Source organism: Oncorhynchus masou, chromosome 29 (assembly GCF_036934945.1).
Source record: "Oncorhynchus masou masou isolate Uvic2021 chromosome 29, UVic_Omas_1.1, whole genome shotgun sequence".
NCBI classification, from domain to species: Eukaryota; Metazoa; Chordata; class Actinopteri; order Salmoniformes; family Salmonidae; genus Oncorhynchus; species Oncorhynchus masou.
The window spans coordinates 45,448,667-46,025,382 of NC_088240.1; the positions used below are offsets into that span (position 1 = coordinate 45,448,667).

The 576,716-nt window shown below is 42.5% G+C and overlaps 1 protein-coding gene and 1 pseudogene across 1 annotated transcript; one reads left to right on the forward strand and one right to left on the reverse strand.

Moving 5' to 3' along the window:
- Nucleotides 1-15,537: 15,537 nt before the first annotated feature.
- LOC135519914 (tomoregulin-2-like) lies at nt 15,538-217,814 on the reverse strand. The gene is made up of 10 exons (XM_064945129.1): nt 217,132-217,814; nt 168,780-168,889; nt 136,741-136,870; nt 114,734-114,760; nt 45,973-46,069; nt 28,658-28,806; nt 26,024-26,083; nt 25,525-25,651; nt 18,348-18,506; nt 15,538-15,868 (listed from the first exon to the last, which is right to left on the reverse strand). The coding sequence occupies exons 1-10, from the start codon at nt 217,304-217,306 to the stop codon at nt 15,772-15,774; spliced, it is 1,131 nt and encodes a 376-aa protein (XP_064801201.1). The 5' UTR covers nt 217,307-217,814; the 3' UTR covers nt 15,538-15,771.
- Nucleotides 217,815-235,003: 17,189 nt separating this feature from the next.
- On the forward strand, nt 235,004-257,845 carry LOC135519626 (uncharacterized; annotated as a pseudogene).
- The last annotated feature ends 318,871 nt before the right edge of the window (nt 257,846-576,716 follow it).

Sequence of the window (576,716 nt, forward strand, 5' to 3'; positions counted from 1 at the left end):
ACCCCTATTACTAGCCTGTTCAAAGTCTCCTTCGTGTTGTCTGAGATCCCCAAAGATTGGAAAGCAACTGTGGTCATCCCCCTCTTCAAAGGGGGGGTCATTCTTGACCCAAACTGCTGCAGACCTATATCTATCCTACCATGCCTTTTTAAGGTCTTCGAAAGCCAAGTCAACAAACAGATTACCGACCATTTCGAATCTCACCATACCTTCTCTGCTATGCAATCTGGTTTCAGAGCTGTTCATGGGTGCACCTCAGCCACGCTCAAGGTCCTAAACGATATCTTAACCGCCATTGATAAGAAACATTACTGTGCAGCCGTGTTCATTGATCTGGCCAAGGCTTTCGACTCTGTCAATCACCACATCCTCATCGGCAGACTCGACAGCCTTGGTTTCTCAAATGATTGCCTCGCCTGGTTCACCAACTACTTCTCTGATAGAGTTCAGTGTGTCAAATCGGAGGGTCTGCTGTCCGGACCTCTGGCAGTCTCTATGGGGGTGCCACAGGGTTCAATTCTTGGACCGACTCTCTTCTCTGTATACATCAATGAGGTCGCTCTTGTTGCTGGTGAGTCTCTGATCCACCTCTACGCAGATGACACCATTCTGTATACTTCTGGCCCTTCTTTGGACACTGTGTTAACAACCCTCCAAGCAAGCTTCAATGCCATACAACTCTCCTTCCGTGGCCTCCAATTGCTCTTAAATACAAGTAAAACTAAATGCATGCTCTTCAACCGATCGCTACCCGCACCTGCCCGCCTGTCCAACATCACTACTCTGGACGGCTCTGACTATCTCCAATCCAAAGTTAAATCTAGAATTGGCTTTCTAGAATTGGCTTTCGAAACAAAGCATCCGTCACTCATGCTGCCAAACATACCCTTGTAAAACTGACCATCCTACCAATCCTCGACTTTGGCGATGTCATTTACAAAATAGCCTCCAATACCCTACTCAACAAATTGGATGCAGTCTATCACAATGCAATCCGTTTTGTCACCAAAGCCCCATATACTACCCACCATTGCGACCTGTACGCTCTCGTTGGCTGGCCCTCGCTTCATACTCGTCGCCAAACCCACTAGCTCCATGTCATCTACAAGACCCTGCTAGGTAAAGTCCCCCCTTATCTCAGCTCGCTGGTCACCATAGCATCTCCCACCTGTAGCACACGCTCCAGCAGGTATATCTCTCTAGTCACCCCCAAAACCAATTCTTTCTTTGGCCGCCTCTCCTTCCAGTTCTCTGCTGCCAATGACTGGAACGAACTACATAAAGCACTTAAACTGGAAACACTTATCTCCCTCACTAGCTTTAAGCACCAACTGTCAGAGCAGCTCACAGATTACTGCACCTGTACATAGCCCACCTATATTTTAGCCCAAACAACTACCTCTTTCCCTACTGTATTTAATTAATTTATTTATTTTTCTCCTTTGCACCCCATTATTTTTATTTCTACTTTGCACATTCTTCCATTGCAAATCTACCATTCCAACGTTTTACTTGCTATATTGTATTTACTTTGCCACCATGGCCTTTTTTTTGCCTTTATCTCCCTTATCTCACCTCATTTGCTCACATCGTATATAGACTTGTTTATACTGTATTATTGACTGTATGTTTGTTTTACTCCATGTGTAACTCTGTGTCGCTGTATGTGTCGAACTGCTTTGCTTTATCCTGGCCAGTTCGCAATTGTAAATGAGAACTTGTTCTCAACTTGCCTACCTGGTTAAATAAAGGTGAAATAAATAAATAAAAAATAAAACATTTGGTTCTGTTTCCCCTCTATCGCTTGAACATGCACGACACTTGTGTGCACACGTGAAAGAAAGCACGAACGAACACACACACACACATCCCATCATCTCAAATGTTATATTGTGAATAAAATTAGTTCCAAAGGATGGTGTGTTCCTTACAGATGGGTACATTTGAAAAGAGCCCTCTGCTGGTTAAGCAATATAAAAAACACTCAGCTTTTATCTTCAGATCTCTGTCAGTGTGCTGAATATATACACCATGAAATAAAATAACACTGATTCGAGTGTGAAATCTGCAATATTGACCAGGGCAAAGCACTGGATACTTTTCAGGTTTTATAGAGATCCATTTTTACATCTGAATGACATAAGCATATGCAGTAGTAAAACACGTTACCATGTCATAGGGTTTTTATTGAAAGGACTGAACAAAGATAATGGGGATTATAACATTCTTAGCTACAAAAAGATCCAAGCAAAACATTTTCTGAAAGTCTTGCCTTCTGGAAAAGTGTCAACCATTTATCTTTAACTTGAAAATCTCATACTCTACAACTAGGAGCCAAGTAGCACATTCAACAACAGTGTCTTAACATCTTTAAGATGTAAACAAACATGTTACAACAGGCTGGATGGATTAGGAAAACGTGGTTTTGTCTAACAGTCTTCCTGGGAACTGTAACGGCTGGCTATTGGCCAGCTGCCTTCACCCATGGGCCACTTGGCAAGTTTGGTTGATCAGCAGGTTTTTCATTTTGAATATCATGGAAACCCCGGGCACACCTGTCTTTGTCGAAACTGCAGTAAAAAAAAAAATATATATATACAGGTGTATATATATATATATTCACATGAATTCTAAGAGTGGAGCAAATAAAAAAAATAACTCGGAACAATATGTTGATATAGAAGGAATCAATCTTGACAATAAGTGTCACTGAGAAGGTACAACCTTTGTTGTGGCTTCATCTATTGGCTATTGGAATAACAGAAGACACAGGAGCTTGAGTTGCACTCCCATGTACTGCATCTACTATCCTGCCTTGATGACGAGTCTCGCCCCACCCACCCACAACTATAACTACACTGTAAAAATCAAAAGTCTCAAAACACTCTGAAAAGATCTGGTGTTTCGGAGGGTGTTTGAAAATAAACCCAATGTACTGTAAATGTTGTAATGCACAGAATGTCTTTTTGTGTCTTTAAGCGTGCTGTGAAAACCCTTTTGGAGGGTTTCAGCACATGTATAAGCAGCATCAAAACACCAAAACAATTTCTCACACAATCAATGGTTTAGAAATGCAAATAGAGTATAGCCTAAATATTGAAAATAAGGGGCTATGGAGATTTTTTTTGGGGGGGGTGGAACTCCACCCCAAAAAGTTCAATGCTTTATTTAAGACAGCTGAGAAACAGGAGGAGCAATAAGATGGTACATTTCATTGGAATTTTACACACTCAACCACACTAACTGACTGACTCACATGTGACTGACTGACTCATGTACAAATAATATTGAGTAGTTATTTATGATGCAAGGTCATTTGTAGATCAGCCAGGCTTGACTCACCTTTAACGTCCGATGCAACGTCAAACGCACCCTGTGAGAGGTCAGTCTGACGTCAATCAATCAAATGTATTTATAATGCACCTTTTACACCAGCAGTTGTCACAAAGTGCTTATACAGAAACTCAGCCTAAAACTCCAAAGAGCAAGGAATGCAGATGTTGAAGCACGGTGGCTCGGACAAACTCCCTAAAAAGACAGGAACCTTGGAAGAAACTTAGAGAAGAACCAGGCTCTGAGTGGTGGCCAGTCCTCTTCTGGCTGTTCCAGGTGGAGATTGTAAGAGTACATAGCCATTAAGGCCAGAAGTTCTTCAAGATGTTAAAATGTTCATAGATGACCAGCAGGGTCAAATAATAATCACAGTGCTTAGGTGGTTAGTGCAACAGGTCAGCACCTCAGGCGTAAATGTCAGTTGGCTTTTCATAGCCGAGCATTCCGAGAGAGAGAGAAAGAGGTACAGCAGGTCCAGGACAAAGTAGCATGTCAGGATTCAATAACCAAAGGCAGAACAGCAGAAACGGGATCAGCAGCATGAACAGGTGGACTGAGGCAAATTAATGTTCCTTTCATTTGATGACTGTGCTGCCATCCTGTTAGAAGGTAACAGATTATTTTATTACAATGGTTAAGTAGGATTTTCATGGTGTTCAATGGTGTTATTTGCCCCCTAGTTTTATTTTTTATTTTACCTTTATTTTACTAGGCAAGTCAGTTAAGAACAAATTCTTATTTTCAATGACGGCCTAGGAACAGTGGGTTTACTGCCTGTTCAGGGGCAGAACAACAGATTTTGTACCTTGTCAGCTCAGGGATTTGAACTTGCAACCTTTCGGTTACTAGTCCAATGCTCTAACCACTAGGCTACCTGGCTACCGTGCTTTCTGGTACTTAGAAAGATGATGCAAACAGGAAGTACAGAATTTGTTCTGCACACACAGAAGCAGCTACAAACAACGCTACGGTGCAGGTCTTTCAATGTAGTTATTTCTTGTCACGCTTCAGCCTTGGAAAAATATTTGTTTGTAAATTCGATTCAAGCATTTAGCTAATGATGATAATCTTGTTATTGATAGAGTTGCTTACATATCAATGTTGGTTTCATATACTCACAAATTGCAATGCCTTTAATGTATGTCGTTAGCTGTATTCCTTTGCTCATGCGTCATGCAAACGAATTGTAAAATATACAATACTGTAGTTTTGTTACTGTTTCTAGTGTAATATGCTTTGTTATTCTACATAGATGGTTGTATATTATTAGAGTAATGAAAGGAGCCAATTACCATATGGTTAACTATTAGCTATATGGTTCGGCATCATGCCAGATGCATGGTACCTTAGCGCGTGCTTTGTATTTATGCAACTTCAAATGTTTAATGTACAGCTACAGTATGTCGGTGTGAATTGAATACTAAAGTATATTATTTTCTGTATTTTGCAGTTTCACAACATAAACGTTTTCAATATATTCATTCAAGAAAAGTCACGCCTTGGGAGTTAGTTGTTAGCTATCTGTCTCGTTTTGCATGGGAACGCAACTCAAGGGCAGAATAATGACATTCTGAAAGATGTCTTTAATAATCACATCTTCCAGCACACATGGGATAGAAATTATGGAAATGTAATGTTCAGTCAATTTTAATGGGTAGTGCAAGTCAATAGCAGTCAGTGCCGTTTCAGGACAAGTTTGTTTTTTTCATGAACATGGCCTTTTTTTCTATTACATTTTTCTATTACATTTTTCCCTTCTGTCATTGTGGGAAGTTGTCTTTGTTAGGGCTACTGTAGCCCTTGTAAGCTTCACAGTCGTTTTTGTTATTTCTTGTTTTGTTGGCGACATTTTAACAAATAAAAGAAAATGTACGCTGACCACGCTGCACCTTGGTCTTCCTTGAACGACGGCTGTAACAGGTTGTGAGAAAATGTTGAGGTGCCTTGCACACCCTTGCCTGCATCTAGCTGATATAGGGGGTAATCATTTGTTTCTATTGGACAAATTCAGGTATGTTTATCTTGTTTTATTCCGTTGAAGAAAAGTTTTTCAACAGAATCAGCAGAATAAATACACCCCTGATCACACGTAAACACAGTTCACTTTCATAACAGGCACGTTGTATTCCTTCCACATCTATTTGCTCTCCGCCTCTCACCTTTTCCCTTTGTCGCTTGTGGACATCAATGAACAACACATCAGTTGTGTGACCAGGGGAAAGCCAAGGCTTGTTCCAAGCCAAGCCATATCATAACTGCTACCCACAGCTTACATTGCCGTTACCGTATTAGCTAAAGTAACATCATAGTCAATATAGCTAATAGAACTAACGCATTAGTAAACCTGCTATAATCATGCAGTAACGTTACAGTGTACAGTCAGTAAGCAGTTTACCACTTACAGTGGTGGGCCTCGATGGAAATAAATTAGTAAAACCAAAAGCTTACCTTGACATGGAAGAGTTCCAGTGTTGTGTTGGATAGTCATAGCCAGCCAGCTAACATATCATCCCTCTGTTTGAGCAGGGTGTTTGAGTAGGCTAAACTAGCTAGCTGCATTTGCTAGATAATAATCATGCTGTAAGTAAAAACTGAAAGTGAAAAAAAATGATTACATCTCTCTCTGTATCTCTCTTGCTTCTCCTTCATTTTGGAAGAAATGCATTTATTCAACTATTGTCTTTATCTTTGAGTCAACTATTTACCACATTTTATATACTGCAGTGCTAGCTAGCTGTATCTTTTGCTTTCAGGACTAGATTTATGCTCTGATCCTTTGATTGGGTGGACAAACTGTCAGTTCATGCTTTCAAGGGCTCTGATAGGTTGGAGGACGTCGTTTGTTGTCCTCCAACCTGTCACAATTCCTGGGAAAGTCTATGGAAGGGGTAATTTACAGTACTGTAGGGTACCACATCAAAGGGCAATTTTGAAACAAACATAAAAACTGTACAACACACAGGCAAATACTGACTGGTTTTTCAATGGAATGTATTTCCCATTCAAAGCCATAACCACCATGACTAAATCCCTGTTTGTACCTGATGCTAACATGCGTCCTTTGTCCTGATCTTGTCCACATTCTAATTGTGCCTACATTTTCAGAAATGCATCTACACATGGTCATAAAATGTCTCTTATCTGTCCACTTGGTCCATATTGTGACCTAATTTCTTGATCTCTCCCTTGTATGCAAATTCTTTGAGAGATATTTTTTCAAACTAATATTCATAAATACAGTATTGATGGCCTGAGTCAATGGTGCCATCTGTTAATGATTTTAGAGGGCTGGATAATGATGATTTAAAAGGTTTTGCCGGATACTTCCGGCACCGACAGAGATGGCCGCCTCGCTTCGCGTTCCTAGGAAACTATACAGTTTTTTGTTTTTTTACGTGTTATTTCTTACATTGGTACCCCAGGTCATCTTAGGTTTCATTACATACAGTCGGGAAAAACTGCTGAATATAAGAGCAACGTCAACTCACCATCAGTACGACCAGGAATATGACTTTCCCGAAGCGGATCCTGTGTTCTGCCTTCCACCCAGGTCAACGGAATGGATCCCATTCTGCGACCCAAAACAAAGACCTCGTAAAAGAGGGAAATGTAGCGGCCTTCTGGTCAGGCTCCGGAGACGGGCATATCGTAGCATACTACTCACCAATGTCCAGTCTCTTGACAACAAGGTTGATAAAATCCGAGCAAGGGTAGCATTCCAGAGGGACATCATAAACTGTAACGTTCTTTGCTTCACAGAAACATGGCTCACTCGAGAGACGCTAACGGATCGGTGCCGCCAGCTGGTTTCTTAACGCATCGCGCCGACAGAAACAAACATCTTTCTGGTAAGAAGAGGTGCGGGGGCGTATGCCTTATGATTAACGAGACGTGGTGTGACCACAACAACATACAGGAACTCAAGTCCTTCTGTTCACCTGAATTAGAATTCCTCACAATCAAATGTTTCTGCATTATCTACCAAGGGAATCCTCTTCGATTATAATCACAGCAGTATATATTCCCCCCCCAAGCAGACACATCAATGGTCCTGAACTAACTTTATTTGACTCTTTGCAAACTGGAAACCACATATCCTGAGGTTGCATTCATTGTAGCTGGGGATTTTAACAAGGCTAATCTAAAAATAAGACTCCCTAAATTGTATCAGCATATCGATTGCGCAACCAGGGCTGGTAAAACCTTGGATCATTGCTATTCTACCTTCCGAGACGCATATAAGGCCCTCCCTAAGCCATTCTTTCAGAAAAGCTCACCACGACTCCATTTTGTTGCTTCCTGCCTACAGAGAGAAACTAAAACAAGAAGCTCCCGTGCTCAGATCTGTTCAACGCTGGTCCGACCAATCTGATTCCACGCTTCAAGACTGCTTCATTGACGTGGGTTGGGATATGTTCCGCATTGCGTCCAACAACAACATTGACGAATACACTGTTTTGGTGAGCGAGTTCATTAGAAAGTGCATTGATTATGTTGTTCCCATAGCAACGATTAAAACATTCCCAAACCAGAAACCGTGGATAGATGGCAGCATTTGCGTAAAACTGAAAGCGCGAACCACTGCTTTTAACCAGGGAAAGGTGACTGGAAACATGACCGAATAAAAACAGTGTAGCTATTCCCTCCGCAAGGCAATCTAACAAGCTAAGCGTCAGTATAGAGACAAAGTAGAGTCACAATTCAACGGCTCAGACACAAGAGGTATGTGGCAGAGTCTACAGTCAATCACAGATTACAAAAAGAAAACCAGCCCCGTCACGGACCAGGATGTCTTGCTAACAGGCAGACTAAATAATTTTTTTGCCCGCTTTGAGGACAATACAGTGCCACTGACACGGCCAGCTACCAAAACCTGCGGACTCTCCTTCACTGCAGCCGAGGTGAGGAAAACATTTAAACGTGTTAACCCTCGCAAGGCTGCAAGCCCAGACGGCATCCCCATATGCTTCAAGAGGACCACCATTGTTCCTGTTTCCAAGAAAGCTAAGGTAACTGAGCTAAACGACTACCGCCCCGTAGCACTCACTTCCGTCATCATGAAGTGCTTTGAGAGACTAGTCAAGGACCATATCACCTCCACCCCACCCTAGACCCACTCTAATTTGCTTACCGTCTAAATAGGTCCACAGACGATGCAATCTCAACCACATTGCACACTGCCCTAACCCATCTGGACAAGAGGAATACCTATGTGAGAATGCTGTTGATCGACTACAGCTCAGCATTTAACACCATAGTACCCTCCAAACTCGTCATCAAGTTCGAGACCCTGGGTCTCGACCCCGCCCTGTGCAACTGGGTACTGGCCTTCCTGACGGGCCACCCCCAGGTGGTGAGGGTAGGTAACAACATCTCCACCCCGCTGATCCTCAACACTGGGGCCCCACAAGGGTGCGTTCTGAGCCCTTTCCTGTACTCCCTGTTCACCCATGACTGCATGGCCATGCACGCATCCAACTCAATCATCAAGTTTGTGGACGACACTACAGTGGTAGGCTTGATTACCAACAACGACGAGAAGGCCTACAGGGAGGAGGTGAGGGCCCTCGGAGTGTGGTGTCAGGAAAATAACCTCACACTCAACGTCAACAAAACAAAGGAGATGATTGTGGACTTCAGGAAACAGCAGAGGGAGCACCCCCCTATCCACATCGATGGGACAGTAGTGGAGAGGGTAGTAAGTTTTAAGTTCCCCGGCGTACACATCACGGACAAACTGAAATGGTCCACCCACACAGATAGTGTTGTGAAGAAAGCGCAGCTGCGCCTCTTCAACCTCAGGAGGCTGAAGAAATTTGGCTTGTCACCAAAAGCACTCACAAACTTCTACAGATGCACAATCGAGAGCATCCTGTCGGGCTGTATCACCGCCTGGTACGGCAACTGCTCCGCCCACAACCGTAAGGCTCTCCAGAGGGTAGTGAGGTCTGCACAACGCATCAACGGGGGGAAACTACCTGCCCTCCAGGACACCTACACCACCCGATGTTACAGGAAGGCCATAAAGATCATCAAGGACAACAACCACCCGAGTCACTACCTGTTCACCCCACTATCATCCAGAAGGCGAGGTCAGTACAGGTGCTTCAAAGCAGGGACCGAGAGACTGAAAATCAGCTTCTATCTCAAGGCCATCAGACTGTTAAACAGCCACCACTAACATTGAGTGGCTGCTGCCACCACACTGACTCAACTCCAGCCACTTTAATAATGGGAATGGATGGAAATTGGTAAAATATATCACTAGCCACTTTAAACAATGCTACTTAATATAATGTTTAAATACCCTACATTACTCATCTCATATGTATATGTATATACTGTACCCTATATCATCTACTGCATCTTTATGTAATACATGTATCACTAGCCACTTTAAACTATGCCACTTTGTTTACATACCCTACATTACTCATCTCATATGTATATACTGTACTCAATACCATCTACTGCATCTTGCCTATGCCGTTCTGTACCATTACTCATTCATATATATTTATTCTTTATCCCTTTATACACTTGTGTGTATAAGGTAGTAGTTTTGGAATTGTTAGGTTAGATTACTCGTTGGTTAATACTGCATTGTCGGAACTAGAAGCAAAAGCATTTCGCTACACTCGCATTAACATCTGCTAACCATGTGTATGTGACAAATTAATTTGATTTGATTTGACTGTCAAGATCTGTCTGATCCAGACACAATGCTTGCCTGATTACCTCTGGAGGTGTTCAGAAAGATCAGATCACGATCAGATAAAAATGCATTAATAGTCTACACCTGTCTTAAAATGTGGGCACAATCAGAATGTGGACAATTTCAGGACAAAGGACGCATGTTAGCACCATGTTTTATGCTGCTAAAATGTCGTGCTGCTGCCATGTTGTGTTGCTACCATGCTGTATGTCTTAGGTCTCTCTTTATGTAGTGTTGTGTTGTCTCTCTTGTCGTGATGTGTTAAAAAAAATGTTTTATCCCCAGTCCCCGCAGGAGGCTTTTTGCCTTTTGGTAAAGGCACATACCAATCTAACATTTCTCAGAGACATTATCTCCCTATCCCTAAAATAGAATGTTAGGAACAATCCCATCCTATGTGTAAAATGCTACATTCCACGACAATCATTACAATCAATAATTGATGTAACCTGTGAAGAGGACACACATCTAATTCAACACTGTTGACCTTCCTGAAATGAAAGCTAACAACATAAAGTTGTGGAATCCTGGTCCCGGAATGATAACATTCCCATTGCGCATATTTGGTCGCGCATGCAGACATTCAGAGTTTCCTGCTCCTCCCTTACCCCCCCCATCTGAAAAAATTAGGGGAGAGGACAGGAAGAGAGGACTCCACACGCTCGGCTGTGGGCTGAACTGGGAAGTGCCTCCCCCCCTCACACCTCCTCTCCGTTGTCACAATCTCCGTGGAATTTGTGTGGAATCCTGTAGTCTGGCAGTGTAGCCTTTGGGTGACCCTGACATTGACCACAACTCCTCCTGGTCAGCTCAGTTCAACTGTAAACATAACAGAACCATATTGAAAATGTCTTGTCAGTGGTGTGTACAATTCAAAATTAAAGACTTTTCAACTTACCTGTATGGTATTTTAAATCTGTCAGCTGGACATGTGTATATCATTTTTATTTATTTATTTTATTTCACCTTTATTTAACCAGGTAGGCAAGTTGAGAACAAGTTCTCATTTACAATTGCGACCTGGCCAAGATAAAGCAAAGCAGTTCGACACATACAACGACACAGAGTTACACATGGAGCAAAACAAACATACAGTCAATAATACAGTATAAACAAGTCTATATACGATGTGAACAAATGAGGTGAGATAAGGGAGGTAAAGGCAGAAAAGGCCATGGTGGCAAAGTAAATGCAATATAGCAAGTAAAACACTGGAATGGTAGATTTGCAATGGAAGAATGTGCAAAGTAGAAATAAAAATAATGGGGTGCAAAGGAGCAAAATAAATAAATTAAATACAGTAGGGAAAGAGGTAGTTGTTTGGGCTAAAATATAGGTGGGCTATGTACAGGCGCAGTAATCTGTGAGCTGCTCTGACAGTTGGTGCTTAAAGCTAGTGAGCGAGATAAGTGTTTCCAGTTTCAGCGCTTTTTGTAGTTCGTTCCAGTCATTGGCAGCAGAGAACTGGAAGGAGAGGCGGCCAAAGAAAGAATTGGTTTTGGGGGTGACTAGAGAGATATACCTGCTGGAGCGTGTGCTACAGGTGGGAGATGCTATGGTGACCAGCGAGCTGAGATAAGGGGAGACTTTACCTAGCAGGGTCTTGTAGATGACATGGAGCCAGTGGGTTTGGCGACGAGTATGAAGCGAGTGCCAGCCAACGAGAGCGTACAGGTCGCAATGGTGGGTAGTATATGGGGCTTTGGTGACAAAACGGATTGCACTGTGATAATCTGCATCCAATTTGTTGAGTAGGGTATTGGAGGCTATTTTGTAAATGACATTGCCAAAGTCGAGGATTGGTAGGATGGTCAGTTTTACAAGGGTATGTTTGGCAGCATGAGTGAAAGATGCTTTGTTGCGAAATAGGAAGCCAATTCTAGATTTAACTTTGGATTGGAGATATTTGATATGGGTCTGGAAGGAGAGTTTACAGTCTAACCAGACACCTAAGTATTTGTTGTTGTCCACGTATTCTAAATCAGAGCCGTCCAGAGTAGTGATGTTGGACATGCGGGTAGGAACGGGTAGCGATCGGTTGAAGAGCATGCGGCAGGGTAGCCTAGTGGTTAGAGTGTTGGACTTGTAACCAGAAGGTTGCAAGTTCAAACCCCTGAGCTGACAAGGTACAAATCTGCCGTTCTGCCCCTGAACAGGCAGTTAACCCACTGTTCCTAGGCCCTCATTGAAAATAAGAATTTGTTCTTAACTGACTTGCCTGGTTAAATAAAGGTAAAATAATTTTTTATTTTTATTTTTACTTGTATTTAAAAGCAATTGGAGGCCACGGAAGGAGAGTTGTATGGCATTGAAGCTTGCCTGGAGGGTTGTTAACACAGTGTCCAAAGAAGGGCCAGAATTATACAGAATGGTGTCGTCTGCGTAGAGGTGGATCAGAGACTCACCAGCAGCAAGAGCGACCTCATTGATGTATACAGAGAAGAGAGTCGGTCCAAGAATTGAACCCTGTGGCACCCCCATAGAGACTGCCAGAGGTCCAGACAGCAGACCCTCCGATTTGAAACACTGAACTCTATCAGAGAAGTAGTTGGTGAACCAGGCGAGGCAATAATTTGAGACACAAGGCTGTTGAGTTCAGTAGGACAGAACTCTGCAGGCTATCTTTGCAGTAGATTGCAACACCGTCCCCTTTGGCAGTTCTATCTTGTCTGAAAAGGTTGTAGTTTGGAATTAAAATTTCAGAATTTTTGGTAGTCTTCCTAAGCCAGGATTCAGACACAGCTAGAACATCCGGGTTGGCAGAGTGTGCTAAAGCAGTGAATAGAACAAAATTAGGGAGGAGGCTTCTAATTTTAACATGCATGAAACCAAGGCTATTACGGTTACAGAAGTCGTCAAAAGAGAGCGCCTGGGGAATAGGAGTGGAGCAAGGCACTGTAGGGCCTGGATTCACCTCTACATCACCAGAGGAACAGAGGAGGAGTAGAATAAGGGTGCGGCTGAAAGCAATAAGAATTGGTCGTCTAGAACGTCTGGAACAAAGATTAAAAGAAGGTTTCTGGGGGCTATAAAATAGCATCAAGGTATAATGTACAGACAAAGGTATGGTAGGATGTGAATACAGTGGAGGTAAACCTAGGTATTGAGTGATGAAGAGAGAGATATTGTCTCTAGAAACATCATTGAAACCAGGAGATGTCATTGCATGTGTGGGTGGTGGAACTAATAGGTTGGATAAGGTATTGTGAGCAGGACTAGAGGCTCTACAGTGAAATAAGCCAATAAGCACTAACCAGAACAGCAAGGACAAGGCATATTGACATTAAGGAGAGGCATGCTTAGTCAAGTGATCAAAAGGGTCCAGAGTGGAGAGGTTGGTTGGGGGTCACGGCGATGGATGGACGTCTGTTATTAGCCACCTCTTGCGTTCCGTCAGTAGATTAGTGGGGTTCGGTGTGGTAGAGGGGACCAATCCAAATCACACAACAACAACAAAAATAAAAACAATAGATATAGCTAGAGGCCCAGAAGAAGAAAAAAATAACAATAACAATAAAAATAAATGAAGAAATTGTCCGATTATCTATTCAGATAGCAGCCGATAAGACAGCTAATGGCTAGCAGGCCGCAACGTCGGCAGTTCAGCCGTGAAGGCCCGACAGGGCTCCGCGCAGGCAGCAAAATGGGTCCGTACAGGTGACCGCAGCCCAGGAGCGATTGATGGAAACCCTCAGCTGGCTAGCTCCGGAACAACCGATGCTCGCTCCGGAATCGACGAAAACTCCAACTAGCTTCCGATTAGCTTCTGGATTAGCTTCTGGCTAGCTCCTGGCTAGCTTCTGGCCAGTTTCCGGCCAGCTCCTGACCCAGCTTGTGATTAGCTTCTGGATTAGCTCCTGGCTAGCTTCTGGCAAGCTCCTGGCTAGCTCCTGGCTAGTTTCTTGCTAGCTTCTTGGAGTTTGGAGTTTCTGGCTAGCTTCTTGGATGATTTCAGACTTGAGGTAAATAATACTTTTTTATACTTTTTTATAAATATAAATTGGTGAGGCGGGTTGTAGGAGAGTGTTTTGAGGATGAGTTTATGGAAAATTTAAATTAAAAAATGTATGAAAAAAGTTGTATATATATATATATATATATATATATATATATATATATATATATATATATATATATACGGGACACGACAAGACAAGGACAAATGACGTCTGAACTGCTATGTCATCTTGGAGTATTGGAGTAATTTGTGTGTGTGTGTACCAGTGAAGGCTGCTGAGATGGCTCAAAAAAATGTATGGAATGCCACAAATGGAATGGCATAAACCATGTGTTTTATGTATTTGATACCATTCCACTGATTCCGCTCCAGCCATTACCACGAGCCCGTCCTCCCCAATTTACGTGCCACCAATCTCCTGTGTTGTGGATGTGTTTAACTATACTTGTGGGGAGCCTAAACCGAAAAAAAGGGAGTTTAGGGTTAAGGTTAGAATTAGTGTCAGGGTTAGGGGTTAAAGGTTTCTGTTATAAGTTAGGGTTAAATTAGTTTTTCGGGTTAAGGATAGGTAAGGGTTAGGTTAAGGATATGATTTTATAATAACTTGTGTCCTCCCACAAGGTTAAATAAGTCTGTATGTGTGTGTACGTGTGTGTGTACGCGTGCGCGCGTGTGTGTGTGTGTGTGGAAAAGACATCACCTGCCAATAGCACATAATTGGCAAGGTACTGATACTGTAACTCAGTTACTGTAACTCAGTTTTCTTTTAGTGGGGTAGACATATGGTAAAATAGCACATCCTTGTGTCAAGTCAGCTCCTCACCATCAATTATGGCCTTCAAGGTCCAAAGTTGTGGAAAGTTCCGATAGAAATATCTTATGTAGAACAAACATGCTTCTCTGACATTTAGAATGAAGAGTCATCATGTATCAACTGTAAGACAAATGTCATGACATTTCTATCTTCAATGTTCCACAACGCTGAAGCTCAGATTTTCTTTTTATAGTTAATTGATCAACTAATTTCACTGATTGCTGGGAAGTTCACTCACCTGCGGCCCACTGGGCCCTGAATTGATGATAGATCCAAAAGTAAAGATCTGAAAATACACATTTCATCTCAGACAAATGTACCTGTTGTCTCTTTCCTCTTAAGAATTAATGTTTCATCTTGAGAGTGACGTTATCTTATCCATAAATGTGAGAATCAACACTCGACAGCAATATTGTAGATCGGCCAAGGTCACTTTTCATGATATAAATTATTTATTTACATTACAGAAAAAAGACCCCACCAAGACAATGTAATAACTATTGGAAATAGACCCAGTAATACATAACCAAACAGAGCTAGTACTGTAGTACCATAGATTCCTCTTAGTGACCTATACCACAGGTGCAAGGCATCACGTGTAGACCCCCTCCCGCCCCAACCCCCTATTGATTCTACCCCTAAAAACAACCAACATTCCCCCACGAACATCAGCTAGCCCACATCTATACCCCCCCCCCCCCATTGTTACCCCCCCAATCCCCATTGTTCAATTCCTCATGATCGGGGTCGGCGAGTTGGGGATTGCGCGACCTCCTAGATGCCGATCTAAGGTCAGTTTTGTCCCCCTCCCACCACCCACTCCCTTGTAGTTAATTCAGGTTGGGATTGTAGGAAAGAAGGGTAAAGCTGATCCTAGATCTGTGTCTATGGTGCAATTTGGACCCAGAGCGGAGCGTGTCTTAGGGTTTCCCCCATTGTGGGGAGGCTCAGTCAGATGAGGCGGGTGGAGGCGCGCATGGTGTTCTCTGAGCTGTAGTGGGTGGCGTTCTGCTTCTGCCGATTGACCCTGTTGCTCCGCGGGCACTTCCTGTCCAGACAGGAAGTGGAGTAGAGGACAGGAGAGGAGAGAGATAGATAAAGAGAGAGACAGAGAGACAGAGACAGAATGCTATGTAATTTGCCCTATGTTCAGTATCCAAGGCCTTGATGGTGAAACTCATTGGGTTTTTTTTAATTATAAAGAAATAGTTCTTATTTATTGAACCCCAGTTGGTTTAGTAGCTGGATTCCTCATATACTTGAAGATACACTAATAAGCCAAGAAGGGCATTGGATTGCTTTAGAAATGCTTGTTATAAAAATAAGATAGCCTTCATTGCCACCTCGTGGAGTGGTTAATGACATGCATGTCCATAGAGAGAAGTGAGAAGTCTAAATAAAAGCTGATCTGTCAACAATATATTACTACCAGATAGCACTTGTTCAATCCAAATAAATAAATCAAGTGGAAGAAATTTGCAAAGTTATTGAGTCTGTAAGAATCTAAAGGACAATGTTCCCTTTAACTGTAGTTAAAGGACTTCAATTTTTAACAAAATATGACTTATAATGCATTGTATTTAGGGCTGTAAAACTAATACAAATGTAAAAAAATCCAATGAACTCGCAGGAGTTTGCTTAAATGTTGCTTAAAGTGAGCTGTAATTAAGATGTTTCATACAAGAAAACAGAAATCCTGATGACTTGATTTTGTCTAATGTAATGGTTAACAAAATTGGGTAAATTGAGAAAGAACACTTTATTTAACCTCAATGTCTATCTGTATAGATTATGCATTTTGGATGTTTTTTGTGTTTTTTTCAACGATTTTAGACAATTTGATTAATGGTGGATTTTTATTTCTTCCACTAAAATTACAAAAGATTAACTTGAGTTTAATGATTAACAGCCCTAATTATATTGCAACTCCTGTTGATTTTTCTACTTCTTTGATACATATGAAATGGTTGGAGCTATTATGTACTTATTCAAAATATTCTGTACCACGTTCTATAATCTATAATGCTGTAAAACTAATACCCCTAGGGATTAATGATGCAAACCATTAAAAGCAGAATTCAGCAATTAACAAAAATTTGATTAAGCAGCATGGAATGGAGAACCTAGGGAGGATCCATTCCCATAATGAGGCACAACTTTGTCTATACACTTTGAACAAAAGGCTTTATAAATGAATGGTTATGTTATATATTCTTCCCGAAATACATAGATTGGTCTTCTGCCTATTCTTTTGAAGATGTTTATCAACTGTACACATAGTATTTTCAAAAATAATAAATTCTAATATATTAAATTATATTTCTGCATTTAGAATACGGGAGAATTATGGGGGTGAGGGTGCTAAATAAATCCAAATGTCTTAGAGGTAGAGAGTCGTAAAATGTGTGTGTGTGTCTCATTTGCTATAGAAGCGATGTGAATTTGTTTAAACTGCATTGAATTCAGAGGTTTATAGGGAAATAAATTAATGTAATTGAGCTTCACAGACAGTCCGTATCTTTCTATCACACTTCTCTCTCTCTCTCATTCTCCGACTCTCCCTCTTCCTTTTCCATATCTCAGTCTACTTTTCTCTGTCTCTCTCTTTCGGGCTCCATCTGTCTTACTCCCTCTAATTCTTTCACTCTCTTCTAATGTCTCCCTCATTCATTTTCTGTTTCTCATTGTTCTCTTTATTTATCATTGATCTTTCTCTTTCACTCTCTCCCCCTGTTCTCTCTCTCTTATTTCTACCTCTGTTTCTCCCTCTCTATTTGGAAGAGTTTCATCTTGGTGAAAGCTTTAAAAACTTTATTAAATGTCATGTTTTGCATAGGTCAGCCAGGGGGCGGAAGGCTGCTGACTGAGTGGCTGAGTGGCAGGGTGTGTGTGGATTGCATGTGTGTGTGTGTGTGTGTGTGTGTGTGTGTGTGTGTGTGTGTGTGTGTGTGTGTGTGTGTTTGTGTGAGAGAGAGAGAGATGTGCACAGTGGGAGCAGAGTTCTTCTCCATCCTCCCTGTGGTGCGAGAGGTAAACAAGATGACCTTTCTGCATTCCCTCCACAGCACCTGAACGTAACCCCCTATGATTGCACTCCCTCTCATCATGACATCCCCAATGTGGAAAATTGATCTCTGTTTGTGTATGTACTGTATACAGTCCTCTGTGGGAGTAGGTGGGCATGCATTTGTGTATAATGTAATGAGGTAATGTAATCTGTTTCCTGTCTCATGGATAGCAGTATGAATATTAGGATGCAATTGCTTTGGGCAAGTGTTTGTGTATGTGTGTGTATGCCCAGCATGTGAAAGTATACGCATAATGGTTGTGTAATGTAGTGGTTCTCAAACTCCTTTGGTTACTCAACCCCCAATCACCCCCTGTGGATGGCCAAGGTTCCCTATGCGTGCTCACACAAGTGTGTGTGCGTGTGTTTGCACAATGTGGTTGTGTATGTGTGCACATGCATGTGTATGCGTGTGTATACTGTATGTGTGTGCATGTGTGTGTTTGTGTGTGTGTCCTACCTGGTAATACAGAGTACCACCACACAGATGATGGCCACCTGCAGAGCTCCGATGATGGAGGCGATGAGGACGTAGCGCAGCTTGCCAGAGCCGGGAACCACGTAGAGCACATTGAACTCCTTAGTGTCACAATGGGGCCCGCTGAAGCCTGAGTGACAGCACACACACACACAAACACACACACACAGGTTGATGTTAGTTTGTGTACATGTATGTGTGTGTGTTTTGTGCATGCGTGCGTGTTGTGTGCAAGTTTGAGGTCACCATAGTTTACAGGCTAATGTGTTTCTGAGGTTACAGGTGTGTGTGTGTCTTTAGACTGTATGTGTTTGAAGTAACTGTAAACTCCTGTTTATACCTGCTGCTAACATGCATCCTCTGTCCTGATTGTGTTCACATCCTGATTGTGCCCACATTTTTTAGACAAGTGTAGACGATCAAAAGACACATTGTGATCTGATTGTGATCAGATCTTTCTGACCACCTCCGGAGCTAATCAGGCACACATTATGTACGGATATACAACAAGTGTAGATGGATCTGGACTGTGAAACCATTGAAATCCTAATTATTCCGCCCTCTAAAATCATTGACAGGAGGCACGATTGACTAATTGACAAGAAATAAATATAATTTTTTAAAGAATATCGATCAAATGATTTGCATATAGGGAGGTCCCAGGAAATCTGGTCACAATTTCGAACACAGTGGGCGGATGAGAGACACATTTTAATGCTACCTGTAGACGCATATCTGATCATGTGGGCACAATCAGAATGTAGGCAAGATTAGGACCAAGGATCAAGTTAGTGCCAGGTATTATCAAGGCTGAGTGTGTGTGTGTGTGTGTGTGTGTGTGTGTGTGTGTGTGTGTGTGTGTGTGTGTGTGTGTGTGTGTGTGTGTGTGTGTGTGTGTGTGTGTGTGTGTGTGTGTAGGAGTTATCTGGAGGACCACTGTCTCTGTGGGCCTGATCTAAAAGCGGTACAATTTAAATCAGTCTATCCTTCTCTATCTTTCTCTGGGGAGGTCATTACCTACCAACACCTGCATCACCCTGCTCTGCTCTGCTCTGCACACACACACACACACACACACACACACACACACACACACACACACACACACACACACACACACACACACACACACACACACACACACACACACCTATGTTTGCTATGCCAGAACAAACGAGTCAGTGGGACAGTCAGTCTACTCTTGCATCCCCTCAACCTTCTCTACTTGTCTCTTTCTCCTTCTATATCTCTCTCTCCTTCTATCTCTCTCTCTCTCGATCATTCTATATATTTCTCTCTCTCCTTCTATATATCCCTCTCTCTCCTTCTATCTCTGTCTCTTTAATTTTCTCAAAACCACCCCTCTCTCCTGTCAAATCAAATCAAATCAAATTTTATTTGTCACATACACATGGTTAGCAGATGTTAATGCGAGTGTAGCGAAATGCTTGTGCTTCTAGTTCCGACAATGCAGTAATAACCAACAAGTAATCTAACTAACAATTCCTAATCTACTGTTTTATACACAGTGTAAGGGGAAAGAATATGTACATAAGGATATATGAATGAGTGATGGTACAGAGCAGCATAGGCAAGATACAGTAGATGGTATCGAGTACAGTATGTGAAGTGAGATGAGTATGTAAACAAGGTGGCATAGTTAAAGTGGCTAGTGATACATGTATTACATAAGGATGCAGTCGATGATATAGAGTACAGTATATACGTATGCATATGAGATGAATAATGTAGGGTAAGTAACATTATATAAGGTAGCATTGTTTAAAGTGGCTAGTGATATATTTACAACATTTCCCATCAATTCCCATTATTAAAGTGGCTGGAGTTGAGTCAGTGTCAGTGTGTAGGCAGCAGCCACTCAATGTTAGTGGTGGCTGTTTAACAGTCTGATGGCCTTGAGATAGAAGCTGTTTTTCAGTCTCTCGGTCCCAGCTTTGATGCACCTGTACTGACCTCGCCTTCTGGATGATAGCGGGGTGAACAGGCAGTGGCTCGGGTGGTAGATGTCCTTGATGATCTCTATGGCCTTCCTGTAACATCGGGTGGTGTAGGTGTCCTGGAGGGCAGGTAGTTTGCCCCCGATGATGCATTGTGCAGACCTCACTACCCTCTGGAGAGCCTTACGGTTGAGGGCGGAGCAGTTGCCGTACCAGGCGGTGATACAGCCCGCCAGGATGCTCTCGATTGTGCATCTGTAGAAGTTTGTGAGTGGTGACAAGCCGAATTTCTTCAGCCTCCTGAGGTTGAAGAGGCGCTGCTGCGCCTTCTTCACAATGCTGTCTGTGTGAGTGGACCAATTCAGTTTGTCTGTGATGTGTATGCCGAGGAACTTAAAACTTGCTACTCTCTCCACTACTGTTCCATCGATGTGGATAGGGGGGTGTTCCCTCTGCTGTTTCCTGAAGTCCACAATCATCTCCTTAGTTTTGTTGACGTTGAGTGTGAGGTTATTTTCCTGACACCACACTCCGAGGGCCCTCACCTCCTCCCTGTAGGCCGTCTCGTCGTTGTTGGTAATCAAGCCTACCACTGTTGTGTCGTCCGCAAACTTGATGATTGAGTTGGAGGCGTGCGTGGCCACGCAGTCGTGGGTGAACAGGGAGTACAGGAGAGGGCTCAGAACGCACCCTTGTGGGGCCCCAGTGTTGAGGATCAGCGGGGAGGAGATGTTGTTACCTATCCTCACCACCTGGGGGCGGCCCGTCAGGAAGTCTAGTACCCAGTTGCACAGGGCGGGGTCGAGACCCAGGGTCTCGAGATTGATGACGAGCTTGGAGGGTACTATGGTGTTGAATGCTGAGCTGTAGTCGATGAACAGCATTCTCACATAGGTATTCCTCTTGTCCAGATGGGTTAGGGCAGTGTGCAGTGTGGTTGAGATTGCATCGTCTGTGGACCTATTTGAGCGGTAAGCAAATTGGAGTGGGTCTAGGGAGTCAGGTAGGGTGGAGGTGATATGGTCCTTGACTAGTCTCTCAAAGCACTTCATGATGACGGAAGTGAGTGCTACGGGGCGGTAGTCGTTTAGCTCAGTTACCTTAGCTTTCTTGGGAACAGGAACGATGGTGGCCCTCTTGAAGCATGTGGGAACAGCAGACTGGTATAGGGATTGATTGAATATGTCCGTAAACACACCAGCCAGCTGGTCTGCGCATGCTCTGAGGGCGCGGCTGGCGATGCCGTCTGGGCCTGCAGCCTTGCGAGGGTTAACACGTTTAAATGTTTTACTCACCTCGGCTGCAGTGAAGGAGAGACCGCATTTTTCCGTTGCAGGCAGTGTCAGTGGCACTGTATTGTCCTCAAAGCGGGCAAAAAAGTTATTTAGTCTGCCTGGGAGCAAGACATCCTGGTCTGTGATTGGGCTGGATTTCTTCCTGTAGTCCGTGATTGACTGTAGACCCTGCCACATGCCTCTTGTGTCTGAGCCGTTGAATTGGGATTCTACTTTGTCTCTGTACTGACGCTTAGCTTGTTTGATAGCCTTACGGAGGGAATAGCTGCATTGTTTGTATTCAGTCATGTTACCAGACACCTTGCCCTGATTGAAAGCAGTGGTTCGCGCTTTCAGTTTCACACAAATGCTGCCATCAATCCAAGGTTTCTGGTTAGGGAATGTTTTAATCGTTGCTATGGGAACGACATCTTCAAAGCACATTCTAATGAACTCGCACACCGAATCAGCGTATTCGTCAATGTTGTTATTTGACGCAATACGAAACATGTCCCAGTCCACGTGATGGAAGCAGTCTTGGAGTGTGGAGTCAGCTTGGTCGGACCAGCGTTGGACAGACCTCAGCGTGGGAGCTTATTTTTTAGCTTTTGTCTGTAGGCAGGTATCAGCAAAATGGAGTCGTGGTCAGCTTTTCCGAAAGGGGGGCGGGGCAGGGCCTTATATGCGTCGCGGAAGTTAGAGTAACAGTGATCCAAGGTTTTCCGCCCCTGGTTGCGCAATCGATATGCTGATAAAATTTAGGGAGTCTTGTTTTCAGATTAGCCTTGTTAAAATCCCCAACAACGATGAATGCAGCCTCCGGATAAATGGTTTCCAGTTTGCAAAGAGTTAAATAAAGTTCGTTCAGAGCCATCGATGTGTCTGCTTGGGGGGATATATACGGCTGTGATTATAATCGAAGAGAATTCTCTTGGTAGGTAATGCGGTCTACATTTGATTGTGAGGAATTCTAAATCAGGTGAACAGAAGGATTTGAGTTCCTGTATGTTTCTTTCATCGCACCATGCCTCGTTAGCCATAAGGCATACACCCCACCCCTCTTCTTACCAGAAAGGTGTTTGTTTCTGTCGGCGCGATGCGTGGAGAAACCCGTTGGCTGCACCGCATCGGATAGCGTCTCTCCAGTGAGCCATGTTTCCGTGAAGCACAGAACGTTACAGTCTCTGATGTCCCTCTGGAATGCTACCCTTGCTCGGATTTCATCAACCTTGTTGTCAAGAGACTGGACATTGGCAAGAAAAATGCTAGGAAGTGGGGCACGATGTGCCCGTCTCCGTAGTCTAACCAGAAGACCGCTACGTTTCCCTCTTTTTCGGAGTCGTGTTTTTGGGTCGCTGCATGCGATCCATTCCGTTGTCCTGTTTGTAAGGCAGAACACAGGATCCGCGTCGCGAAAAACATATTCTTGGTCGTACTGATGGTGAGTTGACGCTGATCTTATATACAGTAGTTCTTCTCGGCTGTATGTAATGAAACCTAAGATGACCTGAGGTACTAATGTAAGAAATAACACGTAAAAAAACAAAAAACTGCATAGTTTCCTAGGATGCGAAGCTAGGCGGCCATCTCTGTCAGCGCCGGAAGTCAGTCGATCTCCCCTTTCCTTTCCCTTCCCTTCCTTTTTCCTTTTCTCTTTCCTCACATCTCTTTCACCATAATGCAGTAGACTGATGTACTGAGCCAAATCCCTGTCTTCTCACAGTAATGTCAAAGGAGAGTTACAAGTGGTCCCTAGACACTGATCTAAGATCAGTTTGGCAAATTGCTCCCTAATGGTTAAAATTAGGAATCAGCATTTGGAAACACTGATCCTAGATCAGCGGTTGAAAAGATCAACTTCCACCTCAAACCTTGAAGAGCGGCGTATGTATTTACTTATTATTATTTATTATTTCACCTTTATTTAACCAGGTAGGCCAGTTGAGAGCAAGTTCTCATTTACAACTGCGACCTGGCCAAGATAAAGCAAAGCAGTGTAACACAGAGTTACACATGGGATAAACAAATGTACCGTCAATAACACAATAGAAAAATGTGTATACAGTGTGTGCAAATGAAGTAAGGAGGTAAGGCAATAAATAGGCCAATAGTGGCAAAGTTACAATTTAGCAATTTACACTGGAGTTATATATGTGCAGATGAGGATGTGCAAGTAGAAATACTGGTGTTCAAAAGAGCAGAAAAACTAAAACAAATATAGGGATGAGGTAGGTAGTTGGTTGGATGCGCTATTTACATATGGGGTGTGTACAGCTGCAGCGATCAGTAAGCTGCTCTGACAGCCGATGCTTAAAGTTAGTGAGGGAGATATAAGTCTACAGCTTCAGTGATTTTTGCACTTCGTTCCAGTCATTGGCAGCAGAGAACTGGAAGGAAAGGCAGCCAAAGAGGTGTTGGCTTTGGGGATGACCAGTGAAATATACCTGCTGAAGCGCCTGCTATGGTTGGGTGTTGCTATGGTGACCAGTGAGCTGAGATAAGGCGGAGCTTTAACTAGCAAAGACTTGTAGATGACCTGGAGCCAGTGGGTTTGGCGACGAATATGTAGCGAGGACGAGCCAACGAGAGCATACAGGTTGCAGTGGTGGGTAGTATATGGTGCTTTGGTGACAAAATGGATGGCACTGTGAGTGTTGGAGGCTACTTTGTAAATGACATCGCCGAAGTCAAGGATCAGTAGGATAGTCCGTTTTACGAGGGTATGTTTGGCAGCATAAGTGAAGGAGGCTTTGTTACAAAATAGGAAGCTGATTCTAGATTTAATTTTGGATTGGAGATGCTTAATGTCAGTCTGGAAGGAGAGTTTACAGTCTAGCCAGACACCTAGGTATTTGTAGTTGTCCACATATTCTAAGTCTGAAACATCCAGAGTAGTGATGCTAGTTGGGTGGGCAGGTGCGGGCAGCGATCGGTTGAAGAGCATGTATTTAGTTTTACTTGCATTTAAAAGCAGTTGGAGGCCAAGGAAGCAGTGTTGTATGACGTTGAAGATCATTTGGAGGTTTGTTAATGCAGTGTCCAAAGAAGGGCCAGGTGTATACAGAATGGTGTCGTCTGCGTAGGGGTGATCAAAAAATCACCCGTAGCAAGAGCGAATTCATTGATATATACAGAGAAAATAGTTAGCCCGAGAATTAAACCCTGTGGCAACCCAATAGAGACTGCCAGAGGTCCAGACAAACAGGACCTCTGATTTGACACACTGAACTCTATCTGAGAAGTAGTTAATGAACCAGGCGAGGTAGTCATTAGAGAAACCACGGCTGTTGAGTCTGCTGATAGAATATGGTATTTGACAGAGTCGAAAGCCTTGGCCAAGTCGAGGAAGACGGCTGCACAGTACTGTCTTTTATCGATGGCGGATTATTAAGCGCCTCAGATTAAGAGTGCTGATCTAGGATCAAGTCTCCCTCTGTCCACATAATCCTATTAATTTGGATCTAAAAGGCAAAACTGATCCTAAATCAACATTCCCATTCATCAAAACACTACCGCCTCCATACAACAGAGGGTGCCAGAGACCTTCAACAATTTTCCCCATACAAGTTCACTATGACCACTATTCAGTATTCAGGGCCTGTAGGCTTTAAGAGCTACGGGTTTAGAGCCGTGTTGCTGTGAGCGGAGAGATGAGCAGAGGCTAAAGCGCTGTGACTGTGACCGCAGCACAACCCCACTGACCTCACAGGTTAATGGGCTTGGTCTGTCCACAGGCTTATTACTCAGCCAGAGAGCTCGAAGGGGCACAGGTGATGATGGGTGTGTGTGTGTGTGTGTGTGTGTGTGTGTGTGTGTGTGTGTGTGTGTGTGTGCGGGGGATTGAGGTTGTGTGTGTCAGTATGTGCTGGTATGTGTCCTGTGTGTATGTGTGTGTCAGTATGCCTATTTGTGTGTGTGTGTGTGTACCTGCAGGACGGCACAGACAGTATGTTGGGGTATTCACACTCTCCGTGGACACAGTAGTTCTTGTAGTGCTCGGGACAGGGAATATACAACCCTATGGCCACCTCTCCTCTCTGGTCCGGCTTCTCTTCTACACACACACACACACACACACACACACACACACACACACACACACACACACACACACACACACACACACACACACACACACACACACACACACACACACACACACACACACACACACACACACACATCACACACAAAGTACAGAGCACAGAGGCAGTGAATGCCAGGGATAAAAAATATATAGGACTGAAAGGGTAAAGGTGAGTCTCACTAATTTAGCATAATAGCGTAATTGCTGTAAATGACATTTATGAGCACTTATGCACTGTGTGCATTACGTTTTTCAAAAATGCCATGTGGAATACACCCTAAGATGTCTAGTCCTGTCTGCTATCATTCACAGACCTGATACACACACACGTGCACCTACCTGAGTAGTCTTTCCTGGCATAGTGTCCATCTCCGGCTTTGGTCCCTGTCATGATGTCACCTGAGAAGGTAGTCAGAGTAAGAGTGCTGATTAAGACCACTTGCATACAAGGTCCAACCTTGTACAGTGGGGCAAAAAAGTATTTTGTCAGCCACCAATCGTGCAAGTTCTCCCACTTAAAAAGATGAGAGAGGCCTGTAATTTTCATCATAGGTACACTTCAACTATGACAGACAAAATGAGAGAAAAAAATCCAGAAAATCACATTGTAGGATTTTTAATGAATTTATTTGCAAATTATGGTGGAAAATAAGTATTTGGTCAATAACAAAAATGTATCTCAATAATTTGTTATATACCCTTTGTTGTCAATGACAGAGGTCAAACATTTTCGGTAAGTCTTCACAAGGTTTTCACGCACTGTTGCTGGTATTTTGGCCCATTCCTCCATGCAGATCTCCTCTAGAGCAGTGATATTTTGGGGCTGTTGCTGGGCAACACGAACTTTCAACTTCCTCCAAAGATTTTCTATGAAGTTGAGATCTGGAGACTGGCTAGACCACTCCAGGACCTTGAAATGCTTCTTACGAAGCCACTCGTTGTCCGGGTGGTGTGTTTGGGATCATTGTCATGCTGAAAGACCCAGCCACGATTCATCTTCAATGCCCTTGCTGATGGAAGGAGGTTTTCACTCAAAATCTCCCGATACATGGCCCCATTCATTCTTTCCTTTACACGGATCAGTCGCCCTGGTCCCTTAAAAGAAAAACAGCCCCAAAGCATGATGTTTCCACCCCCATGCTTCACAGTAGGTGTGGTGTTCTTTGGATGCAACTCAGCATTCTTTGTCCTCCAAACACGACGAGTTGAGTTTTTACCAAAGAGTTCTATTTTGGTTTCATCTGACCATATGACATTCTCCCAGTCTTCTTCTGGATCATCCAAATGCTCTCTAGCTAATTTCAGACGGGCTTGGACATGTACTGTCTTAAGCAGGGGGACACGTCTGGCACTCAGGATTTGAGTCCCTGGTGGCGTAGTGTGTTACTGATGGTAGGCTTTGTTACTTGGGGTCCCAGCTCTCTGCACGTCATTCACTAGGTCCCCCCGTGTGGTTCTGGGATTTTTGCTCACCGTTCTTGTGATCATTTTGACCCCACGGGGTGAGATCTTGCGTGGAGCCCCAGATCGAGGGAGATTATCAGTGGTCTTGTATGTCTTCCATTTCCTAATAATTGCTCCCACAGTTGATTTCTTCAAACCAAGCTGCTTACCTATTGCAGATTCAGCATTCCCAGCCTGGTGCAGGTCTACAATTTTGTTTCTGGTGTCCTTTGACAGCTCTTTGGTCTTGGCCATAGTGGAGTTTGGAGTGTGACTGTTTGAGGTTGTGGACAGATGTCTTTTATACTGACAACAAGTTCAAACAGGTGCCATTAATACAGGTAATGAGTGGAGGACAGAGGAGCCTCTTAAAGAAGAAGTTACAGGTCTGTGAGAGCCAGAAATCTTGCTTGTTTGTAGGTGACCAAATACTTATTTTCCACCATAATTTGCAAATAAAATCATAAAAAATTCTACAATGTGATTTTCTGGATTTTTTAAATATTATATCATATTTGAAGTGCACCTATGATGAAAATTACAGGCCTCTCTCATCTTTTTAAGTGGGAGAACTTGCAGAATTGGTGGCTGACTAAATACTTTTTTGCCCCACTGTATGTCTATTCTTGATCTAACAGGGAAAACAGATCCTCGATCAGCACTATGAGTCATGCTCGGGACAAAATGACAGGCTAAAACACAAAAATTACCTTGAACCAGTAGCTAGGTTAGTAAAGTACTTCACTTTGTAGTTTCTTTCTAATTTCTTTCACCAATTCTCTTGTCTATGAGTGTGTCAAGTGTGGTTTACAATATTTAAAAAGAAAATTATTATAATAATAACTTTATAAAACAAAACAAAAAATGACTTAAAATATTCTAATATGTAGAGCATATATTTAGAGTATTGAGTGTTATAGGATCATGATTTATCCTTTTCAAATTATACAAACCAAAGGTTGGAATGCTGGATAACTGTTAGAAAACCTTCCATACAATATAATACTATCTTTATTGATCCATTTGAAAATATTTATTTCTTGCTGTCATGGAATTGCTGTGCTCCATTCAAACAAGAAGAAAAATTGGTGAATGGGTTGCTGTTATAAAAAACATAATGATGGTGTTTTGTTGACGAAGTTATGTTGTATTGCTTTGACCTGGATTGATTGTTGGTCAAGTTAAAATGATAAAGGTCCCAATTCAATTGAGTTGCTGATAAAGTATTCAAGGACAAATATGGCTCCACGTCAAAATTCTGTGAGAGGAGTTGTTGACAGTTGTAAGGAGTTTGAAACTTCCAAAACAGCACAAATATTCAGAATTAACTGGCAGTGCGGGTCTTCCTGTATCTTCAATTGATTGAACTGGGTCCTAAATGACTAAATATGAACATAGAAAGAGGTGAAGGAATAATAATAAGGAGAAAACATTGGATTAACATAGTGCTTTTCAAAAAGACAGCGTGTGTGTGAAGAAGAAGAAGAAAGAGATATAGAAAAAAGTTGTGTATAACAGTATCTATATCACCTTGGCAGTGGCCCAGGTATTTAACCTCGATCCTCTCCTGCTTCTGGCAAGACGCCTCCTTCACCTGGCAGGGGTTGTCATAGGAACGGCCATCTGAGGCACAAACCGGGTTGAAGCTGATGTGGGAGCAGTCAATGTTACACACGCACCTGCCACAAAAAATGATGGGACACATGAAATAAAGAATAGAGTGATGGAGAATTGTAGTTGTAATTATTCAGTGAATCGCTGTTGTTGAGTGTAGTAGTCTATTGTGTTAAAACATTTTTTTACAGTAACTGTCAAGAGTTTGGACACACCTACCCATTCAAGGGTTTTTCTTGATTTGTACTATTTTATACATTGTAGAATAATAGTGAAGACTATTAAATAACACACATGGAATCATGTAGTAAGCAAGAGAGTATTAAACTAATCAAAATATTTTATATTTGTTTATATTTGATACTTTTGATTTGTCAAAGTAGCCACCATTTGCCTTGATGACAGCTTTGCACACTATTGACATTCTGTCAACCAGCGTCATGTGCAATTATTTTCCAACCGTCTTGAAGGAGTTCCCACATATGCTGAGCACTTGTTGGCTGCTTTTCCTTCACTCTACGGTTCAATTCATCCCAAACCATCTCTATTGGGTTGAAGTCGGGTGATTGTGGAGGCCAGGTCATCTGATGCAGCACTAAATCAATATTATTCTTGGTCAAATAGCCCTTACACAGCCTGGAGGTGTGTATTGGGTCATTGTCCTGTTGAAAAAACAAATGATAGTCCCACAAAGTGCAAAACAGGTTGGAGGGCATATCGCTGCACAATGCTGTGGTAGCCATGCTGGGTAAGTGTGCCTTGAATTCTAAATAAATCACAGACAGTGTCAGCAGCAAAGCACCCCCACACCATCACACCTCCTCCTCCATGCTTCACGGTGGGAACCACACATGCAGAGATATCTCACATTTGGACTCATCAGACCAAAGGACAGCTTTACACCAGTCTAATGTCCATTGCTCGTGTTTCTTGGCCCAAGCAAGTCTCTTCTTCTTATTGGTGTCCTAGTAGTGGTTTCTTTGCAGCAATTTCGACCATGAAGGCGTGATTCAAGCATTCTCCTCTGAACAGTTGATGTTGAGATGTGTCTGTTACTGGAACTCTGTGAAGCATTTATTTGGGCTGCAGTTTAAGGTGCAGTTAACTCTAACAAACTTATCCTCTGCAGCAGAGGTAACTCTGGGTCTTCCTTTCTTATGGCTGTCCTGATGAGAGCCAGTTTCATCAAATCAAATCAAAAATAATTGGTCACATACAAGTGTTTAGCAGATGTTATTGCGAGTGTAACGAAATACTTGGGTTTCTAGCTCAAACAGTGCAGTGAAATCTAACATTTTAGAACAATACACACAAATACACATATATTTGAATTTAATAGAATACAGCATATACACTTATCGTTCAAAAATATGTGCTCATCTAGAAATATCCTTGTTTTTGCACATTTTCTGTCCATTAAAATAACATAAATTGATCAGAAATACAGTGTAGACATTGTTAATATTGTAAATATTGTTAATATTGTAAATGACTATTGTAGCTGGAAGCAGCAGATTTTTTATGGAATATCTACAAAGACGTACAGAGGCCCATTATCAGCAACCATCACTCCTGTGTTCCAATGGCACGTTGTGTTAGCTAATCCAAATTTATAATTTTAAAAGGTTAATCGATCATTAGAAAACACTTTTGCAATTATGTTAGCACAGCTGAAAACTGTAGTCCTGATTAAAGGAGCAATAAAACTGGAGCTTCAGCATTTGTGGGTTTGATTACAGGCTCTAAATGGCCAGAAACAATGAACTTTCTTCTGAAACTCATTGGTCTATTCTTGTTCTGAGAAATGAAGGCTATTCCATGCAAGAAATTGTCAAGAAACTCAAGATCTCATACAACGCGGTGTACTACTCTCTTCACAGAATAGCTCAAACTGGCTCTAACCAGAATTGAAAGAGGAGTGGGAGGACCCGGTGCACACCTGAGCAAGAGGACAAGTACATTAGAGTGTCTAGTCTGAGAAACAGATGCAAGTCCTCAACTGACAAGTCCTCAACTAGCAGCTTCATTAAATAGTACCCGCAAAACACCAGTCTCAACGTCAACAGTGAAGAGGTGATTCTGAGATGCTGGCCTTCTAGGCAGAGTTGCAAAGAAAAAGCCATATCTCATACTGGCCAATACAAATAAAAGATTAAGATGGTCAAAAGAACACAGACACTGGACAGAGGAAGATTGGAAAAAAATGTGTTCAGATCACAAAGAAGAACATTTGTGAGACACAGAAACATGAAAAGATGCTGGAGGAGTGCCTGACGCCATCTGTCAAGCATGGTGGAGGCAATGTGATGGTCTAGGGGTGCTTTGGTGATGGTAAAGTGGGACAGGGTAAAAGGGATCTTGGAGAAGGAAGGCCATCACTCCATTTTGAAATGCCATGCCATACCAAATTAAATAAAATACAATTTTATTTGTCACATACACATGGTTATCAGATGTTAATGCGAGTGTAGTGAAATGCTTGAGTTCCTCCCAGCTGTATGTAATAAAACTTGAGATTTCCTGGGGTAACAATGTAAGAAATAATACATAAAAAAATGAAATACTGCATAGTTTCCTAGGAACGTGAAGCGAGGCGGCCATCTCTGTCAGCGCCGGAAGTGCTCCCTGTGAACGGCGCTTAATTGGTGCCAATTTTCTCCCACAACAGGACAATGACCCAAAGCACAGCTCCAAACTATGCAAGAACCATTTAGGGAAGAAGCAGTCAGCTGGTATTCTGTCTACAATGGAGTGGTCAGCACAGTCACCGGATCTCAACCCTATTGAGCTGTTGTGGAAGCGGCTTGATCGTATGGTACGTAGGAAGTGCCCATCAAGCCAATCCAAATTGTGGGAGGTGCTTCAGGAAGCATGGGTTGACATCTCATCAGATTACCTCAACAAATTGACAACTAGAGTGCTAAAGGTCTGCAAGGCTGTAATTGCTGCAAATGGAAGATTCTTTTGACGAAAGCAAAACACAATTATTATTTCAATTAAAAATCATTATTTATAACCTTGTCAATGTTTTGACTATATTTCCTATTCATTTTGAATCTCATTTCATGTATGTTTTCATGGAAAACAAGGACATTTCTATGTGACCCCAAACTTTTGAAAGGTAGTGTACATTTGAGATGAGTAATGCTAATTATGTAAACATTATTAAAGTGATCAGTGTTTCATTATTAAAGTGGCCAGTGATTTCAAGTCTATGCATATAGGGCAACAGCCTCTACGGTGCTAGTGATGGCTATTTAACGGTCTGATGGCCTTGAGATAGAAGCTGTTTGTCAGGTCCCAGCTTTGATGCACCTGCACTGACCTTGCCTTCTGGATGATAGCGGCGATACAGCCGGAATGGATGCTCTCAATTGTGCATCTGTAAAAGCTTGTGAGGGTTTTAGATGCCAAGACAAATTTCTTCAGCCTCCTGAAGTTCTGTGTGGGTGAACCATTTCAGTTTGTCAGTGATGTGTACACTAAGGAACTTGAAGCTTTCCACCTTCTCCTTTGCAGTCCTGTCGATGTGGATGGAGGACGCTCCCTCTGCTGTTTCCTGAAGTCCACGATCAGCTCCCTTGTTTTGTTGATGTTGATAGAGAGGTTATTTTCCTGGCACCACATTGCCAGAGCCCTCACCTCCTTCCTGTAGGCTGTTTCGTAATTTCCGGTAATCATGCCAAACTTGATAATTTATGGTTGAATAGAGAGTATAGGAGGTGAGCACACACTCTTGTGGAGGTGTTTTTTCCTACCTTCACCACCTGGGGGAGGCCCATCAGGGCTTCATGAGCTTAATGATGAGCTTGGAGGAAACTATGGTGTTGAATGCTGAGCTATAGTCAATGAACAGCATTCTTACATAGGTATTACGCTTGTCCAGATGGGATAGGACAGTGTGCTGTGCAATTGCATTGTCTGTGGATCTATTGGGGCGGTAAGCAAATTGAAGTCGATCTAGGGTGTCAGTTAAGGTAGAGGTGATGTGATCCTTGACAAGTCTCTCAAAACACTTATGATGACAGAAGTGAGGGCAACTGGGCAATTGTAATTTAGTTCAGTTACCTTAGCTTTCTTGGGTACAGGAACAATGGTGGCCATCTTGAAGCATGTGGGGACAGCAGACTGGGATATGGAGAGATTGAATAGATCCGTAAACACTCGAGCCAGCCGGTCTGCACATGCTCTGAGGACGCGGGTGGGGATGTCATCTGGGCCGGCAGCCTTGCGAGGGTTAACACATTTAAATGTCTTACTCACACCAGCCACGGAAAGGAGAGCCCAAAGTCCTTGGTAGCGGGCAGCGTCGGAAGCACTGTGTTATCCTCAAAGCGGGCAAAGAAGTTGTTTAGCTTGTCCGAAAGCAAGACATCGGTGTCCGCACGACTTGCCTGGTTTTCCCTTTGTTGTCCGTGATTGTCTGTAGACCCTGCCACATACGTCTCGTGTCTGAGCCGTTGAATTGTGACTCCACTTTGTCTCTATACTGACGTTTTGCTTGTTTGATTGCCTTAAGGAGGGATTAACTACACTGTTTGTATTCAGCCATATTCCCAGTCACCTTGCAATGGTTAATTGTGGTGGTTTGCACTTTCAGTTTTGCGCTAATGCTGCCATCTATCCACTGTTTCTGGATGATAGCGCTTGATGGTGTTTGCAGCTGCACTTGAACAAACTTTCATATTTCTTGAAATGTTCTGGATTGACTAACGTTTATGTCTCAAAGTAATAATGGACTGCCGTTTCTCTTTGCTTATTTGAGCTGTTCTTGCCATAATATGGAAATGGTCTTTAACCAAATAGGGCTATCTTCTGTACACCACCACTACTTTGTCACAACACAACTGATTGCCTCAAACGCATTAAGAATGAGATAAATTCCACAAATTAACTTTTAACAAGGCAAACCTGTTAATTGAAATGAATTCCAGGTGACTACCTCATAAAACTAGTTGAGAGAATGTCAAGAGTGTGCAAAGCTGTCATTATCGCAAAGGGTGGTTACTTTGAAGTTCTGACTTCATATGCATAAAACAATTCAGCTTGTTTATTTGTGGTAGTGTTTACCATTTTGTCCATGACTTTGACTTTATGTCTCAGAATGTCAGAAAGTGTTTGTGTGCATTTGAGCATGTGGAAGAGATTTATGAATGTTCTTCGCCCAGCAGACACCCCTCCAACCATACATGCTTTATCTATTAATTTGCTGGATGCAGAGTAGAGGTCGACCGATTAATCGGAATGGCCGATTAATTAGGGCCGATTTCAAGTTTTCATAACAATCGGAAATCTGTATTTTTGGGTGCCGATCTCCGATTTTTTAATTCTTTATTTTTTTTTATTTTACCTTTATTTAACTAGGCAAGTCAGTTAAAAACACATTCTTATTTTCAATGACGTCCTAGGAACGGTGGGTTAACTGCCTTGTTCAGGGGCAGAACGACAGATTTTCACCTTGTCAGCTCAGGGGATCCAATCTTGCAACCGTACAGGTAACTAGTCCAACGCTCTAACCACTGCACTCCACTAGTATCCTGCCTGTTACGCGAATGCAGTAGAAGCCAAGGTAAATTGCTAGCTAGCATTAAACTTATCTATAAAAAACAATCAATCATAATCACTAGTTATAACTACTAATCCAGTTTAGCAGGTAATATTAACCAGGTGAAATTGTGTCATTTCTCTTGCATTCATTGAACACAGAGTCAGGGTATATGGAACAGTTTTGGCTGCCTGGCTCATTGCGAACTAATTTGCCAGAATTTTACGTAATTATGACATAACATTAAAGGTTGTGCAATGTAACAAGAATATTTAGACTTAGGGATGCCACCCGTTAGATAAAATACCGAACGGTTCTGTATTTCACTGAAATAATAAACGTTTTGTTTTCAAAATGATAGTTTCCGAATTCGACCATATTAATGACCAAAGGCTTGTATTTCTGTGTGCTATTATGTTATAATTAAGTCTGATTTGATAGAGTAGTCTGACTGAGCAGCAGCAGGCCCGTAATCATTCATTCAAACAGCACTTTTGTGCGTTTTGACAACAGCTCTTCGCAAAAACAGCACTGTTTATGACTTCAAGCTTATCAGCCTAATGGCTGGTGTAACCAATGTGAAATGGTTAGCTAGTTAGCAGGGTGTGTGCTAATACCGTTTCAAAAGTCACTCGCTTTTAGATTTTGAGTAGTTTTTCTCCTTGCGCTGCAAGGGCCGCGGCTTTGAGGAGCGATGGGTAACGATGCTTCGAGTGTGGCTGTTGTCGATGTGTTCCTGGTTCGAGCCCAGGTAGGGGTGAGGAGGGGGACGGAAGCTATACTGTTACACTGGCAGTGCCTATAAGAACATCCAATAATCAAAGGTATATGAAATACAAATGGTATAGAGAGAAATAGTCCTATAAATACTATATTAACTACAACCTAAAACCTCTTACCTTAGAATATTGATGTCTCATGTTAAACGTTAGCTTTTTTACATGGCACATATTTTACATGGCACACATTTTTACATGGCACAAATTTTTACATGGCACATATTGCATATTGGCACATATTACTTTCTTCTCCAACACCTTGTTTTTGCATTATTTAAATCAAATTGAACATGTTTCATTATTTATTTGAGGTTAAATTGATTTTATTGATGTATTATATTAAGTTAAAAGAAGTGTTAATTCAGTATTGTTGTAATTGTCATTATTACAAATAAATAAAATTTAAAAAAATCACCCGATTAATCGGTATCAGCTTTGTTGGTCCTCCAATAATCGGTATCGGTATCGGCGTTGAAAAATCATAATCGGTCGACCTCTAATGCAGAGTTCAACAGAGTTCAAGTGAAGGTCAAGCAAATCATAGAGAAAGCAGACTGTATTGAAATCCTCTCTGATGGGTGGGAGAATGTTTGTGGGCAAGGAATAATTAACTACATCGTCTCCACCTCTCAACCAGTATTCTACAAGATCACAGACACATGGGACAACAGACACAATGGTCTCTACATTGCAGATGAGCTGAAGGCAGTCATCAATGACCTTGGACCACGGAAGGTATTTGCACTGGTGACAGACAATGCTTCAAATATGAAGGCTGCTTGGTCTGAAGTGGAGGAGTCCTACCCTCACATCACGCCCATGGGCTGTACTGCTCATGCATTGAATCTGCTCCTCAAGAACATAATGACACTGAAGTCAATTGATATACTTTACAACAGAGTCAAGGAAATGGTTAGATATGTGAAGGGTCATCAAGTTATAGCAGCAATCTACCTCACCAAGCAAAGTGAGAAGAATAAGAACACCACAATGAAGCTGCCTGTTGGGGTAGTGTTGTCGTGATGTTTGACAGTCTCCTGGAGGGAAAGGGGTCTCTCCAAGAAATGGTCATATCACAGCCTGCCGATATGGACAACCCCATAAAGAGGATCCTCCTTGATTATGTATTTTGGAGTGGTAAGGAGTGGTAAGCAGCCTGGAAATCCTGAAACCTATAGCATTATCCATTCATGGATTGAGGGAGATAATTCCATCCTGTCTGATGTTCAGACTCTGCTCGCAGATGTAAGAGAAGAAATCCGTACTGCCCTGCCCACTTCACTGTTGCTCCAAGCAGAGGAAACTGCAGTTCTGAAATACATCAAAAAGCGTGAAGACTTCTACCTGAAGCCTATACATGCCGCAGTGTACAAAGTACACTTCCAAGCAAGGGATTTGAGATGGAGATGCAATATGGCAGCTGTGCCTACATATCTCAGCCACCAGGTGGAAGGGACTTCGTGGATCTGAGGCTCTTTCCCCTGTTGCTTCCATCATCCTCCAAATCCCACCAACATCAGCCGCCCGAGAGCGCAACTGGTCCTTGTTTGGGAACACACACCAAAGCACACCAAAACAGGCTGACAATGACAAGGGTTGAAAAATTGGTGGCTATCAGGGCAAAGTTGAATTTGAGGAGCCTCAACAAGGTTGGAAAATGACAGTGAAGATGAGGCCACATGTCTGATGTTCAAGAGGTGGACATTGAGGAGGTCCAAGGAGAAGAAATGGAAACCTGACAGGAAGACATCCAAAGCTTTAGTTTCTAGACTATCATTTTACAGATGTATGTTGAAAACGTTTTTAACAGATGCGATGAATCAGTGGGGATCATTCAATATTCCCTTTCTTTTGTTGTTCAGTGAAATCATCCAATGTGAAGAGTCAACTCATTTAATTAAAGTTCAATTCGTAAATAAATCGTTTTTTAAATATCTATTGGAAGGATATAATCATTTGCAATTATGTCTACTTATGATAAGATAAAAGGTTTCTCTCTCCATATGATATGGATGTATCCACTGTAAAAAACATCAACATTTAAATAGTGTTAATATTAATTTGCATATATTTCCGTTAATTCCCATATATTCCCGTTAATTCCCACAGAAAGTTTCCCCCTCTGAATATTCCCCAAAATGAGCAACCCTATTAAATATAATAGTGCATTGTTTTTCATTATTTTCTTTTAAGCCTTTCTCAAACCATACCCATCACCTTAACCACTCAGAATGAATACCTAAACGTATCCTTTTGAGTTGTTTCTGCTTTAACCCTGTAACCACTCAGAATTAACCCTGTAATTACTCAGACTTAACCCTGTAACTACACGGAATGAATGGGTAAAAACAAAATGGCATGAATCTATAATAATGTACGTCAAATTTTCAGGGAAACTGTGAGCTCTTTTTGGAAATTACACCAAAATTGCAGTCTCTAGGCAGTTCTTGCTGAGTAGCTCTGAACATTAGACACTGTAATTATAAAACTGTCATTATTCTCTGCTCCTTTTCTATTTTCCCCTGGCCCAGAGCACTGGCCCTGCTTTACACCCTGCTCAATTTAAATAGTGCAAACACACACATAATCACAAAAAGACAAAGACAATCTCATACATAGAAGTATAGATATGCACACTGTGTAATGAAATGCATGACCAAGACGCACACACATATGCACACACTTGCACTCCCAAACAAACACATAACGCATACAGAATACCCCTTCTTTTATTACCGCGCACACACTCACATACACACACACACCCAGAAGTGACAATGCTTTCAGAGGCTTGCCATCCCGAGTGGCCGTCTGTGGCGGTCATCAAGGATAATGTCTGTAGGCCATACATTGTTTATGGAGCCTCTCACTTTCTCCACAATAGGCACTACCACTGCAATACTGCACTGCGTCAACACACACACACACACACACACACACACACACACACACACACACACACACACACACACACACACACACACACACACACACACACACACACACACACACACACACACACACACACAACCACGAACATGCACAGTGCATACACAGATACACCCACCCACAAATAGACACGTAATATGTAAAGGTAATAGGATCTTTGAATGTGTGTCTGTGTTTTTACTTAGCTTTTGTTATTTTTCCAAATGTTTTTACATTTCTTAAAGACTCTTGAAGACGAGTCCTTGGTGGGCTAAAAGAGATCCTAATACAATGAAATAAAATCACACACCTACCAACATATATCGAGAGGGAGGGAGAAGAATCAGAGATGGAGAAAGAGAGAATGTCTGGGTGGGTGTCTACCAGAGTGTATGTTTATTGGTGTGTCTGTGTGTGAAGAGCACTTCTTAGTAGGATGTGTCTTATTGATTTGTACAGTGCCATGTGATTTCCCCTCTATCTAAACTCAATGATTTACTGCAGTATTCCTGTGTCCATGTTCTCTAAAGGCCACTTCCAGTCACGCAAACACACATGCACACAGACACACACACACACACACACAAACGCATGACCGCACACACACACACACACACACACACACACACACACACACACACACACACACACACACACACACAAACACACACACATGAACACACACATATAAACAATTGCACAAGGAGGCATGCATACACACACACACACAATGCACACAGAGGCACACACTCACACAGACGCACTCGCTCATACACACACATTCGGTAGCTAGACCACTCTGCACCCGTCCCCACCCACTTCTACATTGTAAAAAGCCACAGCTATATATGCTATTGCTGTTAAATATAACAATCGTTTTTATAATCCCCAGCCTCATATTTCAGAGTATCCTTCTAAAGGACTAAGAGACACAGACAGAGGAAGGGAGGATTAGAGAGAGAAATAAATTGAAAATTGAGAATAATAGAAAGGGCGAGAGGGAGAAAAAACGGAGGGAACAGAGGCAGTGAAGCTTGTTTGAGGCACTGAAGCGGGACTCCTCTTGCAGGTAAACACACACACACACACTCACAAACAAATAGGGTAGATTGGGGAGGGATGCATGCGTGTGTGTTTGTTGAGGGGATAAGGTGTGGGGGCCATTCAGCCTGATAAAGACATTTTCCAACTTCCCTCTATTGTTATGTGGAATTCAGTCCATTTATCCTTCAACAAATGTTTAATTAAGTATTGGCCTTAGGGCTGTACCTAAATAGAAAAAATCTTGGTCGACCAGAGTCGTCTGTTCTCTCGACCAATCGATTGGTTAACATTTTCAAACGTGTCTTTTTCCATATATAGACACATCCTATGTGTTTAATCAAATCAACTATATGCAGAGAGCTTGTCTGCTGCTTTAAGCGCACTGTTTAATGAAATATTTAAGACACACAAATGACTAAACCGTAATTGATTTGACTGTGTCAGGCGGGGCTCAGACTTGCTGTGGTGTGTTAACAAAAAATGACAGCGACTGACTGTGTGACTAGCACCCATGGTCTCTCTTTCCTCCCTGCTGCAGCGATGCACCATATACAGTGCATTCGGAAAGTATTCAGACCCCTTGACTTTTTCCACATTTTGTTACGTTACAGCCTATGCAAAAAATGGATTCAATTGTTGTTTTTCCTCGTCAATTTACACACAATACCCTATAATAACAAAGAGGTTTTTAGATAATTTTTTTGCAAATGTATAAAAATGTCATTTACATAAGTATTCAGACCCTTTACTCAGTACTTTGTTGAAGCACCTTTAGCAGCAATTACAGCCTCAAGTCTTCTTGGGTATGATGCTACAAGCATAGCACATCTGTATTTGGGGAGTTTCTCCCATTCTTGTCTGCAGCACCTCTCAAGCTCTGTTAGGTTGGATGGGGAGCGGAGCTGCACAGCTATTTTCAGGTCTTTCCAGAGATGTTCGACCAGGTTAAATTCCAGGCTCTCGCTGAGCCACTCAAGGACATTCAGAGACTTGTCCCGAAGGCACTCCTGCGTTGTCTTGGCTGTGTGCTTGGGTCATTGTCCTGTTGAAAGGTGTACCATCGCCCCAGTCGGAGGTTCTGAGGACTCTAGAGCAGGCTTTCATCAAGGATCTCTCTGTTGATTGCTCCGCTCATCTGTCCCTTGATCCTGACTAGTCTTTCAGTCCCATCCACTGAAAAACATCCCCACAGCAAGATGCTGCCATCACCATGCTTCACCATAGATATTGTGCCAGGTTTCCTCCAGATGTGACACTTGGCATTTAGGTCAAATAGTTCAGTCTTGGTTTCATCAGAACAGATAATCTTGTTTATAATGCTCTGAGAGTCCTTTAGGTGCCTTTTGGCAAACTCCAAGTGGGCTGTCATGTGCGTTTACTGAGGAGTGGCCACTCTAACATAAAGCCCTGATTGGTGGAGTGCTGCAGAGATGGTTATCCTTCTGGAAGGCTAATTCCCCAAATCTGTACCTTAATACAATCCTGTCTCGGAGCTCTACGGACAATTTCTTCGACCTAATGGCTTGGTTTTTGCTCTGACATGCAATGTCAACTGTGGGACCTTAAATAGACAGGTGTGTGCCTTTTCAAATCATTCCCAATCAATTGAATTTACAACTCCAATCAAGTTGTAGAAACATCTAAATGATGATCAATGGGAAACAGAATGCACCTGAGCTCAATTTTGAGTCTCATAGCAAAGGATCTGAATACCTATGAAAATAAGGCATATTTTTTTCAATTTTTAATACATTTGCAAATATTTCTAAAAAAACAGTTTTTGCTTTGTCATTATGGGATATTGTGTGGATTGATGGGGGGGGGAAACCATTGCATTAATTTTAGAATAAAGCTGTAACGTAACAAAATGTGGAAAAAGTCAAGGGGTCTGAATACTTTCCGAATACACTGTAACATCAACATTGTTTATCGCGCTGTCCATGTTGCTGAATCTGCAACATAATTACAGCCATTTCAGACTGAAAAGTTCTGTTGCCGAAATCCCTAATCCCTCAACACTTGCTCTCTTTACATGACACGTGTATGCATTGCATGTACCTGACCAATACAGTCTGACCTAAACCATATCATAATCACATCAATATATACGTTTTAACAAACTCTGAATACCGTAACACGTGACAAATTAACTTGAAACTGGGAAATGTTTACTGGTTGTTCAGGAGACAAAGGGGAATTCAGATGTATGGAAAAATTTGACTAGTTCTGGAAAATAATGGAGATCAAGGAAAGAAGGTAAGGCACAAGCGCTGCGTGTGCATATTATGTGTGCCAAACAGGTGCTGTTACAATATAATTTCTCTAACCGTGTAAACAACACTAAATAAAATATAAGCATAACAGAGTCTGTTGTAAAGTTTTTTTGGTTATTTTTGCCTTTATTACAGCAGGGACCAAAACCACTCGAATTCATTCATGAACGTAATATCCAAAATGGAAATGTTTATTTGTTGTTTACGCTAATTATTCAAGGATCACTTTGTTATTTTATTTGAAAACTAAATAGCTAAATTGCATTTCAAATCATGAATGACTCGTATGCTGTATGATGACATTAACTAATTAATGATTGATACAGTACTGTAGCTTATATAGGTTTTGAAATATAGGTCTCAGTAAGTTACAGTATTAAGACTTTAGTGCAAACAACACTAAATAAATTATAAATAATATCAGAGAGGCTGTTCTAACAAAAAAATTGTCAATTCTTTATTACAGCATGGCAAAAATGTAAAACAGACGCATTTGTGAAATGGTTCATCCGAAATGCTATGGTTCGTGCTCATGAAGGTTTGGTGTTCACACAATCAGAAGGCAGGATCGGTCTTATTTCTGTAGATATCAAAAAATCTAATATCAGTCAAACGTTTTAGATCACCTAGTCATTCAAGAGTTTTTCTTTATTTTTACAATTTTCTGCATTGCAGAATAAAAGTGAAGACATCAAAACTAAATGTCTTCACCTATCATGTAGTAACCAATAAAGCGTTAAACAAATAAAAATATATTTAATATTTGAGATTCTTCAAAGTAACCACCCTTTGCTTTATGACAGCTTTTCACACTCTTGGCATACCTTTCAAATAGCTTCATGAGGTAGTCACCTGGAAAGTATTTCAGTTAACAGGTGTGCCTTGTTAAAAGTTAATTTGTGGAATTTATTTCCTTCTTAATGCACTTGAGCCAATCAGTTGTGTTGTGACAATGTAGGGGTGGTATACAGAAGATACCTATTTGGTAAAAGACCAAGTCCATATTATGGCAAGAACAGCTCAAATAAGCAAAGAGAAACGCCAGTCCATCATTAATTTAAAACATGAAGGTCAGTCAATCCGTAAACTTTCAAGAATTTTGAAAGTTTTTTCAAATGATGTCACAAAAACCATCAAGCGCTAAGATGAAACTAGCTCTCATGAGGACCGCCACAGGAAAGGAAGACCCAGAGTTTCCTCTGCTGCAAAGGATACGTTTATTAGAGTTACCAGCCTCAGAAATTGTATCCCAAATAAATGATTCAGAGTTCAAGGAAGAGACACATCTCAACATCAACTGTCCAGGTCTAATTGCTGTGTCTTTGTGAGATGCAGAGTAGGTGAATGAATGATCTCCGCATGTGTGGTTCACACTGTGAAGCATGGAGGAGGAGGTGTGGGGGTGCTTTGCTGGTGACACTGTCTGTGATATATTTAGAATTCAATGAACACTTAACCAGCATGACTACCACAGCATTCTGCAGCGATACGCCATCCCATCTGGTTTGCACTTAGTGGGACTATCATTTGTTTTTCAACAGGACCAAACACACCTCCAGTCTGTGTAAGGGCTATTTGACCAATAAGGAGAGTGATGGAGTGCTACATCAGCTGACCTGGCCTCCACAATCACCCGATCTCCATGCTATTGAGATGGTTTGGGATGAGTTGGACCGCAGAGTAAAGGAAAAGCAGCCAACAAGTGCTCAGCATATGTGGGATCTCCTTCAAGACTGTTGGAAAAGCATTCCAGGTGAAGCTGGTTGAGAGAATGCCAAGAGTGTGGAAAGCTGTCATCAAGTCAAAGGGTGGCTACTTTGAAGAATCTAAAATCGATTCTGATTTGTTTCACACTTTTTGGTTTCTACATGATTCCATACATGCATTTCATAGTTTTGACGTCTTCACTATTATTATTATTATTAACCTCTTGAATCTATAGGGGCGCTATTTCATTATTGGATTAAAAAAACGTGCCCGTTTTAAGCGCAATATTTTGTCACAAAAAGATGCTCGACTTTGCATATAATTGACAGCTTTGGAAAGAAAACACTCTGACGTTTCCAAAACTGCAAAGATATTATCTGTGAGTGCCCCAGAACTGATGCTACAGGCGAAACCAAAATGAAACTTCAAACAGGAAATGAGCAGGATTTTTGAGGCACTGTTTTTCATTGCCTCCTTATATGGCTGTGAATACGCAAGGAATGAGCCTGCCCGATCTATCGTTTCCCCATGGTGTCTGCAGCATTGTGACATATTTGTAGGCATATCATTGGAAGATTGACCATAAGAGACCACATTTACCAGGTGTCCGCCCGGTGTCCTGCGCAGAAATTGGTGCGCAAACCTCAGCTGCAAGTATTTTTCCATGGGATTCAGAGAAGAAAGCAGGCTTCCATGAACGATATATCAATGAAGAGATATGTGAAAAACACCTTGAGGATTGATTCTAAACAGCGTTTGCTGAATCTTTCAGGAAAAACTGAACATTTGCTATGTAACTTGAGAGTCTCCTCATTGAAAACATCCAAAGTTCTTCAAAGGTAAATGATTTTATTTGAATGCTTTTCTGGTTTTTGTGAAAATGTTGCCCGCTAAATGCTACGCTAAATGCTACGCTAGCTATCAATACTCTTACACAAATGCTTGTTTTGCTATGGTTGAAAAGTATATTTTGAAAATCTGAGATGACAGTGTTGTTAAGAAAAGGCTAAGCTTGAGAAATAGCATATTTATTTCATTTCATTTGCGATTTTCATAAATAGTTAACGTTACGTTATGCTAATGAGCTTGAGGCTATAACTGGATACAGGATTTTTTCATAGCCAAACGTGAACAAAACGGAGCGATTTGTCCTACACAAATAATATTTTTTGAAAAACTGAACATTTGCTATCTAACTGAAAGTCTCCTCATTGAAAACATCTGAAGTTCTTCAAAGGTAAATGATTTTATTTGAATGATTTTCTTGTTTTTGTGAAAATGTTGCTGGCTGAATTCTAGGCTTATAGCTATGCTAGCTATCAATATCAATAATATCAATATCGGTGTGTCCAAACTTTTGACTGGTACTGTATATGGATGATTTATAAAGCCAGGCACATTTAACAGTTAGGCTATTGATTATAGACCTAACTACTTTTCTCAGACAATTAAGGCAAAGGCTGTTTTCTCATCTCCTAACTCCGCTGCTGCCTCCACATCATTGTTCTGGTTACTGGTTACCTTTGCAAAGATGCACATAGCAACATGGTCTAGGAAAATGTGCCACTTCAACAGAGCACTGATGTGTTTCAGAACAGTGGACAGCGACCACTCTCCACCATTGGAGAAAGTGCATCTGTTATAAAATAATACATTTTTTATAAGCGTTGCACCATTGTTTTTACATAATGTAACCATATACAATTTCAATAGCCCATCTTAGAGTCATGGACTGTGCCATCCCTATGGCCTCCACAATGAATTACTCCACTCAGACAGGCACAAATCAGACAGGTGTCTTGTACACCATGATTTTATTTCTATTCTTTTGCTACTGCTTGACAAAAGAAATCTTGATCGACCAACAGTTTATTGACCAAACAATCGACCAGTCAGCTAAATGGGAAAAGTCCTAATAGGCATACTGCTCATATATTCTTATTCTGTATACTTATACTAGAATTTTGCAATATGTAACTTTTCGGGCGACCCAACCAAATTCACAAAGAAATGTGTGTTATACATATGTCTTTCTCACTCGGGGCCTCCCGAGTGACACAGCAGTCTAAGGCACTAAAGGCGTTACTACAGACCCAGGTTCATTCCCGGGCTGTGCCACAACCAGCCGTGGCCAGGAGTCCCATAGTATGGCGCACAATTGAGCCAGTGTCTTCGGGGTGAGGGAAGGCTTTAGATGGGGGGCTTTACTTTGCTAATCGCACTCTAGTGACTCCTTGTGGGGTCGGGTGCCTGCAGGCTGACCCCGGGTCGCCAGGTTAATGGTGTTTTCTCTGACACATTGGTGCATCTGGTTTCCAGTTTAAGCTGGCAGGTGTTAAGGAGTGCAGTTATGCGGGTCTTGTTTCGGGGGACACATGATTCAACCCTCGGCTCTCCCGAGCCCGTTGAGGATTTTCAGCAATAAGACAAGGTCGAAATTGGGGAGAAAAAGGGTCTGAGGAAGTCAATGAGGTTGAACTATGGTTAAAATATGTGCAGTGAAAAGTGTTGCCAATAAAAAAGGTGTCCCATTAGAGGAAATGAAGGGTTGCATAAAATGTGACAAGACACAAAAATATATGCATTCATTTGTTTGTTCAACCCCAATCCATCCAATCTATGAGTGCCAAGCAGAGATGCATTGGGTCCCATTTTTTAAGTTGGCCTATTTGTGTAGCGTAGTCAGGTACATGGTTTCTCATGGTCTCATGAGGAGGTAGCCCTGCCTGCGAATTCAAAATGATTTAATGGTAATGACGTTGGTTTCTCCTGTAGGAAAACAGGATTCAGATCCCACCTGTGACAGTTGGTATGACTCTACTGGGGGTTAAACTCCAAACCTTCCTAACTCAGAGTGGACACTCTATCTACAAGACCACTGAGTATGTACTACGGTTACTGTTATGACTCCTAAATGAGTTGGCCAACTGTGCACTAACCCTGATGTTTACTCACCATACGTCCTCTGCGTCCACATCGCACTCCGCCCCAAACTGGCAGATGTCACAGGTAGACGTCTCCTTCTGCCCAGTCTCCGCTGACCCCTCACCCCCTGAGAGAGAAAGAGCAAGAGATGGAAACAGAGACATAAGTCTATTAGGTCTAACAGATCTAATGTCAAACATTATTTATTTGATCAATGTATTGTATTTGATTTATTTTTGCTGTTTTCAAAATAGCTAAGCATGCAGCCAGGCAAACCCCTCTTGCTTAACAAAATGTGTGTTGACTATGTCAGGGATTTTTCTGCCATTGAAATCCTTGGGCGGGCTGCCTAAGTGTTTTTCTTCGGGCCGAACAGTGCAAACAGTGTAAAAAATATATATAATATACAGTGCCAGTCGAAACAATTGGCCATACCAACTCATTCCAGGAATTTCTTTATTTTTACTATTTTATACATGGTAGAATAATAGTGAAGACATCAAAACTATGAAATAACACATATTGAATCATATGGAATCAACCAGCTTCACCTGGATTGCTGGCCACACACACAACACACCTACACACATAACGATATGGTCATTTAACCAACGTATTAGTGGCCGCATGGATTAATCAAACCCACAACTTCACAGGCCCTTATAAGGCCCCTACAGACACCCCTATATATATACACAGTGTTTCAATAAGTTTACTTCCCCCAGAAACACTAAAACCACAAAATCTCACAATTCCTCAATCACAAAATGTTACTGTGACCCCTAGCAACCGAAGTCAGACGTCTCAAGTGCCTCTACAGCCACCCTATCCAACAATCAGCCCGTACGGTCACTTTGATTCCTACTTTCCTTCCTTCCGTCCCTTCTTCTTTCCCTTTCTCCAACCCTCCCTGTCTCTATCTCTGCCGCCTGAAATCCCTGCTGATATTTCTAGAGTCTCTCCTTTATTCCATCATCATTTTTTTTCTTCGGTGTGTTAGGGAGCCACCGGCTGTAGGTGGCAGGACGAGAGTGCTTTCTGGTTGCCTGTGAGCTTATGGAGGTCAAATGCCCCTACTGGTGCATAGCCACAACTCATCAATTGCCAGGCGGGGAAAAAAGCATCCCTCCTCTTGTTTCGCATCCTTCATTTACCCCCTACCTTGAGTTGTTGCCTTGTGGTGTTTAGAAATAATCTTTAGAATGGATAATCCTGGTTTTTAGTCTGGCTTTCATCTAATTTACTGCCTGTTTGACCTGGTTTGTCCTATTTTGAACTGGTAGTCAGTTTTAGTGTTAATTTCATGAAGCTTTGTCCTAGTTTTGGTTCATTCACTATTTGTTTTGCCGACTCTTGTACATGTTTGGTCTGATTAGTGCTTTGGTTTGTCTACACTCGTACATGTTTGGCTTAAAAATCCTTCTTTAACCTGTCCCCTCCCCTTCATCTTCAAGTGACATCAATAAGGGTGCATAGCTTTCAGCTGGATTCACCTGGTCAGCCTATTATTACTGTTGTAATAATAATTCATAATTAACTTGATTTCTATAGAGCTTTTCATAGAATATCAAAGTGCTCCAAGAGCAAAAAACAAACAAGCAATATTTCATGACAGATCAACCAATAGAGGCCAACTCTTTGAAATGTGCTTTCTCTAAAGATGTAGAGGGTCAGTTCTTGGCTTGAGAGGAGAGATCTGATCAGAGGATGGTGGATGACGGTGATGGAGTCTGCTGATGATCTTGTAGTGGGCAAGTCTGGGAACCAACCTGACTCTTTTAGCCACTGAACTTATGTTCCACTCTGTGTAGCACACACTTGGGTGATGCCTCAGCAGCTCAGAAAGCTCACAGCACAAAGTTCAGAATAGTATGTAGCCTGTCGTCCTCACTACGAGCCCTCTGCCTCAGCACTACTGTATTCCTCCATCTCTCATTCCTAACAGGCTTCAGGCAACTCTTCAAATTATGTTCTCAGAAGATCAGCAACTGACAGCCAGGTGAAATCTCACAGTGTCCAAATGCATTTTTCAAACAAAAACATTACCCAGCTAGCTAGCTAGCTAGCCAAGCCACAAACCTGTCAGCTAGCTAGCTAGCCTGCGAGAGCAAAATGGTCAAAGTGAGGTGTTCTCTCATTTTTGTCTGGAAGTAGCTAACAAGCAAGCCAACGTTTGCCAGTTAGCTTGGGTGCTTGACTGCCGTTGTGAGGTCAGAACGCTCGGATTAACCCTACTCCTCGGCCAGATGGTCCAGCGTGCTCTCTGAACACTCCGAGAGCGAAATGCTCTGAATTTACGAACTGAAGATCTGACAACGCTCTGAATTTACGATCGCACTCCAGATTGAATTTATGAAGACACCGTATGTCATGAATGTTTTATACACTTCGAATGATTTGTACACTTAGCGTATATGATAGTAACAACTTTATTGTCTTTCTGATACAATGTAATGGATAGGCAGTTTATTTCAGGCAAAGTGAGGGATGCCCTTGGGGCCATCTACCTTGGGGCCAAAAAGGAGCCGATGAGCAAAGGCGTATCAACCTAATGTGGCAAACGTCATGGGTCCAATGTTTTAACCCGCATTGGGCCCACAACGTGCCAATGTGAACATGTTTGCTGGGTAGTGCTTTGGTTTGTCTACACTCGTGCATATTTGGTCTGGTAAGTACTTTGTTTTATCTTAATTTGATCTCCCTGTTGCAGGAGAACTTTCCTGCAATACAGATTTAAAAAGGCTTCAGAAGTTTGTAATTTCCACTTTGACATTTTAGACTTTGTTTTCCCTTATGAAAAATGTATCAATCCCTACATCATGATCGTACATCCATTCATATTTGTCTGGTTCGTTATTTTTTGTCTACTCTTGTATATACTGTATTCGGTCCGATTGGTGCTTTGGTTTGTGACCCTTTTCTGACTGTTTCCTTGCAGTGACAGTTTGAAAATTCCTCTCCATTCCTCCATTTTTGTTTGAACCTGTGTCTTTGCCCTTAGGTCTTGGCAGAGCACAGACACAAACAAACACACATCCTGAATGCTTAAGACTCTTTCTCTCTGTCCCTGTCTCTGTGAAGATTATAACCCAGTCAGGCAAGAAAAGGTGTCCATTCTGTATTCATGGGACTATTCTATACTTTAGGTCTCTCCAGAAGGTAAGGTGAGCCTCCATTCTCTTAAACAGCAAAAACAGCTTGAATCCCAAAGCAGTACTACATACAGTAACAATATAACAATACCAACTGCAAGTTCCAACCAGAGAAAATATGCAAAATAGTTAACAAAAGGATATATCATACAATTGATTTAGAAAATGTGAGTTGCATTCAAGTGTTCAAATGAGGTTTCATTAGACTTGAAGTTGACAGTTCAATTATTCTGTGAATTTTCTTATCCAGGTTGAATTGACATGATTGACTGCTGATTGCAAAAATACCTAATTTCAGCCTGTCTTACACATTCTCTGTTGTATAAAACATGAATAAATGTCAAACTGAAGCTGTATTTTAAACTGCATCCCTTACCCAAACGCTTCACCTCACCTCACACACACACAACCACCCACACACACACATGCGCACGCACGCACACGCACACTACACATAAATATCCCCAACACCCCCTTTCCCCACCCACCCTACACTCAGTAAAATGACAAAGTGACTTGGGACAACAGGCAGTGCTTTACCCTCTTTCCTCCAAAGTCCCCATATCCCGATTATTTTGGTTGCAACACTACATAACATCTCCCCTGTTCCTGTCTACTCATCCCAGGAATCAGGAGACACAGGAAGGTACTGACTGTAACAAAATGCCCCATTTGTACTATTCACATCACACTGTATTGATCGGAACCAGAAGCTGACCAGTGCCCCATTTGGAAAAGAAACAGAAGAATTCTTATATGTTCTACCTGGAACTTGTCACTAATACATATGGTAGCAAATACACTTTTGCAACACTTACAAGATTCATAGAGGATTCCTGTAATAACTGACTTATATGGGTGGTTAACAATTAGACATTACAGAAATGTATTATAAAAAATATGCAAGTGTGTAAGCTCAGCCTAATAAGGTCTCACATGCATGGGACATACGAAATTTCAATGCACTTGGATCATAGTAATAACAGAAATGTTGCATGTAGTATATAAAAAGTATACAAGAGTGTAAGCTCATGAAATGTGACACTTATTGGAAAAAGAGAAGAGGAGAGAAGAAGGACTGGAGGAGTAAAGGAGGAGGATCAGGATATACTGCCCAGCCTTAACCATGGAAACTCATAACTGAAAATGTATTTACACAAATGTTGTATTTTTATTATAGTAACACACATACAAATACATCAAACGTACAATCAATCTTTTCCAAAGACCCAAATGGGGAGCCAGAGACGGAGAATAAAGATGGAGCGAGAAAGGGGGAGAGAGAGAAATAAAGAGAGAGACGAATAAATGGTACGCAACAGATAAGAGATGTATGGTACAGTTTGATTTTGTTCTCAGTAATAGAGCTCCCCACACTGACCAAGACGCCTCTCTCAACTGAGACAGAGGGAGAAAGAGACAGATCGAGACAGAGAGAGAGAGTGAGAATGAGAGAGAGATGGATATTTAGGGCACTCCAGCAGCACCTATCACAGGGATGATGAATGAAGCCCACACACCTCTAAAAAACATAGTGTTTCAAGAGCGACCTTGGTTACAAACACAGAGAGGGAAATGGCACGTACAAGCATGGAAGCACACACACACACACACACACACACAGTATGAAATACACTCTCTTCTAGATGTTTTGGGTGGTGCCACCTCAAGGCTTACTACAAAAGCATGTGACAGCGTGCCGTATTTGGCAATGGTCTTGGTAAGTGGAGTGCATCCTTCCTTGCTTCCTTGACTAGACTACTGATGTTACATAATATTCCGTTTCATACACATCAATGTGCTTTTATGGAAAAAAAACAGGCTATAAGGATAACACATTTATATTCGTAGCTGCATCCATCATAACAAGAAATAGATGACAATGTTGGTCATGACAACTTGTTGTATTTTTTTCCTAACCATTGATTGGTGGCAAAATCTGCAAAGACAGTTTGCTCATATGGGGCAGATGCATATATTTTCAAACCCTTTATTTACAATATTCATCCCGTGCCCACACATGTCTAACTAAGAAAAGTGAAAGCATACCTTTGAGAGGGGTCGTAGTTGTAGGTTTTTATACAGTACCCAAATCCAATCTGTGAGTTAATTTTACCATTGGAAAAAGAGCTACTGCGTAAATACTGCAATGCGGGTCGAATCTAATTGAGTCACTAATGTTAATTTTCAAGGTGATGATTGTACGTTTTTTACCAACACAATACTACAGTAAATGTGAGTCCACATTTCAAAGATTGTTTTTGCACCCCATGGGGAATTAGTGGCAATAGATGTCAATAACTTGGCACCTTACCACTATGAGCTCACTGACCAGAGCCTTATTTGCTTGAGAGGCACATCATTTTAATATCAGAGACAGCCATTGGACTTCTGGTAAGTCTGCTTTAGTGAGGAAGTTGGGATTAGGTACAACTATGTTTACCCACCACAAAATGTATATACACTGCACAATGTAACTCCAAGTCAATCACACTTCTGTGAAATCAAACTGTCCACTTAGGAAGGAACACTGATTGACAATAAATGTCACATGATGCTGTGCAAATGGAATAGACAACAGGTGGAAATTATAGGCAATTAGCAAGACGCCCCCAATAAAGGAGTGGTTCTGCAGGTGATAACCACAGACCTTCTCAGTTCCTATGCTTCCTGGCTCATGTTTTGGTCACTTTTGAATGCTGGCGGTGCTTTCACTCTAGTGGTAGCATGAGATGGAGTCTACAACCCACACAAGTGGCTCAGATAGTGCAGCTCAGCCAGGATGACACATCAATGCGAGCTATGGCAAGAAGGTTTGCTGTGTCTGTCAGCGTAGTGTCCAGAGTATGGAGGCGCTACCAGGAGACAGGCCAGTACATCAGGAGACATTGAGGAGGCCGTAGCAGGGCAACAACCCAGCAGCAGGAAAGCTACCTCCGCCTTTGTGCAAGGAGGAGCAGGAGGAGCACTGTCAGAGCCCTGCAAAATGACCTCCAGCAGGCCACAAATGTGCATGTCTGCTCAAACAGTCAGAAACAGACTCTATGAGGGTGGTATGAGGGCCCGACATCCACAGGTGGGGGTTGTGCTTACAGCCCAACACCGTGCAGGACGTTTGGCATTTGCCAGAGAACACCAAGATTGGCAAAATTCGCCACTGGCGCCCTGTGCTCTTCACAGATGAAAGCAGGTTCACACTGAGCACATGTGACAGACGTGACAGTCTGGAGACGCCATGGAGAACGTTCTGCTGCCTGCAACATCCTCCAGCATGACCGGTTTGGCGGTGGGTCAGTCATGGTGTAGGGTGGCATTTCTTTGGGGGGCCGCACAGCCCTCCATGTGCTTGCCAGAGGTAGCCTGACTGCCATTAGGTACCGAGATGAGATCCTCAGACCCCTTGTGAGACCATATGCTGGTGCGGTTGGCCCTGGGTTCCTCCTAATGTAAGACAATGCTAGACCTCATGTGGCTGGAGTGTGTCTGCAGTTCCTGCAAGAGTAAGGCATTGATGCTATGGACTGGCCCGTACGTTCCCCAGACCTGAATCCAATTGAGCACATCTGGGACATCATGTCTCACTCCATCCACCAACGCCACGTTGCACCACAGACTGTCCAGGAGTTGGCAGATGCTTTAGTCCAGGTCTGGGAGGAGATCCCTCAGGAGACCATCCGCCACCTCATCAGGAGCATGCCCAGGCATTGTAGGGAGGTCATACAGGCACGTGGAGGCCACACACACTACTGAGCCTCATTTTGACTTGTTTTAAGGACATTACATCAAAGTTGGATCAGCCTGTAGTGTGGTTTCCACTTAAATTTTGAGTGACTCCAAATCCAGACCTCCATGGGTTGATAAATTTGATTTCCATTGATCATTTTTGTGTGATTTTGTTGTCTGCCCATTCAACTATGTAAAGAAAAAAGTATTTAATAAGAATATTCCGTTCATTCAGATCTAGGATGTGTTATTTTAGTGTTCACTTTATTTTTTTGAGCAGTGTATATGAGCAATTCCCCCCAACTTGTCAACTGAATACAGTTTAAGGAGTTGGGCAAAGACTGAAATTGGGTTTGAGGTTACCTTTTTGAGAGTTAACCTCTTTAAATATAAAAGAGACACAAAAAAAAAACTCAAGGTGTCTGCAGCATTGTGACGTATTTGTAGGTCCAGATCATTGGAAGATTGACCTTACGTGCCCTGGGCAAGAAAGTCACCGGTATTTTCCAATGGGGGCGCTATTTCATTTTTGGATGAAAACGTTACCCGTTTTAAATATAAAAGAGACTAAAAAACTCCTTAAATGAAAACACATGCTACAAAAAAAAAGCAAAACCAAGAAGTTGATAATATAACAGCAATAACACCTGACAGTACGTGTTTGCATGTCAATGAAGAGATATGAGTTGATATTTGTTAATCCGGAAAAAGTTTTAATAGACGCAATGTAGAAAACGGAAAATTTCTCCTACACACAGACGCTTTCAGGAAACACTGCGCATTTGGTATGTGACTGAGAGTCTCCTCATTGAAAACATCAGAAGTTCTTCAAAGGTAAATGATTTTATTTATTTGGTTATCTGGTTTTTGTGAAAATGTTGCGTGCTACATGCTACACAAAATGCTATGCTAGCTTTGCATACTCTTACACAAATTAGTCAATTTCTATGGTTCAAAAGCATATTTTGAAAATCTGAGATGACAGTGTTGTTAAGAAAAGGCTAAGCTTGAGAGCATTATTTTAATTTTAGATTTTCAGCATTATTTTATGCTAATTATTTGCGATTCCGGGATGGGGAGTTATTAATGAGCCTGAGGAGTCACATGATCCGGGATGGGGACAAGAAGTTAAATGAAAACAAAAAAAAGGAAGTTGATAATATAACAGCAATAACAGTGTGCTGGGTGAGTTGTTGTTTTCCGTGGCCATGACTTGACCCCCCTACATTCTGAAATTGTATTTTTGCCCCCCCATCCAGTTTTATCAATGTGCTCTGATAAAAAAGAGGCTACGGTGTGCTTTAGGACCATGCGGACGCCTCAGAGCGGTCGGGTAGGCTGTTTGGCAGTTTCAGCCGACTGGATTTAGAACTGAGCAGACACCACAGAGCATGCGTCTGTTGTCTGTGTGTGTTGTGCTTTTTCTCCAAGTTGTAAAAGGACGCAGGGCAGAAACTGGCTACTCTTTATTTGACTGATGTAGCTGGCAAGGCAATAAATGTTTGACTTAACAGAAAAACATATTTATTGTGCTGAGTTAGTAGTGCAACTGACATGTAACGTTAGCTAATGCATTTCATGTTTCATCCTGTCTGGACTGAAGTTCTGTCTGAAGCGAATGAACTAGCTAGCTAGTAGCTACCACAGTCAGTTCAGCTCTAGGTTACTGTATCTGTTAGGTAACCAAGACCCCTTAGTTATTTTCATTTTTACTTTATTTGAACGTTTCTATTATTATTTCCTATGACCGACAAGCACATCTGGTCTGGACATCAAATCAGGGATTACTGACCACAAATTCGACTTTCCAAACCTGGAAGCTTTGTATTGAACAGCCAAAGCAATTCCTTTCATCACAGGAGTCCTCGCGAAAAGACACAGAATAGGTAGTAGAGCTGGCGTTCTAGTCAGACTAAGGAGAAGGGCAAAGCACCCTCCACTTCCTAGTATATTACACGTTTAGAGCATGCATTTCCTACCAGAGAGATAGTTAATCAGTTATACTGAGTTTCGCTAAATGGGAAGGTGCTATTGGTGGCTATACAGCCTGCATGGTTTTCTGTACATTGCATGGACAGGAAAAAATGACTTTACAGGAAAAACAAAGGCGGAGGAGTATATTTTATGATAAACTACTCATGGTGTCATTGTAGGAATGTACAAACCCTTAAGATTTTCCATCGACCTGGAATATCGCATGATCAAATGCCTGATTCGGTCTTATATAGCAACATTTGAAATTGTGCTTTTTACATTGGATGAAAGTAGATACTCAGAGCTAGAAAATGGTATATCATATAGTACAGGAACAATGGGAAAGTAATTCTACTTTAAGAGTTGATAAACTTAAAAAGTTCACTTTTGAGAAAATGGTTTTGATACACCCACTGGAGAGCCCTTTGTCTACACCCATTCTGCATCTTTCACACCCTCTTAAGCTTTAGCCCCACCCATCTCTTTAAGGATTCACATGTGAGGCTATGTAGTAAACAACCAACGATTTCAAGACCAAAGGCTGGTTTATACTACGGGTATGTTCGTAAATTTAATCTGGAATGCCAGAGTGTGCTCTGGGCATTTGTAAACTCAGAGAGTTTTCAGATTGTCCGTTCGCATACTGGACGTTCTGGTCGGGGAGTAGGGTTGATCCGAACGTTCTGACCAAACATCATCAATCACGCGCCCAAGCGAACTGGCTAACATTGGCTAGCTCCCTAGGTACTTCCAGACAGAAATAACAGAACAGCTCACTGACCATTTTACTCAACCTAGCAGACATGGTTAGGCTATTTTTATGTTATCCAGAGCATTGGTGACTGCAACTGTGCTGCTGGCAACAATTTAATTACGCTTTTTTTGTCAAAGTTTACTGACACCGGCCATATTCAATGGGTGTTCAGCATTCATAAATGTGTCAGTTAATCTATACTCTGGCACACTTAGACGACAGTGCTTTGACATCAGAGTTGATAGACATATCAGGTAAATTCACTTTGGCTATCGACAGTTGTCGCAGTGACATCATGAACATTCTATTGAAATAGTTACTTGCATAGTGGAGTCTTTTGTTAAGACATGTAGCTAGCTAGCTAGCTGAACAATGAACCATAATCCCAACTCATAATATTTCTATCCTGCATGAATCTGCAGGTAGCTAACCAACCAGGTTCAATGTTAGCTAGTTTACATTAGGCCATAACTAGAAATGCAAATGGCTCTGAGATACCAATAATATTACTACACAGATCATACATGTAACATTAGCTAGCTAGCCAGCCAGCTAATGTTAGCTAGCTAACAGTACACATGAACTTAAAATGAAAATGACTTTCTGACAAAATTGGAAATGTGAAATATCTGAAAATGTAGCTAGCTAGACTGTTACCCCTGTACATGGATGGACACTTCTCCCTCTCTGTCATGGATGCCATGGTTGCCCTTAGTTTGAAAATGTAATCCGGAGACATGTGCTTTACACAACAGCCTTCTGTGTGTTCTCTTTTCGATATTTGAAATTAAATGGCAGAATTTTCTCCACCTCCTTAGCTATCATACTCTAATTTCACTGATTTCAAAACTCACATAATTTTACAAATGTATTCATATTTTCAGATGGCATACAAGTTTGTTATTAAGGTAAAAAAAACGTTTAAGTTCAAATAGCTCTCTGTGAAGTAGCGACATACGCCTAGTTACCTGAAACGAGTCACATATGCACCTTAGAAATGATTTGCACGGACTATCCACAAGTGGCAGTCAGTGCCATTTAAGATGAGGGAGGATTATAATTGTTTTATGAGCATTGCCTTATTTCTATTACAACATATAGGATGACAGTCATTCATATTCCATTCAACCAGCTCAATGTAACATTGATAGGTTAAGGCTACAACCTAGCCTATGAATGAAAGTTTACAATGTAGGTGCACACATCAAGGGAAATTTGAGTAATCAAAGTGACAGACTGACACATTCAATATCGCCTTGCACACTCTTGCTTGCATTAAACTGATCTAGGGTATAATCATTAGTCCAACAGTTGCTATTGGACAAATTCAGGTATGTTTCTCCCCGTTTCATTCCATTTTCTTCCATTTAAGAAATGTTTTTCAACAGAAATCGGTGGAATGAAAACACCCCAGATCACATGCAAACAGTTCACTTTCATAGCAGCTACATAAAAACAGCATAATCTTTTGCTCGTTGTCTTTATAACTATCTAAGTGCTCTCCTCCTCTCACCTTTTCCCTTTGTGTGTGGACTTCAGTGCACAACACATCAGCTGTCTGTGACCAGGCAAAAAAACCTTTCCAAGCCAAACCTTCTTAACCATGACCGCTAACCACTACACACAGCCTATATTTGTTAGGCGGAGCGACACAGGGGAACCCAAGAGCAGACTCAGACGAGGAAACAGGGATGAATGAACCAAGATATTTATTGTAACACAGGGAGATATGGAGTGTAGATCCGGGGAAGCTCGGATGAGTTGTAGTAAACCAAATGTGGAGACTGAGGTTGGAGTGAGCTGGGTAGAACCGGGTAAACAGGTCTGGAGGGGAATCCAAGGTAGTGGTGGTGAGCTAAATCCAGAACAGGGAAGTAGGGTGGTGAGATGTGGAATGGGAGACAGGAGCCAGAGACAGGGCGGTAAACTGCAATGAGAGGATAAACAGCGTCAGGCAAGGAAACAGGCACAGCAGAGTAACAGGATCTTGAATAATCATAAATAGCTAGAAGCATGAACTGACTGAGCAGTGATTATGATCTGGCAGAGTGGATGTGGACTGAGTATTTGTAGAGGTCTTGATTATGAAACGAGTTGCAGCTGCTAGGGACCTGCTCTGACTCCAGCACACCTGTCTCCAACCACACAGTTACACAGAGAGGGAGAGGGAGAGAGTGTGCTGGGGGAGAAACTGCAGGTCAAGAAGACACAGAATGAACACAAGAGGACGTAGCGGGAGCAGATGTGATGATATTGTTGCCATGTCAAAGTAAATATGCTGTAGTTACTAGAACTAACATGTTAGTGAACCCATACAAAACCAGCTACAATCATGCAGTACAGTGTACAGTCAGAAAGCAGTTTAGCAGTTACATTGGTGGCAATAGAGTAATAAAACCAAAAGCTTACCTTGACTTAGAAGAGTTCCAGTGTTGGATAGCCATAGCCAGCTAGTTAACATGGCATATGTCTCTGTTTGAGCCAGGTGTTTGAGTAGGCTAAACTAGATAGCTGTATTTTCTAGTTAAGTGAAAGTAAAAAAAAGTTTAAAAAAAATAATATATATATATATATATATATATTATTTCTCCTTAATTTTGGAAGATATTAATTTATTCAAAACTATTCAACTATTGTCCCTCTTTTAGTCAACTACTCACCACGTTTTATGCACTGCACTGCTAACTAGCTCTAGCTTATGCTTTCAGTACTAGATTCATTCTCTGATCCTTTAATTGGTTGGACAACATGTCAGTTCATGCTGCAAGAGATCTGATATTTTGGACGACGTCCTCCTGAACTTGTAATAATTACTGTACAAGTCTATGGAAGTGGGTGAGAACCATGAGCCTCGCAGGTTTTGTATTGAAGTCAATGTACCCAGAGGCGGACAAAATTTAGCTGTCCTCCAGCTACACCATTGGGCTATACTACAGAATGCCCACACACACACACAAACACACACACAAACACACACACACACAACAACCACACACTCAAAACTCATACACAGACTGCACACAGTCAACGCTGCTGTTCTAATATACACTATTGATTCCTCTACCCACTATATATTTGTAAATATAGTCCATTATTACTATTACTTGTTATTTTTTACTTGACTCTTTTCATTGTTATTACTGATCATTGATGAATGTACTGCATTGTTGAGGGAGCTAGCACATAAGCATTTTTCTGCACCTTTTATACCTGCTGTACACTGTGTATGTGACAAATACATTTTATTTTGATACAGGAAATCATATAGCAGTTGTCGAGATCATTGATAGTGTCTAGGGACGACATCATCATGGACTATAGGGAATGGAGGACTATTCACTCTCTGAACCATAATCTGCCTGCACTGAGAGACGATCCATTATTAGAAGACTTGCACCGACAATTAAACGATTTAAAAAATCAATCCAAATGACATTATCAACAGCCTGGTGCCCCTAATCATTGAATCTGTGAAAGTCCAGATTCAAATGTTTCATTGATTTTCTTTTTTTTTTTTGTCTATAGCGATTTTTACAAAGTCATTTGTTACCAGCAGCCAAATGGCCTTGCCTGAATTCTCAAAAGCAGGTCAAGGGCGACAGAAGCAATGACAGGGATGAAAAAATGACAAAGAATACGAGACATTGCGGTAATGACTGCAATGTAAATAATGATACTATTCAGGGATTTGATGAGAGGCGAAAGGAAAACACAGAACTTGTAAATATCCCACAGGTAGGGTGAGGAATGTTGAATTTCTATGGAAAAGAACCGTCAACCATCTCTAGCTTCTATTTTCATAAAAGGAGACATGTATACCTATACATTATATATGACAGTGGCATTGGTTTGTATGCTATTGGTACAGTACCTAAAAAGGGCAAGCACAAATGTCACATTTGGTGACACGTTTAAGCTTTTTTGTTGTTTTAATTAATCTGAAACAGAGTGAAAAACGTCATAGAGCAGTAAACCATGTGTGGCACTTCGAGAGTTAACCATTGAATATTATCCAGAGACGGGTGTTGAAAATTTGCTTGAAATACAGGCCTGCCTACACACAATGGATTGGATCTGTCTTTATCCTAAACCCTACAATGACAATTAAATCCATTGAGGGACCCCAAGAGCCTAATGTTGACAGTGTTAGATTATTTAATGGGTTATTCTCATGCCGGAGCACTACCCAATCACGAACTGACAACAATCACTCCCCAACAAGGCGTGCTAAGGAATACTGATAAGATGATTAGAACAAATACTTATTCATCGCTTAACCTTAGTAGACAGTGACACTTTCTTCTACGGCAACATACAAAATGACATTCCACTATATTTACGCAGCAATTTTTTTCAATTTAGGTAATGCAGGGACTGTATCACTTTCCCGGACCCAGACTTTACTGGACTAAAAAGCGCTTTCAATGGAACTTCTCCACAGACCCAAAACAAATCATGACAGATACAAATCTAACATCAAAAATGGTCTGGAATGCATATGTATTCATTTTTGTTATAGAGTACCAATGTGGAACAACATACACTCAGTGACCATCTGCTACCAGGTAGTTTTACAATCCTCAATTGTCCAGTGTTGGTGATCGCATGCCCACTAGAACCTCTTGTTCTTGTTTTTAGCCGACAGGAGTGGAACACAGTGTGGTCTTCTGCTGCAATAGACCATCCGTGAACAGGACCAACAAGTTGTGCATTCCGAGATGCCGTTCTGCACACCACTGTTGGACTGCGCCATTATTTGCCTGTTTGTGGCCCGCCTGTTAGCTTTCACAGTTCTTGCCATTCTCAGTCGACCTCTCACTGACAAACTGTTTTAACCCACAGGCCTGCCACTGATGTCTTTTGTTTGTCGCATCATTCTCGGTAAACCCTACACAGTGTTGTGTGTGAAAAGCCCAGGAAGTCAGCCATTTCTGAGATACTGGACACGGTGTGCCTGGCACCGACGATCATACCACGCTAAAAGTCGTTAAGGTCCCTCGTTTTGCCCATTCAAATGTTCAATCGAACAGTAGCTGAATGATTTGATTTGATTTGAATGACTCGATGCCTGTCTGACTGCTTTAAATAGCAAGCCACGGCCATGTGACTCACTGTCTTTAGGAGCAAAACATTTTTGTGCAGGTGTACCTAATAAACGGTCACTGAGTATATATCAGGAAAAACAACTTTGTTTACTGTAGTTAGAGAATTGGTATTTTGCATATTGCTCCAAAGAGTGAAGGTTTAGGCTAGTTGTGCAATTGCTCACCCAGTGAGGCGTTACATTTTCCAAATAACAGAATGTGAAATCCTCAAAGCAATATGTTTCATCATCTATTTCAGTCTTTAATCTCTCCTTAGTAATTACCCAACATGCATGAGTCATTACCCAACATGCAATATTCTGTCAAATGACATACCGTGTGTAAATACACAGTAATTGGTGCTACTGCTACGAAACCAGACATTTTGCATTTTACATTCTCACAATCCCCTTTCCCCTGTAAAATAACCAAAATGGCCATGAGTCCATGACAGGTATCTAACACCAGTACAGTGGGAACAGGTTTGACAACTGGGTTACCCAGTTTGAATTGGGCTCCATTCAAAAGTAGTGCACTATATCGGGAACAGGGTGCCATTTGGGAGGCATCCCAGATTTGGGAAGGGAGCATGCTGCTCTGTTTATCAATCTGTGCACCACTGCTCCTCACTGCAGAAGAGCATTCTGCTCTCCACTCTCTATGCCAGCAGATGGATAGAGAGCAAAATATGTTGAGCAGAAACACATACTCATACTGTTCTTGTCCAAGTGAATGTATGCACACAGCTAAACATGCTCATCCTGGACATTGACAGAACTACATATCTACACACCCAAATGACCATACACATTCACATTAGATATATGCTTGCATATAAACAAATGCATGTAGTGTATGTAAACACACATACAGTGTATGCACAGGCACACATGACTACACACGCACACACACCCCCACACACAACCACACATACAGACAATCCATGTCGCTACAGTGTCTCTCTGACTCTGGAAACGTAATAAAGGTGGTTGCAGTCTGCCGTGAAGTTTTCATCCATGTATACGGGTAAGAAACTAGCTACAGTTCCAGATATATCTCATTTCTAATTTTGTCAGAAAGCTGTTTTCATTGCAAGTCAAAGCTTGCTGGTAGCTAGCCAGCTGGAGTTCGATAGCTGGCTTGCTAACTAACGTTGAACCTATTTGGTTAACTTTAGCTAGCTATGATAATCAGTTTGTACTGCTAGTAACGTTACACTATGGATTGGGATTTTAGTTCATGTTTTAGCAAGCAAACGTTAACTTCTTTGGGGTAGGGGGCAGTATTGGGTAGCTTGGATGAAAAATGTGCCCAAATTAAGATGCCTGCTATACAGCCGTAAAAGCCAGAATATGCATATAATTAGTACATTTGGATAGAAAACACTCTGAAGTTTCTAGGACTGTTTGAATGATGTCTGTGCGTATAAGAGAACTCATATGTCAGGCAAAAACCTGAGAAAAAAATCCAAATCTGAGGTTTGTAGTTTTTCAACTCAGCCCCCATTAAAGATACAGGGGATATTAGTTATGTTTCACTTCCCAAGGCTTCCACTAGATGTCAACAGTATTTAGAACCTGTTTTGAGGATTCTACTCTAAAGGAGGGGCTCATAAGGGCTCTTTGAGTGAGAGGTCTGGCAGAGTGCCACAGCCTCGGTCTGGCGCGCTCACGTGAAAGGTAGCTATGTTCCGCTTCATTTGTACAGACAAAGGAATTGTCAGGTTGGAACATTAATGAAGTTTTATGGTAAAAGCATCCTAAAGATTGATTCCATACTTAGTTTGGCATGTTTCTACGGGCTGTAACGGAACTTTTAGACATTTTCGTCCAACGTTCAGCGCGACCTGAACGCGCTTTTGGATTTGTTTAACAAACGCCCCAACAAAAGAAGATATTTGGACATAACTGATGGATATTATCGAACAAATCAAACATTTATGGTGGAACTGGGATTCCTGGGAGTGCATTCTGATGAAGATTATCAAAGGTAAGTGAATATTTAAAATGCTATTTCTGAGTAATGTTGACTACCCAATATGGCTGGTATCTTTTTGGCTGCTTTGTTGTCTAAAGGCTGTACTGCTTTCTCCGTAAAGTTTTTTGAAATCTGAAACAGCGTTTGCATTAAGGAGAAGTTTATCTAAAGTTCCATGTATCTTTATCAATGTTTATTATTAGTATTTCTGTAAATTGATGTGGCTCTCTGCAATATCACCACATGTTTTTGAACTACTGAACGTAACGTGCCAATGTAAACTCAGATTTTTTTATATAAATATGAACATTATCAAACAAAATATACATGTATTGTGTAAAATGAAGTCCTATGAGTGTCATCTGCTGAAGATCATCAAAGTTTAGTGATTAATTTTATCTCTATTTCTGCTTTTTGTGACTCCTCTCTTTGGCTGGAAAAAAATGGCTGTGTTTTTCTGTGGCTTGGTGGTGACCTAACATAATCGTTTGTGGTGCTTTCACAGTAAATCCTTTTGAAATCCCCGGCCAAACTGAGCAATCGGGGGAGAAGGGCCTTAGTCAGGTAGGTGACCAAGAACTTGATAGTCACTCTGAGAGAGCTCCAGATTTCCTCTGTGGAGATGGGAGAACCTTCCAAAAGGACAACCATCTCTGCAGCACTCCACCAATTAGACCTTTCTGGTAGAGTCGCCAGACGGAATCCACTCCTCGGTAAAAGGCACATGACAGTCCGCTTGGAGTTTGCCAAAAGGCAGAGGCAGGGACTGGGAGACTAGCCAGGATTGAGGGAAAGATGAATGGAACAACATACAGAGCTATCTTTGATGAAAATCTGCTCCAGAGAACTCAGATCTCAGACTGAGGTCAAGGTTCACCTTCCAACTAGACAACGGACCTAAGCAGACGGACCTAAGCAGTCTAAATGTCCCCCTCTCTCCATGCATTTCACTCTAGAGCTATGAGGAGCGGCTCTATGCCCTAGTCTTTTCACGTGTGAGTTCCAAATAACTCTAACGGTCCCTCCAGCGTGAGCTTATGCGGCTGATGTCAGAATGCACTCACTGTTCCAAAATGTGATTGTTACACAAAGGGACAGTTCCCCCCCCCCGAGTGGTGCAGTGGTCTAAGGCACTGCATCGCAGTCCAGGGTTCGAGTCCAGGCTCTGTCCCTTTCCTGTTGAAGCATAACAATGCCACTGTGCAAAAAGTGAGGTCCATACAGAAATAGTTTGTCGAGATCGATGACTGGCCTTCTCAGATCCCTGACCTCATCCCCATCGAACACCTTTGGGATAAATTGGAACACTGACTGTGAATCGCCAAACATCAGTGCCGGACCTCACTAATGCTCTTGTGGCTGAATGGAAGAAAGTCCCTGCAGCAACATTCCAACATCTAGTGGAAAGCCTTCCCCGAAGAGTGGAGGCTGTTATAGCAGCAAAGGGGAACCAACTCCATATTAACGCCCTTGATTTTGTAAAGAGATGTTTGACAAGCATGTGTCCATCAGCGGCGGTCAGTGCCGTTTATGATAAGGTGACACATGGACAGACAGTGACACATTCAATACCACTGTGCACATTCTTGCCTGCATCTAACTTACAGTGCCTTGCGAAAGTATTCGTCCCCCTTGAACTTTGCGACCTTTTGCCACATTTCAGGCTTCAAACATAAAGATATAAAACTGTATTTTATTGTGAAGAATCAACAACAAGTGGGACACAATCATGAAGTGGAACGACATTTATTGGATATTTCAAACTTTTTTAACAAATCAAAAACTGAACAATTGGGCGTGCAAAATTATTCAGCCCCCTTAAGTTAATACTTTGTAGCGCCACCATTTGCTGCGATTACAGCTGTAAGTCGCTTGGGGTATGTCTCTATCAGTTTTGCACATCGAGAGACTGACATTTTTTCCCATTCCTCCTTGCAAAACAACTCGAGCTCAGTGAGGTTGGATGGAGAGCATTTGTGAACAGCAGTTTTCAGTTCTTTCCACAGATTCTCGATTGGATTCATGTCTGGACTTTGACATGGCCATTCTAACACCTGGATGTGTTTATTTTTTAACCATTCCATTGTAGATTTTGCTTTATGTTTTGGATCATTGTCTTGTTGGAAGACAAATCTCCGTCCCAGTCTCAGGTCTTTTGCAGACTCCATCAGGTTTTCTTCCAGAATGGTCCTGTATTTGGCTCCATCCATCTTCCCATCAATTTTAACCATCTTCCCTGTCCCTTCTGAAGAAAAGCAGGCCCAAACCATGATGCTGCCACCACCATGTTTGACAGTGGGGATGGTGTTTAGGGTGATGAGCTGTGTTGCTTTTATGCCAAACATAACGTTTTGCATTGTTGCCAAAAAGTTCAATTTTGGTTTCATCTGACCAGAGCACCTTCTTCCACATGTTTTGTGTGTCTCCCAGGTGGCTTGTGGCAAACTTTAAACAACAATTTTTATGGATATCTTTAAGAAATGGCTTTCTTCTTGCCACTCTTCCATAAAGGCCAGATATGTGCAATATACGACTGATTGTTGTCCTATGGACAGAGTCTCCCACCTCAGCTGTAGATCTCTGCAGTTCATCCAGAGTGATCATGGGCCTCTTGTCTGCATCTCTGATCAGTCTTCTCCTTGTATGAGCTGAAAGTTTAGAGGGACGGCCAGGTCTTGGTAGATTTGCAGTGGTCTGATACTCCTTCCATTTCAATATTATCGCTTGCACAGTGCTCCTTGGGATGTTTAAAGCTTGGGAAATCTTTTTGTATCCAAATCCGGCTTTAAACTTCTTCACAACAGTATCTCGGACCTGCCTGGTGTGTTCCTTGTTCTTCATGATGCTCTCTGCGCTTTTAACGGACCTCTGAGACTATCACAGTGCAGGTGCATTTATACGGAGACTTGATTACACACAGGTGGATTGTATTTATCATCATTAGTCATTTAGGTCAACATTGGATCATTCAGAGATCCTCACTGAACTTCTGGAGAGAGTTTGCTGCACTGAAAGTAAAGGGGCTGAATAATTTTGCACGCCCAATTTTTCAGTTTTTGATTTGTTAAAAAAGTTTGAAAATATCCAATAAATGTCGTTCCACTTCATGATTGTGTCCCACTTGTTGTTGATTCTTCACAAAAAAATACAGTTTTATATCTTTATGTTTGAAGCCTGAAATGTGGAAAAGGTCGCAAAGTTCAAGGGGGCCGAATACCTTCACAAGGCACTGTATCTAGGGTGTAATCACTAGTCAACAGTTGCTTCCGTTTAAGAAACATTTTTCAACAGAATCGTCAGAAAGAACACACCCCTGATCACGCATAAACACATTTTATGTAGCCACATTGTATTCATCCTAGCCTCTATGTACTCTCCTCCTCTCACCTTTTCCCTTTGTTTGTGGACCTCAATGAACAACATATCAACTGTATGTGACCAGGCAAAAAAAAAACGTTCAAAATCATGTCATAAGCGCTTCACACAGTCTACCTACATCGTTGTTCCCATATTAGCTAAAGTAACGTCCTAGTCAACATAGCTAATATAACTAATGTGTTAGTAAACCCACTACAATCATGCAATAATGTTAGTGTATAGTCAGTAAGCAGTTAGACCGGTGGGCCCCGGTGGCAATAAATTAATAACACAAAAGCTTACCTTGACTTGGAAGAGTTCCAGTGTTATGTTAGCTTGGAGGTTATGACTATCCAGAACATCGCATTCCTCTGTTTGAGCCTGCAGTGCTAGCTAGCTGTAGCTTATGCTTTCAGTACTAGATTCATTCTCTGATCCTTTGATAGGGTGGACAACATGTCAGTTCATGCAGCAAGAGCTCTGATAGTCTATGTAAGGGAATGAGAACCAACAGCCAGCCTTGGTAATTAACTCAATGTACCAAGAGGAGAACGGAAGCTAGCTGTCCTCCGGTTACACCATGATGCTACCCTACAGAGTGCTGTTGAGGCTACTGTAGACCTTCATTGCAAAACAATGTGTTTTAATCAATTGTTTGGTGACGTGAATATATTTAGTATAGTTTAGTATAACTTTTTCAATGTTTTACCATTTTTATTTTTAGGAAATTCACTGAGGAGGATGGTCTTCCCCTTCCTCCTCCGAGGAGCTTCCACTGGTGTCCACATAATTTTGGTCATGTAGTGTAACTAGCTGCATTTTTCTATTAACTCTGTAAAACAATACTAATGGCTTCAGAGAATTATTAGCTTGCATTGTCACTTTGAAAGCTTCCCTGGCCTTATCATGACCATGGTTTGTGTATTAATTTGGCCTGTTTAGCATTGATCTGCCCTAACCATTTGTGGAGCCCTTGTGGAGCCCTTGTGGAGCTCTTCAGTTACTTATATCATTCATAATTGTGATTTTGTAAATTAAAAACGTATACAACTAATTTATAGCAGTGTCATTATGTTGCTTGATTGTAATACTGTTTTATAACTATATCCTGATATTGCATTCTAATTAAGCAATAAGGCACAAGAGGAAGTGCTGTATCATGAATACATCACAGGCAAATGCTGTTTACCTGTGACTGTATTCATGATACAGCACTACCTCGCATGCCTTATTGCATTTATAAAACTGTTACCAACATATAAAAATAAAAATGATTTACATATTTTCTTTAACACTATATTAACACTAGTCAATTCATAAAATTGCATTATTCCATCAGAAGATATAGTCCACTCAAAAATCTAGTTGTTAGTTCATTTTGATACAGACACGACCCAGTCATTAATGAGTTTTGCATAGTTGCTATGCAAAAGGTTGGTCGTTCGTTCTAAAACAAAATAGTTGCTATGCAGGCTGGATAACGTTCTTGTCACTCTTGCCACACGAGAGCCATTTGAACATAATATATATATTTTTTAACAAAATGCGTTTTTTTGGGCGGAAATGTGAACTTTCATGTACCTTAATAACAAACGTGTATGCCATCTGTAAATATGAATACAATTGTTAAATTATAAGCCTAGTTGGTTTAGCCACAGAAAAAGTAAGCAACCTTCCCGCTAGCCATGGTTGGCTGAGATAATGAGTGGACATGACGATAAATGAGTTCGGATTGGTCTGCCATATAGCACGCTTCTGTCTATTTGAGCTGGTTAGTATGTATTTTGAAATCAGTGGAATTAGAATATGATAGCTAAGGAGATGGAGAAAACATCTTCAAACGAAGGGCATCCATGGCATCCCTGACAGGTAGAAGTGTCCAGCATGATGTAAGATAGTCTATCTAGCTACATTTTCAGATATTACACTTTTCTAATTTTGACAAACTCATTTTCATTTAAAGTCAAAGTGTACTGTTAGCTAGCTAGCTAACATTATCTAGCTGGCTTGCTAACTAACGCTATGTTTATGATCGTATTATTCATATCTCAGAGCCATTTGCTTGGATAGTGATAGCCTAATATTAGCTAGCTAACATTGAACCTGGTTGGTTAGCTACCTGAAGATGTATGCAGTGTAGTAACATTATGATTCATTGTTTAGCTAGATAGATAGCTACATGTCTTAACAAAAGACTCCACTATGCAAGTATCCATTTCAACAGAATGTCACTGTGACAACTGTTGATAAACGTAACTTAGCTGGTAAATTCACTCTAGCTATCTACTCTGATTTCAGACCACAGGTAAGATAGTCTAGCTAGCTACATTTTCATATATTATACAATTCTATTTTGACATTGTCTTTTAATTTCAAGTTAAAGTGTACCGCTTGCTAGCGAGCTAATGTTAGCTGGCTGGCTGTCTTTGTTTCTCAGAGCCATTTGCTTGGCCAGTTATAGCCTCATGCTAGCTAGCAAACAGTGAACCTGATTGGTTAGCTACCTACAGCTTCATGCAGAGTAGTCAAGTCATGAGTTGGGATTATGGTTTACTGTTTACCTAGCTATCTATCTACATGTCTTAACAAAAGACTCCACTATGAAAATCACCATTTTGGGTGCATTCGTAAATGTTGTTTGGCCATCTACTCCAATTTCAGAGCACTCTAGTCTGAGTGTGCCAGAGTGTAGAATAACTGATGAATTTACGAACGCTCAACATTTGTTAAATGTGGCTGGTGTCATTAACTTCTTGAAACTCCCCATCCCGGATCCGGGATCGTGACTAAAGCCTCAGGCTCATTAGCATAACGCAACGTTAACGATTTCTGAAAATCGCAAATAAATGAAAATAATGCGCCTACTCTCAAGCTTAGCCTTTTCTTAACAACACTGTAAATAACACACCAAATAAATAAAATCATTTAACTTTGAAGAGCTTCGGATGTTTTCAATGAGGAGACTCTCAGTTACATAGCAAATGTGCAGTTTTTCAAAAAAATATTATTTGTGTAGGACAAATCGCTCCGTTTTGTTCACGTTTGGCTATGAAAAAAACCTGTATACAGTTATAGCCTGAAGCTCATTAGCATAATGTAACGTTAACGATTTCTGAAAATCGCAAATAAAATGAAAATAATGCGCCTACTGTCAAGCTTAGCCTTTTCTTAACAACACTGTCATCTCAGATTTTCAAAATATGCTTTTGAACCATAGAAATTGACTAATTTGTGTAAGAGTATGCAAAGCTAGCAATGCATTTTGAATAACATGTAGCACGCAACATTTTCACAAAAACCAGATAACCAAATAAATAAAATCATTTACCTTTGAAGAGCTTCTGATGTTTTCAATGAGGAGACTCTCAGTTACATACCAAATGCGCAGTGTTTCCTGAAAGCGTCTGTGTGTAGGAGAAATCGTTCCGTTTTCCACATTGCGTCTGGCTACCGAAACGAACCGAAAATTCAGTCACCTACAACGTAAAACTTTTTCCGGATTAACTACATAATATCGACCGAAACATGGCAAACGTTGTTTGGAATCAGTCCTCAAGGTGTTTTTTCACATATCTCTTCATTGACATGCAGTTCGTGGAAGCTTGCTTTACTCTCTGTATCCCTTGGAAAAATAGTGGCAGGTGACTTTTGCGCACCAATTTCGGCGCAGGACACCGGGCGGACACGTGGTAAATGTGGTCTCTTATGGTCAATCTTCCAATGATCTGCCTACAAATACGTCACAATGCTGCAGACACCTTGGGGAAACGACAGAAAGGGCATTCTCATTCCTCTCGCATTCACAGCCATATAAGGAGACAAGGGAAAACAGAGCCTCAAAAATCCTGTTCATTTCCTGGATGCCGTCTCATCTTGGTTTTGCCTGAAGCTCACGTTCTAGGGCACGCATAGAAAATATCTTTGTATTTCTGGACACGTCAGAGTGTTTTCTTTCGAATCGTAGCAATTATATGCATAGTCGAGCATCTTTTTGTGACAAAATATCTTGTTTAAAACGGGAACGTTTTTCATCCAAAAATGAAATTGCGCCCCTAGAGTTTCAACAGGTTAAACATCGACTAAAAAACCTAATTAAATTGTTGCCATCATTACAGTTACAGTCACCAACGCTCTGGATAACATGAAAACAGCCTAACCAGCTCTGCTAGGGCGAGTAAAATGGTCAGATTTGGGTGTTCTCTCATTTGTGTCTGGAAGTAGCTTGCAAGCTAGACAATGTTAGCCAGTTATCTTGGGTGCTTGACTGCCGTTGTGTGGTCAGAACTTTCGGATCAACCCTACTCATCGGCCAGAGCGTCTAGTGTGCACTCTGAACACTCCGAGAGCTAAAAGCTTTGAGTTTACGAATGGATAACCTGACAGCACAGTTGCAGTCACCAACGCTCTGCATAACATAACAGCCTAACCAGCTCTGTTAAGGCGAGCAATGTTCAGTGAGTTGTTCTCTAATTTCTGTCTGGAAATGGTTAGCAAGTTAGCTTGGGTGCTTGACTGCTGTTAGCACAGAATGCTCAACATTTAAAGAGATGGGTGGGGCAAAAGCTTATGAGGTTGTGAACGAAGATAAATGGGTGTAGACAAAGAAGGGTTCTCCAGTAGTAGTACCAAAACATTCAAAGGCCATTTTCTCAATAGTGAGTTTTAAAGTTCTTATAAACTTTCAAAGCAGGATTACTTTCCCATTGTTCCTCAACTGTAGTGTATGATATACCATTTTCTGGCTCCGATTTTCTACTTTTATCCAATGTAAAAAACACTCTTTCAAATGCTTCTACATAAGGCCGATTTCAGCCGGTCGGTCACATATAATGTGTGTAAAATACTTTAAGGTTGTATTGATTATGATGAGCTAACCACACACCACCTTTGCCTTCAACCTCCATACGACAAACATCTGCAAACTACAAACACTCCCTCATCTTGTCGCTTCGTCTTATCTTTGGTTGACACGGAAAAACAAACATGGCGGCATGCACAAACCTTTACGCACCGTCGGATTACTTTCGACTGCTGAGCTCAGCTGTCATGTGATGAATTGTAATTGCTATTAGCTGCAGTTGCTTGCAAAAGTATTCACCCCCTTGGCATTTTTCCTTTTTTGTTGCATTACAACCTGGAATTAATATATATATATTTTTAGGGGTTTGTATCATTTGATTTACACAACATGCCTACCACTTTGAAGATCCAAATATTTTTTATTGTGAAACAAACAGGAAACAACACACAAAACAACTAAGGCGTGCATAACTATTCACCCCCCAAAGTCAATAATTTGTAGAGCCACCTTTTGCAGCAGTTAGAGCTGCAAGTCTCTTGGGGTATGTCTCTATAAGCTTGGCACATCTAGCCACTGGGATTTCTGCCCATTCTTCAAGGCAAAACTGCTCCAGCTGCTTCAAGTTGGATGGGTTCCGCTGGTGTGCAGGAATATTTAAGTCATAACACAGATTCTCAATTGGAATGAGGTCTGGGCTTTGACTAGGCCATTCCAAGACATTTAAATGTTTCCCCTTAAACCACTCGAGTGTTGCTTTAGCAGTATGCTTAGGGTCATTGTCCTGCTGGAAGGTGAATCTCAGGTTTCCCTCAAGAATTTCCTCATATTTAGCACCATCACCTTAAATTCTGACCAGTTTCCTAGTCCCTGCCGATGAAAAAGTATTGTCAAGTTTGTTGTGGTGCCATAGTCTTTCCATTTTTTAATAAGGGATTTAATGGTGCTCTGTGGGATGTTCAAAGTTTCGGATATGTTGTTTATAACCCAACCCTGATCTGTGCTTCTCCACAACTTTGCTTGGTGGTGCCCCTTGCTTAGTGGTGTTGCAGATTCCGGGGCCTTTCAGAACAGGTGTATATATACTGAGATCTTGTGACACTTACATAATGTCCACCTGTGTGCAATCTAACTTTTTTTTTTTTTTACTTTTGAAGGTAATTGGTTGCACCAGATCTTATTTAGCGGCTTCATAGAAAAAGGGGTGAATACATATGCATGCACCACTTTTCCGTTTTTTTTTTTTTTTTTTTTTAAGCAAGTTCTTTTTTTCATTTCACTACACCAATTTGGACTATTTTTTGAAATCCAAATAAAAAATCTAGTTCAATTAAAGGTTGTAATGCAACAAAATAGGAAAAACAGGGGGATGAATACTTTTGCGAGGCACTGTAATGCATGTTATGGTATCTGTCAACCGAAAGTTAGCTAAATCTGACCGCTTGTGTTAGTACAGTTTCCTCATTTGAATGTGAATTGTGTTATGCTGTTGCTACAAGATGGCGTGGTCGGCTGGTTCCTAAGCAACTTCGCAGTATTTTGTTTTGTGTGTGTTATTTCTCTCATTATTAGCTCAGAATGCTTTTTTTTGCATAATTGTATGTATCTAGAAATAAATTTGACCAGAAATACGATTATCCTGATATGGAATCTTTGTTCGTACGCCCCAAGGTGATTCCACTTTTCCCAGTGGCTGCTCCAAGATGCTGGAGAAAATATCCAATCTATTTTATTCAGCTATGTTCTTCATACTATAAAATGAGACTACAGAATTCTACAGAAATATTGTCTGCTAAATGCTAAAGACAACTGAGAGTATAATGTTCTGTTCTTCTGAAATAGACTACATTTCTTCATATCATGTTTCGTTTGACCCGCCTAAAATAAATAGTGGGTTGATTGTGATGATGTAGGCTCTATTAAATGGATGTATTAGACTTTTTAAAATGAAGATGTTCCAAAGGTCTGCATCAGTGGCTTATAGGTTATGCATGGAAGCCGGGAGATGCTGAATGTGTTTATGTTAATTAAAGGTCAATTACGGTGAGACCGGGAGTTATTTTCTTGGCAATCACTGGCTGACAAAATTGAATGACCGCCACAGCCCTAAGCACACCCCCATCCACATGAGAAGGTGAAAAGCTTTAAGTTCCTCAATGTACACATCACTGACAATCTGAAATGGTCCACACAGACAGTGTGGTGAAGAAGGGGCAACAGCGCCTCTTCAACTTTAGGAGGCTGAATAAATTTGTCTCGGCCACTAAGACCCTCACAAACATTTACAGATGCACCATTGAGAGCATCTTGTCGGGGTGTATCACCGCCTGGTACAGCAACTGCACCGCCCATAACCCAAGGGCTCTCCAGAGGGTGGTGTGGTCTGCCCAATGCATCACCATGGGCACACTGCCTTCCCTACAGGACATCTACAGCACCCGGTGTCACAGGAAGGCCCAAAAAATAATCAAGGACCTCAGCCACCAGATCGACAAAATAACATTTTATTTGATTTACTTCTGTGAATGTCTGAACATCTGCATCCAAACACAAACAGCTCACATTAAGGACACAAAGTTGTGGCCAGCTCAAACGTTGACTGTTGTGTCAATCGTAACTAGAATTTATGATTTGTCCATTCGCTAAAGGGAATGTACTCGTCAAAGAGCTAGAATATGTGCAAGTGCTGTGGGGCCTAGAGGGGCTAGGGGGGCATGTTTTTCTGTCTAAGATGTGTGTATGTGTAGAAAGAGAGTGACAGATTGACAAAGAGTCGAAAAAGTAGGACGTTTGAGATGTATGGCAAACATTGGAAAAAGTGATTTTTAGATGAGAGCAATTAGGATGATATTTGATTATGAGGGTAATACGAAAGTGTTGCGTTTAAACAGGTGTAACAAAGCACACAAACAACTGAAATAGGCATATGAGGGTAAGAATGGAAATATATTAAGTCAGATAACACAGCATCAGGGACTATTCCTCTGCCTAAACCTCGGTCCTCCTTGCACCCTTTGTGGTGACACTACAAAATACACTGTCATTTGCCAACATTTAATTCAAACTTACAACTTACAACTTACAGTCAACACACATTACACCTACAGTGGGGAGAACAAGTATTTGACACACTGCCAATTTTGCAGGTTTCCCTACTTACAAGGCATGTAGAGGTCTGTAATTTGTATCATAGGTACACATCAACTGTGAGAGACGGAATCTAAAACAAAAATCCAGAAAATCACATGGTATGATTTTTAAGCAATGAATTTGCATTTTATTGCATGACTAAAGCATTTGATCACCTACCAACTAGTAAGAATTCCGGCTCTCACAGACCTGTTAGTTTTTCTTTATGAAGCCCTCCTGTTCTCCACTCATTACCTGTATTACCTGCACCTGTTTGAACTCGTTACCTGTATAAAAGCAACCTGTCCACACACTTAATCAAACAGACTCCAACCTCTCCACAATGGCCAAGACCAGAGAGCTGTGTAAGGACATTGGGGATAGCATTGTAGACCTGCACATGGCTGGGATGGGCTACAGGACAATAGGCAAGCAGCTTGGTGAGTTGGCAACAACTGTTGGCACAATTATTAGAAAATGGAAGAAGTTCAAGATGACGGTCAATCACCCTCGGTCTGGGGCTCCATGCAAGATCTCACCTCGTGGGGCATCAATGATCATGAGGAAGGTGAGGGATTAGCCCAGAACTACACGACAGGACCTGGTCAACCTCTCCTTTATAGTAGAACCCTCAACCCTTTTTCAAAATACTGATGACATCTAGTGGAAGCCGTAGGAAGTGCAACATGACCAATATCCCACTGTGTATTCGATAGAGGCTGAGTTGAAAACTACAAACCTCAGATGTTTTCTCAGGTTTTTGCCTGCCATATGAGTTATGTTAACCTCACAGACATCATTCAAACAGTTTTAGAAACTTCAGAGTGTTTCCCATCCAAATCTACTATTATACGCATATTCTAGCTTTTATGGCTGAGTAGCAGGCAGCTTAATTTGGGCACACTTTTATCCAAAATTCCCAATACTGCCCCCTACCCCAAAGAAGTTAATAGTCACAGTGGGTATAACATCTCCTATACACTTCCTAATAAACTCACTCACTGAATCAGCATATAAATCAATATTATTCTCTGAGTCTACCAGCAACACATCCCAGTCCACGTGAATCCACGTGTCCACATGAATCTTGAAACATGGATTCCGATTGGCCAGACCAGCGTTGAATAGTACTTAGCATGAGTACTTCCTGTTTGAGTTTCCACCTATAGGAAGGGAGGAGCAAAATGGAGTTGTGGTCAGATTTGACAAAAGGAGGGCAGGGGAGGGCCTTGTATGCATCGCGGAAGTTAGCGCGAGGGCTACAGTCAATATGCTCTCAAATTTGCTTTGTTAAAATCCTCAGCCACAATAAATACAGTCTCAGGATAGATGGTTTCCAGTTTGCATGAGGTCCAGTGAAGTTCCTTAAAACCTGTTAAGGCTAGGGATAATACTGCCCCCTTTGGATGAATTGCGTGCCCATAGTAAACTGCAAAACAATCTGTCCAAATTGCTAATATATGCATATAATAATTATTATTGGATAGAAAACACTCTAAAGCTTCTAAAACCGTTTGAATTATGTCTGTAAGTATAGCAGAACTCACAGGGCAGGCAATCTCCCAAACTAGTTTTGGCATCCAGAAAGTTGGGGCAACTTTGACGTCATCTCCCCCACCCTTCCCAACCAGCTATGGATCTGGGAACACTTTTTATGTCTTCCGCGAGATGTCCTCTATCAGTAGAGCGTAATTGCGCAAATCCCGCGAGCTTTGACCCTTTGGCAGGCAAAATAGTGAGTGTCGCGAGAAAATACATGCGCGTTCGGGCGCGCTTTGGGCACAGAGCTTCTTTTGTTCCAGCTTGCCTGAGAAGAAGTATGATTGTCCGGTTGAATTGAGAATTGTTTTGTATATTAATAACATCCTAAAGCTTGATTCTGCACTTAGTTTGACCAGTTTAGTTGACATATAATATGTAATTTTGAAGTTTTGATGCGCAACTGTTCGGGACCAGAAGTCATTTTGGATGCATTTCAGCTGAAACTTGTAGCATATGCTAATACAAAGACACACGACTTGAAACAAAACGATGTATTGGGTAAGTATGACTCCTTCCACTACATTCTGATCGAAGACCATCAAAGGTAAGGGAATATTTATGTTGTAATTTTGTGTTTCTGTTGACTCCAACATAGCGAAGAAATATTGCTTACGTCTGAGCGCCGCCTCAGATTATTGAATAGTGAACGAATTCTGTAACGTTAAAAATAAATGTGACAAAGCGATTGCATTAAGAAGCAGTGTATCTTTCTAACTATATGTAGAACATGTATATTTAGTCAAAGTTTATGATGTGTATTGCTGTTATCTGGCGTTATCTGGCGTTATCTGGCGGAGCCATCTATAATTTCTCCGGACATTTTTGAGCATTTTCTGAACATGGTGTCAATGTAAACTGAGATTTATGGATATAAATTGCATATTATTGAAAAAAACAGAAATGTACTGTGTAACATGTCCTATTACTGTCATCTGATGAAGATTTTCAAAAGGTTAGTGAATTATTTTTCTTTTAATCCTGCGTTTGTGATTGTATCTTTTGTTCGACAAAATGGCTACATATCGTCTGTGTCTTTGTGGTGGTTTGACATACATATGTGCTATGTTTTTCGCCATAAAACATTTTAGAAATCTGAAACGCTGGGTAGATGAACAAGGTGCTTATCTTTCATTTGAGCTATTGGACTTGTTAATGTGTGGAGGTTAAATAATTATAAGAATATTTTTGCATGCTGTGCGCCACCATTTGAGTTGAGCAGGGGGGGGGTGCCCTTGGGGAACGTGTAGCGTGAACAAGTTTTAAGGGCCATCAAGGTATTGGCTTGATGGGGGATATAGACTGCTGTGACAATAACCAAAGAGAAATCCCTTGGAAGATAATATGGTGAGATGTTTATTCATGTTGGCGCGACGCACAAAGCTTATCCCGAGAGCCATGTTTCCGTGAAACAGAGTATGTTACAAACCCTGATGTCTCTCTGGAAAGCAACCCTTACCCTGATTTTTGTCAACCTTGTTATCTAGAGACTAGACATTAGCAAGTAATATACCTGGAAGCGGTGGATTGTGTGCGCGCCTCCGAAGTTTGACCAGAAGACCGCTCCGTCTTCCTCTTCTCCGGGGGCGTTGTTTTGGGTCAGCCTCTGGAATCAGTTCAAATGCCCTGAGTGGTTCGGACAAAGTATCCGATTCGGGAAAGTTGTATTCCTGGTTGTAGTGCTTGGTAAGTTGACGTAGCTCTGATATCCAATAGTTGTTCCTGGCTGTATGTAATAACACTTAAGATTTTCTGGGCTAACAATGTAAGAAACAATACATTAAAAAAACAAAATACTGCAAAGTCTCCTAAGGACTAGAAGCAAGGCAGCCCTCTCGTTGCGTAATTTTCATCTCAATCGAGAATCCTCACGACCAAGTGAAGAATCTTGTAATGTGTGACACCTCGTCCCGTATGTACCAGATCGTTTAGTGTGTGCACCACTACGTTGGCAATACAAAAAACTACAGGAAAGATGGTAGTTTAATGTGAGAGGCTTAGCGATGTTAGAATTTTGAAAGTGGTGTAGTGTAAACCCCACATTACTAAGTAAATATGCTAACATGTTGTTAGCAAAGCATTAGCATTGCGTAGCATCACTGTCTCACTCACATCTACAGGTAACTGCCAAAATAAAGGAGTACATCACCATAAAGTGTCTTAATAGGGCGTTGGGCAGAGTATGTGTACTGAGCTCAAGTTGGGTAGAGTATGTGAGCTGAGTTGAGCTCCCACTCATCAAAGCGGTCATTGCACACAGCTCCTCTTTTCACACTGCTCCAGTGCTCAACATCCTTTCTCCCTGCTTTGCTAAAAATAGCTCAGTGCTCACAGGAAGAAAAACTGCTGCCCCAAATTCACTCCATTTTTTTGTTTTAAAAATATAACTTAACAACCACCCCATCTACTTTTGTGAATATGTACCATTTGGTTTTGAAGTATGCTGTCCTAAGAACTTTCAACATTTCATATGCCAGGTGTTCCTAAACATCTTCACTCCCCACCTCCAGCATTGGGGAAAATCCCGCGCCACGTATTTTTGTATGGGCACAAGCACTGTTGTTGACACAAACTGTTCACACCCCTCATGTTGGTGGAGAGCATTTTGCAGGTTTAAAGCTTATTTTACTGGAATTCTATACATTCTGTCACGTCTAATGTGTATTCATGTGATATTTCGGTGACATAAAAATATACAAACAACAATATACAGGGGTGGCCCGCAGGATCAGAATTGTACATGAGATATAAGGAAGCAGTGACTCTGGGAATAAGGTAACCCTCATTGATGTAGTCATTAATAACACAAATGCAAATTCATAGCATTAAAGGCAACCCAGTTGAATTCAAGGTAGACACAGGAGCACAAAGCAAATGTCATCACCAAACAGCTTGCAAGGAAAATCTAAAATACATTAATATTTCACATCAAACAAACCAGGAGCTGTTTATCTTCATACAAATGCAATAAGCTTCCAGTCACTGGAAAATGTGTTCTACCATGCACTCACAAAAGGGAATGCACAAGTGTGAATTCTACATTGTTGATGTAGCCTCAGAGCCCATCCTGGGCCTGGAAGACCATGTGTAAACATGGACTTGGTCAGGCTAATCAGGATGTGGGTAAGCAGCCCCCCGAGCCACTGCAGCCCCTCATGATGAGTTCTGCTTTGTTGTGCTCCCCACCCCCATCAAAGTTGCCCATACCTGCTGTAGGCTATTTACATTTACATTTAAGTGATTTGGCAGACGCTCTTATCCAGAGCGACTTACAAATTGGTGAATTCACCTTATGACATCCAGTGGAACAGCCACTTTACAATAGTGCATCTAAATGATTTAAGGGGGGGGGGTGAGAAGGATTACTTTATCCTATCCTATCCTAGGTATTCCTTAAAGAGGTGGGGTTTCAGGTGTCTCCGGAAGGTGGTGATTGACTCCGCTGTCCTGGCGTCGTGAGGGAGTTTGTTCCACCATTGGGGGGCCAGAGCAGCGAACAGTTTTGACTGGGCTGAGCGGGAACTGTACTTCCTCAGTGGTAGGGAGGCGAGCAAGCCAGAGGTGGATGAACGCAGTGCCCTTGTTTGGGTGTAGGGCCTGATCAGAGCCTGGAGGTACTGCGGTGCCGTTCCCCTCACAGCTCCGTAGGCACTCACCATGGTCTTGTAGCGGATGCGAGCTTCAACTGGAAGCCAGTGGAGAGAGCGGAGGAGCGGGGTGACGTGAGAGAACTTGGGAAGGTTGAACACCAGACGGGCTGCGGCGTTCTGGATGAGTTGTAGGGGTTTAATGGCACAGGCAGGGAGCCCAGCCAACAGCGAGTTGCAGTAATCCAGACAGGAGATGACAAGTGCCTGGATTAGGACCTGCGCCGCTTCCTGTGTGAGGCAGGGTCGTACTCTGCGGATGTTGTAGAGCATGAACCTACAGGAACGGGCCACCGCCTTGATGTTAGTTGAGAACGACAGGGTGTTGTCCAGGATCATGCCAAGGTTCTTAGCGCTCTGGGAGGAGGACACAATGGAGTTGTCAACCGTGATGGCGAAATCATGGAACGGGCAGTCCTTCCCCGGGAGGAAGAGCAGCTCCGTCTTGCCGAGCAGCTCCGTCTTGCCGTCTTGCCGTTATTATGCCACTCTTCGTGGAGTGCCTTTGTTACAACTATGAAACAGAAAGCATATGTGTTGGAAAGCCTTAACAGCTTCTTTCTATAACGACAAAATAAAAGTAAAAATACCCCAACCACCATACCCATGGTCAAAAGACTCTCGGTCAAATGATGAAAAGATCATAAGCCTAAACATAATTATAAGCGCCAAGTGGCCTTGATAAATAGTGAAACTCTGCATAAAAGCAATATTGGCATTATAGTTCAAATAAATGTCAATATGACAGAAGTAAAAAATTGCCAGTTATTGTCAGCTTGTGCTTATATTGTGTGCATCGTTACACAATGGCATCAGTTGGATCTAAATTAGCTATTATTCCTTGTCCTAACAGTTTACACAATTTTCGTAACTTTCACTTTGTTTTGTTATAGTGCATAATAGTCTATGGTTTTCCCTTTATTGTGTTCCCCTTGTCTTGTCATTCTTCACCACCATTGTGGAGTACAACAGATGTGCAGGTGCCTTATTTTGCGTAGAGGGAGGGAGCTCTCGTCTCACTTTGTTCATGGTACCGGCCAGACTTTTTTTTCTTTGCTAGCAAATTGTTCACCAATGACAGTGAAGATAAGTAACTTTCCATGGTGACATTTCTCCCCTTGCCAAATGAAGATCTTCGCCACTTCCTCCCCTGCTGCACAATGTGGATATTTAAGACTATATTCCAAGTATGACTGCTTTGATTCAGTGGACTGATATAGGGTACATTCCATTTTGAGATTATAATTTGAATGGATCAATAAAATAGAATGGCCCGCCCTGTTCTTCATTCACAATTTGTGATTCCATCATTATGCATTGTTCGCTTACCGTCACTCATCAACTCACCCATTTTTCCCAGTAGATATTTTATGCAATATCTACATAGCCGTAAAGAGGCCCATTATCAGCAACTATCACTCCGGTGTTCCAATGGTACATTGTGTTAGCTAATCCAAGTTTAGCATTTTAAAAGGCTAATTGATCTTTAGAAAACCCTTTTGCAATTATGTTAGCACAGCTGAAAACTGTTGTCCTGATTAAAGAGGCAATAAATCGGGCCTTCTTTAGACTGGTTGAGTACCTGGAGCATCAGCATTTGTGGGTTCAATTACAGGCTCAAAATGGCTAGAAACAAAGAACTTTGTTCTGAAACTCATCAGTCTATTCACGTTCTGAGAAATGAAGGCTTTTCCATGAGAGAAATTGCCAAGAAACGGAAGATCTCTTGCCACACTGTGTACTACTCCCTTCACAAAACAGTGCACACTGGCCCTAACCAAAATAGAAAGAGGAGTGGGAGGCCCTGGTGCACAACTGAGCAATAGGACAAGTACAGTAGAGTGTCTTGTTTGAGAAACAGACGCCTCACAAGTCCTCAACTGGCAGCTTCATGAAATAGTACCCGCAAAACACCAGTCTCAACGTCAACAATGAAGAGGCGACTCTGGGATGACATCTGTCCTTTGGTCTGATGAGTCCAAATTAGACATTTTTGGTTCCAACCGCAGTGTCTTTGTGAGACGCAGAGTAGGTGAACGGATGATATCTGCATGTGTTGTTCACACCGTACTCAGGTTCAGGCAAATGCGAAATAGGTACACACAGGCTATCCGGCCAAAGGCTTTAAGAATCATCTCTGTGGGTCTAATGCCAAGATTTTCTGAAAAACAGTGAAACACCTGGAGAATAAACCCTCCTCCTCACAGTTGCCCATGTCCCTTAATGTGATGATGTGGTTGTTACTGACAAGGAGCATATGGCTGAGCTCTTTAATTAACACTTCATTAAGTCAGGATTCCTATTTGACTCAGCCACACCTCCTTGCCCGTCCAACACTTGCTCATTTCCCAGCCCTTCTAAATGATATAATATGATATATCCCAGCCCCCCCCCCCCCATGCCACACTACACAGCTTCTTCCTCGAGGCGGTCACTGAGTCTGAGGTACAAAAGGAGCACCTTAAACTTTTTTTTTGCAGGGAGATGTAATGATATGATTATACTGCCACCAGGCAGAACATGAAGTTCAATAAAGATGGCTCAGTAGATGCACACACCTGATTCGGAACGCGATAGCTAGCATAGAATGCATAAAGTGCATTCCTAAAGTATTCAGACCCCTTCCATTTTTCTACTTTTTGCTACAGCCTTACTGTAAAATGTATTACATATTTATTTTCCTCATCAATCTACACAACATACCCTATAAAGACAAAGTGAAAGCAGCTTTTTGGGAAATTTTTGCAAATGTATTCAAAACAAAAACAGAAATACCTAATTTACATAAGTAGTCAGACCCTTTGCTTTGAGACTTGATATTGAGCTCAGGTGCATCTTGTTTCCATTGATCATCCTTGAGATGTTTATACAACTTGATTGGAGTCCACCTGTGGTAAATTAAATTGATTGAACATGATTTCGAAAGGCACACACCTGTCTACCGTGCATTCGGAAAGTATTCAGACCTCTTGACTCTTCCCACATTTTGTTACGTTACAACCTTATTCTAAATGGATTAAATTGTTGTTGTTTTTTCTCATCAATCTAAACACAATACCCCATAATGACAAAGCAAAAACTGTTAAAAAACATTATTTGCAATTTTTTTTACAAATATTATTTTTTAAATATCATGTTTACATAAATATTCAGACTCTTTACTCTGTACTTTGTTGAAGCACCTTTGGCAGTTATTAAAGCTTCAAGTCTTCCTGTGTATGACGCTAAAAGCTTGGCACACCTGTATTTGGAGAGTTTCACCCATTCTTCCCTGCAGATCCTCTCACGCTCTGTCAGGTTGGATGGGGAGCGTCGTTGCACACATATTTTCAGGTCTCTCCAGAGATGTTCGATCTGGTTCAAGTCTGGGCTCTGGCTGGGCCACTCAAGGACATTCAGAGACTGGTCACGAAGCCTCTCCTGGCTTGTCTTGGCTATGTGCTTAGGGTCGTTGTCCAGTTGGAAGGTGAATCTTCGCCCCAGTCTGAGGTCCTGAGTGCTCTGGAGCAGGTTTTCATCAAGGATTTGGGACACTGTAGAGTCCATGGAGAATAAGAGCACCTCCTCCCAGCTGCCCACTGCAACGAGGCTAGGAAACACTGTCATCACCGATAAATCCACGATAATCGAGAATTTCAATAAGCATTTCTCTACGGCTGGCCACGCCAGTACAGCTCTGCAACCCCCGCAGCAACTGGCACAGCCCCCCCTCCGCTTCTCCTTCAACCAAATCCAGACAGCTGAGGTCCTTCCTGAAAGAGCTGCAAAATCTGGATCCCTACAAATCAGATGGGCTAGACAATCTGGACCCTCTCTCTTCCTAAAATGATCTGCCGCCATTGCCGTAACACCTATTACTAGTCTGTTCAACCTGCTTTTCTTTGTCTTGGCCAGGTCACAGTTGTAAATGAGAACTTGTTCTCAACTGGCCTACCTGGTTAAATAAAGGTGAAATAACAGAAATATAAAAAAAGGATATCTCTGTACTTTGCTCCATTAATCTTTTCCTCAATCCTGACATGTCCCCCAGTCTCTGCCATTGAAAAACATCCCCACAGCATGACGCTGCCATTTTAGAATAAGGCTGTAATGTAACAAAATGTGGAGAAAGTCAAGGGGTATGAATACTTTCGGAATGCACTGTAGCTGTCATTACAAAACTATTATACCAAAAGGCTCAAATCTTTTGGTGAGGTTGCTGGGTGTTGTACTAAGGTTGTTTACCCAATTTGGCAGTCGCTCTGGATCAGAGCGTCTGCCAAATGACTTAAATGTAATGTAATGTTTACTATTCTTCAAGGGGTAAAATTTAGCAATAGCTAGCATAGCTGTGATTCAAAAACCATTATAACAAAAGGCTACAATATTTTGGTAAGGTTGTTGGGTGTCTTACTAAGGTTGTTTAGTATTTTTCACGGGGCAAAGTTCACCAATACCCTCAACACCTCAACTGAACCATACATGAACAATTCAATATTCCTCTTTATCCTAAACACCCCTCTACTCGAACCCATACACCAAAGTAGACAACCTTTTTTCACTCCTACTTTAATCCTCACTTTGTAACGCAAATAAGATATTTTCATTGTTGTCAACTTCCTGAGCTTCTGCAAAAACACAATTTCCCCCAAAAAACAACAAAGACCTCTCGAAATCAACAAAAAAATGTCCTTCCCCCTCATCACAAAACAGGCAACTCACAACACGAGCATTCCCTAAGCACCAACTCCCACTCTTCTTACATCCAACCCTTTACAATAACAACACATTGCAGTGTTTACCCTTCCGTAGACTCTCCAGAGATATTGGCTAAACATGTAAATAAACAGCCTTCAGATGTTTACATATGGAACACAGCGACACGTGGCGTCTCCAGGGAGTAGGTCGGTGCTGTGAGCTAAATTACACTACTTACTATTGATAAGAAGATGTTAGTGGGTGAAGATGGGTGTGGAGTGTGATGAGTCACTGGTGTGCGTCTGAATAGAAAGAGAGAGTTTGCTGCCTGTAACAATTGTAACACTCCTGTTGTTTTGCCCTCAAATACTATTGTTCAAAGTGACTTGTGATATCGAACATGTCTTCTGACTGCTGTTAGTACTTGGCCGCACTATATTGCCATGGAGCAGAGTAACTACAGTGAGAGACCTTTCTTTCTTTCTTTCGTGCACTATTTTTGACAAGAGCCCTATATTAGAAAAAGGTGCCATTTCAGACGCAGCCCATGCCTCTAATGAGCTAACCCAGCTCCATGGTGACAGCAGTGGAAGGAAGTGACAGCATGGGAGATCAGAGAGAATTGTTGCTCTTTTATATTATGTGACCAAACACCAACCTGTGGAAAGAAATGTTAGAGGGCACTTTTAGGTACATCAATCGAGAGCAAATACACTGGTTACTTAGGCTATTAGACTGGAACAAACACATAGAAATAAACATAGTTTATTGAGTTTTTTTTGCGATAAAGATATTTCATTAGGCGAGTGGTAAAAAGTGTTTTGTTCGGAATATGGTTTACATTGTGGTATTGCAGCAGATAGATTTGTCATTTTTATTTAGCAGAGAAGTACATACAATTACATGACCTTTAAAGGGTTCAGATTTGTGCTGATTGAGTGACCTCTTTTCGAATCAGATCAATCAGTCTCTGTTTTTTTTATGATGAACCCGAGACCAACCTATCAGAAGGAAAAAGCTAAAGACATATCTTAAGTGGAAACAGGCTACATGAACAGAAATATGATTAAAGAGATACATCAGGACTCCTGGGAAGTAGATAAAGGGCTTCATTGCCAAAATTCAGAATTATTCCTTTCAAACATGTTTTATTAAATAACATTTCATAAGACCGTGAATCATCCCAGCAAGCAATGTTGTAGGGACATTCTAAGAAACAAGTCTCTGAGAAGCAAAAGCAATTAATGGTTGCACCTCCATCACACCAATGTTCTAAAGGCGTCTCGGACAAAGTGACTCCCGAAAGTCGAGTGATGCCCAGTCATTCTTAACGAGGACTGTTTTCTTTAAATTACACATAATTATTAGGAAACAACTTTGTCGTCATCACTCCACCTCTCTATGTCTACACTACACTCTCTATCTTCTTTTGCAGAAACACACACACACACAACCCTGATTTCTCCTACAAAAATAATCTTTGGGGAAAAACTGAACATTTGCTATCTAACTGAGAGTCTCCTCATTGAAAACATCCGAAGTTGTTCAATGGTAAATGATTTTATTTGAATGCTTTTCTTGTTTTTGTGAAAATGTTGCCTGCTGAAAGCTAGGCTTAATTCTATGCTAGCTATCAATACTCTTACACAAATGCTTGTGTAGCTATGTTTGAAAAGCATATTTGAAAATCTGAGATGACAGTGTTGTTAACAAAAGGCTAAGCTTGTGAGCCAATATATTTATTTCATTTCATTTGCGATTTTCATGAATAGTTAACGTTGCGTTATGCTAATGAGCTTGAGCCTATGATTACGCTCCCGGATACGGGATTGCTCAATGCTAGAGGTTAATAATATTTTTCTCTGTCGAATAAAACAACCATTTGATGCAATAAAAGTATTATAATATAATCTTGGAATTTTTCCTCTCACACTCCACACCAGCCCTGAGACTGAACACCTCCCTCTGCAACTGGATCCTTGACTTCCTGAAGGGCTGCCCTCAGGCGGTGAGGGTAGGCAACAACACATCTGCCACGCTGACCATTAACACGGGCGCCCCTCAGGGGTATGTGCTTAGTCCACTCCTGCACTCCCTGTTCACCCACGACTACATGGTCGTGCACAACTACAACACCATCATCAAGTTTGCTGATGACACAATGGTTTGCTGATCACCGATGATGATGAGGCAGCCTATAGGGATGAGGTCAGAGACCAGGCTGTGTGGTGCCAGGACAACAACCTGTCCTTCAATGTTAGCAAGACCAAGGAGCTGCCCGTGGACTACAGGAATAGGAGCTGTACTGGAGCTCCAAGTTCAGTGTCCACATCAAGGAATTAACATATTCCACACACACCCACACAGTTGTGAAGAGGGCACAACAGTGCATCGTCCCCCACAGGAAGGCTGAAAAGATTTGTCATGGGCTCTCAGAAAATCAAAACATTCTACAGCTGCACCATTGAGAGCCCCTTGACTGGCTTCATCTTCGCTTGGTACGTCAACTGCAAGGCACTCGACCACAAGGCACTACAGAGGGTGGTGAGTACGGCCCAGTACATCACTCGGGCCGAGCTCCTTGCCATCCACGACCTCTATACCAGGCGGTCAGAGGAAGGCCCAAAATATTGTCAAAGACTCCAGCCACCCAAGAATGTTCCTTCTACTACCGCACAGCAAGTGGTACCAGTGCACCAAGTCTGGAACCAACAGGGCCCTGAACAGCTTCTACCCCCATGCCATTAGAATGCTAAATAAGACTGTTAAATAGCTAATCAAATGGCTACTGCTGCTACTGTCTATTTTCTATTCTGTCACCTAGTCTTGTTAACATTACAAAACACTACCGTTCAAAAGGTTGGGGTCACTTAAAAATGTCATTTTTTTTCTCAGTTTTTGGCAATTAAAAGAACATCAAATTCATCACAAATACAGTGCAGACATTGTTAATGTTGTAAATGACTATTGTAGCTGTAAACGGTTGATTTTTTTAATGTAATATCTACAAAGGCGTACAGAGGCCCATTATCAGCAACCATCACTCCGGTGTTCCAATGTTGTGTTCGGTAATCCAAGTTTATAATTTTAAAAGGCTAATTGATCATTATTTCTAAGTGACCCAAAACTTTTGAACATTAGTGTATTTACATAGATACGTCAATTACTTTGTACCCTTGCACATTGACTCGTTACTGGTCCTCCCTGTATATAACCATGTTATTTTTACTCGTCATTGTTATTCACTGTGTATTTATTCCTTGTGTCTTTATTACAATGTTTTATTGCATAAAAAAAACTTTTAGCACGGCATTGTTAAAAAAGGACCCATAAGTAAGTATTTAAAAAATGATGATGATAAAAGCCTACGGTGGCCAAGAGGTGACCCCCCTTCTAATACTGCAGACAGCTCACACATATGGATGCCCCCTCTACATACATACACACACACACACACACACACACACACACACACACACACACACACACACACACTGAGTGGAATGGTTTCACACATGGGAGCCATGATACCATTCCATTTAGTCTGTTCCAGCCATTACAATGAGCCTGTCCTCCCCAATTAAGGTGCCACCGGCCACCTGTGTGACACACACACACGCCATAAACTCCCTCCCTCTCTCACACACACACACTATATTTTATCTCCCTCGGTCCCAAACCTATCAGTGCTTGCCAGAGATTTTACATTTCATCAACAAAATCATTCCAGAGCTATTTGATTTGAAGAGCCACCATCCACCATGGGGAGAGAGAGAGAGGGGGGGAGAACATGCAATGGGATCTGAGGACTCTGCTTGTGTCCCTTTGCAGATCCTAACCCTCGCTGCGTAACATGACAGCATCTTATAAATGCACAACTTTTAACAATTTTGAGTGATGGAAAAGTTGTGGGAGATTATGAGGATAGTGATTTCACATGTTGTGGTACTTTATGCAGCCAATTAGCTAGTTTATGGTGAGCAGTCTCGTGCAAAATGGCTGCCATGCATGACCCAGCTGGGTGCTACAAACTGGTATCCAATGGGGTGAGTGAATGTAGAATGCATAGCATGAAGAATACAGAATGTATATCAACGGTGGCCAACCCTACTCCTGGAGAGTTACTAGATGTGCAGTATTTTTCTCCAGCCCTGATCTAACACCTCTGCTTTTAAAAATCAGCTGCTCCTTGGGACCCTGACAAGCTAAATTAGGTGTGTTCAAAACAGGGCTGAAGCGAAAGCCTGCACAACCAGTAAGTCTCCAGGAGGGTTCATCGCAGCTGATAAACACCATACACCTACTAAAAAGTACTATGGAAATAACATGCATAATCCTCAAAACAAGTCTCGTTTCAGCTTTTTGTAATTAACCAAGGATGCCATTTGAACAGACCAAAAAGTGGCAATAAAAACAGATTTTCACTTTTAAGTGCCATCAATGTCGGATCAGTTTCAGAATTGTCATAACTGTCCTGAGAGGCTCCGAATTGGTCAGATCAGACTGGCAGGGGCTGACAGGAACCGGGGGGGGGGGGCTGCTGGATGGTCGACAGTTCACACCCTGTTCACTCCCCTCCAGTATTAACAAAAGGAATTACTTAGTTAACAGGCTCTAACACAAAAGTGAATACAGGAACAATAATTATAACATACAAATGTGGGGAATGGTTAGTGGGGAGCTATATAAAACTAATGTCACATTGGTTTTTATTTTGTGATGTTATAAAAATCTCATGGACGAAATACTGTAACTTGGAAAGTATATCCCCTTTGTCAAGTTTCCATCCATTACATTGTGCATATAATATGACAAATTATGCAAGTATTTTTGTTAAGATATAAATGTGATTTTAGGAGTCAAGAGATAACTTGCATCTATTACCTTTGCACAGTAAGAAGCCACACTCCGAATGAGGTCAGAGAGTGTGTCAGCCTGATGGAACCATCCTTTTCAACCAGAGTGCATAAAATGACTGGTTAAGAATTAACATATGAGACCAGAACATTGCCAGGTTGCAGCTGTGTGTGTAAAGTGGTCTGAATCCTGAACCATGAAGATCAACACGAGGTGAGGGCGAAAATCTAATCTCCCAGACAATCACTGGTACGGCTGATTAGCTGTCCTATGTCAGATATCGAGTAAAGTCAATCTAACTGGGACGATCCTACTACCTTTAAAACCATCCCATCCTACTACGAGTCTCAAATCCTTGTATTCTCCTACCATCATCACCAATGGGAACCGTCGACACAGCTGGCTATCTTCCAGAGTGAACAACAGTACAAGAGATGGTCCGGACCCTTTCAGACAATCAGTGCCTTACAAGTGTGCCGCTGAAAGGCCAACCCAAATCCTTCTTAATCTTTTGCGTGTAGGGGGCAGTATTTTTGTTTTTGGCTAAAAAAACGTACCCATTTGAAACTGCCTATTTCTCAGCCCCAGAAACTAGAATATGCATATAATTGTCATATTATGATAGAAAACACTCTAAAGTTTCCAAAACTGTAAATATATTGTCTGTGACTATAACAGAACAGGCGAAAACCTGAGGAAACTCCAATCAGGAAGTGCCTCTTATTTTGAAACCTCTCTGTTCCTATGCATGCCTATCCTCCATTTAAAGGGATATCAACCAGATTCCTTTTTCTATGGCTTCCCTAAGGTGTCAACAGTCTTTAGACATAGTTTCAGGCTTTTATTTTGAAAAATTAGCGTGAAAGATCACATTGCGTAAGTGGATAGGTGGGGGCTCTCAGAGTGAGTTTTGCGCTAAAGAGTAAAGCGGCCATCATTGCTCCTGGTGTTTTTGAAAAACCTACACACCCGTTTGATATATTATCGAATATATATTTTAAAAACAACCTGAGTATTGATTATAAAAAACGTTTGACATGTTTCTGTGGATATTATTTGGAATATACGTCTGCGTTGTCGTGACCGCTCTTTCCTGTGGATTTCTGAACATAACGCGACAAACAAACGGAGGTATTTTGGGTATAAAAATAATCTTTATGGAACAAAAGGAACGTTTGCTGTGCAACTGGGAGTCTCGTGAGTGAAAACATCCGAAGATCAAAGGTAAACGATTTAATTTGATTGCTTTTCTGATTTTCGTGACCTAGCTACTTAATGCTTAGTGTACATAATGTTATGTTATGCTATTGATAAACTTACACAAATGCTTGGATTGCTTTCGCTGTAAAGCATAATTTCTAAATCTAAGACGACAGGTGGATTAACAAAAGGCTAAGCTGTGTTTTACAATATTACACTTGTGATTTCATGAATAAGAATATTTTCACAATATATTCAATATTTCTTAATCCAAATGTGCGGCGATTCATATGCAAAGTACATGATTAACTTCTTGCGTCGAGCAATCCCAGATCCGGGATTCTATTTTTAGCCTCAAGCTAATTAGCATAACGCAACGTTAACTATTCATGAAAATCGCGAATGAAATGAAATAAATATATTTGCTCTCAAGCTTAGACTTTTGTTAACAACACTGTCATCTCAGATTTACAAAAAATGCTTTTCAACCATAGCTAAACAAGCATTTGTGTAAGAGTGTTGATAGCTAGCATAGCTATAAGCCTAGAATACAGCCAGCAACATTTTCACAAAAACAAGAAAATCATTCAAATAAAATCATTTACCTTTGAAAAACTTCAATGTTTTCAATAAGACTCTGTTAGATAGCAAATGTTCAGTTTTTCAAAAAATATTATTTGTGTAGGACAAATCGCTCCGTTTTGTTCACGTTTGGCTATGAAAAAAACCTGTATCAAGTTATAGCCTCAAGCATAACGTAACATTAACTATTTATGAAAATCGCAAATGAAATGAAATGAATGTGCTAGCCCTCAAGCTTAGCCTTTTCTTAACAACACTGTCATCTAAGATTTTCAAAATATGCTTTTGAACCATAGCAAAACAAGCATTTGTGATAGCTAGCGTAGCATTTAGCGTAGCATTTAGCGTAGCATTTAGCTGGCAACATTTGCACAAAAACCAGAAAAGGATTCAAAAAAATCATTTACCTTTGAAGAACTTCAGATGTTTTCAATGAGGAGACTCTCAGTTACATAGCAAATGTTCAGTCTTTCCTGAAAGATTCTTTGTGTAGCAGAAATCGCTCCGTTTTGTACATCACGTTTGGGTACCAAAAAAAACAGAAAATTCAGTCATCAAAATGGCGAACTGTTTTCCAAATTAACTCCATAATATCGACTGAAACACGGCAAACGCTGTTTAGAATCAATCCTCAATGTGTTTTTCAGATATCTCATAAATTGATATATCGTTCGTGGTAGTCTCCTTTCTCCGGTGAATCGCTTGGAAAAAGAAGTGCAGTTGAAGATGACGCACCAATTTCGACGGAGGACACCGGGCGGACACCTGGCAAATGTAGTCTCTTATGGTCAATCTTCCAATGATATGCCTACAAATACGTCTCAATGCTGCAGACACCTTGGGGAAACGATAGATAGGGCAGGCTCATTCCTGTCGCATTCACAGCCATGTAAGGAGACAATGAAAAACAGAGCCTCAAAAATCCTGCTCATTTCCTGGTTGCAGTTTCATCTTGGTTTTGCCTGTAGCTTCTGTTCTGGGGCACTCACAGACAATATCTTTGCAGTTCTGGAAACGTCATAGTGTTTTCTTTCCAAAGCTATCAATTATATGCATAGTCGAGCATCTTTTTGTGACAAAATATTGCGCTTAGAACGGGCACGTCTTTTTAACCAAAAATGAAATAGCGCCCCCATAGATTTAACAGGTTAATGTGAGAATAGTTCTAAAATGCATTCATGATAAGTGTCCTTTTTCTCTCTCCCCCCTCTCCATCTCTGTTGTAACAAACCATCATATTGTGTCAGTCCGCTAGGGACCTGTTTCCATCATATTACGTTTCTAGTCAATAATCCATACCGTGTGTGTGTGTCTATCCTGTGTAATTATTTAGTTAGCCATGAGTAAGGCTGGGTTTTTGCAGATGCATAAGGTTACGACTATTCAGAATGATATGTGACTCACCACCTGAATTCGGTCTTATGTTGCAAAATGTGAAATGGTGTTTATTATATTGGATAAAAGTAGAGACTCTGAGCTACAAAATGGTATGTCATTCACTGCATTTGAGGAAAAATGGGAAAGTAATATTGCTTTGAAAGTTGATCAACTTGTAAACTCACTTTTGAGAAAACTGCCTTGGAATGTTTTGGTATCTAGTGGAGAGCTCCTCTTTGTCTACACTCATTCAACATCATTCACACCCTCTTAAGCTTTAGCCCCACCCATCTCATTTTGCTCTCAGAGCACACACTTGACGCTCGGGACGATGATTTGTTTACCTCTGGATAACATGAAAACAGCCTAACCAGCTCTGCTAGCAACAATTTCATTACGCTCTTTCTCTGGACCTCAAATCAAATCAAATTGTTTTTGTCACATGCGCCAAATACAACAGGTGTAGGTAGACGTTACTTACAAGCCCTTAACCAACAATGCAGTTTTAAGAAAAATACGTGTTAAAGAATTTACCAAAATAAACTGAAGTATAAAATGAATAAATAAAATTAAAAATTAAAAGAACAAGTATAAAAATTGAAAAAAAAAAAATTAAGGATAAAAAATAAAGGCTATGTACAGGGAGTACCGGTACAGAGCCAATGTGCGGGGGCACAGGTTAGTTGAGGTAACTAAAGTAATATGTACATGTAGGTAGAGGTAAAATGACTATGCATGGATAATAAAAAGAGAGTAGCAGCAGCGTAAAAATGGGTGTGGGGGTGGGGGGACAATGCAAATAGTCCGGGTAGCCATTTGATGAGCTTTTCAGGAGTCTTATGGCTTGGGGGTAGAAACTCCAGCACCATTTTCATCTGGATCCCACTGTACCATCTCCGTAATGCAATCTGGTTTCCGAGCTGGTCATGGGTGCACCTCAGCCAAGCTCAAGGTCCGAAACGATATCATAACCGGCATCGATAAGAGACAGGCTTTCGACTCTGTCAATCACCACATTCTTATCGGCAGACTAATTTAAGACTCGGGACAATACTGCCCCCTAGGGAAGAATTGCGTGCCCATAGTAAACAGAACAAAAATCTGAACAAAATTGCTAATATATGCATATAATAATTATTATTGAATAGAAAACACTCTAAAGCTTCTAAAACCGTTTGAATTATGAGTGTATGTAAAGCGGAACTCACAGGGCAGCCAATCTCCCAAACTATTTCTCTCATCAGGAAAGTTGGGCCAACTTTGACTTCATCGCCCCCACCATTTCCAACCAGCTATGGATCTGGGATCAGTTTCTGTGTCTACCGCGAGATGTCTTCTTCCAATAGAGCTTGTCATTGTGCAATTCCCGCGAGCTTTGACCTTTTGGCAGGCAAAATACTAGGTGTCGCGAGAAAATAGATGCGTGTTCTGGTGCGAATGGTACACAGTCATTCCTTCGTTCCAGATTGTCTGAGAGGAGTTGCTTTTGTCCGGTCGAATCGCCAATTGTTTTGTACGTTAGTAACATCCTAAAGCTTGATTCTGAACTTAGTTTGACCAGTTTAGTCGACATATAATATGTAAGTATGAAGTTTTGATGCGCAACTGTGCGGGACCAGAACTCATTTTGGGTGCATTTCAGCTGAAGCTGTTAGCATATGCTAATACAAAGACACACTACTTGAAACCAAATGATGTATTGGGTAAGTATGACTCCTTCCACTACATTCTGATCGAAGACCATCAAAGGTAAGGGAATATTTATGTTGTAATTTTGTATTTCTGTTGACTCCAACATAGCGGAGAAATATTGCTTACGTCTGAGCGCCGCCTCAGATTATTGCCTAGTGAACGAATTCTGTAACGTTAAAAATAAATGTAACACAGCGATTGCATTAACCTCTTACATCTATGGGGGCGCTATTTCATTTTTGGATGAAAAACGTTCCCGTTTTAAACAAGATATTTTGTCACAAAAAGATGCTCGACTATGCATATAATTGATAGCATTCGAAAGAAAACACTCTGACGTGTCCAGAACGACCAAGATATTCTCTGTGCGTGCCCTAGAACGTGAGCTTCAGGCAAAACCAAGATGAGATGGCATCCAGGAAATGAGCAGGATTTTTGAGGCTCTGTTTTCCATTGTCTCCTTATATGGCTGTGAATGCGAGAGGAATGAGCCTGCCCTTTCTTTCGTTTCCCCAAGGTGTCTGCAGCATTGTGACGTATTTGTAGGCATATCATTGGAAGATTGACCATAAGAGACCACATTTACCAGGTGTCCGCCCGGTGTCCTGCGCCGAAATTGGTGCGCAAAAGTCACCTGCCAGTATTTTCCCATGGGATACAGAGAGGAAAGTAAGCTTCCACGAACTGCATATCAATGAAGAGATATGTGAAAAAACACCTTGAGGATTGATTCCAAACAACGTTTGCCATGTTTCGGTCGATATTATGTAGTTAATCCGGAAAAAGTTTTACGTTGTAGGTGACTGAATTTTCGGTTCGTTTCGGTAGCCAGACGCAATGTAGAAAACGGAACGATTTCTCCTACACACAGACGCTTTCAGGAAAAACTGCGCATTTGGTATGTAACTGAGAGTCTCCTCATTGAAAACATCAGAAGCTCTTCAAAGGTAAATTATTTTATTTATTTGGTTATCTGGTTTTTGTGAAAATGTGGCGTGCTAAATGCTACTCAAAATGCTATGCTAGCTTTGCATACTCTTACACAAATTAGTCCATTTCTATGGTTCAAAAGCATATTTTGAAAATCTGAGATGACAGTGTTGTTAAGAAAAGGCTAAGCTTGAGAGCAGACGCATTATTTTCATTTTATTTGCGATTTTCAGAAATCGTTAACGTTGCGTTATGCTAATGAGCCTGAGGCTTTAGTCACAAACCCGGATCCGGTATGGGGAGTTTCAAGAAGTTAAGAAGCAGTGTATCTTTCTAACTATATGTAGAACATGTATATTTAGTCAAAGTTTATGATGTGTATTGCTGTTATCTGGCGGAGCTATCTATAATTTCTCCGGACATTTTTTTGCATTTTTTTAACATGGCGTCAATGTAAACGGAGATTTATGGATATAAATTGCATATTATTGAAAAAAACATAAATGTACTGTGTAACATGTCCTATTACTGTCATCTGATGAAGATTTTCAAAAGGTTAGTGAATTATTTTTCTTTTAATCCTGCGTTTGTGATTGCATCTTTTCTTCTACAAAATGGCTGCATATCGTCTGTGTCTTCATGGTGGTTTGACATAAATATGTGCTATGTTTTCTGTTGCTTCCGGGATGGAGCGAGCGGTCGCATCTACACTTCGGTCCGCAGGAGATACTGCTAGCTAGCTAGCCAACAGCTAGCCAACGTCTACCGAATAGAACTTCAACAACCCGGTCAACATTCCGCTTCCCTCCACAGGTAGTATCACATTTTCATTTCACTTCATTACAGTACAACGGTTTGATTTGTTTGATCGTAGCTAGCTAGCTACATAGCCGTCTTTGTATCATAGACAATTGTGTAGTCTAGAGCGATTTTCTAGGTTAGCTAGCCAGCTATTGTCGTAGCCACTGCCAGCTAGCCTACAAAGTCAACAACGCAGCCACTGCCAGCTAGCCTACTCCAGCAGTACTGTATCATTTCAATCATTTTAGTCAATAAGATTCTTGCTACGTAAGCTTAACTTTCTGAACATTCGAGACGTGTAGTCCACTTGTCATTCCAATCTCCTTTGCATTAGCGTAGCCTCTTCTGTAGCCTGTCAACTATGTGTTTATCTATCCCTGTTCTCTCCTCTCTGCACAGACCATACAAACGCTCCACACCGCGTGGCCGCGCCACCTAATCTGGTGGTCCCAGCGCGCACGACCCACGTGGAGTTCCAGGTCTCCGGTAGCCTCTGGAACTGCCGATCTGCAGCCAACAAGGCAGAGTTCATCTCAGCCTATGCCTCCCTCCAGTCCCTCGACTTCTTGGCACTGACGGAAACATGGATCACCACAGATAACACTGCTACTCCTACTGCTCTCTCTTCGTCCGCCCACGTGTTCTCGCACAACCCGAGAGCTTCTGGTCAGCGGGGTGGTGGCACCGGGATCCTCATCTCTCCCAAGTGGTCATTCTCTCTTTCTCCCCTTACCCATCTGTCTATCGCCTCCTTTGAATTCCATGCTGTCACAGTTACCAGCCCTTTCAAGCTTAACATCCTTATCATTTATCGCCCTCCAGGTTCCCTCGGAGAGTTCATCAATGAGCTTGATGCCTTGATAAGCTCCTTTCCTGAGGACGGCTCACCTCTCACAGTCCTGGGCGACTTTAACCTCCCCACGTCTACCTTTGACTCATTCCTCTCTGCCTCCTTCTTTCCACTCCTCTCCTCTTTTGACCTCACCCTCTCACCTTCCCCCCCTACTCACAAGGCAGGCAATACGCTCGACCTCATCTTTACTAGATGCTGTTCTTCCACTAACCTCATTGCAACTCCCCTCCAAGTCTCCGACCACTACCTTGTATCCTTTTCCCTCTCGCTCTCATCCAACACTTCCCACACTGCCCCTACTCGGATGGTATCACGCCGTCCCAACCTTCGCTCTCTCTCCTCTTCCATCCTATCATCTCTTCCCTCTGCTCAAACCTTCTCCAACCTATCTCCTGATTCTGCCTCCTCAACCCTCCTCTCTTCCCTTTCTGCATCCTTTGACTCTCTATGTCCCCTATCCTCCAGGCCGGCTCGGTCCTCCCCTCCCGCCCCGTGGCTCGACGACTCATTGCGAGCTCACAGAACAGAGCTCCGGGCAGCCGAGCGGAAATGGAGGAAAACTCGCCTCCCTGCGGACCTGGCATCCTTTCACTCCCTCCTCTCTACATTTTCCTCCTCTGTCTCTGCTGCTAAAGCCACTTTCTACCACTCTAAATTCCAAGCATCTGCCTCTAACCCTAGGAAGCTCTTTGCCACCTTCTCCTCCCTCCTGAATCCTCCTCCCCCCCCCCCCTCCTCCCTCTCTGCAGATGACTTCGTCAACCATTTTGAAAAGAAGGTCGACGACATCCGATCCTCGTTTGCTAAGTCAAACGACACCGCTGGTTCTGCTCACACTGCCCTACCCTGTGCTCTGACCTCTTTCTCCCCTCTCTCTCCAGATGAAATCTCGCTTCTTGTGACGGCCGGCCGCCCAACAACCTGCCCGCTTGACCCTATCCCCTCCTCTCTTCTCCAGACCATTTCCGGAGACCTTCTCCCTTACCTCACCTCGCTCATCAACTCATCCCTGACCGCTGGCTACGTCCCTTCCGTCTTCAAGAGAGCGAGAGTTGCACCCTTCTGAAAAAACCTACACTCGATCCCTCCGATGTCAACAACTACAGACCAGTATCCCTTCTTTCTTTTCTCTCCAAAACTCTTGAACGTGCCGTCCTTGGCCAGCTCTCCCGCTATCTCTCTCAGAATGACCTTCTTGATCCAAATCAGTCAGGTTTCAAGACTAGTCATTCAACTGAGATTGCTCTTCTCTGTATCACGGAGGCGCTCCGCACTGCTAAAGCTAACTCTCTCTCCTCTGCTCTCATCCTTCTAGACCTATCGGCTGCCTTCGATACTGTGAACCATCAGATCCTCCTCTCCACCCTCTCCGAGTTGGGCATCTCCGGCGCGGCCCACGCTTGGATTGCGTCCTACCTGACAGGTCGCTCCTACCAGGTGGCGTGGCGAGAATCTGTCTCCTCACCACGCGCTCTCACCACTGGTGTCCCCCAGGGCTCTGTTCTAGGCCCTCTCCTATTCTCGCTATACACCAAGTCACTTGGCTCTGTCATGACCTCACATGGTCTCTCCTATCATTGCTATGCAGACGACACACAATTAATCTTCTCCTTTCCCCCTTCTGATGACCAGGTGGCGAATCGCATCTCTGCATGTCTGGCAGACATATCAGTGTGGATGACGGATCACCACCTCAAGCTGAACCTCGGCAAGATGGAGCTGCTCTTCCTCCCGGGGAAGGACTGCCCGTTCCATGATGTCGCCATCACGGTTGACAACTCCATTGTGTCCTCCTCCCAGAGCGCTAAGAACCTTGGCGTGATCCTGGACAACACCCTGTCGTTCTCAACTAACATCAAGGCGGTGGCCCGTTCCTGTAGGTTCATGCTCTACAACATCCGCAGAGTACGACCCTGCCTCACACAGGAAGCGGCGCAGGTCCTAATCCAGGCACTTGTCATCTCCCGTCTGGATTACTGCAACTCGCTGTTGGCTGGGCTCCCTGCCTGTGCCATTAAACCCCTACAACTCATCCAGAACGCCGCAGCCCGTCTGGTGTTCAACCTTCCCAAGTTCTCTCACGTCACCCCGCTCCTCCGCTCTCTCCACTGGCTTCCAGTTGAAGCTCGCATCCGCTACAAGACCATGGTGCTTGCCTACGGAGCTGTGAGGGGAACGGCACCGCAGTACCTCCAGGCTCTGATCAGGCCCTACACCCAAACAAGGGCACTGCGTTCATCCACCTCTGGCCTGCTCGCCTCCCTACCACTGAGGAAGTACAGTTCCCGCTCAGCCCAGTCAAAACTGTTCGCTGCTCTGGCCCCCCAATGGTGGAACAAACTCCCTCACGACGCCAGGACAGCGGAGTCAATCACCACCTTCCGGAGACACCTGAAACCCCACCTCTTTAAGGAATACCTAGGATAGGATAAAGTAATCCTTCTCACCCCCCCCTTAAATGATTTAGATGCACTATTGTAAAGTGGCTGTTCCACTGGATGTCATAAGGTGAATTCACCAATTTGTAAGTCGCTCTGGATAAGAGCGTCTGCCAAATGACTTAAATGTAATGTAAATGTAGAAATCTGACTCGCTGGGTAGATGAACAAGGTGTTTGTCTTTCATTTGAGCTATTGGACTTGTTAATGTGTGGAGGTTAAATATTTCTAAGAATATTTTTGCATTCCATGAATGGGGAACAGTGGCGTTCCCAGCCTTGGTTTCTCAAATAACTGCCTCGGCTGGTTCACCAACTACTTCTCTCATAGAATTCACTGTGTCAAATCGGAGTGCCTGTTGTCTCGACCTCTGGCAGTCTCTATGAGGGTGCCAAAGGGTTCAATTCTCAGGCCAACTCTCTTCTCTGTATACATCAATGATGTCGCTCTTGCTGCTGGTGATTCTCTAATCCACCTCTATGCAGACGACACCATTCTGTATAATTCCACCCCTTCTTTGGACACTGTGTTAACTAACAACCAGACGAGCTTCAGTGCCATACATGTCTCCTTCTGTTGCCTCCAACTGCTCTTAAATGCAAGTTAAACTAAATGCATGCTCTTCAACCTGATCGCTGCCCGCACCTGCCCGCCCGTCCAGCATCACTACTCTGGACGGTTCTGACTTAGAGTATGTGGACAACTACAAATACCTAGGTGTCTGTATGGTTAGACTGTAAACTCTCCTTCCAGACTCACATTAAGCATCTCCAATCCAAAATTAAATCTAGAATCGGCTTCCTATTTCGCAACTAAGCATCCTTCACTCATGGTGCCAAACATACCCTCGTAAAACTGACCATCCTACCGATCCTCGACTTTGGCGATGTCATTTACAAAATAGCCTCCAACACTCTACTCAACAAATTGGATGCAGTCTATCACAGTGCCATGAGTTTTGTCACCAAAGCCCCATATACTACCCACCATTGCGACCTGTACGCTCTCGTTGGCTGGCCCTCGCTTCATACTTGTCGACAAACCCACTGGCTCCAGGTAATCTACAAGTCTCTGCTAGATAAAGCCCCGCCTTATCTCAGCTCACTGGTCACCATAGCAGCACCCACCCGTAGCACGTGCTCCAGCAGGTATATCTCACTAGCCCCCCCAAAGCCAATTCCTCCTTTGGCCGCCTTTCCTTCCAGTCTCTGCTGCCAATGACTGGAACGAACTGCAAAAATCACTGAAGCTGGAGACTCATATCTCCCTCACTAGCTATAAGCACCAGCTGTCAGAGCAGCTCACAGATCACTGCACTTGTACATAGCCCATCATTATTATAGCCAATGCAACTACCATCCAACCATCATCCCCATACTGTATTTATTTATTTATTTATTTTGCTCCTTTGCACCCAGTGTCTCTACTTGCACATCTTCTACACATCAATCACTCCAGTTTTTAATTGTTATATTGTAATTATTTCATCACCATGGCCTATGTATTGTCTACCTCCCTTATCTTACCTCATTTGCACACACTGTATATAGACTTTTTTCTACTGTATTATTGACTGTATGTTTGTTTATTCCATGTGTAACTCTGTTGTTTTATGTGTTGAACTGCTTCGCTTTATTCTTGGCCAGGTCACAGTTGTTAAGTGTAACTTGCAGGGAGGGAGTAACAGGCAGGGAGTAACTTGCTAAACTTATTGTGTGTCGCTACAGTATGTATTGACTATGGGAGATCAATCAAAATTGAATTCACAATTGGGCCGTACCGGAATCTCACACTTAATTAAACATAATGAAGTGGAATCAAATCCATATCGCTGTGGTTTCAGAATTATAATTTGATTAATCACCTTCAGTTCAGATATGGTATTTCAATTAACTTAAGTGGAATCTTTAGGCATGGATTAGTCAACTCACACATACACTTTAGACACAAACACACACGCACACGCACACGCACACACACACACACACACAGTATAGACATGCATAGCATAAAGTTTGACCTACTACAGGCCATAAGCCATAAAACAAATTACACAAATTATGTTACACAATCATTTCACTAAGCCACTGACTCTTACAAAGGCTGAAGGAGAAGAAGAATAAGAGAGAGGAGATGAGAGGGAAAGAGAGACATGGAGAATGCTGTCCTTTCAATGCTGATAATTCTGTGCAGTGGTTTAAGGCACTGCATCTCAGTGCTAGAGGTTTCACTACCAACCTTGGTTCGATTCCAGGCTGTTTCACAACCGGCCGTGATTGTGAGTCCCATAGGGAGGTCCACAATTGGCCCAGAGTTGTCCGGGTTAGGGTTTGGCCGTGGTAGGCCGTCATTGCAAATAAGAATTTGTTCTTAATTGACTTTCCTCGTTAAATAAAGGTTAAATAAATGTTAAAAAGAATACAAAAAATATATATTATGTTGCATTGCTCGACATACAGGGGTGCCCACTCTCCATTGGGAGGTTTTGGAAACGCTCCGGGCCAGTCAATCATCCATGTCAGACTTGGCGGTGACATACTGTCCCCATGAGTGACAGAACACTGAGCTAATCACGGCGAAACTGGAGAATATTAGCAACACCTACGCTCTGTATTTTCCACAGAATGCACTCAGCTAGGCTGAAACACCTGCATTTTGGAACTGCCTTACTCAAGAAAGTAACAAATATTGTTTACATTGTTTGCAAACTAATATGTGACAAATGTTAATGGCAAAATATTATGCAAAACAGGTAAGCTACAAGTGTGGGGATCATGCTCCTCCTGCCCTGAATGACAGGTCGCCACTGTGTGTCTGTAAAATGTATATAGGTTCAGAACCTTTGTGAAACAGCACAGATAAAAATATATGGAAAATAGAAATCAAAACTGGATGTTCTTCAGAGATAGATGGGAGGGGTTGAGGAAAGCTGAAGGATGGGATTAAAAACAAACAAAAGAAAACTATTGTAAAAAAAGTGTCCGTAAATTGTATATGGCATATGTATACGCTGGAAGCAGAAGCAGAAGTTACTGTCCATTAGTTTACTCCAATTAGCGGACTAAACTAATGTACTGGGTAACGTCTGCATATCATTGTAAAACAAATAATAGGTCTCAGTCTTGGTTAGGGGAAGATAATAAAGGTATATATATATATATATGTATGTATGTATGTATGTATGTATGTATGTATGTATGTATGTATGTATGTATGTATGTATGTATGTATGTATGTATGTATGTATGTATAAATATATATAAATATATATAAATATATATAAATATATATACTGTATATATATGTATGTATGTATGTATGTATGTATGTATGTATGTATGTATGTATGTATGTATGTATGTATGTATAAATATATATAAATATATATACTGTATATATATGTATGTATGTATGTATGTATGTATGTATGTATGTATGTATGTATGTATGTATGTATGTATGTATATACTGCATATATAAATTTGCCTTGATGACAGCTTTGCACACTCTTGGCATTCAGCCGTTACCTGGATGCATTTCAATAAACAGGTGTGCCTTGTTAAAAGTTAATTTGTGGAATTTCTTTCCTACCTAATGCGTTTGAGCCAATCTGTTGTGTTGTGACAAGGTAGGGGTGATATACAGAAGATAGCCATATTTGGTAAAAGACCAAGTCAATATTATGGCAAGAACAGCTCAAAAAAGCGAAGAGAAATGACAGTCCGTTATTACTTTAAAAGACATGGTCAGTCAATCTGGAAAATGTCAAGAACTTTGATAGTTTCTTCAAGTGCAGTCACCAAAACCGTCAAGCGCTATGATGAAACTGGCTCTGCTGCAGAAGATAAGATCCCTAGAGTTAAGAGCCTCAGAAATTGCAACCCAAATAAATGCTTCACAGAGATCAAGTTTTTTATTTATTTAATTTAAATGTAACCTTTAATTAACTAGGCAAGCCAGTTAAGAACAAATTCTTAATTACAATGACGGCCAACCAGGGAACAGTGGGTTAACTGCCTCGTTCAGGGGCAGAACGACAGATTTTTACCTTGTCAGTTTGGGGATTTGATTCAGCCGCCCTCAAGTAATAGACACAGCTCAACATCAAGTGTTCAGAGGAGACTGCGTGAATCAAGCTTCATGGGGTGGCAGTGTAGCCTAATGGTTAGAGCATTGGACTAGTAACCGGAAGGTTGCAAGTTTAAACCCCCGAGCTGACACGGTACAAAACTGTCGTTCTGCCCCTGAACAGGCAGTTAACCCACTGTTCCTAGGCCATCATTGAAAATAAGAATTTGTTCTTTCCTGACTTGCCTAGTTAAATAAAGGAAAAAAATAATAAATTGTCAAATTCCTGCAAAGAAACCACTACTGAAGGACACCGATAATAAGAAGAGACTTGCTTGGGCCAAGAAACACGAGCAATGGACATTAGACCAGTGGAAATCTGTCCTTTGTTGTGATGAGTCCAAATTTGAGATTTTTGCTTCCAACCACCGTGTCTTTGTGAGACGCAGAGTAGGTGAATGGATGATCTCCGCATGTGTGTTTCCCATCGTGAAGCATGGAGAAGGAGGTGTGATGGTGTGAGGGAGCTATGCTGGTGACATTGCGATTTAGAATTCAAGGGTACACCTTGAATTCTTATCAATCGGGTCGGCATTTGTTTAGCAAACTGCCATCATATACACTGAGTATACCAAACATTAAGAACACCTTCCTAATATTTAGTTGTACCACCCCCTTTTTTGCTCTAAGAACAGCTTCAATACGTTGGGGCATGGACTCCACAAGGTGTCGAAAGCGTATGCTGCCCATGTTGACTCCAATTCTTCCCACAGTTGTGTCAAGTTGGCTTGGTGTCCTTTGGGTGGTGGACCATTCTTGATACACACGGAACACCGTTGAGCATGAAAAACCCAGCAGCGTTGCAGTTCTTGACACAAACCGTTGCACCTGGCACCTAATACCATACCCCTTCAAATGCACTTCAATATTTTGTCTTGCCCATCACCCTCTGAATGGCACACATACACAATCCACATCTCACACACACTTTACCTACCCTCGGGTCCAGAGGACCCCAACACAGCTTATGTAATATAAATGTGTAGGTGGTGCATAGTGTGCACTCAATGAAATTGTGTTATTTACATGCTCTTCACAGAAAATTAGCAAAGGCCAATGACTCTTATGTTGAAGAAATAATTCATTTGATAAGTTATCTTTTAGTAAACATTGAAAATGGGTCCCACAGACCCGAACCCCACACAAGGGCCAAGGAGTCACATGTGAGGCTATGTACTAAACAATCAAAGTCTCCAAGAGTTAAGGCTGGTTTATACTACGAGTGTGTTCAAAAATGTAATCAGGAGTGTCAGAGTGTGCTCTGGGCGTTCGTAATTCAGATTGTCTGTTTGTAAATTCAGAGCGTTTTGGTCCCGAAGCGTTCAGAGCGCACACTGTATGCTCTGGACAAGGAGTAGGGTTGATCCAAATAATTCTGGCCTAACAACAGCCAAGCACCCAAGCCAACTGGTTAACGTTGGCAAGCTTGCTAGCTACTTCCAGACACAAATGAGAGAACAGCTCACTCTGACCATTTTAGTCACTCCAGCAGAGCTGGTTAGGCTGTTTTTATGTTTTCCAGAGCGTTGGTGACTTCAACTTTGCTGCTGGCAACAACTTACTCGCTTTTTTTGCCAACATGGACCATGTTAAAACAGGTTTTAGAGCGTTCGTCAATTCGTCAGTTATTCTGTGCTCTGGTACACTCAGAAGAGAGTGCTCTGAAATCGGAGTAGATTTCGAATTTACCAGCTACGCCTATCAACAATTGTCGCAGTGACATCATAAACATCATAAACATTCTATTGAAATGTTTTTTTTTTTGCATAGTGGAGTCATAATGCTACTACCCTGTATGAATCTGCTGGTAGCTAACCAACCAGGTTCAATGTTAACCAGCTAACATTAGGCAATAATGAGCAATAAAATGGCTCTGAGACACAAATAATATTACTACACAGACCATACACGTAGTGTTAGTTAGTGAGCCAGCCAGCTAACATTAGCTAGATAGATAACAGTATGTGTTAACTTCAAATGAAAACAAGTTTCTAACAAAATTAGAAATGTGTAATATCTGAAAATGTAGCTAGCTAGACTATGTTACCTGTATACATGGATGGACACTTCTCCCTCTGTCACGGGTGCCATGGTTGCCCTTGGTTTGAAGATTTAATCCGGAGACAGGTGTTTTATACAACAGCCTTCTGTGTGTTCTCTTTTTGACTCTGTCTGAATATTGCAATCAAAAGCCAGACATTTCTCCATCTCCCTAGCTATCATACTCTAATTCCACCGATTTCAAAACTCAGTCCTCCAGAAAGTGGAGGGCAACACTTACTCAGTTCTACTATGTGATAGCTTTCAAAAAGCTGTGATAGATAGGATTACCTACACATACTGACAGACTCATGTTATGGACAGAAGTGTGCATGGCACACCAATCCAAACTCATCTTTTGGCATGTCCAGCCCACTCATTATCTCAGCCAATCATGGCTAGCGGGAAGGTTGCTTACTTTTTTCATGGCTAAACCAACTAAGCTCTGAATTTAACAATTATATTCATACTTACAGATGGCACACATGTTTGTTATTAAGGAACATGAAAGTTCACATGTTACAATAGGCATTTCTGCCCCAAAATTCCTAGTTCCCTGAAACAGGTTACATATGATGAAGCTGTAAAGTCTCAAAGTAATATTAGGCTTGTTTGAAATGTATGCTGTTTAAACGCAGTGCCAAACATTGGATATCAAAGCGGCGGTAACTCACTAGCACTACCAGCACTACATCCAGGAATATAACTTTCCCGAATCACATCCATTGTTTGCACCCCCCAGGGCAATTGAACTGATTCCAGAGGCCGACCCAAAACACCACCGGCGGAGGAGAGGTACTCGGAGTGGTCTTCTAGTCCGACTTAGGAGGTGTGCAAACCACCCACTACTATTACTTGCTAATGTTCAGTCTCTGCATAATTACATTTACGAGCTCAGGGCGAGGATTTCTTTCCAGAGAGACATCAGGGATTATAATATACTCTGTTTCACAGAAAAATGGCTCTCTCAGGATATACTGTTTGAGTCTGTCCTGCCAGTTGGGTTCTCAGTTCATCGCGCAGACAGGAATAAATCTCTCTCCGGGAAGAAGAAGGGAGGGGGTGTATGTTTCATGATTAATGACTCAGAGTGTGATAACATACAGGAACTAAAGTCATTTTGTTAATTTCCTAGAATACCTCACGATAAAATGCAGACGTATTATCTCAAAATAGAATTAGCTTCGGTTATAGTAACATCCGTGTATATCCCACCTCAAGCCGATACCACGACGGCCCTCAAAGAACTTCACTGGACTTATGCAAACTGAAAACCACAGTGGAGCAGCAATTCATTGGCTCAGACATGAGACGTATGTGGCAAGGTCAACAGACAAGCATGGACTACAAAATGAAAACCAGGGACGACAAGCTAAACACCTTATTTGCACGCTTTGAGGATAACACAGTGCCAACGATGCGGCCCGCTACCAAGGACTGTGGGCTGTCCTTCTCCGTGGCCAACTCACTTCTGTCATCATGAAATCAAATTTTATTGGTCACATACGTGTTTAGCAGATGTTATTGCGGGTGTAGGATTGCTTATGTTTCTAATTCTGACAGTGCAGTAATATCTAACAATATCACAACATCTAACCAATACACACAAATCTGAGGAATGATGAATATATAAATATATGGACGAGCAATGTCAGAGCGGCATAGACTAAGATAGAATACAGTATATACATATGAGATGTATATGAAGTGCTTTGAGAGACTAGTCAATGATCATATCACCTCTACCTTACCTGCCATCCTAGACCCACTTCAATTTTCTTACCGCCCTGTGCAACTGGGTCCTAGACTTCCTTACTGCAGTAGCTAGAAACAGAAGCATTTCGCTACACACACACACAACAACATCTGCTAAACACGTGTATGTGATCAATAAAATTTGATTTGACATTGGGCTGCTGGCCATGAGCAGGGATAATGAGTGCAATCTAGAAGAGATAGTTGACGTATCAGCAGTGGGCATGTGGAAATAACATGTTTGATTGTTTCAATCGAAGAGGACTTTACTTAATCTATGTGAATGCACGGAGCCTGCTGCCGAAATTAGAGGAATTAAAACTCCTTGCTTCTAACACCCGGGCTGCAGTAGTTTCTGCTACATGGCTCGATGGGTCTATTGAGGACAATGAGGTGGAGCTACCAGGTGATAGCATTCATAGAATTAACTGCAACTGAAACGGTGTGTTTTTACGAGGAATGATGTGCATTTTAACCCTTGTTAGATTCTGAAAATGGATGGACTTGAGGTTGCATGGGGAGATATGCACTGTAGGAAGGAGTATTCGGAAAGTATTCACACCCCTTGAGTTTTTCTTTTATGTTACAACCTTATTTTAAAATGGATCAAATCAATCTACAAACAGTACACCATAACAACAAAGCAAAAACAGGTTGGAGAAATGTTTACAAATGTATTAAAAATTTTAAAAACAGAAATACCTTATTTACATAACTATTCAGACCCTTTGCTATGCTATTGCTCGAAATTGAGCTCAGGTGCATCCTTTTTCCATTGATCATCATTTACATGTTTCTACAACTTGATTGGAGTCCTCCTGTTGTAAATTTAATTGATTTGACATGATTTGGAAAGGCACACACCTGTCTATTTAAGGTCCAACAGTTGACAGTGCATATCATAGCAATGAGGTTAAAGGAGTTACCCGTAGAGCTCAGAGACAGGATTGTGTTGAGGCACAGATCTGGGGAAGGGTACCAAAACAGTTCTGCAGCCCTGAATGTCTCCCAAGAACACAGTGGCCTCCATTCTTACATGGAAGACGTTTGGAACCACCAAGATCCTTCTTAGATATGGCCGCCCCGGCCAAACTGAGCAATTGGGGGAGAAGGGGCTTGGTCAGGGAGGTGACCAAGAACCTGATGGTCAATCTGGAAGAGCTCCAGAGTTCCTATGTGGAGGTGGGAGAACCTTCCAGAAGGACAACCATCTCAGCAGCACTGCACCAATCAGGCTTTGATGGTAGTGTGGCCAGACGGATGCCATTCCTAGGTAAAAAAGCACTTTACAGTCCACGTGGAGTTTGCCAAAAGTTACCTAAAGGACTCTCAGACCAGAAGAAACAAGATTCTATGGTCTGATGAAACCAAGATTGAACTCTTTGGCATGAATGCCAAGCGTCACGTCTGGAGGAAACCTGTCACCATCCCTACGGTGAAGCATGGTGGTGGCATCATCATGCTGTTGGGATGTTTTTCAGCAGCTGGGACTTGGAGACTAGTTAGGAAATATGAACAGAGCAAAGTACAGAGAGAGATCCTTGATGAACCCCTGCCCCAGAGTACTCCGTACTTGCTGATAGGGAATGTATTCTGCTTGGCAATTTTAATACCATTGTGCAGTTACCACCCAAGATGAGTACACTAGTAAATGCCTTGTATAACTTCAATCAGTTATTTGGACTTAGACAACTGATTGTTGAGTATCAGACCAAGAGAAGGTTTCAGTCATGGGTGTTAAATATTGGTTAAAACAAAATCAAAAATTCTACTTGAGCCAGGTAATAAATACATGAAGGTACCGTCTATGAAACAATACTCAAAGGAACGTTTTGTATATGTACATGGAAATTTGGGTTGGTCGTATGTAGTAAACTGATGATGGTGATCAAACTTGGTATCTTTTTAACTCGACTCTTTTTAACTCGACTCTATGGCTCCGATGAAACAAATTCGAAAACAAATTCGAATCATACAGCGGTTAGGGAAATGGTTCACTTCCGAGATCTTAGAACTCAGAAGGAAAAGAGATCGCTACCTGGCCAAATTCAAATGGACAAATCTACAACAAGATTATGATGGTTATATTAACTGTAGAAACCAGGCAAAATACAAAATGGATGAGGTCAAATCCCAACATTACATAGATGCTTTTAATTACAATTTAAGTCAGCCTCAAACTGTGGAAAATATTAAAGGACATTGGCTCAAAAACTCTCCATAAGTTAAAATCATGTAGTATTGGCCTGGATATTGAGGAAGTTTTATGCTATGACCAGGCAAAGGTTACTTTAACACATTTTTACCACTATAGCCTCATCTCTGGTTAAGAAGTTACCGACCTGCTCTGGACACTATGGCCAGTCTTTCATTAACAACTTTTACCATAGCTGTCAAGAAAACAATGGGAGACAGAGAGCTGGTTTCAAGGGCTCGGTGCAGCAGGTGTTTAACTTTAAAGGACCACAGGATGAGGCAGGTAGTTGGGTCCAGGGGCCGGCAGAAGGTCATACACAGGTGCTCCAAAAAGGTAACAGTACTGGCAGGGAAAAGGCTATTGACGTAGTCAGGGAGATCAGGCAAGAGGTTGATGACAGGAAATCTGATAGGCAGCAAAAGTACAGGCAGGGAATAGGGAAAAAGGCATCGTTAAGTGAGGATGGCCAAAAACGACGATACAATGGTGGACTAATACGGGGAGAAAAAGAAGCTCCGAATAGAAATGTGTATCAAAACAAACAATACCTCACAATGATGGGGTGCAAAGAACTGAACTAAATAGAGTGTGTAAATGACATACAGGTTTGTGAACAGAGAATCAGAAATCAGGTGATTGGGATCTGGAGAGTGAGCTGCGTTCAGGGGATCTATGTGTTTGAGCGTGTGAGCTGGAAAGTGAGCTGCGTTCTGGGGATCTATGCGTTTGAAGCAGACGGTACAATACCACAGGTATCACAAACAATTTGTTTGAGCTGTGCATGGGAACAGAGAACAAAGTTTCCAATCTGCTATGCTTAAGAGCACAAACAAAGCAACTGGGTTGGAACCTTCCTGCAAGATTCATAAAGAATAATGATTGCATCACTGCTAAAATGATAATGCATATTGTAAAACTTTCTATTAATAGTGGTAAATTCCCCAATGATCTCAAAACAGCCAGGGTGGTTCTGCTCCACAAGAAGAGCAGTAAAACAAATTTAGGAAACTACTGGCCTGTGTCCAAAGTTGTTGAGAGATTCGTTTTTAATCAAGTTGAGGCATACCTTCTCGAGCACAAACATTTTTTATGAAGTCCAATCTGGCTTTAGAACAGCTCATTCCACTGATACTTGCCTTCGCTACCTTTTTGACCTCATCAAGCAGGAAAGTGAGAAGGGGAACTATACAGGTAGGTTCATGTTAGATTTGGATAAAGCCCTTGACACTGTGGACCATGATATTCCCTGAGGAAACTGAAATGCATGGGTCTAAGTGATGTAGCAGTGAATTGGTTTAGGTCTTATCTGAGCAACAGAACACAAGTATGTGATGTTGGGGATGTTCTGTCAGAGTCCCAAGAAATATCCTGTGTAGTACCGCAGGGATATATTTTAGGGCCTCTCCTATTTCTTATATAGGTCAATGATATGCCAGATAGAGTAAAGTGCAAACTTATGCTATATGCTGATGACTCAGCCTTACTGGTATCAGGGAAGGATACAGCTTACATAGAGGAGACCCTGAGTAAAGAATTGCATTCTGTTAGCAATTGGTTGACTGGGCTGACAAGATAAAGGTAAACTGTGCAGGCATGGAGATTGAATCTAAGACAAGTTTAACTTATCTTGGTGTGTCCCTTTCTGATCAAGCATTTTAGGGAGACCTGATTGACATTTTAGAAAGGATTTTAGCAGCAAACAAATTATAATGAAATAGTTTAATAACATCAAAGTTAAGAAATTGCTTGTCTCAATCTTGATTCAGTGTCATATTGATTATGCCTTAGTATATTGGGCTATCAAAAAATCTGAAAAAGAGAATGGGGTTCATGCTTAATGTTATCAGGTATATGTTTAACGTGCTTCCTAGGACCCACATAGACGTACTAGAGTTCCGGGAGGTGGGATTGTTGCCTTTGGAGTCCAGAGTGGACCAACTTCAACTCCATCATATGTTTGACACCTTAAATGATCGTGCCCCAGATTATATGAAAAACCACATTGATATGGTCTATAACCAGCACAGTTACAATGCCAGAGCTAGTGTTATGTCTTTGAAACAGTACAGCAAGGAGCACATTTTTCAATACAAGCATTTGTCATTGGAATAGCCTTCCCTTGGACATAAAGCAAAGAAAAAGTGGAAATAGATTTAAAAGCAAGCAAGTTTTCTAAGTAAGATAAACCACTCCGCTGCCTCTTGCACCCCCTGCTGTTGGTCAGGTGTATTGATAATTTTTTACGGTTGAAATGTGAAATGAATACGATAGATTTTTTAGGTTAGGGGAAAGTGGATTGAACAGTACCACTTTCTAGGATGTCAATATAAATTCATGTATTTATGGTTGTTTGCAATTTTGACTAGCCTTTTAATCATGATATGTGTTTGTCACACCCTGATCTGTTTCAACTGTCTTTGTGCTTGTCTCCACCCCCCTCCAGGTGTCGCCCATCTTCCCCATTATCCCCAGTGTATTTATACCTGTGTTCTATGGTCGTCTTGTCAGGACTTACCAGCGTGCTTTCCCATCTTCCTTTTGCTCAAGTTTTGTGTCATAGTTTTCCAGGTTCTGACTATTCTGCCTGCCCTGATCCCGAGCCTGTCTGCCAACCTGTACCTGCCTAGTGAAGTGAACTAGTGAACTTTGCTGTTAGCCTTCAAAATAAAAGTGTCATTGACAGTGATGCAAATGAATACAAATAGCAGAATTATGCCATAATTGAATAGCTCATGCTAAACGAGGTTGGAATGTTGTTATATAAAATAAACAAAAGACAATTATTTGTTAATTTGACAAATTGTATTATACTTTAGAATTGCATTTGGGGCATAATTATTTCACTGTACAGCCTTACCTATGGATTGTGGATTAATGACATTGGGTATCAGTCTACTCAGTGACACCTAGAGAACATTAGTGTCGTAGCACTTATTGCAGGATTCTGAAACAACTGTGAAAAAGAGACACGTATTGTCAACGTATGTGTATTGAACACTATTCTTGAGGAAAAACAATACTGCGTGCATGTTTTATTGGGTATTGAGTAGACTGATACCCCCTTTCATTGATCCCCAATCCTTAGGTAAAGCTGTACAGTGCAATGTGAATGTCAATACACACAATAGGCTGACTGGGGAGGTTATTTCACACAGTCACAGTCCCGCGAAAAGAGCAACAATGGTAATATTTCCGTAAACTCTTCACAGTTGTGTTCTGTGGGTGTCACCGAGTAGACTGATACCCCATTTCATTGCTTCACATTCCAACCTGGTTTAACATTATCTAGTCTAAATATGACATTATTCCATAAATTGTAACCTTCTGCATGACTTTCAAAGAGGTACTTTTATTTTGAAGGCAAACCGCAAATTACACTATTGTGCCTAATCCTTATTGTGGCTAGGTTCACCACACATAACCCGGTCCGGTCGAGCGTCACTAGCCAGATGAAGCTCGCTGGCTGCTTATAACGTTAGCTTTGGGCAACAGGGTTAAGGAGCTGGCTCGCTATTTATTTTCATGAACTGTAGTTCAATTTCACTAGGCGAACAATGAGTGGCTATCTAGATAATACTTACTCACAAGGATTCCTAAATCATTGCTAAGAATAATAAAAATGACTGCAGTTTCTACTGGTAATTGTTTTCATGCTGGTTGTATTGGTGTTAGCTAGGTACCAAGATAAAGCTAGCCATCCCAGAAGTTGCGGTCAAACAAATAATGCTTTATTACCAACGCGGTATTGTAAACACATTGTTTGTGACTGGTGCATGCTTGTGCTACTAATAGTAGTGGTGGCACTTGGCTTGCACATGCAAATTCATACCACACAACATTCTATAATAGAACTGTGTTATTTGACGTGTCAAATTAAAAGCGTATTTAGCGCATCAAATCGTGTTATTTGATGTGTATCTTTTTTGACACGCAAAGATCCAAACGACGTTCCACAGTATGTCGTGAAGCTAATAGCAGTGACGTTATTACTGTGTAACTCCGGTAGGGCAACATGTGTTCCAGTGCTCGACCTGTCAGCGAAAGCCAACATCACCCACGACAGAGAATGGTTGATTGTCAAGGGCAATGAATTCCATTATCTTGGCGTTAATGAATTTCACCTTTGAGTTGTCTCGCTGAAGTTGTATTACTCTTTCAAATGACTGCACAACTTGTTGACTGCTCGATCCACACTGTAGACATTGTGGGCTAGGTTAGGAATGCTGTGGTGCACGTGTAGTGTAGAATTTTACATGGCGTCATTACGTCATGTACCTATGTTTTATAGGTATGAAACATCAGCTTTGACATGGGTTTAGTACATCAGTGTTAAAATAGACAACGGGCCGATACCGAAGTTGACATTTTTAGCTAATATTGTCCGATTCCGAAATGTTCACCGATATATCGTGCATCCGTAATTTTTATTGGCTGTTCTTGTGCTAGTGCTAGTGCTTCTGTACTACCCTAACCCCCCTTCTATACTGTAACTCTGTCTTTAACCTTCTCTTTACCCATAAACTGCCATCTTTTCTCCACCTCCTTCTCTTCTTCCTGCTATCTCTCCATCTAGCGCTACCTCCTCCTTATCTTTGTCAATCCTCCCTCCATCTCTATCGCTCTACTTCTGTTATCACTCTCTGCCTTCTGCTTCTCCCTTTATTTCTCTTCCTCATCTCTCTGGTAATTTCTGTACATATATCTCTGGTTAACCTTCCACTCTGTTATTAATGTCTGCTTCTCTCTGTCCATCTCTCATTTGCAGGTTAATGGGAAGATTGTAATATGTTTCTCATATCTGACTCGGGGAAACTGATTATTCCAGCACGAGCATGCATTAATGAACACCCTTGCATGGACAAACACACATACACACAGGACCACACAAATGTGAGCATGAACGAACTAGTGCACTCAAACGCACATACACACACTAACTCACACACAAATAAACAGTACATGAGCTACACAAACACCTCTATACAGAATATACAGCTACAAGAATGAAATCTCTTACATACATGCATGTAAGCACACACCTTTCCTGTCATCTGCTCAAAAGATTCCCACTCCTTTCAAATTTTATCCAGAGATCTGCCACCATACTCCAATCCCCTTTCCAATTGTCTGCACACTCTACACCCCTTCTGACTCCCACCACTCATTGAAAAACAATATTGAACATACTGTACATCTAATACTTCCAGCTTGTGCAAATGAACCCCATTCACATACTAATACCTATTTCAGGCACTATTCACAGTATGTTGCCTGTAAAAAAAATAGTAGGCAATGTTTATGTCCCCCTTTCAAACATTATTTTCAACTTCCTTGCAGGTATACCCCTCTTTTATTGTTTTTGTCTAGATATGAAAGGGGTAATACATACACATACACGCACGCACATCTGGCTACCCCAGGAGAAGAGTAATTTCAGAATTAAGAGGAGGAGTGTGTAGAGGGAAAGAGAGAGAGAGAGCAAGCGACAGAGAAGATACTAATTTCCCTCGTCAGTCTCTGTGACCATCGCTGCATACCAAATGGCACCATATTACTTACATTGTGCATTACTTATGTGCCCTAGTAAAAAGTAGTGCACTATAGTGCACTATATAGAGAATGTCTCTCACTTGTCACAATTAGGGGAAAAGGTGCACAATCGCTCTCAGAAGTGGATGTATGTGCGCATAATTGCTTTGTGAAGGGGGGGTGTATGTTGGAAGAGGTCAGAGAATTGGCAAGACTATGTGTCTGTGTATAATAGCTTGGTACAGGGGTGTGTGTGAAGCACCTGAGAGCATGTCTGCTGTATGCATGCATGAATGTTTAGTTCAAGGGTATGATAACATGGTGTGTGTCAGGATGTGTCTGCTTGTCTGAGAGAATACAAACATGTCTCTGTGTGTGTGTAAGTGTTTGTCAAATATTCCATGCAGTGTGTTCACTGAGGGCATGCATGCATGTTTGTGAAGACGTATTTTTTCCACAATCTGAAAGATGTGTTATTTGAAACCTCAATTCCAAGTAGTGTGTCATGATCAGTCTTGTTTCTAGGGAAGGAGAATGACTATAGAGATAACAGTAAGGGATAATGAAAACAAGTGAAGATGAAATAGTTGAGCAATCTTACCATCATCTCCCGAGCCTGAGCCGACATCTGTGAGAGAGAAAGAAAGAAAGGAGAGAGAGAGAGAACAAACACATTTGTTAATTAAAGACAACTTCTGAGAGGACTTTGCGTCAACAGATAAAGCAGGCCTCCTGCTAAACAACATCTTTATTTTGTGTGTGTCTGTCTGTGCATCTGACTTAGCATGTGTGTGTACAAGTGTCTATGTGTGATTTAATGTGTATGAATATGTGTCTGTGTGTGTGTGTGCACTTTGCATGCGGATACATCTGTGTGAATTGGTCACGTCACGATCCGCACAATCCCGAACTCACATCAGAAATATCTAGGTGATCATGTTTTATATTTCCCATTGCTCAAGATGCTTGTGTGGTACATCTTTCTGTATGCACATTTGAATCCTGCTGAATCCTTCTAAAGCTTCCTCCAAGACATCCAGCATACTTGTTTGTTTAGCGATACGCCTTTGAAAGGGATATTGGCGGACACTTATTTGTGGTTTGTAGTTTTTCAAAGCTTGGCCTACCGAATACACATTGAGATGTGGATGAGGTTGCTCTTCCTAGGGCTTACACTAGATGTCAACCGTCTTTTGAAACTTGAATGAGGATTCTACTATAAAGGAGGGGCTCATGAGACCTCTTTGAGTCAGTGGTCTGACAGAGAGCCTTGGTCTCATGACGCGCGCTCCCGACAGAGTTACCTCGCGTTCCAGTGCTTTTTCTGAAGACAAAGGAATTCTCTGGTTGGAACATTATTGATGTTTTATGTTAAAAACATCCTAACGATTGATTCCATACATCGTTTGACATGTTTCTAAAGGACTGGAATGGAACATTTCGAGTTCTGGATGAAGTGCCTGCGCCTCATGAAGATGGATTACTGCGCTGAACACGTGAACAACAAGTGGCTATTTGGACATAAATAATGGAACTTTATGGAACAAATCAGTCATTAATTGTCGAACTGGGATTCCTGGGAGTTCCTTCTGATGAAGATCATCAAAGGTAAGTGAATATTTATGGTGTTGTTTCTAACTTAGTTGATTCCAAAATGGCTGAATTTCCTCTGGCTGTTTTGGGCCCTGAGCGCCTTTCTCAGATTATGCTTTTTCCGTACATTTAAAAAAAAAATCTGACACAGAGTTTGCATTAAGGAGAAGTCTATCTTTAATTCTGTGAATAACACTTGTATCTTCTATCAATGTTTATAATGAGTATTTCTGCAAAATCACCAGATGTTTTGGAATCAAAACATTACTACACGTAAGGCGCCAATGTAAACTGAGATTTTTGGATATAAATATGCACATTATCGAACAAAACATACATGTATTGTTTAACATGATGTCCTATGAGTGTCATCTCTGCTTTTTGTGACTCTTATCTTTGGCTGGAAAAACAGCTGTGTTCTTTGACTTGGCGGTGATCTAACATAATCATATGTTGTGCTTTAGCTGTAAGGCATTTTTGAAATCGGACACGATGGGTAGATTAACAAGATGTGTATCTTTCATTTGCCATATTGGACTTATTAATATGTGAAAGTTACATATTTCCAAAAAATGTTTTTGAATTTCAGGGGAAAGTTGTCGAAGGGTTCCTCTGCGCTAGAAAGGTTAAGCCTATTCCAAACGTTAAACCGTTACCTTAACCATTCAGAGTTAATGCCTAACCTTAAGCATCTGGCTCTGGTGCAGAAGGTTAAACGTCTGAATCCAGCTTAACTTAACCTTAAACACAAACTTCGGAATTTGACATTTGAAAAACATGAATGAACGTCTAATCCTGATGTGAGACTATGAGAGCTAGTTGAACATGAGATACAGTAGACCACACTGCTAAAAAGCCCAGAGGGGAAAGCAGACATTGAACATTCACACGCACTACGGCCGTGTTTATTATGCACCAAACAGAAGAAAATAAGCTGAAACAGGGAGGCACTACCAGGACTCCAATAAGAAACTTACATTTTAATTTGAATGCTGCAAATTGTTTAAAAAGGTTTTGATACAATATGCCTTAAAGAACACAACCTAGGTTGTCTTTGCAAATCTGATAAGACTGGAAACCAGGACCCCTAGTTAACCATCTTTATTCTTCACTGTAAAACGCATGACATACAGTACCAGTCAAAAGTTTGAACACACCTACTAATTCCCAATTTTTTTAAATATTTTTTTAATAATTTTCTACATTTTAGAATAATAGTGAAGACATCAAAACTATGAAATAATACATGTTGTAAGTGTTAAACCCTCTCAAAATATATTTTATTGTTGAGATTCTTCAAAGTAGCCACCCTTTGCCTTGAGGACAGCTTTGTACACTCTTGGCATTCTCTCAACCAGCTTCAAGAGGTAGTCACCTGGACTGTATTTGAAGTAACAGGTGTGCCTTGTTAAAAGTAAATTTATGGAATGTCTTTCCTTCTTAATGTTTTAGCCAATCAGTTGGTTGGGAAAAGGTAGGTATACAGAAGATAGCCCTATTTAGTAAAAGACCAAGTCCATATCATGGCAAAAACTGCTCAAATAAGCAAAGACAGCAAGCTTTAACTAGCAATACAAACCGATTGTCATAGCTAGCTAAAGTTAACCAAATAGGTTCAATATTATCTAACAAGCCAAACATCTAACATCAGCTGGCAAGGTAACAGCAAGCTTTAACTAGCAATACCAACCGATTGTTAGAGCTAACTAAAGTTAACCAAATAGGTTCAATGTTAGCTAGTTAGCCAGCTAACATTAGGCTATAAATAGACATGCATAATGGAATTTTGAGAAAACATCCCTAACCTTACACACTATATATACATAAAAGTACAATTTTAGCTAGCAAGACTTCCATCTAATCTCTGCTAATGTTAGCTGCAGTGACTTGCGAAAGCATTCACACCCTTGGCATTTTTACTATTTTGTTGCCTTACAACCTGGAATTAAAAGTGGGCGGGGTGCCTACCACTTTGAAGATGCAAAATATATTTTTATTGTCAAACAAACAATAAATAAATAAGACAAAAATAAACAAAAAGTGTCTTGGAACATCTAGCCACTGTGATTTTTGTTCATTCTTCAAGGCAAAACTGCTCCAGCTGCTTCAAGTTGGATGGGTTCCGCTGGTGTACAGCTGTTTTTATTCAACAACTGCATTGGAAAGTAGGAATTCAGGAATTCCCATCCCTTATTGAAGTTTTGGACAGCTGCAATCCTGATATTTTCCCAAACATTTATAATCTACTAAGGGCCATCATCACCCTTCCTATGACTTCATGTACTGTTGAGAGACTCTTCCCCACTACAGGCCGTATCAAAATATCAATCAGATCTTGCATGCTGACTGCACATCTAAACAATCTAGCCCTGTTCTCCTTTCAAAGCGAACTCAGTGACCTTTTGCAATATGATGAAATACTCTCCATCTTTAATAAAAACACTTTCATGGCTTCCTTGCTTCTTTGTGAAATAGCGATAAGCTTTTTGCGCACATTACAATTCAATGCAGAGCTGGTGTTTGGCCAATGTGCTAACCATGGTCCTGAATCCACCTGTTGTGTCTGTACTGTAGATCGCTCCGTTGAGTGGTAATGGCTGTCAGACTGTACACTTGATCCATTATCTGTATTTTGTGACAGCATCATTTTTCACATTTCATCATTGCACTTGTCTGCTGCTGTAGTTTGTTTACTGTCAGTCTCGGACAGTCAGCATGTTATGTCAGCGGTGTTGTTGTAAGTGGTTGTGGAGTTGCGCACATGCGCTGCCTACTTGGCACTAATTTCAGCCTTGTTTGTCACATTTATCCTCTGTTATGTTAAATGAGGCAATGTGATAGCACAAATGTACAGTTAAATATGTCGGGCGCAGGTATATCCACTTTTTTCAGTGGGAATTTCGTATACTCACTTGTTAATCCCCACTTATACTGTATCAAAGCAGTGTAGTGGAGGTATACATGATGTAGTACAATAGAGAAATCATGCACAAAGCAGCCTATACAAACACAAATCACGTGAAACATTTGGCAACATGGGTGTGAAAAGTGTGAGTGTGAAACCATAGCATAGGCCTATATTATTCAGCACCACGGGGAGGTAATGCAGCTTGGCAGGCGCTGGCTGAGCCTGCAAAAGTTGGATCAAATAGTTCAGCACCCAGACAGATCTGCAGTCAGCTCTGTTATCTGACTCCTGACATTCACAATCACAATGAGAGTTGTGCATTTATTCCCATGTCTCATGAGTTCCACAGTTTAGCCTCTTTATTTTACTTCTCGATAGAAGAGCTTTAGCGAGAGGCCATGATATTTACAGTAGGTCAGGGCCCTGACTCGATCTGTTAGCGATCATCATTTCCCCTATAGATAAAATTGCCTCAGCCTACAGAAATCATGTGGCAAAGACCACAGCCTAGAAACGTTATACAAGAATAGTAATATTAGGGTAGAAATATGGAAACCTTGAGATGAATCAGCATACATTTACATTTTATTCATTTAGCAGATGCTCTTATCCAGAACGACTGACAGGAGCGATTAGGGTTAAGTGCCTTGCACAGGAGCACATCGACAGATTTTTCACCTAGTCGGCTTGGGGATTCGAACCAGCAAGCCTTCGGTTACTGTCCCATGGTTGTTAAACTCTAGGCTAACTGCAACTAGCTTCCATGCTTTCAGCAGCGACTAGCATCCAAGTCTTCAGCTGTTGTAAAGTGTAGGAACTCCCGTTCTCATGTGACGCACGATCACAGAGGAAATCTGTTCCTTTTTTTACCTCTGCGCTTATCTGGTCCCTTAGCCTAACATATTAGCCATAAGGGCTAGGCATATTATTCAATTCTGGATATCATGGTGAATGTATTTCACATTACCATGATTTTAGATCATTCAGAGTAGCCTATCTGTTCCACATACAATTGTTCACCTTTCATTTAATTCGCCAGGCAGGCCATTCAAGAGTTATATTGTCAAAATGTTAGTATACCCACTTCTCCATGCACCACGACTACACCACTGATATCTGGGTTATTTTTGCTGGAAAATGTTGGCCCAGTCACTTTTACATAGGCCCAGCCACATGGAAGTTTCTGCCTATGTGCATGACCAACAAGTTGACTCATGTTTGCCAAAAAAGCACCTGGATAATCTTCAAGACTTCTGGAAAAATGTTCTAAGTCAAAAGGATAATTTTTGGGATGACATGGGTCCCGATATGTATTGCGAAAACCAAACACTGCATTCTACAATAAGAACATCAATACCAATGGTGAAGCATGGTGGTGGTAGTAGTGTGATAATTTGGGGATTCTTTGCTGTCTCAGGACCTGGATGACTTGCCATCATTGAAGGAACCATGACTTCTCCTCTGTATCAGAAAATTCTAAAGGAGAATGTCAGGACATCCGTCTGTGACCTAAAGCTGATGCGCAGCTGGGTCATTCAGCAAGACAATGATCCAAAACACACAAGCAAGTCTACATCAGAATGGCTGAAAAACCACAAATGTAAAGTTTCGGAATGGCTTAGTCAAAGTCAGACCTAAACCCCATTGAGATGTTGTGGCAGGACCTGAAATGAGCGGTTCATGCTCAAAACCCCACAAATGTTGATTAGTTAAAGTAGTTCTGCATGGACGAGTGTGACAAAATTCCTCCACAGCAATGTGAGAGACTGATCAACAACTACAGGAAGCATTTGGTTGCAGTCATTGCAGCTAAAGTGGTCACAACCATTTATTGAGTTTAAGGGGCTATTACTTTTTCACAAACTTTGTTTATAAAATAATGGAATTAATTATACAAATGTTGTATTATTTGTTCACTCAGCTATCCCTTTATCTAATATATGTTTTGGTTTATGATCTAATAACATTCAGTGTCAAAAATATGCAAAAATAGAGAAAATCAGAAAAGGGGCAAACGCTTTTTCACAGCACTGTAGCTACAGCTCTGCACATACACACAGGTTTCTTAATCTGTTTATCATTTTAAGATTTTACTCATTTAGCAGACACTTTTATCCAGAGCAAAATACAATTTAATCTTGTGTACAACTTTTAAATGCACACAGGTCAACTACACTGAATGCACAAAACATTAGGAAAACTTTCCTAATATTGAGTTGCACCCGTTTTGCCCTCCGAACAGCCTCAATTCATCGGGGCATGGACTCTACAAGTTGTCGAAAGAATTCCACAGGAATGTAGGCCCATGTTGACTCCAATGTTTCACACAGCTGTGTCAAGTTGGCTGGTAGTGAATCTCTACTTTGAATAGCACGTTCCATCTCATCCCAAAGATACTCAAAAGGATTGGTGATCTGGTGACTGGGCTGGCCATTGCAGTAAGCTATATTCACTGTCAAGTTCATGGACCATTCCTGGACAGTCCTAGCCTTGTGGCATGTGACATTATCCTGCAGAAAAAGTGGTAGATTAATTGGTAGATTGGTAGATGAATAGACTGCCACAATGAAAGGATGCACCTGATAGACAATGATGTTCAGATATCATGTTGCATTCAGACATTGACCAATTTTATCAAGGGGACCAATGTGTGCCTTGACAACACACCTCACACCACCACCTGCAATGTTGACATGTGGCATGATAGATTAACATACACATGTGGTTTTCTCCATACCCTAGTCCTCCCATCAGTGTGAAACAGCAGGAACCGGGATTCACCCTACCAGGCAATTTTTTTCCAATTCTCCAGTGTCCAGCGTTTTTGTTCCTTAGCCCACTGAATCCGCAGTTCCTTGTTTTGTGCTGAAAGAAATAGAACTCTATAAGGTCATCGGCTGCCAGCCCAATCGACCAGTTGATCATTCTTTTATGGGTTTTTGGGCACCAATATTGTACTGGACTGTCAGTTGACTAACTGTAGCCCATCTGTTGCTATGCACAATTCGTGTCAGCCTCCTTTGTCCTCTTTCATCAATGACCCATTTCAACCACTGGTCTGCCGTTGGCTGGATGTCCTTTGGCTGGTGGACCAGTCTTGATACACACGAGAAACTGTTGAGCGTGAAAACCCCAGCAGCGTTGCAGTTCTTGACACACTAAAACCGGAGAGCCTGGCACCATTCACCCTCTGAATGACACAGAGACAATCCGTGTCTCAATGCTAAAAATAATTTTTTAAATCTGTCTCCTCCTCTTTATCTACACTGATGGAAGTGGATTTAACAGGTGACATCAATAAGGGATCATAGCTTTCACCTGCATTCACCTGATCAGTCTTTGTCATGGTCAGTCAACGTTCCTAACGTTTTGTACATTCAGTGTACAGTATATGGTCAAAGATTGGATCTGAATCTCCAGTTTTTCACCAGACAGTTTAGGGCCATACTCAAGAACACTAGAAACAGGTTAAGTTCAAGGTTAAGTTTAAACATCAGCAAATTAAATAATAAGCCCAAATGGGCTTATAAGACACTGTATTTGCTTTATCCAAATAAAATTATCAAACTTATATACAGTACCAGTCAAAAGTTTGGACACACCTACTCATTCAAGGGTTTTTCTTAAGTTTTAATATTTTCTATAAAAATATGAAAGGAAATGAAAGGAATCATGTAGTTAAACAAATTAAAATATTTTTTAGATATTATATTCTTCGAAGTAGCCACCGTTTTCCTTGATGACAGCTTTGCAAACTCTTGGCGTTCTCTCAACCAACTTCACCTGGAATGCTTTTCCAACAGTCTTGAAGGAGTTCCCACATATGTTGAGAACGTATTGGCTGCTTTTCCTTCACTCTGTGGTCCAACTCATCCCAAACCATCTCAATTGGGTTGAGGTCAGGTGATTGTGGAGGCCAGGTCATCTGATGCAGCACTCCATCACTCTTCTTCTTAGTCAAATAGCCCTTATACAGCCTGGTGGTGTGTTTTGGGTCATTGTCCTTTTGAAAAACAAATGATTGTCCCAACTAAGGGCAAACCAGATGCGATGGCATATCGCTGCAGAATGCTGTGGTAGTCATGCTGGTTAAGTGTGCTTTGGATTGTAAATAAATTACAGACAGTGTCACCAGAAAAGCACCTCCACACATCACACCTCCTCCTCCAAGTTTCACCACACATGCGGAGATCATCCGTTCACCTACTCTGCGTCTCACAAAGGCACGGCGATTGGAACCAAAAATGCCAAATTGGGATTCATCAGACCAAAGGACAGATTTACACCTGTCTAAAGTCCTTTGCTCGCAAGTCTGGGTCTTCCTTTCTTGTAGCGATCCTCATGAGAACCAGTTTCATCGTAGCGCTTGATTGTTTTTGCGATTGCACTTGAAGAAACTTTCAAAGTACTTGACATTTTCTGGATTGACTGACCTTTATGTCTTAAAGTAATGATGGACTGTTGTTTCTCTTTCCTTATTTGAGCTGTTCTTGCCATAATATGGACTTGGTATTTTACCAAATAGGGCTATCTTCTGTATACCACCCCTACCTTTTCACAACACAACTGATTGGCTCAAACGCATTAAGAAGGAAAGAAATTCCACACATACATTTTTTATTGTGGACAACAGGAAAGAGGGCACGACATAAGCTATTCCCCCTCAGGAGAAATTGATTTGGCATGGGTCCTCAGATCCTCAAACGGTTTTACAGCTCCACCATCGAGAACATTGCATCACTGCTGAGTATGGCAACTGCTCAGCCTCCGACCGCAAGGCACTACAGAGGGTAGTTGGTATGCCACAGTACACCACCGTGGCCAAGCTTCCTGCCATCCAGGACCTCTATACCAGGCGGTGTCAGAGTATGGCCCTAAAAATTGTCAAATACACCAGCCACCCTAGTCATAGACTGTTCTCTCTGCTACCGCACGGCAAGCGGTACGGGAGCACCAAGCCATAAGACTCCTGAACATCTAATCAAATGGCTACCCAAACTATTTGCATTGCCCCCCACTTCTATGCTGCTGCCACTCTCTTTTATTATCTATGCATAGTCACTTTAATAATTCTACCTACATGTAATATTACCTCAATTACCTCGACACCGGTTCCTCAGCGCATTGACGCTGTACCGGTACCCACTGTGTATAGCCCAACATTTGCTATTTTACTGCCGCTCTTTAATAATTTGATGTTCTTATCACTTACTTTTTTAGGTATTTTCTAAAAAAACTGCATTGTTGGTTAAGGGCTTTTAAGTAAACAATTCACTGTAAGGCCTACTACACCTGTTGTATTCGACGCATGTGACAAAATTTAATTTGATGTTACTGATGATGTTTCACAACATCACACCATCATTAGGCTTGCTAAAGCTAGTTTCAAAGTTAGGCTAAAAAGCTTTGCCGCCAGCTCTTCCTTGGTTGGTTTCTCTATTGGGGTGATGTTGGGAGGTAGGTTTCGTGTCTCAACTTTTAAGTATGGGTCTATATGATCTGTTTATCTTCCCGCCGCTTGACAGCCTGCTGGACCAATCGTGCTCTAAAGTTGAATGTCTTCTGTTCAGAGATTCTTCTCTACCCAGTCGTTGGCCTGTTTGGAATACTCTACACAGCTTCTCGGGTATCCTGAAAGATGTGTAACAGAATGGTGTTGGCTGGTATAAAACAGAGTCAGTCATTACATGTCAATTCAGGGCATGAGCTGATGTTCTAAATGTTTTAATTGACCTCATGTAAAGGCTGGGCAAGTTTGTTGTCATTACAACTCATGCACCAGGTAGGGCCAGAGCTACGTATTTATCTATATGGCTCTGGCTAGGTCTGTGTCCTACTCATGGACCTTCACTAGTGCAATTAATTTTAATCAGTTAAGAGCACTACAGAAAACTGATATCTAGTAGAAAATAATATACTATTTCTTAACAGTAACATAATAATGAGAAAAAGCAAACTACATAAAACAAATTAAGCAAAACAGTCAGTAGGACAGGATAACGTTGTCACGGGATTCTTCTGTTGAAGGAGAGGCGGACCAAAACGCAGCGTGGTTATTTAGTTACATCTTTAATAAAGATGAAAATAGAACAATATACAAAACCAAGAACCTTGAGGAAAAAAAACTAAAACAGCCCTATCTGGTGTAACAAACACAAAGACAGGAACAATCACCCACAAACCCCAAAAACAAACAGGCTACCTAAATATGGTTCCCAATCAGAGACAATGACTAACACCTGCTTCTGATTGAGAACCATATCAGGCCAGAAACAGAAACAGACAATCTAGACACACAACATAGAATGCCCACTCAGATCACACCCATAGAAACATACAAAGCAAACTATGGTCAGGGTGTGACAAATGTTACTGTTACAGTAGTAGCTAAGTAAAAAATACTACAAACTAGTTCAAGGAATATCAAACAAATAACATTAAACTACTTTGTGTTGACTAGCTACAGATGTTAGCAACTTAGCTAGCTAGGATCATACTTTGAATGGTTCGAGTTTTCCCATCCATGGTGGAAAGACGGTGGGAACAGAACCCGGTCCCCATTGTAGTCAGTGGCCACAAAGTGATCACTGGACACGGTAAACCGCAGCTGGTATATGATTTCAGGCATCGTTTCGATACTATCAGCAGGATGTCGGATGGCCTGCAGCCCTGTCTGACACAAAGCTCCATCGCGTTCAGGAAAAGAGTGGAAATGTAGTGTAGTTGTATCTGTGGAACATTATTGCACTTAAATTTGGCCAATATCACTCACCTACTAATGTTATTCACCTATCCTTACTTTACTTCAGAGATTACTACCCTAGCTAGATAACATATATTTGTTTACTTCCTTTCCTTTCATTCTGATGTTCTTTCTTGAAGGCACATAACTCCTTCGTCCCGCCTCCTGTAATTACATATTTTAGAATCACGAAGGAGAGCATCTACTGGATTACAGACTATATGGAAGACGTTTGTACCAACATGAAGTAGGTTTTTGTTTTACACTTTTTACATTAAAAAACACATGTATTTAGAAATTCAATGCAGAGACACCAATTGTTGTTTATGTAACCACAAATACACTGTTTTTAATGCATTTTAGGTCATTTCAGAAATTCAGCAATTTCACATAAAAAGAACGAAATCTAAACACTCTAAAAATGGACCTAAAAACTGTCTGGGGTACTGACAAACACCCAGGCAAGTGTTATAAAGGGCACAGAAATGTTTTTGGGTGAACACCCCATTTAAGATCTTTGATAGGCTAATGAGGAATTTGTTACAGGAAATAATCACTGTCACCTGATGAGATTAGCATAGGGCTAACGTGTGCCAGGTTATCTGATGGGACAAGCCACAATGTAGCGTTCTATAATGTGACACAATATTGACCATTTTAATTGGCTGGTGCTTTAACTTAATGTTGAATTGTTTTGTTCGCAAGTATGGCCCCATATAGACTACAGGCGAGAAGTGACAGTGGCTGAATCATAAATCACCCCATTCCCATTCCCCACACCCCTCCATTTGCACATTACCTCGTGCCTCTGCCATTTTCACAAATGTCCCGAAGCTGAGAGAATTACAATTACCGATGGTGTCGGGGCTAATTCGACCCTCAGATACCCACTTCGACTGAGCCAGCAAGGCTACAGGCTTCAGAGCTGTGCTATCCCGACATACACTGTGATATGTTTGGAGTTTGCGCAATTTCATACAAAAGAATGGCGTGGCGTGCCTATTTATATGTTAAATGCATTTATTTATGTCTGATTTCGAGACTTGAAAACAGATGAAATACACTACATGACCAAAAGATGGTTGAATATCTCATTGCAACATCATGGGCATTAATATGGAGTTGGTCCCCCCTTTGCTTCTTTAACAGCCTCCACTCCTCTGGGAAAGCTTTCCACTAGGTGTTGGGAACATTGCTGTTGGGACTTGCTTCCATTCAGCCACAAAAGCATTAGTGAGGTCGGGCACTGATGTTGGGCGATTAGGCCTGGCTCGTAGTCGTCATTCCAATTCAACCGTTCGATGGGGTTGAGGTCAAAGCTTTGTGCAGGCCAGTCAAGTTCTTCCACACCGATCTCAACAAACCATTTCTGTATGGACCTCACTTTGTGCACAGGGGCATTGTCATGAAAGAGGAAAGGGCCTTCCTCAAATTGGGGAAGCACATAATAGTCTAGAATGTCATTGTATGCTGTAGTGTTAAGATTCCCCTTCACTAGAACTAAGGGGCCCGACTAAGGGGCCATGAATAACAGCCCCAGACCATTATTCCTCCTCCACCAAACTTTACAGTTGCCACAATGAATTGGAGCAGGTAGCGTTCTCCTGGCATCAGCCAACCTCAGATTCGTCTGTCAGACTGCCAGATGGTGAGTCCAATGACGGCGAGCTTTACACCACTTTTCAGGCTTGTGTGCGGCTGCTCAGCCATGGAAACCTATTTCATGAAGCTCCAGATGAACAGTTCTTGTGATGAAATTGCTTCCAGAGGCAGTTTGGAACTCGGTCGTGAGTGTTGCAACCGAGGACAGACTATGTTGACGCACTACGCGCTTCAGCACTCAGCGGTCCCATTCTGTGAGCTTGTGTGGAGTATCACTTTGTGGCTGTTGCTCCTAAACGTTTCCACTTCACAGGGGCAGCTCTAGCAGAGCAGATCTGACTTGTTGGAATGGTGGCATCCTTTGTAAGTCACTGAGATCTTCAGTATGGGCCATTCTACTGTCAATGTTTGTCTATGGGGATTGCATAGCTTTGTGCTCAGTTGTACACTCCTGTCAGCAATGGGTGTGGTTGAAATAGCTGAATCCAACATTTTGAAGGGGTGTCCACATCATTTTGCATATATAGTGTACCTCCCAAATTACATGTTTAGTTAAATAGTCCAGTACTGTAGCCTACTCCTGACCGCCACGTTGTACAGTGCCCATAGGGGGATTGAACCCCAGTCTCCCACTTCCCCACACAAAATGGGGATTCTTTAGCTAAATAGCCGAGAAGCCCTTGACTGCAGTGTGTAGTTCGGGGCTGGGTTCAATGTGGGCGGAGTCAAGCGCGTTTAACCCGAACCCTTCCAGTCTCCTTCAAGGTCACCCAAGTTGAGGTTCACGTCGAAGTTATCAACGTCAAGGAAAGCAAATCTTAATCGAACACGGATAAAAATATAAACCATGGAAGTAAGTGAGTCTGTCATTATAATGTACTTTGTAACATTTTTTTATTTAATTTTACCTTTATTTTACTAGGCAAGTCAGTTAAGAACAAATTCCTATTTTCAATGACGGCCTAGGAACAGTGGGTTAACTGCCTGTTCAGGGGCAGAACGACAGATTTGTACCTTGACATTCATGTTACACCAGTACAAAGGTATATTTTTATATAACTAACTACTGCACTGATTGTTTTATTTAACTAGGCAAGTCAGTAAGAAGAAATTATTATTTACAATGAGAGCCAAGGAACAGTAGCATTGTTCAGGGGCAGAATGGCAGATTTCTTTTTACCTTGTCAGCTTGGCGATTTGATCTAGCAACCTTTTGGTTCCTTGCCCAATGCTCTAACCACTAGGCTACCTGCTGCCCTAGCTACCTGCTAACCAATGTTAGCATAGTGTTAATTAGCCACATTTGCAAGTGAACTAGCTAATTAGCAATATCACCCTTTTGCATTCCAGCTAGCTAATTACTTACAGTGATGGAATCTTATTTGGACAAATTTGCCCTACTTGAGCAGTAAGCCTAGGTTTACATGTACAGTTATGTAATTGATTTGATCGTTGATTTTCTGTGTTTCTTCAATGTATGCCTTGTTGTGTTTGGCTTGCTCTAAATGTGTATCGTTGATGCCGACGGCCAATCCCTAAGTTACACATAGCGAGTCGACACATAGTTTAAACAATAATGAAATTAAATGCCTATTTGCTTATTTATGCATTTCTAATTATCATGCCTTTTATGTCTATGCCTATTTTCTTTGATGTATAGTGTTAGTGTGCTAATGGAAGGCAAGAGTACAAAAATAAAAAAAATGCAGCAACAGTCAACATCATCACTGGCCCTTCTGCACATGTAAGTTGTCGTGTCTTTACTATCATTAAGTTGAAGACAATTTTTATCAAAGATTCTCTGTAATTAATATTACTCGATCAAACTGATTAATCATGTAACTGTAATTAACTAGGAAGTTGGGGCACCAAGGAAAATATTCAGATTACAAAGTTAGCATTTCCTAAAATAACTTTTCAGATATTTTATATCTGATCAAATAGTCTTCTGATTAATCATTTATTTACTTTACCTCATGTTAGTCTCATTCCAAACGTCATAAATTGTTGGTTATCTGCACGAACCCAATCTTCACTATGAGTCATCCCTAAATCATGTATTTACTAACTAAGTAATTAACAGAAATGCATAAACAAACAGTAGATAGTTACAAAGAAAAGATAACGGAGTTTCCCTAGTGGGATAAACCGGTATCGCGGCTTGGTGGACAAAAAGCGAAGTGGGGGTCAACTGAGATGAGACACTACAAAGTTGATAATCATAACAATTGAAATGCTAATCCTTTGCACATGAAAGCTCACTCATTCGGGAGCAATTGCAATCAATATATATATTTACGCTCAGTGTGTCGTCGGGATCTTTGTTGAAAAGTTAGTCTCTCTATCTCGTGGTTAGAGTGGATTGTTCAGAGTGACATTCATTAATTTGTTATAGAATAGATGTTTCGGCGGTTGTCGTTCTTCATGTTCAATGACACCGAATTCCTAGCTGCAGACTAGGATTAAATGTCAGGAATTTTGAAAAACTGAGTTTAAATGTATTTGGCTAAGGTGTATGTAAACTTCCAACTTCAACTGTAGGTGTTCCTTTTGTGCATGTGGGAAAGGGCAGTGTGGAGTGCAATAGAGATTGCATTATTAATGGATCTGTTGGGGAGGTATGCAAATTGGAGTGGCTCTCCCTTTGTAGTCCGTAAAAGTTTGCAAGCCCTGCCACATCCGACGAGCGTCAGAACCCGGTGTAGTATGATTCAATGTTAGTCCTGTGTTGACACTTTGCTTGTTATATAGTTTGTCGGAGGGCATAGTGGGATTTCTTATAAGCTTCCAGGTTTGCTCCTTGAAAGCAGAAGCTCTACCTTTTAGCTCAGTTCGGATGTTGCCTGTAATCCATGGCTTCTCGTTGGGGTATATATGGTCATCAGGGGTTCGAGGTCATCAATGCACTTATTGATAAAGCCAATGTATGGTCATATTTGCCAAATGGAGGGTGAGGGAGAGCTTTGTACGCGTCTCTGTGTGTGGAGTAAAGGTGGTATAGAGTTTTTTTTGCACATGTAACATACTGGAAGAAATTAGGTAAAATGGATTTACATTTCCTGCATTAAAGTCCCCGGCCACTAGGAGCACCGACCTCTGGATGAGCATTTTCTTGTTTGCTTATGGCCTTATACAGCTCGTTGAGTCCATTCTTAGTGCCAGAATCGGTAAGTGGTGGTAAATAGACAGCTAGGTAAAATACAGATAAATACTTTCTTGGTAAGTAGTGTGGTCCACAGTTTATCAAGATATACTCTACCTCAGTTGAGTAAAACCTTGAGACTTCCTTATTTCATGCACCAGCATTATTTACATTATTTACAAATAGACAAAGACCACCACCTTGTCTTACCGGAGGCAGCTGTTCTATGTTGCTGATGGACCAAAAACCCAGCCAGCTATGTCCATGTCGTCATTCAGCTACAACTCAGAAAAACATAGGATATTACAGTTTTTAATGTCCCGTTGGTAGGATAGTCTTGATCGGAGCTCATCCATTTTATTATCCAATGATTGCACATTGGCTAATAGGACTGATGGTAAAGGCGGATTACTCACTCGCTGTTGGATCCTTTTAAGGCACCCCGACCTACGTCCCTGATATCTTCGTCTCTTCTTCATGTGAATGACGGGGATTTGGGCCTTGTTGGGTGTCTTAAATAAATCCTTTGTGACCGACTCGTTAAAGAAAAAGTATTTGTCCAGTACGAGATGAGTAATCGTTGTCATGATATGCAAAACTCTTTTCGGGCATAAGTGACGATGGCAGAAACATTATGTACAAAATAAGTTTCAAATAATGCAAAAAAACACACACAATAGCACAATTGGTTAGGAGCCTGTAAAACGTCAGCCATCTTATCCGGCGCCATCTTGCATCCATAACAATGAACTAATGATGTGAGATTTTACTTGGCATAGAACATGTGCTCTCTCGTCAGGACACTGTTGTTTAGAGGAGCTCGCCAACACAGGTAACACAATAACTTCAAAAGGAAGCTGGAAAAACTGCAAACGAGCTGCATTGCATTTAGTTTTACCTGTTTTCTATTGACATTTCTTTGTACAGTGCATTTGGGAAATAATTCAGACCCCTTGACTTTTTCTACGTTTTGCTACGTTACAGCCTTATTCAAAAATGTATTAAATTGTTTTTTCCATCAATATACACACAATAGCCCAAAATGACAAAGTGAAAACAGGTTTTTAGAAATGTTGGCAAAAATATATATATATATATATGCCATTTACATAAGTATTCAGACCCTTTGCTATAAGAATTGAAATTGAGCTCAGGTGCATCCTGTTTCCATTGATCATCCTTGAGCTGTTTCTACAATTTTATTGGAGACGACCTGTGGTAAATTAAAATGATTGGACATGATTTGGAAAGGCAAAGACCTGTCTATATAAGTATATATATATATATATATATATATAAGCCAAATGGAAGCCACTCTTCAGTTAAAGGCAACTGACAGTCTGCTTGGAGGTTGCCAAAAGGCACCTAAAGGCCTCTCAGACCATGAGAAACAAAGTCTGATGAAACTAAGATTGAACTCTTTAGCTTGAAATCCAAGAGTCACGTCTGGAGGACTGTAATGTAACAAAATGTAATGTAACTGTAATGTAACTTTCCAAATGCACTGTATATATCAATACATTATGCTTATTGATGATTTCGACTGACTGAGAAAAGCTGCCTGCCTGTCTGTCTTGTCCCGACTCCGGACCCCTACACGTTCATTACTATGGGACAGCTGTAGATCGAATTTCAAAATATGCATATTTTTGCCATTATGCCATCCAATTTCTCGTATAAAAGAAATGGGAAATAATGTCTAGATGCTTTTTACAGTAGAGATCCAGTTTATAAATTGTTTGGCTGGGCTGATAAAACAATGGATTGCGCAGTGAGATGGAACAGAGTGAATATTAACTTCAACATCATAGCTTTAGCCGTTGGTAAATTATGGAATAGACACCAATCAGCGTCCAGGATTAGACCCACCTGTTGTATAAATTGCATTTAAGTCACTAGTGTGTCCCAAAGTTGACGGGTTTATTGATCCCTTTGCCTCTCTCTGGAAGTCACCCTCTGAGATTTGTCAGCAACACTCCACATGTTTGCCTTCAATTCCCTTGATATCTGAGATTGTGCATCCCCCCCAGTCAACCAAACATATGGCTCATGTCAGCTGTGACTTGCCTAAGCAGCCCTGAAATCTGACAAGTGGTTCCCCAAACGGTTCACTCTTTCAAGTTGCTAAATTGCTGACTGCACTGTAGCACCACCACTCAATGGGATGGGGAACTGAAGCATCCTGTGCTAATCAGCTATCATTCACTATCTGTTAGCTCACTGCCTAGTGCTAGCTTGGTGAATACCTGCTTATCTGTTGCCCAAATGTAAACAAACTCATCTTTCCCTCAATTCTAAAAGTATAAGTAAACAATAAATTTACTTATGAAAAATATATAATACAACTCGAAGGCAAAATGGCAGATAACTGTTGTGTTGTCAAAAACATTGGAAAACCAGTACTGGAACAGTTAAGCAACCATTTAACATGGTCTTCTTCCTTGCAGAAGCTCTCTACAGAGTCATCCGAATGTGACTCTCTTGTTTAAATAGTACTTTTGTAGTACACAGTGGTACCCAGTAGCATGGTAGCATGACTTGGCAACTCGGCTCTGTGTCCTTCTGTTCCCAGTTCGACAGCTACGGAAAACCCCCGATTCTGGCCTTTTGGCCTTGGCTCCAGTCACACGGCGATTCTGGGAGGACAGAGCCCTGCTGTCACACGGCTGTCGGATATGGTTATTGAGGTAAACAACAACAAGGAGCCTGGCTGTGTTGCCAACATGTAGGCTACAGAACACATTAGCCAGTGTTCTGATGAAGACCAGACTTGTTTACTTGTAAGACAGGGTGACAGGGTAGCCAATCGGAGAACATATAGAGATGCCTGGATACTGGACAGCCATTGGGAATTTAGGTGTGAATAGACAGGGTACGAACCATCAGATCAGAGGATGTTAAGGTATGCCTGGACATAAATATAGTATCACATGTGGAGAGAGTGAGTAGACAGATGTGGGTTTGAGTGACAGCTCTTCTACAAGTATTGAACAGGCAGTTAACCCACTGTTCCTAGGCTGTCATTGAAAATAAGAATTTGTTCTTAACTGACTTGCCTAGTTCTGTTTGTGATCGAGCTACTTTTTTCAACATTCTGTTAAAAATCGCGCAACATTTCCACGTCCTGCTACTCATGCCAGGAATATAGTATATGCATATGATTAGTATGTGTGCATAGAAAACACTCTGAAGTTTCTAGAACTGCTTCAAAGGTGTCTGTGACTATAACAGAACGAGTTCCGTTGTCAAAATCGCAAGAAAACCTGGTCACTAAATCGAAGAAGAAAAAATCAATCCGCCAGTGTTTGTATTGTCTATGGCTTTCCATAAATGATGGAACTGTGTTTGCAATTCCAACAGATTCCACACGATGTCGCCAGTGTTGTGATTTCCAGCCCCATTTATTCTTGGTCAGACCGCTGATTACCACATCCGGTCTTCATGTGTGCATCACAAAAATAGCTCGACTGGAAATTGCACCTCGTTTTCTTTCCTTCTAGTTATTGAATACAGATCGCTCCATGATCAATTTGATCATTTATTAACGTTTACTAATACCTAAACTTGGATTACAGAAGTAGGTTGAAGTGTTTTGTCAAAGTTTATAGGCAACTTTCTGAATTTAAAAAAATTACGTCGCGTTGGGAAAGTGCATTTTTCCATGGATTTCACGGTGTTCATAAATGGACATTTTGGGTATATATGGACCGATTTAATCGAAAAAAAAAAGACCCACTTGTGATGTTTATGGGACATATAGGAGTGCCAACAAAGAATCTCGTCAAAGGTAATGAATGTTTTTATTTCTGCGTTTTTGGTAGCGCCGACTATGCTAATTTGCTTGTTTACGTGCCCTTTCTGTGTGTCAGGGAGCTGCATGCTATCAGATAATAGCTTGTCATGCTTTTGCCGAAAAGCATTTTACAAATCTGACATGTTAGCTATATTCACAACGAATGTGGCTTGATTTGAGTACCCTGTATGTGAATTTTAATGAAAGTTTGAGTTTTAACGAGTACAATTAGTTGGCGCTCTGGAATTTCCGCTCATTTGGTTCCTGTACAGGAACCAACTCCTGAATAAAGGTATAAAACATTATTATTATTTTTTTTAAATCAGTCCTTGAAAAGGTATTGTGTGCAGGTTTTGGTACAAGCCCAGCACTAACACACCTTAACCACGTCATCACATGTTTATGAAAGCCTTTTCTAGCGGGTGTTGGGTGAATTGTTACTTTTTTGGTTTCTTAAAATGCATGACCCATGTTAATCAAGCTAGCAGTGTATGGACACATTCACTGTCCCCTCAATTATTTATCTGATGTGTAGTTTCGCAGAGAAAGGGCAATGAATAGGCAAGATAGAGGTTAATAACTTGTTTTGTGCCCAGGACACTGTTTTACTCCCTTCTTTGTTGATGTTGTTTGTTTGTAAGACTACTTCCAAGAGTAAACATCCAGTACATAAATAGTTTTTAAAATGTAATTTGAACTTATATTCTTTTGAAGTGACAGTGAAGGGGGATGAGGGGGCTGGGCGTTGCGGAGGGAAGTGAGCTGTCAGCCTATTCTCATCACTGTCACGCCCGTTCTGCCAGGGTGCGATGATATTTCTTTTGTTTTCTGAGGCTTGTCTCTCAAAATGAACTCTCATCACATGAAAAAATATATATATTTCACGCTCTCACAGAAAAGACACACAGGCAGATGCACACACACATGCACGCACACATACATACATGCAAACATACACACACACACACACAAGGTAAATGACAAACATTCAAGCAATTTACAGTTAAGAGCTTCCATGTAAGTGAGGCGAAATGAAAGTTAATTTTGTGAAACAAATTGGAAACACACACAACCCTCAACACTCCCCCACCCATTCAAACCCCCCCCCACCCCCACCACCACCCACCCACCCCTCCATCCCACCCACACACGCTCCAATTCCTACTGTGTTCCTTATGAGTGTGGTGGACTGCTGAGCTATATGAGTGTTTTAGGTACCTTGAGTGGAGTTGACCAGGGTGGCAGTGAGGTTAACTGAGCCAGTAACACCCCCAGTGTACAACGCTAGCCCAACAGTGGAGCTTGAGTGGAGCCAACATGTTCCCCTTGAAAACAGATTCACTTTGGTCTTGTTCAGGCAGCAAACAGAAGAAAACTGACTGAAACAGTAAGGTAATACCTGGACATGTCCAGTAAAACACAAATGTCTGTTTGTCACTGCAAAATGTTTCCTGTTGCATGCCCTAATGAACATGACCTATGCTAAGCGCTAGATAAAATCAAATGCATGTAGGTTCTTATCTTGAAAAAAAAGGAATTGTGGGATACTCCTACTTTTCACACTATTGTGCTGACCAAACCATACTGTGCTGACTTGGATATGTTCTTCTCACAGTATTCTTTCCTCACACGGTTCCAGAAAGTGTGGTCAATGCTTAACCAGGCTAGCACAGTACAGTTTGACTCAGCTTGGCTCAGTAGTGAGAAAAGGGTATGACTTTCTTTCTCTAACAAAGCTTGATTCGCATACTACATTAGTAACTCTGATGAACTAAAGTATTGTGGATGAAATCAGTTTAGCTTTATAGTTTGATATTGGACAGAAGGAGAGTGTAGAGCCTTCAAACAATATTCCAACTTTCTAGCTACTTCCTTCTGTAATGAATACGATTGGAGACAGAGAGCTGGTTACAAGCATAGGGCGCATCAGGTGTTTTTTTGTAAAGGACCAGAGGTGGAGGCAGGTAGCTGGGTCCAGGGGCAGACAGAAGGTCATACACAGGGGTCCAAAATGGTAACAGTACAGGCAGGGAGAAGGATAATGACGTAGTCCGGGAGATCAGGCAAGAGGTTGATGACAGGAAATCTGATAGTAGTACAAGCAGGGATTAGGCAAAAAGAGGCAGGTAGCCTAGTGGTTAGAGCATTGGGCCAGTACTCGAAAGGTTGCTAAATCAAATCCCCGAACTGACAAGGTAAGAATCTGTTGTTCTGCCCATGAAACTACTGTTCTTAGGCCGTCATTGTAAATAAGAATTTGTTCTTAATTAACTGACTTGCCTGGTTAAATGAACATTTTAAAAAGGCATCCCCAGTGAGGATGGCCAAAACTACAGTACACAGGAGGACTAATACGGAACAGAGCTCTGTAATAGAAATGTGTATCAAAACAAACAATACCTCACAATGATGGGGTGCAAAGAACTGAACTAAATAGTGTGTGTAAATGACGAAAATTCACCCAACTTATTGTGGGAAGGTTACCCTAAAAATTTGACCCAAGTTAAATAATTTAAAGGCAATGTTACCAAATACTAATTGAGTGTATGTAAACTTCTGACCCACTGGGAATGTGATGAAAGAAATAACAATGAAATAAATCATTCTCTCTATTTTATTATTCTGACATTTCACATTCTTAAAATAAAGTGGTGATCCTAACTGACCTAAGTCAGGGATTTTTACTAGGATTAAATGTCAGGAAATGTGAAAAACTGAGTTTAAATGTATTTGGCTAAGGTGTATGTAAACTTCCGACTTCAACTGTAGGTATGCATCTACAGACCTATGTTTATGTCCATCCTTAAGATGCTACGTAGGCTACGTACCGACAGGACAAGAGCCCTCTGACACCACCAGCACTTCAGACTGCTGCTTGCAGGCATCCCTGCGTAGATAACATTCATTCTGGTAGTTCTCATTGTTGGAGCCGCACACGGGGACGTAGTCATTATTGCACTGCAGAAAGAGAGAGGAGGTAAAGGTTATGGTCAGATCACTACATTATACATCTCTATGTCAGATAAATCCATCTCCCCTCTCCACATAATACAGTATGAATTATTACATCTCTCCTTTCTGAGAGAATATTTTTATTTACATTTTTTAACAGGAAATTGTACAAAAGGCAGCAACATGCTGAATTGTCAGTACGACATACATTTGAATATTAAAATTGATATTACTAACTAAAATACAATAATGTTCATCATCAACTGTTCCGCAGGCAAACCATGGTTGGAAGGATGCTGCCATGGAAATGCACAATCCTGCAGTGGATCAGTTCCAGTTTAGTTGAGGAGTGGGTCTGGTATTGGCTCACAGACGATTGTTGGGATGGGAGCATATGGCGGTAAGGATCGGATTAAAGGATCTTGAAAGACTTTCTCTGCGTGTGTAGTGATGATAGACCAAGATTGGTGCATGCATCTGAGTAGGAGGTGTCGTCTGTGCCAATGATGATACGAACTGCTTTCCTTTGGACAGTCTCGATGGTATCGGATTGTGTCTTGATTAGCCCTGCGTGCCACACTGGGGCAGCATATTTCACCACTGGTTGGATGTAGGTTGGAAATACTCTTACCAGGTCATTCTTATGGATGTGGAAGTACTTCAGGCATTGGAGGAGGAACAGACGTTCTCTACCTGTGTCGACTATTTTAGATGTCCTTTGATCTTGATACCTCAACTTTCTGGACTTATGTGTTGTTAATAGACAGGCGGGGTAGTACGGGTGGAGCACTTTGCACTTTTTAGGGTTCAGAGCATGTGGCTCCCCACTGACCACTTCTCTAGGTCAACCAGGTCTTCTTGGATGGTGGAATGTGATCCACAAGCTTCCATTGTTTGACTGCAGTTAGCCTGGCTACACCGTTGATATGTGTCACCTGTGTGAAATTGCTAGCTAGTTAGCAGTGTGTGCTAGTAGTGTTTCAATTGGTGATGTCACTCGCTCGAAGACCTTGAAGTAGTTGTTTCCCTTACCCTGCAAAAGCAGTGGCTTTTAATGATTCTTCGTGAGAGGCAGTTGTTTGTGTTCAGAGGGTCTCTGTTTCGAGCCCAGGTCGGGGCAAGGAGAGGGACGGTGCCATGACCTGGATGACTCAGTTGTGCTCTGCCCGGTTGCTGCCGAGATTGAGGAGATCAAAGGGGGTGAGAATAACCAGTGTGAAATGGCCAGCTAGATAGAGGTGCATGCTAGTAACATTTCAGTCGTTGACGTCACTCGCTCTGAGACCTTGAAGTAGTTGTTAGGTAATCTTGAAGTAGTTGATAGGTAACAATGCTTTGTGGGAGGCAGTTGTTGATGTGTTCAGAGGATCCCTGGTTGGAGTGAGGAGAGGGACAGAAAAAAACATTGTTACATATACAATAAAAATCAGCAGGCCAAGCAGAGTTCCTTGAGGTAGGCCATAAAATACACTGACACTGTTCGACAGCACACCATGATACCTCACAACCTAGTGTCTGCATTTAGACAGGCAGCCCAATTCGGATATGTTTCCCACTAATTGGTCTTTGACCAATCAGATCACTGAAAAATATCTGATGTGAAAAGATCTGATGTGATTGGTCAAAGGACCAATTAGTGGAAAATATCAGAATTTGCTGCCTGTATAAAGGCAGCCTTAGAGAGGAAGTTGTCTATCCATATGGCAAGGGATGGTCAAAGCTGGAGGTCTAATATCCTGTTGATGGCAAGGTTGTGGCAGACACGTTAGAAGGCTTTGCTGAAGTAGGTGGGCAACCATTCTTATCCTGGGACTTGAAGAGCTTGTTGGTTATATCCACCAGTGTGTGGTTGACCGGCCTTGTAGAGTAGACATCCGTACTGTTGAGTATTAACTTGGGGTAGGATATCGCTAAGAGCTCATTCAGTGATAAAGCTCTTAGCTACTTTGCTCAGGAGAGAGGTTAATGAGATATATTTCACTGATGGAGAGTGGCTTGGTTTATGGTAAAGAGCCCACTATCTTCTTTCCATTCATCAGGAACAATGCCTTGTCGCATCGACAGGCCAAGAATACCAGCCAGTGGACCGCTCAATTCATATGCAGACTCCTTTTTTAGTCTGCCTGGGATTTCATCTGAGCCCTCTGCCTTACAGGTTTTCACCTTCTGCAGCTTTCTGTAGACTTTCCAGGGTTGGACCGTTGGAGCAGGGCATGCTGGTAAAAAGCAGGGCAGCAGTACAAGGTTGATAGATGGTAGGTACTATGTTACTTTTGATAGTGCTTTGTTGATTTCATTTGGAGAGTTTACAGACATAGTCAATCTCTCCCTATCCCAGTCTGCTGTCCCCACTTGCTTCAAGATGTCCACCATTGTTCCTGTATCCAGAGAAAGTAAAAGGTTACTGAACACGGCTGCTAGAATCTTGACTAGAACCCCAAAACTTGAACATATTACTCCAGTGCTCGCCTCTCTACACTTGCTTCCTGTCAAGGCTAGCGCTGATTTCAAGGTTTTTACTGGTAACCTACAAAGCATTATATGGGCTTGCTCCTACTTATCTTTCAGATTTGGTCCTGCCGTACATACCTACACGCACGCTATGGTCACAAGACGCAGGCCTCCTTATTGTCCCTAAAACTTCTAAGTAAAAGGCTGGAGACAAGACTTTCTCCTATAGAATTCCATTTTTATTTAATGGTCTGCCTATCCATGTGCGAGACAGACTCTGTCTCGACCTTTACATCTTTATTGAAGACTCCTATGATTGAGTGTAGTCTGGCCCAGGGGTGTGAAGGTGAATGGAAAGGCACTGGGGAGACTAACCACCCTTGCTGTCTCTGCCTGGCCGGTTCCCCTTTCTCCACTGGGATTCTCTGCCTCTAACCCTATTACGGAGGCTGAGTCACTGGCTTACTGGTGCTCTTCCATGCCGTCCCTAGGAGGGTGCGTCACTTCAGTGGGATGAGTCACTGACGTGATCTTCCTGTCTGGGTTGGCGCCCCTTGGGTTTGTGCAGTGGGTGAGATCTTCGTGGGCTATACTCAGCCTTGTTTCAGGGTAGTAGATTGGTGGTTGAAGATATCCCTATGGTGGTGTGGGGGCTGTGCTTTGGCAAAATGGGTGGGGTTATATCTTGTGTCTCCAGAACCCCTCCTGTCTCAGCCTTCAGTATTTATGCTGTTCTGCCTGTGGCTATGGAACCCTGACCTGTTCACAGGACGTGCTACCTTGTCCTGGACTTGCTGTTATGGACTCTCTCTCTCTCTACCGCACCTGCTGTCTCTAACTCTGAATGATCGGCTATGAAAAGCCAACTGAAATTTACTCTTGAGGTGCTGCCCTGTTGCACCCTCTACAACCCCTGTGACTATTAATATCTGAACCTGCTGGTCATCTATGAACGTTTGAACATCTTGGCCATGTTCGGTTATAATCTCCATGCGGCACAGCCAGAAGGGGACTGGCCACCCTCAGAGCCTGGTTCCTCTCTATGTTTTTTCCTAGGCTCCGGCCTTGCTAGGGAGTTTTTCCTTGCCACCGTGCTTCTACATCTGCATTGCTTGCTGTTTGGGGTTTTAAGATAGGTTTCTGTACAGCACGTTCTGAAATCGGTTGATGTAAAAAAGGGCTTTCTAAATACATTTGATTGAATTAAATGACTATCGCCCCATAGCACTCACTACTGTCATCATGAAGTTCATTGAGAGGCTAGTTAAGGATCAAATCCCCTCCACCTTACCTGACACCCTTGACCCACTTCAATTTGCATACCGCCCCAATATAGCCACATACAACACAATCGCCATCCCACTGCACACTGCCCTATCCATTCTGGACAAGAGGAATACCTACAGTATGTAAGAATGCTGTTCATTGACTACAACTCAGGTATATTTCCAATATGTTTAAAACAGTGATGACCTACAGAAAATGTACATGCTGAAATCAACATGAAAGTGTTGGCATCACCATAGTCTCTAGGCCATGCCGAGTTCAAGGAGATCCTCCACTTGACGGTAGCTCGCTGAGTCTGACCTTAGCTCTCTCAGTCTGACCGCAGCAACCATGCAAATTGCATGGAATGAAGAATGACTTGTAGTGATTTAATGATTTAATGATGCTATGGACATATTGTGGCCTCTCGGTCACACAGACACACCGTATTCGATGGGCTCTTCAGGGGGCAGATTGGGGTGGATAAGCCACAGAGTTATTCTATCTGCGCCAGGTTCATTTAGTGTGACACATCCAAGTTTCTCCCTAACGATAACATGGGTTTACAGGATATGCTCTAACTCTGCTTCTGTGCAGGCCATTTTCAAAATTATTTTTGCCATGTGTTCAAGGTCACCTGTATCTCTACAGATATCAACGTGAAAAGATTGAATGGTCCTCTTCATATCCAAAAGGGGAAGTATGAACTTTACCATCAAATAGGGCTGAAATACAGAAATTTGAAGGCTTAAATCATCACAGAAAGGGGAAACAAATGGAATCTCCATAGTCTCTAGGCCGTGCCGAGTTCAAGGAGATGCCCAACTTGACCTAGCTCGCTAGGTCTGACCGCAGCGGCCGTGCAAAAAAAGTAGGCCCAAAATGAAGCCTGAACTAAATTTGAGGTGCTTTTGGGTGAGAACAGCAGAACCGTTAAGGCTAGAAGCATAATTCAACCACAAGAACGTTCCTAAGGAACACCTAACCTTGACTGTGTGAAAACAGTGTTTTCTTTTAACAGTTTTCATTGACATCTCTCCCCATAGAAATAAATTTCTTGCACCCCTAACTTCAACCTGATGCCTATGTGAGTTACGATTGCCATATCAAACTGTCTTCATTAACAATCCATCAGGCTACTATGTGTATTACCTGTGCTGATTTTAAGCGTAGAGGAGCAACCAGAAGTGGTTAAATTGAACCTAAAAGTGGTTTTGATTTCACAACCTACAGTTACTGAAAAACACTGCATTCAACCCTCAGTAAATCAGTCAGTTCTTAACGTAAAGACTTAACTCGGGATTCTGTAAAAGACTGCTCAAATGAAGATATGTGTTTACCTTCAGCTTCCTGTGACAACAGGAAGTGCTTTCAATTGGGGTCATTGGGGCTGTTTCGAGGGTTAAAAAGGTCACATCTTTCCAAAATGTCATATGTGTGATTAGGCAACACTCATGAACTGTAAATCAGTCAGTTCTCTCATCAGATGTACAAGAAAAAACACACACACAGCCAGGATGGAGTGACACAGTGTGGGGCTTACAGACACACAGAGCCTGCAAAAGATACCTGTGTTCGAACCATCAAAGAACTGTCAGACCGAGAGCTCTGAAACTTTATAAACCTGTTCTAGAGCTTAAGTCAATAGTGCATAGTGAGTTATGTGGCTCTAGACGAGGCCGAGAAACAGCCTTATCCATTTGCAATGTATTCAAATCATTTTTAACATTGCGAAAATGATGACATTTAGAAAAGTCACGGAATCACAAGACTCGGTTCATTGAAACACACTCGGCCCATAGACTGACCCTACATGTTTTACATTTTTATTTCACCTTTATTTAACCAGGTAGGTTAGTTGAGAACAAGTTCTCATTTACAACTGCAACCTGGCCAAGAATAAAGCATAGCAGTTCGACACATACAACAACACAGACTTACACATGGAATAAACAAACGTACAGTCAATAATACAGTAGAAAAAAAGTCTATATACAGTGTGTGCAAATAAGGTAGGATAAGAGCGGTAAAGGCAATAAATAGGCCATGGTGGTGAAGTAATTACAATATACCAATTAAACACTGGAGTGATTGATGTGCAGAAGATGAATGTGCAAGTAGAGATACTGGGATGCAAAGGAGCAAGATAAATAAATTAATACAGTATGGGGATGAGGTAGTTGGATGGGCTATTTACATATGGGCTAATTTGTACATCTTAATTTGTCCAATTGCTAAAGTTAACTGATTTGTGTTTTGTAATTGGGTACTATCTTGGTTATCAAGTATATTAGGGTGCGTTTTGTTTTTGTTTTTTTGGGGGGCGGTGATTTTTGTACAGTGATCTGTGAGCTGCTCTGACAGCTGGTGCTTAAAGCTCGTGAGGGAGATATGTGTCTCCAGCTTCATTGATTTTTGCAGTTCGTTCCAGTCATTGGCAGCAGAGAACTGGAAGGAAAGGTGGCCAAAGCAGGAATTGGCTTTGTGGGTGACTAGTGAGATATTCCTGCTGCAGCGCGTGCTACGGATGGGTGCTGCTATCGTGACCAGTGAGCTGAGATAAGGCGGGGCTTCACCTAGCAGAAACTTGAAGATGACTTGGAGCCAGTGGATTTGGCGATGAGTATGAAGCGAGGGCCAGCCAACGAGAGCGTACAGGTTGCAATGGTGGGTAGTATATGGGGCTTTGGTGACAAAACGGATGGCACTGTGATAGACTGCATCCAATTTGTTGAGTAGAGTGTTGGAGGCTATTTTGTAAATGACATCACCAAAGTCGAGGATCGGTAGGATGGTCAGTTTTACAAGGGTATGTTTGGCAGCTTGAGTGAAGGATGCTTTGTTGTGAAATAGGAAGCCGATTCTCCATTTAATTTTGGATTGGAGATGCTTAACTTTTTATGGCTGCAGGGGCAGTATTGAGTAGCTTGGATGAAAAGGTGCCCATTGTAAACGGCTAGCTCCTCAGTCTCAGTTGCTCATGTATGCATAGTATTATTCGTATTGGATAGAAAACACTCTGAAGTTTCTAAAACTGTTTGAATTATGTCTGTGAGTATAACAGAACTCATATAGCAGGCAAGAACCTGAGAAATTCCACTTTCTGTTTTATTTTCTGGGGGTGGCAGATCTTCAACCAAGCTCTCATTGAAATTACAGCGAGATATGGATGAATTTTCACTTCCTACGCCTTCCACTAGATGTCAACAGTCAATAGAACTGTGTCTGATGACTAATGTGAAGGGGGGTCGAATGACACAGGAAATAGTCACCACTGCCACGAGTTGACCATGCATTCACCAGGCGTGTTCACAGGGGAAGCACCTGCGTTCCACCGCTCATTTGAAGTCATTCTAATTCTCTGGTTGGAACGTTATTCAAGATATATATAAACAACATTCTAAAGATTGATTCAGTACATCGTTTGACATGTTTCTACTGACTGTTACGGAACTTTTGGACATTTCGTCACGTTATAGTGGACGTGCTTTGTGACTTTGGAATTGTTTACCAAACGCGCTAACCAAAGTAGCTAATTGGACATAAATAACGGACATTTTCAAACAAATCAACAATTTATTGTGGACATGGGATTCCTAGGACTGCATTCCGATGAAGTTCATCAAAGGTAAGGAAACATTTATCATGTATTTTCTGGTTTCTGTTGACTCCAACATGGCGGCTAATTTGGCTTCTGTTCTGAGTGCCGTCTTAGATTATTGCATGTGTTGCTTTTTCCGTAAACTTTTTTTGAAATCTGACGCAGCGGTTGTAGAGGTATATATATAATTCCATGTGTGTATCTTGTATTATCATCTACTTTTATGATGAGTATTTCTGTTGAAATGATGTCCATGTCCTTTGTAGTTGTAGTAGGTTGGTCTCGGAGTGTCTGTTAGACGAATCTTCCAGACGCACCAATGTTCGTTCAATAGGGAAATGTTATTTTCTCATATTCGGTCAAGTTTCCTAGACTATTTTACATATACAGCTGCAGACTGTGAATGTGTAGTCTTTATCTTCTTCACTCGTTGAGAGTTCCTGACCATTTGTGATATGTATTCAGCTTGCGCCGCATGTATATTCTGGTCTAATGTAAAGCTAGAACCATTTTACACGCCCGTAGCAAACTGGCAATGTACTGGTCTCCAGAGATTTCAATTCCTACCATTTCAACGTGTATCCACGTTCCACGTTTTTCTGGTCTCGGAGATTCTAAGCATTTAGACAGACACAGTCTGCCAACTTGGTCTGATATGTTAATTCTTCATAAGGGGTTTTATGCACTGGCAAAAGGGGCGTTCTATGATGCCTACATAATGTCAATGCTCACGTTGGTGTGGTCACTGACTGGTTAAGACTTTATATGAAAAACAATTCTCGCATTTAGAAGTCCATGTCACTAGCTGGCTACCACCCGGTTACTCAACCCTGCACCTTAGAGGCTGCTGCCCTGTGTACATCACAAATAGTTAATATTTAAAAATGTAAGTTCCACAACATTTAGATGTGGTACAGTTATTTAGTTATACCGTCCTTCATGATATCACAAAACAACAACTTTTGGATATGGTTATTCTTTAAATACCCACTAACCATTCCCAATGTTTGGACTACAGAAACATTGTTTCATTATCCAGCCTTTTGATGTTGTAGTCATGGCGGGAGGAATCTCCTTGTAACAAAAGGTTTCTACACCCTTAATCCTGCAGATGTCACGTTCTGACCTTAGTTCCTTTGTTTTGTCTTTGTTTTAGTATGGTCAGGGCGTGAGTTGGGGTGGGCAGTCTATGTTCTTTTTTCTATGATTTGGGAATTCTGTGTTTGGCCTGGTAAGGTTCTCAATCAGAGGCAGCTGTCAATCGTTGTCCCTTATTGAGAACCATACTTAGGTAGCCTGTTTTCACCCTTGAGTTGTGGGTGATTATTTTCTGCTCTGTGTTTTGTGTATTCACCGTACAGGACTGTTTCGTTGTCGCTTTATTGTTTTGTTTCAGTGTTCAATTGTTCTATTAAATCAATATGGACACTTAACACGCTGCGCATTGGTCCTCCTCTTCTTTCATCACCAACAACGGCCGTTACAGAATCACCCACCACCAATGGACCAAGCAGCATGGTAAGGTGGACTCCTGGATATGGGAGGAAGTTCTGGACGGCAAGGGAGTCGACACATGGGAGGAGATCCTGGCGGGAAGGGATCACCTTCCATGGGAACAGGTGGAGGCAGCTTGGAGAAAGGAACCAGCGGTATGTGGGAACACGGCTGGCAAGGAAGCCCGAGAGGCAGCCCCAACATTTTTTGGGGAGAGGCACACGGGGAGTGTGGCAGAGTCAGGAAGCAGACCTGAGTCAACTCCCCGTGCTTACCGTGGAGAGCATGGGACTGTGCTGTGGGGTGATGCCCACGGTGTGCTCTGTGGCAGCGTCCCGCATTTTCCGGGTGGAAGCTTGAACGGGTGGGGCCAGCTCTGCGCTCGAGACCACCAGTGTGCCTCCACGGCTCAGTGTATCCGGTGCCTCGGCCAAGGAAGAGGCCTCCCTGATGTCTCCCCAGCCCGGTGAGTCCTGTGCCTGCTCCCAGAGCCAGGTCTCCTGTGTGTCTCCCCAGCCCGGTGAGTCCTGTGCCTGCCTCCTGTCCGGAGCTGCCGGAGTACCCCTCCTGTCCGGAGCTGCCGGAGTCCCCTCCTGTCCAGAGCTGCCGGAGTCCCCCTCCTGTCCGGAGCTGCCGGAGTCCCCCGGTCAGTCAGGAGCTGCAGGAGCCGCCGGTCAGTCAGGAGCTGCCGGAGCCGTCCGTTACTCCGGAGCTGCCGGAATCACCCTTCACTCTGGAGCTGACGGAATTGCCCGTCATTCCGGCGCTGCCGGAATCGCCCTGTCCGGTGCCCGTCCATTCGGGACCCTTTGCTAGGGTCCCCAGTCCGAGGTCGGCGGCGAGGGTCGCCACTCTAAAGAGACCACAGAGGCGGGTTAAGAGGCGGACAAAGACTATGGGTGAGTGGGGTCCACGTCCCGGCGCCAGAGCTGCCACCGCGGACAGACGCCCACCCAGACCCTCCCCTATAGGTTCAGGTTTTGCGGCCGGAGTCCGCACCTTTGGGGGGGGGTACTGTCACGTTCTGACCTTAGTTCCTTTGTTTTGTTTTTGTTTTAGTATAGACAGGGCGTGAGTTGGGGTCGGCAGTCTATGTTCTTTTTTCTATGATTTGGGATTTCTGTGTTTGGCCTGGTATGGTTCTCACTCTGAGGCAGCTGTCAATCATTGTCCCTGATTGAGAACCATACTAAGGTAGCCTGTTTTCACCCTTGAGTTGTGGCTGAATATTTTCTGTTCTGTGTTTTGTGTATTCACCGTACAGGACTGTTTCGTTTCGTTCGTTGTCGCTTTATTGTTTTGTTTCAGTGTTCAATTGTTCTATTACATTAATATGGACACCACCACCAACAATGGCCGTTACAGCAGAGCCCAAAGGCAGAGTTTCTACAAGGTATTTACGACCGTCATAAAGCGGCCAACTTCACCCCTCTCCCCCTCTGCGGGAGAGAGAGATGGTGTTGTAGAGCGTACTCACTGTAACCTGATCCTTCATATCCTCACAGGAGAGTCATAACAATGTGCTGACACCAGGCCGGCACAGTACAGCTTGACTCAGCTTGGCTCAATTGTGAGAAAAGGATATAACTTTCTTCCTATAACAAAGCTTGATTTGCGTAGTACAATAGTAACTTTGATGAACTAAAGTATTGTGGATGAAAGCAGTTGGGCTTTATAGTTTGATAATGGACCTAAGGAGAGTGTAATACCTTCAAACAATATTCCAACTTTCTAGCTACTTCCGTCAGACACTTTTACAGAGAGTGTTTGCTTCAAATCTAACATTTGGCACACTAGTACTCATGTGAGGCACTTAACTTATGTAGCCCTTGTTGGCAGGCATGTGTGACCACAATTTAGAAATGTCCCTTTCACTGAACTCTATTGTGCCTTGAATAATGGCTGAGTGGCTGGCATTGCAGGTGGCAATAATTTTCCCTGGCTTCTGGTGTGTGTGTGTGTGTGTGTGTGTGTGTGTGTGTGTGTGTGTGTGTGTGTGTGTGTGTGTGTGCACAAACAAACATGTGCAGATACAGTGCAGTCGGAAAGTATTCAGACCCCTTGACTTTTTCCACATTTGGTTATGTTACAGCCTCATTCTAAAATGGATTAAAAAAATAAATCCTCATCAATCTAGACACAATACCCCATAATGACAAAGCGAAAACAGGTTTTTAGACATTTTTAGAAATAACCACGACCTCAATGTCAACAATATGAAGGAGCTGATCGTGGACTTCAGGAGATAGCAGAGATAGGACTCCCCTATCCACATCAACGGGACTGCAGAGGAGAAGGTAAAAGCTTTCGAGTTCCTCTGCATATACATCACAATCTGAAATGGTCCACCCACACAGACAATGTGGTGAAGAAGGAGCAACAGCGCCTCTTCAACCTTACAAGGCTGAAGAAATTTGTCTTGACCCTCACAAACCTTTCCAGATGCACCATTGAGAGAATCCTGTCGGGCTGAATCACCGTCTGGTAAAGGCAACTGCAACGCATCACTGGGGGCACACTGCCTGCCCTCCAGGACACCTACAGCACCCGATGTCACAGGAAGGCCAAAAAAATATGAACCACCCGAGCCACGGTCTGTTCACCCCGCTATCATCCAGAATGTGAGGTCGGTACAGGTGCATCAATGCTGGGACAGAGAGACTGAAAAACAGTTTCTATCTCAAGGCCATCAGGCTGTTAAATAGTCATCAATAGCCGGCCTCCACCCAGTACACTGCCCTGAACTTAGTCCCTGTCACCAGCCAGCTACCACTCAGTTATTCAACCCTGCATCTTAGAGGCTGCTGCCCTATGCACATAGACATGGAATCACTAGCAACTTTAATAATGGAACACTGGTAACTTTAATAAAATGTACATACTGTTTTACTAATTTCATGTGTATATACTGTATTCTAGTCAATGCCACTCCGACATTGCACATCCTAACCTTTATATGTTTCTTAATTCCATTATTTACTTTGAGATTTGTGTATATTGTTGTGAATTGTCAGATGCTACTGCACTGGAGCTATGAACACAAGCATTTTGTTACACCCGCAATAATATCTGCTCAATATGCATATGTGACCAATACAATTTGATTTGATTTCCTGTTACTTTCCTGTTTTGCAGTACTATTTAATGAAGCTGCCAGTTAAAGACTTGTGAGGTGTCTGTTTCTAAAACTAGACACTCTAATGCAGTGGTGGGCCATCAGGGCCAGCAAGGCCTTCTCTGCTGACCTAAACATCATCAGAATATAATTTTTTTTTAAATATATTTTCCCACAAATATGTATTAAATTATTCCCCAGAGTAAGAGTTACACTCTTCATTTCATAGCGTTCCTCTTGGTTGCACTGTTGTTACACAGGAGCCAGCTAGCAGGCGTAGTGTTACACAGGAGCCAGCTAGCAGGCGTAGTGCCTGCACATCTTTTGATTGGATTACCAACTAGGAAACTAGGAAACTGAAATTGATCAACGATTGATCAATGAATTAATTTGCGTACTACTAAACTGTTTTTTTTCAACCCACAATGGCGGAAGGAGAAGATATCGATTTGGTCGAGGATATAATTATAACACCATTCTCAAGACAAACTTTTCAAGAAAAGTTAGACATTGTCAGGAGAGGTAGACGCCGACGTTACAAAGCCGACGCTACAAAGACAGGCTCCGAGAAGCACAGCAAACTGTACTGCTGGGAATGCCTATTATTTGCAAGTGATCGATTTTGTGTTTGGAGCCACACTGGCTTTGCAAACCTGAGTTGTCTAACCAAGGCAGCAACGAGACACCAAAGTACGGCTGGGCACTTACAAACAATGGTGCTTTTGAAAACTTTTGGGGACACCCAAGTGGATCTACAGCTCAACGAACAAGCGCACAAGGCAACGAAGCTGCACAATGAAAAGGTATTGTACTCTTCCCCTGCAATTCTCTGAATACAAATGTCAATTTCAAGGTGATGCAACGCCTGGTTATACTGCGTTTCTGTCTAAATGTATAGTGTCTAGAGCCATGGCATCATAATGATGGTAATAAGAGGTGGATTAATTCGGGTGGGACTGTGTAGGACTTCACTGAAGGCCCAGGCCCCAGAACCACGGCACGCTACTGCTCTAATGTACTTGTCCTCTTGCTCAATTGTGCACCAGGCCTCCCACTCCTCTTTCCATTCTGGTTAGAGCCAGTTTGCTCTGTGCTGTGAAGGAAGTAGTACACAGCGTTGTACGAGATCTTCAGTTTCTTAGCAAATTATCACATGGAATAGCCTTCATGTCGCAGTACAAAAATAGACTGACAGGTTTCAGAAGAAAGATCTTTGTTTCTGGCCATTTTGAGCCTATAATCAAACCCACAAATGCTGATGCTCCAGATACTCAACTAGTATGAAGAAGGCCAGTTTTATTGCTGCTTTAATTGCAAAAGGGTTTTCTAATGATTAATTAGCCTTTTAAAATTATAAACTTGGATTAGCTAACACAACGTGCCATTGGAACACAGGAGTGATGGTTGCTGATAATGGGCCTCTGTATGCCTATGTAGATATTCCATGAATAAATCTGCCGTGTTCAGCTACAATAGTCATTTACAACATTAACAACTCTACACTGGATTTCTGATCAATTTGATGTTATTTTAATGGACAAAAAATGTGCTTTTCTTTAAAAACAGACATTTCTAAGTGACCCCCAACTTTGGAATGGTAGTGTATATTGGCATTTTGATTCCACTTTAAACTTTTCTAAAGAACAAGCCACTGCAAATACTGCAAAGACTTGTAGAACAGTAGCACATACGCTAAACATTTCTGAAAAAACAAACCATGAAACAATTTGTCACTGCCACAACTTGGGCCCACAGTGTGGGTCCCACAGGAGATAAACTGGCTACTACAGGCACCTAATAGATTAACTATAATGTGTGCAGGTGTACAGGATGGCAAACTACACAGTAGGCTGCCATTTCATCTGTTCACACTCCGGTAGAACAATGCAAACATACACACACATTAACACATACAAACACGCACGTGCAAACACAAACACACATGCACAAACTCAAATATCTACATCAACAGGACTGCAGTAGAGAGGGTCAGCAGTTTAAGTTCCTCAACATCCACATCACTGGGGACTTCACATGGACGAACAACACCATCACTCTTGTCAGAGGGCGCAACAGAGCATATCATTCCTAAGGCGGCGTAAGAAATTCGGCATGCCACACCGGTTCCTCTCCAAATAATACAGTGAGAGCAGTTGCATCACGGCATGGTACAGGAATTGCTTCATCCATGACCGCAAGGCCCTCTAGTGGGTGGTGAAGACGGCCCAGTACATCAGTGGGACAGTGCTCCCACCCATCCAGGACATCTACTCAAAACGGTGTGTTCAAATGCTCAAATGTGTTCTATTCAGAGGGTGAATGGGCAAGACAAAATATTTAAGTGCCTTTTGAACAAGGTATGGTATTAGGTGCCAGGCGCACCGGTTTGAGTGTGTCAAGAACTGCAGCGCTGCTGGGTTTTTCAGGTTCAACCGTTTCCTGTGTGTATCAAGAATGGTCCACCACCCAAAGGACATCCAGCCAACATGAAACAACTGTGGGAAGCATTGGAGTCAACATGGGCCAGCATCCCTGTGGAATGCTTTCGACACCTTGCAGTGTGCCCCGCCAAACTCAGGCTGTTCTGAATATACTATACGCTAACATGTTTATTCTATTCTTCTATCCTACTGAGCCATTTACTTTATGTTTGTATTATTTCTTATTGTTGTTGCATTGTCGAGAAAGAACCTGCAAGTAAGCATTTTGTTGGACTGTGTATTCCATGTGTATCCTGTACATACGACTAACAAAACTTGAAACATACCCACACACACACACACATACAGTCTGTCGACTGCCAGGAGCAGCACAAAAATACCCATGCCATCGATTCTGGAGCCTGAAAGCGATGCAGGGCTACAGAGCGGCAACATTTTTTAACTGGCTGAGAGAGTAAGGGAGAGTGGCATAATGCAGGGAGGGAGGAAGAGACAGAGGGTTGGCTCCTGATCAAAGAGAGAGAGAGAGAGAGAGAGAGAGAGAGAGAGAGAGATAGATAGATAGGGATGGAGAAAAGAGTGAGTGAGCAAGAGTAGAGGAAAGAAGAGTTGGAGATAGAAATCCAGAAGGAGGTGAAAAAGGAAGATAGAGAGGGAGGGTGAGAAGGGGGTAGAGATAAGGACAGTTCGAGATAGAAAGCAATGGAGAGGGGGAAAAAGATGATAGAGACAGAGGAGGGTGAGGAAAAGTGAAGGAGAGGAGAGGAAAGAAAGAACAGGGTTGGAGAAAGAGGGATACTAGGAAGAAATGGTCGACAGGAACAAGAAAGAAACGGTGAAAAAAGAGAAGGGATGAAAGGACTTGATAGCTCAAGGACTGAGGGAAGAACTCTCCCTCCCCCTTCTCAAAAGAAAGAAAGGAGGGCCAATTCTATAGAGAGGACCTGGGTGGCTTATACTATACGATTTTATCCTCCTCTCCCTCTCTCCATCTGGTTCAGTGTTTTTTAACACCAGGAATGTCTTTTGCCAGACATGATGCAACTGAGGGAAAGATGCCTGGCAGGACCCTGCGGGCATCTTGGAGTGTGCCTGTTTCTCTATAAAGCCTCTCTTAGTATGATCTTCTCCCTGTCTTTTTCTCCCCTAAGGGAAGTGAAAGGGATTTAAACATTCATCTCTTAGGGAGGTGTGAATTCAGCCCCCCCCGTCTCGGAGCACATCTATGTAGGCACAAAGATGCCGTTGAGCCTTGATGTCTCACGGTTCTCAGTTGCCCAGTGTATCTCTCATCCTTTTCGATAATGGAGGATGGTGGAGAGGAGGTGGAGAGGAAGAGAGGAGAGAGAAAGAAGGCATGCAGGGGGATAAACAGGCAATGTGGGTAGGAGGAATCAGAGTGACAGACAGAACCCTGGAGGATGGAGAGGAAAAGACATGAAGGAGGATGTGGCAGAGAAACATAGGCAAACGTACTATGGAGGGATATGGAGAAGTGGGGATTGAGTGCAAATGAGAGAGAGAGAGAGGGGGGGGTGAATGAGTGCAAGAGAGGGGGAGGGGTGAATTGGAAGGAAGGGATGGAGAAAGGGACAGACAGAAGCTGAGAGAATTTGATCCCCCATTTTTCTCTGCAGACAGTGAGCTAAAGTGATGGGCTAAGGCCATATGGCACAGCCTTCTACGCCTGCACTGGGCCTTTCAAAACAGACCACACCTCCGAACGGAGATTCAGCCCTCCTCTGTTACGAAACCTGGTGCACAGGGCAGCATTTCAACTACCTAGGAGATAATGGAGTGTGTTATTGTCCATGTGTGCATGTGTGTATGTATTTACTGTATGTGTCTTTGCCTATCTACATTAACCCATCCCATTGCAAGTACTCCGGGCTGCTGGCTGAGCTGTAGTTCCCAAATCCACCTGCAGGGGCTGCTGTGGCTCTGCCTTGTGAGCCCCCTCTGCAACCCCAACCTAACCTTACCACCTCTATATTTGGGCAGAGAAATAAGGAACGGACATGCAGACCTGTTGTCTACCTGCTTGTGAGACTGGCCTGACACACAAACACAGGGGCGAGGGCACTTTGTACACTATGTAGAAAATGCCTTCATGCAATTGCAGGTGACATCACACAAAGCAGTTGTACATCGCAGTTGTCTGACAAGGTTTAACAAAAAGGGAGAGAGCAAGAGAGAGGGATGGCGAGGAAGAGTGAGGGATGGAGATGAAGAGAGATGAAAAGGAGGAGAGAGAGAGCGAGAGAGCGAGAGCACAATCATCGCTGTCTGCATATGTATGTATAATAAACGGACAAAGCACATTTTAGTGTTTGTAAATTGGAGAGTTAGATGAATCTAACATCTGTACAAACCAAACATGACAGCCCATCAGAATCAATAAATGAATCAGCTAATCATCCATTGAAATTAGCATTTATCTACCTGCCCATCTACCCAAGAATAAAATAAACAATTCGTCAGTCCATTTCAATTTTGTGGAGTGAAGTGAATAGTCAACAGAAGGCTAGTTATTCACAGAAGGCTTTACAGGGCCAGATTACATTCAGACAAGAAGAATCTGACAGTAGAGAGAGATATAAACACAGTGATGAGGGAATGGAACTGAGGCTTGGTAAAAACTGGTTGACTGCGTCCCAAATGGCACCCTATTCCCTTCAATGTGAACTACTTTTGACCAGGGCCCATAGGTCTTGCGCGGCAGGGTAGCCTAGTGGTTAGAGTGTTGGACTAGTAACCAAAAGATTGCAAGGTCATATCCCTGAGCTGACAAGGTACAAATCTGTCGTTCTGCCCCTGAACAGTCAGTAAACCCACTGTTCCTAGGCCATAATTGAAAATAAGAATTTGTTCTTAACTGACTTGCCAAGTAAAATAAAGGTTAAAAAAAAGACATGTAGGGTGCAATTTGGGACGCACAGTTAACTTTGTACTAAAAAACTGTGTGAGCCTGGGATATACTTTAGTCCAGTAGAAAAACATAATGTCATGGAAGCATGATGCAAAATGTAACTTTGTATTTATAACGCAGCTGTGAAAATCAAGAACACACAATTCCACGACAATTTCTTTTCAACATATTTTCATAATAATACTACAGTAATCATAGTGTCATTTTGGACCAAGACCTGATAAACTTGGTTGTTTATTAAACGTGTTCCCACATTGTTGTTACAATTGAGTTAACTTGCTCAGTTCATTAAAACAAATTGAATACTACTAAAGGTGGAAACCTTACTGTCACGCCCTGACCTTAGAGAGCCTTTTTATGTCTCTATTTGGTTTGGTCAGGGTGTGATTTGGCTGGGCATTCTATGTTCTTTATTTCTATTTTTTGTGTTTCTATGTTTTGGCCGGATATGGTTCTCAATCAGGGACAGCTGTCTATCGTTGTCTCTGATTGGGAATCATACTTATGCAGCCTGTTTTGCCACCTTAGGTTGTGGGATGTTGTTTTTTGTTAGCTCTGCGTAGCCTACGGAACGTGACATTCGTTGTTCTTTTGGTTGGTGGTCGGATTTAATAAAGAATCATGAACACGTACCACGCTGAACCTTGCTCCACTTCTTCCGACGAGTGTTACACTTACCCATCAAGGTGCTACACACCAGTGAAATTAAGCATGCTTAACAAATAAATACTATTTCAACCTAGACCGGTTACATACAGTGCATAGAGACTTAACTGGCTTAGCTGAGAATGTCTATACCTGACATTGGAGATGACATCGACCGATTATAATTTTTCAACACCAATACCGATTATTGGAGGTCCAAAAAAGCCGATACCGATTAATCGGCATTTCACGCCCTGGTCGATATATATTGTGTTTGTCTTTATTTATTTGGTCAGGCCAGGGTGTGACATGTGCTTATTGTGGTGTGTTTTGTCTTGGGGTTTTGTTAGGTATTGGGTGTGTGGTTTAGTGGGGGTATCTAGCATAGTCTGAGGGAGTTGCTGTGTTGGTGCTTTTTGCATGGAATTCGCCCGACGGAGCGTGTCGGGGATTTGATTGCACCTGGGTCAGCGCTCCATACTCGTCCTGAGGTGCGTGTTAGTCGGCTGGTGAAGATGGTGCCAGCCTCACGCACCAGGCCTCCTGTGCATCTCCCTCGCCTTGCACGCACTGTGCCAGCACTGCTCTCAAGATCTCCAGTACGCCTTCACGGTCTAGCCCATCCTGTGCCACCTCCACACACCAGCCCTCCGGTGGCAGCTCCCCGCACCAGGCTTCCTGTGCGTGTCCTCAGCCCAGTACCACCAGTGCCAGCACCACGCATCAGGCCTACAGTGCGCTCGCCTCTCCAGCGCTGCCGGAGCCTTCCTCCTCTCCTGCGCTGCCGGAGTCTCCCGCCTGTTCAGCGCTGCCCAAGCCTTCCTCCTCTCCTGCGCTGCCGGAGTGTCCCGCCTGTTTAGCGCTGCCAGAGCCTTCCACCTCTACAGTGTTGCCGGAGTCTCCTGCCTGTTTAGCGCAGCCAGAGCTGCCAGCCTGCATGGAGCGGCCAGAGCTGCCAGTCTGCATGGAGCAGCCAGAGCTGTCAGTCTGCATGGAGCAGCCAGAGCTGGTCTTCAAAACCAGAGGTCAGTCTTGGAAGCAGCCAGAGCTGCCAGTCTGCCGCCACTGAGCTGCCAGTCATGCCTCAGTGCTGAGCCAGTTCCCATAAGTACTGGAGCAGCCAGAGCCGCAGTCAGCATGGAGCAGCCCTCTGCATGGAGCAGCCCCGTCAGCTGCCAGGATCCCCTCAGCCAGTCCCAGAGCCTTAGCCCCTTCCAGATCAGTCCCAGAGCTCCCGAGCTTCCCCTCAGTCCCGAGCTTCCCAGATCTCAGTCCCGAGCTGCCCCTCATTCCGAGCTGCCCCTTCAGTCCCGAGCTGATCCCCTCAGTCCAGTGGGGTTCTGGGTGAGGACTACTTAGGCCATGGTCGGCAGCAGAGGGTGGACTATCCAAGGATGCGAGGAGCAGGGACAAAGACATTGATAGAGTGGGGTCCACCCCTCATTCCGCGCCCCTCAGGAGCCGCCACCATGGACAGACGCCCACCCGGACCCTCCCCTATTGTTTTGATGTGCGTCCGGGAGTCCGCACCTTAGGGTGGGTGTTCTGTCACGCCCTGGTCGATATATATTGTGTTTGTCTTTATTTATTTGGTCAGGCCAGGGTGTGACATGGGTTTATTGTGGTGTGTTTTGTCTTGGGGTTTTGTTAGGTATTGGGTGTGTGGTTTAGTGGGGGTGTCTAGCATAGTCTATGGCTGTCTGGAGTGGTTCTCAATCAGAGGCAGGTGTTTATCATTGTCTCTGATTGGGAACCATATTTAGGCAGCCATATTCTTTGAGTATTTTGTGGGTGATTGTTCCTGTCTCTGTGTTTGTTGTCACCAGATAGGCTGTATAGGTTTTCACGTTCCGTTTGTTGTTTTTGTATTGTTCGTGTTTTTTCATCGTAATTAAACATGTCTCAAAAATACCACGCTGCATTTTGGTCCGCTTCTCCTTCACCAGACGAGAACCGTTACAGGACAATAGTTTTTTTTTTGTCTTAATGATAATTACAACGATACTGAATAAACTTTGATTTCAACTTAATATAATACATCAATAAAATCAATTTAGCCTCAACCAAATAATGGTTTAAATAATGCAAAAACAAAGTGTTGGAGAAGAAAGTAAAAGTGCAATATGTGCTGTGTAAGAAACCTAACGTTTCGGTTCCTTGCTCAGAACATGAGAACATATGAAAGCTGGTGGTTCCTTTTAACATGAGTCTTCAATATTCCCAGGAAGAAGTTTTCGGTTGTATATACAGTGTTATTGGAATTATAGGACTATTTCCCTCTATACCATTTGTTTTTCATTAACCTTTGACTATTGGATGTTCTTATAGGCACTTTAGTATTGCCAGTGTAACAGTATAACTTCCGTCCCTCTCCTCTCTCCTCCCTGGGCTTGAAACAGGAACACAACAACAACAGCCACCCTCGAAGCAGTGTTACCCAGGAGCAAGGGAAAGCCTACTGGAAGGCTCAGAGCGAGTGACGTTTGAAACGCTATTTGCATGTGCAAACTAGCTAGCCATTTCACTTTGGTTACACCAGCCCAAGAGCTGCTAGCAAAATGCACAAAAGTGCTGTTTGAATGAATGTTTATGCGCCTGCTTCTGCCTACCACCACTCAGTCAGATACTTAGATACTTGTATGCTCAGTCACATTGTATGCATCGCAGGACAAGCTAGATAATATCTAGTAATATCATCAACCATGTGTAGTTAACTAGTGATTATCATTGATTGTTTTTCATAAGATAAGTTTAACGCTAGCTAGCAACTTACCTTGGCTTACTGCATTCGCGTAACATGCAGTCTCCTTGTGGAGTGCAATGAGAGAGAGGCAGGTCGTTATTGCGTTGGACTCGTTAACTGTAAGGTTGCAAGACTGGATCCCCCGAGCTGACAAGGTGAAAATCTGTCGTTCTGCCCCTGAACGAGGCAGTTCACCCACCGTTCCTAGGCCGTCATTGACAATAAGAATGTGTTCTTAACTGACTTGCCTAGTTAAATAAAGGTATATATAAAAAAAATATTTTTTTTTTTAATAGGCAAATCGATTAATCGGTCAACCTCTATTGGAGATATTAGGGAGAGAGGTAAAGGAAACATATGTGCACAAACATTTGTAAAATAGGATGCAGTTAGTAAAATATTTAGATGGGATTGGAGATCCTCCACATAAAAGATATTTGTCCTGCAATTAAACAAATCGAGATAATACCAATATGCAAACAGACATTTCAGACATTTGAGGATAACACAAATAGCATAAACCTATGTCATGTCATCAAAATACCATTGACAGACAATAACAATTGCCAGGCCATTACTGTGTTTAGAGAAAGTTATGTGTTATTGTGAGTCACTTTTGTCACATAATGAATTGCCATATTAATATTTTTTCCATTACCATGTGTGAGGGTCTAAAATATAAACCTGTAATATGAAAACCACATCTCTGCATTCAATATCCATGGGCTTCCAAATTGACACCTGCACGAGTGATTTTCCAATGAACCTCACAGATATCCTTTTGTTTCAGAGGTTGTCTACTTGAAGATCTTCTCAGCTTGACCCCATAGAGCACCATGTCAACTTGCACAAGCCACACCATTGGCGATTAACATTGATATTCTAATCAGCTGCTGCCGAACCCATTACAGCTACATTATGGCCAATTACTCAGCATGGTCACAAAAACTCTTTGAAGTCTGGGCCATGGGTTGCCAAGCAGCGGACGGTTGCCCTGTAAAGAATCCATCCGCCCCCTCTGAAAGTTTTTTTCCCTCTTAATTATGTTTCTTTTTTTCATTGCTACCATCACTCTCTGTTTACTGTGTTTACTGTTTAGCTTCCTGTTGTACGACAACGCAACATCACAAACATCTATGCACAAACACACACAAACACACAGAAAATAAAACACAAACACACGGAAACAGACACACACTGACAAACTCAAACTTCACGCATTTCCTGTATCCATTAAAGCAAGCTCTCGAATATGAAATACATCCCAAGGCTATGATTCACTCCAATCAATAATAAACATCTCTACAAATATGTGGCTCACCTCAGAAGATAGCAACCGTGCTGCACGGCACGTTCTGATTCTCATTGAATCACTCCACCATTTGATCTATACAATGTGCCGTATTCACGGTACACGATTTCCACTCAAAAGACCCTGAGGCATAGTATTTTCTTACGTCTGCTCATACAATCAAAGCGACATCTCTTTAAGCCTCTGACTGAGATGACTCACTGGTTCTAGAAGCAGAAGTACCTGTGGCTCATGACAATAGACAGATGTTTTCGTCTGAGATGGCATCTCAGTCTCTGATGCAGAGTTCTCATCTGTCAGTCGACCTTGAAGCATGATGGATGTCTGCTACAGTGTTTCTGACACGGCACAGAGCTTGGGGGACAGAGAGCGTAAAATCAGGGGCTTTTGTCAGATCATTAGCTCCACACCGGGGGTAAGCTCTGACCTTCCATCAGGGAAAAGAATACAACCGAGAAAGGCTTTGGTAAAGACGAACTGTGAAACGGGAGGAGGCAGTGGATAGCAATGGTTGTTTGTCACTGCATTGAGAGACAAACACCCAGAGACAAACACCCACAAGGATACTGTAACATTAGTTGTTCATTCTCTCCTCTTACAAGGGCACCCTCTGTACAGCCTTCAATCCAAAAGTGGGTGTTAAAGTACTTTGTTGCTTCTAGTCCAAAGTTGGGATAATTATAATTATATAATTCCAATACAGAGCCAGAAGCACAGACAACAACTCCCAGTTTCAGTTGATTTGGTTTGGCTCAGCCTGCGCCTCAGCCTTTGCCTCAAAAACACTCCACATTACCCAAGACACATCCGAGGGAGCTTATGTCAGTGGGGGTCAATAACAAAAGGCAATGGACCAACAGCTAATTCCTGAGGAACACCATCCCAGGATAAAATCTGTTCTGTGTCTAAGCTGATGATGTATTCCTTCTATCCCCCAGACAGAAATGTGTTGAGCATTGTCTGAGTGATTGACAAACTCCCATGATGCCTTGCCATGGTTGCAGATGCTAGTCTGCTCTGATGGTTGGGGGGAGAGATAGACTGGGGGCTGCTTGGCTTGTGCTTCTGCTCTTTAACCGGTTGGCAGTCTCCTCTTGATTGGGCCCCAGTGCAGTCACCGGAGATGGGCTCTGCTGTAATAGTGTCTGACAGGCCAGCTAGAGCCGCCAAGGAGCTGACACAGATGCTACCATCCTGAGGAGATAGCCTTGCCCCCCCCCCATCAAGTCCACTGCCTTGACTGAATAAGGGAAAAAGGCAACTTGGAGGCCAGACACTGCATACATTTTCATGGTGTTAATTTGGGTGACTGGTTGGATTGTGAGGCCTTGAGTGATAAATGTAGTACAATATCTTTAGATCTCATCTTCATTTCTAACATGGTCACATGAGCTAGTTGGGCTTATGCATCCACCAATACCTGACTCTCACCAGTGAGTTTACCCTACTAAACATTTTCCTATCTACGGCCCATACACCAAAGGACTGCCCTTCTGGCCTTTTCCATGAACTAAAACAGCATGGACACTACAGGAGTGCCCATCTATCAACATTGCCCTTCAGTCAATCTGAATTAGCTCCCAAAGATACAGCTCTGGGAGATGCCACCAGTGCTGGGCTCTTCACACTGATTTGAATTGACACAATTGTCATGCAAAAGGTGGAAGTCAATTTTGCAGACCACTATGACAACATTTACATTTTAGCAGACACTCTTATACAGAGTGACTTATAGGAGCAATTAGGGTTAAGTGCCTTGCTCAAGTGCATATTAGCAGCTTTTTCACCTAGTAAGTTCTAGGTTTTAACCAGCAACCTTCCAGTTACTAGCCCAATCTCTTAACCACTTGGCTACCTGCTGCCCAATGGAACTCTCAAAGGGCTTACAGGTCCAAAAATGTTTTTTCTAACCAAAAGGGTTCTTCTATTGTCCCCATAGGATAACCCTTTTGGGTTCCATGTAGAACCCTCTGTGGAAAGGCTTCTACCTGGAACCAAACCAGGTTATTCAAAGGGTTTTCCTATGGGGACAGCCAAATAACCTTTTATGTTCTAGATAGCACCTTTTTTTCTAAGAGTGTAGAGAGAGAGGCAGGGGGTAGAGAGTCAGCTGGAGAGTTGAGGAAGGTAGTGGAGGAACAGATAAGAGGGGTTCGATGGAAAGAAGGAAGGGGGAGCAAGATATAACAAAATTAATGGGAGATTAAACATATTCTATCATGTCTTATCCTATCATAGTGGCATGTCACGTCAGTGATGATACAGCACCTGCCTCTGCTAAGAGGGTGCTAGTGTAACAACTCCCAATAAAATACTTATACTTAACCACTTCCTGACACATGCACTTTAGTTTCACTACAAACACTAATGAATATTTGAACAGCCATCATCTTAAACCAGGGTACCTGTTATTCCAGTGTCCCTAGGTGCCCTTTATCCAAGGCTCTGCCTGGGAATTACAGCTCTATGGACTGTACGACTCACAGACGGTTCCCTGATAAAAGGATCATAAATGTATACAAATACATGGAACAAGGTCTCCATCAGGAGCCCTCTTATTATGGCCTCCTGAATGCCACTAGGGACTGCACCGTGGTATAGCTATGGTTCGTCAGTAGTGTGTGTGTGTGTGTGTGTGTGTGTGTGTGTGTGTGTGTGTGTGTGTGTGTGTGTGTGTGTGTGTGTGTGTGTGTGTGTGTGTGTGTGTGAGAGAGAGAGTGCTTTCTGGGGGAAGTGTATGCTCTGAGAGAGCTAGGAAGGACATGTTGTTCTGTTCCACTGTCACATCCACAACACGACTTGCATTAGCACTCGCCATCTTTGAAGTACTATCCCAACCTAACATTAGAAATAAAATGACATAAACATGCTGAATAGCCAGTAGCAACCAGATATTAGAGGAAATAACAGCAACATTGTGGACTGATACACAACATTACATTAAAATGCTGAAAGCCAGTCATGTGCAGTGTCGTGGTAATTTCCTGTATTACTAAACATTGAGAGAGCAAACCACACACAAGTCAGAGTTATATTATGAAGTCCATCTTTAATTATATATGAGCTTCACCATAGCCCTGTGACTCTCAGATCAATTCAGTGTCTATAAATTAATTCTCTGAGAGTGCTTACAAAACAATTCTTAGTATCATTTATAGCCAAGACACACCCATCTCAACTCACATGACGAAACAGAGATCTTAGGAACATTACAATGGAAGACTTTTAATTGAGAGACGAGTATCCCATAGCCAGACAGCATTAGCTATAAATTATTGTTCGGTTTGGTTTCTTTAGACGAGGTTCTAATCTCATTTTTGGTACCACTTAGGACTAAAACATTACCTTATCCAATGGCATATATCAATTGTCAATTCTAGATACTCCCATCTCAAATACCACCCCTCCTGGACAAGATCAGAAAAGACAGTGAGCCTCTTAGGTCATATACTAGGTCAAGATAAGGGTAACCTCAGAGGGGACATACAATATGATATTCTTCATAGCATCACATGGTTTAACAGATACATTGACATATGAAGACAAGCCTGACCTCTCCCCTCTCTGGGCCCCAAGTGACTAAGCCCTGGAGAAGAGAGAGGAAAATGCAACTGCCAACAGTATTATCCAAAAGAAGACATTCTAATGACATATCTCACATAAGCATTATTATGTAAATAAAACATCTTATTTATTAATGTTACCTAACTAATTCTGATTCAGCCATAACAGCAGATAGATATAATGTATTACAGCAGAGAAAATGTCACAACCCAAAATTGGAGTTACAGAACACATTATAGACAGTTTCAAAACTATACCTTGAAGAGCAAGCCAGAGCCGTTGAAACAATAGCCTTATTGAAAAAAGTAATTGAGATGCTAGAAATAGTCATAATCCGACATGAATGGATGATATCATAAAACGATAACAAGATATTTCACAGCAGGTCCAAGGTTCACATGACTGTGAAACTGTAGCACACACACACACAGCTTGTTGTGTGGTAGTGATAGCGAGTCCTGCTAAAGACCTGAGCCTCAGCTCCTCAAAAGAGGCAGTGTGAGATGGACTAGCTATCTAACATGGTTACTGAATGGACATCCCGCCTTTGAATAGCACCCATTGATTCTCGCAGATCAAACCGACTTCCTCCTCACAGCTATACTGCACGTAACCCCTCAGCAGCTTAAAGTGTGTGTGTCGTATGTGTGTGTGTGTGTGTGTGTGTGTGTGTGTGTGTGTGTGTGTGTGTGTGTGTGTGTGTGTGTGTGTGTGTGTGTGTGTGTGTGTGTGTGGAGAAGTACACAACCCCCTCAGACACAGCCTACCCCTATAAGAGAATCATGTTTGCTGAATTACAATGCTTAATGAAATAAAGACATGGCAGCTATTAGGTTTAAGAGCATTGACGTCAGGTCCCGTCCCGTCCATACATACAGAGACACAGGATGCCACGGTAGGCAGTGACCCAAGGCCAAAGCAGTATTAAGTAAGTATGAAAGGAAAGCGGTGTGACCCGCTCCTTGCTATGCTTCACAGAGAGAGCTCTATCCCGAATGACATCCTCTATCAGTACGAGATCTCAGGGATGAGAAATGGAGAGGTAATGTAATTTATCTGTGCGCTTTTACTAATGTCCGCTCCCAGGGATGTACGAAATTGAGATTAAAGCAAGCGACCGATCGAGTGTTGTCTGCCTAGAGCGTCAGCACTGGGTGTGCTGATAAGCTCGCCACATTTGAAGAGAGTTTCGAGCTGAAACGCATAAGGCATATCCTTATGCTTTATCTTGGTATAATCTTTCACATTTGTAATATAGAATATATTCGTTGGCATGAGGTGAGAGTAATACAAAAATCTATCAATGGAAGGCTGGTTTGCTGCCTTTGTTATAGATTGGTAATAAACTGAACCATAGCACAGCATCATTCACTGGATTTATGTTACTAATGAGGGTATTTAAATCTGTTTTTTTGTCAATGGCAATAACATCAATAAAGTGGAATGCATTAAACAGCCACCGTGACTGAGAGTGACATTCAGTTTTATGAGATGTAGTAAATTATGTCTTTACTATACAGTGTAGTCACCTCCCTCTTGATAACTAGTGGGTGTTTTGTTTAACAGCTGAGGAATAGGTCTGGAAAAATGTAACCACTCTCAAATTCATAGACAGAACATCCATGACAACAAAATAATATTGTTTTGAGGCTATACAATGTTTGTTTACAATTACATTGTTTACAAACAAAAAAGTAAAGTAAGCTTAATAAGTATAGTATATATACACAATATATATACAATATATATTATATTTTGGGGGATATGAATTTGAACTAAGCTCATAACATATTCATAATTTATATTCTTCAAGAATCAATGGCTGTATCATGAATTTAAAAGTCCAAAAATAGACATAGCAATCACAGATTGCCCCTTTAAATGGAATGTTTTGTACATTTAAGTCCAATAAACTATAAGAAAATAAAGTTGCACACTCCATATATGAACTCCCAGTAATTTATTGGGTAAAGTTGGGTAATGTTCCGGTTGGAGCGAGCAGCCGCATCTACACTTCGGTCCGCAGGTAGTATAACTTTTTTTATAACTTTTCATTACATTTCGTTATAGTACAACGGTTTGATTTGTCTAATCTTAGCAATCTCTTCTTAGCCAGCTACATAGCCGTCTTTGTATCAACGACAATTGCATAATTATCGTATTTCGTCGTCCTAACGTATCTGCCCAGCAGCTAGCTAAGCAGCTAGCTAAGCAGCTAAGCAGCTAGCTAACATCCACTGTCCACTAGCACTGTAGAAACTATTACACTCAACTGAACGACTCGATTAGCGTAGTGTCAGCTAGCTACATAGTTGTCTTCGTATCCAAGATAATTGTGCAGTTTAGAGTGTGTAGACTTAGAGTGATTATCTTAATTTACCGAGGTTAGCTAGCCAGCTATTTGTCGTCCTTAACGTAGGAAATGCTGCTAGCTAGCTAGCCAACAGCTAGCCAACCTCTACCGAATTGAACTCCAACTACCCGGTCAACATTCCGCGTCGTTCCACAGGTAGTATCACATTTTCATTTCACTTCATTACAGTACAACGGTTTGATTTGTTTGATCGTAGCTAGCCAGCTACATAGCCGTCTTTGTATCTAAGACAATTGTGTAGTCTAGAGCAATTTTCTAGGTTAGCTGGCCAGCTATTGTCGTTCTTCTAACGTAGCTAGCCAGCTAGCCCCCGAATAGCAGCACTGTAGTAACTATTACAGTACAACGGTTTGTTTTGTTTGATCGTAGCTAGCTAGCTACATAGCCGTCTTTGTATCTAAGACAATTGTGTAGCCTAGAGCGATTTTCTAGGTTAGCCAGCCAGCTATTGTCGTTCTTTTGTAACGGAACGCAATCAACCTTGCTAGCTAGCCAGCTAGAGCCCCGAATAGCAGCACTGTAGAAACTATTACACTCGACGGAACGATTTGATTAGTGTAGTGTCAACATCGCAGCCACTACCAGCTAGCCTACTCCAGCAGTACTGTTTCATTTCAATCATTTTAGTCAATAAGATTCTTGCTACGTAAGCTTAACTTTCTGAACATTCGAGACGTGTAGTCCACTTGTCATTCCAATCTCCTTTGCATTAGCGTAGCCTCTTCTGTACCCTGTTAACTATGTGTCTATCTATCCCTGTTCTCTCCTCTCTGCACAGACCATACAAACGCTTCCACACGTGGCCGCGGCCACCCTAATCTGGTGGTCCCAGCGCAAACCCACGTGGAGTTCCTGGTCTCCGGTAGCCTCTGGAACTGCCGATCTGCGGCCAACAAGGCAGAGTTCATCTCAGCCTATGCCTCCCTCCAGTCCCTCGACTTCCTGGCACTGACGGAAACATGGATCACCACAGATAACACTGCTACTCCTACTGCTCTCTCTTCGTCCGCCCACGTGTTCTCGCACACCCGAGAGCTTCTGGTCAGCGGGGTGGTGGCACCGGGATCCTCATCTCTCCCAAGTGGTCATTCTCTCTCTCTCCCCTTACCCATCTATCTATCGCCTCCTTTGAATTCCATGCTGTCACAGTTACCAGCCCTTTCAAGCTTAACATTCTTATCATTTATCGCCCTCCAGGTTCCCTCGGAGAGTTCATCAATGAGCTTGATGCCTTGATAAGCTCCTTTCCTGAGGACGGCTCACCTCTCACAGTCCTGGGCGACTTTAACCTCCCCACGTCTACCTTTGACTCATTCCTCTCTGCCTCCTTCTTTCCACTCCTCTCCTCTTTGACCTCACCCTCTCACCTTCCCCCCTACTCACAAGGCAGGCAATACGCTCGACCTCATCTTTACTAGATGCTGTTCTTCCACTAACCTCACTGCAACTCCCCTCCAAGTCTCCGACCACTACCTTGTATCCTTTTCCCTCTCGCTCTCATCCAACACTTCCCACACTGCCCCTACTCGGATGGTATCGCGCCGTCCCAACCTTCGCTCTCTCTCCCCGCTACTCTTTCCTCTTCCATCCTTTCATCTCTTCCCTCTGCTCATACCTTCTCCAACCTTTCTCCTGACTCTGCCTCCTCAACCCCCTCTCTTCCCTTTCTGCATCCTTTGACTCTCTATGTCCCCTATCCTCCAGGCCGGCTCGGTCCTCCCCTCCCGCTCCGTGGCTCGATGACTCATTGCGAGCTCACAGAACAGAGCTCCGGGCAGCCGAGCGGAAATGGAGGAAAACCCGCCTCCCTGCGGACCTGGCATCCTTTCACTCCTCCTCTCTACATTTTCCTCCTCTGTCTCTGCTGCTAAAGCCACTTTCTACCACTCTAAATTCCAAGCATCTGCCTCTAACCCTAGGAAGCTCTTTGCCACCTTCTCCTCCCTTCTGAATCCTCCTCCCCCTCCCCCCTCCTCCCTCTCTGCAGATGACTTCGTCAACCATCTTGAAAAGAAGGTCGACGACATCCGATCCTCGTTTGCTAAGTCAAACGACACCGCTGGTTCTGCTCACACTGCCCTACCCTGTGCTCTGACCTCTTTCTCCCCTCTCTCTCCAGATGAAATCTCGCTTCTTGTGACGGCCGGCCGCCCAACAACCTGCCCGCTCGACCCTATCCCCTCCTCTCTCCTCCAGACCATTTCCGGGGACCTTCTCCCTTACCTCACCTCGCTCATCAACTCATCCCTGACCGCTGGCTACGTCCCTTCCGTCTTCAAGAGAGCGAGAGTTGCACCCTTCTGAAGAAACCTACACTCGATCCCTCCGATGTCAACAACTACAGACCAGTATCCCTTCTTTCTTTCTCTCCAAAACTCTTGAACGTGCCGTCCTTGGCCAGCTCTCCCTCTATCTCTCTCAGAATGACCTTCTTGATCCAAATCAGTCAGGTTTCAAGACTAGTCATTCAACTGAGACTGCTCTTCTCTGCATCACGGAGGCGCTCCCGCACTGCTAAAGCTAACTCTCTCTCCTCTGCTCTCATCCTTCTAGACCTATCGGCTGCCTTCGATACTGTGAACCATCAGATCCTCCTCTCCACCCTCTCCGAGTTGGGCATCTCCGGCGCGGCCCACGCTTGGATTGCGTCCTACCTGACAGGTCGCTCCTACCAGGTGGCGTGGCGAGAATCTGTCTCCTCGCCACGCGCTCTCACCACTGGTGTCCCCCAGGGCTCTGAGGCCCTCTCCTATTCTCGCTATACACCAAGTCACTTGGCTCTGTCATAACCTCACATGGTCTCTCCTATCATTGCTATGCAGACGACACACAATTAATCTTCTCCTTTCCCCTTCTGATGACCAGGTGGCGAATCGCATCTCTGCATGTCTGGCAGACATATCAGTGTGGATGACGGATCACCACCTCAAGCTGAACCTCGGCAAGACGGAGCTGCTCTTCCTCCCGGGGAAGGACTGCCCGTTCCATGATCTCGCCATCACGGTTGACAACTCCATTGTGTCCTCCTCCCAGAGCGCTAAGAACCTTGGCGTGATCCTGGACAACACCCTGTCGTTCTCAACCAACATCATGGCGGTGGCCCGTTCCTGTAGGTTCATGCTCTACAACATCCGCAGAGTACGACCCTGCCTCACACAGGAAGCGGCGCAGGTCCTAATCCAGGCACTTGTCATCTCCCGTCTGGATTACTGCAACTCGCTGTTGGCTGGGCTCCCTGCCTGTGCCATTAAACCCCTACAACTCATCCAGAACGCCGCAGCCCGTCTGGTGTTCAACCTTCCCAAGTTCTCTCACGTCACCCCGCTCCTCCGCTCTCTCCACTGGCTTCCAGTTGAAGCTCGCATCCGCTACAAGACCATGGTGCTTGCCTACGGAGCTGTGAGGGGAACGGCACCGCAGTACCTCCAGGCTCTGATCAGGCCCTACACCCAAGCAAGGGCACTGCGTTCATCCACCTCTGGCCTGCTCGCCTCCCTACCATTGAGGAAGTACAGTTCCCGCTCAGCCCAGTCAAAACTGTTCGCTGCTCTGGCCCCCAATGGTGGAACAAACTCCCTCACGACGCCAGGACAGCGGAGTCAATCACCACCTTCCGGAGACACCTGAAACCCCACCTCTTCAAGGAATACCTAGGATAGGATAAGTAATCCTTCTCACCCCCCCCCCCCCTTAATGACTTAGATGCACTATTGTAAAGTGGCTGTTCCACTGGATGTCAGAAGGTGAATTCACCAATTTGTAAGTCGCTCTGGATAAGAGCGTCTGCTAAATGACTTAAATGTAAAATGTAAATGTAAAGTCCAACATCTTAATTTGAAAAACAACAAACCGTCAGCCCACCATAAAAATCCAACTCCAAACTAATGAGGTGGCAACAATGATCGCTGTATATGAAAAGAAGAATATGCAATTTTTCCCCAAAACATTTTCTGAGAATAAAACATTGAACAGTGTCTTACCTTGAAGTTACAGATGCACGTCACAGTCTCTCCAATTCTCAAACACTCTCCGTCAAACTTGCAGGTGTTGGTGTCGCACAAGAAGAGATCTGTGTCCCGGTCATCAAAACCTGCCATGTAAAAACACAAATCAAAAAACGTTAGTTGAATGCGTAAACATACTGAAGCAAAAGTGGGAGGTACGCAAAAATATATTGCATTATGCAGATGAGTCCAAGGCCCCTTCCTTAATGGCATCTTATTGCCTACAGTGCACTGCTTTTGAGAAGAGCCCAATAGGCCCTGGTCAAAGTAGTACACTATATAGCGAATATGGTCCAATTTGGTATGCATCCCAAATGTCTTATCAGGGTCATTAGGTTGTGTTAAATGTGTATGTTTAGTGCTTATTGGGATCTTTAGTAGCTCATTATCAGTTTAAAATAAAACAGAACAATGACACAAAATATTTTACATTTATCTATACAGTCCCATTGAGATTAAACGTTATTTTGTGAGAGACACAAGAACCGTCAGGATTTGACACCTATCGAATGGTGCCAAGAACAGCATTATAAGGTCTACATTTTGAGCTGTGTAATAATCTCATTTAACAAATACCATCGAAAAACAATCAAAGTCAATTGGAAAAACTACTGATTGACAAATCTATGTTTTTGCAGTCTTCCATTAGTCATGCTACATTTTGAAGCAAGAGTCTTTCTTCGTCTTTAGGGAAGTAAGTTCTGTCTGGCTTTACATAATATGGTTGGCACTGCATCTACATCCCAAATGGAACCTAAAAGTAGTGCAATGTATAGTGCATAGTGTGACATTTTGGATTTGATCCAATTCAGTCTAAATTAGGTAACTCAAATGACTCAGACAAAGCATTCCAACCCCGAATCATGCAGTCACATGGGCAAGAGGCAAGACAGAAAACTCCGGGCTATTATTCTACCTGAGCACATTGCTTACAAATAGCATGCACATATCAAAGTGTCAATTCGAAACAAAGACGCCTTAGTCTTTTATACAAAACAAAAACACAAAAAGAGTGCAAATATTGCCACAGTTACAAATAAAATCAAATTGTATTTGTCACATACACATGGTTAGCAGATGTTAATGCGAGTGTAGCGAAATGCTTGTGATTCTAGTTCCGACAATGCAGTAATAACCAACAAGTAATCTAACTAACAATTCCTAAACTACTATCTTATACACAGTGTAAGGGGATAAAGAATATGTACATAAGGATATATGAATGAGTGATGGTACAGAGCAGCATAGGCAAGATACAGTAGATGGTATCGAGTACAGTATATACATATGAGATGAGTATGTAAACAAAGTGGCATAGTTAAAGTGGCTAGTGATACATGTATTACATAAGGATGCAGTCGATGATATAGAGTACAGTATATACGTATGCATATGAGATGAATAATGTAGGGTAAGTAACATTGTATAAGGTAGCATTGTTTAAAGTGGCTAGTGATATATTTACATCATTTCCCATCAATTCCCATTATTAAAGTGGCTGGAGTTGAGTCAGTGTCAGTGTGTTGGCAGCAGCCACTCAATGTTAGTGGTGGTTGTTTAACAGTCTGATGGCCTTGAGAAAGAAGCTGTTTTTCAGTCTCCCGGTCCCAGCTTTGATGCACCTGTACTGACCTCGCCTTCTGGATGATAGCGGGGTGAACAGGCAGTGGCTCGGGTGGTTGATGTCCTTGATGATCTTTATGGCCTTCCTGTAACATCGGGTGGTGTAGGTGTCCTGGAGGGCAGGTAGTTTGCCCCGGTGATGCGTTGTGCAGACCTCACTACCCTCTGGAGAGCCTTACGGTTGAGGGCGGAGCAGTTGCCGTACCAGGCGGTGATACAGCCCGCCAGGATGCTCTCGATTGTGAATCTGTAGAAGTTTGTGAGTGCTTTTGGTGACAAGCCGAATTTCTTCAGCCTCCTGAGGTTGAAGAGGCGCTGCTGCGCCTTCTTCACGATGCTGTCTGTGTGAGTGGACCAATTCAGTTTGTCTGTGATGTGTATGCCGAGGAACTTAAAACTTGCTACTCTCTCCACTACTGTTCCATCAATGTGGATAGGGGGTGTTCCCTCTGCTGTTTCCTGAAGTCCACAATCATCTCCTTAGTTTTGTTGACGTTGAGTGTGAGGTTATTTTCCTGACACCACACTCCGAGGGCCCTCACCTCCTCCCTGTAGGCCGTCTCGTCGTTGTTGGTAATCAAGCCTACCACTGTTGTGTCGTCCGCAAACTTGATGATTGAGTTGGAGGCGTGCGTGGCCACGCAGTCGTGGGTGAACAGGGAGTACAGGAGAGGGCTCAGAACGCACCCTTGTGGGGCCCCAGTGTTGAGGATCAGCGGGGAGGAGATGTTGTTACCTACCCTCACCACCTGGGGGCGGACCGTCAGGATGTCCAGTACCCAGTTGCACAGGGCGGGGTCGAGACCCAGGGTCTCGAGCTTGATGACGAGCTTGGAGGGTACTATGGTGTTGAATGCTGAGCTGTAGTCGATGAACAGCATTCTCACATAGGTATTCCTCTTGTCCAGATGGGTTAGGGCAGTGTGCAGTGTGGTTGAGATTGCATCGTCTGTGGACCTATTTGAGCGGTAAGCAAATTGGAGTGGGTCTAGGGTGTCAGGTAGGGTGGAGGTGATATGGTCCTTGACTAGTCTCTCAAAGCACTTCATGATGACGGAAGTGATTGCTACATGGGCGGTAGTCGTTTAGCTCAGTTACCTTAGCTTTCTTGGGAACAGGAACAATGGTGGCCCTCTTGAAGCATGTGGGAACAGCAGACTGGTATAGGGATTGATTGAATATGTCCGTAAACACACCAGCCAGCTGGTCTGCGCATGCTCTGAGGGCGCGGCTGGGGATGCCGTCTGGGCCTGCAGCCTTGCGAGGGTTAACACGTTTAAATGTTTTACTCACCTCGGCTGCAGTGAAGGAGAGATCACATTTTTCCGTTGCAGGCAGTGTCAGTGGCACTGTATTGTCCTCAAAGCGGGCAAAAAAGTTATTTAGTCTGCCTGGGAGCAAGACATCCTGGTCCGTGACTGGGCTGGATTTCTTCCTGTAGTCCGTGATTGACTGTAGACCCTGCCACATGCCTCTTGTGTCTGAGCCGTTGAATTGGGATTCTACTTTGTCTCTGTACTGACGCTTAGCTTGTTTGATAGCCTTACGGAGGGAATAGCTGCATTGTTTGTATTCAGTCATGTTACCAGACACCTTGCCCTGATTGAAAGCAGTGGTTCGCGCTTTCAGTTTCACACGAATGCTGCCATCAATCCAAGGTTTCTGGTTAGGGAATGTTTTAATCGTTGCTATGGGAACGACATCTTCAACGCACGTTCTAATGAACTCGCACACCGAATCAGCGTATTCGTCAATGTTGTTATTTGACGCAATACAAAACATGTCCCAGTCCACGTGATGGAAGCAGTCTTGGAGTGTGGAGTCAGCTTGGTCGGACCAGCGTTGGACAGACCTCAGCATGGGAGCTTTTTTTAGCTTTTGTCTGTAGGCAGGTATCAGCAAAATGGAGTCGTGGTCAGCTTTTCCGAAAGGGGGCGGGGCAGGGCCTTATATGCGTCGCGGAAGTTAGAGTAACAGTGATCCAAGGTTTTTCCGCCCCTGGTTGCGCAATCGATATGCTGATAAAATTTAGGGAGTCTTGTTTTCAGATTAGCCTTGTTAAAATCCCCAACAGCAATGAATGCAGCCTCCGGATAAATGGTTTCCAGTTTGCAAAGAGTTAAATAAAGTTTGTTCAGAGCCATCGATGTGTCTGCTTGGGGGGGGGATATATACGGCTGTGATTATAATCGAAGAGAATTCTCTTGGTAGATAATGCGGTCTACATTTGATTGTGAGGAATTCTAAATCAGGTGAACAGAAGGATTTGAGTTCCTGTATGTTTCTTTCATCGCACCATGCCTCGTTAGCCATAAGGCATACACCCCCACCCCTCTTCTTACCAGAAAGGTGTTTGTTTCTGTCGGCGCGATGCGTGGAGAAACCCGTTGGCTGCACCGCTTCGGATAGCGTCTCTCCAGTGAGCCATGTTTCCGTGAAGCACAGAACGTTACAGTCTCTGATGTCCCTCTGGAATGCTACCCTTGCTCGGATTTCATCAACCTTGTTGTCAAGAGACTGGACATTGGCAAGAAGAATGCTAGGAAGTGGGGCACGATGTGCCAGTCTCCGTAGTCTGACCAGAAGACCGCCACGTTTCCCTCTTTTTCGGAGTCGTTTTTTTTGGGTCGCTGCATGCAATCCATTCCGTTGTCCTGCTTGTAAGGCAGAACACAGGATCCGCGTCGCGAAAGTCATATTCTTGGTCGTACTGATGGTGAGTTGACGCTGCTCTTATATTCAGTAGTTCTTCTCGACTGTATGTAATGAAACCTAAGATGACCTGGGGTACTAATGTAAGAAATAACACGTAAAAAATAAAAAAAATGCATATTTTCCTAGGAACGCGAAGCGAGGCAGCCATCTCTGTCGGCGCCGGAGGTAGTCCTTTCGTAGTTAAATGTACGTCGTCATGGTTTTTAGAATTCATTCCATGATTCTAATGTCGAAACCTGCATGTAAATGCAGGCAGCAACATATCATTACGTGCTCCATACAGGCTCAGGAATGGCATATTTTAACAGAATACTGAATGTATTTACTTTCCATTTTCATCCGATATATGGTGAGACTAGGGCTGTGGCGGTCATGAAATTTTGTCAGCCGGTGATTGTCAAGCAACTAACTGCCGGTTTCACGGTAATAGACTGCTAATTAACATAAACAAATGTAGCATCTCCTGTCTTCCACGCATAGCCTACAAGCAACTGATGCAGACCTTTTGAAAAGTCATATAATAAATCCATGTAGTATAGCCTACACCACCACAATAAATCTATTATTTATTTTAGACAGGTCTAAAGAAACATGATATGAAGAAAATTGTCTATTTCAGGAGAACAGAATAGCATACTCTGAGTTGTCCTTATGAAAAGCCCTGATCTGGCTATGCCATATGACCGTGGGCAAGACTAGTTCATTTGACAGACAAGATTTGCTTAGAATTCCGTGGCATTATTTTATACTATTTTACAATATGAAGAATACAATTGAAAATAGCTGAATAAAATAGAAAGGATATTTTCTCCAAGCGATTTGAGGGAGTGAGCACATGCGGCTATTCTGTGTTGAGCGGTTTACAAAGAAACAGGTAGTCCTATATGCTTGATTTAGAGTTATTTCTGTAACTTTAGTTGTGATACAAATGTTGGGCTTTATGTTTACATTTTTAGTACATTCTAAGGCTGCACGATGTGACGCTAATGATCATTTGAAAAAAGTGAAGCTCTGCTTTGTTTTTTGCGCACTTCATCAGTCTCACATTCACAATTTGACAAGCACTTGATAATTCCTTGAATTTCCCGGCGGCATCCCCTTGTATGGCCGTAATGTCCCCTAAAAAAGCAATGCCAGTGGCTGTTGTACCCTTGGGATTAATATAATAATTGTAATTCCTCTCTCCCGGCTGCGTGCTCCTAAGCGACTATCACTCACATGGCTCTCCGTCATGTGATTGGGTCTTTCTCACAGGCTACAAGTGAAGACAGACACATCGGGGATGCAACTGCGTGCGTCCTTATCCAATTCCAAGGCGCCTATTGAAGATAATGGAAGAACTGTCCACATTTACTTTTTGTCAGCGAACAAGATGAGTAGGCCTAACGAACAGCAAAAGCTATGTCAATCTAATATCCCCCATAGTACAAAAGTTGACCTATTCTATTCTGTGCAAGAAATAAATATTCCAAACATTGTCTGGGACAGTTGTGGGATGCGATAGATCCCACATTAATACAACCACCAGCATAAAAAAATAAGTTTTAAGCAGTGAGGCTAACGCAACAGATCAGAACATTTAGCTTAAAATGTTGATAAACTCTGAGGGTATTTCTTCACATTATAAGCATAGCAATGAGCACGTGGCAATAGGCTTTAAGCATGAATGTTCCATTAGCAGGAAAACCCAATTCTCAAAAGTGACCCAAATGCAAATATGCATGTAATGCTTTTATTATATAAGTACATTTTATGGTGAAAATGATCTTCCCCAAACCTGTTAGGCTCTACACTCACTGTAAAGCTGATTAATGTGCTTAATTTTAAGAAGTTATTTGGCCATTTTAGTTTAACCTTATCAAAACATATAGGCCTATGGGCTAGCCTACATGATGTGTGCAACTATGATTTGTAAAAGTCGCAAAAACAAGGCATGCGCTGTTTCTTTCCTCAAGCTGGGCATCATTCCCAAGTGATAATATATCATTCACAATTCTTAGGCTAATAAAGTCACCCATCAGACTATTCTTGATTTTATCTTGTTTTTACATATACCTACTAACATATGTTTGGATTTAGAATGGACCATTATCATGCACCTGTCTAGAAAAAAATGGGCAGGGGAAAAAATACATGTCATGCACTTAAAATAGCGAATGGAGGAGGCTTTTCCCATGGTTCATTTTCATGCTTGCCAGATAGGCTATACTCCTGTTGTAAAGAGAAGCATTGTGCTTAATATTAGGAAAGTTGAGAAATAAATATAGTAGGCCTAGCATATAGAAAGCTGATGGAACCCTGTTTAATAGAGATGATCACTCTGTTTTCTCACGCAATTGCATAGCCTATAAAAATGGTGTGCATCATGAGCTCATAGTGTTCGTCAAGTGTTTGATTACACTTGCGTTGATGTCAGAGTGATTAGAGGGACAGTAGAGTGCTGAGTACCAGGCACTTAGCTGGTTTGGTAGGCTACTTATGATCATCAGCAGCATCAGAGCATGGAGAAGCCTAATTACCTGACTAAAAAGGAATTTAACTGCCATCGTGACTGCCGGTGTGGCGGTAATATGGTCACCCTAACAGCCCTGGTTGAGACTGAATCACCTAAAATCAAATCAAATCAGTAGTTAACTGTGTGACAAGTAAGGCATTCAGACAACCATGTTTAAGACCAAATAAAGCTAGAAGCACAGTGGTTGAGGAAATCATTTCAGAGCCCTACTACACTCTTAGACAGGTGCTATCTAGAACCTCAAACAGTTCTTCAGCAGTCCTCTGGAGAACCCTTTGAATATTTATTTTTGGTTTCAGGTAGAACCCTTTTGGGTTTCATGTAAAACCCTTTCCTGGAATCAAAATGGGTCAACCTATGGGGACAGCCAAAGAACCCTTTTGGAACCCATTTTTTCTAAGATTGTATCCTAGCAGTATGGCCAGAAGCAGCTTTAACGCTTACATAACAAGTATTATTTTGCCTGCCAAAGAAGGTAAATAGCCCAAACCCATAGAATTCACAAATAATGTCTCTGTCAAAAATGACACCCTATCCTCTTTAGAGTACACTACTTTTGACCAGGGCCTGTAGGAGAATGGTTCTGCTTATTATAATAAATAAAAACGGCATTAATAGGCAACTAGGCATGTCTTTCCTTTGGGTTTGGTACCACATCCAATCGAATGGAAGTACTGTAGTGACAATTTATTTAGTTAAATATGGCTTCAAATGTATAATAATTCTCTGAGCTTATCATCCCATGTATGAATATGTTATTCAATGCATTTAAATTGACTAATTGCAGTAAGGCCAAATTCAATGTTTCATCAAATGTAAAAAATAAAACACCTAATAAATTAAATTGAAAATCAAATAGCTGAATGATCCTCGGTATGACAATCTTAAAACAATTCCATATGTTAAGATTATATGGCTGCTGGACTGAAATATTAATGAGAATAGGGCACTATGAGGTGTCATGGAGAAGTGGCTAGGGGCTGACACATTGGTGACACTCGTATTGGAGAGGAATGGCATGCTACCTGCTAATTCCCTTCTTGGAAAGAAAAAGAGGAAAGATGTTCACATGTTCCCAGCACAATAACATTAGTCTGCTTAGTCACATAAACCAGTTTTATTCACTGACAAGTCACTTCAGCAAAGTATTCTTAAAAAATGTGACTCATTTCAGGAAACTAGGTATATGTTGCGCATCACTACTTCACAGGAGAGAGATTTGAAACTAACCTTTTTTTTAAATCAAAATGTATTTTTTGGCAGAAATGTCTTATGAAACATGTGAACGTTCATGTGCCTCAATAACAAAGGTGTATGCTATCTGTGTAAGGGATTTCTTCCATTGACGGAGAGGCGGACCAAAGCGCAGCGTGGTTCTTTTGATTCATGTTTAATAAATCAATTCACATGAACAAACTAACAAAAACAAGAAACGTGAAAACCCAAAACAGTCCTATCTGGTGCAAACACAGAGACAGGAACAATCACCCACAAACACACAGTGAAACCCAGGCTACATAAGTATGATTCTCAATCAGAGACAACTAATGACACCTGCCTCTGATTGAGAACCATACTAGGCCGAAACATAGAAAAACAAACATCGACTGCCCACCCCAACTCACGCCTTGACCATACTAAATAAAGACAAAACAAAGGAAATAAAGGTCAGAACGTGACAGTACCCCCCCCCAAAGGTGCGCAAAACCTTGACCTATAGGGGAGGGTCTGGGTGGGTGTCTGTCCGCGGTGGCGGCTCTGGTGCGGGATGCGGACCCCACTTCCCCATCGTCTTAGTCCGCCTTATAGTCTGCCTCCGTGGCTTTCTAACCATGGCCACCCTTCTCAATGACCCCACTGGACAGAGGGGCAGCTCGGGACAGAGGGGCAGCTCGGGAAAGAGGGGCAGCTCGGGACAGAGGGGCGGACGCTCTGGCGCCTCTGAATGTGGAGAAAATGTGGATGGAGTCAAAAAGAGAACACACAGAAGGCTGTGTTATAAAACAACTGTCTCCGGATTTGATCTTCAAACTAAGGCAACCAGGGCATCTGTGAAAGAGAGGGAGAAGCGTCCATCCATGTATATGGTCTAGCTCAATACATTTTCAGATATTACACATTTCTAATTTTGTCAGAAAGTAGTTTTCATTTCAGGTTAAAGTGTACTGTTAGCTAGCTAGCTCGCTATGTAATGTATTATGTATGATCTGTGTAGTAATATTATTCGTTCTCAGAGCCATTTGCATTTCTAGTTATAGCCTAATGTAAGCTAACTAACATGGAACCTGGTTGGTTAGCTACCTGCAGATTCATGCAGGGTAGTAACATTATGAGTTGGGATTATGGTTCATTGTTTAGCTAGCTAGACAGCTACATGTCTAAACAAAAGACTTCACTATGCAAGTAACCATATCAATAGAATGTTCATGATGTCACCATGACAACTGTCAATAGACGTAGCTTGTACAACCACTCTGGCTAGCTAATCTGACTTCAGAGCACTCGTCTGAGTATGCCAGAACACAGAATAACTGATGAATTTACGAACGCTCAACACCTAAACTTTGGCAAAAAATAGTAATTAAATTGTTGCAAGCAGCACAGTTGCAGTCACCAACACACTGGATAACATAAAACAGCCTAACCAGCTCTGCTCGGGTGAGTAAAATGGTCAGAGTGAGCTGCCTCATTTGTGTCTGGAAGTAGCTAGCGAGTGCCATGTCTTTGGCATCATTGAAGTGAAGACTTACGTTATTAAATCAGTTCTCTGTAATTGTTATTACATGATTAAACTAAGCATGTAAATGTAATTAACTAGGAAGTAGGGGCATCAGTTTACAAAGTTATATTTTTCCTAATATAACTCTTCAGATATTTTAATATCTGATCAATTAGTCTTCTAAACAATGAATTATTCTTTACCTCACATTAGTCTCATTCCAAACGTCATAAATTGTTGGTTTTCTGCACAAACCCAGCCTTTAATATGAACCACCCATACATCCATTGTCTTAATAATTTATTGACTAACTAACTAAATAATCACAGAAATGCGTAAACAAACCACACAGTAGATATGGTTACAAGGAAATGATAGGGGAGGTTCCCTAGTGGGCTAAACCAATATGACCGCTTGGTGGACAAAGAGAAGTTGGTGTGGACTGAAAAGGCGGGAAAGAACAGAAGGAGTCACTACACAATTGATAATTCTATTATTTGAAATGCTAATCCTTTTCACATGAACACTCACTCATTCGGGAATAAATGCAATCAAAATAAAATGAAAGGGGTGACAGTCCCCCACAAAGCAGAAGGTGCATCATCGGAAGCATAGTATACTCTGTGCATCAATGTTTTTCTTGCTGAGACGGCCGCAGTGCTTGCGGAAGTGTCCGAAGGGCAAGGGAAGTTCATCTCAACTACCGTATTGCAGGACTGCAAGGAGGAGGGAAGTACTCATTCACAGAGACAGCTGGCTCGAAATCATGAAAAGAATGGTCATCAGAGGACAAAAATCAGTTAACCACCTAACTGAGGAACTCAATTTAACCTTGAGCAATACCCTAGATGCAGTTGCACCCCTAAAAACTAAAAACATTTGCCATAAGAAACTAGCTCCCTGGTATACAGAAAATACCCGAGCTCTGAAGCAAGCTTTCAGAAAATTGGAACGGATATGGCTCCACACCAAACTGGAAGTCTTCCGACTACCTTGGAAAGACAGAACCGTGCAGTATCGAAAAGCACTCACTGCTGCTCAATCATCCTATTTTTCAAGTTAATTGAGGAAAATAAGAACAATCCAAAATTAATTTTTGATACTGTTGCAAAGCTAACTAAAAAGCAGCATTCCCCAAGTGAGGATGGCTTTCACTTCAGCAGTAATAAATTCATGAACTTCTTTGAGGAAAAGATCATGAACATTAAAGTAAATTACGGACTCTTCTTTAAATCTGCGTATTCCTTCAAAGCTCAGTTGTCCTGAGTCTGCACAACTCTGCCAGGAACTAGGATCAAGAGAGACACTCAAGTGTTTTAGTACTATATCTCTTGACACAGTGATGAAAATAATTATGGCCTCTAAATCTTCAAGCTGCATACTGGACCCTATTCCAACTAAACTACTGAAAGAGCTGCTTCCTGTTCTTGGCCCTCCTCTGTTGAACATAATAAACAGCTCTCTGTCCACAGGATGTGTACCAAACTCACTAAAAGTGGCAGTAATAAAGCCTCTCATGAAAAAGTCAAACCTTGACCCAGAAAATATAAAAAACTATCGGCATATATCGAATCTTCCATTCCTCTCAAAAAAGCTTGAAAAAGCTTTTGCGCAGCAACTCACTGCCTTCCTGAAGACAAACAATGTATACAAAATGCTTCAGTCTGGTTTTAGACCCCATCATAGCACTGAGACTGCACTTGTGAAGGTGTTAAATTACCTTTTAATGGCATCAGACCGAGGCTCTGCATCTGTCCTCCTGCTCTTAGACCTTAGTGCTGCTTTTGATACCATCAATCACCACATTCTTTTGGAGAGATTGGAAACCCAAATTGGTCTACACGGACAAGTTCTGGCCTGGTTTCGTATCTGTCGGAAAGATATCAGTATGTCTCTTTGAATGGTTTGTCCTCTGACATATCAACTGTAAATTTCGGCGTTCCTCAAGGTTCCGACTTAGGACCACTATTGTTTTCATTATATATTTTACCTCTTGGGGATGACATTCGAAAACATAATGTTAACTTTCACTGCTATGCGGATGACACACAGCTGTACATTTCAATGAAACATGGTGAAGCCCAAAAATTGCCCTCGCTAGAAGCCTGTGTTTCAGACATAAGGAAGTGGATGGCTGCAAACTTTCTACTTTTAAACTCGGACAAAACAGAGAAGCTTGTTCTAGGTCACAAGAAACAAAGAGATCTTCTGTTGAATCTCACAAGAGCGCAGAGCATACAGGTCGCAGTGGTGGGTAGTATATGGGGCTGTGGTGACAAAACGGATGGCACTGTGATAGACTGCATTAAATGTGCTGAGTAGAGTGATGAAGGCTATTTTGTAAATGACATCGCCGAAGTCAAGGATCGGTAGGATAGTCAGTTTTACGAGGGTATGTTTGGCAGCATGAACGAGGCTTTGTAACGAAATAGGAAGCCGATCCTAGATTTAACCAGTACTGTGTGTGTATGCTGAAAGAACAGTGGCAAGAGTCGGTAAAAACATGTGTTTTGACAATGAATCTCATCCGTGGTGTAATGGTGCCTGAAAAAAATGGGTATACGATTATTTTGCCAAAGATTTCCCAAAAGGCCTGCCCAGCGAAGGAAAAGCGCCCTGTGTGAATAATTCTATGACCAACAGTGACATACACTCTGAATAACCTAAAAGGATAAATCCCATATTGGTTTTTCACAATCCAAGAAGTCTATTGAAAAAGACAAATGAGGCTGTCAACTGAGTCAGAAATTCACAGAGTTCAGATTTTCCCAATGTGTTTCAGGTATTCACTCAAAGAAAACCAACAAAATGTGATGTTTTAATTCCACAAAAATGCTTAAACCACATCAGGAGACCACTTTTGACATCTGGGAATAATCTAGAAATATGTTTGAGTGAAGTTACCCTCTGGGTTGGGGAGTAACAGATTACATGTAATCCTTTACATGTAAGGGATTACAAAAATGGTAACTGTAATCCATCACGTTACCAGCAAAAATATTGTAATCAGATTACAGATACTTTTGATAAACTAGATGATTACTTCGAGGATTACTTTTAAATTCAGAAAGGATGTTTGTGAAAAAAATCTTTGACACTTCTGTTTTCTCAATGACATTCAAATCAACATTCAAAAAAGGTTCAAATTGAAGTTTGTTCCACCTGAGCGAGTCTGACCACAAGTCAGAGACCACTATGATGACACACCACATGTGTTTCATGGATCATGGGAAAAGAGCAGGAATAGTATTTTGCAGACTACAGTCCAAGCTATGTCTTCCAATGCTGCGAATGCTGTCGGCATTCAAAGATGATCCAACTTGAATAAACGCTTGGAGGTAAGGACAGCAGTGGTATAGTGTTTGGCGATACGGATATCACTTATTATTGATATCTACATAGCGTATTGATGTGAATCACACTGCTGCTCACTCATTTAGCTATTTGCACCTCACGGATTGTGATTGTTGTGAATGGCTGTTCCCAAATCTAAATTTGATCCCAATAATGGTTGAATTCAAGAAGTTTAAGCTGCCAATTAATTTAAAAAATTGAAACCAGTGGACAGCCAGTGGAAAATGCGCTCTTGCAACAGCTGCATAGTGCATATCCAAGCCTATGGAATAAAAGTGGGGCTTTTATTGCTCAATCTAGTTCATGCAGATGAAAAAAAATAATAATAATATCCATAGTCCTAATGGACACATGCTCAAACTTGCACACTTTTGAAAGACCTGAGGGGGCAATCTGTTGTTGCTACATGAATTTTTGGACAAATAAACAATACATACATCTGAAGTCGGAAGTTTACATACTGTCATGCATAGGTGTAATATGTGGCAGGGAAGTCAGGCGCAGGAGAGTCAAATGGAGTGTAAAATGGAGTCTTTTAATAAAGTCCACGGAGTATGCTCCATAACACTAAAAGTATATAACAAACAAACATGGGTACAAGGACCCGACGCACACCTATACAACAAACACACTACACTGACAAATAAAACAATCTCTGACAAAGACATGAGGGGAAACAGAGGGTTATATACACAACAGGTAATGAATGGGATTGAAAACAGGTGTGTGGGAAGACAAGACAAAACCAATGGAAAATGAAAAAAGGATCAATGATGGCTAGAAGACCGGTGACGTCGAACGCCGAGCACCGCCCGAACAAGGAGAGGCAACGACTTCGGCAGAAGTCGTGAGAACATACACCTTAGCCATACACATTTAAACATTCCTGACATTTAATCCTAGTAAAAATGCCCTGTTTTAGGTCAGTTAGGATCACCACTTTATTTTAAGAATGTGAAATGTCAGAATAATAGCAGAGAGAATAATTTATTTCAGCTTTTATTTCTTTGATCACATTCCCAGTGGGTCAGAAGTTTACATACACTCAACTAGTATTTGGTAGCATTGACTTTAAATTGTTTAACTTGGGTCAAACGTTTCAGGTAGCCTTCCACAAACTTCCCACAATAGGTTGGGTGAATTTTGGCCCATTCCCCCTGACAGAGCTGGTGTAACGGAGTCGTGTTTGTAGGCCTCCTGGCTCGCACACGCATTTTCAGTTCTGCCCACAAATTTACGATAGGACTGAGGGGCCAGGGATTTGTAATGGCCACTCCAATAGCTTGACTTTGTTGTCCATAAGCCATTTTGCCACAACGCTGGAAGTATACTTGGTGTCATTGTCCATTTGGAAGGCCTATCTGCGACTAAGATTTAACTTCCTGACTGATATCTTGAGATGTTGCTTCAATATATCCACATAATTTGCCACCCTCATGATGCCATCTATTTTGTGAAGTGCACCATTCCCTCTTACAGCAATGCACCACTACAACATGATGCTGCCACTCCCATGGTGGTCTTCGGCTTGCAAGCCTCCCCCTTTTTTCTCCAAACATAATGATGATCATTGTGGCCAAACAGTTCTATTTTTGTTTCATCAGACCAGAGGACATTTCTCCAAAATGTACGATCTTTGTCCTCATGTGTCCTCATGTGCAGTTGCAAACTCTAGTACTTTATGGCGGTTTTGTAGCAGTGGCTTCTTCCTTGCTGAGCGGCCTTTCAGGTTATGTCGAAATAGGACTCGTTTTACTGTGGATATAGATGCTTTTGTACCTGTTTCCTCCAGCATCTTCACAAGCTCCTTTGCTGTTATTCTGGGTTTGATTTGCACTTTTTGCACCAAAGTATGTTCATCTCTAGAAGACACAATGCTTCTCCTTCCTGAGCGGTATGACGGCTGCGTGTTCCTATGGTGTTTATACTTGCGTACTATTGTTTGTACTGATGCATGTGGTACCTTCAAGTGTTTGGAAATTGCTCCCAAGAATGAACCAGACTTGTGGAAGTATTCCATTTTTTCTGAGGTGTTGGCTGACTTGTTTTGATTTCCCCATGATGTCAAGCAAATAGGCACTGAGTTTGAAGATAGGCCTTGAAATACATTCACAGGTACACCTCCAATTGACTCAAATTATGTCAATTAGCCCACCAGAAGCTTCTAAAGCCATGACATAATTTTCTGGAATTTTCCAAGATGTTTAAAGGCACAGTCAGCTTGGTGTGTGCAAACTTCTGATCCACTGGGTTTGTGATACAGTGAATCATACGTGAAATTATCTGTATGTAAACAATTTTTAGGAAAAATTAATTGTGTCATGCACAAAGTAGATGTCCTAACCGACTTGCCAAAACTATAGTTTGTTAACAAGAAATTTGTGGAGTGGTTGAAAATAAAGTTTTGATGAATCCAACTCAAGTGTATGTAAACTTCTGACTTCAACTGTATATATACAGTACCAGTCAAAATTGGATAACTCATACTAATGACAAGTTTTTCTTTATTGTTCCAATTTTCTACATTTTCGAATAATAGTGATTTGTCCTTTGGTCTGATGATTCCAAATTTGAGTATTTTGGTTCTAACCGCTGTGTTTTTGTGAGACGCAAAGCAGGTGAACGGATGATCTTTGCATGTGTGATTCCCACCGTGAAGCGTGGAGGAGGTGTGATGGTGTGGGGGTGCTCTTCTGGTGACACTGTCGGTGACTTATTTAGAATTCAAGGCAAATTTAACCAGCATGGATACCACAGCATTCAGCCCATCTGGTTTGTGCTTAGTGGGTCTATCATTTACTTTTCAACAGGACAATGACCCAACACACCTCCAGGATGTTTACGGGCTATTTGATCAAGAAGGTGAGTGATGGAGTGCTTAATCAGATGACCTGGCCTCCACAATCACCCAACCTCAACCCAATTGAGATGGTTTTCGATGAGTTGGACTGCAGAGTGAACGAAAAGCAGCCAACAAGTGCTCAGCATATGTGGGAACTCCTTCAAGACATTTACATTTACATTTAAGTCATTTAGCAGACGCTCTTATCCAGAGTGAAGACTTTTGGAAAAGCAATCCAAGTGAAGCTGGTTAAGAGAATGCCAAGAGTGTGCAAAGCTGTCATCAAGACAAAGGGTGGCTACTTTGAAGAATCTAAAATATCAAATAGATGTTGATTTGTTTAACACTTTATTGGTTGCTACATGATTCCAGATGTGTTATTTCATAGTTTTGATGTCTTCACTATTATTCAACAATGTAGAAAAGAGTAAAAATAAAGAAAAAAACCCTTGAATTAGTTGGTGTGTCTAAACTGTGGACTGGTAGCCACCCATTGATTCTTAAAGAATATAAATTATAAATAAATGCCTCATGAGCTTAGTTCAACTGTCACACTCAATGATAACCCAAAATATAAGCTTGTTTCACTCCAATGTTTGTAAACATTGTAAATGTAAACAAACACTATGTAGCCTCATAACATGTTTAAAAAAATATTTTTCACAGCATGGATTGTCAGTCCTTGCATCCATAGCTCTGTCTATTCATCTGAGTGGTTACATTTCTCCAGGCCCCTCACTCAGTGTTTACCAAAGCAGAGGCAGGGTGTTTTGATATGGTTTCATCTTTGGATTTGCCATTTAAACAGCTGCATATTATAAATATATCAAAGTGTCACCAACAAAAAGGTAAACAATAGGCCTATAGAAAATTCAGCAGGGCTGGCTAATAAGTCCTTAGTTTTGAGGTTATGCTCAGGTAAAACAATTTGGCTCATCTGTACTTCCATGTCCTATTCTTGAAGATCAAGGGGTATAACAATTATTGGAATGACTGGAATTCTGATAGACTTCGGGTTTTATGGTAATACGATCAAATTATATATTTACGTTATGTAGTAGAAAGTGAAGGGTTAGAAGAAGTCTACATAACCAACCCATAAAGTAAAATGTAACATCCATATATGGCCAGCTGTAACGGGTTTCTTCTAACTCCTCCTCTGACGAAGAGGAGGAACAAGGATCGGACCAAAATGCAGCGTGGTTAGTTAGATACATCTTTAATGAAGATGAACCACAAACAATACAAAACAACAAACGTGGAAAACCGAAACAGCCCTATCTGGTGCAACAAACACAGAGACAGGAACAATCACCCACAAACACACAGTGAAACCCAGGCTACCTAAATATGGTTCCCAATCAGAGACAATGACTAACACCTGCCTCTGATTGAGAACTATATCAGGCCAGACATAGAAATAGACAAACAAGACATCCAACATAGAATGCCCACTCAGATCACACCCTGACCAACCAAAACATAGAAACATACAAATAAACTATGGTCAGGGTGTGACACCAGCTATGTAAACTGTAACATTGATTTGTCCTGCAATAGATGTTGTTCAATTGGTATTATACATGTTGGTCTTCTTCTAATGCCTCTAAATGGGAAAGTAATGGAACATAATCAGATTAAGCTCCTGAGATTGGGTAAACCAAAAGTTACATTACTGATTACAATTTTGTACAGGTAACTGTAACGGATTACATTTAGAAAGTAACCTCCCAACCCTGGTTACCCTTTAATTCAACTGGGGCAGGCACCTAGCACTGTTTGGTTAGCACATGAGATGGAGTTTGCAAAACATATGGCCATTGGATTGAAGCAAATAATAATATCATACTGCCAGGTAGGTATGGGTTACGTTTTAGCTACACTGAACAAAAATATAAATGCAACATGCAACAATTTCAAAGATTTTACTGAGTTACAGTTCATATCAGTCAATTGAAATCAATTCATTAGACCCTAATCTATGGATTTCAAATGACTGGGAATAAATATATGCATCTGTTGGTCACAGATACCTTAAAAACAGTCATAATCTGGTGTGACCACCATTTGCCTCATGCAGTGCGACACATCTCCTTCGCATAGAGTTGATCAGGCTGTTGTCTGTAGAATGTTGTCCGTCTCCTCTTCAATGGCTGTGCGAAGTTGCTGGATATTGGCTGGAACTGGAACACGCTGATTTACAAGTCGATCCAGAGAATCCGAAACATGCTCAATGGGTGACATGTCTGGTGAGTTTGCAAGGCATGGAAGAACTGGGACATTTCCAGCAGAACCTTGAGATATGGGGCTGTGTATAATTAAGCTGAAACATTAGGTGATAGCGGCGGATGAATGGCACGACAATGGGCCTCAGGATCTCATCGTGGTATCTCTGCACATTCAAATTGTCATTGATAAAATGCAATTGTGTTTGTTTTCTGTAGCTTATGCCTGCCCGTACCATAACCCCAGCGCCACCATTGACATCAGAAAACCTCTCGCCCACATGATGCCATACAACACTGTCTGCCATCCTGAAACCGGGATTCATCCGTGAAGAGCACACTTCACCAGCATGCCAGTCGCCATCAATGGTGAGCATTTACCCACTGAAGTCGGTTATGCCGCCAAACTGCAGTCAGGCATGTTTACACGTGGTCTGGAGTTGTGAGGCTGGTTGGACTTACTGCCAAATTCTCTAAAATGGCATTTGACATTGGACATTATGGTAGAGAAATTACCATTAAAACCTCTGGTGGACATTCCTGCATGAGACTTCTGTGGCATTGTGTTGTGTGACAAAACTGCACATTTTAGAGTGGCCTTTTGTTGTTCCCAGCACAAGGTTCACCTGTGTAATGATCATGCTGTTTACTCGTATTCTTGATATGTCAGGTGGATGGATTATCTTGGTAAATAATAAATGCTCACTAACAGGGATGTAAACAAGATGTGCCCTAAATAACAATTTTGTCAAATTTCTAGGATCTTTTTTTCAGCTCATGAAACATGGGACCAACACTTTACAAGTTGCATCTATATTTTTGTTTCGTGTAGTTTATGTTTAACTGATATGTTTCCAACTAGGCTAACAGAAGATGGTTAGGCCTATCCTTAACATCGCTATATATTTTCCTGTTCCTTAATTGTTTGAAACCTGGACGTTTTACTTGATATTAAGAGGCATGTATTACCTTGCTTCAAAGTAGCTCATAGCAAAAATCTTATCATAGAAACATGAAGACTTCCTCATATTTACTCTCCTGTTCTATAGGTTTTCAAATCAACTTTCTTTCATTTTCGAATAACAGCCGAAGGCATTATCCTAGTCATATTAACAACCCATGAGACCTGTTGCATCTTTAGATCTTCCCAATTTCTACATTTCTTACAGATATTTCCATCTTTATCCAAGAAACTGTTCCTATGTGCGTGTGCATTTTAGAACTGTGTTTTCCCACAAATTGCAATTTGGAATATTTGTGCATAGGCCTACCACTGTGTGCACATTGCTGTGCTTAAAATGTGAAGAAATAACAGTGTATCAACATTTTATGCTAAACATTCTGATCTGTGTCATCAGTCTTATTAATTAATATGGCATATCCTTCACCACACTAGCCTACTTTGATATGTGGGGATTAAGAGTTGAGTATATGCAATGCCCCCCCAAAAAAGTGTGTAAGCTGTGTATACCCTCCACTACACCACTGAATCTCACAACTCGCTGTGTTTTGATTATCATGCTTAAGAGCTGAAAAATCAGAACTTAACAAGACTGTGTCCTCGGCAAACATTGATGAGTTGGTCCAGCCTGGAATTTCAGATAGCAGTAACAGTTCTCGTTGTTGATCAGCATTTTTGACCCTGTGTTACACTACTGACCTTCAGGAACAGTGTAGGAATCTGTGAGCTGCTAGTAAATAACATTTCCTTACTGCCATAAACACTCCAGAAACAATCTAATTTCAGAAAAAAGATGGTTACCTGTAAAAAATATAAGGCACTGTTTATATGATCCCTTTCAAACAGCCCCTTATTTACCACTTATTTGCAGGTATACCCCTTTTCATACAGTGGGTAACTGACAAATTGGGAGGTGTGTGGTGGGCTGTTTACATTTCAAGGGAGGTGTTAAACAATGGAAGTGTTAATGAATTAATTAAAAAAAAAACAGAACAGGGTTATAGGGTCTGTCAAAATGCAGGAATCATGACTAGGTCTTTATGTTCTTTACCCCCTACCCCTTTCAGACACACACAAAATCTGGCATAACAAAGCTTACAAAGTAAAATAGTGGGATTTTTATCTGTATGAAAGGGATACAATTAGGACTTTGAAATGGCATATCCACAAATGTGTTGGTGTATTGTTGCTGCACAATGTTTCTAGAGCCCATTATTTTACGGATGTCGTTTGGTTTATTTTCTTGACACATAACGATTCTATGGGAAGCTCAGTTTGTGTGTCTTTAAACATATTGGCATTGATTGGAAATGGAGCAATAGTCATTACAGGGATTGGTGAGCAGGTTGGTGGAAGGGGGCAACCCAGAGCATTTCGTATGATTTTGTATGTAAATCAGAGATACTGCATTTAGTATGATATGTTACTGTAACGGCGTTATTCGTTTTTCAAAAGAGAGTCGGACCGAAATGCAGCGTGGTGGTTACTCATGATCTTTAATGAAGGATCGCGATACATAAAATACTGAGACAAATACAAAACAACAAACGGAACGTGAAATCTAATTACAGCCTATCTGGTGAAACTACACAGAGACAGGAACAATCACCCACGAAATACAATGTGAAACCCAGGCTACCTAAATACGGTTCCCAATCAGAGACAACGAGAATCACCTGACTCTGATTGAGAACAGCCTCAGGCAGCCAAACCTATGCAACACCCCTACTCAGCCGCAAATCCCAATACCAACAAAACCCCAATACGAAATACAACATAAAACCATGTCACACCCTGGCCTGACCAACAAATAAACTAAAACACAAAAATACTAAGACCAAGGCGTGACAGAACCCCCTCCCTAAGGTTCGGACTCCCGGACGCACATCAAAACCATAGGGAGGGTCCGGGTGGGCGTCTATCCATGGTGGCGGTTCCGGCTCGGGACGTGGACCCCACTCCATAAATGTCATAGTTCCTCCCCTTCGCGTCCTGGGATGATCCACCCTCGCCGCCGACCATGGCCTAATAGTCCTCACCCAGAACCCCACTGAACTGAGGAGCAGCTCGTGACTGAGGGGCAGCTCGGGACTGAGGCAGCTTGGGACTGAGAGGAAGCTCGGGACTGAGGGGCAGCTCGGGACTGAGGGGCAGCTCGGCACTGAGGGGAAGCTCGGGACTGAAGGGCAGCTCGGGACTGAGGGGCAGCTCGGAACTGAGGGGCAGCCCAGTACTGAGAGAAAGCCCAGCACTGAGAGGAAGCCCAGTACTGAGAGGAAGCCCAGTATTGAGATGAAGCCCAGCCAGGCAGTTGAATCTGACAGATCCTGGCTGACTGGCGGATCTGGAAGAGTCTGGTTGACTAGCGGATCTGGAAGAGTCTGGTTGACTGGCAGATCTGGAAGAGTCTGGTTGACTGGCAGATCTGGAAGAGTCTGGCTGACTGGCAGACCTGGAAGAGTCTGGCTGACTGGCAGATCTGGAAGAGTCTGGCTGACTGGCAGATCTGGAAGAGTCTGGCTGACTGGCAGATCTGGAAGAGTCTGGCTGACTGGCAGATCTGGAAGAGTCTGGCTGACTGGCAGATCTGGAAGAGTCTGCCTGACTGGCAGATCTGGAAGAGTCTGGCTGACTGGCAGATCTGGAAGAGTCTGGCTGACTGGCAGATCTGGAAGAGTCTGGCTGACTGGCAGATCTGGAAGAGTCTGGCTGACTGGCAGATCTGGAAGAGTCCGGCAGACTGGCAGATCTGGAAGAGTCCGGCAGACTGGCAGATCTGGAAGAGTCCGGCTGACTGGCAGATCTGGAAGAGTCCGGCTGACTGGCAGATCTGGAAGAGTCTGGCTGACTGGCAGATCTGGAAGAGTCTGGCTGACTGGCAGATCTGGAAGAGTCTGGCAGATCTGGAAGAGTCTGGCTGACTGGCGGATCTGGAAGAGTCTGGCTGACTGGCGGATCTGGAAGAGTCTGGTTGACTGGCGGATCTGGAAAAGTCTGGCTGACTGGCGGATCCTGGCAGACTGACGGCTCTGGCTGCTTCATGCTGACTGACGGCTCTGGCTGCTCCATGCTGACTGGCGGCTCTGGCTGCTCTATGCAGATTGACAGCTCTGGTGGCTTCTTGCAGACTGACAGCTCTGACAGTTCCATGCAGACTAACAGCTTTGGCAGCTCCTTGCCGACTGGCAGCTCCTTGCAGACTGGCAGCTCCTTGCAGACTGGCAGCTCCTTGCAGACTGGCAGCTCCTTGCAGACTGGCAACTCCATGCAGACTGGCAACTCCATGCAGACTGGCAGCTCCTTGCAGACTGGCAGCTCCTTGCAGACTGGCAGCTCTGGCTGCTCCAAGCAGACTGACAGCTCTGGCTGCTCCATGCAGACTGGCAGCTCTAGCTGCTCCATGCAGACTGGCAGCTCTGGCTGCTCCATGCAGACAGGCAGCTCTAGCTGCTCCATGCAGACTGGCAGCTCTGGCTGCTCCATGCAGACTGGCAGCTCTGGCTGCTCCATGCAGACAGACAGCTCTAGCTGCTCCATGCAGACTGGCAGTTCTGGCTGCTCCATGCAGACAGGCAGCTCTAGCTGCTCCATGCAGACTGGCAGCTCTGGCTGCTTCATGCAGACTGACAGCTCAGGCTGCTCCGAACAGGCAGGGGGCTCCGGCAGCGCTGGAGAGGAGAAAGGCTCTGATAGCGCTGAACAGGCGGGAGACTCCGACAGCGCAGGAGAGGCGAGGCGCACTGTAGGCCTGATGCGTGGTGGTGGCACTGGTGGTATTGGGCCGAAGACGCGCACAGGAAGCCTGGTGCGGAGAGCTGCTACCGGAGGGCTGGGGTGTGGAGGTAGTACTGGATAAACCGGACCGTGCAGGCGCACTGGAGCTCTTGAGCACCGAGCCTGCCCAACCTTACCTGGTTGAATACTCTCGGTGGCCCTGCCAGTGCGACGAGGTGGAATAGCCCGCACTGGGCTATGTAGGCGAACCGGAGACACCGAGCGCAAGGCTGGTGCCATGTAAGCCGGCCCAAGGAGACGCACTGGGGACCAGATGCGTAGAGCCGGCTTCATGGCATTTGGCTCGACGCTCAATCTAGCCCGGCCGATACGCGGATCTGAAATATACCGCACCGGGCTATGCACCCGCACTGGGGACACCGTGCGCACCACTGCATAACACGGTGCCTGCCCGGTCTCTCTAGCCCCCGGTAAGCACAGGGAGTTTGCGCAGGTCTCCTACCTGGCGTAGCCATACTCCCTGAAATCCCCCCCCCCAAGAAATTTTTGGGGCTGATTTTCGGTTTTCCCTCTGCGCCGCCGTGTCTTTCTTTTCGACTCCATTCTCCTATAGCCCTCTTCGCACTGCTCCAGCGAATCCCAGGGGGGCTCCGGCACTCTCTCTGGGTCGGCCGCCCACCTGTCTATTTCTTCCCACGTCGTATACTCCAAGCCTCTGCTGTCCATAACGTCCTCCCTTCGCTGCTCCAGCTGCCTGTTCCCACGCCACTCGGTCCGTGTGTGGTGGGTGATTCTGTAACGGCGTTCTTTGTTTGTCAAAAGAGACTCGGACCGAAATGCAGCGTGGTGGTTACTCATGATCTTTAATGAAGAATCGCGATACATAAAATACTGAGACAAATACAAAACAACAAACGGAACGTGAAATCTAATTACAGCCTATCTGGTGAAACTACACAGAGACAGGAACAATCACCCACGAAATACAAAGTGAAACCCAGGCTACCTAAATACGGTTCCCAATCAGAGACAACGAGAATCACCTGACTCTGATTGAGAACCGCCTCAGGCAGCCAAACCTATGCAACACCCCTACTCAGCCGCAAATCCCAATACCAACAAAACCCCAATACGAAATACAACATAAAACCATGTCACACACTGGCCTGACCAACAAATAAACTAAAACACAAAAATACTAAGACCAAGGCGTGACAGTTACGCTTCGCTTCGTATGTTATGTATTAATTTGGTGATGTCCATCACCCATTTCGTTAATAATTACAATTTGTATTATATATTCAGAATTTGAAAAATGTACAACATATTACAAATTTTCTAAAAGTACAATATGTTGCGAATTTAAAAAAATGTATGATATGTTATGTATTCTAGCTTGGTGGCTAGAGTGACTCTTCCTTTAAAAGTTGTGTCATACTGCAGCACACCTTGCGGGCTGGTGCAGAATTCTATGGCACATTATTTAAGTGTCAGCCATTGTTGCCATGAATGCTAGTTAGTGCTAGTGTGACCACCAGAGGCCCTCTTGAGAAGCATTTGACAGTTGTTAATATTGACTGTACTAGATAATTTAAAACCTTTTTCGTTAGAGCATATGGGATTGATTTGAAGAAATATAGCTAAATTAATTTGATTAATATTATTTTTTTTCTATTCCTAGAAAAAACGGAAAACGAAACCCTCAGGGTTTCCGTCAGGAAAATATGGCACTGTACAATGTGACCAGTTGGGAATAGGCTACTAAGAGCAAAATAATCATAACATTTCCTCACCCTAATTGTAAGCTAACCAATATCCAAATGGAGATTCAGTGAAAATAAAAATCTCATTGATTTATCAAGACTAGTCCCCATGATTGTCTCAGAGCAGTGCGAAACGGTGCCGAAATAGTTGACCACACACGGGTAGGCTATTGCTTCAAATCCTAGGATAACAATTGGATGACTTTGGGTGTTCCAGTAAGCAACAATTTGTTGCCTTCATTAGCATAGTTCATTGTGAAAAATGTAGCCGAAACTCTACCAAGCCTAAAAGCAAGAAACTGATGATACAACAATGCAACAAATGCATTGATCATCTCAGCAAGGTTTTACCCATGGTAGTGGAGCTGAGGGGAAGTGCAACTAAAGAGTAGCTGAGATGTACTGTACAGTAGATGAAATAAACATATGCATTTTGAAAGTATTTTTTGTCGTTATTTTATTAACGAAAGCGGAAAGATGTTGATGAACAGATACTGTGTAAAACTTTAGAGTACTTAAGCATCAAATACATTGCAAGTAGGGGGGATTTTCACACCTACAGTAGCCGGGCTATTAAACTAATCGTTGGAATACAGATCGCCTCTTGGAACTCATTAACACGTGTTACTCTCTCTCTCTCTTACACTCACACACACTTGCTGTCTTGACATTTGAATGCTCAGCTATGAAAGGCCAACTGACATTTACTCCTAAGGTGCTGACCGGTTGCATCCACTATAACCACTGTTAAATCTCATAGCAATTTGTTTTGTTTTGCATTGCAAATGTGGGCATAAACTGGGTCAAGATGCCAGCAGAGTAGGTAGACTATTATGTAGTAAAATCAAGGTAAAAAAACAACCTACAACCCTTTTAACAGCACATTACTCAATTGTAGTGAAACTCATGTCGCCTACAGTATATCTAATAATAATAATAATAATTTAATCTCTACATGTAGGTCTACTGATTTAAACCCAATCTAACTTGTTGCAACTAAAACGTAGTTGAAATAAACATCTGCATGTTTGCCTGGCATCCATCTTATTCCTTGCCCTCTTTAACTCCGCTAATGCCGCCTGACTCTCCGCCAATGACGTGACTCTCTGCCAATAATTACATTTACATTTACATTTACATTTAAGTCATTTAGCAGACGCTCTTATCCAGAGCGACTTACAAATTATTTAGAGGATAGGAGGATTCTAAATTAATATCTAAGGGGCATTTTTTGTCAGGGCAAATCTGGTCTGTGAGAATATCTAAGGGGCTTTTATATAATTATAATGCAGGGTTAATAATAATAATAGTAATAAGAATAACTTTATAACTAATGATGCATTATTAAAGGAAAATAACATGCGCAAGAGACGGTGGTATATATTTTTATTCATCACAATTTTCTTTTACCAATTTAGGTCTTTAATGCAGGGCCTACAGACACATTTGTTACTGAAATTGAAACCAACTTTCTATGGCTTGTTTAAAAAAATAACAATATTTTGGAGATTATTTTCTTTCAAATAACCAAAGGTCAGAAATTGTAATCTGAATAAAGGGGAAAGGCCATTCTTGAACATGGGGTGAGACATTCTTACTGATTTGTAAATAAAAGCAGTTTGTTATTATACTTCTGTTTTTAGAGGGAGATAAACCAAAGCCCCACATGTCAAGTGTAATTCCCACATTGTATTTACCTAAGTTCTCTCTTAACTCCAGGACCACCAACAGTTTTTGTTGTTGTTGCCTGATGCAGGACTCTTGTACCAGAGGAGAGACTCTCAGACTGAAAATGCCTCCATTAATTGCAACAATTTAGACGACCAATAGATCAGCGTTCTAACTCCCCTTTGTGATAGTGTGGTGCAATGTCAGAATGCCACCAACTACCACAAATGGTAGCGGCATAAGCTCGTAACTTCTAAAGGAAGAACCACTGTAGGTGGCTAACGTTAGCTAGACTAGGGTTTAGGGGTTAAAGGTTAGGGTTGTTTAGTACCGTAATTTCCGGACTATAAACCTCTACTTTATTCCCAGGCTTTGAACCTCCCGGTTTTTACAATGACGCGGCTCATTTGTGGGATTTTTCCCGCTTTCAAAAAAACTGAGCACCGTCACATAATGCCGTGTTTCGTTAAAGCCTATTTATTTTTGTTACAAGCCGTGTTTCGTTTAAATGTTGTGTAAAGTTAATTTGTTTCAAGGTACCGGTAGGCACCTGTGGCTTATAGACATGTGCGGCTTATTTATGTACAACATACATATTTTTAAAAATAATTCAGTGGGTGCGGTTTATATTCAGGTGCGCTTAATAGTCCAGAAATACGGTAGTTAGATTAAAGGGTTAAGGTTAGGGGACGGGTTATCAAAAATGGTTAATGTTAGTGTTAGCTAAAAGGGTTAAGGTTAGGGTCACGGTTAGGGGAAGGGTTAGCTAACATGCTACATAGTTGAACATTTGCTAATTAGCTAAAATGCTAAAGTTGTCCGTGATGAGATTCCAACTCACAACCCTTGGGTTAATAGACATTCACGTTATATGCCTACCCATCCACCCCAAATAACCACCCTCCATTCTGATTGCCTTAATCTGTTTTATGTAACCATACTAAACAGAACATATTATACTAAATGGATTATCTCGGATTTACGTACAGAATAATATGAAATTATATGAGATCAGGTTTGAGGATGTGGTAGATCACTTCATGCACAGGGCTTGTAAGACAAGTGGTACCTCCTCATAAGCCTCATTGCTCCAGGCCAAATATGCCCTTAACTGCAAAATATGCCAGAGGCCAAGACTATTTGTACTTCCCATGCCCCACCCACTGTTACAGGAGGATATCACAGTGAATTAATAATTAACCAAAACAAGCTGGCAAACATCAAAAATGCAAAAGGAGGTGATGTTTATATGCCAACGATTAAGATGGCAAGGGAAGCACTTATGCAACCCAAAGTAATTTCTACACAGTCCAATGCATCTGTCAGATTGAGCCAGATCGTTCTATAGCACTTTCCTTGTTTTCAAGCCATGTGTTGGTAAAAATGTAAAAGGACTATAACTATTGCTTGTTAGTGGGAATAAGCATTGCAAAGATCAGGGGATTTATGTGTTCAAGAGCACTCTTTCTAATCTCTTGTGTTAAACAAAAGGGGATATCAGGTCATGGCCAGTAGTTAAATCCATGGTTGGTAATACATCTAAAAAGCCCTGTGTGAAAGGTTGTGGGAGGCAGGCAGTCGGCATAAGGCCTAGCAATGTATTACCCTGTTTCGATTAGATGTTATTGGGGCTGACTCGTCACATACCGTACAGTGCCTTCCCGAAAGAATTCACAGCCCTAAACTTTTTCCACATGTTGGTACATTACAGCTAGAGGTCGTCCGATTATGATTTTTCAACGCCGATACCGATTATTGGAGGACCAAAAAAAGCCGATACCGATCAAATCGGCCGATTTCTATTTTTTGTAATAATGACAATTACAACAATACTGAACGAACACTTTTATTTCAACTTAGTATAATACATCAATAAAATCAATTTAGCCTCAAATAAATATTGAAACAAGTTCAATTTGGTTTAAATGATGCAAAAACTAAATATTGGAGATGAAAGTAAAAGTGCAATATGTGCCATGTAATAAAGCTAACGTTTAAGTTCCTTGCTCAGAACATGAGAACACATTAAAGCTGGTGGTTCCTTTTGACAAGTCTTCAATATTCCCAGGTAAGAAGTTTTAGGTTGTAGTTATTATAGGACTATTTCTCTCTATACCATTTTGTATTTCATATACCATTGACTATTGTATGTTCTTATAGGCACATTAGAATTGCCAGTGTAACAGTATAGCTTCCGTTCCTCTCCTCGCCCCTACCTGGGCTCGAACCAGGAACACATCGACAACAGCCACCCTCGAAGCACCGTTACCCATCGCTCTATATGCAGCCATTGCAGAGCAAGGGGAACAACTAATTCAAGGTCTCAGAGCGAGTGACGTCACCGATTGAAACGCTATCAGCGCGCACCCCGCTAACTAGCTAGCCATTTCACATCGGTTACACCAGCCAAAATCTCGGGAGTTGATAGACTTGAAGGCATAAACAGCTCAATGCTTGAAGCACAGCGAAGAGCTGCTGGCAAACCCACGAAAGTGCTGTTTGAATGAATGCTTACGAGCCTTTTGCTGCCTACCACCGCTCAGTCAGACTGCTCTATCAAATATCGAATCATAGACCTAATTATAACATAGAAATACGAGCCTTATGTCATTAATATGGTAAAATCCAGAAACTATAATTTCGAAAACAAAACATTTATTCTTTCAGTGAAATACTGTTCTGTAATGTATCTAACGGGTGGCATCCATAAATCTAAATATTCCTGTTACATTGCACAACCTTCAATGTTATGTCATAATTACATAACATTTTGGCAAATTAGTTTGCAACGAGCCAGGCTGTTGCATATACCCTGACTCTGCCTGCAATGAAGGCAAGAGAAGTGACACAATTTCCCTAGTTTAATATTGCCTGCTAACCTGGATTTCTTTTAACTAAATATAACGGTTTAAAAAATATATACTTCTGTGTGTTGATTTTAAGAAAGGCATTGATGTTTATGGTTAGGTACATTCATGCAACGATTGTGCTTTTTTCGCAAATGCGCTTTTGATAAGTCATCCCCCGTTTGGCGAAGTTGGTCTTCACACAGTTCGCAACGAGCCAGGTGGCCCAAACTGCTGCATATAGCCTGACTCTGTTGCACAGAATGCAAGAGAAGTGACACAATTTCCGAAGTTAAAAGAAATTCATGTTAGCAGGCAATATTAACTAAATATGCAGGTTTAAAAATATATGTGTATTGATTTTAAGAAAGGCGTTGATGGTTAGGTACATATGGGTGCAACGACAGTGCTTTTTTGCGAATGCACTTGTTAAATAACCATTTGGCAAAGTAGGCTATGATTCAATGACAAATTAACAGGCATCGCATCGATTATATGTAACGCAGGATGAGCTAGATAAACTAGTTCTATCATTAAATATGTGTAGTTAACTAGTTATTATGTTAAGATTGATTGTTTTTTTAAGATACATTAAATGCTAGGTAGCACCTTACCTTGGCTCCTTGTTGCACTCGCATAACAGGTATTCAGCCTGGCACGCAGTCTCCTTGAGGAGTGCAATGTAATCGGCCATAATCAGTGTCCAAAAATACCGTTTACCGATTGTTTTGATAATTTGAAATCGGCCTTAATTAATCGGCCATTCCGATTAATCGGCCAACCTCTAATTACAACCTACATTTAAAATGTATTAAATTGATATGTAACGACGTTCTTCGTTTGTCGAAAGAGAGTCGGACCGAAATGCAGCGTGTTTGTTACTCATGTTTATTAGTGAAAACAAATAACGAAACTATACATGAAATAACGAATAAATACAAAACAACAAAACAGAACGTGAAACCTATTACAGCCTGACTGGTGAAACTAACACAGAGACAGGAACAATCACCCACGAAATACAAAGCGAAACCCAGGCTACCTAAATACGGTTCCCAATCAGAGACAACGAGAATCACCTGACTCTGATTGAGAACCGCCTCAGGCAGCCAAACCCATGAAACACACACCCCTAATCAGCTACAATCCCAATAACTAAAAAACCCCACTAAATACAACAAACAATAAACCCATGTCACACCCTGGCCTGACCAACTAATTAACTAAAACACAAAATACTAAGACCAAGGCGTGACATGATATTTGTGTATCACTGCCCTTGTCACGCCCTGACCTGGGAGAGCCTTTTTATGTCTCTATTTTGGTTTGGTCAGGGTGTGATTTGGGTGGGCATTCTATGTTTTGTTTTCTATGATTCTTTAATTCTATGTGTTGGCCGGGTATGGTTCTGTAACGGCGTTCTTCGTTTGTCGCAAGAAAGTCGGACCGAAATGCAGCATGTTGGTTACTCATGTTTTTTTAATGAAAACAAATGACGATTACAAGAAAATACTGAGACAAATAAAAAACAACAAAACGGAACGTGAAACCTAAATACAGCCTATCTGGTGAAACTACACAGAGACAGGAACAATCACCCACGAAATACAAAGTGAAACCCAGGCTACCTAAATACGGTTCCCAATCAGAGACAACGAGAATCACCTGACTCTGATTGAGAACCGCCTCAGGCAGCCAAACCTATGCAACACCCCTACTCAGCCGCAGTCCCAATAACTAAAAAAACCCACTACGAAATACAACAACAAAAACCCATGTCACACCCTGGCCTGACCAACTAATTAACAAAAACACAAAATACTAAGACCAAGGCGTGACAGGTTCTTAATCAGGGACAGCTGTCTATCGTTGTCTCTGTTGTCTCTGATTGGGAATCATACTTAGGTAGCCCTTTTTCCCTCCTTCAGTGTGGGTACGTGACTTTTGTTAGTGGCACTATAGCCCTGTAAGCTACACAGGCGTTTCTTTGTTTCTTCGTGTCTTGTTTTGTTGGCGACATTTACAATAATAAAGAAAATGTACGTTCACCACGCTGCACCTTGGTCCACTTCTTTCAATGGCCTTGACAGCCCTACACACAATACCACATAATGTCAAAGTAGAAGAGTTTTTTTAATGTTACAAATTAATTAAACAATGACAACAACCCCTTTTGTTATGGCAAGCCTAAATAAGTTAAGAAGTCCAAATCTGCTTAAAAAGTTGCATAATAATTTGCATGGACTCTGGTACACCTGTTCTGAAAGGCCCCAGAGTTTGCAAAACCACTACGCAAGGAGCACCACCAAGCAAGCGGCACCATGAAGACCAATGAGCTCTCCAAACAGGTCAGAGACAGAATTGTGGGGAAGTACAGATCAGGGTTGGGTTATAGAAAAATATCAGCTTTGAACATCGCACGGAGCACCATTAAATCCGTTGTAAAAAATGGAAAAAATATGACACCAAAACAAACCTGCCAAGAGTGGGCCGCCCACCAAAATTCACAGACCAGGCAAGCAGGGCATTGTTCAGAGGCAACCAAAAGACCAAAGATAACCAAAGCTCCACAGCGGAGATTGGAGTATCTGTCCATACATTTACATTTACATTTAAGTCATTTAGCAGACGCTCTTATCCAGGGCGACTTACAAATTAGGACCACTTTAAGCCGTACACTCCACAGAGCTGGGCTTTACGGAAGAGCGGGCAGGAAAAAGGCATTGCTTAAAGAAAATAATAAGTAAACACATTTGGTGTTTGCCAAAAGGCATGTGGGAGACTCCCCAAACATATGGAAGAAGGTACTCTGGTTAGATTAGACTAAAATTGAGCTTTTTGGCCATCAAGGAAAAGGCTATGTCTGGCGCAAACCCAACACCTCGCATCACCAAGAGAACATCATCCCCACAGAGAAGCAGGGTGGTGGCAACATCATGCTGAGGGGATGTTTCACATCGGCAGGGACTGGGAAACTGGTCAGAAGTTAAGGAATGATCAATGGCGCTAAATGCAGGGGATTTATTGAGGGAATCCTGTTTCAGTCTTCCAGAGATTTGAGACTGGAAAGCAGGTTCACCTTCCAGCAGGACAATGACCCTAAGCAGACTCTTAAAGCAACACTGGAGTAGTTTAAGGGGAAACATTTAAATGTCTTGGAATGGCCTAGTCAAAGCCCAGACCTCAATCCAATTGATAATCTGTGGTATGACTTTAATATTGCTGTACACCAGCGGAACCCATCCAACTTGAAGGAACTGGAGCAGTTTTGCCTTGAAGAATGGGCAAAAATCCCAGTGGCTAGATGTGCCAGGCTTATAGAGACATACATAGTTATGCACGCTGAAGTTTTCAGTTTTTTTATGTGTTTCAAAATAGAAAAATATTTTGCATCTTCAAAGTGGTTAGCATGTTGTGTAAATCAAATGATACAAACCCCCCAAAAATCAATTTTACCTCCAGGTTGTAAAGCAAAATAAAATGGAAAAATGCCAACCAAGGGGGGTGAATACTTTCACAAGCCACTGTAAAACATCCTATTCCAAAACATCCTACATCCTGTATGCAAGGCACTAACGTAATATTGTAAAAAAAAATGTGGCAAAGCTTATTGTCCTGAATAAAGTGTTGTTTGGGGCAAACCCAATAACACATTACCGAGTACAACTCTCCATATTTTCAAGCATAGTGGTGGCTGCTCATGTTATGGGTATGCTTGTAATTGTTAATGATGTGGAGTTTTTCAGGACACAATATAAACAGAACAGAGCTATGCACAGGAAAAATTCTAGAGGAAATCCTGGTTCGGTCTGCTTTCCACCAGACACTTAGATTAATTCACCTTTCAGCACGACAATGAGCTAAATTGCAAGGCCACGTCTACACTGGAGTTGCTTACCAAGAAGACAGTGAATGTTCCCGAGTGGCCAAGTTACAGTTTTGACTTAAATCTGCTTGAATATCTATAGCAAGACTTGAAAATAATTGTCTCGCAATGACCAACAACCAATTTGACAGAGCTTGAAGAATTTATAAAATAACAATGGGCAAATATTGCACAATCCAGGTGTGCAAAGCTCTTAGAGATGTACACAGAAAGACAGCTGTTATCGCTGCCAAAGGTGATTCTAACATTTTGATTTAGGTGTGTGAGTACTAATATAAATGACATATTTCTGTATTTCATTTTCAATATGAGAAAAATATATTTTATTAAATTTTTAATTCAGATGGTAACACAACAAAATTGGAACAAGTCAAGGGGTATGAATACTTTCTGAAGTCACTGTAATTCACGTAAATGTAGGCCACTTGTGAGGAGAATGATTTCCACCTCTATCCTCTGAGCTTGTGCAACTGATTCTCACATTCAATTACTTTATCAACAGAGTCTCACCAGCTTGTGTAAATATCTGTAAACTTTACCACTTGTTAAACCAATGACTCCATATTCACAGAGAGTTAGTTTTGTTCCACAGTGTCTTAGGTCTTTAGGGTAACAGTTCAGATGCAATATCATTTGGGATCTAACTATGAACAAAACAAAAGATCTTTAATCTTTCCTTCTCTTCTGCATATCTAAGCAACATGCAGGACTTCCAGATACGACCAGAAATACAACATCAAAATAATACGACGTCATCATCTTTGCCAAATTATTCTCTCTCTCATTCTCTGATCATGTACATTATCCAAGCACAGTCAATGAATTAAATCACACCAGGGACACACAATCCTTTGTTCATTGTAGAAGGCTATAATGAAAAATACAATGCATTTCTAGCTTTGCAATAAAAATATTTTTACTGTAATGCCAATCAGCCACAGACTTGGTGTTGAAAACATGTATTCATTAAATAATCAGTTTAAATAGACCATGACGAGGAAAACATTTTCAATTAAGTCAAGCTACTATTTAGGGGTTCGGTGTTTTGCATCATTGAGGATTACCGTTCATGTTCATAATGTACTTGTCACTTGTTACATTTTCATTTACTAATTGTATGGGTGTGGGAGGGGTAGGGTTGGGAGGGGTGAAAGCTCAGACACAACCCCTAAGAGGATCATGTGGGTTTGAGTGCGGAGACACATAATCTTCATCATCAACAACGCATTCATCTTCACCAACACAATCACTGAATTCGACAATTTGGCTAAGAGAGAGAGACTCCATTGATAAATCACATCACAGTTACAAAGTTTACAGCCTACAAAACAAAACAGTTGAGTACTAGTGAATGTAGTTCTAGGAAGCCATTATTAAGATAGAAATTCAGGATGTAAAAAAGGCAACCCTATCCAGGCTAAAATAAGTCTCAAGTCCATTGCAGAGAACCGAGGGATGGAAACCGGGGTTGATAAACGATAGAGCTTTGACCAAATTACCTACAGCGGCCCAGTAATAGTTTAGAAACCAGGGATGCGTCCCAAATGGCACCCTCTTCCCTATATAGTGTACAAAAGTAGTGCACGACATAGGGAATTGTTTGCCATTTGGGATTCAACCCATCATTCTTCACTGGCTGAGGAAATGGGACATAAAATGCAGGATAGCATCTTTAGTCATATGCTCCCAAGATTTCCATCCCAACCTGTAACTCTGGCAACATTGGCCACATATTGGGTATTGGCTTTAAGCATTCAGATCTCTCAGTTTACAGTTTTCAGTTGATGCTCTGCATGCATTTACACTCACATGTGTAGTTTAGAACATTCTTGCTAAAAGCACAACTCCTGTGCCTATTTGCTTATCCATTAAAATGTGATGTGTGGTAATAGGCAACCTGATGGGTAAAAGGAATGGGGATTTGGAGAGTGTTTATCTCAAGTAGGCCTACATTCATATTACTGCTTATGAAGGAAATTAGTTAAAGGGAATATATGTCCTAGTGTATGGATTAACGAAAATAATTAATTCTCATCACAATCATTTAGCATTTTATATAGGCTACAGGCTAAATAACAGTGATAATTGCACAGTGCAAAATACGTGGATATAGGCTTATGCTTGCACTTACTTATTGCTCTCAAATGTGGCGAAAAGGGTTGAGGCTATTTTAGGTTTCAAACATGGAAATGCGACAGAACAAATCTACGTCGGCACAGTCAGATGATTTACAAAGGCAGGAAGGCACGCAGGCATGCTTTACAGCCTCCCGCCCATGGTTTTATCGGTTTGGCACCGAAAACGGAAAACAAGTTTACTCCGGGCTATAAAAAAGATGTAAGGTTCATATTCTCAAGAACTCTAGGTAATGGAACAGCACGTGGGAGATAAAAAGAAAATGCTATACATACAGTTGAAGTCGGAAGTTTACAAACTCTTTGGTTGGAGTCATTAAAACTAGTTTTTCAACCACTCCACACATTTGTTGTTAACAAACTACAGTTTTGGCAAGTCGGTTAGGACATCATGTGTTCAAGAGCACTCTTTCTAATCTCTAGTGTAAACAAAAGGGGAAATCAGGTCACGGCCAGTAGTTAAATCCATGGTTGGTAATACATCTAAAAAGCCCTGTTTGAAAGGTTGTGGGAGGCAGGCAGTCGGCATAAGGCCTAGCAATGTATTACCCTGTTTCGATTAGATGTTATTGGGGCTGACTCGTCACATACCGTACAGTGCCTTCCCGAAATAATTCAGAGCCCTAGACTTTTTCCACATTTTGGTACGTTACAGCTAGAGGTCGACCAATTATGATTTTTCAATGCCGATACCGATTATTGGAGGACCAAAAAAAGCCGATACCGATCAAATCGGCCGATTTCTATTTTTTGTAATAATGACAATTACAACAATACTGAACGAACACTTTTATTTCAACTTAATATAATACATCAAAATCAATTTAGCCTCAAATAAATAATGAAACATGTTCAATTTGGTTTAAATAATGCAAAAACAAAGTATTGGAGAAGTAAAAGTGCAACATGTGCCATGTAATAAAGCTAATGTTTAAGTTCCTTGCTCAGAACATGAGAACACATGAAAGCTGGTGGTTCCTTTTAACAAGTCTTCAATATTCACAGGTAAGAAGTTTTAGGCTGAAGTTATTATAGGACTATTTCTCTCTATACCATTTTGTATTTCATATACCATTGGCTATTGTATGTTCTTATAGGTACTTTAGTATTACCAGTTTAAATATCAAATCATAGACTTAATTATAACATAGAAATACGAGCCTTATGTCATTAATATGGTAAAATCCGGAAACTATCATTTCAAAAACAAAATGTTTATTCTTTCAGTGAAAGACCGTTCTGTAATATATCTAACGGGTGGCATCCACAAATCTAAATATTCCTGTTACATTGCACAACCTTCAATGTTATGTCATAATTACATAACATTTTGGAAAATTAGTTTGCAATGAGCCAGTATGTTGCATATACCCTGACTCTGCCTGCAATGAAGGCAAGAGAAGTGACACAATTTCCCCAGTTTAATATTGCCTGCTAACCTGGATTTCTTTCAACTAAATATAACGGTTTAAAAAATATATACTTCTGTGTGTTGATTTTAAGAAAGGCATTGATGTGTATGGTTAGGTACATTGTGCTTTTTTCGAAAATGCGCTTTTGATAAGTCATCCCCCGTTTGGTGAAGTTGGTCTTCACACAGTTCGCAACGAGCCAGGCGGCCCAAACTGCTGCATATAGCCTGACTCTGTTGCACAGAATGCAAGAGAAGGGACACAATTTCCCAAGTTAAAAGAAATTCATGTTAGCAGGCAATATTAACTAAATATCCAGGTTTAAAAATATATACATGTGTATTGATTTTAAGAAAGGCGTTGATGATTAAGTACATATGGGTGCAACGACAGTGCTTTTTCGCAAATGCACTTGTTAAATAACCATTTGGCAAAGTAGGCTATGATTCAATGATAAATTAACAGACACCACATCGATCATATGTAACGCAGGACGAGCTTGATAAACTAGTGCTATCATTAACCATGTGAGATTGATTGTTTTTTATAAGATCCGTTAAATTTTACTAGGCAAGTCAGTTAAGAACAAATTCTTATTGTCAATGACAGCCTAGGAACAGTGGGTTAACTGCCTGTTCAGGGGCAGAACTACAGATTTGTACCTTGTCAGCTTGGGGATTTGAACTTGCAATCTTTTGGTTACAAGTCCAACGCTCTAACCACTAGGCTACCCTGCCGCCCCAAATGCTAGGTAGCACCTTACCTTGGCACCTTGCTGCACTCGCATAACAGGTATTCAGCCTGCCACACAGTCTCCTCGTGGAGTGCAATGTAATCGGCCATGATCGGTGTCCAAAAATACCTTTTACCGATTGTTTTAAAAACTTGAAATCGGCCTTAATTAATCGGCCATTCCGATTAATCGGCCAACCTCTAGTTACAACCGACATTTAAAATGTATTAAATTGATATTTGTGTATCACTGCCCTTGTCACGCCCTGACCTGGGAGAGCCTTTTTATGTCTCTATTTTGGTTTGGTCAGGGTGTGATTTGGGTGGGCATTCTATGTTTTGTTTTCTATGATTCTTTAATTCTATGTTTTGGCCAGGTATGGTTCTCAATCAGGGACAGCTGTCTATCGTTGTCTCTGATTGGGAATCATACTTAGGTAGCCATTTTTCCCTCCTTCAGTGTGGGTACGTGACTTTTGTTAGTGGCACTAAAGCCCTCTAAGCTTCACAGGAGTTTGGAAAGAAGAATATGGCACCAAAACACACCTGCCAAGAGTGGGCCGCCCACCAAAATTCCCAGACCAGGCAAGGAGGGCATTGATCAGAGGCAACCGAAAGACCAAAGATAACCAAAGCTCCACAGCGGAGATTGTAGTATCTGTCCATAGGGCCACTTTAAGCCGTACACTCCACAGAGCTGGGCTTTACGGAAGAGTGGGCAGAAAAAAGGCATTGCTTAATGAAAATAATAAGCAAACACATTTGGTGTTTGCCAAAAGGCATGTGGGAGAAGCTACTCTAGTTAGATTAGACTAAAATTGAGCTTTTTGGCCATCAAGGAAAACGCTATGTCTGGCGCAAACCCAACACCTCACATCACCAAGAGAACATCATCACCACAGAGAAGCATGGTGGTGGCAACATCATGCTGTGGGGATGTTTTTCATCGGCAGGGACTGGGAAACTGGTCAGAATTTAAGGAATGATTAATGGCTCTAAATACAGGGAAATTATTGAGGGAATCCTGTTTGTCTTCCAGAGATTTGAGACTGGAAAGCAGGTTCACCTTCCAGCAAGACAATGACCCTAAGCAGACTCTTAAAGCAACCCTCGAGTAGTTTAAGGGGAACATTTAAATGTCTTGGAATGGCCTAGTCAAAGCCCAGACCTCAATCCAATTGATAATCTGTGGTATGACTTCAATATTGCTGTACACCAGCGGAACCCATCCAACTTGCAGGAACTGGAGCAGTTTTGCCTTGAAGAATTGGCAAAAATCCCAGTGGCTAGATATGCCAGGCTTATAGAGACATACCCGAAGAGACTGCCAGCTGTCATTGCTGCAAAAGGTGGCTCTACAGAATATTGACTTTTGGGGGGTGAATAGTTATGCGCGCTGGAGTTTTCAGTTTTTTTATGTGTGTTTCAGAATAGAAAAATATTTTGCATCTTCAAAGTGGTTGGCATGTTGTGTAAATCAAATGATACAAACCCCCAAAAATCTATTTTACTTCCAGGTTGTAAAGCAAAATAAAATGGAAAAATGCCAACCAAAGGGGGTGAATACTTTCACAAGCCACTGTAAAACATCCTAATCCAAAACATCCTACATCCTATATGCAAGGCACTAACGTAATATTGTAAAAAATGTGGCAAAGCTTTTTGTCCTTAATAAAGTGTTGTTTGGCTCAAACCCAATAACACATTACCGAGTACAACTCTCCATATTTTCAAGCATAGTGGTGGCTGCTCATGTTATGGGTATGCTTGTAATTGTTAACCTGTTACATCTATGGGGGCGCTATTTCATTATTGGATAAAAAAACGTGCCCGTTTTAAGAGCAATATTTTGTCACAAAAAGGACTATGCATATATGCATATAATTGACTGCTTTGGAAAGAGAACACTCTGACGTTTCCAAAACTGCAAAGATATTGTCTGTGAGTGCCCCAAAACTGATGCTACAGGCGAAACCAAGATGAAACTTCAAACAGGAAATGAGCAGGATTTTTGAGGCTCTGTTTTTCATTGTCTCCTTATATGGCTGTCAATGCACAAGGAATGAGCTTGCCCGATCTATCGTTTCCCCAGCATTGTGACGTATTTGTAGGCATATCATTGGAAGATTGACCATAAGAGACCACATTTGCCAGGTGTCCGCCCGGTGTCCTCCGTCGAAATTGGGGCGTCATCTTCAACTGCACGTCTTTTTCCAAGCGATTCACAGGATAAAGTAGACATCCACGAATGATATATAAATGAAGAGATATGTGAAAAACACCTTGAGGATTGATTCTAAACAGTGTTTGCCGTGTTTCAGTCGATATTATGGAGTTAATTTGGAAAACAGTTTGCCGTTTTGATGACTGAATTTTCGTTTTTTTTTTGGTACCGAAACGTGATGTACAAAACGGAGCGATTTCTCCTACACAAAGAATCTTTCAGGAAAAACTGAACATTTGCTATGTAATTGAGAGTCTCCTCATTGAAAACATCCGAAGTTCTTCAAAGGTAAATGATTTTATTTGAATACTTTTCTGGTTTTTGTGCAAATGTTGCCCGCTAAATGCTACGCTAAATGCTACACTAGCTATCAATACTCTTACACAAATGCTTGTTTTGCTATGGTTCAAAAGCATATTTTGAAAATCTGAGATGACAGTGTTGTTAAGAAAAGGCTAAGCTTGAGAGCTAGCACATTCATTTCATTTCATTTGCGATTTTCATAAATAGTTAACGTTACGTTATGCTAATAAGCTTCAGGCTATAACTGGATACAGGTTTTTTTCATAGCCAAACGTGAACAAAACGGAGCGATTTGTCCTACACAAATAATATTTTTTTGAAAAACTGAACATTTGCTATCTAACTGAGTCTCCTCATTGAGAACATCTGAAGTTCTTCAAAGGTAAATGATTTTATTTGAATGATTTTCTTGTTTTTGTGAAAATGTTGCTGGCTGAATTCTAGGCTTATAGCTATGCTAGCTATCAATACTCTTACACAAATGCTTGTTTAGCTATGGTTGAAAAGCATATTTTGAAAATCTGAGATGACAGTGTTGTTAACAAAAGTCTAAGCTTGAGAGCAAATATATTTATTTCATTTAATTTGTGATTTTCATGAATAGTTAACATTGCGTTATGCTAATGAGCTTGAGGCTATAAATAGGATCCTGGATTCGGGATTGCTCGACGCAAGAAGTTAAAGATGTGGAGTTTTTCAGGACACAATATAAACAGAACAGAGCTATGCACAGGAAAAATTCTAGAGGGAATCCTGGTTCGGTCTGCTTTCCACCAGACACTTAGAGATTAATTCACCTTTCAGCATGACAATGAGCTAAATTGCAAGGCCAAGTCTACACTGGAGTTGCTTACCAAGAAGACAGTGAATGTTCCCGAGTGGCCAAGTTACAGTTTTGACTTAAATCTGCTTGAATATCTATAGCAAGACTTGAAAATAATTGTCTCGCAATAACCAACAACCAATTTGACAGAGCTTGAAGAATTGATAAAATAACAAATGGGCAAATATTGCACAATCCAGGTGTGCAAAGCTCTTAGAGATTGACACAGAAAGACAGCTGTTATCGCTGCCAAAGGTGATTCTAACGTGTTGATTTAGGTGTGTGAATACTAATATAAATGACATATTTCTGTATTTAATTTTCAATATGTTTTCACTTTGTCATGAAGAGGTATTATGTGTAGATGGGTGAGAAAAATATATTTTATTAGATTTTGAATTCAGGCGGTAACACAACAAAATTGGAACAAGTCAAGGGGTATGAATACTTTCTGAAGTCACTGTAATTCACGTAAATGTAGGCCACTTGTGAGGAGAAAGATTTCCACCTCTATCCTCTGAGCTTGGGCAACTGATTCTCATATTCAATGACTTTATCAACAGAGTCTCACCAGCTTGTGTAAATATCTGTAAACTTTACCACTTGTTAAACCAATGACTCCATATTCACAGAGAGTTAGTTTTGTTTATCACTTTTAATTCCACAGTGTCTTACATCTTTAGGGTAACAGTTCAGATGCAATATAATTTGGGATCTAACTATGAACAAAACAAAATATCTTTAATCTTTCCATCTCTTCTGCCTATCCAAGCACCATGCAGGCCTTCCAGAATATCAAAATAATACGATGTCATCATCTTCGCCAAATTATTTTCTCTCTCATTCTCTGATCATGTACATTTTCCAAGCACAGTCAATTAATTAATCACACCAGGGACGCACAATCCTTTGTTCATTGTAGAAGGCTATAATGAAAAATACAATACATTTCTGGCATTGCAATAAAAATATTTTAATTGTAATGCCAATCAGCCACAGACTTGGTGCTGAAAACATGTATTCATTAAATAATCAGTTTAAATAGACCACGACGAGGAAACCATCGTCCATTAAGTCAAGCTACTATTTAAGGGTACGGTGTTTTGCATCATTGAGGATTACCGTTCATGTTCATAATGTACTTGTCACTTGTTACATTTTCATTTACTAATTGTATGGGTGTGGGAGGGGTAGGGTTGGGAGGGGTGAAAGCTCAGACACAGCCCCCTAAGAGGATCATGTGGGTTTGAGTGTGGAGACACCTAATCTTCATCATCAACAACGCATTCATCTTCACCAACACAATCATTGAATTCGACAATTTGGCTAAGCCGAGAGAGAGACTCCATTGATAAATCACATCACAGTTAAAGTCTACAGCCTACAAAACAAAACAGTTGTAAAAAAGGCAACCCTATCCAGACTAAAATAAGTCTCAAGTCCATTACAGAGAACCGAGGGATGCAAACCTGGGTTGATAAACGACAGAGCGTTGACCAAATTACCTACAGCGGCCCAGTAATAGTTTAGAAACCAGGGATGAGTCCCAAATGGCACCCTCTTCCCTATATAGTGTACAAAAGTAGTGCACTACATAGGGAATTGGATGCCATTTGGGATTCAACCCATTATTCTTCACTGGCTGAGGAAATGTGACATAAAATGCAGGATAGCATCTTTAGTCATATGCTCCCAAGATTTCCATCCCAACCTGTAACTTTGGCAACATTGGCCACATATTGAATGTTGGCTTTAAGCATTCAGATCTCTCAGTTTACAGTTTTCAGTTGATGCTCTGCATGCATTTACACTCACATGTGTAGTTTAGAACATTCTTGCTAAAAACACAACTCCTGTGCCTATTTGGTTATCCATTAAAATTTGATGTCTGGTAATAGGCAACCTGATGGGTAAAAGGAATGGGGATTTGGAGAGTGTTTATCTCAAGTAGGCCTACATTCATATTACTGCTTATGAAGGAAATTAGTTGAAGGGAATATAGGTCCTAGTGTATGGATTAAAGAAAATAATTAATTCTCATCACAATCATTTAGCATTTTATATAGGCTACAGGCTAAATAACAGTGATAATTGCACAGTGCAAAATACATGGATATAGGCTTATGCTTGCACTTACTTATTGCTCTCAAATGTGGCGAAAAGGGTTGAGGCACAGTCAGATGATTTACAAAGGCAGGAAGGCACGCAGGCATGCTTTACAGCCTCCCGCCCATGGTTTTATCGGTTTGGCACCAAAAAGGGAAAACAAGTTTACTCCGGGCTATAAAAAGCGGTAAGGTTCATATTCTCAAGAACTCTAGGTAACGGAATAGCACGTGGGAGATAAAAAGAAAATGCTATACATACAGCTGAAGTCGGAAGTTTACATACTCTTAGGTTGGAGTCATTAAAACTGGTTTTTCAATCACTCCACACATTTCTTGTTAATTAACAAACTATAGTTTTAGCAGGTCGGTTAGGACATCTACTTTGTACATGACACAAGTAATTTTTCCAACAATTGTTTAAAGACAGATTATTTAACTTATAATTCCCTGTATCACAATTCCAGTGGGTCAGAAGTTTATATACACTAAGTTGACTGTGCCTTTAAACAGCTTTGGAAATTCCAGAAAATTATGTCATGGCTTTAGAAGCTTCTGATAGGCTAATTGACATACTTTTATGTGTACCAGTGGATGTATTTCAAGTCCTACCTTCAAACTCTGCATGTCTTTGCTTGACACCATGGGAAAATCAAAAGAAATCAGCCAAGATCTCAGAAAAAAATGTGTAAAATTCCACAAGTCTGGTTCATCCTCGGGAGCAATTTCCAAACGCAGGCAAGTAAGCAAGTATATACACCATGGGACCACGTAGCCGTAACACAGCTCAGGAAGGAGACGCATTCTATCTCCTAGAGATGAACGTACTTTGGTGCGAAAAGTGCAAATCAATCCCAGAACAACAGCAAAGGACCTTGTGAAGATGCTGGAGGAAGCAGGTACAATAGAATCGATATCCACAGTAAAACAAGTCTTATATCGACATAACCTGAAAGGCTGCTCAGCAAGGAAGAAGCCACTGCTCCTAAACTGCCATAAAAAAAGCCAGACGACGATTTGCAACTGCACATGTGGACGAAGATTGATGTTTTTGGAGAAATGTCCTCTGGTCTGATGAAACAAAAATAGAACTGTTTGGCCATAATGACCATGGTTATGTTTGGAGGAAAAAGGGAACAGCATCCCAACAGTGAAGCACTGGGGTGGCAGCATCATGTTGTTGGGGTGCTTTGCTGCAGGAGGGACTGGTGCACTTCACAAAATAAATGGCATCATGAGGTAGGAAACATTATGAGGATATTTTGAAGCAACATCTCAAGACATCAATCAGGAAGTTAAAGCTTGTTTATGTAACGGATGTTAAATGGCTAGCTAGTTAGCGGTGTTCACGCTAAATAGCGTTTCAATCGGTGACGTCACTTGCTCTAAGACCTTGAAGTAGTAGTTCCCCTTGCTCTGCAAGGGCCGTGGCTTTTGTGGAGCAATGGGTAACGATGCTTCGTGGATGACTGTTGTTGATGTGTGCAGACGGTCCCTAGTTCGCGCCCGGGTATGGGCGAGAGGGCGGTCTAAAGTTATACTGTTACATTTACAAATGGGTCTTCCAAATTGACAATTACCCCAAGCATACTTCCAAAGTTGTGGCAAACTGGCGTGTGTGAGCAAGGATGCCTACAAACCTGACTCAGTTACACCAGCTCTGTGAGGAGGAATGGGCCAAAATTCACCCAACTTATTGTGGGAAGCTTGTGGAAGAGTACCCAAAACATTTGACCCAAGTTAAACAATTTAAAGGCAATGCTACCGTATACTAATTCAGTGTTTGATTATTTCTGACCCACTGGGTTTGTGATGAAAGAAATAAAAGATTAAATAAATCATTCTCTCTATTATTTTGACATTTCACATTAAAATAAAGTGGTGATCCTAACTGACCTAAGACAGGGAATTTTTTTGAGGATTAAATGTCAGGAATTGCGAAAAACTGAGATTAAATGTGTTTGGCTAAGGTGTATGTAAACTTGCGATAGATACCTGACATGTCCTCAACTGGCAGCTTCATTAAATACTACCCACAAAACACCCGACTCAATGTCAACAGTGAAGAGGCGACTCCGGGATGCTGGCCTTCTAGGCAGAGTTCCTCTGTCCAGTGTCTGTGTTACTTTGCCCATATTAATATTTTCTTTTTTTGCCAGTCTGAGATATGGCTTTTTCTTTATAACTCTGCCTTGAAGGCCAGCATCCCAGAGTCGCCTCTTCACTGTTGAAGTTTAGACTGGTGTTCTGTGGGTACTATTTAATGAAGCTGCCAGTTGAGGACTTGTGAGGTGTCTGTTTCTCAAACTAGACACTCTAAAGTACTTGTCCTCTTGCTCAGTTGTGCACCGGGGCCTCCCACTCCTCTTTCTATTCTGGTTAGAACTAGTTTGCGATGTTCTGTGAAGGGAGTAGTACACAACGTTGTACGAGATCTTCAGTTTCTTGGCAATTTCTCACAATTTCTCGCATACTGATGCTCCAGATACTCAACTAGTCCAAAGAAGGCCAGTTTTATTGCTTCTTTCATCAGATAAACAGTTTTCAGCTGTGTTAACATAATTGCAAAAGGGTTTTCTAATGATCAATTAGCAATTTAAAATGATCAACTTGGATTAGCTAACACAACATGACATTGGAACATAGGAGTGATGGTTGCTGATAATGGGCATAATCCAGCTACAGTAGTCATTTAAAACATTAACAATGTCTACACTGTATTTCTGATCAAATTAATGTTATTTTAATGGTCAAAAAATGTGCTTTACTTTCATAAACAAGGAAATGTCTAAGTGACCCCAAACTTTTGAACGGTAGTGTCGATACAGAACCAGTCAAGTTTGGACACCTACTTATTCCAAGATTTTTCTTAATTTTTACTATTTTCTACATTGTAGAATAATAGTGAGGACATCAAAACTATTAAATAATACATGGAAACATGTAGAAAACAAAAAAGTGTTCAAGAAATCTAAAACGACAGTCTATCATTTCTTTAAGACATGAAAGTCAGTCAATACGGAACATTTCAAGAACTTTGACAGTTTCTTCAAGTGCAGTCGCAAAATCCATCAAGCGCTATGATGAAACTGGCACTCATAATGACCGCCAAAGGAAAGGAAGACCCAGAGTTACCTCTGCTGCAGAGGATAAGTTAAGTTACCAGCCCAAAGAAATGCTTTATAGAGTTCAAGTAACAGACACATCAATATCAACTGTTCAGAGGAGACTAAGTGAATCAGGCCATTATGGTCAAATTGTTGCAAAGAAACCACTACTAAAGGACACCAATAAGAAGAAGAGACTTGCTTGGGCCAAGAAACTTGAGCAATGGACATTAGACCGGTGGAAATCTGTCCTTTTGCCTGATGAGATCAAATTTGAAATTTTTTGTTCCAGCTGTCAGTGATTTATTTAAAATTCAAGGCATACTTAACCTGCAGGGATACCACAGCATTCTGCAGCGATCCACCAACCCATCTGGTTTGAGCTTAGTGGGACTATCATTTTTGTTTTAACAGGACAATGACCCAACACACCTCCAGGCTGTGTAAGAGCTATTTGACCATGAAGTAGAGCGATGGAGTGCTGCATCAGATGACCTGGCCTCCACAATCACCCGACCTCAACCCAATTGAAATGGCTTTGGATGAGATGGATCGCAGAGTGAAGCAAAAGCAGCCAACAAGTGCTCAACTTGTGTGGGGACTCCTTCAAGACCGTTGGAAAAGCATTCCATTTGACGTTTGAGAGAATGCCAAGAGTGTGCAAAGCTGTCATCAAGGCAAAGGGTGACTACTTTGAAGAATGTCAAATATAAAATATATTTTCACTTGTTTAAACACTTGTTGGTTACTACATGATTCCATATGTGTTATTTTATAGTTGAGGTCTTCACTATTATTCTACTGTGTAGAAAATAGTAAAAAATAAAGAAAAACCCTTTAATGAGTAGGTGTTCTAAAACTTTTGACCGGTACTGTACATATAATACACTGAGTGTACAAACCATGAATAACACCTTCCTAATATTTAGTTTTGCGGATGTCTATTGGGTGGTGGAGCATTCTTGATACACATGGGAAACTGTTGAGCGTGAAAATCTCAGCAGCATTGCAGTTCTTGACACAAACCTGTGCGCCTGGCACCGACTCAGCATCTGACCGTAAGGCGCTACAGAGGGTAGTGAGAACGGCCCAGTACATCACTGGGGCCAAATTCCTGCCATTTATTAGGCAGAGGAAAGCCCATAAAATTGTCAGAGACTTCAGTCACCCAAGTTATAGACTGTTTTCTCTGCTACCACATGGCAAGCGGTACCGGAGGGCCAATCCTAGGACCAAAGGAATCCTCAACAGCTTCTACCCCTACACCCCCTTGTACACTGCTGCTACTCGCTGTTTGTTTGTTACCTTTGCATAGTCACTTCGCCCCCACCTACATATACAGATTACCTCAACTAGCCTGTACCCCTGACTCGGTACCGGTGCCCCCCGTACATAGCCTCATTATTATACTTCTTATTGTGTTACTTTTTATTTTAGCCTACTTGGTAAATATTTTCTTCTTCTTGAATTGCACTGTTGGTTAACTGCTTGTAAGTAAGCATTTCACGGGAAAGTCTCCACTTGTATTCGGCGCATGTGGCAAATAAAGTTTAATTTGACATATATAATATATATATATAATACATGTCTCAATTGTCTCAAGGCTTAAAAATCTTTCTTAAAACTGTCTTCCCCCTCCACCTACACTGATTGAAGTGGATTTAACAAGTGACATCAATAAGGATTCATAGCTTTCACCTGGATTCATCTGGTCAGTCTATGTCATGGAAATAACAGTTTTTCATAATGTTTTATACACTCAGTGTATGTATATACACTGAGAATATCTAACAATAATATATCATATTCTAGTAAAATAGGCAATATAAATGGTTTGTAGCAGCCTATAGCGGAAAAATGCATAGTTGTGTGTGTGTGTGTGATGGGTAAAATAATATCGTTGGTGTCACATTTCCAATTGCTCACAAGATTAATGAGTTATTAGCATAACATGAATCAGTAAAACTTGTAGACATTTATATAAATGTCTAGGAGGATTTCAGACCACTGTAGACTCGGGAGTCTTAAATATCAACTAGAATGTGCCACTTGAATTCCTCAAGTAATGAACCGATGCTGAGAAATAATAAAAATGAAACATTGACAGCGACTAATAATAAGAATAGACCTATAATAATAATAATAACATGTTCATAATAATAGCCAATGTAGGCTAATTAATGAATTAAGCAAAACAACAATGCAAGAAAGGTAAATATTTCATTTCATGTACATTTGCATCATTGTACCATTTTAGAAAATGTTGATTAGCATAATTTGTTGGTAAATGAATGTATGTGTAGGTTTTTGATGAGAAAACCATAGACTATTGTAATATAGGGGGACCTTAGGATAACCTGAAATTCCCGAGATCTCAAGGGCTGATGACCACCTCACTTCTCGGCAATTTGGAAGAATGTTTTCTCTAAAACATAAACGGTGCTATTTGCAGATAGTGTCCTCGATCATTTATTAGCTTTCCAGCCCAAATTCCCATATGCATGCGGACTAGGTTATTACCATTACGACCGTTACAGTCGCGCTGCGCACTATAAGGTGCACACCTGGAACAGACAGAAAATATATAATAATAATGTAGCCCAAATAAATGCCCCCGACTTATCGGTGTTCTCACCAGAGCAGTTCCAGCCGGTAGGCGTCTGACAGTCGCTCAGGGAAGACGGGAAAGCGCAAAGTTGCTCTACAGGTAAAGTGGCGAGAAACGAAACAACGGTGATCCAGACCCAATCTCCCACTGTCCGGCTCCCCTGGTTCGGGCGTCGGGGCTCCGCCGCCACCGACAGACCCATCTCAGTTCAGCGGCGTTCCCCGACTACACAAGCGAGCTGGGCAGAAGTGGTAGACACGCACCAATAACTCCGGTCCAGACGTTGGCTGTTTCAGAGGGGCGCTCAGTGACAAAGAAAGGGACATTTTCCGTGCAAGAAAGCGAGCCCCATGAAGTGATGAATCAACGGGTTCCGCCCGATCCAAGGTGGTGCAGCTACAATATGAAGGGGGTTGGGGGAGTAGGGTGATGGAGGGTGTAGGATAGTGTTGGGGGGGGGGGGAGTTAGCCAGGTAAATCAGCGTAAGAGGACGGGCAGGAAGAGGAACGATGTTCACACATGAGGATAGAAAATAACAAATAAAAAAGGGGTGGGTGGAAGGAAGAAATAGAAACAAAGAATGTTTATATCCCACGGTTTCGAAACGGCGACGTCCTAGTAATATCCATACATGCCACGGGCTTAAATGAGTGGTCGGCTACTTGTGTTCAGACGCTCAGTGAGTCGGTCAGTTGCGCTCGCCTCCTCTCTCTGTATCTGGAATCCGCGTTGCGCGCACCAGCAGCAGGCTCGAAGTCTGGATATGATCACGTGGTGTTACATGCGAAAGAGGGGGAGTGCGTCTCGGTAATTATACAACGCTGATTGGAGGAGAGAGAGAGGGAGATAGAGAGAGCGAGATAGAGATAGAGAAAGGCTTGTGGTTTCTTTCTAACCCACACAACCTACTGGGCAAAAACTGGTTGGATCAACCTTGTTTCACGTCATTTTAACCCCCCAAATATATGTAAAGACGTTGAATCAGTCAGGAAAAATGATTGGAATTGCAGAAACATATAAACGTAAGGACATTTAGTATTTTTTTCAACCAATGTTTTAGCTAAATCCAATGACATGTTGAAATGGTTTCTTGATTTCACGTGAAATTTAGGTTAGTTGACAGCTCAACCAAATGTACATAAAAACTAGACGTTAAACTGACGGGAATGGCCAGTCTCTGTTTAATGCTTGGCCTTGTAATGAGCGGGATTCGGCTTTAGTTACAGCTGAACCGTGCAGGTTTAGAATAGATGCACTTGCAATGTAATTGGTCACTAGCATTTAAAAAAGGCTGGATAAATCGATTCGTCCAGCAGGGGATAATAATATTACTCTGCTTTGAAATAATGTGGACTCCTTCACCGAGTTGCCTGTCCCACATCATGCCAAAATACCTAAATATTATTATCATAGCCCGATACACAGCGTAGACCCAGTAATGTTGGACACAAAGGCACTGTTATTTTTACGGCTTCTTTTTACAACATTGGAGCCCATGCATTGGGAAGCCCCAGCTTGTAGGTCTAGTCTAATGGCACAAACAGGCCACTGTTGTCGTGGCCAAATGTGGTGTCAAAATTCAGTCAAACATCTTTGACCTCGTGATGGTGCTTGTAGTTCCATTTCTCCTTTTTATTTTCTTTAGTATAGGCCAACTATTCATTGCTTGGGTGGGATAACAGATCTTAACTCCAACATACAAATAAAAGGATAACCAAGTAATACAAATAATTGATTTAACCTACAATTGCTTTGAATTTGTTGCAGTTATTTATTGGACTTATAGATAATAAGCATTTGCATTTCCTGTCTTTAAAAGTGATATGACCTTAATAACAAAGCACTCAAACATAGTATATATGAAGCCTTTATAGTTCACTGTACCTATGACATAATAGCCTAAACACCAATTTATCAGTCTCCTCCAATGGTATGCTTGTTTTTTTTCAGTCAGGTATTCACAAACAAATAACACAACACTAAAGAGGTTACAGGCTGCTCGGTGGCAAGTAAAATTACGGATTTCATATTACAGTACACCTACTGTAATAAATACAGTATCAAAGCAAATACTGTGTAATGACCCACAGTAAAAGTGTAAAATATACTGTATAATTATATTGTTTAAAAAAAGAAGAGTAAATGCTACCGTAATCGTGAATGAACGAGTTAATGGATTAGTTAAATACGTTGAAGAGAGTTGTCAGGCGTGTGCGTACTTGAGGTAAAGTCAGGTGCAGGAGAGCAGAGAATTGTGAACAGGCGCACACTTTATTACGACAGGAGAGATATACAAACGGACGCAACTGCGTCAAAAACCTCCTCCAGCCAACAAGGCAAAGTGTATAGCGCTCACAATAGTCACACAACATAAATGTATAACAATACAAATAAGCTTTGTGAAAACACACGGAAAATAACAAACGCTTAGCCTAGTGCGTACAACATGTAACACACAAAGACATGAGGGGGAACCGAGGAATAAATACATGTAGTGTGATTGGGGAATGCATACCAGGTGTGAATGGAACAAGACAAAACAAATGGATAATAGAAAAATGGCGCGGCGATGGCTAGAAAGCCGGTGACGTCGACCGCCGAACGCCGCCCGAACAAGTAGAGGGGCCGACTTCGGCGGAAGTCATGACAAGTGTTTTGTATTTAACTGTATTTTACTGTAATTACATGGGATTGGTGCAAGCAGGTTGCCTGCTAGATAAAGTGTTTACAAACATTACAGCATATTAATTAATATTTGGTGTTTTATATCACTTGAACTTCTAGACACCTTAACAAAAGGCTTCCAAACTGGCAGTGACTACAGGGCAAAACAGACCAAAAGGATATGGTGAAATGCTCAACAGTTTAAGGTTTGAGATTGGCTGCCACTCCAATCTGTCCCCTATGCATTTTACATTGATAGGGCCCTATAACCTCATAGGAGTTAAATTGGTACAGCATTCTCACTCACAGGTGCAAATATATAACCTCTTACAAGGCACACCTCAAAATATGTTAATGAGATAGAAACAACAATACCATGCACCCATTGGTGGTCAAATGTTTTTTGCCGCTCTAAAGATATGGTACAATACTGTTTTCTGCGGGGTTGAATAACAGTGCCATTCGAAATAGTCATTATTTGCCCACAAACAACATTTTGCCACAATGCACCATAATTTACAGTATGATGCTCTAAAACAAGTATTTTACTGTTAATAATACAAAGAAAAATCTTATAATTTACAGTTTCCCATTGCAGTGTAGTGTTCAAACCAAGGACACATTCCCCCACTCATACGAACTTGAATGCTCGTTCATCCATAAATATTATGTTTCTCTCGCAGCAAGGGTGAGGTATTATGAGGACACCATTAGCTACATGTAAACAATAATTTTATGCTAAATAGGTTGTTCTGTAAACAGGCAGTGAGTACATAACCATCTGAGTGCACATGGAAGCATATAAGGGAGTTGGCCTTGTTTGTCTGTGTGTGCATGTGTGTGTGTTCGTGCCTTAAATCCCTCTTAACCCTTGAACAAATGTAGCCTGATGAGTGATGACTCACACTAAATTCTTCCTCTGCTCTGTCATTCACCACATACTTTAGTCTGAGACTGCCATGATTGAAGTCATTTGTGGTGACGAGGGGCATGGGGGGCATTGTACAAAATAAAGTCATCAGTGATTTGATCGTCTCTAACCAATCAAAGCCAATGATGAATTTTCAAACCACCGCTTTACCCAAATGTGTTCTAGCTCTGGCCCAACCCTTTGGTTTCTGGACCAATCATACTTCCACAAATGTGTTCGCATTCGGTGAAGGGTCGGGGAGGTACTCCGATCAAGACTCATTCAGGAGAAGAAACTAACATTTGTGGGCCTGGTGTAACGTTTGGCCGAGTCTGGGTAGCCAGACAAGAACATACAGTGTGTGTGTGTGTGTGCATGTCAGAGAGATAAAGCTTTGTTGGGGTATTTGAGGACAATGTGGTCTGTGAGGATGCCTGTAAATGCTGGTGTGCAGAGTACATGTGGAGAACAAGGAACTTTATAGGTGGTTGTATGCATGCATATTGAGGACAGTCGGGTGTGTGTGTGGCTATGTGTACAGTGGGGCAAAAAGGTATTTAGTCAGCCACCAATTGTGCAAGTTCTCCCACTTAAAAAGATGAGAGAAGCCTGTAATTTTCATCATAGGTACACTTCAACTATGACAGACAAAATGAGAAAAAATATCCAGAAAATCACATTGTAGGATTTTTAATGAATTTATTTGCAAATTATGGTGGAAAATAAGTATTTGGTCAACAACAAAAGTTTTTCTCAATACTTTGTTATATACCCTTTGTTGGCAATGACAGAGGTCAAACGTTTTCTGTAAGTCTTCACAAGGTTTTCACACACTGTTGCTGGTATTTTGGCTCATTCCTCCATGCAGATCTCCTCTAGAGCAGTGATGTTTTGGGGCTGTTGCTGGGCAACACGGACTTTCAACTCCCTCCAAAGATTTTCTATGGGGTTGAGATCTGGAGACTGGCTAGGCCACTCCAGGACCTTGAAATGTTTCTTACGAAGCCACTCCTTCGTTTCCACTGGCGGTGTGTTTGGGATCATTGTCATGCTGAAAGACCCAGCCACGTTTCATCTTCAATGCCCTTGCTGATGGAAGGAGGCTTTCACTCAAAATCTCACGATACATGGCCCCATTCATTCTTTCCTTTACACGGATCAGTCGTTCTGGTCCCTTTGCAGAAAAACGACCCCAAGCATGATGTTTCCACCCCCATGCTTCACAGTAGGTATGGTGTTCTTTGGATGCAACTCAGCATTCTTTGTCCTCCAAGCACGACGAGTTGAGTTTTTACCAAAGAGTTCTATTTTGGTTTCATCTGACCATATGACATTCTCCCAATCTTCTTCTGGATCATCCAAATGCTCTCTAGCAAACTTCAGACGGGCCTGGACATGTCTGGCTTAAGCAGGGGGACACGTCTGGCACTGCAGGATTTGAGTCCCTGGCGGCGTAGTGTGTTACTGATGGTAGGCTTTGTTACTTTGGTCCCAGCTCTCAGCAGGTCATTCACTAGGTCCCCCCGTGTGGTTCTGGGATTTTTGCTCACCGTTCTTGTGATCATTTTGACCCCACCAGGGGGGAGATCTTGCTTGGAGACCCATATCGAGGAAGATTATCAGTGGTCTTGTATGCCTTCCAATTCCTAATAATTGCTCCCACAGTTGATTTCTTCAAACCAAGCTGCTTACCTATTGCAGATTCAGTCTTCCCAGCCTGGTGCAGGTCTACAATTTTGTTTCTGGTGTCCTTTGACATCTCTTTGGTCATGGCCATAGAGGAGTTTGGAGTGTGACTGTTTGAGGTTGTGGACAGGTGTCTTTTATACTGATAACAATTTCAAACAGGTGCCATTAGGACAGAGGATCCTCTTAAAGAAGATGTTACAGGTCTGTGATTGCCAGAAATCTTGCTTGTTTGTAGGTGGCCAAATACTTATTTTCCACCATAATTTGCAAATGAATAAATTAAAAATCCTACAATGTGATTTTCTGGATGATTTTCTTTCTCATTTTGTCTGTCATAGTTGAAGTGTACCTATGATGAAAATTACAGGCCTCTCTCATCTTTTTAAGTGGGAGAACTTGCACAATTGGTGGCTGACTAAATACTTTTTTGCCCCACTGTATGTAAGAAAGAGCAATAGAAAGTGATCATGCAAGTGTCTTGATTGAAGGAAGATAGTTTTTAGAGCACCATTCCCCAAACAGGCCAATTAGCAGAATAGTGGAGAGTGAACCCAAGGCTGCCTTTGTGCCTGCACTAATTTGGATGCCAAAAAAAAGACTATTCTCTTGGCTGACTTTATCCTTGCATTAGTCTAATGCTACACGTTGAGAAGTGAGAAAGCCTAAGCATACTTACTGCATTGTAGACAAACACCATCATACACAGTAATACATGCAACACCTGAAATTAGCACTAGACATTTTGAGTTAATGACTTCCAATGTGAGAAAAGACCAACAGGGTTAATTTATGGGTATGTGAAGAAAGTGGTTGGTGAGTGATAATGCGCACACACACACACACACACACACACACACACACACACACACACACACACACACACACACACACACACACACACACACACACACACACACACACACACACACACACACACACACACAGTGTGTGTTTAAGGAAGGGATTTGTTTTGACATAAATTAGAGGTTGTGCATAAAGCCTGTTTAATGATTGTTTATGAATGTGATGTGTTCCATATTACACTAGATAGATTTTCATCCATATTAGGTACACAGTAATTACCCATGATTGGAATGCTCTGTAAAGTGGGACTTTTTGTCAGCGATACAAATGTGAAAAGTTTCAAAATAATTTTCACTTAGTGAAAAAACACCATTTAGTGTATCTCCTCCCAAGTCCTTTATGAAATATTTCTACTTTTACAAAAAGCGTAATCTATTTCCATCTTTCTGCGTCATTTCAGCCGACCAGACTGGTGTCAATGACGACCATGCAGGTAGTTTTGAGGAGGTTAGCCTAAACACAGCAGGTTCGGGTGCTAAAGGCTAATTACATTCATGACTTGTTGAAAAGCACATCATCTGAGAGAGCATTCAAGAGTGACTCTCGCCCTGGTATCAAATATCTGATGATTGATTTTTACCTCATAATTACTATAATGAATTAATAAATCATCCATTTTGTTGCAAATCTGGAAGCTGGCATTGTCGAGGGACTCATTCGTCAGTGTGTATTACCGACTTCGAGAGTTGAAAGCTAGGAGTGCACATGTGGTGCTGTGTAGATTGTACAGTGCAGTTATCATGTTGCATTAACACAATTGTAGCAAAATCTACAAAACACATTTGTGTGAGGCAGCAAATTGTGTGAAGGGGCTGGTACCCAGCAAACCTAGGACATTCCCAGGACATTAGCTAACATTAGATTAGAATTTTCAACAAACATTCAAAGAACGTCATCATCATCATCAAATCCCCTTCAAAAATCCATACAATAATTGGCAACCTCTGGTCATGCAAAGGTAACATAATTATTCCATAGTCTTAGACCATTCACAAGATAGTCCATGCCTTATGACCAGTAACTATAAAACAACGTTGACACAGCGCCGACATACTAGTTGTCACATCTTTCCCAGACTCCAGTACAAATCCCCCACTGGCATATGAGAAGGAGTTGACATGGCAACTGGAGAAGAGCCCACAGTAGTTGACTCATGTGAGTCTCCCTGGGTGAATAGTGAATGACTGCGTCCCAAATGGCACCCCATTCCCTACATACTTTTGACCAGAGCCCTATGGGTCTTGTTCAAAATACGTACACTATAGGGAATAGGGTGCCATTTGAGACAACAATTGTCTGGTACAGTAATGAGGTAGTGCAGCAGTGTGCCTACATTCTAAAATATGCTGGGTTAAAAACAACCCAATTTGGGGTATTTGATAACCCAGAGCCAGGTAAATATTGGACAGAACACACAATGGGTTATTTTGCGTGAATTACCCAACATTTTGGGTTAATTTAATCATATTTATGCTGAATTGACCCAGCAGCTGGGTCTTTTTTTATGTATTCCATAGGTTATCTCCTTGAGCCGTGGCCTATTAGGGGCGTGGCTTTCAGATAGTTATTGTTAGCCATCCGTGAGAGTAAATGTATTTCCTGTTTATAATGTTAAGTTTGTACACTGCAAATTGTATTTTTCTTTGAATGTTTTTGCATATTACATATAACATTAATAATACACTGCTCAAAAAATAAAGGGAACACTAAAATAACACATCCTAGATCTGAATTAATGAAATATTCTTATTAAATACTTTTTTTCTTTACATAGTTGAATGTGCTGACAACAAAATCACACAAATATTATCAATGGAAATCAAAGTTATCAACCCATGGAGGTCTGGATTTGGAGTCACACTCAAAATTAAAGTTGAAAACCACACTACAGGCTGATCCAACTTTGATGTAATGTCCTTAAAACAAGTCAAAATGAGGCTCAGTAGTGTGTGTGTGGCCTCCACGTGTCTGTATGACCTCCCTACAACGCCAGGGCATGCTCCTGATGAGGCGGCGGATGGTCTCCTGAGGGATCTCCTCCCAGACCTGGACTAAAGCATCCGCCAACTCCTGGACAGTCTGTGGTGCAACGTGGCGTTGGTGGATGGAGAGAGACATAATGTCCCAGATGTGCTGAATTGGATTCAGATCTGGGGAACGGGCGGGCCAGTCCATAGCATCAATGCCTTCCTCTTGCAGGAACTGCTGACACACTCCAGTCACATGAGGTCTAGCATTGTCTTGCATTAGGAGGAACCCAGGGCCAACCGCACCAGCATATGGTCTCACAAGGGGTCTGAAGATCTCATCTTGGTACCTAATGGCAGTCAGGCTACGTCTGGCGAGCACATGGAGGGCTGTGCGGCCCCCCAAAGAAATGCCACCCCACACCATGACTGACCCACTGCCAAACCGGTCATGCTGGAGGATGTTGCAGACAGCAGAATGTTCTCCACGGCGTTTCCAGACTGTCACGTCTGTCACGTGCTCAGTGTGAACCTGCTTTCATCTGTGAAGAGCACAGGGCGTCAGTGGCGAATTTACCAATCTTGGTGTTCTCTGGCAAATGCCAAACGTCCTGCATGGTGTTGGGCTGTAAGCACAACCCCCACCTGTGGACGTCGGGCCCTCATACCACCCTCATGGAGTCTATTTCTGACCGTTTGAGCAGATACATGCACATTTGTGGCCTGCTGGAGGTCATTTTGCATGGCACTGGCAGTGCTCCACCTGCTCCTACTTGCACAAAGGCAGAGGTAGTGGTCCTGCTGCTGGGTTGTTGCCCTGCTACGGCCTCCACCACATCTCCTGATGTACTGGCCTGTCTCCTGGTAGCGCCTCCATGCTCTGGACACTACGCTGACAGACACAGCAAACCTTCTTGCCACAGCACGCATTGATTAGCCATCCTGGATGAGCTGCACTACCTGAGCCACTTGTGTGGGTTGTAGACTCCGTCTCATGCTACCACTAGAGTGAAAGCACCGCCAGCATTCAAAAGTGACCAAAACATCAGCCAGGAAGCATAGGAACTGAGAAGTGGTCTGTGGTTATCACCTGCAGAACCACTCCTTTATTGGGGGTGTCTTGCTAATTGCCTATAATTTCCACCTGTTGTCTATTCCATTTGCACAACAGCATGTGAAATGTATTGTCATTCAGTGTTGCTTCCTAAGTGGACAGTTTGATTTCACAGAAGTGTGATTGACTTGGAGTTACATTGTGTTGTTTAAATGTTCCCTTTATTTTTTTGAGCATATTATAATTTACATATTGTAACAAAGTGGTAACTTTTCCAATATTGGGTTACATATGCATATGCTCGTGAGGAACTCACACAGTAGTCATTCATTTTGGTAGAAGAGATATCGTACTTCATAAATCGGAGCAATTCAAAGCTGACTTCAAAGTGCTCATAGGCAGGCTATAGGAGACAAACAAGTTGATTCTCATTTCCGGGCCTCCACCAACAATAGGTTGCGGGATTGATCACTTTAGTCGTCTCCTCCGTATACACTACTGGCTTAAATCCTACTGTTCCTTGATGGATTTGGAGTTCATTGACAATTTTGACAACTTCTGGGAGAGGCCCCAGTTTTACAAGAGGGATGGCTTGCATTGAAATAGGAATGAGGCAAGAGTTATCTTGGCCTATATCATATAAAATATTGCTCAAGTAATTCTTCCCATTCCCACTATTTCACAGAGTTATCATCGCACTTCTACAGATATCCATATTCCCAGGAGTATTATCAGTAATAATCTTGTGACCATAAAGTTCAATTCAACTGTTAGCTCTGTTACTGTTACGCTGGTTGGGAAGCCCACTGTGGTAAGATCGTCCAGTGCTATTTTTTCAAATGCCACAAATCTGGATAACCCCACTGTTACATACTGTATGTGTAATCAACTTATTTGGCATCATTTTCTCTAAATATCACCATGCCCACAACACTTGAGCTTTTGGTTGTAGATATGTCCATAAACCAAAAAGCACATGTATCTGTTGCAGGGATTATGAATACTTAAAACCATTTCTGTCATCTAAATTAGTTGTCTCATGGAATTTTAACACTGAACAAATATAAATGTAAAAGGTACAGTGTTGGTCCCATGTTTCATGAGCTGAAATAAAAGATCCTAGACATTGTTGGTTAAACATCTCTCCTTTGCCAAGATAATCCATCCACCTAACAGGTGTGACATATCAAGAAGCTGATTTAAACAGCATACCACATGTATGATGTTGTGTAGGCGAGCGGTTTACTGATGTCAACGTCGTGAACAGAGTGCCCCATGGTGGCGGTGGGGTTATGGCACGGGCAGGCATAAGCTACAGACAACAAACATAATTGCTATTTATTGATGGCAATTTGATGGCACAGAAATACCTAGACTGTGAGTCCCATTTTTTGCATATCTGTCTTCCCAGTCATGTGAAATCCATAGATTAGGGCCTAATTCATTTATTTTATTTGACTGATTTCCTTATATGAACTGTAACTCAGTAAAATCTTTGAAATTGTTGCATGTTGGGTTTTATATTTTTGTTCAGTTCTTGGCTTCCCTTGGCCTAAGAATATTTGTCTTGACTTTAACCTGACTTAAATGATTGCAAAAACCACAGATTCATGTAAGAATTCCAGCAAATTCCTAATTGATTCACCTAATTCTGACAAATAGCCACCACAAGTGCTTGTCTTGTGGTGTCTTTGCTAATGATATCAGTTTTCACTGTCCTTTTGCATGCATTAGAGATACCAAACCTATTAACACTGATCCTTGTGTAAATATGAAGAGAAAAAAAGCTTTTCATTTTATTTAAACTTTATTAAACTAGACAAGTCAGTTAAAGAACAAATTCTTATTTACAATGACAGCCTACACCGGCCAATTCATGATGTGTATTACGCTGACTTTTCCGTGATCATCTGAATGCCTGACCCTGAATTAGATCTAGAATTGTTCTCATCTATTTTTGTATTTTGTATCTCTGGCTGTCACGTTCTGACCTTAGATCCTTTTTTATGTCTTTGTGTTAGGTTGGTCAGGGCGTGAGTTGGGGTGGGTAGTCTGTTCTTTTTTCGATGTTATATTTCTATGTGTTTGGCCTAGTATAGTTGTCAATCAGAAGCAGATGTCGTTCGTTGTCTCTGATTGAGAATCATACTTAGGTAGCTTGTTTTCCCCTTTTTGATTGTGGGTGTTTAATTTTCTGTTTAGTGTTTTTCTGCACGTTACAGGACTGTTTCGGTTTTTTCATTTATTCACGTTGTTGTTTTGTATTTCAGTTTTCAGTTAAATAACTCATGAACTGTTTTGGAATGTAAACAATTATTCTACAGGGTTTAGTTTATTAAACGAAAAACACACATCAGCACAGGACAGTGGCCCCCAAGTGGTCAACAATGGAATTACACGATAGCCTTAAGGAACTCAAACCCAAATACAGGGGCCAAAACAGATACTGTGATAAGATACTGAGGCCCATTGTCATATAATTCATCCTCCGCCATCACCTCATGTTTCAGCATGATATTGCACAACCCCATGTTGCATTGATTTGCACACAGTTCCTGGAAGCAGAAAAGGTCCCAGATCTTCCATGGTCTGCATACTCACCAGACATGTCACCCATTGAGCATGTTTGGGATGCTCTGGATCGACGTGCGTTTCAGTTCCTGCCCATATCCAGCAATTTTGCACAGCCATTGAAGAGGAGTGGGACAACAATTCACAGGCCACAATCAACCGCCTGATCAGCTCTATGCGAAGGAGATGTGCCGCACTGCATTATGCCAAATCAAATCCATTTTTTTGTGTCACATACACATGGTTAGCAGATGTTAATGCGAGTGTAGCGAAATGCTTGTGCTTCTAGTTCCGACAATGCAGTAATAACCAACAAGTAATCTAACTAACAATTCCTAAACTACTGTCTTATACACAGTGTAAGGGGATAAAGAATATGTACATAAGGATATATGAATGAGTGATGGTACAGAGCAGCATAGGCAAGATACAGTAGATGGTATCGAGTACAGTATATACATATGAGATGAGTATGTAAACAAAGTGGCATAGTTAAAGTGGCTAGTGATACATGTATTACATAAGGATGCAGTCGATGATATAGAGTACAGTATATACGTATGCATATGAGATGAATAATGTAGGGTAAGTAACACGATATAAGGTAGCATTGTTTAATGTGGCTAGTGATATATTTACATCAATTCCCATTATTAAAGTGGCTGGAGTTGAGTCAGTGTCAGTGTGTTGGCAGCAGCCACTCAATGTTAGTGGTGGCTGTTTAACAGTCTGATGGCCTTGAGATAGAAGCTGTTTTTCAGTCTCTCGGTCCCAGCTTTGATGCACCTGTACTGACCTCGCCTTCTGGATGATAGCGGGGTGAACAGGCAGTGGCTCGGGTGGTAGATGTCCTTGATGATCTTTATGGCCTTCCTGTAACATCGGGTGGTGTAGGTGTCCTGGAGGGCAGGTAGTTTGCCCCCGGTAATGCGTTGTGCAGACCTCACTACCCTCTGGAGAGCCTTACGGTTGAGGGCGGAGCAGTTGCCGTACCAGGCGGTGATACAGCACGCCAGGATGCTCTCGATTGTGCAACTGTAGAAGTTTGTGAGTGCTTTTGATGACAAGCCAAATTTTTTCAGCCTCCTGAGGTTGAAGAGGCGCTGCTGCGCCTTCTTCACGATGCTGTCTGTGTGAGTGGACCAATTCAGTTTGTCTGTGATGTGTATGCCGAGGAACTTAAAACTTGCTACTCTCTCCACTACTGTTCCATCGATGTGGATAGGGGGGAGTTCCCTCTGCTGTTTCCTGAAGTCCACAATCATCTCCTTAGTTTTGTTGACGTTGAGTGTGAGGTTATTTTCCTGACACCACACTCCGAGGGCCCTCACCTCCTCCCTGTAGGCCGTCTCGTCGTTGTTGGTAATCAAGCCTACCACTGTTGTGTCGTCCGCAAACTTGATGATTGAGTTGGAGGCGTGCGTGGCCACGCAGTCATGGGTGAACAGGGAGTACAGGAGAGGGCTCAGAACGCACCCTTGTGGGGCCCCAATGTTGAGGATCAGCGGGGAGGAGATGTTGTTACCTACCCTCACCACCTGGGGGCGGCCCGTCAGGAAGTCCAGTACCCAGTTGCACAGGGCGGGGTCGAGACCCTGGGTCTCGAGCTTGATGACGAGCTTGGAGGGTACTATGGTGTTGAATGCCGAGCTGTAGTCGATGAACAGCATTCTCACATAGGTATTCTTCTTGTCCAGATGGGTTAGGGCAGTGTGCAGTGTGGTTGAGATTGCATCATCTGTGGACCTATTTGAGCGGTAAGCAAATTGGAGTGGGTCTAAGGTGTCAGGTAGGGTGGAGGTGATATGGTCCTTGACTAGTCTCTCAAAGCACTTCATGATGACGGAAGTGAGTGCTACGGGGCGGTAGTCGTTTAGCTCAGTTACCTTAGCTTTCTTGGGAACAGGAACAATGGTGGCCCTCTTGAAGCATGTGGGAACAGCAGACTGGTATAGGGATTGATTGAATATGTCCGTAAACGCACCAGCCAGCTGGTCTGCGCATGCTCTGAGGGCGCGGCTGGGGATGCCGTCTGGGCCTGCAGCCTTGCGAGGGTTAACACGTTTAAATGTTTTACTCACCTCGGCTGCAGTGAAGGAGAGACCGCATTATTCCGTTGCAGGCAGTGTCAGTGGCACTGTATTGTCCTCAAAGCGGGCAAAAAAGTTATTTAGTCTGCCTGGGAGCAAGACATCCTGGTCCGTGACTGGGCTGGATTTCTTCCTGTAGTTCGTGATTGACTGTAGACCCTGCCACATGCCTCTTGTGTCTGAGCCGTTGAATTGGGATTCTACTTTGTCTCTGTACTGACGCTTAGCTTGTTTGATAGCCTTACGGAGGGAATAGCTGCATTGTTTGTATTCAGTCATGTTACCAGACACCTTGCCCTGATTGAAAGCAGTGGTTCGCGCTTTCAGTTTCACGCGAATGCTGCCATCAATCCAAGGTTTCTGGTTAGGGAATGTTTTAATCGTTGCTATGGGAACGACATCTTCAAAGCACGTTCTAATGAACTCGCACACCGAATCAGCGTATTCGTCAATGTTGTTATCTGAAGCAATACGAAACATGTCCCAGTCCACGTGATGGAAGCAGTCCTGGAGTGTGAAGTCAGCTTGGTCGGACCAGCGTTGGACAGACCTCAGCGTGGGAGCTTCTTTTTTAGCTTTTGTCTGTAGGCAGGTATCAGCAAAATGGAGTCGTGGTCAGCTTTTCCGAAAGGGGGGCGGGGCAGGGCCTTATATGCGTCGCGGAAGTTAGAGTAACAGTGATCCAAGGTTTTTCCGCCCCTGGTTGCGCAATCGATATGCTGATAAAATTTAGGGAGTCTTGTTTTCAGATTAGCCTTGTTAAAATACCCAACAACAATGAATGCAGCCTCTGGATAAATGGTTTCCAGTTTGCAAAGAGTTAAATAAAGTTCGTTCAGAGCCATCGATGTGTCTGCTTGTGGTGGTCACGCCAGATACTGTCTGGTTTTCTGAGCCACGCCCTTACCTTGTTTTTAAAGGTATCTGTGTCCAGATGCATATCTGTATTCCCAGTCATGTGAAATTCATAGATTATGACTTTATTTATTTATTTCAATTGACTGATTTCCTTATATGAACTATTTGAAATAGTTGCATGTTGCATTTATATTTTTGTTCAGTGTATAAGAGACATATGTTTCTATGTTTACAACATCTTTTTCAACATGACCTGATCATGACAAATGACCATCCCATGTTGCTCCAAGCAGATAAGCTTCTTCAACTTGCTCAATGGTCACATCCTTTATGTCCTACTCCAGTTGAGGTTAAAGTCTAAGAGAATGCTTTGAACCACATTTTGGTTTTAGATGTAATTAAGACAATTTTATTGTTCATTGCCCATTCTGAAACTGACTAACTCCTTGCTAAGAGTCTCAGTGAGCTCACTGGCTGCAGGTACTGATGTGTAGTGTGTGCAATCATCAGCATACATAGTCATTTTAGCTTCTTTTAAGACAAGTGGCAAGTCATTTGTAAATAGAGAAGAGTAATGGCCCAAGGCAACTGCCCTGAGGGATACCGCACTGTACATATCTGATGTTAGAAAAGCTTCAATTGAAGAATACTCAGAGTTCTATTGGATAAGTAACTATCCAACCACGTGATGGCAAGTTATGTAAAGCCATAAGAAGTTTGTTTTTTCAGTGACAAATTATAATAAATAACAGTATAACTTGAGGCACCACATATGGATTCTGCCGATAACCTTTGGAGTAGACAGAAATGATCCATGATATCAAGAGACACGCATTATGCTTTTGAAATTTTAATAAATAATTATTTTATTTAGTTGGATCTAAAGTAATTATGGACACCTTAATATTTCCACATCCCCCCAGGTATCCCAAATAATAAAATGAACATACAGTAGCAAGAAAAAGTATGTGAATCCTTTGGGATTACCTGGATTTCTGCATAAATTGGTCATAAAATGTTACCTGATCTTCATCTAAGTCACAACAACAGACAAACATAGTGTGCTTAAACTAATAACATACACATTGATTTTTCTTGCCTAAATTGAATACATAATTTAAAATTTCTCAGTGTACGTTGGAAAAAGTATGTGAACCCCTAGGTTAATGACTTCTCTAAAAGCTAATTCTAGTCAGGAGTCAGCTAACCTGGAGTCCAATTACTGAGACAAGATTGAAGATGTTGGTTAGAACTACCCATCCCTATTAAAAAAAACGGAGTTTGTGAATTTGCTATTCAGAAGAAGTCTTGTCTGATGTGAACCATGCCTCGAACAAAAGAGATCTCAGGAGGCCTAAGATTAAGAATTGTTGACTTGCATAAAGCTGGAAAGGGTTACCAAATTATCTCTAAAAGCCTTGATGTTCATCAGTCCACGATAAGACAAATTGCCTATGAATGGGGAAAGTCAAGCACTGTTGCTACTCTTTCTAGGAGTGGCTGTAAGGGAAAGATGACTGCAAGAGTACAGTGCAGAATGCTCAATGAGGTTAACTTCTTCGATATAGGGGGCGCTCTTTTAATTTTTGGATAAAAAAACCTTCCCGTTTTAAACAAGATATTTTGTCACGAAAAGATGCTTGACTATGCATATAACTGATAGCTTTGGAAAGAAAACACTCTGACATTTCCAAAACTGCAAAGATATTGTCTGTGAGTGCCACAGAACTAATGCTACAGGCGAAACCAAGATGAAATTTCATACAGGAAATGCCCCAGATTTTGAATGCACTGTGTTCCAATGTCTCCTTATATGGCTGTGAATGTGCCAGGAATGAGCCTACCCTTTCTGTCGTTTCCCCAAGGTGTCTGCAGCATTGTGACGTATTTGTAGGCATATCATTGGAAGATTGACCATAAGAGACTACATTTACCAGGTGCCCGCTTGGTGTCGTCCGTCGAAATTATCTCCAGCTGCGTGCACTTTTCCATTTGGTTCAGAGGAGAAAGGCAACTGCCACGAATGATTTATCATCGAATAGATATGTGAAAAACACCTTGAGGATTGATTCTAAACCATGAGCACCTTTTGGCTGCCTTTGCTTCACTCTGTGGTCCAACTCTTCCCAAACCACCTCAATTGGGTTGAGGTCGCGTGATTGTGGAGGCTGTGTAAGGGCTATTTTACCATGAAGGGGAGTGATGGAGTGCTGAATCAGATGACCTGGCCTCCACAATCACCCGACCTCAACCCAATTGAGGTGGTTTGGGATGAGTTGGACCACAGAGTGAAGCAAAAGCAGCCAACAAGTGCTCAGCATATGTGGGAACTACTTCAATACTTTTGGAAAATGATTCCTCATGAAGTTTGTTGAGAGAATGCCAAGATTTTGCAAAGCTGTTTTCAAGGCAAAGGGTGGCTACTTTGAAGAATCTAATATATAAAATATTATTTGATTTATTAAACACTTTTTTTGTTTACAACATGATTCCATTTGTGTTATTTAATAGTTTTGATGTCTTCACTATTATTCTACAATGCAGAAAATAGTAAATATAAAGAAAAACCCTTGAATGAAGATGTGGAACCAAACTTTTGACTGGTACTGTATTTTTGGAGAAGGACATCTGGTGATGTGGTGAGGGGCAGTAGGCTAGAGACAATAAGGTGGCAACCCTCATAATTCATCAATGTGCTCCTTTGGGCCAAAGCTGCATTGACTTGGCATTTGTGACTCGTCATATGTCATGTGTCACTACTTCACAGGAGGGCCACTTGAACGTAAACTTTTTTTTTTGGGGGTGGGGGGGTTAGAAAGTCCTCCTGGGACTTGTGAACTTTCATCTGCCTTACTAACAAACTTGTATGCCATCTGTAAATACGAATAAACCTTGGAAATTATGAGCCTAGTTGGTTTAGCAACAGAAAAAGACAGCAACATTCCCGCTATCCATGGTTGGCTAAGATAATGAGTGGGCTGGACATGATGAGGGGGGTGTTCAGATTGGTCTGCAATGTATCACGCTTTTGTCTATTTGAGCTTTTCAGTATGTATAAGTAATCCTTTCTAGCGGCCTTAAAAAATATATATCACATAGAAAAACTGCATCAGTGTTGCTCTCCACTTTCTGGAGGACCGAGATTTGAAACCAGTGGAATTAGATTATGATACCTAAGGAGATGGAGAAAACACCCGTCTCCAGGTTTTCATCTTCAAACTAAGGGCAACCATGGCAGCTGTGACTGAGAGGGATCCATCCATGTATACGGGTAACATAGTCTAGGTAGCTACATTTTCAGATATTACATGTCTCTAATTTTGTCAGAAAGTTGTTTTAATTTCAAGTTAAAGTGTACTGTTAGCTAGCTATCTAACGTTAGCTGGCAGCAATATTATTCGTATCTCAGAGCCATTTACTTTGCTAGGTATAGCCTAATGTTAACCAGCTAAAACTGAACCTGGTTGGTGAGCTACCTGCAGATTCATGCAGGGTAGTAACATCATGAGTTGGGATTATGGTTCATTGTTTTGCTAGCTAGCTACATGTCTTAACAAAAGACTCCACTGTGCAAGTAGCCATTTAAATAGAATGTTCATGATGTCACTGCGACAACTGTTGATAGAGTGAATTTACCAGCTATGTCTATCTACTCCGGTTTCAGACCACTCTTTTCTGAGTGTGCCAGAGCTCTGAATAAATCACGAATTGTTGACACCCTTTGAATATGACCGGTGTCAGTAAAGGTTCGCAAAAATACGTAATTAAATTGCTGCCAGCAGCACAGTTGCAGTCATAAACGCTCTGGATAACATAAAAACAGCCTAACCAGTTCTGCTAGGGCGAGTAAAATGGTCAGTGAGCTGGTCTCTTATTTGTTTCTGGAAGTAGCTAGCAATCTAGCCAACATTAGCCAATTACCTTGAGTGCTTTACTGCTGTTGTTAGGAAAGAACACTTGGGTCAACCCTACTTCTCGGCCAGAGCGGCCAGGGTGCGCTCTGGGCAGGGCTAAAGCTTAAGAGGGTGTGAACGATACTAAATGGGTGTAGACAAAAAACAGCTATCCAGTAGATGTACCAAAATATTCAAAGGCCATTTTCTGAGGTTACAGGTTTCACAACATTCAAAGCAGAATTACTTTCCCATTGTTTCTCAACTGCAGTGTATTATATATCATATTCTATCTCTGAGTCTCTACTTTTATCCAATGTAAAAAAAAAACTTTATAATTTTGCTACATAAGATCGAATCGAGCCGGTCGGTCACATATAGACAGTGGGGAAGACTGTGAAAGTTAGAAGAGCAAAGATTCCCCAACTGAGCCGATTCTGGGATGATGGGGAAAGCAAAATAATAAACATTAGATTTCATAATGGTGGGAGAAAGTTTGTCAGCCAAATATAACCATATTCATGTCAGTATTACTGACCTCAACTTAGACTGATACAGTTGAAAAGGATGCAAGGAATAAAGGAAAAATGTATTGAGATATTTGATTGTCCTATCACTCCCTCTGTTCACATTACCTCTCACTACCTCTTCCTTACCTGGTTTTGAAGTAATGCAGGGTTTGACATTTTCCAAAGCTCCCTGTGAATAAAATTATAATGAACATGAGGCAAACATGGATGATTATGCACATGGTAACTTCATCTAAATAGATCGAGCTTGTTCTTTGGGCCAGCTAAATATAATTAATGCCTGGATCACACCCAATCAAGTAGCTACTATATGTATTTCTTATTTTTATTTCTTGTGTGTTTTTGTTCTACCTTATGTTATTTTTAGTGCTTACATTTATATTGATTACTGCATTGTTGGGTTTGGAGCTTGCAAGAAAATCATTTCACTGTTCTTGTGCATGTGACATTAAATTTCAATTTTTCATTTGATTTTACAACAGGTGAGTTGAGGTTCAATTCCACCTGCAAACAACTGCTTTTGGGTGATGCACAGACAGCTTGTTTCGTTGGACCTGTGTGTGGGACACTGTGGAACAGTATAAAACCTACAGTGCCTACAGAAAGTATATGGGTAAAAAAGTTTGAGCAGGGTGAAGTTATTAATTACACTTTGGATGGTGTGTGAATACACCCAGTCACTACAAAGGTTAAGGTGTCCTTCCTAACTCAGAGAGGAAGGAAACCACTAAGGGATTTTACCATGAAGCCATGCGAGTTTAATGGCTGTGATAGGAGAAAACTGAGCATGGATCAGCAACATTGTAGCTATTACTCCACAATACTTACATATATGACAGATTAAAAAGAAGGAAGCCTTTACAGACTACAAATATTCCTGAACATGCGTCCTGTTTGCAATAATGCATTTAAGTAAAACAATGTGGCAAAGAAATTATATTTATTTCCTGAATACAAAGCGTTATGTTTGGGGCAAATCCAACACAACACATCACTGAGTACTGTGTGTACTGTATGCATGTGTCTCTTCACAGTCCCCGCTGTTCCATAAGGTGTATTTTTATCTGTTCTTGAAATCAAATTTTACTGCTTACATGAGTTACTAGATGTGGAATAGAGTTCCATGTAGTCATTGCTCTATGTAGTATTGTGCGCATCCCATGGTCTGTTTTGGACTTGGGGACATGTTGGCATGTCTTGTGGGGTATGCGTGGGTGTCTGAGTTTAAACAGACAGCTCGGTGCATTCAACATGTCAATAACTCTCACGAATACAAGTAGTGATGAAGTCGATCTTTCCTCTACTTTGAGGTAGGAGAGATTGACATGCAGATTATTAATGTTAGCTTTCGGTGTGTAGATTTAAGGGCCAGCCGTAATGCCCTGTTATGGACCATTTGTAATTTTGATGTCTTCACTATTATTCTACAATGTAGAAAATAGTAAAAATAAAGAAAAAGCCTTGAATTAGTTGGTGTCAACTTTTTGACTGCTACTGTATATGTAAACTCAGCAAAAAAAGAAATGTCCCTTTTTCAGGACCCAGTCCTTCAAAGATAATTCGTAAAAATCCAAATATCTCCACAGTTCTTAATTGTAAAGGGTTTAAACACTGTTTCCCATGGTTGTTCAATGAACAATTAGTGCACATGCACCTGTGGAATGGTGACACTAACAGCTTAGACGGTAGGCAATTAAGGTCACAGTTATGAAAACTTAGGACACTAAAGAGGCCTTTCTACTGACTTTGAAAAACATCAAAGAAAGATGCCCAGGGTCCCTGCTCATCTGCGTGAACGTGCCTTAGGCATGCCTAAGACAGTGCTACAGGGAGACAGGATGGACAGCTGATCGTCCTCACAGTGGCACGTGTAACAATGCCTGCACAGGATTGGTACATCCAAACATCACACCTGCTGGGCAGGTACAGGATGGCAACAACAACTGCCCATGTTACACCAGGAACACACTAGCCCTCCATCAGTGCTCAGACTGTCCGCAATAGGCTGAGAGAGGGTGGACTGAGGGCTTGTAGGCCTGTTGTATGGCAGATCCTCACCAAACATCACCGGCAACAACGTCGCCTATGGGCACAAACCCACCATCTCTGTACCAGACAGGACTGGCAAAAAGTGCTCTTCACTGACGAGTTGCGGTGTTGTCTCACCAGGGATGATGGTCGGGTTCGCGTTTATCGTCGAAGGAATGAGCATTACACCGAAGCCTGTACTCTAGAGTGGGATCGATTTGGAGGTGGAGGGTCCTTCATGGTCTGGGGCGATATGTCACAGCATCATCGGACTGAGCTTGTTGTCATTGCAGGCAATCTCAACGCTGTGTGTTACAGGGAAGACATCCGCCTGCCTCATGTGGTACCCTTCCTGCAGGCTCATCCTGACATGACCCTCCAGCATGACAATGCCACCAGCCATACTGCTCGTTCTGTGAATGATTTCCTGCAAGACAGGCATGTCAGTGTTCTGCCATGGCCAGCAAAGAGCCCGGATCTCAATCCCATTGAGCATGTCTGGGACCTGTTGAATCGGAGGGTGAGGACTTGGGCAATTCCCCCCAGAAATGTTTGGGAACTTGCAGGTGCCTTGGTGGAAGAGTGGGGTAACATCTCACAGCAAGAACTGGCAAATCTGGTGCAGTCCATGAGGATGAGATGCACTGCAGTACTTAATGCAGCTGGTGGCCACGCCAGATCCTGACTTGCTTTTGATCCCCCCTTTGTTCAGGGACACATTATTCAATTTCTGTTAGTCACATGTCTGTGGAACTTGTTCAGTTTATATCTCAGTTGTTGAATCTTGTTTTGTTCATATAAATATTCACACATGTTAAGTTTGATGAAAATAAACGCAGTAGACAGTGAGAGGACTTTTCTTTTTTTCGCTGTGTTTGTATATATACAGCGCTGGAAAAAATTAAGAGACCACTGCAAAATTATCCGTTTCTCTATTTATAGGTACGTGTTTACATTTTTGTTTTACATTGTCAGAGCAGAAGGAAGCTAGGTTTATACCAGCACAACGTGGCTTGATTCATGCATCCTTCACAAAGACATCTGCCCGATTCCAGCCTCGCTGAGGCACCCCCAGATCATCACTGATCTTCCACAAAATTTCACAGTGGGTGCGAGACACTGTGGCTTGTAGGCCTCTCTAGGTCACACACCCACTGTGAAAATTGGTTGGAGGATCGGTGATGATCTGGGGGTGCTTTTTCCCCCTTCCCCTTGTTAAAGGTTCCAATTGATAAAATTGTTTTAATCAATTAGTGTCCACCGCCTCTCCTTGTTCGGGCGGTGCTCGGCGTTCGACGTCACCGGTCTTCTAGCCATCATTGATCCTTTTTTCATTTTCCATTGGTTTTGTCTTGTCTTCCCACACACCTGTTTTCAATCCCATTCATTACCTGTTGTGTATTTAACCCTCTGTTTCCCCTCATGTCTTTGTCAGAGATTGTTCTATTGTCAGTGTAGTTGCTTGTTGCATAGGTGCGAGTCGGGTCCTCGTACCCATGTCTGTTTGTATGTGTACATTTTAGTGTTATGGAGCATACTACGTGGACTTTATTAAAAGACTCCATTTTACACTCCTTTTGACTCTCCTGCGCCTGACTTCCCTGCCACCTATACACCTATGCCTGACAATTAGTATATTTGAGATTAACCACAATATTTGTTGTATTATTTGTTCTGTCCTTTCTGATGGATTAAATTGAAATTGCAAGCAACTTTCCATGGCGTGTTTAAAAAATAACAATATTTTGGAGATGATTTCGTTTTCAAATAACATAAAGTGAGTGAGAAATAGGCCATTCTTGAACATGGGGTGAGACATTGTTACTAATATGTAAATAAAGCCAGTTTGTTATTCAGAATTATTTAAAAAGCCTACTGTTGCCTCATGGGTGTCCTGGTCGCAGCCAGCACAGGTATTGAACCAGCCTCTGTAGCAATGTCGTTTACTGCGATGCAGTGTCTTAGACCGCTGCGCCACTCAGGCACTGTACAACAAAATACTGGTTGGGAGTAGGCTACAGTACTACAGTAAGAGCAAAATAATCCTAACATTTCCACACCCTAATCGTAGTCCATGTTTCTCTTAGAATAAAAACCTTAATGTAACAACAGTTTCAGTAAGTAATACTGACAAGTAGTAACAACAAAAATAAGTCTATTTTTCCGGATGTGCGTGTGCAAGACAGAGGAATAACAATTCTTACACTATTGTTCTAAATTTAATAACCTTCTTCATCCAGTTCATTGAAATACATTTTTTAAAGTTGTGCACAATTATCAGTTTCAATTTGGTTTGTCACCCATTCATTGTCAGTTAAAGACACAGTAGTGCCTTGGGACCCAAAAGCATAGTCAGTGCTCTAACTCCCCCTTGCGCTTGTCTGGAGCAATGAAGTAGTGACGCAGGGTCTGGACAAAACCACAAATTACCTCTAAATCCCGCAGCATAATCGCAAAACTTCTGGTTGAGAAACCACTGTAGGTTGACTGCAAACATTGGTTACAGTTTGAAGCTTTTTACTTGATGAAAGCAAGTCAATATGTAGGTAATCCAGAAAATATACCTCTCTGTTGATATCACATACATTATCAAGCATTTCACACATATTATCCAGATACTCATCTGTTAGAACATGGTGGCCTATAGCAGTTTCCTACAAGAGTGGGCTTTAGCTGAGACAGGTGAACCTGTAGCCTTTGCATTTGTAGCCACAGCATTTGACATGATATCCTCTCTAAGCTTTACAGGAATATGACTCTGAACATATATGGCAACACCTCCACCATTTGGTATTCCTGTGTCTTCTGAAGATGTTGAAACCATGTATTGCTACCACTGTATCATCAAAGGTATTATCTAAGTGAGTTGTGGAGATATAACATTCAAATAATGACTGTTACTAGGAAGTTATCAATTTCATGAACCTTGTTTTTTAGGCTGCATACTATGTTAATGTGGGCAGTTTTTTAGCACTTTTCTGGGATTCTTGATTGTTTTTATTGCTTTACTGGGAGGCTTATCACAGGTAGACATGACAGTGATATTTATGTTTGAGCTGATAGTGCAGGGTGTGCTGCAGACAGTGGACTTCCTACTAGTGCAAACCACCTAAGTTTTAACAGTATAACTCAGGTTCACGGGCACATGATTACTGCATACAATAGCTGTAGGATTGACAGAAGCATTCAGGGGAGTTAGAGGGACATAAATTAGGTTACTTACATAATGACTGCAACGCCCATGGGCCAATGTACATTTGCTGCAACACTACGGTAACTCAGTGACACAATGGTAGGGATTATTTGAGCAGAGCTTGGGTCAATGATAAGTCACTGTCTCAATGCACTTTGAGAGAAAACAACAATAGAGGAAGCATGGATTTAATAGTAACATTTTCAGACACAGCCAACTCCTGCCTATATGGTTGGGGCATGCGATTGATTAGACTGGGAATCTCTTTTCCTCTCTCTCAACCTCTCTCTCTATGACAGGATGTCTTGCTAATGATCATCAAGCTTTGTCATCCACCACCTATGCCAACCCTCTTCCTCGCTGTCTGCAGCTGTGAAGTAATGAACAGCATGTTTGTGGCCCTAAATCCATTCCTCTTACAAATGAATGTGAACCTGTTCTGATGTTTGGCTTTAAATGGCAGAGGTTAGCATCAGGAAGCAAGTGCAATTAGTGAGATTAATGATAAAGACCATTGACGGCTACAAAGCAAGAAAATTGTCTAGAACATGGAAACGTAAACAATATTGCCTGGTTGGTGATAACAACAGAGTGGTAAATAAAGAGGAAGTAATCAGGGGGATGATGAAGTCCAGGTGTGCGTAAAATATAGTAAAATCAAGCACTCTTTTCAGAAAAACATTTGTTCAGGACACATTTGTATTGTGCAACAAGAACAATTGTCTCTCCCCTTTCCCCTCCCTCGCTGTCTCCATATGTCCCTGACCTCTCTCTGACTGAATCACTTTATCGCTCTCTCTCGCTCCCCTCCTCATCAATGTCTCTTTCTCTTTGTCCTCTCCTGTCCCAGTCTGTCTCTCTGTCCTCTCCCGCCTGTCCTCTCCTATCTCTGTGCCTGTCTGTCTCTCTTATTCTGGTTTTGGAATATTTCTTCTAGGAGTAATTATTGTATACAAGTTGGGCTTAAACTATTATTTCACTTCCTCTCAAACCTGATTCTGGGGTCCTTTCTCCCTTGCTGTCACTGTCGTCACTATCAGATGTTATGGTCCTAACTGCTTGATTAGGCTCCTTTCGCCCATAGAATGTCCCTGTGTCCATTGCCTGTGAATGTCAGAGCAGGACAAGCAGTCTGAGTATCTCTTCTCGAGGGGGCCTGTATTTTTTGAAGGATAGCATCATTGTGAGTCTGCCAAGGGCTTAGGTTGTTTTGCGAATATGCACATTTATATACACCAACCAATGTTGGAGAGCAACAATCGGCTGAATAGCAGCCATGCTGTATTATTGTTGTTCCACTGATCTCTGACAATGGCTTGGTGTTCCAGGTGTTTCCAATTTGTACCAGATGCGATTCAGCTTAGGATACAACTAATCTTGACAAAATGTTACATATTTAAAATATCCTATACATTATCCAAATTAAATATTTGTCATCGTATGATAATGCCCATTCACACAAAACACTTATACGTTGTTTAAGAATGCTGTATTGTGATGTTCGGCAGAAAAGAAGCCTAATGATTCAATTTGGTTGCTCTATGAGTTGTCTGGATCACGTGTAGATGTGCAAAGGTTTTTAACAGCCTCGTTACTAACACAGGCTCTAGGAAACGCCTTGGCTACTAAAGTTACAATGTAAAAATGTTCTAACGATGATACGCTACGAAGGCTCTGGGAAACAAGGCCCTGCTCAGTTTGTCCCTCCGGACATCCTGTATTAGCAGGCCTACATGTGTGGTGTCTCAGACCCTGACAGCCTTAATGCTTTGATCAAAGGAACCAAATGCACTTGAGCTCTAATGTTGGCAAGGAATAAAAAACAATGGGAAATGTAACAACTGATTAGTCCCGACCCCAGTAAGCTCCCTCAAGTCAACGCCACTTCTGCCTACAGAGTTCAGGGAACCACCACCTCTCATCCCCTTCAGCCTCTCTCCTCCTAGCATACCTCCTCCACTTACTCAGCCTCTCGTTTGTCTCTAAATGAATCATTACCTTCAAGCCGAAGGGATTGATGTCAGCACTCTACCGTTGGTGTTGAGTTGGTGGGGTAAATGTTCATTTTCAAGACAACAGAGAGGATAAGAATGTTTTTTGTTGAACAAAAAAGAGGAGATTCATGTTTTTACACTTTGAATATGGTAATACTTCAACTTGGTTTAGAGTGTTCTTAAACGGTACATTTAGATACCTTAACATGCGAGATATGGACCCAAAAACTCTATCAGGGAATCGATAAATGTGAAAACAGGTTAATCCTTAAGTCTATTGACACAACCGTGCATCAATCTAAGTAACCTAATAAAATAATCCCATCAAAATCTGTCAGTTTAAGCTAGAGATCTGCCTATGACGGCCTTCGGCATCTGCGGTGGAAGGAGGCCGAGCTACAGCTGTGTTTGACAGACCATGACACGGTGGAAGGTGGCCGAGCTACAACGATGTTTGTCAGACCATGACACATCCCGAAAATATTCTCATAAAAATTTCTGTAGCGTTCGAATGGTTTTGGAAAGGGGTGGAAAAGGGAAGCCTCTCACAAACACGATGTTCTCCGTTTTTCTCTACAACCCCTACAAGTGTCATGGGACTCGTCTGAAGGCAACCTGAGAAAATGTCCACAAAGGCCCAAGTCAGAATTCAATTCTCTCTTTTTTACCCCTTTCTCTCCCTAATATCCAATTGGTACTTAGAGTCTTGTCCCATCGCATCAACTCTGTACGGACTCGGGAGAGGTACAGGTCAAGAGCCTTTGGTCCTCCAGAACACAACCCAGCCAAGCCACACTGCTTCTTAACACAATATGTCAAAGGAAACACTGTGCACCTGGTGTCCGTATGCATTGCGCCTGGCCCACCACAGGAGTTACTAGAGCACAATGGGACAAGAACATCCCTGCCGGCAAATCTCTCTCCCAACTTGGACGACGCTGGGTCAATTGTATGCCGTCCAATCATCTCCCGGTCGCGGCAGAGCCTGGACACGAACCAGGATCTCTAGAGACACAGCTAGCACTGCAATGCAGCGCCTTACACCACTGCACCACTCGGGAGGCCCATAACTTCTCTCTATCTCTCACACACACAAACACCCACCCTTCCCTTGATCCGCTAAATCCAGTGGTGCAACGTATCTCGAATTCACACACCCGCTTGTAATTAAACACCTCAATGAATAGATTACGAGTTTCCCCATTTGGAAATTTCATTACCATTCCCATAATTGGATTCCACATTTAATTAGCTTTCCTGGGATGAACAGCAGGTGATTCCAGAGTGACTGCAGACACTGGCTGAGGTCTTTAAGATTGTGTGATCCCCCCTATTCCTCTGACACCTGGTGACCAGGGATGAACACATTGACCCATATACAGTACTGTACATTCCAAAAAACAACACTGTAGTCTTTAGACTAAGGCCTACACTGGACATGGATAGGCTAAGTTGGTATTGTGTAGCTGCACTGTAGAGCATGGCGCTTGCAACGCCAAGCGTCGTGGGTTCGATTCCCGCTGGGGCCACCCATATGTAAAAAAAACTAGTGGCCCCAGCCGACTTGTAAGTCGCTTTGGACAAAAGCGTCTGCTAAATGGGATATATTATTATATTATTAAATACCTCCCCAAAAGTTTTAAAGTACATGACCTGCAATTCTACACATGTTGCCACGGGGAGGAGAGAACAGTTTAGCAATTTTATAACAAATGTCATGCTATTCTACTAGTTTTGCCATGGGGCAAAGAGAAAACAATTGCAGTTTTACAGCTAATATCCTAAAATTCTACTCATTTTACATTGGGATATATTGTTTTTGTTGCAATTCTATAACAAATGTCATGCTATTCTACTCATTTTACCATGGGGCAAAGATAACAAATGAGCAGTTTGAAAGCTAATTTCCTGAAATTCTACACATTTTGCCATGATATGCCACATTAATATAAATCTAAGTGAGAATGACTAACAAAATCAATGGGGGGTCCACTGGAGGTCAGGGCCCATAGGCATGTGCCCTGAGTGCCCAGTCGATAGTTGGCCATGATTACTACAAGTTTAGATAGCAGGCTAAACTAACTACCAATCTAAAAATTGTCTGCTGACACGACTAATTGACTGACGGTCAGTGACTGACACATCAAGAGAAAAACTGCTGATTCACAACCAAATTTCAAATTTGCACCTTGTGTGTTCAACTATTCTTACACTCAATAGTAAGTTAAGACCCCAATTGAAAGTTGCTTATGTCGGGCCTTCCCTGTGTAAATGAATGAGACATTTGGCACACAATAGAAACAGACTTATATACTGTCTGTGTATTCATGCAAGTAGACATTGTCATGACTGTCCATGAGAAAGTAACTAGGTCAGATCAGGTTTGCAATAAATAATTTCAATCAGAGCCCCTCTCACCCCCAGAGGGGGGAAGGAAAGAACTAGTGGGGATTAACAACTCACGTCCTGTTGTAAATCAAGGGCAGAAGATTCAGGTCTCCCTCTCCAAATCCACCAAAGGAATGTGCTTTGTCTCAACATACATTTTTCCATCTGAAAATTGAACCTGCTCAAAAACAATCACTGGATCAATATTTATAACATAGAATGTGCAGCAGGTGGGATGGAGTCAGGCGCAGGACACAGAGGATGAGTAATAACAGACTTTTACTCAAGACGACAACAAAATAAATTCCATGCAGGGAAAACAATCCAGCGCACAAAATAGTAGCGACTGCTAAACTCAGAACAAACATGCACAAAACCATGTGGGAACCAGAGGGTTAAATAGGGAATAAATAATGATGGAATGGAAACCAGGTGTGTACAATAAAGACAAAACAATTGGACAATGAAACGTAGATCCGTGGCGGCTAGAAAACCAGTGACGTTGACCACCGCACGAACAAGGAGTGGCACCAACTTCGGCGGAAGTCGTGACAACTATCATGTCATTAAAAATGTTATAAAGGAAATTGGAAAGTGTTACCACTGCATAGAAACTATAAGTGATAATTGTTTTACACAACTTTGTACAAGTGACAAGTCATGCCCCCGAGTGAGGTCAGAGAGCGTGTCAGCCTGATGGAGCCGTCCCTTTTGAACAAACTCTATAAATGATAAGTAAAGAACTGAACATACCAGACCAGAAAAGTGTCAAGCAACAAGTTTAAAGTGGTTTGAACTGTGAATCTCAACATGAGGTAGAGACGATAACCTCACTTCCCGAACAATCATTGGTATGGTTGATTAGCTATCCCAAGTAAAGTATTTTGGAGACTAATTTAAGTAGGACCATTATGATACTCTGCTCTCATCAATCCACTAGCAATCTGACATGGCAGGCTAGCCTATCTTCAAAGAATCATCTTTAAGAGTGAATGGATGGAAAGTAAACTCTGCAGTTCTGTTCAGGACTACACGAAAAAAATCACCAGATACCGGACAACTACAGAGAAGAACAAAAGTAGACTTGTTGGAACCTTGTTTGATGATCAGAGCCTTACAAGCATGCTGTGAAAAGGCCCAACTCGGCGAACCAAGGCATTTCACATGAATACAGTTGAAGTCGGAAGTTTACATAAACTTAAATTGGAGTCATTAAAACACATTTTTCAACCACCACACAAATGTATTTTTAACAAACTATAGTTATGGCAAGTCGGTGAGGACATCTACTTTATGCATGACAAGTAATTTTTCCAACAATTGTTTACCGACAGATTATTTCACAATTCCAGTGGGACAGAAGTTTACATACGCTAAGTAGACTGTGCATTTAAACAGCTTGGAAAATTCCAGAAAATTATGTAATGGCTTGAGAAGCTTCAGACATCATTTGAGTCAAATGGAGGTGTACATGTGAGTGTATTTGAAGGCCTACCTTCAAACTCAGTTCTCAGGATAACCTTGTCTTTGTAATTATGTAAGTCTGGGCAGAGAGCTCGTTTGTCATTGATTGGTAGACCAGAAATAGTCAGAAGTTTTTATTTTTTCATTATGCAGACAGTTAAGCACAGTTGACAGTAAGAGATGCTGATTTTACCTTCATTTAACTAGGCAAGTCAGTTAAGAACAAATTCTTAATTTCAATTACAGCCTACGAACAAGTGTGTTAACTGCCTGTTCAGGGGCAGAACGACAGATTTGTACATTGTCAGCTCGGGGATATGAACTTGCAACCTTTCGGTCACTAGTCCAACACTATAACCACTAGGCTACCCTGCCGCCCCTTATTTTCTACACAAGTTGTTTTTATCCAGTTTCGTCTGACGAACAGTTTGTAGTGGTAAAATAAAAAGAGATACATTTTTAATGGAATTCTAAGCATCACTCCAGTCAAAACAGGCTCTGTGAACATTTGATTCCATTAATTTGCTATGGGCTCGCACTAGTGTTCCAGTTTAGCCAATGTTCTTAAGCCATTTTTCAGCCTTGGGTGAATTTTGACTCGTGTATTGAAGTATTCTAAAAATGACATCTGCTGCTTCAGATTGAACGGTCACATCTCAGTTATTGTTTTCCTATCTATAAAAAATAAGCTGTTCTCTTTACTTTCCAAGAGCTAGCTGACCAAGGGGTCGAAATGTAGATCCTGCCAGATGTTCACAGTCTGAGGAACAGGCCGTGGAAGCTTTATTGCTGGCAAAGTGTTCATAACCAGAGGTAATTAAACTGTTCTGTGTTGCTTTTCTCCATCTCTGCCTGTCTTGTTGTACATGGAACCTGTCTCAAATCCATTAATTAAAAAACCCTTAAGATGTCAGGTGCTAATTTTCAGATTTACACCACATAAACACAGCCATTTTCACTGGACGATCTGTTGTTGCCAAGTCCTGATTTCCCTGGTGGTTAGCCTTGCAATAACCAAGTGGTGAGATACATAGCCCTCTCTATTTAAATGTTTCAGGTACACTCCGATAGGTGTCTGAGTCACATACATCTGAGTCACATATCTTCTATTGTTTGTCCTCATGTGTCTGTTTTTCAGCATAAAGTACTCTGTAGCCACTTAGTGTGGACACCAGGTGAGACCACACACACACACAATAACAGTCTCTCTTCTTCACTTCATCTCTCGTCTCCCTAAACACTCTAGGTTATATCAGCTGTTTTGGTGAACCCCTTCCGCATCTGAACTGGCTGACACAGAGGGCACAGCATGATCATAGGTAAAATGTCACTTGGTCGGGTCAACGGGAAGTATTATTAAAGAGAAGCTTTACATTGAAATACAGACAGAGATGTAGTAGTCCCAGAGTTAATGATCCAAGATCAGTTTTGCATTTCACCTCCTGATTTAAGATGACTGACCGTGTTTGAATAGAAAAACAAAGCTTAGTCATGCTCTCTCTCTCTATCCATCTGTCACTCGTCTGTCTACATGTATGTTTTGATGTGAGATAGGAAGCCAGTCCCGTCATCGCCATCTCACCCACTCTTAAGTTAACCTTTGGGCCAAACGGGGGCCCAAAGCTGGTTAGGAGACCACAATTGTTACTGTGATAAACTGAGAGAATATTAGGATAGCACTGTAATTCATGAATCAGATGCTGTTCTAACCTCTCTCCCTTTCTGTCTTCTAAAATCTCTCTCCCCACCTTGCCTCTCTTCCTTGTTTTATAATGCACACCATATGTGAATTGAAATTCAGATTGAACTTGTATTATAATATTACAATTATCATAATTATAAATCATTTTTGTGTTTATAACACCTGGATAATGGATAATGAACTTATTTCAATAATTCTCAAATTCTCCACTGGTTGAAATGAAGTATCTCATTGAAATAATATAATGTGTCCTCAGATTAATGCAGATGAAGGGAGTTAGATTTTTTCTGTATATATGATTGCATAGTTACAATGTGTATCCATTGATGTCCCAGGAGCATTACAGGAGCATTACACAAGTAATTTTTCCAACAATTGTTTACAGACAGATTATTTCACTTATAATTCACTGTATCACAATTCCAGTGGGACAGAAGTTTACATACACTACGTTGACCCTGCTTTAAACAGCTTGGAAAAGTCCAGAAAATTATGTTATGGCTTTAGAAGCTTCTTTAGACTAATTGACGTCAATTGGAGGTGTACCTGTTTAGTCCCTTTCTTCTTTAAGGTTGCTGCCGTTATAATCGCCAAGCCTCTCTCTCCTCTCTGGGGAGGTTCCCATTGATTGGAAGGCAGCCACTGTTCTTCCTTTATTTAAAGGGGGAGATCAAGCTTATCCTAACTCTTATAGGCCTTTTTCTTTTTTTCCCTGTTTATCAAAAGTTTTGGAAAAACTTGTCAATAATCAACTGAATGTCTTTCTTGATGTCTATAGTATTCTCTCTGGTATGCAATCTGGTTTCTGCTCATGTCACTGCAACCTTAAAGGTCCTCAATGATGTCACCATTGCCTTTGATTCTAAGCAATGTTGTGCTGCTATTTTTATTGACTTGGCCAAAGCTTTTGATACGGTAGACCATTCCATTTGTCTGTGCCGGATGAGGAGTATTGGTGTCTGAGGGGTCTTTGGCCTGGTTTGCTAACTACCTCTCTCAAAGAGTGTAGTGTATAAAGTCAGAACATCTGCTGTCTCAGCCACAGCCTGTCACCAAAGGTGTACCCCAAGGCTCCATCATAGGCCCCACGCTCTTCTCAATTTACATCAACAACATAGCTCAGGCAGTAGGAAGCTCTCCCATCCATTTATATGCTGATGATACAGACTTATACTCAGCTGGACCCTCCCTGGATTTTGTGTTAAGTAGGCTAGGCGTCCCGCTAGTGGGACAACCTCCGGTGAAACGGGAGGGCGTGCAATTCAACTAAATAACCATAAAAATGATGGATATTAAACAATTATGTACATACAAGTGTCTTATATCAGTTTAAAGCTTAAATTCCTGTTCATCTAACTGCAATGTCCTATTTACAATAGGCGTTTACAGCGAAAGCATGTCATGCGAATGTTTGAGGATGGCGCCCTATATCAAAATATTTTTCCACCGGCACAGGTTTCATAAATTCACAAATAGCAATTCAATATTCACTTACTTTTTGAAAATCTTCGTCTGATTTGTCATCCAAAGGGTCCCAGCAATAACATGTAGTGTCATTTTGTTAGATAAAATCTGTCTTCATATCCCAAAAAGTATGTTTAGTTGGCACCATCGATTTCAGTTAAGCTGCCGCTTAACTTTGTTAATTAACCTCTTGGTGTTAGGGGGTGCTGTTTTAAACAAGATATTTTGTCACGAAAAGATGCTCGACTATGCATATAATTGACAGCTTTGGATAGAAAACACTCTGACGTGTCCAAAACTGCAAAGATATTGTCTGTGAGTGCAACAGAACTGATGTTACAGGCGAAACCCAGATAAAGATCCAACCAGGAAGTGCCGCCTCATGAAGCATTTTGAAACCGCCTCATGCCAATGACTCCTTATATGGCTATGAATGAGCTATGAATGAGCTTACGTTTTCCACATATTCCCCAAGGTGTCTACAGCATTGTGACGTCTTTTCACACATTTCCGTTGAAGAGTAGCCGTAAGGGACCATATTTAGCAAGTGGTCACATGGTGTCTCCCGCAGAAAATCTTGCGTAAAATACTGAGGTAGCCATTTTTCCAATCGCTTCTTATGAGAAACCAATTGCCTCGACGGATATATTATCGAATATATATGTTAAAAACACCTTGAGGATTGATCCTAGCATTTTCCGGTCGATTTCTCAGCCAAGAATGATGAACAAACGGGAGCTATTTTGCCTACAAAAATAATGGAAAGGAACATTTGCTATCTAACTGGTAGTCACCTGAGTGAAAACACCCGAAGTTCTTCAAAGGTAAATGATTTAATTTGGTTGCTTTTCTTATTTTAGTGAAAATGTTGCCTGCTGCCAGCATAGCCTAGCATAGCATTATGCCATGATAAACTTACACAAATGCTTGTCTAGCGTTGGCTGTAACACATATTTTGAAAATCTGAGATGACAGTGTGATTAACAAAAGGCTAAGCTTGTGTTTGAATATATTTCATTTGCGATTTTCATGAATAGGAAAAGTTTCTAGGGGTATTTATGTCCCCTGTGTTATGCTAATTCGTTTGAGGCTATGATTACGCTCCCGGATCCGGGATTGCTAGTCGCAAGAAGTTAAAGTAAAAATACGTTTCTATTTAATCCTCAGACACTCTAAAATGTAATACGGAATGAAGTATGTTCAATTGGAAAGCGATATTATCAGGTGCGCATCCTCTTCATTACGTGCGCATAGACTGATTTCCAACTCTGAGTCCAAGTACTAAAACTCATAATTCTTCCTCATTTGGGAAGAAACAAGCCTGAAACCTTGGACAAAGACTACTGACGCCCAGTGGAAGCCATAGAAATTGCATACTGGGAGCTCAATTACATTTTTTCACATTTATACCTTCCATTGGAAGAGCATGGGCTCTCAAAATAAAACATTTCAGGTTGGTTTTTATTTGGATTTCTCCAACCATATCTATTGTGTTATTGACATTTGTAAAAACTTCATAGTTTTTCTTGCCAATGATACCAATTATATGAATATCCGGGCTTCAGGGACTGAGCAACAGCGGAAATGGAGAAAAAAGGACCCTAGCCATAACAGGTTAAACGCTCTACAGCAAAGCTTTCTTAGTGTTCATCAAACTTTCTCTGCCCTTAACATTTACATACATTTAAGTCATTTAGCAGATGCTCTTATCCAGAGCGACTTACAAATTGGTGAATTCACCTTCTGACATCCAGTGGAACAGCCACTTTACAATAGTGCATCTAAATCATTAAGGGGGGTGAGAAGGATTACTTATCCTATCCTAGGTATTCCTTGAAGAGGTGGGGTTTCAGGTGTCTCCGGAAGGTGGTGATTGACTCCGCTGTCCTGGCGTCGTGAGGGAGTTTGTTCCACCATTGGGGGCCAGAGCAGCGAACAGTTTTGACTGGGCTGAGCGGGAACTGTACTTCCTCAGTGGTAGGGAGGCGAGCAGGCCAGAGGTGGATGAACGCAGTGCCCTTGCTTGGGTGTAGGGCCTGATCAGAGCCTGGAGGTACTGCGGTGCCGTTCCCCTCACAGCTCCGTAGGCAAGCACCATGGTCTTGTAGCGGATGCGAGCTTCAACTGGAAGCCAGTGGAGAGAGCGGAGGAGCGGGGTGACGTGAGAGAACTTGGGAAGGTTGAACACCAGACGGGCTGCGGCGTTCTGGATGAGTTGTAGGGGTTTAATGGCACAGGCAGGGAGCCCAGCCAACAGCGAGTTGCAGTAATCCAGACGGGAGATGACAAGTGCCTGGATTAGGACCTGCGCCGCTTCCTGTGTGAGGCAGGGTCGTACTCTGCGGATGTTGTAGAGCATGAACCTACAGGAACGGGCCACCGCCATGATGTTGGTTGAGAACGACAGGGTGTTGTCCAGGATCACGCCAAGGTTCTTAGCGCTCTGGGAGGAGGACACAACCTTGTTCTGAATACATCCAAAACAAAGGTCTAAATTGGACTTGAGTGGCGCAGCGGTTTAAATCACTGCATCTCAGTGTTAGAGGCGACACTACCAGACACCCTGTTCAAATCTAGGCTGTATGCACAATTGGTGCACAATTGGCATAGCGTCGTCTGTTTTTGGCCAATGTAAGCTGTCATTGAAAATAAGAATTTGTTCTTAACTGACAAGTCTGGTTAAAATAAAGGAAGTGGTTTGATAAGAAGAATGCCCCTCTCCCCACATGTGTGATTACTACCTCTGAGGGTTTAGAGCTTGAGGTAATCACCTCATACAAGTACTTGGCTAGATGGTACACAGTACTGCTCTCAGCACATATCATATCTGCAGGCTAAAAAATTTATCTAGACTTGGTTTCCTCTATTGTAGTCACTCCTCTTTCACTCCAGCTGCCAAACTAACCATGATTCAGATGACCATCCTACCCATGCTAGATTATGGAGACGATTGTCAGGTAAGGGTTCTTTCGAGCAGCTATATGTCCTTTACCATTCGGCCATCAGCTTTGCCACCAATGCTCCTTATAGGACATATCATAGTTAAATAAAGATAAAGTTGTGGCAACAAAGTTGGAAGCACAGAATCGTCTAGTATGTCATTGTAGAGAAAGGGGGAAACCTAGTCAGTCATCCAACTGAATGTGTTCAACTGAAATGTGTCTTCCACATACCCCAAACCCAGATTCGTCCATCGGACTGCCAGATGGTAAAGCGCGATTCATCACTTCAGAGAACGCGTTTCCACTATTTCAGAGTGCAAATTTCAGCAAGCTTTACACAACTTCAGCCGACGCTTGGCATTGTGCATGGTGATCTTTAGGCTTGTGTGCTGCTGCTCAGCCATGGAAACCCATTTCATGAATCACCCGACGAACAGTTCTTCTTCTGATATTGCTTCCGGGGAAGTTTGGATCTCGGTAGTGATTGTTGCAATCAAAGACAGACAATTTTTACCCGTGACTCGCTTCAGCACTTGCTGGTCCCGTTCTGTGAGCTTGTGTGGCTCACCACTTTGCAGCTCAGCCGTTGTTGCTCCTAGACATTTCCACTACACAATAACAGCAGTTACAGTTAACCGGGGCAGCTCTAGCATGGCAGAAATCAGATGAACTGACGTGTTGGAAAGGTTGCATCCTAGGATGGTGCCATGTTTGAAAGTCATTGAGCTCTTCAGTAAGGCCATTCTACTTCCAATGTTTGTCTATGGAGATTGCATGGCTGTGTGCTCGGTTTTATACACATCAGCAACGGTGTGGTTAAAATAGCCGAATCCACACATTTTTAAGGGGTGCCCACATACTTTTGTACATAGTGTAAATCTATGTATATATATATATATATATATATGTTTATAAACATGTTGGTCCCATTTTTTCATGAGCTGAAATAAAATATCCCAGAAATGTTCCATACTCACAAAAAGCTTATTTATCTCCAATTTTGTGCACAAATTTGATAGTTAGTTAGCATTTTTCCTTTGCCAAGATAATCCATCCACCTGATAGGTGTGGCATGTCAAGAAGCTGATTAAAACCTCTTAGAGATCGGGCTACTTTTTCAACATTCTGTTAAAAATCGCGCAACATTCAACGTCCTGCTACTCATGCCAGGAATATAGTATATGCATATAATTAGTATGTGTGCATAGAAAACACTCTGAAGTTTCTAGAACTGGTTCAATGGTGTCTGTGACTATAACAGAACGAGTTCCGTGGTCAAAATCGCAAGGAAACCTGATCACAAACAAAGAAAAAATCCATCCGCCAGTCTCGGTATTGTCTATGGCTTGCCATAAATGATAGGACTGGGCTTGCAATTCCTACAGCTTCCACACGATGTCGCCAGTGTTGTGATTACCAGGGCCCTTTATCCTTGGTCAGATCACTGAATAGCACATCCTGTCTTCAGGTGTGCACCCGGAAAAAAATGTCTGTGAGAAAATGGACTTCGTTTTGAAAACTTCTATCTATTGAATACAGATCGCTCCGTGATCAATTTGATCGTTTATTAACGTTTAATAATACCTAAAGTTGGATTACAGAAGTAGTTTGAAGTGTTTTTTCAAAGTTTATAGGCAACTTTTTTAATTTAAAAAATAACGTTGCGTTTAAAAAGTGTTTTTCCTGGATCTGACGGTCTTCATAAATGGACATTTTGGGTATACAAGGACCGATTACAAAGACCCAATTGTGATGTTTATGGGACATATAGGAGTGCCAACAAAGAAGCTCGTCAAAGGTAATGAATGTTTTATATTTTATTTCTGCGTTTTGTGTAGTGCCGGCTACGCTAATTCCTTTGTTTACGTCCCCTTCTGTTATTTCGGGGTGTTGCATGCTATCAGATAATAGCTTCTCATGCTTTCGCCGAAAAGCATTTTACAAATCTAACTCATTGGCTAGATTCACAACGAGTGTAGCTTGAATTGAGTACCCTGCATGTGAGTTTTAATGAACGTTTGAGTTTTAACGAGTGCTATTAGCATTTGGCGTAGCGCATTTGCATTTATTGTTGGCAAGGTGGGGCGATTGCGTCTCGGGTGGGCCAGAGAGGTTAAACAGCATGGTCATTACACAAGTGCACCGAGTGCTGGGGACAATAAAAATCCAAAATAAAAAGTTTGGTTTTGTCACACAACACAATGCCACAGATTGGAATTGGCATGCAATTGCAATTGGCATGCTGACTGCCCGAATGTCCACCAGAGCTACGGACAACGAACACAATTGCATTTTATCGATGGCAATTTGAATGCACAAAAATATTGTTTGGAAATCCTGAGTCCCATTGTGAGGAACCATTTTTTAAGGTATCTGTTTTCCCAGTCATGTGAAATCCATAGATTAGGGCCAAATGAATTGATTTCATTTGACTGTTTTCCTCATATGAACTGTAACTCAGTAAAATCAATTAAATTGTTGAATGTTGCCTTTATATTTTTGTTCAGTATAAATAGATTTATTCTCTTGGCTGAAATCACATGACTAAATGCTGCACTGTATATATGCTACACTGAACATAAGAGACATTTTCCAGAAGTAGCTAACTACTCTGGTCATCAAAATGCCTTTCGTCACGGACTGTAGTCCTATCAATATTTATATTCTGACATGTGGAGATAAATGCTTGCATACACAGCAAAGAAAGACACTTACACGTTCAAACCATTGTGCCCCGTAATGGTCCTAATTGAAGTTTGTGACTAATGATTGAGAGAGTGGTGGAGTGTGGCTTGGGGACCATAACCATTATTTTACCTCTTAAAGACAAAGGACGTCGGTGTACAAAGGTGCAGCTCAGGAGAATTGGAGGCGCGGTGCATTAGTGCACATTAGCAGCTATGCTAATCATTGTTTCTGTGAGTCAGGAAACTCAGGCTGGGAGCTGAACTAAAGGGCCAACCCCCCGCTGATGCACACTGGTACCCTGCTAATTGCGGATCATTTGCTGGTGAGGCATAATTGGGTTCCGGCAGCGTTTACACCACGGGAGTATGAACCTCGACTGAGCCGGAGATGGTGGTAAGCCGGAGAGAGAGAAGGGAAAGGAAGGATGAAGGTTTGCCCTCATAGCGATGTGTTTGTGTGTGTGTGTTAGCGTGTGTGTGGAGTTTCATTAAGTGATAGCGGGCCGAAAGCTACGTATTTTAGGAGGGGTTGGCCACAGCGATTTTTATTTGGCCCCCCAAAGTAAAGAAATTGGAATATTTAATTTTTTGGGTAAAAAAAAAGAAAGTTAGAATCACCATTAATTCAGAAGAAAATCTATATACACTACTGTTAAAAAGTTTGGGGTCACTAAGAAATGTCCTTTTTTTGAAAGAAAAACACATTTTTTGTCCATTAAAATAACAATAATTTGATCAGAAATACAGTGGAGACATTGTTAATGCTGTAAATGACTATTGTAGCTGGAAAAGGTGGATTTTCTATTGAATATCTACATAGGCATACAGAGGCCCATTATCAGCAACCATCACTCATGTGTTCCAATGGCACGTTGTGTTAGCTAATTCAAGTTTATCATTTTAAAAAGCTAATTGATCATTAGAAAACCCTTTTGCAATTATGTTAGCACAGCTGAAAACTGTTGTCCAGTTAAAGAAGCAATAAAACTGGCATTTAGACTCGTTGAGTATCTGGAGCATCAGCATTTGTGGGTTCCGATTACAGGCTCAAAATGTCCAGAAACAAAACTTTCTTCTGAAACTCGTCAGTCTATTTTTGTTCTGAGAAATGAAGGCCATTCCTTGCGAGAAATTGGCAAGAAACTGAAGATCTCATACAACGCGGTGTACTACTCTCTTCACAGAACAGAGCAAACTGGCTTTAACCAGAATAAAAAAAGGAGTGGGAGGCCCCGGTGCTAAACTAAGCAAGAGGATAAGTACATTAGTGTCTAGAAACAGACGCCTCACATGTCCTCAACTGGCCGCTTCATTAAATAGTACCCGTAAAACACCAGTCTCAATGTCAATGGTGAAGAGGCGATTCCGGGATGTTTACCTTCTAGGCAGAGTTGCAAAGAAAAAGCCTTATCTCAGACTGGCCAATAAAAAGAAAAGATGGTCCAAAGAACACAGACACTGGACAGAGGAAGATTGGAAAAAATTGTGTTCAGATCACAAAAAGAACATTCGTGAGACGCAGAAATGGAAAAGATGCTGGAGGAGTGCTTGACCCCATCTGTCAAGCATGGTGGAGGCAATGTGATGGTCTGGGGGTGCTTTTGTGGTGGTAAAGTGGGAGATTTGTGCAGGGTAAAAGGGATCTTACAGAAGGAAGGCTATCACTCTCTTTTGCAATGCCATGCCAAACCCCGTGGACGGCCCTTAATTGGAGCCAATTTCCTCCTACAACAGGACAATGACCCAAAGCTCAGCTCCAAACTATGCAATAACTATTTAGTGAAGAAGCAGTCAGCTGGTATTCTGTCTATAATGGAGTGGCCAGCACAGTCACTGGATCTCAACCCTATTGAGCTGTTGTGGGAGCAGATTGACCGTATGGTACGTAAGAAGTGCCCATCAACCCAATCCAGCTTGTGGGATGTGCTTCGGGAAGCATGGGGTGAAATCTCTTCAGATTATCTCAACAAATTGACAACGAGAATGCGAAAGGTCTGCAAGGCTGTAATTGCTGCAAATGGAAGATTCTTTTGACGAAAGCAAAGTTTGAAGGACACAATTATTATTTATAACCTTGTCAACGTCTTGACAGTATGTCCTATTAGTTTTGCAACGCATTTCATGTATGTTTTCATGGAAAACAAGGACATTTCTAGGTGACAGTAGTTTATATTTTATGAAATCTGTTCCCAAGTATTCCCACAAATAAAGAGAAACATATGTGATTGTGTCTCAATGTAAAGAAGGTATGAAACAACTGTTGTTTCTGAATACAATCTCTTTTTGGCATTTTTATGGATAATTTACAGTGTACAATAATTATAATTATCATCCAATCTGCCAAAAATCGTCCCGTGGCTAAATATATATCCCATTTAGCAGACGCTTTTGTCCAAAGCGACTTACAAGTCGGCTGGGGCCACTACTTTTACATATGGGTGGCCCTAGTGGGAAACGAACCCACGACGCTTGGCGTTGCAAGCGCCATGCTCTACCGACTGAGCCACTAAATCTACGGTTCATGTTAGTCTTTAATATATCTGTAGGTTTTTGTGAATTTCTGTGTGGGTGTACACGTACAGTAGTTCCACGACACTGTAACGGTCGTCTTATGAAAAAGGTTTGGACCAAAGCGCTGTGTGCTAAGTGTTCATGTAATTTTTATTTAAACTGAACACAAAACAAAATAACAAAGAAAATGAACGAAACCGCAACAGTTCTGTCTGTTGCAGACACAAAAACAACTTCCCACAAACACCAGGTGGGCACAGGCTACCAAAGCATGGTTCTCAATCAGAGACAACGATTGACAGCTGCCTCTGATTGGTAACCATACCAGGCCAAACACATAGAACTACACACACAGAACCAAAACATAGAATGCCCACCCAAACTCACGCCCTGACCAAATTTAAATAGAGACATAAAAAAGTAACTAAAGTCAGGACGTTACATACACCACCTGGAATGGTGAGAAAAAGGCTTATCCGAGCTGTGTTGGTAGTATGTTGACGTCTGAAGATAAGCAACATGATAAAACATCCACTAAGTCCATGAAAGTCTTGCTGCACTTGCAGCAGAATGAAGTGTGGAGAATTTCCTTGCCATACACATTTTCTATAATACTTACCAACCAACCAACCAAGCTGTCAACCAGGTTCTAGATTAAGTTTGTATTCATCAATTGTATTTATCACTGATATTAACCTTTCTGGTCTGGTTCTTTTCCCAACAGGGTTGCAAATTTATTTCCCATTTATTTCAGAAATCTCGATTGGAATTTCCTGAAATCTGAAAGGAAGAAGCTGGGAATACTCTAACTGGGATTACAGAAAATCTAAGCACTTTGACCAAGTTACCGGAATTTTGCAATTCTATTCCCAAAGCATTTGCTTGTTTACTACCAAGAGATAAGAGATACCCAAGAGCTGCTACAGTTGCAACAGCTACTGTCCCTGTGGTCCACAAAGCATATTCACAGCCCTCACTTCTGTTGGTATTGGTAATATTTGTGGGCTGCACTTCAAATGTGTCACGAATCCTGAGTCTGTGTTTGCCTGTGTTTCTGTCCTGGAGTGTGTTTCCGGTGTCCTGGAACGCACCCTGTCTGGTTGCCGGGCGAATTAGCTTGTTGGGAGATCGATGTACACCAGCACCTGTATCCCATCAGTAATCTGCACACCTGTCCTGATCATCACCTCTCCCCTTCAAAAGCTCTGACCTGACATCCATTCCCTGCCGGATCGTTAGCCATGAACAGTATGTTGTGCCCAGAACGATCCGGCCAGTGATGAACCCAGCGGACCTGGACTCCGTTTGCCATACAATTACCCAGCAGGAGAAGATGTTGGGACAACACAACACAGCGCTACACGAGATAGCGGGTTCAATCCGGAACTTATCGGATAGATTAACGAGTATCCAGGATCAGCTCAGGTTGTCGGTGGATCATCCACCACCTGTTTCACCTATATCACCTGCCGATTCGGGAGCGGGTTCTTTCCGTGAGCCCAAGGTTCCGACACCGGAGAAGTACGAGGGAGATCTGGGAGGATGCCGTTCATTTCTTTTACAGTGTGGGTTAGTTTTTGATCTGCAGCCCTACTCTTACGCCACAGATAAGGCTAGGATAGCTTTTGTTATTGAGCTGCAGCGTGGTAGAGCTCTGGAATGGGCTTCAGCTGTTTGGGAACGACGGGACACATGCATGATGTCATACCAGGGTTTCACGGCAGAGATGAGAAAGCTTTTTGACCATCCAGTCCGAGGTAAGGACGCAGCTAAACATTTGTTCTCTCTTCGCCAAGGAGCTCGCAGTGTGGCAGACTTTGTGATAGAATTCAGGACATTAGCTGTGGAGAGTGGTTGTCGGAGGGGTTGTCGGAGCAACTCAAGGACGAGCTGATCTCCTATCCAGAGCGTAGTGACCGAGATAGTTTGGTCACCTTAGCTATTCGGGTAGATAACAGAGTCCGAGAGAGAAGGAGGGAGAAGCAGTGGGGTCCATCTAATCAATCTGAGACTCGGTTACCATTTGGGTCAGGAAGTGGACCAGAACGGGTTGATCATTTTCCCTCACACGGGATTAGTGGAGGAGTCCTGCCGCCAGATCCTGAACCTATGCAAGTGGGGCGGCACGGGTTAACTAAGGATGAGCGCCAACGTAGACGTGAGACCAACAGCTGCCTCTACTGTGGTAGCTCGGGACATTACATCTCCGTTTGTCCTCAGCGCCCGTTAAGCTGCTCGGCTCGTTAAGTTTGGGAGGTTTGTTAGCGAGCCAGTTTCAACCTCTCGAGCCCTGTCAGACCTCGTTTTCCTGCTACCCTCATAAATAAGAATCAGAGTTTAGCGATTAACGCTTTCATCGATTCAGGTGCCGATGACAGCTTCATTGATGCCGACTTAGTGGAACAGCTGGGGCTTTCCAAGGAGCAATTACCAGAAGCCATTGAAGCAACCACTCTGAACAGCAGTAGTCTGGCACAGATCACTATGAGGACTGAACCGGTTAAGATGTTGTTGTCGGGGAATCATTCAGAGGTTATTTCTTTTTTCATTTTGCCTTCCCCCATGTTCCTCTGGTTCTTGGATACCCCTGGCTAAGAGAACACAATCCTTCGTTCGATTGGGTGACTGGTAAGGTAACTAGTTGGAGCATTGAGAGCCATGCTAACTGCCTCAGGACTGCCTGTTCTCATGCTGTCCCCAGTCGGGTCAGTGAGTCTGCTCCTCCTGATTTGTCCCTGGTTCCTGAAACATATCACAAGTTGGGTGAGGTGTTCAGTAAGCAGAAAGCTCAGTCACTTCCTCCCCACCGACCTTATGATTGTACAATTAAGCTGTTCCCTGGAGCTGCCTTTCCCAAGGGACGGTTATACAGTATTTCTCGACCTGAGCGGGAAGCCCTGGAGACCTACATAAAGGAGTCTCTTGCTGCAGGTCTCATTCGTCCCTCGTTATCACCCCTGGGAGCTGGATTTTTTTGTGAGTAAGAAGGATGGCTCTCTTCGACCGTGTATTGATTATCGGTGGTTGAATGATATTACGGTCAAGAACAAGTACCCCTTGCCCTTGATGAGCTCCGCTTTCGATTCTTTAGAGGGTGCTACTGTGTTCACGAAGCTTGATCTACGCAATGCATATCATCTGGTTCGGATCAAAGAGGGGGACGAGTGGTTGACTGGATTCAATACACCTATGGGACATTTCGAGTACCAGGTGATGCCGTTTGGACTTTCCAACGCTCCAGCAGTGTTCCAAAGTTTGGTGAATGACGTGCTGAGGAATATGATCGGTCTGTTTGTGTTCGTTTACCTGGATGACATCCTGATTTTCTCCAAGGAGCTTTCCAGCCACATCCAGCATGTTAAGCAGGTCCTGCAGTGGTTATTGGAGAACCGTCTGTTTGTGAAGGCAGAGAAGTGTGATTTTCACTCCCACACTACATCCTTCCTCAGGTACATCATCTCCAGGGGTGAGATCAAGATGGACCAAGAGAAGGTTCGGGCGGTTCGGGATTGGGCCCGGCCCGGTACGAGATTGCAGCTCCAGAGATTCCTGGGATTTGCAAACTTCTATCGGAGGTTTATCCGTGATTACAGCCGGGTGGCCACCCCTTTAACTGCTCTGACGTCTTGCACCAGAATTTTCTGTTGGACTCCTGAGGCAGACCGAGCATTTCTGAACTTGAAGAGCCGATTCACCAACGTGCAGATTCTCTCTCAACCTGACACTTCCCATCAGTTTGTTGTTGAGGTGGACGCGTCTGATATGGGGGTGGGCGCCATCCTGTCCCAGCGTAGCTCCACTGACGGTAAACTCCATCCCTGCGCCTTCTACTCTTGTCGTCTTTCACCAGTTGAGAGAAACTACGATGTGGGTAACCGGGAGCTTCTCGCTGTGAAGCTTGCCTTGGAGGAGTGGTGTCACTGGCTGGAGGGAGCGGAGCAACCGTTTGTGGTCTGGACTTACCACAAGAATCTGGCTTACGTGCAATCGGCTAAACGTCTCAACTCCCGTCAGGCCAGGTGGGCTTTGTTTTTTGGACGCTTCAATTTTTCCCTGACGTTCCGACCTGGGTCGAAGAACGGCAAAGCGGACGCCTTGTCCCGGATGTTCTCCAAGACGGATGAGAGTGGGGCCAAGACTGAGACGATTCTTCCCCAGAACATTGTCGTGGGAGCAGTTACATGGAGGATTGAGGAGGAGGTGATGGCGGCCCTTCGTACGCAGCCCGGCCCCGATAACGGTCCACCCGGTCGGTTGTTCATGCCTGAGTCGGTCCGTTCTGCTGTTCTTCAGTGGTCCCACGCCAGCAAGATAGCTTGTCACCCTGGCGTTGCTCGGACTATGGCACTACTGCGCAAACGATTTTGGTGGCCTGCCATGGGAGAAGATACCCGGAGGTTTGTTGCCGCATGTCCTGTTTGTGCTCAGAACAAAAGTACCAATCGGCCCAGCTCTGGGCTTCTTCACCCCCTACCTATTCCTCAGCGACCTTGGTTGCATCTGGCCCTGGATTTTGTCACAGGATTGCCCCCTTCTGTTGGGAACACGGTCATTCTGACCATTGTGGACAGATTCAGCAAGTTTGCTCATTTTGTCCCTCTCTCCAAGCTTCCATCTGCCACGGAGACGTCCGAGATCCTGGTTAGGGAGGTTTTCAGTGTCCACGGATTGCCAAGTGACATTGTTTCTGACCGTGGTCCTCAGTTTACCTCTGCTGTCTGGAGATCCTTATGTTTGGCCATTGGAGCTACAGTCAGTCTCACTTCTGGATTTCACCCACAATCTAATGGTCAGGCGGAGAGAGCCAACCAGAAGATGGAGTCCACGCTGCGTTGTCTTGTCTCCTCTGATCCCACCTCTTGGTCATCTCAATTACCCTGGGTCGAGTATGCCCATAATACCCTTCCTTCATCTGCCACTGGGATGTCCCCCTTCCAATGCCTGTACGGATACCAACCTCCCTTGTTTCCTTCTCAGGAGAGGGATCTTTCGGTTCCTTCTGTCCAGGCCCACATTCGTTGTTGCCACCGGACCTGGCATCGGGCCAGGAAGGTCCTCCTTAGAGTTTCTGACCGGTATCAGATCCAGGCGAATCGTCGCCGTATTCCTGCTCCCGCTTATACCATCGGAGATAAGGTTTGTTTGGCTACACGGGATCTTCCTCTACGGACTGAGTCGAGGAAACTGTCACCAAGGTTCATTGGTCCGTTTGTGGTGGAGAGAATCATTAACCATGTTGTGGTCCGACTCAAATTGCCGGCAACGCTTCGAGTACACCCCACCTTTCATGTCTCCTGCCTCAAGCCGGTTCTCCTCAGTCCTCTTTTGCCCCCCCCCTCCTCGTCCTCCTCAAATGATCGGAGGTGGTCCTGCCTACACAGTGCGCCGCATAATGGATTCCAGACGGCGGGGTCGAGGTTTCCAATATCTCGTGGATTGGGAAGGATATGGTCCAGAGGAGTTGGATTCCTCGGCGTCAGATCCTTGATGACGACCTGCTTCGTGACTTCTACCGCCTCCACCCTGGCGCTCCAGGTAGTCCGCCCGGTGGCGTTCGTCGGAGGGGGGGGTACTGTCACGAATCCCGCTTCCTGAGTCTGTGTTTGCGTGTGTTTCCAGTGTCATGGAATGCACCCTGTCTGTTTGCCGGGTGAATTAGCTTGTTGGAAGATCGATGTTCACCCGCATCTGTATCCCATCAGTAATCTGCACACCTGTCCTGATCATCACCTCTCCCCTTCAAAAGCTCTGACCTGACATCCATTCCCTGCCGGATCGTTAGCCATGAACAGTATGTTGTGCCCACGAACCAGCCTCCAGTTTATAGAGTTTGTTTTGTACGTCTTGCTTGCCTTTAACTTACCGCCGTTTGTTTTGTCTACAGCCATTCACCCGGAACCCATACCCCATCCCTGTCTGCTCGTCGCCAGTGTGTTGTTATCCATTGGATCTGCCTATCCACTCCCAACAACCCACCTCCACTGCCCGCTCCTCCACCCGGAACTATCTACCTCCACGTTCTCATTGATTAATAAATACTCACCATCTTTATACCCACCTTGTCCTGGTCTGCTTCTGGGTCCAATTCTGGTAAACCCTGACAAAAGGCTTTGCAAGCATTCCCCACTAGCCCTGCATGTGCATCTGTCAGTGCGAAAATAAGCGTTAGGCGGACCAAGTAAGATTTTTTTGAATGGGAACAATGAGAGTGTCGACTTTGGTCAAGATAAAAGTGAATTGCTATTTTGAAACATGGGGCATATTTGATCAACATTTACAAACATTGTACTTATTTCCAGTGTACTGATGTAAGTATGATGCACGTGACATGCTGACAACTTTGAGAAAAATGTTTTTATATCGGAGTTCACATGCGAATCTGCACTGTTATTGGGTAAAATGTTCCCACCTGCCTTTCACTTTTGCAGACATATATTTCAATTGTTAGAGCAGTCAGTTGACCATCTTGTCAATATAATAGATAATCTTTGTTAACATTCTTCTCCCTTGCTAGCTAGCCAAAATAACAGCTAACACACAAATAACAGCGTCGAACTCTGCAGATGGAATGACAGCAAACTAGCTGTTTTCTATCATCAAATATTTGGATATATCCATATGTTGATGCATGATTTCGCCTGACTCAAAAGAAAAGTTGCTGTCTCATCAGGACACCTTTCACTCTCTATGGTACAGGGGGGATTACATTTCAAATTGCCAACATTGTGGCCGAGGTCGTAGACAGCAAGGTAACAGCAACGTTTACACAGACCCCTGCTGTTGTAAACTAAATAATAGACAAGAACCAAGGGTAAATAATGTGTTAACCCCAAGACTTTCCCAAGTTCTCACCATCATTCAAAACAACAGTTGACTGTTTGCCAATCCAACAAAAAAATTATCGCAACATGCAACAATTTCAAAGATTTGACTGAGTTGCAGTTCATAAGGAATTTAGTCAAGTGAAATAAATTCATTAGGCCCTAATCTATGGATTTCACATGTATGGAAATACAGATATGCATATGTTGGTCAAAGATACCTTTAAAAAAAGTTGGGGCGTGGATCAGAAAATCAGTCACTATCTAGTGTGACCACCATTTACCTCATGCAGTGCCGACACATCTCCTTCACATAGAGTTGATCAGGCTGTTGATTGTTGCCTGTGGAATGTTGTCCCACTCCTCTTCAATGGCTGTGTGAAATTACTGGATAGTGGCGGGAACTGGAACACGTTGCCGTACACGTCAATCCAGAGCATCACGAACATGCTTGATGGGTGACATGTCTGGTGAGCATGCAGGCCATGGAAGAACTGGGACATTTTCAGCATCCTGGAATTGTGTACAGATCCTTGCCACATAGGGCTGTGCATTATCATGCTGAAACATGAGGTGATGGCGGCGGATGAGTGGCACGATAATGGGCCTTAGAATCTCACTATGGTATCGCTGTACATTCAAATAGCCATTGATAAAATGCAATTGGGTTCATTGCCAGTAGCTTATGCCTGAACATACCATAACCCCACTGCCATCATGGGGCACTCTGTTCCCAAATTTGACATCAGCAAACCACTCGCCCACAATACACCATACACGCTGTCTGCCATCTTCCCGCTAGAGTTGAAACCGGGATTCATCCGTGAAGAGCACACTTCTCCAACGTGCCAGTGGCCATCGAATGTAAGTATTTTCCCGCTGGATTCCCTGATTTTACCCATGCACTGCTACTGGTCATATTGGATGTAAAAATGGCGCTGACAGAGAGGGCTGCCTTCGGAAACTTTGCAGCATTTTATGTATTATTTCTTACATTGCTAGCCCAGAAAATGTTTTGTGTTATTACATACAGACAATCACTGATTACAAAAGGAAAACCAGCAACATCTTGGAGACCAACATCTTCCTTCCGGACAAGCTAAACATATTTATTTACCCCCTTTGAGGATAACACAATGCCACTGACGCAGCCCGCTACCTGTTATGAACTTGAGTGAAGACCCAAAAGCGGTTTTAACAGAAAACAGAGTTCTTTAATGAAAAAACAGGAATGGCATAAATCCTCTTCCAACGTTGTCAGCGGAACAAAAGAACGTTAGTATAGTGCAGGTGGCACCTGCCAGGCAGACTCCGACAGGACAGGACAAGGTGGAAGCAAACGAGACGACAGCCTGCTTCTGGCATCAAAAAACACAAACAAGAATCAGACACTGAAAGTAGCAGGAACAGAGAAAGAAATAGAGACCTAATCAGAGGGGAAGAGAGAACAGGTGTGAAAGAGTGAATGAGCTAGTTAGAGGAGATGTAGAACAGCTGAAGAATGAGAGACAGAGAAGGTAACCTAAAAAGACCAGCAGAGAGAGAGAGTGAAGAGAAAGGACAGGAACAGACATAACAAGACATGACAGTACCCCCCACTCACCGAGCGCCTCCTGGCGCACTCGAGGAGGAAACCTGGCGGCAACGGAGGAAATCATCGATCAGCGAACGGTCCAGCACGTCCCGAGAGGGAACCCAACTCCTCTCCTCAGGACCGTACCCCTCCCAATCCACTAGGTACTGATGACCACGGCCCCGAGGGCGCATGTCCAAAATCTTACGAACCCTGTAGATGGGTGGGCCCTCGACAAGGATGGGGGGGGAGGGACGAGCGGGGGCGCGAAGAACGGGCTTAACACAGGAGACATGGAAGACCGGGTGAACGCGATGAAGATAGCGCGGGAGAAGAAGTTGCACTGCGACAGGATTAATGACCTGGGAAATACGGAACGGACCAATGAACCGCGGGGCCAACTTGCGAGAAGCTGTCTTAAGGGGAAGGTTCTGAGTGGAGAGCCATACTCTCTGACCGCAACAATATCTAGGACTCTTGGTCCTACGCTTATTAGCGGCCCTCACAGTCTGCGCCCTATTACGGCAAAGTGCCGACCTGACCCCCTTCCAGGTGCGCTCGCAACGCTGGACAAAAGCCTGAGCGGAGGGAACGCAGGACTCGGCGAGCTGAGATGAGAACAGCGGAGGCTGGTACCCGAGGCTACACTGAAAAGGGGATAGACCAGTAGCAGACGAGGGAAGCGAGTTGTGGGCGTACTCTGCCCAGGGGAGCTGTTCTGACCAAGACGCAGGGTTACGAAAAGAAAGACTGCGTAAAATGCGACCAACAGTCTGATTGGCCCGTTCGGCTTGACCGTTAGACTGGGGATGAAAGCCGGACGAGAGACTGACGGAAGCCCCAATCAAACGGCAAAACTCCCTCCAAAATTGAGACGTGAACTGCGGGCCTCTGTCGGAAACGACGTCAGACGGAAGGCCATGAATTCGGAAAACATTCTCGATAATGATCTGAGCCGTCTCCTTAGCAGAAGGGAGCTTATCGAGAGGAATGAAATGAGCCGCCTTAGAGAATCTATCGACAACCGTAAGAATAACTGTCTTCCCCGCTGATGAAGGCAGTCCGGTGATAAAATCTAAAGCGATGTGAGACCACGGTCGAGAGGGAATGGGAAGCGGTCTGAGACGGCCGGCAGGAGGAGAGTTCCCAGATTTAGTCTGCGCGCAGACCGAACAAGCGGCGACAAATCGACGCGCGTCACGTTCCCGAGTGGGCCACCAGAAACGCTGGCGAATGGAAGCGAGCGTACCCCGAACGCCGGGGTGGCCGGCTAACTTGGCAGAGTGGGCCCACTGAAGAACGGCCGGACGAGTAGGAACGGGAACGAACAGAAGGTTCTTAGGACAAGCTCGCGGCGACGGAGTGTGAGCGAGTGCTTGCTTTACCTGCCTCTCAATTCCCCAGACAGTCAACCCGACAACACGCCCGTCAGGAGAATCCCCTCAGGGTCGGTGGAGACCTCAGAAGAACTGAAGAGACGAGATAAAGCATCAGGCTTGGTGTTTTTTGAGCCCGGACGATAAGAAATAACAAACTCGAAACGAGCGAAAAACAGAGCCCAACGAGCCTGACGCGCATTAAGTCGTTTGGCTGAACGGATGTACTCAAGGTTCCTATGGTCAGTCCAAACGACAAAAGGAACGGTCGCCCCCTCCAACCACTGTCGCCATTCGCCTAGGGCTAGCGGATGGCGAGCATCTTACCAACATCATAGTTACGTTCTGACGGCGATAAGCGATGAGAGAAAAACGCGCAAGGATGGACCTTGCCGTCAGAGCGCTGAGAAAGAATGGCTCCCACGCCCACCTCTGACGCGTCAACCTCAACAACAAACTGGCTAGAGATGTCAGGTGTAACAAGAATAGGAGCGGATGTAAAACGATTCTTAAGAAGATCAAAAGCTCCCTGGGCGGAAACGGACCACTTAAAGCACGTCTTAACAGAAGTAAGGGCTGTGAGGGGAGCTGCCACCTGACCGAAATTACGGATGAAACGACGATAGAAATTAGCGAAGCCCAGAAAGCGCTGCAGCACGCGTGACTTAGGCGGGCCAATCAATGACAGCCTGAACCTTAGCGGGATCCATCTTAATGCCCTCAGCGGAAATAACGGAACCGAGAAAAGGGACAGAGGCGGCATGAAAAATGCACTTCTCAGCCTTCACATAAAGACAGTTCTCCAAAAGGCGCTGGAGGACGCGTCGCACGTGCACAGAACATGAATCGAGAGAGACGGAGAAAAATCAGGATATCGTCCATGTAAACGAAAACAAAAATGTTCAGCATGTCTCTCAGGACGTCGTTAACTAGTGCCTGAAAGACAGCTGGAGCGTTAACGAGGCCGAAAGGAAGAACCCGGTATTCAAAGTGCCCTAACGGAGTGTTAAACGCCGTCTTCCACTCGTCCCCCTCCCTGATGCGCACGAGATGGTAGGCGTTACGAAGGTCCAATTTGGTGAAAAACCTGGCTCCTGCAGGATCTCGAAGGCTGAAGACATAAGAGGAAGCGGATAACGATTCTTAACTGTTATGTCATTCAGCCCTCGATAATCCACGCATGGGCGCAGGGACCCGTCCTTCTTCTGAACAAAAAAAAACCCCGCTCCGGCGGGAGAGGAGGAGGAGACAATGGTACCGGCGTTGAGCGAAACCGACAAATAATCCTCGAGAGCCTTACGTTCGGGAGCCGACAGAGAGTATAATCTACCCCGGGGGAGTAGTTCCCGGAAGGAGATCAATACTACAGTCATACGACCGGTGTGGAGGGAGAGAAGTGGCCTTGGAACGACTGAACACCGTGCGCAGATCGTGATACTCCTCCGGCACCCCTGTCAAATCGCCAGGCTCCTCCTGTGAAGTAGAGACAGAGGAAACAGGAGGGATAGCAGACATTAAACAGGTTACATGACAAGAAACATTCCAGGATAGGATAGTATTACTAGACCAATTAATAGAAGGGTTATGGCGCACTAGCCAGGGATGACCCAAAACAACAGGTGTAAAAGGTGAACGAAAAATTAAAAAAGAAATGGTTTCGCTATGATTACCAGAGACAGTGAGGGTTAAAGGCAGCGTCTCACGCTGAATCTTGGGGAGAGAACTACCATCTAAAGCGAACAAGGCCGTGGGCTCCCCTAACTGTCTGAGAGGAATGTCATGTTCCCGAGCCCAGGTCTCGTCCATAAAACAGCCCTCCGCCCCAGAGTCTATCAAGGCACTGCAGGAAGCAGATGAACCGGGCCAGCGGAGATGGACCGGAAAAGTAGTGCGTGATCCAGAAGGAGAGGCCTGAGTAGTTGCGCTCACCAGTAGCCCTCCTCTTACTGATGAGCTCTGGCTTTTACTGGACATGAGGTGACAAAATGACCAGCGGAGCCGCAGTAGAGACAGAGGCGATTGGTGATTCTCCGTTCCTTCTCCTTGGCCGAGATGCGGATACCCCCCAGCTGCATAGGCTCAGCATCCGAGCCGGCGGAGGAGGGTGGCAGTGATGCGGCAGGTGGCAGTGATGTAGCTCCTTTCCTCGAGCTCGGCGACGAAGATCAAACCGTCGCTCTATGCGAATAGCGAGAGCTATTAAGGAGTCCAGACTGGAAGGAACCTCCCGGGAGAGGATCTCGTCCTTAACCTCGACGAGGAGACCCTCCAGAAAACAGCAGAGCGAGCAAAGCCGGCTCGTTCCAGTCATTGAGGCAGCAAGTGCGAAACTCAATAGAATAATCCGTTATGGATCGATTCCCCTGACATAGGGAAGACAGGGGCCTGGAAGCCTCCTCCCCAAAAACAGAACGGTCAAAAACCCGTATCATCTCCTCCTTAAAGTCTTGATACTGGTTAATACACTCAGCCCTCGCCTCCCAGACTGCCGTGCCCCACTCACGCGCCCGTCCGGTAAGGAGAGAAATGACGTAGGCGATGCGGGCTGCGCTCCTGGAGTAAGTGTTGGGCTGGAGAGAGAACACCACATCACACTGAGTGAGGAATGAGCGGCACTCAGTGGGCTCCCCAAGTAACACGGCGGGTTGTTGATCCTGGGCTCCGGAGACTCGGAAACCCTGGAAGTGGGCGGTGGATCGAGGTGGAGTTGGTGAACCTGTCTTGTGAGGTCGGAGACTTGGACGGCCAGGGTCTCAACGGCATGTGCAGCAGACAATTCCTCCTCGTGTCTGCCTAGCATCGCTCCCTGGATCTCGACGGCGGAGTGAAAAGGGTCCGGGCCGCTGGGTCCATTCTTGGTCTGATTCTTCTGTTATGAACTTGAGTGAAGACCCAAAAGCGGTTTTAACAGAAAACAGAGTTCTTTAATGAAAAAACAGGAATGGCATAAATCCTCTTCCAACGTTGTCAGCGGAACAAAAGAACGTTAGTATAGTGCAGGTGGCACCTGCCAGGCAGACTCCGACAGGACAGGACAAGGTGGAAGCAAACGAGACGACAGCCTGCTTCTGGCATCAAAAAACACAAACAAGAATCAGACACTGAAAGTAGCAGGAACAGAGAAAGAAATAGAGACCTAATCAGAGGGGGAAGAGAGAACAGGTGTGAAAGAGTGAATGAGCTAGTTAGAGGAGATGTAGAACAGCTGAAGAATGAGAGACAGAGAAGGTAACCTAAAAAGACCAGCAGAGAGAGAGAGTGAAGAGAAAGGACAGGAACAGACATAACAAGACATGACAGCTACCAAGCACTGTGGGCTCTCCTCCTCCGTGGCTGATGTTAGTAAGACATTTAAGCGTGTCTGGCTGGTGTGTTTACAGACATATTCAATCTCTCCCTATCCCAGTCAGAGGTCCCCACATTCTTCAAGATGGCCACCATTGTTCCCAAGAAAGCAAAGGTAATTGAACTAAATGAGTTTTGCCCCGTAGCACATCTGTCATCAGCTATGGGAGTGTGGTGCCAGAAAAATAACCTCTCACTCAATGTCAACAAAACAAAGGAGATGATCATGGACTTCAGGAAACAGCAGAGGGAGCACCCTCATATCTACGCCGACGGGACCACATAGGAAAAGGTGGAACGCTTCAAGTTCCTCGGCATACACATCACTGAAATGGTCCACCCACACAGACAGTGTGGTGAAAAAGACGCAACAGTGCCTCTTCAACCTCAGGAGGCTGAAGAAATGTGGCTTGGAACCAAAAACCCTTGAACTTTTACAGATGCACAATTGAGAGCATCCTGTCGGGCTGTATCACCGTTTGGTACGGCAACTTCACCGCCTGAAACGTCAGAGCTCTCCAGAGGTTGGTGCGGTCTGCCCAACGCATTACCAGGGGCAAGCTACCTGCCCTCCAGGACACATACATCACCTGATGTCACATGAAGGCCAAAAAGATCAAAGACAACAACCACCCAAGCCACCGCCTGTTCACCACGCTATACCCCAGAAGGCAATGTCAGAACAGAAGCATCAAAGCTGGGACCGAGAGACAGAAGCTGTTTTTCAATCTCAAGGCCATCAGACTGTTAAATAGCAATCAATAGCACATAGAGGCTGCTACTTTAATAAATGGAACACTAGTCACACTAGTCACTTGAATAATGTTAAATATGCTCTGACATTTCTCGTCCATATACAGTGGGGCAAAAAAGTATCTAGTCAGCAACCAATTGTGCAAGTTCTCCCACTTAAAACGATGAGAGGCCTGTAATTTTCATCATAGGTACACTTCAAATATGACAGACAAAATGAGAAAAAAAATACAGAAAATCACATTGTAGGATTTTTTATTTAGCTCCAAAAAAATCAGCCCACATCTGAATCTAGTTGCCTACCTCGCATGTGCATTTGCAAACCATAGTCTGGCTTTTTTATGTCGATTTTGGAGCAGTGGCTTCTTCCTTGCTGAGCGGCCTTTCAGGTTATGTCGATATAGGACTCATTTTACTGTGGATATAGATACTTTCGTACCTGTTTTCTCAAGCATCTTGAACGTGGTACCTTCAGGCGTTTGTAAATTGCTCCCAGGGAGGAACCAGAATTTTTTCTGAGGTCTTGGCTGATTTCTTTTGGTTTTCTCATGATGTCCAGCAAAGAGGCACTGAGTTTGAAGGTAGGCCTTAAAATACATGCACAGGTACACCTGCAATTGACTCAAATGATGTGAATTAGCCTTTCAGAAGCTTCTAAAGCCATGACATAATTTTCTGGAATTTTCTAAGCTGTTTAAAGGTACAGTCAACTTAGTGAATGTAAACTTCTGACCCACTGGAATTGTGATATTGGGAATTATAAGTGAAATAATCTGTCTGTAAACAATTGTTGAAAGAATTACTTGTGTCATGCACAAAGTAGATGTCCTAACCGACTTGCCAAAACTATAGTTTGTTAACAAGAAATGTGTGGAGTGGTTGAAATACGTTTTAATGTTTTAATGTCTCCAACCTAAGTGTATGTAAACTTCCGACTTCAACTGCAGTACACTACTTTTGACCAGGTCAAAAGTAATGTACTACATAGGGAATACTTTGTCATTTGGAATGCACCCATGGGTTCACACAGTAACATCAAATACTTTCAGTTTGGTTCCTAATGGTCCAGTAATTTATGTCGAGCTCTATATTATCTCCACGGTGTACTAATATGGATACCATACCAAGGACTGGAATTATAACGTGGCAGGATAAAGTCAATTTCATGACAATGTGTTATGTTGTGGTGCTGTTATAATGCATTATTAGAGTTGTCATAGCCACATATGAACTATAATAAATGGTAAACCCATCAGAACCAAAAATATAAGTTTGTATAGCCTCAAAACATGGTTAAAACGATCATTTTGATATCATTGATAGCTAGTCCTTGCATCCATATTTCTGTCTATACATTTGAGAGGTGTTATATTTCTCCAGCGCAATCCCTCAGCTGTTCACCAAAACTGTGGCGGGGTGTTCGCTTTGATCTTGTTTGAACTGCAGTACGCCCATTCCGTGACACTGTTCCCAACACACAAATACATTCTTCTATATCTCAAATAACCATTTATTCTCTTATACAGCTGTGCTACGCATTACCACTGGATTTATTAAAGGTTCAGTCATTTGAAAACTACAATTTATATAGATTTGTATTCACATTTGAAATAAAGAAGATATAATTAGCATCACCAAAGTGTGAAAAATCTATAGAGACTGCTTTGCCCTATGCACATTGAGTCTTTGAACCCTCGTCACTTAATAATGTTGACATACTGTTTTACCAACTTTATACGTATATAGTGTATTCTAGTCATGGCTCATCCTATATAACTACTACTATACACACCTTTTCTAGTCATATACTGTCCATACACCATTACACTGAGTGTAGAAAACATTAAAAACACCTGCTCTTTCCATGACATAGACTGACCAGGTGATTCCAGGTGAAAGCTAAGTTCCCTTCACTTCAATCAGTTAAAATTAAGTGGAAGTGACAAGTTAAAGAAGGATTTTTAAGCTTTGCAGCAATTCAGACATGGATTGTGTGTGTGTGCCATTCAGAGATTGAATGGGCAAGACAAAATAATTAAGTGCCTTTGAATGGGATGTGGTAGTAGGTGCAAGGCACACAGTGTGTGTCAAGAACTGCAATGCTGCTGGGATTTTCACACTCAACAGTTACCTGTGTGTACCAAGAATGATCCACCACCCAAAGGACATCCGGCCAACTTGACTCAACTATGGGAAGCATTGGAGTCAACATGGTCCAGCATCTCTGTAGAATGCTTGACACCTTGTAGTCCATTCCTCAACAAATTAAGGCTCTTCTGAAGGCAAAATGGTGGGGGCAGGGGGTGCATATCAATATTATGAAGATTTTCCTAATGTTTGGTATATTCAGTTTATACAGTACCAGTCAAAAGTTTGACACCTTCTCATTCCAGGGTTTTAATTTATTTTTACTATTTTTTACATTGTAAAATAGTGAAGACATCAAAACTATGAAATAACACATGGAATCATTTAGTAACCCAAAACAGCATTAATAAACAAACAAAAATGATATTTTATATTTGAGATTCCTCAAAGTAGCCACTCTTGGCATTTGTAAATTTTTCTAAAAACCTGTTTTTGTCTATATGGGGTATTGTGTGTAGATTGATGAGGGGGAAAAACGATTTAATAAATGTTTGAATAAGGCTGTAATGTAACAAAATGTGGAAAAAGTCAAGGGGTTTGAATACTTTCCGAATGCACTGTATTATACAGAGCTAGATAGCAAGCTAAACAAAACATTTTCTGCATATTCCTCACATAGATTATTAGCTACTAGTTAGCTGAATGCTAACATGATCTACTAGCTAAACCATAGTTAGGTAACTTTTACTTTACAATGTTAGCGTATTGAAGTTAACCTAGAACAGATCAGGCTTCATTTGATCAATATCATGAGAATCATTATATGAGATGAAGGCTAATTGATACTGAATAATTTGCTAAATTCGCTGGGGAGTTGAAGCGTTTTGTAATGATCAAAGGAAAGCAATTATTGCCTGTATCAGTGATGGCACTAGCTAGAACGTGGACCAATAATTGTATATAGCTAGCAATTAATACAATAGCCATCTTCTAACAGATTGTTTTGATGAGGTGTTAGAATAAGGCTGTCACATGGTCAAACCATAAACCAAACTTTACACCAAATGCATCGCCTATCAATAAACATCTGACAATGTATATGTATCTACATATCATATAATATGTTCCTTTATTATTTACTTCATATTATCAAACTTGATCCAGATATTATATTGATGATGTGTATGGAGTGCAAAATTACTAGTTAGCTTGTATTCTAACAAATACACCAGTGTTCCTGTAACAGAATGTTGATACTGTAATGTAGGTTATAGCCAAGGGAGGAGGAATTGGTGGTTTGTTAGCGCACAGACATGGTTCTAATGCCAGTGGTGCTCATGAAGACCCTAATAACAATTGAAATGTCAATGTGGCCTAAACATATTGTAACATTGGGAACCCTCAATAGTCAATGTGTGATAGGACTTGAGTGCTGGAGTAGACTCTAATGAACGTGTGGGCTTTCAGTACGTTGTAATCATTAATTTTCCATTCCATTTCTGCTATTTTTTTCCAATTTACATTTTAGTCATTTAGCAGACACTCTTATCCAGAGCGACTTACAGTTAGTGCATTCATCTTAATATAACTCAGGGGTCGAGGTGATTAGGTGGATTATTTAAGACACTGTTTGAAGTTACAGATGTTTTCTGTAGATGGACAGGGACTCTTCAGGGGGAAGCTCGTCCCACCATTGGGGTGCCAGGACAGAGAAGAGCTTGGACTGGGTTGAGCTGGTGCTGCCCTCCCCTGGCATATTGGAATGCTCGGGTTGGGGTGTAGGGTTTGAGCAGCAGATCCTCTTGCTGTTCCATAGGTAAGCACCATGACCTTGTAGTTAATGCAAGCTTCGACAGGAAGCGGAGTGTGAAGAGGAGCAAGGTGACATGAGAGAACTTGGGAAGACTGAAGACCAGGCAGGCTACAGCATTCTGGATAAGTTGCTGGGGTTTGATGTCCCAAGCTGGGAGCCCAGACAACAACGAGTTGCAAGTAGTCCAGACGAAAGAGGACAAGCGCCTGGATTAGGGCCTGCGCCACTTCCCGTGTGACATCATCGTACTCTAAGGATAATGTAGAGCAGGTATTCCCGCGCAATGTCGTTGGGGGTACATTTAAAATAATATAACGGGGCTATACATTTGGGTGAGATTTTTCTCACCTGAGTAGCCTCGTTTCACTTTCAAAAATAAAATAATACCTTCTCGTGTTCAGCGAAATAACAACTCAACGTCAAATACAGGTAGCCTAGTCAAGTGGTTAACATCCAATCACATTAACCATTATTCTCTCGTGGGAATTCCCCTAAATGTCCATTTGTAGCCAAACGTAGCTTCTGCTCATGTTGGTATCTGTACTGATGGCACAAAAGCCATGACATGGAGACATAGTGGAGTGGTAACGCGCTTGAAGGCAGTTGCTCACGACGCCACTTGGGTACACTACAGCATCCACAGAGAGGCTATTGCTGCCAAGGGAATGCCTGAGGTTTTGGACACTACAGTGAAAATGGTTAACTTTTTAAAGCAAGGACCCTGAACTGTCATGTTTTTTCTGCACTATGCAATGATATGGGCAGCGACCATGTAACGCTTTTACAACATACAGAAGTGTGCTGGTTATCAAGGGGCAAAGTATTGACACATTTTAATTTTAATTGAGAGACGAGCTTAAAGTTTTCTTTACTGACAGTAAATTTCACATATTTGACCACTTGCATGATGATGAGTTTCTCACACGACAGGCCTATCTGGGTGATGTTTTCTCTCGCCTGAATAATCTGAATCTAGGATTACAGGGACTACAGGGACTTTCAATGTGCTGGACAAAATTGAAACTATGATTAAGAAGTTAGAGCGCTTCTCTGTCTGCATTAACAAGGACAACACACAGGTCTTTCCATCATTGTAAGACTTTTTTTGTACAAATGAACTCAAGCTTACAGACAATGTCAAATGTGATATAGCGAAGCACCTGAGTGAGATGGAGGCGCAATTATACAGGTCATTTCCTGAAACGGATGGCACAAACAACTCGATTCGTTATCAATTTCATGCCCTGCCTCCAGTCCACTGAGCCTCATTGAAATTGCAACAAGAAGTTTTGTGAAAGTGTAATTTAATCAGAATCCACTTCCAGTTTTCTGGATTGGGCTGTGCTCAGAGTATCCTGCCTTGGCAAATCACGGTTAAGACACTGATGCCCTTTACAACCACGTACCTATGTGAGAGTGGATTCTCAGCCGACACTAGCAGCCGACACTAGCAGCCGACACTAACTAAATACAGGCACAGACTGTGTGTGGAAAATCATTTAAGACTGAGACTCTCCAACACAACCCAACATTGCAGAGTTATGTGCATCCTTTCAAGCACCCCCTTCTCAGTAACCTGTGGTGAGTTATTCACAATTTTTGATTAACAAATAAGGTTTTATATGTAAGCTGGTTAAATAAAGAGCAAAATGTATTATTATTATTATATTACTATTCGTGCCCTGGTCCTATAAGAGCTCTTTGTCACTTCCCACGAGCCGGGTTGTGACAAACCTCACTGATTCTTATGTTTAATAAATGTATTGTATAGTGTGTGGCAGGCTTACAATGATGACTGACCAAAAACAACATTTTAAAGTGCGCTGACCCTGGTGCTAGAGGGGGTACAAAGCTGGAGGATGAATATTTGAAGGGGTACGAGACTATAAAAAGTTATGGAACCACTGTTATAGGGCATGCACCTGGAGGAGCGAGTCACTGCTTTGATGTTTGCAGAAAACGACAGGGCGTTGTCCTAGTTCACACCAATGTTCTTTGCACTCTAGGAGGGCAACACCTGTTGTCAACATGATAGAGAGTTCTTTGAGGGGGCAGGCCTGGCAGGTAGGAGCATTGGGCCAGTAAACAAAAGGTTTCTGGATCTAATCCCCGAGCTGACAAGGTAAAAATATGTCGTTCTGCCCCTGAGCAAGGAAGCTAACCCACTGTTCCCAGGGCGCCGATGATGTGGATGTCAATTAAGGTAGCCTGCGGGAGACACATTTTAGTTGAATGCATTCAGTTGTACAACTGACTATGTATCTCGCTTGTCCTTTCCTGGGAGGAAGACCAATTCCGTCTTGTCAAGGTTGAGCTTGAGGTGGTGGGCCGACATCCAAGTTGAGATATCTGCAGGCACGCAGAGATGCGTGTTGCCACCTGGGTGGGGGTGGAAGGAGAAAGGTACTTGTGTGTCCTCCGCATAGCAATGATAGGAGAGGCCATGCGAGGATATGACAGAGCCGAGTGACTTGGTGTATAGAGAGAAGAGGGGAGGGCCTAGAAACGAGCCCTGGGTGACACTAGTAGTGAGAGTACGTGGTGCAGACACAGATCCTCTCCATGTCACCTGGTAGGAGTGGTCTGCCAGGTAGGATGAAATTCAAGATTCAAGTGTGCAGAGCCGAAGAGAAGAGTGAGTCAGCTTTGGCAATGCGGAGAGCCTCCATGACACAGAGAACACCAGTGTCAATTGAGTGATCCGTCCTGAAGCCTGACGGGTCAGGGTCAAGAAGATCGTTCTGAGAGAGATAAGACATTTGATCAGCGACAGCTTGCTCATTTGATTTGGAAAGAAAATAAAGGGGTACAAGTCTATAGTTTTTGACGTCAGATGAGTCGAGTGTTGGGTTTTTGAGGAGGGGAGCAATTTGGGACATTTTCAAAGGCAGAGGGGATGCAGCCAGTGGTCAGGGATAACATTTTAAGGGAAGTGAGGAATGGGAGAAGGTCTCCAGAGATGGTGAGGGAAGTGAGAAGGCCTACAGTGTTGTTGGATGGCCAGACCTCACTAGTCGCAGGATGTCATCTGGAGAGAGAGGGGAGAGGTCTAGTTCTGTGTGAATGAGACCAGTTGACTCAATAGCTGAATAAGTGAATGAGTAGTGAATGTCAACCTTTTTTTCAAAGTGTTTGACAAAGTCGTCCGCAGAAAAGGAGGAGGGAGGAAGATGGAAATGAGTTTCCTAGGGTAAGGGAAGACCCCAATGAATTTGACAAAAATTAATGGCATCTTATTGACATTGGGTTAACCATATACACATTCGCAAATACCACTCAATTGGGCGGCAGTTCGTCAAAAACATATTGCAAGTGGAACATGTCAAATGCTGAGTGTTATAATCCAAAAATCCAAAAGGTGGCAGGTGCGCTCCACCGTAGGATTTCATATGTGAAATGGCCTGAAAGTAAGGTCTCAAGTGTGAAATCTTCAAAATGTTAAAATCTCGTAAAAAGCATTTTTTTGGTCAATTATACATATGTAGGAACCATATGGACATAGATTTGTCTTTTGCGAGTTTGTCATAAGGCTCATGTTTTGTCCGTTTGCCATATATGCTCAGAGGAAGTCGGGTTCTGAACCCAAAAGTCACAGAACCATGTCCAAATAGCATATATAAGTATTGAAAGAACTAAATCAGGATGTTATGTTCATTTGCCATATATGATCATAGAAGTCGGCTTCCGAACCCAAAAGTCAGGTGAACCATGTGCAAATGGCATATATAATGTTGAGATGGCCTATAAACTGACCAAATTATATATATATATATATATATATATATATATATATATATATATATATATATATATATATCACTATGTTAAGCCCTGAATCAACCTAGAAGGTTTTTTTGTCATGTTTGATCATAGGAAGTCAGAATTTCTCGTTGGTGTTGAATGAGCATGTGCATTTCGTAATTGGACGTCCTTATGGATATACATTGGCAATGGACACTGTCAATTTGCAGAATGTTCACACTGACAATATAGCATATGTGTATTGGACTTCCAATAGCAAAATATTGGCAATGGACACTGTCCAACTGCAGTATAAAATGCTAAGACTGGCAATGTATTATGTGTATTGGACACTGTCCTATGGTTGATTTGTGCTTCTAGCCTCAACGGTTCTGCCGCTGTCCTCCAAGAGCACCTCAAATTTAGGTCAGAATTCATTCTGTTCCTAATTTTTTGCACGCTCATTGCGTTCAGACCAAGCGAGCTACGGTCAAGTTGGGCACCTCGTTGACCTCCTCACAGCCTAGAGACTATGGTGATGCCATTTTCTAACACTTTCAGTGTTGATTTCAGCATGTCCATTTTCTGTTGATTCTTCACTGTTAAAACTTATTGGAAGTGGACAAAAGTCAGCCATCAAGTCAGCCATCCATCAGTCAATAAAATATTTTACTGACACCAAACTCACTTTGTCCAACTCGTTTAGAAGGCAACTATCACATATTTCAGAGCCTGCCCAAAATACACAGCGCCTTCTGTTAAAACCTTTTTCAAAAATTAAACACCTAGTTACTTTCTTGCTGCGTGTCCAGTTCTGACATTATGTGTCGGCCTAGTTGAGGCAACCCTGAATCTCGAGTTTATGCTCGATAGGTCATTCGAAGCCAGAGCAGTGACCTTAACTTTTTATGGCTGCAGGGGCAGTATTGAGTAGCTTGGATGAAAGGTGCCCATATCAAACAGCCTGCTCCACAGGCATAGTAGTTAATATTTGCATATTGTTATTAGTATTGGATAGAAAACACTGACGTTTCTAAAACTGTTTGAATTATGTCTGTGAGTATAACAGAACTCATATAGCAGGCAAAAATCCGAGAAGTTTTATTTTTCTGGAGGTGGCAGATTTTCAACCAAGGTCTCATTGAAATTACAGCGAGATATGGATGAGTTTTCACTTCCTACGCCTTACACTAGATGTCATCGGCCAATAGAACTTTGATTGATGACTAATGTGAAGGGGTTTCGATTGACACAGGAAATGAGTGGACCATGCTTTCACCAGGCGCGTTCACAGGGGAAGGACTTTCGTTCCAATGCTCATCTGAAGTAATTCTAATTCTCCGGTTGGAACATTATTGAAGATATATGTAAACAACATTCTAAAGATTGATTCAGTACATCGTTTGACATGTTTCTACTGACTGTTACTGAACTTTTGAACATTTCATCACATTATAGTGGACGCGCTTTGTGACTTTGGAATAGTTTACCAAACGCGCTAACAAAAGTAGCTAATTGGACATAAATAACGGACATTTTTGAACAAGTCAAGCATTTATTGTGGACCTGGGACTTCTAGGTGTAACGGCGTTCTTCGTTTGTTGAATGAGAGTCGGACCGAAATGCAGCGTGGTGGTTACTCATGTCTTTAATGAAGAAAAACGGAACGATACATGAAATAACTAATAAATACAAAAAAACAACAAAAGGAACGTGAAACCTATTACAGCCTATCTGGTGAACACTACACAGAGACAGGAACAATCACCCACGAAATACACAGTGAAACCCAGGCTACCTAAATACGGTTCCCCATCAGAGACAACAAGAATCACCTGACTCTGATTGAGAACCGCCTCAGGCAGCCAAACCTAAACTAAACACACCCCTAATCAACCACAATCCCAATGCCTACAAAAACCCCAATACGACAACACAATAACATAAACCCATGTCACACCCTGGCCTGACCAACTAATTATCTAAAACACAAAATACAAAGACCAAGGCGTGACAGAACCCCCCCCCCCCTAAGGTGCAGACTCCCGGACGCACCTCAAAACCATAGGGAGTGTCCAGGTGGGTGTCTGTCCATGGTGGCGGTTCCGGCTCGGGACGTGGACCCCACTCCATAAATGTCATAGTTCCTCCCCTTCGCGTCCTGGGATAATCCACCCTCGCCGCCGACCATGCCCTAATAGTCCTCACCCAGAACCCCACTGAACTGAGGAGTAGCTCGTGACTGAGGGCAGCTCGGGACTGAAGCAGCTCGGGACTGAGGGGAAGCTCGGGACTGAGGGGCAGCTCGGGACTGAGGGGCAGCCCAGCACTGAAAGGAAGCCCAGCCAGGCAGTTGAATCCGGCAGATCCTGGCTGGCTGGCAGTTCTGGCAGATCCTGGCTGACTGGCGGATCTGGAAGAGTCTGGCTGACTGGCAGATCTAGAATAGTCTGGCTGACTGGCAGATCTGGAAGAGTCTGGCTGACTGGCAGATCTGGAAGAGTCTGGCTGACTGGCAGATCTGGAAGAGTCTGGCTGACTGGCAGATCTGGAAGAGTCTGGTTGACTGGCAGATCTGGAAGAGTCTGGCTGACTGGCAGATCTGGAAGAGTCTGGCTGACTGGCAGATCTGGAAGAGTCTGGCTGACTGGCGGATCCTGGAAGAGTCTGGCTGACTGGCGGATCCTGGCAGAGTCTGGCTGACTGGCGAATCCTGGCAGACTGACGGCTCTGGCTGCTCCATGCTGACTGGCGGCTCTGGCTGCTCCATGCAGATTAACAGCTCTGGCGGCTTCTTGCAGACTGACAGCTCTGGCTGCTCCATGCAGACTGGCAGCTCCTTGCAGACTGGCAGCTCCTTGCAGACTGGCAGCTCCTTGCAGACTGGCAGCTCCTTGCAGACTGGCAGCTCCATGCAGACTGGCAGCTCCATGCAGACTGGCAGCTCTGGCTGCTCCAAGCAGTCTGACAGCTCCGGCTGCTCCATGCAGACTGGCAGCTCTGGCTGCTCCATGCAGACTGGCAGCTCTGGCTGCTCCATGCAGACTGGCAGCTCTGGCTGCTCCATGTAGACTTGCAGCTCTGGCTGCGCTAAACGGGCAGGAGACTCCGGCAACGCTGTAGAGGCGGAAGGCTCTGGCAGCGCTAAACAGGCGGGAGGCTCCAGCAACACAGGAGAGGAGGAAGGCTCCGGCAGCGCTGAACAGGTGGGAGGCTCCAGCACGCCCAATTTTTCAGTTTTTGATTTGTTAAAAAAGTTTGAAATATCCCCCCAAAAAAATATCTTTATGTTTGAAGCCTGAAATGTGGCAAAAGGTCGCAAAGTTCAAGGGGGCCGAATACTTTAGCAAGGCACTGTACATCATCAGATCAAAAGACAGATACTGCTGGACAAGGAGGCATACAAGCAAAGGGTGGAGAGGACCCTCGCCTCAGGAAACGCAAGGGTGACAAGGGCAAGGGATTAAATCCATGGCTAGTGCCCCCCATATAGGCAGGGGAAAAACCAGTGCTGACCTTGGAGGATATGAGCCAGAACATGGCTAATGAACTGAATGTTTTCTCCTCAAGATTTGAATCAGACATCTTCCTGTCGGAGGTAAAACAAATGGAAGCATGATTACAAATGTTTCAGAGAGTTGTTGTTCAACAGTCTGATGTTCCAAAGTTGTTCAGGGGATGTAACACATACAAAAGCCCAGGCCCATACAAAATATATGGACATGTGTTAAAGCACTGTGCTGAACAATTGGCTGGTGTTTTACAGAGATTTTCCAATCCTCACTCGACCAGTAACACATGCCAGTATTGTGGAAAAACGTAATAATTATACCAATTCCTAAAGCATCTAATCCGACTGTGCTGAATGATTACCGCCCTGTCGCCTTGACATCCTTTGTAATGAAATGCCTTGAGAAAATTGTGAAAAGTCAGATTCTCAGTGTCACCCAGAAGCTCCTCGACCCATTTCAGTTTGCCTTTCAGCCTAGAAGAGGAGATCATGATGCCATTCTTACCGTCCTTAACATGGTCTATAGACATGTTCTATGTCTATGCCAAATCCCATGTCAGGGTTCTGTTTGTTGACTTTTCTTCTGCCTTCAACACAATCCAGCCTTACATTCTGGCACAGAGACTCATTCGGGACTTCTCCTTAGATGGGCGGCAGGTTTTGTGGCTGTTGGACTTCCTGAGCCAACGTTCACAGCGAGTCAAAATGGGTCCCCATGTGTCAGATATACGCAATACCAACACAGGCTCTCCTCGTGGATGTGTTTTGTCCCCACTTCTGTACATCTTGTACACTAATATTTGTACGAGTTCCCATACTGCCAGACACCTTGTTAATTCTGTTGCATGATGATGAGGAACATCATGGCCTGGTCCTAGATGACTTTGTAGAGTGGTGTGAGGAATCACACTTGGTCCTCAATACCAACAAGACCAAAGAGATGTGCATAGACTTCAAGAAGCGTACAACACCTATCTCTGCAACATCTATCAGAGGTCAGAATATAGAAATTGTAGAGGAATATAAATATCTGGGTGTCCTTTTGGACAATAAGCTTCAGTGGAGTAAATGTACAGACCTGAGAGCCAACAGAGACTGTTCTTTCTAAAAAAGTTGGGTTCTTTTAATATAGACTGTACTATACTGACACTGTTTTACAAATTCTTTATTGAGAGTATTTTAACTTTTGTATTGTTTGTTGGTTTGGCAATGCCACTGTCAGACAGAGAAACATGCTGAGAAGGATTATTACCACAGCAAGCAAGGTAATGGAGTCAAACAGACAGGCCTGGATGAGATCTTTAAGGTCAGGGCCTTCCGTTAGGCTCACAAAATCATTTTAGACCCAAGTCACTCCCTGTACCTGGACTTTGAATTACTCCCCTCTGGGCGCAGGTATAGGGCACTCCTCAGCAGGAAAAACAGAACGAGGAAATCATTTGTGCCAGGTGTGATATCCCTCCTAAATAGCTCGGGTGAATGTTCCCATTGACTCCATAAGGCCAGCAGGCTAGTCTTTTCTTCTTTTTTATTTAATATTTATTTCTTATTTCTTACTATTATTATTTTTATTGGTGCATAACTGTTATGAAAGTTGTATTGTCAATTTTGTTTTGTATTTAAACGCCACTTTAAATGTGTACATGACACTGTAACAAAATTTCCCCATTGGGACTATAAAGTCAGTAAGTAAGTAAGAAGAGGTGAATCCGCTCTCCCTCGAATACAGCTACTGATTATCAACACAAATCAAAAATTGCCCTGCCCCTTGATCCTGGTTGATGTGTTAACAACTATTAACAATTTATGAGCAGTCAGCAGTTCACATACCAAGTAGGCCACTGGGAAGACAGGCAGCACTTAGCTGGCCCAAGCTAGGAAAAAGACTGCTATACCATAGAAGATAAAGGCAAGAAAATGATACTTATTACTACTGGAGATATCAGGAGTCCTCTAGCTAGAATGAAGCTCATCTTGTAATTGTAGTTGCTTATGTAATAATTATCAGAACAGGCATTGACTGATAAACAGAAAAAAACCTGGACCCATTCTGTGATTTGTTTTTTTAAATCCAAATCTTCACTTTTCTTCAATATTATAATATTGCTGCTTGGTCAACCTCTGTCATTGGTCTCCATCACACAGCCTGATACTCATCAGGCCTGTAAGACACATGAAAAACATAGGTAGGCTGTTGAATTGACACAACATCTGTCATGAATCCGGTCCATACATTACCATTTTGCTGTTTTTAGTTTAGCCCAGAGAACTGAGAATCTCTCTTTACAGTCAAGACAGTGCTGCTGGGTGCCTACCCTCTGTGTACATCAACATCCGGATCAAGAGCCCCATTATTGTCCAGCGTTGTTGTAGAACTGACTAATGTACTTCACCTAGGTGGTGTAGGGATTTTAGCAGGGTTGGACAATGTTGGACAGTGACCTGATTAGCAGAATCCTCTCTCCGTTTTCTGGGCGTTCTCATGTTATTTACAGTGACATAGGTGTACCTTCAAAGATACTTAAATGGATGAGTACACTGCATTTTTATGGGCAAACTTCAGTGAGGCTGAATTGTTGGTGTCTGCTGACCCCTTGAAACAAAGACACAAAATTGACCTAGTGGCTTGATTCTGTCTTATATAGCAACATTTGACATTGTGTTTTTAACAATGGATAAAAGTATAGAATCAGAGCTAGAAAATGTATATTATACACTACATTTGAGGAACAATGGGAAAGTAATTCTCACTTTTTTGTTTTTGAGAAAATGGCCCTTCAATATCTTGGGTACACCTACTGAAGAGCTCTCCTTTGTCTACACCCATTCATCATCGTTCACACTCACTTAACTTGTATAATCATCTACATTTATGATGAGTATTTCTGTTGAATGATGTGGCTATGCAAAATCACTTGATCTTTTTGGAAGTAGTGAATCTAACGCGCCAATGTAAACTCAGATTTCTTGATATAAATATAAATTTTATCAAACAAAACATGCATGTATTGTGTAACATGAAGTCCTACAAATGTCATCTGATGAAGATAATTCAAGGTTAGTGATTTTCTTTATTTCTGTTTTTTGTGAATGCTATATTTTGCTGGAAAATGGCTGTGCTTATTGTGTTTTGGTGGAGACCTAACATAATCGTTTGTAGTGCTTTAACTGAGAAGCCCACCTGAAATCGGACGATTGGTGGGATTAACAACGAGAATATCTTTAAAATTATATAAAACGCATGTATGTTTTAGGAATTGAAATGATGAGATTTCTGTGGTTTGAATTTGGCGCCCTCTATTTTCACCGGTAGTTGTCATATCGATCCGGGTATCGGGACTGCAGCCATAACAGGTTTTTAACCTGAAGAACCCTTTTTTGGAAGACAAGGGTTCTTTGTAAGGCAAAGGGTTCTACCTAGAACCTTTTTCATCCCAATAAGCATTGTTTTGGAAGAAAGGGTTATTTGATGATTATTTGGAAAGCAGGACGGATTCTTTGGAAGGCAAGAAAGGTTCTACATAAAACATTTTCAGATCTCCATCCCTGACCTAATCCATCAAGTTAGGTCTGACTACTAGATTACCATTCGTTCAACATGTTGTCATTGGTGAACTGACAATTATCATATAATCGGCAGCCTACTGTTGACATACAGCTATATCAAGAGGACAGATCAAGAAAGGATTAACATAGGCCAACTAATATGTAACAGTCTAACATAACTATCTGTGAAGTATTAGCGGAACAGCCCTATCTGCCATGGCTGTTTCTATAAAGGCAGTGACACGCGTTTAACTCCAGCAACATAGAAAGTTTCCTTGCTCGTCAATGCACATGGAACTACAGTTGCGGAGATGAGTGTTTTTCTCTCTTAGTTCACTATGTTTCTAATTTAGTCAAAGTCCTTTTTATTTCAAGTTAAACTTACTGTTAGCTAGCTGGCTGGCTCGCTAGCTAACATTATGTGTATGATCTGTGTGGTAATATTATTCATATCTCAGAGCCATTTGCTTTGCTAGTCATAGACTAATATTAGCTAGCTAACATTGAACCTGATTGGTTAGCTACCTGCAGATTCATGCAGGGTAGTAAAGATATGAGTTGGGATTATGGTTCAATGTTTAGCTAGCTAGCTACATGTCTGAACAAAATAAGACACTATGTAACCATTTCACCACAACTTTTATTGGGGCGGCAGGGTAGCCTAGTGGTTAGATCGTTGGACTAGTAACCGGAAGGTTGCAAGTTCAAATCCCCGAGCTGACAAGGTACAAATCTGTCGTTCTGCCCCTGAACAGGCAGTTAACCCACTGTTGACACACTCCAGCCACAAGGGAGGTCTAGCATTGTCTTGCATTAGGAGGAACCCAGGGCCAACCGCACCAGCCTATGGTCTCAAGGGGTCTGAGGATCTCATCTCGGTACCTAATGGCGAGCACATGGAGGGCTGTGCGGCCCCCCAAAGAAATGCCACCCCACACCATGACTGACCCACCGCCAAACCGGTCATGCTGGAGGATGTTGCAGGCAGCAGAACGTTCTCCACGGCGTCTCCAGACTATGTCACATGCTCAGTGTGAACCTGTGAAGAGCACAGGGCACCAGTGGCGAATTTGCCAATCTTGGTGTTCTCTGGCAAATGCCAAACGTCCTGCACGGTGTTGGGCTATAAGCACAACCCCCACCTGTGGATATCAGGCCCTCATGCAACCCTCATGGAGTCTGTTTCTGACCGTTCACACTGAGCATGTTTCTGTTTCTGACCGTTTGAGCAGACACATGCACATTTGTGGCCTGCTGGAGGTCATTTTGCAGGGCTCTGGCAGTGCTCCTCCTTGCACAAAGGCGGAGGTAGCGGTCCTGCTGCTGGGTTGTTGCCGTCCTATGGCCTCCTCCACATCTCCTGATGTACTGGCCTGTCTACTGGTAGCGCCTCCATGCTCTGGACACTACGCTGACAGACACAGCAAACCTTCTTGCCACAGCTCGCATTGATGTTCAATCCTGGAAGAGCTGCACTACCTGAGCCACTTGTGTGGTTGTAGACTCCGTCTCATGCTACCACTAGAGTGAAAGCACTGCCAGCATTCAAAAGTGACCAAAACATCAGCCAGGAAGCATAGGAACTCAGAAGTGGTCTGTGGTCTCCACCTGCAGAACCACACCTTTATTGGGGTTGTCTTGCTAATTGCCTATCATTTCCACCTGTTGTCTATTCCATTTGCACAACAACATGTGAAATTTATTGTCAATCAGTGTTGCTTCCTAAGTGGACAGTTTGATTTCACAGAAGTGTGATTGACTTGGAGTTACATTGTGTTACATTTACATTTAAGTCATTTAGCAGACGCTCTTATCCAGAGCGACTGTTGTTTAAGTGTTCCCTTTATTTTTTGGAGCAGTGTATTCCCTTACCTTTGATGATCTACATCAGAAACCACTCCAGGAATCCCAGGTCCACAATAAATGTTTGTTTTGTTCGAAAATGTCCGTTATTTATGTCCAAATACCTTCTTATGTTAGCGCGTTTGGTATACATATCCAAACGCTAATTCTGGTCAGCGTTATAGTGGACAAAAACTACAAAAAGTGATATTTATTTTCGAAAAAATATTTCAAACTACGTACAGAATCAATCATTAGGATGTTTTTAACATACAGCTTCAATAAAGTTCCAACCGGAATATTCCTTCTTGTCTTCGTGAGCAATGGAACGCAAGTGACTACCACGAGGAAAAAGCCCAATCACAAAATGGCTGCTCGATGGAGATCTGATATATTCTGCTCTCATTCAATCCCACAACAACATAGAAGCATCATTATAATTTCTATTGATGGTTGACATCTAGTGGAACCCCTAGGCAGTGCAACATCATTCATATCTCAAGGGGATTTCATTGGGGACTCTGGTGAATACATACAAGCTCAGATTTCTGACTTCCTGTTTTGATTTCAACTCAGGATTTTGCCTGCCAATATGAGTTCTGTTATACTCACAGGCATCATTCAAACAGTTTTAGAAACGTTAGAGTGTTTTCTATCCAATACTAATAATAATATGCAAATATGACTGAGGAGCAGGCCGTTTGATATGTGCACCTTTCATCCAAGCTACACAATACTGCCCCGGCAGCCATAAAAAGTTAAACCGGTTCTTGGTAGAAGAACCCTATCCCTTGACAGATAATCCTTCTGGAATCCTTTTTTCTAAGAGTGTATGTTTTGCTGGCAATAACCCAAATATCAGAAGCAGAGTATCTCTTATAGCTCCTGCTGATGTAAGTTGTTCTTCTACATCATAATAATTATATGTTTGCATATTATTTTGTCTTCATTTTGGTATATTTCTAATGATTAACTCATGTTTTCTCCTTTTTTCGTCTTCTCAGTAACTTTCCAGGCAACAGCTCATACTGTTCTGTCCCATAAAGAAGTCAACCAGAATTGGTACCAATATTGATGTTGGCCGTTATTCAAACAAAGAGATGCCTTTGTGGCCACCAGTGCCTTATTTCAAACTACACTCTCGGGGAGAAAGAAAAGAGTTCCAAATTTGGTTCTTTGGCTGGATCCTTTTGGAATCCTTTTTTTCTGATTGTGCATTACCTGATGTGTTTGTATTTGAGTGTGACTGTAACAACAATAACATCTCAAACTTATTCTGGTATTCTTTTGTTCATTATTTAATTTTTGATTATATTATATTCTTAGCTAGCCATAATTCACAAATGGCACCATACAGGGTTCTATATGGAACCATTTTTGGTTAAGTGAAGAAGAACACTTAGGGTTCTACATTTGGTTCCCGTGAAGAAGAACCCTTTGGGTTCTGATTAAAGAACCCTTCTTAATCATTTTTAAGAGTTCCATATATGAAGCAAGCGATTGAACCCTTTTTGTTTCTACATGGAACCTTTATCTAAAAGTGTGGTTCAAAAAATTCTACAAAGTTTATGTGATTAAAACAAGAAGGGGTATGTAACGGGTTTCTTGCGGTGAAGGAGAGGCGGACCAAAATGCAGCGTGGTTTCTATTCATGGTTCTTTAATAAAGAAAACTATACATGAATAGACTAACAAAACAATAAACGTGAGAAAACGTAAACAGCCCTATCTGGTGCAAACACAGAGACAGGAACAATCACCCACAAACACACAGTGAAACCCAGGCTACCTAAGTATGATTCTCAATCAGAGACAACTAATGACACCTGCCTCTGATTGAGAACAATACGAGGCTGAAACATAGAAATACCCAAATCATAGAAAAACAAACATAGACTGCCCACCCCAACACACGCCCTGACCATACTAAATAATGACAAAACAAAGGAAATAAAGGTCAGAACGTGACAGGGTATTAAAATATTACTGTACGAGCTCTGGAGTACTGCTGGTTTTCTGTTCTACCTGATTTCAAGGTTGAAAGCAATATGTAATTATTATCAATGACAAATTACATCCTTTAAACAAAAATACCTTGTTCTTAGGGTAAAACGTTGAGCCAATTATATTTTTAAGTGGTAGCTGGTAGCTCATTTGTACAGTTGCACATAACATAACGGATTAGAGGGGAAGCATTAACACAAGCTGTGTAATGTGCATTGAGGTCCAGATTTGAATTTGAAGGGTGTCATTGTACAATCCAAATTTACAAAAAAAACAATTATCATGTAAAGTGTGTAAAAAAACAGATCTCCGTTTTATGAGAATGACAGATCTATAACTCACATTTCTATGTGAATTAGGTAAGGTCTCTCACAAAACTACATACTGGACCTTTAAGATTTTTACTGTAGGAGCCAATGATGTAAATGAACCCTGTATTCCTGATGCTACGTATTGTCCATTGAGAGGCATCGAAGCCACGGGTCAGGCATATTGGAACTTCCCAGTCGGAGAAGTCTTCCATAGGAATGAATGGAATTGTACATTATTTTAATAAAGTGTTTCAAAATGACAAGTATTTTGGTATTTTTGTTGTAGTGGGGACAGTAACATTAGTCATCTAAAGACTAAATACCTTAATTAAGGAAAATATTTTAATATAATTGGAAGAACATTTTAGCTCACATATCACTTAAAAGTATGCATTAAGGTGTCTGTAATATAATTAATGTGCCATTAATAAATGCATTTCTATAGCTTCAAAAACATGATTTACAGCGTTGTAGGTGTGCCAAGACGGAGATGTGGTGGCTCCAACACAGCAGCCCCTAATAGTCATCTGGTATGCAATATAAATCATTGGTAGGAGCATCAGGCTTGAAGAGACCATTCTGTATGTGGATAAGTGTATTCTGTGTGTATTCTGTATATGGGTATTTTTGCCATAACTCTTGTAATTGTAGAGTCAATGTAAAATGGCTCTAATCTCTGTGTCCTGAGACACAGAGAGTAATCTTCTAATCTTCATGTTGACAAATCTTTCTCTTTCTATAATGACGTGTAATACTCTTCAAACCAGCTGACCACTGACCTCAGAAACCTTGTTAAGAAATCAACTTGGGAGTCTGCAAAGAAACGAGGATCCATAATTTTGTCTTTTAGAATGCTTGTCTAGTGTTGTGGAGGAGGCGACAATCTCTGGAGAGCCATTATCGAATCCCCCACCCCCGAGAAAAAAAGAAAAACTATAATTGCCTGACCTTTATCGAATCCTCTTCAGGAGAAACAGGCGTGTGCCATCCCACATTACATCTGCATAATTAACACCAATCGATTGGGCTCCTATTTTTCTCTGCCTTGATATCGGACAAGTGGACGAACGGATGGCTGTCGTGTGAAGTAACACTAGGTGAATACATTAGCCCGGCGGGTCAATGATGGTGATGAAAACAGAGCAGAGAGATAGAGAGTGGTACATTGTGCTACCAGAGACCAGCTTCAGATATTTGTCAAACTGTATTGACAGACATTATTTGAATATCAATGCATTTGTTCAGTGGATTGACTTTTGGTTTGTGCTCGATCATGAGATGTATCCCTTGACTATCATACATTAAAGAAGACATTACAAGACACTCATTTATGCTTTCATATCACACCCAAGTGATTTTCACAGTATTGTTCCAGCCTGAACTGTAATGTGGGAGCTCAAATGTTTGTCTTTTTACACCACAATCATAGTGTAAAATAAAAGCTGTCTGATCTCATTCTGATCTGTACTCATGAAAAAATGTATCAAAAAACATTGAGAGAATTTGGGTCAGCACAATGCTGTACTAGTTTTAGTCACTTTTCTGTACACTCTTTTCTCAGAAGTACACAATGGGTTGTAAATGTTGATAGTAACCCATGGGGATTTTCAGGAAACCAGGACAGAGAAAACATGCAAGAGGAATTGTCTCACACATTATATACCGAGTACTTCCAGCAATGAGACCTTGCCAGTCATGTGACGATAGACAAAGCATAGTGCATACCCCAAGTTTTATAAATGCTAGTCATGTCTAAGGCAAATCTAATCCTGCATTTTGCCACCTTGGGGAGATAAACATTTTGTTGCCAATGTGGGACTCCACTTCCTTTCTGCTGTTGGTCTTCTGTGATTTGCATAAAGGTCAAGAGGTCACAGACAGAGCTGCATAGCATGGCATTTTAATTCCCCTTACTGAATAAACAGGCTTCTGGCAGACAGTTGTGGCAAATCTTTGGCCAATTTGCTGCTGTTTAGCGACAAACTCATATTTTTCAGCAAAAACTCATTTAAACAACGTGTATTCAATGTCTTAACCTCTTCGATATAGGGGGCGCTATTTTAATTTTTGGATGAAAAACGTTCCCGTTTTAAACAAGATATTTTATCACAAAAATAAAAATAAATCCAATACAATTTGAAATCATCAGCATGCTAATGAAGAAAAGACTACATATCAAATACGTTTTTATTTAAAGGCACAATCAGCAGTTGCTACATAAATGTTTTTGTCAGGCGGTGGGTAACTGGTGCAGTGAATCAGGCGCAGGAGAGCAGAGATGTGTACAAGGTAATTAATTCCACGACAGCACCAGTATACAGACAATACTCAAGTGCAGAGAAACACCGGTCACTCGAAAATAACGGGAGTATATACATAACCCGGCAAACACAACCAGCCGACAAGTACCGACATAAACAATCAATAAACACGCACTCTAACATGTGGGAAACAGAGGGTTAAATAATGAAAATGTAATTCGGGAATTGAAACCAGGTGTGTAGAAAACAAAGACAAAACGAAAAGTGGATCGGAGATGGCTCAAAGACCGGTGACGTCGCCCGCCGAACAAGGAGAGGGACCGACTTCGGCGGAAGTCATGACAGTTTGGACTTATAAATGAATGATATGTACCCATTGATGTGGGTTTGGGGAGTACACATTTTTTTTTTTCTACAGATGATTGCCGCTTTAAAGGTGTAATATGCAGAAGTCGCTCTGCCATTCCCTGGTTGCTAGAATTCTAATAGTTCGCCAAATTTCTGTTTATGTGACAAAACAAGCATTGTGGCCCTCAACCTCAACTCTGGACCTCAAAGCCAGTTCCACTGCTTTTGTTTCACCAGGTGTATGCAATTAATGATCAGGTCTAACAGAAAATCTGTAGGCTCCGGACCTTGTAGGGTAAGAATTGAACCATCTTAACAGCTGTGAACCATCTAATCCGCTGGTGTACTTTTGGTTTTGTACACCGCTGTACCATCTAAACCACGGTGAAATATAGTTTCAATAACCAAAAGTATTTTCAGTTGTTTGAAGCTGGTGAACAAACCCAAAAGTTAAAGAAACTTAAGAACAGGAAAAATAGAAATAGTGCACATAGAAAAGATCTACGGCTTCTTACAATTGCTTTCAATAGGAAAGACAGATCTATATCTCAAATTGTTATGTGAATTTGGACAGTTACATATTGCAGCTTTAATCTTTTTTTGTAGCTACAACATTTACATGAGAGAAATGGAACACTATGAGGATGTTGACCTTAGAATGTCTAAAGTGGCAATAAAACATTTACATTTGAAGTTGGAAGTTTGCATACACTTAGGTTGGAGTCATTAAAACTCATTTTCAACCACTTCACAAATTTCTTTTTAACAAACTATAGTTTTGGCAAGTCGGTTAGGACATATACTTTATGCATGACAAAAGTAATTTTGCCAACAATTGTTTACAGACAATTGTTGGATTTATTTAACTTATAATTAGCTGTATCACAATTCCAGTGGGTCAGAAGTTTACAGCTCGGAAAATTCCAGAAAATTACGTCATGGCTTTAGAAGCTTCTGATAGGCTAATTGACATAAATTTGAGTCAATTGGAGGTGTACCTGTACATGTATTTCAAGGCCTACCTTCAGAATCAGTGCCTCTTTGCTTGACATCATGGGAAACTCAAAGGAAATCAGCCAAAACCTCAGACAAAAAAAGTTGTAACCCTCCACAAGTCTGGTTCATCCTTTGGAGCAATTTCCAAACGCCTGAAGGTACCAAGTTCACCGCTCCACAAGGAAGAAGCCACCGCTCCAAAACCACCATGAATAACCAGAGTACGGTTTGCAACTGCACATGGTGACAAAGATTGTACTTTTTGGAGAAATGTCCTCTGGTCTGATGAATCAAAAATATAACTGTTTGGCCATGATGACCATCTTTATATTGTGAGGTGGGAGGCTTGCAAGCCGAAGAACAACATCCCAACTGTGAAGAACAGGGGTGGCAGCATCATGTTGTGGGGTGCTTTGCTGTAGGAGGGACTGGTGCACTTCACAAAATGGATAGCTTCATGGGGTAGGAATATTATGTGGATATACTGAAGCAACATCTCCAGATGTCAGTCAGGAAGTTAAAGCTTGATTGCAAATGGGTCTTCCAAATGGACAATGACCCCAAGCATATTTCCAAAGTTTTGGCAAAAGGACAACAAAGTCAAGTTATTGGAGTGGCCATCAGAAATCCCTGATCTCAATCCTATAGAAAATTTGTGGGCAGAACTGAAAAAGCATGTGTGAGCAAGGTGGCCTACAAACCTGACTTAGTTACACCTTCTCTGTCAGGGGGGCTGGACCAAACTTCACTCAACATATTGTGGGAAGGCTACCCGAAATGCTTGACCAAGGTTAAACAATTTAAAGGCAATGCTACCAAATATTAATTGAGTGTGTAAACTTCTGACCCACTGGGAATGTGATTAAAGAATTCAAATCTGAAATAAATAATTCTCTCTACTATTATTCTGACATTTTACATTCTTAAACTAAGGTGGTGATCCTATATAACCTAAGACAGGGAATTGTTACTGGGATAACATTTTAGGAATTGTGAAAAACTGAGTTTAAATGTATTTGGTTAAGGTGTATTTAAACTTCAGACGTCAAATGCACATGACTCAAGTGATAACTGAGAAATTAGCTTTCAAACATTGTATATTTAAAGGAGAATGAACAAAATTCAAACAAGAACTAAATCAAACCCAGTTCATAACTATTGCCTTTTGAGTGAATTTAGTCAAAATCTTGTTGAATGTATGCAGTAAAACATTAACTTCTTGCGTCGAGCAATCCCTGATCCGGGATCCTATTTATAGCCTCAAGCTCATTAGCATAACGCAACATTAACTATTCATGAAAATCGCAAATGAAATGAAATAAATATATTTGCTCTCAAGCTTAGACTTTTGTTAACAACACTGTCATCTCAGATTTTCAGCTTTTCAGCTTTCATCTTTCTCAGCTTTTCAACCATAGCTAAACAAGCATTTGTGTAAGAGTATTGATAGCTAGCATAGCTATAAGCCTAGAATTCAGCCAGCAACATTTTCACAAAAACAAGAAAATCATTCAAATAAAATAATTTACCTTTGAAGAACTTCAGATGTTTTCAATGCGGAGACTCTCAGTTAGATAGCAAATGTTCAGTTTTTCAAAAAATATTATTTGTGTAGGACAAATCGCTCCGTTTTGTTCACGTTTGGCTATGAAAAAAACCTGTATCCAGTTATAGCCTCAAGCACATTAGCATAACGTAACGTTAACTATTTATGAAAATCGCAAATGAAATTAAATGAATTTGCTAGCTCTCAAGCTTAGCCTTTTCTTAACAACACTGTCATCTCAGATTTTCTAAATATGCTTTTGAACCATAGCAAAACAAGCATTTGTGTAAGAGTATTGATAGCTAGCGTAGCATTTAGCATAGCATTTAGCGGGCAACATTTGCACAAAAACCAGAAAAGGATTCAAATAAAATCATTTACCTTTGAAGAACTTCGGATGTTTTCAATGAGGAGACTCTCAGTTACATAGCAAATGTTCAGTTTTTCCTGAAAGATTCTTTGTGTAGGAGAAATCGCTCCGTTTTGTACATCACTTTTCGGTACCAAAAAAAAACGAAAATTCAGTCATCAAAACGGCAAACTGTTTTCCAAATTAACTCCATAATATCGACTGAAACATGGCAAACGCTGTTTAGAATCAATCCTCAAGGTGTTTTTCACATATCTCTTCATTGATATATCGTTCGTGGATGTCTACTTTCTCCTGTGAATCGCTTGGAAAAAGACGTGCAGTTGAAGATGACGCACCAATTTCGACGGAGGACACCGGGCGGACACCTGACAAATGTAGTCTCTTATGGTCAATCTTCCAATGATATGCCTACAAATACGTCACAATGCTGCAGACACCTTGGGGAAACAGCCATATAAGGAGACAATGAAAAACAGAGCCTCAAAAATCCTGCTCATTTCCTGTTTGAAGTTTCATCTTGGTTTCGCCTGTAGCATCAGTTCTGGGGCACTCACAGACAATACGTCAGAGTGTTCTCTTTCCAAAGCTGTCAATTATATGCATAGTCTAGCATCTTTTTGTGACAAAATATTGCGCTTAAAATGGGCACGTTTTTATCCAATAATGAAATAGCGCCCCCATAGATGTAACAGGTTAAGAAAACACACAATAAAAACAACATTAGGATACTGGAAACAATTACTGAGAACATTTTCTATTTTGATTTCTTAATTAAAAGGTAGACTCGACTTTTGGAAAAACGGGGTCCTCTGTTCCAAACTTGCCTTGATGTTGCTATGACATGCTATATTTCAAATCAAATCAAATTTTATTCGTCACATGCACCAAATACAACAGGTGTAGTAGACCTTACTATGAAATGCTTACTTACAACCCATTAACCAACAACGCAGTTCAAGAAAGAGTTAATAAAATATTAACAAAATAAACTAAAGTTAAAAAAATACATATCTAACACAAGAACTGTACATAACAATAATGAGGCTATATACAGGGGTACCGGTACCGATTCAATTTGCAGGGGTACAGGTTTAGGTAATTTGCAAAGTGACTATGCATAGATAATAAACAGCGAGTAGCAGCAGTGTAACAAAGAAGTGGGGGATGGGTCAATGTAAGTAGTCCGGGTAGCCATGATTTGTTTAGTTGTTCAGCAGTCTTATGGCTTGGAGGTAGAAGCTGTCCTAGACTTTCCGCATAGACAGTCTATGACTTGGGTGATTGGAGTCTTTGACAATTTTATGACCTTCCTCTGACACAGCCTATTATATAGTTCCTGGACATCAGGAAGCTTGGCCCCTGTGATGTACTGGGCCACCAGTACTACCCTCTGTAGCACCTTATGGTCAGATGTCGAGCAGTTGCCATACCAGGCGGTAATGCAACTGGTCAGGATGCTCTCGATGGTGCAGCTGTCAACTTTTTGAGGATCTGGGGACCCATACCAAATCTTTTCAGTCTCCTGAGGGGTAAAATGTGTTGTCGTTCCCTCTTCACAACTGCCTTGGTGTGTTTGGATGATAGTTTGTTGGTTATGTGGACACAAATGAACTTGAAACTCTCTGCCTACTCCATTTCAGTCCCATCAATGTTAATGGGGACCTGTTCGGCTCTCCTTTTCCTATAGTCCACAATCAGCTCTTTTGTCTTATTGAGAGAGAGGTTGTTGTCCTTACACCACACTGCCAGGTCTCTGACCTCCATGACTGTGTGCTTAGCCACACAGTCTTATGTGAACAGGGAGTACAGGAGGGGACTAAGCAAGCACCTCTGAGGGGCCCCCGTGTTGAGGATCAGCGTGTAAGATATATTGTTGCCTACCATTACCACCTGGGGGAGGCACATCAGGATCCAGTTGCAGAGGGAGGTGTTTAGTCCCCGGGTCCATAGCTTAGTGCTGAGCTTTGTGGGCACTATGGTGTTGAACGCTGAGCTGTAGTCAATGAACAGCATTCTCACGTAGGTGTGGCTTTTGTCCAGGTGGAAAGGACAGTGTGGCCAGGTCTCAGTTGTAAATGAGAACTGGTTCTCAACTGGCCTACCTGGTTAAATAAAGCTGAAATAAATAAAAAATAATTTTAAAAAGTGTGGAGTTCGATTGAGAATGCATTGTCTGTGGATCTGTTGGGGCGGTATGTGAATTGGAGTGGGTCTAGGGCATGACGGTGTTCATTGACTACAGCTCAGCATTCAAGACCATAGTGCCCACAAAGCTCATCACAAAGCTGCCCCAGTTGGTAATGGTAGGCAAGAACAAATCTGCCATGTTGATCCTCAACACTGGTGCCTCTCAGGGGTGCTTTCTTAGTCCCCTCCTGTACTCCCTGTTCACGCACGACTGGATGCCCAATTACTCTGGCATGATGGTGTTAATGTGAGCCATGACCAGCCTTTCAAAGCACTTCATGGCTACTGACGTGAGTGCTACGGGGCAGTAATCAATTAGGCAGGATACCTTCACATTCTTGGGCACAGGGACTATGGTGGTCTGTTTGAAACATGTAGGTATTTCAGACTCGGCAGGGAGAGGTTGAAAATGTCAGTTTAGACACTTGCCAGTTGGTCCGCACATGCTTTGAGGACACGTCCTGGTAATCCGTCTCGCCCCTCGGCTTTGTGAAAGTTGACCTGTTTAAAGATCTTGCTCACATCGGCTACGGAGAGTGCGGTCACAAAGTCGTCTGGAACAGTTGGTGCTCTAATGCATTCTTCAGTGTTGCTTGCCTCAAAGCGAGCAAAAAAGGCATTTAACTTGTCTGGTAGGCTCGCGTCACTGGGCAGCTCGCGGTTTTGTTTCCCTTTGTAGTCTGTAATATTTTTCAAGCCCTGCCACATCCGACAAGCAAGTTGGATTGAATCTTCGTCCTGTATTGACGCTTTGCCCGTTTGATGGGGGCATTGCGTCCGGATTATTGTCCCGCTCCTTGAATGCGGCAGCTCTAGCCTATAGCTTGGTGCGGATGTTCCCTGTAATCCATGGCTTCTGGTTGGGAAATGTACTTACGGTCACTGTGGGGATGACGTTGTTGATGAAGTATTGTACTGGTATTGTATACTCCGCAATGCCATTGGATGAAACCCGGGAAATATTCCAGTCTGTGCCATCAGTCCTGTAGCGTAGCATCTGCGTCATCTGACCACTTCCGTATTGAGCGAGTCACTGGTACTTCCTGCTTTAGTTTTTACTTTTAAGCAGGAATCAGGAGGATGGAATTATTGTCATATTTGCCGAATGGAGGGAGAGAGTCTCTGTGTGTGGATTAACGGTGGTCTCTAGATTATTTTTCCTCTGGTTGCACATGTGACATGCTGGTAGAAATTAGGTAAAACGGATTTAAGTTTGCCTGCGTTAAAGTTCCCAGCCACTAGGAGCACCGCTTCTGGATGAACATTTAATTGTGGCCTTGTACAGCTCGTTAAGTATGGTCTTAGTGCCAGCATCGGTTTGTGGTGGTAAATAGACAGCTACGAATAATATAGATGTAGAAAGTGTGGTCTACATCTTACCATGAGCTATTCTACCACAGGTGAGCAATTCCTCTAAACATTTTTAATATTGGACATCCAGCACCAGCAGTTATTGACAAATAGAAACACACCCCCACTCCTCGTCTTACCAGACATTGCTGCTCTGTCCTGACGAAACACATAGAAGCCAGACAGGTCTATATTATCTGTGTCGTCGTTAAGCTATGTCTCAGTGAAACATAAGATATTACAGTTTTTAATATCCCAATGGTAGGATAGTCTTAATCATAGATCGTACAGTTTGTTTTCCAATGATTGCACGTTGGCCAATAATACAGAGGGTAGTGGTGGTTCTGATGCCCAGAAGCTCTTTTCAGTCATAAGAGAAGGTAGCAGCAGCAATATGTACAAAATTTGTCTCAAAAAGGTGTTTATACTTGTGTACTATTGTTTGTCCAGATGAATGTGGTACCTTCAGGCGTTTGGAAAATGCTCCCTAGGATGAACCAGACTTATGGAGGTCTACAACGTTTTTTCTGAGGTCATGGCTGATTTCTTTTGATTTTCCCATGATGTAAAGCAAAGAGGCACTGAGTTTAAAGGTAGACCTTGAAATACATATACAGGTACACCTCCAATTGACGTCAATTAGTCTATCAGAAGCTTCTAAAGCCATGACATCATTTTCTGGAATTTTCCAAGCTGTTTAAAGGCACAGTCAACTTAGTTTTGTTGTAAACCTTATTTATTTAAGTGAAATTTCATGCACAAAGTATATGTCCTAACCGACTTGCCAAATCTGTAGTTTGTTAACAAGAAATTTGTGGAGTGGTTGAAAAATTTGTTTTAATGAATCCAACCTAAGTGTATGTAAACTTCCGACTTCAACTGTTTACACACATGTTGTAGATATGTGGTAGTGGAATATGGGTCTGAGGGCATATGGGTCTGTTGTGAATTCTGAAATGAATGTATATGTAACGGCTTTCTTCTGTTGAAGGAGGAGCGGACCAAAATGCAGCGTGGTATTTTTGAGACATGTTTAATGAATAATGAAAAACCACGAACTATACAAAAACAGCAAACGGAACGTGAAAACCTAAACAGTCCTATCTGGTGAAGACACAGAGACAGGACCAATCACCCACGAAAACACTCAAAGAATATGGCTACCTAAATATGGTTCCCAATCAGAGACAACGATAATCACCTGACTCTGATTGAGAACCGCCTCAGGCAGCCATAGACTATGCTATACATCCCACACAACCCCAAGACGAAACACACCACAAATAAACCCATGTCACACCCTGGCCTGACCCAATAAATGAAGATAAACATAATAAATATAGACCAGGGCGTGACAGTATAGTAATGTTTTTAAAATAGTTTAATTAACTGCCTTAATTTTGCCAGACCCTGGGAAGAGTAGCTAATGGAGATCCATAATAAATAGAAATACAAGCAGTGACACTAGCATACAGTGCCTTGCGAAAGTATTCGGCCCCCTTGAACTTTGCGACCTTTTGCCACATTTCAGGCTTCAAACATAAAGATATAAAACTGTATTTTTTGTGAAGAATCAACAACAAGTGGGACACAATCATGAAGTGGAACGACATTTATTGGATATTTCAAACTTTTTTTAACAAATCAAAAACTGAAAAATTGGGCGTGCAAAATTATTCAGCTCCTTTACTTTCAGTGCAGCAAACTCTCTCCAGAAGTACAGTGAGGATCTCTGAATGATCCAATGTTGACCTAAATGACTAATGATAATAAATACAATCCACCTGTGTGTAATCAAGTCTCGTATAAATGAACCTGCACTGTGATAGTCTCAGTTTTTGGGAAAATCCAATACAACACCTTACTCATAGTCACGGATAGTGGTGGCTGCATCATGTTACGGGTATGCTTGTAATCGTTAAGGACTGGGGAGTTTTTTAGGATAAAAAATAAATGGAATGGAGATAAGCACAGGCAAAATCCTAGAGGAAAACCTGTATACGTCTGCTTTCCACCACAAATTTGAAAATGAATAATGGGCAAATGTTGCACAATCCAGGTGTGGAAAGCTCTTGGAGACCCAGAAAGACTCAAAGCTGTGATCACTGCCAAAGACGCTTCTACAAAGTATTGACTCAGGAGTGTAAATATTTATGTATTTCAATTTCAATACATTTAATTTCAATACATTTGCTAAAATTTCTAGAAACATGTTTTCACTTTGTCATAATGGACTATAGTGTATAGATGGGTGAGATAAAAACAAAATATTTATTCCATTTTGAATTCAGGCTGTAACACATCAACATTTGGAATTAGTCAAGGGGTATGAATACTTTCTTGACTAAATTGTAAAGATGGGAAATCTGTAAATAAATACAGAAGCCTACATAAAATAGTTGGAATTTGAGATCAATCGGACAAGTCAAACTGCAGCCGGAAAATAAGCTCCATTGTGATGAGGGCTCCAAATTCAAATGAGTCCAAATAAAAAAAACTGAACAAACAGATAGGACTCCAATTATTCTCAATGTTATTACCTAGCCTAAAAAGCCTTATGACATACATGATTAAACTTGAAATAATTGATTTTCAGAGAATCACTTTGCCTACCTTTTTTGGATAACTTTCTTGTTGAATTCAATCAAAAATATTTAATATGGAAAATAACCAAGCTGTCACAGCAGGGGGAAAATGTAATGTCCTTGGGCTCAGTTTAGGAGGTAAAACAAGTTGAATGCATTAGCCTACCTCCAGCAACCAGCAGAGCCCTATTCAAAGCACAGCAGCACACAGTAGTACAGCAGCACTCAAAATCCTGTTTGCCACCCTATAGGATGCCAGTGTGAGAATCAGGCTGCAGCACTTTGTTTGATCTTTATTTATATATTTTCACATAATTAACTGTCTGATGTTTGCCTCTGCATGAAATGTGCCGTGGGCAAGTAATTAGCTGTGTATTGTAAGAGGAGCAACCTTGCATGGGTAAAAACATAAGATAGTTTCTTACAGATGTTTTCCCCGAGACGCTTATTAATTTGATCTGGGATTTTTTTCTACATCCGGGTAATTATTTATTTTGCTATCCAGGATATCTTCCTCTTATTTAGTATACATGACTACTGTGCATTGACTTTGTTTCGCCTGAGTGTGCTTACAGTATATCTCCTATTGTGGCAGCGATATACATTTTGATCCTGACAAACTCCACTGTTCCTGCTGGTGACAAGCATACTCTGCTGCTGCCTCCACCACTTGAAAATACACTCTACTGGATTTGAAACAAAGTAGACCACAACATCAATAAACCCAATGGGGTGGATTTGAAACCAGTTGACCTAACAGCTGTTTTGCACTGTTTCTCTATGGTTTTAGTGATCCATCTAGCAAGAGGGTAATATTTTATTAATGTAGTAGTGTTTCCCACCCAAAAAGCTACTACGACCTTTGGCATTCACCTGGAATTGTTAATTTATGTCTGAGAAACAAAACACTTTTAAACCCATATGATCTACGACACAATAAAAGTATAATAAAACATATATAGTATACGGTATGGGTCTTCTTTTCCTGTGGTGGTCCTCATGAGAGCCTGTTTCATCATAGCGCTTGATGTTTTTTTTGCGACTGCACTTGAAGACACTTTCAAAGTTCTGGATTGACTGACCTTCATGTCTTAAAGTAATGATGGACTGTCGTTTCTCTTTGCTTATTTGAGCTGTTCTTGCCATAATATGGACTTGGTATTTTACCAAAAAGGGCTCTCTTCTGTATACCCCCCTACCTTGTCACAACACAACTGATTGGCTCAAACGTGTTAAGAAGAAAAATAAATTCCACAAATTAAATTTTAAGTAGCCCCACCTGTTAATTGAAATGCATTGCAGGTACCTTGTGAAGCTGGTTGAGAGAATGCCAAGAGTGTGCAAAGCTGTCATCAAGTCAAAGGGTGGCTATTTGAAGAACCTCAAATATAAAATATATTTTACTACATGATTCCCTGTGTTATTTCATAGTTTTGATGTCTTCACTATTATAATACAATGTAGAAAACAGCAAAAATAAAGAAAAAACATTGAATGAGTAGGTTCTCTAAAACTTTTGACCGGTAGTGTATGTTTTTAAAACTTTTCATAGATATATTGCATGAATAGTCCCGTTTACCTCAGTATAATTCCGTGTAATTCAGTTGGAAGAGCATGTCCAGAGTTGTGGGTACGAAAAAAGTATTAAAATGTATGCACTCACTGCTGTAAATCGCTCTGGATAAGAGTGTCTGCTAAATGTGTCACACCCTGACCATAGTTTGCTTTGTATGTTTCTATGTTTTGATTGGTCAGGGTGTGATCTGAGTGGGCATTCTATGTTACATGTCTAGTTTGTCTATTTCTATGTTTGGCCTGAAATGGTTCTCAATCAAAGGCAGGTGTTAGTCATTGTCTCTGATTGAGAACCATATTTAGGTAGCCTGTTTGGTGTTGGGTTTTGTGGGTGATTGTTCCTGTCTCTGTGTTTGCACCAGATAGGGCTGTTTAGGTTTTCACTGTTCTTGTTTTGTTAGTTTGTTCATGTGGAGTTGCTTTATTAAAGAACCATGAATAGAAACCACGCTGCATTTTGGTTAGCCTCTCCTTCACCGCAAAAAAAACGTTACAAAATGACTAAAATGTCAATGTAACTGAACATTTCCTTTTCTTTATACAATACAACCTTTACAATTGTTTATGCACTATTTATCAAAAAAATTTAGCAAACCTTGTTGCTTACCTTTACTACAAGTAATTTGACCTCTATTACCAATCAAATCTACAAATAATATGTATCAAATGTATTACACTAATGTTTTTATAATTTTGGAAACAAAACGCAAAACATATCCGAAACAAATATTTTCAAAAATATTTGTTTGTGGGCAGTCTTATTTTAATATGAATGGCTTGAAATGGAAAAAAATCTCCCCTCTGTGAAAGTCAAATCTGACACTGAGTACAATGTGTAGTTAAAAAATGGTAAGCTGAACAAAACGAATGGACGTACCAACAGCATTGAAGAATTTTAAGGAGCTGGAGTCAGATGGAGGATCAAATATTGAGCCTCAAATCGACGTTGCTGATGACCTCTAGCCTCTGACTCCGATGGCTGAAGGCCATGATACATTGGCAATTTTTGGGGGCAATATTTCTGACAACGGAGAGGGGTTATGAGACACTGGAGCAATGAGTAACGTGGACATGATTAGGATATTTCATATGAAGCATAGATAAACTTAATTTCCCCATTGATTTTCTCATCTCCTATATCTTCATATTACCATTTTTTTTTTTTTTTTTAAAGTTCTTTAACCAGGTAGGCCAGTTGTGAACAAGTTCTCATTTACAACTACGACCTGGCCAAGATCAAGCAAAGCAGTGCGACAGAAAACAACAACACAGAGTTACACGTGGGACAAACAAAAGTACAGTCAATAACACAATAGAAAAGTCTATATATAGTGTGTGCAAAGGGCGTAAGGAGGTAAGGCAATAAATAGGCCATAGTAGCGAAGTAATTATAATTTAGCAAATTAAGACTGGAGTGATAGATGTGCAAATGATGATGTGCAAGTAGAAATACTGGTGTGCAAAAAAAGTAAATAATAACAATATGGGGATTGAGGTAGGAAGTTGAATGGGCCATCTACAGATGGGCTGTGTACAGCTGCAGCGATCGGTAAGCTGGTCAGATAGCTAATGCTTAGAGATCGAGCTACTTTTTTCAACATTCTGTTAAAAATCACGCAACATTTCAACGTCCTGCTACTCATGCCAGGAATATAGTATATGCATATGATTAGTATGTGTGCATAGAAAACACTCTGAAGTTTCTTCAACTGGTTCAATGGTGTCTGTGACTATAACAGAACGAGTTCCGTGGTCAAAATCGCAAGAAAACCTGATCACAAAATCGACAAAGAAAAAATCCATCCGCCAGTCTTTGTATTGTCTATGGCTTGCCATAAATGATGGAACAGTGCTTGCAATTCCTACAGCTTCCACACGATGTCGCCAGTTTTGTGATTACCAGGGCCCTTTATCCTTGGTCAGATTAGTCAATGGCACATCCTGTCTTCAGGTGCGCAACTGAAAAAAATGTCTGTGAGGAAATGGACTTCGTTTTGAAAACATCTAGCTATTGAATACAGATCTCTCCGTGATCAATTTGATCGTTTATTAACGTTTACTAATACCTAAACTTGGATTACAGAAGTAGGTTGAAGTGTTTTGTCAAAGTTTATAGGCAACTTTATGAATTTTATAAAATTACGTCGTGTTCGGAAACGTGACTTTTTCCATGGATTTCTCGGTGTTCATAAATGGACATTTTGGGTATATATGGACTGATTTAATCGGAAAAAAAACCCCAATTGTGATGTTTATGGGACATATAGGACTGCCAACAAAGAAGCTCGTCAAAGGTAATGAATGTTTTATATTTTATTTCTGCGTTTTGGGTAGCGCCGGCTACGCTAATTTCTTTGTTTACGTCCCCTTTGTGTGTTTCTGGGGGCTGCATGCTATCAGATAATAGCTTCTCATGCTTTCACCGAAAAGCATTTTACAAATCTGACATGTTGGCTATATTCACAACGAGTGTGGCTTTAATTGAGTACCTTGCATGTGAGTTTTAATGAAAGTTTGAGTTGTATCGAGTACAGTTAGTTGGCGCTCTGGAATTTCCGCTGATTTGGTTCCTGTACAGGTACATAATCCGTAAGAAGTTTAAAGTTAGTGAGAGACATATAAGTCTCCAACTTCAGTGAATTTTGCAATTTATTCCAGTCATTGGCAGCAGAGAACCGTAAGGAAAGGTGGCCAAATTAGGTGCTGGCTTTGGGGATGACCAGAGACATATACCTGCTGGAGCGCATGCAATGGGTGGGTGTTGTTATGGTGACCAGTGAGCTGAGATAATCGGGGCTTTACCTACCAAAGACTTATTGATGACCTGGAGCCAGTGGGTCTGGCAACAAACATAGCGAGGGCCAGCCGATGAGAGCATAGAGGTATCAGTGGTGGGTGGTATATGGGGCTTTGGTGACAAAATGGATGGCACTGTGATAGACTGCATCCAGTTTGCTGAGTAGAGTGTTGGAGGCTATATTGTAAATGACATCACCGAAGTCGAGGATCGGTAGGAAAGTCAGTTTTATGAGGGTACATTTGGCAGCGCGAGTTAAGGAGTCTTTGTTGCGAAATAGGAAGCCGATTCTAGATTTTATTTTGGATTGGAGATGCTTAACTTCTTGAAACTCCCCATCCCGGATCCGGGTTTGTGACTAAAGCCTCAGGCTCATTAGCATAACGCAACATTAACGATTTCTGAAAATCGCAAATAAAATGACAATAATGCGTCTGCTCTCAAGCTTAGCCTTTTCTTAACAACACTGTCATCTCAGATTTTCAAAATATGCTTTTGAACCATAGAAATTGACTAATTTGTGTAAGAGTATGCAAAGCTAGCGTAGCATTTTGAGTAGCATTTAGCACGCAACATTTTCACAAAAACCAGATAACCAAATAAATAAAATCATTTACCTTTGAAGAGCTTCTGATGTTTTCAATGAGGAGACTCTCAGTTACATACCAAATGCGCAGTTTTTCCTGAAAGCGTCTTTGTGTAGGAGAAATCGTTCCGTTTTCTACATTGCGTCTGGCTACCGAAACGAACCGAAAATTCAGTCACCTACAACGTAAAACTTTTTCCGGATTAACTCCATAATATCGACCGAAACATGGCAAACGTTGTTTGGAATCAATCCTCAAGGTGTTCTTTCACATATCTCTTCATTGATATGCAGTTCGTGGAAGCTTGCTTTCCTCTCTGTATCGCATGGAAAAATACTGGCAGGTGACTTTTGCGCACCAATTTCGGCGCAGGACACCAGGCGGACACCTGGTAAATGTGGTCTCTTATGGTCAATCTTCCAATGATCTGCCCACAAATACGTCACAATGCTGCAGACACCTTGGGGAAACGACAGAAAGGGTTGACTCACTCCTCTCGCATTCACAGCCATATAAAGGAGACAATGGAAAACAGAGCCTCAAAAATCCTTGTCATTTCCTGGATGCCATCTCATCTTGGTTTTGCCTGAAGCTCACATTCTAGGGCACGCACAGAGAATATCTTGGTATTTCTGGACACGTCAGAGTGTTTTCTTTCGAATGGTATCAATTATATGCATAGTCGAGCATCTTTTTGTGACAAAATATCTTGTTTAAAACGGGAACGTTTTTCATCCAAAAATGAAATAGCGCCCCCATAGATGTAAAAGGTTAATATGAGTCTGGAAGGAGGGTTTATATTCTAGCCAGACACCTAGGTATTTGTAGTTGTCCACATATTCTAAGTCAGAACCGTTCAGAGTAGTGATGCTAGTTGAGCAGGTGCAGGCAGCGATCGGTAGAAAAGCATGCATTTAGTTTTACTAGCATTTCAGAGCAATTGGCTGCCACCGAAGGAGTGTTGTATGGCATTGACACTCGTTTGGAGGTTTGTTAACACAGTGTTCAAAGAAGGGACAGATGTATACAGAATGGTATTGTCTGCGTAGAGGTGCATCAGGGAATCACCCGCAGTAAGAGCGACATCGTTGATATATACAGAGAATTTAACCCTGTGGTACCCTCTTAGAGACTGCCAGAGGTCTGGATGACAGACCCTCCGATATGACACACTGAACTCTATCTAAAACGTAGTTGGTGAATCAGGCGACGCAGTCAATTGAGAAACCAGGGCTATTGAGTCTGCAGATAAGAAAGTGGTGATTGACAGAGTCGAAAGCCTTGGCCAGGTCGATGGCGGTAATGATTTTGTTTAGGACCTTGAGCGTGAATGAGGTACACCCGTGACTATCTCGGAAACCAGATTCCACAGCGGAGAAGGTTATGTGGGATTCGAAATGGTCAGTGATCTGTTTATTCACTTGGCTTTCGAAGACTTTAGAGAGGCAGGGCTGGATGGATATAGGTCTATAACAGTTTGGGTCTAGAGTGTCACCCCCTTTGAAGAGAGCTTTCCAATCTTTAGGGATCTCGGACGAAACGAAAGAGAGGTTGAACAGACTGGTAATAGGGGTTGCAACAATGGTGGCAGATCATTTTAGAAAGAGAGGGTCCAGATTGTCTAGCCCAGCTGATTTGTTCGGGTCCAGGTTTTGCAGCTCTTTCAGAACATCTGCTAACTGGTTATGGGTGAAGGAGAAGCTGGGGAGGCTCAGGAAAGTAGCTGGGGGGGGGCAGTTGGCCAGAGTTGGGGTAGCCAGGAGGAAAGAATGGTCAGCCTTAGAGAAATGCTTGAAATTTTCAATTATCGTGGATTTATCGGTGGTGTCAATGTTTCCTAGCCCCAGTGCAGTGGGCAGCTGGGAGGAGGTACTCTTGTTCTCCATGGACTTTACAGTGTCCCAAAACTTTTCGGAGTTAGGGCTACAAAATGTATTTCTGTTTGAAAAAGCTAGCCTTTGCTTTCCTGACTGACTATATGTATTGGTTCCTGTCTTCCCTGAAAAGTTGCAAATCACAGGGACTATTCGATACTACTGCAGTCCGCCACAGGACGTTTTTGTGCTGGTCAAGGGCAGTCAGGTCTGGAGTGAACCAAGGGTTATATCTGTTCTTAGTTCTACATTTTTTGAAAGGGGCATGCTTATTTAAGATGATGAGGAAAATTACTTTAAAGAATAACCAAGCATCCTCTACTGACGGGATGAGGTCAATATCCTTTTAGGATACCCGGGCCAGGTCGATTAGAAAGGCCTGCTCGCTGAAGTGTTTTAGGTGTGGTCTTTTGACCGCAGAACCATAGCGGATGCAGGCTATGAGGCAGTGATCTCTTAGATCCTGGTTGAAAACAGCAGAGGGGTATTTGGAGGGCAAGTTGGTCAGGAAAATATGTGAGGTTGCCCATGTTTACGGATTTAGGGTTGTACCTGGTGGGTTCCTTGATGATTTTTGTGAGATTGAGGGCATCTAGCTTAGATTGTAGGATGGCCGAGGTGTTAAGCATATCCCAGTTTAGGTCACCTAACAGAACAAACTCTTAAAATAGATGGGGAACAATCACTTCACAAATGGTGTCCAGGGCACAACTGGGAGCTGAGGGGGCTCTTTAACAGGCGGCAACAGTGAGAGACTTATTTCTAGAGAGATAATTTTTTTAAATTAGAAGTTTTAACATTTTGTACATAGACCTGGAAAGTATGACAGAACTTTGCAACTCCTTCCCCTTTGGCACTTCTATCTGATGGAAAATGTTGTAGTTGGATGGAAATCTCAACATTTTTGGTGGCCTTCCTAAGCCATGATTCAGACACGGCAAGGACATCAGGGTTGGCGGAGTCTGCTAAAGCATTGAGTAAAACAAACTTAGGGAAGAGGCTTCTGATGTTAATTAACATGCATGAAACCAAGGCTTTTATGGTTACAGAAGTCAACAAATGAGAGCGCCTGGGGACACACTGTGTCCTCCACATCACCCGAGGAACAGAGGAGGAGTAGGATGAGAGTACGGCTAAAGACTATCAAAACTGGTCGTCTAGTGCGTTGGGGACAGAGGATAAAAGGAGCAGATTTCTGGATGTGAAGGTAAACCTAGGCATTGAGTGACGATAAGAGAGGTGGAGGCACTGGTTATGCTAGGTGAGGTCACCGCATGTGTGGGTGGTGGAAAAAAGAGCTATCTGAGGCATGTTGAGTTTGACTAGGGGCTCCGCAGTAAAATAAAACAATGACAACTACTCTAAACAACAGGATACAAGGCATATTGACATTAGAGAGAGACATAAAGCCATCACAGGTGTTGATTGGGAGAGCTAGCTAAGACAACAACAGCTAATCAGCTTAAGACAACTTCTTAAGGCTAGGGGGCAGTATTCAGAAGTTCGGATGACTGACGTGCCCAAAGTAAACTGCCTGTTACTCAGGCCCAGAAATATGGATATGGATATGTATATAATGCATATAATTGATAGCATTGGATAGAAGACACTCTGAAGTTTCTAAAACTGTTAAAATAATTTCTATGAGTATAACAGAACTGATATGGCAGGCAAAACCCAAGGAGAATCCATCCGGAATTTATTTTTTTGAGGTCACCACCCATTGAAATGCATGTCTACGGAAATTCAAAGGAAATTCTTTGGTGCAATCCCAACACCTCTCATCACCCCGAGAACATCATCATCATGAAGCATGGTGGTGGCAGCAGTATGCTGTGGGGAGGTCTTTCATCGGCATGGACTGGGAAACTGGTCAAAATTGAAGGAATGGTGGATAGTGCTAAATACAGCGGAATTGTTATGAGACTGGGACGGAGGTTCACGGAGGTTCACCTTCCACCAGGACAATGACCCTAAGCATACTGCTGGGGAAACATTTAAATGTCTTGGAATGGCCTAGTCAAAGCCCAGATCCCAATCCAATTGAGAATCTGTTGCATGACTTAAAGATTGCTGTACACCAGCGGAACCCATCCAACTTGAAGCAGTTTTGCCTTGAAGAATGGGCAAAAATCTCAGTGGCTAGATGTGCCAAGCGTATAGAGACATACCCCAAGAGACTTACAGCTGTAATTGCTGGAAAAGGTGGCCCTACACAGTATTGACTTGTGGGGTGAATAGTTATACATGATCAAGTTTTCTGGTCTTATTTCTTGTTTGTTTCAGAATAAAAAAATATTTTGCAAATCAAATGACACAAACCCCCCCCGAAAATCTATTTTATTTCCAGGTTGTAAGGCAACAAAATAGGAAAAATGCCAAGGGGGGTGAATACTTTTGCAAGCCACTGTATACCCTCATTCACACAAACAGACTTACTTACACACGCTCGCACACACGCACACCGCACACGCGCACACACACACACACACACACCTCACTAGGACTGGAAAAAGGCCCGGGTGTAGTGGAGGAAGGATTCAGACGCAGGAGACAGAGAGTTCAGAGTAGGCTACTTCTTTATACACCGACTAGGTGAAAACAGACGCCACTCAAAACATATGCCCCAAAACACAGGGGAACTAAACATTCCCAAAAAACAGCTCACGTACACGAACAACCGTGACATACATGCGTGTACAAAGAGTACACATAAAACAATCCCGCACACCCAGCAGGCGGGCCGGCTGGCTAATAAAGCCCAACTAATAAAAAGACAAGGAGAGGGAGGAAAAGATCAGTGGCAGCTGACCGCCACCCGAACGGGTAGGAGTCGTGACAGCCGTCCTGCTGTGCTGGGCTGTCACCCACTAAAGTACACTGCTCAAAAAAATAAAGGGAAGACAAACAACACAATGTAACTCCAAGTCAATCACACTTCTGTGAAATCAAACTGTCCACTTAGGAAGCAACACTGATTGACAATACATTTCACATGCTGTTGTTCAAATGGAATAGACAACAGGTGGAAATTATAGGCAATTAGCAAGACACCCCCAATAAAGGCGTGGCTCTACAGGTGGTGACCACAGACCACTTCTCAGTTCCTATGCTTCCTGGCTGATGTTTTGGTCACTTTTGAATGCTGGCGGTGCTTTCACTCTAGTGGTAGCATGAGACGGAGTCTACTCAGGCAGTGCAGCTCATCCAGGATGGCACATCAATGTGAGCTGTGGCAAGAAGGTTTGCTGTGTCTGTCAGCGTAGTGTCCAGAGCATGGAGGCGCTATCAGGAGACGTGGAGGAGGCCGTAGGAGGGCAACAACCCAGGAGCAGGAACGCTACCTCCGCCTTTGTGCGAGGAGGAGCAGGAGGAGCACTGCCAGAGCCCTGCAAAATGACCTCCAGCAGGCCACAAATGTGCATGTGTCTGCTCAAACAGTCAGAAACAGACTCCATGAGGGTGGTATGAGGGCCCGATGTCCACAGGCGGGGGTTGTGCTTACAGAGAACACCAAGATTGGCAAATTCGCCACTGGTGCCCTGTGCTCTTCACAGATGAAAGCAGGTTCACACTGAGCACATGTGACAGATGTGACTTAGTCTGGAGACGCCGTGGAGAACGTTCTGCTGCCTGCAACATCCTCCAGCATGACCGATTTGGCGGTGGTCAGTCATGGTGTGGGGTGGCATTTCTTTGGGGGCCGCACAGCCCTCCATGTGCTCGCCAGAGGTAGCCTGACTGCCATTAGGTACCGAGATGAGATCCTCAGACCCCTTGTGAGACCATATGCTGGTGCGGTTGGCCCTGGGTTCCTCCAAAATCAAGACAATGCTAGACTTCCCTTGTGGCTGGAGTGTGTCAGCAGTTCTTGCAAGAGGAAGGCATTGATGCTGTGGACTGGCCCGCCCGTTTCACAGACCTGAATCCAATTGAGCACATCTGGGCCATCCACCAACGCCACGTTGCTCCACAGACTGTCCATGAGTTGACGGATGCTTTAGTCCAGGTCTGGGAGGAGATCCCTCAGGAGACCATCCTACACCTCATCAGGAGCATGCCCAGGCATTGTAGGGAGGTCATACAGGCACGTGGAGGCCACACACACTACTAAGCCTCATTTTGACTTGTTTTAAGGACATTACATCAAAGTTGGATCAGCTTGTAGTGTGTGACTCCAAATCCAGACCTCCATGGGTTGATAAATTTGATTTCCATTGATAATTCTTGTGTGATTTTGTTGTCAGCACATTCAACTATGTAAAGGAAAATGTATTAATTAAGAATATTTCATTCATTCAGATCTAGGATGTGTTATTTTAGTGTTCCCTTTTTTTGAGCAGTGTATATTACAGGGATGGTGTAATGTTTTATGGTGAGGAAAATATTACTGTAAAATATATATTACAGCATATCTGCTATAAATCAAAATTACAGTTTTAAACTGACACCTCTGGTGCCAGTATAATGCTGTAAACGTACTGTGAAATTCTCCCTGAAATCGAAATGTAATAAAAACAATACATTTGTACATGAACTAAATGTATTCAAATTGCTAACAAATTAAAAAAATTATTGAGAATAGAAGTAATGACAGTTAACACATATGTAACCAAATACGAGCATAATTTTCTCCTGTGTGTATTTTTAGGTGTATTTGTAACTTTGATAGAATTGAGAAACTCTCCTTACAACGTGGGCAGTGGTGAGACCTCTTAGGTCTGTGCTCTTCCTGCTGTTGCTCTCTGGATGTAGAGAATGTCTCAACATGGTCTTAAAATACTAATTTAAAAATGATGCTGTTTGCAGAGAGAGAGACAAAGGAACAGAGGAAGAGTTAAATTAGGGATTGGGTATAATCCTAGATCTATCATCAGGGGCAACTCTACTCGACATAAGGGGGCTCAAAGGCAGTGACACAACGGGACAGTTTGAACAGGAAAGCATCCAGGAGAGAGAAGTCAGCAGAGCATCGGGTGTTGCTCAAGGGGCTCCTTAACAATCCTCCTCAGTGCTGATTTGTCAGCTCTTCTCAGCCCTAGGACAAGCATAGAAAAATAAAGATTAGAAGGACAAACAGAGAGAACCAGGGCTGTTACTATGTTGGTAAAAAGATAGGTGACAAGGGACATATCAAGCTGTTATTGATGTGTGCATTCAAACTCAGTGAGCTCTTAGGGGTTGAGAACAGCTGACTCCCTCTTGGTTACCTTGTCATGCACTTTGTCCCATCTTCAGGGTTCATTATCTTGGGTTGATTGTAACCAGGAGTCCGTGCAGCCATACAGTGCATTCAGAAAGTATTCAGACCCCTTGATTTTTTCCCACATTTTGTTACGTTACATCCTTATTCTGGTCTGCTATATTAAAATGCAAAAGGTGGAGAATGCCTGGGGCAATTTTAAATCATTGTTTTTACATGCTGTAGATAAGCAGGCTCCAGTAAAAAAGGTTAGAATGATGCAAAGAACTGAACCATGGATAAATGTTAACATTTTAAAGGCAATTAAGCGTAGAAATTAACACTTTCTGGAGTTTAGGAAATCCAGGGCAGATGATATATTTATAGACTATAAGAAATTAGGTCAACAGGATGATACAGAAGGCAAAGAAGAAATATTTTACTGACAATATAGTTGAAAATAGGAACAATCTGAGTAAATTATGGAAGCGTATGAAGCTGTTAGGTTACAGAAACAGATTAAAGACCAAAGCTCTTAATCTTAGTTTGGACATTGGAGGAAAGGTTATATCAGACAAGACCATGGTTGCAGACAGTCTGAATAGCTATTTTACAACTATAGCTAATGCATTAGCTGGCAGGTTGCTATGGGGAGAGTCATGTCCAGCAGTTTTACTCACAGCAGGGGATTCAAGTAGATGATTTTTCATTTGAAAAGGTGTCTGAGTCAACTGTGCTAGAGAGGCTGAAAGAACTTGACCATTCCAAAGCAACGAGCCTTGACAACATTCCTGCCAGATTTCTAAAGGATGCTGCGGTAATTATCCTCCCCTGTGTAACTCACATTGTGAATCTGTCTATTGAATTCTGGTGTTTTCCCAGTCAACTAAAACTTGCAAGGGTCATTCATTTACTGTATATAAAAACAGGAATAAATTAGATCATGGAAACTATCAACCTGTCTCAACCCTGTGTGCTTTATCGAAGGTCATGGAAAAGATTATGTTCCAGCAGATTGACAGTTATATTTCCTTACATAACCTATTCTATGAGCTCCAATCTGGCTTCAGGAAATCCCATTCCACTTCACCTGCCTACTATATCTGACTGAAGAAGTAGACGGAGGGACATTTTGTGGTATGGTTACGCTAGATCTCCAAAAGGCGTTCGATACAGTGGATCATGAGATTCTGTTAATCAAACTAAGAGCCATGGGTTTCATCACCTTAGCAGTAAAACGGGTCAGCTCTTACCTGCAAGGAAGAAAACAGACGGTGGATGTGGACGGGACCCTGTCTAAACCCAAAATCTTGAACTGCAGAGTACCCCAAGGGAGTGTGCTGGATCTACTTTTATTTATATTGAACATAAATGATCTGAAATCTCCCTGTACATGTGACCTTTTCCTATATGGAGATGATTCTTCACTGTTGGTTTCCCACAAAGACAAAAATGTGGTTGAGAAAGCCCTCAGTGCTGAACTTCTGAATGTCAGTAAATGGCTATATGACAATAAGCTGGAACTTGAACTTGGAAAAGCAGACTCCATCTTGTTTGGGTCCAAAGTGAAACTGAGGAAATCCCAATATTTTAAGGTGGTAGTAGGTGACATAGTAGTCACAGAAAAAAACCTTGTTAAATATCTTGGATGTGTGCTGGATAAACAACAACATGAGTATTTACATGGTGAACACTGTGTAGACAAGGTCTTTGTTTTGACAAAGCTGAATGTGAGGGCTACAGCTATATATTGTTGTGTGCTTTGGAAAACCTGCCAACGTGTCAAACCATCTCTGCCTTGGAGTAAGTCAGACCCAGTTTTTGAACAGCATTTTGACTTCAGACATGTTTTTCGAGCTTCATCAAATTGGCTTAGTATGGCAACAAGCAGTTTAATGGTAATGATTGCTTCAAAACAATCCAAATGGGAAGGATGCAGTATAAAAGACATTGAGACTGCCACCCACCCCTTTTTAAACATCTTAGGGCTAGGTGTCCCTCGACAACCTCTGGTGAAATTGGAGCGCGCGCAATTCAAATAAATAATCATAAAAATCATGGATATTAAACATTTAGGTACATACAAGTGTCTTATATCGGTTAAAAGCTTACATTTTTGTTCATCTAACTGCAATGTCCTATTTATATAATAGACTTTATAGCGAAAGCATGCCATGCGATTGTTTGAGGACGACGCCCAAAAAGTCTGTTTAGTTGGTACCATCGATTTGAGTAATCCACTCGTTCAACATGCAGAGAAAGGAATCCAAAAAGCTACCACTAAACGTTGTTAAAATATGTCAAAATACGTTTCTATTCAATCCTCAGGTACCTTAAAATGTAATTAAACTATAATATTTCATATGGAAAGTAGTTCAATAGGAAAACGATATTAGCAGGTGCGTGGCCTCTTCATTGCGCGCGTACAGACTGATTTCCAACTCTGAGTTCCAGTAATAAGACTCAAAATTCTTCCTCGTTTGGGAAGAAGCAAGCCTGAAACCCTGAACAAAGACTGTTGACATCTACTGGAAGCCTTAGGAATTACAATCTGGGAGCTGGATTTGGAAATGTCCCTATACTTTCCATTGTAAGAGCATGGGCTCTCAAAAAAAATCTGTTTTTTTGGGGGGAATTTTCTCCTACCATGTCTATTGTGTTATAGTCTCATACATTATTTTAACATTTCTACTAACTTCTATTCAATGGTACCAATTATATGCATATCCTGGCTTCTGGACCCAGAGTAACAGGCAGTTTACTTTGGACACGTCAGTCAGGTGGAAATTCAGAAAAAAGGCCCTAACAAGTTTTAATTAACAGAGAGTAAAGGAAAGGCAGATGGCATGAGCTGGCATCTTAAATCAAAGTTTATTTGTCACGTGCGCTGAATACAACAGGTGTAGACCTTATAGTGAAATGCTAACATAGTCTCTAACCAATGGTGCGAAAAAAAAGTATATGTGTGTGTGTAGGTAAGTAAAGAAATAAAACAACTTCAAAAATACATTTGAAAAAGAGTAGCAAGGCTACATACAGACACCTGTTAGTCAGGCTTATTGAGGTAGTATGTACATGTAGGTATCGTTAAAGTGACTATGCATATATGACGAACAGAGAGTAGCAGAAGCGTAAAAAGAGGGGTTGGCGGGTGTTGGGACACAATGCGGTTAGCCAATGTGCGGGAGCACTGGTTGGTCGGGCCAATTTAGGTATTATGTACATGTAGGTATCGTTAAAGTGACTATGCATATAAGATAAACAGAGAGTAGCAGCAGCGTAAAAGAGGAATTGGGGGGTTGCACACAATGCAAATAGTCAGGGTAACCATTTGGTTACCTGTTCAGGAGTCTTATGGCTTGGGGGTAAAAAATGTTGAGAAGCCTTTTTGCCCTAGACTTGGCAGTAGTAGAGAGAAGTAGTAGAGTAGAGAGAAGTCTATGACTGTGGTGGCTGGGGTCTGTGACAATTTTTAGGGCCTTCCCCTGACATCACTGGGGCAAAGCTGCCTGCCATCCAGGACCTCTACACCAGGTGATGTACTGGGCCGTACGCACTACCCTCTGAAGTGCCTTGTGGTCGGAGGTCGACCAATTGCCATACCAGGCAGTGATGCAACCGGTCAGGATGCTCTCGCTGTTGCAGCTGTATAATATCCTTTTAAGGATATCAGGACCCGTGCCAAATCTTTTTCGTTTCCTTAGGGGGAAAAGGCTTTGCTGTGCCCTCTTCACGACTGTCTTGGTATGTTTGGACCATTCAAGTTTGTTGTTGATCTGGACACCAAGGAATTTGAAGCTCTCAACCTGCTCCACTACAGCCCCGTCGATGAGAATGGAGACGTGCTCGGTGCTCCTTTTCCTGTCGTCCACAATCATCTCCTTAGTCTTGTTTACGTTGAGTGATAGGTTGTTATTCTGACACCACCCAGCCAGGTCTCTGATCTCCTCCCTATAGGCTGTCTTGTTGTTGTCTGTGATCAGGCCTACCACTGTTGTGTTGTCAGCAAGCTTAATGATGGTGTTGCAGTCGTGGGTGAACAGGGAGTACGAGAGGGGTTTGAGCACGCACCCCTGCGGAGCTCCAGTGTTGAGGATCAGCGTGGCAGATGTGTTGCTACCTACCCTCACTACCTGGGGGCGGCCTGTCAAGAAGTCCAGGATCCAGTTTCAGAGGGAGGTGTATAGTCCCAGGATCCTTAGCTTAGTAATGAGATTTGAGGATACTATGGTGTTGAACGCTGAGCTGTAGTCAATGAGCAGCATTCTCACATAGGTGTTCCTTTTGTCCAGGTGGGAAAGGGCAGTGTGGAGTGTAATAGAGATTGCATCATCTGTTTGGGCAGTATGCAAATTGGAGTGGGTCTAGGGTTTCTGGGATAATGGTGTTGATGTGAGCCATTACCAGCCTTTCAAAGCATTCATGGCTACGGACGTGAGTGCCATTTAGGCAGGTTGCCTTTGTGTTCTTGGGCGCAGGCACTATGGTGGTCTGCTTGAAGTTGGTATTACAGACTCAATCAGCAACATGTTGAAAATGTCAGAGAAGACACCTGCCAGTTGGTCAGCACATGCCCGGAGCAAACATCCTGGTAATCCGTCTGGCCCCGCAGCCAAGTTTATGTTGACCTGTTTAATTAGCCTACCCCCTACTTTTTCGAACATTCTGTTAAAAATCTCGTAACATTTCAGCGTCCTGCTACTCATGCCAGGAATATAGTATATGCATATGATTAGTATGTGTGGATAGAAAACACTGACGTTTCTAAAACTGGTTAAATCACGGCTGTGACTATAACAGAGCCTGTGTTTCATCGAAAAGCGCAAGAAAAACTGATCACTGAAAACTGGAAAAAGTATCAATGCGCCACTTGCATGTTTTGTTTATGGGAAACCAAATTACATGGGGCTGAGATTGCAAGTCCTACAGCTTCCACACGATGACGCCAGTCTTGTCAATTGCCTGGGCTTTGTTTCTTGGTCAAACCAGTAAGAGAGAGCCCATTCCTTTTGTTCTCCGACAGGATGTTTTGGAGGAGAAATTTTCGACCATGAGTTTAAGACGTGGAGCTATTGAATACACATCGCCCCGTGATCAATTTGATAGATTATTAACGTTTACTAATACCTAAAGTTGGATTACAAAAGTATTTCGAAGTGTTTTGTGAAAGTTTATCGTCGACTTTTTTAATAAAAAAAAATGACGTTGCGTTTTAAAACGCTGTTTTTTCCTGGATCACACACTTTTCATAGCTCGATATTTAGGGTATATATGGACCGATTTAATAGAAAAAAAGACCAAATAGTGATGTTTATGGGACATATAGGAGTGCCAACAAAGAATCTCGTCAAAGGTAAGGAATGTTTTATATTTTATTTCTGCGTTTTGTGTAGCGCCGGCTACGCTAATTCCTTTGTTTACGTCCCCTTCTGGTATTTCGGCGTGTTGCCTGCTATCAGATAATAGCTACTCATGCTTTCGCCGAAAAGCATTTTACAAATCTGACTCATTGGCTAGATTCACAACGAGTGTAGCTTGAATTGAGTACCCTGTATGTGAATTTTAATGAACGTTTGAGTTTTAACGAGTGCTATTAGCATTTGGTGTAGCGCATTTGCATTTATTGTTGGCAAGGTGGGATGCAAGCGCGTCGGGTTGCCCAGAGAGGTTAAAGGTCTTACTCACGTCGGCTACGGAGAGCGTGATCACACAGTCTTCTGGAACAGCTGATGCTCTCATGCATGCCTCAATGTTGCTTGCCTCGAAGCGAGCATAGAAGTAATTTAGCTCATATGGTAGGCTCGTGTCACTGGGCAGCTCGCGGCTGTGCTTCCCTTTGTAGTCTGTAATAGTTTGCAGGCCCTGCCACATCCGACGAGCGACGGAAGCTGGTGTAGTATGATTCAATCTTAACCCTGTATTGATGCTTTGCATGTTTGATGGTTCGTCGCAGGCATAGCAGGATTTCTTGTAAGCTTCCGGGTTAGAGCTCCGCACCTTGAAAGCGGCAGCTCTACCCATTAGCTAAGTGCGAATGTTGCCCTTAATCCATGGCTTCTGATTGGGGTATGTATGTTTTATTTTTTTAATTTCATCTTTATTTAACCAGGTAGGCTAGTTGAGAACAAGTTCTCATTTACAACTGTGACCTGGCCAAGATAAAGCATAGCAGTGTGAACAGACAACAACACAGTGTTACACATGGAGTAAACAATAAACAAGTCAATAACATAGTAGGAAAAAAAAGAAAAATATGCCATAGGAGTGAATAATAGAGGGTCCAGATTGTCAAGCCCAGCTGATTTGTATGGGTCCAGGTTTTGCAGCTCTTTCAGATTACAATTACAGATTAACACTGGAGTGATAAATGATCAGATTAACATGTGCAGGTAGAGATACTGGTGTGCAAAAGAGCAGAAAAGTAAATAAATAAAAACAGTATGGGGCTGAGATAGGTAAATTGTAAATTGGGTTGGCTATATAGCAATGGACTATGTACAGCTGCAGCGATCGGTTAGCTGCTCAGATAATAGATGTTTAAAGTTGGTGAGGGAGATAAAGTCTCCAGCTTCAGAGATTTTTGTAATTCGTTCAAGTCGCAGGCAGCAGAGAACTGGAAGGCGGCCAAATGAGGTTTTGGCTTTAGGGGTGATCAGTAAGATACACCTGCTGGAGCGCGTGCTACGGATGGGTGTTGCCATGTGACCAGTGAACTGAGATAAGGCGGAGCTTTACCAAGCATAGTCTTGTAGACGACCTGGAGCCAGTGGGTCTGGCGACGAACATGTAGTGAGGGCCAGCCGACTAGAGCATACAGGTCGCAGTGGTGGGAGGTAAAAGGTGCTTTAGTAACAAACAGATGGCACTGTGATAAACTGCATCCAGTTTGCTGAGTAGAGTATTGGAAGCTATTTTGTAGATGACATCGCCGAAGTCAAGGATCGGTAGGATAGTCAGTTTTACAAAGGTAAGTTTGGCAGCGTGAGTGAAGGAGGCTTTGTTGCGAAATAGAAAGCCGACTCTAGATGTGATTTTGGATTAGAGATGTTTGATATGAGTCTGGAAGGAGAGTTTGCAGTCGAGCCAGACACCTAGGTACTTATAGATGTCCACATATTCTAGGTCGAAACCATCCAGGGTGGTGATGCTAGTCGGGCATGCGGGTGCAGGCAGCGAACGGTTGAAAAGCATGCATTTGGTTTTACTAGCGTTTAAGAGCAGGTGGAGGCCACGGAAGGAGTGTTGTATGGCATTGCAGCTCGTTTGGAGGTTAGATAGCACAGTGTCCAAGGAAGGGCCAGAAGTATACAGAATGGTGTAGTCTGCATAGATTTGGATCAGGGAATCGCACGCAGCAAGAGCAACATCATTGATATATACAGAGAAAAGAGTCGGCCCGAGAATTGAACCCTGTGGTACCCCCATAGAGACTGCCAGAGAACCGGACACCATGCCCTCCGATTTGACACACTGAATTCTGTCTGCAAAGTAGTTGGTGAATCACGCAAGGCAGTCATTAGAAAAATCGAGCCTACTGAGTCTGCCGATAAGAATATGGTGATTGACAGTCGAAAGTCGAAAGCCTTGGCCAGGTCGATGAAGACGGCTGCACAGCACTGTCTTTTATCGATGGTGGTTATGATATCGTTTAGTACCTTGAGAGTGGCTGAGGTGCAACTGTGACCGACCTGGAAACCAGATTGCACAGCGGAGAAGGTACGGTGGGATTCGAGATGGTCAGTGATCTGTTTGTTGACTTGGCTTTCGAAGACCTTAGAAAGGCAGGGCAGGATGGAAATAGGTCTGTAACAGTTTTGGTCGAAGGTGTCTACCCCTTTGAAGAGGGGGATGACCGCGGCAGCTTTCCAATCCTTGGGTATCTCAGATGATACAAAGGAGAGGTTGAACAGGCTGGTAATATGGGTTGCGACAATGGCGGCGGACAGTTTCAGAAATAGAGGGTCCAGATTGTCAAGCCCAGCTGATTTGTATGGGTCCAGGTTTTGCAGCTCTTTCAGAACATCTGCTATCTGGATTTGGGTAAAGGAGAAGCTAGGGAGGCTTGGTCAAGTAGCTGCGGTTCGGGCAGAGCTGTTGGCCGAGGTTGGAGTAGCCAGGAGGAAGACATGGCCAGCCGTTGATAAATGCTTGTTGAAGTTTTCGATTATCACAGATTTATAGGTGGTGACCGTGTTACCTAGCCTCAGTGCAGTGGGCAGCTGGGAGGAGGTGCTCTTGTTCTCCATGGACTTTAGTGTCCCAGAACTTTTTGGAGTTAGAGCTACAGGTTAAATTTCTGCTTGAAAAAGCTGGCCTTTGCTTTCCTGACTGACTGCATGTATTGGTTCCTGACTTCCCTGAACAGTTGCATATCGCGGGGACTATTCGATGCTATTGCAGTCCGCCACAGGATGTTTTTGTGCTGGTCGAGGGCAGTCAGGTCTGGAGTGAACCAAGGGCTATATCTGTTATTACTTCTGCATTTGTCTAACGGAGCATGGTGAGGAAGTTACTTTTAAAGAATGACCAGGCATCCTCAACTGACGGGATGAGGTCAATATCCTTCCAGGATACCCGGGCCAGGTTGATTAGAAGGCTTGCCTGATTGAAGACAGCAGAGGTGTATTTGGAGGGCAAGTGGGTCAGGATAATGTCTATTAGGGTGCCCCTGTTTACGGATTTAGGGTTGTACCTGGCGGGTTCCTTGATGATTTGAGTGAGATTGAGGGCATCTAGCTTAGATTGTAGGACTGCCGTGGTGTTGACCTCTTGAAACTAGGGGGCACTATTTTCATTTTTGGAAAAATAAAGTTCCCAAAGTAAACAGGCTATTTTTCAGGACCGGATAATAGAATATGCATATAATTGACAGCTTAGAATAGAAAACACTCTAAAGTTTCCAAAACTGTAAAAGTATTGTCTGTGTGTATAACAGAACTGATATTGCAGGCGAAAGCCTGAGAAAAATCCAATCTGCAAGTGACCCTTATTTAGAAACCTCTGCGTTGCTATGTGTACCTATTGAGCAGTGAAAGGGATATCAACCAGATTCCTTTTTTCTATGGCTTCCCTAATGTGTCTAGTGTCACAAGACATAGTTTCAGGATTTTATTTTGAAAAATGAGCGTGAGCGACAACAGTGGTCAGCTGGTGGCTCTGAGTGATATGTGCATAATAGACTAATTGTTTCTCTCGCGCCTACTAAGACGCCAACTGACCCGGTTTATATATTATCGAATAGATATTTGAAAAAAACCTTGAGGATTGATTATAAAAAACTTTTGCCATGTTTCTGTCGATATTATGGATCCAATTTGGAATATTTTTTGGCGTTGTCGTTACAGCAGTTTCCGGTGGATTTCTCAACCGAACGTGAAGATCAAACAGAGGTATTTCAGCTATAAAAATAATCTTTATGGAACAAAATGAACATTTGCTGTCTAACTGGGAGTCTCGTCAGTGAAAACATCCGAAGCTCATCAAAGGTAAACCATTTAATTTAATTGCTTTTCTGATTTTCGTGACCAAGCTTCCTGCTGCTAACTGGACAAATTCTATGCTAGGCTATCAATAAACTTACACAAATGCTTGTCTTGCTTTGGCTGTAAAGCATAATTTCAAAATCTGAGATGACAGGGTGATTAACAAAAGGCTACACTGTGTTTCACTATATTTCGCTTGTGATTTCATGAATATGAATATTTTCTGGTAATATTTTTGTCTGTTGCGTTATGTTAATTCGTGTCAGTTGATGACAATTCTCCCGGATCCGGGATGGGTAGTTCCAAGAGGTTTAATTAAGTATATCCCAGTTTAGGTCACCTAACAAAACAAACTCTGAAGCCAGATGGGGGCGATCAATTCACAGATGGTGTCCAGGGCACAGCTGGGAGCTGAGGGGGGGGGTCGGTAGCAGGCGGCAACAGTGAGAGACTTATTTCTGGAGAGATACATTTTTTAAATTAGAAGTTCGAACTGTCAATTTCTCACCCTTTGGCAGTTCTATCTTGACGGAAAGTGTTATATTTGGGTATGGAAATCTCAGAATTTTTGGTGGCCTTCCTAAGCCAGGATTCAGACACGGCAAGGACATCAGGGTTGGTGGAGTATGCTAAAGCATTGAGTAAAACAAACTTAGGGAGGAGGCTTCTTATAACATGTATGAAAACAAGGCTTTTACGGTAACAGAGGTCAACAAATGATAGCACCTGGGTAATAGGAGTGGAACTGAGGGCTACAGGTTCTGGGTTAACCTCTACATCACCAGAGGAACAGAGGAGGAGTAGGATAAGGGTATAAGAACTGGTCGTCTAGTGCGTCGGGGATAGAGAATAAAAGGAGCAGATTTCTGGGTGTGGTAGAATAGATTCAAGGCATCATGTACAGACAAGGATATGGTAGGATGTGATTACAGTGGAGGTGAACCTTGCGTGATGATGAGAGGTTTTGTCTCTGGAGGTACCAGGTGAGGTCTGCACATGTGTGTGTGGGGTGGGACAAAAGAGCTATCTAAGGCATTTTGAGCAGGACTGAGGGCTCTACAGTGAAATAAAACAATAAGATCTAGCCAAGACAGCAGTAGACAAGGTATATTGACATTAGAGAGAGGCATAAAGCAATCACAGTTGATCAGGAGAGCTAAGACAACAACGGGTAAATGGCGATGAATGGGCAGAACAGGTCAGTTAGGTACATGTAGAACCTGAGTTCGAGGCTGGGGCCAACAGGTAAACAAAATTAGGTACAGTGTTATTGAAAGAGTCCAGGGGGCATCAGCTGTGTAGCCGAGTGATCATAGGGTCAAAAGAGCAGCAATAGGTGATTCAGGGTGCCGTTCGGTAGTCACTACTACGCTAGGCAAGCAGGGGACACAGCGTTCAGAAAAGCTAACGGGCCGGGGCTAGTAGACCACATCGGGGAATCACGTCAGCAGTCCAGTCGTGATGGCTCAGAGGGGCTCCGTGTCGACAATAAAGGGCGCAGGCCAATTTGTCAACAAGTCAGTTTGACAAATTCCTGCAATGCTAGAGCTCCCCCCCCGACAACTATTAGTGCTGTTATTGTGAAGAGGAAACCTCTAGGAGCAACAATGGCTCAGCCGCGAAGTGGTAGGCAACACAAGCTCACAGAATGGGACCGCAGAAGATGCAACACTCACTACCGAGTTCCAAAATGCCTTTGGAAGCTACGTCAGCACACAAACTGTTTGTCGGGAGCTTCATGAAAGGGGTTTCCATGGCCGAGCATCCACACGCAAGCCTAAGATCACCATGCGCAATGCCAAGCCGCTATTGGACTCTGGAGCAGTGAAAACGCGTTCTCTGTAGTGATGAATCACGCTTCACCATCTGGCAGTCCGATGAATGGAACCTTGGTTTGGCGGATGCCAGGAGAACGCTACCTGCCCGAATTCATAGTGCCAACTGTAAAGATTGGAATAGGAATAATGGTCTGGGGCTGTTTTCCATGGTTTGGGCTCGGCTTCTTAGTTCCAGTGGAGGGAAATCTTAGCGCTCCAGCATACAATGACATTCTAGAAGATTCTGTGCTTCCAACTTTGTGGCAACAGTTTGGGGAACACCCTTTCCTGTTTCAGCATGACAATGCCCCCATGCACAAAGCGAGATCCATAAAGAAATGGTTTGTCGATCAGTGTGGAAGAACTTGACTGGCCTGCACAGAGCCCTGACCTCAACCCCATTGAACACCATTGGGATGAATTGGAATGCCGACTGCAAACCAGGCCTAATCGCCCAACATCAGTGCCCAACCTCACTAATGCTCTTTTGGCTGAATGGAAGCAAGTCCCAGCAGCAATCTTATAACGTCTAGTGGAAAGACTTCCCAGAAGACTGGAGGCTGGTTTATCAGCAAATGGGGGACCAACCCATTTTAATTAAGCAAACCAGACAGCATTAATTGAAAACGTTTTTTAAATATTTTTTAAATTTTTACGAATAGCCAGGGTCACGCTCCACACTTACACATCATTTAGAAACTAAGCATGTGTTTAGTGATTCTGCCAGATTAGAAGCAGTAGGGATGACCAGGGATGTTCTCTTGATAAGGGTGTGAAATATTCCATTTTCTGTCATGCTAAGCATTCAAAATGCAATGAGTACTTTTGGGTGTCAGGAAAAATAAATGGAGTAAAAAATACACTTTTCTTTAGGAATGTTGTGAAGTAAACATAGTAAAAAATATAAATAGTAAAGTACAGATATCCCAAAAAACTACTTAACTTCTTGAAACTCCCCAACCCGGATCCGGGTTTGTGACTAAAGCCTCAGGCTCATTAGCATAACGCAACGTTAACGATTTCTTAAAATCGCAAATAAAATTAAAATAATGCGTTTGCTCTCAAGCTTAGCCTTTTCTTAACAACACTGTCATCTCAGATTTTCAAAATATGCTTTTGAACCATAGAAATTGACTAATTTGTGTAAGTGTATGCAAAGCTAGCATAGCATTTTGTGTAGCATGTAGCACGCAACATTTTCACAAAAACCAGATAACCAAATAAATAAAATCATTTACCTTTGAAGAGCTTCTGATGTTTTCAATGAGGAGAGTCTCAGTCACATACCAAATGCGCAGTGTTTCCTGAAAGCGTCTGTGTGTAGGAGAAATCGTTCCGTTTTCTACATTGCGTCTGGCTACCGAAACGAACCGAAAATGCAGTCACCTACAACGTGAAACTTTTTCCGGATTAACTACATAATATCGACCGAAACATGGCAAACGTTGTTTGGAATCAATCCTCAAGGTGTTTTTTCACATATCTCTTCATTGACATGCAGTTCGTGGAAGCTTGCTTTCCTCTCTGTGTCCCATGGAAAAATACTGGCAGGTGACTTTTGCGCACCAATTTCGGCGCAGGACACCGGGCGGACACGTGGTAAATGTGGTCTGTTATGGTCAATCTTCCAATGATCTGCCCACAAATACGTCACAATGCTGCAGACACCTTGGGGAAACGACAGAAAGGGCAGGCTCGTTCCTCTTGCGTTCACAGCCATATAAGGAGATCATGAAAAACAGAGCCTCAAAAATCCTTGTCATTTCCTGGATGCCATCTCATCTTGGTTTTGCCTGAATCTCACGTTTTAGGGCACACACAGAGAAGATCTTTGTATTTCTGGACACGTCAGAGTGTTTTCTTTCGAACGGTAGCAATTATATGCATAGTCGAGCATCTTTTTGTGACAAAATATCTTGTTTAAAACGGGAACGTTTTTCATCCAAAAATGAAATTGCGCCCCCAGAGCATCAACAGGTTAAGTGGTACTTTCAAGTATTTTTAATTAAGTACTTTACACCACTGGAAACATTGTAGAGGTAAGATAACTAGCTAGCTTTGAAACATTTCACTATGGATGGCTTTAGCAGCTATTATAGCTAGCTATCTAATGGTCCAACTCACATATATTAGCATTAGCCTAGTTGTATAGCATGCTAATATTAGCAAGCTATCCTTGCAGCTAAGTTAGCTAGTTGGCTACATGGCTAACCACCACCTGATCATGATAGCCATTATGGCTAGTCCGTCTATGTGTGGTGGTGGCTGGCAAGCCATGCAAGTAACCAAGGTTAGCTAACAACATTAGGCTAACTTCAGCAAGTGAGTGAACTAGCTAGCTTACTTGGTTATGACATACAGTATTTAGAGACCTACAATTTTTTGCTATGTACTTTATCTGTGAACTTTGTCAGAGATTCAGTGGCCAGGTCCGAATACCCTGTTTGAGTATACAAAAACAATGGAAAGTTCAATAGAATGGAACATTTAGAAAATGTAGTATACTTTAATTATTGATATAAGCAATTTGAAATGATTTATACTTGTTTTTGTACTTTCGATACTTAAGTATATTTTAGCAATTACATTTATGTTTTATACTTAATTATGTTTAAAAACAAGTACTTTTAGACTTTTACTCAAGTGAATTTTATTCTGAGACTTTCACTTTTACTTGAGTCATTTTCTGTTATGGTATCTAACCTTTGGGTACTGTCACACCCTGACCATAGTTTATTTGTATGTTTCTATGTTTTGGTTGGTCAGGGTGTGATCTGAGTGGGCATTCTATGTTGGATGTCTTGTTTGTCTATTTCTATGTCTGGCCTGATATGGTTCTCAATCAGAGGCAGGTGTAAGTCATTGTCTCTGATTGGGAACCATATTTAGGTAGCCTGAGTTTCACTGTGTTTTTGTGGTTGATTGTTCCTGTCTCTGTATTTGTTTGCACCAGAATAGGCTCGGTCACTTTGGTTTCTCTTTTTTTCCTTGTTTTGGAAGAGAAGAGAACGAGCGCCATTCTCCTTGCAGAGATGGTGCAAAATACATCAACACGGTCGGTCCCTGGGATTGGGCTGGCCAACCCGATTCGGTTTGCTTGGAAGGAAAAGGAGTTGGAGCCTTCAGGACAGGAAACTTTTGGAAGGATAATATTGATGGGGATTCTGAAGCTGACGGTGAAGGACGTGTTTTGTTTCCAAGGCAACTCGTTGGAGGGAGCATATGACGTGGCACTATATACAGAGGAGAAACACAATGATATCCTGAGAAGGGCAAGAGCAGTGGGAGGTGAAGCCGATGAGCCACTATGAAATAACAAGCCTGGCGAAGAACAACTTTAGGGTTGTAACTGTCAACATTTACAACCCATATGTTAAGGACGAAGAGGTGAGGGCCTTTCTGGGGAGATACATGGATAACGTCTCCTCAGCAAGGCACCTCAAAGACTCCCTTGGGTTTTGGAATGGGAGGAGAGGCTTCCAGGCCCTCCTCAGGGAGGACCCAAAGGGACATGGTGGCTACCTCAATCCTCCTGCTATGTTCTCCCTGGGGGCTGACAGGGGGACGTTGTTTTATGCACGTCAGCCCCCATTTTGCAGGCGCTGTATGGCCTACGGCCACATTTTCGCCTCGTGCAGCACGAGAAAATGCAGATTTTGTGGATCTGAGGAACACGAGGCGAGGGATTGTGACAAGCCTAAGGCGTGCCACGGTTGTGGCTCGTCAGCACACCTGTGGCGGGGGTGCCCGGCTCGTCAGAGGTCATATGCGTCTGCGGCTGGGGGGGAGCAGGAGCGGGGGATGGGGGAAGAAGAGGAGGGGAAGGAAGCACGCCTCATGACCAGAGCACAGGTCCAGAGGGGAAGGCCGCAAGGAAGGAGGAGGAGCAAGAAACGGGGGATGGAAGAGAGAAGGAAACGGAAGGCACAGGAGTAGGAGAAACAGGAAAAGTGGAGGAAGAAGGCAACCGAGTGGAGGAGCATGAGAGAGAAGAAAGCGAGGGAGGAGTGTTGGAGAAGGAGACGGTGGAAGAGCAAGTGGACTGGGGGGAAAGTGCCCTGGTGGAAGAGATGAGGGGTTTGGTGGAGGAGCTGGCGGGGGGGTTAGGCTGGTATCTCTCCACTGCCGCCATCACCAAAGAAGAGAATGAAGAGGAGGGTGCGATTGGCCGACAGTGAGAGGGAGGGGATGGCCAAGAGAGTGATGGGGTGGGGGAAACTTCTGGGTTTCTGCTGGTTTCCCCAGGCCCTCAACTTCTGTTGGGTGGGGACACACCTAACAAGACACAGGACTGGGTACAGGAGGAGGTGGGGAGTTTTTTGTTTGGGGACTCAACCTCCCCGATTTTTCTTCCAATCCAGCTGCAGCACTGGGGAGGGGGATGATTGTGGGGGTAGACCCAGGGTGCTGGGCACCCCGGAGCCAAACACTATTCCTGCATCCTGGGTTGGTGAGATGGAGGAAGAGGGGGGGATGTCGGGAGTGCGGATGGTGTTCTCACCGGTAGATATGGAGCAGGGGAGCATCGGGTGAGTCTCCTGTTTTTAATTTTTTCTGTCTAGGTTTAGAATTTGAGTGTATTAGATGTTTTTATTTTATTCTTTCATGGGGTCTAATTTTACTTTTGTTAGTTTAAATGTAAGGGGTTTAAGGGATTTTGTTAAGAGGAGGGCGGTTTTTAGTTATTTGGAGGGTGTGGGGTTTGATTTTTTTTTTACAGGAGGTTCACCTGAGGGATGGAGGGGATGTTAGTAGGTTTAATTCTTGAAACTCCCCATCCCGGATCCGGGATCGTGACTAAAGCCTCAGGCTCATTAGCATAACGCAACGTTAACGATTTCTGAAAATCGCAAATAAAATGAAAATAATGCGCCTACTCTCAAGCTTAGCCTTTTCTTAACAACACTGTCATCTCAGATTTTGAAAATATGCTTTTGAACCATAGCAATTCACTAATTTGTGTAAGAGTATGCTAAGCTAGCTTAGCATTTTGAGTAGCATTTAGCACGCAACATTTTCACAAAAACCAGATAACCAAATAAATAAAATAATTTACCTTTGAAGAGCTTTGGATGTTTTCAATGAGGAGACTCTCAGTTACATACCAAATGCGCAGTTTTTCCTGAAAGCGTCTGTGTGTAGGAGAAATCGCTGCGTTTTGTACATCACATTTGGCTACCGAAACTAACCGAAAATTCAGTCACCTACAACGTCAAACTTTTTCCGGATTAACTCCATAATATCGACCGAAACATGGCAAACGTTGTTTGGAATCAATCCTCAAGGTGTTTTTTCACATATCTCTTCATTGATATATCGTTCGTGGAAGCCTGCATTCTTCTCTGAATTCTGTGGAAAAATACTTGCAGCTGACTTTTGCACACCAATTTCGGCGCAGGACACCGGGCGGACACCTGGTAAATGTGGTCTCTTATGGTCAATCTTCCAATGATATGCCAGAAATACGTCACAATTCTGCAGACACCTTGGGGAAACGACAGAAAGGGCAGACTTACTCCTCTCGCATTCACAGCCATATAAGGAGACAATGGAAAACAGAGCCTCAAAAATCCTGCTCATTTCCTGGATGCTGTCTCATCTTGGTTTTGCCTGAAGCTCACGTTCTAGGGCACGCACAGAAAATATCTTTGCAGTTCTGGAAACGTCAGTGTTTTCTTTCCAAAGCTACCAATTATATGCATAGTCGAGCATCTTTTTGTGACAAAATATTGCGCTTAAAACGGGCACGTCTTTTTATCCAAAAATGATATAGCGCCCCTAGAGTTTCAAGAGGTTAAGAGGGAGTGGGACAAGGGGGAGTCGGTTTGGGGTATTGGGGGGGTGCACTCATCGGGGGTAGGGATTTTGTGTGGGCACAGGGAGGTAAAAGTGGAGGATTCTTTTGTGGTAATGCAGGGGAGGGTTATAGGGGTGGATGTCACGATAAGGAATTGTAAATTTAGATTAGTGGTGGTGTATGGGCCACAGGTGGTGGCAGACAGGAGGGAGATGGTGGACTGTCTGACGCCCCTGTGTGTCACAAATAGGAAATTAGTGATAGGGGGGATTTTAATACAGATTTAGGAATGGGGGGATAGCAGTGCAGGCTCCATTGCCGGGCTAATGGCTTGCCATGGTCTGGTAGATGGTGGACTGCACACTACTCCGAAAATGGCCGGTCCTACATGGCGCAACTCCAGGGGGTTGAGCGGAGGCTCGACTATATTTTTGTACCCAGGTCTTTGGGTAAGTTGTCTGGGCGGCTGTTGCCTGTTTTCTTTTCGGATCACATCGGGGTGCTCCTGCAGGTGGGTTCGCCAGTCTGCCTCTTTGGTAGGGGGTACTGGAAGTTAGATCGGGATGTGCTGGAGGAGCAGGCTTTTGTTGACATGTTTTATGGTTTCTTTTGGAGGCTTGATGGCCTCCGGTCCATGTGCGAGGGGGTGTTAGAGTGGTGGGAATTAGTTAAGGTGAGGATTAGGGATTTTATTATAGGATATTGCAAGAGGAAAAAAAGGGAGGAGAGGAGGGAGGTTAATTGAACTCGAATACGAGGCAGGCAACCTCGGCGGGTCGTTTGACTGGGAGAGATCCGCAACCCTAAAGGCGCAGCTCAGGGAGTTGCAGGAGCGGAAGGCTCGAGCTTTCCTGGAGTGTGCGCATAGTGGCTTTCTACAACATAATGAGACTTGTTCTGCTATGTTCTTTAAGTCGGTTAGTGCCAGACAGAGTAGGAAGGTAATGCATGGCGTTAGGGAAGAAAATGGTAGTATAGTTAGAGAACCAGAGGATATGGTCAGGGTGACAACTGATCATTTCCAAGGTTTATTTAAGGAAAGGGAAATAGATGTAGAGCAGGGAAATGTGTTTTTAGAACACTTGTCCAGGCGGTTGCCGGAGGACATTAGAGAAGTGATGGAGGCTAAGATTTCACTAGAAAAGAGGTTGAGAGGTTGTGTTATACTTGGACCAGTGGTCCTCGAAGTCTTGAAGGCCATCCTTGCGACAGGGGTCCCGGGGGGATCAATGGCTGTTGGTGTGCTGTCACTTTTTATAAGAAGAGGGAAGTAACAGACCCTGGCAACTGGCGGCCGTTGACCATGCTGTGTGTAGATTACAAGCTACTTGCAAAGGTTTTAGCAGACCGGTTGCGCACAGCCCTTCCCTACGTTGTCCATGAGGATCAGACGTGCGGGGTAGAGGGCCGCTCTATTAGATGGAACCTACAGTAAATCAGGGACTCCATCGCTTGGGTTGAAGATAGAGGACTGCCTTTAATGGTAGCAGCGCTAGATCAGGCGAAAGCCTTTGATCACGTGAATAGATCCTTTTTATTCAGAGTGTTAGGTCGATTAGGATTTGGGGAGAAGTTCATAGGATGGATTCGTACATTATATGTCGGAGCGGGGTGCCGAGTTAGTGTAAATAGTCACTTGTCTGGGGTCAGGCAGGGGTGCCCACTCTCGGCTCTCCTCTTCGTTCTGTACAAGGAGCCTCTGGGGGCTGCCATTAGGGCAGACACAGGGGTGGAAGGCTTGTTGATCCCTGGAAGTGGTGGGCTGCGTGTTAAGATGACGCAGTACGCCGACGACACTTTCCTTGCTGCTGTGCAAGGACTCGTGCCTGACAAGGTCCCTTGCCATCTTTGGGGATTTCACCCGAGCATCGGGAGCAGTTCTCAACCATGCAAAGTCTTCCGTCAAGTTTTTCGGAAGATGGCGTGGTAGAATGGATGTGCCTGGGGGGGTTCTCTCTCTGTGAGGGGGCCCTGAGGATTCTCGGGGTCCATTTTGAGACCTCCAGCTCAGCGACGCTAAACTGGAACATGCGCATCGCAGTGGTACAGAGGAAGCTAGCAATGGGGAAGGCTAGGTATTTGTCATTTATGGGCAAAGTCCTGGTCCTAAAGGTGGATGTGTTGCCGTCTCTTTTGTTTTTGGCGTACATCTACCCATTGCCGGCTTGTCTGAGGAGGCCTCTAGTGAGGCTTGTGTTTCAGTTCATGTGGAGTGGCAGGTGCGAGTGGGTCGCCAGGGCACGCATGCTCTGTCCCATCGGGGGAGGGAGGTAGGGGGGTACCACATTTCCCCCTCAAGCTGGATGCAATTTTTGTTTCTTTCTTGTTAACGGAGCTTGCTCATCCAGTGATACACCCTCCGGTTACCTCCTGCGGGTGTTCTTCTCGTATCAGGCGAGAAGAGTAATAGTGTGGTCTAACACGGGTCCTCGGGGGGAACAGCTGCCGTGGCACTTTGGTCATGCGGCCAAGTGGCTGCGTGCGCACCCTGAGGTTGAAGTTGCCCGAGTAGGTTTAGATCACAGGCACCTGTACGAGGAGGTCAGAAAGGCAGGGAGTCCGGCGCCTGTAGTGGGCATCTCGGAAGTGGTCTGGGAGGGGGTGCAGGCGCGGGGTCTGGACAACAGGCACAAGGACCTGAATTGGTTGAGCCTCCATAAGTGCTTGCCGGTACGTTCCATCATGTAGCGGTATAGTTTGGTGCAATCCCCCACCTGTCCAAGATCCTCTTGTGGCAGGGAGGAGACTGTGCGCCATGTCTTTTGGGACTGTGCCTTTGCCGGAGTAGTATGAGCTAGGGCACGGGTGTTGTTAGGTTTGGTAAGGGGGATTTTGTAATGACGTGGGCCAGGTTAGAGAGAGGTGTAGGGAGAGCGAGAGGGAGAGGGACGGATAGTGACAGGTTTCTGCTCTGGCTTCTCATGAGTCTCTTTAAAAGGGGGCTGTGGGAAGCCAGGCAGAACATGGTGAAGACAGGGAGAGATTGGGGGTGGAAGGGATAGTGAGGAGGGTGGAAGGAGATTTGAGGGGGAGGATGAAGAGGGAGGAGAGGAAGTGGGGGCAGCATGCTGCTCGGGAGAGGTGGAAGGGGGGTTTAGGGCTGGGTGTTATTTAGATTTGTATGGGGATAGATTAGGGACGGGGAGATAGGGAAAGGTAGTTTGTAGGGTGACGGGGAGGGAAGATGCTCCTCTGAGGTTTTGTTTGGGGTTGTTGTATAGTTAAATTAAAATACCATTATTGGAGTATGTATGAAAATTATGAGTTGTAAAGAATGAATGGTATTGAAGGTAATAAATTATTTTTTATAAAAAAAAAATAGGGCTGTTTCGGTTTTCCACGTTTGTTGTGTTGTATTGTTCGTGTTTCATCTTCATTAAAGATGTATCTAACTAACCACGCTGCATTTTGGTCCGATCCTTGTTCCACCTCTTTGTCAGAGGAGGAGATAGAAGAAACTCGTTACAGGTACTTTTTACGCCACTGAATGTTTCTGTAGGTTGCCACCTCCAACATCCGGAATAAGCAAAGCTTGCATTACCTTTCCTGTGCTTGAAGGAGAACTGGTCACAGTCTCCTCCGTCACCATTGTTTTCACATGCACCACTTTAGAAAAGTCTTTCCTTTCTTTCACATCTTGAACTAAATTAAGTTATTTTTGAAAATCTTCCGACCATCATCGTTCAGTTTGTATGCACAGCTTGATTTGATTGGCCTGTATTTGTGCGATGTATGTATTTTTGGGGGGTTTGGTCACTGACAAATAGACACGGCAAGGACGTCAGTGTTGGCAGAGTGTGCTAAAGCAGTGAGTAAAACAAACTTAGGGAGTAGGCTTCAGATGTTGGCATGCATTAAACCAAGGCTTTTTTGATCACAGAAGTCAACAAATGCAGGGCCTGGGTTTACCTCAACATCACCCGGGTAATAGAGAAGGAGTAGGATGAGAGTGCGGCTATCAGAACTGGTTGCCTAGAGCGTTGGGGACAAGGAATAAAAGGAGCAGATTTATGGGCGTGGTAGAATATATCCAGGGCATAATGTGCAGACAGGGGTATGGTGGGGTGCGGGTACAGCGGAGGTAAGCTCAGGCACTGGGTGATGAGAAGAGAGGTTGTATCTCTGGACATAGTGGTTATAATGGGTGAGGTCACCGCATGTGTGGGTGGTGGGACAAAGGAGGTATCAGAGTTATGAGGAGTGGAACTAGGGGCCCCATTGTAAACTAAAACAATGATAACTAACCTGAACGGCATATTGATATTTGAGAGAGACATACAGCAAGGCATAAAGTAATCGCAGGTCTTGATTGGGAGAGCTAGCTAAAACAACAGGTGAGACAACAACAGCTAGTCAGCTAACACAACAACAGCAGGGTAAATGGTGATGACTAGGAAGAGAGGGTCAGATTAACTACACACAGAGTCTGAGTTCGCGGCTGGGGCCGACAGATAAAACATAAATAAACAGAATGGAGTACCATGATTAATGGACAGTCCAGCAGGCATCAGCTATGTAGCCAAGTGATCATAGTGGCCAGGGGGCAGCAATAGATGGAACAGGGGAGCCGCCACTACGCTAGCACGCGGGCGACACAGCATTTAAAGTTAGTAGCCCGGGGGTGGTAGGGGGGTCTGCTCAGACGGATGCCGATTGAAGGCACAGCGAATAGAGTATTTGTCGGCAGACCAGACGTGGCGGTGCGGCGGGGTGCCGCGTTGACAGAGAATCCAAGCCAGATGGCGAAAGAGGTATTCTAGAATTTTGTTTGCTAGCCGTGAGATGTGCCTGACTCACGGCTAACTGGTGCTAGCTTTGTGGCAGTGGCGTTAGCCACTATAGCCAATCGGTAGCAGCGGTGATCCAGTGCCAAGGTCCAGAGTTTACAGCAAGGATCCGGTGGAGTATTGGGCTCTAGACGTGTATAAGTGGGGTTCGGGTGAACAGCTGAGTAGCCCGTGGGGTGGGCCTCAGGGATAGCTTCGGTACTGGGTGCCACGGAGGGTGCAAACTAGCTGTGAAGATTAGAAGTAGTGGCCTAGGGATTATGTCAGGAATCCGGCGTTGTTGTGGAGAGACAGTCCGATACTGATAGATTGGAGAGTAATATCCAGGCTAAGAACCGGGCTGGTATCTGTGCAGAAGGTAAAAGCCGCTTGCAGTGGCTAACCATAGCTTGTCGCTGGTTAGCTTCTGGAGGTTCTTGAATGTGTTCTAAAGTTAAAAAATAATAGCGATTCCATATCACATTGGGTGAGGCAGGTTACTGGAAGGTATAATCGAATTAAAAATCAAAAAGAGATTGATTTTTTTTTTTTTAAATACATCCTCAATGTACTTATTGATAAAGCCAGTGACTGATGTGGTGTATTCCTCAATGTCATCGGAAGAATCCCGGAACATGTTCCAGTCTGTGATAGCAAAGCAGTCCTGTAGTTCAGCAACTGCTTCATCTGACAATTTTTTTTATAGACCGAGTCACTGTGGTGCTTCCTTCTTTCATTTTTGCTTGTCAGCAGGAATCAGGAGGATAGAGTTGTGGTCGGATTTAGCAAATGGAGGGTGAGGGAGAGCTTTGTACGTGTCTCTGTGTGTGGAGTACAGGTGACCTAGAATTTTTTTTCCCTCTGGTTAACATGTTGATAGAGATTTAGTAGATCTGATTTAAGTTTCCCTATATTAAAAACTCTGACCACTGGGAGCGCCGCCTCTTGGTGGGTGGTTTCCTGTTAGCTTATTTCCTTATACAGCTGACTGAGTGTGGTCTTAGTCCCAGCATCTGTCTGTGGTGATAAATAAACAGCCAAGAAAAGTATAGCTGAGAACTCTCTAGTCAAGTAGTGTGGCCTGCAGTTTACCACAATAAACTCTACTTCAGGCGAGAAAAATCTAGAGACTTCCTTAGATTTCGTGCACCAGTTGTTGTTAACATATGCACAGACCGCCCCCCTCGTCTTACTGGAGTGTGTTGTTCTATCCTGCCGGTGCAGCTTGTATCCCGCTAGCTGAATATCCATTTCGTTATTCAGCCACGATTCCGAGAAGCATAGAATATTACAGTTTTTGATGTCCCGTTGGTGTGATCTTACCTCATCTAGTTTACTGTCCAATGAGTAATATTGATGGTAACGGCAGCTTTCCTAATTGTCTTCTGTGGGTCCGGACGCGGCATCCGGCTCTTCGTCCTCTGCGTCGCTTCCTTTTGTGAATAATTGTCTGCCCTGTGGGGTGTTTGGAGAATAATGTTTGAGTCCTGCTTGCTGCTGTTGTTGTTGTTGTTGAAAATGTCTTCGTCTAATCTGAGGTGAGTGATCGCTGTCCTGATATCCAGAAGCTCTTTTCTTCCGTAAGATACGGTTGCAAAAACATTATATACAAAATCATTTACAAATATCACAAAAAAAACAGATAATAGCACGATTGGTTAGGAGACCGTAAAACGGCGGACATCTCCTCCGGCGCCATTTTCTATATCCGAACCAGCAACATTCCTTAAAGTTCCTGTATTTGTACTTTGTACATCTTTATTTTACAATAATTCTGAAATGGCAATACATAAACATGATTACACTATGTCAATGATTTGCCTTTTATGTTAACCTTTCTAGGGCAGGCATATTTTTTAGAAGTCCAATACAGCAAATGAAAGATAAACAAGAAGTGTATCTACCCATCGTGTCCAATTTTAAAAAGGCTATACAGTGAAAGCACAAGATATGATTATGTTAGGTCAGAGCCAAGTCAAAAAAACACACAGCCATTTTTCCAGCCAAAGATAGGAGTCACAAAAAAATAAAGGGATCACTAAAATAACACATCCTAGATCTGAATGATTGAAATATTCTTAGTAAATACTTTTTTTCTTTACATAGTTGAATGTGCTGACAACAAAATGACACCAAAATTATCAATGGAAATCAAATTTATCAACCCATGGAGGTCTGGATTTGGAGTCACACTCAAAATTAAAGTGGAAAACCACACTACACGCTGATTCAACTTTGATGTAATGTCCTTAAAACAAGTCAAAAAGAGGCTCAGTAGTGTGTGTGGCCTCCACGTGCCTGTATGACCTCCCTACAACGCCTGGGTATGCTCCTGATGAGGTGGCGGATGGTCTCCTGAGGGATCTCCTCCCAGACGTGGACCAAAGCATCCGCCAACTCCTGAACAGTCTGTGGTGCAACGTGGCATTGGTGGATGGGAGCGAGACATGATGTCCCAGATGTGCTCAATTGGATTCAGATCTGGGGAACGGGTGGGCCAGTCCATAGCATCAATGCCTTCCTCTTGCAGGAACGGCTGACACACTCCAGCCACATGAGGTCTAGCATTGTCTTGCATTAGGAGGAACCCAGGGCGAACCGCACTAGCATATGGTCTCACAAGGGGTCTGAGGATCTCATCTCGGTACCTAATGGCAGTCAGATGGAAAGAAATGCCCAAAGAAATGCCACCCCACACCATGACTGACCCACCGCCAAACCGGTCATGCTGGAGGATGTTGCAGGCAGCAGAACGTTCTCCACGGCATCTCCAGACTCTGTCACGTCTGTCACATGTGCTCAGTGTGAACCTGCTTTCATCTGTGAAGAGCACAGGGCGCCAGTGGCGAATTTGCCAATCTTGGTGTTCTCTGGTGAATGCCAAACGTCCTGCACGGTGTTGGGCTGTCAGCACAACCCCCACCTGTGGACGTCAGGCCCTCATACCACCCTCATGGAGTCTGTTTCTGACCGTTTGAGCAGACATATGCACATTTGTGGCCTGCTCGAGGTCATTTTGCAGGGCTCTGGCAGTGCTCCTCCTGCTCTGCCTTGAAGAAAGGTGGAGGTAGCTGTCCTGCTGCTTGGTTGTTGCCCTCCTACGGGCCCTTCCACGTCTCCTGATGTACTGGCCTGTTTCCTGGTAGCGCCTCCATGCTCTGGACACTACGCTGACAGACACAGCAAACCTTCTTGCCACAGTTCGCATTGATGTGCCATCCTGGATGAGCTGCACTACCTGAGCCACTTGTGTGGGTTGTAGACTCCGTCTCATGCTACCACTAGGGTGAAAGCACCACCAGCATTCAAAAGTGACCAAAACATCAGCCAGGAAGCATAGCGACTGAGAAGTGATCTTTGGTTATCACCTGCAGAACTACTCCTTTATTAGGGGTGTCTTGCTAATTGCCTATAATTTCCACCTGTTGTCTATGAAATTTGCTGTCAATCAGTGTTGGTTCCTAAGTGGACAGTTTGATTTCACAGAAGTGTGATTGACTTGGAGTTACATTGTGTTGTTTAAGTGTTCCCTTTATTTTTTGGAGCAGTGTAGATAAAATCAATCACTAACCTTTGATGATCTTCATCAGATGATGCTCATAGGACGTCATGTTTCACAAGACATGTATGTTTTGGTTGATAATGTGCATATTTATATCCAAAAATCTCAGTTTACATTGGCGCGTTACATGCAGTAATGTTTTGATTCCAAAACATCCGGTGATTTTGCAGAAATACTCATAATAAACATTGATAAAAGATACAAGTGTTATTCTCATAGACTTCTCCTTAATGGAACCGCTGTGTCAGCTTTTTAAAAAACTTTACGGAAAAAGCATAATCTGAGAACGGCGCTCAGAGCCTAATCCAGCCAACTAAATATCTGCCATGTTGGAGTCAACAAAGTTATTTCTAAGAAGTTAGAAATAACACTATAACTATTCACTTACCTTTGATGATCTTCATCAGAAGGCACTCCCAGGAATCCCAGTTCGAAGACAAATGACTGATTTGTTCCATAAAGTCCATAATTTATGTCCAAATAGCCACTTGTTAGCGTGTTCAGCCCAGTAATCCATCTTCATGAGGCGTGAGCACTTCGTCCAGACAAAAACTCTACAAGTTTTGTTACAGTTTGTAGAAACAAGTCAAACGATGTATGGAATCAATCTTAGGATGTTTTTAACGTAAATCGTCAATAAGGTTCCAACCGGAGAATTTCATTGTCTGTAGAAAAGCACTGAAACGAGAGCTAACTCTGTCGGGAGTGCGCGTCAGGAGCCTGAGACACTCTGCCAGATCCATGACTCATTCAGCTCCTATTCCCCCCTCCTTTATAGCAGAAACCTGAAACAAGTTTCTAAAGACGGTTGACATCTAGTGGAAGCCGTAGGAAGTGCCACTTGACTCCATAGACAAGGCCAAGCTTTGAAAAACTACAAACCTCAGATTTCCCACTTCCTGGTTGGATTTTTCTCAGGTTTTCACCTGCCATATGAGTTCTGTTATACTCACAGACATCATTCAAACATTTTTAGAAACTTCAGAGTGTTTTCTATCCAATACTAATAATAACATGCATATTTTAGCATCTGGGACAGAGTAGGAGGCAGTTCACTCTGGGCACGCTTTTCATCCAAAAGTGAAAATGCTGCCCCCTATCCCAAAAAGGTTTTCAAAGGCATTAAAAACAATTTTAAAAATTTGCTCTAGGTAACCCGTTCAAATTACCAGGTGCACGGCTGTCCATTTGCAATGTCTTACAATGGGCATTTACCATCAAGAATTGGACATGCTCTAATATACTGCAGAAATGCCCAATTGACCCGTTGAACTCGATGGCCGGGCAGTGATAGTGGTTCCTCTCCATCGCACGTTGGTGTTGATTTCAGTCTGTCCCTTTGGTGATGCTTCATCATTATTTAAACTAATTGTAAACGGACAAAGTCAGCCATCAAGTCAGTGTCCATCAGTCAATAAGATATCATTCTGACACCAAACCCACTTTGTCCAACTCGTTTAGAAGCCAACTATCACATATTTCAGAGGAGGCCCAAAATTCACAGCGCCTTCTTTTTAACCATAATATAAACTTAAAAGACATTGTTACGTTTTAGCTGCGGGTCCGGTTCTGACATTATGTGTCGACCTATCTGAGGCGACCCCAAATTCAGAGTTTCTGCCTGATAGGTCATTCGGTGCCCAAACAGGACCTTAATTAGTGCTGAAAATTCACTTTTTCCAGGGGTTGCTTCGGGGTCCCTGAATGACCTATTGGACAGAAACTTTTGGGTCCGTCTTTCAATGCACCTCGTCTTGTGATTCTGGAATGTTTCTAAATATCATAATTTTCATGACGTTCCAAATTAATTGAAGTCATTGCAAATGGACGAGGCTGTTTCCCTGCCTCAGTTCTAGGTCTGACTGTTCTTTGATAGTTCGAATGCCGGTATCAATTGCAGGCTCTATGTGTCTTTAAACCACACACTGTGTTACTCCATCCCTTGCTGTGTGTGTGAGTTTTTCTTGGGCATCTGATGGGAGATTAATGATTTACAGTTCATGAGGGTTGCCTAATCACAGAAATGACATTTTGGAAGGATGTGATCTTTTTAACCCTTCAAAACAGCCCCTATGACCCCAATTTAAGGAACTTTCGGTTGTCACAGGAAGATGAAAGTAAAACACATATCCTCATTGGGGTAGGCTTTTACAGAATCTTGAGTTTGAAGTCATTACACTAAGAACTGACTCATTTATAGAGGGTTGAATGCAGTGTTTTTACCTAACTGCAGGTTGTGAAATCAAAACCACTTTTAGGGTGAATTTAACCACTTCCGGTTGCTCCAGGAATCTTAGAATCAACACAGGTTGTCCCCATAGTGGCCTGATGGATTGTCATTGAAGACATAGGCAACACATAGGCTTCAGGTTGAATTTAGGGGAGCAGGCAATGTATTCCTATGGAAAGAGATGTCATTGTAAACTGTTAGATGAAAACACCCCCCCCCCCGTTTTCAATGTTAATTAATGGTTAATTCCCTTCGGTCAAGGTTAGGTTTGCACAGATCGGGAGGACCTTAGAAATGTTTCTAGCCTTAACGGTTCTGCCGCTGTCACCCAAAAGCAACTGAAATTTAGGTCAGGCTTCATTTTGGGCCTACTTATTTGCACGTTACTGCGGTCAGACTGAGCGAGCTTCGGTCAAGTGGAACATCTAGTTGAACTCAGCACGGCCTAGAGACTATGGTGATGCCATTTGTTTCCCTTTCTGTGATGATTTATTCATCCCCATTTTGGGATTTCAGCCCTATTTGATGGTAAAGTTAACATTTCCCCTTTAGGATATGAAGGGGACAATTCAATATCTTCATGTTGATATCTGTAAATGTACAGGTGACCCTGAACACGAGGCAAGAGGAATTTTGAAAATGGCCTGCACAGAAGGAGAGTTAGAGCATAACCTGTAAACTCATTTTATCATTAGGGACAAACTCGGATTTGTCAGACGACATGAACCGATGCATGCAGCCTGAATAACTCTGTGGCTTATCCATCATCCTCCCCCCGATGAGCCCATCGAAAACGTTATGTCTCTGTTTGATCCAGAGGCCGCAATATGTCGAAAGCATGTTGAAATCACTACTAGTCATTCTTCATTCCGGACCTACTTTTTGCACAGTCGAGCGAGCTACTGTCAAGTGGGGCACCTCGTTGACCTCGACACGGCCTAGAGACTACGGTGATGCCATTTGCTAACACTTTCAGTATGTCCATTTTCTGTTGATTCATCACTGTTGAAACTTATTGAAAGTGGAATGTCCAAAGAATCACAATTCGAAGATGGTGTAGCAGTCGATTGTCTGTTTTTGGTTTGTCTTGTCCCGTCCAGTGTATATATTTGTCTTCATATATATTTATAATATTTTTAATCTCAATTTCCATCTACGGACTGAACATACCCAACATACCCTCAGGGATCTGCCATTTTTTTATACTTTTTGAACTTTTTATATATTTTTTTTATTTCAGAAGTTAGCCAGCTAACTAGCTACAAGCTAGTAGTCAGTTAGTCATTGCTAGCGGTCATCACCGTAAACTCGGACATCAGCCAGCCTCATCCCGGAAAACTCTTGCCAGTCTGCATTGCGCGATATCAACCCAGAGCATATCTGACTGCTTTTTCTCTACCACATCTCCAAATTCCTACCGCAAGCTCTAGGCCCATCTCCCGGCTAACCGCAGAGATCCATCAGCCTGGGCTACAATACCTCTTTTGCCTATTGGCCTGGACCCCTTTACTGTCGACACAGAGCCCCGCCGATCCATCGCGACTGGTCTGCCAACGTAACCATCCGAGGGGGTTTCTACAGGCTCTTCCGTTGTGACATCCCCTGCTAGCTGTCTGAATTGCCATGTCTCCAGCTCACCTAGTTACTCACTGAACCCTATGATCACTCGGCGACACATGCCTCTCCCTAATGTCAATATGCCTTGTCTACTGTTGATTGCTTATTGATTATTGTCCTATTTCACTGTAGAGCCTCCAGCCCTGCTCAATAAACCTTAGCTAGCCAGTTTCTTCCACCCCAACACATGCAGTGACCTCACCTGGCTTAAATAGTTCCTCTAGAGACAAAACCTCTCTCATCGTCACTCAATGCCCAGGTTTACCTCCTCTGTACTCACATCCTACCAAACCTTTGTCTGTACATTATGCCTTGAATCTATTCTTCAGCTCCCAGAAATCTGTTCCTTTTACTCTCTGTAGCCTAGCATAGCATTATGTACACTTAGCATCAGGTAGCTTGGTCACGAAAATCAGAAAAGCAATCAAATGAACCGTTTACCTTTGATGATCTTCGGATGTTTTCACTCACGAGACTCCCAGTAACACAACAAAGGTTCCTTTTATTCCATAAAGATTATTTTTATACCCAAAATACCTCCGTCTGTTTGCCGCGTTATGTTCAGAAATCCACAGGAAAGAGTGGTCATAACACAGACGGAAATTCCAAATAGTCTCCATAATGTCCACAGAAACATGTCAAAGTTTTTTTAATAATCATTCCTAAGGTTATTTTAACTTCTTCGATATAGGGGGCGCTCTTTTAATTTTTGGATAAAAAAAACGTTCCCAATTTAAACAAGATATTTTGTCACTAAAAGATGCTCGACTATGCATATACTGGACAGGTTTGGAAAGAAAACACTCTGACGTTTCCAAAACTGCAAAGATATTGTCTGAGTGCCACAGAACTAAATGTTACAGGCGAAACCAAGATGATATTTTGAATGCGCTGTGTTCCAATGTCTCCTTATATGGCTGTGAATGCGCCAGGAATGAGCCTACACTTTCTGTCATTTCCCCAAGGTGTCTGCAGCATTGTGACGTATTTGTAGGCATATCATTGGAAGATTGACCATAAGAGACAACATTTACCAGGTGTCCGCTTGGTGTCCTCCGTCAAAATTATTGCGCAATCTCCAGCTGCGTGCACTTTTCCATTTGGTTCAGAGGAGAAAGGCAACTGCCACGAATGATTTATCATCAAATAAATATGTGAAAAACACCTTGAGGATTGATTCTAAACAACGTTTGCCATGTTTCTGTCGATATTATGGAGTTAATTTGGAAAAAAGTTTGGCGTTGTAATGACTGAATTTTCGGGGTTGTGATAGCCAAACGTGATGAACAAAATGGAGCGATTTCTCCTACACAAACAATCTTTTTGGAAAAACTGAACATTTGCTATCTAACTGAGAGTCTCCTCATTGAAAACATACGAAGTTCTTCAAAGGTAAATGATTTTATTTGAATGCTTTTCTTGTTTTTGTGAAAATGTTGCCTGCTGAATGCTAGGCTTAATGCTATGCTAGCTATCAATACTCTTACACAAATGCTTGTGTAGCTATGGTTGAAAAGCATATTTTGAAAATCTGAGATGATATATATTTATTTCATTTCATTTGCGATTTTCATGAATAGTTAACGTTGCTTGAGGCTATGATTACGCTCCCGGATACGGGATTGCTCGACGCTAAAGGTTAATGCAACCGCTGAGTCAGATTTCAAAAATGCTTTTTGATTAATTTAGGTAAGTGCCAAGTCACAGAAAAACAATCAGCCATTTTCCAAACAAGAATAGGTGTCACAAAAGTCAGAAATAGCATTAAAATGAATCACTTACCTTTGATGACCTTCATCAGAATGCACTCCCAGGTCTCCATGTTAGACAATAATTGTTAGTTTTGTTCGATAACCTCTTGATACTCCCCATCCCGGATCGGGAATCGTGAATAAAGCCTCAGGCTCATTAGCATAACGCAACGTTAACGATTTCTGAAAATCGCAAATAAAATGAAAATAATGCGCCTGCTCTCAAGCATAGCCTTTTCTTAACAACACTGTCATCTCAGATTTTCAAAATATGCTTTTGAACCATAGCAAATCAATCATTTGTGTAATATTATTGCAAGCTAGCTTAGCATTTTGCGTAGCATTTAGCAAGCAACTTTTTCACAAAAACCAGATAACCAAATAAATAAAATCATTTACCTTTGAAGAGCTTCGGATGTTTTCAATGAGGAGACTCAGTTACATAGCAAATGTTCAGTTTTTCCTGAAAGAATCTTTGTGTAGGAGAAATCGCTCCATTTTGTACATCACATTTGGCTACCGAAACGAACCGAAAATTCAGTCACCAAAACGTCAAACCTTTTCCGAATTAACTCCATAATATCGACCGAAACATGGCAAACGTTGTTTAGAATCAATCCTCAAGGTGTTTTTTCACATATCTCTTCATCGATATGCAGTTCGTGGAAGCCTGCATTCCCCTCAGAATCGCATGGAAAAATACCAGCAGCTGAAAAAGACGCACCAATTTCGACGGAGGACACCGGGCGGACACCTGGAAAATGTAATCTCTTATGGTCAATCTTCCAATGATGTGCCTACAAATACGTCACAATGCTGCAGACACCTTGGGAAACGATAGATAGGGCAGGCTCATTCCTCTCGCATTCACAGCCATGTAAGGAGACAATGGAAAACAGAGCCTCAAAAATCCTGCTCATTTCCTGGTTGCCGTTTCATCTTGGTTTTGCCTGTAGCTCCCATTCTAGGGCACCCACAGACAATATCTTTGCAGTTCTGGAAAATGGAAAATTCAGAGTGTTTTCTTTCCAAAGCTATCAATTATATGCATAGTCGAGCATCTTTTTGTGACCAAATATCTTGTTTAAAACGGGAACGTTTTTCATCCAAAAATGAAATTGCGCCCCCAGAGTTTCAAGTGGATAATGTCCTCTTTATGAGCAAAAACCTAATTTTTGTTCACGCATTTTGTCCAGTAATCCGAATGCAGAAGGCACTAATTCCAGGACAAAAGGACGAGAAGTCAAAAAAAGTACAATAAAAGTTAGTAGAAATCTACCGGTTGTTTTTGTCATAAATAATCAATAATATTTCAACTGGACAAAAGCTTCGTCAATAGGAAAGGAGAAACCAGAAAGGCGCGTTCACGATCAGGGCACATGGTTGATGTCTGGAAAATTCCACTGGCCACTGATTGAAAAATGAGGGAAATACAGCACTTTCAGGGTAAAAGCCTGAAACAATACTTAAAGATTGGTCACATGTAGAGGAAGGACAGAGCTCGTGAACTGGGTTTTAAGTCTTTGTATGGTTAGTCAAAATAATAGTTCTTCCTGGTTGGATTTTCCTCGGGTTTTCGCCTGCCATATCAGTTCTGTTATACTCAGACATTATTTGAACAGTTTTGGAAACTTTAGAGTTTTCTATCCAATACTAATAATAATATGCATATATTAGCATCTGCTATATCCTATTTTCCGGGACTGAATAGCAGGAATTTGGGAACGCTTTTCATCCAAAATTCCGAATGCTGCCCCCTACCCCCAGTAAAGTTAACAAACAGATCACCGACCATTTCGAATTCCACCGTACCATATCTGCTAAGCAATCTGGTTTCAGAGCTGGTCATTGGTGCACCTCAGCTACGCTCAAGGTCCTAAACGATTTCATAACCTCCATCGATAAAAGACAGTGCTGTGCAGCAGTCTTCTTCAATCTGGCCAAGGCCTTGTCAGTCACCGCATTCTCATCGACAGAATCAAGAGCCTTGGCTTCTCAAATGACTGCCTCGCCTGGTTTACCAAACACTTCTCAAATAGAGTTCAGTGTGTAAAATTGGAGGGCCTGTTGTCCGGACCTCTGGCTGTCTCTATGGGGGTGCCACAGGGTTCAATTCTCGGGCAGACTCTTTTCCCTGTATATGTCAATGATGTCGCTCTTGCTGATGGTGATTCTCTGAACCACCTCTACGCAGACGAAACCATTCTTTAGACACTGTGCTAACAAACCTCCAACCGAGATTCTATGCCATACAACACTCCTTCCGTGGCCTCAAACTGCTTTTAAATGCTAGTAAAACTAAATGCATGCTCTTCAACCGACTGCTGCCAGCACATGCCCACCCGACGAGCATCACTACACTGGACGGTTCTGACGTAGAATATGTGGACAACTACAAATACCTAGGTGTCTGGTTAGACTGTAAAATCTCCTTCCAGACTCACGTTAAGCATCTCCAATCCAAAATTACATCTAGAAATGTCTTCCTATTTCTTAACAAAGCATCCTTCACTCATGCTGCCAAACATACCCTCGTAAAACTGACTATACTACCGTACCTTGACTTTGGTGATGTCATTTATAGATGTGATAGGTCAAGACCTTTAGAGTTTAATTCAGGAGTTGGTAAATCTTCAAAGAACCGCTCTCGTGGTGCCCCAAATCCTAATGAGTTAATTGTTAAATTATTAATTTAATCGGGTAACAATTAAACATAGTTAGTTGATCAGATTAATTAAAGTAAAGTCATGACACCCCTTTAAAATGATATTGAATTATATTACATGGGATGGGGGGGACAGGCACTCCTACTCTGAGATGCTTACTGAATACAGGCCCTGGTCCCCCCTTATTCACTTCCACGCAACTTCAGTGAGAACACAATTCATATTTGGCTCACACGTCAACACATCCTCACTTGATATCCATATCATTTAAGGTGTTTCTGTCACGATCATCGTAAGAACATTCGAACCAAAGCACAGGGTGATATGGTTTGCACATATTTATTGAAGTGAACCGCACAAAACAATAAAGAACATTCGAAATGTGATGTCAATGAAGTGCTCACAGGCAACTACACAAAAAATAGATCCCACAAAACAGTGGGGAAATGGATGCCTAAAAATGATCCCCAATCAGAGACAACGATAAACAGCTGCCTCTGATTGGCAACCATACCAGGCCAACATATAAACAACCTAGATTATCCAGCCGAGTCACACCAGACCTAACCAAAATAGAGAATAAAAAAGTGTCTCTATGGTCAGGGTGTGACAGTTTCAGTTGATTTGAATTTTGGAAATTGTCCCTAACTTGACATTTTGGACAATATGGATTGACGTGTTTGATGGGTCAGACAGATCAGTTCCACACGAGACAAACAAACTTGACTGATTTTAAATGCCATAAAAAACAATCACCTGTACCAATACTCTTTCCCCTGAGAGGTGTTATTCAGCTCCATGAATCCTTTGGTTTTAAAGAAAGACAAAGTCATTACCCTCGCTGCTCCCAGAATCATTATAGTAAGCAAGTCTAGGGGAATGTTACCTCCTGCTCCACTCGCTGCCTGTTCGGTGGGAGAGACAAAGATGGTTACAGAAAAGTAAAGTATTTTGTGGTCATTTTAATTGGCTGCAAAGAAAATTCACCTGGTGTCCCCAGGATGGCTTTTGTCATTTAAATTATTCCAAGGGTCACCCGGGTCAGGACATGTCCTGTCTGTCTTTAGGAGGATGTGTTATGGTAATAGATCCAGGCAGAATGAGAAATGGCACCAAAGGGTGGGGACAAGGAGGGTCAAAAAAATTGTTTAAATGAGGGATGGATGGCTCGCTAAAGCTTGGGCTTCAGTGGAATTTTGTAAAGATATTTTACTGTACAAAACAGATACATGATGCTATTTACAAGTGCATAGAGGATGATGTTAACAGCTATAGGTCGATACATTGTTAGCCTTATGACACACACTTAATGCTTTAATTGAAGGTGCGTTCATAGTCTAAGCATTCTGACACTGAAGATATTATGAACAACCACACTGCTTTTGAGATAGACAGTGCATCTTGAAAGTATTCAGACCCTTTGACTTTTCCACATTTTGTTACGTTACAGCCTTACTCTGAAATGTATGGAGAAAAGAAGGCACACAACTGTCTATATAACGTCCCACAATTGACAGAGCAAAAATGAAGCCTAGAGGCAGAAGGAATTGTCCATAGAGCTCAGAGACAGAATTGTGTCGAGACACAGATCTGGGGAAGGGAACCAAAACATTTCTGCAGTATTGAAGGTCCTCAAGAAGAAGTTGGCCTCCATCATACTTAAATGGAAGAAGTTTGAACCACCAAGCTGGCTGCCTGGCCATGCTGAGTAATCGGAGGAGAAGGGTCTACGTCAGGGAGGTGATCAAGAACGCGATGGGCACTCTGACAGAGCACCAGTGTTCCTCTGTGGAGATGGGAGAACTTTCCAGGAGGACAACCATATCTGCAGCACTCCATCAATCAGGCCTTTATGGTAGAGTGGCCAGACAGAAGTCACTCCTCAGTGAAAGGCACATGACAGCCCACTTGGAGTTTGCAAAAAGGCACCTAAAGACTCTTAGACCATGAGAAACAAGATTCTGTGGTCTGATGAAGCCAAGATTGAACTCTTTGGCCTGAATGCCAAGCGTCATGTCTGGAGGAAACTTGGCACCATCCCTACAGCAAAGCATAGTGGTGGCAGCATCCTGCTGTGGGGATGATTTTTAGTGGCATGAACTGGGAGACTAGTTAGGATTGAGGAAAAGATACTTGATAAAAACCTGATCCAGAGCGGTCCGAACCTCAGACTGGGGACAAGGTTCACCTTCCAACAGGACAAAAACCCTAAGCACACAGCCAAGACAATGCAGGGGTGGCTCCTGGATTAGTTTCTGAATGTCCATGAGTGGCCCAGCCAGAGCCCGGACTTGAACCCAATTGAACATCTCTGGAGAGACCTGAAAATAGCTGTGCGGCGATGCTCACCATCCAACCTAACAGTGTTTGAGAGGATCTGCAGAGAAGAATGGGAGAAACTCCCCAAATACGTAGCGTCATACCCAAGAAGACTTGAGGCTGTTTTCGCTGTCAAAGGTGCTTCAACAAACTACTGAGTAAAGGGTCTGAAAACATATAAATTTGATATTTCAGTTTTTTATTTTAAATTAATTAGCAAAATCTTCTAAAAACATGTTTTTGCTATGGAATATTGTGTGTAGATTGACGAGTGTACATTTTTTAAATCCATTTTAGATTAAGATAAGGCTCGGGACAATACTGCCCCCTTTGGATGAATTGCGTGCCCATAGTAAACTGAAAAGAAATCTGTCCAAAATTGCTAATATATGCATATAATAATAATTATTGAATAGAAAACACTCTAAAGCTTCTAAAACCGTTTGAATTATATCTGTAAGTATAGCAGAACTCACAGGGCAGCCAATCTCCCAAACTAGTTTTGGCATCCAGAAAGTTGGGGCAACTTTGACGTCATCGCCCCCACCCTTCACAACCAGCTATGGATCTGGGAACAGTTTGTATGTCTTCCGCGAGATGTCCTCTATCAGTAGAGCGTTTAATTGTGCAAATCCCACGAGCTTTGACCCTGTGGCAGGCAAAATAGTGAGTGTCGCAAGAAAATACATGCACGTTCGGGCGCGCGTTGGGCACAGAGCTCCCTTTGTTCCAGCTTGCATCAGTCAGATTGTCCGGTTGAATTGAGAATTGTTTTGTACGTTAAAAACATCCTAAAGCTTGATTCTGAACTTAGTTTGACCAGTTTAGTCGACATATAATATGTAATTTTGAAGTTTTGATGCGCAACTGTTCAGGACCAGAAGTCATTTTGGATGCATTTCAGCTGACACGGGTAGCCTATGCTACTATAACTACACACAAACTGAAACAAAACAATGTATTGGGGAGTATGACTCCTTCCACTACATTCTGATCGAAGACCATCAAAGGTAAGGGAATATTTATGTTGTAATTTTGTGTTTCTGTTGACTCCAACATAGCGGAGAAATATTGCTTATGTCTGAGCGCCGTCTCAGATTATTGAATAGTGAATGATTTCTGTAACGTTAAAAAGAAATGTGACAAAGCGATTGCATTAAGAAGCAGTGTATCTTTCTAACTATATGTAGAACATGTATATTTAGTCAAAGTTTATGATGTGTATTGCTGTTATCTGGCGGAGCTATCTATAATTTCTCCGGACATTTTTGAGCATTTTCTGAACATGGCGTCAATGTAAACGGAGATTTATGGATATAAATTGCAATATTATTGAAAAAAACAAATGTACTGTGTAACGTGTCCTATAACTGTTGTTACGGATACAGTTATCCTGTCAGTGTGTGTATCCTGTGTGTGTGTTTCTTTTCTCTCCTTCTCCCCTGTCAGGTGAAAATCATTACTCCCCAATCAATCATCAATCAGAAGACACACCTCCTCCTATTTCCTAACCTATCACAGTTCCTTCCCCATGGTTTAAAAACCCCATCATTTGTTTGTTCTAGAGCTCAATCTCTCTGTAAATGTCATGTCTGTAGGTCTCTGTGTTTCACTCTCGCTTTGTGTCTTAACCTCTCTTTTGTTTAAGCACCTCATAGCACTTTGTCATCACCTGTGAGTATTGTTTTTGGTTATGGTGTTTGTGTTTGATTGCTGGTGGGAAAAGGGGGAAACCAAGACAAGTCGCCCATGGGCATACACTACCCATAGGTGAACTTTGTTAAATACACTAGTTAGAACTGGGCGGACCACCCTCTGTATTTTTGGTTAGTTAGTTAGCTGTTGTTAAAGTAGGCTAGTCTAGCTTAGGGGTGTTTTTGAATACTTATTGTTTCTTTCCTTGGGTCCAGCTCAGCCCCTTTTCCTGCTCCCCCCATTACCGTGTGTTTATAAATAAACCTAGAGTTTGACAGTAGATTTCTGTTGTCGTGTTTATTTCGTTCACACTTTTCCTTTGTCACAATAATAATTTGCATGAGTTATGTTACGGGTCTCATTACCATCCCCCCCCCTAGACTGTCGGGCCAAAAGGGATTCGTAACACTGTCATCTGATGGAGATTTTCAAAGGGTCAGTGAATTATTTTTCTTTTAATCCTGTGTTTGTGATTGCATCTTTTGTTCGACAAAATGGCTACATATCGTCTGTGTTTTTGTGGTGGTTTGACATACATATGTGCTATGTTTTCGCCGTAAAACATTTTAGAAATCTGACTCGCTGGGTAGATGAACAAGGTGTTTATCTTTCATTTGAGTTATTGGACTTGTTAATGTGTGGAGGTTAAATATTTCTAAGAATATTTTTGCATTCTGTGCGGCACTTTTTGAGTTGAGCGGGGGGGGGCCTTGGGGAACGTGTAGCGAACACGTCAAAGCTGTTACGTAACAAAATGTGGAAAAAGTCAAGGGGTCTGGAATACTTTCCAAATTCAATGTATAATGGATATCTTAAGGACAAAGCAACTCGGTTCTCATCTCATAAAAACCCCCACCTCACCCACCATTGAATTAATTTGCCAGTATCTTGAGCCTGAAAGAACAATTAGGAAATCCTCTTTTGATTCTTAGTACCTCCTTATTGCATTGGCCCTTTTCAATTAATCATTTGCATAATGCACAATTGCATTTAACAATCCAATGAATTGATATGGAGTCCCTGGATTGGAAATAACTCTGTTAATGGATATAATATGGAGATATACCACTCCGGGATGAATTCATTTTTTCACTTAGTGTTCCTTAGGGCGACGGTGAAGCTGATCTGGGTGCTATTTGACACAACAGCCATTACTATTATTTCCTTACGTCACTTGACAGTGTTTCTAAAACGTGTGTAACAGGGTGGAACTGTTGCTGTTTTGAACGCAGCCTCTTTCTCATGTCAGGTGTAGGTCATTGTAATTAAGGGCGTAACCTTCTGTATATAACCTGGCTGTTTCTGTCATTTAGGAGATTTCTCATTGTTGCACGGAGTTTGGCATGTGCAGGGATGACAGGAGCAGTGGTCATGGTCACCTAGTCCATCTTGGGAGAAGTGGCATTTTGATTGTGTGTATGTTGTTGGTACCAGTGTGCCATTGACCCGCTCTCCTTCCCCCTGGGCACACCCTCCTGCTTTGAGGGTTGCGCAATACTTTTCATCTGAGTTACCTTTTATTGATGTGATTGATTTCTTTATCGACATGGAAACTGCTTCTAAAGTTTGAATCTGCCCTGTGATAGGGATGATGTACTAGACCTACTTGGAAACTAAGTACCTGGAGCTGAAGACAAACATTGTTGTACATTGTAACTCGGTAGGAAAATATATCAGTGTTGATTGCTACACTTCTTTGCCTTTCATTCCCATGCTCCACCCCTGAGCCTTTGAGTTAGCTTAGGTCCTGAGGACCTTACCTCGTGTAAAAGAAAAGGTGACATCGAACAGCTACACGTGGGGTTTGATGCCAGACATGTGATTAAATTATTTGATTCGATTTCAAACGACTCACAATTATATGCATGCATAGCATGAGGGGGCAGGTAGCCTGATGGTGGGAGCATTGGGTAAGTAACCGAAAGCTTGCTGGATCGAATCCCTGAGCTGACAAGGTTAAACGAGGTCATTCTGCCCGAGCAAGGCAGTTAACCCAATGTTCCCCGGGCACTGAAGACATGGATGTCAATTAAAGAGCAACAGAAAAACATTGAATCTGAGTTCAGTCGCTCTTTAAAGGTCTTGCTCTGTGGGCAACGGAAGCTAATTGCTCATGCCAAGTGCTTTGCAAACAACACTTGTACAATGTGCCCCATTTGTTGGCTGTGACTGTTCACTGTCATAATTTTACTTAGTAATGTGTGAAATTTGCCACCAACCTCCACAAACCTTCTCCCACTTGAGCCTGAGAATAAATCACTGATTAGGCCACACTTCATCCGCTTGACTGATATTTCAGTGAAATGAGAAAAGCAGAGTTGAGATATCAAGACAACTACAACCAACACCAAGTTATGTGTTCCCCTCAGACAAGAAAAACACCCAAGAGTTCTGCTAGACTGCCAATAACATCGTCAGATCTAATAATTTACATATTTTACAGATCCCCTTGGCAGATGGTTGACAATACGGGCTGAAATGTAGGTACAGTACATGTGTGTATGCAACTCCTGGGGAGTTGAAAAATGAAAAAACGTGTTATTTAATCAATTCATTGTATTGTATTGTAAGTGCTTCCTTTACACATGCTAATAAACACATTTGAATACCATTTCATATGGGAGGATGTTTGTGAGCTTCACATAGAATTCCTGGTGACGAGCAAGGGTGGTGGTACACCACAAGTTGGTATAGCACGGGAGGTCTCCCAAACCTTAGCAAGACAAGGTATTTGAGCGAGGTGTGTATTGGACATTCAGATTTTCCCAGTTATATCCGGAATGAGAAGAGGCAATCATAGACCTTTACCCCTCTGGTGAGAGACTACTTGGTTGAATTAGGCCTCGGCTACCCTCAACGGGGATAAATTACATTACATAAATGATGTTCTTAGCCGATGCCCTTCTCCAAGGTGACTTCTCATTTTACACATCACCCATTTGAAAGCAGACTGCGGTTTACAATGGTAGAGTCAAGGTTAGACCACCCAGATTTGAATCAGTCATCCATCCCAGGACTTGAACCAGCAATACCAACCACAAATCTTTATCACTTGTATCAAACAAATGCCCTTTTAAAATTGTTAAATTCTCAACAATTACTGTGTGACAGTGGTGACACGGACGGATCATTTAAAAAAATGGTTTAGTCAACCGAGATGATTGGCTCAGAATCAAGCTAATATTTTTTTAGGTGTCCCTACAAATTGTCTGTAGTAAAAGGTATAGCTAGGAACAAAAGTAATGTCTTGCCTAGCCTGCTCACAACTAATTACCTTGTTAACGGGTCGCCGTCTTATTCAATGCAACTATCATGCTCTTTAAATGATCTTCACTTCTTGTCGGTCTTTTGTAATTATTTCTCTGACGCCCTTTTTTTTCTCTAACCCATTCCTCCAAGCTGCCCTCAAACCTCCTGACTGAATGCAAAAGTAAAAAACTCCAAACACTGGTTTGGAACAGTAAACCTGACAGTTCATTTTGACTCCCAAAATTGAGTTAAATTCTGTGTGATCTATCCATCTATTCCGTGCCTATGCCTCCCGACTGTCATCTCTCCTTTCATTAGCCAGAACAATAGCTAATGCCTTGGAGTTCATTACAGACAATCAAATCCAGGCTCCTCCTGGCCTATTTAATACGCTTCCATTATTAACACGTTTCAGCTTAGCAAATGGCCCATTTGAAGGTGTGCCTCTGAACAATATTCAATTGTTAATCTGGTCATTTTGCAAGTACTATTTCGTCACTTATGTAGGTGGATGTTGGGGTAGTAGTAGCTTCTTGACTTTTTTGCAGTGATGCTAGATATTGGACTCAGGAAGTAAGTCCTAGACATTGAAGTACATGTAAAAGATAATGAAGTTGGACACGATCCTCACAATTGCTGAATTATTGGTCCGGACTTGAGTAAATGCCTTATGTACATGGCAAATGAACTACACTAAACAGTACATGACAACGACACAGTACAATTATAAATCGGTTTGCAATTACATTTAGGACTCGTAATGCTTTCTTAGTCACAGAAACGCTCACTCACACACACACACACGGCTGCCACGTCCAGCATGCTGCCCTGTTATCACGATCATCCAGTCATGTGGACATGCACAGTCATATTCCATGTCATGAATCAGCCTATAAACAAGTGACTCATCCTGTATCAGGGCAGACGGATGGATAAAGAAAGCTAAATGGACAGGTCATTAAAGCGATAGATGGATGGATGGGAGATTGGATGGAAAGACAGTGAGTTCACAGCTTTGGAGATAGACCCATTTTTACATAGGAGGTAATGTTGCAGTCAGGTCAGTTTTGCATTACTGCTGTCTCCGGCAACAAAAAATATATATATTGCTCAATACAGTGCACTGATAATTTTTTATAACTCCTTAACTCCTGTAGCAGGCCTAAAAAACTGCCCGTTATGGTTGACCAGTCTTTGAACCTGGGTTGGAGCTACAGCAGTGGTGCATGTATTTCTGTACTAAGTCCCTGAAATCTGAAAAATCTTGGCCATGCTCAACTTTCATTTTTTTGTCAACCATTTTCCATTCAGTTTGAAAACTATTGCCTTCGGGGCTTTAGTGTGTTGTGTGTTTCTCACCCACTCTTCATATCCTGTTAGCAAGGGCACTAACTGTATTGAGTTGATTTAATTAGACTTTTCCCAGACAGTACTCTCAATTATCTAAATCAAGGCACTTTGGCCCTGCAGAGTAACGAATCCCACTTTGGGCTGTTGCAGTGACCGTATTACCACCACACTGGAAGTCATGAGTCATTACCTCAGTAAAATTCAACGGTCACTGTAATCTCCTCTTATGCACTCTGGACATGTGTTAGCGACCTGATGATAATTAACGAGTTGGGTACTACTAATGGCCTGGTACAAAGGACTCTATTGTCCCTCTCACCACTCTGTCATCAATACAAATGCAATCGAAAACCACAAACACTTATTATCAAACAAGTATGTTATTTTTTTCCACCTCACTGTGATTGAATGAATTTGGAGAAAGTTCAACAACAGGATGAAACTGAGTGGAAAACATGGTTGTTGTGGATGTTGTTTCAAAGCATAACACAACGAAATGGACAGTGCTTTCATAGGTGATGATTATTTAAAATGATCCATATTCATATTGTGCTGTTAAACAATATATAGCCTACTGCATATTACACATGGCAATATATATATATACGTACACATACTGCTCAAAAAATAAAGGGAGCACTAAAATAACATCCTAGATCTGAATGAATGAAATATTCTTATTAAATACTTTTTTTCTTTACATACTTGAATGTGCTGACAACAAAATCACACAAAAATTATCAAATGGAAGTCAAATTGATCAACCCATGGAAGTCTGGATTTGGAGTCAAAATTAAAGTGGAAAACCACACTACAAGCTGATCCAACTTTGATGTAATGTCCTCAAAACAAGTCAAAATGAGGCTCAGTAGTGTGTGTGGCCTCCACGTGCCTGTATGACCTCCCTACAATGCCTGGGCATGCTCCTGATGAGGTGGTGGATGGTCTCCTGGGGGATCTCCTCCCAGACCTGGACTAAAGCATCCGCCAACTCCTGGCCAGTCTGTGGTGCAACGTGGCGTTGGTGGATGGAGCGAGTCATGATGTCCCAGATGTGCTCAATTGGATTCAGGTCTGGGGAACGGGCGGGCCAGTCCATAGCATCAATGCCTTCCTCTTGCAGGAACTGCTGACACACTCCAGCCACATGAGGTATAGCATTCTCTTCCATTAGGAGGAACCCAGGGCCAACAGCACCAGCATATGGTCTCACAAGGGGTCTGAGGATCTCATCTCGGTATCTAATGGCAGTCAGGCTACCTCTGGCGAGCACATGGAGGGCTGTGCGGCCCCCCAAAGAAATGCCACCCAACACCATGACTGACCCACCGCCAAACCGGTCATGCTGGAGGATGTTTCAGGCAGCAGAACGTTCTCCACGGCATCTAAAGACTCTGTCACGTCTGTCACATGTGCTCAGTGTGAATCTGCTTTCATCTGTGAAGAGCACAGGGCGCCAGTGGCGAATTTGCCAATCTTGATGTTCTCTGGCAAATGCCAAACATACTGCACGGTGTTGGGCTGTAAGCACAACCCCCACCTGTGGACGTCGGGCCCTCATACCACCCTCATGGAGTCTGTTTTTGACCGTTTGAGCAGACACATGCACATTTGTGACCTCCTGGAGGTCATTTTGCAGGGCTCTGGTAGTGCTTCTCCTGATCCTCCTTGCACAAAGGTGGAGGTAGCGGTCCTGCTTCTGGGTTGTTGCCCTCCTACGGCCTCCTCCACGTCTCCTGATGTACTGGCCTGTCTCCTGGTAGCGCCTCCATGCTCTGGACACTACGCTGACAGACACAGCAAACCTTCTTGCCACAGCTCGCATTGATGTGCCATCCTGGATGAGCTGCACTACCTGAGCCACTTGTGTGGGTTGTAGACTCCGTCTCATGCTACCACTAGAGTGAAAGCACCGCCAGCATTCAAAGGTGACCAAAACATCAGCCAGGAAGCATAGGAACTGAGAAGTGGTCTGTGGTCACCACCTGCAGAACCACTACTTTATTGGGGGTGTCTTGCTAATTGCCTATAATTTCCACCTGCTGTCTATTCCATTTGCAAAACAGCATGTGAAATTTGTCAATCAGTGTTGCTTCCTAAGTGGACAGTTTCGTTTTACAGAAGTGTGATTGACTTGGAGTTACATTGTGTTGTTTAAGTATTCCCTTTATTTTTTGAGCAGTATATATATATGCTACTAATTTAAGATGTCTTTGGTTCATAATTGGTCTAGCCTAAAAAAATAATAATATTTGAGTTTGATTATCCTTGTCATGTAATTCTTTTACATTTTCATAACTAATAGGCTGATACATTATCATTAGCTGCTTAATTAAGCTTTGGAGAGCTGTATGGCATACAGAGTTTGGCCCAAATATCACCTTGTCAATCAGTAAAATAACCGTAGTAGCCCACCAAACATGAGTGAAACAAACCAGCAGGAAAGTGGCCTTGATTTGCTATTTGAGTGCTTACTGGGCCGTTTTAAGGTTGCCCTCCACAGCTATCTGATTCAGAGGGGTTGGGTTAAATGCAGAAGACCCATTTCAGTTGAATGAATGTTGTACAACTGACTACAGTGCCTTGCGAAAGTATTCGGCCCCCTTGAACTTTGCGACCTTTTGCCACATTTCAGGCTTCAAACTTAAAGATATAAAACTGTATTTTTTGTGAAGAATCAACAACAAGTGGGACACAATCATGAAGTGGAACGACATTTATTGGATATTTCAAACTTTTTAACAAATCAAAAACTGAAAAATTGGGCTTGCAAAATTATTCAGCCCCTTTACTTTCAGTGCAGCAAACTCTCTCCAGAGGTTCAGTGAGCATCTCTGAATTATCCAATGTTGACCTAAATGACTAATGATGATAAATACAATCCACCTGTGTGTAATCAAGTCTCCGTATAAATGCACCTGCACTGTGATAGTCTCAGAGGTCCGTTAAAAGCGCAGAGAGCATCATGAAGAAAAAGGAACACACCAGGCAGGTCCGAGATACCGTTGTGAAGAAGTTTAAAGCCGGATTTGGATACAAAAAGATTTCCCAAGCTTTAAACATCCCAAGGAGCACTGTGCAAGCGATAATATTGAAATGGAAGGAGTATCAGACCACTGCAAATCTACCAAGACCTGGCCGTCCCTCTAAACTTTCAGCTCATACAAGGAGAAGACTGATCAGAGATGCAGCCAAGAGGCCCATGATCACTCTGGATGAACTGCAGAAATCTACAGCTGAGGTGGGAGACTCTGTCCATAGCACAACAATCAGTCGTATATTGCACAAATCTGGCCTTTATGAAAGAGTGGCAAGAAGAAAGCCATTTCTTAAAGATATCCATAAAAAGTGTCATTTAAAGTTTGCCACAAGCCACCTGGGAGACACACCAAACATGTGGAAGAAGGTGCTCTGGTCAGATGAAACCAAAATTGAACTTTTTGGCAACAATGCAAAACGTTATGCTTGGCCCCTGAGCAGGCAGTTAACCCACTGTTCCTAGGCCATCATTGAAAATAAGAATTTGTTTTTAACTGACTTGCCTAGTAAAATAAAAGGTAAAAAAAAAGAAATCCAATCAAGAATCTGTGGAAACTGCTGTTCAAATGCTCTCCATCCAACCTCACTGAGCTCAAGCTATTTTGCAAGGGGGAATGGGAAAAAATGTCAGTCTCTCGATGTGCAAAACTGATAGAGACATACCCCAAGCGACTTACAGCTGTAATCGCAGCAAAAGGTGGCGCTACAAAGTATTAACTTAAGGGGGCTGAATAATTTTGCACGCCCAATTTCAGTTTTTGATTTGTTAAAAAAGTTTGAAATATCCAATAAATGTCGTTCCACTTCATGATTGTGTCCCACTTGTTGTTGATTCTTCACAAAAAAATACAGTTTTATATCTTTATGTTTGAAGCCTGAAATGTGGCAAAAGGTCGCAAAGTTCAAGGGGGCCGAATACTTTCGCAAGGCACTGTAGGTATCCCCTTTTCCTTTCATGGTTAGCAGTGGTCCCTCAGATTTTTGTTAACCTTGTTGTTCTTATGGAGCACTAGACTGTTTGTTATTCTTGTCACAGCTTTCGTTGTGTGTAGTTGTGATTCATTTTATTAAATAAGGAAACTATACACGATGAAACTAAGAAAATAACAAACGTACGAAAACCGAAAACAGCCCTATCTGGTGCAAAACAAAGAGACAGGAACAATCACCCACAAACACACAGTGAAACCCAGGCTACCTAAATAGGGTTCCCAATCAGAGACAATGACTAACACCTGCCTCTGATTGAGAACCATATCAGGCCAGACATAGAAATAGACAAACAAGACATCCAACATAGAATGCCCACTCAGATCACACCCTGACCAACCAAAACATAGAAACATACAAATAAACTATGTGACAATTCTAAGTAGTGTTGAAAAATGTAGTGCTTTTCGAGGTCTGTTTGGTTTTTGTTCGATTATTTTTTTAAATCACAGTATTCGGTTAAATTATGTGTTTTTGATTGAATGCTGTCACACAGACAAACCATTTGTTCACATGACTTTAAAATATTTAAGTTGTCTAATATTGTTTTTTTATTTGATGACTTTCTTTAATTTGTAATCTCTATAGAGCTGCTGCCTATGCTGTCTGACAATCACTATTTTAGTAGTTCTTCAAAGTAAATGGGGCCTATATTTATGACTGCTGAATACCGACTATCAATCATTTAGATAATGTATTTTCAAGTAGCGATACCTCGCTAAGGGAGCTGCTCTCCACCCCCCTCGATTGCGCAATCTTCTCTTTTTTACGTAACAGGCATAAAAGAAACAGACAAACAAGTATGCCCTCAATTGATTATGGCCACTGTAGTTAATTACCACGTTTATTGCGCTATACTATGTTGATTATTGGCATGTTGGAAATTACAACTCCCTAATACATCGCACAGTTTTGGCTTGATCTGATTTATCTCTAGAGATACCGTGCAATGTGCGCACTGAGCTCACAGAAAAAGCATTGGTCAATTTGTTGTTTAACAAACATAAAATAAATTAAGGTTAATCGCTCAGCTCTACTTCTAGGCCAACATGAGTAAAATTGTGTAACAATCACAACAATTTTTTGTTTAATGTTGAGAGGGAGTTCAGTGTTACACTACAGTAGTCATGACGTGTATAGTCTTAGGTTTGACATCTCAATGACATGTGACTGACCTCATGCAAAAACCAAGCTTTGAGATCCAAGGAATTGTCTTGTCTGATAAAACCAAGATTGAACTCTTTGGCCTGAATGCCAAGCATCAGGTCTGGAGGAAACCTGGCACCATTAAGCATGATGGTGGCAGCATCATGGTGTGGGGATGTTTTTCAGTGTGAGACTAATTAGGATCGAGGGAAAGATTTACGAAGAAAGGTACAGAATGATCCTTGATGAAAATCTGCTCCAGAGCACTCAGGACCTCAGACTGGGGCAAAGGTTCACCTTCCAACAGGATAACGACCCTAAGCACACAGCCACAACAACGTAGGCGTGGCTTTGGGACAAGTCTCAATGTCCTTGAGTAGCCCAGCCAGAGACTTAAACCCGGTCTAACATCTCTGGAGAGACATTTCTTACACGCACGCACACAGACGCACGCACACACAGTACCTCTGAAGGGGACCAGTTGCTCGTCCACCGTGACGTCAGGCCCCGGGTTGTAGAGGGCCGGCGGCCGCGCCTCCCACAGGTCCCAGACCTCTCGTATGGCTGCGGGTTTGTCCGTGGCGAGTCTGGCGGGTCTCGACTGGCGGTCGTCGATCGCAGCAGCCTCGAGTACCTGTGAAAGACCTTGAGCGGCATGGTGGCTTGGAACACGGTCCTGCGGCTCTCGGTGTGACAAACAGGTGGAAGTATCGGGCCTGTGTTGCGACATAGGCCGTGGGGCCCGGAGTTTCGTCCGGCCCGGCGTGGCAGATCGCGAGGGCCCCGCGGTGGTGGCCGCGGTAATAAGCCACGGGGAACCACTCGATTTTGCATTTTTTCGACAGCAACGGCGTCTCCCTTTGGTCCGGGGCTGAGGAGATCTCGTCCTCGTGCTCGTCCTCGGGTGCTTCCACGGGCTCTTCCTCAGAAGAGGGAGAAGAAGCATCGTTGACCACGCGGCACTCGGGGTTGTATTTCTCCCCGTCTTCATCTCCTGAAACCTCTTCCTCCTCCTCCTGGGAATCTGAGTAGTCTTCCTGGTCCACGCTGGACAAGATCTGTTCTAGAACCTGCGCAGCCGTAAAACGCACGGCCATGGCCGCTCGGCTCCACTGATGGGGTCCACTGACCGGCGGGGAAGAGTGCACGTGGCACGGGTGGGGCGCCGGTCACTTTGTGTGGGTGGTGTGTATGCCGCTGGCAATATTAGTATCCTCTCTAGGTACGGCCGGCTTACGCGGGTGACCGAGACCTGAAGATGAACGAGGCTCGCTTGCACGCTTGTGTATAGCCGTGTGCAGTTGACCCACCCCACCTGAGCAACAGTAACACTTGGCTGCTCTCTAGCACACAGCGGAGCACGTATGGACCTGTGCAGAGGCTGGCTGGGTCGCTCTGACCCACCGAGCATAGAAGACAGAGCGGGACCCCTGGAGACACAGGGCCTGGGTCACTCTGACCCACGAGCACAGAGCAAAGAGCGCAGAGCGGGGAGCCACGCACAACCTCGCCACACTCAACGGCATACGCCTAGCCAGTGGCTGGCACCGTCGCTCTGACCCACGAGCGCAGAGCGGGAGTCCTGGAAACACAGGGCCCGGGTCGCTCTGACCCACGAGCACAGAGCGGAGAGCCAGGCACAACCTCGCCACACTCGCTGACTCTCTACTACACAACGGCATATGCCTCGCCAGTGGCTGGCAGTGGTCGCTCTGACCCGTGAGCGCGGAGCACAACAATAACACTTGGCTGCTCTCTAGCACACAGCCGGGCATGTCTGGTCCTGTGTAGTGGCTGGCTGGGTCGCTCTGACCCACGAGCGCAGAGCGGAGAGCCAGGCACAACCTCGCCACACTCGCTGACTCTCTACTACACAACGGCATATGCCTCGCCAGTGGCTGGCAGTGGTCGCTCTGACCCGTGAGCGCGGAGAATGTCTAGCACACAGCGGGGCATGTCTGACCCCAGGACCACGGGAGGGTTAAATGCATATTAACTGGTAATTCGCCCAAAATTAACTGCCTAACTAGAGTTAATGAGCAAAAGAAGGACTGCTAAAGATTATTTAAGAAGAATTTTGGTTTGAAACTTACTAATAGTCAATTGACTATTGAGTCATTGTGCAAGTGTCAGCCACAAATAAAAAATTAATCTATCATTTGAAGTCGGAAGTTTACATACACCTTAGCCAAATACATTTTAACATTTTTCACAATTCCTGATATTTAATCCTAGTAATAATTCCCTGTCTTAGGTCAGGTAGGATCAGCAGTTTATTTTAGGATGTAAAATGTCCGAATAATAGTAGAGTGATTTATTTCATTTCATTTTTATTACTTTCACCACAGAAGTTTACATACACTCAATTAGTATTTGGTAGCATTGCCTTTAAATTGTTTAACTTGGGTCAGACGTTTCAGGTAGTCTTCAACAAGCTTCCCACAATACATTGGGTGAATTGTATCCCATTACTCCTGAAAGACCTGTTGGCCTCCTTGCTCGCACACACTTTTTCAGTTCTTCCTACAAATTGTCTATAAGATTGAGGTCAGGGCTGTGTGATGTCAACTCCAATACCCTGACTATGTTATCCTTAAAAGCCATTTTGCCACAACTTTGGAAGTATGCTTTTTTGCGACCAAGCTTTGACTTCCTCACTGATGTCTAGAGATCTTACTTCAATATATCCACGTAATTGTCACCGTCATGATGACATCTATATTGTGAAGTGCATCAGTCCCTCCTGCAGCAAAGCACCCCCGAAACATGATGCTGTCACCCCCTTGCTTCACGATTGGGATGGTGTTCTTCGGCTTGCAAGCCTCTCTTTTTCCTCCAAACAGTTCTATTTTTGTTTCATCAGACCAGAGGACATTTCTCCAAAAAGTACATTCTTTGTCGCCATGTGCAGTTGCAAACCGTAGTCTGGGTTTTTTATGGCGGCTTTGGAGCAGTGTCTTCTTCCTTGCTCAGTGGCCTTTCAGGTTCTGTCGATATAGGACTCGTTTTACTGTGAATATAGATACTTTTGTACCCGTTTCCTCCAGCAACTTCACAAGGTCCTTTGCTATTGTTCTGGGATTGTTTGCACTTTTCGGACAAAAGTACGTTCATCTCTAGGAGACAGAATGCGTCTCGTTCCTGAGCGGTATGACAGTTGGTCGTCCCATGGTGTTTATACTTGCATACTATTGTTTGTACAGATGAACGTGGTATTTTCAGGCCTTTAGAAATTGCTCCCAAGGATGAACCAGACTTGTGTAGGTCTGCAATTTGTTTTTTGAGGTCTTGGCTGATTTTGTTTGATTTTCCCATCATGTCAAGCACAAAGGCACTGAGTTTGAAGGTAGGCCTTGAAATACATCCACAGGTACACCTCCAATTGACTCAAATGATGTCAATTAGCCTATCAGATGCTTATAAAGCCATGTAATTTTCTGGAATTTTCCAAGCTGTTTAAAGGCACAGTCAACTAAGTGCATGTAAACTTCTGACCCACTAGAATTGTGAAAGAGTCAATTATAAGTGAAAGTCTGTTTTCAGGTCTCTCCAGAGATGTTAGATCGGGTTCTAGTTCAGGCTCTGGTTGGGCCACTCAAGGATATTCAGAGACTTGTCCTGCGTTGTCTTGGCTGTGTGCTTAGGGTCGTTGCCCTGTTGAAAGGTGAACCTTCGCCCCAGTCTAAGGTCCTGAGCGCTCTGGAGCAGGTTTTCATCAAGGATCTCTCTGTACTTTGCTCAGGTAATCTTTGCCTCGATCCTGACTTGTCTCCCAGGCCCTGTTGCTGAAAAACATCCCAACAGCATGATGCTGCCACCACCATGCCTAACCGTTGGAATGGTGCCAGGTTTCTTCCAGACATGACGCTTAGCATTCATGCCAAAGAGTTCAATCTTGGTTTCACCAGACCAGAGAATGTTGTTTGTCATGGTCAGAGACTTTAGGTGCCTGTTGGCAAATTCCAAGCGGGCTGTCATATGCCGTTTAATGAGGAGTAGCTTGCGTCTGGACACTCTTCCATAAATGCCTGTGTGGTGGAGTGCTGCAGAGATGGTTGTCCTTCTCAACGGTTCTCCCATCTCCACAGAGGAACTCTAGAGCTCTGTCAGAGTGACCATCGGGTTCTTGGTCACCTCCGTGACCAAGGCCCTTCTCCCCCGATTGCTCAGCTTGGCCAGGCAGCCAGCTTAGGAAGAGTCTTCGTGGTTCCAAAATTCATCCATTTAGGAATGATGGACCCCACTTTGTTCTTGTGGACTTTCAATGGTGCAGAATGTTTTTGGTGCACTTCGCCAAATCTGTTTCCTGGTTACAATGCTGTCTTGGAGCTCTAAGTACAATTCCTTCTACCTCATGGCTTGGCTTTTACTCTGACATGCACTTCCAATTGTGGGACCTTATATAGATGGGTGTGTGCATTTCCAAATCATATCCAATCAATTGAATTTACGACAGATGGACTCCATCAAGTTGTAGAATCATTTCAAGGATGATCGATGGAAACAAGATGCACCTGAGCTCAATTTTGAGTTTCATAGCAAAGGGTCTGAATACTTTTAAAAACAAGGTATCTGTTTTTATTTTTAATGCATTTCAAAAACATTCTAAAAGCCTGAACATTAATGTGCATTGTGTGTAGATTGCTGAGAAATTAATACTTCATCAATTTTTGAATAAGGCTGTGTCGTGACGTTGCAATCATTAATATGATAACATGCTATTTATCGAATAATTAACTGTTTGATCATTACGTGATAAAATTAACTTCTTGCGTCGAGCAATCCCGGATCCGGGATTCTATTTATAGCCTCAAGCTCATTAGCATAACGCAACGTTAACTATTCATGAAAATCGCAAATGAAATAAATATATTTGCTCTCAAGCTTAGACTTTTGTTAACAACACTCATCTCAGATTTTCAAAATATGCTTTTCAACCATAGCTAAACAAGCATTTGTGTAAGAGTGTTGATAGCTAGCATAGCTATAAGCCTATTATTTGTGTAGGACAAATCGCTCCGTTTTGTTCACGTTTGGCTATGAAAAAAACCTGTATCCAGTTATAGCCTCAAGCTCATTAGCATAACGTAACGTTAACTATTTATGAAAATCGCAAATGAAATTAAATGAATTTGCTAGCTCTCAAGCTTAGCCTTTTCTTAACAACACTGTCATCTCAGATTTTCAAAATATGCTTTTGAACCATAGCAAAACAAGCATTTGTGATAGCTAGCGTAGCATTTAGCGTAGCATTTACCGGGCAACATTTGCACAAAAACCAGAAAAGGATTCAAATAAAATCATTTACCTTTGAAGAACTTCGGATGTTTTCAATGAGGAGACTCTCAGTTACATAGCAAATGTTCAGTTTTTCCTGAAAGATTCTTTGTGTAGGAGAAATCGCTCCGTTTTGTACATCACGTTTCGGTACCAAAAAAAAACAACGAAAATTCAGTCATCAAAACGGCAAACTGTTTTCCAAATTAACTCCATAATATCGACTGAAACACGGCAAATGCTGTTTAGGATCAATCCTCAATGTGTTTTCACATATCTCTTCATTGATATATCGTTCGTGGTAGTCTCCTTTCTCCGGTGAATGGCTTGGAAAAAGAAGTGCAGTTGAAGATGACGCACCAATTTCGACGGAGGACACCAGGCGGACACCTGGCAAATGTAGTCTCTTATGGTCAATCTTCCAATGATATGCCTACAAATACATCACAATGCTGCAGACACCTTGGGGAAACGATAGATCGGGCAGGCTCATTCCTTGCACATTCACAGCCATATAAGGAGACAATGAAAAACAGAGGCTCAAAAATCCTACTCATTTCCGGGTTGAAGTTTCATCTTGGTTTTGCCCGTAGCATCTGTTCTGGGGCACTCACAGACAATATCTTTGCAGTTCTGGAAACGTCAGTGTTTTCTTTCCAAAGCTATCAATTATATGCATAGTCAAGCATCCTTTTGTGACAAAATATTGCACTTAAAACGGGCACGTCTTTTTATCCAAAAATGAAATAGCGCCCCCATAGATGTAACAGGTTAATAATATAACAATCAACTCATTAGTAACCTGGGGCACCACAAGAAAAGTGTTATGCGGAGTGGAGCAGGTGAACCCAAGTGCAGACTCAGATGAGTTGACAGGGATAAGGTAGCCAAGGTATTCATTGAAAGCGGGGAAGATGGGGTGCAGGCCAGGGGGAGCTTGGGCCGGTAGCAGGGAACCAGGAACTGAGGCTGCGGCAAGGGGAGTAGGGGCAGGGTAAGCAGGTCCGAAGCAGAATACAAGGAAGCAGTAGAGCGGGGGTCCAGGGCAGGGAAGCAGGATTGACGAGATGAGGGACTGGCGACAGGGACCAGAGTCAGAGCGGACGGAAATTTAGCGGCGAGAAAAGCAGCGTCAGCCTAGGGAAAACTGGCACCACAGGATAACAAGATCTATGCAGGAACAAATGGCTTGAATTGCAGACTGACTGATCACAGGCTACGATCTGGCAGCGTGGAATTGACAGGGCTGAGTATTTGTAGAGGTCTTGATTATGGAACAGGTTGCAGCTGGTGGGGATTTGCTCTGACTCCAGCACACCTGTCTCCACTCACATAATCAGATACACCCACACACAGAGAGGGAGAGAGCACTGGGGGAGTGGCAGCAGGTTAGGGAGACAAGATGAGAAGTAGAGGGTGTGGCAGGGGCAGAACATGCTGGTCATTTATGAACATTTGAACACCTTGGCCATGTTCTGTTATGATCTCCACCTGGCACAGCCAGAAGAGGACTGGCCACCCCACATATGCTCTCTCTAATTCTCTCTTTCTTTCTCTCTTTCGTAGGACATGAGCCCTAGGACCATGCCCCAGGACTACCTGACATGATGACTCCTTGCTGTCCCCAGTCCACCTGACCGTGCTGCTGCTCCAGTTTCAACTGTTCTGCCTTATTAATATTCGACCATGCTGGTCATTTATGAACACTTGAACATCTTGGCCATTTTCTGTTATAATCTCCACCCGGCACAGGCAGAAGAGGACTGGCCACCCCAGATAGCCTGGTTCCTCTCTAGGTTTCTTCCTAGGTTTTGTCCTTTCTCGGGAGTTTTTCCTAGCCACCGTGCTTCTACACCTGCATTGCTTGCTGTTTGGGGTTTTAGGCTGGGTTTCTGTACAGTACTTTGAGATATCAGCTGATGTACGAAGGGCTATATAAATAAATTTGATTTGATTTGAACGTTGCATAGTCCTTTAAATCTACACAAACCACAATCTCACTAATCATTCCGTACCACAAAAATTTAGATGATTTATTTATTTATGAACAAGCTCACTGATAAATAAGACACACACGCACAGTCTCGGTTATTGATTAGAAGGCAATATGACACGTGTTACACAAGATGGAGATTTATAGCGAGAGACAGAGCAAGCAACACTTGGATACATTTGTAAACTATGCTAAGTTTAGCACTAACACCTTGCCCCAAACTGCTGCTCTTGTGGTCCTCTCGTCTAATATGTTAATATTCAACTTACATGTTTTATAATTGTTGCAACCCCTATTACTAGCCTTTTCAACCTCTTTCGTATTGTCTGAGATTCCCAAAGATTGGAAAGCTGCCGCGGTCATCCCCCTCTTCAAAGGAGGGGACACTCTAGACCCAAACTGCTACAGACCTATATCTATTCTACACTGTCTTTCTAAGGTCTTCGAATGACAAGTTAACAAACAGATTATCGACCATTTCGAATCCCACAGTACCTTCTCCGCTATGCTATCTGGTTTCAGAGCTGGTTGTGGGTGCACCTCAGCCACGCTCAAGGTCCTAAACGACATCATAACCACCATCGATAAGAGAGAGTAATGTTTAGCCGTATTTATCGACCTGGCCAAGGCTTTCAACTCTGTCAATCACCTCATTCTTATTGGCAGACTCGACAGCCTTGGTTTCTCAAATGATTGCCTCGCCTGGTTCCCCACCACTCTGATAGAGTTCAGTCTATCAAATCGGAGGGCCTGTTGTCCGGACCTCTGTCAGTCCATTGGGGTGCCACAGGGTTCAATTCTCGGGCCGACTCTCTTCTCTGTATACATCAATGATGTCGCTCTTGCTGCTGGTGATTCTCTGATCCACCTCCAGGCAGACGACACCATTCTGTATACCTCTGGCCCCTCTTTGGACAGTAACCTCCAGACGAGCTTAAATGCATACAACTATCCTGACGTGGCCTCCAACTGCTCTTAAATGCAAGTAAAACTAAATGCATGCTATTCAATCGATCACTGCCCGCACCTGCTCACCCGTCCAGCATCACTACTCTGTACGGCTCTGACTTAGAATATGTAGACAACTACAAATACCTAGGTGTCTGGTTAATTAAACTGTAAGCTCTCCTTCCAGACTCACATTAAGTATCTCCAATCCAAAATTACATCTAGAATTGGCTTCCTATTTCACAACAAAGCAGCCTTCACACATGCTGCCAAACATACCCTTGTAAAACTGACCATCCTACAGATCCTCGACTTCGGCGATGTCATTTATAAAATAGCCTCCAACTTTCTATTCAACAAAATGGATACAGTCTATCACAGTGCCATCCGTTTTGTCACCAAAGCCAGAAGGTATATCTCACTGGTCAACCCAAAGCCAATTCCTCCTTTGGTCGCCTTTCCATCCAGTTCTCTGCTGTCAATGACTGGAACAATCTGCAAGAAACACTGAGGCTGGAGACACATAACTCCCTCATTAGCTTTAAGCACCAGCTGTCAAAGCAGCTCACAGATCACTGCACCTGTACATAGCCCATCTGTAAGCAGCGCATCCAACTACCTCATTCCATTACTGTATTTATGTATTTGTCTTGCTTTGCACCCCAGTATCTCTACTTGCACATTCATCTTCTGCACATCTACCATTCTAGTGTTTAATTGGTATATTGTAATTACTTCGCCACCATAGCCTATTTATTGTTTTAACTCCCTTATCTTACCTCATTTGCACTCACTGTATATAGACTTTTTGTTTTCTCTTTTCTACTGTATTATTGACTGTATGTTTTGTTTATTCCATGTAAGTCTGTGTTGTTGTATCTTGGCCAGGTCGCAGTTGCAAATGAGAACTTGTTCTCAACTAGCCTACCTGGTTAAATAAAGGTGAAATATATATATATATATATATTTAGTCGAGCCTCATTTTGCTAAAATAACAGCCCCTAGATGCTTCCCATAGCCTCTAATAAGTCTCTGGATGAAGGTATTTTGGACCATTCCTCCTTACAAAACATCTCCAGTTCAGTTAAGTTTGATGGTGGCCGAGCATGGACAGCCCGCTTCAAATCATCCCACAGATTCTCAATGATATTCCGGTCTGGGGACTGGGATGACCATTCCAGAACATTGACTTGTTCCTCTGCATAAATGCTCGGGTAGATTTTGAGCAGTCTTTTGGGTCATTGTCTTGTTGAAATATCCAGCCCCGGCGTAACTTCAACTTTGTGACTGATTCTTAAACATTATTTCCAAGAATCTGCTGATATTGAGTGGAATCCATGTGACCCTCAACTTTAACAAGATTCCCAGTACCAGCACTGGCCACACAGCCCCACAGCGTGATGGAACCCCCACCAAATTTTACTGTGGGTAGCAAGTGTTTGTCTTGGAACGCTGTGTTCTTTTGCCACCATGCGTAACGTTCCTTGTTATGACCAAATAACTCAATCTGTGTTTCATCAGTCCACAGCAGCATATTCCAAAATGAAGCTGGCTTGTCCAAATGTGCGTTTGCATACCTCAAGCAACTCCGTTTGTGGCGTGTGTGCAGAAAAGGCTTCTTCCGCATCACTCTCCCAAACAGTTTCACCTTGTGCAAAGGGCGCTGAATTGTTGAACGATGCACAGTGACACCATCTACAGCAAGATCTTGTAGGTCTTTGGAGGTGGTCTGTGGGCTGTTTTTGACCGTTCTCACCATCCTTCGCCTTTGCCTCTCCGATATTTTACTTGGCCTGCCACTTCTGGCCTTAACAAGAACTGTGCCTGTGGTCTTCCATTTCCTCACTATGTTCCTCACAGTGGACACTGACAGCTTAAATCTCTGCGAAAGCTTTTTGTAGCCTTTGTAGCCTTCCTCTACATCATAATGTTGAAAATCATTGCTCTCATTTGAGAGTTGTTTTGAGGCCCCCATGTTGCCACTCTTCAGAGGAGAGTCGAAGAGAACAACAACTTGCAATTGGCCACCTTAAATACCTTTTCTCATGATTGGATGCACTTGTCTATGAAGTTCAAGGCTTAATGAGCTCACCAAACCAATTGTGTGTTCCAATTAATCAGTGCTAAGTAGTTACAGGTATTCAAATCAACAGAATGACAAGGGTGCCCACATTTTTGCATAGCCTATTTTTCACATCTGATTTATTTTCATACAACCTAATATTGCTACACTAAAAATATTTGACTGGACAATACCCCAGTACTCAGATTTTATTAGAAAATGCATGCCACTGTGATCATTTTCTGTGACGACAGAGTAAATTATTATGCAGCCTCAGAGGGGTGTTCAAACTTGTTCATACAACTGTAAAATAGACATTGATTTTCATATTCTATCCATTATTCCCACCCATTTGGCTGATCAAATATATTGTCCCAAAGTCCATTTATTTTATGTTTTAGTTTGGGACTGTAAACTCTTTAGGCACACAGCCATTCCGATCTCTCACATTAGAGACCAGAAAGGAGTTGGTCTGCTGCCTTACGATTTACAATGGCAGGTTAGCCTAGTGGTTAGTAGTTGGACTAGTAACCGGAAGGTTGCAAGTTCAAATCCCCGAGCTGACAAGGTACAAATCTGTCATTCTGCCCTGAATGATCCAATGTTGACCTAAATGACTAATGATGATAAATACAATCCACCTGTGTGTAATAAAGTCTCCGTATAAATGCACCTGCACTGTGATAGTCTCAGAGGTCCGTTAAAAGCGCAGAGAGCATCATGAAGAAAAAGGAACACACCAGGCAGGTCCGAGATACTGTTGTGAAGAAGTTTAAAGCCGGATTTGGATACAAAAAGATTTCCCAAGCTTTAAACATCCCAAGGAGCACTGTGCAAGCGATAATATTGAAATGGAAGGAGTATCAGACCACTGCAAATCTACCAAGACCTGGCCGTCCCTCTAAACTTTCAGCTCATACAAGGAGAAGACCGATCAGAGATTCAGCCAAGAGGCCCATGATCACTCTGGATGAACTGCAGAGATCTACAGCTGAGGTGGGAGACTCTGTCCATAGGACAACAATCAGTCGTATATTGCACAAATCTGGCCTTTATGGAAGAGTGGCAAGAAGAAAGCCATTTCTTAAAGATATCCATAAAAAGTGTTGTTTAAAGTTTGCCACAAGCCACCTGGGAGACACACCAAACATGTGGAAGAAGGTGCTCTGGTCAGATGAAACCAAAATTGAACTTTTTGGCAACAATGCAAAATGTTATGTTTGGCGTAAAAGCAACACAGCTCATCACCCTGAACACTCCATCCCCACTGTCAAACATGGTGGTGGCAGCATCATGGTTTGGCCCTGCTTTTCTTCAGCAGCGACAGGGAAGATGGTTAAAATTGATGGGAAGATGGATGGAGCCAAATACAGGACCATTCTGGAAGAAAACCTGATGGAGTCTGCAAAAGACCTGAGACTGGGACGGAGATTTGTCTTCCAACAAGACAATGATCCAAAACATGAAGCAAAATCTACAATGGAATGGTTCAAAAATAAACATATCCAGGTGTTAGAATGGCCAAGTCAAAGTCCAGACCTGAATTGGGGCGCAGGGTAGCCTAGTGGTTAGAGCATTGGACTAGTAACCGAAAGGTTGCAAGTTCAAATCCCCGAGCTGACAAGGTACAAATCTGTCATTCTGCCCCTGAACAGGCAGTTAACCCACTGTTCCTAGGCCATCATTGAAAATAAGAATTTGTTCTTAACTGACTTGCCTAGTAAAATAAAGGTAAAAAAAATAAATTAAAATAAATCCAATCAAGAATCTGTGGAAAGAACTGAAAACTGCTGTTCACAAATGCTCTCCATCCAACCTCACTGAGCTCAAGCTATTTTGCAAGGGGGAATGGGAAAAAATGTCAGTCTCTCGATGTGCAAAACTGATAGAGACATACCCCAAGCGACTTACAGCTGTAATCACAGCAAAAGGTGGCGCTACAAAGTATTAACTTAAGGGGGCTGAATAGTTTTGCACGCCCAATTTTTCAGTTTTTGATTTGTTAACTTCTTGAAACTCCCCATCCCGGATCCGGGATCGTGACTAAAGCCTCAGGCTCATTAGCATAACGCAACGTTAACGATTTCTGAAAATCGCAAATAAAATTAAAATAATGCATTTGCTCTCAAGCTTAGCCTTTTCTTAACAACACTGTCATCTCAGATTTTCAAAATATGCTTTTGAACCATAGAAATTTACTAATTTGTGTAAGAGTATGCAAAGCTAGCATAGCATTTTGTGTAGCATGTAGCACGCAACATTTTCACAAAAACCAGATAACCAAATAAATAAAATCATTTACCTTTGAAGAGCTTCTGATGTTTTCGATGAGGAGACTCTCAGTCACATACCAAATGCGCAGTGTTTCCTGAAAGCGTCTGTGTGTAGGAGAAATCGTTCCGTTTTCTACATTGCGTCTGGCTACCAAAACGAACCGAAAATGCAGTCACCTACAACGTCAAACTTTTTCCGGATTAACTACATAATATCGACCGAAACATGGCAAACGTTGTTTGGAATCAGTCCTCAAGGTGTTTTTTCACATATCTCTTCATTGACATGCAGTTCGTGGAAGCTTGCTTTACTCTCTGTATCGTATGGAAAATACTGGCAGGTGACTTTTGCGCACCAATTTCGGCGCAGGACACCGGGCGGACACGTGGTAAATGTGGTCTCTTATGGTCAATCTTCCAATGATCTGCCTACAAATACGTCACAATGCTGCAGACACCTTGGGGAAATGACAGAAAGGGCAGACTTACTCCTCTCGCGTTCACAGCCATATAAGGAGATCATGGAAAACAGAGCCTCAAAAATCCTTGTCATTTCCTGGATGCCATCTCATCTTGGTTTTGCCTGAAGCTCACGTTATAGGGCACGCACAGAGAAGATCTTTGTATTTCTGGACACGTCAGAGTGTTTTCTTTCGAACGGTAGCAATTATATGCATAGTCAAGCATCTTTTTGTGACAAAATATCTTGTTTAAAACGGGAACGTTTTTCATCCAAAAATGAAATAGCGCCCCCATAGATGTAAGAGGTTAAAAAAGTTTGAAATATCCAATAAATGTCGTTCCACTTCATGATTGTGTCCCACTTGTTGTTGATTCTTTACAAAAAAATACAGTGTTATATCTTTATGTTTGAAGCCTGAAATGTGGCAAAAGGTTGCAAAGTTCAAGGGGGCCGAATACTTTCGCAAGGCACTGTACATTAATTTGGGGACAGGTCGAAAAGCATTCAACATATATGGCACTTTAGCTAGCTAACTTGCACTTGCTAACTAATTTGTCCTGGGATATAAACATTGAGTTGTTATTTTACCTGAAATTCACAAGGTCCTCTACTCCGACAACTAATCCACACATAAAACGGTCAACTGAATATTTTCTATTCATCTCTCCTCCTTCTCGGTTTTTTCTTCACTTGACATAAATTAGGTGCATTACCAACACTGACCTCGTTCGTCTTTCAGTCACCCACGTGGGTATAACCAATGAGGAGATGGCACGTGGGTACCTGCTTCTATAGACCAATGAGGAGATGGGAGAGGCAGGACTTGCAGCGCGATCTGCGTCACAAATAGAACTGCCTTTTATTTTAGCAGTGTGGGTGCAATGATATAAAATATAGATTTCAAAATGTATTTTGCAACGCTCGCGCATGCGACGCGTGCGGTGTAGTCAGCCTGTTAGGCCTTTAATGCCCTAACTGACACGAGGCATCCATCATTAATGTAATGGTGGCTTACATTTAGGAGGTGCACATTGTGTGTTTTTGGATATACCTTGCTGTCACTGTGTGGAACAGTCAGTTGTTAATGGTTTTCCCAGCTGTGTGAATGTGTCTGTATTTCAGTAGAGAACCTATGCTGTGCTCTTCCATGACTGAGATTCGGCTCTCTCTGACTCCGTAATTACCACAACCCTTACATTATGCATTTCTCAAACACATACTTTACCCCCCCAATGCCCCTGTCCCACAAACTCCAGTAGCTCTTTAAATTTGCTGCTACACACATGCACACACCAACTCCCCAGGCCCCCTGTGCCTAATGTTCCCGCCAATGCCTTCACTTTTCAAGATACACGGCCTGAGGCCTGTCTATGTGCATTTTAGAAATAAAAGAAAAACTCAAGAGGAGATGCCATTAAGTGGAAGCGGCGTGCTGCGCTGTCACGCTCTCCCGGAGGAGGCGGCTGGCGACGTGCAGAGTAGGGTGGAACAATGACTTAATGCGAGCATTGCTCTCTCGCCTGCCTGGTTTTTGGACAGGCATTCCCACGGGTTACTGCCATCTCAGTGACGACTGTGTTGGCCTAGTTTCATCTTGCAGTAGAGCTTGCCCTTAGGCCTGTATTGTTTCCACTTTAACCCTTGCAAATAGCACCTGCAAAGCGCTGGAGAAATGTTAGCCGTATCCTTTACTGAGGCATGTTGATACCCCCTAACTGCTAGATAGAAGGTGGGTGACAGCGTTTATGTGTTGGTGACAAGTTAATGCGTCAGAACAAGTCTGATTGCAGAAGCATCTTTAAATGGCATCAGGCCGATCGTTATATGCTGGGAGTCCTGCATGGAGACAAGCAGATCAGAAAAGTTCATTTTCTGTTATGGCATTTGCAAATCAAAAGTGATCTCGTGACATGAACACAAGACATATTTGCTTTCATAAAAAAATGGTTTAACATTTTTATTACAAGTGGTTTTCTTCCTAGAAATAATCAGTCACTTTCACTGATTGAGGTTGCATTGTTACACTGTGTTCCTATCACATTAGAACAGATCCAACAGCACCGATAAGTGTGAATCACATGTTTGGCATCGCAATGATTTCGAAGACTAAAGGGTCGAGTTTTATGTTAGAATTTCATCCAAATATCCTGTGTCTCCCGGATTCCTTGAATGAATAAACATAGGCACTTTCACCCCCCTTCTATGCAAAGTGGCAAAAGCCTACTGACATTTCTGTTGCTGTGGAGAGAGCTATTCTTGGATCAGATTGAATCAATACCACAGTATGACTCTTAGCCTGTTCCACAGTGACAAAGGTATGTACAGATCAGGGAAATCAACAGTGCTGCAGCACAGCTGTCCTCTTGACCACAGGAGAGAAACTCACTTTGCTCTAGAGCATTGGCTCCCAAACTTTTTATAGTCCCGTACCCCTTCAAACATTTAACCTCCTGCTGTGTACCCGCTCTAGCACCAGGGTCAGTGTACTCCCAAATGTTTTTTTGCCATCATTGTAAGCTTGCACACACACACACTATACGATACATTTATTAAACATAAGAATGAGTGCGAGTTTGTGTCACAACCTTGCTCGTGGGAAGTGACAAAGAGCTCTTATAGGACCAGGGCACAAATAATAATATCATAATCAATAATGTTGCTTTTTATTTAACCATCTTACATATAAATATTATTTGTTCATCAAAAATGTGAATAACATGTTAATGAGAAGGGTGTGCTTGAAAGGATGCACATAACTCCGCAATGTTGGGTTGTATTACAGAGAGTCTGTCTTAAATCATTTTCCACACAGTCTGACTGTATTTAGTTTTCATGCTAATGAGGACCGAGAATCCACTCACATAGGTACGTGGTTGCAAAGAGCATCAGTCTTAACAGCGCGATTTGCCAAGGCAAGAAAATCTGATCGCAGCCCTATCTAGAAATCTGGCAGTGGCTTCTGATTACATTCAATTTTCACAGAACCGGTTGTTGCAATTTTGATGAGGCTCTCTGCAGATATCGGTAAGTGGACTGGAAGCATGGCATGAACGGGATAACGAATTCAGTTGTTTGTGTCGTCCGTTTCGGGAAAGTACCTGCGTAATTGTGTACTCAGCTCACTCAGGTGCTTCTCTATATTACAATTGACATTGTCCTTAACAAAAGGCTAAGCTTGTGTTTGAATATATATATTTCATTTCATTTGCGATTTTCATGAATAGGAAAAGTTTAAGGGCATTCATGTCCATTGCGTTATGCTAATGCATTTGAGGCTATGATTACGCTCCCGGATACGGTTTTGCTCGTCGCAACGGGTTAACCTCTTTTAAATCTCCTGGAAAATCTATGGCAAGACCCGGAAATGGTTGTCTAGCAATGATCAACAACCAATTCACCGAGCTTGACATTTTTTATAGAATTAAAATGGGCAAATGTTTCACAATCCAGGTGTGGAAAGCTCTTAGAGACTTACCCAGAAAGACTCAGAAAGACAGCTGTAATTTGGCACGACCACGGACAGCTCAGGGGAAAACTTCTAGACTGCAGCAGAACAGCCACACCTGTCTCCAGTTGTAATCAGAGCCAAACTGCAGCCAGGTGAAACCAATCAGTGCTTCTACTTAACCACATCCTGGGTTTTCTTTCTTTGGCTTGTCTTTGACCCCGGCAGGTGAAGGGGTATTGGAGAGACAGAGCATACAGTGGAGAAGGAGGTTTTCAGAAGAAAGAACATTTTGATTTCAACAAGGATTGGAGGACATTCCACTGGTGACGAAGTGTTTACTCTGTTTGTTTTGAGTTTTGTATATCAGGAATGTTGCCGACGCATAATAGTAATAAACCAGTTTAACCCTTCACTTGGACTGGTGGTGTGTATTTGCATGTGTAAGCCCTGCCTTACGAAGATCTTGGTGCCGAAACCACCACAATATTTAAAAGATCTTAAAACATATTTGTAGCTTTGCTTTTTCTTAGGGTGCTTTTTAGTCTTTCAGTTATTGTTATTTGTTTCTTATCCTCTTATGTTTGAATATTTTTTTATTTATTTTAAGCACATTTTGTTGCAGTCCAAGTCTGAAATGTGCTGTATAAATAAAGCTTGATTTGATAGTAGATGAAAGAGTTAAAGCAAGACCACTATTCAATACTTGTTTAGACTATTTACAAAATGTTTGAACACTGCACATTGAGTTTCAAATAAAGCAACATACACGCATTTCAGAGTTGGAAAGAAATCTAGACTAAACAGGTTGCCAAGAAAAGGCCTTTAGTGCTAAATATTTGATTTGAACTTTAAATACTTGCATTATCGTAACATTTCCTGGTGATTCTTTTGTTGGCCGACGTCCCAGAGAGGGTCCTGACAGATTTCCATGCGGTGATTAGAACATAGCTTAAGAAAAATGGTTTTGCGAGAAAGTCATGTCACTTATTGAAAATTACTGTGGTAGGCTAAAGCCGCCCACTCCAAAATAAATCTGAGGATGAGTCTGATTGCATAGGCTATAAGCAGAGGTGCATATGACCTCTTGAGTTCAAAATAAATTTAGAATTGTTATGAGATGAAACCACTCTCAGACAATGTTGGCTATTTTTTTTGTCATAACAGAATTGCAATCGAAGGAATGCACTTGCACAGAACATTTTGCCAACAACTATTAACTACTCTGCATCCATTGTACATTGAATACTGTTGATAGATTATTATAATTTTTTTGCTTTGACACATGTATGTTCTCAAATTCAATCAATTATAGCACATTGTGGCCGCTACTAAACTTTCCATCAGTGTCGTAAAAAACACATCTATCCAAAAATATGCAAATAATCACCTTGAAACCAGTACCTCTCCAAACCTGCAGGTATTCCCAAACTCTTTTTAAATCACATTTTCAAACAGTACATTTGTTCTCCAACGGAGCTATATATTTGGGTGAGTAGCCTCGTTTCACTGTCAAAAATACAATTTAACCATCTCGTGTTCAGTGAAAAAACACAATGTCAAATAATGAACATCCAATCACATTAACTGTTACGCAGACAATAATCCACGGGAGTTTGAGTGTGAATAAAGATTACTTTCGAGGAGTAAGACATGTGTAAAAGCAACAGATACATTAAGAAGTGGCTAGAAGTGTCTCATGGTGAGCTACCGAGTGGCTCGGACAGGCAAGCCCCATACTATTGTGGAAGACTTCATTCTTCCTGCTGCCACGGATATAGCTGGGACAATGTTGGGGGAAAAGGCCAAAAATAACTGCACAGACAATGACTTCATCAAACACTTTCACAATGCATCAGTGGCATGGCAGGAGTTTTGTTTTGAAACAATAATTGCTTTGCATACAAGCCAGTGAATTGTGTTACAGCTGGATGAGTCAACAGACGTGGTGGGCCTGGCTCAGCTCCTGGTACATGTCCGTTACATTTATGGCGGGTCAATTAAATTCTCTAGGGTAGGGGGCAGCATTTGGAATTTTGGATGAAAAGCATGCCCAAATTAAACTGCCGGCTACTCAGGCTCAGAAGATAGGATATGCATATTATTAGTAGATTGGGATAGAAAACACTCTAAAGCTTCAAAAACTGTTAAAATAATGTCTGTGAGTAAAACAGAACTGATTTGGCAGGTAAAAACCTGAGAAAAATCCATTCAGGAAGTAGGACTTTTTTGTTTGTAGTTTTCTATTCAATGCCATTACAGGATCAATTGACTTAGGACTAAAATTGCAGTTCCTATGCCTTCCACTATATGTCAACAGTCTTTCGAATTTGTTTCAGGCATGTTTTCTGAAAAAGTAGGGAGTAAGAGCAGTCTGAATGAGTGGACCCTGCCGTGTCACAGAGCTTTTTCATGTTTGCGACTTTCTTGTTTACCCTTTATATTGACCACGTTATTGTCCGGTTGAAATATTATCGATTATTTATGCGAAAAACAACCTGAGGATTGAATTTAAATATTGTTTGACATGTTTCTATGAACTTAACGGATACAATTTTGATTTTTTTTGTCTGCCAGTTGTGACTGCGTTTGAGCCTGGGATTACTGAAGAAACGCGCATACAAAACTGAGGTTTTCTGATATAGAGACTTTATCGAACAAAGGGAACATTTATTGAATAAACAAATGTCTTCTGAGTGCAAACATATGAAGATCATCAAAGATAAGTGATTCATTTTATCTCTATTTCTGACTTGTGTAACTATTCTACTTGGCTGCTTACTGTTTGTAATAATTTGTCTGCTGGGCTATGTTCTCAAATAATTGTAAGGTATGCTTTCACCGTAAAGCATTTTTGAAATCTGACACCGTGGTTGGATTCACAAGAGGTTAATCTTTAAACAAATATAAAATAGTATATTTTCTGATTTTTTTCTAATGAGTATTTCTGCATTTGATTTTGGCACTCTGCAATCTCACTGGATGGTGGCCAGGTGGGACGCTAGCATCCCACATACCCTAGTAGGGTTGAGGAAAACATCCTCTTCTGCAAACCGCTGGAAACCAGGACAACGAGAGGATATTTTTTATGTACCGGACAGCTTTGTGACATCAAATGGACTTTGGCTGTCAAGATGTGTTCTTATCTATACTGGTGGCCCAAAAGCCATGACAGGGAGACATAGTAGAGCAGTTGCTCCCGACGCCATTTGGGCACTCTGCAGCATCCACCAAGAGGCTCTTGCTGCCAAGGGAATGCCTGACAGCTTGAAAGACGTTTTGGGACACTACAGTGAAAATTGTTAACTTTGTTTAACCTCTTAGGGATATTGAGACGCTAGCGTCTCATGTGGCCAATAGCCTCGGGAAATGCATAGCGCCAAATTCAAATAATATGCGATAAAAACTCAAACTTTCATTAAATCACACATGCAGGGTACTCAATGAACCTCTTGAACCTCTGGGGGCAGTGTTTCAATTTTGGATGAAAAACTTTCCCGTTTTAAACAAGATATTTTGTCACTAAAAGACGCACGACTATGCATATAATTGACAGCTTTGGAAAGAAAACACTCTGATGTTTCCAAAACTGCAAAGATATTGTCTGTGAGTGCCCCAGACCTAATGCTACAGGAGAAGCCAGATTTTGGAGGCGCTGTGTTCCAATGTCTCCTTATATGGCTGTGAATGCGCAAGAATGAGCCTACACTTTCTGTCGTTTCCCCAAGGTGTTTGCAGCATTGTGACGTATTTGTAGGCATATCATTGGAAGATTGACCATAAGAGACTACATTTACCAGGTGTCCGCTCGGTGTCCTCCGTTGAAACTATTGCGTAATCTCCAGGTGCATGCACGTTTCCATTTGGTTCAGAAGAGAAGGTCAACTGCCCCGAATGATTTATCATCGAAAGATATGTGAAAAACACCTTGAGGATTGATTCTAAACAACGTTTGCCATGTTTCTGTCGATATTATGGAGTTAATTTGGAAAAAAGTTTGCGTTGTAATGACTGAATTTTCTGCGTTTTTTCTTAGCCAAATGTGATGAACAAAACGGAGCGATTTGTCCTACACAAATAATCTTTTTGGAAAAACGGAACATTTGCTATCTAACTGAGAGTCTCCTCATTGAAAACATCTGAAGTTGTTCAAAGGTAAATGATTTTATTTTAATGCTTTTCTTGTTTTTGTGAAAATTTTGCCTGCTGAATGCTAGGCTTAATGCTATGCTAGCTATCAATACTCTTACACAAATGCTTGTGTAGCTATGGTTGAAAAGCATTTTTTGAAAATCTGAGATGACAGTGTTGTTAACAAAAGGCTAAGCTTGTGAGCCAATATATTTATTTCATTTAATTTGCGATTTCATGAATTGTTAACGTTGCGTTATGGTAATGAGCTTGAGGCTATAATTACGCTCCCGGATACGTGATTGCTCGTCGCAACAGGTTAAAGCTACACTCGTTGTGAATCCAGCCAACATGTCAGATTTTTAAAATGCTTTTCGGCGAAAGCATGAGAAGATATTATCTGATAGCATGCACCCCCCTGAACCAGCTGAAATAAAATATAAAACATGCATTACCTTTGACGAGCTTCTTTGTTGGCACTCCAATATGTCCCATAAACCTCACAATTGGTCCTTTTTTTGATTAATTCCGTCCATGTATACCCAAAATGTCCATTTATAAAGCAGGTTTGATCTGGAAAAAAACTGCTTTCCAAAACACAACATCACTACAAAACATTTCAAAAGTTGCCTATAAACTTTGCCAAAATATTTCAAACTACTTTTGTAATACAACTTTAGGTATTTTTAAACGTTAATAATAGATCAAATTGTAGACGGGGCAAACTGTATTCGATAGAGAAAGTAAACAAAACATGCTTTTTTTACCTCTTGCGCACCTATCAACAGTGTAACGTTGGTCCAGGAAGTGCCTCTTCTTCGTTTCACCAATGATTAACTTCAACCCAATTCCAAAGACTGGTGACATCCTGTGGAAGTCGTAGGAACTGTAAAATGGGCGCTATCTAATTTCCCTTGCAAAGACAATTGAGAGAACTGTCAGAGGGAAAAACATTTTTTTATTCTGAACAGTTTTTCCTTGGGGTTTTGCCTGCTACATATGTTCTGTTATAGTCACAGACATGATTGAACCAGTTTTAGAAACGTCAATGTGTTTTCTATCCACACCTACTAATCATATGCAATAATATATTCCTGGCATGAGTAGCAGGAAGTTGAAATTGTGCACGCTATTTATCAAAAAGTAGAAATGCTGCCCCCTATCTCTAAGAAGTTTTAAAGCAAGGGCCCCTGTACTCTTGTATATTTTCTGCATTATTCAATGATATGGGCAGTGACCATGTAACACTTTTACAACATACAGAAGTGTGCTGGATATCAAGGGACAAAGTATTTACACATTATTTTGAATTGAGAGGCGAACTTAAAACCTTTCTGGTGCATACACCAGAAAAAAGCTTAACTTCTTGTTAGCCCAGCCGCTGTGTCAGATTTCAAAAATGCTCTACAGCAAAAGCACACCATGCGATTATCTGAGGACAGCGCCCCGCATACAAAAGCATTGAAGTAATTTTTGACCCAGAAAGGTGCGCCACAAAAGTCAGAAATAGCGATAAAATAAATGCCTTAACTTTGAAGATCTTCTTCTGTTGGCACTCCAAAAGGTCCCAGCTACATCACAAATGGTCCTTTTGTTCGATAAAGTCCTTTATATCCCCAAAACCACAGTTTCGCTTGCACACTTCATTCAATAATCCACCGGTTTCCCTCCTTCAAAATGCATACACAATGACTCCCAAACGTTACCAATAAACTTCTCCAAACAAGTCAAACAACGTTCATAATCAAACCTCTGGTACCCTTATACGTAAATAAACGATACGGAAAATTGTTATTGTCTTTACCGGAGATAAACAACAAAGAACGTGCTCTCATCCACACGCATGAAAACACTACAGCCAAAATGGGAGCCACTTCGGAGAACTACAAATTCTAAGTAATTTTTCCAAAAACAAGCCTGACATCTAGTGGAAGCCCTAGAAACTTCTATCTGGGAGGTTTTCACCTCATATTAAACATGACAGCCAGTGGAAACAGTTCTAGGCTGAACATTTTAATTTTATGGAGGGTTTGTCCTCAGGTTTTTGCCTGCCATATCAGTTCTGTTATACTCACAGACATTATTTTAACCTCTTGAGTGTAGTATTTTGATGTTTGGATGAAAAACGTACCCAAATGAAACTGCCTATTTCTCAAGCCCAGAATCTAGAATATGCATATAATTGTCAGATTAGGATAGAAAGCACTCTAAAGTTTCCAAAACTGTCAAAATAATTGTCTGTGAGTATAGCAGAACTGATATTGCAGGCGAAAACCTGAGGAAAATCCAACCAGGAACTGCTGTTTTTCCTGAAAGCTCTCTGTTCCATTGCGTGCCTTCCCTACATTTAAAGGGATATTAACCAGATTCCCTTTCCTCAGGCTTTGACATAGTTTCAGGCTTTTATTCTGTAAAATAAGCGTGAAAGATCACATTGCGTCATTGGATGGCTGGGTGCCAGCATGCGTGAGCAGCTTGGAGCAGACATTTTCTCACTCCTATTGAAAAAGCTACGGTCCGGTTGAAATATTATCAATAATTTATTGTAAAAACAACCTGAGGATTGATTATAAAAAACGTTTGACATGTTTCTACGAACTTTACGGATACTATTTGTAATTTTCATCTGCCCCGTCTTGACCGCTCGAGCCTGTGGATATCTGAACCTAACCCGCCAACCAAATGGAGGTTTTTGGATTTAAAAAGATTCTTTATGGAACAAAAGGAACATTTATTGTGTAACTGGGAGTCTCGCGAGTGCAAACATCTGAAGATCATCAAATGTAAGCGATTAATTTTATTGCTTTCGTGACCAATCTACTTTGCTGCTAGCTGTTTGTAATGTTTTGTCTGCTGAGTGAGATGTCCTAACATAAACACTTGGATAGCATATGCCTAAAAGCTTTTTTGAAATCTGAAATCTGTTTTGCTATATTGCACTTGTGATTTTATGAAAATTAGGCGCTCTGCAATTCAGCGAACGTTGATGAAAATGATCCCGCTAACGGGATGCGTGCGCCAAGAAGTTAACAGTGTTAGAAATGTTAGTGTTTTCTTTCCAAATCTACCAATTATATGCATATCCTAGATTCTGGGCCTGAGTAACAGACAGTTTACTTTGGGCACGCTTTTCATCCAGACGTCAAAATAGTTCCCTCTAGCTGAAAGATGATAGTTTTCTTTACTGATAATAATTTTCACTTGTCTGATCGCTTGCATGATGACGAGTTTCTCACATGCCTGGCCTATCTGCATGATGTTTTTTATTGCCTGAATGATGTGAATCTAGGATTACAAGGACTCTGCGCAACTATATTCAATATGCAGGACAAAATTGAGGCTATGATTAAGACGTTGGCGCTATTTTCTGTCTAAATTAACAAGGACAACACAGGTCTTTCCGTCATTGTATGATTTTTGGTGTGAAAATGAACTCAAGGTTAACAACACTGTCATCTCAGATTTTCAAAATATGTGTTACAGCCAACGCTAGACAAGCATTCGTGTAAGTTTATCATGGCATAATGCTATGCTAGGCTCTGCTGGCAGCAGGCAACATTTTAACGAAAATAAGAAAAGCAACCAAATTAAATCATTTACCTTTTGAAGAACTTTGGATGCTTTCACTCAGGAGACTCCCAGTTAGATAGCAAATGTTCCTTTTTTCCAAAAATATTATTTTTTGTAGGTGAAAAGCTCCCTTTTCTTCACCATGCTTGGCTGAGAAATCGACCAAAAAATGCTACAACTATAACGCCAAACTTTTTTCAAAATTAGCTACGTAATATCGACAGAAACACGGCAGACGTTGTTTAGGATCCATCCTCAAGGTGTTTTTAACAAATATATTCGGTAATATATCCATCGAGGCAGTTGGTTTCTCATAAGAAGCGATTGGAAAATTTTTATTTTATGCAAGGTTTTCTGCGGGAGACACCATGTGACCACATGCCATATACAGTCCCTTACAGCCATTCTTCAAGGGAAATGCCTAAAAAGACGTCACAATGCTGTAGACACCTTGGGGAAAACGTGGAAAACGCAAGCTCATTCGTAGCTCATTCACAGCCATATAAGGAGTCATTGGCATGAGGCAGTTTCAAAAAATGCGGCACTTCCTGGTTGGATTTTTATCTGGGTTTCGCCTGTAACATCAGTTCTGTGGCACTCACAGACAATATCTTTGCGGTTTTGGAAACGTCAGAGTGTCTTCGTTACAAAGCTGTTAATTATATGCAGCATCTTTTCGTGACAAAATATCTTGTTTAAAACGGGAATGTTTTTCATCCAAAAATTTAAATAGCGCCCCCTAAATCCAACTGGTTAAAATGGTAACTTGGCCACTCAGGAACATTCACTGTCTTCTTGGTAAACAACACCAGTGTAGATTTGCCATTGTGTTTTAGGTTATTGTCCTGCTGAAAGGTGAATTAATCTCTCAGTGTCTGTTGGAAAGCAAACTGAACCAGGATTTCCTGTAGGATTTTGTCTGTGCTACCCAGGCCTTAACAATTACAAGCATACCCATAACATAATGCAGCCACCACTATGCTTGAAAATATGGAGAGTGGTGCTCAGTAATGTGTTGTATTGTATTTGACCCAAACATAACACTTTGTATTCAGGACAAAAGTTAATTCCTGTGCCACATTTTTTTCCACATTACTTTACTGCAAAAAAAACCCAGCAAGCATGTTTTGAAGTATTTTTATTCTGTATAGGCTTCCTTCTTTTTGCTCTGTCAATTAGGTTAGTATTGTGGAGTAACTACAGTGTTGTTGATCCATCCTCAGTTTTCTGCCATCACAGCCAATAAACTCTAACTGTTTTAAAGTCACAATTGGGCTCATGGTTAAATCTCTGAGCGGTTTCCTTCCTCTCCAGCAATTGCATTAGGAAGGACGCCTGTATCTTTGTAGTGACTGAATATATTTTTATTACTCCTTTTTCGTGGTATCCAATTGGTAGTTATAGTTTTCTTGAATTATACTACACCGGCTCGTGGCAGGGCTTGCAAACTATTACAGACTACAAAGGGAAGCACAGCCGCGAGCTGCCCAGTGACACGAGCCTACCAGACGAACTAAATCACTTCTATGCTCGCTTCGAGGCAAGCAACACTGGGGCATGCATGAGAGAATCAGCTGTTCCGGACGACTGTGTGATCACGCTCTCCGTAGCCACGTGAGTAAGACCTTTAAACAGGTCAACATACACAAGGCTGCGGGTCCAGACGGATTACCAGGACGTGTGCTCCAGGCATGTGCTGACCAACTGGCAGGTGTCTTCACTGACATTTTCAACATGTCCCTGATTGAGTCTGTAATACCAACATGTTTCAAGCAGACCAAAAATAGTCCCTGTGCCCAAGAACACAAAGGCAACCCGCCTAAATGACTACAGACCTATAGCACTCCCATACATAGCCATGAAGTGCTTTGAAAAGCTGGTAATGGCTCACATCAACACCATTATCCCAGGAACCCTAGACCCACTCCAAATTGCATACCTCCCCAACAGAGTCACAGATGATGCAATCACACTCCACACTGCCTTTTCTTACCTGGAGAAATGGAACACCTACATGAGAATGCTGTTCATTGACTACAGCTCAGCGTTTAACATCATGGTGCCCACAAAGCTCATCACTAAGCTAAGGACTCTGGGACTAAACACCTCCCTCTGCAACTGGATCCTGGACTTCCTGATGGGCCACCCCCAGGTGGTAAGAGTAGGCAACATAATGTCTGCCACGCTGATCCTTAACACTGTGGCCCCTCAGTGGTGTGTACTTAGTCCCCTCCTGCATTCCCTGTTCACCTACAACTGCGTGTCCAAACACGACTCCAACGCCATCATTAAGTTTGCTGAAGACAAAACAGTGGTAGGCCTGATCACCTAAAACAATGAGACGGCCTATAAGGAGGAGGTCAGAGAACTAGCAGTGTGGTTCCAGGACAACAACCTCTCCCTCAATGTGCGCAAGACTAAGGAGCTGATCGTGGACTACAGGAAACGGTGGGCTGGACAGGCCCCCATTAACCTTTTATAACTTTTAATTTTTGGATGAAAAACGTTCCGTTTTTAAATGGGATATTTTGACATGACAAGATGCTCGACTATGCATATAATGACAGCTTTGGATAGAAACCACTCTGACGTTTCCAAAACTGCAAAGATATTGTCTGAGTGCAACAGACCTGATGTTACAGGCGAAACCGAGATAAAAATCTAACCAGGAAGTGGCTGTGAATGCTCTATGTTTGAGCTTACACTTTCTACCTTTTCCCCAAGGTGTCTACAGCATTGTGACGTCTTTTTACGCATTTATGTTGAAGAATAGCCGTAAGGGACCACATTGAGCAAGTGGTCACATGATGGCTCCCGCAGAAAATCTTGTGTAATGTACACAAGTAGCCATTTTTCCAATCGCTTCTTATGAGAAACCAATTGTCCTGGTGGATATTTTATCGAATAGATATGTGAAAACCACCTTGAGGATTGATTCTTGCAACGTTTCTGTCGATATTATGGAGCTAATTTGGAAAAAAGTTTGGCGTTGTAGTGACTGCATTTTCTGGTCGATTTCTCAGCCAAAAGTGAAGAACAAACGGAGCTATTTCACCTACAAAAAATAATATTTTTGGAAAAAAGGAACATTTGCTATCTAACTGGGAGTCTCCTGAGTGAAAGCATCCAAAGTTCTTCAAAATGTAAATGATTTTATTTGATTGCTTTTCTTATTTTAGTGAAAATTTTGCCTGCTGGTAGCAGAGCCTAGCATAGCATTAAGCCATGATAAACTTACACAAATGCTTGTCTAGCGTTGGCTGTAAAGCATATTTTGAAAATCTGAGATGACAGTGTGATTAACAAAAGGCTAAGCTGTGTCTCAATATATTTCATTTGTGATTTTCATGAATAGGACAATTTTCTAGGAAGATTTATATCCGCTGCGTTATGCTAATTAGTTTGAGGCTATGATTACGCTCCCGTATGCGGGATGGGTAGTATCAAGAAGTTTTAACATTGATATGGCTGTAGTGGAGAGGGTCAAGAGTTTCAAGTTCCTTGGTGTCCACATCACCAATGAACTATCATGGTCCAAACATACCAAGACAGTCGTGAAGAGGGTACTACACAACCTTTTCCCCCTCAGGAGACTTAAAAGACTTGGCATGGGTCCCCAGATCCACAAAAGTTTCTAAAGCTGCACCATCGAGAGAATCCAAACCATTTGCATCACCGCCTGGTATGGCAACTGCTCGGCATCTGACCGTAAGGCGCTACAGATGGTAGTGTGAATTTCCCAGTACATCACTGGGGCCAAGCTTCCTGCCATCCTGGACCTATGTAATAGGCAGTGTCAGAGGAAAGCACATAAAAATGCCAGAGACTCCAATCACCCAAGTTATAGACGGTTTTCTATGCCACCGCACAGCAATCGATACCGGAGAGCCAAGTCTAGGACCAAGAGACTCCTCAACATCTACTACTTCCAAGCCATAAGACTGCTGAACAATTAATAAAATCGCCACCAGACAATTTACATTGACCAATTACCTCAACTAACCTGTATCCCAGCATACTTAGTCGGTACCGGTGCCCCCTGTATATAACCTCATTATTGTTGTTCTTATTGTGTTACTTTTTATTTTAGTCTACTTGGTAAATATTTTCTTAACTCTTCTTATACTGCACTGTTGGTTAAGGGCTTGTAAGTAAGCATTTCACGGTAAAGTCTATTTCTTGTATTCGGCGCATGTGACACAAAGTTTGATTTGGTTAAGTGAAAGGTAGGCCTAATGCATGGTTTAAGCAGTGTGATTTAATCCTGTGGGCTCAATGATGTAACCCAGCAGCCCAATGACAGATAAGAAAACATCAATCTAGAAACTGCAGCCAAATAGGACATACATGGCACACCTCTGTTGTGAACGAGCCAAGAACAGCAGTTAGTAATGCGCCCAACTCTAACTGGAGAATTGTCTGGTGGCTTTGCTCTTTAGCAGATTGAACTATTGCCCGTCGCTGCCTGTAGTTCTGAAGCTAACAGAAGCCAACAGCAGGGCTGGGAAACTGGGACGTTGCCTGGATCTGAACTCTCTAACACTGGCAGCACCTAGTGCTGTACCGTCGAGTCTACCTGCAATTATTAACATCCAGCTGTTTCCTACAGCAGTAATAGGTCTTATAGCATCACCGGGAACGGGGACAGAGGCAAACGTTGTCCTCTTTCACTCACATACACACACCCTCAAGCCCTCTACCTATATTAGCTAGCACTACTACACTTTCACCAAAGTTGGTTTCGATTATAGTCGATACCTGTCAGTTGACTACACTCAATTTAAAACACTCTCTGATAGTCCAATTCAGAGCCACAAACGTATATCAAAATGGCTGAATAAAAGGAATTGCTAACAGCATGCTACTTTAGGGGAACTCAAGACTGAGGCAACATCTTCAAAATCTAACTAAACACAATTTATGAGTGTTTTGAGAATTCAACATGTCACAATCAGCAGAAACCAATGTTCTATTTATTTTCCTTTTCTAATTCATTTAAAATTGAGCAGAAACAACTTTGGTGTCGTAGGGCAATCCCTTCATCCAATTCTCTCAGAAAACACACCCAACTATAATGATCATCCCAATGATGATTGAAGGGGTTTCAAATGATTTTCTCTCTCAGCACTACAAGCTACACTGGGCAATCCCACTAAGAATGCCTCCAGGGCTTCAACGCGGACAGCCATAGCTGAAAAGAACAGAGCCTGTCTGAAAGAAGCCTGTCTGAAATCAAATCACCAGAGAGAATCATTCTCTTTATTCTCTATTTTCTCACTGAGCTCGATTTTTCTTTCATTTCACCTCAACAAAGATCAATAAATACTATAACTATCTGCCGAGATACAATGACAAATGACTCGTGACTAATTTATGACACAGCATGAGGATAAATGGCCAATTTGTCCCTCATCTGTGTCGTCTGTGCTCCGTTTGGGGGAAAATGAATCAGTCTACGTGCTGCCTAGGAGACGTTTGATTGACAGCTGTCGCTTCAGGGACAATTTTGAGGGCTGTGTCTTTCGTGTTTGTCGGTCTGTTTTCTCTCTTGGTGTTTATGTAGAGCAAAGAGAGAAATAAATACAAATAATGATGAGAAGGAGAGAAGTGTAAGCAACAAGCAGCAAGTTTAAATCCCAGTTCGTACTCACTCACTGCCCAGTTTGTACACAACATTCTGTTCTAAGTGCAGCTCTGCCTTGAGGGCAGAAATAAATGTGATTGGTTGAGGAAAGAAATTCGATTTTTAGGATTAGGAGCTAGGGTGGGATTTGAACCATCCTTGTGTTTGTAAACCTGCGTGTGGCAATATAGTCTCAACATTAATGTGATGAGGTTATGGTATTAAGCTGAGACACAGGAAAAATATGTCCATAACAGGGAGTCAAAACACATACAAACAAGTCAACTCCATCAAGTACCATGGGGATTGTACTGAATTCCTACATGCAATACCTACACCAGTTCAGTCACCTGAGAACTTCATCCTGGGCTTGGCTTTCTCAAGGGGCAAGAGATTGATAAATATGTACCAAATGTGGTCTACTGTGCAACAAGACAGTACGTCTCCCAACTTACCACAGCGTAGTTTTCACGCCTCCTTTGGAGGTCTGGAAAATTGTGTAGTAGCTGAAACCGATAGAATGGAGCGCTGGATTCCAGTGGCTACATTTTGATTGGATATTACATTTCAAGATCCCTCCCCCATGCCGTAGAATACTGTTGTGTGTTTGTTATGATTGTCACAGTTTTGCGACCAGGTAGGACCATTTTTACATAGTTCTTGAATATACTAGTTTGCAACATTGCAGAACATTTTAGAAAACCTGGAATAAAAATGTTATTCTGTTTTGACAGTGTGCTCTATACACAAAATCAAGTCCATGAAGGCATTACAACTTTTGTTTTAAGAGTTAGGAGTTGGGATTTCAACCAGCATCCTTGTGTATGGCAACCTGCGTGTGGTAATAAGTCACAACATTAATGTGATGAGGTTATGCTATTTGGCCACCCACAAAAGCTGTGACACACAGGAAAAAGATAGCAATAAAATACTAAATATGTCAGCAGGTCTCACTACTGGGCAATCACTGGGGGAACATTTGAAAATGGATGTTCAATGCAGTCACGAAAAGATCAGAAGCCATGTGACGTAAGTCAACAAGGTGCAATGAGTGATTGTGATTACTGAAATACATTGGAATGGAGTGGTGCCAACACAGAACAATTTAATATAGGTGATGTTGCTATAAGATAAAAGGATATTGCATCTCAAGAGATTTAACCCTCTTAATTTCAAATAAATAAATTATTGATTTTATAACACTTTTGTTAGACACCTGCATTTCACAAACCTCATCAAACCAATCTAGACTTTTAATTTCTAGAGCAATCAGGAAGTTGCCCACTGTTCTGTCTTTCCAATGTCAAGTAGAGGCACCGCTGTATCTAGCGGTGCAGAGATAGAATAGACAGCATCTTTCTATTCTCCTGCCTCCATGCTCCATCAGTGGCTCTGGTCTTTTGGCTCCCTCCGGCGCACAATGGCAGTCCTCAGAGAGCTCGCTTCCATCATCCCTTCTCTTCTATTTTGACCGCGATCATTCATCGTCCTCAATGGTTCCTTTGCTTTAGTCAGTTACACCCCATGGGAGACTCCACTTCCTCTCTCCTACTCTGCTTCTGTTGCTATCTCCGCTCTGTCTCTTTTTTGTGCCAATCTTTGTTCTTCCCTACCTCTTTATCTACCCTTTTCTATTTGCATGTGTCAAATTTCCTCGTTTTACATCTGTCCAATGTTCTTGTTTTTGCATCTGTCCAAATGCTCACTGTCTCTTCTTCACCTTTCAGATGTCTGTTATTTCCTTCTCTTTAACCTTCCTCTCAATCTCCCTTTTCCATTGTTCCCCTTCGTTTATCCCCCTTTCCTGCCTGCTTGGGGTGATGGAGATGGATCTGGCCTGCTGCCTGGTGGTGCTGCTCTGTGTATGGATGCATCCATCTTTGCCTTCGGTGGCGGTCAAATGGAGAGACCCCCGACATGTGCAGAGTCATCCTCAGAGACATATCTGAGAGAATTTGACAGCAGCAAAAACAGAACGGAAAAACTGCTGGTAATGACTAAGCAACTCTGATCCAATATGCGACACGCTTAAGTAAACTAGGCGTATGTCGCGGGTCACTACTTCAAGAGAGTGGCTTGAACGTAACTTTTTTTTTAAACAAAATTCATTTTTTGGCAGAAATGACTTCTCGAACATGTACCATCTGTAAATAAGAGTAAAACATTTAAATTATGAGCCTAATTGGTTTAGCCACAGAGCAAGTCAGCAACCTTTCCACTAGCCATGATTGGCTGAGATAATGAGTGGAATGGAAATGCAGCGAAAGTGGTTTGGATTGGTCTGCCATATAACACACTTATGTCTATTTGAGCTGGTCAGTATGTCTAGGTAATCCTGTCTAACACACTCTCCTCAAACAATAGCATGGAATTCTTTCACTATGTTATACATTATCCAGCCACAAAAGTTGGACAGCAGGATCACTACTTCAATCGTAGATGGTATGAGGATTACACATGTCTGGAAAATTATTTTTCAAAGTACTGTGCTTTCTACTTTGCATGCTGCCACTTTCAACGTCCAGGAAACCACGATGGCTACCAGAACTGGAAGAAGGCGACAAGTTCGTTCAAGACACACAATGCTAGTGTGTAGCATAAAAATGCATTGGCAGCGTGGAATGAGTGGACTATTCAGAAAGATTATCCCAACAATATGAGAATAGATCAGAGAATGGATCATTTTTGAGAGCAGTTGTGGAGTCATTGCATTACACTGCATACCTGGGACTTTCACAGAGAAGAGACATAGAAAACTATATGGCTTTCAAACCAGGGAAACTTCCTTGAGCTTTTACAGGTCATAAGCAAATTCGGCAAAACAGTTGCACAGACAATCTCAGAAATGCTAAGTACACGCATTATGATATACAGAATGAAATACTAGACATTATGGCATATGATTAGGGATCAGATAAGTGGTGAAGTACAAGATTCTGCACTATATGCATTGATGGTAGAGGAAAGTTAGGATCTCAGGAAAATGGAACAAGTGTGTGTGGTGGTGCGCTATGTAAAAAATGATGAAGTTGTGGAGGAATTTCTACATTTCACTGCCGCCGACGGATTAGATGCCGAATCCCTTTTTGCTACGATCAAAGAGATTCTTAGTAAATGCAACATTGATCACACTGCCTGTATTGTTCAGTGTTATGACGGCACAGCCATCATGTCCAGTGTTCACAATGGGGTCCAGGAGAAATTCAGTGAAGATGTCCCTCAGGCAATCTACATTCATTGCCACGCACACCGTCTCAATCTTGTTTTGGTTGACTGTGTCAGAAATGTGAAGCCATCGGGATTTTTTTGTTATTGTGCAAGACATGTATACATTTTTCTAAGGCTCATTTGTCCATTTCATTAAAACATATTAACTGACTTGCCTAGTTGAAAAAAGGTAAAATAATACATTTGTAACTAGAATAAGTAGTTTCAAAAATGCATCAAGTGCGGCGTCTGGTTGCGCCTCATTACCACAGACCAATAAATGTTCTTTACATCATCAACCTATGTGTAACGATTGTCGTCGGGAGAAGAAGAGGACCAAAGTGCAGCGTGGTACGTATTCATCATAATTTTAATAAAGAAGAATACTGAACAAAAACGACAAACCGAGAAACGAACAGTTCTGTAAGGTGCAACAAAAACACTAAACAGAAAATAACTACCCACAACCCATAGTGGGAAAACAAGCTGCCTAAGTATGGTTCTCAACCATAGACAACGATTGCCAGCTGCCTCTGATTGGGAACCAATTGCCTCGGACTGGGGACCCTTGCAGCGGGCCCCGAATAGACGGGCGACTCCTGCAGCTCCTGACTGACGGGCGGCTCCGGCAGCTCCTGACTGACGGGCGGCTCCGGCAGCTCTGGACAGGAGGGAGACTCTGGAAGCGCCGGACAGGCGGGAGAACCTGGAGGGAGGAGACAGAGAGACAGCCTGGTCCTCTGAGGAGGCACAGGATAGACCGGGCCGTGGAGGCGCATTAGAGGTCTCGAACTAAGGGCCTGCACAACCTGTCCTGGCTGGATGGTGATTTTACCTCGGCACGTGCGGGGCACTGGCACAGGACGCACTGGACTGTGCAGACACACGGGAGACACAGTGCGCAGAGCCGACGCAGGATATCTTGGCCCGAGGAGACTCACTGGCTGTCTGACCAGTGGCTGGCTGGCACCATCCGCCCTGGCTGGATCCTCACCCTAGCCCGGTAGATGCTGGGATGTAGCGCACCGGGCTAAGAACGCATACTGGGGACACCGTGCGCTCCACAGCATAACACGGTGCCTGACCAGTACGACGCCCACCACGGTAAGCACGGGGAGTTGGCTCAGGTCTCCAACCTGACTCTGCCACACTCACCTGACTCTGCCACACTCCCCGTGTGCCCCCACTAAAATACATTTTTGGGGTTGCCTCTCGGGCTTCCTTGCCAGCCGTGCCAACTCCTCGTAGTGTTTCCGCTCAGCCTTAGCTGCCTTCAGTTCCTCCTGTGGACGGCGATACTCCCCAGCCTGTGCCCAGGGTACCTTGCCTTCCAGTATCTCCTCCCATGTCCATTTCTCCAGATAGCGCTGCTCACCTGTCCAGGAGTCCTTCCACGCTGCTTGGTCCTTTTGTGGCGGGTAGTTATGTAACGATTGTCGTTGGGATAAGGAGAAGAGGACCAAAGTGCAGTGTGGTACGTATTCATCATAATTTTGGTGCAACAACAACACTAAACAGAAAATAACTACCCACAACCTATAGTGGGAAAACAGGCTGCCGAAGTATGGTTCTCAATCAGAGACAACGATTGACAGCTACCTCTGATTGAGAACCATACCAGGCCAAACACAGAAATGCAAAACATAGAATGCCCAGCCAAACTCACACCCTGACCAAACTAAAACAGAGACATAAAAAAGGAACTAAGGTCAGGACGTGACACTACGAATCACTACAAAACTTATTGTATGACCTCTTATACGCTGTATTAGGCACAGCCTTTGGATCTTTGGTTTTCCTAGATATGGCTATTTTATTGTGATCACTACATCCTATGGATTTGGATACATGTTGATTATTTAATTCCTGTGCTGTTTGTAACTACCCTGGTAGGTTGACTGACAACCTGACCCAGGTTTTTTCCTGAGTGGGCAGCTTGACGATAGCTAGTCAATATGTAAATCACCCAGAAAATATACTTCCATTATCTAATGATTTCACATACATTATCATGCATTTCACACATCCTATCCAGATAATGACTGTTAGCACTTGGTGGTCTATAGCAGCTTCGCACAAGAATGGGCTTTTGGTGAGGCAGATTAACCTGTAGTTATATTATTTAAAAAGAATTTAACATTAGATCATCTCTGAACTTTACAGGAATGTGGTGCTGAATATAAACTGCAACACCGCCTCCGTTGGCATTTCTGTCTTTTCGGGTAGATTTTATAACCATGTATTGCTATCACTGTGTCATCAAAGGTATTATCTAAGTGAGTTTCAGAGATATGAATGTCATCTGTTGCAAGCAAGTTATTGGCTTCATGGACATTGTTTCTTAGGATGTTAATTAATGGGCTATTTGTAGCACTTTTCTGGGTGGCTTGATTGATTTTAATGTTTTACTTGGGAGCTTATCAGAGGTACACTTACTCATGTTATTTACATTGAAACTGATAGTGCAGGGTGAGCTGCATAAAGTGGCCTTCCTACTATTTCAAACCGCCTCAGTGCTAACAGTGTAACTCTGGTTTATAGGCTCATGATTACTGCTTACAATAGTTGTAGGATAAACAGATGTATTCAGTGCAATTAGGGGTACATAAATTAAATTACTTACATTGTGTTTGCCGGTCTGGAGAGGCTGGGAGCTCCGAGGATCTGAACCTGGAGGTAGAAGCCACCGGAGAGGGAGACAGAACTGAGGACGAAGACTCAAGTACCTCCTGATCCGATCTTGATTGAGAAGCCACCAAGGACGAAGGCTCCGGAACCTCGGGTTCCAGGGCGGCAAAGCTGTTTCTGATCTGTGTCAGTTCCGGGCTCAACATCTCCATTGAGACCCCTGTTGTCAGACGAAGCCTTCTTCGACTTCCATGGCAAGTGACTTACCTCCATGGCTGGTTGGTTGGGTTAAGAACAGCTCCGTTCTCCAGGAAGGGGAGAAACCCCTTCGGGGATGGAACCCTGCCGAGCACCCGCCAGTCAGCTGTGGAGAGCCAAAATGGCGGCAAAACGTCAACCAGACCAGAGCGGCGTCCGGCTACTCGGGTGGAAGAAAAATTAGGTGGTTGTGGGCTCCTCTGTAGTTTATATAGGTTTGCTACTTGCTTGCTTAGAGTAGCTACTTCGCTCCTGTAGTTCTCCGCAAGCAAGCAGTTGCTACATTGAGTGCTAGCACGGTCCACATTGTCTTGGAACCAAGCAAACACAGTTCCTGCAATGCTGGAAACGTTCAATAGCGGCCTCCATCTGAGAACGCAGAGCTAGCTGGGCTTTTCTGGGCTTTTCTCTTCCCCTATACGGAATCTGGCAGGATCCCGGGACCGATGGCAGTGCTCACAACAATTTAGCCTAACAGAGCCGCAGGATTCAAAATAAAATAAAAGTACAGTATATAAAAACGCTGTCAGCTTTTAAACCGAGGTCTTTAGTTCAGGTTTCATCTTATGATATAGGGAACAGTAATATATGAAACTGCCTGTACCGGGCAGATTGTGCTAGTTGTCTGTAACTAATGCCTGGACATACTATAACCCCGCCACCACCCTGGGGCATCTTGTTCACAACAATGACATGAACAAACCACTCGCCCATACAATGTCATACATGCCATCTGCCCAATACAGTTGAAACCAGGATTCATCCGTGAAGAGTACACTTCTCCAGTGTGCCAGTGGTCATCGTATGTGAGCATTTTCCCACTGAAGTCGGCTACGATGCCAAACTGCATTCAGGTCAAGACCCTGGGGAGGACGACAAGCACACATATGAGCTTCCCTGAGATGGTTTTTGACAGATAATTATTTGGTTGTGCAAACCCACAGTTTCATCAGCTGTCCGAGTGGCTGGTCTCAGACAATCCCGCATGTGAAGAAGCTGGATGTGAGTTCCTGGGCTGGTGTGGTTACAAGTGGTCTGCGTTTGTTGGGCCGGTAATACATATTATAAAATTCTCTAAAACGACATTGGAGGTGGCTTATGGTAGAGAAATTAGAATTGAAATCTGGCAACAGCTCTGGTGGACATTCCTGCAGTCTGAATGGCATTTTTCCGCTCCCTCAAAACTTGAGACATATGTGACATGTGACAAGAGATGTGTCACAAGTTTGATGCTTTGGTCAATACATTCCAGTCAATGGGAAAAGATAAGGGTCGATGCATTTCATTCAATGGGAAATTATGAGTGTCACAGGGTTGATGATAATGTCAATGCATTGCACTCAATGGGAAAAGATGTGTCAACAAATTGATGCTTGTGTCAATGTGTTGCATCAAATAGGAAAAGATGATTGTCATAACGTTGACACTTATGTCAATACAATTCCAGTCAATGTGGAAAATATGAGTGTCAACCAATTCATGCTTATGGGAAGATGACAAACAGAGACATGTCCCTCTCTTCTTTATTCCCCTCCCTCCCTCTCCCTTCATTCTCTTTGCCTCCCTCAATCTTTTTCTGTACTTTCTCTTTATACCCCTCTTCTCTCTCCTTCCCCTTCTTTCACCGCCTCCACCTCTCTCTCTCTCGCTCTCCTTCCCTCCCTCCCCTGTCTCTCCCTCACCCTCCCCTCTTTCTCTCCTCTGTCTGTTGACTCTTTCCCCTCCCTCCTTCACTTTCTCTCTCCCCTCTCACCCTCCCCCTTCCCCCACCATTTCTCACCCTCTTCTCTCTCCTACCCCATCATTCACCCCCTCCACCTCATTCTCTCTCATCTCTTTCTCGCACAACCTCCCTCCCTCCCTCCTGAGGAAGGGAAGCTCCAAAACACTCTTCGGATGGTTAACACACAGTGCTTATAGAGTACTTGTGCGGGCAGCGACTGCCAAACATTCCCTCGTAAAATTGACCATCCTATCGATCCTCAACTTCGGAGATGTCATTTACAAAATAGCCTCCAACACTCTACTCAACAAATTGGATGCAGTCTATCAAAGTGCCATCCATTTTGTCTCCAAAGCGCCATATACTACCCACCATTGCGACCTGTATGCCCTCGCATCATACTCGTTGCTAAACACACTTGCTCTAGGTCATTTACAAGTCTCTGCTAGGTAAAGCCCGTCTTATCTCAGCTCACTGGTCACCATAGCAGCAACCACTCGTAGTATGTGCTCCAGCAGGTATATCTCACTAGTAACCCCCAAAGCCAATTCTTCCTTTGGCTGCCTTTCCTTCCAGTTCTCTGCTGCCAATGACTGGAACAAACTGCAAAAATCACTGAAGCTGGAGACTAATTTCTCCCTCACTAGCTTTAAGCACCAGCTGTCAGAGCAGTTCACAGATCACTGCACCTGTACATAGCCCATCTGTAATATAGCCCATCCAACGACCTCATCCCCATACTGTATTTATTTATCTTGCTCCTTTGCACCCCAGTATCTCTATACGCATATTCATCTTCTGCACATCAATCACTCCACTGTTTAATTGGTATATTGTAATTACTTCGCCACCATGGCCTATTTATTGCTTTACCTCCCTTATCTTACCTCATTTGCACACACTGTATATTGACTTTTTCTACTGTATTATTGACTGTAAGTTTGTTTATTCCATGTAACTCTATGTTGTTGTATGTGTCGAACTGCTTTGCTTTATCTTGGCCAGGTTGCAGTTGTAAATGAGAACTTGTTCTCAACTAGCCTACCTGGTTAAATAAAGGTGAAATAAAAAGTTGTTGTGGTAACATATCAGAATAATGCAGTGTGTCACTTTGGCATGCCCGATATTGAGGGAGATGCAAGGATAACCTACCTTAGGGGAGGCTATATTGTGTCGACACAGTCAGGGAAATTGTGCAGTCTGCTTTGGGAGGTGGGGAAAAGAGGTCATATCCATGTTAACACATTCGTTTAAAATCAAACTTAAGTCTGTGCTGGAGAACATTAAATCCTGTGTTGCATGGAGTTAAAAGGGGCTCACTCTAAACTGTAACATGGCCAAGCGCAAGCCTTGGCTTATGCAGCTCTTAGGAGCAGGAGCCAAGTCCTGTTTCTGTGGCGTGAGACAGCTGGATGTACAATTACACCCCCTGGACAGGACACTAGTTGATCACAGGGCCTTTCCCTCAATCTATCTCTATAATTGTGCCAAGCAGAGGTGCACTGGGATCCATTTTTACTGTCTTTGATAGGGATGGAACTCCCAACCTTTTAATATCAGAGCCGACACTCAAAACACAATATATGGTTGACAAGTGTGTGTGTGTGTGTGGCTTGGGTTATGTTCCCATCCATTATGGGCTCTCAGCTTGTAGAGCCATCAAACGTTGGACACTGTCAACATAGTTTGTTAAAAACATCCACACACTGGATTATTTAAGATTTGGCTGCACACGTGTGGCTCTGGGATGCAAACCTGGCTTCAAATACTACTGAAACCAATTCAAATACTGTACCGGTGCTTGATTGAGCTTGTCTGGCTTAATGTAAACAATATAATTGTACCAAAACGAGGAACCTCGCCTATCTGGCACTCCAGCCAGGCTAAAACAGTTGCTCAAGTATTAACATTCTGAATAGTATTTGAAATGAGGTCTGATGGGATGAAAGTGAAGAGACAGCTGGGGGTTGGAACAGCTGTGTGCAGCTCGTCAGTCTCATCCTCATTGATGTTTTATGCTTGGTTTCTAAAGACTGGTGAAATCCAGTGGAAGCAGTAGCAACTGCAAGAAGGTCACTTAGAAATCTGGATTCCCAATGAAAAATCATTGAAAAGAGTGACCTCCCCAAAAAAATCTGAATGGTTTGTCCTCGGACTTTCGCCTGCTAAATAAGTTCTGTTATACTCACATACATGATTCAAACAGTTTTAGAAACTTCAGAGTGTTTTATCCAAATCTACTAATAATTTGCATATCTTATCTTCTGGGGATGAGTAGCAGGCAGTTGAATTTGGGCATGCATTTAATCCGGAAGTGAAAATACTGCCCCCTGTCACCAAGAAGTTAAGAGCATGTTGCCTCATCCTCTTCCTTTGGAGGACATTTTCCTATACACCATATCTGTTAAATCAGAGACTCCGAACATTGTTTGTGTTCGTTTTATATGGTTTGCCAACTGCGATGCAATTTCAATGAGTCCAGAATGGAGAGAAATGCATGAGAGCTTCAATAAGACTGTAACCCTGAGGTCTTTACCTGACTGTATGTCTATGTGACCATATGTCACGACAAGCTGTTGAGTGAAGGAATTGGGGTGTGGATACAGATAAGTGATGAAAAGCATATTCAATGGAGAATAGTAGCATACATGGCATGGAGCAGACTCCAACGCCACACTGAAATGGGATACGATCCAGCCTGTTCAACTAATTAACATGAACAACTAAACTGCAGTACTCTGCTTTAACCCAACTGGCTGGCAGCAATTGGTACGGTGTTTAATAGACCCTGAGGGTGTTAAAATAAGATTAATCATGGCCGGTCAGGGAAACTTGTCATATCACATAAAAAAGAACAACATGGCATAAATGAGATAGCGGACAGAGTGTGCCAGGATTGGGGGCTGGGTGATGGATTGATACAGAGGTGTTCAAATAAAATCTTATTAGTAACATGCGCCGGATATAAAAGTGAAAAGCTTACTTCGAGCCCCTAACCAACAGTGCAGTTTTAAAAAATACGGATAAGAGATAAAAGTAACAAGTAATTAAAGAGCAGCAGTAAAAAATAACAATATATACAGGGGGGTGCCGGTACAGAGTCAATATGCGGTGGCACCGGTTAGTTGAGTTAGTATGAACACGTAGGTAGTGTTAATTAAAGTGACTATGCATTGATGACAACAGAGAGTGGCAGTGGTGTGGAGAGGGGGGTGGCATTGCAAATACTGTGTAGCTATTTGACTAGATGTCCAGGAGTCTTATGGCTTGGGGGTAGAAGCTATTTAGAAGCCTCTTTGACCTAGACTGGCGCTCCGGTACCGCTTGCCGTGTGGTAGCAGAGAGAACAGTCTATGACTAGGGTGGCTGGAGTTTAACAATTTTTAGGGCCTTCCTCTGATACCGCCTGGTATAGACGTCCTGGATGGCAGGAAGCTTGGCCCCAGTGATGTACTGGGCCATTCACACTACACACTGTAGTGCCTTGCGGTCGGAGGCCGAGCAGTTGCCATACCAGGCAGTAATGCAACCAGTCAGAATGCAATCGATGGTGCAGCTGTATAACTTTTTGAGGATCTGAGGACCCATGCCAAATCTTTTCAGTCTCCTCAGAGGGAATAGGTTTGTCGTGCCTGCTTCATGACTGTCATGGTGTGCTTGGACCATGTTAGTTTGATGTGTACACCAAGGAAGTTGAAGCTCTCAACCTGCTCCACTGCAGCCCCATCGATGAGAATGGGGGCGTGTTTGGTCCTCTTTTTCCTGTAGTCCACAATCATCTCCTTTGTCTTGATCACGTTGAGAGGTTGTTGTCCTTGCACCACACGGCCAGGTCTCTGACCTCCTCCCTAATAGGCTGTCTCGTTGTTGTCGGTGATCAGGCCGACCACTGTGTCATCGGAAAATTTACACATGGTGTTGGAGTTGTGCCTGGCTGTGCAGCCATGAGTGAACAGGTAGTACAGGAGGGGGCTGAGCACGCACCCATGAGGGGCCCCCGTGTTGAGGATCCGCCGGGTGGTGGATGTGCTGTTACCTACCCTTACCACCTGGAGGAGGCCCATCCAGTTGCAGAGGAAGGTGTTTAGTCCCAGGGTCCTTAGATTTTTGATGAGCTTTGTGGGCACTATGGTATTGAACACTGAGCTATAGTAAATTAATATAATTCTCAGAAGTGTTCCTTTTGTTCAGGTGGAAAAGGGCAATGTGGAGTGAAATAGAGAATGGATCTGTTGGGGCGGTATGCAAATTGGAGTGGGTCTAGAGTTTCTGGGATGATGTTGATGTGAGCCATGACCAGCCTTTTAAATTTTTAATTTTTTTATTTCACCTTTATTTAACCAGGGAGGCTAGTTGAGATTGTCATTTGCAACTGCGACCTGGCCAAGATAAAGCATAGCAGTGTGAACAGACAACACAGAGTTACACATGGAGTAAACAATTAACAAGTCAATAACACAGTAGAAAAAAGAGTCTATATACATTGTGTGCAAAAGGCATGAGGAGTTAGGCGAATAATTAAAATAAAATAAAATAAATATAAACAGTATGGGGATGAGGTAGGTCAAATTGGGTGGGCTATTTACCGATAAGACTATGTACAGCTGCAGCGATCGGTTAGCTGCTCAGATAGCAGGTGTTTGAAGTTGGTGAGGGAGATAAAAGTCTCCAACTTCAGCGATTTTTGCAATTCGTTCCAGTCACAGGCAGCAGAGAACTGGAACGAAAGGCGGCCAAATGAGGTGTTGGCTTTAGGGATGATCAGTGAGATACACCCGCAGGAGCGCGTGCTACAGGTGGGTGTTGCCATCGTGACCATTGAGCTGAGATAAGGTGAGCAAAGACTTATAGATGACCTGGAGCCAGTGGGTCTGGCGACGAATATGTAACGAGGGTCAGCCGACTACAGCATACAGGTCACAGTGGTGGGTGGTATATGGTGCTTTAGTAACAAAACGGATGGCACTGTGATAAACTGCATCCAGTTTGCTGAGTAGGGCATTGGAAGCTATTTTGTAGATGACATCGCCGAAGTCGAGGATCGGTAGGATAGTCAGTTTTACTAAGGTAAGTTTGGTGGCGTGAGTTGCGGAATAGAAAGCCGATTCTAGATTTGATTTTGGATTGGTAAACCTGACATGATGACTCCTTGCTGTCCCCAGTCCACCTGGCCGTGCTGCTGCTCCAGTTTCAACTGTTATTCAACCTTATTATTATTCGACCATGCTGGTCATTTATGAACATTTGAACATCTTGGCCATGTTCTGTTATAATCTCCACCTGGCACAGCCAGAAGAGGACTGGCCACCCCACATAGTCTGGTTCCTCTCTAGGTTTCTTCCTAGGTTTTGGCCTTTCTAGGGAGTTTTTCCTAGCCACCGTGCTTCTACACCTGCATTGCTTGCTGTTTGGGGTTTTAGGCTGGGTTTCTGTACAGCACTTTGAGATATCAGCTGATGTACGAAGGGCTATATAAATACATTTGATTTGATTTTGATTGGAGATGTTTGATATGAGTCTGGAAGGAGAGTTGACAGTCTCGTCAGACACCTAGGTACTTATAGATGTCCACATATTCTAGGTCGGAACCATCCAGGGTGGTGATGCTAGTCGGGCGTGCGGGTGCAGGCAGCGAACAGTTGAAAAGCATGCATTTGGTTTTACTAGTGTTTAAGAGCACTTGGAGGCCACGGAAGGAGTGTTGTATGGCATTGAAGCTCATTTGGAGGTTAGATAGCACAGTGTCCAAGGAAGGGCCGGAAGTATACAGAATGGTGTCGTCTGCATAGAGGTGGATCAGGGAATCGCACGCAGCAAGAGCAACATCATTGATATATACAGAGAAAAGATTCGGCCCGAGAATTTAACCCTGTGGCACCCCATAGAGACTGCCAGAGGACCGGACAGCATGCCCTCCGATTTGACACACTGAACTCTGTCTGCAAAGTACTTGGTGAACCAGGCAAGGCAGTCACCAGAAAAACCGAGGCTACTGAGTCTGCCGATAAGAATTTGGTGATTGACAGAGTCAAAAGCCTTGGCAAGGTCGATGAAGACGGCTGCACAGTACTGTCTTTTATCGATGGCGGTTATGATATTGTTTAGTACCTTGAGCGTGGCTGAGGTGCCCCGTGCCCACTTCGGAAACCAGATAGAACAGCGGAGAAGGTACGGTGGGATTCGAGATGGTCAGTGACCTGTTTGTTGACTTGGCTTTCGAAGACCTTAGATAGGCAGGGCAGGATGGATATAGGTCTGTAACAGTTTGGGTCCAGGGTGTCTCCCCCTTTGAAGAGGGGGATGACTGCGGCAGCTCTCAGATGATATGAAAGAGAGGTTGAACAGGCTGGAAATAGGGGTTGCGACAATGGCGGCGGATAGTTTCAGAAATAGAGGGTCCAGATTGTCAAGCCCAGCTGATTTGTACGGATCCAGGTTTTGCAGCTCTTTCAGAACATCTGCTATCTGGATTTGGGTAAAGGAGAACCTGGAGAGGCTTGGGCGAGTAGCTGCGGCGGGGGTGTGGAGCTGTTGGCCGAGGTTGGAGTTGCCAGGAGGAAGGCATGGCCAGCCGTTGAGAAATGCTTGTTGAAGTTTTCAATAATCATGGATTTATCAGTTGTGACCGTGTTACCGAGCCTCAGTGCAGTGGGCAGCTGGGAGCAGGTGCTCTTGTTCTCCATGGACTTCAGTGTCCCAGAACTTTTTGGAGTTAGAGATACAGGATGCAAATTTCTGCCTGAAGAAGCTGGCCTTCGCTTTCCTGACTGACTGCGTGTATTGGTTCCTGACTTCCCTGAACAGTTGCATATCGCGGGGACTATTCGATGCTATTGCAGTCTGCCACAGGATGTTTTTGTGCTGGTCGTTGGCAGTCAGGTCTGGAGTGAATCAAGGGCTATATCTGTTCTTAGTTCTGCATTTTTTGAACTGAGCATGCTTATCTAAGATGGTGAGGAAGTTACTTTTAAAGAATGACCAGGCATCCTCAACTGACGGGATGAGGTCAATATCCTTCCTGGATACCCAGCCAGGTCGATTAGAAAGGCCTGCTCACAGAAGTGTTTAAGGGAGCGTTTGACAGTGATGAGGGGTGGTCGTTTGACTGCGGATCCGTAGCGGATACAGGCAATGAGGTAGTGATCGCTACGATCCTGGTTGAAGACAGCAGAGGTGTATTTGGAGTGCCAGTTGGTCAGGATGACGACTATGAGGGTGCCCTTGTTTACAGATTTAGGGTTGTTCCTGGTGGGTTCCTTGATGATTTGTGTGAGATTGAGGGCATCTAGCTTTCAAAGCAATGCATGGTTACAGACGTGAGTGCTACGGGTTGGTAGTCTTAAAACGTGGAAAATGTCAGTTAAGACACTTGTAAGTTGGTCAGCACTTGCTCACAGTACAAATCCTGGTACTCTGTCTGGCGCTGCGGCCTTGTGAATGTTGACCTGTCTAAAGATCTTAACCTGTTGAAACTCTGGGGGCGCAATTTCATTTTTGGATGAAAAACGTTCCCGTTTTAAACAAGATATTTTGTCACAAAAAGATGCTCGACTATGCATATAATTGATAGCTTTGGAAAGAAAACACTCTGACGTGTCCAGAACTGCAAAGATATTTTCTGTGCGTGCCCTAGAACGTGAGCTTCAGGCAAAACCAAGATGAGACGGCATCCAGGAAATGAGCAGGATTTTTGAGGCTCTGTTTTCCATTGTCTCCTTATATGGCTGTGAATGCGAGAGGAGTAAGTCTGCCCTTTCTGTCGTTTCCCCAAGGTGTCTGCAGCATTGTGACGTATTTGTAGGCATATCATTGGAAGATTGACCATAAGAGACCACATTTACCAGGTGTCCGCCCGGTGTCCTGCGCGCGAAATTGGTGCAAAAGTCAGCTGCAAGTGCGAATTCAGAGATGAAAAAGTCATATCAATGAAGAGATATGTGAAAAAATTTTTCCACAGAATTCAGAGATGAATGCAGGTTTGACGTTGTAGGATATATCAATGAAGAGATATGTGTAAAAAACATACCTTCAAAGGTAAATTATTTTATTTATTGATTCCAAACAACGTTTGCCATGTTTGAAAATCTCGATATTATGGAGTTAATTCGGAAAAAGTTTGACGTTGTAGACTGAATTGGTGACTGAATTGAGCCTGAGGCCGGTTGTTTGGTAGCCAAATGTGATGTCACAAACTTGGCCCTTTTTGGTTTATAGATCATGGCGATTTCACTCTCTACCACCAAGGTTCCATGTCATAAACACAGGCTTTCAGGAAAAACTGCGCATTTGCTATGTAACTGAGAGTCTCCTCATTGAAAACATCCAAAGCTCTTCAAAGGTAAAGATGAAACTGTGAAATTTTATTTATTTGGTTATCTGGTTTTTTCCCTGCCAATGGAAAAAAATGTTCACAACATGATGTGCCACCAAATGCTACTCAAAATGCTCCTTTAGCTTAGCATACTCTTACACAAATTAGTCAATTGCTATGGTTCAAAAGCATATTTTGTCTTTAAAATCTGAGATGACATTTGTTGTTACATTCAAATAATAACAAAAAAGGCTGAAAGCTTGAGAGCAGGCAAAGCATTATTTTCATTTTTTGATTTTCAGAAATCATTATGAACACCTAGCATCAAAGTAGCTTGGTCACGAAAATCAGAAAAGCAATCAAATTATGTTTACCTTTAATGATGCCTGAGACTCCCAGCTTTTGTCACGATCCAAAATACCCGGGATGGGGAGTTTCAAATAGTTAATCACATCCGCTGAGGAGAAAAGCGTGATCAGTCTTCCCTTACAGCTGGTGCTCTCATGCATGTTTGAGTACAACGGATAATTGTGCAGTTATGTCATGACTTGGCCCTTTTTGGTTTATAGATCATGGCTTCCCACTCTCTACCACCAAGGTTCTGTTCTCATGTCATAAATTCCTGTCAGAGATTCTCTCCCCTTGGCCATGAAGAAATAGAGACACAGAGAGAACAAAGGATTTCACATAGCATAATGAGAATACGAAACAAAATGTCCACTTGTGAGAAGGTGTTAATGGTCCGTGGCGGGACGGGTATGACAACTGTGTTTCATTTGGTGACCTCTGAGAGGACAGGAAGCACAACTATATCTCTGAATGTGTACATTTCTCAATTATGGTTGCATCTAATTGTTGTATAAAATGAATGAGTAAAGATGAAACTGTGAAATTTTGTAATGTGATGTTAACTTGTTGAATCGAGTTTCCCTCAAGAATTTCCCTGCATGTAGCGCCATCCATCATTCCTTCAATTCTGACCAGTTTCTCAGTCCCTGCCAATGGAAAAACATCCTCACAACATGATGCTGCCACCACCTGTGGGGATGAGGTTCTAGGGGTGATGATCTCTTCCCTCTGCTCATACCTTCTCCAACCTTTCTCCTGATTCTGAGGTGTTGTGTTTGTGCCAGACGTAGCATTTTCCTTAATGGCCAAACAGCTCAATTTTAATCTCATCTGAGCAGAGTGCCTTCTTCCATATGTTTGGGGAGTCTCCCACATGCCTTGTGCCGGCCGAACACCACATCTGTTTGCTTATTTTTGTCTTTAACTTCTTATGGCTGCAATCCCGATGTCAACAACAGGTTCATTTTCATCAAAACAACTGCTGATTTGCAGAATGACCTTCTTGATCCAAATCAGTCATTCAAATAGTCATTACAAAAAATGTTTATACATGAAATCACAAGTGCAATATAGCAAAACAAAGCTTAGCCTTTTGTTAATCCACCTGTCATGTCAGATTTTGAAAATATGCTTTACAGCGAAAACAATCCAAGCGTTTGTAAGTTTATCGATCACTCGACAAAACATTATGAACACCTAGCATCAAAGTAGCTTGGTCACAAAAATCAGAAAAGCAATCAAATTAATCATTTACTTGATGATCAGTTCGGATCTCTGCATGTCTGGCAGACATATCAGTGTGGATTTCACTCAGCTGCTCTTCCTCCCGAGGAAGACTCCCATCTCGTTCCCAGAGCGCTAAGAACCTTGGCGTGATCCTGGACAACACCCTGTCGTTCTCAACCAACATCATGGCGGTGGCCCGTTCCTGTAGGTTCATGCTCTACAACATCCGCAGATGACCCTGCCTCACACAAATCTGTTGTTGGCCTTTTGTTCCATAAAGACTTTTTATATCCAAAATACCTCCTCCGTTGGCTTTTGCACGTTATGTTCAGGTTCCACAGGAAAGAGCAGTACCTCCAAGACAGTGCAAGATAAATTCCAAATAGTATCCAGTAATGTCCAAAGAAACATGTCACAAACGTTTTTTATAATCAATCCTCAGGTTGTTTTTAAAATATATAATCAAGGAAAAGGCAATGGCTGCCCAAACACTGTTGCACATACAAAACGCTGCTGACACCCAGCCATACAAAGACACGATGTTATCTTTCTCTCTCATTTTTCAAAATAAAAGCCTGAAACTATGTCTAAAGACTTGACACATTGAGGAAGTGATAGGAAAAGGAATCTGATTTATATCCCTTTAAATGGAGCAAAGGCAGGCTATGGAACACGGAGTTTTCGAAATAGAACCCACTTCCAGGTTTGATTTTCCTCAGGGTTTCGCCTGCAATATCAGTTCTGTTGGACTCACAGACAATATTTTGACAGTTTTGGAAACTTTAGAGTTTTCTATCCAATACTACTAATAATATGCATAAATTAGCAACTTAGATTGAGGAGCAGGCCATTTTACTTTGGGCAACGTATTCATCCAAGCTACTCAATACTGCCCCCCAGCCATAAGAAGTTAAGCAATGGCCTTTTTTCTGGCCACACTTCCGTAAAGCCCAGCTCTGTAGAGTGTACGGAGTATTGTGGTCCTATGGACAGATACTCCAATCTCTACCTTGGAGCTTGGCAGCTCCTTCAGGGTTCTTTGGTCTCTATGTTTTTTCTCTGATTAATGCCCTCTTTGCCTGGTCCGTGAGTTTTGCTGAGCGGCCCTCTCTTGGCAGGTTTGTTGTCGTGCCATATTTATTCCATTTGTTAATAACGGATTTAATGGTGATCCGTGGGAGGTTCAAAGTTTCAGATATTTTTTATAACCCAACCCTGATCTGTACTTCTCCACAACTAGTCCCTGACCTGTTTGGAGAGCTCCTTGGTCTTCATGGTGCACCTTGCTTGGTGGTGCCCCTTGCTTAGTGGTGTTGCAGACTCTGGGGCCTTTCAGCACAAGTGTATATATACTGAGATCATGTGACACTAAGATTGAACACAGGTGAACCTTATTTAACTAATTATGTGACTTCTGAAGGTAATTGGTTGCACCTGATCTTTTTTAGGGGCTTCATAGCGAAGGGAGTGAATACATATGCACGCACCATATTTCCGTTTTACATTTCTATTTTTTTTCAAACAAGTTATTTTTTTCACCAATTTGGACATGAATTTCCATTACATGAAATCCAAATAAAAATCCATTTAAATTACAGGCTATAATGCAACAAAATAGTTAAAACACCAAAATGATAAATTCTTTTGGAAGGCACTGTATAGGGCAGTGACACACACACACAGTAGCCTCAGTGACTGAGAAACACAATAATAATTTTTTTCACACAGCATTTTTAATACAGGTGTCGTGATTTTGGCATCATTAAACTGAAGACTGTTAGTTTATCAAGTCAATTATCTAATTATTATTGCATGATTAATTAATCAGGTAAATGTAATTAACTTGGAAGTCGGGGCACCAAAGAAAATTTTCCGAATACAAAGTTATAATTTTCCTTATACAACATTTCAGATATTTTAATATCTGATCAATTAGTCTTGTTAATTAATTATTCTTCACCTCACGTTAGTCTCATTCCAAACGTCATAAATTGTTGGTTATCTGCACAAACCATCCATACATCAATTGTCTCAATAATTTATTTATTTATTTACTTAATAAATAATCACAGAAATTCACAAGCAAACAAAGTAGATATGGTTACAAGGAAATAATAGGGGATGTGCCCTAGTGGGCTAAACTGGCATGGTGGCTTGGTGGACAAAGGGACTGAGAAGGGCGTGAAAGATTAGACACTACACAGTTTATCATTCTAACAATTGAAATGCTAATCATTTGCACATGAACGCTCACTCATTCGGGAATAATTGCAATCAATCAATATATTTATGCTCAGTGTGGTGTCGTGATCTCTGTTGGGATCATTCGTCTTTCTGTTGGAGAGTTTGTCCCCACTTTCTCTCTCTCTTCCGTGGTTAGAAAGACTCCCATTCAGAAAGTTATTATAGAATGGCTGTTTCGGTGGTTGTCGGCCTTCATATTCAATGGTATAGAATTCCTAGCTGCAGACTAGTAATTAGTATCAAAGATTTGCTCTTATTCTGTCGGATCGATAGTCTCAGAGCATAAATTCTTGATGCTACCCATCCCGTTAGCGGGATCATTTTCGTCAGCAACCGCTGAATAGCATAGCGCCACAGTCAAATAATATTACTAAAAAATATTCATATTCATGAAATCATAAGTGCAATACTGCAAAACACAGCCTTTTGTTATTAATCCACCTGTCGTCTCAGATTTTGATATTATGCTTTACAGTGAAAGCAATCCAAGCATTTGTGTAAGTTTATCGATAGCACAACATAACATTATGTACAATAAGCATTAAAAAGCTAGGTTCACGAAAATCAGAAAATCAATCAAATTAATTGTTTACCTTTGAACTTTGGATGTTTTCACTCATGAGACTCCCAGTTCCACAACAAATGTTCCTTCTGTTCCATAAGGATTATCTTTATACCCAAAATACCTCAGTTTGTTTGTCGCGTTATGTTCAGAAATCCACAGGAAAGAGCGGTCACGACAACACAGACGTATATTCCAAATAATATCCATAATGTCCACAGAAACATGTCAAACATTTTTTTTATAATCAATCCTCTGGTTGTTTTCAAAATATATATTCGATAATATATCATCCGGATGTGTAGGTTTTTCAATAACACCGGGAGAAACAATGGTCGCTTTACTCTGTAGCGCAAAACTATCCACCTATCGTACCTATCCACTAACGCAATGTCATCTTTCACGCTCATTTTTCAAAATAAAAGCCCGAAACTATGTCTAAAGACTATTGACACCTGAGGGAAGCCATAGAAAAAGGAATATGGTTGATATCCCTTTAAATGGAGGATAGGCATGCATAGGAACAGAGAGGCAAATAAGAGGCACTTCCTGATTTTCCTCAGGTTTTCGCCTGCAATATCAGTTCTATTATACTCACAGACAATATTTTTACAGTTTTGGAAACTTTAGAGTGCTTTCTATCCTAATCTGACAATTATATGCATATTCTAGTTTCTGGGGCTGAGAAATAGGCACTTTCAAATGGGTATGTTTTTTAGCCAAAAACTAAAATACTGCCCCCTACACGCAAAAGGTTAACCATGTAGTATGGTTAAAAGATTCAGCTATCTACTCAAGCCCTCTCATGGTAATTGAGGTAAGCTGTTCTGTTTTCAAACCTTAGCCCTCTCATGGTAATCGAGGTAAGCTGATCTGAAGGGAATTCCTCCAGGTGGGGGTTATATTCATAACAGTAGAAAGGGGCTGTCCCATGATGCCAGATCAATGTCTGTGCTCATGGGGCGGTCAAATGATTTAGTTAACTACAAAGGGAATTGGAGTTTCCTTCAACAAACAGTTTAAAATTACATTACATAATTTCACAGAGAGTTTTATCTTTACTCATTCATTTTACAACAATTAGATCCAAGCCTCACAACTGAGACTATTGTATAAACAGAGTTATGGTAATGTGGCTGTATTGTTTCTCATGGGTTTCACTAACATTTAAACGAAATGGACCGGTCGTATCTGGATTCTTCCCTGACCATGTACACATTCTTCAGTTTTCAAGTTCTGTGATGTGGAAGCGGTTCCTTTGTTCTCCTGTGAACCTCACTCCCTCTCTACTCTGGCCATGAGGAGAGAACTCATCTAGGTATTTATGACCTGCCTAACAGAGCCTGGATGTATGGGGAAGAGAGAGAGGTGGATAGTGCTCGCTGTACCCAAAGAGGGCCTCGTCATGACACGGATGGTAAAAGTAACACATTATAATAAGAATGTATTTAATTTGTAAAGCGCATTTCTCGTACCCAAGACACTATGAATAATAAAAGTCATTTCCCAGAGTTTCCTTATTTCTACAAAATATAACCCATTATTACTTTAACTTATTACTATTTATAAAAAAAAATAATAATAACTATCGTGTCATTGTGAAAGTGTGCAGGTGTCAGCCACAAATCATCATTTAATTTATCATCTCTCTGTTGGCAGGTAGAGCAGCGATCATCAACTACACTGCTCAAAAAGATAAAGGGAACACTAAAATAACACATCCTAGATCTGAATGAATGAAATATTATTATAAAAAAAATATTTACATAGTTGAATATGCTGACAACAAAATCACACAAATTATCAATGGAAATCAAATGTATCAACCCATGGAGGTCTGGATATGGAGTCACACTCGAAATTAAAGTGGAAAACCACACTACACGCTGATCCAACTTTGATGCAATGTCCTAAAAACAAGTCAAAATGAGGCTCAGTAGTGTGTGTGGCCTCCATGTGCCTGTATGACCTCCCTACAACGCCTGAGAATGCTCCTGGTGAGATGGCGGATGGTCTCCAGAGGGATCTCCTCCCAGACCTGGACTAAAGCATCCAGATGTGCTCAATTGGATTCAGGTCTGGGAACGGGCTGGCCACCACAAAGACACAGACGATATGTAGCCATTTTGTCGAAAAAAAGATGCAATCACAAACGCAGGATTAAAAGAAAAATAATTCACTAACCTTTTGAAAATCTTCATCAGATGACAGTAATAGGACATGTTACACAGTACATTTATGTTTTTTTCAATAATATGCAATTCATATCCATAAATCTCCGTTTACATTGCCGCGATGTTCAGAAAATCCTCAAAACTGTCCGTCACAAAAATGTGACTGTGTACAATTCGCGCTCTAACGCGCATGTATTTTCTCGCGACACCCACTCTTTTGCCTGCCAAAGGGTCAAAGCTCGCGGGATTTGCACAATTAAATGCTCTACTGAATGAGGACATCTAGTGGAAGACATAGAAAGTGTTTCCAGATCCATAGCTGGTTGGGAAGGGTGGGAGCGATGACGTCAAAGTTCCTCCAACTTTCTGGATGCCAAAACTAGTTTGGGAGATTGCCTGCCCTGTGAGTTCTGCTACACTTACAGACATAATTCAAACGGTTTTAGAAGCTTTAGAGTGTTTTCTATCCAACAATAATTATTATATGCATATATTAGCAATTTTGGACAGATTTATTTTCAGTTTACTATGGGCACACAATTCATCCAAAGGGGGCAGTATTGTCCCGAGCCTTAACAGGTTTTAACTACAGCATTGCCAAATAGGCTAGGCAGGGCAGGAACTAAATTTGTCATTTGGAACACGAACAGTTTGAACCACCCAGTCAAATGTAGTAAGGTATTTTCCGATTTACAGGAATTAAAGGTGGTATATCGTTATAATGAATGTCGGACCAAGGCGCAGCATATGTGGAGTTCCACATGTTTAATAGAAATGAAACCCGCAAAAACGTGACGTCATGGAGTGCAAACAAGATCCTACAAAACACAGTGGGGAAATGGCTGCCTAAATATGATCCCCAATCAGAGACAATGATAAACAGCTGCCTCTGATTGGGAACCATACCACCCTGACCTAACCAACATAGAGAAGGATAAACATATATCTCTCCAGGAAACACATTTATGCATGACGGATCATTCTCAACTAAAACAGGGAGGATTCTCCCAGATATTCCATTCCAAGTTTCATGATAAATGCTGTGGCTCTGCTAATTTGATTCAGAGATATTCCGTTCGTAGAGCCAAAGGTGATATCGACACAAAAATGGCAGTTTTTTATTGTGCAGGGCAAACTATTCCAGTGGTATTAGGGCATGCCAGTGGTATTAGGGCGTATTTATGCCCCTAATTGGGACAGTGACCAGTTTCTCAGAGTTTTTCTCACTCCTCCCAGATCTGAACACTCACCAACTAGCGAGGTATTTTAACTGTGTCCTTCACCCCACATTAGACCATTCTAAAGTGGTATTAGGTTCCCTTTCTAAATCAGCATGTGTTATTAATTATTTTAACCAGGCATATGGTGTAACAGACCTATGGCGATTTTAAAAACCATCCATTTAAACAATATTCTTTCTTATCCCCAGTCTGTCAGACATATTCCAAAATCGATCTTTTTCTACTAGACAACAAGTTGCTCCCGATACTAAAGTCCACTGATTATTAGTGTATTGTCATCTCATACCACAGCCCAGTGGTGATGGTACTTACTGTGTTTTCCTGATAATGTTCTCCCACAACGCACTTGGCGACTGAATTCATGTCTCTTCTCAGATGAAGAATTTAACACATACAGTGGGGCAAAAAAAGTATTTTTCATTATAAAAAATTACAGACCTCTACATGCTTTGTAAGTAGGAAAACCTGCAAAATTGGCAGTGTATCAAATACTTGTTCTCCCCATTGTATATACCTGTTCTGAAAGGCCCCAGTGTCTGCAACACCACTAAGCAAGGGGCAGCACCAAGCAAGCTGCACCATGAAGACCAAGGCACTCTCCAAACAGGTCAGAGACAAAGTTGTGGAGAAGAACAGATCAGGGTTGGGTCAAAAAAACATATCTGAAACTTTTACCATCCCACAGAGCACCATTAAATCTGTTATTAACAAATGGAATAAATATGGCACCACAACAAACCTGCCAAGAGAGGGCCGCCCACCAGAACTCACGGAGCAGGCAAAGAGAGCATTAATTAGAGAGACATCAAAGAGACAAAGATAACCCTGGATGCGCTGCAATTCTTCACAGCAGAGATTTGAGTGTCTGTACACTCTACAGAGCTGGGCTTTAGGGAAGAGTGGCCAGAAAAAAGACATTGCTTAATTAAATAAAAAAATCAGCAAACACATTTGATGTTCACCAAAAGGCATGTGGGAGACTCCCAAACATATTATCCCCATAGTGAAGCATGGAGGTACCAGCATCATGAAGGAGGGAGGTTTTTCATCAGCAGGGACTGGGAAACTGGTCAGACTTGAAGGAATGATAAATACAGGGAAATTGTCGAGGGAAACCTGTTTCAGTCTTCCAGAGATTTGAGACAATGACGGAGGTTCACCTTCCACCAGGACAATGACCCTAAGCATACGGCTAAAGCAACACTCGTGGTTTAGTTAAGACGAAAAGTCATATTACAGTTCGTAGAAACATGTCAAACGAAGTATAGAATCAATCTTTAGGATGTTTTTAACATAAAATCTTCGATAATGTTCCAACCAGAGAATTCCTTTGTCTTCAGAAATGCAATGGAACGCAAGCTACCTCTCATCTGAATGCGCGTGACCAGCTTGTGGCACTCTGCCAGACCTCTGACTCATTCCCCTCTCATTCCCCCCCTCCTTTTATAGTAGAAGCATCAAACAAGGTTCGAAAGACTTGACATCAAGTGGAAGCCTTAGGAAGTGCAAAATAACCCCATAGACACTGTGTATTCGGATAATATATTCCAGACTTCTTCAGGTACCTGCAGATTCGTAACTTTACAAGAAAGAGTTTCCCCTCATTCCTATTACTCCCACCCATCAGCTGGCTTGATGAATTTCTGAACCTGGATCCCTTTGTAAAGGGACACATTTCTAAGCTATATGACATTATTAAGAATATTGCATGCCCCACTCTTGACCATGTAAAGCATTCATGGGAGGGAGAGTTTGGAAGCAAGATTTCCGATATCACCTGGAATTCTGCAATTGACAGGATACACTCATCCTCTAACTACATTTGACATGGGTTACTACAGTTTAAAGTATTTAATCGCCTGCACTTTTGCAGGAGTAAACTTGCCAAATTGTATCCAGAAATAGACTCAACCAACTCTAGATGCCATCCGATCTATATCACACATGCTGGTCATGCCCGACACTGGTCCTCTATTTTTGAGACTTTCTCATATACAGTGGGGCAAAACAGTATTTAGTGAGCCACCAATTGTGCAAGTTCTACCAATTAAAAAGATGAGAGAGGCCTGTAATTTTTATCATAGGTACACGTCAACTATGACAGACAAAATGAGAAAAAAATCCAGAAAATCACATTGTAGGATTTCTAATGAATTTATTTGTAAATTATGGTGGAAAATAAACTTTTGTTATTGACCAAATACTTATCTCAATACTTTGTTATATACCCTCTGTTGGCAATGACAAAGGTCAAACGTTTTCTGTAAGTCTTCACAAGGTTTTCACACACTGTTGCTGGTATTTTGGCCCATTCCTCCATGCAGATCTCCTCTAGAGCAGTGATGTTTTGGGGCTGTTGCTGGGCAACACGGACTTTCAACTCCCTCCAAAGATTTTCTATGGGGTTGAGATCTGGAGACTGGCTAGGCCACTCCAGGACCTTGAAATGCTTCTTACGAAGCCACTCCTTCATTGCCCGGGCGGTGTGTTTGGGATCATTGTCCTGCTGAAAGACCCAGCCACGTTTCATCTTCAATGCCCTTGCTGATGGAAGGAGGTTTTCACTCAACATCTCACGATACACGGCCCCATTCATTCTTTCCTTTACACGGATCAGTCGTCCTGGTCCCTTTGCAGAGAAACAGCCCCAAAACATGATGTTTCCACCCCCATGCTTCACAGTAGGTATGGTGTTCTTCGGATGCAACTCAGCATTCTTTGTCCTCCAAACACGACGAGTTGAGTTTTTACCAAAAAGTCATATTTTGGTTTCATCTGACCATATGACATTCTCCCAATCTTCTTCTCGATCATCCAAATGCTCTCTAGCAAACTTCAGACTGGCCTGGACATGTACTGGCTTAAGCTGGGGGACACGTCTGGCACTACAGGATTTGAGTCCCTGGTGGTGTAGTGTGTTACTGATGGTAGGCTTTGTTACTTTGGTCCCAGCTCTCTGCAGGTCATTCAGTAGGTCCATTCACTAGGTCCCCACGTGTGGTTCTGGGATGTTTGCTCACCGTTCTTGTGATCATTTTGACCCCACGGGATGAGAACTTGCGTGGAGCCCCAGATCGAGGGAGATTATCAGTGGTCTTGTATGTCTTCGATTTCCTAATAATTGATTTCTTCAAACCAAGCTGCTTACCTATTGCAGATTCAGTCTTCCCAGCCTGGTGCAGGTCTACAATTTTGTTTCTGGTGTCATTTGACAGCTCTTTGGTGTTGGCCATAGTGGAGATTGGAGTGTGACTGTTTGAGGTTGTGGACAGGTGTCTTTTATACTGATATCTTTTTTGCCCCACTGTATATGCTGTTAGCAAAATCCCCCGATCCCTCGCTATTTCCGGGTAGCCCCCGAAGAGCTTGCTCTTTTCTAACACCCAAGCAGACGCCGGGGCGGCAGGGTAGCCTAGTAGTTAGAGTGTTGGACTAGCAACCGGAAGGTTGCAAGTTCAAACCCCTGAGCTGATAAGGTACAAACCTGTCGTTCTGCACCTGAACAGGCAGTTAACCCACTGTTCCCAGGCCGTCATTGAAAATAAGAATGTGTTCTTAACTGACTTGCCTGGTTAAATAAAGGTAAAATTAAAAAACAACACCCAAGCAGACGCCATAGCCTTCTCGTCACTTGTGGCACGTCGACTTATTCTTTTTAAGTGGAAGTCAGGTACCCCGCCATCGCATGCTCACTGGGTTAGGGATGTTATTGCCCATATTCCACCTGTGGCTCCTCCCAAAAGTGATATAAGGTCTGGCAGCAATTTCTCAACTGATTTGAGAATAACTTCTGTGCTGAGAACATAATATAGCCTACGCAATATATATATATATATATATATATATATATATATTATTATTATTATTTAATTTTGATTATATATATTGTCCAACAGCTGTTGCATAGGATAGTATTGATGTAACTTGTTGCTGTATTTATACAGTTACTTTCCATTATGTTTTGTCTTAATATCTACTTGTAAAAAATATAAATAATTTTAGATGCACTCCTTAATTTGAACTCATCAACCACTTCTGCCATCAACCACTTCTCTCCACTCCTGCCGTATTCTTTCTCTCTGCTCTTGTTTCCTTAATAGGATGTCGGTGGGTGGAGCTGAGAGGGTTGTCAGTGAATGTGTCACACCTGGGCTTGGATGTATCCCGAGGATAAATACACCATACATCGATGAGTCTCTCTTCACCCAGACACACTGTTGTTTTTGGTTGTGGCATTTTTGAGCTTCTTTGTGTTTTATTTATTTTTGGCACCTCTCAACATCCCTCGTTATCACTCTACAGTCAACTATCTAGAGACACACCGTTGTTACTTGGATATAGTTGACTTTATTTAATAAATGTTTATTTCTTTATCTATGCGGTGTCTCCCTCTTTGTTATGGGCTATGAGCATGTTTTTATTATTTATTCTAAGCAGTATATTTTCTTCTGCTGTACTGTAAATACACTAAGTGTACAGAACATTAGGAACACCTTCCAAACATTGAGTTGCACCCCCCTTTGCCCTTGGGACAGGAACTCTACAAGGTGTCTACAAAGCGTTCCACAGGGATGCTGGTCCATGTTGACTCCAATGCTTCCCACAGACACATTTCAGTTGAATGCATTCAGTTGTACAACTGACTAGATTTCCCCTTTCCATTCCCAATTGTGTCAAGTTGGCTGGATGTCCTTTGGGTGGTGGACCATTCTAGACAGACACAGGAAACTGTTGAGCCTGAAAAACGCAACAGCGTTGCAGTTCTTGACACACTCAAACCAGTGTGCCTGGCACCTACTAACATACCCTGTTCAAAGGCACTTACATTTTTTGTCATGCCCATTCACCCTCTGAATGGCACACATACACATGTCTCAATGCTTAAAAATCCTTCTTTAACATGTCTACTCCCCTTCATCTACACTGATTGAACACGTTACATCAATGACAGATCATAGCTTTCACCTGGATTCACCTGTTCAGTCTATGTCATGGAAAGAGCTGGTAAGTCGCTCTGGATAAGAGCGTCTGCTAAATGACTTAAATGTAAATGTGTTCTTAAATGTTTTTTTACACTCAGTGTTTGTCATACATTGCCATAACTGTTCCTGCATACTGCTGTGTAAACTCACCTCAGTCTCCAGAGCAAATCAACTTTGCCATGTGTACTCCCCATATAGCACACATCTTGCAGGCGTCGGCCTGACAACGGTATATCATTAGTAGATCACGTTATATTTAGAAGGTCGGCGGGAGGGCGGCTGTGAATGTGTGAGGTCAAAATACATACGCACTGCACAGTCACATGGACGCTTAGCATCACAGAGTCAGCCGTAGATCGTGTAGACATTGAAATTGGGACCCAGATAGCTCACATATGAGCTATCATATGTCTGCCCAATGATGTATACTATATTGAGAAGATGTAGTGTTGAGAGAGTTAGCACATTGGCAATATGTCTTGCAGATGTATTTAGAATGCCTACAATCTAAGTTCTACAGTTCTACATCGTTTCTACATCAGCCAGGCATCAAAATTTTATTCTGATATCTCAGCATCGTCTTGCCAATGTACAAATGCTCTCTAAACTACATATTCCCTATGCATTTTGATAGGTTGGCCAAATGCTGCCTTCTCTCGATGCATAATCATTCCTCACCCGAGAGGGGCACATTTTACATCTTTTAGGTATAGCCTACCAATAGACAGTCAAACATTTTTGATTCATGGTTGGCAAACTATGTGTAAGGCTTAAATAAATGAATAAAAGTGCATGTACTGATAACTGTACTAGCCCCAAGCATTATTTTCACCACATGTCTCAAATGTTCTGGTTTTTTTGTAAATATATTCACTGCTCTTAGCCTGTAATAAAACGTTCCATCTTTATTGAACTAACTGCACACCCTCTGCATAAGCTTTATTAGTATTAAAAGTGATGTTTCTGTGTTCTTTGTGCTGGAGTTCTTTCCTAAGAACTTGATGGTATAGCAATAGCCTAATAAACTTGACAATAATTTAAATCTTCACTCTTCATCTTACCCATAAACAAAATTCCTTATAGGAGAGTATAGTGTCATGTAGCTCAGTTGGTAGAGCTTGGTGCTTGCAACGCTAGGGCTGTGGGTTTGATTTCCATGTTGGACCAGTATGGGGGAAAAAAATTAAAATGCATGTCTACTAATGTATGTCTACTAAAACATGAAGCATGTTGTTTTTTATTATTGCCAGTATAGATTTGCTAATAATCTTTCTTATATTTTCCATTCAAATTCGATGTTTACACTCATTTGGTAATGGTAATTCAAATTGTGCATTGAAACATTATTTTCTGTTGGATCTGACCCCAAATAAAGGTATTTTTAATGTTGCCTATAGAGCGGCTAGTTAGCACACAGCTTTGACATGCATCGTCTGAAGGGCAAATGCGATCTAAGGTATACATCAGGCTGACGTCGGCGAGATGTATGTGTGCTGTCTGGGTTATTGGCTATATTGACAGACTAATGTACTGTTTCATTTAAACATGTTTAAATGATCCACCATCTCCGTACATCCTTAGTTTTAGCAGTGAGACCGAAGCCAGTTTATCCAAATACATGTCATGAATTTCACAATGAATTGATCCAGAAGTTGAAGTCATAAGTGTTTTGGTTTCTGATGCATCTGGAATCATTTACTCACTTGTCAGTGCACTTGTAAAAAATATTATAGAAAACACCATTACATACATATAACAGCTAGCAAAATCTATACCACAATGCACGCTAGGCATTAAATATTATACTACAACATCAGTCTAACTGAATGTCGATGCTGGTTGAATGTTCCATGCAGTTTCCAGAATGTTCTTCGGCTGGTGAACTTATTTTGTTGTGTAATGGCAGCTGGTTTAACAGGCATTGGCGCTGTGACGATGTTGGGTTTGGGGAGCTGTGACTCAGGCTCCTTGTAGACAACTGTCTGGTCCTTTCTGCACTCCACAGCCAGGTGGATAAGCCTCTCGTACACTTTCTTCACCACCCACTGCTTCAACCTCTTCCAGAAGATTTGTTTGTACTGCAAGTCACCTGGAAAGACATGAAGACGGATCATGAGGATGTGTAAATCATGAAGACTGATCTTGGATGTGTAATCGTACAATAAACCATGTCCATCAACTATTACACTCGACGGAACGACTTGATTAGTGTAGTGTCAACATCGCAGCCACTACCAGCTAGCCTACTCCAGCAGTACTGTTTCATTTCAATCATTTTAGTCAATAAGATTCTTGCTACGTAAGCTTAACTTTCTGAACATTCGAGACGTGTAGTCCACTTGTCATTCCAATCTCCTTTGCATTAGCGTAGCCTCTTCTGTACCCTGTTAACTATGTGTCTATCTATCCCTGTTCTCTCCTCTCTGCACAGACCATACAAACGCTCCACACCGCGTGGCCGCGGCCACCCTAATCTGGTGGTCCCAGCGCGCACGACCCACGTGGAGTTCCTGGTCTCCGGTAGCCTCTGGAACTGCCGATCTGCGGCCAACAAGGCAGAGTTCATCTCAGCCTATGCCTCCCTCCAGTCCCTCGACTTCCTGGCACTGACGGAAACATGGATCACCACAGATAACACTGCTACTCCTACTGCTCTCTCTTCGTCCACCCACGTGTTCTCGCACACCCCGAGAGCTTCTGGTCAGCGGGGTGGTGGCACCGGGATCCTCATCTCTCCCAAGTGGTCATTCTCTCTCTCTCCCCTTACCCATCTATCTATCGCCTCCTTTGAATTCCATGCTGTCACAGTTACCAGCCCTTTCAAGCTTAACATTCTTATCATTTATCGCCCTCCAGGTTCCCTCGGAGAGTTCATCAATGAGCTTGATGCCTTGATAAGCTCCTTTCCTGAGGACGGCTCACCTCTCACAGTCCTGGGCGACTTTAACCTCCCCACGTCTACCTTTGACTCATTCCTCTCTGCCTCCTTCTTTCCACTCCTCTCCTCTTTTGACCTCACCCTCTCACCTTCCCCCCTACTCACAAGGCAGGCAATACGCTCGACCTCATCTTTACTAGATGCTGTTCTTCCACTAACCTCACTGCAACTCCCCTCCAAGTCTCCGACCACTACCTTGTATCCTTTTCCCTCTCGCTCTCATCCAACACTTCCCACACTGCCCCTACTCGGATGGTATCGCGCCGTCCCAACCTTCGCTCTCTCTCCCCCGCTACTCTTTCCTCTTCCATCCTCTCATCTCTTCCCTCTGCTCATACCTTCTCCAACCTTTCTCCTGACTCTGCCTCCTCAACCCTCCTCTCTTCCCTTTCTGCATCCTTTGACTCTCTATGTCCCCTATCCTCCAGGCCGGCTCGGTCCTCCCCTCCCGCTCCGTGGCTCGATGACTCATTGCGAGCTCACAGAACAGAGCTCCGGGCAGCCGAGCGGAAATGGAGGAAAACCCGCCTCCCTGCGGACCTGGCATCCTTTCACTCCCTCCTCTCTACATTTTCCTCCTCTGTCTCTGCTGCTAAAGCCACTTTCTACCACTCTAAATTCCAAGCATCTGCCTCTAACCCTAGGAAGCTCTTTGCCACCTTCTCCTCCCTTCTGAATCCTCCTCCCCCTCCCCCCCCTCCTCCCTCTCTGCAGATGACTTCGTCAACCATTTTGAAAAGAAGGTCGACGACATCCGATCCTCGTTTGCTAAGTCAAACGACACCGCTGGTTCTGCTCACACTGCCCTACCCTGTGCTCTGACCTCTTTCTCCCCTCTCTCTCCAGATGAAATCTCGCTTCTTGTGACGGCCGGCCGCCCAACAACCTGCCCGCTCGACCCTATCCCCTCCTCTCTCCTCCAGACCATTTCCGGGGACCTTCTCCCTTACCTCACCTCGCTCATCAACTCATCCCTGACCGCTGGCTACGTCCCTTCCGTCTTCAAGAGAGCGAGAGTTGCACCCCTTCTGAAGAAACCTACACTCGATCCCTCCGATGTCAACAACTACAGACCAGTATCCCTTCTTTCTTTTCTCTCCAAAACTCTTGAACGTGCCGTCCTTGGCCAGCTCTCCCTCTATCTCTCTCAGAATGACCTTCTTGATCCAAATCAGTCAGGTTTCAAGACTAGTCATTCAACTGAGACTGCTCTTCTCTGCATCACGGAGGCGCTCCGCACTGCTAAAGCTAACTCTCTCTCCTCTGCTCTCATCCTTCTAGACCTATCGGCTGCCTTCGATACTGTGAACCATCAGATCCTCCTCTCCACCCTCTCCGAGTTGGGCATCTCCGGCGCGGCCCACGCTTGGATTGCGTCCTACCTGACAGGTCGCTCCTACCAGGTGGCGTGGCGAGAATCTGTCTCCTCGCCACGCGCTCTCACCACTGGTGTCCCCCAGGGCTCTGTTCTAGGCCCTCTCCTATTCTCGCTATACACCAAGTCACTTGGCTCTGTCATAACCTCACATGGTCTCTCCTATCATTGCTATGCAGACGACACACAATTAATCTTCTCCTTTCCCCCTTCTGATGACCAGGTGGCGAATCGCATCTCTGCATGTCTGGCAGACATATCAGTGTGGATGACGGATCACCACCTCAAGCTGAACCTCGGCAAGACGGAGCTGCTCTTCCTCCCGGGGAAGGACTGCCCGTTCCATGATCTCGCCATCACGGTTGACAACTCCATTGTGTCCTCCTCCCAGAGCGCTAAGAACCTTGGCGTGATCCTGGACAACACCCTGTCGTTCTCAACCAACATCATGGCGGTGGCCCGTTCCTGTAGGTTCATGCTCTACAACATCCGCAGAGTACGACCCTGCCTCACCCAGGAAGCGGCGCAGGTCCTAATCCAGGCACTTGTCATCTCCCGTCTGGATTACTGCAACTCGCTGTTGGCTGGGCTCCCTGCCTGTGCCATTAAACCCCTACAACTCATCCAGAACGCCGCAGCCCGTCTGGTGTTCAACCTTCCCAAGTTCTCTCACGTCACCCCGCTCCTCCGCTCTCTCCACTGGCTTCCAGTTGAAGCTCGCATCCGCTACAAGACCATGGTGCTTGCCTACGGAGCTGTGAGGGGAACGGCACCGCAGTACCTCCAGGCTCTGATCAGGCCCTACACCCAAGCAAGGGCACTGCGTTCATCCTCCTCTGGCCTGCTCGCCCCCTACCATTGAGGAAGTACAGTTCCCGCTCAGCCCAGTCAAAACTGTTCGCTGCTCTGGCCCCCAATGGTGGAACAAACTCCCTCACGACGCCAGGACAGCGGAGTCAATCACCACCTTCCGGAGACACCTGAAACCCCACCTCTTCAAGGAATACCTAGGATAGGATAAGTAATCCTTCTCACCCCCCCCCCCCCCCTTAATGACTTAGATGCACTATTGTAAAGTGGCTGTTCCACTGGATGTCAGAAGGTGAATTCACCAATTTGTAAGTCGCTCTGGATAAGAGCGTCTGCTAAATGACTTAAATGTAAAATGTAAATGTAAACAGAAAAGGGTACAGTAGACTGGTATATGTCTTGTTCCACTCAGAGTCAGTAATGGGATATTGAGATTGGATGTTAGCAAAGATGTGAAAAGTTTGAGGGGGGCTTGACTTGTAGACTGTCTAGTCGTGTATTGTTGTGTATCAACACCTACAGTTGTGCTGTTCAGTAGACATGCAAAGCCACCAAAAGAGTGAATAGGCTAGAATAGTATACTAACAGCCCTTCTCCCAAATGCTAAAGAACTGACAGCAAGGGTAAGAAAAGTTTGAGGAGGACTTGTCTTGGTGATTTTGTTTTCTGTTTTTCAAAGTCAGATGATGTTGAGCTTGAGCTTATTCCAGGCTGAAAGCTTTTATCTACAGGCTCTGTACTACCAAAGCTGTTGTCAAGGTCATCGTCATCAGCAGCAGGATTAGTCTGTAAGACACACAGTAGTCAGTGATTAGCCAACATTTTACTACTTTGTCCCCATCAATACACACTCAAACAAGGCACTATATCCACCCACCCCCCTCATGTCAATAGATCATGCATACTAACGTTCACAGACAATACCCACCCTCAACAGACACCAGTCACCCACACCAACCCCTCCTTACTAATAACTTGTTTTCTCCAATTTAGACTTGAAGCCTTGCATGAAAAATCAACTAAGCCTCCATAATACAGAAAAAAAACTAAAGTAGAAGTTGTAGTCTACTTGTAAACACACCAACTATGAAGTCACAGACCACGTTTATACCTAGCTCCAGTATATGTACTTGCTCATCATGGAGTCATGGAGAGATTGAGCCCATTTTAATATGATTTTTGAAGGAGACAGACTAGTTCCTGGTGCTGAGCTTGATGTTGATGCCTCTGCAGATGTTGACGGGATTGGACTCTAAATAGTACACAGTCACATTAGCATCTGCAGTAGTTAGCTAACGTAACCTAACGAAGCTAATGGTAGCTTCCAAAGTTAAATATCACATACAGTGGGGCAAAAAGTATTTTGTCAACCACCAATTGTGCAAGTTCTCCCTCTTAAAAAGATGAGAGAGGCCTTTGACCCCACGGGGTGAGATCTTGCGTGGAACCACAGATCGTGGGAGATTATCAGTGGTCTTGTATGTCCTAATAATTGCTCCCACAGTTGATTTCTTCAAACCAAGCTGCTTACCTATTGCAGATTCAGTCTTCCCAGCCTGGTGCAGGTCTACAATTTTGTTTCTGGTGTCCTTTGACAGCTCTTTGGTCTTGGCCATAGTGGAGTTGGAGTGTGACTGTTTGAGGTTGTGGATAGGTGTCTTTTATACTGATAACAAGTTCAAACAGGTGCCATTAATACAGGTAACAAGTGGAGGACAGAGGAGCCTCTTAAAAAGAAGTTACAGTTCTGTGAGAGCCAGAAATCTTGCTTGTTTGTAGGTGACCAAAAACTTATTTTTCACCATAATTTGCAAATAAATTCATAAGAAATCCTACAATGTGATTTTTCTGGATTTTTTTTCTCATTTTGTCTGTCATAGTTGAACTGTACCTATGATGAAAATTACAGGCCTCTCTCATCTTTTGAAGTGGGAGAACTTGCACAATTGGTGGCTGACTAAATACTTTTTTGCCCCACTGTAGCAAGACAGCAGTTGGCTTATTACATTAATATGCTTTGGAATATCTAGCCAGTGTATTATGAAAGCTACAGTGCCTTCAGAAAGTATTCATGTTTGGTTTTAAATATACTTAAGTGTCAAAAGTAAATATAATTGCTAAAATATACTTAAGTGTTAAAACTAAAAGTGTAAATAATTTCACATTCCTTATAATTAAGCAAACCAGACGGCACCATTTTCTTGTTTAAAAAAATGTATGGATAGCCAGGGGCACGCTCCCACACTCAGACATTTTACAAATGAAGCATTTGTGTTTATTGAGTCTGCCAGATCAGAGGCTGTAAGGATGACCAGGGATGTTCTCTTGATGTGAAGTATGTGAATTCGACCATTTTCCTGTCCTGTTGAAAATATAATGGTAAAAGTATATTATTTTCTTTAGTAATGTAGTGAAGGAAAAGTAGAAGTGGTCAAAAATATAAATAGTAATGTCCAGATACCCCCCAAAACTGCTTAAGTAGTACTTTAAAGTATTTGTACACCACTAATACACAATACTCCATAATTACAAAGTGAAAACACGTTTTAAGATTTTTTTTAAATGTATTGAAAATAAAATACAGAAATATCTCATTTACGTATACACACTTCTAAGTCAATACATGTCTGAATCACCTTTGGCAGTGATTACAGCTGTGAGTCTTTCTGGGTACGTCTCTAAGAGCTTTGCAAACCTGCATTGTGTAATATTTGTACATTATTATTTCTGAATCTCTTCAAACTCTGTCAAGTAGGTGGTTGATCATTGCTAGACAGCCATTTTCAAGTCTTTCCATAAATGTTCAAGCTGACTTAAGTCAAAATTGTAATTAGAACATTTAGGAACATTCAATGTCATCTTGGTAAGCAACTCCAGTGTATATTTGGCCTTGTGTTTTAGGCTATTGTCTAGCTGAAAGGTGAATTAGTCTCCCAGTGTCTGATGGATAGCAGACTAAACCAGGTTTTTCTCTAGGATTTGCCACTGCTTAAAATTAACTCAATTCCATTTATGTTTAGCCCCCAAAACTCCATAGTCCTTGTCAATGACAAGCATACCAATAACAGGATGCAGCCACCACCATGTTTGAAAATATGAAGTGATGTGTTGGATTTGCCCCAAACTTAACAATTTGTATTCAGGACATTAAGTTCATTATTTGCCACGTTCTTTGCAGTTTTACTTTAGTACCTTATTTGCAAAGAAGAAGCATGTTTTGGAATAAAACAATTCTGTACAGACTTCCTTTTTCATTCTGTCATTTATGTTAGTATTGTGGAGTAACTACAATATTGCTGATCCATCCTCAGTTTTCTTCTGTTACTGTTTTAGGGTCAACATTGCCCTCATGGTGAAATCCCTGAACCGTTTCCTTCCTCTCCGGCAACTGAGTTAGGAAGGATGCCTGTATCTTTGTGGTGACTGGGTGTTGTGATGCACCATCCAAAGTGTAATTAATAATTAATACCTTCACCAATGATCAAGGGGATAATCAATGTTGCTTTTACCCATCTACCAGTATGTGCACTTCTTCGGGAGTCATTGGAAAATCTCCCTGGTCTTTGTGGTTGAATCTGTGTTTGAATTTCACTGCTCAACTGAGGGATCTTAGAGATAATTGTATGTGTGGGTACAGAGTTGAGGTAGTAATTCAAAAATCATGTTTAACATAAGCAATTTTCTTCTTCTAAACTTAGACTTGCCATAACAAAGGGGTTGAATACTTATTGGCTCAGGACATTTCAGCTTTCCATTTCATTAATTAATTTGTACAAATTTAGAAGAACATAATTCCACTTTGACATGAAGGGGTATTGTGTGTAGATCAGTGTGTCACAGTTGTCATAAGAACTGGACCAACGCACAGCGTACGTAGAGTTCCACATATTTAATATAAAGTGAAACGTAAGCCAAGCAAAAACAATCAGTGACAGTACCCCCCCCCCCAAAGGTTCGGACCGCAAAACCTGAGACCACATGGGGAGGGTGGGTGATTAGTGGCGGTGGCGGTTCCCGTGTAGGTTGTACCCCCCGACCAGACCCCGGATCCGGCCATCGCCGGCCATCACTTTTTTCATAAACATTTTTTTTCCCCATAAACTCATCTTCAAAACACTCTCCTGCAACCCACCGATTTATATTTATAAAAAGGTATTATTTACCTCAAATCTGTAATCCTCCAAGAAGCTAGCCAGAAACTCCAAGAAGCTAGCCAGAAACTAGCCAGAAGCTAGCCAGGAGCTAGCGAGGAGCTAGCCAGAAGCTAATCCAGAGGCTAATCAGAAGCTAGGTCAGAAGCAAGCCAGAAACTAGGCAGAAGCTAGCCAGGAGCTAGCCAGAAGCTAATCCAGAAGCTAATCAGAAGCTAGTTAAAGCTTTCGTCAATTCCGGAGCAAACATCAATTATTCCGGAGCTAGCCAGCTGAAGAGTTCCATCAATCACTCCTGGGTTGCAGTCTGCTCACTATACCTATCCGGACCCGTTTTACTGCCTACGCGGAGCCCCACCGGGCCTTCACCCGAAGGAGTTATCCGGCTGGCTCCTCCGTCGCGTTACCTGAACGCCCATCTGCGGCCTGCTAACCGTTAGCTGTCTTATCGGCTGCTATCTGAATAGACAATCGGACAATTTATTTTTATTATTATTTATTATTATTATTTATTTCTTTTTCTTTTTGGGCCTCTAACTATATCTATTGTTTTTATTTTTGTTGTTGTTGTGTGATTTGGATTAATCCCCTCTACCACACGGAACCCCACTAATCTACTGACGGGAATGCAAGAGGTGGCTAATAACAGACGTCCATCCTATGCTAGCTTGCTACCGATGGCCTGGCTAGCTGTCTAAATCGCAACCAACCAACCTCTCCACTCTCAGGACCCTTTTGATCACTCGACTAAGCATGCCTCTCCTAAATGTCAATATGCCTTGTCCATTGCTGTTCTGGTTAGTGTTTATTGGCTAATTTCACTGTAGAGCCTCTAGTCCTGCTCACTATACCTTATCCAACCTATTAGTTCCACCACCCATACATGCAATGACATCTCCTGGTTTCAATGATGTTTCTAGATACAATATCTCTCTCTTCATCACTCAATACCTAGGTTTACCTCCACTGTATTCACATCCTACCATACCTTTGTCTGTACATTATACCTTGATGGTATTTTATCGCCCCAGAAACCTCCTTTTACTCTCTGTTCCAGACGTTCTAGACGACCAATTCTTATTGCTTTTAGCCGCACCCTTATTTTACTCCTCCTCTGTTCTTCTGGTGATGTAGAGGTGAATCCAGGCCCTACAGTGCCTAGCTCCACTCCTATTCCCCAGGTGCTCTCTTTTGTCGACTTCTGTAACCGTAATAGCCTTGGTTTCATGCATGTTAACATTAGAAGCCTCCTCCCTAAGTTTGTTCTATTCACTGCTTTAGCACACTCTGCCAACCCGGATGTTCTAGCTGTGTCTGAATCCTGGCTGAGGAAGACTACCAAAAATTCTGAAATTTTAATTCCAAACTACAACATTTTCAGACATGATAGAACTGCCAAAGGGGTGGTGTTGCAATCTACTGCAAAGATACCCTGCAGAGTTCTGTCCTACTATCCAGATCTGTACCCAAACAATTTGAACTTCTACTTTTAAAAATCCACCTCTCTAAAAACAAGTCTCTCACCATTGCAGCCTGCTATAGACCACCCTCTGCCCCCAGCTGTGCTCTGGACACCATATGTGAACTGATTGCCCCCCATCTATCTTCAGAGCTCGTGCTGCTAGGTGACCTAAACTGGAACATGCTTAACACCGCAGCCATCCTACAATCTAAACTTGATGCCCTCAATCTCACACAAATTATCGATGAACCTACCAGGTACCTCCCCAAAGCCTTAAACACGGGCACCCTCATAGATATCATCCTAACCAACTTGCCCTCTAAATACACCTCTGCTGTCTTCAACCAAGATCTCAGCAATCACTGCCTCATTGCCTGCATCCTTAATGGTTCAGCGGTCAAACGACCTCCACTCATCACTGTAAAATGCTCCCTGAAACACTTCAGTGAGCAGGCCTTTCTAATCAACCTGGCCGGGGTATCCTGGAAGGATATTGATCTCATCCCGTCAGTAGAGGATGCCTGGATGTTTTTTTAAATGCATTCCTAACCATCTTAAATAAACATGCCCCATTCAAGAAATTTAGAACCAGGAACAGATATAGCCCTTGGTTCTCCCCAGACCTGACTGCCCTTAACCAACACAAAAACATCCTATGGCATTCTGCATTAGCATCGAACAGACCCTATGATATTCAGCTGTTCAGGGAAGCTAGAAACCATTATACACAGGCAGTTAGAAAAGCCAAGGCTAGCTTTTTCAAGCAGAAATTTGCTTCCTGCAACACTAACTCAAAAAAGTTCTGGGACACTGTAAAGTCCATGGAGCACCTCCTCCCAGCTGCCCACTGCACTAAAGATAGGAAACACTGTCACCACTGATAAATCCACCATAATTGAGAATTTCAATTAGCATTTTTCTACGGCTGGCCATGCTTTCCACCTGGCTACTCCTACCCCGGTCAACAGCACTGCACCCCCCACAGCAACTCGCCCAAGCCTTCCCCATTTCTCCTTCTCCCAAATCCGTTCAGCTGATGTTCTGAAAGAGCTGCAAAATCTGGACCCCTACAAATCAGCCGGGCTAGACAATCTGGACCCTTTCTTTCTAAAATGATCTGCCAAAATTGTTGCCACCCCTATTACTAGCCTGTTCAACCTCTCTTTCGTGTCGTCTGAGATTCCCAAAGATTGGAAAGCAGCTGCGGTCATCCCCCTCTTCAAAGGGGGGGACACTCTTGACCCAAACAGCTACAGACCTATATCTATTCTACCATGCCTTTCTAAGGTCTTCGAAAGCCAAGTCAACAAACAGATTACCGACCATTTCGAATCTCACCATACCTTTTCTGCTATGCAATCTGGTTTCAGAGCTGGTCATAGGTGCACCTCAGCCACACTCAAGGTCCTAAACAATATCTTAACCGCCATCGATTAGAAACATTACTGTGCAGCCGTGTTCATTGATCTGGCCAAGGCTTTCGACTCTGTCAATCACCACATCCTCATCGGCAGACTCAACAGCCTTGGTTTCTCAAATGATTGCCTCGCCTGGTTCACCAACTACTTCTCTAATAGAGTTCAGTGTGTCAAATCGGAGGGTCTGCTGTCCGGACCTCTGGCAGTCTCTATGGGGGTGCCACAGGGTTCAATTCTTGGACTGACTCTCTTCTCTGTATACATCAATGAGGTCGCTCTTGTTGCTGGTGAGTCTCTGATCCACCTCTACGCAGATGACACCATTCTGTATACTTCTGGCCCTTCTTTGGACACTGTGTTAACAACCCTCCAGTCAAGCTTCAATGCCATACAACTCTCCTTCCATGGCCTCCAATTGCTCTTAAATACAAGTAAAACTAAATGCATGCTCTTCAACCGATCGCTACCCGCACCTGCCCGCCTGTCCAACATCACTACTCTGGACGGCTCTGACTTTGAATATGTGGACAACTACAAATACTTAGGTGTCTGGTTAGACTGTAAACTCCACTTCCAGACCCATATCAAATATCTCCAATCCAAAGTTAAATCTAGAATTGGCTTCCTATTTCGAAACAAAGCATCCGTCACTCATGCTGCCAAACATACCCTTGTAAAACTGACCATCCTACCAATCCTCGACTTTGGCGATGTCATTTACAAAATAGCCTCCAATACCCTACTCAACAAATTGGATGCAGTCTATCACAGTGCAATCTGTTTTGTCACCAAAGCCCCATATACTACCCACCATTGCGACATGTACGCTCTCGTTGGCTGGCCCTCACTTCATACTCGTCGCCAAACCCAATGGCTCCATGTCATCTACAAGACCCTGCAAGGTAAAGACCCCGTTATCTCAGCTCACTGGTCACCATACCATCTCCCACCTGTAGCACACACTCCAGCAGGTATATCTCTCGAGTCACCCCCACAACCAATTATTTCTTTGGCCGCCTCTCCTTCCAGTTCTCTGCTGCCAATGACTGGAACGAACTGCAAAAATCTCTGAAACTGGAAACACAACTGGAATCACTAGCTTTAAGCACCAACTGTCAGAGCAGCTCACAGATTACTGCACCTGTACATAGCCCACCTATATTTTAGCCCAAACAACTACCTCTTTCCCTACTGTATTTCATTTATTTATTTATTTTGCTCATTTGCACCCCATTATTTTTATTTCTACTTTGCACATTCTTCCATTGCAAATCTACCATTCCAGTGTTTTACTTGCTATATTGTATTTACTTTGCCACCATGGCCTTTTTTTGCCTTTTTGCCTTTTTTGCCTTTACCTTTACTTGTTTCTACTGTATTATTGACTGTATGTTTGTTTTACTCCATGTGTAACTCTGTGTCGTTGTATGTGTCGAACTGCTTTGCTTTATCCTGGCCAGGTCGCAATTGTAAATGAGAACTTGTTCTCAACTTGCCTACCTGGTTAAATAAAGGTGGAAAAAAAATCGCGCCCAGGTAAACGCCGTGCCTGGACTGGGCACTGGCGCAGAGGAGGGCTCTGGCTCTGGAACTGGGTTGGATGCCGTGCTTGGACTGGGCACCGGCACAGATGAAAGCTCCTGCCCTGGAGCAGGACTGAACGCCTTGCCTGGACTGGACATTGGCGCCGAGGAAGACTCCGACCTTGGAGCGGGACTGGACGCCGTGCCTGGACTGGACATCGGCGCAGAGGAAGGTTCCTGCCCTGGAGCAGAACTGGATACCGTGACTTGACTGGACACCGGCGCCAAGGAAGTCTACAACCTTGGAGCGGGACTGGACCCGTGCCTGGACTAGACATTGGCACACAGGAAGGCTCCGGCCTTGGAGCTGGTCTGGAGGTTGCACCAGACTGCTAACTGTATCCTCCTGTCGGATGTTGAGCAGAACACACTTGCACAACATCTCTCTCCTCCAACTTCCCCATTGCCTCCCTGACGGTCTCTGGCTCTTCAGGGCGAGTGCAGGGAGCAGGCACATGACATACCGGGCTGGGAAGGCGCACTGGAGATCTGGTGAGTGGAGCCAGCACAGATGGCACCCGATCTTCAACCCGCCTGAGCTGCAGCCTACTCTTCGCCAACATCATTGTCTGATATCCCTCTTCACACTGCCCCATCGACTCCCAGGTGGGCTTTGTCTCTCTCCTTGGGTCGACCGACTAGCTCTCTATCGCCTGCTCCATGTGCTCTGGCTCTTCCCGCGGCTCAGCCGGCCACTCCCTTTGCCCCCCCCCCAAAAAAGACCCTGTCTTGGTTGTCCTTGGGCTTTCTGTGGCCGCGAACCCTGGAGTTGCTAGCCACCTTTATTACCTTTCGTCTGCCTCCATGGAAGGGTTTCGCATCCACCCATCACTTCTTCCCATGTTCAAAACTCCTTTACCTTGCGGATACGCTGCTTGGTCTTCTTTTGGTGAGATATTCTGTCACGGTTGTCGTAAGAACTGGACCAAGGCGCAGCGTACATAGAGTTCCATATCTTTAATATAAAGTGAAACTTAAGCAAAACAAAAACAATAAACGAACAACGAAACGTGACTACGTGGTGCACATGCACAAAATAATATCCCACAAACACAGGTGGGTAAAAATAGCTACTTAAAAATGATCCCCAATTAGAGTCAATGATTACCAGCTGCCTCTATTTGGGAATCATACCACACACCAACATAGAAGAATTAAACTAGAACACAACAAGGAAATAACAAACTAGAAAACCCCCTAGTCACGCCCTGACCTACTACACCATACAGAAACAATGGCTCTCTATGGTCAGGGCGTGACATAGTGACACAAAAAAATCTAAATTCAATCCATTTTAAATTCAAGCTATAACACAACAATATGTGGAAAAAGTCCAGGGGTGTGAATACTTTCTGAAGGCACTGTAGCTAGCCAGATTTTGGTTTAAATAAACAAATGCAGTTAGCTGGGAAACATTCCTAAGGCTTCCACTAGATGTCAACAGTCTTTAGAACCTTGTTTGAGGCTTCTACTGTGAAGGGAGAGAGAATGAGAGCTGTTTCAACCAGAGGTCTGGCAGAGTGCCATGAGCTCAGTCTCACACGCGTGTGAGAGTTAGCTGCATTCCATTGCATTTCTAAAGACAAAGGAATTCTCCGGTTGAATTGTTATTGAAGATGTATGTTATAAACATCCTTAAGATTGATTCTATACATCGTTTGACATGTTTCTATGAACTGTAATGGAACCTTTTGACTTTTTGTCTGGCCTGCGTTGTGAATTTGGATTTGTGAACTAAACGTGCAAAAAAAATGAGGTATTTGGACATAAATTATGGACTTTATCCCTAAGAAGTTAATCTGATAAATCAATATTGCACAGCAAGGTAAAGCATACCCTTTACTTCAGAACCCTGGAAGAGGTGTGTAGTGGGATATTGGTAGAAGGTTTGTGCACTCATCTAAGGTTATATTGCTCAGTTCTGCCTCTACACCAAGACTCACGACAATAAATGTCACCGTAAATATTTTTCAGCTGTGACTTCATGGATCGGCTTTTACGATTTGGGGCCACTTTTCCAAAATGTATTGACTTTGATGTTGTTCTTATATCACATCCACCTACTCTCCCTGCATTGCTCCTCACATCTGCATACAAGAAAAAAAGACAAGCAAACCTCTGTTGGCAGCTGGTTCAATGCTTTAGCCCACATCAGCAGGTCATATTTTCATTCACCCATTTCATTGGGTTTTTGATCTTTTAGGCATTTTCAAAGTGATTCATCTGTTTAAATCAAAGTAGCGCTCTGGACGCTGACAGACTCCGTTAAAAGATGCAGTACCATTCCCCCCTCTCGTTCTCTCTGTAGTGCTTAACTGTCTATGGTGGTTGATCTTTTATCAGGAGCGAGAATGAATATTGATGCCGCCTTCCTCTGTGATGTTGTGCCTAAAGAGAAGACAGCATTTTCATTTCACTCTGTGTGTATGTCTTGTGTTTGTGTGCTTGCCGGTCTAGTGTGTGTATGTGTATCTGTCGCCCTGGTGTGTTTCGTGGAGATGTGTAGGTGTCGGCCTGGAGTGTGTTTATCGGTGTAGTGAGTGTGTGTATGAAAGCCAAGTCATCCATTATTAAAGGATTAACCCCGCTTTGAGTCTTGACATTTTCTCCCATTCCTCTAGAAAAGAAAAGCTCTGGAAGAAAAAGCACCAAATATAGTCTGTTTTATCCCAAGCATTTGATCCTATAACACATACTAAGGTAAGAAAGCAAAATAAAAACAACCAAAATCAATAGGTGAAGGTTGGGTAAAAAGGTCATAGAGAACTACTTGAAGCTTTTCTTCCCCTTAGTACAAATCTAGGATCAGTTTACTCTCTTAGCCATTAGTAGGGGAAATGCAAAACTGACCCTAGATCAGCATCTAGGGGCTGCTTTGGGTATTTAGTACGCTGTAAATTTTAGGACACCCTAGTGATCTTGAAATTTGCCACTGATTTAGACATGCAAGATATCAGGTTGCTTGACTTACCACATAATCAATAAGGAATAATATTGCCACATTTAAATAGAAAAACCTAAGCTCTATGATCAAATTTATAGCACCATTAACTGAGCCTTCACATAGAAGTTTTATTGCCAACAATGTGAAAGGTTCCATAAACGACTGTACTCAAAGTGATTTTGAAGGTGTTCTATAATTTCAGACAGCAGCTTTGAAAGTAGAGCTCATGAACCAAAATGGGTCCTCAAAAATGTTATACAACGTCACGTGTATCACTTCATTGTTCTGTTGTGCGCATGTGCATCAGGGTTCCAGAATCGACTTAGGCCCTCTTTGCAACAATACCTGGCCAACCTGACCCCGCCTTCCACTTTGACTTTGCAACCTAATAGGACATCATTTCACCTGCCAATCAACATTGTCCATCAAGTTAGGTTGTTTTAGGCTACTGAATGTCTACATATTGGTCATCACTAGTTAAAACATCTTACAGCTACCCCCTACTTTTTTCAATTTCCGCCTGGAGACATACTCAAATCTAACAGCCTGGAGCTCAGGCACAGAACCAAGGATATGCATATTCTTGATTTAATTTGAAAGAAAACACTCTGAAGTTTATGTAAATGTGAATTGAATTTCGGAGAATATAACACAATAGATCTGGTTTAGATAATGCAATGGAAAAAAACATACGTTTTTTATTTTTATTTTTGTATCATCCCTCTTTAAAAGGATGGGGACAATTTCAGTGAAAAACATGAGAGGGCAACAGTACTTGTGCAAAGTTTCAGAATGAAAACCTCCAAAATGAGTGTGCTACATGATATTTATCATGAAGTCACCCAGGTGTCCCACACAAGTAGCCCAAATGTACCCAAGTGGCCAAATTGGTGAAGGTATACATTTTGAAACAAATAACTATATACAAAATACCAAAATGGTATTCTAACACACCCCCCCCAAAAAAAATTGAGAAAAAAATATGAAGAAAAAAATTAATACATTTACAAAATAACATGGGTAACTATTTACACACTTTCAATATTTGTAAGACCCTCAGTCCTCTATCAAATCAACTGTATTAATATAGCCCTTCGTACATCAGCTAATATCTCAAAGTGCTGTACAGAAACCCAGCCTAAAACCCCAAACAGCAAGCAATGCAGGTGTAGAAGCACGGTGGCTAGGAAAAACTCCCTAGAAAGGCCAAAACCTAGGAAGAAACCTAGAGAGGAACCAGGCTATGAGTGGTGGCCAGTCCTCTTCTGGCTGTGCCGGGTGGAGATTATAGCAGAACATGGCCAAGATTTTCAAAACGTGCATAGATGACTAGCAGGGTTAAATAATAATAATCACAGTAGTTGTCGAGGATGCAACTGAACAGCACCTCAAGAGTAAATATTAACAGTTTAGGGTTCCATAGCCGCAGGCAGAACAGTTGAAACTGGAACAGCAGTAAGGCCAGGTGAACTGGGGACAGCAAGGAGTCAGCATGCCAGGTAGTCCTGACGCATGGTCCTAGGGCTCAGGTCCTCCTCTGAGAGAGAGAGAATTAGAGAGAGCATACTTAAATTCACACAGGACACCGGATACGACAGAAGAAGTACTCCAGATATAACAAACTGACCCGAGCCCCCCGACACATAAACTACTCCAGCATAAATACTGGAGGCTGAGACAGGAGGGGTCAGGAGACACTGTGGCCCCATCCGATGAGAGCCCTGGACAGGGCCAAAGAGAAAGGATATAACCCCACCCAATTTGCCAAAGCCCTACACAATATTGTGCTGCTGATGCCAGTTGCCATAGCAGTCTCTTTCTGCTGTAAGGCAGAGGGTCACCAAGCATGTGGCACAAGTTATGGGGGACTTAATTTTGCAAATAATACAGCGACGCCTCCATGCTGTGCCCTTTTGGCCCTGAGGCACATCCATTTCTGCATAAATACATTTGGGCAGATGAACACCACTTGTAGCAGGAGCTGGATGAACCAGCTTCAGTGGGATGGAAACCTTGGCCCTGGGGGCTGCCTTTCGGAGTCAGTGTCACTGTGAAAGAAAATGTTCAGTTAGAATAGTTTCACATATGAGCCCTGTATAAACAGGTATAATAAACAGATATATATATATATATAGTGTACAGGGAACATAAGGTTGAATATATTATTATGACCTGCTCGATCTACTGTCTCTTTTATATAATGACATTTCAGCTAGATCTACTGTCTCTATTATATTATGACAGACCAGCTAGATCTACTGTCTCTATTATATTACAACAGACCAGCTATATCTACTGTCTCCATTTCACTTTGGCCATTGTTGTGGGCCTGCCCTCCCCTCAACAGTCTCAAATAGGCTATTTCATGTGGGTTAGAGTGGGGCGGCAGACACACACGGATTGGGGTGGGGCGGCAGACACACGCATCTCACATTTCATGACATTACATGTTTATATATTGCTTCTAAAATAAAAAAAAAAAATAAAAATAAAAAAATGTATATCATTAATTTCAAACAAGGGCATTAGCATGATAAGAACTTACCAGTCCAAAACGATGTCCTCTCCCGTTCAAAAAATATTCCTCCACAATCGCTAAATGAATCGTCCTACAACAATCTCTGTCTCACTTTCCCAATAACTGTATTCAGAAATGGTCTGTACATATGTATATCTAGACTTAGATTTAGCTTTCCCTGACTTAGTCGCCATACTGATTGATATATAAACAGCTGATTCTGCGCGTTTACCAAACAATGCAATGCGTAATATGTGTTTCTCCTTCCGGAGCGAATTACTCTCTTTACGCTGGAGCTTACCACATGGGTTGGTCTTACCACATGGGTTGGTCTTCCAACACATAAACATGACCTATTGCCGTTTATCTCAGCTCATTGGCTATCTACCCAGCTAGATTTCAAGACAATCAGTGATCATTATGTTAAAATACAGTCAATCAACGAAACAGCGGGCAAATCATTGGTGCACAATGATGTCATGACTTGTCTTCAAATCGGTTTCTTTCAGTCAATATGTCCCACGAAATGACCCATCAGGTTTGATTGTGTTACAAACAAACCAGTTGATTGCAGTGAAACCAAACATGACGTGAAAAGTCACGTTCTGTGTGGGTTATTTACCTGGAATGTGTCATCGAAAATGGAATGAGACAGAATTCAAGACACAAGCGGTTCACAAAACATTTCATGTTGGGCTATAAAAACGGATTTTATCAAACAAAATATAATTCAGTGTGTAACAATGAGCATTGGAATTGCAAACAGACGAAGATCGTCAAAGGTAAACGATTTATTTTAATGCAGTTTGTGATTATGTTACACCTGTGCTGGTTGAAATAGTTGTTTTTTATGGGGCTCTATGCTCAGATATTCGCATCGTATTCTTTCGCAGTAAATCCTTTTTTCAATCTGACAACGCAGTTGGATTAGCAAGATTCTAGGCTTCCGATACACGTGAGACACTTGTATTTTCATGAATGTTTAATATGAATATTTATCACCGTATGTTGTGGAATTTCAGCCCGCTAGCAGGTTCCGAGCTCAGAGAGGTTAAACAGCCACAAAGTCATTAACCCTGACAATTTTTTACAATTTCTCTTCTCAAAATGTAACCTTAACCACACTGCTTACCTTATATGTCTAACCATTATCTTAAATCAAGACCAAAAAAAGCAAATTGTTGTTTTCTTGTGTTTTTACGACATAGCCAATTTAGACTTTCTGGCTATGTTATCTAGTGGGAACCCTCTGCATTATTGTAGCATGACTATGGACAAATATAATACATTGAAATAGATGTTGTAGCATTGACTCATAAAAGGAATTCTTAGTTATTAAATTAATGTATTACCCTAATTATTAAAATAATATCCCTGTTCCAGATGATAAATAGCCTACAATGCCTTCGGCAAATGAAATGCGATTAATGCTCGCTTTCCAATTTTGGGTTGGGGGTTAATATATTATTAGCCTACATTTAGAGCAAACATTTTCAAATGTGTCACTCGTTAGATTAAATGACTAACAGTTTAATCATTTTAGATAATGATGCAAGAGATGTTGTTTCCAAACCAGGGCAAAACCTTCCTCGAGGCAGCAAAACAGTGACATGGATAATGTAATTTTGTACAATGAAAAAGCTATACAGTAAACTCAAAGTATTGAGACAGTGACTCATGTTTGTTGTTTTGGGTCTGTACTCCAGCATTTTGGAATTAAAATAATACAATGACTATGAGGTTAAAGTGCAGACTGTCAGCTTAAATTTTAGGGTATTTTCATCCGTATTGGGTGAACAGTTAAAATAAATACATTGTGAAATGACCACACTTCTACATTAATGTGGATGCAAACATGATTATGGAAAATCCTGAATTAATCATTAATATTGATGAGTGAAAAAGTTACAGACGCACAAATATCATAGCCCCAAAACATGCTAACCTCTCACCATTACAATAACAGGGGAGGTTAGCATTTTTGGGGTGTATGATATTTTTCCATCTAACATTCTCACTCATCATTATTCACAATTCTTTCAGGATTATCCATAATCATGGTAGCATCCACTTTAATGTAGAAGTGTTTAGAAACATATTCTATTCTTAAATACAAAAAAGTTGACTCCAAAATGACACAAGACATTATTTACACTGAATTTCTATGGGGTACAAAATGATGGGAAACACAACCAAAACAAACTGCAGGTGCATGCAACACATTTGTCGAGTCAGGCCTTCTTAGAAGACAAGTTTTGTCCAAGAAAGAACTGGTGCCCTAAGTTATAAGTATACACACTGCCTTACACTAACAACGTCTTCTAACTTCTGATGCATATCATATAATTGTTATCTTCTATTCATTCATGCTGTCATCAAAATTAGCCATGCAGGCAACTCCGTCTTAGAGAGTGCGCACCTCTAAATGAAGTAACACATGTAGCTATAATGTGCGCTAAATCTTGTAAGTATTGAATGTAAAGATTTTGTGGCTTTATATACTACACTCTCATGAAAATGTTTAATCCAAAAGGTTTCTTTGGCTATTCCTGTAGGAGAAGCATTTCTGTTTCAAAAAAGGGTTCTTCAAAGGATTCTTCTTATGAGGGAGATGACTACAGATGGTATATATTGCATGTATGGACCATACAGTGACACGTCAGAGTCCAAAATGGTAGGTTTAAATAAATAAGTATTTTTCAGGACACTGTAATGCCTCTTTATGTGGAGTATGTTAAAGATATTACAAAAGATATACAGTACTGAAGAAGAATTCAATTATTATTATTATTTTTTTTTTACTTCTACCCAATGTGTACTTTATTTGTTTAGGTTGAAGTCTAAAAACTTTACAAATTGATCTTCAGCTTTCCATGTTTTTTTATTGTAACCTATTTGTTCTTGTTTTTATCCAGACAACAACCCTTTGTGTACTTCAAAAGTGACCCTCAACCTGTAAGTGCTCTACGATAAAAGGATGTGATATTAATATCAAAATGCATTGACAGACAAAAAGAAAAGAAAAATGGGAATAATGTAGATACCCTTTCTGTTGTCAGGCCAACTGTGAAGTGGCAGGTTTGTGCTGTGGTGGTTCATGACTGAAGCTGCCACTTGGTAAACAAAATTGGTGGTCAAAGAGCGTAGCCAGGGCTCCCTGCTTGTTTGTTTCTACCTATCAGCAACATTGTGCCTGCCCGTTGAGCCGAAAAAGCAGAGCAGCCTTAACCGACGGGAGGTTTGTAAAGGGCAGAAGGAGGGGGTAGGACGGGGCTTGTTCTTGTAAATTACCCTCCTAACAACAGGAGCCCAACAGCAGGGTCTTGTGGGGGATGTTTTGCTTTAAGAGGAAGCCATTACAGAATATTTAACCGCACTAGGGAGGGAGGCCCTCTTCCCTGTAGTTTCTGGTGGCTGCATCTACCCCCTTTAAACACACACACGCACACACTGCTCCATGGGTGCAGGCCCAGCATTGCCTATGCTTGCTGGACTGGGTGGTCGTGGTAGAGTGGAGAGTTACAGAGTTGGAAGGCCTGCTGAGTCCACTTTCACACATACAGAAGAGTTCCCTGATACACACACTCAAACACCATACTGTGTAGATAATACTCCTCCATGCTGTTACATTGATGTCAAGGCCTGCTGATTCTGCTCCCCCTCCATCTGCACCCACACATATGCACAGCATACATGATCATTAAAGCTGTATCCGTTCCCATTGGATACAGTGATGACAATATAGTGACTATATCCAGGAATGCCAAAGTTCCAAAAACAGGGCCTAAAATAGTGTATAAGAGATCATACAAAAGATTATATTATTATTATAGTACTCTTATCTGAATGGTGTTAAAATATTTGTTTGTCTGGTGTGATTAATAAGGAGCGTTCAGACGCTGCACTTGATGAATTTATGAAACTGCTTCTTCCAATTATTAATAAGCATGCACATGTTTAGAAACTGACTGTTAGAACGTTTAAGGCTACATGGATTGATGAGTAATTGAAAAACTATGGAGAAGAGATGGGCAAAATTTGTGGCTAATAAGGCTGCACATCTGACTGGCTGACTTATTGCAAATTGAGTATTATGAAGCCAAGATCAATGGTGTAAATAATGCTGCATTTTTGGGGGAGTACTTTAACCTCTCTGAGCATGGAACCCGGAAGCGGGCTCAAATTCCACAACATACGGTGATCGCTACATAAATAGTCATATTAAACATTAATTCATGAAAATACAAGTGTCTCACATGTATCGAAAGCCTAGAATCTCGCTAATCCAACTGCGTTGTCAGATTTAAAAAAGGATTTACTGCGAAATAATACGATGCGATTATCTGAGGATAGAGCCCCATAAAAAAAATTCAACCAGCACAGGCGTAACAAAATCACAAACTGCATTAAAATAAATATTTTACCTTTGACGATCTTCATCTGTTTGCAATCCCAATGCTCATTGTTACACAATGAATGATCTTTTGTTTGATAAAATCCATTTTTATTGCCTAACACAAAACATTTTGTGAACCGCTTCTGTCGTGAATTCCATTTTCATTCCATTTTCGACGACACACTCCAGATAAATACCCACACAAAATGTGACTTTTCCGGTCATGTTTGGTTTCATTGCAATCAACTGGTTTGTTTGTAACACAACCAAACCTGATGTGCCATTTCTCGGGACGTATTGACTGAAAGAAACCGATTTGAAGACAACAAGTAATGACATCGCTGTGCACCAATGATATGACCACTGTTTCGTTGATTGACTTTTAAACCAATTACCACTGATCGTCTTGAAATCTAGCTGGTTAGATAGCCGATGAGCTGAGGTAAACAGCAATATGCAATGGTTATGTGTTGGAAGACCAACCCATGTAGTAAACTCCGGTGTCATTCGCTATTGAAGTGTTATACCGGAAGGAGCTACGCATATTACACACAGCATTGTTTTGGTCAACGCGCAGATTCAGCTGTTTATATATCAATCACTATGGCGACTAACTCAGGGAAAGCTAAATCTAAGTCTAGATATACAGATGTACACACAATTTTAGAAGAAATTTATCGGAAAAGTGAGACAGAGATTGTTGAAGGACGATTAATTTAGCGATTCCCAAGTGGAGGAAAAGTCCAAAAAGTTAAGCTTTCGACCGATAAGACACTTCTATGTACCGACATTTCTTGTTTCTCTAAAATCTGCAACTGACAAGACGCTGCATGATTTATAACTGACGCCTATCCCTAAGAAGAAATTATGGGCAGAAAGAAAATTTATTCAACTCCATCTTTGATTGAATCGGATTACATTTACATTTAAGTCATTTAGCAGACGCTCTTATCCAGAGCGACTTACAAATTGGTGAATTCACCTTCTGACATCCAGTGGAACAGCCACTTTACAATAGTGCATCTAAATCATTTAAGGGGGGGGGGGTGAGAAGGATTACTTATCCTATCCTAGGTATTCCTTGAAGAGGTGGGGTTTCAGGTGTCTCCGGAAGGTGTTGATTGGGTGTAGGGCCTGATCAGAGCCTGGAGGTACTGCGGTGCCGTTCCCCTCACAGCTCCGTAGGCAAGCACCATGGTCTTGTAGCGGATGCGAGCTTCAACTGGAAGCCAGTGGAGAGAGCGGAGGAGCGGGGGGACGTGAGAGAACTTGGGAAGGTTGAACACCAGACGGGCTGCGGCGTTCTGGATGAGTTGTAGGGGTTTAATGGCACAGGCAGGGAGCCCAGCCAACAGCGAGTTGCAGTAATCCAGACGGGAGATGACAAGTGCCTGGATTAGGACCTGCGCCGCTTCCTGTGTGAGGCAGGGTCGTACTCTGCGGATGTTGTAGAGCATGAACCTACAGGAACGGGCCACCGCCATGATGTTGGTTGAGAACGACAGGGTGTTGTCCAGGATCACGCCAAGGTTCTTAGCGCTCTGGGAGGAGGACACAATGGAGTTGTCAACCGTGATGGCGAGATCATGGAACGGGCAGTCCTTCCCCGGGAGGAAGAGCAGCTCCGTCTTGCCTAGGTTCAGCTTGAGGTGGTGATCCGTCATCCACACTGATATGTCTGCCAGACATGCAGAGATGCGATTCGCCACCTGGTCATCAGAAGGGGGAAAGGAGAAGATTAATTGTGTGTCGTCTGCATAGCAATGATAGGAGAGACCATGTGAGGTTATGACAGAGCCAAGTGACTTGGTGTATAGCGAGAATAGGAGAGGGCCTAGAACAGAGCCCTGGGGGACACCAGTGGTGAGAGCGCGTGGCGAGGAGACAGATTCTCGCCACGCCACCTGGTAGGAGCGACCTGTCAGGTAGGACGCAATCCAAGCGTGGGCCGCGCCGGAGATGCCCAACTCGGAGAGGGTGGAGAGGAGGATCTGATGGTTCACAGTATCGAAGGCAGCCGATAGGTCTAGAAGGATGAGAGCAGAGGAGAGAGAGTTAGCTTTAGCAGTGCGGAGCGCCTCCGTGATACAGAGAAGAGCAGTCTCAGTTGAATGACTAGTCTTGAAACCTGACTGATTTGGATCAAGAAGGTCATTCTGAGAGAGATAGCGGGAGAGCTGGCCAAGGACGGCACGTTCAAGAGTTTTGGAGAGAAAAGAAAGAAGGGATACTGGTCTGTAGTTGTTGACATCGGAGGGATTGAGTGTAGGTTTTTTCAGAAGGGGTGCAACTCTCGCTCTCTTGAAGACGGAAGGGACGTAGCCAGCGGTCAGGGATGAGTTGATGAGCGAGGTGAGGTAAGGGAGAAGGTCTCCGGAAATGGTCTGGAGAAGAGAGGAGGGGATAGGGTCAAGCGGGCAGGTTGTTGGGCGGCCGGCCGTCACAAGAAGCGAGATTTCATCTGGAGAGAGAGGGGAGAAAGAGGTCAGAGCACAGGGTAGGGCAGTGTGAGCAGAACCAGCGGTGTCGTTTGACTTAGCAAACGAGGATTGGATGTCGTCGACCTTCTTTTCAAAATGGTTGACGAAGTCATCTGCAGAGAGGGAGGAGGGGGGGGAGGGGGAGGAGGATTCAGGAGGGAGGAGAAGGTGGCAAAGAGCTTCCTAGGGTTAGAGGCAGATGCTTGGAATTTAGAGTGGTAGAAAGTGGCTTTAGCAGCAGAGACAGGGGAGGAAAATGTAGAGAAGAGGGAGTGAAAGGATGCCAGGTCCGCAGGGAGGCGAGTTTTCCTCCATTTCCGCTCGGCTGCCCGGAGCTCTGTTCTGTGAGCTCGCAATGAGTCGTCGAGCCACGGAGCGGGAGGGGAGGACCGAGCCGGCCTGGAGGATAAGGGACATAGAGAGTCAAAGGATGCAGAAAGGGAAGAGAGGAGGGTTGAGGAGGCAGAATCAGGAGATAGGTTGGAGAAGGTATGAGCAGAGGGAAGAGATGATAGGATGGAAGAGGAGAGAGTAGCGGGGAGAGAGAGCGAAGGTTGGGACGGCGCGATACCATCCGAGTAGGGGCAGTGTGGGAAGTGTTGGATGAGAGCGAGAGGGAAAAGGATACAAGGTAGTGGTCGGAGACTTGGAGGGGAGTTGCAATGAGGTTAGTGGAAGAACAGCATCTAGTAAAGATGAGGTCGAGCGTATTGCCTGCCTTGTGAGTAGGGGGAAGGTGAGAGGGTGAGGTCAAAGAGGAGAGGAGTGGAAAGAAGGAGGCAGAGAGGAATGAGTCAAAGGTAGACGTGGGGAGGTTAAAGTCGCCCAGGACTGTGAGAGGTGAGCCGTCCTCAGGAAAGGAGCTTATCAAGGCATCAAGCTTATTGATGAACTCTCCGAGGGAACCTGGAGGGCGATAAATGATAAGGATGTTAAGCTTGAAAGGGCTGGTAACTGTGACAGCATGGAATTCAAAGGAGGCGATAGACAGATGGGTAAGGGGAGAAAGAGAGAATGACCACTTGGGAGAGATGAGGATCCCGGTGCCACCACCCCGCTGACCAGAAGCTCTCGGGGTGTGCGAGAACACGTGGGCGGACGAAGAGAGAGCAGTAGGAGTAGCAGTGTTATCTGTGGTGATCCATGTTTCTGTCAGTGCCAAGAAGTCGAGGGACTGGAGGGAGGCATAGGCTGAGATGAACTCTGCCTTGTTGGCCGCAGATCGGCAGTTCCAGAGGCTACCGGAGACCTGGAACTCCACGTGGGTCGTGCGCGCTGGGACCACCAGATTAGGGTGGTGTGGAGCGTTTGTATGGTCTGTGCAGAGAGGAGAGAACAGGGATAGATAGACACATAGTTGACAGGCTACAGAAGAGGCTACGCTAATGCAAAAGAGATTGGAATGACAAGTGGACTACACGTCTCGAATGTTCAGAAAGTTAAGCTTACGTAGCAAGAATCTTATTGACTAAAATGATTGAAATGATACAGTACTGCTGGAGTAGGCTAGCTGGCAGTGGCTGCGTTGTTGACTTTGTAGGCTAGCTGGCAGTGGCTGCGATGTTGACACTACACTAATCAAGTCGTTCCGTCGAGTGTAATAGTTTCTACAGTGCTGCTATTTGGGGCTAGCTAGCTAGCTAGCAGTGTTGATTGCGTTACGTTACGTTAAAAGAACGACAATAGCTGGCTAGCTAACCTAGAAAATCGCTCTAGACTACACAATTGTCTTAGATACAAAGACGGCTATGTAGCTAGCTAGCTACGATCAAACAAATCAAACCGTTGTACTGTAAGAGTTTCTACAGTGCTGCTATTCGGGGGCTAGCTAGCTAGCTAGCAGTGTTGATTGCGTTACGTTACGTTAAAAGAACGACAATAGCTGGCTAGCTAACCTAGAAAATCGCTCTAGACTACACAATTGTCTTGGATACAAAGACGGCTATGTAGCTAGCTAGCTACGATCAAACAAATCAAACCGTTGTACTGTAATGGTTTCTACAGTGCTGCTATTCGGGGGCTAGCTGGCTAGCTAGCAGTGTTGATTGCGTTACGTTACGTTAAAAGAACGACAATAGCTGGCTAGCTAACCTAGAAAATCGCTCTAGACTACACAATTGTCTTAGATACAAAGACGGCTATGTAGCTAGCTAGCTACGATCAAACAAATCAAACCATTGTACTGTAATAGTTTCTACAGTGCTGCTATTCGGAGGCTAGCTGGCTGGCTAGCAGTGTTGATTGCGTTACGTTACGTTAAAAGAACGACAATAGCTGGCTAGCTAACCTAGAAAATCGCTCTAGACTACACAATTGTCATAGACGTTAGCTAGTTGCTTAGCTAGCTGCTGGGCAGATAGCAGTGTAGACTACGTTAGGACGACGAAATACGATAATTACGCAATTATCTTTGATACAAAGACGGCTATGTAGCTAGCTAAGAAGAAATTGCTAAGATTAGACAAATCAAACCGTTGTACTATAATGAAATGTAATGAAGATGTAATGAAAGGTTATACTACCTGCGGACCGAAGTGTAGATGCGACCGCTCGCTCCAATCCGGAACCGTACCCGGATGGCTTATTCATCAGAAAACCATTTGACGTTGCCAATTCTTTTAATGATGCAGAAAATGCCAACAACGGACAGTGAGCCATCGTACTCATGCATAAAAAATGAAAGAAAATCATTGCATTTTTGAATTTTGTAAAGCTACTGATGATGGTAGCTGACTCTACAGCCACTCCTACCTGTCATATCTTTAATCTGAATCTAGAGGTAAGTCTTTGTCCTCAGCTCTGGAAGGAAGCCAAAATCATTCCGCTACCCAAGAGTGGTAAAGCAGTCTTTACTGGTTCAAACAGCAGACCTATAAGCTTGCTGCCAGCTCTTAGCAAACTGTTGGAACAAATTGTGTTTGACTAAACACAATGTCAATTTGTTCACAGAGAAATAGCAACAGACTTTCAACATGTACTTCACTGACACAAATTACTGATTGGTTGAAAGAAATTGATAATAAGATTGAGAGCTGTATTGTTAGATTTCAGTGCAGCCTTTGATTTTATTGACCATAACAAATTTGTTTTCTTAACAGGTTATGGCTTTTCAGCCTCTGACATATTGTGGATTCAGAGCTATCTATCTAGTAAAAATCAAAGTGATTTCTTTAATGGAAGTTTCTCTAATGTCAAACATGTGGTGTACCGCAGGGCAGCTCTATATACCTTCTATGCTTTTCTATTTTTACCAATGATCTGGCATTAAACAAAGAATGTATCCATGTATGCTGTTTCATCCATTTATGCATCAGCAACCACGGCTAATGAAGTCACTGAAACCCTTAAAGAGTTGCAGTGTGTTTCGGAATGGGAACATCTCTAACACTAAGAACAATGTATTTGGTACGAATAATTCCCTATGTTCTAGAGCTCACCAGTCATTACCAGATTCAGTTGAGGCTGTTGAACAAGTTGAGGAGACAAAATAACTTGGTGTTACCATAAATTGTAAACTGTCATTGTCAAAACATAAAGATTGAATGGTTGTAAAGATGGCGAGAGGTCTTTCCGTAATACAGAGATGCTCTGCTTTTTTTGACAAAGCAAGTCCTGCAGCTTCATTAAATAGTATCCGCAAAACACCCGTCTCAATGTCAAGAGTGAAGAGGCGACTCCTGGATGCTGGCCTTCTAGGCAGAGTTGCAAAGAAAAAGCCATATCTCCTACTGGCCACTAAAAATAAAAGATTATGGCCAAAAGAACACAGACACTGGACAGAGGAACTCTGCCTTGAAGGCCAGCATCCCGAGTCGCCTCTTCATTGTTGATGTTGAACATGGTGATTTGCGGTACTATTTAATGAAGCTGCCAGTTGAGGACTTGTGAGGCGTCTGTTTCTCAAACTAGATACTCTGATGAACTTGTCCTCTTGCTCAGTTGTGCACCGATGCCTCCCACTCCTCTTTCTATTCTGGTTAGAGTCCGTTTGGAGTAGTACACAGCATTGTAAAAGATCGTAAGTTTCTTGGCAATTTTTCGCATCGAATAGCCTTCATTTCTCAAAACAAGAATGGACTGACATGTTTCAGAAGAAAGTTCTTTATTTCTGGCCATTTTGAGACTTTAATCGAACCCACAAATGCTGATTCTCCACATACTCAACTAGTCTAAAGAAGGCCAGTTTTATTGCTTCTTTAACCTGTTTTGGCCGCAATCCCCCTATCGGGATAAGTTTCATCAACAACCGCTGAATAGCATAGCGCTACATACAATAAATATTACTACATATTTATATTCATGAAATCACAAGTACAAAATAGGAAAACACAGCCTTTTGTTAACCTCTTACACTTATGGTGGCGCTATTTCATTTTTGGAAGAAAAACGTTCCCGTTTTAAACAAGATATTTTGTCACAAAAAGATGCTCGACTATGCATATAATTGCTACTGTTCGAAAGAAAACACTCTGACGTGTCCAGAAATACAAATAACTTCTCTGTGCGTGCCCTTTAACGTGAGCTTCAGGCAAAACCAAGATGACTTGGCATCCAGGAAATGACAAGGATTTTTGAGGCTCTGTCTTTCATGATCTCCTTATATGGCTGTGAACGCAAGAGGAATGAGTCTGCCCTTTCTGTCGTTTCCCCAAGGTGTCTGCAGCATTGTGACGTATTTGTAGGCAGATCGTTGGAAGATTGACCATAAGAGACCACATTTACCATGTGTCCGCCCGGTGTCCTGCGCCGAAATTGGTGCGCAAAAGTCACCTGCCAGTATTTTTCCATGGGGCACAGAGAGAGAAGCAAGCTTCCATGAACTGCATGTCAATGAAGCGATATGTGAAAAAACACCTTGAGGATTGATTCCAAACAACGTTTGCCATGTTTCGGTCGATATTATGTAGTTAATCCGGAAAAAGTTTCACGTTGTAGGTGACTGCATTTTCGGTTCGTTTCGGTAGCCAGGCGCAATGTAGAAAACGGAACGATTTCTCCTACACACAGACGCTTTCAGGAAACACTGCGCATTTGGTATGTGGCTGGGAGTCTCCTCATTGAAAACATCAGAAGCTCTTCAAAGGTAAATGATTTTATTTATTTGGTTATCTGGCTTTTGTGAAAATGTTGCGTGCTACATGCTACACAAAATGCTATGCTAGCTTTGCATACTCTTACACAAATTAGTCAATTTCTATGGTTCAAAAGCATATTTTGAAAATCCGAGATGACAGTGTTGTTAAGAAAAGGCTAAGCTTGAGAGCAAACGCATTATTTTAATTTTATTTGCGATTTTCAGAAATCGTTAACGTTGCGTTATGCTAATGAGCCTGAGGCTTAGTCACAATCCCGGATCCGGGATGGGGAGTTTCAAGAGGTTAATCCACCTGCCGTGTCAGAATTTGAAATTATGCTTAACAGCGAAAGCAATCCAAGCGTTTGTGTAAGTTTATCGATCGCATGATAAAACATTAAGTACATTTAGCACCAGGTAGCTCGGTCACAAATCAGAAAAGCAATCATATTAATCGTTTACCTTTGATCTTCGGACGTTTTCACTCACAAGACTCCCATAAAGATGATTTTATATCCAAAATACCTCCGTTTGTTTGTCGCGTTGTGTTCAGGAAAGAGCGGTAACGACAATGCAGAAAATTCCAAATAGTTTCCATTATGTCCACAGAAAGAAGTCAAACGTTTTTATAATCAATCCTCAGGTTGTTTTTAAAATATATAATCGATAATATATCAACCGCAAATGTCTTTCACAGTAGGAGAGGGGAAAAGAATGGCTGTCCAAATTCTGTTGCGCAAGCAAAGCTCATGTGACCACTTGACGTGGTGGTATCGTTCTGGCTCATTTTTCAAAATAAAAGCATGACACTATGTCTTAAAACCTCTTAAAGCTAGGGGGCAGAATTTGCACTTTTGGATGAATAGCATGCCCAATTTCAACTTCCTGCTACTCATGCCAAGAATATAAGATCTGCATATTATTCATATATTTGGATAGAAAACACTGCCATTTCTAAAACTGTTTCAATCATGTTTGTGAGTATAACATAACTTATGTAGCAGGCAATACCCCGCGGACTAACTGTTCAGAATGATTTTTTCCCCCTCTGTTCACTATATTGTCTTTGCCATTGGATATTTAATAGGAACCTATTTTCAGCTCCTACCGTTTCCACACGATGTTGCCAGTCTTTGGAATATGTTTGAGGTTATTACTTTGTGCTATGAAGAAGTAGGCCAACTTGGAACTGGGGACACTTTTGTGAGTTGCGCAAGACGTGTGTCACGCCTTGATCTTAGTATTTTGTGTTTTAGTTTATTAGTTAGTCAGGCCAGGGTGTGACATGGGTTTATTGTTTGTTGTATTCTTAGTTGTTTTTTTTAGTTATTGGGATTGTAGCTGATTAGGGGTGTGTGTTACTTAGGTTTGGCTGCCTGAGGCGGTTCTCAATCAGAGTCAGGTGATTCTCGTTGTCTCTGATTGGGAACCGTATTTAGGTAGCCTGGGTTTCGCTTTGTATTTCGTGGGTGATTGTTCCTGTCTCTGTGTTAGTTTCACCAGTCAGGCTGTAATAGGTTTCACGTTCCGTTTGTTGTTTTGTATTTATTAGTTATTCATGTATAGTTCGTTTGTTTGTTTCAATAATAAACATGAGTAACCTACACGCTGCATTTCGGTCCGACTTTCTTGCGACAAACGAAGAACGCCGTTACAGAATCACCCACCACACTCGGACCGAGCAGCGTGTTAACAGGCAGCGACAGCTGGAGCAGCAAAGGGAGGAGGAATTATTCGGTGCATGGACATGGGAAGACGTGCAGGATGGTAAAGGTTGTTACACTTGGGAGGAGATATTGTCCGGAAGAGATCGCCTCCCATGGCAACAGGTGGAGGCACTAAGGAGAGCAGAGGCAGCTGGAGATAGGAGCCGACGATACGAGGGAACACGGTTGGCAAGGAAGCCCGAAAAGCAGCCCCAAAAATGTATTGGGGGGGCTATCAGGGAGTATGGCTGCGTCAGGTAGGAGACCTGCGCAATCTCCCTGTGCTTACCGGGGGTCTAGAGAGACCGGGCAGGCACCGTGTTATGCAGTGGTGCGCACGGTGTCCCCAGTGCGGGTGCATAGCCCGGTGCGGTATAGTTCAGCTCCGCGTATCGGCCGGGCTAGATTGAGCGTCGAGTCAAATGCCATGAAGCCGGCTCTACGCATCCGGCCCCCAGTGCGTCTCCTTGGGCCGGCTTACATGGCACCAGCCTTGCGCTCGGTGTCTCCGGTTCGCCTACATAGCCCAGTGCGGGCTATTTCTCCTCACAGCACTGGCAGGGCAGCCGAGAGTATTCAACCAGGTAAGGTTGGGCAGGCTCGGTGCTCAAGAGCTCCAGTGCGCCTGCACGGTTCGGTCTATCCAGTACCACCTCCACACCCCAGCTCTCCGGTAGCAGCTCCCCACACTAGGCTTCCTGTGCGTGTCCTCGGCCCAATACCACGAGTGCCAGCACCACGCATCAGGCCTACAGTGCGCCTCGCCTCTCCTGTACTGTCAGAACCTTTCTCCTCTCCAGCGCTGCCGGAGCCTCCTGCCTGTTCGGAGCAGCCTGAGCTGCTAGTCTGCATGGAGCAGCTAGAGCTGACAGTCTGCAAGGAGCTGCCAGTCTGCATGGAGCAGCCAGAGCTGCCAGTCTGCATGGAGCAGCTAGAGCTGCCAGTCTGCAAGGAGCTGCCAGTCTGCATGGAGCAGCCAGAGCTGCCAGTCTACATGGAGCATCCAGTGTTGCCACCCTGCATGGAGCAGCTAGAGCTGCCAGTCTGCATGGGGCAGCCAGAGCTGTCAGTCTGCTTGGAGCAGCCAGAGTTGCCAGTCTGCATGGAGTTGCCAGTCTGCATGGAGCTGCCAGTCTGCAAGGAGCTGCCAGTCTGCATGGAGCAGCCAGAGCTGCCAGTCTACATGGAGCATCCAGTGTTGCCAGCCTGCATGGAGCAGCTAGAGCTGCCAGTCTGCATGGGGCAGCCAGAGCTGTCAGTCTGCTTGGAGCAGCCAGAGTTGCCAGTCTGCATGGAGTTGCCAGTCTGCATGGAGCTGCCAGTCTGCAAGGAGCTGCCAGTCTGCATGGAGCAGCTAGAGCTGCCAGTCTGAAAGGAGCTGCCAATCTGCAAGGAGCTGCCAGTCTGCATGGAGCAGCTAGAGCTGCCAGTCTGCAAGGAGCTGCCAGTCTGCATGAAGCAGCTAGAGCTGCCAGTCTGCAAGGAGCTGCCAGTCTGCATGGAGCAGCCAGAGCTGTCAGTCTGCATGGAGCAGCCAGAGCCGCCAGTCAGCATGGAGCAGCCAGAGCCGTCAGTCAGCATGAAGCAGCCAGAGCCGTCAGTCTGCCAGGATCTGCCAGTCAGCCAGACTCTTCCAGATCTGCCAGTCAACCAGACTCTTCCAATTCTGCCAGTCAACCAGACTCTTCCAGATCTGCCAGTCAACCAGACTCTTCCAGATCTGCCAGTCAACCAGACTCTTCCAGATCTGCCAGTCAACCAGACTCTTCCAGATCCGCCAGTCGGCCAGGATCTGCCAGTCAGCCAGGATCCGCCAGTCGGCCAGGATCTGCCAGTCAGCCAAGATCCAACAGTCAGCCAGGATCAGCCAGTCAGCCAGGATCCGCCAGATCTGCTAGTCAGCCAGGATCCGCCAGTCGGCCAGGATCTGCCAGTCAGCCAGGATCCGCCAGTCAGTCAGGATCTGCCAGATCTGCTAGTCAGCCAGGATCCGCCAGTCGGCCTTGATCTGCCAGTCAGCCAGGATCCGCCAGTCAGCCAGGATCTGCCAGATCTGCTAGTCAGCCAGGATCTGCCAGTCGGCCAGGATCTGCTAGTCAGCCAGGATCCGCCAGTCAGCCAGGATCTGCTAGTCAGCCAGGATTCGCCAGTCGGCCAGGGTCCGCCAGTCGGCCAGGATCCGCCAGTCAGTCAGGATCCGCCATTCAGCCAGGATCCGCCAGTCAGCCAGGATCTGCCGGATTCAACTGCCTGGCTGGGCTTCATCTCAGTACTGGGCTTCTTCTCAGTACTGGGCTTCTTCTCAGTCCCGAGCTGCCCCTCAGTCCCGAGCTGCCCCTCAGTCCCGAGCTGCCCCTCAGTCCCGAGCTGCCCCTCAGTCCCGAGCTGCCCCTCAGTCCCGAGCTGCCCCTCAGTCCCAAGCTGCCTCAGTCCCGAGCTGCCCCTCAGTCACGAGCTGCTCCTCTGTTATGTAGGGTTCTGGGTGAGGACTATTCAGCCATGGTCGGCGGTGAGGGTGGATTATCCCAGGACGCGAAGGGGAGGAACAATGACATTTATGAAGTGGGGTCCACGTCCAGAGCCGGAACCGCCACCATGGACAGACGCCCACCCGGACCCTCCCTATGGTTTTGAGGTGCGTTCGGGAGTCCGCACCTTAGGGGGGGGGGTTCTGTCACGCCTTGGTCTTAGTATTTTGTGTTTTAGTTTATTAGTTAGTCAGGCCAGGGTGTGACATGGGTTTATTGTTTGTTGTATTCTTAGTGGGGTTTTTTAGTTATTGGGATTGTAGCTGATTAGGGGTGTGTGTTACTTAGGTTTGGCTGCCTGAGGCGGTTCCCAATAAGAGTCAGGTGATTCTCATTGTCTCTGATTGGGAACCGTATTTAGGTAGCCTGGGTTTCGCTTTGTATTTCGTGGGTGATTGTTCCTGTCTCTGTGTTAGTTTCACCAGTCAGGCTGTAATAGGTTTCACGTTCCGTTTGTTGTTTTGTATTTATTAGTTATTCATGTATAGTTCGTTTGTTTGTTTCACTAATAAACATGAGTAACCTACACGCTGCATTTCGGTCCGACTTTCTTGTTACAAACAAAGAACGCCGTTACAACGTGAAAAGCAGTGCTGGTTTCTTTTCTTTCCTGTATTGAATACAGATTGCCCCGTCTACAATTTGATCGATTATTAACGTTTAAAAATATGTACCGTTGTATTACAAAAGTAGTTTGAAATATTATGGTAAAGTTTATAGGCAATTTTTGAAATATTTTGTAGTGACATCGAGTTTTTGTAAGCTGTTTTTTCTGGATCAAATGCGCTTTATAAATGGACATTTTCGATATATATGGACGGAATTAATCGAACAAAAGGACCAATTGTGATGTTTATGGGACATATTGGAGTGCCAACAAAAGAAGCTTTTCAAAGGTAATGCATATTTTATATTTTCTTTCAGCGTTTTGTGTAGCAACTTCTATGCTAGCTCCTTTGTTTACTCCGAGTGCAGATGTTCCAGGCTATCAGATAATAGCTTCTTATGCTTTCGCCGAAAAGAATTTTAAAAATCTGACATGTTAGCTGGATTTACAACGAGTGTAGCTTTAATTGAGTATCTTACATGTGTGATTTAATGAAAGTTTGAATTTTATAGCATTTTATTTGAATCTGGCGCTCTGCATTTCCCCTGGCAATTGGCCAGTTGAGACGCTAGCGTCTCCCCTATCCATAAGAGGTTTTAAGACGTTTGACACCTTGAGGAAGCGATAGGAAAAGGAATCTGGTTAATATCCCTTTAATAAAAGGGAGGGATGCTATGGAACATGTTTTCAAAATAGAAGCCACTTCCTGCTTTGATTTTCCTCAGGGTTTCGCCTGCAATATCAGTTCTGTTATACTCGCAGACAATATTTTGACAGTTTTGGAGTTTTCTATCAATACTAATAATAATATGCATATATTAGCAACTGAGACTTAGGAGCTGGCCGTTTACATTGTGCACCTTTTCATCCAAGCTACTCAATACTGCCCCTGCAGCCATATGAAGTTAATCAGGACAACCGTTTTAAGCTATGCTAGCATCATTTCAAAAGGGTTTTCTAATGATCAATTAGCCTTCTATAATGATAAACTTGGATTAGCTAACACAGCGACCCATTGGATCTCAGGTGTGATGGTTGCTGATAATGGGCCTCTGTATGCCTATGTAGATATTCCATTAAAAAAATCTGCTATTTCCAGCTACAATAGTCATTTACAATAATAAAAATGTAACAACACTGTATTTCTGATCAATTAGATGTTATTTAAATGGACAACAAATGTACTATTCTTTCAAAAACAAGGACATTTCTAAGTGACCCCAAACCTTTGAACAGTTGTGTAACTGATAGATGCACACACACAAGCTACATATTAATTTTTTTTAAATGTATGCAAATTGTAAAGTTTTTTGTATGTAATGTATTATTCGTAATGTGTCGGGACCCAGTAAGACTATGTCGCCATTGGCGTCAGCTAATCAAATGTCAACACACACATAAGCACACCAACTCTTCACCGTCTGAGCCACCTACACACCTTCCAACAATATGGTTAACTCCCAAAAGCATTTCCCAAAACACAATCAAAGGTCTCAGCCTCCCACTACGTGCATGTACACACACAGACTCACACAGATAAATACCACACGTGGCACACCAGGGGCTGCATCTCAAAAGGCTCTTTCCTTGATTTGCTCTTGATTGCAACTGCCAACATTTCGCCTTAGGGAGAGGACAGCAAGTATGTGAGGCACAAACACACACACAGAAACACACAAACGGCAAATTCATGGCGAGTCAAAATCATTCGAAATTGAGGGGACTGGCACGGTTAATAAGAACTTTGCTTGACACACTGATTGGTTACAGACATCTTCCCTCAACACTACAGTTGACTTTCTTGAATTCAAGCATAACGGTGACCTCTCACAGAAGTCCTCCACCTGTGAATTAAAGGCCATGATCGTGCTCCCATTTTGGGTGTGGTAGCGAATCAACCTTTATTATTATGCAATATTGAGTAGCTTGGATGAATAAGGTGCCCTGTGTGCTACTCAGGCCTAATTGCTAATATATGCATATTATTAGTAGGTTTGGATAGAAAACACTCTGAAGTTTCTAAAACTGTGTGAATGATGTCTGTGAGTATAACATAATTCATATGGCAGGCAAAAACCTGAGAAGAAATCCACCAGGAAGTGGAACATCTGAGGTTTGTAGTTTTTCAAGTCATTGCCTATCGAATATATAGTGTCTATGGGGTCATTTTGCACTTCGTAGGGCTTCCACTAGATGTCAACAGTTTTTAGAACCTTGTTTGATGCTTCTACTGTGAAGTGGGGGCGAATTAGAGGGGAATGAGTCAGAGGTCTGCCAGAGAGGCATGAGCTGACCACGAACGTTCATGTGAGAGTTAGCTTGAGTTCCATTGCAATTCTACAGACAAAGGAATTCTCCAGTTGGAACATTATTGAAGATTTATGCTAAAAACATCCTAAAGATTGATTCTATACATCGTTTGGCATGTTTCTACAGACTACAATGGAACTTTTTGACTTTTCGTCTCACTTTTTGCCACCGAAGCGGAACTATGACGTGGGGGACTGGGAGTTGTTAGCTGTGGTCAAAGCTCTGAAGGTGTGGAGAAATTGGCTCGAGAGGGACAAGCACCCTTTCATCATCTGGCCTGGCCATCGTAATCTTGAGTATATCTGGGCAGTGAGGATATTGAATCCGCGTCAGGCCAGGTGGGCCAGGTTTTTTATAGGCTAGGCTCCCTTAATACTAAGGCTGACGCGCTGTCCCATCTCTGACACCGAGGAGCGGTCCATCGATCCTACTCCCATCCTTTCAGCTTCATGTCTGGTAGCATCGGTGGTATGGGAGGTGGACGCGGAAATCGAGCGGGCGTTACCGTTGGAACCTGCACCTCAGTGTCCAACGGGTGTTCAGTATGTGCCGCTTGGTGTTCGTGATTGTTTGACTCGATGGGCCCATACACTATCCTCTTTGGGTCATCCTGGTATTGAGAGGACAGTTCGGAGTCTTAGAGGGAGTTATTGGTGGCCAAGAACGTGAGGTTTTATTTTTCCTCCTGCTCAGTGTGCGCTCAGAGCAAGGCTCCTCGACAGCTGCCTAGAGGTAAGTTACAGCCCCTCCCCGTTCCACAACGGCAGTGGTCGCATTTGTCAGTGGATTTTCTCACCGACCTTCCCCCGTCTCAGGGAAACACCACGATCCTGGTCGTTGTAGATCGGTTTTCTAAATCCTGTCGTCTCATCCCGTTGCCCATCTCCCTACGGCCCTACAGACTGCGGAGGCCCTGTTTACCCGCGTCTTCTGGCACTATGGGGTGTCTGAGGACAACGTTTCTGATTGGGGTCCCCAGTTCACGTACAGAGTTTAGAGGGCATTCATGGAACGTCTGGGGGTCTTGATCAGCCAGTTTTCACCCCGAGAGTAATGGGCAGGTGGAGAGATTGAACCAGGACTTGGGTAGGTTTCTGCGGTCATATTGCCAGGACCGGCCCGGTGAATGGGCGAGGTACGTCCCATGGGCGGAGGTGGCTCAGAATTCCCTCCGCCACTCCTCCACAAACATGTCACCGTTCCCGTGCGTGTTGGGCTACCAGCCGGTCCTGGCCCTATGGCGTCAGAGCCAGACCGAAGCTCCTGCGATGGAGGAGTGGGTGCAGCACTCGAAGGGGACCTGGAGAGCCGTCCAGGAATCACTGAAACAAGCTGGTGGACGGCAGAAGACAAGTGCTGACCGGCACCACAGTGAGGCGAAACCTGCCCCTCCGCCTGCCCTGCCGGAAGCTGGGGCCACAGTGTGTGGGGCCATATAACTTCTTGGTGACAGGGGGCAGTATTTTCACTTCCGAATTAAATGCATGCCCAAATTCAACTGCCTGCTACTCATCCCCAGAAGATAAGATATGCATATTCTTAGTATATTTGGATAGAAAACACTCTGAAGTTTCTAAAACTGTTTGAATCATGTCTGTGAGTATAACAACTTATTTAGCAGGCGAAACCCAGAGGACACACCATTCAGATATTTGATGATTTTTCATTGGGAATCCAGATTTCTAAGGGATCTTCTTGCAGTTCCTACCTCTTCCACTGGATGTCACCAGTCTTTAGAAATTGGTTGACGTTTTTCCTTTGCATAATGAAGAAGTAGCCCTGTTCAAAACGAGGGTCACTTCAAGTGTACTGTTAGAGGCGCCTGACCAGAAAGCTAGCTTCAGTTTGTTTTCCTCCTGTATTGAACATAGATCATCCCGTCTTTAATTGTATTGCTTATTTACGTTAAATACCTAAAGTTGTATTACAAAAGTAGTTTGAAATGTTCTGGCAAAGTTTACAGGTAACTTTTTTTTGTAGTCTCGTTGCGCAAGATGGAACCAGTGTTTTTCTGGATCAAACGCGCCAAAATAAATGGAGATTTTGGATATATATCGACGGAATTAATCAAACAAAAATGGACCATTTGTGATGTTTATGGGACATATTGGAGTGACAACAAAAGAAGCTTTTCAAAGGTAAGGCATGATTTATATTTTTATTTCTGCGTTTTCACGCCTGCAGGGTTGAAATATGTTTTCTCTCTTTGTTTACGGAAGTGCTACCCTCAGATAACAGCATCGTTTGCTTTCACCGGAAAGTCGTTTTGAAATTTGACCTGTTGGCTGGATTCACAACAAGTGTAGCTCTAATTTGGTATCTTAAATGTATGATTTCATGAACGTTTGATTTTTATAGTAGTTTATTTGAATTTGTCAATCTGCATTTTCACTGGTTTTTGGCCAGGTGGGAATCTAGCGTCCCACATATCCCAGAGGTTAAAGTCCTGAGGAGGATAAACAAGGTGTGTAATAGGTTACAGCTTCCTTCTGGGTATCGTGTTAACCCCTTGTTTTATGTCTCTCCGCAGGCCAGTGGTGGCTAGTCCCCTGCAGGAAGGTGAGGTGCTGGAGGTCCCTCCGTCCACTCTGGACATCGAGGGGTCACCGGCGTACACTGTACGTTCCATTCTGGACTCTAGACGCCGGGCGAGGGGCCTACAGTACCTCGTGGACTGGGAGGGGTACGGTCCGGAGAAGAGGTGCTGGTTATCGATGGGGGACATCTTGGCTTCATCACTACTGAGTGAGTTCCACAGCATCCATCCGGATCGCCCTGCGCATTGCCCCCCGGGTCGCTCTCGAGGCCGGTGGTGGCGCGCTGCGGGAGCCGCGCTTAAGGGGATGGGGGGTGCTGTCACGACTCCCACCGACAGTGGCTCCCCTGCCTGTTCACTTGGCGGTCTACTAGCTGCCACCGATCCTCTTTTCCTTTTATGTCTTATTGGTTGCACCTGTCTTATTTTGTTTTGATTCAGGACTATTTAAGACTGTTAGGCCCGCCTGTTTTTGTGCGGGCTTGTTGTCTGTTAGTCGAGGTTGTGGCGTGTAGTGTTCCTGTCTGTTTGTGCCCTGTATTGGGTTGTACATTTTTTGATTATTCGCCTGTTATTTTGGGCGTTAATATTGGAGGCTGTAATAAAGTCCGGTTTCCCCATTATCCTCTGCTCTCTGCGCTTGACTCCGCACCCACCCCTCCAGGCTCTGTGACAGTCAAGGTCGAGAACAATGGCTGGTTCTTTCTATGTAGGAAGGATTTTGATTTAAGGATGATAGAGAGCACCACAGCCTATGAGCATTGGTCAGCACAATGGACAGCAACAAAACTCAGCCACAATCACATTATGCAACTCACATTCATAGAATACCGCTGATGAGTGGTCACTAATAAAAAAACATTGAACTAATGGCAAACTAGTAAATATTTAAAGTCTTAATTACTGAATTATGTATTGTAAAGTAGTAAAAGAAGAAAATATGCCTTGGAAATGCATGAATTGTAAAATTTAACACATTTCTAAACTAATTTGCAATTAATAGGGATAGGCGTCCCGCTAGTGGGATTCAAGCCCGACAACATCCGGTGAAATTGGAGGGCGCGCAATTCAAATATATAATTGTAATATTAAACATTCATGAACATACAGGTATCTTACTAATTTAAAAGCTTAAATTATTTTTAATCTAACTGCGTTGCCCGATTACAATAGGCTTCACGCAAAAGCATACCATGCAATTGTCGGACGGCACCCCATATCAACTTATTTTTCAACCAGCACAGGCTTCATAAAATCACAAATAGCGATTTAAGAAATCACTTACTTTTGAACATTTTCCTCTGTTTGCAATCTCAAGGGTCCCAACTAAAACATGAATGGTCGTTTTGTTAGATAAAATCCTTCTTTATATCCCAAAAAGTCTGTTTAGTTGGCGCCATCGATTTCAGTAATTTAACATGCAAATAAAGGAGTCCGAAAAGCTACCGCTAAACTTCGTCCAAACAAGTCAAACGACGTTTCTATTTAAAATGTAAACTATAATATTTAATACGGAAAATAGTATGTTCAGTAGGAAAGTAAAATTAGTAAGCGCCCTCTTCCTTGCACTCCGAAAGACTATTGTTCCGGTGGTTCCTAACCAAAACTCCAAATTCTTGCTCGTTTTTCAGAAAACAAGCCTGAAACCTTGAATAAAGACTGAAGTCTAGTGGAAGCCATAGGAATTGCAATCTGGGAACAATAGGTTTCCATTATAATAGCCTGGGACCTCAAAAACAATTATGGTTGGGTTTTCCTCTGATTTTAGCCTGCCATATCAATTATGTTATAGTCTCAGACATTAGTTTAACAGTTTTAAAAACTTAAGTGTTTTCTATCCCATGCTACCAATTATATGCATATTCTGGGCCTGAGTAACAGGCAGTTTACTTTGGGCATGCCAGTCAGGCAGAAAATCAGGAAACTGGACCCTATCCCAGAGAGGTTTAAGATGATACATGGTAATCATGTGTTCCTTCACGACACACTGCCAGTGTTATGTCTTTCAACTAATCCTTTGACTATAACATTCTATTTTTCTGAGAATTGGTACTATGAGCTATAGCCTTCCACATATCTCTGCCACTCATCCCTAATCAGGTTAACAGAGGAGAAGGAAATCAACAGTACATTTAGGAAATCATTGTTGGCCCGGGAGCAGGAACAGCAGGGAGGCTTGAAAAAACCTCTAATTGTGCAAGGTTCTATTTTTGGAAGTGAATAGTAAGTTGGCCTCTGTATTGCTGGACATCTCCGGTTTCCTATTGTTGGGTTTGACATTTTGAACATAGATGTTAAATAAATGATAGAAAAGAAGCATAGAATCAAAGGAGAAAGTTAAGGCTTCTCTGTAGAAGGACAGATAGCTGTGGAATGTGTTGCGGGACGGGAGCAGAGCACCGTGTTGATACAGGAAAGGCATATGTACATCCGCGGATTAGATGAAGGAGGGGTTGAGGTCAGGAGGTGAGGACAGGTCACCTGAAGGGAGTAATAAGGATTTGGGGATCTTGTTACTCTTTTCCTGTTAATAACCTATTGAAACTCTAGGGGCGCTATATCATTTTTGGATAAAAAGACGTGCCCGTTTTAAGCGCAATATTTTGTCACAAAAAGATGCTCGACTATGCATATATTTAGCGTTGGAAAGAAAACACTCTGACGTGTCCAGAACTGCAAAGATATTCTCTGTGCGTGCCCTAGAACGTGAGCTACAGGCAAAACCAAGATGAGACGGCATCCAGGAAATGAGCAGGATTTTTGAGGCTCCGTTTTCCATTGTCTCCTTATATGGCTGTGAATGCGAGAGGAGTGAGTCTGCCCTTTCTGTTGTTTCCCCAAGGTGTCTGCAGCATTGTGACGTATTTGTAGGCATATCATTGGAAGATTGACCATAAGAGACCACATTGACCAGGTGTCCGCCCGGTGTCCTCTGCCGAAATTGGTGCGCAAAACTCAGCTGCAAGTATTTTTCCATGGAATTCAGAGAAGAAAGCAGGCTTCCACGAATGATATATCAATGAAGAGATATGTGAAAAAACACCTTGAGGATTGATTCCAAACAACGTTTGCCATGTTTCGGTCGATATTATGGAGTTAATTCGGAAAAGGTTTGACGTTGTAGGTGACTGAATTTTCGGTTCATTTCGGTAGCCAAATGTGATGTACAAAACGGAGCGATTTCTCCTACACAAAGACGCTTTCAGGAAAAACTGCACATTTGCTATGTAACTGAGAGTCTCCTCATTGAAAACATCCGAAGCTCTTCAAAGGTAAATGATTTTATTTATTTGGTTATCTGGTTTTTGTGAAAATGTTGTGTGCTAAATGCTACTCAAAATGCTAAGCTAGCTTAGCATACTCTTACACAAATTAGTGAATTGCTATGGTTCAAAAGCATATTTTGAAAATCTGAGATGACAGTGTTGTTAAGAAAAGGCTAAGCTTGAGAGTAGGCGCATTATTTTCATTTTATTTGCGATTTTCAGAAATCGTTAACGTTACATTATGCTAATGAGCTTGAGGCTATAACTGTATACAGGTTTTTTTCATAGCCAAACGTGAACAAAACGGAGCGATTTGTCCTACACAAATAATATTTTTGCTATCTAACTGAGAGTCTCCTCATTGAAAACATCTGAAGTTCTTCAAAGGTAAATGATTTTATTTGAATTATTTTCTTGTTTTTGTGAAAATGTTGCTGGCTGAATTCTAGGCTTATAGCCATGTTAGCAATCAATACTCTTACACAAATGCTTGTTTAGCTATGGTTGAATAGCATATTTTGAAAATCTGAGATGACAGTGTTGTTAACAAAAGTCTAAGCTTGAGAGCAAATATATTTATTTCATTTCATTTGCGATTTTCATGAATAGTTAACGTTGCGTTATGCTAATGAGCTTGAGGCTATAAATAGAATCCCGGATCCGGGATTGCGCGACGCAACAGGTTAAACCATAAGAAGGAGTGTTTTAAGTGGGATATAAATATCTGGATGGGACAAATGTTGGGTTGTCTGATTACAGCTGTACAGAACCTTTGGGAAGAATTAAACTTGGTTAAAGCTTTCTAGTGTCCATGGGTTATTTACTCTGAAAAATAAGAAACGAACAGATGGCGAGCCAGCCAAGAGTTCACCACGATTTGTAGTCAAACCAAAAAGCATCCAGATCAGTGGAGCAGGGCTGGCAACAACAAACAAAAGGTAGGCTAAGTTCATATATCTGTTTCCACTCATTTTGACATCTTGGAGAGATGAGAATCATTGGCTGAACTAATTATGGGATACGGACCTGGGGAGCCTGTTTAATTCTATAGGTCCATTGTGTGACGAACGGTCGTAGCTTTGTGGTATATGCTAGTACCATATACGTACTGTATATAGTAAGTCCCGAGCAGGATAAGTCTTATAGCGAGTAAGTCCCGAGCAGAATAGTTCTGTGGAGGGTAAGTCACATAAATCCCGAGCAGGATAGTGGCTGTGGAATGTGTTGGGCGAAGGGAGACGAGCACTGTGTTGTCAATCTGTCTTACCTGTATCATCTGTGGATTAGATGGAGGGGTTGAGGTCAGGAGGTGAGGACAGGTCACCTGAAGGGAGTAATAAGGGTTTGGGGATCTTGTTACTCTGTTCCTGTTAAACCATAAGAAGGATTGGAGAGAAGGAGTGTATTAAGTGGGATATAAATATCTGGATGGGACAAATGTTGGATTGTCTGATTACAGCTGTTCAGAACCTTTGGGAAGAATTAAACTTGGTTAAAGCTTCTCTGGTGTCTGTGGGTTATTTACTCTGAAAAATAAGAACATAACATTATAAAGGGTGGTTTTCCTTTTCTGCCCATGAATGTGTTCATGTCGATTCATTGTTGACAAAGGGCTGGGAGTCGCTTTAGATCTCGGTTGTGTTCAGTTGGGTATACAACAACAAAAAACAAAGCTCTTTGTAACAGAAAGAAAATGAGTTTTTGTTATTGGACAAGTCAGTCTTGTCTCTCCAGGTTTCAGTCCTTTTTTTCAATTGAACATACTCCTGCCTCATGCATGATTGGAGTGACAGTTAGGTACTTCATCCAACACTTTGAAGCTTCTAGTGTGTTTCTTGTATACTACAGCCTAACTGGAGTATCCTTCTAGGAGGATGTGGGTTGCCCGAGGTGTTACAAGCGGGAGTGGCGTATTATAGGGTGACGTGAGTTCTTAAGAAAATAGTTCTGTTTTGCTTCATCCAGGTTGAAGCGAAGTAGTATTTTGTTCACCCAATGCTTGTTACAAACCTCACCCACAAACCATAGAATAAATGGGCTCTCCTATGACATTTATTAACCTAATTTCTTTTCAGAAATCCTGAAGTATCTGAATGGTCTGTGTTGACATGTCTGCCAGTGGCTTCAATGGAATTAATTGGAGGACTACACTTCTCTTTTCCAAGGAAAGAAAATGAAATACCAGTCAAAATGCCTGCTTTGTTCATCTGCCAAATATGCAACAAGCATTTAAACTCCCCAAGTGGTGCAGCGGTCTAAGGCATAGCATCTCAGTGCTAACGGCTGTATCACAACCGCCCGTGATTGGTAGTCCCATAGGGAGGTGCACAATTGGCCCAGCGTCGTTAGGGTTTGGCCGTGGTAGGCCGTCATTGTAAAAAAAAAAAATTCTTAACTGACTTGCCAAGTTAAATAAAATGAATTGCAAAAATAAAACATTCTCCACGTTGGTCTATCACCAGAGTGAACAAGCATTCCTGTTCTTGCTTCCATTCTTTGATGACATCTTTGCCCAATGAAATATATAATCCTGTGAATAAAAAAATATTAATTGCTATAGTGCACTCCTGAATTATTTGCACCCTAGGTAAATATGAACAAAACGGCAGTGAAAAATCTAATTGTTGCTTATCAACTTCATACACTCAAAATACAATAGGAATCTAACCTATAATTGAGTTAAAATTGTCATCCAGTCATAGGTTTTTTCACAAACACGCATGTTATAAATATTGGCACTCCTATACATTTTTATGAACAAAATCTGATGTACAGTGCATTCGAAGAGTATTCAGACACGTTTACTTTTTCCACATTTTGTTACATTACAGCCTTTTTCTAACATGCCAGCAGCATACCACCCTGCATAGCAATGCTGGCTTGCTTCTAAAGTTAAGCAAGGTGGGTCCTGGTCAGTTCCTGGATGGGAGACCAGATGCTGTTGGAGGGCCAGTAGGAAGGCACTCTTTCCTCTGGTCTAAAATGTTTTTATCCCAATGCCCCAAGGCAGTGATTGACACTGCCCTGTGTAGGGTGCTGTCTTTCAGATGGGATTTTAAATGGATGTCCTGACTCTCTGAGGTCATTAAAGATCCCATGGCACTTATCATAAGAGTAGGGGTGTTAACCCCGGTGTCCTGGCTAAATTCCCAATCTGGCCCTCAAACCATCACGGTCACCTAATAATCCCAAGTTTATGATTGACTCATTAATCCCCCTCTCCCCTGTAACTATTCCCAAGGTCGTTGCTGCAAATGAGAACGTGTTCTCAGTCAACTTACCTGGTAAAATTATGGATAAACTATAAAATGGATTAAAAAATATATAATCTTCATTCCACATAATACCCTATAATGACAAAGAGAAAACAGGTTTTTAGAAAATGATTCACATGTATTAAAAATAAAAAACTGAAATACCTTATTTACATAAGTATTCAACTTTGCTATGAGACTCGAAATTGAGCTCAGGTGAATCTTGTTTCCATTGACCATCCTTGAGATGTTTCTACAACTTTATTGGAGTACAAATGCGTTAAATTAAATTGATTGGACATGATTTGGGAAGCCATACAGTGCCTTGCAAAAGTATTCACCCCCTAAGCATTTTAACATTTTTTTTTGCTTACAACCTGCAATTGAAATATATTTTTATTTGGATTTCATGTAACGGACATACACAAAATAGTCAAAATTGGGGAAGTGAAATGAAAAAAAATAGTGTGTTTGAAAAAAAAAAAAAAACAGAACAGTGGTACAGTGGGGCAAAAAAGTATTTAGTCAGCCACCAATTGTGCAAGTTCTCCCACTTAAAAAGATGAGAGGCCTGTAATTTTCATCATAGGTACACTTCAACTATGACAGACAAAATGAGAAAAAGAAAATCCAGAAAATCACATTGTAGGATTTTTTATGAATTTATTTGCCAATTATGGTGGAAAATAAGTATTTGGTCACCTACAAACAAGCAAGATTTCTGGCTCTCACAGACCTGTACCTTCTTCTTTAAGAGGCTCCTCTGTCCTCCACTCGTTACCTGTATTAATGGCACCTGTTTGAACTTGTTATCAGTATAAAAGACACCTGTCCACAACTTCAAACAGTCACACTCCAAACTCCACTATGGCCAAGTCCTTTAAGTGGTACTTTTTCCGAATTAACTCCATAATATCGACCGAAACACGGCAAACGCTGTTTAGAATCAATCCTCAAGGTGTTTTTCACATATCTCTTCATTGATATATCGTTCGTGGAAGCCTGCTTTCTTCTCTGAATCCCATGGAAAAATACTTGCAGCTGAGGTTTGCGCACCAATTTCGGCGCAGTACACCGGGCGGACACCTGGTAAATGTGGTCTCTTATGGTCAATCATCCAATGAAATGCCTACAAATACGTCACAATGCTGCAGACACCTTGGGAAACGATAGATCGGGCAGACTCATTCCTTGCGCATTCACAGCCATATAAGGAGACAATGAAAACAGAGCCTCAAAAATCCTGCTCATTTCCTGTTTGAAGTTTCATCTTGGTTTCGCCTGTAGCATCAGTTCTGGGGCACTCACAGATAATATCTTTGCAGTTTTGGAAACGTCAGAGTGTTTTCTTTCCAAAGCTGTCAATTATATGCATATTCGAGCATCTGGTCGTGACAAAATATCCCGTTTAAAACAGGAACCTTTTTTTATCCAAAAATTTAAATATTTCGCAGAGAGTTCCAAGAGGATAAATCAAGTTAAAATGAGGCTCAGTAGTGTGTGTTGCCTCCACGTGCCTGTATGAACACCCTACAATGCCTGGGCATGCTCCTGAGGTGGCGAATGGTCTCCTGAGGGATCTCCTCCCAGACCTGGACTAAAGCATCCGCCAACTCCTGGAAAGTCTGTTGTGCAACGTGGCGTTGGTGGATGGAGCGAGACATGATGTCCCAGATGTGCTCAATTGGATTCAGGTCTGGGGAATGGGCGGGCCAGTCCATAGCACCAATGCCTTCCTCTTGCAGGAACCGCTGACACACTCCAGCCACATGAGGTCTAGCATTGTCTTGCATTAGGAGGAACCCAGGGCCAACCGCACCAGAATATGGTCTTGGTGTTCTCTGGCAAATGCCAAACGTCCTGCACGGTGTTTGGCTGTAAGCACAAGGTGTCTTTATGGGGCTCTATGCTCAGATAAAATATGCTTTTCAGGCAACGCTAGAAAAGCATTTGTGTAAATTTATTATAGCCTAGCATAGCATTATGCCCTGCTAGCAGCAGGCAACATTTTCACGAAAATACGAAAAGCAATCAAATTAAATAATTTACCTTTGAAGAACTTCGGTTGTTTTCACTCAGGAGACTCCCAGTTAGATAGCAAATGTTCCTTTTTTCCAAAAATATTATTTTTGTAGGCGAAATAGCTCCCGTTTGTTCTTCACGTTTGGCTGAGAAATCGACCGGAAAATGCGGTCACTACACCGTCGAACGTCAAACTTTTTTTCCAAATTAGCTCCATAATATCGACAGAAACATGGCAAACGTTGTTTAGAATCAATCATCAAGGTGTTTTTCACATATCTATTCGATGATATATCCGTTGGTACAATTGGTTTCTCATTAGAAGCGATTGGAATAATGGCTACCTCAGTACTTTACGCAAGATTTTCTGCGGGAGCCATCATGTGACCACTTGCTCAATGTGGTCCCTTACGGCTATTGTTCAACATAAATGCGTAAAAAGATGTCACAATGCTGTAGACACCTTGGGGAATACGTAGAAAATGCAAGCTCATTCGTAGCCCATTCACAGCCATATAAGGAGTCATTGGCATGCAGTGCTTTCAAAATAGTAGGATTTTTTATGAATTTATTTGCAAATGATGGTGGAAAATAAGTATTTGGTCACCTACAAACAAGTAAGATTTCTGGCTCTCACAGACCTGTAACTTCTTCTTTAAGAGGCTCCTCTGTCGCCCCACTCGTTACCTGTATTAATGGCACCTGTTTGAACTTGTTATCAGTATAAAAGACACCTGTCCACAACTTCAAACAGTCACACTCCAAACTCCACTATGGCCAAGTCCTTTAAGTGGTACTTTTTCCGAATTAACTCCATAATATCGACCGAAACACGGCAAACGCTGTTTAGAATCAATCCTCAAGGTGTTTTTCACATATCTCTTCATTGATATATCGTTCGTGGAAGCCTGCTTTCTTCTCTGAATCCCATGGAAAAATACTTGCAGCTGAGGTTTGCGCACCAATTTCGGCGCAGTACACCGGGCGGACACCTGGTAAATGTGGTCTCTTATGGTCAATCATCCAATGAAATGCCTACAAATACGTCACAATGCTGCAGACACCTTGGGAAACGATAGATCGGGCAGACTCATTCCTTGCGCATTCACAGCCATATAAGGAGACAATGAAAAACAGAGCCTCAAAAATCCTGCTCATTTCCTGTTTGAAGTTTCATCTTGGTTTCGCCTGTAGCATCAGTTCTGGGGCACTCACAGATAATATCTTTGCAGTTTTGGAAACGTCAGAGTGTTTTCTTTCCAAAGCTGTCAATTATATGCATATTCGAGCATCTGGTCGTGACAAAATATCCCGTTTAAAACAAGAACCTTTTTTTATCCAAAAATTTAAATATTTCGCAGAGAATTCCAAGAGGATAAATCAAGTTAAAATGAGGCTCAGTAGTGTGTGTTGCCTCCACGTGCCTGTATGAACACCCTACAATGCCTGGGCATGCTCCTGAGGTGGCGAATGGTCTCCTGAGGGATCTCCTCCCAGACCTGGACTAAAGCATCCGCCAACTCCTGGAAAGTCTGTTGTGCAACGTGGCGTTGGTGGATGGAGCGAGACATGATGTCCCAGATGTGCTCAATTGGATTCAGGTCTGGGGAATGGGCGGGCCAGTCCATAGCACCAATGCCTTCCTCTTGCAGGAACCGCTGACACACTCCAGCCACATGAGGTCTAGCATTGTCTTGCATTAGGAGGAACCCAGGGCCAACCGCACCAGAATATGGTCTTGGTGTTCTCTGGCAAATGCCAAACGTCCTGCACGGTGTTTGGCTGTAAGCACAAGGTGTCTTTATGGGGCTCTATGCTCAGATAAAATATGCTTTTCAGGCAACGCTAGAAAAGCATTTGTGTAAATTTATTATAGCCTAGCATAGCATTATGCCCTGCTAGCAGCAGGCAACATTTTCACGAAAATACGAAAAGCAATCAAATTAAATAATTTACCTTTGAAGAACTTCGGTTGTTTTCACTCAGGAGACTCCCAGTTAGATAGCAAATGTTCCTTTTTTCCAAAAATATTATTTTTGTAGGCGAAATAGCTCCCGTTTGTTCTTCACGTTTGGCTGAGAAATCGACCGGAAAATGCGGTCACTACACCGTCGAACGTCAAACTTTTTTCCAAATTAGCTTCATAATATCGACAGAAACATGGCAAACGTTGTTTAGAATCAATCATCAAGGTGTTTTTCACATATCTATTCGATGATATATCCGTTGGTACAATTGGGTTCTCATTAGAAGCGATTGGAATAATGGCTACCTCAGTACTTTATGCAAGATTTTCTGCGGGAGCCATCATGTGACCACTTGCTCAATGTGGTCCCTTACGGCTATTGTTCAACATAAATGCGTAAAAAGATGTCACAATGCTGTAGACACCTTGGGGAATACGTAGAAAATGCAAGCTCATTCGTAGCCCATTCACAGCCATATAAGGAGTCATTGGCATGCAGTGCTTTCAAAATAGTAGGATTTTTTATGAATTTATTTGCAAATGATGGTGGAAAATAAGTATTTGGTCACCTACAAACAAGTAAGATTTCTGGCTCTCACAGACCTGTAACTTCTTCTTTAAGAGGCTCCTCTGTCGCCCCACTCGTTACCTGTATTAATGGCACCTGTTTGAACTTGTTATCAGTATAAAAGACACCTGTCCACAACCACAAACAGTCACACTCCAAACTCCACTATGGCCAAGACCAAAGAGCTGTCAAAGGACAACAGAAACAAAATTGTAGACCTGCAACAGGCTGGGAAAACTGAATCTGCAATAGGTAAGAAGCTTGGTTTGAAGAAATCAACTGTGGGAGCAATTATTAGGAAATGGAAGACATACAAGACCACTGATAATCTCCCTCGATCTGGGGCTCCACGCTAGATCTCACCCCGTGGGGTCAAAATGATCACAAGAACGGTGAGCAAAAAACCCAGAACCACACGGGGGGACCCAGTGAATGACCTGCAGAGAGCTGGGACCAAAGTAACAAAGCCTACCATCAGTAACACACTACGACGGCAGGGACTCAAATCCTGCAGTGCCAGACGTGTCCCCTTGCTTAAGCAAGAACATGTCCAGGCCCGTCTGAAGTCTGCTAGAGAGCATTTGGATGATCCAGAAGAAGATTGGGAGAATGTCATATGGTCAGATGAAACCAAAACATAACTTTTTGGTAAAAACTCAACTCGTCGTGTTTGGAGGACAAAGAGTGCTGAGTTGCATCCAAAGAACACCATACTACTGTGAAGCATGGAGGTGGAAACATCATGCTTTGGAGCTGTTTTTCTGCAATGGGACCAGGACGACTGATCCCCCTTGGGTTGTGCCATGGCGGAGATCTTTGCGGGCTATACTCAGCTTTTTCTCAGGATGGTAAGTTGGTGGTTGAAGATATCCCTCTAGTGGTGTGGGGGCTGTGCTTTGGCAAAGTGGGTGGGGTTATATCCTTCCTGTTTGGCCCTGTCCGGGGGTGTCCTCGGATGGGGCCACAGTGTCTCCTGACCCCTCCTGTCTCAGCCTCCAGTATTTATGCTGCAGTAGTTGGAGGCTGGGGTCAGTTTGTTATATCTGGAGTACTTCTCCTGTCCAATTCGGTGTCATGTGTGAATCTAAGTGTGCGTTCTCTAATTCTCTCCTTTCTCTCTCTCGGAGGACCTGAGCACTAGGACCATGCCCCAGGACTACCTGACATGATGACTCCTTGCTGTCCCCAGTCCACCTGCCCGTGCTGCTGCTCCAGTTTCAACTGTTCTGCCTTAATATTATTCGACCATGCTGGTCATTTATGAACATTTGAACATCTTGGCCATGTTCTGTTATAATCTCTACCCGGCACAGCCAGAAGAGGACTGGCCACCCCACATAGCCTGGTTCCTCTCTAGGTTTCGGCCTTTCTAGGGAGTTTTTCCTAACCACCGTGCTTCTACACCTGCATTGCTTGCTGTTTGGGGTTTTAGGCTGGGTTTCTGTTCAGCACTTTGAGATATCAGCTGATGTACGAAGGGCCATATAAATAAATTTGATTTGGTTTGATTTTATTTTATTTGTGTAAAGGAAAGAATGAATGGGGCCATGTATCATAAGATTTTGAGTGAAAACCTCCTTCCATCAGCAAGGGCATTGAAGATGAAACGTGGCTGGGTCTTTCAGCATGACAATAATCCCAAACACACCGCCTGGGCAACGAAGGAGTGGCTTCGTAAGAAGCATTTCAAGGTTCTGGAGTGGCCTAGCCAGTCCCCATATCTCAACCCCGTAGAAAATCTTTGGAGGGAGTTGAAAGTCCGTGTTGCCCAGCAACAGCCCCAAAACATCACTGATCTAGAGGAGATATGCATGGAGGAATGGGACAACATACCAGCAAGTGTGTGAAAACCTTGTGAAGGCTTACAGAAAACGTTTGACCTATGTCAACAAAGGGCAATGACAGAGTATATAACAAATTATTAAGATAAACTTTTGTTATTGACCAAATACTTATTTTCCACCATAATCTTCAAATAAATTCATTAAAAATCCAACAATGGGATTTGCTGGAATTTTCCCCCTCATTTTGTCTGTCATAGTTGAAGTGTACCTATGATGAAAATTTCAGGCCTCTCTCATATTTTTAAGTGGGAGAACTTGCACAATTGGTGGCTGACTATTCCTTTTTGCACCACTGTATATCTGTTTATTATACCTGTTGATACAGGGCTCATATGTGAAACTATTCTAACTGAACATTTTCTTTCAAGGTGACACTGACTCCGAATGGGAGCCCCCAGTGCCAAGGTGTCCATTCCCCACTGTTAGCTGGTTCATCCAGTTCCTGCTACAAGTGGTGTTCATCTGCCCAAAAATATTTCATGCTGGCATGGATGGGCCAAAAGGGCACAGCATGGAGGCGTCGCTGTGTTCTTTGGAAAATGAAGTTCCACATCACCTGCACCACATGCTTGGTGCCCCTCTGCTTTACAGCAGAAAGAGACTGCTATGCCACCTGGCATCAGCAGCACAATATTGTGTGGAGGACTGAGGGTCTTCCAAATATTGAAAGTGTTATTTTGTGAATGTATATATATTTTTTTCATGTTTTTTCTCCATTCTTTGGGGGGGGGTGTTTGTTAGAAGACCATTTTGGTATTTTGTATATAGTTATTCCATTCAAAATGTATAACTTCACCATTTTGGCCACTTGTGTACATTTGGGCTACTTGTGTGGGACACCTGGGTGACTTCATGATAAATGTCATGTAACACACTCATTTTGGAAGTTATCATTCAAGTACTGATGCCCTCTTATGTTTTTTAAGGAAATTGTCCCCATCATCCTATCTGAATGTTTGTTTTGTCTTGTTCATTTTAAAGATGAAGCAAGAATAAAAATGAAAACGTGTGTTTTTTTCATTGTGTTATCTAAACCAGATCTATTGTGTTATATTCTCCTACATTCAATTTACATTTACAGTGTTTTCTTTCAAATGAAATCAAGGATATGCATATCCTTGGTTCTGAGCCTGAGCTACAGGCAGTTAGATTCGGTTATGTCTTCAGGCGGAAATTGAAAAAAGTAGAGGGGTAGCTGTAAGAGGTTTTAACTGTTACAAACAAGTCTACCTTGTACAACAAATTGTTGTTGTACTTTTAATTATCCCATAAATGCAATCAATCAAACCGTGTATATAGAACATTACATGTTTATATATTGCTTCTAAAATAAATAAAATATCACAAATAATATTTTATATTATTAATTTTCAACAAGGGCATTAGCATGATAAGAACTTACCAGTCCAAAATGATGTTCTCTCACGTTAAAAAAATATTCCTCAACAATCGCTAAATGAATCGTCCTACAACAATCTCTGTCTCACTTTCCCAATCAATGTATTCTAAAATTGTGTGTATATCTAGACTTAGATGTAGCTTTCACTGACTTAGTCGCCATACTGATTGATATATAAACAGCTGAATCTGCGCGTTTACCAAACAATCCAATGCGTAATATGTGTTTCTCCTTCCGGTATGAAACTTCAATAGCGAATTACTCTCTTTTCGCTGGAGCTTACTACATGGGTTGGTCTTCCAACACATAAACATGACCTATTGCCATTTACCTCAGCTCATTGGCTATCTACCCAGCTAGATTTCAAGACGATCAGGGGTCATTGGGTTAAAATACAGTCAATCAACGAAACAGCTTGCAAATCATTGGTGCACAATATGTCCCGCGAAATGACCCATCTGGCTTGATTGTGTTACAAACAAACCAGTTGATTGCAGTGAAACCAAACATGACTGGAAAAGTCACGTTCTGTGTGGGTTATTTACCTTGAATGTGTCGTCAAAAATGAAATGAGATGGAATTCGCGACACAAGCAGTTCAAAATGTTTCGTGTTAGGCTATAAAAACAGATTTGATCAAACAAAAGATAATTCATTGTGTAACAATGTGTCAGGATTTGGCCAGGGTTGTTCCGGGTTTTGGTCACTAGATGCCCCCATTGTGCTTTTTGACCTTATGTTTTTTCCCTTGTTCCCCATTATTATTTGCACCTGTGCCTCGTTTTCCCTGATTGTATTTAAACCCTTAGTTTCCCTCAGTTCTGTGCTCTGTGTTTGTATGTTAGCACCCAGCCCTAGTGTTCTGTGTATTCTTGTCGATTCCGGTGGATGCTCTTGTGGAGTTCTGTTTTTGTTTTTGAGGATCTCTTAAGGCTTTTTTGTGCTATTCCTACCATCTTTTGGATTTACTATTTTTGTATTGAAGGACTTCTCCTTTTTACTTTATTAAATACACCGTCTTAAGTACTGCTGTGTCTGCCTCATCTTCTGGGTTCGGCTGACTATTCGTGGCTCAGTTGGTTAAGTGACTGTTTCTCACTCCGGAGACCCAGGTTCGTAACCGGGTCCTGACACAATGAGCATTGGAATTGCAAACAGACGAAGATTGTCAAAGGATTTTTATTTTTATTTTAGTGCAGTTTGTGATGTTGTTACGCCTGTGCTGGTTGAAATAGTTGTTTTTTTATGGGTCTCTATGCTCAGATAATCCCATCGTATTCTTTCGCAGTAAATCATTTTTAAATCTGACAACGCAGTTGGATTAGCAAGATTCTAGGCTTTCGATACATGTGAGACACTTGTATTTTCATGAATGTTTAATATGACCATTTATGTAGCGGGTTCCGTGGACAGAGGTTAATTGCCTGCTTTCTGTAAGCTGTTAACGACCGTTCCACAGGTGCATGTTCATTAATTGTTTATTGAACAAGCATATGAAACAGTGTTTCAACCCTTTACAATGAAGATCTGTGAAAGGCATGGTCCTGAAAAAGGGACGTTACTTTTTCTGCTGAGTTTATATTAAGTTAACATATTTTTATCCCAATTATCCAAGACACAACCTAAATCTTGCACATTTTTATTTCACTGGTCGAATCGGGATGTTTCGAATCCCTGTTTATTCATCTGCTCATAGTGAACCACAAAGTCCAGCATTCATAGCGAATGCCGATGCAACTCGCTAGGTAGAGGGGCGTGGCCACAAACTTGAATAATGGCCCGAACGACCAACACACAGTAATCTCAGAACTTGTTTTACACTTATGTTTGTCATCAAGCCCGTGTAGTGTTCTGTGCCTGGTTGTGCTAACAAGCGAAAACAATTAGTTACCTTTCACTGTTCTAGCTACCATTCTACCTACCATAAATTCACCCCGTTTCTGCTAGTGGCTTGTGGTTATCAAGAATGATGTGGTGACCAAAGATTATCAGAGAGATTTTCAGACTGAACTGATGGGAATACATTTTGACGACAGCTGAGAAGTGATGCAATATCATCTATTTCTTTCCTTCACAACAAAACGGAAGATTCTCAATTAGAGGTAACCTAACATTAGCTAGCTTGCTAATTAAGTTAGCTAGCTAACGTTACAGTCCTGTATTGAACTCTGAAAGCCATCAGCAAAATCACCTTTTGGTATACACCAGAGGTGGGACCAAGTCATTGTTTTACAAGTCACAAGTAAGTCTCAAGTCTTAGTTATAGTTAGTATATTACATTTACGCAAATCATGAATGCTTTTAAAAATATCTATATATTTAGTACTTTCCAAATAAACGTTGTATTTCCATGGAAATACATGAGAAAGACCCCCCTCCCAAGCCTACATCAGGCGATGTCGGCTAGTTCTCTCTCTCTCTCTCTCTCTCTCTCTCGTTACAGTAGGCTAACGAATTTCACTGGCTGCTGTCCGATTCAAACTGTAATCCGTTAAATTAAGAGTTGATGCTCTGAACACTCTTTTTAATTGCATCATTTTTAATATTTGTGCTTGGGGAGGGTGTCATAAGTCATAAGGCTCAATTCCAAGTCAAATCACAATTCTTTGGTGTTCAAGTCGAGTTTGAAGTCATCATATTTGTGACTCGAGTCTGACTCGAGTCCAAGTCATATGACTTAAGTCCACACCTCTGGTATACACACTGTCAATCAATTTCACGTAGGTCATGATATCCCCATGAGGTCCTGCCAAGGCAGCAGCTACTCTTCCTAGGGTCCTGCAACATTTGGCAGTTATATACAATTTTAAATATTACAGGACAATATATTTCGTAACACTTTCACAACACATTAAGTGTGTGCCCTTAGGTTACTACTCTACTACCACATATTTAAAATACAAAATCCATGTGAAGGTGTCTGTAGAGAGTGTGTCTCTTCACACACCCCGCTGTTCCTGTTTTTTCTGATTCTGCTGCTTGCATCAATTACCTGATGTGGAATCGAGTTCCATGTAGCCATGGCTCTATCTAGTACTCTGCACCTCCCATAGTCTGTTTGGTATTTTGAGTTTGTGAAGAGACCTCTGGTGCCATGTTTTGTTGGGTATGCATGGGTGTCCGAGCATGTCAATACTTCTTGCAAAAACAAATAGTCATGAAGTCAATCTCTCCTGAGCAATGAGAGATTGACATGCATATTGTGCTGCCATCCTGTTAGAAGGTAACAGATAATTGTATTATAGTGGTTAAGATCGACTTTTATTGTGTTCTATGGTGTTTATCGTACCCTAATGGAGCTTTCTGGAACCTATAAAAGACTGCACGGAATCAGGAAGTAGAGTAGAGTCGTCATTCTGCACGCAGATAAGCAGCAAAAAACAACGTTACAGTGCAGTTATTTCTTGTCACACTTCAGCCTTGGAAAATATTTGTTTGTAAGTTCAATTCAAGCATATTGCTTGTGATGATAATATTGCTTACTTATCAATGTTAGTTGTTACTGTTGTGAATTGTATAAGATACTACACTATAGTTTTGTTGCTGTTTCTAATGTTATATTCTTTGTTAATGTACACAGGTGTTTGCACATAATTAGAGAAATGAAAACTGTTGCCTATTTGCTACTCATATGGTAATTATCTATCTGGTTTGGCATCATGTCAGATACAGTGAGGGAAAAATGTATTTGATCCCCTGCTGATTTTGTACATTTGCCCACTGACAAAGAAATGATCTGTCTATAATTTTAATGGTAGGTTTATTTGGTGAGAGAGACAGAATAACAGCAAACAAATCCAGAAAAACACATGTCAAAAATTTTATAAATTGATTTGCATTTTAATGAGGGAAATAAGTATTTGACCCCTCTGCAAAACATGACTTAGTACTTGGCGGCAAAACCGTTTTTGGCGATCACAGAGGTCAGACGTTTCTTGTAGTTAACCACCAAGTTTGTACACATCTCAGGAGGGATTTTGTCCCACTCCTCTTTGCAGATCTTCTCCAAGTCATGAAGGTTTCGAGGCTGACGTTTGTCAACTTGTAACGCTCTGGGCGTAGTGGGTGTGAAGTCAGGCGCAGGAAGCAGAGAGTACAGGGTAGTGCTTTTAATTGCACACACAGCGAACATAAGCCACCCCACGAAACACAGGGCGTAAACAAAACAAATGCCCCAAACATGGGGACTCAAACAGTCTGGAGAAAAGCCCACTGACGAAAACACGTCAACCTCAAACGTGCACAGTAGCAACACAAAACAAACCTGCACAAAGAGCAGGCGGGCCTACTGGCTAACAGCGCGACTAATCAGCCTACACACAAAAGAGGTGAAACCAATAAACATAAAGGGGAAAAGGGATCAGTGGCAGCTAGTAGGCCGGTGACGACGACCCCGAACAGGAAGGGGAGCCACCTTCGGTAGGAGTCGTGACACAGTACCCTCTCCCCCGAAACTCCGGCAGCACCCCGACACTGGCCTCGAGGGCGACCCGGAGGGCGAGGTACAGGGTGACCCGGATGGAGGCGATGGAAATCCCTCAACAGTGACGGATCCAAGATATTCCCCAACGGTACCCAGCACCTCTCATCCGGGCCGTACCCCTCCCAGTCCACGAAGTACTGCATGCCCCTCACCTGGTGTCTCAAGTCGAGAATTGCACATATAGTGCATGCCGAGGACCCCTCAATGTCCAGAGGAGGCAGAGGGACCTCCGGCACCTCACCTTCTTGCAGGGGACCAGCTACCACCGGTCTGAGGAGAGACACATGAAATGAGGGTTAATACGATAGGAAGGAGTTGTAATCTATAACACACCTCGTTTATCCTCCTCAGGACTTTGAAGGGCCCACACACTGTGGCCTCAGCTTCCGGCAGGGCAAGCGGAGGGGTATAGGTTTCGGGTCAAGAGCCAGACACTGTCCCCCGGTACGAATGCGCCGGCCACACTGCGGTCAGCACTCCTCTTCTGCAGTTCACCGGCTTGCTTGAGGGATTCCTGGACAGCTCTACAGGTCTCCTTAGAGCGCTGTACCCACTCCTCCATCGCAGGAGCCCCGGTCTTACTCTGATGCCATGGTGCCAGGACCGGCTGGTAGCTCAACACACTGAAATGGTTATTATTATTTTTTTTTAAATGTTACCCCCTTTTTCGTGGTATCCAATTGTTAGTAGCTATTATCTTGTCTCATCGCTACAGCTCCCGTACGGACTCGGGAGAGACGAAGGATGAAAGTCATGCGTCCTCCGATACACAACCCAACCAATCCGCACTGCTTCTTAACACAGCGCACATCCAACCCGGAAGCCAGCCTCACCAATGTGTCAGAGGAAACACCATGCACCTGGCAACCTTGGTTAGCGCGCACTGCGCCCAGCCCGCCACAGGAGTTGCTGGTGCGCGATGAGACAAGGATCTCCCTAACTTGGACGACGCTAGGCCAAATGGGCGTCGTCCCACGGACCTCCCGGTCGCTGCCGGTTACGACAGAGCCTGGGCGCGAACCCAGAGTCTCTGGTGGTACAGCTGGTACTGCAGTACAGCGCCCTTAACCATTGCGCCACATGGGAGGCCCGAAATGGTGATAGTTTCATAGAGGAGTGACGGAGTTAGTTCTGGGCCAACTCCGCCCATGGGACGTACCTAGACCACTCCCTTGGCCGGTCCTGGCATTATGACCGCAGAAACCTACCCACCTCCTTGTTCACTCCCTCCACCTGCCCATTACTCTCGGGGTGATAACCGGAGGTCAAGCTCACCGAGACCCCAGACGCTCCATAAGACCCCCAGATTCTCCACCATTGCGACCTGTACGCTCTTGTTGGCTGGCCTCGCTTCATACTCATCGCCAAACCCACTGGCTCCATGTAATCTACAAGACCCTGCTAGGTAAAGTCCCCCTTATCTCAGCTCGCTGGTCACCATAGCATCACCCACCTGTAGCACGCACTCCAGCAGGTATATCTCTCTGGTCACCCCCAAATCCAATTCTTTCTTTGGCCGCCTCTCCTTCCAGTTCTCTGCTGCCAATGACTGGAATGAACTCACTAGCTTTAAGCACCAGCTGTAAGAGCAGCTCACAGATTACCGCACCTGTAAATAGCCCACCTATGTTTTAGCCCAAACAACTACCTCTTTCCTACTGTATTTTTTATTTATTTTTTCTTTCTACTTTGCACATTCTTTCACTGCCAGTCTACCATTCCAGTGTTTTACTTGCTATATTGTATTTACTTGCCACCGTGGCCTTTTTTGCCTTTACACCCTTATCTCACTTCATTTGCTCACATCGTATATAGACTTGTTTCTACTGCATTATTGACTGTATGTTTGTTTTAATCCATGTGTAACTCTGTGTCGTTGTATGTGTCAAACTGCTTTGCTTTATCTTGGCCAGGTCACAATTGTAAATGAGATCTTGTTCTCAACTTGCCTACCTGGTTAAATAAAGGTGAAAAAAACAACAACAAAAAAACATCCTGTCTAACGTGGCTTTAAAAAAAAATGTATCACGTAGTAAAACTGCATAAGTTTTGCTCTCCACTTTCTGGAAGACTGAATTGTGAAATCAGTGAAAAGCGAGTATGATAGCTTAGGAGTGATCATAACAACATACTGGAACTCAAGTCCTTCTGTTCACCTAACTTAGAATTCCTCACAATCAAATGTTGACCGCATTATCTACCAAGAGAATGCTCTTCGATTATAATCACAGCCGCATATATTCCCCCCAAGTAGACAGATTGATGGCCCTGAACAAACTTGATTTGACATATCCTGATAATGCATTCATTGTAGCTGGGGATTTTACAAGACTAATCTGAAAACAAGACTCCCTAAATTCTATCAGCATATCGATTGTGCAACCAGGGCTGGTAAAACCTTGGATCATTGTTATTCTAACTTCGATGCATATAAGTGTTACATCCTGACCTTAGTTCTTTTTTATGTCTCTATTTTGGTTTGGTCATGGCGTGAGTTGGGGTGGGAATTCTATGTTTTTCATTCTATGTTTTGTTCTGTGTGTTATATGGTTCCCAATCAGAGGCAGCTGTCAATCGTTGTCTCTGATTGAGAACCATACATAGGTAGCCTGTTCCCACCTGTGTTTGTCGGTAGTTGTTTCCTGTTTTGTGTTTTTTTCACCTTACAGGACTGTTTCGTGTCGTTCACTCTCTTTGTTGTTTTTTGTCATTTAGTGTTAAGTTAATTTCATTAAATTTACTATGAACACTTACACTGCGTGTTGGTCCGATGATTCCTATTCCTCATCATCAGACGAAAGAGGAGAGCCGTTAAGGCCCTCCCCGCCCCTGCTTTCAGGAAAGTTGACCACGACTCCATTTTGTTGCTCCCTGCCTAAAGACAGAGACAAAAACAGGAAGCTCCCGCGCTCAGGTCTGTTCAACGCTGGTCCAACCAGTCTGATTCCACGCTTCAAGAGTGCTTCGATCACGTGGATTGGGATATGTCATATCCACTGCTTTTTACCAGGGCAAGGTGAGAAACATTACAAACAGTGTTGCTATTCCCTCCGCAAGGCAATCAAACAAGCTAAGCGTCAGTATAGAGACAAAGTAGAGTCGCAATTCAACGGCTCAGACACAAGAGGTATCTGGCATGGTCAACAGTCAATCACGGATTACAAAAGAAAACCATCGTGGACCACTTGCTCCCAGACAAACGAAACAACTTCTTTGCTCGCTTTGAGGAAAATACAGTGCCACTGACACGGCCCGCTACCAAAACCTGCGGACTCTCCTTCACTGCAGCCGACGTGAGGAAAACATTTAAACGTGTTAACCCTCGCAAGGCTGCAGGCCCAGACGGCATCTCAAGCCGCGTCCTCAGAGCATGCGCAGACCAGCTGGTTGGTGTGTTTACGGACATATTCAATCAATCCTTATCCCAGTCTGCTGTACGCATATGCTTCAAGAGGGTCACCATTGTTCCTGTTCCCAAGAAAGCTAAGGTAACTGAGCTAAACGACTACCGCCCCGTAGCACTCACTTCCGTCATCATGAAGTGCTTTGAGAGACTTCCTGACACGCTAGACCCACTCCAATTTGCTTACCGCCCCAATAGGTCCACAGACGACGCAACCACACTGCACACTGCCCTAACACTGCCCTAACCCATCTGGACAAGAGGAATACCTACGTGAGAATGCTGTTAATTGACAACAGCTCAGCATTTAACACCATAGTACGTACCCTCCAAACTCATCAATAAGCTCGAGACCCTGGGTCTCGACCCCGCAACCAACGGGTACTGGACTTCCTGACGGGCCGCCCGAGGTGGTGAGGGTAGGTAACAACATCTCCACCCTGCTGATCCTCAACACTGGGGCCCCACAAGGGTGCGTTCTGAACCCTCTTCTATACTCCCTGTTCACCCAAGACTGCGTGACAAAGCACACCTCCAACTCAATCATCAAGTTTGCAGACGACACGACAGTGTTAGGCTTGATTACCAACAACGATGAGACGGCCGACAGGGAGGAGGTCAGGGCCCTTGGAGTGTGGTGTCAGGTAAAAAATAACCTCACACTCAACGTCAAAAAAACAAAGGAGATGATCGGGGACTTCAGGAAACAGCAGAGGGAGCACACCCCTATCCACATCGACGGGACAGTAGTGGAGAGGGTAGTAAGTTTTATTAAGTTCCTCGGCGTACACATCACGGACAAACTGAATTGGTCCACCCACACAGACAGCGTGGTGAAGAAGGTGCAGCAGCGCTTCTTCAATCTCCGGAGGCTGAAGAAATTCAGCTTGTCACCAAAAGAACTCACAAACTTTTACAGATGCACAATCGAGAGCATCCTGTCGGGCTGTATCACCGCATGGTACGGCAACTGCTCCGCCCACAACTGTAAGGCTCTCCAGAGGGTAGTGAGGTCTGCACAATGCATCACCGGGGTAAAACTACCTGCCCTCCAGGACTTCTACACCACATGATGTCACAGGAAGGCCATAAAGATCATCAAGGACAACAACCACCTGAGCCACTGCCTGTTCACATTGGATCATTCAGAGATCCTCACTGAACTTCTGGAGAGAGTTTGCTGCACTGAAAGTAAAGGGGCTGAATAATTTTGCACACCCAATTTTTCAGTTTTTGATTTGTTAAAAAAGTTTGAAATATCGAATAAATGTTGTTCCACTTCATGATTGTGTCCCACTTGTTGTTGATTGTTCACAAAAAAATACAGTTTTATATCTTTATGTTTGAAGCCTGAAATGTGGCAAAAGGTCGCAAAGTTCAAGGGGGCCGAATACTTTCGCAAGGCACTGTACCTTTGAGTATGTGGAAGTAATTAATTACACTGGATAGTGAACCAATACACCCAGTCACTACACATATACAAGTATCTTTCCTAACTCAGTTGCTGGAGAGGAAGGAAACCGCCCAGGGATTTCACCATGAGGCCAATGCTGACTTTAAAACAGTTACAGAGTTTAATGGCTGTAATAGGTGAAAACTGAGGATGGATCAACAACATTGTAGTTACTTGACAATACTAACCTGGAAAGAATGAAGTCTGTACAGAATAACATTTGCAACAAGGCACTGAAGGAATACTGAAAAAATATGTGGCAAAGCAATTCACTTTTTTTCCTGAATACAAAGTGTTATGTTTTGGGCTTATCAAATACAAAACATTACTGAGTACCACTCTCCATATTATCCCATACAAACACATTGAATAGAGTCACTACATGGAACAAAAGGTAGCCCCCCCCCAAAAAAAATGTGTTCTGAAATTTTCTGAGAGAGAATTTGTATTTTTAATTTTTAATAAGAATGATCAGGTTTTTTAAATTGTATGTATTTAACCCCTTATTTTTTTAAGAAACAGTGTCCATATATACACTGCTCAAAAAAACAAAGGAAACACTTAAACAACACAATGTAACTCCAAGTCAATCACACTTCTGTAAAATCAAACAGTCCACTTAGGAAGCAACACTGATTGACAATAAATTTCACATGCTGTTATGCAAATGGAATAGACAACAGGTGGAAATTATAGACAATTAGCAAGAAACCCCCAATAAAGGAGTGGTTCTGCAGGTGGTGACTACAGACCACTTCTCAGTTCCTATGCTTCCTGGCTGATGTTTTGGTCACTTTTGAATGCTGGTGGAGCTTTCACTCTAGTGGTAGCATGAGACGGAGTCTACAACCCACACAAATGGCTCAGGTAGTACAGCTCATCCAGGATGGCACATCAATGCGAGCTGTGGCAAGAAGGTTTGCTGTGTCTGTCAGCGTAGTGCCCAGAGCATGGAGGCGCTACCAGGAGACAGGCCAGTACATCAGGAGATGTGGAGGAGGCGGTAGGAGGGCATCTGTGCTCTTCACAGATGAAAGCAGGTTCACACTGAGCACATGTGACAGACGTGACAGAGTCTGGAGACGCCGTGGAGAACGTTCTGCTGCCTGCAACATCCTCCAGCATGACCGGTTTGGCGGTGGGTCAGTCATGGTGTGGGGTGGCATTTCTATGGGGTGCTGCACAGCCCTCCATGTGCTTTCCAGAGGTAGCCTGACTGCCATTGGGTACCGAGATGAGATCCTCAGACACCTTGTGAGACCATATGCTGGTGCGGTTGGCCCTGGGTTCCTCCTAATGCAAGACAATGCTAGACCTCATGTGGCTAGAGTGTGTCTGCAGGTCTTGCAAGAGGAAGGCATTGATGATATGGACTGGCCCGCCCATTCCCCAGACCTGAATCCAATTGAGCACATCTGGGACATCATGTCTCGCTCCTTCCTCCAACGCCACGTTGTACCACAGACTGTCCAGGAGTTGGCGGATGCTTTAGTCCAAGTCTGGGAGGAGATCCCTCAGGAGACCATCCGCCACCTCATCGGGAGCATGACAAGGCATTGTACGGAGGTCATACAGGCATGTGGAGGCTACACACTACTGAGCCTCATTTTGACTTGTTTTAAGGACATTACATCAAAGTTGGATCAGCCTGTAGTGTGGTTTTCCACTTTAATTTTGAGTGTGACTCCAAATCCAGATCTCCATGGGTTGATAAATTTGATTTCCATTGATAGTTTTTGTGTGATTTTGTTGTCAGCACATTCAACTATGTAAACAAAAAAGTATTTAATAAAAATATTTAATTCATTCACATCTAGGATGCGTTATTTTAGTGTTCCCTTTAATTTTTTGAGCACTGTTTTTCCATACATTTTTTCAACTGGTATCGGGGACATTCAGACTTATGTTGTGAGGCCTGTGGGAGTAGCCCAAACTGTTCAGACACTATAGACAGAAGTTGGCAGATCGTCTGTACAGACGAGTTCCAAGACGCTTGTGGAGGTCATAGAGCAAAACGGAGAACACCATCTTTTGACTCACCTTTCCATAGAGGGTCATAATACTTTGTAGCCCAAACCGTTCGGATGCTACAGATGATTTTGTGAGAAGAACGATTTTCGGCATGTCTCATGGTCTGAAAACACCGCTCTAGCTATGTCACCTTTCACCACAGATGTGTCCAATTTGTAAGTCGCTCTGGATAAGAGCGTCTGCTAAATGACTTAAATGTAAATGTAAATGTAATGTGGAAATGTGACATAGGCAAATGTGGTGGATTGAGACGCATCCAATGCTAAAAAAAACAGATATCACTCATTTTAATGACAGATTTTTTGGGGCCTTCAGTACCTTGTGGACTGGGAGGGGTACGGTACGGAAGAGAGATGCTGGGTTCCGGTGGAGGACGTGTTATATCCTTCCTGCTGCGAGAATTCCACCCTCTCCATCCGGATCGCCCTGCGCCTCGCACTCCGGGTCGTCCCCGAGGCCGGTGTTGACGCTCCTGGAGCCATGCGTCAGGGGCGGGGTACTGTCACAACTTCTGCCGAAGTCGATGCATCTCCTTGTTTGGGTGGTGCTCGGCGTTCGACGTCACCGGTCTTATAGCCTTCATTGATCCATTTTCTATTGCTTTGTTATTATTTCGTGTTGTTTGTATTGGTGTGCGACGGGTCCTCGTACCTACTTTTTTTGTTTATTTATTCATGGATTTGGAGTTATGTTTTTGAAGTTATTACAGAATATTGCGGTCTTCATTTCACTTGTTTTTCCTTTATAAACCTTACCGGTCGTCCCCAGTCACATGGTGTTTGTTTACAAGCACACAACGATAAGACCGGAGCCTTGTGAGTCACCCACTGTTGTGCAGTATGACCCAGGTGATCAAGTTACAGTATGGAATTCACAACTAAATGTTTGCCAGCTAGGTACCTTATAACTATTACTTTAACAGTCTAAAAATGTGCTAAATGCTCTGCATATGTGCTTTTGGTTTGCTAATTTAGTAGCTGTTTAGCAATATAGCTAAGTGGTTAGCTTCTTTCAAAATCAAGCTTCACTTGATAGCCTAACAGCAGAAAATGTCCTCCTGGATCAAGAGACTTTCTGTCCAATATTTGTTTTTTTGCATGCTGCAACATTTTTGAATTTGTTGGTTGACCCAACCACTGAGTATGCACTTGGGATGTGGAGGCTGCTTTCCTCTGCCATTGCATGACTGAGCCCTTTACTACATACAGTACCTCGTTTGAGGGCTTAACTTTGGTCAAATCAAATCTAATTTTAATTTGTCACATGCTCCGTAAAATGCTTACTTAACCAACAATGCAGTTTTAACTAAATAGTGTAAAGAAAATATTTACTAAATGAACTAAAGTTTTTTTTTAAGTAACACAATAAAATAACAATAATGAGGCTATATACCGGGGGTAGGGTACCGAGTCAATGTGCGAGGGTACAGATTGTTTGAGGTAATTTGTATATGTATGTAGGGGTAAAGTGACTATGTGTAGATAATAAACACAGAGTAGCAGCAGTCAGCTCTAAGTTCAACTCAGGATAACCGGTACCACGAAAGTGGCTCACCTTTTTGCCAGGTAAATGTCTATGGCAACGAATGCTTCGGGAACTAACCTGCTCTGGGTCAGACTAAATCAGAGCTAACTCTATTTATCCTGAATTACGTGTCTGAGCCAGGAGATGCGCCACGATCGCTGTCATCGTGGAAATGACTGGACCAAGGTGCAGCATTGTGAGCGTACATTTCTTTTATTGATAAATGTTGCCAACAAAACAAAGAACAAGGAAATGACCGTGAAGCTTACTAACAAAGACAACTACCCACAAATACAAAAGGAAAAAAGGCTGCAGAAGTATGATTCCCAATCAGAGACAACAATAGACAGCTGTCCCTGATTGAGAACCATACCCGGCCAAAACATAGAAGCAAAAAACATGGAGTTTCCCACCCGAGTCGCACTGACCAACCAAACATAGAGAATAAAAAGAACTCTACGGTCAGGGCGTGACAAGATGAGGACCAATGAAATCAGATTCCCTCCCTATTGCAAAGATTGCTTCATTATCCCCTTCATTTGAGAAAGGGGATGATGATTCAATAACTTCTGTGCTCCAAAGCAACTCACCATTGTACCTCTCATCCATGGACCCTTACTCTCATCCACTTTTTACCGTGTGTTAGTGTGTCACTGAAAACATAAGTGAAATTTTAGTGGGTTAGGGTTCCACCACAGTATTTATATCTTCATATGTAACATGCTACTGTAGTAATGCCTACTGTACTACTGCCTACATGTCTCATTCAATGTAGTGTGTTAGTATTGCATAACAGTGTAGTAGCCAATGTTACATAGAACATATCTTGCCTACTTGGCCCTTGGTACAATGCTGGGTCAAGTCTAGCCTCCAGGTCATGAGGAGTATTCTGCACCCCAATGTGCCTGTGGGCCCTAACCTGGCTGACGTGGGGTGTGTTCAGTTTGCTTGAACGTTTGCTACATTGTGGAATGGTTTGTACTGAACGACACGTTTCCCCGAAATGTTCTTGTAGATTCTTGAACAGATTCTGAGGTACATTATCTCTATCTGGTTGTTGTGCCAGGGTGTGGCTTGAAGGAATGAGTGACGTATTTAAAGGGAAGGGCATTTTGATCCCACAACCTAAACCCTCCTCATTGTTCAACTGGTCATTCAGTACAACAACGTTTCCATTTAATTTAATGTTCCACTATGTTTTTTCGTATTGAATGTAGGCCTGTTTTATTGCACTCGCCCAATGTCTGGCCTATGAAGTCATCACGTCCTGGCCTCTACCAAGATGGCTGCTTGTTTACTTATTAGTATTGTTTTCCCATAGCATGCTCATCATCTCTGCTAACTGCTTATACCCTTAATACAGCTCCCTATGCAGGCCTATAGCCTGAGTCCCACTAGACTGTAGCCTAGTCTATCGCTCTAGCCTCCTGGTTATTACCTGGTTATCAATGTATGCTGTTGCCTACTAGCCTAGCATACTATCTTAATTTGGATATATCATGTACCATGCTAGCCCCTTTATACAGTATACCATCATTACAGCTACAGCATGTTAGCCAACTAGCCCTAACTATTGCACCTATTATTTATATTATACTGTACACTATAGCCTGCAAGCAGGTCCTGTCCATACTGTATATCGTGTTCTATCACGTGTTGTGCTATCCTACCTCTATTAGCTGCTAATGTATTATCTGTGCCATTTCCTGCGACTGGTTCTATACATTTAATGCTATTTAAGCCATATCACAATGGTATTATCCATTCCAGTGCTAAAGTTATTACATAGTCATAACCACATGTACACTTTAAAACCTGTTAAGGCTCGGGACAATACTGCCCCCTTTGGATGAATTGCGTGAAAATAGTAAACTGAAAACAAAATCTGTCCAAAATTGCTAATATATGCATATAATAATTATTATTGAATAGAAAACACTCTAAAGCTTCTAAAACTGTTTGAATTATGTCTGTATGTATAGCAGAACTCACAGGGCAGCCAATCTCCCAAACTAGTTTTCTCATCCAGAAAGTTGGGCCAACTTTGACGTCATCGCCCCCACCCTTCCCAACCAGCTATGGATCTGAAACAGTTTCTATGCCTTCCGCGAGATGTCCGCTATCAGTAGAGCGTTTAATTGTGCAAATCCCTGCGAGCTTTGACCCTTTGTCAGGCAAAATTGTGAGTGTAAGTGCAAAATTGTGAGTGCAAAATAGATGCGCGTTCGAGCGCGAATTGTACACAGTCATTCCTCCGGTCCAGATTGTCTGAGAAGAATTGCTTTTGTCCGGTTGAATCGCTAATTGTTTTGTACGTTAATAACATCCTAAAGCTTGATTCTGCTCTTAGTTTGACCAGTTTAGTCAACATATAATATGTAATTTTGAAGTTTTGATGCGCAACTGTTCGGGACCAGAAGTCATTTTGGATGCATTTCAGCTGGAACTTGAAGCATGTGCTAATACAAAGACACACGACTTGAAACCAAACAATGTTTTGGGTAAGTATGACTCCTTCCACTACATTCTGATCGACCATCATCAAACTCAACCCACTCAAACGACGCACCCCTCCTAGGGACGGCATGGAAGAGCACCAGTAAGCCAGTGACTCAGCCGCTGTAATAGGGTTAGAGGAAGAGAATCCCAATGGAGAGAGGGGAACCGTCCAGGCAGAGACAGCAAGGGCGGTTCGTTGATCCAGTGCCTTTCCGTTCACCTTCACACTCCTGGGCCAGACTACACCCATTGACATTCTGCGATAAACAGACAGAATATGAAAGGAAGTTAAGGAACTTCTTTCATGCTGTGCTGCAATGATGCTTTTAAAGTAAGGGAAAATAAGTGAGAGAGAGTCTGTGTGTGTGTGTCTCTTCATTCGCCGTTTGAAAGTCTGCATCTTTGTATCAAATCAAATGTTGTAACATGCGATGAAAACAACAGGTGTAGACTCTACTGTGAATTGCTTACTTACATGCCCTTTCCCAACAATGCAGTGTAAAAAGACATAGGAAAAATGCAAATAAAAAAGGAAATTGTTGCACAATACAATAACAAGGCTATATTCATACATGTAATGTCATGAAATGTGAGATGCGTGTCTGCCGCCCCACTCCAACCCACATGAAATATTTTTTTCTCCATTTTTGGGGGGGGGGGAATGCGTTAGAATACCATTTTAGCATTTTGTATATAGTTATTTGTTTCAAAACGTATACCTTCACCAATTTGGCCACATGGGTAAATTTGGGCTACTTGTGTGGGACACCTGTCAGGACCCGGTTTCGAACCTGGGTCTCCGGAGTGAGAAACAGTCACTTAACCAACTGAGCCACGAATAGACAGCAGAACCCAGAAGATGAGGCAGACACAGCAGTACTTAAGACGGTGTATTTAATAAAGAAAAAATCCTAAAATACAAAAAATGGCAAATCCAAAAGGTGGTAGGTAAAACACAAAAAGACCTCAAAAGAAACTCACCAAAAATAAACAAAAACAAAAAACAGAATACCACAAGAACGTCACCCGGAATCGACAAGAGCACACAGAACACTAGGGCAGGGTGCTAACATACAAACACAGAGCACAGAACTGAGGGAAACAAAGGGTTTAAATACAATCAGGGGAAACGAGACACAGGTGCAAATAATAATGGGGATCAAGGGAAAAACATAGGGACAAAAAGCACAATGGGGGCATCTACTGACCAAAACCCGGAACAACCCTGGCCAAATCCTGACAACACCTGGGTGACCTCATGATAAATGTCATGTAAGCACACTCATTTTGGAAGTTTTCATTCTGAAACTTTGCACAAGTACTGTTGCCCTCTTATATGAAATTATCCCCATCATCCTATCTGAATGTTTGTTTTTTCATGTTCATTTTAAAGATGATGATACGACAATAGAAAGAAAAAACATATGTTTTTTTCATTGTATCATCTAAACCAGATCTATTGTGTTATATTCTCCAACATTCAATTCACATTTCCACAAACTTCAGAGTGTTTTCTTTCAAATGGTACCAGGAATATGCATATCTTTGCTTCTGGGCCAGAGCTACAGGCAGTTAGATTTGGGTATGTCTTCAGGCGGAAATTGAAAAAAGTAGGGGGGTAGCTCTAAGGGTCACAGTTATGAAAACATGGAACATGAAAGAGACCTTTCTACTGACTCTGAAAAACACCAAAAGAAAGATGCCCAGGGTCCCTGCTCATCCGTGTGAACGTGCCTTAGTCATGCTGCAAGGAGGCATGAGGACTGCAAATGTGGCCAGGGAAATAAATTGCAATGTCCGTACTGTGAGACGCCTACAACAGTGCATCAGGGAGACAGGATGGACAGCTGATCGTCCTCGCAGTGGCAGAACACGTAACAACACCTGCACAGGATCGACACATCCAAACATCACACCTGCTGTACAGGTACAGGATGGCAACAACAATTGCCCGAGTTACATCAGGAATGCACAATCTCTCCATCACTGCTCAGACTGTCCGCAATAGGCTGAGAGAGGCTGGATTGAGTGCTTGTAGGCCTGTTGTAAGGCAGGTCCTCACCAGACATCACCGGCAACAACGTTGCCTATTGGGCACAAACCCACCGTCGCTGGACCAGACAGGACTGGCAAAAAGTGCTCTTCACTGACTTGTCTCTCCAGGGGTGATGTTCAGAAATGCGTTTAACATCGAAGGAATGAGCGTATCATCGAAGCCTGTACACTGGAGCAGGATTGATTTGGAGGTGGAGGGTCTGTCATGGTCTGGGGCGGTGTGTCACAGCATCATCGTACTGAGCTTTGTTGTCATTGCAGGCAACATCGGCTCCTTCGGGATGTGAGAGGGTGTCCGCCCTCGTCTCATGCCTTTCGGGGAAAGCCCTGGAGTGGGCAGAAGGAGATGCGAGTTCACCCGCCGCTTCCGGGCAGGCTTTGACCACCCGCACAAGGATAAAGCGGCAGGTGAACGTCTCTTCCACCTGAGGGCCCTGATCGACAACTATCGCTGAAGCTTGCGCGAGGATTTCCGTCGGGAGATTGCCTACAGGGACACCACCCTCACCTTTGACCAGCTAGTGGACCTGTCCATCTGGCTGAATAACCTGCTGGTCACCAGCGGATGTTCAGACGCAGCTCCGTCAGTTCCATCGCCCAGCATCACCGCTCCGGTGCCTATGGAGCTAGGGGGTGCTGCGCTTAGGGAGGCCGGGGGGGGGGGCCTTCACGTGCATCTTCTGTGGCCGCAGAGGTCACACTGTCGGTCAGTGTCAGGTTGGTTCCTCTCTGTCATCCCAGGTGAGCTGTCACCATTCTCACCCAGAGCCCTCTGTTGCCCATCTGTTTTTGCAAGCCAACTTTCTTGAGTTTTCTCCGCATTCCAAGCATAAGGCGCTCGTCGATTCTGGCGCGCCTAGGAATTTTATTGACAGAGCATTCGCCCATAGTTTAGGGACCCCCATTGTTCCAGTGGTTAGGCCCTTTCCAGTTCACGTGTTGGACAGTCGGCCATTAGGGTCCGGCTTTATCAGGGAGGCCACGACTCCTTTGGTCATGGTGATGCAGGGGGGTCACAGGGAGAGAATCAGTCTCTTCCTCATTGACTCTCCTGCGTTTCCTGTGGTGCTAGGCCTTCTCTGGTTAGCCTGTCATGACCCCACTGTTTCATGGCAATGGAGGGCTCTCACAGGGTGGTCGTGAGAGTGCTTGGGGAGGTGTTTGGGGGTTTCCATTGGTGCTACTACGGTGGAAAGTCCAGACCAGGTCTACACTGTTCCCATTCCCCCCAAATACAGGATCGCCCTCCGGGTCGTCCCCAAGGCCGGCTGCTGGAGCCGCGCGTCAAGGGGTGTGGTACTGTCACGACCTCCACTGAAGTCGGCCCCTCTCCTCCACCTTTCATTTTCCATTTGTTTTGTCTTGTTTTCCCACGAACCTGGTTCACATTCCCTCATCAGACTAAATTTATGTTTCCCCTATGTATGTTTCCCCCTCTGTTTCCCCCATGTCTGTGTGTGGAATTGTTATTTTTGTAGGGTGTTACGGTACAGGCTGGCTTGCGCTAGGTTTGTTTCAAACCTATGTTTGTTTGTTCTGTTTTATCCGGTTCATGTGACCATGGTTGTGCACTGTGCCTTTGGGCCAGGGTATATATTAAAGTTTTCCTGTTATCACCCATCTCTGCTCTCCTGCGCCTGACTTTCCGGCAATCAGTCACTCACTCCGTTACAGTTGGATGGGTTCTGGTGGTGTACAGCAATATTTAAGTCATGCCAAGACATGTACTTTTTTTCTCCTTAAACCAGCCAATTGTTGTTTTAGCAGCATGCTAGTGTCATTGTCCTGCTGGAAGGTGAACATCGATCCCAGTCTCAAATCCCTGGAAGACTGAAACAGGTTTCCCTCAAGAATTTCCATGTATTTAGATCAATTAATCATTCCTTCAATTCTGACCTGTTTCCCAATTCCTGCTGATGAAAAACAGTCCCTCAGCATGATGCTGCCACCACCATACTTCACCGTGGGGATGGTGATCTCGAAGTGATCAGAGGTGTTGAGTTTGCGCCAGACATAGTGTTTTCCTTGATGGCCAAAAAGCTAAATTTTAGTCTCATCTGACCAGAGTACCTTCTTCCATATGTTTGGGGAGTCTCCCACATGCCTTTTGCGAACACCAAATGTGTTTGCTTATTATCTTCTTTAACCATGTCTTTTTTCAGGCCACACTTCCATAAAGCCCAGCTCTGTGGAGTGTATGGCTTAAGGTGGTCCTATGGACAGATTCTCACATCTCCGCCAAGTGGAGCTTTGCAGCTCCTTTCAGGGTTATCTTTGGTCTCTTTGTTGCCTCTCTGATTAATGCCCTCCTTGCCTGGTCCGTGAGTTTTGGTGGGCGGTCCTCTCTTGGCAGGTTTGTTGTGGTGCCATCTTCGATGCATTTTTTAATAATGGATTGAATGGTGCTCCATGGGAGGTTATTTTCTTTATAACCCAACCCTGATCTATACTTCTCCACATCTTTGTCCCTGACCTGTTCAGATAGCCACTTTGTCTTCATGGTGCCGCTTCCTTGGTGGTGCCCCTTACTTAGTGGTGTTGCAGATTTTGCGGCCATTCAGAACAGGTGTATATATACTAAGATTATTAGCCACTTGGATTGTACACAGGTGAACTTTATTTAACTGATTATGTGACTTCTGGAGGTAGTTGGTTAAATCAGATCTTATTTAGGGGCTTCGTAGCAAAGGGGGTGAATACATACAGTATGCATGCCCCACTTTTCCATTTATTTTTATTTTATTTGAACTTTTTATGGCTGCAGGGGCAGTATTGAGTAGGTTGGATGAAAAGGTGCCCATTGTAAACAGCCTGCTCCTCAGTCTCAGTTGTTAACCTCTTGAAACTCCCCATCCCGGATCCGGGATTGTGACTAAGCCTCAGGCTCATTAGCATAACGCAACGTTAACGATTTCTGAAAATCGCAAATAAAATTAAAATAATGCGTTTGCTCTCAAGCTTAGCCTTTTCTTAACAACACTGTCATCTCAGATTTTCAAAATGTGCTTTTGAACCATAGAAACTGACTAATTTGTGTAAGAGTATGCAAAGCTAGCATAGCATTTTGTGTAGCATGTAGCACGCAACATTTTCACAAAAGCCAGATAACCAAATAAATAAAATCATTTACCTATGAAGAGCTTCTGATGTTTTCAATGAGGAGACTCCCAGCCACATACCAAATGCGCAGTGTTTCCTGAAAGCGTCTGTGTGTAGGAGAAATCGTTCCGTTTTCTACATTGCGCCTGGCTACCGAAACGAACCGAAAATGCAGTCACCTACAACGTGAAACCTTTTCCGGATTAACTACATAATATCGACCGAAACATGGCAAACGTTGTTTGGAATCAATCCTCAAGGTGTTTTTTCACATATCTCTTCATTGACATGCAGTTCGTGGAAGCTTGCTTCTCTCTCTGTGCCCCATGGAAAAATACTGGCAGGTGACTTTTGCGCACCAATTTCGGCGCAGGACACCGGGCGGACACGTGGTAAATGTGGTCTCTTATGGTCAATCTTCCAACGATCTGCCTACAAATACGTCACAATGCTGCAGACACCTTGGGGAAACGACAGAAAGGGCAGACTCATTCCTCTTGCGTTCACAGCCATATAAGGAGATCATGAAAGACAGAGCCTCAAAAATCCTTGTCATTTCCTGGATGCCAAGTCATCTTGGTTTTGCCTGAAGCTCACGTTAAAGGGCACGCACAGAGAAGATATTTGTATTTCTGGACACGTCAGAGTGTTTTCTTTCGAACAGTAGCAATTATATGCATAGTCGAGCATCTTTTGCGACAAAATATCTTGTTTAAAACGGGAACGTTTTTCTCCCAAAAATGAAATAGCGCCACCATAAGTGTAAGAGGTTAATATATGCATATTATTATTAGTATTGGATAGAAAACACTGTAAAGTTTCCAAAATATTGTCTGTGAGTATAACAGAACTGATATTGCAGGCGAAACCCTGTGGAAAAACAAAGCAGGAAGCGGCTTCTATTTTGAAAACTCCATGTTCCATCGCCTCCCTTTGCTCCATTTAAAGGGATACGAACCAGATTCCTTTCCCTAACGCTTCCTCAATGCGTCAACAGTCTTCAGACATAGTTTCAGGCATTTATTTTGAAAATGAGCCAGAACGATAACATCGCGTCAAGTGGTCACTTGAGTTTTGCTTGCGCAACAGAGTTTGGATAGGTAATGCTTTACCCTCTCCTACTGTGAAAAATATTTGCGGTTGATATATTATTTTAACCTCTTGAAACTAGGTGGCACTATTTTTATTTTTGGAAAAATAACGTACACAAAGTAAACTGCCTATTTCTCAGGACCAGATGCTAGAATATGCATATAATTGACAGCTTAGGGTAGAAACACTCTATAGTTTTCAAAACTGTCAAAATATTGTCTGTGAGTATAACAGAACTGATATTGCAGGCGAATGCCTAACAAAAATCCAATCAGGAAGTGACTCATGTTGTGTTCCTATGCACCCCTATTGGCCACTGAAAGGGATATCAACCAGATTCCTTTTTCTGTGTATTCCCTAAGATGTCTACAGCCTTTTGACGTAGTTTCACGCCTTTATGTTGAAGAATGAGCTTAAAGGACTGCATTGCGTAAGTGGCAGGCTGAGGGCTCTCAGAGTGATTCTTGCGTAAAAGACAGAGGTAGTCATTTTTCCTCTCGCTCCTACTGAAAAGCCAATTGTCCCGGTTGATATATTATCGAATAGATATTTGAAAAACACTTGAGAATTGATTATAAAAAAACGTTTGCCATGTTCCTGTCAAAATTATGGAAATAATTTGGAATTGTTTTCGGCGTTGTCGTGATCTCTATTTCCGGTGGATTTGTCAACATAACGTGACCAACAAACGGAGGTATTTTGGGTATAAAAATAATCTTTATGGAACAAAAGGAACATTTGCTGTCTAACTGGGAGTCTCGTCAATGAAAACATCAGAAGATCATCAAAGGTAAACGGTTAATTTAATTGCTTTTCTGATTTTCGTGACCAAGCTTCCTGCTGCTAGCTGGACATAATGCTATGCTAGGCTCTCGATAAACTTACACAAACGCTTGTCTTGCTTTGGCTGTAAAGCATAATTTTAAAATCTGAGATGACAGGGTGATTAACAAAAGGCTAAGCTGTGTTTCACTATATTTCACTTATGATTTCATGAATATGAATATTTTCTAGTAATATTTTTTCACCGTTACGCTATGCTAATTAGTGTAGTTGATAACAATTCTCCCTTCATAGGGATAGGCGTCCCATCAACGGGACAGTTGTATATCATGCAGGCCCTTGTGTCACGATCGTAGATTTTAGAGAAACAACAAATGTCTGTACGTATAAGTGTCATATCGGCTGAAAGCTAAATTCTTGTTAATATAACTGCACTGTCCAATTTACAGTGGCTATTACTGTGAAGAAATGCCATTCTATTGTTTGAGAAGAGCTCCTAACAACAAAACGCTTTTTCACTGCGATAAGTTTGATAAATTCACCTCTGAAGGTGAAATGTGTGCTTACTTTCAGCAATCTTGCTGTTATTTTTCATCCTAAGGGTCCCAGAGATAACATTAAGTGTCGTTTTGTCCTTTTTCATATCATAAAAGTGTACATATAGCATGCACGATCGATTTTCTATTTCCACCCGTTCAATTTGCAAAATAAGGAATTCAACCAGTCAAATCATGTTCATAATCTTTTTGTTATTTATTTTTTTTACCTTTATTTAACTATGCAAGGCAGTTAAGAACAAATTCTTGTTTTCAATGACAGCCTAGGAACAGTGGGTTAACTGCCTGTTCAGGGGCAGAACGACAGTTTGTATCTTGTCAACCTTCCGGTTACTAGTCCAACGCTCTAACCACTAGGCTACCCTGCCACCCCATTTATTCCTCAGAGATCATAGAATGTTACCAGACAACACTATATCATTAGGGGTGTAGTATATCCCATAGGACACCGAATTTGGACAGAGAGCGACACCTTCTTGACACACCGATGACGTGGGCAGTCTTCACTTGATCGACTGTAACTTTGTCCAATAAGCACCAATCAAACAAAGCTACCTTGATAGCCAATGAGCTGGGCTTTACGGGAGTATCGGGAAACCTCATACCTGTCACAAAATGTAGCTGCTAACCTCGTGCGACAGCAAGCCTTTTCCTTTTGGACAAAAATTATGTATGAGTAGAGTATGGAGAGTTATGAAGTCATGAAAACTGGTTGTTTTGCAAATGTTGAACTTATAATATGGCTACTAATACTGGAAATGCTAAATAAAAGACCAAGTATAGAGATTTGACGATATTCTTGCAGAAAAAAATGTATGTGAATGTAAATGACTCCTTCACGACTTGCCCAAATGTACCTGTGTGACTTCCCACTAAATGCATGCAGTTTGCTCAAACTTCAAGTTATCCATCTGAAACTTTGCACATACACTACTGCCATATTGTGGACACCATCAGAATTACAACCAGAGTGTTGGTTAGATTTTGGACCTTTCTGTTGCATTTCAAAGATGGTTATAGAAAAAAAAATTGGTTGGTTTATTTCTTTGTATTTTCTTCTACCATATCTATTGTATTCGCCTACATTCAATTCACATTTACACAAAGTGTTTCCTTTCAAATGGTACCAAGAATATGCACATCCTTGCTTCAGGGAACGATTTGGGTATGTCATTTTAGGCAAAAATTGAAAAAAGGGAGTTATCCCTTGGAAGTTTTAAATGGAAGAAGTCTGGGACTACCATGACTCTTTCGAGCTGACATCTATGCAGTATTACACCAATCAGACCTTTTGTGTAGGGTGGCCAGACAAAAGCCACTCCCAGTAAAAGGCACATGACAGCCCACTTGGAGTTGACAAAAGGCACCTAAAGACTCTTGGACCATGAGGAACAAGATTCTCTGGTCTGATGAAGCCAAAATTGAACTCTTTGGTCTGAATGCCTGTCACGTTCGTCATATGAAGGAGACCAATGTGCAGCGTGGTATGCATGCATTCTCTATTTATTAAATCAACACCGAACAAAAACAATAAAGAACAAACGAAACGTGAAGCTATCCAAACTAGTGCTGACAGGCAACTAAACATAGACAAGATCCCACACCAGAAAGTGGGAAACAGGGCTGCCTAAATATGATCCCCAATCAGAGACAACGATAAACAGCTGTCTCTGATTGAGAACCATATCAGGCCAAAATAGAAATACAAAAACCCCTAGACCTACAACAACCCTAGACATACAAAACCCTAGACACACCCTGACCTAACCAAAATATATAGAAAACAGAAATATCTAAGGTCAGGGCGTGACAATGCCAAGTGTCACGTCTGGAGGAAAACTTCCACCATCCCTACGATGAAGCATGGTGGTGGCAGCATCATGCTGTGCGGATATTTTTCAGCTACAGCAACTGGGAGACAGGTCAGGATTGAGGCAAAGATGAATGGAGGAAAGTACAGAGAGATCCTTGATGATAACCTGCTCCAGAGTGTTCAGGACCTCAAATCAAATCAAATTTTATTGGTCACATACACATGGTTAGCAGATTATATAGCCCTTGTAGCAAAATGCTTTTGCTTCGAGATCCGACAGTGCAGCTGTATCTAACAGGTAATATCTAACAATTCCACAACAAAACCTAATATCTAACAAATTTCACAACAAAACCTAATACACATAATCTAGTAAAGGAATGGGATAAGAATATATAAGTATAAAATATATGGATTAGCAGTGACAGAGTGGCAAAGATGCAATTGATAGTAAAGAATAGATAATGAAGGATGTGCTATACATTATATACATGTGAGATGAGTAATGTGAGATATGTCATCTTTCTTAAAGTGACATTATTAAAGTGACTAGTGTTCCATTTATTAAAGTAGTCAATGATATCATCTGTAGGTAGGCAGCCGCCTCTCTTTTCTCACGGCACAAACATAGGGCATGTCACCAATCATCGAACAATAGAAGCAATAGCAGAAAATGGAGTGCCATTTTTAGGTAAACAGTACGCTTTTTGAAAAAAAGGTGATATCTAGAACCTTCGTGATCTTCGGCTGTCCCCATAGGAGAACCCTTTTAAGATGCCTTTTGGGTACCAAAGAAGATTACAATAAAGTGTATCATAATTGATTATATAATGCCATGTAAGAAAATGTAAAGCCCCTCAAGCATAAAAAAACTGATGAATTCTACCTTCAACCTCATTGCAACTCCCCTCCAAGTCTCCGACCACTACCTTGTATCCTTTTCCCTCTCGCTCTCATCCAACACTTCCCACACTGCCCCTACTCGGATGGTATCGCGCCGTCCCAACCTTCGCTCTCTCCCCGCTACTCTCTCCTCTTCCATCCTATCATCTCTTCCCTCTGCTCATACCTTCTCCAACCTTTCTCCTGAGTCTGCCTCCTCAACCCTCCTCTCTTCCCTTTCTGCATCCTTTGACTCTCTATGTCCCCTATCCTCCAGGCCGGCTCGGTCCTCCCCTCCCGCTCCGTGGCTCGATGACTCATTGCGAGCTCACAGAACAGAGCTCCGGGCAGCCGAGCGGAAATGGAGGAAAATCTCGCCTCCCTGCGGACCTGGCATCCTTTCACTCCCTCCTCTCTACATTTTCCTCCTCTGTCTCTGCTGCTAAAGCCACTTTCTACCACTCTAAATTCCAAGCATCTGCCTCTAACCCTAGGAAGCTCTTTGCCACCTTCTCCTCCTCCTGAATCCTCCTCCCCCCCCCCCTCCTCCCTCTCTGCAGATGACTTCGTCAACCATTTTGAAAAGAAGGTCGACGACATCCGATCCTCGTTTGCTAAGTCAAACGACACCGCTGGTTCTGCTCACACTGCCCTACCCTGTGCTCTGACCTCTTTCTCCCTCTCTCTCCAGATGAAATCTCGCTTCTTGTGACGGCCGGCCGCCCAACAACCTGCCCGCTTGACCCTATCCCCTCCTCTCTTCTCCAGACCATTTCCGGGGACCTTCTCCCTTACCTCACCTCGCTCATCAACTCATCCCTGACCGCTGGCTACGTCCCTTCCGTCTTCAAGAGAGCGAGAGTTGCACCCTTCTGAAAAAACCTACACTCGATCCCTCCGATGTCAACAACTACAGACCAGTATCCCTTCTTTCTTTTCTCTCCAAAACTCTTGAACGTGCCGTCCTTGGCCAGCTCTCCCACTATCTCTCTCAGAATGACCTTCTTGATCCAAATCAGTCAGGTTTCAAGACTAGTCATTCAACTGAGACTGCTCTTCTCTGTATCACGGAGGCGCTCCGCACTGCTAAAGCTAACTCTCTCTCCTCTGCTCTTATCCTTCTAGACCTATCGGCTGCCTTCGATACTGTGAACCATCAGATCCTCCTCTCCACCCTCTCCGAGTTGGGCATCTCCGGCGCGGCCCACGCTTGGATTGCGTCCTACCTGACAGGTCGCTCCTACCAGGTGGCGTGGCGAGAATCTGTCTCCTCGCCACGCGCTCTCACCACTGGTGTCCCCAGGGCTCTGTTCTAGGCCCTCTCCTATTCTCGCTATACACCAAGTCACTTGGCTCTGTCATAACCTCACATGGTCTCTCCTATCATTGCTATGCAGACGACACACAATTAATCTTCTCCTTTCCCCCTTCTGATGACCAGGTGGCGAATCGCATCTCTGCATGTCTGGCAGACATATCAGTGTGGATGACGGATCACCACCTCAAGCTGAACCTCGGCAAGACGGAGCTGCTCTTCCTCCCGGGAAGGACTGCCCGTTCCATGATCTCGCCATCACGGTTGACAACTCCATTGTGTCCTCCTCCCAGAGCGCCAAGAACCTTGGCGTGATCCTGGACAACACCCTGTCGTTCTCAACCAACATCATGGCGGTGGCCCGTTCCTGTAGGTTCATGCTCTACAACATCCGCAGAGTACGACCCTGCCTCACACAGGAAGCGGCGCAGGTCCTAATCCAGGCACTTGTCATCTCCCGTCTGGATTACTGCACTCGCTGTTGGCTGGGCTCCCCTGCCTGTGCCATTAAACCCCTACAACTCATCCAGAACGCCGCAGCCCGTCTGGTGTTCAACCTTCCCAAGTTCTCTCACGTCACCCCGCTCCTCCGCTCTCTCCACTGGCTTCCAGTTGAAGCTCGCATCCGCTACAAGACCATGGTGCTTGCCTACGGAGCTGTGAGGGGAACGGCACCGCAGTACCTCCAGGCTCTGATCAGGCCCTACACCCAAGCAAGGGCACTGCGTTCATCCACCTCTGGCCTGCTCGCCTCCCTACCATTGAGGAAGTACAGTTCCGCTCAGCCCAGTCAAAACTGTTCGCTGCTCTGGCCCCCAATGGTGGAACAAACTCCTCACGACGCCAGGACAGCGGAGTCAATCACCACCTTCCGGAGACACCTGAAACCCCACCTCTTCAAGGAATACCTAGGATAAGATAAGTAATTCTTCTCACCACCCCCCACCCCCCTTAATGATTTAGATGCACTATTGTAAAGTGGCTGTTCCACTGGATGTCAGAAGGTGAATTCAGTTAAGGGGTTGTAAGTAAAGATTTCACTGTTGTATTCGGTGCATGTGACAAATAAAATTGGATTTGATTTGAACTGTAAACATCACTAAATCTGCCAATGCTCATTGGTTGATTCATCAAGTCTCCCCAGTAGCCTCTCATGTGAGAGCAGTCTGCCTCGATAAATAAAATATTTCCCACAATTTCATAATTTCCCTTCAAGCCGCAGGGGGAGAGAGGGTAGAGCGATCTGTATTCAATTCTCTCTCAGGCAAACGTTGGAAAAGAAAACGGTGCACCTGTGAGGAGGCTGTTGGGGAAAGTTGATAATGCTGTTCACCATAGTTCAGTTCAAAGCACTGCTTTACATAAGCCAAATAGCAAATCAAAGCCAGTTCACTGTGCAAGGCTCAGACTCCTGCCATGTATTAAGGCTGGAGACAGGCACTGATGCTCACCTACACCTGTTATATCCATCACATTCCTCTGCATCCAACAGCCCTAAGGTTGCATTCAATGGGGGGGTTGCATTATTTGTACCTAATTTGTAATGAGTATGAGTATGTTTACATGTATACTAATAATTCAATATTAAACTACAGCATTAGTCATGTAAACAGCTTACTCTGCTTAATCTTAATCGGCGTAAGGTCATAATCAAAGTAAACATACGCAGATTAAAACACCTGGTTTTATGAGCAATATTTTGAATTATCAGGACATGTAAACATCTTAATTGGCGTTTCAGTGTTGCATTTGATCTGCGCATGTGCCAGCACTAGGTAGTGCAAGACTGTCATGCATAGGTGTAATAGGTGGCAGGGAAGTCAGGCGCAGGAGAGTCAAACTGAGTGTAAAATGGAGTCTTTTAATAAAGTTCCAAGAGTATGCTCCATAACAATAAATGTACAAACAAACCAAACATGGGTACGAGGACCCGACGCGCACCTATACAAAAACACAAAACTGACGATAAACAATCTCTGACAAAGACATGAGGGGAAACAGAGGGTTAAATACACAACAGGTAATGAATGGGATTGAAAACAGGTGTGTTTGGGGAGACAAGACAAAACCAATGGAAAATGAAACCGGCCTCGAGGATGACCCGGAGGGCGAGGTGCAGGGCGATCCGGATGGAGACGGTGGAATTCTGATAAAATGGAAGGATCTAACACGTCCTCCACCGGAACCCAGAATCTCTCCTCCGGCCCGTAACCCTCCCAGTCCACGAGGTACTGAAGGCCCCTCACCCGACGTCTCGAATCCAAAATGGATCGAACAGAGTACGCCGGAACCCCCTCGATGTCTAGAGGAGGCGGAGGAACATCACGCACTTCTGCCTCCCGGAGCGGGCCAGCCACCACCGGCCTGAGCTGAGACACATGGAACGAGGGGTTAATACGGTAATTAGTGGGCAGTTGTAACCTATAACATACCTCGTTCACTCTCCTCAGGACTTTAAACGGCCCCACAAACCGCGGACCCAGCTTCCGGCAGAGCAGGCGGAGGGGCAGGTTTCGAGTCGAGAGCCAGACCCTGTCCCCTGGTGCGAACACTGGGGCTTCACTGCGGCAACGGTCTGTGCAAATTTTCTGGCGCCTTATGGCATGCTGAAGGTGGACGTGGGCTGCCTCCCAGGTTTCCTCAGCGCGCCGAAACCAATTGTCCACCGCAGGGGCCTCGGTCTGGCTCTGATGCCAAGGAGCCAGAACCGGCTGATGCCCTAATTCACATTGAAAAGGAGTAAGGTTAGTGGAGGAGTGACGTAGCGAGTTCTGAGCCATCTCTGCCCAGGGCACGAACTTCGCCCACTCCCCCGGCCGATCCTGGCAATAAGACCGCAGAAACCTACCCACATCCTGGTTAACTCTCTCCAGGTAAGACTAACCGAGATCCCCATGAACGCCTTCCAGACCCTTGATGTGAACTGGGGACCCCGATCAGACACTATATCCTCAGGCACCCCATAGTGCCGGAAAACGTGTGTAAACAGGGCCTCTGCAGTTTGTAAGGCCGTAGGGAGACCGGGCAAAGGGAGGAGACGACAGGACTTTGAAAACCGATCCACAACGACCAGGATCATGGTGTAACCCTGTGAAGGTGGAAGATCAGTCATAAAATCCACCGACAGGTGTGACCACGGCCGTTGAGGAACGGGTAGAGGTTGTAGCTTAACTCTGGGCAGGTGTCTAGGAGCCTTGCACTGGGCGCACACCTCACGTCCTTAGCTAAAGTGGGCCACCAGTACCTCCCATCAAGACAGCGCATCGTCTGACCTATCCCAGGATGACCAGAGGAGGGTGACGTGTGAGCCCAATAGATCAATCGGTTGCAGACGACCAGCTGGACACGCAGGGGGAGAGGGCTCTGCACGTGACGCCCACTCAATGTCCACGTCCAGCTCCCACACTACAGGCGCCACCAGACACGAAGCTGGGAGTATGGGAGTGGGATCCATGGATCGCTCCTCTGTGTCATACAGCCGAGACAATGCGTCTGCCTTAACGTTCTGGGAGCCTGGTCTGTAAGAAAGAGTAAACACAAAACGAGTGAAAAACATGGCCCACCTTGCCTGGCGAGGATTCAATCTCTTCGCCTGCCGGATGTACTCCAGATTGCGGTGTTTAACCCCCTCAAGCCAATGCCTCCACACCTTCAAGGCTTCTGCGACAGCTAACAGCTCTCGGTTCCCCACATCATAGTTTCGCACCGCCGGGCTGAGCTTCTTCGAAAAGAAAGCACAGGGGCGAAGCTTCAGTGGCGTACCTGAACGCTGAGAGAGCACTGCTCCTATCCCAGCTTCGGATGCGTCCACCTCCACTATGAATGTCAAAGAGGGATCCGGATGAGCCAACACAGGCACCGAGGTAAACAGAGTCTTCAGGTGCCCAAAAGCCCTGTTCGCCTCAGCCGACCACTGCAAGCGCACCGGGCCCCCTTTAGCAGTGAGGTAATGGGAGCAGCCACCTGACCAAAACCCCAGATAAACCTCCGGTAGTAATTGGCAAACCCCAAAAAACGCTGCAACTGCTTTACCGTGGTTGGAGTCGGCCAATTACGCACAGCTGTAATGCGGTCGCTCTCCATCTCCACTCCTGAAGTGGAAATCCGATGCCCTAGGAAGGAGATGGATTGTTGGAAGAACAAGCATTTCTCAGCCTTGACATATAGATCATGCTCCAACAGGCGACCAAGCACCCTGCGCACCAGGGACACATGCTCGGCGCGTGTAGCAGAGTATATCAGAATATCATCGATATACACCACTACACCCTGCCCGTGCAGGTCCCTGAAGATCTCATCTACAAATGATTGGAAAACTGATGGAGCATTTATCAACCCATATGGCATGACAAGGTACTCATAATGACCTGAGGTGGTGCTAAATGCCGTCTTCCACTCATCACCCTTCCGAATACGCACCAGATTGTACTTACTCCTGAGATCCAATTTTGTGAAAAAACGTGCCCCGTGCATTAACTCAATAACCGTATTGATCAGAGGCAGCGGGTAACTATATTTCACTGTGATTTTATTAAGACCTCAATAATCAATGCACGGGCGTAAACTGCCATCCTTTTTTTAACAAAAAAGAAACTTGAAGAGACGGGTGAAATGGATGGCTGAATGAACCCCTGATGCAGGGATTCAGAGACATATGTCTCCATAGCCTCCGTCTCTGCTTGCGACAGGTGATACACGTGACTCTTGGGATATGCAGCGTCTACCAGGAGATCTATCGCACTAGACTACAACGGTAATGGTCGATCAGGGCCCTGTCGCTCCATCCAGCGCCGGCAGCCAAGGTCCTAAACTCCAAAGCAAACTCCTGTGTACTCCTCGTCTCCTGCCTCAGATGATAGAGGAGCTCACCCGCTGCTTTGCCTTCAGGTGGATGATCGAATACTATCCGGAATTGGCGGGTGAACTCCTCAAAATGGTCCAACGCCGCATCCTCCCTTCTACACACAGCGCTGACCCATTCCAGGGCTTTCCCGGTGAGGCATGAGACGAGGGCGTAACTCTTCTCACGGTCAGATGGTACTGGGGAGGCCGTGGCTAGATACAAGTTCAGCTTCAGGAGGAAACCCTGGCAGCCGGCAGTATCTCCGTTGTATCCCGTGGGTAGGTATAAATGGATCTTCGGTTCCGGAGAGGAAAAAACGTTCAAGAGAGATTCCAGTTGTGGTGGTTTTGGCGCTGGAGAAACTCCCTGTCTCTCCCAGCGATCCATGTTCTGGACAATGTGATCCATGACGGAGCTTAAACAGTCAATCTCCTCCTCTTGTTCCCGAACGCGTTCCTCCAGCTCCATGAGCATAGTGTCCTCACCTGCTGACTTCATATTTTTGGTCAGAGATTCTGTCAGGCATATGTGTATAGGTGGCAGGGAAGTCAGGCGCAGGAGAGTCAAACGGAGTGTAAAATGGAGTCTTTTAATAAAGTCCAAGTAACATGCCCCATAACACTAAATAGATACAAATTAATAATGAAAAATGAAATGAAATGAAAAATGGATCAATGATGGCTAGAAGACCGGTGACGTCGAACGCCGAGCACCGCCCGAACAAGGAGAGGCAACGACTTTGGCAGAAGTCGTGACACCTACGCACTTCATATGTTATAATATTATACTCAAAAATAACATGGTCACTGTGGTAGAATGTTTATTTTGATTGCCGAATTTCTGCAAATTATCAAAAGTCCCATTGGTAGCCCGATTTCAGATGTGTCCATGTAAACAGGATTTTGAGGGAAATTATTATTCTTGCAAAGCATGTAAACGTTTTAAGCATACTATTACATTAACCCAACTATCCACAATAATCACATTATTGTGTGCATGTGACTGTGCTCAATGTCAGCTGCAGTTCATTTGCTTTATTAATTTAACCTTTATTTAACAGAGAAAAACCCCATTGAGACACAGGGTTTCTTCAGCAAGGGTGACCTGGCAAAGAAAACAGCAGCAATTAATACAACAGTGCTCTATGTTTGCTTCGCTCTCTCCCAATTTCTAAATTCTTCATCAGGCCCTGTGTGTCACTCGTATCACCCTATGAAGTTTTGCATGTGCCTTAATTCAACTGCTAGACTGTAGCATTAAAGAGTGGGCCACCAACAAAGACATAAACAATGAAGCAAATGCATCCCGTTGCATTTTACACAGAAATAACACATCCATCCTATGAATAACATATCCATTCCATTCTATGCTGTATCTGTTTTGCTCAACAAAGGACATACCACAAGACTAAGGGCAGGTTTCATTCCAATTAAGCAATAAAGCCAGAGGGGGTGTGGTAAATGGCCAATATAGCATGGGATAAGGGCTGTTCTTATGCACGATGCAACGCGCATTGCCTGGATAGATATATTAGCAATATACCACAATCCCCCGGGATGTCTTAATGCTATTATAAACTGGTTAACAATGTATTTATAGCAGTAAAAATACATGTTTTGTCGTACCCGTGGTAAACGGTCTGATATACCATGGCTAACAGCCAATCAGCATTCAGTCTTCGAACCACCCAGTTAACAATGCGCATTATAGCATGGCACACTGTAACATACTTTTAAAGATAATTAATCGCAACTTTTAAAGGTAATTAAAGAAGCAAGGCCACGTTTACAAATCAAATCAAATCAAATTTTATTTATCACATACACATGGTTAGCAGATGTTAATGCGAGTGTAGCGAAATGCTTGTGCTTCTAGTTCCGACAATGCAGTAATAACCAACAAGTAATCTAACTAACAATTCCAAAACTACTGTCTTATACACAGTGTAAGGGGATAAAGAATATGTACATAAGGATATATGAATGAGTGATGGTACAGAGCAGCATAGGCAAGATACAGTAGATGGTATCGAGTACAGTATATACATATGAGATGAGTATGTAAACAAAGTGGAATAGTTAAAGTGGCTAGTGATACATGTATTACTAATGAGCCTGAGGCTTAGCCTGATCCGGATGGGAGTTTCAAGAGGTTAAAGGGTTGTGATATAAGGATGCAGTCGATGATATAGAGTACAGTATATACGTATGCATATGAGATGAATAATGTAGGGTGAGTAACATTATATAAGGTAGCATTGTTTAAAGTGGCTAGTGATATATTTACATCATTTCCCATCAATTCCCATTATTAAAGTGGCTGGAGTTGAGTCAGTGTCAGTGTGTAGGCAGCAGCCACTTAATGTTAGTGGTGGTTGTTTAACAGTGATGGCCTTGAGATAGAAGCTGTTTTTCAGTCTCTCGGTCCCAGCTTTGATGCACCTGTACTGATCTTGCCTTCTGGATGATAGCGAGGTGAACAGGCAGTGGCTCGGGTGGTTGATGTCCTTGATGATCTTTATGGCCTTCCTGTAACATCGGGTGGTGTAGGTGTCCTGGCGGGCAGGTAGTTTGCCCCCGGTGATGCGTTGTGCAGACCTCACTTCCCTCTGGAGAGCCTTACGGTTGAGGGCGGAGCAGTTGCCGTACCAGGCGGTGATACAGCCCCCAGGATGCTCTCGATTGTGCATCTGTAGAAGTTTGTGAGTGCTTTTGGTGACAAGCTGAATTTCTTCAGCCTCCTGAGGTTGAAGAGGCGCTGCTGCGCCTTCTTCACGATGCTGTCTGTGTGAGTGGACCAATTCAGTTTGTCTGTGATGTGTATGCCGAGGAACTTAAAACTTGCTACCCTCTCCACTACTGTTCCATCGATGTGGATAGGGGGGTGTTCCATGAATATGATTCATGCGAACGCTGAGGAAAGGGCCTTTGAAATGCATGTAGTAGGCTGTATAGTTTGATGTGCTATAACACGCTTTTCATCAAATTACATTACTTTAAAAAAAATCAGGACTTCAATCTATGCCTTATTTGTTTACAGTGTCTTCTATCAACATAATAGGTCCTTTGTTTTTGGTTATGATAAGCTAAGACACGATGAAGCTATTACGGATTGTGCATTTAATTCAAACAGCCCACACACCACGACTAGTGAGTGGATGACCTCCAATCAAAGTCAAAGTCATGTTTATGCTACAGTTACTGAGTAAGCGAGCATGACACAGAGACCCCACAGACTGGCAATGGCGAACCATGGCAAAGGGTGAGAGTGAGAAAGAAGCCTGTTTTCTCTGGGTACCAGTGAGAGAAAATTAAGATATTAATTACAACTAGAAATTTAACTGCCACCTAATGCGCCATGACATAACATTCCATCTGGCGAAAGGAAGGGACACTCCTCACAGTGCCCTCTAGTGGCTCTTTGACTCTTGCCAGTGGCTGACACCGATAGAGATATGGTAGGAGGACAACAGGCACACATTCAGTAGAAATGCAATGGAAGAAAACTTGTCCAAAAGGGAGAGGTACTATCTGAACCTGTCCAATAACAAACACTCTTTTTCATTTTATGTTGTGTTTGTGTGTGTGTGTGTGCCCTGATTAACACGACCCAGGTACGATCCACAATCTGCGTTATCTTTATTTGAATGAAATAGCAAGTCTTATCAAGATATTTGTTAGACAGTTTCTGTGACATTTTAATACTGCTTTTTGTGCTGCTTTTTGTGCTCTGAGGCTGATTGCATAAAACAAATCTGCTTTGAAACAAAATTATACACTGCACACACATGGTTAAGTGCTTAAAAACATAAGTGACCGTTACCATGTCAGATAGAGAGTTTAAATGTATTCCATTTTGAGTTTGCATACATATTACACTTTATATACATCACAGAAGACTGAATTAAAACAAAACTGTGCGTTTTTGAAATAATGTTTATTAATTATGAAAAGTATTAATAACATTCATAACACACCCATGAGACCACTAGGTAATTTGACTGCAGGAAAGGGCTACGTTCATTTTCCACTTATCTTTAAGTCAGTTGCACAAAACATTTTAAGGCGATTTTCCCCATTATTAAGTGAAAAGGTTAAGGGTGCCCATGAGGTCCCTTAAGCGTTTCATTCTGTATGGATATCAGTGAATGTTGGTGAATGTTGCTTTCCTCTTCCCTGGTTGCAAAGGGAAAACATCAACCTGCTAGCTATGTATGAAGTTCATCTCCATGGTAACCAGACTCATTTTGCCATGCATGTCTTCAAACTACTGTAAAACCCTTTAAGTATGCCCTTACCTAACAAAAATGTTGAGGGGCTCTATGCAACGCCCTTAACCCAATGCGTAGCGCCGGTGAATTAGTACTTCTAACCACTTTTAAACAAATCAAAATGTATTTTATATTTTTGAATGTTCAATGTAGCCACCCTTTGTGTATCGCTGCAGAAAGCTGTGTCACCAGCAAAGCACCTCATGTCTCCTATTTTTTTTTATTGTTGGTGGGAACCACACCTTCACCTACTCTGCATCTTACAAAGACACGGTGGTTTGAACCAAAAATCTCAAATTTAGACTCATCTGTCCAAAGGACAGATTTCCACCAGTCTAATGTATGTCCATTGCTTGTGTTTCTTCTTATTATTGGTGTCCTTTAGTAGTGGTTTCTTTGCAGCAATTTGACAATAAAAGACAGATTCACGCAGTCTCCTCTGAACAGTTGATGTTGAGAATTGTCTGTTACTTTTTATGTGGGCTGTAATTTCTGAGGCTGGTAACTCGGATTAACTTCGGGTCTTCCTTTCCTTTGGTTTTTGCGACTGCACATGAATATGTTTTCAAAGTTCTTGACATTTTCTGGATTAACTGACCTTCATATCTTAAAGTATGATGGACTGTCATTTCTCTTTGCTTATTTGAGCTGTTCTTGAAATAATATGGACTTGGTCTTTTACCAAATAGGGCTAACTTCTGTATTCCACCCCTACCTTGTCACAACACAACTGATTGGCTCAAAGTAATTAAGAAGGAAATTCACAAACTAAATTTAAACAAGGCACACCTGCTAATTGAAATGCATTCCAGGTGACTACCTCATGAAGCTGGTTGAGAGAATGCCAAGAGTGTGCAAAGCTGTCATCAAAGCAAAGGGTGGCTACTTTGATTTGTTTAACACTTTTTTGGTTACTTTATGACTACATATGTGTAATTTCACAGTTTTGGTGTCTTCACTATTATTCTACAATGTAGAAATTTGTGAAAATAAAGAAAAACCCTGAAATGAGTAGCTGTGTCCAAACGTTTGACTGATACTGCACACAGTAAGATCAAAATGTAATTTAATAGAAGGATACATTGGGAAAACAATATTAATAGCAGTGTCAAACCTGAAGCCTATCATTGGTATAGTGAGTAATTCAGATTAACTTGGGGCTCTAAACTGGGGGTTCTATTTCTCCTCAAGTCAGAATAGTAGTTGACAACAGATTAAGTATTTAAAATACAGCATAGGGTCTCATGGCCCCCTTCCGTGTCTTCATCTGCTTCTTTCTTGACTCTAGGGGCAGTATTTCATTTTTGGATGAAAAACGTTCCCGTTTTAAACAAGATATTTTGTCACGAAAAGATGCTCGACTATGCATATAATTGACAGCTTTGGAAAGAAAACACTCTGACGTTTCCAAAACTGCAAAGACATTATCTGTGAGTGCCACAGAACTGATGCTACAGGCAAAACCAAGATGAAACTTCGAACAGGAAGTGAGCAAAATTTTTGAGGCGCTGTGTTCCAATGTCTCCTTATATGGCTGTGAATGGGAGAGGAATGAGCCTACACTTTCTACCGTTTCCCCAAGGTGTCTGCAGCATTGTGACGTATTTGTAGGCATATCATTGGAAGATTGACCATAGGAGACTACATTTACCAAGTGTCTGCCTGGTGTCCTGCGTCGAAATTGGTGTGTAATCTCCAGCTGCAAGTATTCTTCCATGTGATTCAGAGGAGAAACCAAACTTCCACGAACTATATATCATCGATGAGATATGTGAAAAACACATTGAGGATTGACTCTAAACAACGTTTGCATGTTTCAGTCAATATTATGGAGTTAATTTGGAAAAAAGTTAGGCTTTTTGATGACTGAATTTTCAGGGTTTTTTGGTAGCCAAACGTGATGAACAAAACGGAGCGATTTCTGATAACACAAACCTTTTTGAAAAACTGAACATTTGCTATCTAACTGAGAGTCTCCTCATTGAAAACATCCAAAGTTCTTCAAAGGTAAATGATTTTATTTGAATGCTTTTCTTGTTTTTGTGAAAATGTTGCCCGCTGAATGCTAGGCTAAATGCTATGCTAGCTATCAATACTCTTACACATATGCTTGTTTTGCTATGGTTGAAAAGCATATTTTGAAAATCTGAGATGACAGTGTTGTTAACAAACGGCTAAGCTTGAGATCTAGCATATTTATTTCGTTTCATTTGCGATTTTCATGAATAGTTAACGTTGCGTTATGGTAATGAGCTTGAGGCTGTATTTACGGTCCCGGATCCGGGATGGCTAGTATCTGTGAGAGAGAAGAAGAATTCTTGACAATTTATCAGACACTCTAGCTATATATAACTCTCCCAGAGGAGACTGGTGGGAGGAGCTATAGGAGGCCGGGCTCATTGTAATTGGCTGGAATTGTTAATGGAACGGTATGATGTTTGACTCCATTCCATTGATTCCATTCCATTTATTCCATGAGCCCGTCCTCCTACAGCCCCTCACACCAGCCTCCTTTAAACTCTACCCAGCTAACACAGTGGATCTGGGCCGATTCCGGCCAAGAGTCGGGGCACTCAGCTGAGAGTCAGACTCGGCCGACGTCATGTTGCCCAAGTCTGGGCCGCCTTCGGCAGTATTACTTATAACTAGGACTCGGGATTGAGCTCAGGCCGATACCGGTGTGAGTTATCTGGCCCAAATGTATTACTTGCGGCTCTGGCCTATTGGGGCTACTCTCTGGTAGATGATTACACAGGTTGCTTTATATAATTAACATTTAATTATTTATTTATTTCTCCATATTTTCCTTATTTTCCTCGTGAAAAAAATACAATGAACATTTAAATGAAATGATTTAAGAGTCCTGTGTAGTATTTTAGTATTTTGATACTTTGTGCAAGACAATTGATAAGCATTAAATACTTTGTGGTTGGAACTTCCTGAGCGGCGCAGCGGTCTAAGACAGTGCATCGTAGTGCAAACTGCGTTTCACCCATGAGGCGATGCAGAATTGGCCCAGCGTCGTCCGAGTTAGGGGAGGGTTTGGCCGGCCTGGATGACCTTGTTCCATTGCTCTGTAGCGACTCCTGTGGCAGGCTAGGCGCATGCATGCTGACACGGTCACCAGGTGTATGGTGTTTGTTTGTGGATGGTATAATTTGAATGTATAAAATGTATAATAGTAATATTTACTATGCCTAAATCGGGTAATTTTGTATACATTTATTTACATTTGCATCGGGCAGCTTCTGGGGGGATTTTGGTAAGACGCCGGCAAAGTCGGACCGAATTCTGGTAGACGGTCAATGGCCCGATGTACTTGGCCCGATTCTGGACAGTCATTCATTTTGATTCCGGGTTGATTCCGGATTCCGAGTGAGATGAAAAGAATGAACACATTCTAAAAAATAAAAGAATAGTGGTGCGTGAATATGTATTCACCCCTTTGCTATGAAGATAAATTGTAATTATTTCACCACTATGGCATATTTTTTGCCTTACCTCCCTAATCTTACTACATTTGCACACACTGTATATATATTTATATTTTGTGTTATTGACTGTACGTTTGTTTATCCCATGTGTAACTCTGTGTTGTTTGTGTCGCACTGCTTTGCTTTATCTTAGCCAGGTCACAGTTTTCAATGAGAACTTGTTCTCAAATGGACTACCTGGTAAAATAAAGGTGAAATAAAATTTTAAAAAGCCCCTAAATAATATCTGGTGCAACCAATACCTTCAGAAATCACGTAATTAGTTAAATAAAGTCCACCTGTGTGAAATCTAAGAGTCACATGATCTTTCACATGATCTCAGTATATATACACCTGTTCTGAATGGCCCCCTTAGTCTGCAGCACCACCAAGCAAGGTCAGGGACAGACTTGTGGAGAAGTACAGATCAGGTTTGGGTTTTAAAAAAATATCAGAAACTTTGAACATCCCACAGAGCACCATTCAATCCATTATTAAAACATGGAAAGAATATGGCACCACAACAAACCTGCCTAGAGAGGGCCGCCAACCAAAACACAAGAAGGCAAGGAGGGCATTAATCAAAGAGGTAACAAAGAGACCAAAGATAACCCTGACGGAGCTGCAAAGCTCCACAGCGGAGATTGGAGTATCTGTCCATAGGACCACTCTAAGCCGTACACTCCACAGAGCTGGGCTTTACGGAAGAGTGGCCAGAAAATAAGCCATTGTTAAAGAACAGAAAAAGCAAAAACAAATTCCTGGAATAAATAAGTGTACCAATGCATTATCAGGGTTTCAATCGTGGGGCAAGACATGTCTAACAGGAAGAGAAATTTGTTTCTTGCCCTTGCATGGACAAAAAACAAAGAGATGAATGGGACAGAGTACTGAGGGGCATATTGGCTCCCTTCCCTGTTAATAAAATGTACTCCCTGTGATGTCCACAACTCCCTATGGTTCAAAGTGAAGTGTTCCTAGTCCGGGTCAGCGAGATAGTAAACGGTGGGAATCTGACCTTTTTCACAGACACAGAGCGGCCATTTTTTTCAACTCCAAGAGGTGGACTCCATCTTCTCTCCGAGTAATTACACTCATTACCATCTGCAACAACTTTTTAAATAAAGGGATGTATTTTGTTGCCAAATAGGGTGCAGACATTGAGACAATGCTACATTTGTTGTTTAACCAATTTAAAAAAAAAAATCATTTTCAATTTTCCAGATTTTTTGCAGAAAATGTTGGATAAAACATTAAAAAGATGGTTTCCTAGACATGAATTCAGCCTCGTCTTGAACTAAGAAGCACTTTCAATGGAGATTGCACATGCGCCATTGCACATGCTTTTTAGTCCAGTGCTAGGCTTAATCTGTGTCTGGGAAACTGTCCCTAAATTAATTTCAGAGAGAAGGGGCTCACTGCAAACTGCTGTCCTCATCTTCATTAATGGAGATACACCCCATGTCAACTCAAGGTTGTAATACTCCTGCCTCAGTCCAACTAGATATATTTACTTATGTCAAAGCAAAGCACATGGATTATCTATATTTATCATTCTAATACCATTAAATTAGGCTGGAAGGGGAGTACCGATGTAGCTGGAATGTGGTTGTGTGTTGAAATTAAGCAGTTAATTCTACTTCCTGCCAGCCTCCATTGTAAGAGTCACATGTTCTGTGGCTAATGGCCCGGGAGTAGCTAGAGACGCATTACCCACACACTCTGCCATGGCGAGAGCTTCTTTATCATCATACTGTGAGCAGAAGAAGATTGGAGAAAGGTAGCCACGGGGTGGAGGGACATGGATTTATATTCAGAACATTCTGATTGGAGCCCAGCAGGGGTTGTCCCTACAGTCGCCTGTAACCAGTTTTCAGAGGGACTAGGCGTGGGATCAAATTTGTCCCACCCTGAGGGGTCTCTCTTATCATGCTCTCTTTCTTTCATCCATTCTCTGTCACTTCTTCTTCCCTGCCCTTTTACCCTTATCTAACTGTTGATCTATTTCTGGATTGTCTTCATGTCCCTTTGAACCTTTCTGCATTCCTTTCTCTATCCATCTTTCCTGACTGCAGCTGACCCTGTGCTTCCAACATCTTGGGTGGTGTTTGTGTCTTGGGGATTGAGTTCACATCAAAAAGAAACATTCCCATTCTCTGTAAAACAAAGTATAATTCTCTTGTCTTTGGATGTGGTTGCATTTACATCCAAGCATTAGAGTCACTTGCGTTCTTTACTCCTCCTTCCAAACGTCATAGTCCTATAGTGATAAGCATAGCCAAGGTAGCCTCAGCCAGGCAGAAGAAGTTGCTCTTCCATGGGATGAACAGAGCAAGATGTTGGCATAGGTTCCAATTTTATTATGGATTTGGCCCACACACCTTTTCAATCTTTTCCAGGTCCACAAAGAATGAATACTGCCAGTATAATCAAACTGAACGTGCACCTATGAAAAACAATTAATCACATGCAGTGTAAATATCCAAATCCATGACAACTGAACTGAAGACAGGTAGTCAAAAGGAAGAATGTGGAAGAATGACAGGATTTTTTGGGAAATGCAGGCTTCTTAAACATCCACTTATCCTCACAAAGAGTCCCCTGGAAAGAACATTTGAGTCTATGTATGCTAATAGATTTATTCTACTGCTTTGTAGCAATATTTGAAGTGTTTTTAGAAATAATCCCATAGTCTCTTTAATTAGTTTTTGGGAGCTTTTGGAAATATTTGGCTCCCATACTCTGGGATAAAAAACAGCACCAAATTACACAATTTCCATAATTTGTTTTTTGTTTATCCATTTTTACCCAATTTTCTCCCCAATTCCATGGTAAAGACCTTGTCTCAGTGCGGCAACTCCACAGTGGTCTCAGGAGAGGCAAAAATCAGGACATGGGTCCTCCGAAACATGCTCTGCAATTTTAAATAAATAAAAGACAAGTCAAGCAGTTGCATAGATTCACAACTCAGTGACCACTCTATCAGTGACCACTCTATCTGACCACACACAATGTTGTTAATATGAAGCTGGTCTAGTGGAATCAATCAAAGAGCAATGCATTTGGACATTAATCTTTGACATTTAAGTCCATTCAAACAATGTACAGATTGTCCTGTTTTGACTATTTCTGCTTTGTGCTACTTTAACATAATTATATTCTGCCAGTGAAATACCCAAAGTGCCCCATTAGAGCCTATATTGGAAAAAACACATTGGTTGAATCACTTGTCAATGGCTTTACACAAGCCCACAATCAGCAGTTTAAGGCTTTCATATTGAAAGAACCTGACCCTATTGTTACCCCTCGTTTTCTGTCCCGATCTATTTCTCATTCTTCTCTCTCACACCTATTTATTCCCCTCCTTCACTGCCTCCTATTTCTCATCAATTTTTTTATTTTCTTCATTTCCCTCTCTTCCCATTCATTACGGTTCCCTGTGCCTGGTGGTGATCTCATATTCTCCTAGCGATCCCCGGAGAACCAGGCGAGAGGCACGTCAGAAACGGAGAGAGGGGGTGCAGGGACAGAGGTGGGCTGGCTGCCAGGCTTGTTCAGTCTATATCATCCACACTGATGGGGACCGTCACTTTCGCTCTCGTTCATCAACTCTGCTGTGCCCATGACAGGAGTGGCTATGTGCATGTCTGTGAATTGGAAAACAGGGTGCAGACAGAGATTCACAATGTCACCTATCTCCCCAATTGTTATTACGAAGTGCAGCAGCTAGTCCACCTCACAGTCTTTCTTTTGTGATCCTGGCAAAGGCTTATGGAAATGTGCCATGTTACATAGAAATGAAACATAAAACTGACATTTGATCCTTCACAGGGGTGTTATGCAAGGTGTCCCCATGTTTGGCTCCCCATACAGTACATTTAATTTTGAATCAATGGAATGGAGTACCTTTGATGTCAGCACACTGTATTTCAAGCCTTCGAGATTGAGGCATCAAAATCGCAGTAGGTAATTGGATGTTTTAAGTTAACATAATGTATATCATTTTGATATGGCAGGCTGTGATATTCTCCCATAATAGATTATTTCAATTATGACTCACAGATCAATGATGAACTGAAGGGTAACGTAAGTGTGTGATAGGATCTGCTATGTGGCTCATTTCCCTTCGACAAATTACAAGATGATTGATGTAGTATTGTAAGAACAAGTGGGCCATGGACATGTGTAGAGGTGTTAATGAAGTATAAACATTTATTCATGGTTTTGAAAACATTAAAGAATGCATGTACATGCATGTGGAAATGACTTTGTATGGTTGTGCCTGTAAATGTTTCATTCAACAGTTTTTTATAACCTTTTCGTGGTATCTTCTTTCATATTAATATTTCATTGGGTCAGTTTCATCTTTATCCATCACTATGTAATCCAAGGTGATTGACTCTAAAATCACTTTTTACCCTATCATTTTAGACAAGAAATAAATATGACTGGTTTTATTAAAAGGTTTGCCCTTGAATCCAGCCCCAAAACAAACTCCTAATTGAACATTTAAAATACATTCTAGGTTTCTCACTCTCAGGGTTTGTTGAGTTGATTAATTCAAGGGTCCCTGAGTCAATTAGAATGCTACTTCTGTATGCTCTAGATTAGAAGGTAAGAGATGCTTCGGTGATAAATGTGACATCGATTGTAACCATCCTCAGTACACTGGGACAATGAGACTTTGATGAAGTCTATCAATGATAGGTAATCTTGCTCATCTTCTAAGTGCCACATGATGTTAAGGGAATTTTTATCGATGATGACTAATTCTGTATACATTTCAATCAGGACTGACTAATCAGAATACTAGTATGTTACTGTAAATGTACTAATCCGAATACTATTATGTTACTGCAACAAAAGTACTAAGTTTTAATTCTGCCGTTGTTTTGCATATTATACTGTAAGTTCATAAACCATGTGCCTTGGGTACATTGATAATCTCATCCCAACTATTTTGCAATCTACAGTATGTGGCACAGCTGTAATTTGACATTAGTATATATTTTTATTCAATCCATTTTTGTCTTTAACTTCTTGCGTCGAGCAATCCCGGATCCGGGATTCTATTTATAGCCTCAAGCTCATTAGCATAACGCAACGTTAACTATTCATGAAAATCGCAAATGAAATGAAATAAATATATTTGCTCTCAAGCTTAGACTTTTGTTAACAACACTGTCATCTCAGATTTTCAAAATATGCTTTTCAACCATAGCTAAACAAGCATTTGTGTAAGAGTATTGATAGCTAGCATAGCTATAAGCCTAGAATTCAGCCAGCAACATTTTCACAAAAACAAGAAAATCATTCAAATAAAATCATTTACCTTTGAAGAACTTCAGATGTTTTCAATGAGGAGACTCTCAGTTAGATAGCAAATGTTCAGTTTTTCAAAAAAATATTATTTGTGTAGGACAAATCGCTCTAAAATACTATTATGTTGTGCAACAAAAGTCTAAGTTTGTTCACGTTGTTCACGTTTGGCTATGAAAAAAACCTGTATCCAGTTATAGCCTCAAGCTCATTAGCATAACGTAAAGTTAACTATTTATGAAAATCGCAAATGAAATTAAATGAATGTGCTAGCTTTCAAGCTTAGCCTTTTCTTAACAACACTGTCATCTCAGATTTTCAAAATATGCTTTTGAACCATAGCAAAACAAGCATTTGTGTAAGAGTATTGATAGCTAGCGTAGCATTTAGCATAGCATTTAGTGGGCAACATTTGCACAAAAACCAGAAAAGGATTCAAATAAAATCATTTACCTTTGAAGAACTTTGGATGTTTTCAATGAGGAGACTCTCAGTTACATAGCAAATGTTCAGTTTTTCCTGAAAGATTCTTTGTGTAGGAGAAATCGCTCCGTTTTGTACATCACGTTTGGGTACCAAAAAAAACGAAAATTCAGTCATCAAAACGGCGAACTGTTTTCCAAATTAACTCCATAATATCGACTGAAACACGGCAAACACTGTTTAGAATCAATCCTCAATGTGTTTTTCACATATTTCTTCATTGATATATCGTTCGTGGTAGTCTCCTTTCTCCAGTGAATCGCTTGGAAAAAGACGTGCAGTTGAAGATGACGCACTAATTTCGACGGAGGAGACCGGGCGGACACCTGGCAAATGTAGTCTCTTATGGTCAATCTTCCAATGATATGCCTACAAATACATCACAATGCTGCAGACACCTTGGGGAGACGATAGATCGGGCAGGCTCATTCCTTGCGCATTCACAGCCATATAAGGAGACAATGAAAAACAGAGCCTCAAAAATCCTGCTCATTTCCTGGTTGAAGTTTCATCTTGGTTTTGCCTGGAGCATCTGTTCTGGGGCACTCACAGACAATATCTTTGAGGTTCCGGAAACGTCAGAGTGTTTTCTTTCCAAAGCTATCAATTATATGCATAGTCGAGCATCTTTTCGTGACAAAATATTGCACTTAAAACGGGTCTTTTGATCCAAAAATGAAATAGCGCCCCCATAGCATCAAGAGGTTAAGTCAGGGCCGACAGACAAGTTCCTGACTTTTCCCCCTTTCTATTGAATCTTCAGTTTTTTTGGTTTTAACTTTGGGTAGAGCAGACATTTCCATATATTTGTTTTAGCTTTATGGGTGAAATACAGTGGGGCAAAAAAAGTATTTAGTCAGCCACCAATCGTGCAAGTTCTCCAACTTAAAATGAGAGAGGCCGTTCATTATAGGTACACTTCAACTATGACAGACAAAATTAGTAAATAAATCCAGAAAATCACATTGTAGGATTTTTAATGAATTTATTTGCAATTTATGGTGGAAAATAAGTATTTGGTCAATAACAAAAGTTTATCTCAATACTTTGTTATATACCCTTTGTTGGCAATGACAGAGGTCAAACGTTTTCTGCAAGTCTTCACAAGGTTTTCACACACTGTTGCTGGTATTTTGGCTCATTCCTCCATGCAGATCTCCTCTAGAGCAGTGATGTTTTGGGGCTGTTGCTGGGCAACACGGACTTTCAACTCCCTACAAAGATTTTCTATGGGGTTGAGATCTGGAGACTGGCTAGGCCCCTCCAGGAGGTTGAAATGCTTCTTACGAAGCCTCTCCTTCATTGCCCAGGCAGTGTGTTTGGATCATTGTCATGCTGAAAGTCCCAGCCATATTTAATCTTCAATGCCCTTACTGATGGAAGGAGGTTTTCACTCAAAATCTCACGATACATGGCCCCATTCATTCTTTCCTTTACATGGATCAGTCGTCCTGGTCCCTTTGCAGAAAAACAGCTGCAAAGCATGATGTTTCCACCCCATGCTTCACAGTAGGTATGGTGTTCTTTGGATGCAACTCAGCATTCTTTGTCCTCCAAACACGACAAGTTGAGTTTTTACCAAAAAGTTATACACATCTGACGACATGACATTCTCCCAATCTTCTTATGGATCATCCACATGCTCTCTTGCAAACTTCAGACGGGCCTGAATATGTACTGGCTTAAGCAGGGGGACAAGTCTGGCACTGCAGGATTCGAGTCCCTGGTGGTGTAGTGTGTTACTGATGGTAGGCTTTGTTACTTTGGTCCCAGCTCTCTGCAGGTCATTCACTATGTCCCCCTGTGTGGTACTGGGATTTTTGCTCACCGTTCTTGTGATCATTTTGACCCCACGGGGTGAGATCTTGCGTGTAGCACCAGATCAAGGGAGATTATCAGTGGTCTTGTATGTCTTCCATTTCTTAATAATTGCTCCCACAGTTGATTTCTTCAAACCAAACTGCTTACCTATTGCAGATTCAGTCTTCCCAGCCTGGTGCAGGTCTACAATTTTGTTTCTGGTGTCCTTTGACAGCTCTTTGGTCTTGGCCATAGTGGAGTGTGACTGTTTGAGGTTGTGGACAGGTGTCTTTTATACTGATAACAAGTTCAAACAGGTGCCATTAATATAGGTAACGAGTGGAGGACAGAGGAGCCTCTTAAAGAAGAAGTTACAGGTCTGTGAGAGCCAAAAATCGTGCTTGTTTGTAGGTGACCAAATACTTATTTTCCACCATCATTTGCAGATAAATTCATTAAAAATCCTACAATGTGATTTTCTGGATTTTTTTCCCCTCATTTTGTCTGTCATAGTTGAAGTATACCTATGATGAAAATTAAAGGCTTCATCTTTTTAAGTGGGAGAACTTGCACAATTGGTGGCTGATTAAATACTTTTTTGCCCCACTAACTCCACCAGTCCAATTTATGATATAATTTCCAAATAGTATATATTTTTTTAATCCATTAGTATATTTGAGTTTAACCTTAATATTTGTTCTTTCTTTTTTGCTGGATTATTAAACTGAAATTGCAACCAACTTTGTATGACTCGTTTGAAAAATAATTATATTAATAATTAATCAGGATTATTTTTCGACAAAGAGACAGGTTTTTTCCTTTCCATGGTAGCAAGATCTTATTATTTTTTTGCTTACTTTCTATTAAAATTGATTGAGTGAGATCATTTCTTTCTTTCCGGATATGCAGGACACTTGCACGGGGCCTTGACCTCCATTTTCTTAGTCATTCTGACGCCTAATATCTTCATATCATGCTATAAATCATGTTTAAAATTGCATAGCATCTGCTTTAAAACGGCTGAAAAATGAATCTCTGCTCCATGGCAAAAATAGTAGAATTAGAATTAAAAAAATTGTAAAATTGCTAAATATTCTCTACGCCCCAAGACAAAATCTGTAGAATTGCAGAAAACTTGCTTTAAAAATGGAAACAATTTTCTTACACCAGGTGAATTTGAAAACGTAAAACTAATGTTTTTCAAATCAGGTTTTTCAAATCTCGCTTAAGTCTGGCTCTGCCCATGACTAATTACAATGGCCATTTATTGTGTGTGTGTGTGTTCACTTGGATGATAACACCTAGCCCTCTTGCCATTAGATTGAAGAACTATTATGAGAGATACTAAGATGACCTTTCTATCCAATGATTCATTCCACCTCTTATAGAGAAACTTCCCATTTCAAACAGGGTCCCGGTATGTTTAGTGTAGCTTTCACTACCTCCATCTTACATACAGACAGTGAGCTGCTACTGTCAAACCTACTTACCTCTTATCTGAAATGATTCCGGATGAGAGGCGACCCGCTCTTATATTTACAGTGTATGGCATAACTTCCCCACTGACCATTAATCATGAATAGGCCATCCATCAAATGGCCCTGAAATTCCGGCCCCCTCGCGACACACCAACGTTTTTCCAAATGAAAATCTGATATTGATGGAACACTAACACTAGCTAGTTCACAGCAGTCTTCTCCGAGCTGAGAACATATCCCCCCACGGCCATAATTCAAAAGACGCCATCTCCATATTTAATTTCAGAAAAAGGGCCCTTTTCAGAATAATTATTATGATTTGAAAAAACAATTTTCCTTTCTGTTTTAATTGATTGGCCCGGGCTCCTCTGGGTCCAGACCACTGCCATTTGCTGACTCTCCAGGGTCAGCATGCTGTATGCCATGCATAATTTCAGCTAGTTATCTGGTGAATGTGAGGCCTTTATTTAGTTGGACAAATGGTCCTGGAGCGTTACCCCTTGCCACAACATGGCTTGATCTCTTGGAGGATCTGCAAGAACATTAACAATTCCGCAGGTTCCTCAACAAACATTGGAACCGCTCACAGCTCCCCTACCTTTAAGCCTTTTTCATTAGATAGCTCTGTAATGAATTTGCAACAAGATGGGCCAATCAAAGCCTGGGCCTCACTACAGGCTGTAGAGAGGTGAATGAATTGAAAGTAGGGATACTCAAAGTTAATAGCGCCAGGGTAATTTGCCTGAGCATAAAGAGGAGAAAGTACAATATATTAAGTTTCAGCACACTCAGGAAAGCAGAACTTACAAGCTTTAAGTTATGCATGGCTTTTCACATTGGAAAATGCCAGTGTGCCAATGTTGTTGCTAGCTTTGAGGTGAAAGATTAAAGTTACAATGTCTACACAACTATGGATAGTAAGTGGAAAGATAACTCAGTTAAATGTAGCCTATGTTTGCAGTAATGTTGTTCCATTTGGCTAAAGTTGTATCTGTTTAGTTTTTTACTGTTGCTAAATGCTGTCTTACAAACAGCTTTGTCAGGCAATAGATGAGCTAGTACAAAGGTCACAAAGCATAACCCTTGCTGACTTCATAGTCAAACTGGATTCCAATCTGAACACAATGTTAGCCATGTTTACACAGCGTTATAGTTTACAAACTAGGTTAAAACTATAATTTTGACATCATGGATGTTCAGTCCTCGCATCCATAGCTTTGTCTATATATTTGAGTGGTTTCATTTCTCTTGCCACTGTGGCAGGGAGAGGCTTTTGTAATTGATTCAACTACTGATTGCCCATTTAAGGTGTATAGCTTTTTCTTATCCAGAAAGACTTACAGGAGCAATTAGAGTTAAGTGTCTTGTTCAAGTTCAAATCACTAGATTCTTCACCTCGTTGGCTCAGGGATTCAAACCATCAACCTTTTGGTTACTGACCCAATGTTCTTAACTGCTAGGCTCCCTGCCGCCTGATCGAAATGAATCCCTACCTAAGTTTGTCCCTAAAGACTGCGAACCCAAGCAGCATCTTCTCACTGTTCACAGATGTCAATTCAACTATTCCATGTCTATTCCATGTTGGTTAATTGAATTGAAATTACATGGAAACAACGTTGATTCAACTTAATCAAATAAAATAAAATTGTATTATTCACATTCGCCGAATTCACCTTACAGTGAAATGCTTACTTACGAGCCCCTAACCAACAATGCAGTTTAAATTTAAATGTAATAAGAAATAAAAGTAACAAGTAATTAAGAGGAAGGTCCTAAAAATTGTCAAAGACTCCCGCCACTCTAGTCATAGACTGTTCTCTCTGCTACTGCACGGCAAGTGGTACCGGAGCGCCAAGTCTAGGTCCAAGAGACGCCTTAACACCTAATCAAATGTCTATCCAGACTATTTGCATTGCCCCCACCACCTCTTTTGTACCGCTGCTACTCTCTGATGTTTCATCTATGCATAGTCACTTTAATAACTCCACCTTACATGAACATATTACCTCAACTAACTGGTGCCCCCGCACATTGACCTATAGGCTGTCTCATCGTTGTCGGTGATCAGGCCTACCACTGTTGTGTCATCGGCAAACTTAATTATGGTGTTGGAGTCATGCCTCGCCATGCAGTCATGAGTGAACAGGTGAGTACAGGAGGGGACTGAGCACACACTCCCGATGGGCTTCTGTGTTGAGGATCAGCGAGGCAGATGTGTTGTTACCTACCCTTACTACCTGGGGGCGGCCCATCAGGAAGTCCAGGTTCCAGTTGCAGAGGGAGGTGTTTAGTCTCAGGGTCCTTAGTTTATCGATGAGCTTTGAAGTGTTCCTTTTGTCCAGGTGGGTAAGTGTGGAGTGCATTAGAGATTGCATCATCTGTGGATCTGTTGGGGCGGTATTGAAGTTGGAGTGGGTCTAGGGTTTCTGGGATAATGGTGTTGATGTGAGCCATGACCAGCCTTTCGAAGCACTTCATGGCTACAGACATGGCACAGGCACTATGGTGGTCTGCTTAACACATGTTGGTATAACAGAATCGGACAGGGAGAGGCTGAACATGTCAGTGAAGACACTTGCCAGTTGGTCAGCGCATGCTCGCAGTACACGTCCTGGTAATCTGTCTGGCCCTGCGTCCATGAATGTTGACCTGTTTAAAGGTCTTACTCACATCGGCTGCGGAGAGCGTGATCACACAGTCTTCCAGAACAGCTGGTGCTATCATACATATTTCAGAGTTATTTGCCTCGAAGCAAGTATTGAAGTAGTTATTCTCATCTGGAAGGACAGCACTCGGCTGTGCTTCAATTTCTAGTCTGTAATGGTTTGCAAGCCTTGCCACATCCAACGAGCATCAGAGCCAGTGTAGTACGATTCGATCTTAGTCCCGTTTTGAAGCTTTGCCTGTTTAATGGTTAATCGGAGGGCATAGCGGAAGTTCTTATGAGCTTCTGGGTTAGAGTACCGCTTCTTGAAAGTGGCAGCTCTTGCCTTTAGCTCAGTGCGGATGGATGTAATCCATGGCTTCTGGTTGGGGTATGTAAGTGCTGTCAATAGTGTGTGCCCACTGAGTTATTTGCTGCTGCCATGGTATCCCATGGGTGAAAGTAATTAACAAGACATAGGATTGTCCTGTGGCCCAATCACCCAAATGTGTCCCAGTTACAACATATGACATGGCTGGATTTTAGATCAAATTCTCTTTTAATATACTTATTTTTGAAGCAAGCAGGTGAAAACATTCTGTGTAATTTTGAGATAAGACTCGTCATCATAAAGTTGCCTAGTTTTAAGTCCCCCATTCCATTCCGTTGAAATACTCACAATCAATATGCTTGATAGCTTTAGAAAAAATGATTTATTTTAAATAATATATCATAGTCCTGCAGCACAGGCAGTCAATACAAAAGCTCCACTTGACTGTGACATCAAAGGACTGAGTACCCTGTGGTGATCAAAAACTAGGAAATCATTGAAGTGAAGTAGAAAGGCTCAGATGTGCTCATGTTGACTACAGCTTATAAGGTCTAACATTCCCTAGAAGAGATCGTAAAGAGTCAAGCATGTACTTTACGCTCCCTTTCTGCATCTTAACTGCATAGTGAATGGAGGCATTACAACTAGGGCTAAAAGGGTTCAGCCATGGTCTGTAGACAGGAGCTTTTGTGTACGTATGTGTCCATCGTGTTTCCACATAAGTAGTCTCACAAGAGCAGACCACAACACCATATTATCTTCTGAGAATGGCTTTGTCTGGATAAACCTAGAATGTATAGAGTTGTGGTTATTACAAAGTTATTCAAAACAGAGTAACTTGCAAGGCTAAACAAGGAAAGAGAGTACGTTGGGAAAAACTTAGATGTTACTAAATCATTCATCAATTCTCTTTGACTGTGAGAACTGTAACTGGTAATTATGGCGTACTTTAGTAAGTAAGCAGAACCCCACACTAGTCCAAGAGACTGCTTGAGTCCCAGAGGTTCCAACAGAATTCTTGAAGGAGCAGGACAAATATTGGATTCAGCAGATGGGAGACGGTTGAAGGCAGCTGATTGCTGATAGTTTAGATACAAGTGAAAACAGTAATAATGCCAATCATTAGATGAAAAATTGACGTGAACCTTAGTTTGCAGCATGCTGCTCTCATACAAAAAAGTCAAACTGGTCTCAGTCAACAACACAAGGAGAAAGACATCTTCACATTTTGATTGCATTTCTTTATGTTTAACTAGAAGTGAAAACCAAAGTGCTACCACCACCGTGCTTCACTGTAGGCATGGTGCCAGGTTTCTTTCAGAAGTGATGTTTGGCATTCAGGTCAAAGAGTTCAATCTTGGTTTCATCAGACCAGAGAATCTTGTTTTTCATGGTCTGAGAGTCTTTAGGTGACTTTTGGCAAACAAGTGCGATGTTATGTGCCTTTTACTGAGGAGTGGCTTCCGTCTGGCAACTCTACCATAATGGCCTGATTGGTGGAGTGCTGCAGATATGGTTGTCCTTCTGGAAGGTTCTCCCATCTCCACAGATGAACTCTGGAGCTCTGTCAGAGTGACCATCAGGTTCTTGGTCACCTCCCTGACCAAGGCCCTTCTCCCCTGATTGCTCAGATTGACTGGGCGGCCAGCTCCAGTTAGAAGTTTGGTGGTTCCAAACCTGTTCCATTTCAGAAGGATGTAGGCCACTGTGTTCTTGGGGATCTTCAATGCTACATACTTTTTTAGTAACCTTCCCCAGATCTGTGCCTCAACACATTCCTACCTCGGAGCTCTTTGGACAATTTCTTGAACATCATGGCTTGTTTTTGCTCTGACATGCACTGTCAACTGTGGGACCTTGTTTAGACAGGTGTGTGCCTATCCAAATCATGTCCAATCAATTGAATTTACCACTGTTTGACTCATTCAAATTGTAGAAACATCTTAAGGATGATCAATGGAAACAGTTGGCACCTGAGCTCAATGTTGAGTCTCAAAGCAAAAAGTTTGAATATTAAGTAAATAATGTATTTAATTTTTTTACATTTAATACATTTGCAAACATTTCTACAAACATATTTTCACTTTGTGAAAATGGGCCATTGTGTGGAGATTGATGAGGGAAAAAAATTAATTAAATCCATTTTAGAATTAGTCTGTAATGTAACACCATGTGGAAAACGTCAAGGGATCTGAATACACCAATAAGAAGAAGAGACTTGATTGGGCCAAGAAACATGAGCATGGAACATAAGAAAATGGGCCATTGTGTGGAGATTGATGAGGGAAAAAAAAATTAATTAAATCCATTTTAGAATTAGTCTGTAATGTAACACCATGTGGAAAAGGTCGAGGGATCTGAATACACCAATAAGAAGAAGAGACTTGATTGGGCCAAGAAACATGAGCATGGAACATAAGAACGGTGGAAATCTGTCCTTTTGGTCTGATGAGTCCAAATTTGAGATTTTTGTTTTTTTGTGAGAAGGATGAAGAGGAGGTGTGATGGTATGAGGGGTGCTTTAGTGGTGACTATGTCAGTGATTTATTTAGAATTCAAGGCACACTTAACCAACATGGCAACCACAACTTTCTGCAGTGATACCCCATCCCATGTGGTTTGCGCTTAGTAGAAATATCATTTGTTTTTCAACAGGACAACGACCCCGAGCTCACCTCCAGTCTGTGTAAGGGCTATTTTTCCAAGAAGGAGAGTGATGGAGTGCTGAATCAGATGGCCTGGCCTCCACAATCACCCAACCTCAACCCAAATGAGATGGTTTGGGATGAGTTGGACCACAGAATAAAGGAAAAGTAGCCAACAAGTGCTCAGTGTATGTGGGAACTCCATCAAGACTGTTGGAGAATAATTCCAGGTGAAGCTGGTTGAGAGAATGCCAAGAGTGTGCAAAGCTGTCATCAAGACAAAAGATGGCTACTTTGAAGAATCTTGTTTTATCCTTTTTTTGTCCTTCATGATTCCATATGTTATTTCGTAGTTTGATGTCTCCACTATTATTCTACAATATAGAAAACAGTAAAAATGAAGAAAATCCCTTGAATGAGAAGGTCTGTTCAAACATTTGACTGGAAATGTATGTATAACAAACCACCATTTCATTCTGCATTTATTGGATTTGCAGTACATTGTTAAATACAGTGACTTGCGAAAGTATTTGACCCTCTTGAACTTTGCGACCTTTTGCCACATTTCAGGCTTCAAACATAAAGATATAAAACTGTATTTTTTGTGAAGAATTAACAACAAGTGGGACACAATCATGAAGTGGAAAGACATTTATTGGATATTTCAAACTTTTTTAACAAATCAAAAAATGAAAAATTGGGCGTGCAAAATTATTCAGCCCCCTTAAGTTAATACTTTGTAGCGCCACCTTTTGCTGCGATTACAGCTGTAAGTCGCTTGGGGTATGTCTCTATCAGTTTTGCACATCGAGAGACTGAAATTTTTTCCCATTCCTCATTGCAAAACAGCTCGAGCTCAGTGAGGTTGGATGGAGAGCATTTGTGAACAGCAGTTTTCAGTTCTTTCCACAGATTCTCGATTGGATTCAGGTCTGGACTTTGACTTGGCCATTCTAACACCTGGATATGTTTATTTTTGAACCATTCCATTGTAGATTTTGCTTTATGTTTTGGATCATTGTCTTGTTGGAAGACAAATCTCCGTCCCAGTCTCAGGTCTTTTGCAGACTCCATCAGGTTTTCTTCCAGAATGGTCCTGTATTTGGCTCCCCCCATCTTCCCATCACTTTTAACCATCTTCCCTGTCCCTGCTGAAGAAAAGCAGGCCCAAACCATGATGCTGCCACCAAAATGTTTGACAGTGGGGATGGTGTGTTCAGGGTTATGGGCTGTGTTGCTTTTACGCCAAACATAATGTTTTGCATTGTTGCCAAAAAGTTAAATTTTGGTTTCATCTGACCAGACCACCTTCTTCCACGTTTGGTGTGTCTCCCCGGTGGCTTGTGGCAAACTTTAAATGACACTTTTTCTGGATATCTTTCAGAAATGGCTTTCTTCTTGCCACTCTTCCATAAAGGCCAGATTTGTGCAATATACGACTGATTGTTGTCCTATGGACAGAGTCTCCCACCTCAGCTGTAGATCTCTGCAGTTCATCCAGAGTGATCATGGGCCTCTTGGCTGCATCTCTGATCAGTCTTCTCCTTGTATGAGCTGAAAGTTTAGAGGGACGGCCAGGTCTTGGTAGATTTGCAGTGGTCTGATACTCCTTCCATTTCAATATTATCGCTTGCACAGTGCTCCTTGGGATGTTTAAAGCTTGGGAAATCTTTTTGTATCAAAATCCGGCTTTAAACTTCTTCACAACAGTATCTCGGACCTACCTGGTGTGTTCCTTGTTCTTCATGATGCTCTCTGCGCTTTTAACGGACCTCTGAGACTATCACAGTGCAGGTGCATTTATACGGAGACTTGATTACACACAGGTGGATTGTATCCATCATTATTAGTCATTTAGGTCAACATTGGATCATTCAGAGATCCTCACTGAACTTCTGGAGAGAGTTTGCTGCACTGAAAGTAAAGGGGCTAAATAATTTTGCACGCCCAATTTTTCAGTTTTTGATTTGTTAAAAAAGTTTGAAATATCGAATAAATGTCGTTCCACTTCATGATTGTGTCCCACTTGTTGTTGATTCTTCACAAAAAAATACAGTTTTATATCTTTATGTTTGAAGCCTGAAATGTGGCAAAAGGTCACAAAGTTCAAGGGGGCCGAATACTTTCGCAAGGCACTGTATATGGTTAAATATATAGTAACTGTGGCCTATTTATTAAATGGGGATAATTTCACACAAAGAGAAAAGGATTCGGATGTTCAATACTTATACAGAGCCTTAGCAGGTTTCCACAAGCATGGCACAATCTCTAGATCTCTTCTTCCCTGAGGAACAAATAGTCTTGTAGCAATTAGCTGTCGGAACCAAAGCCATCACCTATGGAGAAATGTTTGTAATTCATCCCTCTGGCTTTGACCCCAAGTGTGTGTGTGTGTGTGTGTGTGTGTGTGTGTGTGTGTGTTGTACATTAGCTCCTGCACAAATGGCCACCACATCTGAGTGTGCACTACACTGAAACCTTTTGCAGCATGAATAAAACATATTAGTTATTCTCACTTCACCAAACCAGCCCCTGCAACAAGTCTGTGTTGGCTGTGAAACAATCTTTTCAGCCCAAAGTAGTGTCTTCTCTTCTTTCCAGCCCTTGGTTTAGGATTAACCCACTGTCTACTACTCTATGGAATGCAAGCACATCTGCTAAGACATGTACAAGATCAGTATGGCTGTTATGTACATTATGAGTTAGTTATTTGTCAACAGTAGCCTTTTCCTGCAGTCAATTACCAATAGAGCCCTCTTTGGCCTCATGGGTGGAATGTTATTAATATTTTTCATAATTAAATATAGATTATCCGGTGTTTCTATGTCAAACAGTTTTGTTATATTTCAGCCTTCTGTGATGTATATGAAGTGTAATATTGGGATGCAAACTCATGGTATAGGTGTCTTCTTTTTTGTTAGCCCATAACCATGTGTGTGAGGTGCATACATATTTGTTTAAGACTTCAAAGAATCACTCTGTGCAACCCTGATTTAGCCCAATGCAGTCTAATGTTAAATAAGCCATTAAGTCATTTTGCTGTCTTATAATAGCCTAATGCAACACACAAACACATAATTTGCCTTTGGAAAATCATTACATATGGGAAAATAAATTATTATAGTAAAAAAAATTCAACTGCTGTATACAGTGTGTGTGTGTGTGTGTGTGTGTGTGTGTGTGTGTGTGTGTGTGTGTGTGTGTGTGTGTGTGTGTGTGTGTGTGAGTGTGTCAGATGTATATGAAAGGTGGGTGGTGTGGGGTTAAGAACTTGGATTATGTCTAGGCCTAAGATTTGCTTTCCATAGCACATCATTGGCCGTTGGCCTTAATGGACAAGGCACATTCCGACCCTAAGTGCTTTGACATCTTGCTTCCATAAATAAACACTAACAAGGCTGCTCTATTAGGCTAAACAAGGCCCTGTGAGTCCCTCACAAGCCAGGAAGTGCCACACTAATGGTACGCTAATGCCTTTATTGGATTACTGGTAGCATATCATATTCCAATGCAAACCAACGACAGGATTTAAAAATTGTATCAGGAAGATTTGATAGAATTGACTGCCTGCACCATCGGAATATACCCATTGATATCACCCAGGCCTGAAGATTACTGCAATTAAGATTATTTTGAGATAAAGATTAAACTCATCTCCGATGGCTAAATGCTCAAGGATGGCTGTGAGCCAGGGGCCAGATGGATACAGGATATGGGAGAGCATGACAGCACTCTAAAGAGGAGTTAAGAACTTATAGATAACATGATAGCTTATATAAAAAAGTGGTGAGCATATGCCCGTGAAAGCCCACACGACATGGCAAACCCTGGATTGTTGCTGCATGTGCGTGTTTAATGAACAACATGCCACTTTATGGATGACAATCATTGAGCTTCTTGTAGTTATACAACTTTGAGCTGGCATAGACATAGCATTGCATGTTAAAAACTACATTGGAATTGTAGCCTTAGTTCACCCTTCTGCATCTTGGTACTGTTAACAGACCAGCTTGGTACTGTTAACAGACCAGGGTTGTATGGAATTTAGGACCTTGTCTCTGTACCGATTCTCCATCCTCCTCCCACACTCCTTGCAATAGATTTAACAGTGGTGGAAACTCCATCTAGCCAATGATTACACCAATCCATTGCTTTTGAATCCATGACAGGAAGTGTGCAACTGCCCTCAAGTCTGTCTGTCTCAATGTACTGTATGTGCTTAATTTTGCACAACTAGTCTAGAACACAGCCTTTGTTTCATTGTGTTGGTGCGTACCAACCTAAAAGCCTATCATCATCATGCATCTTTACATGGCCCTAGAGGTGGCCATTTCCAACTTGCCGACTACAGAAGCTGTGCAAATGATGCAGATGATGCAACAAATAAAGTACTTAATTAAAGAATGATCCATTAGCCAGACACTTTGTTCTGCATAAGGACCTTGGGTGTGTGCGTCACCTCGTCCGAAGGGAGTGTGAAGTGTGGAGGGGAAAGGCCATTTGTGACCTAGTCAGAGCCCAGTTCATTGGGTTCTGGAGGACTTCTTCACCAGCTTTTAAGGGCTAGCCAGGGTGATGACTGAATGAATGAAATAGCATACGTTTGAGTGAGTCTGTGCACATTTATGCACCTATGTGGTGTTTTGTTATTGATATTTCTGCATGTGAGTGGGCGTGCATGAGTGCGTCCCCATGAGTGCTTCTCACCTTGCCTTTCCAAGACGTTCAGTACTGGTAATCGATCCATCGAGCGCACCATCAGGGAGGTCTCTCACACCCAAAGGAGTCGGCGAGTTGCAGTAATGAGAATGCTGACAGGGGCAGTTGCCCTCCATTTTACAGTCACCGTAAATCCAGTAACACCCACCCCCCATCTGCTTTCCCATCCCTTCATTTTAACACAATACTGTTTTAATCAGGAAGATTATACTGTATATCACTTCCTGCTGCTGACTTCTCGCTTTCTCCTCTGTGCTCGTTGCTGCCTCTGAACTCTCCAGGGGGTGTTTCAGAGCAACTTGACCAGATGCTCGTGTGTTTTTCCTTATTTTTCTTTGGCTCTAATAAGAGTAGAGATGTCACTTTGCTCTCTCTCATTGGCAATTTCCTCACACCTAGGCTACCATGCAGTAGGTGCCCTGAGCACTGCCTTGCTAGGCATGCATTATTACTATAGTAAATCTCATGAAAAGCTATGAAAGGTAAATTATAGGGCCAGGAAGTGCTTTACACACTTCTGTTCTTCGAGGTCAGCATTTATTGTCACAATGAATAAGAAGACGACCTCATAGAAACGGTTCTGTTGTACAGTACCAGTAAAAAGTGTTTTTCATTTTCTAAATGTTATTTTATACGTTGTAGAATCATAGTCAAGACATCAAAACCATGAAATGACACACTCTAATAAAGTGTTAAACAAATTAAAATATATTTTATATTTGAGATTCTTCAAAGTAACCACCCTTTGCCTTGATGACAGCTTTGCACACTCATGGCATTCTCTCAACCAGTTTCATGAGGTAGTCATCTGGAATGCATTTCATTTATTAACAGGTGTGCCTTGTTAAAAGTTAATTAGTTGAATTTCTTGACGCACCCATCCCTTTAGCGGGATCATTTTCATCAACACCAGCTGAATTACAGCGAGCCAAATTCAAATTAAACTACTAAAAATATTTAATTTTCATGAAAGTACAAGTGCAATATAGCAAAACACAGTTTAGCTTGTTGTTAATCCACCTGGCGTGTAAGATTTCAATACAGCTTTTCAGTGGAAGCATAACAAGCGTTTATGTAAGAACATCGCTCTCAGTAGACAAAATATTACAAACACTAGCAGCCAAGTCGATTGGTCACGAAAGTCAGAAAAGCAATAGATTAAATCGCTTACCTTTGATGATCTTCGGATGTTTGCACTCACGAGACTCCCAGTTACACAATAAATGTTCCTTTTGTTCCATAAAGATTATTTTTATATCCAAATTACCTCCATTTGTTTGGCGCGTTATGTTCATATATCCACAGGCTCGAGCGGTCATGACATCGCAGACGAAAATTCCAAATAGTATCCGTAATGTCCACAGAAACATGTCAAACGTTTTTTATAATCAATCCTCAGGTTGTTTTTAAAATATATAATCGATAATTTATCAACCGGGACTGTCGCTTTTTCAATAGGAGAGGGAGAGACAATGGCGGCCCCACTCTGCTGCGCAAGCAAAACTCTGGAAACACCCAGCTATCCACTGACGCGATGTTATCTTTCTCGCTCATTTTTCAAAATAAAAGCCTGAAACTATGTCTAAAGACTGTTGACACCTTGAGGAAGCCATAGTAAAAGGAATCTGGTTGATATCCCTTTAAATGGAGGCAAGGCATCCAATGGAACAGAGAGCTTTCAGTAAAAACAGCACTTCCTGCTTTGATTTTCCTCAGGTTTTCGCCTGCAATATCAGTTCTGTTATACTCACAGACAATATTTTTGACAGTTTTGGAAACTTTAGAATGTTTTCTATCCTAATCTGATTAATTATATTCATAATCATATTCTAGTTTCTGGGCCTGAGAAACAGGCAGTTTCAAATGGGTATGTTTTTTAGCCAAAAACTAAAATCCTCCCCCCTACACTCAAGAAGTTAATGTGTTTAAAACAATCAGTTTTGTTGTGACAGGGTAGGGGTGGTATACAGAAGTTAGCCCTATTGGGTAAAAGACCAAGTCCATATCATGGCAAGAACAGCTCAAATAATCCAAGAGAAACAACAGTTGATCATTACTTTAAGATATGAAGGTCAGTCAATCCAGAAAATGTCAAGAACTTTGAAAATGCAGTTGCAAAAGCCATCAAGCGCTATAATGAAACTGTCACTCATGAGGACCGCCACAGTTACCTCTGCTGCAGAGGTTAAGTTCATTAGAGTTAACTGCACCTCAGATTGCAGCCCAAATAAATGCTTCACAGTGTTCAAGTAAGCAGCAACATCTCAACATCAACTGTTCAGAGGAGATTGCGTGAATCAGGCCTTTTATGGTCAATTTGCTGCAAAGAAACCACTACACACCTCCAGGCTGTGCAAGGGCTATTTGACCAAGAAGGAGAGTGATGGAGTGCTGCATCAGATGACCTGGCCTCCACAATCACCTGACCTCAACCCAATTGAGATGGTTTGGGATGAGTTGTACCGCATAGTAAAGGGAAAGCAGCCAACAAGTGTTCAGCAGATGTGGGAACTCCCCATCAAGACTTTTGGAAAATCAATCCAGGTGAAGGTGTTTGAGAGAATGCCAAGAGTTTGCAAAGCTTTCATCAAGGCAAAGGTTGGCTACTTTGAAGAATATACATCTAAAATATATGTTGATTTGTTTAACACTTTTTTGTATATTACATGTGTTATTTCATAGTTTTGGTGTCTTAAGTATTATTCTACAATGTAGAAAATAGTCAAAATTAATAAAACCCTTGATTGAGTAGGTGTGTCCAAACTTTTAACTGGTGCTGTACTGTTAGTGTAACAAGCTACTTTCAAATGTGTCTCGTAATGGAGCAAGAGTGCAGTCCAGTTACCATAAAATGTACAGCCTCAATAAGCAGCTATTGTGCCTTAACATGGTCATTTAAGACATGGTCTAGATAAATGTCTCACCTACTTTGTCTAAAATCTCCATGTTATTTGTGAAAGATGAGGTATGTGGGTGAAGAGGTTGAGAGGGCCTGTGCCAAGGCAGCTGTTACCTCAGGTCCTATGAGTACATCAGGGTAAAGTTGTCCTAAAAAACTGACAGTAGTCTGTTAGATGCACAACAGAGCTGGCAAAAAAATGGACTCAGGGTGACTTTGAGGCTATTTTCTCAATCTCTTGATGGACTATTCTCATAACTGGTGCATCAAAAGATCCGATGAGATGAGACCTTGAAGAGGGGCCCATAAGTGGCTAAAATTAGTGATTAGCACTTCAGCCAATAATAAGATTTATCTTCCTCACAGTGAAACAGTGATGTGCTCTATTGCTTTTGGAAAAACACTCTCGAGATCAGTCTTTTCTGGGACATTGGTGTGACATTGACATAATAATACTTGGAGTCGTAACTACATTTGGTTTCTCCAGGGTACGCACACGGTCTGGGCCTAAATGATAGATAATTATCTTTAGGCCAGGAAGTGCATTTTTATATATGAATGGACCTTGGGAAAAGGTATTGCTAATCTCAGATAATACTACAATATAATATGTCTAAATATAGTTTCAGATAACTCTCTGTTGTCAAACATTAATACTATGAGAGCAGTGCATGACAAATCTGTGGGGTGAAAATCTAATTGACATTATGTCAACAATGTGATTTTTAATTAATGCATGATAATTCTACAGCTTTTGTTAGCCCTGTAGTGCTTGTTATTTTCAGTAAGGCAAGTGTCTCCCAGCACAGGTGTCTCACAACTCTAAAAAGCTGTTTTGTAACATCTGGACATTTTCAGTGAATCATAGGCTGGGCAACTTATTCAGGGGCAAATATAGACTTTGTAGATATAATTGAGCCATTCATTCTTAAAAAAGTACTTCTTTATATGAGTGTGCTATTTCAGTCTGCCTTGTGTCCTCAAAACAGGTGTCCCACATGGCTCAGTTAAGCACCTACTGCAGTTTTTAAATTTGAACATACATTTTGACATTTTCAATTAACCATAGCTTGGGAAACATGTTTAGGGACAAATATTCTGGCTATAGATATTATTTAGTCATTCCTATAAACTACTTCTCTGTATGAATGAGCTACTCGCTCGCAATGCAAAAATGAAATTCAAATTTACATTCAAATTCACATACACATTTCCAGTGCAGGCTCTGTCGCAGCCGGCCGTGACTGGGAGACCCATGGACCTTCGCACAATTGGCCCAGCATTGTCCGGGTTATGGAAGGGTTTGGCCGGCAGGGATGTCCTTGTCCAATTGAGCACTAGAGACTCCTGTGGAGGGGCCGGGCGCAGTGCACGCCGACACGGTGGCCAGGTGTAAGGTGTTTCCTCCAACACATTGATGTGGCTTATGGGACGCCCAATCACGGTCGGATGTGATACATAATAATAATAAAATAATACTTTTTCCCACTTACACATGTTAAAGGTTCCAATTTTTTGAATTTTTTTAGCAGTTATGATATTTGAGTTTAACCACAATATTTGTTGTATTATTTGTTTTGTCTATTCTGTTGAATTAAACTGAAATTGCAACCAATCACGGTCGGTTGTGATACAGCCGAACTAACTAAGAAATATATTTGACGATAGAATTCTCGCCCTACCCTCCTTCTAGGGAAGTCTATTGTTCTGCTAATTGTCCTGCTAATAGCCATAATGGCGCTGTACAACGTGACCTTGTGTGTTTGAAAGAGTATTTTCCAGTAAGCATTGTTCCAATATTTCTTTCATTTAGTGATATTTATTTCCATAGTCAATTTTTAAGGTTCCATAAGCATCTGCATTTTGAAATAAGATTTTTTGTCATAATTTTTTTAATGAAAGCATAAAGATGCTGATGAAGAAATACAGTACCATACTGTATGCTTTATCCAACATTTTTCTGTTACATGAGGTCTCCCACACGCACTTTAAACATTTGGATAATAAAGCATTTTGAAGCTAGAAGCAGCCTGCATTTCTTTATTAGGCTACAAGTTAACATAGCCTACAGCACATAGTGTAATTCAAAACATAAGGGAGAGCAGGCCATGTCCAGACTTTCTCGGTGACCTCAAGTACTCATTAACTCTGTCTTTAATGCTTTTCGGGTTGCATCAGTCATGGACAGAAACTTCTGAGACACAGCATTAGTTATGAACACCCAGAGGTTCACTGGTAAGCAACATTTGCCTTGGGATCCATGAACCAATGACCTGACAAACTCGCCAGGTACAGTGGTTCCTCCTTTAAAAGTTCTGAGTTTACGCCGCAGGATTTAGAGGTAATTTGTGGTTTAGTACCAAACCCTGCTTCACCTTTTCATTGCTCCAGACCAGTGCAAGGGGGAATTGGAGCACTGATTATGCTTTTGGGTACTACTGTGTTTCTAACTGATAATGAATGGGTGACATAAACCGAAATAGAAACTGATAATTTTGCATGACTTCAGTATTACTTACTAAAACTGTTGTTACACTAAGGTTACACTAAGGTTTTTATTATTTTATTATTTTGCTTACTGTAGTACTGTAGGCCACTCCTGACCAGTCACATTGTACAGCACCCGAGTGGTGCAAAGGTCTATGATACTGCATAGCAGTGCAAGCGGTGATGCTATAGATGCTGGTTTGACTCTCTATGTCCCCTATCCTCCAGGTCGGCTCGGTCCTCCCCTCCCGCTCCGTGGCTCGACGACTCATTGCTAGCTCACAGAACAGGGCTCCGGGCAGCCGAGCGGAAATGGAGGAAAACTCGCCTCCCTGCGGACCTGGCATCCTTTCACTCCCTCCTCTCTACATTTTCCTCCTCTGTCTCTGCTGCTAAAGCCACTTTGTACCACTCTAAATTCCAAGCATCTGCCTCTAACCCTAGGAAGCTCTTTGCCACCTTCTCCTCCCTCCTGAATCCTCCTCCCCTCCCCCCTCCTCCCTCTCTGCAGATGACTTCGTCAACCATTTTGAAAAGAAGGTCGACGACATCCGATCCTCGTTTGCTAAGTCAAACGACACCGCTGGTTCTGCTCACACTGCCCTACCCTGTGCTCTGACCTCTTTCTCCCCTCTCTCTCCAGATGAAATCTCGCTTCTTGTGACGGCCGGCCGCCCAACAACCTGCCCGCTTGACCCTATCCCCTCCTCTCTTCTCCAGACCATTTCCGGAGACCTTCTCCCTTACCTCACCTCGCTCATCAACTCATCCCTGACCGCTGGCTACGTCCCTTCCGTCTTCAAGAGAGCGAGAGTTGCACCCCTTCTGAAAAAACCTACACTCGATGCCTCCGATGTCAACAACTACAGACCAGTATCCCTTCTTTCTTTTCTCTCCAAAACTCTTGAACGTGCCGTCCTTGGCCAGCTCTCCCGCTATCTCTCTCAGAATGACCTTCTTGATCCAAATTAGTCAGGTTTCAAGACTAGTCATTCAACTGATACTGCTCTTCTCTGTATCACGGAGGCGCTTCGCACTGCTAAAGCTAACTCTTTCTCCTCTGCTCTCATCCTTCTAGACCTATCGGCTGCCTTCGATACTGTGAACCATCAGATCCTCCTCTCCACCCTCTCCGAGTTGGGCATCTCCGGCGCGGCCCACACTTGGATTGCGTCCTACCTGACAGGTCGCTCCTACCAGGTGGCGTGGCGAGAATCTGTCTCCTCACCACGCGTTCTCACCACTGGTGTCCCCCAGGGCTCTGTTCTAGGCCCTCTCCTATTCTCGCTATACACCAAGTCAATTGGCTCTGTCATAACCTCACATGGTCGCTCCTATCATTGCTATGCAGACGACACACAATTAATCTTCTCCTTTCCCCCTTCTGATGACCAGGTGGCGAATCGCATCTCTGCATGTCTGGCAGACATATCAGTGTGGATGACGGATCACCACCTCAAGCTGAACCTCGGCAAGTCGGAGCTGCTCTTCCTCCCGGGGAAGGACTGCCCGTTCCATGATCTCGCCATCACGGTTGACAACTCCATTGTGTCCTCCTCCCAGAGCGCTAAGAACCTTGGCGTGATCCTGGACAACACCCTGTCGTTCTCAACTAACATCAAGGCGGTGGCCCGTTCCTGTAGGTTCATGCTCTACAACATCCGCAGAGTACGACCCTGCCTCACACAGGAAGCGGCGCAGGTCCTAATCCAGGCACTTGTCATCTCCCGTCTGGATTACTGCAACTCGCTGTTGGCTGGGCTCCCTGCCTGTGCCATTAAACCCCTACAACTCATCCAGAACGCCGCAGCCCGTCTGGTGTTCAACCTTCCCAAGTTCTCTCACGTCACCCCACTCCTCCGCTCTCTCCACTGGCTTCCAGTTGAAGCTCGCATCCGCTACAAGACCATGGTGCTTGCCTACGGAGCTGTGAGGGGAACGGCACCGCAGTACCTCCAGGCTCTGATCAGGCCCTACACCCAAACAAGGGCACTGCGTTCATCCACCTCTGGCCTGCTCGCCTCCCTACCACTGAGGAAGTACAGTTCCCGCTCAGCCCAGTCAAAACTGTTCGCTGCTCTGGCCCCCAATGGTGGAACAGACTCCCTCACGACGCCAGGACAGCGGAGTCAATCACCACCTTCCGGAGACACCTGAAACCCCACCTCTTTAAGGAATACCTAGGATAGGATAAAGTAATCCTTCTCACCCCCCTTAAATGATTTAGATGCACTATTGTAAAGTGGCTGTTCCACTGGATGTCATAAGGTGAATTCACCAATTTGTAAGTCGCTCTGGATAAGAGCGTCTGCCAAATGACTTAAATGTAAATGTAAATGTAATACCTGTGCTGCCCTTGACTGAGAGACCCTTGAGGTGACTCTAGGTTTTTGGTTTCTTAAAAAAGAAAGAAATCATTCTAAATAACAAACTGGCTTTATTTGTAAATTAGTAACAATGTTCAAGAATGGCCTTTTTCATGCTCATTTTGTTATTTGTGTTATTTGAAAACAAAATCATCTCTAAAATATTGTTATTTTTTAAACAAGCGATTATAATTATTATTATTAATTCAGAGTTATCTAAAAGTCTGTTGTATAGCTGGACAATATATATTGGTCGTATTGGTCATGGATCCAAGTGGCGCACAATGGGGATGCCTTGCATTGAAAGCGCACAGGGTTCAAGGCACGAGGGCAGGGGGCACAGGGCATGGGATGGACCACAGAGCCATGCAGAGAACACCAACCTAGCCCATGGAGAAGTGAGGAGAAGGAATGGGGTGGACCCCACCCTGGCACACTGGCAACACTTTAAGGGGCATTTCACTTATAATGGTGCTGACAAGAGAAATGTTCCCGCTGTTCTGTTCCTCGTGCCAGTCTGCACATTCAAAGTAAGACAATGTAACTAATAACGGCATCTTTATGCTTTCGATATATATCCTCCAATCCTCCAGTACTCTCTATGTAATTATTGGCGGAGAGTCACATCATATTTGTCTATATACTGTAGGCCTAGCGTAGGCGACATGAGTCTCACTAGTGTTGAGTAATGTGCTGTTAAAGTGGTGTAGGTCTTACTTATTACAAGAGCAAATTGAAGTTAGAAGAGATAGGATATTAAGCAATAGCTTACAACTATTTTAGCAATGTTTCGTGCTGCTCTGAGACAAGCATGGGGCTGGTCTTGATAAATCTCCGTTTGGGTATTTCTTAGACTAGAATTAGAAAAGTAGGGTGTATAAATCTTTGCTCTTACTGTAACCTTTATTTAACTAGGCAAGTCAGTTAAGAACCAATTCTTATTTACAAGGACAGCCTACTCCTTCCTCTCCATTGCAAACTTGAACCCCGGTCTCCCGCAGAACAATGGATTATTTCGCTAAATTGCCCAGTACTGTACTCCCGATGGTCACGTTGTACAACTAACGGAAACCCATTCATTTTCCTTGGAAAATAAACACCATAATATTAATCAAATAAATCCCAAACTCTAAAAGTGATTGGAAAGGTAGATACACAAAATTTGTGACATTGTGGTTACAATAAAGAATGTAAACAAGATGCATTGTTTTTATTTACAGTTGTGATGGAAAAGCACTTCATGATGACGGAAGTGAGTGCTACGGGGCGGTAGTCGTTTAGCTCAGTTACCTTTTCAAACACTTGTAGCCCGATTAGCAGGATAAAAAAACTCTTTATAGCCTGGGTATTGTAGGTGTGAACATCCCCCTACCTGCAATGTATTCGATGTTACATTTCTTTATCAACATCTTTATGCTTTTGTTAATAAAATAATGATAAAAATACTCTTTCAAAATTGATTTATGAATCCATAATGAATTACTATGGGAATAAAAATAACTATTACAGAAATATTGGAAAAATGTGTCTTAATGAAGGTAAACAAATTGTTGCTTACTGGAAAATACTCTTTCAAACACACCGTCAAGTTGTACAGTGCCATTATGGCTATTAGCAGGGCTATATTTTGGCCTTTGTGGGCAGTGTTTCTCTCCCTCTAAAAACAGAAATGAATGTTTTGGCTTTTACAAATATTATTTTGGCCTTTATTCAGATTACAATCGCTCTCTTTCATTTAAAAAAATCAAATAACCTCCAGAATATCGTTATATATTATCAAGTTGATGACATATAGCGGCACCTACATAAAGCTGAGTGACGCAGTCATTCATGGCTTTGGATCAAAATTAATATGTACCAACATTCTTTCTGATAGTCTTTAATAAATAAATGTTTTGGTTTTCCTGACCTGGACACCATGTACAGTATTATAATAGGTATAAAATGTGCTATTATCAGGACAATATACCTTTACCCAAACCTCTCTGTATTTTGATACTTTGTGGATGGGGGCTCCGGCAGTGCAAAATGCGTTGCTGCAGATGCAGGTTCGATACCCATGCCAGTTTTGTGCCGAAAAGCTCCCCCTGCCAAACCCCCCCTTCACGTGAACATGTACGCACTCAATTCTTCATTGCTAAGACTTGCTTGCTTGTTGAAATTTCTGTTCATTTTAGGCTGGGTTTCATTCCATTTTTTATTGTTTTTTTTGTCAGTTTGATTGCGGAAGAGGCAATAGTAATGTCTGCAGTTTTTGGTTTTGCTATTTGTTTCAAGTGTATTAGTCTATAAAAAAATCTCTTTGCCAAAATTTGTCATCTCTCTCATGTCTTATTCGACTAGTAGTTGTTCTGAAATGTTTATTGCTTGCCTACATTTTACTCCCTCCTCTATGTTTAATGTAACTCACATACATGAATTATTAGTTTCGGTTTTGACTCTGATGTGTGCCACAGAAAGTATTTGACTTTAGCCACAAAATTAAGGAAATTAGAAGGGATTGCTGATTTCAGCTAGGATATTTTCTGCATGCCCTCTTGGCATTTTTTCCAATTTTGTTGCCTTACAACCTGGAATTAAAATGGATTTTGGGGGGGGTTGTATCATTTGATTTACACAACATGCATACCACTTTGAAGATGCAAAATATGTTTTATTGGGAAAGAAATAAGACAAAAAAACTGAACTTGAGCTTGCATAACTATTCACCCCCCCCCCCCAAAAGACTACTTTGTAGAGCCACCTTTTGCAGTGTTGGTCAATTTCTTCAACAGATCAGGTCTATATAATTATCAAATATACATTAGTAAGGGAAAGGAAACACAGACTCTTTGTTTAAGTATTAAAAGTATCCTTTAGCTGGTAAAGAGTACACTATATGATAGCGCTCCTCAGGCTCTGCAGAATGTCTAAGACATCCTGTAACTCATGTTGTCTCTCCAAGTCCTCCTTGCGTGAGTTTCCCTGGCAACAATATTTTAATAAATCTAACCTCCCCCTGACAGCAGCAACCATCTTGTCAGCAATTAAAAGCACAGAAGTGGGTTTGACTGGAATTTGACCTTTCATCACAAGTATAGTGTTATAACAAGGTGAACGAGTCCAAGCATCTTCTGACAGATGTCTGTTTTCATCAGGCCTGAGGCAGCCTTGTGTTCTCAGAAGACCAGTTGTATTCTCAGAACATCAGATAGCCAGGTGGGGCTATTCATGTCCATTATTTGTAATCCAAATAAAAATCTATTTAAATGATAGGTTGTAATGCAACAAAATAGGAAAAACATGAATACTAATTTCTTATACACAGTGTAAGGGGATAAAGAATATGTACATAAAGATATGAATGAGTGATGGTGCAGAGCAGCATAGGCAAGATACAGTAGATGGTATCGAGTACAGTATATACATATGAGATGAGTATGTAAACAAAGTGGCATAGTTAAAGTGGCAAATGATACATGTATTACATAAGGATGCAGTAGATGATAGAGTACAGTATATACATATACATATGAGATGAATAATGTAGGGTATGTAAACATTATATTAGGTGGCATTGTTTAAAGTGGCTAGTGATATATTTTACATCCTTTCCCATCAATTCCCATTATTGAAGTGGCTGGAGTTGAGTCAGTGTGTTGGCAGCAGCCACTCAATGTTAGTGGTTGCTGTTTAACCTCTCTGGGCAACCCGATGCGCTAGCGTCCCACCTTGCCAACAATAAATGCAAATGCGCTACACCAAATGCTAATAGCACTCGTTAAAACTCAAACGTTCATTAAAATTCATATACAGGGTACTCAATTCAAGCTACACTCGTTGTGAATCTAGCCAACGAGTCAGATTTGGAAAATGCTTTTCAGCGAAAGCATGAGTAGCTATTATCTGATAGCAGGCAACACGCCGAAATACCAGAAGGGGACGTAAACAAAGGAATTAGCGTAGCCGGCGCTACACAAAACGCAGAAATAAAATATAAAACATTCATTACCTTTGACGAGATTCTTTGGTGGCACTCCTATATGTCCCATAAACATCACTATTTGTTATTTCTTTCGATTAAATCGGTCCATATATACCCTAAATATCGATCTATGAAAAGTGTGATCCAGGAAAAAACATTGTTTTAAAACGCAACGTCATTTTTTAAAATTAAAAAAGTCGACGATAAACTTTCACAAAACACTTTGAAATACTTTTGTAATCCAACTTTAGGTATTAGTAAACGTTAATAATCTATCAAATTGATCGCGGGCGATGTGTATTCAATAGCTCCACGTCTTGAATTCATGGTCGAAAATTTCTCCTCCAAAACATCCTGTCGGAGACCGGAAGGAATGGGCCCCCCTTACTCGTTTGACCAAGAAACAAAGCCCAGGCAATTGACAAGACTGGCGACAACGTGTGGAAGGTGTAGGACTTGCAATCTCAGCCCCATGTAATTTGGTTTCCCATAAACAATACATGCAAGTGGCGCATTGATACTTTTTCCAGTTTTCAGTGATCAGTTTTTCTTGCGCTTTTCGATGAAACACAGGCTGTGTTATAGTCACAGCCATGATTAAACCAGTTTTAGAGACGTCAGAGTGTTTTCTATCCACACATACTAATCATATGCATATACTAAAGTCCTGGCATGAGTAGCAGGACGCTGAAATGTTGCGCGATTTTTAACAGAATGTTCAAAAAATTAGGGGGTAGGCTTAACAGGTTTTAACAGTCTGATGGCCTTGAGATGCTTTTGGTGACAAGCCAAATTTCTTCAGCCTCCTGAGGTTGAAGAGGCGCTGCTGCGCCTTCTTCATGATGCTGTCTGTGTGAGTGGACCAATTCAGTTTGTCTGTGATGTGTATGCCAAGGAACTTAAAACTTACTACCCTCTCCACTACTGTTCCATCGATGTGGATAGGGGGGTGTTCCCTCTGCTGTTTCCTGAAGTCCACAATCATCTCCTTTGTTTTGTTGACGTTGAGTGTGAGGTTATTGTCCTGACACCACACTCCGAGGGCCCTCACCTCCTCCCTGTAGGCCGTCTCGCCGTTGTTGGTAATCAAGCCAACCACTGTTGCGTCGTCCACAAACTTGATGATTGAGTTGGAGGCGTGCGTTGCCGCGCAGTTGAGGGTGAACAGGGAGTACAGGAGAGGGCTCAGAACGCACCCTTGTGGGGCCCCAGTGTTGAGGATCAGCGGGGTGGAGATGTTGTTGCCTACCCTCACCACCTGCGGGCGGGCCGTCAGGAAGTCCAGTACCCAGTTGCACAGGGCGGGGTCGAGACCCAGGGTCTCGAGCTTGATGACGAGCTTGGAGGGTACTATGGTGTTAAATGCCGAGCTGTAGTCAATGAACAGCATTCTCACATAGGTATTCCTCTTGTCCAGATGGGTTAGGGCAGTGTGCAGTGTGGTTGAGATTGCGTCGCCTGTGGACCTATTTGGGCGGTAAGCAAATTGGAGTGGGTCTAGGGTGTCAGGTAGGGTGGAGGTGATATGGTCCTTGACTAGTCTCTCAAAGCACTTCATGATGACGGAAGTGAGTGCTACGGGGCGGTAGTCGTTTAGCTCAGTTACCTTAGCTTTCTTGGGAACAGGAACAATGGTTGCCCTCTTGAAGCATGTGGGAACAGCAGACTGGTATAGGGATTGATTGAATATGTCTGTAAACACACCAGCCAGCTGGTCTGCGCATGCTCTGAGGGCGCGGCTGGGGATGCCGTCTGGGCGTGCAGCCTTGCGAGGATTAACAAGTTTACATTTTTTACTCACCTCGGCTGCAGTGAAGGAGAGACCGCATGTTTCTGTTGCAGGCCGTGTCAGTGGCACTGTATTGTCCTCAAAGCAGAAGGTGAATTCACCAATTTGTAAGTCGCTCTGGATAAGAGCGTCTGCTAAATGACTTAAATGTAAATGTAAAGCGGGCAAAAAAGTTATTTAGTCTGCCTGGGAGCAAGACATCCTGGTCTGTGACTGAGCTGGATTTCTTCTTATAGTCCGTGATTGACTGTAAGACCCTGCCACATACCTCTTGTGTCTGAGTCGTTGAATTGAGATTCTACTTTGTTTCTATACTGATGCTTAGCTTGTTTGATAGCCTTGCGGAGGGAATAGCTGCACTGTTTGTATTCAGTCATGTTACCAGTCACCTTGCCCTGATTAAAAGCAGTGGTTCTCGCTTTCAGTTTCACGCGAATGCTGCCATCAATCCACGGTTTCTGGTTAGGGAATGTTTTAATCGTTGCTATGGGAACGACATCTTCAACGCACGTTCTAATGAACTCGCACACCGAATCAGCGTATTCGTCAATGTTTTGCCTGACGCAATACGAAACATGTCCCAGTCCACGTGATGGAAGCAGTCTTGGAGTGTGGAATCAGCTTGGTTGGACCAGCATTGGACAGACCTCAGCGTGGGTCTCTATCATCGGATGGGGCCACAGTGTCTCCTGACCCTCCTGTCTTAGCATCCAGTATTTATGCTGCAGAAGTTTATATCTGGAGTACTTCTCCTGTCTTATCCGGTGTCCTGTGAATTTAAGCATGCTCTCTCTAATTCTCTTTTTCTCTCTCTCTTTCTTTCTCTCTCTCGAGGACCTGAGCCCTAGGACCATGCCTCAGGACTACCTGGCATGATGACTCCTTGCTGTCCCCAGTCCACCTGGCTATGCTGCTGCTCCAGTTTCAACTGTTCTGCCTGTGGCTATGGAATCCTGACATGTTCACTGGACGTGTTACCTGTCCCAGACCTATTATTTGACCATGCTGGTCAATTATCAATTACATCTTGGCCATGTTCTGTTATAATCTCCACCTGGCACAGCCAGAAGAGGACTGGCCAACCCTCATAGCCTGGTTCCTCTCTAGGTTTCTTCCTAGGTTTTGGCCTTTCTAAGGGGTTTTTCCTAGCCAACGTGCTTCAACACCTGCATTGCTTGCTGTTTGAGGTTTTAGGCTGTGTTTCTGTACAGCACTTTGAGATATCAGCTGATGTACAAAGGGCTATATAAATACATTTGTTTTGATTTAAAATATAGAGATTAATAATAGAGGGGAATCTGAGAATGCAGGGATTCAAGGTAGTCAAATCTGGAGCTGACAAGACTGTGACTTAGCATCTTGGGGGCATCACTGGAAGGTGTGGAGGAAGAAGCAGAACATTCAGGTTAGGGCTGGAATGTAAACAACATGATCATCTCAGATTATCTAACATCTGAGAATGGGCAGGCATTCCCTCGGATGAAGAGCATCTCCGTCTTGCTGATGATGTGCTGTCATCCAGGTGGAAATGTCACCTGCATATCTGATGTAGGAAAAAAGATAAGAGATATGTTGTGTGTCCTGTGAATGTGTTTATGTATATGTACTGTACGTCTGTGTGTAAATATATCTTGGAATTTATAATTTTGTATTTAATTTAAAATATTAACATTATTGTGTTTTGTGGTTGAGAGGTGGGGGGAGGTTGATGGGGATGGTGGAGGTACTGGGGGTATCCTATTGAGGGCAAAGGGACCTATTGGGGAGGGGATTCTTCATGGAAGCACATTCAGTCATAGTTGTATTTATTATATTATTCTAAATATATTTATATTTTTCTTACTTTGTATCTATTATTATGGATATGTTGACAGAGTACAGAGCACTTATGTTGACAGAGTACAGAGTACAATTTTTTGTATTTATTATAATTATTTTATTATTACTACTGTACCTACATTTTTAAAAACTAAAACAGAAAACATGTAAACCATTTTTTTTAGGAAAAGCCATAAGAGGGAAAATCACGATGGGATGGGGGATTGAGGGATGGGTAGAGAGACAGTAGAGGGCTCGGAAAACTATCATTGCTGAAATTACCACCTCTTTTGTGACTAGAGTCTAATAACTCCTGTGGCACACATCAGAGGTAACCAAAATGATTCTGAAGTGTGCCAGGCCTTGCAGTTCCAAGAAAGAAGGTGGGTGGGGGGAGGATTTTGTCAGGTAAGAAAATGGCCTTGCCGGAATCCTCCCTCCTTCTAATTTCCTTCATTTTGTGGCTTGAGTCAAATACTTTCTGTGGCACGCACTACGTACTGGTCAACATGAACAACCAAAATGGAACAGATATGGCTATTATATTGCGATCACTACATCTTATGGATTTGGATACGGCTTTAATTAAAGCACATTTCTGCTGCATTTGTAAAGACCTGATCAGGTTGACTGACAACCTGAACCAGTTAGAGTTTTTTTCTTGAGTGGGCAGCTTGATGAGAGCCAGTCAACATTTAAATCACCCAGAAAATATACACTGCTCCAAAAAATTAAAGGGAACACTTAAACAACACAATGTAACTCCAAGTCAATCACACTTCTGTGAAATCAAACTGTCCACTTAGGAAGTAAAACTGATTGACAAGTGTCCAGAGCATGGTGGCGCTACCAGGAGACAGGCCAGTACATCATGAGACGTGGCGGAGGCCGTAGGATGGCAACAACCCAGCAGCAGGACCGCTACCTCCGCCTTTGTGCAAGGAGGAGCAGGAGGAGCACTGCCAGAGCCCTGCAAAATGACCTCCAGCAGGCCACAAATGTGCATGTGTCTGCTCAAACGGTCAGAAACAGACTCCATGAGGGTGTTATGAGGGCCCAATGTCCACAGGTAGGGGTTGTGCTTACAGCCAAACACCGTGCAGGACGTTTGGCATTTGCCAGAGATCACCAAGACCACATTCTGGTGCGGTTGGCCCTGGGTTCCTCCTAATGCAAGACGATGCTAGACCTCATGTGGCTGGAGTGTGTCAGCAGTTCCTGCAAGAAGAAGGCATTGATGCTATGGACTGGCCCGCCCGTTCCCCAGACCTGAGTCCAATTGAGCACATCTGGGACATCATGTCTTGCTCCATCCACCAACGCCATGTTGCACCACAGACTGTCCAGGAGTTGGAGGATGCTTTAGTCCAGGTCTTGGAGGAGACCCCTCAGGAGACCATCCGCCACCTCATCAGGAGCATACCCAGGCATTGTAGGGAGGTCATACAGGCACGTGGAGGCCACACACACTACTGAGCCTCATTTTGACTTGTTTTAAGGACATTACATCAAAGTTGGATCAGCCTGTAGTGTGGTTTTCCACTTTAATTTTGAGTGTGACTCCAAATCCAGACCTCCATGGGTTGATAAATTTGATTTCCATTGATAATTTTTGTGTGATTTTTTTGTCAGCACATTCAACTATGTGAAGAAAAAAGTATTTAATAAGAATATTTCATTCATTCAGATCCAGGATGTGTTATTTTAGTGTTCCCTTTATTTTTTGGAGCAGTGTACTTCTCTGTAAACACATACATTATCAAGCATTTCACACATATTATCCAGATATTGACTGTTAGCACCTGGTGGTCTATAGCAAAACCTTTGGGTTTTAGGTGAGGCAGATGAACCATCAAATGTATCTAAGTGAGTTTCATAGATAGTCAGAATATGAATGTCATCTGTTACAAGCAAGCTATTGACTTCATGGAGATTGTTTCTCAGGCTGCATATTTTAATATGGGCTATTTTATAGCACTTTCTGGGTAGCTTGATTGTTTTTAATGCTTTACTGGGAAGGTTATCAGAAGTAGACTTGCTCATGTTATTTATATTGGAGGTGATAGTGCACGGTGAGCTGCACAAAGTGGTCTTCCTACAAGGGCACACCGCCTCCATGCTAACAGTGTAACTCTGGTTCATAGGCTCATTATTACAGCATACAATAGCTGGAGGTATTCAGGGCAATTAGGGGGACATACATGAAGTCACTTACATTGTGTCTGCCAACACTGCTAGGATCATGTACATTTGATGCAACATTATGACAACTCATTGTCACATTGGTCAGGATTAACTGAGCTGATCTTGGGTCATTCATAAATTATGTTGAACAGTATCATTGAAAAAAATGACACGTACCAGCTTGATGATACAGTAAGATAATTGTGTATTGAAATTAAGTTAAATTAAAGAGGCTGGACTGAACCTTTAAAGGTGAATGACTTGCAACTAGTCCTTACAATACAACAACTACCGCTAGTCTAAATACAGCAGCTTGTCACCCTGACCATAGTTTGCTTTGTATGTTTCTATGTTTTGTTTGGTCGGGGTGTGATCTTAGTGGGCATTCTGTGTTGGATGTCTAGTTTGTCTGTTTCTGTGTTTGGGCCTGATATCGTTCTCAATCAGAGGCAGGTGTTAGTCATTGTCTCTGATTGGGAACCATATTTAGGTAGCCTGTTTTGTGTCGGGTGTTGTGGGTGGTTGTTTCCTGTATTTGTGTTTGTTGCACAAGATAGTGCTGTTTTGGGTTTGCCACATTTATTGTTTTGTATTATGTTCATGTTGAGTTTTCCTGTATTAAAAACATGAACTATAACCACGCTGCGTTTTGGTCCGCTTCTCCTTCCCAGGAAGAATCCCGTTACACAGCTATTTGTGTTTTAGTCCAGGACGAGGCTAAATCTGAGTCCAGTAATCCCACCCTTACTGTCTGGGTGCACCATTCGGTTATTACCACTACTGATTGATTGATTAATCCGTTTCGCCTCATTAATCCTAGTGTATGAACTTCCCCCTTTAGTACACGTGTGATGAACATCTATTATCATCTACCAACTCCCAAATGTTCCACTTCTATTTGCTTTCATCTAAACTGTCAAAAATAGAAAGAATAGAAGGAAAGTTAAATGAGAATAACACCATTTCAAGATAGGGCCTTATTTAATTTACTGCAGGTCAATGGAGGTTCTCACATGTGCTGTCCATCACTGTCCATCTCCCATTAGGCCTCTGAAATGGGGGTCCAAATTGCCTGGCAGGGTCGACTCTGATGGAAAACGCACTCTCACTTTCATTCGCCCCCTCTCTCGCCATCCATTTATTCCCCTAACTTTCTTCTACAGTGCCTTCAGAAAGTATTCATAACCCTTGACTTTTTCCACATGTTGTTGCATGCCTGATTTCAAAATGGATTAAATATCTCATTTACATAAGTATTCCAACATCTTTGCTATTGTTAGGTAATTTCATTTTTTACTAACTCACAGACACTAGAGAAGCTCAACCAAGTTAAATTTTTACCAAAGGGCCGACACAGCTGTATTCAGACAAAGACATGTTCCCACCATCCCAACATCTTTCTATATAAGGCTCCACAGTTGACAGTGCATGTCAGAGCAGAAACTTTACCATGAAGTCCATGAAACTGTCCGTAGATCTCTAAGATAAAATTGTGACATACAGTATATCTGGGGAAGGGTATAAAACAATTTCTAGAGTGTTGAAAGTTTCCTAGAGCACAGTGATCTCCATTGTTGGGAAATTGAAAAAATATGGAACTAGCCAGACTCTGCCTAGAGCTGGCCGTCCAACCAAACTCAGCAACCGGGCAAGAAGTACCTTGGTCAGGGAGGTGACCAAGAACTCAATGACCACTCTGACAGAACTAAAGAGTTCCTTGGTTTAGATGGGAGAACCTGCCAGAAGGACAATTGTCTCTACAGCACTTAAACAATCTGGACTTTATGGGAGAATGGCCAGATGGAAGCCAATCCTGAGAAAAAGGCACATGACCGGATGCCTAGAGTTTGCAAAAAGGCACATGAAAGACTCTGAGAGCATAAGGCAAATGATTCGGTGGTCTGATGAGAGAAAAATGTAACTATTTGGTCTGAATGAAAAGTGCTATATCTGGAGAAAAACAGCCACAGCTCATCGCCCGTCTAACACCATCCCTACCATGAAGCATGGTGGCAGCATCATTCTAAGGGGAACTGGAACTGGAACATTGGGACTGGAAGACTGGTAAGGATAGAGGGAACAATGAATGTAGCCTAATATAGTCAAATAATTGATGAGAACCTGCTTCAGAGTGCAAATGACCTAAGACTGGGGCGAAAATGTACATTCCAACAGGACAATGACCACAAAGGGTAGTGAGGTCTGCACAACGCATCACCGGGGGCAAACTACTTGCCCTCCAGGACACCTACACCACCCGATGTCACAAGAAGGCCATAAAGATCATCAAGGACAACAACCACCCGAGCCACTGCCTGTTCACCCCGCTATCATCCAGAAGGCGAGGTCAGTACAGGTGCATCAAAGCAGGGACCGACAGACTGAAAAACAACTTTTATCTCAAGGTCATCGGACTGTTAAACAGCCACCACTAACATTGAGTGGCTGCTGCCAACATACTGACTTGACTTCAGCCGCTTTAATAATGGAAATTGATGGAAATTGATGTAAAAATGTATCATTAGCCACTTAATATAATGTTTACATACCCTACATTACTCATCTCATATGTATATGTATATACTGTACTCATTTAAACTGCTGCATCTTGTTGCATCTTGCCATCTCTATGCAGTACATGTATCACTAGCCACCATGCCACTTTGTTTATATACCCTACATTACTCATCTCATATGTATATACTGTACTCTATACCATCTACTGCATCTTGCCTATGCCGTTCTGTACCATCACTCATTCATATCTCTATGTACATATTCTTTATCCCTTTACACTTGTGTGTATACGGTAGTAGTTTTGGAATTGTTAGGTTAGATTACTCGTTGGTTATTACTGCATTGTCGGAACTAGAAGCACAAGCATTTCGCTACACTCGCATTAACATCTGCTAACCATATGTATGTGACAAATAACATTTTATTTGATTAGACATGCATACAACCAAAGCAACACTGCAATCGCTTCAAAACAAGAATGTGAAAGTCATTGAGTGGAAAATGTGCTGTGTATATGCTTGCATGTGTGTGCGTGTATGTACTGTATGAGGAGAGTAGGTATCAATAAAAACCAACAGCAAGCAAACATAGGTTTAAATTCAAGCTTGTGGAGTTGATGGTAAAATCAGCCAGTTCTGTGGTCATGTATAAGGGCTCAGGGCCAGACCCAGATGTAGAAACGGGAGGCAGATAGTTTGAGTGTTTGATATTTCTTAGTTCCAAAAGCGGTAGGCAAGAGAATAGTCGTGGACAGGCAAAAGGTCAAAACCAGATCAGAGTCCAGGAGGTACAGAGTGGCAGGCATGCTCGAGGTCAGGGCAGGCAGACTGGTCAGGCAGGCGGGTACAGAGTCCAGAAAACAGGCAAGGGTCAAAACTGGGAGGACTAGCAAAAGAGAGAAGAGCAAAAGCAGGTGCATGAGAAAAACACGCTGGTTGACTTGAAACAGACAAGACGAACTGGCACAGAGAGACAGGAAACACAGCGATAAATACACTGGGGAAAATAAGCGACACCTGGAGGGGTTGGAGACAATCACAAGGACAGGTGAAACAGATCAGGGTGTGACAGTCATGAATATTTACCTCCTTTGTTGAATCCATTAGTCAGTGAGCATGTCATTAAGCCGTTGTTGATTTTTCACTGTACATGACGCATTGCACTCAAACAATCACATTACAGAAGGTGCCAGGCCTTGCTAAGCCTCCACCCCTGGCGATTCAAAGTCATTAACCAATAAGGCAACAATGTGAAAGGTCTCGGGGACACATGTAATTACTTACAGTAGCTGTGTCTAATTACTAGCCATCCTGCTCTTTGCTAGCGAGCAGCTGCTAGAAATTGCTTTTTTCTTTTCATCTGAGCCTATGCATGGAGTTGTATTTATTTGGGACCAAAACAAGGCCATGAGGCACCAACAGCTGACGCGTAAAATCTATTTGAGATTTTTAAACCATGAGAATCTCTGCTGGTCTCCTCCACGTGTCTTTGTTTTGTGAGACTAACGGCTGCCGTTGTATGGTGTGTACCACTGGAGTCTGATATGGTAGCCAGTGGCATTTCATCAATAGAATAAATGTTATTTCTACTCTTTGCCCCTGAAGAGAATCAACTCGATCTATTCCAAGCATGTGATTTCACAATATAACACAAGATGCATAAATGTCCCACAAACATTGGAATGCAGATTAGAGAGGAGCAATAAATGATGTTTGAACAAAATTATCATAGAGGTTCCATGTGGCTTAGTTGGTAGAGCATGGTGCGTCCCCCACGGCGGACCAGTAGAAAAAAGTTAAAAACATTTATGTGATAAGTTGCTCTGGATAAGAACATCTGCTAAATGACAAAGAAGTTATAGAACAATGCAACACAGCTTATATTGTTCTTTGTGAATTGAGAGAAAAAAACATTATAGTTCTGTGGTGGACTGAAATGAAACATGGTGGTCTGTTATTTTTTATGTATGAGATTGTAGCCACGCTGAAAATTGTACAATGTTGTATGTGTGAATGTATTCTATTGATTAAGCGTAATACTATTCATTTAAAAAAATAAGTTGGGCTTTATAAATGCAGAGGAAAAGATTAAGCAGACTGGCTACAAACCTTTGGCATAGACCTTTTGCAAAGCATTTACAAGACACGCTGAAATATCTACCTTTTGCCAATTATGCTATATTCAACCAGCCTTCGTCAGTAGCTAGAGTGCAGTGAAAAAGTATTTGCCCCTTTTCAGACATTCTCTACTTTTGCATATTTTTTATACTTAGTGTTGTCAGACCTTCAACCAAAACCTAATATTAGATAAAGCAAATCTGAGTTTACAAATAACACCATTAGCTGCAATGACTGCAACCAAATGCTTCCTGTAGTTGATCAGTCTCTCACATCGCTGTGAAGGAATTTAGGCCCAATCTTACATGCAGAACTGCTTTAACTCAGCAACATTTGTGGGTTTTCAAACATGAACTGCTAATTTGTGTCCTCCACGAGATGGGTCCCATTATGTCTGGCAAAAACCAACCACTTCATTCCACAGTTAGAACCTCATACCAACAGTCAAGCATGGTGGTGGTAGTGTGACGGTTTGGGGATGCTTTGCTGCCTCAGGACCTGGATGACTTGCCTTCATAGAAGAAACCATACATTTTGCAATGTATCAGAGAACTCCACAGGAGAATATCAGGCTGTAGCACAGCTGGGTCATGCAGAAAGACAATTATCCAAACACAAGTCAACATGAAAATGGTTTAGAAGCAACAGATTTGATGTTTTGGAATGACCTAGTCAAAGTCCAGACCTAAGCCCAATTGAGAGGACTCGAAACGAGCAGTTCCTGCTTTAAAACAATCAAATGTCACTGAGTTAAAGCAGTACTGCATGCAAGATTGGGCCAAAATTCCTCCACAGTAATATGAGAGACTGATCAACTACAGGAAGCTTTAGGTTGCAGTCTTTGTAGCTAAAAGGTGGCACAAACAGTTATTGAGTGTAAGGGGGAAAATACTTTTCTCACACAGGGAATTAGGTGTTGTGTTACTTTGTTAACTAAATAAATAAAATATGCATATACTCTATAAATTGTCAACTCAGGTTCCATGATCTTATATTAGGTTTTGGTTTAAGATCTGATAGTAGAAATAGAAAGGGGGCAAGTACTCTTTCACTGCATTGGTATGTACATGACAAATAATGACCCTTAATTGGATATGGTCAGTAAAGATGTGCACATTGTAAATAACACAAATTTGACTGAACCAAAGCTCGTGTGCCTTATCTTAGTTGAACAGTCAAGCTTGTGAAAAAGGGACCTTGTGCCACATTCCCTTATTGGATGTAATTTTGACGTTTATTACTGCTCAATTTAATCACACTTATCAGTAGTGATCTGAAAAATGAAGTAATTTTATTATGCTCTCAGCAGGCATCAAAGAAATCATTCTGCTGCGTTCTTTGCATTTTAACTAAAAACACCCCCCTGGAGCCCTTCTGTATCAGCCTCTAGTATTTATGCTGAAGTAGTTTATGTGTCGGGGGCTAGGGTCAGTTTGTTATATCTGGAGTACTTCTCCTGTCTTAATTTAAGTATGCTCTCTCTAATTCTCTCTTTCTCTCCTTCTTTCTCTCTCTTGGAGGACCTGAGCCCTAGGACCATGCCTCAGGACTACCTGGCATGATGACTCCTTGCTGTCCCCAGTCCACCTGGCCGTGCTGCTGCTCCAGTTTCAACTGTTCTGCCAGTGATTATTATTATTTGACCATGCTGGTCATTTATGAACATTTGAACATCTTGGCCATGTTCTGTTATAATCTCCACCTGGCACAGCCAGAAGAGGACTGGCCACCCCTCATAGCCTGGTTCCTCTCTAGGTTTCTTCCTAGGTTTTGGCCTTTCTAGGGAGTGCTTCTACACCTGCATTGCTTGCTGTTTGGGGTTTTAAGCTGGGTTTCTGTACAGCACTTTGAGATATCAGCTGATGTACGAAGGGCTATATAAATACATTGGATTTGATTTGAAATAAAATTTGATTTGATGTGTACCAACGTGTTTCTCATGTTAAAGAAATGTTGCTCTTGATGTAATCATTAAATGCATTGGCAATACACAGAGGCCAAATTTGTACAGCATTCACAAATTCACCTGCACATACAGCATAAATTCCCTTTTCATTGAAAACAACATTCATAGTTTATGCTAATCTAAAGAAGAAGATGCAAAGGTACATGTAATCATCAAGGGGTTGTTGGTATTGATCACCTGAAAGTCTCTGACTAGCATCCATGACAAGATTCAACATTTAATAAACACAGGATGATGTATGTGGTGTCCCTACTTTGGCCAAGGATGCAGATGTGTACCCTTTAGAGATTGCACCACACAGTAGATTGTCATATAATGCTTTCCAGATAAAGGCAAAACTAATGATATCAAACGACAACTTCAATTATATGGTTTTATAACATAGAAATACAATTTAACTGTATTTGTCACGTGATGAATACAACGGCTCTAGACTTTACCATGAAATGCTTGCTTATGAGCCCTTCCCAAATATGCAGTAAGACATTTTTTATATAGGTATCGCGAGGACTAAAATACACATGAATAAAGTTATATACAGGGAGTGCCAGTACCAGATCAATGCGCAAGGTACTTTAGGTAGATATGTACATGAAGGCAGGGTATAGTGACTCAGCATTGGAATAGATAATAATAACAGTAAAATAAAAAACAAGGTAGCAGCAGCATATGATGAGTGTGAAAGTATGTGTGTGTTTTGTGTGTGCGTGCATATGTCATTTACAGAATGTGAATGTTTGAGTTTTGTGTGAGTGTCAGTGTAGTGGGTGTCAGTGAGTGTGTGTGTGTGTGTGTGTGTGTGTGTATAGTCTTGTGAGTGTACATAAAGTCATTGCAAGATAGGGTCAATGCAGATAGTCCAGCTAACCATTCAATGAACATTTAAAAAAGTCTGTTGGCTTGGGGGTAGAAGCTGTCTCTGAGCCTGTTGGTCCGAGTGTAAATGCGCCAGAACCGTTTGCTGGATGGTAGCAGAGTGAACAGTCTTTGGCATTTTTTCTGACCTTCCTCTGACACCGCTTGATATGGATGTCCTGGATGGCATGGAGTTTGGCCTCAGTGATGGACCGCTTTGTGATCGAGGGTGGTGCATTTGACATACTAAGCGGTGATGCATAAATACAAATGATTCTCAGCTGATAATATAATGTAATGTGACAGTAATATATCCGAACTTCACAACATTCATCATGTGTTTGTTGTAACTCATGCATCTGTATTTTAGGTTTTTATGTCAGCTTGAACTCTCATCGCATTTTTCAAGATCTGTTGTAAAGAGTATAGAGTTTTAGAATTTATTTTTTATTTTTACAGGGACAGTGCACATTAATCAACGTTTCAGTAAAAGTGCCGGTTTTAGCCAGCCGGCTAATTTTCAACCGCAGTCCCTGGGTCACAGGCTTAGCTTAACAATTGGAAAATGTATCTGTTTATTCCCAAATTGTGTTACACAAAGAGCCTATCCATTACCAGCTTTGATACAAAATAAGTAATGTATATACAGAGCCTAGTGTCAAAAGAACTCCCGAGTGGAGCAACAGTCTAAGGCACTGCATCTCAGTCCTAGAGGCATCACTGCAGACCCTGGTTCAAACCCAGGCTGTGATTGAGAGTCCCATAAGGCGGAGCACAATTGGCCTAGTGTCAGCTGGGTTAGGGAAGGCTGTCATTATAGATAAGATATATTTTTTAAGTATCCCTTACAACTCATCTAGATCCTCTACCTACGACACCAAGCCCTATTTTCATGTCATGTCTGGGTAATATAAAACACATGCGCTAACCTCAAATGTCACCATCCTAAGCAGAGGCCATCAATAACAAGGGGACAGGTCTTCAGTCTAGAGGCACATATTCCAGTGTTCCTACAGTTTTTTTTGGTACTGCAGTGTAACTGATTTCTGACCCAGTTAGACAATTTCTATAGATGCCCACATAGAGAAGTCAGATTTGAAAGTACCTAATTAAACATTTTAGTTATCACCTTTGTGCACAAAACCACCATGGGAATTATTCAAATAAGGCCACTTTTTTTATTTGTCATTCATAGCCGAAGGTTAAATTTTTTTATATTTATCCAATGTCTGCCATGTTTTTGGATAACGTGATGACGTTGTCACTGCTCGCGCTGCTCTCTGTGCGCACTGAGTGCTAGTGACATGTGATGTTGGTCCGTATGTACAGGATGCAAGCCAGATATAGACAGTCCATGAATCAGCATATTCGAACCAGAGACAAGCCGCACATAGATGGTCCATGAATTGGCGTATGCAAACGTGAGTAGATTACCTTGAAAACAACATGCGGACATCTTGCACGTTGTCTCCAGTTCTTATTATACCTCGGTGGTCGATACATCCTCCCTGACCTTTTGCTGTATTTACCATTGCAGGACATTTGGGGTGGGTAAAACCGGAAGCATACTGTGAAGTCACACCTTGCATATGAGGTGGGGTGGGGAGCTTCACTGCAGCAAGTCAATGTACAGGCACAGCTCAGTTGTGAAAGGAGATGGACAATAACTCTGACACAGGCTGTGACGGGTAAACCTGTTTGAAGTTGAAAATCAAATTTACTTTCCAAGAGTATCCACATGTCTGTCTTCCCTCTGTTTATGTAAAACAAAATGATATAATGATAGAACTACAATAGTGAACTCCTCAAAAGCAGTATATAAGCAGCTTGTGGATTTGGTAGCTTAGAGTTAGTTCAGCGATAGTTCAGCGTTACTGTTTCGCCCTTTTTATGTCTCTATTTTGGTTTGGTCAGGGTGTGAGTTGGGGTGGGCAATCTATGTTTTGTGTTCTATGTTTTCTATTTCTGTGTGTTTGGCCGGGTGTGGTTCTCAATCAGAGGCTGCTGTCTCTTATTGAGAACCATACTTAGGTAGCCTTTTCCCACCTGTGTTTTGTGGGTATTTGTTTTGTGTTTTTTGTGTCTGCACCAGACAGAACTGTTTCGGTTTCAGTCATTCTCTTTGTTGTTTTTGTTATTCAGTGTTCAGTTCTATTAATAAATCATGAAAACTTACCACGCTGCGCTTTGGTCCACTTCTTCAAACATCCGTTACAGTTACAGAATAATTGAAATTTAAAGGCAATGTTCCCATGTTAGTGGAGACTGCATTCACTGTAAACACTGCATGTCGGCTCAATAGGAAATTAATAGCCTTCATTTCAACAGAACAAGAATAAACTGACGAGATTCAGGAGAAAGTCCTTTGTTTCTGGCCATGTTGAGCCTGTATTCCAACCAACGAATGCTGATGCTCCAGATACTCAACTAGTCTAAAGAAGGTCAGTTTTATTTATTCTTTAAACAGAACAACAGTTTTCAGCTGTGCTAACAAACAGTGGGGCAAAAAAGTATTGAGTCAGACAATTGTGCCAGTTCTCCCACTTAAAAAGATGAGAGGCCTGTAATTTTCATCTTAGGTATACTTCAACTATGACAGACAAAATGAGAAGAAAAAAATCCAGAAAATCACTTTGTAGGATTTGTAATTCATTAATTTGCAAATTATGGTGGAAAATAAGTATTTGGTCACCTACAAACAAACAAGATTTCTGGCTCTCACAGACCTGTAACTTCTTCTTTAAGAGGCTCCTCTGTCCTCCACTCATTAACCTGTATTAATGACACCTGTTTGAACTTGTTATCAGTATAAAAGACACCTGTCCACAACCTCAAACAGTTACACTCCAAACTCCACTATGGCCAAGACCAAAGAGCTGTCAAAGGACACCAGAAACAAAATTGTAGACCTGCACCAGGCTGGGAAGACTGAATCTGCAATAGGTAAGCAGCTTGGCTTGAAGAAATCAACTGTGGGAGCAATTATGAGGAAATGGAAGACATGCAAGACCACTGATAATCTCCCTCGATGTGGGGCTCCATGCAAGATCTCACCCCGTGGGGTCAAAATGATCACAAGAACGGTGAGCAAAAATCTCATAACCACACAGGGGGATCTAGTGAATGACCTGCAGAGAGCTGGGACCAAAGTAACAAAGCCTACCATCAGTAACACACTATGCCGCCATGGACTCAAACCCTGCAGTGCCAGACATGTCCCCCTGCTTAAGCCAGTACATGTCCGGGCCCGTCTGAAGTTTGCTAGAGAGCATTTGGATGATCCAGAAAAATGGGAGAATGTCATATGGTCAGATGAAACCAAAATATAACTATTTGATAAAAACTAAACTCGTCGTGTTTGGAGGACAAAGAATGCTGAGTTGCATCCGAAGAATACCATACCTACTGTGAAGCATGGGGGTGGAAACATCATGTTTTGGGGCTGTTTTTCTGCAAAGTGACCAGGACGACTGATTCGTGTAATGGAAAGAATGAATGGGGCCCTGTATCATGAGATTTTGTGTGAAAACCTCCTTCCATCAGCAAGGAGATGAAACATGGCTGGGTCTTTCAGCATGACAATAATCCCCAAAACACTGCCCGGGCAACGAAGGAGTGGCTTTGTAAAAAGCATTTCAAGGTCCTGGAGTGGCCTAGCCAGTTTCCAGATCTCAACCCCATAGAAAATCTTTGGAGGAAGTTGAAAGTCGGTGGTACCCAGCAACAGGCCCAAAATATCACTGTTCTCTAGGAGATCTGCATGGAAGAATGGGCCAAAATACCATTAACAGTGTCTGAAAACCTTGTGAAGACTTACAGAAAATGTTTGACCTCTGTCATTGCCAACAAAGGGTATATAACAAAGTATTGAGATAAAATTTTGTTCTTGACCAAATACTTATTTTACACCATAATTTGCAAATAAATTCATTAAAAATCCTAAAATGTGATTTGCTTTTCTCATTTTGTCTGTCATAGTTGAAGTGTACATATGATGAAAATTACAGGCCTCTCTCATCTTTTTAAGTGGGAGAACTTGCACAGTTGGTGGCTGACTAAATACTTTTTTGCCGCACTGTAATTGGAAAAGTGTTTTCTAATGAATGGTTAGCCTTTTAAAATTATAAACTTAGATTAGCTAACACAACATGCCATTTGAACACAGGAGTGATGGTTGCTGATAATGGGCCTCTGAACACCTATCTAGATATTCCATTAAAAAAATCTGCCATTCCAGCTACAATTGTCATTTACAACATTAACAATGTCTACACTGTATTTATGATGAATGTAATATTTTAATGGACAAAAAATGTGATTTTCTTTCAAACAAGGTCATTTCTAAGTGACCCCAAACTTTTGAACGGTAGTGTATGCAGTTGATAGAATGAACACTTTTACTCAAACTCTCGCTTGTCAGCTTTGCTGTTAACCTTGTCTCTGGGAAGGGAAGAAACTGACAGGAGATTGATGCTTACTATCCAAACAACATACCGTCAAAAGAAACCTCTTTGACGGTATAGATTCCACATGAATGGAGGAGAAAAGCAGGATGCCATGCAGGTTGGTGATAGAAGATTTAAGCCGGAAATGGGAAAGTTTAACCGTGCTTAGTAGAAAGAACACATTGCCACCGCCAATTACCGATTATTGTGAGTGTACATTTTTGGACAGATATGCCTAAATTAGTTTTTGGTGACAGGAGCCAGTCAAACAAAACCAAAGTATGTATTACTGTTTCTCCTTGTCCAAAGACTGTTTGTTACAGGGCAAAGTAACAAATATGTATTTTTTGTTAATTATTAGACAAAACTGTATCCTATTGCAAAGCTTTCAACAATTGAGTGGCCATACTACCCTCATTGTCCACATTCAGTCAACATGACATTTGATGTTTGTCTCTGCTTGCTTAGAGATTAATGGAACTATTAGCCATACTAAACAGAAATTGGATTAGTTTTGGATAATCTTAAAATACACAGCGAATAAATATTCTCATGTGAGTGGAGGAAGGCTGTTTAGTAGCAGTAGAGGACACGTCACATAATCTGACAGAAAATAATGAATGAACTAGCTAATTAAAGAGCATATAGAGGAGGGGCACTGGGGGTGAAGGAAGAGGCACATGTACGGTATTTACAGTCTGGAGAGCAGGAGACACCTGACAGACTGTTCCAGTGGAATGTGCTCATAGGGGCTGAAGCGTGACCGAGACAGAAGCAATTATATGGCACCCGAGTCAGAGGCTATGACCTCGCCCTGTCCTCAACTGATGCACACAGGTACATTGACAGGGCTTGTCCTGCAACATGTGGCAGTGAACATTACACAGGCCAGTGACTCTCCACTCTCAAAACTTCCTGTGGTGTGATACATTGTCTTATGTACTATGGCTTTGCATTGTTGAGCAGGCAGATTAATGGTAAATTCTTTGTTAGGATGGTCAGAATGGGACTGCACCTGTTGGTTTTTGGAGTGTTTATAGCCATAATCTTTAAGAATTTCTATTTGCTAATGTGATTTTACACAGTGTGATTTTGATTGAATCTTTGCCCTGGAAACATGCTGTCTAGGGACCAATTTGTCCATGACATTTTTTAGATATTCCTTATGGGGAATTGTGTCTTTTTCATAGAGCTTGTGCACTGATCGGAATGCTAGGATTCATAGCAAATTTGCAGGTGTTAAAATGTTGGTGATGAGGTCAAAAGTTTAGGGAGTTATATCTGAGTGTTGATTCTAGTTTTATTTTAATCACAGTGGAATCAACACCATGCGGTGTTGCTGTTACTCGACTGTGTTGAGTTAATTTCAGTTAACTCTCCCAGAGTGAAAAAGATGTAGCAGGGGCGTAATTATCATATTTCCCAGAATGATTTGTTGCAGGATGATTTTGAGAATAGTTTGTTTTAATATCTATTTTTATACATGCACATTGATTGATTCATTGAAACTATACAGATAAATAACTAACATGTTTCTAAACTAATCCAATCTGTAAGTGATAGGATTTATTGCACCCATTACTGAGATGGTTGTTCCAGTTTAGATCAGTTAGGTAGTCTATTTTTTTACAAGATCTTCACCATAACAGTCATTCTTAATGCAGGTTGTGAGTGATAAAACGTTCCAATAATTGAATGTTCTCCCAGCATAATGTGACTTGCAGATCTGATATGCCCTGTAAGCCAGGATCATCAGACCACAATGTTACGGGAAACTTAAGCCTGAAGGCCTTATGAAATCTATAATGTATGGACATAATTCAAACATATTCACTTAGGCCGTCACTTGTTGAAGGTTTCAGGACTGTAAATTATTGACTGGAAAAACCATGTCTCTGTCACTTGCAAGTCATGTGTGGGTATCTAACATTCAATTGAAAGGCATGCTGAGAAAGATGTTGTTCTGGCCCCTGTAGTCCTTTAGGCTATAATTAAACTCCATTGTTGACCACTTGGGGGCCACTCAATAGAGGATCTCGCCTTCCTGAAGATGGAGAAAGAGTTCCATCAGGATGCATTAAACAGCTGGGTTGCTCCGCTCCCCTTCCATAGCCATTGGCAACTGCACCCAGGCCAACAATCACCTCACTTCACTCACTCACACACATGCTCAAGAAACGTTCCAGAGATGAAGGACCACTTCATTGAGTTAATAAGCAAGATTTTTGAGAATAAGCACACTGAAATCATGCTAACCTTACAAGCAGATGAAGAGTGTTAATATCTCCCAATCTTTGGGGTGTATCATCCACAAAACCCCAGACAGATAAGAGGGGTATTTGACTCCAGCGCTCAGCACCACGGGGTAGCACTGAACAACATCCTGCTTACCGGTCCCAACATGAACAACAGTTGCTTTGGGTACTACTGCGGTTCAGAAAATAGCCTGTTTCTGTGACAGCAGATGTGCAGCAGATGTTTCACTGTTTTGTGGTTCATGAAAACCATCAGAAACTACCTACGATTCCTCTGGTACAGCACCATGACCTGGATGATGAAGTTGTGGAGTACCGGATGCGGGTCCTCATCTTTGGTAACAGCCCATCCCCAGCAGTGGCCGTGAATGTTGTCAGGAATGCCGCGAGAGGGATCATGGGGCAGAGGCAACGCACTTCGTTGAGAGGAATTTTTATGTTTTAGATGGTCTTGTATCCCTGCCCACAGAGAAAGAAGGCATCACTTTTCTCCACGATGCTCAAGAGATGTTGACCCTCTCCAACTTATGCTTGCACGAAATTGCCTCTAACAAAGGGGAGATCATGAGAGCCTTTCCTGCAGACGACCTAGCGAAGGGGCAGAAGGACCTGGATCTTAGCATCGACTTCCCTCCCATGCTGAGAAGTCTTGGGGTGTGCTGGGACGTCGCAGGGGATGTCTTCACATTTTAGGTGTCCTAACCAGAGAAACCATAAATTAGACGTGGAGTCTTGTCAACGATCAACAGCCTGTACGATCTGCTTGGATTTTACACCCCCCAGTAAGCATTCAATGAAGGGCTCTACTCAGAGAACTTACTATGGAGGACTGTGACTGGGACACATCTTTCCCAGAATAGAAGTTCAAGGAACGAAAACTCTGGAGAGACTCACAGTAGGAGCTTGAGCAGGTCAAGATTCCCAGCACATACACCTCCATCTCTCTAAGCCTAGCACACAGAAACAGATGTGCGTCTTCTGTGATCTATCCACAAACACCATCGCAGCAGTAGCTTACCTGAAGACCACCGATGCCAGTGGGAACTTCGATGTCGGCTTAATCTTTGGCAAGACCAAGCTCACTCCACATCCTGAGATCACGGATGCAAGACTCGAGCTGTGTGCTGCTGTTCTAGCTGTGGAAATAGCAGAAGTAATTATCGATGAGATTGATATCCAACTTGACACTGTCACATTCTACTCCGACAGTAAAGTAGTCCTGGGTTACATTCACAACGACTCCAGACGATTCCATGTGTATGTAAACAACAGGGTGCAGCGTATCAGGAGATCAACCAACCCAGAGCAGTGGAAGCACGTTCCTACTGACTAAAATCCTGCTGATCATGCCTCGAGATCAGTCTCAACAGGCAGCTTGACTCACAGCACGTGGTTGACAGGACCAGCTTTCTTGCTCAGGTCAGCAGAGCCAGAAACCCCTCAGACACCTTTCGACTTGGTTGACTCCAGATCTGATGTCGAGATCCGCCCCAAGTTGCTTGCCACACCACCAACATCTCTGGTAAGAAGTTCGACCAAAAGCGCTTTGAGAGGGTCTCAAGCTGGCGAGCAGTGACACATGCAACAGCTCGGCTTGTGCAGCTCAGCTTGTGCTCACTAATTCAAACAAAGCAGCAGCTGCAAAGGATGGCACATCTGTGATAAACCCTGTTCCATCAAGGACCTGGATCAGGCCAAAATCATCATAAAACGCAGTTTGCAACACAGCACCTTTCAAGGGGAAATGGAATACGTCAGAGAACGTAAAGCCATTCCTAAACAGAGCCCACTATTAGGTCGGTGCCCCTACATCGAGGGTTCAGGCCTACTGAGGATTGGAGGACGCCTGTCTCAAGCAAATCAACCGTCTCATCCTCCCAGGAAGGAGCCACGTCACTAGTCTACTCATCTGCCACCACCACGAGCAGGTCCTCCATCAAGGGCACCACTTCACTGAGGGTGCTTTGAAAGAAGCTTGTCTGTGGGTCATTGGTGGGAAACGCAACATAATCATCACACCCTTCCAATGCGTAATTTGCCAAAGACTACATGCTAAGATCTCAGAAACAGCGCCACAATGAACCAAATAACTGTTTGGTTAATATTGATATTACATTAATATTACATCCACATCCACACAGCAAATTTGAGATCTGAATTGTATCACCCACCGTGTTGAATTGAACACTTTCTTAGTCTTTCTACGTGACCCAACAAAGTAATGTTAACACTAACATTTTTCAAAGTGTTGAGAAAATAAATCCCTGAAAGTGTTGGGTCCCTAACACGTGGATGTTTTTTATGTTTTTGTTTATTTTTACATTGTAGGGCATAGCGCTGAATTCACATCTATTCTTCCCTCGCAAAATATTCCCCTTCTTAAACTGAGCAGATAGATAAACCGCTTCATAGGTACAGTAATAGTGACTGAAATTAGTAAAACAATTCTTCGACAGGATTTAGCATATTAAACGAACAACACACATCAACACAGTGGGCCCCAGGTGGTCAACAATGGAATTACACAATAGTCTAAAGGATCTCAAATCCGACTACAGGGGCCAGAACACTCCTCGCATGGTATCTTTAAGGATTAACCGTTAAGACTATGCATGTCAGAACTTCAAAGGTACTTATCAGTCTCAGGAGAGAAGAGTAGGATCGTCTCTAAGACTGGATGCAGGAAGGCCTTGCATGACCACTCTCTTGCTGTCGTGACTTCGACCTTTCCCACCTTTCCATATCTGCCGGGAAAGGTCTTTTTGACGATGCCCATGGGCCAGTCGTTTCTTTTTGCTTGGCTGTGTTTCAGAACCACAATGTCTCCTGGATGAAGGTTGGTTTCTCATTTTGCCACTTCCAATGACTCTGCAGGGAAGGAGGCGACAAGGCTCTGTACCTGCCTCCATTGATGGCTGAATTCCCCTTCTGGAGGGGTAATGACATCAACCTTTTGGGTTAGAAGTGTTGCTGGTATGAAGATGATGGAGGAGTCTGTAGACACAGGAACCATTGGACGATCATTCACAATGGCTGAGTCTTCTGCCATAGTGGTCAAGACTTCATCAGTAAGCTTGGATGGACCCACCTTCAACAACATTAAATTCAGGATGCGCCTTGTGACTCCGATCATTCTCTCCCAGCTGCCTCCCATGTGAAAGGAGTGTGGTGTACACCCCTTATCACTCAGGTACTCTTGAACTTGCTTTTCACTCACTCTGAACGGCCTCCATCTTTAGCTCTCTGCAAGCCCCAATGAAGTTTGTGCCCCAGTCGGACCTGATTTGTTTGAAGGGTCCTCTGATAGAAAATAAATGCATTGACTCAATGACTTCAATGTGTATGGACCTGGTGCTCATACATGTGAACAGCATAAGCCCAGTGCTTACTGCTTGCTAACCCACCTCTGGTGTGACGTGCTGTAACCATCCATGGTCAAAACACATCCAACCCAACGAAGGAAAAGGGAGGGTCAGTGATAAGGTGATCCACGTGCAGGTCAGACATATGTTATGGAGAATGCAAAAATTATTTACATTCACTATGAATTTGAAAACACTTTTCTCATTGCTTCTGATTAAATTGTCTCCAAATGACAGCGTTAAGAAAACACTGCTGGATGTGTATTGACGAATAGGCCTACATTCAGATACCAACAAGCAAGAAGGACATGATATGTTGAGAATTTGGGATTCACGATTCAATTTTGAATAGGAATTTTGTCTAATTACCCTTGCACATTCTCCTACTTTACTCCTACTTTACTTTGCACATGGAAATGAGAGGAGTCCTGCATTTATATAGCAGATGGTGCAAATGCTATTTAAACTACCATCCAACTAACTCACTCATCCTTATCATTCTTTTTAACCCAATGAGTCCCATTGTATCACTGGCACGTTTTGGACTTCGAACCAGAACATAGTTATCTTGATCAAACGTTGCAGCTGTTTTGGTAACAACATGTTCTTTAACTTTATATAAACAACTGAAGTTTTGACCATGTTCCGAAGTTAGACAAAATGTTAGAGGGTATGACAACTTCCTCTACTCATCTACAATTCAAATCTGATGTTGGAACAAAAATATATGTTACCAATCTAACAATCCGGCTGTTTTAGTAACCACATGAACACATTTTTTAAAACTTTTCCCAAACAACTGAAGTTGCAGGGCTTCAGACAACTTAGAGTGTAGCATAGTTATCTCCTACTAATCAAACGTTACAGCTGTTTGTTGGAGTTTAGAGTGACAAAAAGTAGTATTTATTTATTTTATTTGGCAATCAAATATTGTACATGGTTTATGAAAACTAATTTCAAAATAATGATCAAAAGTTGTTTTAAAAAATTGTTCATCATGGAAAATGACCATCTAGTTGGAAGCTTGTCATCTGTATTGTTAGTGGGCTAGTAGGTTAGCATATGACATGCCCTTTGAAACTCTCCAATGTGCAACCGTGCGTAAAGACTAGGGCCTGGTTTCCCAAAATGATATTGGTTCGTCGTTAGAACCTAGTTGCCCAGAGCCTTTGTATAACGTTAAAAATCATTGTTTGAAATGTCTTACAATATATATTTAGTAGATGAGGTGTTTCCCAGAGGCTTTGTTGGGAACGTGCCTCTTGAAACCCTTGCACATCTACGAGATCCAGACCAGTCATAGAGCAGCCAAATTGCATCTTCAGGCTTATTTTCTGTCTTACCTCACAAGAAATGATTCTAAAGCTGTTTACACGAGGTTTGTGTAAATGTGCACGATCATACAATGATTTCTTCATCCCACTTCTGTCCGCACCTGCAGCTTTTCATTCTCCCGCACCTCTGGCCTTCTTTCCGACCCCCACCAGTACCGCAAGAACTGGTCCCAAACCCAACCGCAGTCAATGTTATTTTAGGCCTATGTGACGCAGATCACTTGCCAGCCATGGTCCCAGAAATGTTGTGCCTTTATAGGCAAGATAAAATGTGTGAAAATAACTCTAAAAATAGGTGAAATTGCCAGAAATTCTCACATGGCCCATGATATTAGTCTATCTGTATTACTGGGCTTTATCAGCCAATATGTTATATGTAGTTTGATGCAGTGGTGACCCGTCATGAATATGTGTCACATATCAGTTTGCAAACAATGTAAAAAATATATTTTGAATTAATACAGCCACATACAAACGTGGTCTCTTTTTTGCTTTCTTGAGTTAGGCAGCTCCAAAATGCAGGTGGTTCAGCCTGGCTCATTGCTTTCTGTGGTGGAGGGGTAGCCAGCGGAAAATACAGAGCAAAGGGGTTAGTAATCTTCTCTAGTTTTGCCGTGATTGGCTCAGTGTTCTGTCACTCATGGGGACACTGTCTGCAAAATCTACATGGAGAGCTAGAAAGTTAAACCCCTATGGGTGCTGCGGTGCCATAGATTGACATTAGAAGTGCTCATCCAAGAAGACTCAAGGTCATTGGCCACAGATAAAATGAAGTCAAATCATGTTATATCTACCGTAGCTTCGATTTGACTGATCATGTCAACATCATACTTTCAAAATCTTAGCTATCAAGCTAGACAAGCAGTAAATCATCATGAATCACGTCAAAAATCTACTGGCAAATCCTTTTCAATCCTTGTCATATGAAGAGAAATTATAGTTTGCGGACGACACAACAGTGGTAGGCTTGATTACCAACAACGACGAGACGGCCTACAGGGAGGAGGTGAGGGCCCTCGGAGTGTGGTGTCAGGACAATAACCTCACACTCAACGTCAACAAAACTAAGGCGATGATTGTGGACTTCAGGAAACAGAAGAGGGAACACCCCCCTATCCACATCGATGGAACAGTAGTGGAGAGGGTAGTAAGTTTTAAGTTCCTCGGCATACACATCAAAGACAAACTGAATTGGTCCACTCACACAGACAGCATCGTGAAGAAGGCACAGCAGCGCCTCTTCAACCTCAGGAGGCTGAAGAAATTTGGCTTGTCACCAAAAGCACTCACAAACTTCTATAGATGCACAATCGAGAGCATCCTGGCGGGCTGTATCACCGCCTGGTACGGCAACTGCTCTGCCCACAACCGTAAGGCTCTCCAGAGGGTAGTGAGGTCTGCACAACGCATCACCGGGGGCAAACTACCTGCCCCCCAGGACACCTACACCACCCGATGTAACAGGAAGGCCATAAATATCATCAAGGACAACACCCACCCGAGCCACTGCCTGTTCACCTCGCTATCATCCAGAAGGCGAGATCAGTACAGGTGCATCAAAACTATATCTTGCCTATGCTTCTCTGCACCATCACTCATTCATATCTTTATGTACATCTTCTTTATCCCCTTACACTGTGTATAAGAAATTAGTTTTGGAATTGTTAGTTAGATTACTTGTTGGTTATTACTGCATTGTCGGAACTAGAAGCACAAGCATTTTGCTACACTCGCATTAACATCTGCTAACCATGTGTATGTGACAAATAAAATTTGATTTGATTTATATATGAAACATATCGATGCAGCCATTGGACATAAACTTTACACAACAAATTGGAAATCGCAAAATCAACAATTAGTTATTTGGAAGGAATCAGGACTAATTGCAAGCGCTGCAAAGCAATCATCATTTTGCTTCCCCTGTATGCTATTTAGTGGAGAGGGTGTGTGGTCCAAGTCTGGGTTTAAGGGTGTCTTTTCCAAGTTTAAAATAATAAACATTCACACGCAACACCATGGGCCAGAAAAGGTTGAATATATTGACCATGCTGTCAATCCAGCATGACCTCTGCCGCATTTAAAACAACTGGAAACTTGGAACTGGGAAATCTCAGACTTCAGTGAGTTCCTGACAACTGGGAACCCTGAAAAAATTAGCTCCGACTGGGAAAATAAGTTTTGAACGGTCATCCAACAAGTCGGAAACTCAAGCTCCAACCTGAAGATCACTGACGTCATGATTCAACCTTTTTTTTCAGAGTTCCAAGTTGTCTTGAAAGCATTATAAATTCAGGGAATGAAGACTTTGATGACAAAGTTTAATGACTAAATTTGCCCACTGTAACGGAGTATGAAGGATCGGACCAATGCGCAGCGTGCAAAGTGTTCATGTTAATTTATTAAACTGAACACAAAAATAACAAAGGAGAAAACATGACAAAAACGAAACAGTCCTATTTGGTGACAAAACAGGAAACAACTACCCACAACCCATAGTGGGAAAACAGGCTGCCTACGTATGGTTCTCAATCAGAGACAACTATTGACAGTTGCCTCTGATTGGGAACCATACCAAGCCAAAACCAGAAATACAAAATATAGAACAAAAAACAGAATGCCCACCCCAACTCACGCCCTTACAAAACTAAAATAGAGACATAAAAAAGGAACTAAGGTCAGGACGTGACACCCACAAGAAGGACCGCTGCGCCACCTTCCTGATCAAGTGAACACAGCACAACGGTGAGTCCAAAAATGTATTGTATGCTGCTGCATAAATTATATAATACGTCAGGTAGACATGTATACTGTAGCTAAGAAAGTACTGTAATACTAAGTGTATGTTGTGTAGTAAGCTGTTAGCAGGCCATGTGCCTAACCCTAATAATTTTGTCCCTTTGTTGTCTGCTTATATGCCCCTTTTATTTAGCCTACTGTTCTAACTTGGTGTACAGGGAGAATACTGGAAGAACAGCCTATGTTCTGCATTGCTGTACATTTTAAAAGTGTTGAACAAATAGTTATATTGATTACGTCCATCGTTAATGTCTTAATCGAAAATACGGAATGCCTCTTATCCACTCATCTTTCCATTATGCCATAGATACAACTAAATTGTCAGTAGAAACCACATTTGCATAACTTCAAATGGCTGCAGGTTATCTTGGATGAAGGGTGCCCAGAGGTGAGCTGCTCCTCAGTCCCAGTTGCTAATATATGCATATTATTAGTAGTGTTGGATAGAAAACACTCTGAAGTTTCTAAAACTGTTTGAATGATGTCTGTGAGTGTAACAGAACTCATGTGGCAGGCAAAAACCTGAGAAGAAATCCAAACAGGAAGTGGGAAATCTGAGGTTGGTCGATTTTCAACCCAGCCCCTATTGAAAACACGGTGGGATATTGGTTATGTTGCACTTCCTAAGGCTTCCAATAGACGTCAACCGTCTTTAGAAACTTGTTTGAGTATTCTTCTGTGAAGGGGGGCTTATAAGGGCTGTTTGTGCCAGGTGTCTGGTAGAGTGCCACAAGCTCTGAGGCGCGGTCACGAGAGAGTTAGCTCTCGTTGCATTGCTTTTCTACAGACATTGGAATTCTACGGTTGGAACATTATTGACGTTTTATGTTAATATCCTAAAGATTGATTCCATACATCGTTTGACATGTTTCTACAAACAGTAACGGAACTTTTGACATTTTGTCTGCAACTAGGGAACGCGCTTCATGACTTTGGATTTGTTTACCAAACGTGCTAACTAAAGTAGCTCTTTGGACATAAATGATGGACATTATCGAACTAAAGCAAACATTTAATGTGGAACTGGGATTCCTGGGAGTGCATTCTGATGAAGATAATCAAAGGTAAGTGAATATTTACAATGCTATTTCTGACTTCTGTTGACTACCTAATATGGCGGATGTCTTTTTGGCTCATTTGTTGTCTGAAAGCTGTACTCAGATTATTGCATGGTTTGCTTTTTTCGTAACGTTTTTTTTTAAACTGACACAGCGGTTGCATTAAGGAGAAGTGTATCTATATTTCCATGTCCAACAATTGTATTTTTATTGACATTTATAATGATTATGATAAGTATTTCTGTAAAATGATGTGGCTCTGCAATATCACCGGATGTTTTTGGGAACTAGTGAACATAATGTGCCAATGTATACTGAGAAATTGTTATATAAATATGCACTTTATCGAATAAAACATATGTATTGTGTAACATGAAGTCCTATGAGTCTCATCTGATGAAGATCATCAAAGGTTAGTGATTCATTTTTACCTCTATTTGTGCTTTTTGTGACTCCTCTCTTTGGCTGGAAAAATGGCTGAATTTTTCTGTGACTTGGCGGTGACCTACAATATTCGTTTGTGGTGCTTTTTCGCTGTAGAGCCTATTTGAAATAAGACACTTTGGTGGGATTAACTTGTTAGGGCTGCAATCCCGTTACCGGGAGTGATATGACACCAGCCAGTGAACCTGCAGGGCGTCATATTCAAAAGAACAGAAATCTCCTAATTAAAAATCCTCAAACATAAATGTATTTTATATATCGTTTAAGGTAGTCTTGTTGTTAATCCCACCACAGTGTCCAATTTCAAATAGGAGTTACGGTGAAAGCACCACAAACGACTGTTAGCTCACCAACAACTCACTAAAATACACAGCCAATTTTACCAGCAAAAGAGAGAGAGAAAAAGCACAGAGATAAAATGAATCACTAACCTTTGATAATCTTCATCAGATGACACTCGTAGGACTTCAAGTTACACAATACATGAATGTTATGTTTGATAAAGTTAATAATTATATCGGAAAATCTGAGCTTACATTGGAGCATTCCATTCACTAGTTCCAAAAACATCCAGTGATTTTGCATAGCCACATCGTTTCAACAGAAATACTCATCATAAATGTAGATGAAAATACAAGTTATACACATGAAATTATGGATATACCTCTCCTTAATGCAACTGCTGTGTCAGATTTTCAAAAAAACTTTACGGAAAAAGAAACCCATGCAATAGTCAGAGACGGCGCTCAGAACAATAGCACAATTAGCCTCCATGTTGGAATCATCAGAAA

Bases quoted from the DNA above. Each gene is read 5' to 3' on its own strand.
- LOC135519914 (XM_064945129.1), bottom strand. From the start codon at position 217,306: ATGGGTCTGTCGGTGGCGGCGGAGCCCCGACGCCCGAACCAGGGGAGC. The intron at 136,871-168,779 runs GTAAGACACTGT...CTCTTTCTGCAG, and splicing joins CGTGCATCTGTAACTTCAAG to TGCAATAATGACTACGTCCC. The intron at 18,507-25,524 runs GTACACACACAC...TGTGTGTGTGTG, and splicing joins CTGTCTGTGCCGTCCTGCAG to CTGTCACTCAGGCTTCAGCG.